Here is a 576,716-nt window from a genome sequence, read left to right on the forward strand (position 1 = left end):
TGCCCAATTGTGGAATACTTTCCCTCGAGTCTCCGGTTGGAGGAGTCTGAATCCATTTTTCGGAAAGGTCTGAAGACCCATTTGTTTCCTGTGGTCTAATCCGTTTTGTTATCAAGCTACTCTAGATGCTGCTGCTGGTTCTTTGTTGTTACCTTAGCGCGGGGACACACTGGGTCAGTGTAACCAGACGCTCTACAAATACAATTAACATAACATAACAAACCCTTTGTTGATACCATATGCAGGGGAAAAAACACAGGCTTTCTTCAGCAGCACTTTCCCCCCCAAAAAATTGCTGTATTTTGGCTAATTTCTGGGTCTCCTCCAGGGGAATCCACAAACCCTCGGTACTTTTAAAATCCCCATGATGTTGGAAGAAAAGGACGCAAATTTGGCGTGGATACCTTATGTGGACATAACGTTACAGGGGCCTAAGCGCAAACTACCCCAAATAGCCAAAAAAGCTTAGCACAGGGGGGAAAAAGCCTAGCAATAGAAAGGGTTAAGGCATTAAAGTCAGGTATAAACAGGGCCACTGGAATGATACGATTTTACGATTTTGCAGCCATGGCTTTTCAGCATAGGTATTGATTCACCACATTTGCCACATATTCCATCATCTTCTGCATATTCTGCCGATTTTCAGAAATAAAGTTTTGTTTCAAACACATATGCCTCAAAAGTTACTAAAAACATGGTGATGTGTTCTTGCACACTAGAAGGCCCCTCTCAAAGTTTGACTCATCTTTCAGTTGCTTTTTTGCTATGCTTGCATATTAAATTGGTACTAATAAAAATTAAATAATTTCCCAGTCATGTTACTGTGTGTAAAAATGGAAAAATAATGAAGTAGGACTATTACAAAATGTAATGCATTGCGACTCATTATTCTCTTTTCCTTGCAGCATAATTTATTTACCCCTGCTGCATAGTTTGGTCATCCTCTGCTGCATAAGTCGAGTTGCCCTGGCTATTAGGTTTTGTAAAATATGGCCAAGACTATTTAAAATCAAGAAATTTACTAGTTACACCTCTCAGGTAATCACTACATTTACCAGGCATTTTTGATGATCATTGTTCAACATAATTACAGGATTGTGATATTAGATCTACAGGACAGATCTGTTCAGATGAGATAATGCGTATCTTTGCTCTGATTCAAGAAATCTATGGAAATCCAAAGAGCAATTTTTTTAAATATCCAAATTAAGTTTTTTTCCCCCTGAAAATCAAAAAAGGTTATCCGAGTCTAGAACACAATTCATTATTGGAAGCAATCGTTAAGGGTAAGAATTTTAAACTTGGGGCTTATTATTTAATTTTTACCAAGGAGGATGTAGATGATTTAGATATTTAAACAAATTATTGGTGCACCAAAATGAATATCCTAATATGATAATTGTGGCACAGTAGTGTAGAACGATATGCATGAGCTTAGTAATAGATTTTCCCTTTATTTTAGGAACTGGTGGATTTCCAAAGTGATGACTTTGGGTGATAACATTAGTATTGATTTCGCCACTTTAATAATTTAAAAAATTGAAAATGTCTGTATTTTCTAAACAGCAGAGAGATGGTTAGTGAGTCTATGAATGAATGCCGTCGAGTAATGTAATAAAAGACAAGAGATCATATCGACTTCTACTTGTAACATTAGCGGAGAAGGTAATGGGGTTAAATATATGTTATTAGGCAGGTGCATGCCTTCTAATAACACACTAGAAGTCCAGAAACATATGATGTCTCTAGGTTGACCTTTTGAAGTTTTATCGATTATGGGACTTTGATGCTTTGGTAGATTCTGTGTTTTTCGAATCTCAAAGCCAAACAATCAACCATTAATGAACAACAAAGGGGCTTATTTACAGGCCTCTTGCGCCCCGGTATATTAGTTTTAATGTGGGAAAAAGTGAAGTACTGGCGGCGCAAGAGGCTTGTAAATGAGCTCTAAAGTTTGTTTGAAAAGATGCAAAGCAAACGCTGTTTCTGTGTAGCAGGGTCCTATTATGAACGTCTCCTGTTTTCTTTTCGCAGTTTCTGCAACCAGGGCTTTAAGTGGGATAGAAAAACGGGGAGGGGGCTCTTAAAGCGGCGTGGTCGATATAAAAAAGGGCGTGGCTTAAAAACACCGATGCTAAAAATCTGTGCTTCTCATAGTGTGCTGTCCCACTGGTATTCTGTCATTGCATCCAGACATAATACAAGTAACATTACACCTACAGAAAGCCAGGATTATTGACTTTGTCAACGTTTATTAGTTGCATAGGATAAATAAACATTAACTATGGCTTCGTTGTGTATATTATTGAAAATGCTTCAGTTCTGAAATGGTGAAAATGAAAGCACTATAGTCTCTTGGAAGTTTCATCAATGACTGTGAAGAGTGGTAGGTACTGCTGTTGTAGAGTTCAGATTTGTTTTTTCTCCGATAGTGAGGCCGAAAAAAAGAGAGCCCGACAGGGAACCGTCTCAGCACCTGCTTTTAAGAACTAACGGTGCATAGAGGCCCCGGCCCTCTTAAAGCTCTGGCTGTACCTCTCCGCCAAAATGTGAAAGCAGGCATCGAGGCATCGGTTCATCGGACAGTAGGACGCAGGTGGAGCTCGCCTCCTTTACACCCCTCTCTGTATAGGAGTCCAAGGACAACCCGTACTCCACACCAGATGTCACATCAAATGAAAACCAATCCATGGACTCGCATTTAACCCCGCGTTATTGGGGAATGGAGCGGAGGCGCCGCTCGCCCGCCCCGCGCGCCGTTGTCGCAGAGCCGGAGGGCTCGGTTTTCCCATGCATGCCGCCTGCCCTCTGTGTTTACGTCTCACTCCGTGACCTTGTGACACACGGGGGGAGCGTGTGATCCGTCTCCGGTTTCCTCTACCAGGGCTGTCCCGGGAGCCTCTCTCCGGCCAGGCCTCCCCCGAATCTCCCGGCGCTGCCCTTGTGAGAATACCTTAAAGATTGAGGCTGTCCCCCGGTCCTGCCTCCGCCCCTCCCCCTTCGACAGAGCAGGCTCAGCTGCCGCTGCAGCAGTCATGGCTGCCGACGGGGTGGACGAGCGCTCGCCGCTGCTGTCCGCAGCCAGCTCGGGCAACGTGACTCCCACCGCCCCGCCGTACATCGACAACAACCTCCGAGGTAAGGCCGCCCTCCTCCTTCCCCAGCCGGCGTCCAGACACGAGGAAGCTCCCCTCCCACGATAGCCTACTTCCCGCACTCCCAACTTGGGAGCTGGGCGGAGAGCCTGCCCCGGTAAATCCCGCACCACTGCCTGCAGAAGCTGCCCATTGTGTGAGTCCGGGCTTTGTCCTCGTCCAGAAATATGGCAGATCAGGGCTTTAATAGGGCGGCGTTCCTGTAATCTTGCACTCAGCTGTCAAGCCTACAGATCGGGATATTGGGCAGCCCTTGAGAAAGCATTAGTCATCGGTGTATTTGCAAAGGTATCGAAATTCGTGTACCATGCACGATGCGCTATACTTACTATATTCAGTTGTCAATAGCCACTGATTTGCAAAGCGTGCAATACCAGCCTTGCACCCTATTTATATTCTATACCCCCCCCCACGCCTGTCATTGTGCTCATTTGCACAACTATTCGCAAACACATCCCTATTACAAAGCAGCTCAGCTAGGCTGTAACGAACGGCACCGTTAGCTTATACTAAGATCCCGTACAATGTAATGTGTCAGTAGGTAAAACAAAGCAAATGCTTTGATCGACACAGAGCCTGTAAATTACGTTTATTCTACTTCAGAGAAAGGCTGCTCTTTAGGAGGCCAATAAAGTTCTAAATATTCACTTCAGCCTTCAACTAGCAATATGGCTTTTCGGAGAAAAGACGTAAAAAGGTATTTCTTTATTGGGTAACGTTTCATGATCATTAACTATGACAACTTAAGTAACTAACTTCCAGGAGCAACGTGTGACGAAAATGAAAAGGCACGCTTTGATGCGACAAAATAAGAATACTACTTTAAAGTATGTGTGTGACACAATCCTTTCATGGATAAATCATTAATCTATGGCCTGTTCCAACCGTAAACACCAATTCTTGCCCGGTCTTTTGCATGGTGGTTTTTCCCAGAGTTGTTTGTACTCTCTGCACCGAGTCAATTGCCGAGGGACAAGTAGCTCATCACGTGTCCTGACAGCAAACTTTTTTTGTTTCTTCATCGGCCGGGACCCTGTTTTGAACCAATGCCAATGGTGCTTTATTACATCTGTTCAGATACTCGAGCGCAGAGGAGGCCAATATCTCGAATGCCGGATACAAATTCCTTCTATAAGTGAAAGCGTTGCCTTTCCTAACGTAACCAATGATGCAGTTAGCAAATTTAGTAAAATCGGGGGCCTGGTACTGTTAAAACATTAGTCCATTAATTAGCCTAAAAGTTATCAGTGTAGGAGTACACAGTTCCCCTCAAATTGTGATACATCTCCTCCAGTTGTAGAGCTGCATTGTTGACCAGAATTTAATAGCGTTGTAGTTCACTTTTTTTAGGTAGTATATATCGTGATCTTCTATGAAACATGGAGCACTGTGTAGTGTACAATTTATGGCCTTGTTGCCAGTGCAGCAGCAACTTTAAACACGGGCACAAAAGTTGCACATGGATGTTTTGCACATGCAATGTATGCCATGTAAGGTGTCTTTCAACAAACTCAAAAGTGCGTGTGGTTTGCAACCTGTGACAGGGGACCGCAACAATTTTCTGTGGTATGCCAGATCTGAGAAGGTTCGACTTAGAAGTGACCTCGCTAGTGAACCCCATTGAAGGCCCGCGTCGAAAGTGACGTGGCAGAGAATGGCATAGCAGAAGTGACCCCAATACCGAGTGCCAAAGTCTCAAACTAAATTTGCCCTTTAACCCCTCCCACGAAGCAATGTAAAGGTAGTGACGTTGATTCTACCATCAGGTGCCAGTGGGTTAAACCACACTTGCAGTTTTGCACATTCTACAATGAAATGTGTAGTAAGTGACATTGCAAGGGTGCCACAACATTCCGGTTCCAAGGGGTAAAAGCACACTCGCCTTTCAAAACATTCAACCATGTGTGTGTTGTAAGTGACCTCACGATCTGAGTGCCAATAGGTGAAAGCACGCAGATTAATCAACTATTCAACATGCAGTGTGCAGGAATTGGACTGCAAGAAGTGTGTTAGATGGTCAGGGTAGGCTTTTAAAGTGTTCTCTAGTCTCAAACAATGTACTCTCAAAACACATTTTAAAGTAAATATAAAGTAGCCGATTATATTTTTTGAACTTCTAACACTACTTAAGTAAATGGTTAGTTTGATCAGAATGTTTTAACAATAAATAAATGAATGAAACGAAAACAAACAATGAAAAACGAAAATGTGCAAAGTTACTAAACACACATTTTAATAACAAATATTACTTTGGGCAGAGAAAAGAAACCAGAATTGGAAAAACACACTGATAAGTACGATCTGTGATACATTTTCTAAAGAAGGTTAGATGGGTTGCTACATACACTTTACCTCCTCATTTCTCTCCGTAGTCCCATTACTTAGTTAGAGGAGGCCCCCCTCCTTCTAGACACCCTTATAGCAATACAAACGCAAAAGAATAGCACTTATCCCACCTATGCCCCCTTATCTAAGGGTCGCTAGCCTATTCAACCTTCTTCAGCTTTATTATTATTTCTCTGTCTGCTTTTCAGACCCTTGTTTTGTACTATAATGTGGTCTTCTTCCCTCAAGGGCTGGGCTGTGTTGGCAGTCTGCATGTTGTGAGACTTGTTACAGTGCCACAGGAAGTCTGCCTCTAGGTTCCTGGTGGCGCCGGCCTGGGGAGGGTTACGGTTTCTAACAGAACTTCCTCTGCAACCATCTGTAGTTCACTGCCCCCTTTGGTGGATCGAAACAGGAGAGGTGTTCATGTGCTTCTTAATCTGTCTGATCATGCATGGCAGCCATCTTGGTTTGGGCTACTTGCACATCCGGCCTTAGACAGGTATTATAATCATGTCGTTTACTAGAAGTTTCGGGCCGATCAGCATTTCTTGCACACGTTCTGCCTAGAAGTGGTGCCAGTTATTTTTAGAGGCTATACTTTTGGGAATCTTCTTCTAAAGCTTCTTGAGATTCTACAACAAAATCTAAGTGCAACAGACAACTACTGGCCAATGTGTCTAAGATAGTCAGAAGACTCAAATCTTTTATTGACAGCCAAGCAAGTATTTAGATGCCTGGCTTGGATTTTGGTCTGGAGGAGTAGGGTTGCAGAACCCAGGGTTATCTGAAGTTGTGGCCACAGCTATTCAGGTGTCTACTCTTGAGGCCTGTAATCCCCACGGGCCTCCTCTCAGAACTGGTTTAGAGGAATAACGGTAATTCTTCTGGGAATGTGACCCTGTTTTAGTCCTTTAGTTCTTTAGGAATATCTTTTCTGGAGTTTGTCTCCTTCCACTTTCAAGACTCATTGGGCAACCAGTAGAGAACGTTGGGATAGTTTCCACAGTATTTAAGCCTTTCCATGTCCTTTCACCATAAGGGAGTTCTGTTGACCCAGGGAATTCTCTTTGGAACCTTCTTGTATTTCTTTCTGGGTTTCAGGGAGCATATTTCGAGCCTCTGGATAAGGATTTGCTTACATTTCTATACTGTAAGACTATTGTTTCTGATCCACGTCCTTTCTGCAGAAGATTAGGAGATTTGGGATCTTTGATCTTCCAGGTTCTCTAGATTCAAGTCTTCCCAGACAAGGTGATTCTTCACCTGGGTCCTGAGTTTGTCACAGCTATTTTGTTCAAATTTCATGCCAACGCTGAAATTGTTCTTCCTGTGTTGTGGTCTGTCTTAATTCTGTCTCTCTGGAAACGATAGCCTTGCACTCTCTGGGGATCTTAACATCAATTGACTCAGGGCGTATATGTGTAGTGTTTGGTAGAGCAGTCTGCAACACAGGTATCTGACTGAATCTAGAGTTATGCAGGGCCAGAAAATGGTTTCACAGAATGAATATTGAGCTTGTATTTAGTTCTGGCTACATACTGTGTAGCAGAGGCGTAACTAGAGCCACATTTCGGGGGGGGGGGTCTGATAAAAAAATTGGGGAGGGGGCTAATTCTTCCAGTCATAGGCAGAGTGGAGATGCAGGGGCTCTAAGAAGGAGAGGGAAAAAAAAAACAACAAAGCCTTGTTAACAAGTGAATGGTCTTTTAAAGACCAGTGAAGTACTCCGGTGCGGCTGGCAGCTCAAAAACTGTGTGAGTGCCCGGAAAGCTGTCTCAGCCCGGGCTGACACACACGATGGAGGGGGAGGGGGAGAGGGGGGTTTGCGCGCCTGCTGTGTAGGCCCTTGTAGGAATGTCTGTCCTCGGATATACCGATATGAATACAGCAGTATTTAATATGTATACAAAATATGTGCTCATCTACATTCACACACACATACCAACATACATGCATTTATGTGTATTACAGCAGTGCCAGCTGGTGACTTTTGAAACCACACTCTTGTTGAAATCATCAGTATATCCTATTGTTCGCATCAGAGGATCATCTTCCCACCATGGACTTGGAGCACTTTTGCAATATTCCAACGGTGCAGCCCATGATTTGAGTGTCTTTAGTCTGCCTTGCTATGAATAAAAGGTACAGTATTTCTACACATTGCATCGCCTATATGCACGACTCAAGCATATGCAACCACGATGCATGAGGCATCCTCTACTGGTCCACAGCGTCAGGACCAAGCAATAGCTCATGCAGTGGGGTTTTGAATCCAGGCCTGACTTGACTGATTCTAAAGAGGGAGCAGAAAATAAATGAAGCTTTTGCCCATGTCCTGTGCTTCATGTGTTTTTCCCATTTGCTCCGAAATGCACCAGTTTGTCATCTATGTTTCAAAAAAATGTAATGGGGAAAGGCACCTCCCAATCCACTCTTATGATTATTGGTTTCGCCTGCCTTGCTCACTACAAAAACCTCTGCTTAACCAGTTTTTGTGCCCCCCACTTTCAAGTCACCAGCCACCACTGATTTAGGGCAATGTGTAAAGTATCTATGCAGCACCAAAACAGTAATAAAGTCAAAATGCCAAACAATAACAACTGAAAAATGAATTTGAAAAAAGGATTTTAAGTTAATAAACAAAATGACACCAAAACAACAAAAATCCAGTAAGGGAAACAGGAAATATGGAATTTAAAGTTTTACATATAAATAACGGCAAAAAGCATTATGCCAATTTTAGTCAATGGTCATGGTAAACCGAGACCTATGGAGTGTGGGTTGGATATGTTTGTTGCAAATTAATTTTCCTTAAAAAACGAAGAGACAAGAGGCTTTTGGCAAAACAGGAGCAAGTTGGTTTATTAAATGCAGCGGCCGAGACAATATCAACAGAGTAGCGTCAGAAGAAAGTCTCTCAGTATACAGAAGTTTTGGCAGACCATTTTATACATTTCGTGAGGTACAAAAAAACGTTCCAGCATTCTTGGCCAAGTCATAAACAATAAGTACAACCATCTGATAAGAGGGATGCAGGTAGCTCTCGACCTCAGAGAGAGCTATTATGGACCAGTGTGTATGTGTCCGGATGTTCAGTGTGGGGAGTGTGTGATCACTACGTGTGCTGTGTATGCTGTGTCCTGATTGACTGAGTGTTCCTAACAGTATGTGGCATCTATCTTTGTGGTATTTTGGGAATGTGCGCCTTTGGCTAAACTTGTTTTATTGGGGCCAATTTCCTCGGACCTGTTTGGTGTAACTTCCTATCTGTGGGATTGATAAGGGTTTTCCCTGGGTGTTGGACATGGCCTTTTTGCGGGGTTAACCCCAAACTTTTTGCTCCGTTCTCCTCTTTTTTTCCCTGGCCTGTGGCTGTTAGCTATAGGACTCTGGGCACTTTACCACTGCTAATCAGTACTCCAGTGCATATGCTTTCTGTGTAAATTGATGTTTCAATTGGTTCTCCCCGATTTGGCATATTTGATTTACTGGTAAGTCCCTAGTAAAGTGCATTGAAGTTTGCCAGGGCCTGTAAATCAAATGGTACTAGTGGGCCTGCAGCACTGATTGTGCCTCCCACATGAGTAGCTCTGAAAAGGTAACTCGGACCTGCCACTGCAGTGTCTGTGCGCCGTTGTTAACTGCCATGTCGACATGGCAAGTGCACCCTCTTGCCAGGCCCTAACCTTCCCTTTTTCTACATGTAAGGCACCCCTATGGTGAGCCTAAGGTACCCCATTGGGCAGAGTGCAGTGTATGTGAAAGGTAGGACATGTACTGTGTGTGTTTTTAAAGTAATATCAATTCCTAGACAACTGGAAACCTGGCAAAAATCAGGTCTTACCCATGAAGAATGATAAACAGAAGCTCAGTGTACTACCAAAAGACAGTTAAGAACAATTAATTTTATTCATACATATTATTTTGTTTAAAACGGGTACGACAACACCAATAATATAACCATAACATGACGATCAATATAAACCTACATATATTTCTATTTAATTCACATACATTCTAACATAAAAATACATAATATAGTAAAATAACTCCAAGGTGGCTAGATCTAAGTAGATGAAGATGTTAATCTCTACGCGAGTTTCGGTGTGACACACGCCTTCTTCAGGAGGAGCCACTTGAATTTCTAATTATCAAGTAAAGAACACCGGGAATATGACCACAGTCTCAGAAATAATGGATGAAACTGTCCAAAGCCTTAAGTCGCCCAATCTAGGGTATACAAAAGGGTCGTGAGGGATAGTATGATGTGCCTTGGGTTGGATCTGAAAACAAGTCTCCTTCGATGTCTCGTGTGTATATACTCAAAGCGATTAGACGTTTGAGCCCAAGACGTTTAGAGGTTAAAATTCACCAGAAGAAATAATGAATTGATTTTATTCTTGTGGTAGACAGGGAGTGGACAACTGTCCCACTAGAGGCTGTTATTTCTACATTGTGCGGTACGGGCCACTAGTCTTCAAGTGGCAGTAATGTCTATGGATGGTATAAAACCGCAGTGGATGGTATAAAACTGCAAAGATGCACCATGTGCAATTTAGTCGCCGGGATCAAAAACGTCCGCCCTGCCTCCAATGATGTACTGTGTGTGTGACATGTCCTGATAGTGAAATGCTGCCAAATTCGTTTTTCACTATTGAAAGGCTACCTTGTCCCATAGGGTAGAATGGGAGTTTATTTATAACAACTTATAAATAGCGCCAGGATGCCCTCTGGGTGACAGGTTCTGCGCTCTATAAATATACTATAAATAAATAAATAAATATATTTTCCCATTGGGACAAGATTGAGAAATAAAGTTTAGGCTCTCTGAACTCAGAATTTAATAACGCATCTTTTAGTAAAGATATTTTTTAAATTGTGCGTTTGAAAATGCCACTTTTAGAAAGTAGGCATTTTCTTGTTTAACCATTATGTGCGCCTCTGCCTGTTTGTGTATTCACTGTCTGGTTGTGGAGTGACACGGGCTGGGGAGGTGTATTCTCTCAGACAGCCACCGGGGGGTTGATGTGAGTACTTCCTTTCCTGAATGAGTCAGGGTTGGGCTCAATAGACCTGGGCTGCATTCAGAGTAGGCACAAGAGAGGATAGAACCGGTTTGGACTGGGCTTCGAGACCCTTGCACGAAAAGAACAAATGCTTTTTAGGGTATAAGTATTAGACCTAAACCCCCTGAACTTTAGATCATCCCTGGAATTCAAGAGGACCCTTTGCCAAGGAGAAGAGCTGGAGATACTGAGAAGTATTGCCCCTTTGCTGTGTGCTGTTGGCCTGCAGTTGCTGTTTCTGCCAAGGGAAGGAGAAGTACTTTGCTGTGTCCCCTGCTTGAAGGAGATCTCCTAGGACCTGTGTCTGCTGGCCTCCTGTTCTGACGTCTCGGGGACACAAAGACTTCACCCCCAGCTCCCCTGATCTCTGCTGGTGTGAGTTCCGACCTGCCAGGAGGTGCCTGTGCCAGTATTGGACCTCTGGAGGTTGTTGCTGCTGTTTCGAGGCTTGAAGAGAGAAGGAACTTGAAGAACTACAAAAACAACTCATCGCTCATCTTGTGGCTGTTTTTTTGACGTATCTCCACAGCCCGAGAAGAATTTCCACGCATCGGCGTGCTGCTATGAAAACCCACTCAGCGCCTGTCGCCGCTGCAAGAATCGACTCATCGAGGGGTCGCGGCTGAAGAAAACCGACGCAAAGACACTCACCGTCGCCACATCGATTTACCAACGCATCCTGGATTTCTACGCATTGCACCTGTGCAACAAGTTTTCCCGACGCATCACCTGCCAGCCGGAACTGTCACGAAGAATCGACGCATCACTTCCCCCCCAGACCGGATTTGACGCATCACTTCTCCTGCGTGCAGCTAAACTGTCGCATCCCCTCCCCAAGGTCTCAGGAACTGACGCATCTCTTTGCTTTCAATGCTTCTTCACTCTGCAGGCTTATGGCCTTGTGAATTTTGACGCAACTACAGGTACTTTGTGTAAAAGTCACGCATTCATAGTTTTCTATGGTACAAGTTCTAGAAACCTTTTGAAAGTCATATTTTTAAATGTATATGTTGTATTTTTGTCGTTTTATCTAAGTTTAGATAGACATTTTATTTTTTAAACTGGTATGGTGTCCATTTGGGGTGTTTTCACTATGTTACCGTAAGTGTTGGTACGAATACTTAACACCTTGCCTTTAGTTTAAGCCTGTCTGCTCATGCCAAGCTATCAAGGGGGTGAGCAGGGGTTATCCAAGTGTGTATCCCCTTACACTGACTAGAAGTAAGGGTCCCTCTTTGGACAAAGGTACCTACCTCTGCCAACTAGAGACCCCCATTTCTAACACTGGGTGTGCGTTTGTCTTTAGGCTAAGTGTAATCCCACCTGTGACCTGTCATTTGGTAGGCTCGGCTTTGGGTTGCAGGGCCTGTCTCACTAATGATTCTTCTACTCTGGGTTGATGGGGAGGTCACCTTGAGTGAATCTAACAGCAATAATATGAGTTTGTGCAAATGTGTACAATTAATATGGCAGTTGTGAATATTTTTACCAACATCCTCCGTATTATGCGTACAGTTGTCATAGCGTACATCAATATTGTCTTTACTGATATTCACATTGTTGTGCGTGCATATATGAGGCAACATTGACATTGTTTCAACTGGTATTGGCATTGTTATGTGGGCTCATTCTACGGCATACATCGACATTGCATTTATTTGTATTTTTTTTTTTGCAGAGTTTTATATAGCGCAAACTTGACTCGAATCGGGTAGCAGAGTGCTTTACATAGCACCAGTTACGTTACATGAGGACACACATTAATTTTTGTTGGGCACGGGGAGATTAAGTGATTTGCCCAGAATCACAGGGTGTTTTTTTGCGTCCTTACTGAGACTCAAACCCAGTTTCCGAGGTCGAGCGCCTTAGCCGTTAGACCAACTAACGGCTGGTCGGGCCTGCATTTATCATGGTGTGTAATTATATCATATTGTTGCATGTTGACAGATACACCAACCAATTTTGTCCTGGTTAAAGATTTTACTTTCTGACTTAGTTCTTGAAATCTCAGTTTTCCACAGGAGTGCGCCTTGAAAGCTCCCAGCACCTCAGCGGAGGCGCTTAAAGAATTGCAGTGTATCAGGCAGAGACCCGCAGCAGGGTCCAGTTCTGGCCTAGTTGCCACTGAACAGCTGACATCTTCCAGGGAAAGGCCTCTTGCAGTTTGTTGTCTCCCTTTAGCTGAGGGGGTCTTCAAACTGAGGGGGGCGTGCCCCCCGAGGGGGGCCTCAAGTGGTCCCAGCGGGACCCCCCTGCTCTGGCCAAAAGAAGCATTATGCTTAGGCTTTCCTGTTTTCAGTTTCTATTATTGGTAAATCCTGGTGGGGTTTTTTCAGTGTTTTCAAGTGATTTCAATACCATAAAAAACAGTTTGTATCAGTGGTTACACATTTTCACGCCATTAAAAACAACAGAAACAGTGTTTTTTACGGTGTTTATGGAACTTTTTGCTTTTATTATTGCTTGCTTTCTGCACTGATCGTGCATGGTATATAGACAGTATATGTACAGTGTAAATGAGGTCCACATACACTTTTACAAATCAAACTTACCGTAGTACACCATACAATACTTCTTCAGTGAGTCTTTGGTTATGCACGCTCGCTCTTTCCTTCCCATGGAAACTTTTATCTGTGAAAAGGCCCTCTCAACATTGGCAGTTGAGACAGGCAACAAACACCAAAATAGCCAGTATACAATTTGCTTATCTGGCCACTGACATAGCTTTCCATGCCAATACTGTGCACCTGAAGATTGTGATTCGCTGCAACAGGTTCTGCAACATATGTGTTGAACTGGGTGCATATACCCTCAGCGGTCAAAATGAGGCAGCATTTTTGAAACTCCAGAGAAAATGTCCCTTTACCCAAGGGATCTATAACTTGTGCAAAGAACCACAGTGAGGCTTTATTGACTTCAAATGCCATGGTTGGTGAAAGGCTTTTTGTCATACATTGTAAAATAAAGGTTCCTGAATTGCTCCTCAATATTTCTTTGCTTACTAAGTAGCAAGCACTCTAACATGGAATATGTTGCAGTACCAAAGTCACTAAAAGTGTCACCCAGCCTACTATCCGGGAGATGTTTCACATCTACACCAGTTATGCTGAACACTTGGTAGACCAGGGAGTTTTCAGACTCTAGTTGTTTAATTATGTCCACTACAGCAGTCTTGCTTTCCTGTAAAAATCTTAGAATACAGTAGAGGGTACTTTTTTTTCAAATCGCTATCAATATGTGACCAAAGATCCTCACATTTATTGCCTTTGGCATCATCACTCAGCAAAAGTTCTGTAAACGGTTGTCACATGGATAATATAGCATTCATCGCCTCTAGGACTGACAGCCACCTGCTAAGTGACACAGTTGGGATGACTCTTTCTTTGATGCCACACAAAGCACAAAATGAGAAATATTTGCGTTTTTAGTTTCCTAGCATAACAAAACAGTGCACCAGAATGGACTAACAAGTCACTATCATTCTTCATTAATTTTGAAGATTGTAAAGATGCTTTCAGCATACCATCTAACAAGTGGCAAGGATCTCGTACAGGGAAGCACTTTAGCTCAGGTATTGATTTTGACAGGTCCTCACACAACTTTTTCATATACGTAGCTGAATCACTGCAAATGCAAACAAAATCACTCCAATCTTTGTTGAACTTAGTGAGAACTTTTTGCAGTAGCATTCCAAGTGACACTGTGTTCCATGTTTTCCAAAAGTCTGGTGTCTTGTTTTCACCAGTATCCCAAATGCTTTGTGACTCCACTCTTTTCACATATACCTGTCACTATACCTTACATTGAATGTTTAAAGCCTGGGGTGTTTGGCAATTCACCTACTGTCAATACTGACTCACTAGTAAAAGGGGCTGATGTATCAAGGGTTTTTACCCATTCTCTGTGGGTAAATGTGATGGTACATATTGGGAATGATTCTTATGAAAGCTAATTTTTTTCCTATCAGTGAAAGACTCAAACGTAGACAAAAAATCAAATATGATTTTGATATTTCCTGATTCTCTACAGTTTATAAAATAAATAAACAACACCTAAAGCATGCTTCTAACCCCTGAATATTTATACCAAAGACAACAAAGCTGAAAAAAGGAAGAAGAAACAATATTTTAGTGACATCCCTAAACAACAAAACTCATGCAGAATAATGTTAGCCCAGTCTTTCTTACTGCTACCTTATATAACAAAGTAACATTGTATTGGGCCCTTCAGGAAAATGACTCTTTCACTCTCCTTTTCCTTTCTTTGAATGGCATTTAGTTAGTGGTTGTGCAGTTTTTTTCCAGTGTTTATATGTTTACACTGGTGAGGGCTATTTCCCTTCCTGTGGGGTTTTATCAATTATTATAGGTGTAAACCTAAAACCGTACAGCCTAATTATGTTTAAAACTGCTTTGTTTTCAGCAGAAAAAAATGAGCTGCAGTAAACCGCTCCGCCATGGTCAATCATTAGCATCTTTTCTCATTTATATCCTGGCTGGAAGAAGGTGTCAAAAGGGAAGGGAATCCAAATAATCTTCAAAACCCCCACCCCCATTTTTTTTTCATCATACTGTTGATACTTTTGCAGCTACTAAGGCCTGCCTGAACGGTATGGTATGATATGTATTTGATTGCATTTTTAAAACGATAAAAGAACTTAAGTGCAATGTTTTAAATTAGTATAGTTCAAAAATCAATGGTGAGGGAAAATAAATTATAGTTCATTCAGCTTCCTCAGGCTCGAATAAAGAATCAGGGGGGAGAATGAACCACTTGTCCTGTATTTCCAGGGTCTTTGATAACGTGGAAGGAACCACCTTTGTAAAAAACCCTCAGATCCAAACACCGGCGTCAGGCGGTATATCTTGGTTCTCCGCCATTCAGGAATTTTAACACTTTCACTCACCAGAGCATAGCACAACTCTTTTTATTCCTATTTCTGGCAACTACTGGGAAACCAGTTGGTCTTCCTCCATGTGGAGGTCAGCATAACAAAGGAAAAGACCCAATGATATTGCTGTTGCGACACTGAATGGCGGAGAACCAAGATATACCGCCTGACGCCGGTGTTTGCATCTGTGGGGTTTTTGCAAAGGTGGTTCCTTCCACGTTATCAAAGACCCTGGAAATACAGGACAAGTGGTTCATTCTCCCCCCAGATTCCTTAAATTAGTATAGACATATTTAAACAGTGGCAGTTTATTAGTATAAGTGTGAAAAATTTTAATTGGGGGTGGCCCAGTGAATTTTTTTTTCCAGTGAGGGGAGGGGCACGGCATAAACATGTTAGTGCTCTAGCCACACAGGTCAGCCAACTGTCCCTTTCAGTCCACTTTTTTTTGTCCTGGGAGCAAGGAGGAGCAGGTCCAGTCCTTCAGGGCTCCTCACAGATCACACATAGCAGGTCAACCCCCTTATGATCTTTTGCAGGTCTAGTAAGTGTTCTGAAGAGGGACCTTTGGGATGCTATATTTTTGCCTGCCACACGCTTGTGATTAGGGGTGACTGCTGGTCCCTCCCTAACCAATGGAGTAAAATGTCCTAGGGTAACCTACTCACTTTTTCAGCAGTTCCTGTTTGCTTTACTACAAACAGGCCCAAAATGTCATGTCAGGGTATTTTTAAAATGGCCAGATTAAACTAGGACTGGAGGGAAAGGGGTTTGTGGGGAATGTACTATGGCAGTCCTAGTGTCCACCCACATCTAAAGGGAAATTATTTTCTTGTTACTGTGTAGTGCCCTATCCCTTTGGGCAGAAGGGGTCCCTCTTTTCCTACTAGCACCCACATCTAAACCAAAACTACAGTTTGAGGAAGGCACTTTACCTACAACACACCCAGAGACAATAATCTGGTAGGACATAAACTGGGTCCCTTAACCAGACAGGTGATCTACAAGAATTGTCTTGGCATCCTGTTCTCTACCTTTCAACTGTGCCTCATATGTTACATGTGGATCAAAAGAGCTGTCAAGATTTGACACAGTGGTGTTAAAAAGAATGCCCCGAGCCCCCACCCAGAATATTCTTGATAGTTCAGGAGAGTCATATCTGCCCATTCAAATCAGCCGGTTGTTTGTTCCCTGGAGGTATTTCACAAATCTTTCACATACTTACTAAAGGCTGAGCAGTGGCTTATGCCAATTAGCCTTCTGACAATTCAGACAGGTAAAAGATTGCTTTCTAAAAGTTACTTTTCCTTAATATTCTTTACAAATCAGACTTCACAATTGTTTGATTTTTTTTTTAAACGAAAAAAATAGTTGTTTCATTATTTTTCTAGCTAGTCCAATTCCAGAGATGCAGTTTTAGTACGTTAATCTGTACTCTGGTTTTCTACATAAGACAGCTAGGCCTGCCACATTGAAAATAGCTTTTATGGGCTTGTCCGGTAGGGGCATGGTAACATTAATTTTCTACATGTCCTACATTTAAATACCACGCAGTCTACCTAGTGGGACACAGGCCAATATAGTGGTGACATACCAATATTTTGAAAGAAGGGATGTTACCCGGCAACAAGGGATTTACTTTGACAGCTGACAGTGCATGTTTTGTACTGTAACAGTCAGGCTACTTTGGTAGGCCAGAAGCCATGTTTGCACTCCCATTTAAGTGGGAGCCACAATCAATATTGCAGGTCACTAGTGCCATTTAACTTCCAAGCCCTGGGGTACATTATGTAGCATATACTATGAACTTATAGGGAAGTTAAGTATACTAATTAGAAGTATGCCAAATCAACCATGTTTAAAAGGGGTGCACAGGCACTGTACTACTGGTTAGCAGGGGTATACTGTGCACAGTGTCCGAAAGCTAGCAAAAATATAGCGTCCAGTAAAAGATTAAATATCCAGGGCGACCACGCAGATAGGCGGGTTTCCTGCAGAGGTGAAGCGACAAGACCATTAAAACTGTCTGTGATTTCAATGGGACAGTTACTATACTAATTCATGAAACTAAATACAGTCACCTTTGTCTCAGCAAAAATTGAATCTTGAGTTTCTCCCCTGGGGAATGTATGTTATATATACCCGAGGTAACGCCAACCGGCGGAATCAACAGACGGGACAAGAGCTGCCAGTGAAAGCGGGAACGTGTCCGCTGGGTGCAACATGGTTCTCACAGCCCCCACTTGGTTTTATTGACTTTATTCTGCTCTGCGGCACAACAACTCACAGGAGTAGGACTGGGGACACTACCGATACCAGAGTGCCGTGCGAACGGCCACGCCTACCTGAGCAGGTATCGTAATGGACTTAAAGAGTGCCCCGTAACGTGTTTGTGCGCACTAGCAACTACCATGCCTCTGAGGAAGTGTTATTTACATGAAACACGTCAGGCTGGATTTAAGACGAAGCTGTGTTCCTTGTTCTCATCCCGGCGGCAAGCTTTCAATAAATTTTGTGCATATTTCTCCTGTGTGGGCCCTTCTGTCTTTGTGGCAACTATTGATGGATATATGTACTGATTTTAACTTTGAGTTCAGTCTTAGAAAATTCCAGCGGAAATTTTTATTTCAAGACAAAAGAATTAACTTCTCATGGGTAGTAAACCTCAACTGATGGGGGCTGCCGCAAGTATGTAGTGTTATTTACCCTATATCCTGATTTAAGTTACTATTGTGTACCTATCTTTCTTACCATTGAAAGTTACCCACAACTGGCTTGTGCCTTACTGACCTCTGGAACCTTGTGTGCGGGTATCAAGATTTTGAACCACATACCCCTGCCTCTGACAGAAGAGGACCAGCTTACATCAAGACTAAGTTGATGGAAATAATCTAAAAACTGCCGAATTGTGGTGCACACCACAGCATAAGAAAAAGCGACTCGTGCATGGTACAAGTCCCAGTAGTAAATGGTGGGTTTAAACTACTCTACCGGTTTCAAATCAATGGCCCTAATGACTCTCCTTGTAGCAGTGGAGTAAAAAATCTTTACAATTTGGGCTCCGGTCACGGGGAGGCAATCATTGCATGTAGAGAAAAGAATGTATTAGGACAATCAACATATCCCGTTTATCCCAAAGTATTCAACTCCTTTTTCTGACCTGCTTTACTATTATCTTATAACAACCTACCCCCTTATTCCATGAAGGAGGAACTGTAACCTAATCTGTTTGAAAGCTCTGAGTGGGAGGATTGAGCTCCAATCTTTCAGAACTAAATAGTGTGTGTGTTGTTTCAGTAAGGGACATTTTTTTTTGTAATGCAAGGATTTTTTCAGTAACTTTTTTTGTAGTCTTTTTGAGACTACGTCACCCATCTGATGTCTATGATCTCCCGGTTTGCTACAATACTGAATTTTGTTTCTCTCTTTCCATTTTTCCTAGTTGCTTTTGATTTTTATTGGGGGATTGCACCAATTTTCTCTAAAAGAATCGTTGTACCAGGTTCATCTAAATGTATAATGTTTTGATTATCACCTTCTTGGAGCGGTATTGCTGGTATGTTCCATCTGAGTACTATCAGTTCTTCACAACCTGCACTAGTTGACTTAGAATAAATCTGGAGTATTGACCAACAGGTACTCTATTTATTTGGACAGGAGAAGCAGGTCCCTAATTGATTGGGCTGTTTGGTGTTAATTCTGGAAGTCATGAATGGTTGTGTATCAGGTGATCTACCTGGGGTTCCAACACGATGTTGTGATGTGACAATATTGACAGCTGATTATGGTCCTATGGTTTTACTGACACTGTGATATACCTACTGTGACCATGATCCAATCTTAACTCTTTATATGAGTATTCCAACAGTAGATAGACTAAAGCAGCTGGGAGGCGATTGGATCTTTCACAAAAATAGTGAACTGAAATAGGTTTATAAAAACCATAAATTACATTAATGAATGTTCCTTTGCTGGTAGGATCTAATTTTAATTCTAATATGTTTTAATATGTTGTTTTGTTTAGTTGAAAACTGTTCATGTTTCAACTGTCACTTATCAATCTAAACAAGGATTAGACGGACATATAAATATAGGATACAAGAGACTGTAATCTGCTATGATATTTAGGCAAGCTCGATAGACCAAAATTGCTTTAGCATCGCACAGGATTCATGAGAGCTTGATCCGTAGCAATATGCAAATTTCTTTTATCCCTTGTTGCTTCCTTAACTGGTTTGAAGGTTCTAAAGTTTCCTAGCACTTTGCAGCGAACAGGCTTGGTTTGGTGTATACTTTTCAAAGAATCTGTAGTCCGGGACAGGAAGTTGATCGGCCTTTTCAACAGCTCCTGAGGCACTGTTTACTAAGTTGAGATCTTTTTTTATTAAACCCCAAAAAAGAACTAATAGGCTTCCTATTCACAATTCGGCGAAGTGGTATGACTAGGCATGTAGGGCAGCCTTTAGGGATTTGTCTAAAGCCATAAGGGAAGGCCAAACGCAGGAGGTAAGGAAACTGTGTTCTGATTACAAGAGAACCAAACAACGGGCAAAAAAGGCCTTCGATGAAAATAGATGGAGGGACCTGTTAGAGGGGAGTAATTAACTAACTAACTAACTAATTAAGTGGGGGTAGTGACAATTCCTGCCCAGTACCAGTTAACAATGTCCCCCCTGAAGCCTGGGTTGGCCACTACCAGGCCCAATTTTCTTCCCCTGCTTCCAGTACTGGGCAGCACCAATGTGTAATCCCGGGGTCAGCTCTAACATTTACTGTAGTGGACATTGAGCGTGCTCTTGATTGGGTAACTGCAGGTAGAGCCCCGGGCCCGGATTGTATCCCGGTGGATATATTTAAATCTGACCGGGAGAATTGGCTAAAATATATTCTTATTTTTGTGAATGGCTTGGCCAGAAGTGCTCCCATTCCGGAGTCCTAGCGTGGTGCTGAAATTATCCCGATTTATAAAAAAGGGGATCGTGCCAGCCCATCTAATTATTGGCCCATAAGCCTCATAGATGCAATGCAAAAGCTGGTGGCCAGATTAGTGCTAAGCAGGGTAAATAGGTAGATCGATGATAATGAAATCCTATCCACCTACCAAGCAGGATTTCGATCCCATGTTAGCACTATCGATCAAGTCTTTAGATTTGTGTTGATATATTGGAATACAGTGATCTTAGCAGGGGGGGACCCTTTTTGCAGCATTTATAGACCTTAAATCTGCATTTGATCTAGTGCCCTGCATCAAGCTGTGGAATAGTCTTAAGTATTTAGGGATGCCCGTTGAGATCCTGTTATTCATTATAAAATTGTATGAATCTACTTATGCCCAAGTCCGATGGGGTCAACAGGGTGAGTTAACAGAACGGTTTCCTGTGAACAGGGGAGTTCGGCAGGGGTGTGTTCTCGCCCCTACCCTCTTCTGGTTGTTCATAAATAATGTTATCTCGTATTGCGTTGATTATCCTACGACGGCCCCACTCTTGCTGGAGTGAGGGTTCCTCTTTTAATGTTTGCAGATGACACCCGAATTTTGCCTAAAACACAAGCTGGTCTGCAAAGAGCCCTAGACAGATTTAGTCTTTTTTGTAATGACCATGATCTTGTAGTCAATGTTGATAAGACACAGTTCATGGTCTTACAAAAACATTAAAACGTGAAAGCCAGAGTGGAAATGAATAACGCGTCCCTGGAGCAAACTGACTCCTTTACATATCTGGGCGTTACAATGGGCAAAAGGATGAACTGGAAGCCACAGATGGATCTGTTAGTTCTAAGGCATAACCAGCTAGCAGGGGCCCTTTTAAAAGAACACTGGCTCTCCCAAGCAAAACCAATTGCTCCGGCCCTAACTATTTACCAAGGGAAGGTTAGAGCTTCAATAATTTATGGAGCGGAGCTCTGGGGCTACGGAAATTTAGCTCCAATAGTCCAAGCTCAGAACAAGTTTCTAAGGGCATTGACCAGCCTTCCTCTTCAACACCGCTCAGACCCTTACTTTCAGATCTGGGCTGCGTTTCCGTTGAGAAGGCCGCAGGCTTTAGACCTCTTGCCTACTGGCGTAGACTCTGGACTACCCCTGAGTTAGCTCCCTATGCGCAAGCAGTTAAGTTTATTAGAGAAGCTGACAAATCTAATAAAATCAAATGATTAAGGCTACTCTATCGGATATGGGCCTCATCCACTTGTGGGAGGACCTAGAAGGGAACTCTTTCCCCTCAAAAACAGATTTTAAAGCCTTACATAGGGACATGGTCTGCCAGAAGTCTCTTTCCCTGATGAATGGTGTTTCCCTAACAGGTCCCTCCTTGGACCACGAAATCGGATACATGCCGGAGGCCTACTGGGATACCATCACGAGCCCTGGTGACAGGAAACTCTATCATCAATTTAGAGTGGGCACTCTTCCCCCTAAAATCATTTACCAAAAAGTGGGGGATTGTCACTTTTGCCCATGCGAGGAAGAGACCTTACTGCACGTTCTGTTTGTGTGACCTGCATATAAGGGCCCTTGCCATAAATGGCTTAAGCCGGTTTGTGTTTTAATAGGAACAAGATCTTGTCAAACGTCTTTGCGTATCTTAAAAACGGATACTAGTGAAGTCATAGTTATCGCTATGGCTAAATTTTGGAGTTGGACGTGGGCCCTCAGAAGGAATAGTTTGCATGGTACTGTAACATGATTCAGCTGAGCGTACTGTGCTATTAGTCTTTTCTAATCTTTCTGCTTATAAGAATGAAGTGTCTAGCCATAACTTGTGTATTATGGATATGATATCTTTTATGAATATTTTGGTTTTAAGAGAAAAGGATTTTATTTAGGTGTCTAGTATTTTAATAGGATCTTATGAGATGTTTTTTTTTCTTTTTAAGAATCTTTTAAAAAAAAAAAAGCTATTATGAATTTTAACTATTTTGTATTGTTATGTGTCTTTTATGATTGTTTATGATCGAATAAAGACAAATTTGAATTTGGGACTATATGCTTATTGATGTCAATGTGATCAGTTAAACTATCTAGATGTCTGTGGCATCAGATTCTGAAGGCTTCAATGGGATACCGAGAACCTCTTATCAGGCTTTCGCAATAGAATGGGCAAAGTTCCTTTGTACTTTATTTTACTATGTTTTGAAACCGCAAGCATTCTATCCTCATTGAATGGTGTATTAATGCTGACTAGGGGTAAAAGAGGGTGTAGGGACCTACCTCAGACTTACAGGCCCAAAACAATGTTAGGCACTGCTGGAGAAATTATTCACAACATTTTGTAGGAACTTTTTAGTCCAAGTGTCTAATACCAAATTCAGTGTTGCAACCAGTCGTTCATAATTTTAATTTAAATCCTATATTCAAAGTCTCAAAGACACTGAAGTCTATTCAGAAAACAGTTATCACCGATGTAGCCAACACGTCTTTCGTCTGAGGTCAATATCCCATCGACTTCCTCAGGGCTACAATAATGCAAAACACCGTAACCGTCCATACCACTAAACCACCCCAGGGTTAGTATGGTGTGAAATTCCAAATCAAGTGACAAATAGGAACTGTGATCCTAAGTGTTAACATTTAAAGTAAGCGGAAAGGAAGGTAATGAGGGTATAATAGATTAAAGTAATAACCTCAAACCAATGTGCTACCAAATAAACATGCATATTAATCGTACCACAAGTGAAGGCCAAAAGCAGCAAATAGATCCAAATATTGCAAGACCGAATAACATAGTGCCAGTGTGTCAGCGTAGTTCAACTCTCCACATGAATCCATGTAAAATCAATTCACGTCAGCAGCGAAAGGCATATATTCCCTCCAATATCAATTATATTATTGGCCGGGTTCTCTTGAGCAAGTTGTCAAATTATCATATATTGATATTAAAAGTCCAGACCTATTATTCAAAAGGTCCTTAGTGATAGTTGAGTATCGATATGTAATCTGTAAAAAATAATAAATCTTGTATTACCAACATGCTATATCCGAATGCATTGTAATAACCATAATCTAGGCACGAACGTGTATTTCACATAGGAATCAACGTGAACTTGGTACCCAATAATAATCTATGAAGAATAAGTCCTACATTACCAACATGCTATATCCGCAAAAAGGTTATTAAGAAGGTAACCTCAATACAAATATTTATATTGTACATTACAAGCATCACTGAACAGCGTAATAATGTGCAAAGTAATATTGCACAGAAAGTTACACCTATGATAAGCATCTAGATTAAAGGGTCAAAACACTAGTAATCCCAAATAGTGCTATCATACTGTCGGTCTCCGTGTGTTTAAATGTAGTTTTAAGTGGGACCACTCACGAGAAATATCTGAAAGAAATGGCTTACCTCATGATCAGAAGGAAAGTGCTTCTTTTTGAAACAGCGGCATGTTGCGCGCACTCCATACTTAATTCTCTATATATACTGGAAATACAAACCGCCTCCATTTGTAAGCGTGCCATACGTAAGCTCCATCTTGAAGGAACAAGTCAACAAATATTAACCCATAATCATATTATTTACGTATACTTGGCATCCAAGAGAACCAATATTCCCCCTAGTCAAGCCATTCACATATACTTGACATTGATTGAAACCAAACACTAGTGATTCCAAATGTTACTATCACACTATAGGTCTCCGTGTGATTGGGTTTATAGTTAGTGGGGACCATACCAGAAGTGGAAATGTTTCCATACTTGAATGGACTATCACAGAATAATTCAGACATGGCGTGCGTAAGCGCCGTACAGGAAGGTCAAATATTTTCATTCATGAGCGAACTATCACAGAAGAATTCAAAACGTGGCGTACATAGCGCCATTTTTAAAGTTCCCAAATTAACCATTACTAGCCAGGAGCTATGTAAATACAAGTAATAAATACAAACCTACATTAACATAAAAATATTCATTATATTCAAAATGGCGCATCTCTTACCTGCCATTATCAAGATGTAAAATATTCGCAGTACAGAGTCATTCGTGGTCAAAATCGAACGAAATACAAAAGTTTGCAAGAATTTTGTTCATGGACACCATTTGTAAAAGTCCAAATAACTATGTATGTATACAATCCATTAGCATTATAATAAACACCATTACGTATTTGTAATCCGTAGTGTATTTGCAAGTTCCATCAAAAGGCTTCGACCACGTACACAGGTTTCTGATAGTAATCTGTTCATCTAAGATCAAATTCTCAAACCTACTCCCAATAAGATCTGCATGTTAGCAACATTTATTACTAGATTACAGCCTTAGGAAGTAGAAGTTTGTGTGACCTGGGATGGTGACTTGTCACAAGTCTATTGGGTGTTTTGGAGTTTGTCTCTTTTATGTTCCCTTAGGGTGTCTATCCCGTTTAGCCTTGAAGATCTTTTTTGGGCCCTCAGGATAATATCTTTATTATAGCCTCTAGCAAGGAACCTCTGTTCGATCTCCTCAACATTACGTTCAAAGTCATTGTCATTTCTGCAATTCCTGCGTACTCTAAACATCTCCCTAAAGGGAATAGAATTGATCTGATTCTTAGTGTGTGAGTTCTTCACATGTATCGGTGAGTTGCAGACTGTAGCCTTTCTGTACATCCTTCTGTTTATCTTTCCTTGGTCAATATACAATTCGATGCCTTAAAAGACAATCCGCTTCTGACTCTGTACCATAGTAAAGAACATATTCTGACTCTGTACCATAGTAAAGAACATATTGTATTTCATATGCTCAAAGAATTCCCTCAAATATTCATGCCTACTAATCCAAATCGGGAGGCAATCATCAATATATTGCCCAAAGTAGACTATGAAGTCATGCCATCTGGCTCTTGGGGGTCCCAGATATGTGCCGCCTCAAACCAGCCCATGAACAGGTAGGCAAAGGACTGCATAAATCTGGAACCCATCTCAGTTCCGCATGTTTGTTGGTACCATAGGCTATTAAACAAGATCAACTGTGACATATCAATTAACATTTCCGAGTGTTCCATATGTTCAAATGGTCGCTTAGGGAACATAAGAGATAAACTCCAAAACACCCATTAGACTTGTGACTAGTTACCATCCCTGGCTACACAAATTCTACAATATACTAAGACACTTGCTTACATCTGATAAAATTCTCCAACTTCAAGGATTGGGACTCCCAAGAAATACTGTCCGTAGGGGTAGAACCATACAAAACATGGTAAGTCCGAGTTATCCTAAGGTACAAGTGGCAAGAGGTATATGGTTACACAAACTAAATGAGGACCATACACCTGTGGTAGCTGTAGTATGTGTAAAATGTCAATGAACGGAATTAAGGATTTCAAGTACAATGACTCGTAGGTATCAAATAAGCATGTATCTTGATTTTATGACAAAATATGTTGTCTGTTATCTGCAAGTGTGGAAGAATTTATGTTGGGAGTTCTATGCACCAACTGAAGAAACCTATTGCGGAACATTCCAGAGCTTTCAAAAATCTGGATGATAGATATCCTATTGGAGCGAAGGATCGTCTAGTACATAGTAAGCAGTTGTCCTTCAAATTTCATGGTTTAGAATCTATCATTTCTGATGTGAGGGGTGGAAACTGGGAACTCCAGCTGAGACAATCTGATTGGATCATGAAATTAAATGCTGTTGACAGGGGCCTCAACATGGATAATGAATGCCAATACTTCTTGGATACTTGAGTGCATTCTCTCTATCCTTACTTTCATACTAACAAACCCCTTTGGTACCGAATACCATCTATCAACATAGGTAACCTGATGCTAATAAAATATGCCTCTACGTTGGTATCCTAAGGCTGTAATATAGTAATAAATTAACTTAATATGCTGACCTTCCTGGGAGTAGGTTTGAAAATGTGAGCTTAGATGAACAGGTTACCATCAGAAACATGTGTACATGGTTGGATCCTTTTGATGAAACTTGTATATACACTCCTGATTACCAATACATAATGGTTTTTAATATAATGATGCTAATGATTGTATGTATACATAGTTATTTGGACTTTTAAACATGGTGTCCATGAACACAATACTTGCAAACTTTCGTATTTAGTTCGATTTTGACCATGAATTACTCCGTACTGCTAATATTTGAAATCTTGATAATGGCATGTAAGAGCTATGCCATTTTGAATATAATGAATATTCTCTTAATGTAGGTTTGTGTTGTGTAGGTTGACATAGCTCTTGGCTAGGAGTTGTTAATTTGGGAACTTCAAGATGGCGCCTATGTACGACACGTTTTGAATTCTTCTGTAATAGTTCACTCAGAAATGAAAATATTTGCACTTCCGGAATGGCGCTTACGCATGCCATGTCTGGATTCTTCTGTGATAGTCCGTTCACATATGGAAACATTTGTTCTTCTGGTATGGTTCCTATAAACCCAATCCCACAGAGACCTATAGTGTGACTGTAACATTTGGAATCACTAGTGTTTGGTTTCTATCAATGTCAAGTATATGTGAATGATTTGATTACCGGCGAATATTGGTTTTCTTGGATGCCAAGTATACGTTGATGATATGATTATGGGTTAATATTTGCTGACTTGTTACTTCAAGATGGCGCTTACATACTGCACGCGTTTGAACTTTTTTGTGTTAGTTCGTGCACAAATGGAAACGGTTTGTACTTCCGGTATATATAGAGAATTAAGTATGGCGTGCTAGCGACACGCCGCTGTTTCAGAAAGGAGCACTCTCCTTATGATCATGAGGTAAGCTATTTCTTTCAGATATTTCTTGTGAGTGGTCCTTCTTAATTATAAAGTTAAACTCACGGAGACCAACAGTATGATAGCACTATTTGAGATAACTAGTGTTTTGACCCTTTAATCTAGATGCTTATCATAGGTGTTCCTTTCTGTACAATATTACTTAGCACATTATTACACTGTTCTGTGACTCTTGTAATGGGCGATTTACATGTATGTATTGAGATTACCTTAATACCTTTTTGCTGACATAGCATGTTAGTAATGTAGGACTTATTTTTCATGAATTACATAGATTACCAAGGTACCAAGTTACATAGGACTTACATAGGTACCAACTTTACGTTGGTTCCTATGTGAAATACACGTTGGTACCTAGATTATGGATGTTACAATTCATGCGGATATAACATGTTGGTAATACTAGATTTATTCTTTTTACCAATTACTTATTGATGACTATCACTAAGGACCTTTTGAATAATAGGTTTAGACTCTTAATGTCAATATATATATGATTATTTGACAACTTGCTCACGAGACCCTGACCAATTATATCATTTGGTGACTAGGTATGGGTGCAAATATATGCCTTTACGCTGGCGACATGATTTGATTTTACATGGATTAATGTGGTGAGTTGAACTTCTCTCACACACTGGCACTATGTTGTATGGTCTTGCAATATTGTGATTTACTTGACCTTTTTGGGCTTCACTTGTTATATTATTAATAGGCATGTTTATTTGGTGGCACATTGGATAAACCTTGATTTGAGGTGATTACTTTCTTCTATTATCACCCTCATTACCTTCCTGTCCTCTTACTTTACTTTAAATTAAAATTTTAACACTTAGAATCACGGTTCCTATTTGTCTCTTGATTCGGAATTTCACACCATACTAACCCTGGGGCGGGTTATCGTAGCCCTGAGGAAGTCGATGAAAATTTACCCCAGACGAAACACGTGTTGTCTACATCGGCGATAACGGTTTCCTGAATAGACTTCAGTGTCTGAGGTTTTGAATACAGGATTTCAATTATAATGGACTGGCTGTAACACTGTGAATTTGGTATTAGACGCTTGGAATAATAAGAAGTTTCTACAAACTGCATATCAGTGGAATTTGAACTTTACTGAACTTTTGCTCAGGATAAAGACTTTTGTGTAAATGATATTTGGGGCTATCAGCCTTCAAATTTTGGAATGTTGAGTGGCCGCTCTTTCCTTTATCCTTTGGGCACTTTGGAAACTAGTACTGTGTTAACCTGTACACGACCATGCACAGAGTTGGGCCCTGCCCCTTTTACGTTGATTAGTACTATGGATAATAGTATGGTATTCAGTATTATTAACGAAAAATACGCTGTATTAAAAATAATGAATTTATATCATGCATTCATAAATTTGCCTTTTGCATTTGTTCATTTATACCGTCCACCGTTGTGATTAAAATTGTGGAAATGGGGCATTTACTCAAAGCTCCTGGAAGTTTGAGAGGATCTCCAAATGGATACTTGGGTGCTACATAGTTTTGCAAATTAATATACTGGGAAGATTTAAGTGGACAAAACAGAGGTGTGTTTTGCCACACCCGCTATTTAGCTGCACTCCCTGAAACACTAGGTAAATAGACCTTATTACACCCAGATTTAAGAAGGGAGGATCAATTTACTGAAGTCCATGTATTACTAGACCTAAAATAAAGTGTACTTGTTGCAGCGTTATTTACGTAATCCATATCTGTTGGTTGATGTAGGCAAGACCAAAGTAACAGTATTTGGTAGGCAAACCTGTTCTATTTGCTTTTGATGAAAAGTAAATAATAAATACCTAAAAGTGGTTCAACACTACACCAATTTGAGATCTAGCTTTGGGAAAAATCATATACGTATAAGATTTAAGGGAATTGTCAAACCGGTGTCAGTCCTGTGCTCTTGATACTGTGTTTTTTTTTTTGTGTCAATATGGCATCTGGTCCTTCAGTGTATAACTTCTCCTTTGCGACCCTAGGCATGCAGCTGGTAACTACTGCAAACACTTACATTGCTTTTCTGGTAGAGTGGGCCTTTTTAAATGCAATACAAAGAGCCTCAGGTTCTGTCTTAGGTCTTGGTGGTACGACTCTCCCCAGTTCAGAAAGTTATGCAGCTCTAATTTATTAGTTTGGATTTGCCTAATTCTGTGATCCATTATCAACACCTTCAAAGAATTATAGGTGTGGGTTTTAACCCTTCTTGTGTCACAATTATTAATAACTTGCACATGTGGCTAAAAATTAAGGCAAACGTATAAAAACAAGCATTTGACAAAGCCAATAGGGCTGAATTCGTATTAGTGAAACTTATTTCTAATTGATGGGCAGGTATATTCGAAGTTATATGGATGGTTGACTCGATGAATACAGGGTTATGCAAGTTTATAAATGGGAGAGTGACTGGGTTCAAGAATGGATGAATGCATGAGTGAGTTGATGAGGCTACTAGCAGTGAAAATGGCCTTTTGTCACAAGCATGGCTATGTCTATCATACACTCCCTCATCATTGCTCATGTTCATCCATACATGCATGCATGCATTCATCCCTTCATTTGCTCTCCTATCCACTCATTAAAGAACCACTCCGTCCAGTCATCCCATAGGTCAATTTCACATTAATACAGTCAACAATTCACTCGACCACCCACACGATATTGGTAATGATAAAATATTTTCATAAAAAGAGTCAGACCTATTGGCTGTGCAGTTGCTTTACTTTTGTTTGAAGAGGGTAAATGACCCACGCCTTTATAGCAACTTGTGGAATGGAATGCTGTTCTGCAGGGTATTTAAATGGTGAATGTGCAAGCTGCGAGGGAGTTTGAGAGGCTTGCCTCGGTGTGTGCAGGAACAAGGGATGGGGGAATCTTGGAAGGGACTTGTACAAGCGAGAAAGCTCCTCTGGAAGGTTGGTATAGAAAATACATAGGAGTTTGTTATTTTGATATAGGCATGCATTAGAAGGCCCCCCTCTTCCTGGTGTTTCTCTTTGGCATAACATAGTGATACGGTGGGCCAAAATAGAATCTGTCTTCTTGAGAAAAGAGGAAGCCTGGGGATTATGTAAACCGCCTATAGCATCCACATGGGACGAATTACTGCGTGTTCCATGAATGCACTAAGGACGCTACAAGGCAGTCTTATCGGCCGTTCCACAGTGTTGGCTTGCATTTGACCCCAGGGGCAATGCCCCTCCCATCATTACTTCTAATATGCAGTTCAATATCGCCCATTAGATGGCAGGACAGTATGTACACTTGAGTGTAGGCCCCCCTACACACATACTTGGTTGATGCAGTCACTAGTTAAGCTGCTTACAAAGTAACCAAGTATTATTAACACTTTGCCTCTCAGTGTTGGGAATAGCACAAGTACAGCTTTTCCAGGCACAAAGTTTGTTTCTCTTGTTTTCATTTTTTTAGACACTTCATTTCTATCCTCGTGCACTGCTATACTTCAGTATAAACCTGAAACAAGGAGGACGCAAAAATGTACTTATGTAAAACCAAAGTCGACCGAAAATTTAAATTTATGGTACAGGCAGGAGTGATTTTGAACAAGTACGGTTGATTTTTGGGCAATAGTTAGAAAACTCGGGGTGGGGTGTAGGTAGTCATTGAGCGTACCTTGAAATAACTGAAGCCCATTCTGGGGTGCAAATTGGAATTAAACCGAAAAGGTGTTTTTAAGGTGGTCCAATTTGGAATATGTGAAGGGCACATTTGTTACAAAGTGAATTAGGATGAGGGGGGAATTGGACATAAGTGGACATAATTTGGAATATGTAAGGGATTTGTGGAATGATTTTAGAGGAGGTGTGAGTCAATGGTAAAGTCAGGAAGTGGTTAAATGGCACGAGGATATATTTTGGAATACAGTTAGATTTATTTAAACCCTGTGAGTAGTTTATTAACCCGTGTGAGGATTTCAGTGTACTATATGATAGGGCTGTAAAATGTTATAGTGCAGTACATTCTTGGGTCCAGTCAGGCTTGTTCACTTATCCTCAAGCTCAATCTTTGGTAGCTGTGGCTGCGAATAGCAAGACTTTGCAAACGAACTAGGTGTAAAGCATGTAACAGCACCATACAACGAAATAAGAAAGTCACAGCACACAGAAGAAAGAGGACTCCAATGTATAAAATAGAGTGTATTTTTATGAATTTTTAGTGTCCTTGATGATCAAAATCCACTGGACGGTTCCAGAGATACAGAAATTAGACATAATTAAAACATTTAAATAAAACTGCAAACAAGCAAAATCTTTGAACTTTTGAAAAGCTGGAACAGTGAGTTTGGCTACTGTGACTATGTGGGCAACCAAATCCGGCAGGAAAGAGGTCTAGCGGACCAGAGAGGATACTTTGGGAGAGGCAGATGACAAACCAGCCTCAAGGGTGATACAAGGAAACTGTCATACAGTCAGCAGTTGGTTATTTTCTTATTTTGTCCCATTTCTCTTAGAGTTCCTCCAGAATGGGTGCTGTGTGCAACTCGCTTGGTTGAGCATAAAGGGGTGGGGAAGGACAAGCGTTGTGCATTGCACCTGCTGGGCTGTTTAATACAGGTTGGTTACTTTCTGTTCAGCAATTGTGGTATCTGGTAGATTGCCTAGCCCACGTTTATCTTCTCAGCCTGAGCGATGGACACCAACCGAGTTTTAATTACTATCTTGGAAACCATTACCATTGGGACAATTTGGAGAGAAGTGGCAGGTTTGTCCTGTAAAAGTAAAACTGAGACCTTTAGTGGGAGAGCTGGAGTATCTCTAAAACCTTGGACTTTGCCTCTTCCCTTGGTAGATTCTGGAACATAGTCTACTCAAACAACTACTCATTTTTCCTTCTAGGATTGGAATTCAGGGTGCAGCATTTTAATAAGCGTATCCCTCTCCTTACAAACTGCTACCAGTTGTATTTATGTTCTTCAACCCCCTGTAGTTCCGTTAGCCACCCTCCGAACATTTTTATGGAGATCCAAAGAAATTTGGTATTTTTATGGATCAATGTACACTTCACGTTTCATGTAAACCACTGGCGTTCCTTGATAAACAGACCAAGACAACTTTGTGTTTTTCTACAGGGGAGGAAATGCTGCTAGTTTATAAATTCCCATAATTGAAGGAGATGACTCTGTTCTATATAATTTAACTTTTGTGAAGATATTAATAACAAATCTATTTGACAGGAAAACCAATATTCTCTTCTTAGAAAGAGAGCTTTTCTTTTCTATCAAGGATTAATGAGTGGACTGACAGATTTGTTGGCACAAGTCGCGAATCTTCCAGGTAATGGTGAGGAGTTGATGGAGTTAACTGTACAACTTGATCACAGACTGTTCGAACAAAAAGGAGATAGACCTCGATCAGACTGTAAGGTGATTGTGATACAACCAAACAAACCTGTAATAAAAAAATGGAGCAAAAGCTCACATTGTGTAGTGGTAATGCACGTTAATGAAATATGAGATCCTTTGACCACACAAAAAAGAGAAGACTAAAATTGTGTATGTACTATGGGAAAGAACAGCATTTTATAGAAGATTGTCGTGCAAGAGGCAAAGTAACTGAAAGTAAAAATCAGGCAGTGGTGCTAACTGGTTCCAATATCAAGGAATATTCAGCTAACTAGTTCTCTCGAATAAGAATGAGGTCTGTATCCAAGAAAGGGCTTTCCCTCAGATCTGTGGTGTTGGCCAATACCCAACAAAGTTCTGTAGTTCATTTGAACATTAGTGTCCACGTTCAGTTAGCAAGTGGTCAGGTACTAGAGATTCCTGCTTTGTTAAATTCTTGGCCCACTGTGAATTTTATTGTTTAGAAATTTGCCAGAGAGTTGCGAATTCCCTGTATCAAGAAAGACATAACGGAGCACGTAAAAGCAGCGGACAGACCCTCTGTGATTTCGGGACCAGCTCGCTACCATATTTATCCAGTAATTTTGAGGATTGGTGAGGATCATTTTGAAACCCACTAGATTTGGTTTAATCGATGCACCACAATTTAGGCTTATATTGGGAATGCCTTGGCTAACACTCCACAAGCCCTAAGTTCAATGGGCAGCACAGTTGATGAATTTGGATTTTTGTAAGAAACATTGTGTAAAAGAGTTAGTACTCCAAGATCCAAATCAAGAGGACTTGGCCAAATACCTAACTTATGGAAGTGATGAATCTCCGATTTATTGCATTAATACTCTTCTAGAATGGTGTAAAAATGATCAGGAAGTGTTTGGTAAACAAAAAAGCGAGTCAGTTTCCCCCACATTGATAATATGATTGCCGGATAGATCTAGTCCCTGTAATAGCAATTCCATCCAGCGCTTTCTCCTCTTCTTTGTGCATAGCAAGGCCTAAATTGAGAGCACACTTGAATGAGCACCATAGAGAATGAAACACAGGCTGCACTCTTCAGTCGTGCAGGCCGGAAGGACAGAGACCAATATCTGTTCAGCTCCAGTAATATCAACTCTAATATACTGTATCATGCTTTCTCAACACAGTACGTGTGGCTGTTCCATTTCCATTTGGCGTCATTGTGGGACATCCATTTTGAAGTGGGACATCCATTTTGAAGTAACACAAATAGAACCAAAACTGCAACGAGGGGCAATAACACTATTGTAATACCTCCAAATACTATTGAAAAAAAGGAATGTGCAAGTTGGAGAGCAAAAGTTGCTCAAGCAAATGTAAGAGCCACATCTCTTTGAAGCAATGAGCCTTTCAGTCTGCTCAACTTATCAAAGCTTATTTTATTTGGGCCACAAAATTACCTCACTAGCAGTTACGTGTGGGAGTTTATAAAATATGCATATAGCAAGTTACAATCTTGGAAAGAGTGACCACTTAAGGGACACCTGGTTTCATCCGACAACCACCCTGATCATTCCGAATTAAATAGCTTCCATTAGAAAGCAACAAAAATTCTATTTTGATCAATTGTACAGGAACCCCTTTGAAATAGCACGCTAAACTGAGAATTGACACTTTACAAACTCTATGAAGGTTAATTTCTTTACAAACCAAGTAGTGACCCAAACTAGTAACACATTCACCTAAACTAACAAAGGTCTCTTAATTCTTGTGTATGCATCTGCACTAACTGTGGAGAAACCAAGCTTCATGTTAAAAAGTTTTTTTAAATGTGTGCCTATCTCCTCTTACTTGCCTACTTAAAAATGACAAGATGTGAAATAAACCGTGGACATTAAGAGAGAAATAAAATTCATGATTAAGCCAAACAGCAGATGGTATTTCAGCAACCAAAAAAGGCCCTTTTTCTAAACATTCTATATGAAGCATGGGAAAAGTGGTTTCATTTTTAGCCATAATTGTTTGCATGCGAGTCAGATTATAAGGTAAAAACAGTTCAGTTGTTCACTTGATTCGATTTAAAAATTTGGAAAATCCAACTCCGTTGTAAAATAAATCTCAACTGATTCTGGCGATGTTGAAGTATAGATGTCATTTTGAACAATATTGAATGCAGATGAAACCACATTATTCAATGAATAAATATGAGTTGACAATTTGGTCATCCATTTTTATGGACAGTCAAAGCTTTTTCTAAATTTTCTCTATAAGTGTGTATCAAACGTTCAGCAGCTTCTTGTTGGGAAATCTTCGAAATTTCATTATAACTGACATATATAAAAGATTTAGAGCCAGGAGATCTGGGACCCAACAGAAAATCCTGCAAATCCATATTGTCAGAAAGGAGTGAAAAGTGGTGTTTAACTGCTGATAATGTTAAGTGTTTTAACTATTACTGGCAGGTATCTCTTTTAAATGAAAATATATTAAAACTGTCTTACCTTCGTTAAAATGTATTTTAAATGATGAAATCTATTGTGTAAACGCTTTTATGTTTTTTTATGTAAATTGAAACCGAATAAAGATTTACTACTCTATTACTGGCAGGGTTTACTCACTCTGTGCTTAGTAACTACCTCAAGTGTTGTGAATGAATATACAGGGGTTTGGACTGTTTGATTCAAACCCCTGGGTATAGTTAAAAAAAAAAATAGCATTTCACCCATTGGTATCAACTGCCCATAATAACCAACCACTTGAATCAGAAAGTATAGTACTTCCCATTCTGCACAATTTCATTATTCTGCACTTCTGTGAAATGTACCAACTGTTGCCAGTTATCAAACCTAGCAATAGAGGGAATGCTTGGTGTATTTCAAATTTTTGCATTGCTAAACCCAAGACATGTAGTCTGTTGTAATATTTTGTTTTAAAATATCATTTGCTGGGAAATCGGACATGCCCTAAATCAGTGCCTTGGACCTGCCAATCACATGTTCCATAAATAGATTTCAGCTCAGTATTTTTCCAGTACTCATAATCCTGTAGGGAAGTCTGTGCAACAAACAAATCTCAATAAATCTATTTTGTTTGCGTTAGCGTATTTTTCTCCAGTAAGTAAGACATAAGATTATGATAGTATGAAACAGTCTATAGGAACATAACTGGATAAATAAGGGAACTTTTTAAAATATGTATTGTAAATACACACAGGTGGTGTCGAACAGTGATCCCACTGCGTCAAATCAAAAACACGTGGAGTGCTAAGTCTGTGTAAAAAAATTATGGGTATAATGATAACCAAACATTTCACCACAATTTGCAGAATTCAAATGCAAATCCTAGTTTTAAATACTGTATATGATTCAAGTTCAGAGATCACATTAGTAACAATCCTAACTCCCCACTAATCAGAATGGGAACCTGTGCTAAATATATCCTTCATAGCAACTTTAAATACATGAGGAATTTTCAGTGTTTCTGTAGGACCAAAATTGTCATGTGGATCCTTATCCCTCACAATACAAACATGGGCAGGGAATGCAGTAATGTTCACAAGGGACAAGACGTCGGACCTTATGTGAATAAGAAAGGAGAGTGGTCACCTCATCTTCCAGTTCTGGAGCAACTTTATTAGGGAGATGGTGACCATTGAGCGATAGAAAGAACTGTCCCAAATCTAATCCAAAGGACAAGAAGAAATAATGAAAGAAAAATCCAGCAAAAGGACCAAGGAGTAATCTGGTAAGTCTGTTTCAGCCAAAGGAATAGGCCATGCACACCACTCTAGGATGAATGTGAAGAGTCTAAATAAAAATCATCAGTGTTGACAAAATGACCTGTGGCAGTCTGAGCAAAAACGGGGACATCATCAAGTTAAGGAGAGCAGGTAGAAACTTCCAAAGACTGTTGGTGATATATAACCTCAGTGCAAGGAGCAGCAGTAGAAAATGGCAAACTCCTGTCAGAAAACCATACTGTGTTTTCATTATCCGTCTTGATGATTGAAAGTTCAGCATCTAAATTCCCCAGCCAGCGACACGAAGATTAGGACTACTTATTGCAGGTAGAGTGATCTTTTGCAAGGTAGGGAGAAATGACAAGAAACTACCCAGAAAACCTAGTGGCCTACTATTGAGGACTGGCCACATGGTATAGTTTGATCAAATCAATTGAAATGTCGTTTTTTGATCCAACCAGCAAAGCTCTTGCAAAATCACAGTTCAAGGACCTTGAATGGCAAGAACTGGTACACTGAAGGACGGGCCAAATGTTTTTATTTTTATTTTTTATATCTGTAGTCTTCTCTTGAACTAGATCCCCCAACTTTAGAAATACAGCCAGAAGCCACTGGTTCCACCTTCACCTTGTGAGTGACAAACTATTTAAGACTTAAATTGGAGTGTTCTTCTTGTAAGTCTTGTATTTCCTGTAATATGGTGAAATGTTCATTCATGTCAAAGAGCGCATCTGCCACCACTGCACCAGAGTTATCAAGAACTGGAACAAACATTGGAACCCTAAAGAGGATTTCATGTGGAGTCCACCCACCCAACAATCGTCTAGGCAGATTATTTAATGCTCTATGCACACCATACAGTTGATAGATCCAACTGTAACCTGATCCTAATACTCTAGCTGTTAAAGACTGCTTTCAGTCATGGTTCTTCCATTTCATTATCAAATTTCCCTCAGGATGATAGTGGGCAGAATAATGCACAGCAACACTCTGGGTGCCCATAGTATCCGGGTATGCCTTAGAGGTAAATGCTAGACCCTGGTCAAAGTGGAATGGTGCCACTGCATATGTACTGATAAATACTTGAAAATCTTTCATAACAGATCATCAGCTGATCACTGTGGCCACACCCTTAAAAATCAAGAACAAGTCTTAACAGCCACTAAGGTAAAGTTAAAGGAACCATCCCTATGAAGCGGTCTGTAATTATCTAAATGGACACCTTGTAATGGCTTATATGAGATTAAAAGCAGTGTCTGTGGCGAGCGTACAAAGGTGGAACATTTAATTTGTTGACAAATGTCACAGCAAGGGACATTATTTTTGGTCTGTCAGTAGACCCCCTGACCCCAGTATTGTTTCTGTAATAAAGAAACTGTTGCAGCAACACAGGCATGCGCAGATGGCAATTCCTCACTAACTCTAACCTGCGGTCCTGGTTGAGTATCACCTTAGGAATGCAGACAAAGGAAACATTTTGAGGACTTAACAAAATGGAGTTCTTAGCTGAATAGCCTTTAGGTAGGAGCTGGCCACTAGCCGAGGCAGTGACCACAGTCATAACCTCATTATCTATGCTAGTATGCGAACGAGTAATCGCAGCCTCATTAACAGCCTTAACAGCCACCTTAGCAGCTCCATCAGCCAATGAATTTCCTGCAGTGTGTACACCAACACACTGATGCCTCAATGTGTGTATCACATGAGCCTGGGGCAAAGCAACTTTCAGAGCTGCCACCTGTCAAATACATTACAGTTAGGTCAAGTAGATTATTCGAGTTACTAGACCTACAGGTTTAGTAACATTTTAATGATTTTTTGAGCCCCGGAATGGCCCACAGGATCCCTCTAGGATGTAAGGCTTATGCATTAAGGACACTGGCCTTAGTGAAGGCTTCTAAAGCCAGAACAGGAGACAAAACAATAATATGATTGCCCTGCGCCAATCGATGTTCCTTCAATATAGCTGTTTGAACTGCAGACAAACTTTTTCTGTAGATTCGAAACGCATTTCCACATTGCATATACATTGCTTTTATATTCCGATCAATGCTGTTTCTCCTTCATTGAATAAAACATGTGTAACCACTAGAACCTGCAATTATGCCGATTACTAAATTATTGGAGTTACACGAGAATGTAAGTGTTTATATTCAAGCAGGTCTGCTTGTAAATTATGGAGAATATTCGTATTTTCAGTAGTCCAATCTTTAGCAGAAAATGTAGGACTCATTAAATTGTACTGTGATCTAACCAGTTGTGCATAATTTGGTAAGGATTGCCTACCATCTTTATGCCGATGACACCCAGCTCTAAATTAAAATGTTGTCAACTAAAGATATCCAGCTCCTGAACAGCACTCTCTCCACGGTACAATCCTTGGTGACCAACAACCACCTTAAGCTCAACCAAACTCCTTGTCATCCAACCAAAAGAAAAGTCCTTCCATTCTGCTGTCTGGCACGACAACCTCTCTGCATTAAATTGCAAACTGACCATTTCCAACTCAGTCATATCTCTTGGGATTACACTTGACGGAAACCTAAACATAAAAGAGCATAATATTGCCTCAGCTAAAAGTGCCTACTACATGTTAAAGCACCTTAAAAAATAAAAAAAGAAAGTCAAACCCTTCATCCCCCAGAAGACCTAAAGACTGCAATGCAATCCTTGTTCCTTTCCAAGTTGTACTAGGGTAACGCTACGATCATGGGCTCTCCAAAAGCACACATCATACCTTTGAAAGCTACACACTTTGCAGCCAGACTACTTTTGGGGCAGAGGCGCTCTGACCGCAACAGTCCCACCCTCAAACTCAACCGGCTACCAATTGAGGAACGATGTATACAAAAACTGCCTGCATAACCGATAAAGCTTTCTGCACCAAAATAACACTCTACCTCGCAAACAAACTGTCAAAAGCTGGCAAAAAGAGACCTCTCTGAAGTTCTAACACTCTAATCCTGATTCTGATCAAATTAAAAAAAGAGAAATCTCGCACCTGATCCTTCTCTGGGAATGCTCCTAGAATCTTGAACTCTCTGCCACAGGGTTTAAGTGTTGATCAATCATTCCCTCACTTCGAATAAAACGTAAACTTATTCTTCTCAGTAAATACCTAAACCCTTCCCCCTAAATCATCTGACTGGCCTGAGGCTCTTACCTCACACCCTCCAGATCTGAGCTATCTTGGGTAGGGGGGACAACTGTTCTTCTACTCTCACCAACTCAGTAGCACTCTACCATAATGACCTCCAAACTGTTTCATCTACATATCCTATTGTATTTTGTATTCTTTTTCTACATAAAGCTACTATGTATCTTTATTTATTCCATATACAACTCCTGTAACTGCTGCTGTGCTAGCTATGTGTGTCTACTCTTCCCCAACCATGTAACACCTTACCTTAACTACCTCTGAACTATTTTGTCCACATATCCTACCATATATTGTATTCTACGTTTATATACTGTTACTATGCATTTTTATCTACTCCACATATATCTCTTGTAATTGCTGCTGAGATATCTCTGTAAAGCGCTCGGATAGCCTTGGGTCAAGTTTGCACTATACAAAACTCAATAAATAAATACGTTCTACCAACATTTGAAAAACCTAAAAGCGATTTGAAGCTTTTTAGAGGTATTCGGTGGTTGAGAGTACATTCTTCAAGAAATGTGGTGCCAGCCTCTTGTCTTCGTTGAGTAGTTCATATCCTAAAAAGAGTACATTGAGAGGCAAATTTTCATTTCTTTTAAATGAAATTTATAGCCACTTTCAACGGATCCCAGAATATTATGAACACCCTTGCTAAATGTGCTCCTTGTCCGTGATGTAAATATCTTCAACGTAAACAATGCTTGAGTCTATTTGTTTTGTAAAATTGACATAATTCGGACTGGAAACAGACCTGGACTGTTCCTATAGACCTGAGGTAGTTGACAGAATCGTTGTTGTACTCCCATTGTTGAGGAAGCTGTCAGATTTCGGACTTCAGGTGCTATATTGTGACAAAAAAACTTTTGAAATGTCCAAAGTAGATTTTGTATTTTTTGCAAATTGTTATTTATCAAGCCCACCCTGTAGGAATTCTGTACACCAAAGTCCATGTGTGACTCTTTAAATGTTGATAGTCTAAGACAATATGATAAGAATGATCAGGTTTAAGCACTGGAAATGGAGTATTATTCATAGGGGAGACAAGGCTCAATCCCACCTTAATATTCTAAATGTAACAGAATCCCCTGTTTAGCTTCATGCTTAATAGGATGTGGTGCTTGCACCGGTGGGTTGGACTTTATAGATAGAACATGATAAAGTGAATTCTTAACCCAACCCTCCTGTTTACGATATAAAGCTAGGGTTTACGCAAGAGTCCATTCCAAAGCATAGGCCGCTGATCTGAAATTTCAATTTGCATATATTTATAAGTCGTTCTTGCCACCAGAAAGTAGTGACCTTTTGTGACCTCTGCTGTGCTCTTGCGAAGAGTTCTCATCCATGTTGTGTTCTGAAGAAAGTTCTGAGACTTTGTTGCATTTTTACCTGTAATTCCTGCTACTTGCTTCCTTTTTCAAATTGCCCTTGTTTGTGGAAGTTTATCTCCTTTTTTATACTGACAGCAGAGGACACTGCGAGTCCATGTTTGGTTTCACATGCTCCTCCTGTCTGCAATCACCTTGACTCTCTCCCTCTTTCCCCCTCTCGCTCCCTCTATCTCTCCCTCTCTCTTCCTCCCTCCCTCTCTCTCCCACTTCCATCTCCATATAAAGGAGTGTTCTTCAGGAAGTACATGGCTCAGAATACGGATACCTATCAGTCTCTATACTTTAATCACACTTGCGTAAATTATAATTTTTGGGAAGACTCTGGTTGCGAAGATCCAGTCAGTATTTTAGTCCTAGTCTTTTCTTTATTTTTATTCCAGCGTTTTGCATAGACTCAGGTGTTTGCTTTTGAATTTTCAGCATTTGACTTGCTTGTAAGTGGAGGCCTATTCGTCCTGGTTCCCAAACTATCTCTACCGATAAATGTACAGGTTTCAGAAATAATTTTAGGCAGCTCGCGTTCCTGATCCACAACAGTAACTAAAGCAAGCCGTTGACATACCGCAAAAGAAGCTGACTCCCCCCTGATATCACTTAAAATAATTGAAGACACTGTGGCAAAGTTGCCAATGAGTTTCATCCCCAAATCTAGTTCACAGGGCTGCTCCATATTCAGTTTGGATCTGTGCAAGAACTTCAGACAAAATAGCAATTTGTGTACCGTGTGTAATGGGGTAGAGGCAAGCAACTCAGTACCCCATGTATTACACTCCTCAACTAGGGGAACCATACAAAGTGACTGAAACATAATGAGAATTCTGCATTTATCTCAGAGTTGCATATGGGGGGATAACTACATGAAGTTGATTTGTTTTTTTGTGCTATCCAAAATGCAATTTCATTACTTTTGCCTGGGATTTTACCCATAATGGCATTAATAACTGAACTATTTGCAGACACATCTAGCTGTGCCTATCCAGCTTTGGGAGCTCTTGCTGGAGCAGTAGTTAATGTGTGCATAATGTACTGCATCAGAAGTCTATATAATCTAATCAAATGGTTCAATAGAGCAAGTGTCTATTGCTGGTTTAATGCATTTGTTTGTGGGAAAGCTGTATAGCCTGCTGAGAATGGCCAGGTAGCCCCTTCGTTCCTGAGGGCCAAGTCTTACATTTTGAAGCGTGTGTGAAAAGGGCGCCTTGGAACCAATTGTGATGTTCCTGTTAAGTTAATGGTATTTCTAAATACTCATAAGGTCTATGTGCTGCTGGAACGGCCTCCTCATATATGTGAAACATTAGTGAATTTGCATCATCTGCAGAAAAAGAATATTTGTATGCTTCATGAGCCTCACTCTCAAAGGTAATATCTCCACGGCCATTGGCGACCCCTTATCAAGTCAAATGATTAATTATTGCTAATCTGCAATTAATAGGAATAAACACCGCTTGCATCATATTTAATGATTAGAATACAATGAAAGAAAAGACTATAGAAGACTATCCGTTAAAAAGACAAACCTTGATCAGCCTCCGGATGTAAATAAGTGTTTCCAATTTAACTAAAGAGTATAAACCCTTGTCGCCACTGAACATCTCCATATTAAGGAGCGTTAGGCACACAAAAGAATACTAATCTAGAGGCACAATAACTAGATTTAAAAAACAAGAATGGTGATGGTGCGAGGTTACAAGGTCCCTACAAATTTTGATGGACTTTGTATCAGGTCAACAAAACGTCACAATATGCAGACTGAATCTACTCATATCAGTAAATGTTGGTTCGGCTAGCTCATAGTACCGCATCTAAACTCCTAAACCTTCAGAGTTAAAGATGCTCTTGGCAACCTCGAACATGACCACTCTGATTCCCAATTAATTTGTGAAAAACCGATCTACCACTCGTTTGTCAGTTTTGCATGCCCAATGTTTTACAAAGAAGAGAAATGATAATAAATTTTCAAATGTTTATTGAAAAGATTGAATCCTTATAAAGCTTAAACGACATCCGCAGAGCGAGAGATTCTAGGCACCAGACATTTGACTAGCTACATTTTTAATTGCAGAGAATTGCTTATTTTTAAAACTCTTAGGCAGAACTTTTAACCTTTAGTGATTGTTGTGAATTCCTAACCTGTGGGAAATTATTGTATTTTGCACACTGCACTTTTGTGCACACTCGCACTCTGATCCTCCACATCGCTCTTACCTCCAGTGTCCTGGTGTACCCCTGGTCCGTCGCGGCTTGTGCCGATTCAACGGAGGGGACAAATCACCATCATGGACCGGCGAGGTTTCACTCACTTCCTATGGAAACGCAAGGTTAGCGTCCCACACTCCCCTGCAACGGTCCCGCCCACTCCCTCCACGAAAGAGAGTGCGGCGAGCGGACGTGCGCAGCTTAAACAACATCAGCACAGCGAGAGATTCTAGTTACCAGACATTTGACTAGCTAAGTTTTTAACTGCAGAGAATTGCGTGTTTTTAAAACTCTTAGGCAGATCTTTTAACCTTTAGTGATTGTTGTGAATTCCTAACCTGTGGGACATTATTGTGTTTTCGCACAATGCACTTTTGTGCACACTCTGATCCTTCACATCGCTCTTACCTCCAGTGTCCTGGTGTACCCCTGGTCCGTCACGGCTTGTGCCGATTGAACGGAGGGGACAAATCCCCATCTTTTGACCGGCGAGGCTTCACTCACTTCCTGTGGAAACGCAAGGTTAGCGTCCCACACTCCGCTGCTACGGTCCCGCACACTCCTTCCTGAAAAGCGAGTGCGCCGAGCGGACGCATGGTGCGGCGCGCCGAAGGCAAGCCCGTCTGCGCCTGACCGTCGCCAGACGCCAGGTACCCTGTTCATATTTTCTTATACCTTGTCCCTTTTTTTCCTACTGACTTGTTTTCTAACTGACAGCATATGGCTATACTTCAACATATGAGCCAGGAGCTTCACTTCTTAAACATTGCACCCTATTCGCAGCAAGGAAACTCTTCAGATCAGGAACATTCCCAACCTCGCTGGCCTTTTATAAACATGCCCAGTAATGACAATGACAATAAAAATGGATCTCTATTACAAGTACCTAAACACCTAAGTTGTTTATTCTGCAATGCACGGTCACTCCCCACACACGCACTAGAAATATGGTCACTACTAGATACTGAGAAACCTGACCTATTTCTTGTGACTGAAATATGGCTTCAAGACTCATCCTTACCCGACATTTCTGTATGCCTGCCCCCGGATTACTTGATATTTAGGCTGGTTCGAGTCGGAAAAAGGGGAGGAGGCACAGCAATTGTCTATAGGACAAATATCAAATTACACGTCATTGACACCATCTTAGCCAACTGGGGTGAAATGTGCATTGTTTCGCTAACGATCAACAATAAGGAACAATGGAAAGTTGCTCTTCTCCACATGCCTCCCGGCACTAAAATGAACTTTGTAAACAAACTTATTGAGACAATAGCCCCTCATGCTCTGACCTCCGCAAATTTTCTCTCACTAGGTGATTTCAATTATCACGCGGAACTAACACAGGACCCTCTCACCAGTGATCATATCATCATTATTAACTCGTTAGGATTGAATATGTTAGGCACGGGCCCTACACACACGGCAGGCCATGTATTAGATCTTCTGTTCTCAAGCTCACCCATAGTTAAGATCGTTCGAATATTCCCTGTTCTATGGTCCGATCATTATGTTATCAGCTTTAACATATCTATAAATGCAACTCAATCCCAGGCTAAAAAATACGTAAAATGGAGTAGGTCATGAACAAGATTAACCTTGACTCCTTCTCTACTCATTTCTCCTCGCCCCTGATCACTGACTGTACTAATCCCAGTAAGGCAGCAATTGACTTTGAACGCACCATTACCTCTACTTTAGATATAATTGCCCCAAAAAAAGCATCCAGATGTCCTAACAAACCATCTTCATGGTTCACCCCCAACCTGGGAAAAATAAAGCTGCTGGCCAGGGCTGCCGAACGCAAATGGCGAAAAACAAAGAACCCAAATGATAGACAACAATACAAATTAGCCCACAGACATTATATGAATGAAATAGCTGTAGCAAAAAAAGTCTATCTAGGGAATAGGATAAATATGGCTGCAAACTTGGACAGAGAGCTATACTCAATAGTGAAAGAATTTATGAACCCTCTTGCCTGTCCGCCTCCACCTATTGAGTCCCAAGTATGGGCTAACTCCCTTTCCTCGTATTTTCAGGATAAAATCAATGATATCCATAAACTCTTCCCTCAATCAATTGAAACAGCTTCTACCAATATACCTCTTAAACCGATCTTTATGAATCTTCTGTCCTCTTGTGCCATAGCTCTCAAAGATTTTCAATCTTTCTGACAGACAGAAGTAGCCCATTCATTGAATAAAATCAAGTCAGGCTCTCCAGCAGATACAGCTTCTTCCCAAATCCTAGTAAAAATTGCTCCTGCTTTGGTCCCCTCCTTGACGAAAATTCTCAATCTCTCATTGACCCACTCATCTGTTCCCTCTCATTGGAAGGAGGCCATTATACGGCCGATCCTAAAAGAAATCTTCTGCTGACCCCAAACAGGTTATTAATTATCGCCCAATTTCTTTGCTGCCATTGTTTGGAAAGATCATGTAATCTTTATTAAATAAGCAACTCTGTAAACATCTAGAGGCAAACCAGCTGCTTGATCCGTCCCAGTCGGGATTTAGAGCGTACCATAGTACGGAAACGGCTCTACTCAAGATGGTTGACAACATTTGGTTGACCCTCGACTCAAAACAGTCTGCTATACTGATCCTGCTTGATCTATCAGTTCCTTCGACACATCTCACATTGCACTCTTTTAGAGCGCTTGTTAGAGATTGGTGTTGAAGGTTCGGCCTTATGGATCAAAAGCTTTCTGTCCGAACGATGCTCTAAGGTCCAAATTGGGCCTTTTACTTAAAAAATCAGGACAATGACAAGGGTGTACCCCAGGGATCAATATTGAGCCCAACACTTTTTAATTTGTATGTATCCCCTTTGGCACGGGTAATCAGGGCATATGGCTTTGATACCGTGTCCTATGCAGACGATACACAGCTACTGATCACCCTAGGCCTAGACCCCAGTGACACTTGACTGAGATTCCAAAAGTGCATGATCTCAATTAAGAACTGGATGACTGATAACTTCCTGATGCTTAACACTGGCAAAACAGAGAGAATGCTTTTCGGAAATGCTCACAAACACTGGACTGCCGACTGGTGGCCACCAATATTGGGACCATGTGCCCCCCCCAAGACCTCAGTCAGGAACCTGGGAGTGACAATTGACGACAAGTTGTCCATGACTGACCATGTCAATAAGATAGTGCATACTAACTTTGGATTGATGCGAAGTCTCAAGAAGATCTTTAAATTGTTCCCTCTTTCGTCCCGCATGCCCCTAGTCCAAGGCCTAATTATAAGCTGTCTGGACTACGGCAATGCATTATTTGCCTCCATAAATGAAAGTCTCTTGGCAAAACTCCATGTCCTGCAGAATACTGCGGTCAGAATGCTACTTGATCTCCCTTCTCGAACCCCTCTGTGCCCAGTCTCAGGACACTCCATTGGTTGCCAATAAAAAAGCGCATACATTTCAAGCTATGCTGTATAGTCCATAAAACAATTAATGGACAAGGACCAAAATATCTAGAAAAGAAACTCACAAAGTACTGTCCAGGTAGAACCCTTCGATCCACTGGCAAGTCTTTTCTAACCATCCCCAAAGTGCGTACAGTCAGAAATGGCGACAGGTCCTTTTCCAAAATAGCTCCTAAAGCCTGGAGCGCATTACCCCTATGTATTAGGACAGAACCCAACCATCCGAGATTCCGCAGACACTTAAAAACTTGGCTTGTTTAAACCATCTGGCTGCTTGTTTCTCCTCTGAGCATCTGCTAGCGCTTTGAGACCTACAGGTGAGTTATGCGCTGGCTATACAAATATAAATACAAATAAATGTAGCGTGGGCTGCGATTATTAGACCGATGAAACAAGTTTTGTTATAAGCATTATTGTGATGGTGAAAAATAAACAATTGAACCATGTTAATTGTTCCTAATGTTACCCCATCTATCAAAAATACTCTACTCTGAGAGCGTAATGAAAGTATCCTTTTACCAGACCCATTTGGAATGATCTAACCCCACACCTTGTTGTAATGTCTCAGGAAGCCGGGCTCAGTGTATTAACAAATGCATGCCATATAAATGTGCAAGCCTGCACACATCTCTGCTTGCAAAAGCGCTTACAACCAAAGTTTAACTAAGTGATAAACCATGGGTTTTTATTTCATTTTATTTTCTCCTCTTTTTTATTTTATTTTAATCTCCTTACATTTTGCCCCCCCCCCCTAATGTTAGTAAGAAGTAGCCCTTTGAAGAAAAGAGCCACCCGACTTGAACTAGGGAAATTTAAAAAGACCCCCTGAAAGCACTCATACTAAAATACTGGTGAAAAGGAGTAAGAAAGCCTTGCCCTGAGATTGTATACTTAACTTTGAGGACCTTTCTTTCCAGAAGTTATTTTGGCTGGTTGTTCGTCTTTTTCAGTTCTTCTATCGCCCAATTAGGGGTGAAGGTAATGACTAACCTGCCTGATGAAAGAAAAAGAAGGGAGAAAAGTACCTATTTGATTGTGCACCCACAATATACTCTTAACAACTGTTCTCTGAACTTACCTCGAGGGTAATGGGCAGTGACCACCTTGTGGAGACCTAAAAGAAGAAGAAGAGAGGGAGAGCGGATTAACAGAGCATCACACCTTCTAACATCCCCAGGAAATGACCCACACAAGCCCCTCTTGTAAAAATATTTGGGTCTAGGTTTGTGTTTCTTGTTTGTCACGTCGTTGAATAAAAGCCAACATATGCAAACCTGAAAAGCCTTTAAACCCATATTTCTGCTCAGCCCTCCGCTGAGTTGTGTCAGAAGTGGGATCCATGAAATTGAGATTTTCATGGCTAAACTGGCAGAAGTACAGCAGCACTTTGAAAAATCTCTAGAAAAAGGTATGAATGTTGCTGCTGAGGATCAGGAAAGTTTCAGAAAGCTATTCAGAGTCAAGCTGAACATATTGATACAGTGTAACAGTCACAGGATACTGCCATCGGAAAACTAGCAGGCATGTTGGGTCAACAACGATGTCAAGCTTCCCTGCCATTCGTAGTCCTCCCAAAATATGGGGAGGAATTGGACACCGACTTGATATTTTTCCAACAATTCCAAGCAGTTAGCCCAAACAGCAAGCTGGCCTGAAGATCGTTGGACAGTATCTCGGATCTTTAACCGGAGACCCACTAACTGCCTATCAGGCAGTCAATCCTAGAAGTGCAATGCCCTATTTGGATATTAAAAGGAGTATTTTAAAGAAACTGTGGACAGACCAGACCTAAGGAACGTCCTAGAGCCCTATATTATAGGGTAAAAGATATGGCGGATAGGTGGCTTTAGAAAATTCTTTAATTTTTTTTTATTTAGAACAGTTTCACTAGCTCAACAGGTCAGCAGTGTTTTAATTGGGGTGGGGGGAATCGACATATATCACAGCAGTGCCTCAGAAGGTGGAACCAATGGAAATTTGACTAAGCAAACCTTTTATACTCGAACCCTGGAACCCAAACACCCCATCATTGTTTGATGAAAGTGAACGGCCAAACAGTTCTAGCTCTATTAGACACATGTTGTAAGCAAAGCATAATGAGTCTTCACCTTATTCTGGGAGAACGACCTGAACAAACAGGAGTAGTAACCATTCAGTGTGTCCATGGGAATCTGGAAACATATCCTGTAGTAAAATAGATCTTCAACGTCAGGGAGGGAGCACAGTACTCCTTCAAGTGGCATTAGTCCCGAAGTTACCTGAGCCATTTAGTGTGGGAACTGATTAGCCCAAATTAGGATACACAGTTAGAGAATGGGGAAAGGATCTGGGTCTTGGTGAAAGGATGAACACCATCAGGGGATTGGGGATGGAGAATGGCATCCCTCCAACAAGAAGAGCAAGAGCCAATGAAGGGCTGATCAACATGGAGGGCAGAATGTCTTGTCTGCATATACAGAAGAGAAGATCCGTTAGTCTGATAGAAGCTTTAAGACCGTGCAAAGAGAAGAATCTTTTTCCGTGAAGTTTGGGCTAAAGCCAAAGCCGAGGAGGATCTCCAGGCCATGGGTCCCCAGTTCTTTAAACATGAGGGGTTGCTATACAGAAAGGGAGGGAAAACACACCCTGTACCTTTGCTTATTCCCTAACCCTTCAAGAACAAGGTTCCACTCCTAGCCCATAGTCACCGGCTAGGGGGTCACTTCAGGCCTGAGAGAACTGACAAGGCTATCCCTGAGAGGTTTTAGCAGCCAGGTATTTATAGTTGGGTACAAATATATTGCAGAGACTTCCCCGTTTGCCAAAAGAACAGTCGGTATCATCCTCCCAGAGCTCCTTTTGCAACTATTACTTTTTATAGACCAACCCTTTTCCTGGGTAGGGGAGACGTTTTAGGTTCATTAGTTCCCTTTGGAAGTGGATACCGATTTGTTTTAGTTATGGTAGATTACACTACCCGGTATCTGGAGACTGTTCCTCTAAGACAACCCAATACTGCTCAAATAGCTATGGCCATGATGGAAATCTTTTCTCCAGTAGGTATTGAGAGATATTGACAGATCAGTGTTCACTCTTCATCTCTAAGCTTATGAAACAAGTGTGTGAACAGTTAGGAGTCAAGCAAATAAGACCAGCTGCCTGTCGTCCCCAAATTGATGGCTTAGTTGAGGAATAACTGAAGAACAGACAGATGAAGAAATGTGCGAAGTATGACAATATGTAGTGAAATAGGAATGCTGGGATTACATCTTGGGTTTCCTGTGTAAATAATTCCCATTTATGGCTGATTTGCAGTACTATTTGTTGCATGCCCGTTACCCCTGCACGTTGTACACAAAAACCCCAGTTCTTAATTGATAAAGTTTGTGGAACCTTTCCCTCCAAAATGCTATTTGCGCCTATAGAATTTAGACCTAGTGTGAATACGTTTCAGCTGTTCATCTAGTGGTTATCCCAGGGAAAGTTGGCAATGCAGATTTTGTGAACTCGCAAACCTTTGCAGTGCCTTGAATGGTTTGGATAGTTTGAGACATTCAGCCCCCCAACTTTTTGCATGTAAAGTAGTTAAAGGAAAGTCTTCACACGTGAACGGAAAAGGGCGCATGAATAAAGTGAAATATTGTTAAATTGAATGAATATAACTGAAATGTCACAGTAAAATTAAGTGTATAAGAGCCGATGTTTCTCTGTGAATGGTCTGGTTACAGGGCTGAAGCTAACTGAATATTTTCCCTGGAAACTATGAAAATCATAGTTGCACTTGGGGGTTAAAAGGAGGGCTAAGAATTAGGTAATAGTCAGAAATATATGTGTCGGAGGTGGAACTATCTCAATTTTATGATTTCTCATAATGGAAAATTCCACCATGACAAAACCTGGCTGACAAAACCTCATCAAAAAACATACAGAAGCCTTATTTTCATTACAAATGGTGGAAAAAAAGAAGGGCGAAAAGGGTTGTCTTTCCTTAAAAGTGGATTAAACAAAAGACTATGGGAAAGGGAGGGGCAGAAGAGCACAGCCGCTGAACATGAAGAGGCAAAAGAACGCAAGTTAAGTGCATAAAAAAAGTTTAAGGGAAAGGTGATAGGTGTCGAGCCCGTACATACATATGCAGGAGAAGAAAGGGGTCAAGGGCCTCATTGCCATGACAGGGAAGGGCGAGAGGAATTTATTTATTTTTAAAATTAAAGTGTACAGGTAAAAATATGGGGGGAGTGGTAACAGAGAACCCCTCCCCAATAGAAAGACACTGGCTAGCGAGTTATATAGAATAAGGGAATAATCTGAGGAAGCAGAAGGCAGAGCTGGTTAGTTTAAACGGGAACATAGAGATGGAATCCCTCACCCCCCACCCGACCCCGTACAGAAAAAAGAGGAATGAAGGGTCTGGATGGCTGGCAAAAAATGTAATGGGTCAAAACAAACTGCATTTCAGAATTTTCACTAAGAAAAACATTCACTGGGTTGGTTTCCTCAATTTGTTGAATTTCATTCATGGTGAACGTTACTGATTTGGCTAAAAAGGAGCTGTCAGAACTGGTTTTCAGCAACTTTATTTTTCGTCGTTTACAGAGAGGACTATCGTAGGTCTGTGCCAGCATATTTAGGTGTACCTACCACAGTGATGACCTCACCCAGGTTTTTGATGCATGCAAAACTATCATATGGCATTTACATAGTAGCCTTGGTAAATAATGAGGACCATGCCGTAAAACTACATATTAGGTCTAAGATTTTCCATTTGTAACTGCTTAATAAACTGGAAGCACAGGCAAATAAAATAAGAATTGGGAAAGGCAGTAGTCTCATCTATGAGAGCTATTGGTTTTGGCAATTATTTTAGCCATGCTGTACAGCAGTGCAGCTGCTGTGCAACATGTCCAAAAATAATATTTTATAAAGCTATATGACATGACCAGCGCTACTACACTCTTAAAAAATGTAAACGAAAATGGGGAATGGTTTGGGGATGAGACAACATGGAGGGTGGCAAAGGCGGATGTGGGTGGGGGGATAGGAAAAGCTAGAGCCAATCTAAAAGCACACTTGACACCAAGTCAAGGCAGTAGGGGCAGGGAGGCAAACCGACAACAGGTGGCAGATGGGAGGGACTGGGGAAGTAAGCTGCCAGTAGAGAATGGACCGGAGGGGCGTGGGATGCAAATTGACAATGGAGGTGAGTGGGAGGTGGTGTGGTAGTAAGCTGACCAGAAAGGGTGGGTGGGAGTAGGGCAAGTGAGCTGACAACAGAGGGTGGGTGAGTGAAATCAGTTGGTGACACAAGCTGACAATGAAGGGTGGCTGTGAGGGAATGGGGGCTGCAAGCTGACAATGGAGAGTGGGCAGGGGAGGATGGGGAAGTAAGCTAACAAGAGAGGGTGGCCTGGGGCAGCAAACTGACAACGCAGGGCAGGCCGGGTTGAGGAAGCATGCTGACAACTGAGGTTGGGTGCATTGGAGGTCGGAGCACCAGCTTACCCGCAGGCAGCGAGTCGACCCCTACAGGTGAAACAACCGGCATACCAGCGGCAGAGTCAATTGCGATCCCAGTCAGAATAGCCGCTGAAGCCGCTGCAAGCGCGGGAGGAGAAGCCGCCCCAATCCCGCTGCATTCTTATTAGCACGGGTGATCCTTGGCACGTTTTTCAGCGCCATCCCTCGGAACTCCAGCTCCAGAGTACCTGCGAGGGGAGTCGCAGCAGCCAAACACTGCTGAGGCCGCAGCCCCGACCAGCCGAGCACCGACCCGCCGACCAGCCGTGGGATCGCGTGCCGAGCGATCCGCAGAGAGTTTTGGAGCAACCACAGCATCCGCCGAGCCAACTCAATAGAACCTTGGTGGAAACAGCCGCTCGCAACCCACAAGTAAGTTTCTCTTCTTGTTTTCTTTTCTTCTACTCAAGCGCTCATTTCCTTCGCACACAAACTAGCCGTCAGTAAGGAAAGTAGGGAGCCTCCAGCTTGGTTACCACTCTACAGCGTCCTCACTCCGCCATCTTGGATGCCCAAAAACCAATAATATCATTTGTAAAGCGCTTGGTTACACCAATTCGGTGTGTCTCCGTGCTGGACCAATGATCCCCTGAAGGTGGAGCCCTGTTGCAGTGGGAGACGCGGACATGATTAGAGTTGGATGGGGGTTAATGAACAGCCAGGTTTTCAATTTCTTACTGAACTCCGTTTCAGAGGGGAAGGCACTAAGGGCGAGTGGAAGTGAGTTCCACATTTTAGCCGCTATATAGGTGAAAGATCTTGCACCAAATCTCGCTTTCCTGATCTTGGGGAGTGTTGCAAGTTTCGCATCTGAGGTTCCGACCTGGTATATAGATTTGGATCAGAGAGTGGAGGTAACTGGGTCTGTGTTTATTTAATATTCGACAACATATGAGCAATATTTTAAAACAGATTATTTTGAACACCAGAAGCCAATGTAGCTGGTCAAGAGTGCCCGACGCTGATGCTCTATTGGGGAAATTTAGTATCCGTCTTTGTGCCGTGTTTTGGACTCGCTGCACCATTTTGAGACTACCTTTAGAAGCACCCAGATAGAGTACATTCCCATTGTCCAGTTGAGAAGTAATGAGTGTATGGACTATGGTTTTCCACTACTTGGTGGGAATTAGGTCAATAATTTTTCTCCTCGTCTTGAGGTTGCCAAAACACTTTCCCGCTGTTTTTCTGATTTGGTCTTTCAAAGAAAGTTTTGAGTCAAATACCACTTCCAAATTCTTGACCTTTGGTTTAGGGACTGGTGGTTTTCCCAGTGTCGCATTCCGGAGAGGAGGGCGGCCTGATCACAGTTATCTATGAGAAGCCCCGTTATTTTTTGACAAAACATCCTTTTACACATTCGAGGACAGTTCTTCCGTTCTGGTGAGGAGGGCGGCCCGATCACAGATATCCATGAGAAGCTCCGCTATATTTTGACAAAAACTTCCTTTTATACGTCTCGCCTGCATTTATTCATCCTGGCTTAGTTGAAGCTTCTTGATCCGGTCTACCTCGTTCGCCTATTTACACACGCAAATCTGCACGGAGTACTTTTATCATTAATATCTATGCAATCAATCAATCAATCAATCATGCCATTTGTATAGCGCACTACTCACCCGGGAGGGTCTCAAGGCGCTTGGGGGGGAGGGGTATGCTACTGCTCGAACAGCCAGGTCTTGAGTTGTTTCCTGAAGGCGAGATGGTCCTGGGTCAGCCGAAGGTGGATGGGGATGGAGTTCCAAGTCTTGGCAGCCAGGTAAGAGAAGGATCTTCCTCCGGCAGTGGCTCTTCAGATGCGTGGTACGGCTGCGAGGGCGAGGCTGGTGGACCGTAGCTGGCGGGTGGGCGTGTAGAAGGTCAGGCGGTCGTTGAGGTACTTGGGGCCCAGGTCGTGGAGAGACTTGTGTGCGTGGGTGAGGAGCCGGAACGTGATCCTCTTGTCGACGGGGAGCCAGTGCAGGTTCCTCAGGTGGCTGCGTCGGGGGACATCCAGGATGAGTCGGGCAAAGGCGTTCTGGATGCGCTGGAGTCTTTTCTGTAGCTTGGCTCTGGTTCCGGCGTAGAGGGCGTTTCCGTAGTCCAGTCGGCTGGTGACGAGTGCCTGGGTGACAGTCTTCCTGGTCTCGGTCGGGATCCAGCGGAAGATCTTGCGAAGCATACGCAGTGTGTTGAAGCACGATGAGGAGACGGCGTTGACTTGTCTGGTCATCGAGAGGGAGGGGTCCAGGATGAAGCCCAGGTTGCGTGCGTGGTCTGTTGGCTTGGGTGCGGTGCCCAGGGCTGGGGGCCACCAGGAGTCGTCCCAGGCGGAGGGCGAAGATCCCAGGATGAGGACTTCCGTCTTGTCCGAGTTCAGTTTCAGGCGGCTGTCCTTCATCCACTCGGCGACGTCTTTCATCCCTTCGTGTAGGCAGGTTCTGGCGGTGTCGGGGTCTCTGGTGAGGGAGAGGATCAGCTGGGTGTCGTCGGCATAAGAGATGATGTTGAGGTTGTGCTGGCGTGCGATGGCTGCGAGAGGTTTCATGTAGATGTTGAAGAGGGTGGGGCTGAGTGAAGATCCTTGCGGGACGCCGCAGATGACTTCGATGGCCTCGGAGCGAAACGGGGGGAGGCGGACTCTTTGTGTTCTTCCGGCGAGGAACGAGATGATCCACTCCAGTGCCTTCTCTTGGATACCGATGTTGCTGAGGCGCTGGACTAGGGTGCGGTGGCAGACCGTGTCGAACGCAGCGGAGAGGTCCAGGAGGATGAGGGCCACTGTTTCCCCCTTGTCGAGCCGGGTCCGGATGTCGTCGGTGGCTGCGATGAGGGCGGTCTCGGTGCTGTGGTTGGCTCTGAAGCCGGACTGCGAGGGATCCGTTCGTCTCGAGGAAGGCGGTCAGCTGTCTGTTGACGATCTTCTCGATGACTTTAGCAGGAAAAGGGAGGAGCGAGATGGGGTCCGCTGTAGGTTTCTTCAGGAGGGCGCTGATCTCGGCGTGCTTCCAGCTCTCCGGGAAGGTGGCGGTGTTGAAGGAGGCGTTGATGATGTTCCGGAGTTGGGGTGCGATGGTGGAGTCGGCCTTGTTGAAGACGTGGTGTGGGCAGGGGTCGGTCGGTGATCCGGAGTGGATGGTGTTCATCGTGCGGGCTCTGTCTTCGGTGGTCACCGTGGTCCAGGTGTGAAGGGTGGCGGTGGGGGGCATTGGTTCGACTGTTGGGTGCGTGGGTGGGGCGCCGAAGCTGTTGTGGATGTCGCCGATCTTGCGGTGGCAGAACGAGGCGAGGGAGTCGCAGAGGTCTTGTGACGGAGTGATGTCGTTGGTGCCGGTGCTGGGTGCCGGTGCTGGGGTTGGAGAACTCCTTGACGATAGTGAAGAGCTCTTTGCTGTCGTGGGCGTTGTTGTCCAGTCGTTCCTTCAGGGATTTCTTCTTGGTGGTGTGCATGAGCTGGTGGTGCTTGCGGGTAGCGTGTTTGAGGGCGGTCATGTTGTCGGTAGTCCGTTCGAGGAGCCAGGCTTTCTCGAGGGTGCGGCAGGTCTTCTTGGAGTCCTTGAGGTCGTCGGTGAACCAGGATGCCTTCTTGCTTCTGGGTCTGCTGGGAGGGTTCTTTAGTGGCGCGAGGTCGTCGGCGCAGGCGGTCAGCCACTGTGTGAAGTTGCGGTCTGCTTCGTTGGGGTCCGTTGTGTTGGCGGGTAGGCTCTGGCTGAGGGAGGTGGTGAGCTGGTCTGCGGTGATCTTGCTCCAATTCCTGTGAGGTACCTGTTGCGGGTGGTGGTGAGTCGTGGATCTTTTGAAGCTGAAGTGGACGCAGCTGTGGTCGGTCCAGTGGCGTGGCTGAAGGTGATGTATTTGCTGGAAGAGAAGACGGGATCAAGCGTGTGGCCCGCGTAGTGGGTGGGGGTGTTGACCAGTTGCTTGAGTCCGAGGGTGGCGAGGTTTTCCAGCAGGGCGGTGGTGTTGCGGTCCTTGTTGTTCTCCAGGTGGAAGTTGAGGTCCCCGAGGAGGATGTAGTCAGTGGAGGGGAGGGCGTGCGGGCTGATGAAGTCTGTGATGTCTTCGCTGAATTGTGTGCGTGGTCCCGGGGGTCTGTACACGAGGGTGCCTCTGAGGGTCGTCTTCGGGTCGGTGTGAATCTGGAAGTGGAGATGTTCGGCTGCGGCGAAGGAGTCGTTGGCGTCGGTCGTGATGCGGATGGTGTTCCTGTGGACGATGGCGATGCCACCTCCGGTCTGGTTGATGCGGTCCCTCCTGATGATCTTGTACCCGTCCGGGATGGCGATGTCGGGTGCAGAGGAGGCGTTCATCCAGGTTTCCGTGAGGAAGGTGACGTCCGGTGATGTAGCGTCGAGGAGGTTCCAGAGTTCCACGGCGTGTCTGTGGACGGAGCGGGTGTTGATCAGGATACACTTGAGGTGGTTGCTGCTGGTGTTTGTCTTGGCGGGTGCGGGGCAGGTTCGGAGGCAGTTGAACTTGCAGGTGAAGGGTCCGTGGGTGCGTCTCGGGGTGGCTCGGCAGCAGGCGTGGGTCCGGCCGGCATTGAGTGCGTTGAGGGTGGCGGCGTCGTAGGTCAGTCGGGTCGTCTTGCCTCGGCGGGGAGGGCCAGGGGTCCTGGCGCTGGGCGCGGGCCAGGCGCGGATGTGAAAAGGTAGGGCCGAATTCGACCAAGAACCCTTCAGTATTTGCCCGGCGTTAGCCGCCTCTCATACCATTCGAGATTACCAAACAAAGAGGCAGGCGCTGGAGACGGAAGGCAGGAAACAGGAGTTTATTCCGACGGAGCAGAACACGTCAAATCAGACAACAGGGTATCTTCTCGAGGTGCTCTAACCGCATCTCTGAGGCCTGGCCTCTTATACACAGGTTTATGGCTTTATTACATACACTGCATCCGTAATGTTTCTTTTAAGGACAGAAAAGACATCCTCGGAATCCCCGGTCCAGGCCCGTTCCCACACACATCTACAGTAGAGTTCCCTCCCCGATCTCAGCATGTGGTAGTTATCGCGCAGCTGGACATTCCGTTGGGAACGGGGATGTGCGTGATCAGTCGGATCTTCGGGGTGCGAAAGCATTGATTAATCCCCGCTCCTTTGATGTGAGGCGAGGTCCTACTGTAGGGGGCAATAAACTGCATCTGTTGGGCTAGGTGATGGCCTGGGATCAGGCCGGACAATCGGGCAGGGAGGAAGAGGTTATCAAAAGGGTCTGTTCTTTGAATGAGATGAAAGAGCGAGGGGGTTCAGCACGGGATGTGGCTCGGAGACAGGGTTTCGTTAGAGGTGTGTTTATGGCCCAAGCAGGAGAGACCGGGGGCTGTCGGGCGCGGGGTAATGCTTGCGAGGCCGGGGAGTGAGGGGGAGAGACGCGCAGGCTATTGGCAGTGGGCAGAGAGGCCACGACACACAAAATGGCTGCCACTTACGTGCATGATGGGGCCTAAAAGGGACAAGATGGCGTGGCCTCTGTTTCACGATTCTCACTTTACTTTCAACAGTGGCTGTGGTGAACATAAATGAACGCCGCTTATATATACCTAATTTATAGTCATTTTCCTCACGGACGGGCGCAGACGGGCTTACCTTTGGCGCACCTTCGGCGCTCAATCGGCGCTCCCGCTGCGCGGTCGCTCTGGGGGCGTCATAAGTAAGGAGCCGGGAGGGAGGGACGTTTTCTGAACCCGTGGCTGCATCTCTGCCTTCCGGTTGCTACCCTGTCTATTTGGATATATAGAGCCGGTTCAACATTTGTCCACTGCTCTGCTAAGCTGCCTCCTTTTTGAGTGATTGGCTGTTACTGGTATAACAGGCGCAGACTAAGCTGTTCCTTAGATACGCTGTCCCAAGCTGTTGTATGCCCAGAAACTCTGAAACTGATTTACAACTTCATCACCTCAGCTAACTAGAGGATTATGACGTCCATATATAATTGAACAAATTGCGCCCTGATGAAGGAATTCCCTATGGTGGCACTTGTTCCGAAACGCGCGCCGGCGCTTCTTTCTGCTTGTGGGCTGAGAATGTGTTTGTAGTTTATTCTGATGTATGTGGCTGTTTGAATGTGTGTATGTTTGATGGTATGATTGACTACTGCTGATAAATTGTTTTTATTGTCCGTCGCTGGTCTGGGCAGACACGACTTCAAGTTAGAATGCTTATAGATTTTCTTAAGTAATGAAATGATGATATATTTTTGTACATGATAATAAAATGATTTAATATCAACAGCTCTCTCTGTGGGCAATTGTATATATTGGAACTTAATTGTCCTATAAAGTAATGGGAACTGCCCGTTCATGTTGTTATTATTTACCAGTGTCGCTGGCCACCAAGCTCATGTCCAGATTGAGGGGGTTCTCCCTAGCAGCAGAATCTGTTTTGTTGTCATTTAATTTGAAACCATGCCCACCACTGTTATATTCAAATTTCTGAGTGTTGAAAAAAAATCGGATTTGAGGGTGCGCTGTACTTCTAATATGCATCGGAGTATTTGCTTTTTTAGATTAACCAATTTTTAGTTTTCTTGACAACAGAGAACAGATAACACAGTCCGCTATCTATATTACATTACAATAGCGAACAGCTTGGGAGTATTTCTTAAATATTCCTTTTTGCTTGCATTGATATTAGGGTAATGCTTCAATAATCTGTGGTGCTTCTCATTGTACAAAGCTGTTTGTCATCTAGCCAGTGGTACTGCTTAAATTAGCCTGTAACTTCTCATAAAGTTATGATTATTGTTTGCATGTTTTATAGGCTGTGGCTGTCCATCAAGTCTGGTTCCACGTTATCACATTGTGAAGAAAACTTTCAGCAATATAACTGATAGTCAGACTTCGCAGCCAGCAGTAGGAAGGTCCTAACGGGCTCTCTGACCGACCTCCGAACTCATTCGACTTGGCTTTATCGTAGAGAAAGCAAATATTGTAAACCACAACGAACTGATGTATAGGTCACAGTAACAATTAATATGTTACCAAAATAAAAATGTTAGTTCTACTTTTAGAAGAAAAAGGTTTAAATGTATGAATATTTGTATTATCCTTTATCTTTGGAGCAAGTAGAAGATTTTCTTATGAAGAAACAAATGACCTATGATTTAAAAACAAATCTAGCATTGAAAATATTAAAACAGACGTTCGACTATTATACAGTAGAATGTAAAAATAATATCTTTGGCATTAGTGTTAAATTGAGCTGGCGGCAGTAAAATACTACAACTGAGAACAAGAGAATTTAAAAGGTAAGCGACCGATACGGTCAATTGCAAAGATTATCAAAAAAAGGATTGCATTGCTGCTTTATAGGGTGCAAGTGTTTTAGTGGTAGTAACTTGTTAGTGGACCTCTGGCAGAGTTTTTGTTTCAGGCAGACGTTTTTCCTCTGTACAATGTGTTGAGAACTTGAACTGTTATATCCGGTATTTTACAAGTTTAAGCTACAAAGATGACTACAATCAATCACACTTAACAAAAATCATTTTATTGCCGCAAAAAAATGTAAATTCTGACAGACCTATTTATTATCTACCATTGACAGGCATCAATTGTAGTTTCTATCACATGATTGCACCAAGGGAACTGTAGTGCAAGAGCTCCCAATGTCGCTGTGCTTTTGATAGTGACTCCTGCAGGTGGGCTTTATTGCATTTAGTTTTTGACCTACTACAATTCTGTTGCTCACTTTTACCTAAATTGTCTTTTTTCTAGCATTGTTTCCTGAGTGTGAACTTGCAAGTAGCAGCTGAATCTGACAAATTTGACCTTTGCTGTGGATTACATGGTGCATCTTTACTTGACATTAGTAGAATTACGAGCATCTCTTTACGCATCTATTTCTTTTTCATGACCTAAAAGTCTGCCAGCCCTCCATGTCCCTGAGGATTCCTGTGTAACGGCTAATAGGCACAGGAGCACAGCAGTTCGAAGAAAGGGTCATTCCACCTAGATCACACCTTGACATGGGCCTCTCCTTTTCCAGTCTCTGGAATAATAGCTTAACTACATTCATCGATCTTTGAGTTCCCCACAAACTGTAGGTCTCTGCTTGAAAGAGGTCTGCAAAACTTCCATTGTGTGGACATTTATGATGCAATATGGATGTCAATATTTATTGGTATCATCAGGATTCCACTGGTAGAGGATGCACCTTCCTCCCTGTGGCCAAGTTCCGAGAAGCTCTGAAAATAATTTTGTGATTTTGTTAACAATTCTGAAAGAGCAAAAGAGCCGCCTTTGAATCAATAATCTTTTGGTATGTGAGATGATTGAATTGATTATGCAGGCTATCCTGTCTTGGTCCAACCAGGAATGCTCTTAAATCAGGACCTTGAAACAAGGACAGAAAAAGATGGCCTCTTCCTGGAATGGTCCAACTGGGGTACAAAGGAGCCCTTCCAAACTTGGCGTTGTGACCTGGAACCAGGAAAACTGAGAAGAAATGAAGGCCCATATGAAGACTAATTAAAGTGGCTTCTTAGTGTGCAAAAGATATTTCCGTCACGTAGCCCTTTCCTCTGTCATTTAGGAACATGTAACCAATAAACCAAAAGTACTTGGAAATGTGTGGACCAACCACTCTTGCAGCAAGGGAGGAAACGCAGGATGGTAATAACTGTAAAATAAAACGCATGCAGCTCTTTTTAAAATGCAAAACATTAGTTGGAAATATCAAACATTTGGAAGGTACCGGCACAGAAAGATTAACACATGCATGCTTTTATGTTATTTTATGTTACTATAATCTAAATTATTTCTGTTGTAATACACTGTGGTGCCACCGTGGTTGAGTGCAAATTGTGTAACCTAAGAGATTTCTCAATTAGGATCGTGGTTAAATTACCTGAAACATTTGGGTACTACAGGATTTGCTGACCCAGCTTAGTGCCTTCCAGTAAGTATGGCCAGTTCTAGGGCTGAACAAAAGTAGCCTCATTGCTTAATGCACCTCCAGCAAACACAAATGTACACATACAAGATGATTGGAGTAAATGTAATACTACAGAGTATTAAAAAAATGCTCCTTTGCTTTGGAACATTCTCTCATTAAGTCTATGTAGTATCTTTTCTCTCTGCTTTTGGAAAGGTGTGAAGACCTAAAGAGCCTTAGTCTTGGTCAATTGTATTTTTGTATATGCATATGGTATTTCTATAGTGCAAACCTAGCCAAAATGCAGTGGAGTGCTGTCCATGGTCATAGACAAACTTCACTTCTTTGGGTTATAGGAGGGTAAGCTGGCTCTGGTGGATTAGTGGAATAATGCATCCACTGTAAGGGCCTGTGTTTGACCTCATGCTCACAGGTTCAAATCCCGGCGGGTCCACTCAGTCTTTCACCCTTCTGAGGTCGAGAAAATGAGTACCACTGAGTTGAGTAACAATAAGCATCTGTTATTCTGCGCCAAGAGGCCCTTCTGGGTGAACGTGTGCTTTACAAATACACGTTCTGTTGTGGATGGTTAATGCATTGTGATGTAGAGTTAGGTGAGTCTTCAGCTCTTTCCTAAATTGGAGCAGCATTTGGGTAGTGCTGATAAATATGCAGCCTTGGGGTGGTCCTGATGGATACAGCGATGTTGTTCCAGATCCTGGGTGCATATATCCAAAAGACCTCTTGTCTGGTTTATATCTTTTTTTACAGTTTTTAGTCTAGAGTCTGATGTTGTCCTTGATTGTGGGTGTATTGAGAAAAACCATAGATGGCGAGTTTGCTTGCAAGATAATCAGGGGTACTGGTCGTGATAGCTTTGAAAATGATGCAGCAGGTTTTTATAGATGTGCAGGTCAGCAAGGGTCGCCAGTGAAGTTCCATCAAGATGGGTGTGATGTTACCATATTTCTTCAGGCCATGGATGAAACCTGCTGTGGCATGTAGGATGCATGTAAAAGGGCTGCTAGTGTGGAGTCTAGGAGACAAAGGTGCAGGGCATTGATACCATCCTGATGCAAAAGTATGAGGACTTGAAAAGCAGTTCTGAAGTCTCTTTGTGGAAGAAACAGTTGGACTTTCATTAGGAGAGACGGCTGGTACCAGGTCATCTTTGCTTTTTCTTTTGGCAGTGTGCTCCTTGAGAGTAAGGTTGGTGCCCAGGGAGAATGCAAGTGAATTGGCATTAGGTGAAAATTGGGGTTCAATGCCATCAAGTTTCATCTCATTGTACCAGGTTTGTACTTTATATTATTTGTTGTTCTTGTCAAATAACAACAGGAATTCTGTCTTGAGTGGGTTGAGCTTCAGCTAGGTGATGAATATCTATGCCGGCATCCTGCCCACTTTGTCAGTCTACCTTCCTGCCAGCCATCTCGCAGGCCACTATAGCTGCCCCACCAAATAGTAGTTGTTAGACCCAGGATCCCTGGTTGGCTGAGGTAGGTACCTTAGGCCAAGTAGGGACCTCTATTCCATGTCAGGTAAAGGAAAGTTACCTTCTTAGATAGCCTGCTCACCCCCTCGGTAGCTTGACATGCGCAGCCAGGCTTATCTTCAAGGCAAATGTGTAAAGTATTCGCAACCATGCTCACAATAATCCAATGATGACACCACAAATATACTCCACTAGAGTTTTATAAAACAAGTATAAACTTTATGTAAAAAGATATACGATAAGATCACACAATATAAAACAGACATATGAGGTTGTGTAATATTTCTCCTGGTCGGTTGTTAGGTCAGCCAGCCCCTGTAAGTTCTGGTGATGTCAATGCATTGTCTAAACATTCTCCTGTACTCCTAATATCATGTCATACAGTTCGGAATGTTAGAATCTTCGGGCACTTTTGCAATGTAAAAATACTGTAATGCGTAACTTAGCAATCAGACACTCTGCAATGAAAGAATGCAATGCGTAACGCAACAATCAGGCACTTTGTCAGGTAAAATAATGCAATGCACGATACAAGCACCAGATATGTCGTTCTGCAAAAATAAGGCAATAAGGCAATGCGTATACACTAATCAGGTAATTCGTTATGCAGGAATAATGCAATGCGCAATTTGCTAATCAGGTAGTTCGTTATATAGAAACAAGGCAATGCGTCATACGACAATCGGGTAGTTTGTTATACAGAAATGATGCAATAGCAATGTGTAATACGTTCGTCAGGTACTCCGTTCTGCAGTAATGAAATACTACATAGTACACTCTCCCTCTGCCTCACAGTTGCCCCAATCACAGTACGATGTAATCCCAAAGTTCAGCTTCCTAGTCCGGCCCCTGTATCACCACTCCCATGGCAATACGGGCCACAACACGAGCCGAAGTACAGGCGCACGCTGCCAACACGAGAGAGAGGCCGAAAGCGTCTCCCTCCAAGCCCGCGCCCCACCCCAGTAGTCAACACACGTTACCTGAGGGGCGCGAGCACACACTCCTCTCCTCGTCCAGCGGCTGGGCCTCCAATGCAGCTTTGTGAAATGGCGACGGTGGCTCAGGTCGGCATCTCAGCTGGTCCAGGCTGCTTCACTTACAAAGATCTCAGGCTGTAACAAAGCACACTCACAAGGTGTTGCTGAGTCTTCCTTTACTCCGGGTGCATGATCACTGGGTACTCCACACACAGGTCTCGGGCTGCACGAAGATCACGCGGACCGCGTCGGTGAGACTCACTTTACTCCGGTACACACGATAACACGGCAAATCCTCGCAAAAGTCTCCTGGTGCACAACGCACCCGCGCACAGCAGCCATGAGACTCACTTGGATTCCGGTGCACATGATCACTGGACAATCCTCAGAACAGGGTTCAGGCTGCACAAAGCACAGGTACACAGCGTCGCTGATCCATGCTTGGATTCCAGGTGCCCCTGATCACAGGCCGATCCTCCTGAAGGTCTCTCAGTGCACAATGCACACGCTCACAGCGTCGATGAGACTCACTTGGACTCCAGGCACCCACGATCACAGGGCAGTTCTAACGAGGGTCTCAGACCACAACAGGCACGCCCACACAGCACCGCTGAGACTCTCCTGGAAACATTTGTGTTCCTGTGTTTCCGAACAGGGAGCCAGCTCACCTCAGGCCCTTGGGGATAAGTTACTTCAGGACAAAGCACACAGCACAGTCCTTCAAGCAGGGAGAAACAGCACACCGCAAAGTCCCTTTAGCCTTTCCTTGGTTAAAACCGCAAACTGCAGGCCAGCCCTAGAACACACAGCAAGGGTCAGTCCTATCCTTCAGTCTATTCAGTTGTTTCTTCCTTGGCAAAGGTACTCTTGACCACGAAGTAGCTCCAGTCTTATTCACACTTGATCAAGCCATTCTCCAAAGTTAAGGGGCTTCAGCTCGCATAGATATACACCTCAATTACGTTTTTGTGTTCCAGGGGGCACTGACCCCTGTTCAAACCAGTTGTGGATGCCTCCCTGCCAGTGACAACTTTATTCCTTTGATTAGTGGGGTCTGAATTCTCAGTCACTCAGCAGGAGATGCGCCAATTGTTTTATAGCAGCAACCCAGGCCTCGTCACCTCTTGGGGCTTCTCCTCACCCTACACTCCAGATGCAGGTCAGCCTGTTGCTGTCTCACCTCCTCCCCTGAGTCAAGACATTCCACAGATCCTATTGCTTTCAAATCCAGTCCATCCACAGCCAGGCAGAGAGACACAGAAATGTTGGAGCACAAAAACTCAGCCACTTCTAAAAGAGTGGCTTCTGAACACACAATGAAAAAACCACCTACATAAAAAGATGTCTTATTACATTGTGAGTTCAGGCATACTAAACTTCACCTTTCCATCTTAAGCCTTTGGGTAGATAGGCTGGATTACATACTACACAGCCTTCCCATTCTATCCTATGGGCAAGATGGCCTTTCAACAGTGAAAAACGAAATGGAGATTATTTCACTGTCAGGACATGACACACACCCTAGTACATGTCCTACCTTTCACATGCAGTGCACCCTGTCCAGGGGGTACCCTGGACCTACCATAAGGGTGTCTGATGTCCAGAGAAAGGAAAGGGTAAGGTCTGGCAAGTGAATGCACTTGACAGAACAACATGGCAGTTTAACAAACTGCGCGCAGGCACTGCAATGGCAGGCCTGAGTTCCCTCTTTAAGGCTACTTGTGTGGGTGGCACAAATAGTGCTGCAGGCCCACTAGTAGCAGTTGCATTACCAGCCCTGACACACATAGTGGACTTTACTTTGTAGGGCAAACATACCAATCATGGAGACCCAATTACCATTACACTTTATACAGGGAACACTGACACTGCTAAACAGTCTCAAAGTGTAAAAGTGTCCAAAGCATCTAAGTTGGCCACACCATGTCAGACAAAAAGGTCTAGGGGGAAATCAAAAAGTTTAGGGACTTTAGCCAAAAAGGGCCAAGTCCTACAGTAGTGTTCAAAGTATGGCCTCCCAAGACATGAAAGAGATTAGGCTTGCAATAATGAACTAAAACTCACTTCCTTGTTCTGCTATAGAAAAACATTCTCAGGCCGTATTAGCATCTCAAACATAATGTTTTGTAACCATGCATCAAATCATCTATCCATATCTATTTACGCATTGCACAACATCCTGCAGAAATGATCCTAACTGTTTTATAAGTCATGGTGGACCGCCCAACAGGCCCACCAACTACAACTTCTATTTACAGGGCAACTTGCCATCCCCCTCAATATAGTGGTAGCATGTAGAGTTGTGCCAGATACCTAGGATATTGGCAACTACAGTGGCTGGGCATCCCGAAATGGCATCCGTCTTCCTACGAATAATTTGCTCACCCTCTGCCTAGCTGGTCTGTGGTAAGACGAGTTACTAAGAAGATCAGGTCCCTCCAAACCAGGAGATGTGTCCAAGGAGGACCCTTGAAAGTCCTGCTTGGACCTAGTCACTATTCCTGAAACTCTGAATGCCCAATAACATACAAGCAAGAATGCTCTGGTGAAAAATGCAGTCTTATAACCTGACATGCACACCATGTGCAGGGCCCCCAGTATCTTCTAATCTGTCTGTCAATGGTATTTCTCTGGTATGGGGGTGTCCCTTAAAGCCTTTTCCACCCTCCAAGAGCCTTCCTAATCTGAAAAGATTGGGAGGGGTTAGAGTCTCCCTCCCAAAGTTTGCGAAGAATGCCACTGCCGAGATGTGGTGTCTGACAAAAGCCACTCATCTGCCCTCCACCTCCATTTCTTCAGTAAATCTCAATTGTTGAGGCAAAAAAACTATTCTCACACAACCGGCATGCACTGTGACAGAAAACATTGAAAATCCTTACGGTATGCCCTCTCTGTTTTAGGAGTGATGCTGACTGAGATAAAGATCTAGGAGAGCTAGGCTCCAAGATTTCATAGATGTCCTGGAAAGTGCGTGGGTTCCATCTCCCCCCCTCAAATGGAAACGCCAAAAATCTTGCAAGTTGCGACAAAACAATGCATCGACTGTGCTACTGAAAACACCAGGCACATGATAAGCATTAAACGGAATGCTGTTTAGACAGACCATTATTTCAATATAGAATTTTGCATGCTGTATGTTAACAGACTCGACCACCGCTATCATTCCTCTGGCCACCTATCTGGGCAGGTCACATCAGTGGGCGTCACAGGCATGCCAGACAACAGCGTTGAGTGGAATAGATGAGGTCGCCCTGTTTTAACCTGTTTGCAATCCCCTGCTGCCGCCCAGGCGACTCCTCTGTGGTTGCCTTTTGCGCCTTCTCGCGGTTGCATGTTGGCACGCGAAACTTGAATACTTGGAGCAGCTGTTGCTGCCAGTCTAGCAGGCCTGTCTGCGGGACCCACCATGACAGGAGCACCGTGGTCCATTGTTTTATTACTGCGTGGGGCACCTGAAAGCATGCAGTGGGTTTCGGAAGAAAAGATCACTGTCAAAGAGGCCAACTTTTCTTCTTCCTCATAAACGAAATTGAGAAGTGGTTTTCAACAAGCATCATGTCGCGAACTACCAAATACTTTGATGTAGGTGATTCGCGTGTTTTTAATATTTAATGATATTTAACCTTCCAGTATGGACACGTTTTTCTGAATTATGCTTCAAACCTTTAAGACATCTATGTATTTTCTTTCACAAATAATGCGATTCTGCAAAGTTCGAATTTTTGTTTTTAATGTAAAATATTATTGTCTTTGCAGCTGAATTGCCGCCTCCTTATACAGCCATTATTAGTCCAGATGCAAACGGTGTCCCTGTTGTGAACTGCCGCGTGTGCCAGGCTCTTATCAACTTGGATGGGAAGCTACATCAGCATGTTGTCAAGTGCACGATGTGCAATGAAGCAACGGTGAGTGTGCCCCCTCTTTGCCCTGGTAAACATCAGAAGTGTCATGTTTGTAGTTTGTGTGAAAGATGTTTGTTCCATCATACATCAGCTTACCTGTAGCTCTGTGTCCGACACTACTGTAAGTTCAAAAAGTAGAAAAACTCATCACTTCAGTAGAAGTTGTTGGAAGAAGACCAATTCATGATATGATAATGCATAGTTAGGTGTTGGTCGTCCACCAAGCAAGGGTACTTCATCTTAACTTTATGAAATAAGAGCTTCTTTGTTTGGTGGAGATGTCCTTGTATTCCCCTACACCAAGAATGCATCACTGTAATCGGCGTGAAAAGCTCTTGGGGGGACCTTTTGATAAGCTACCCATTGACATGGGAAAAGGCAGGAAGACCTTTGCTTACTACTAAGGAAAACTGTGGGACCAAACAGACCGAGCTTGCAGATGATTTTGGGTATTTGCATGCTCTGGATAATTAAAAGTGAGAACAATAGACTGCTCTCAGTAGACTGCTCTCACCAGGAGACAAGAAAAAAACCTCTTGTCACAGTAACTACAGATCCGATTGTGCTCCAATAGATCAACGATGCATTCACCTCTATTAAGGATTTCAGCTGGTTTTTCAACTTGGAATACAAAAGAGAACACAGTTGCTTTGCCTTCCCCAAGCCGAAGAAGTTGGGATCATTTGTGCTTTTATGAAGGGGAGGGGGCTGATTTTGGCTCCTGGGACCTCCATCCCACAGGGCCTGGCCACATGATCCTGGGTGCCCAGGAGCCACCCAGGTCACCCAGTGTGCAGTGCTGGTGCCTTTGGGGGGAGCAGCAATGTCCCCATGGTACCTGCCGGCTCCCCGCCTCCAGCAGGAGCCAGCATTGCTCCCGCATGCAGGGAGCAGCCAAAAAGGCTGCTTCCTGCATGTGGGAGCAATACTTTTATCTGTTTTCCTGCCTGCTTGACAGCGGACAGGAAAACAAATGAAAAGTCCACTCCCAGTGAGTGGGTGCATTTTTCCTGTTTCCGCCCATTGGGGGTGGACTTACGGTTCGGTTTTGCTTAGCGGGAGCTCTCAAAGCTCCAGCCAAGTGAAAGCATGCTGCTATGTCCCAGGGGTGGGCCCCCCTAAGTTTGTTCTTTTAGGGCCTGCCCGAGGGAGATGGTTGTACCCGGGGCCCTTAGGTGCAACGGAGGGGGTACGCAGCCCCCTCTAATTTATTAATGAAACCCGAGGGCGGTCAATGTGCCCAGGGCCAAGATTGGCCATGGTGAATGGGGGCCACATGCACCCTCTCCCCATTAAACATATAAAAAGAAGTATGGGAAACCGCACTTGATTTTCTTTTTTTGTTTGCAGGAATTTACAAATCTTTGGCATGTGTTTTATTAAAAAACAAACAAAAAAAAAAAAAAACATTGCAGCAAAAGTTTACAAAATAGGCATATTTTTTTTTTTGCCATGCAGGGTCCTTGGGGGACTCCTGCACCAGGCCTAGGGGGTCAGGGTATTCCTTTTAAATTTTTGTTTGGGACTCACTGAGTCAGAGTCCTTAACCCTTTCCACGCTCATGACGAGCTCAGCTCGTCATGAGTTACGACGCTCGTACGCTCATGTAACGCGGCTTTTAGAAAAATGCAGCGCACAGCGGGAAAACCGCTAGCGCGCATGCGGTTAAATGACTGCCAACACTTCCTGGTTGAATTGTTGGCAGCCAATCAGATCTCTGCACGAGACCTGTTCGATTCATGAAGGGTCCCTTCCTCTAGATTATCTATATTCATTTTTCCTTTAATATCTTAAAACCTACTTAACAGATTTATACCAAATTCCCAAAACTCTCTTTCTGGACCAGGAGTTTGCTTCTGCTAAATTTGGCGTTATTCCTGCCCACCAGTTCGGGCTATAGTCATGTCTAAATTCTCCATGAGAATTAACATGGGAAACAGACTTTTTTTGACCTCCCCTTTGTTCTCGGCCCCTGCCTGACGGATCACCCCAAAACTTCCCATGCATGATTAGAATCAGGAGGTCACTTTTTCGGGAATATTACGTGAAGATTTGTCAAACTGCGCCAAAGTTATAAGCAAGTCAAAAAACGCTTTTCCTATGGAAACGAAGTCCTAACTAGAACGACCTATTGGTGACCCCCAATAAGCGATACATTCTAGTTAGATGTGATCAAAAGATCTGTTTTAAGTTTAAAAAAAAAAAAAAAAACTTGAAATTCACTGAAAAACCAATGGTCCAAGTAATGTTATATAATTAGGTGAATTTGTCAGTGATAACATGAAAGTTTTGAATAAAGAAAAACCCACAGAAATTTAACAGTGATAGTCCGGGCCACTGAAACTGTGCAGCAGGGTTGAGAAAATTATGTGGCAACAAAAGCCAAATTACGTGGCATTGTTAGAAATGGGGGTCTGTAGTTGGCAGTGGTAGGTACCTTTGTCCAAATGGGGACCCTTCTTCCTAGTCAGGGTAAGGGGGATGCACTTCTAAAATAACCCCTGCTCACCCCCTTGGTAGCTTGGTACGATCAGACAGGCTTATCTCAGAGTCAGTGTGTAAAACATTTGTCAACACATACAGTAATAACACTACAAATGGTCACCACCCAGGTATAGAAAAATAATTAATCTTGATATAAACCAAACAAGACCGAAATGACAATAATCCACAATACAGTAATAAAAATATGACTTTCAAATGGTAGAAATAGTTCAGTTCAAAGCAAACTGCAGCTGCAACACTTTTCACACAAAGTACCTTGGATGTGTCGGGCACACAAACAAAAAGGGTCGCAGGGAAGGTGATCCGTCGGTTCCTTACCCGCAGGGAAGATGATGCGTCAGTTCCTTGCTTCGGGGTAGTTGATGTGTCGGTTCCTTACTGCTGCACAGGGGAGGTGATGCGTCAGTTTCTTACTGTGTGGGGAGTTGATGAGTCGGTTTCTTACTGCATCCCCCAATGATGCAATAGACTTGGCGACTCGATGCAATGCGACTATCCAGGACGATGCGTGAGTTCTTGCAGCCGCACAGCAGGACTTGCGTCAGAATCTTTGTGGTGATCTCTGATTTCGGCTATCGGTGCACCTGATGTGGCATGCAACGATTTCTCGAGCCGCAGGCAGGCACTGAGGCGGTTTCTTGGCAATGCATCGGAAGCTGGTACGGATGTATCGCGCTTCTCGTCGTTGCGTTGCATTTCTAGCTCCCAACAGCCAGAACAACCTATAGAAGCCCAAAACAGCTCGAGGGACCTCATGGCTGGTCAGAACTCCCAGCAAGGAAGTTCAGTGGAGCTGGGGGCGAAGTCTTTTTGTCCCTGAGACTTCAGAACAGGAGGCAAATGCTACTAATATTATCAAATTTAAGTACCAGTGATGAGATCCATGGGGCCTCTGAGGTGACTTTCCGGCCTCCCTCCCCATATAAACAAATGTTAGTCCTGGGGTTGGATTTCCTGGGGCCTCTGGAGGATTAGGGAGAGTAACTGTGAGGCTTCCCTCCCCGTAAACACAACTTTCGGCCCCAGTGTCGGACTCCCCGATGCCTCTGAAAGCTCGGAAGGGCTCGTAGCACCTGCCGCCATTTTTGGGGGGTTTCAATCCCACATGAGTCTAGTGAGATCGCTGCATATCCCCACCCTGCCCCCTTATATTATTTTTTTACATTTCAGTACAGGGGACTAAGTCTCAGAGTCCTGTATTGGCCGCCAGCAAAATATTTCTCATGTTGCTGGCAGCTAGTCAGAGCGCTCACTGAATCTGACTGTTGAATGGCCCACAGGAAATAAAGCTCCATGGACCAATCAGAACGCGCCGTTTTTAAATGAGCAGTCCCACAAGAGTCTTGAGATTTTTGTGGACCCAACTGCCTAAACATACAATTATGTTTCACCCTAAATTTCTCAAAAACGACCGACCGTATGTAGACCAAATCACAAAAAGCACAATCTCTGGACCAAGGTTTACTTTGCCACATTTGGTATAATTCCGTTGAGCAGTTTTTTTTCTGTAGCCAGTCTTCAAGAAGTAGATGGAAAATGCATGGGGATTTTAGGTTTTGGGGTCGCCTTTTTTTTCTCGGCCCCTGCTTGAAGGATCACCCCGAAACTTTCCAGGAAGAAGCTGAGGTGGACGTACTTTTGTTTTTGGAAAGTTTTGTGAAGATTTGTTAAATCGGGCTAAAGTTATTAGCAAACCAAATATGCTCTTTCTATGGAAGAGAAGACCGAACTAAAACTACCTAGTGGGGCTATATATCTATTTTTTTTTCTCACTGAGAAAACTAATGTTGAGATGATGTTTTAGTTGAGTACTGTAATAATAAAATAACTGTTTAAATAACAAAAGAAATGACATTTGCCAGTTATAGTTTACTGATCTTACATTAACTTGTGCCCCCTTCATGCACTGCTTATAACCTTACATATTACATCATTCATGACAAATTACCATTGAGCACATCACTGGTGCCCTCATTCAACTGACAGTCAGCTATAAGCTTTTAATACTCCAAAAGTATTCAGCAAGATAGTTTTAGTCCTGGACGGTTGGGTTGAAGATTAGTCGGGTGACTCACCATTCTACTTGTTCACCATACGTCCTTAAGAATTACCAGGACACAATCTTCTCTGATTGATGTTCTACTATTTATTGCTTATATCCCTCTCATTTATGCTTGCTGCCTTTATTTTTTAATTATTACAGAACTAGTGTAATACTTTATTTCTGAGTGAGCCCTGGATTCCTTTTTTAGGTCTCGGCCTGCGTAGGCTGCGCTTGCGAGAAATTTAGTTTTTCAGTATGGTTGCTTGAACCAGCCCCTCTTCTCCATTGGCTGGCTTCCTAAAAGGAGGTCAGTCATTGGAGGAGAGGGGGTCACTCCGATCAAGCCCGGATTCCGGGGGGTGTTTTGAAGGTTCTTTCTCTTTTCTTTCTCTCCTCTTCCCATTGGCTGGAATGTTGCATTCCAGCCAATGGGAAGAGGAGAGAAGGAAAAACACGCCCCCAAATCTAAAAATGACGCTGCGTTTCTCCGAGGCATTTCTGCTTTGCCTCGGAGAAACGTGGTGGTGCGGAGCGCTCCTCTAATGGCGAGCGCTCGTTTTCTCTGCAACCCCCTCCCGTGTTCGCGGCAGCTAGGGCCCAGAGTCTCTGGGTGAACCGACCTCTTCGACCCGGGGCCTTTTGGAGCGTCCACCCCCCCCCCCCCCCCATGCACAGCACCCCGCAGCTCTCCCTCCCCGTGCCTGCGGCCGTCTTGCCAGCCCGGCAAATGAACTCCGTCTTGCATCATGTGCTTGTATCGGCTGTACAAATAAAGGAAAATGTAAATGTAAATGAAGTATACTTGTAAAGCGCTCTGTTACTCCATCTCGGAGTGTCCTGGCGCTGTATACCGCTGGGGAACCCGTCCTGACTTTCCCTGTGAGACAGTCCCTCCTGGGCACCCCCAAGGTGAGACCAGGCATCCCTGGCGTTGAAGGGGCCGTTTTGAAGATTAAGCAAGCTATTGCCCAGAGTTGCAGAGTGAAACCCAAGGTTAGAGTAGGCGCCGAGGCGAGAATTATCGAGTCCGCGGACATTGACCCAAGACCCTGCCGCGTTGGGAATTGAACCCTGGTCCCCGGCCGATCTCAGCTTCCGGGTCTGCCGCCTCTAACCACTGAGCCACACTTCTCCACCTTTGATATGTTTCCAAAATTATATACCCCTGCGATTAAAGTTTGCATTGTAAAAAGGGACAGGCAAAGGTGTTACTTGAAAGGAGTGAGGGGGCAAAAGACGGGTAACTCCAAACTAACAATCGGTGGATACACAAAACAATATTTGCATGTGAAAGTTATGGTGCAATGTAACTTTCAGTTCACTAAGGGGCCCGAAGCGGGTAGGCACGCCAAGCGAAGCAAGTTCACTTCGTGAGTACGAGTTTGAATGAGCAATTCCCTTCCAATTATGCTACACTAATATAACACCCCACAAACAAGCGAATCGCACCCAAAAACCTTCTTTTCCTACGTGTTACACTTCAGTAAACAGATATTCACAGATCATGAAAAGAAATGGCGGAATCTAAATAGGAATTCCCTGCTTACGGAGATCATGCTAATGACTTGTTGTGCAAAGCCTATTTTGGATATGTTTGCACCGCATGAGGTATGCTGAGAAATCGAACACGAGGGCATGCTTTTGTTGACATTCTTTCTACAGTTAATATAGAGGGGATTTACAAGTTATCATCCAGGGCCGCACGATCGACACAGACCTTGCATTTGACCTGTATTTACTGCATACAATATATTTAAATATTTTTGATATGCGTCACCATTTCTGTACGTTTCTGGTTACCCTTTTACGATCCATAGGTACAGCATTGTCGATTTTGGGAAGATTACGTGAATTTTCATTTTGTAGAAGAAAATCCGCTATGTTTTGAGATGGATAACACAATCTGGCGTTGTACCAATAGGGCAGTAATCTGTTTACCTGGGTGCACATTATACCAAGTCACAATGCTGGAGTCAAAAAGCAGATCATTCAAAGGGAATCATTACCTCAGTGCAAACCTTCATTACTCGGTGGGGCGCGATTCACTTTGGAACGTTGTAGTAGCCCATATTATTTACTTTTGAGTTAAGGCTGGTGAGCCATGTAAGCTCGAGTTAGAAGCCTGGCTTTGTTTGAGGTCCTCTTGGAACCTCGAGCTTAAACAAGCCTATCTTCCAGGAAGGGATGTTTTCAAGTGGCTACAACTGCCGCCCATACATGTTGAACCAGGTTCGAATGTGAAAGTGCCAAAGATAAAATGTGAATTCAACCCATCACCCCCACTCGTTGTGCTGGCTCTCTTGCCCCCTCGTTGTGCTGGCTCTCCTGCCCCCTCGTTGTGCTTTCTCTCCTGTCCCCTGTTCCCTCGTTGTGAGCGTTTTTTCTGGCCTCTGTTCCCTGTGTGTGGCTCTGTGTGTGTGTGTGTTGGGCTCTGTGTGTTGGGCTCTGTGTGTTGGGCTCTGTGTGTTGGGCTCTGTGTGTTGGGCTCTGTGTGTTGGGCTCTGTGTGTTGGGCTCTGTGTGTTGGGCTCTGTGTGTTGGGCTCTGTGTGTTGGGCTCTGTGTGTTGGGCTCTGTGTGTTGGGCTCTGTGTGTTGGGCTCTGTGTGTGTGTGTGGCTCTGTGTGGGTAGCTTTTTAGGTAGGTGGCTCTGTATGTGTGGGTGGCTCTGTGTGTGTGGGTGGCTGTGTGTGTGTGGGTGGGTGGCTGTGTGTGTGTAGGTGGCTCTGTGTAGGTGGCTCTGTGTGGGTGGCTCTGTGTGGGTGGCTCTGTGTGTGGGTGACTGTGTGTGTGGGTGGCTCTGTGTGGGTGGCTGTGTGTGTGGGTGGCTCTATGTGAATGACTGTGTGGGTGGCTCTGTATGTGTGTGTGGGTGGCTTTGTGTGTGTGGCTCTGTGTGGGTGCAAATGCAATAGGTCTCGCGTTTGCGAGCGATAAAGCTATTGGCATTGCAAATGACAATGCCATTTATTTTTTTTAAACAAAAACATAAATAAAAATTTCATGAGCAATGCCAATAGCTCTAACTTTAACAATTCCGAGACCATTGCATTGTAAATGTTTGTTCTACTTTGATAACTATATTAGCCAGAACAAAAGTGAATAGCATCTTATGAGAGACTCTAGCGTAATACTGCTGTGTTGGTCTAAAGGTGTTTTTTTAATTGTTAGCAGAATATAACTTTAATGGGTCACTTTTCCCACTGTCTCTAATTTTAGTCTTAATCCTCCATTGGTTGAGTTTGACTTGTGCTACTCTTTACCCATGCACCTATTGTTTGCAGTGCCCTTTGTTCATTACCCATCCTTTTGCATTCGTCTATCTCTTACATTGAACTAAGGCCCCACTAAGGGGCTGGACTTATTTCATAGCTAATTGGTGTACTTCCTTTATGTCCATATCACCAAAGTGGTTGAAGCTTAGACTTAATGTATGGAACCTCTTAATTAAATTTCCCACCACTTTTGGGCACATTTGCACTGCATTTTTGTATGTAAGAACTCTGCTCATTTTGCAAATGGTACTGTTAAAGAAAACCTTGACATATACCATTCAAATTTTGAAAGGGTTTATAAACAAACAAAAAATGAATATCTGCGAATCACTGATTCTGTAGACTAGGGGGGTCCTCCTGCAAGCCATTATGGAGTTAGCTGCACAGGCAAGGCACACACACACACACAAGTGTCCAATGAAGATCACGTCTTTTAAAAACAAAGGGAGTACACAGGTGCCTATGCGAGTTTCTGGGAAAGGAAAAAGACCACATTCAGATATTTATAGCAATGTAAACTATTGCAGTTGAAAAAGCAAATCAACACTTTTTCTTAGAAACAGTCTGGATGCAAAGGAGAGGCTTGAAATGGCTGAGTGAAAACTCGGGGGGGATGCTGGCACTGGTCTCCGCCGCTCAGATAATAACTCTTTTCAGTGTTACTTCGCCTGCCCAGAGAGCACATTCATGCAAAAATAGGATTTGCCCGTATAACATCTGTTAATTTGTCTTTATACTGAAAGGTCAGATACGAGTGAAAAGAATGTAATGTATGCGCCGTGAAACGGACGGAAAGCCGTTTTAAAAACAAGCTCTCGGAATTGCGTGGTGGAGGAGCGGAATTGGGTGGCGGGGGAGCGGCTTGGGAGCGGATTCCTTTAAAGTCTGATGCCGAGGCTCAGACAAATGGTGGTGTGCGATGTGGCTGGCGATGTGCACGGGCCTGGCTCACATGAACTGTACCTTGATCCGCAGTTTTGGGTAGACTTTTGAAAGCCTTACTATAATCTCGACAAACAAGCATTGCTAAAGCAATGCTGTAGTCGAGACCTAAAAATGGAGACCCTATGTAGTGCAAGAGAGACTGTACATCTCTCAATTAAACATTTAGTTAAGACTCACATAAATGACGTACCTCTTTTATTCAGAATCGTGAGCTTACTCAAAAATAAAATTATAGACCAATTTAAAGTAAACTGGTTTGTAACATGCAGTTACGTTTTATTTTTGAGTCATTTATGTGAGTCGTAACTCAATTTTTGAAGAAATTACATTGGCTGCCTATCATAAAATGCATATTCTTCAAGCTCTGCTGTCTGACGCACAAAGCGTTTTATAAATCCATGTCTGTCCTTCTTTATCCAAGACTCCGACATTACCAGCCTCCTAGACAGTTAAGGCCTTCTAATATAAAATTTCTGCACATCCCCTGGATCCGCTTGGCCAAATTCGGAGGCAGATCTTTTTCATACTTTAACCTCTATCATTAGATTGAATAGCCTCTTCATATTTGTGCCTGCCCTGATTTCCAGGTTTTTAAGATGTTAAAAACATGAATGTTCTGAACACACCTGCCCTTGTTCTAATGCAAACGCCGAAATAACTATATTTAGAGTGAGTCATGTGCTATACCAAGAACAATACATAAATAATCTGTTAACCCAAAGCAGGTAGAGAGAAAATGTTTGATTTGAAAGTTACAAATACTTGATCTGCCTCGGTTTATCAGGGAAATAGTTTAAACTTATCGTTCTTAACTACACCTTGCAATAGCTTGCCCATATTACCATATACTAAAATCCATTGGCGACAATATCACACATCCCCAAAAGAGTGGTTACCTGTGAGATGGTAACGGTCCTGTGTAGGTCATGCAAGACTTCAGCGCAGTCTGCTGACACCAGTCACTCTCTTGCTGAGATATCATGGCCTTAATATCGAAGACTGAGTAAATAGAACTGTACCATTTCTTTAGACCCTTTATGCCCCATTTTGGCCAGTTCAGTGAGCAGTTACTGGGACTCAGCCTTGAATTGGTCCAGTAAGTCAGACACAATTAACAAGCATTCAACATATTAAACTAACGTAGATTCGTCCTAGAATTCGAGGGTGTTCAGATCTTCCACAACAGCCTGTAAAATGATAGGATTTGACTGTGTATACCCCTGTAGGACACACGAGTTAGCACGCAGAAAATGAGAAAGCTAAAATGTATCTACTGGATGGAGAAGATAGCAGAGCTTGAATATATTGACAACAGTAAACCATGTGGTGGTTGCTGATATATATAAGATGGTAGCGGGGTTTGGTACAATTCGAAAACTTGGCAATACAACCGCATTCATGGAACGTAATTCTTGCACAAATGATCAGTTTCTTTGAAAAGTTTTTCTTATCACAATTGTATTATTATAAATACATACAGTGGCACTAAAACCCCTTATTTACATACAACAGCAGTAACTGGACAGATCCCAGCCTCTGCCTTGGAGAATAACAAACAGTGCAGTATTGTGGGCACTTCTTCATAGGGCTCAACCTGATTCTTACAGGTTCAGCAGTTATTAGACGACCCACAACATTAAGGTTTTGTAGACCATATAGTGAATGGAACATTATTAAGCACCACAGACATTGATGGAGTTGAAAGATTTACCACATCATCCATTATTTTCTCGCAAGGCTGACAGAATGTGCTGTATCATCCTTTGTTTTCACACAAGACTGCCAGAAAAGCATTCTTGTTTCCAAGCAGCACATTAAGGTAGACATCATCACAAGTAAAATACACTGTACATTTCAATTTACTTAAGAGATTCCTCCCTGGGTGTTTCGCTGGGGAGATTTTGCATCAGAGGAAAGCATGTTGGTGTGCCTCGAGGATGCAGCAAATGCCGTAATGGCGCTCTGGGGTCCAGAATCTGTGAAGCTTTCTTTCCCCTCTAAAAACCTAAACCTATACGTGGAACATTTTAGGAGCGGAATGTGTTTTTTAGGAAGCTATTTACTTACTTCCTGGAATCCTCCTTGATGCTGTGTCTGTCCTGTATTTCCCTAGGAAGAGATGGAGCTAGACTACATCATCATTCTCAAACCAAGGTGTTGAGCACAGTGGGTTCTTAAGGCTGTTTCCCAATCCAAGATGGCTCCTGTATTTCCTGTGATGTAGCTCCTTGTTTCTTTAGTGTAAAAGGCTGTTGAATTCAGGGGAAGGTGTGGAGCAACATAGTCAATAGTATTGAACTTCACTTCCTTCTCCCCGTGCTCCAGATTTTTGTCCCATTGTGTTTTTTCCTCTTGATTTTCATTGCAGTCAAGGCTTTTCTGCAACTTTCCTGCAATATCCTAATTCCAGAATTTTATGTACTCAGTCCTGGAGTCATCATCCACATCTGGAGGCTTTCTTATGTGGTTTTGCCTCCCTTGTGACTTTTTTTGAGGACTCGTGCTCACGACGCATTGTTGCTCGGCATATGTGATGACACAACTGCTTCGGCTAATCGTGCTAACATCAGGCATCTCCAAAGTCAATACAGAAACATCAGACCAGTTCAGAACCTAGCAGTCAAGCAGTAATTGGACCCAGAGAGAGAGAGAGACTCAGCAAAACATGTTGGAAGTGCCAGCTTCATCTATCATTTCTCCCAATAGAGGTAGTGAAGGAAATTCAAAGGTTTTCAATGCAGACCTGCTGGAACCAATAGGGCATAAGGTTGGCTTTCTGTTATTAACACATATAGCCCACCCTAATATACATGGATTAGATTATTTACAAAGCAGTCAAGTTCCCTTGGGTTGCCCTGAAAGTTGGGGTTTTGGTTTTGGTAAAAGTGTGTAAATTCAGTTTTTTGGCTGATCATGTGAACTGTGGGTAAGTATGGCGAACACTGTTCCAGTGACCCAAGTGCCCGCAATATAAACATAAGAAATTAGCAGGTGGAATAAAATCTCCCTTTCCCTGCCCCTGGCTCCATGCGGGCCCCCCACTTCCCTGCCCACCTGGGTCATTTTACCTTACCATTCCTCCTCAGCCACTCCCTAAGATCATTATTGGAATTATTATGTATTTTAAAGGCACCTTAAATTCAGTTGATTCTTTCTTTCTTTCTTGTATGTTAATACAATGGTTTTCAACTGAAACTAACTTAAAAAGGCCTTCAGTTTGCCACCTTATGCACATGATACACAGATACTTTTGTATCTTCGGCAATAGTTGTTGGACAAATGCCATTCCAACTGGTTTCTGTAGCATGAGCGATACCAGAATACAATCAAACACATCTTCCAAACTATTAAGGTAATCCGTAGGAGTTTCATCTTTGTTCTGTTTGCAGTCATTATTCTAGGTCCAACTGGTTTTTACAAGACATACATCAATGACAGTATTCAGTTATGTACCTCTAGGAGCAATAAGAACAAATTCGTCAACGCATGCTTGTTGTGGCCAATTACCTTGTCTAACAATCTATCTTTCACTTGGCATAATAACAGTTTATTGACATCAGTATAGTTGGGTACATTACACTCAGACGCAGTCTGCAATTGACTGACCTTTTGAGTTGTCACTTATGCAAGGGTATTGTTATTTGATATTCAGTAGGTCAGCTGGAAACCAAGGGACCTGTACAGTTACCGAACCTCATATCCCTTTGGTTGGGTTTTTCTTCAGGTAGAAGGGCATCTGTTTGGAAGTGGGCAATACCATTGGTGTAATCACTGTCCTCCCTTCTATTCAATGAGTATCCTGTGCTAGCTGAGGTGTTCTTTCAATTTATCTTCCTCTTGTCCATGTGGATGTTCTTGGACTCTCTTGAGTGATAGTCGGGCTGCAAGCCCAACCACTCTGATGCGTTACTTCAAAATGGTAGTATGCTTAGTGAGACTGCTTTGAGGGTGGCAAGTTTGGTGTAGTACGTTTCTCATTGTGCATATGTCCTTGTATCAGTCACACTGTTGTTTGCTTCCGTACCTGCACTTACTTGCACTGGATTTGTATGTCCCCTTCTGAAGGCCCATTGATGGATGCTGCTTCATCCTGAGGCACGCTTTGTGGTGCACACTGAGGCATCTCTCACTGGTAAGGGGAAGATCAGAATATCGAATATATTCTCCTCCTTGTCTTCTACCGCCTCGGAGTTTTAACTGGTGATTAGAGAAAACATTAGTAGTAGGCGTTGCAGTGGGGCTACAAGTCCTTACCCTGTTCCTAAAATTGCTAGTTTCGCATCCGTTTCCTCATGGGTGTTTTAAAATCGCTGCACCTCAGATTCATGTCTTCCTACTAATTTTCAAATGGATGCCCATTGTTCTCCATTGGATTTATGCTTCGGATCCTTCAAATGTTTCTTAAGGGTATTCAAGCGCTCTGTCAATCACCTTTTCTGTAAAATGCTTTTTATCCTCACAGCTGCTGTACCTAACCCAATCTTCATTACACTTGCACATGCTTTCTCCATACGGGTGACACATTTCACAGAGTCCCTTTTTACTGGGGATTTTTCTTCCTTGGATCTGCCCAATTCCCTCCTACACGGTTAAGTGTCTGTTACCCCTGTGCCACAGTTCATGACATGAAGTGGAAGGGTAAGAAAAGTAAAGCGCTCCCCATCATTTCTTCTTGAGGGAGGGAGAGCGAATTCTTTCTGACCCACCCTTGTGTTCTGAACCCTGTCCCCCAGTCACAGACTTTTTGGGCTTGCAGAAGTTCCAGGGCACCTCTTTCATTTAGATATTCATGTGCTAGGTCTGTGCTAATGGTACTAGGCATCCCATGCCTCCCCCCACACACTCCTCACACTTCTAGAGCCCCCTTCTTTATGGTGTCGATTACACACTCTTCTAACTTCTGCTAGCGTGGTCCTTCCCTCGCCCCTATCCAGATCTAGTTTATCCCATAATCACTTGCCTAGAAGAAACTTTTTATTTCTATGCGTTCAATAACCACACATAAAATTGAAAGTGTACACTAGCACTGCCTGACATGGTCAGAAATGTACATTCCAGGCTATTGTCCCTCCACGCCCCACCAACCCTCAAGGGGAGAACTTAGGTTTGTAGCACCTGGGGTTGTTGTCTAGAACACAGGGTCACAGTATGCTCCCCTCATTGTTAGGCGCTGGTTCTTCCCAACACCAATGCAAAAGGACTGTTAAATAAAATATACACAGTTGAAGTCTGAAAAGGTTTATTAACAAAGAAAAATATCTGTGATCACTGATTTGATTGCCTATCAAACATTGTGGTGCGTGCTCCACAAGCAAAGGCAAGGCATGGATAGATAGAAATTTACAAGTCCCTTCCAATGAAGACCACAGCACTTCGTACCACAAAGGGCGTACATTAGGTGCCTAAGTCTGAGATCATGAGAATCTTTGGATAGTTGTAAGATGGTAAACCTTTTCGACCAAGAAAGCTAATCAACACTTTCTCTGGGGAAACCGCATTTACAACGTGGCGCAAACCACTTGCTGTGCTAACAGCCCAGGCTTTACAACGAATGCGTCTTTACCACACATTCCTTTACCATGCATATCGTTAGAACGACATGCCTTAGGGAAAGCGGTGTTGGACTTTAAAGATGGAGATGGAATAGTAAATTATATTGCTCCAAAGTCCAGTGCTTACCCTAAGGGATATCGTCGTAACGATATGCATGGTAAAGGAATGAGTGGTAAAGACGTATTTGTTGTCAAGACTGCATGCATGCTAAAGGCCTGTGTATTTCCGACATACAACCCTTTCTCATCTCGGGAGCCAAGATACGAAAGAGTTTACAAAACATCGGAGACGAGCCCTTCCTTCAGGCAGGGTTATCATGAGCAAGCGAACATGGGTGCAGTAGTCCCAAGTATGCACAGGTAATAAGTCACATTTCACATTACGTTGCTCCTTTATAAAGGGTCTTTTAATATTAACCCATGGACTCCACAAGGATTGTTGTCGGTCCCTGAGGAGAATGCCTACCTTTAAAATATTCTCTGAACGTGGTAGTGTCTCTCAGTCTAGCATTTCAATGTTTTTAAAGTGTTTAAAGATGATGTGGAGCCTTAATATAACTGTAGCACCATTTCTCTTTCTCGCCCCTTCACCCACATTTACTTTCTATACGAGATTTTAGGGAATAGCCAAGGAACTGTGAATCCCATTTCACGGCTTGATAATGACTGACAACTAGCTGCCTTTTCTCAACAATGCTGCGAGTTTAAGGATGTCATCCTTGAAACAATTTTGTGAGGGAGTAACTTAAAATAAACCTTTCCTGTCTGGACAAGTCCTTCAAAGCATAGCATTAGTTTTTCGCTTAGATTTTATTCAAGATGTAGCCCTTAGTACATTTTGAGGCTTCGAGATAAGACATTTGTGATGAAATTAAAATCTTATCTTGCATGACAGAGGGATTGATTCGAAGCAGAATATAGAGTAGTTAGATTTGAGGGTGCAGCTCTATGTAGAGGTGGGCACATAGAGAATGCAAATTTGATTTTTTAAATTGTACAGCACTAAATAATGTCTAAAGCATAGAAATGGTGTTCAGACACAGGAAAGCATGCAAATCATACTTGTAGGGACAGGGAGACCATGTTTAAAATGAATGGCTGTTCCGTATTCTGGTGAAACCTAGAGTGGAAATAAAAATACAAAAGCCCTATTTATCCAACAATTTTTAGAGAGGGGCATGCAGTGTTTGCAGGGTGGGGTTGAGGTGGGCGTGTTTTTATTGCTTAGAATATAAATAAAGTAAGTAGCCAGGTACCTACCTAATCCTCGTCCCACCCCACAGTGGACATCTCAGCAAGCCATCAAACTCGCAGAATGTTCCGCTAGTATATGTGCACATGCATCTGTGAAACGCATATAAGCATCTAGGTCGAGCTACCATCTTAGCTGAAATGATCCTACCCATAAATGTACATGGTAGAGTTATCCAGAATTCTGTCAAGTTTTATAGATTTGTTACCCGGGTAAAGTTGACGGCACTACAATTGGACGTAGCGTCAGGAGGGTTAGCACTTCCAAATTCTTAACAAACTACCAGGCCTCCTTGACTAATTTACTTTCACAATAAGGCGAGGAAAATTCAGGGTTTGATTATTTCTTGTTAATAAAAATGCTGAAGGAAAGTTTTATTAAACTTCCCATTTTTGTACAATAAGCAAAACTTCATGAGAAGACCAGATATAAGGTGGTACTGACACTAGCAGAAAGAACCCAGCTTCCTTTTAAATCAGGAGATATTCCCGCATTTCATAACCTATACCCCCATTCAATGCTGTGCAGTAAGAGGTCTTATTTTGCCATGGGGAGTTTACCAAGCATGGAAAGAACTAGGCTACGATCAGCGCAGGGAGTTTTATAACCACAAAAAACGAATCACTTGGGAAACGGTCCAATTGCAATCCCGTATATTGACCATAGCCCTCCCTCGGAGTTTTCTTAAGCTAGTTAATTTTCTTTAAAATAATTATATTATGATGGGTGAGGCAACCCGTCAAATCACAAGGCAAATGACAAATAAAATGGTGGGCATAGGATGCTTGTATAGCTTATTACATCAAAAGACTCATACCGAAGAGAATTTGACAAAAGAACTTCAGAAAATGTATGTGGAGACGGGGTGTAAATTTAATACGAAAGAATAGCAACAGTTTAGTGAGTTAGCGAATAGAGCACTCAGAGGCGCACATTTTAAGAGAATTAATTTTTTATCTAGGCGGTTGGCATAATACACCCCTCTGAGATTTCACAAGATGTATCCAACGAACTCGAACCAAATTTTTAGATGTAACAAACAGGGAGATGGAGAATGGGTGCAAATATTTTATGAATGTAACAAATTACAGCAATTCTGGGAAGATGTTTTTAACCAGGATCTCTCTTTTTATGTCTATGATAATCAATCCATCATCTATGTTGGTTTTATTTGGTTCCTCGGGGGAGGTGAAATGGTTAACAAAATATCAACAGTATTTTATATTAATCTCCATAGCGGTCGCTAGGTCTCTCGTCCTGCAAAATTGGAGAGTGGATAAGCTACCTAGGATTGATTATTGGCTTAACAAAATGCGCAGGACACTTAGATTCGAGGAGGCCTATGCTCAACGGGTAGGAGCTACTGTAAGATTTAGAGCTATCTGGCAGAATTTCTCTACCTATTGTGTCACGGAGTAAAGGAGATTGAAGGTCCGGTGTTCTTTCTGAGCCAATTTTTGTATTTCATCTTATCAGCCGATGCTGGCTTTCATATCTGCACCTTCAATGACTCCCGGTATCGATTGATGAGATTTGATGAAGGTATCGTTCTGATATTGGTTAAATTTAGCACTTGCTATCAGCACAATGCACTTTGAATGAGCTTTTAAACTTTTTTATTTGGTAGGATATCTGCCCACTGCACTTTCTATAGGCTCTGACCTAAATGCCTGGCTGGGATACACAATTACATCTCTTCTTTTGCTGCTAGTCGTATATGTATTGTAAATAAATTACACGCTAATTTGCTGTAGCTATTGGAGAGTGTAGCTATGGGATTATACAGGAATAATCATATATGGATATATGTGTGTGTGGGGAACTACTGAGAAGTAAGCATAAGCACGGATCATTGGTTAATATAGGCTACTGAGAAATAGGGTATTTATTTGTTTTCTACGGAATCTAGGGATGTTGTCAATTGGATAAATGCTATTAGTGTCTTATTTTTTACTCTGTAGTAATATGTATTCTGTTTGATTGCTTTCGTTTGTTTGTTTTTCCTGTTCTAATAAAAAACAATAACAAAAAAAAGTTTTATAGATTTGTGAAGCTATCCTAATTCCCAGAATGCAAAATAATCATAGCTTCCATTTTATAGGAAGTACTGCTATTCATTCTCCAGTGCGATGCCATATAGTGTATAGTATTGATTTATCCCAATACATTCTTAGTTACCAAATCTTACTATGTTTAACACATCGTAGTAGCTCGTCTGTAGCTTGTCAAAGGTCAATCAAGTAAACCAGCTTATTATCGGCATAAAGTAATATCCTGTGTTCAACCTCACCCACTCATCTTCCCAAGCCTATCATTTCTCTCCATGTTTTGCAAACCAAGATTTCTATTGTGTGTTCTAAGGTTAGTTATATGGTGTTTTAAGTTTGAATAAGACCGCTACCACTTTTTTAGTGGAGAAAATCAGAGGTATATACCATCCCACATCCTGAGATCAACAAATCATCTTGTTCCAAATTTCAGCAAATGTAGATCCAGATGCCGAAGTTTTTCGATGGTGCCCCACCAGTTAAAATTGAGCAGGAGTTGGTTTCCGGGACCTTATGCAAACGTCTGAAAACTCTGCTATTCAAACTGGCTTATGATAGCAAGTAATATAGGTTTGTGTTCTCAGTCGGCGATGTGTTTGTGTAAGTGCCAAGAAACCACTGGTGAACGTGCGCTCTACAATTCGTCATAACCCAACATAGTCAAAGCCAATATGATTAATCAGAGAGCACTATTTTTTTCTCCTTTTCACTCCGGAATTACAATATATATCGGGCTCGGCCCACAAATCAAGGACTGCATCTCATTTTATGAACTACTCTAAAAATATATGTCCAGCTAATGGTGTCAAATGCCTATTCAGGTTCTAATGATACTGGCTATGGCCAAGTCTTTCTTCCTGTGAGCTACCATTCCCATCACATGCTCCAGTGTATGTGAGGTCTGCCGAGTTTCTCTATGGCATATACCCACATTGGTTCTAATGCACTAGGGACACTGGAACTCGAATAGCTGTAAGTATTCACTTTATTTAATTTTCTGTGTTGAGCATTTATAGGGGGCCTCCTGCTGCTCCTCTTGTCACTTGAGGGAGCCATCCAGTTTCCTCATACATTGCCAACAATCTGGGTGATAATGTATCCCTGTGCTTCTTAAATAATGCTTTCATTAAGTTCTTACCCCCCGGGTGTCTTGCCAAAATTCAGCTGGACAAAGAACGAGCTGAATTTGAGCCAGCACAGAACTCGAGCGTTGTATCACTAGTACTCACCATTGACTCATCACTCACTATGTCTCACCACGCAAACAAGTTGGCACAATCAGCTAACTTCTGCCTACTTTTGTTAAAGAAAATGTATTTATTTATTTATTCAAAGTTTTATATAGCGCGAACAAGATCTTTGCAGATATCAGAGCGCTTTACAGAAACAAGGGGTCGGGGCAACAAGAGGGTGATTAAACAAACTATTGGGTACAATATAGTAGTCGGTAGTAAGTGAGTAGCAAAATAGGATAGCAATCATGTAAAAAGTATAATAACAATAAACAATCAGGTAACCAATAATACAAAAACGGTGCATAGTCTTTGATCCAACAACAATAGAGTTCAGGTGAAGTTGGCCATAAGGATGGCTTTTACCTCTTTCTTAAAAAATGCAGAGGAAGAAATAAGCCTGGTTTCAGGAGGGAGTGCATTCCAGATCCTAGGTGCCATTCCTGAGAAGGAGCGTTTGTATGTTTTTTCCTTCCGGAATCTTCGAGGTTTCAGGAGAAGATTTTTTGTACTTCTGTTGGATCTCGAGCCTCCTGATATAGTCAGCTTTTGAGTGAGGTAGTTGGGTGACTTGTGGTGTACGGCCGAGTGTGTCATACAGGCAATTTTCAGCTGTATTCTGGCTTCAATAGGCAACCAGTTCAGGGATTTTAAGTCCGGGGATATATGCGAGTGTTTTCTTGACCCAGTGATGAGTCTCGCGGCAGCGTTCAAGGAGGCTCTTAGGGGTGCGGTTGTTGATAGGGGGAGTCCGCTGAGAGCCAAAATTCCGTAGTCTATGCGAGGGATGACTAGGGCTTGTCCAGCAGTTTGGAAGTCCTTAGCTGGGAAGAAGGGTTTAAGTTTCCTCAAAGTGTTGATTTGGAAATTAGCTCCTTTAGTTGCTTTGCTAATGTGCTGCTGCATGTTGAGGTTTGGCGTCAAGTGTGATACCTAAGGATTTCACGGAATCCACGATGGTGGGTTGGACATTGAGCGCAGTTAGGTGATTGAGCCAGATTTGGGTGTCGGCGATTTTCGCCGGAGGTGAGATCAGAAGGAACTCGGTTTTCAGAGCATTTAGGTGATTATCGGCCAACCATGATTGGGTGTTTGAGTGTGGAATTCAGAAGTTTGATGTCTTCCGGGGATTGTAGCTTGAGGTAAAGTTGAGTGTCATTGGCGTACATATGGAAGTGTACATTAGATGCTTGAAGCAAGGTGGTGAGTGGTTCCATGACGAGGTTGAACAGTGTGGGGGAGAGGGAAGATCCTTGTGGGACGCCTAAAGTTACAGGCACAGATGAGGACAGCACGTTGTTGATCTTGAACTTCTGAGACCGGTTATGTAGGAAGGAAGTGAACCATTTGAGAACAGTCCCAGATAAACCCATTCTGGTATTTAACAGCTCCAATAGGTTCTCATGTTTGACAGTATCAAATGCTGAGAAGAGATCAAGAAGGATGAGGAGGCAGGAATCATTGCGATCAAGGATTTGGAGGGCGTCATCAATTATGTGCGTCATAGCCGTTTCCGTGCTGTGTTTTGCTCGGAAGCCTGATTGATGAGGGTTGAGGAGGTCAAACTGATCAATGTGTTTTGTCAGTTGGAGTTGTACTCATTTTTCCAGCAGTTTGGCAAGGTGGGGATATTGGTGATAGGGCGGTAATTGTTTAGGTCAGCCGGGTCAGCTGTAGGTTTCTTGAGTATCGGCGTGACTTGCCCCACCTTGAGGGAGTCTGGGATGAGTCCTTGTTGAAGGGAGCTGTTAATGATTTAAGTCCAGAGTGGGAGGAGCAGTGGGGTGAAGTCTTTAACAGCATTAGCAGGTAGGGGGTCTGAGAGGTGATTAGAGGGCTTCAAGGTGCCGAGCAGTTTGTGAATTGTTTCTTCAGAGTAGGTGTCGAAGGACGTCCATGATGCGTTGTTTTTAGGTTGAGTGGTAGTCATGCTGATGGGGCTGGAGTATCGGCTTACATCATTGAGGAGATCACTTCTTATGTTGTCGGTCTTTAGCTTAAAGAAAGCAGAAAAGTCTTCACAGTGTGGAATATCGCTTGTTGTGCTGTTTGATTGTAGAGGTTGCATCTTGGTTTGAGTTTTGACTAGTTCAAAACTCAAACACCTACTCTCCTGCAGCCAACTCCGAACTGCTTCCCACTCTCTTTTAATATCCAGAAAGGACTCTGGAAAGGCCATACTAGCTGGCTTACTGGCTTTTCATCCTATCCCTGTTAAAAGCTGTTTTTTCTCCATACCATGCGTCATCACGGAGCGTGAAATATTTGGCCACTTCTCTCCAATATTGAAAGCATGCCATTGGTTCCCACTAAAAGGAAAGTCCAGTTCAAAATATGCTGTGTGACCTACTGAGCAATATATCATGGCAAACCCATCTACAACCTAGAGGACCTTTCAACCATCTCAGAAGGCTCATGACAGTCAAGAAGTAAGAGCTTTCTAATCCTGCAAATACTGAAATTCAAATCCTACTCTGCCGCCCACTACCTTTTGGAACTCTCTAAAAGTTCACCTGAGAAAAGCAAAGACGATTTTGACTTTCAGAAAAGGACTACAAACGTGCTCATTCAGATTCGATCTTGACGATCCAAGCCTCATGCCCTCCCCTCTACTACAGGAACGGTTCACAATCCCTCATTTGACCATGGAAATATTCTGAAGATTTTAAATTCGGATCTAGTACTATAAACCAGCTTCTCCTAAAGCTTGTGGTGCTTAACAGTATGTTTCACCTCATTCTTACAACACAGTATCTACTCTGCCTGATCCTATTGACCTCATCTATGACCTCTTCAACTCCCACTCTAGGCTACTAATCCTGGATGATTTTAATCTGTGGCCGAACGGTCCCGCACACTGGGCTTATAATGACTTATGCCAGGCTTGCAGCAATATTCAGCTGCAACAGCTGGTACTCTCCACAACTCATCTGAAGGGCCATATCTTGGATTTAGTCTTCACGGACACCATGCAGGTGTCGGTGAAAGACATTTCCCCTCAATGTTGGACGGACCATGCTTTGGTCTCTTTTTCTCTCCACCTTGCGGCTGACACCTCAGATGTTGCATGGTCGAAACCTTTTAAGGTGGGTAGGCCTTGGTCTAGGCTCTTAAAGGCCTCGGCTCTGCCTAGCTTACTTCCTGGTGAAAATGTGTTGGGTGCTAATGCGGAAGAAAGCTATACCAATCTATGTCAGCAAATCTCGAACTCCTTGGATCTGGTGGTCCCTTTCCGTAGGTCAAGGGACAGACAGAGACAAGCCAAGCCTTGGTATTCCAGCGATCTTCGGCAGTTGAAACTGCAGTGTAAACGGGCTGAAAGGGCTTGGAGGAAGCATTACTTACATCCGGACAAAACCATCTTTAAGCTCGCTTTAATGGAATATAAAGCACAGATTAAACGTGCGAAAGCTATCTATCTTGAGGAGACACTGAATCAAGCAACTAACAAGTCACAGGCCTTGTTTAGGATTGTTAGTGATCTCTCCCGGCCTGCATGTGCCTCGAATAACATCCCGGCTTCCCAGGCTTTATGCGACTCTCTGGCAGCCGCATTTGAAGCTAAGATAGCTACCATATTGAGCGGTCTTACCTCGTCTGACTCCCAGTCTCTGATACCCCGGGTTTCTCCATCTACCCAGGGTGACCCAGAAGATCCGTTGGTCCAACCTCGGCTGAGCTGTTTCTCTGTCCCGAATTTCGATGATTTTTGCAGACTAGCACAGACGGTGTCCTCGGACTCCCCTATGGACCCGCTTCCTCATACATTTTGGAAGCTTTTCCATAAGGAACTTTTTCACCCACTGTATTCCATCTGTCTCCAGTCCTTTGAATCTGCTTTGGTTCCGGACTGTTGGAAGACAGCAGTGGTGTCCCCCCCCCTCCTGAAGGAGCCTACTCTAGACCCCACCTGCTCGGAGAACTATAGGCCCATTTCATTACTCCCCTTTCCGGTTAAAATCGTGGAGAAGGTGGTTACCCAGTCTCTGTCCAGATACCTGGAAGATAACAACTGTCTGGACGTGGCCCAGTTTGGGTTCCGCCTAGCGCATGGGACAGAGTCGGCTCTGGTGGTCGTGCTGGACAAACTTCGTTCGCGAGTCGACACTGGTCGAGCAGCCGTCCTGGTGCTGCTCGACATGTCGGCCGCGTCCGACACGGTCAGCCACTCGATTCTCATCAGGAGACTGGAGGAGGCTGGAGTAACAGGGCTGGCTCGAGACTGGTTAGTGTCGTATCTCCGTAATAGGCAGCAGGTGGTGGCTCTGCCGCCTTATAGATCAGGTGTGCGGAAGGTTGGGCAGGGGGTGCCCCAGGGCTCAGCCATTAGCCCAATACTATTCAATTTGTACCTTCGCCCTCTAATCCAACTCATCAGTTCCTTTGGTATCTTGGTATTTAATTATGCCGATGACACCCAACTGATTTTCTCGCTGGAAGGTGGAGAGGCTATTTCTTTAGAGACCTTCCACCGCTGTATGTCAGCTACAGCGGACTGGCTGTGTTCCAACTCACTCCAGTTTAATAGGTCTAAAACGAAGGTGTTGTACTGCTCCAATGATCGTGTTCCACGCTCCTTGCCAGAGGAATTCTGGTTTTCTTCTTTTTCGGGGGCAGTGACAGCAGCAGACTCTGTTCGCAACTTGGGAGTTATGTTTGGTCCTAACCTTCAACTGGATGCTTTTCCCAAGAAGACCATTGCTACTTGCATGGCATTGCTTCGCATGCTACGCAAAGTCCTTCCTATGCTCCCAGCTCTGGCTAGATCTGAAGCTGTGCGGGGGATTATACTAAGCAGGTTGGACTATTGCAACGCATTGCTTTTGGGTGCACCTAAGAACTTGGTTGGTAATCTCCAACGGATACAAAACACGGCAGCCAAGTTGGCCTTGTCTCCCCCGCGCATTGCCTCGTCCACCGCAGCGCTGCGTGATCTCCACTGGCTACCTGTCCAGCAACGGATTCTTTTCAAAGCCTCGTGTCTGGTCTTTAAGGCGCTGCATGGACAGGGACCTGTTCTGTTGCAGAATCTTTTTTCCTGGTACACTGTTTCACGAACCTTGCGCTCTACCTCTGCATGCCTGGTAACGGTTCCCAGGTTTCAGAGGTCAAGAATGGGTGGTCGATCTTTCAGCTTTGCTGCCACCAGTCTTTGGAATTCTCTTCCGCTCCAATTGAGGAGCCAAAGTGAATTTCCTTCCTTTAAGAGAAATTTAAAAACGTATCTCTTTCCTAGAGTAGCGTGATCTCTGTGACTGTGTGCTAGTTTGTCTTTCAAAGCGCCAGGATACCCTTTGGGTGGCAGTGTTTTGCGCTATATAAGACTTGAATACATACATACATACATACATACATACATACATACATACACCTTTTGTATACTACTCACCTCCCTGATACCTCATCACCCCTCTCCTTTTCTTCCCCCCTCCCCTAGTTGCATCACTATGCTGTTTTGTGTTTTTACTGTTCACAGTGCCTGGTAAAGTAACATATGACCTTTTGCACTGTTATACTGATATATGTAGCTCTCGTTTTCCTCCGTGAAGTGCCTCAATGCCAATCTGGTGGAAAGAGCACTGTATAAAACCGTTTAATTCATAAATGTAACATTTTGGCATTTTCCTGTTCCAAGCAAAAGCCCTCCCTCCTACACATGTACGCCACTGTTTTTCTCGGGAGAAGTGTGGGAATGTTAGATGTGTAAAGTCCTGGCCTGGGCCTACAACAGACCAGATTTTGGGACACACGTGTGCTGATGGTGGTTAGCACATAACATAACCACGCCCAGTGCCCTGGGCCTTTTATTACCACTCACACGTTCCCAACGCTCACGCTGGGCTGAACCAAAGCCCCTCCACGTTGGAGGGGACAAACTGTATACAGGAGTGCGAGGGGGCGTGCGCTGCAGTGGTACACCCCACTGCCAGCAACACTACAAGATGGAAGGACGTTTGCCATCTGCCAGATGTTCTGGAGTTTTTTGATCGCTGAAAAAGTGAAGACGTTTTTTGTCTGTTTTTTAATTCATACTTCAATATTTGCAAGGCATTTTGGGTAATCAAATGTGCTGGGATTCAGATGAACCAAATCACAATCGATTTTTCCAGCCCCTACTTTTTATAACTGTCCATGGTTGGTAGGTTTCACTGAGTTCAGGACAACCCCCGTTCCAAATACTGCAGACACATCCTATGGAAGCTCCCCAATCAGAAACATTTGTTGATTGTAGTGCTTTTATCTGTGCTCGAACCAATTGAAATGACCATGCATGTCTGGTACTTCCAGGAGCTTCACAAAAAGGAGCTATAGAGGGAAAAACTCAAGCCAGATCACCCTCCACCCATCAATCATTTAAACAACAAGGATCTGGCTTTTACAGGGGCAACAAACAATTTTCTACAGAGAAGAGGTGTGGGGGGGTATCTAACTCAACCCAACAGCTGATTAATCCTTTCAGTCTAAGCCACTCCTAGGTACCCCAAACATTCAAATTTTGTCAAAAGAAGGTTAGTCAGAACATTCCACAAATATATACTCTTGACCATGATAGGCGAGTATAAGACGCATGAGAAAATGAGTGAAAAGGTGAGAAAGCACCTCATGTGTGCTATACAAAAGGAGCTACTGGCAGGTTCTCGCCAGCATGGCTCACCTTTATCATCATCGGTTGCTTTCTCACTGAAAAGACATCATTTGTGTCCAGTGAAAGAACAGAGAGAGACGAAAATCAAAGATGAATGTGTTCAAAGAAAAGAACCCTGTGAACTATGTCAGGACAGTGTGTCCCAGAATTGAAATTGAGTTAAGACTCACGTTTAGCTTTGCCCTCTCTAATCATACGCGTGAGCTTACTCAATAATAAAAGGAGAGCATGTTGCAAACCTGTTCAAAAGTAGGCCAACATTTTTCATTGCCTATACTTCGTCATGGCAATTTCGTCAGGGCGCGAGGTTCAAGATCGCCTCACTGGACATCTGACTTTGTATGTGGAATGGCAGGTGGTTGCCAAGGGCACACGTACCAGATTCCACCTTGTCAAAAGGGTGTGTATTCAGCAATGAAACCTTTATACTGAAGGACTTCCGTTGCTTTTAATATACCACGTCCTTAAGACCAGCAACCAAAAGAAAAGTACTCTAAATTGGCATTTTACTTTCAGTTGCTTTGTAAAAATTCCATATGCACTGCCAGCAATTTATTGCTATGTGCACCGCCATGTTCAGTGTAATCGCTTGGCAATGTCTCCACTTCGGAGGTCTGGCATTCAGCACTGAAAACATTAGGATGTGTTGATGTGGAAAATATTTCGTTTTGGTAAGTTGCATAGAGCCCACATGTAATTCATCTGACCAAAACCGGGGACTTTAATCCATCTTTTCACTTTCAGTAGCTTTCCAATTTTCCAAAAACACTGCATCTAGTTATCACCTGTGGGCACTTTAAAGCTATGGAGAACCCATACATGCCACCAGGTACATCCAGAATGTGGAGACCCAGACAACATAGTAGGTGGTCAAGTCTTGGACAGATATGTTTCTGCGTGAGAGAAACTGAAGAGAAATACATTTTGTAAATAAATTGTGAAATAATGACCAAACTTTAGGCTCAGCATGTACCGTCCAACCAGTCTGAACTGAGGAGGACTGGATTGCACCAGAAGATTCAATAGGTCATACATCATTGAAAACGAAAATTCCTATTACTTTCCTGTAGTATAGAGTTTGGTATGTCATCAAATCAACCGTGTACCATGAACAAAGATTCTGTCACAATTTAGTAATGTGTGCTATTAGCACATAATTGATCATTCAGGCTGTATTTCCTAGGAAAACCTGCACACATATTTGGCATTCCTGGGCTCCAGTCCTTCAGGGCCTCATTTGGTTCATTATTGGTAGTTAATGTTCTGAGTTTTAGGTTTGTCAGCTTGAGAAATACAACAAAATATTGAATTTGTATTTATAAAGTGCAACTTATGCTCAAAAATGTCTCAAGCTGCTTTTTTTTTTAGGTTTAGAAAGCTTTATTGAATAAAGATAAAACCACGTAAAACATCATTACAAAAGTAAGTAATATCTAAGAAACATGAGAAATCTGAGAAACAATAATGATTAAAATACTAACCCCAGAAGAGGGGTATATAACTATACCAATAAACAAAGCTTTTGTGGGTAATTTTTCATTGGGGGGGAAGGGGGAGGAAGGAAAAGGGAAAGATGGCAACTGTAAATACAAATTCAATACTGACATATATCTAATAACAAGAAGAGAAAATAAAGAACCATAAAACAAATCAAGGGGTATGTCTAGAGAGATAATCAGTTAAAGGTAGCCATAACAAATCTCTTTTGGTTAATAATGGTACAGATGTAGCATAAGCACGATCAAGTCTGTGGTGATGACGTAGCAGATTCCACCAAGCATTATACACAATTTTTTAAGTAGCTTTCCAATTGGTAGTGATGATCTGAAAAGAAACTGCTATGAAAAGGTCAATAAATTTATGGACATTGCATTGAACATTCCATATGGGAGAGGAACCACCCAGAAAAATATGTACAATCTCAAAGGGGATATTAGTAGACCACTGGGCAATGAAAAAACATATCAAGAAGGTCACTATGTTCGCTAGGGCAGGACCAACACTTTTTTTAGTCTAATAATTTACATTTATCAAGGTCTGAGGGTGTAAAAAAAAGTCGATTATTAAAAAAAAAATAGAAAGTCTGTGTGCTGCTAGCCGAGCGAGAAACTGTGTGTATTTTAGACCAGATAGAATCCCAAACTGATAGGGAAAATTCTTGTGCTAAGTCTGCTTCCCATAAAAGTTCTAGTTTAGATTTAAGCCGCTCAGTAGGGGAATGAGAGAGAAGCTTATAAATGGCCGAAGCTCTAAAGGGAGTAGTAAAGTCTGGTGGGGAAGGGAGGGGAAGTGCATCATTAGGAAGGGGAATGTTCTCAGGGATAGTGGAAGAAAGGGTATGTGTAAGTAAAAGGAAATGAATAGAGTGTGTGTTAGAGAGATTAAAAGAGTCTCGTAGATCTTGGAAAGATCTTAAAGAGTTATCTTTAAGCAAGTGGTCATAGGTAAAAATGCCTTTATCAATCCATTCTTTCCAGAAAAGTGCTCTGTTGTTGTTCTTGAGGAATTTATTATACCAATTCGGAGTCAGCATATGAAGGGTTGAGGGTGAGAGAAAAGAACGGGAAAGTGAAAGCGCTAATGCCTTAGAGTGCTTAAAAACATGGGTATGAATCTTTTAGGAGGTTGAGATAAACGGGTAGCTGTAAGAAATGAGAAGGGAGCAAGTTTTGCAAGTTCTATAGGGCTCCAAGCTGTTAGAGGGGAAGGAGACGAATCAGTAAGGAAAGGCCACATCTGTTTGAGCGTAAATGCAGAATGAAAACGGGAAATATTAGGAAAATTAACACCGCCAAGATTCTTGGGTTGTTGGAGACGAAAAAGGGAGACTCTAGCTTTGCGATTATTCCATAAAAATTTTGTTAGAAGACGATTAATGGATTTAAAAAAGTAATGAGGAAGGGAAATAGGAAGCATAGAAAGGTAAAAATTTACAATAGGGAGTAGCATCATTTTAATAGTCGCCAATCTTCCCCACCAAGAGAGGAACAGTGGGGACCAACGTTCTATGAGTAAAGAGAGTTTTTTAAGTATATCGGAATGATTAATTTTGATGGTCTCTCTGGTGGTATTAGCTTAGAGAATACCTAAACATTTGATAAATCCGGGGTTCCATTCAAATCCTGAACCCGCAAACATATGAGAAAGGCAAAACATATTAAGGGGGAGGACTTCAGATTTATCAATATTAAGTTTATAGCCGGATACTAAGGAATAATCATTGAGTAAAGAGAAAAGTGCAGGTAATGAAACAGCGGGGTTAGAAATGTAAAGCAAAATATCATCCGCATAAGCAGTAAATTTAATTTCTACATCCCTATATTTAAATCCGGAATATGAAGAAGAACTTTTTCTTATTTTTTCCAAAAAAGGTTCTAAAGCAAGGATAAAGAAGAGTGGGGAAAGAGGGCATCCTTGCCTGGTTCCTCTATGAACGGAGAAGTAGTCTGATTGTGTACCCTTAATCCATATAGAAGTTTTAGGTTCAGAATATAACAATTGAATATACTTAAGAAAAGGGGGGCTGAAACCATGCCATCTAAGCGCTCCAAACATAAAATCCCAATTGACTCGATCAAAAGCGTTTTCAGCGTCTAGTGTGATAGCAGCAATGGGAGAATCCATCTTTGCAGTGAGATGTATGATATTAAGAAGGGTTCTTGAGTTATCAGTAATAGACCTACCTTTAACAAAGCCAGATTGATAAATATTCACTAAATCGGGGATAACTTTATTAATACGGATAGCCAAAAAATTTGCATATATTTTACAATCTGTATTTATAAGAGAAATGGGCCTATAATTTTTACAGAGGGAGGGATCTTTATCTTTTTTAGGGAGGAGGCAAAGCATTGCCTGCGTAAAGGAACATTTGGATTCACCTGTGGTAAGGAAATGATTAATTAAAGTGAGTAAGTGAGGTATTAAAACTGATTTAAATTGAGGAAGAAAGCGCACAGTAAAACCATCCGGGCCAGGAGTTTTGTTCTTGGGTAGAAGAGAAAGCGGAGCAACGATCTCCTTCTCTAAAATGGGAGCCTCAAGGGAGGAAAGATCTACAGGTGCGTTAGGGGATTTAGGGATAGATTGAAAAAAAGAGTCAATTTGCTCAGGGGAGGGGTTAGATTCAGGTGTGTAAAGGGAAGAATAATATTTAACAAAACAATCAAAATCTTGGCGTCCGAGGATTGAGGAATTCCCTGAGAATCTTTAATGACAGCAATCTTGGATTTCTGTTTTTTAATTTTAAGGTAATTCGCAAGCGATTTACCTGCTTTATTGCGTCCATCGTAGATTTTGGCATTAAATTTAAGAAGGTGATTGGAGGCGGTTTCCCACAAGTGTTTATTATATTGCATTTTAGCTTTAATAAGAGAGGATAAGGAGTCAGGTGAATTATTAGTGAAATAGAGGTGTTCAAGGTCCTTAATTTAAGAATGCGGGATGCTTGGTTGAGGGCTTCTTTCTTTTTACGGGATACAAAATCTATGACACAGCCTCGAGCAGCGGCCTTGAAAGCATCCCAAAGAAAGTGAAAATCTGAGGCAGTGTTTAAATTATTGCGAAAAAATTCATCCATAAAAAGTGTGAAGTGAGCAGTGAAGAGGGGGTCGAGAAGTAATGAATTATTGAAACGCCAGCGACGCGAGGCAGGAATGGGAGAAGGATAGTCCATATCTAAGATGACAGGGGTGTGATCTGAGATGAGAATGGAACCTATTTCAGAATGAGTCATAAATTGAAATGCGTGTTGAGAGAAAAATGTAGTCGATACGGGAGTGTGATGAGTGTGCTGGAGAAAAAAAAGGTAATTCAAAGGAATCGGGGAGGGATATTCTCCATGAGTCAACAAGGCCTCTAGAGGAAATGGATTTGTGAAATGATTTTTGCATTTTATTGGGGACATATCGTACTTTTGATTTGCGGTCCATAAAGGGATCCATAATTTGATTACAATCACCACCTACAATCAAATCTTCAGTAACTTGAGAAGAAAGAAGTAAGGAAAAATTAGAAGGATAAATCTACACCGTTGGGACCATAGACATTACAAAAGGAAAGATGAACATTGTTTACAATACTATCTAGAAACAACCATCTACCATTAGAGTCAGAAATTTCATTTTGAACTTGAACAGACAACTATTTATGAAATAAAATAACAACACCATTTTTGTTATTGACAGCTGGGGAGCAGAAGGCTTCTCCTACCCATTGTTTACGTAGTGAAGATAAGTCCTGTAAAGAAAGATGTGTTTCCTGCAGCAAAGCTACTTGACATTTCAAACGAGCCAAATGAGATAAAATACGTTGCTTTTTAATAGGGTTTCGAAGACCCTTAACATTCCATGTAAGAAATGAAGATAGAGAAGGAAAAAAGGCATAAACCAGTTAAGAGAAAAGAGAAAAAAGGAGGATAAGTTAGAAGAAATAGTTAAAAAGAAGAAAATGCACAACATATCAGTGGGATAGAGAAAAAGCAGTTGTGACCACCACAAATGGAAGGTCCAAATTACTTCAGGAAAGCGAAAGGAATCAAAAAAGCAGAGTACCAAGAAAAGAGAAGAGAATAAAAAAAGGTAATTGAAAAAACAGTTGCCAAGGAAGAAGTGGAGAGAAGTAAATTTATCATAGAAAAGCATGAAAATAAGGAAATTGGAGGGAGAATGGGGACCTTGTACTGAAGAGAAAAGAAAGAAAAGATTGAAAGGGAAGAGAAGGAGGGAAAAGATAGAGGGGGAAAGAAAGACGGGAACAAGTGCTCCATTAATAGTAACAAATGAGATGACAAAAAGCCAAGAGGCTTTAGCAAAAATGCACAATAAAAGGAGAACAAACAATGAAAGGGGAGGGGGGGATAGGAGAAACCAAGACAGCCGCATCACAGGGATGAGAACAAGGCGGAGCCGACAGTGTACAGTGAGATAACATGAAGGAAATAAACAAGCCTGGACGAGGTAATGAGAACAAGCATGACGAAAAAAACACATACTGTAGAAAAGACAATGTAAAAGGGGAGCTTACCAGGATATATGGAGAGACATGAACTGGGTGTAGGAGGCATACAATTACGAAGGGTACACACAGGATTCTACAAACTTCAATAAATGATGGATCTGAAACAAACAGGAAGACAAAGAACGATTAGCCTCAGTACAAGATGTGAACAGAAAACCAAAGGGCAAAGCAAAAGGGAACCTAGAACATCTTAAAGGAAAATTGTTAACGTTTGCTCAGTTCCATCTGCTCTTCCCGATGATTATGGATGAACTTCCGGAGGTCAGCAGGATCCTCAAAAGAGAAAGTTCTGTCTTTATAAGTCACTTTGAAGAAGCAAGGATGTATGAGACCATAACGGGCATTCATCGACTTCAGAGCTGGCCTGAGATCCAAAAACTCTTTGCGTCTGGTGGCAGTTTGTTTGGAGACATATTGGCTAAAGAAAATGTTATGTCCTGACCAGAACATTTGTTTGTGCTGTTTGGCCGCGGTCAAAATAGTCATTAAATCAGAGTACAACAAAAAATATGCTATGATACCTCTTTGTTTGACAGCTGAGGATGCATTTTGAGGACCCAATCTGTGAGCCCTCTGGATGTTAGTCGGCGGTTTTGGGGAGTCCAGCGATCTGTAAGACCTTGGTTTTCAAGAAGAGAATCATGTCGGACCACTCCGAACCTTCAGGAATACCATAAATTTGCAGGTTGTTACAACGATTCCGATTTTCCAAATCCTCTGTGGATTTCTTCAGTAGGGTAACTTCCTTATTAAGAGCATCAACTCTCGCAATAACATCCTGGGCATCACTTACTTTGTGTTCAACATCAGTTAATCGTACATCCAGGCCAGAACATTTTTCCTCAATTCTTTGAAGAGTCGTGGTAGTGTCTGAAATAAATGGACGAATAAGACGCAGTTCATCCATTATATCCTCTAGCGTAATAGGGAAAGGAGATTTGGTTGGAGAGGAGGGGTATTTTTTCTGACGCTTACTAGCGCTAGTTATGGGGTCCTTGCACCCTCCAGAAACTGTTCCAGAGATACCATGGGCTTTATTTGCCTGTGTAAGATCCATCATGGAGAAATAATGTGCAGCACAGGGGTGAAAGGAGGCACTGAAAACAAGCAATATTTAGGTATCTGTCACGAAAGGTGAATTTTGAGACATATATTGATGAAATGTAAATTCAGAGAATGGTCTAATAGTGAGTAAAGAGCAAAGCGAAAATCACACAGTTGGAAAAGAGACTCACTGATAACCGTAGAAGAGGGCTTCACTAGATCCCCTGGGTACAACTACAGCTGGAAAAATTAAACAACATATTGAAAAATGTAGGTATGTGGAAAAAAGGTGGCTCAGTAGATGATTGGGATCAACTGTGTGCCTTCCGGAGAGAAAATAATAATGCACCACCTGCAAATTGTCAAAGAACTACAGACAAGCCTCCAAATAAATGGAAAAGCATGCCTTGTGTAGGGAAAAAGTGCATGCGCAGCCAAAGTAATCCATATAGGTTGGAAAAAAGCAAAACATCATTTTGCAAAGACTGGAGGGAGCAAAATCTAAAAAAAAGCTCAGTTTTTGAGGCGATTTAAGTTTTCGCGCCGAAAATAATCACCAAAATGGCAGCCGCGAGGTGCCCTCAGGGTTAATGGGGATCCAGAGCGTAATGAAAACCCACCTTCCCTCAGGCACCGTCGGCCGCAAAGCTCGCAGAAATGTGCCAGGCAGCTTCCGACATCATAATATCCAGGGAGAAGCTAATATCGAGCCGGTTAGCGGGTCCTTCGTAGGAGAGTAATTGCCGGCGCCGCAGAGCTCCCCTAGGATGCGGCCATCTTGCCGCCGCGCGCTCCTCCTCAAGCTGCTTTTATCTCCAAATGAAACGGAATGTAAGATCAAAGTAACAGACTGGGGAGAGAAGAGAGAAGAGCGAAGAACATGTGAAAGCTTAGGTGTTAGAAAGCCAGGTTTTAAGATTTTTTTTAAATGTGGTCTGCCATTGCACGGAGAGTGAGCGAGGGGGGGGGTTTCCAGAATTTAGCCACTGCTACTGCAGCCCTTCATCCTCCAAGCCGGACTGTACAAAGCTTGGGAGGGAGAATTATAAAAGCAGTGGCAGGTATAATAGATCTAGCTGGATTATGAAACTTAAAGTCTTGAAGTCTAGGGATGCCTGAGAGGTAGACAGTTCTATGAATGTGGGAGGGAGTGTTGAATTGAATTCTCTTTGGTACAGGAAGCCTTGAAGGGTCTTCAGGTTAGTCTAAATAGAACAGGGTCTGGTAATATAGGGTGATAATCTAGCTGTGAAGTTCTGCACGTATTGAAGTTTGTGTGTGCGTTTCTGGGGTAAACCAAGGTAGAGAGAATTTGAGTAATCAAGTCTAGGATTTATGAGACCATGGCAACTGTTTTCCTAGCTGCAAAAGGTAGTAATGTAAATGCCTTGCAGGGAGTTTTTACAGAAAAAATGGGGATTTTACCTATGCCTCTATTTTGAATAAACCAATGAATGCTGGATTGGGTAAACCAAAATTTATTAGTTTAACCAGACTTTCAAGTCTTTTGAATTCATTTAATTTTTAAGTCGATCAGTTGTTCTAGTTTAGGCACAACAAAGAACATTATCAACTTCACGAATTGCCATATACTCTACAATACATAAATATTCCACAAAAATACCAACATTAATACAGTACAAAAGACATGACTACATAACTAATAATTACATGTATGTACAATTCCAATACCAGAGTGCTCTTGGACACAGTGAAAAAGATAGCGCTGTTATCTAATAGTACAGTCTTGATCCTGCCACACTTTTAGACAAATGTGAATAATCGCGAGTGGTACAGGCCATCCATGGAAGACCCGGTACACGCGATTCAAGATAAAATCCAGAGACTGTCAAAACAAGGGCTTGATGAGGGCTATCTGGGTTCCAGAGAGTATGAATACTTGAACAAAAAATTACCCCGAACACCGGTATTGTATTTCCTGCCCAAAATACATAAAAATGCCCAGGTACCACCGGGCCGCCCGATTGTCTCGGGCTGTGACTCTGCACTTGAGCCAGTATCGAAGTATATAGATTTCTTCCTGAAACCGTGTATACTGCAGGTTAAGTCACATCTTCGTGACACGATGGATTTCATCACCAAAATTGAGGGTAACCCATTTGATGCAGACACACAACTGATGGTAACACTAGACGTGGCCTCTTTATACACTCAAATCCCTCAAGATGAGGCTTTGGAAGTGATTGAGATTTATTTAGACCAGCGGGAAAGACCACACAGGGTCCCAACGTCATTCATCTTATCACTAGCAGAAATCACGCTACGGAGCAACTATTTTAAGTTTGAAAACGAGTTCTACATTCAGATCAAGGGGACAGCCATGGGTTGTCCCTATGCGCCGGAGCTGGCGGTACTATATATGGACCAATATGAACATCGGTTCATATATAATAACAATCCATTCAGGGACAACATACATCAATGGCTACGATACATCGATGATGTCTGGCTCCTGTGGCAGGGGAGTCAGACCCAGCTAGATGAATTCCATGATTGGCTCAACTCTCGCCACAGTGACATTAAATTTACATTAAATTCTAGTCACAACAAAATGACCTTTCTGGATGTCACAGTAGGCAACAACGAGGGATCGCTATTTACAACAATGCACAAAAAAACAACGGATAGAAATACAATCTTGCATTTCAAAAGCTCGCATCCACAAAGTTTAAGAGAAAACTTGCCCTACGGGCAGATGCTAAGGATAAAACGCAACTGCACGAACTCATCTGATTTTGAGACACATGCTTCCATATTTTGTAAAGAAATGGCAAATAGGGGGTACCCAAAAAAGCTGCTTTCACACACGAAGAAACGAGTTAGTTTCATCTCAAGGGACTCTTTGCTCAAGGTGAAGAAGAAGGAGGAGCTTGCGAGATTGGTCTGTGTGTCGACCTACGGCCAACACACAAACCAATTTAAGCGCATCATTTTAAATAACTGGCATTTACTGGAAACGCTGGACCCTCCCCTTCAAAAACCTATCTTCGCCATGTGTAAAAATAAAAGCATAGGGCAACAGTTGGTAAAGGCAGACAGTTTTATCCAGAAGCCAAAAAGTGATCTTATTGCCCAATGGAATTTAAAACCCATCTGCGGGCACCGCAAATGTGGCAATTGCGTGTCCTGTGCGTCAACACTTGAAGGAAATGTTTTTTCCAATAATGATGTGACATGGAGACATGATGTCTTCACAAATTGTCGAACTAAAAATGTGGTCTATGCTGTGGTGTGCGTCTGTGACAAAGTGTATATAGGTAAAACAACCCAAGCAGCCAATGTCAGAATCACACAGCACCGGTCACGGATTAAGAAAAAAGTGCTGACCGCGCCAATGGTGGAACATTTTGTGAGCTGTAAACACACCGAAAATGATTTTAAGTGGACGATTCTTTTTTGGATTGACTCTAAATATAATCCAAATGTAGAAACGGCCTTGCTCCAGAAGGAAGCCTATTTAATAATGAAGTTCAATAGTGTGAACAATGGGCTCAACTGTCTGAGCGAAATAAACAGAATGTAAACAATAGGCAGGTATCCACAGTCATGGTGAACTACTGTTCCCAGAAGCCTCCATGTTGGGGCACACACCTTTCCAAGTCACATGATGATCATGTGACTTGGTTCCTTAAGACTTGCAAAACACCCGCGCGATCTCCTAAGCGTTTGTAGCAGCACTGTCCCGGGTGATGTGGACGTTTACCTAAAACAAACAATAAGGTAAGCCCCTGTGCAGCGCAGAGAAGTGTGTGATAATTGGCTTCATACTCAGTACAACGCGGCCCGTTTTACACGTGCACCGCTTGTTCTTTCAGACTTTGAATCATTGAGACCCCCGGCAGCGACAGGCAGAAGCCCCGTGTCAGACGGGTTAAGGTAGGCTTCTTTGGGAAGGCTCAAACAATGAGATCGATGTTGCGTCTGGCGCCAGTACGCGCCCAGACTAAAACGTGTCCGTTTTACTTGCATTTTTACAGAAATCAAGTACATCAATTCACTCAGAGCGGGGTCGAACCGCCCCAGAGCGGACCAAAAGTAAGTCAGTGCAGCACTTATTAAATATTAAAGCATTGCACTCGCAGTCAATGTGAGGCTGATTACTGTTATTCACATTATTGTAGAATATGTGACCCGGGTGAGGAATTTCCCCTGTCGGTTGAAGTGACACACACGTGACGTCAACACCAACACATGAAAGGTAAAACACTGCCCCGGTGGCCTCTTTATTTTGAATTTGAAACCACACAGATTTTTGATATAAACAATCTCACTTTGTTCCAGTGAGCACCCACGGCACAGACCACAGTACACGTAAAGTGCAGCCCTGGAATTCGAACTTAGCAGGTAGGCTGCACCTCCCAACGGGAGAAATCCCTTTGTAAATATTGAATGGCGGTAGGACAAGATAGATTACGTTTTTCATGTTTTTTTATTTTAGAAATAGCTTCCATGGACCAGACTTTGACAGCCCTGATGAGAGTCCTTTGATTCATCCAAGGGACTTGAAACGCGTCGGCATTATTCATTTCTGTTACATTCATTTGATTGTGATTAATACAGAACACCTTCAGATTTGCATATGAGCAGATATATGCTGTATTGGTTTGAGATACTTGATAATGTTTTTTTTGTCTAAAAGTGTGGCAGGATCAAGACTGTACTATTAGATAACAGCACCACCGGCAGCGACAGGCAGAAGCCCCGTGTCAGACGGGTTAAGAAATCAAGTACATCAATTCACTCAGAGCGGGGTCGAACCGCCCCAGAGCGGACCAAAAAATATGTGACCCGGGTGAGGAATTTCCCCTGTCGGTTGAAGTGACACACACGTGACGTCAACACCAACACATGAAAGTGAGCACCCACGGCACAGACCACAGTACACGTAAAGTGCAGCCCTGGAATTCGAACTTAGCAGAAATAGCTTCCATGGACCAGACTTTGACAGCCCTGATGAGAGTCCTTTGATTCATCCAAGGGACTTGAAACGCGTCGGCATTATTCATTTCTGTTACATTCATTTGATTGTGATTAATACAGAACACCTTCAGATTTGCATATGAGCAGATATATGCTGTATTGGTTTGAGATACTTGATAATGTTTTTTTTGTCTAAAAGTGTGGCAGGATCAAGACTGTACTATTAGATAACAGCGCTATCTTTTTCACTGTGTCCAAGAGCACTCTGGTATTGGAATTGTACATACATGTAATTATTAGTTATGTAGTCATGTCTTTTGTACTGTATTAATGTTGGTATTTTTGTGGAATATTTATGTATTGTAGAGTATATGGCAATTCGTGAAGTTGATAATGTTCTTTGTTGTGCCTAAACTAGAACAACTGATCGACTTAAAAATTAAATGAATTCAAAAGACTTGAAAGTCTGGTTAAACTAATAAATTTTGGTTTACCCAATCCAGCATTCATTGGTTTATTCAAAATAGAGGCATAGGTAAAATCCCCATTTTTTCTGTATTTACCAGTGGCCCGACCTACCCTCTTTCCCAGCGGGCCCAACCCCCAGTTGCCTTCATTGCAGGGAGTTTTTAGCAGACCAAAACAAGTAGAGGTGACGTTAATAATGTGATGTCTAAACAAGAGTTTGACAAATTTGACTCCCAGATTCCTGATCACTTCGGCCGGAGATGGGGAAGGACCGAGCTCCGAAAGCTACCAGGAATCAGTCTAGTTTTCTTTATTTTTTCCCAATATCAGCAGGTCTCTTTTTATCATAGCTCAGCCTTAGATGATTTACATTCATCCATTTTGCCAGAATTTAAGTTGAGTTGAGTTCTAGTTGTTTGTAAAAGAAAAAAACTGTTGCATGTCGCCCGCAAAAGACGTCGCCTCAAAACCAAAGCCCTGGACCATGGCTGTTTGAGGGGCCATATAGATGTTTAAGAGCGTAAGGCTCCAAAATGACCCCGGTGATACTTCACAGTCCAGTGTAGTAGCGTCCGATGCTAAAGGAGAGAGATGCACTGATTGAGACCTATTGGTGAGTAAGTTGGAAATCCATTCCAGGACAGCCCTGCTGATCTCTATATCTGCTAGCCTCCGTATTAGGATGGTGTGGGATAGGGTATTGAATACTGCTGACAGATGTAACAAAACAAGAACAGAAGTTCCACCATTGTCCATGATATGCTTGAGATGTTCAGATGGTGTGAGGATGGATTCATTGCTGGGAGCAGCTTGGAAGCCAAATTGTGATGGATCCAGTAGATTATTGATTTCTAGAAACTCTGAAAGTTGAAAATGTGTGCATTTCCAACGTCTTGACTGGTGCTGGAAGCAAAGAGATGGGTCTGTAATTCTCCAGGATATTAGATTCAGTGACACTTTTTGAGAGTTGGTGTAACATAAGCTAATTTCCAGGCATTTGGTAAATAGGCTGAGAAAATGGAAGAGTTCAAAATCTGGCATAGAATTGGGGCAATTGTGCTATTACCTAGATTGAGGCTGGAGGGAGGGCACAGATCCAGAGGTGAGGCTTGCATTTAGTCATGAGAGTAAGCATTTCTGAATATGATGAGCGAAGGAATTTTGTGAGGCCAGGAGCATTAATAGGTTGCATACTTGTCAAACTAAAGCTAACTTCCTTAGTGGTAGAAAACGTATTCTGAATAGCAAGAAATTTATTTTTAAATAATGAAGTCCGTGAATCGCACATATCTTGAGATTGTGTAATCTCACAGATCAGGGAAATATTTATCTGCCTCACTAAAGGTAGAGTGCCTTTTTTCCCCAAGTTAACAGCATTTTCCTTTTAAAGATAGCCAACTGGAATTAAACCAGAGAGCTGGCTTTAGGAGTGACCCGTGCAGGTAAGGGAGGTGGGGTGTGGCTGGGTGGTGGGGTTGCATCGACAAACGATGAGAAAAAAGTAACAATTTTTTAATTTCCCCTCGTTGTCTATAGAGTTCCTGCCATACCGCTCTTACCTGCACGGGCCGCTCCTGGCTGGCTAAGATTTAAATTAACCTTTCTTGTTTTTCAAGGGGACAAAAATATATAGAGGGCAGATAAATTCCAAATCTTGATACAATTTAACATTGGTCTCAACTTTTCCGATCAGCTGTAACTGATTAGTGTCCAACACTGAATTGAATTCTGTCTCATCAAGTTGATGCCAGTGCGTGCTGTGGTGTTGTAATATGTTGCCTATTGTTGCTGGAAGCTGGATAGTAAAACGGACTGCCATATGATCAGTCCAAGGACATGATATGGGAATAGAGCAGCTAAGATTTCCTTCATTGGTAAAAATAAGAGCTACAATATGACCTGCTCTGTGTGAGGCACACTTGACTACTTGGTTTAGATGGAGTGCAGATAGTTTGGGCCAGCAGATTCATCTTCATCATGGGCATCGAAATCTCCTAGAATCGTGAAGTTGAATGTATTAACAAAGAATGGTGATAAATGAGTCAATTAATTCTTTATCAAGGAACCCAACAGTGAAATTAGGGTTTCATGTAAGTGATAAATGTAGTGCCCCTGCATTCAATATCACAGATAGTAGTGATGGAACAAGAAAACTTTTTTTATATAAAATGATAGCCAAGCCTCTTCTATTTCTCTCCTTGTGATTTGGAAGCACTATTGAGAAAGCGAAAGTATTGGGAGCCACCTCTGTGATGCTTGTGTCAGAGCAATCTTTAAGGCAGGTCTGAATAAGAACGAAGGCACCAGGATTTAAATTTACAATGAGATCCCAGACCTCTCGTTCGTGTATAGGGAGGGACATGGCGTTAATCAGATAAAAGCTGAAAAGCTCATCTTTCTTGGGGGCTGTCCACTTAGGAACCCCTGGGGAACCTCTAGTAGCTAGGGGGAAAAAAAATAAACACTTGAGAGCAGGATCGGCTAAAGGACGGTTTACTCAGTAGTAAGTCTGCCAAGAGTGAGCACTTACCCAGAGGGTGCAGTGAGAGGAGCTCTTGCTTGTAATACCGAAGCGGATCTGAATCCTGCTGACCGGGGTCTTGGAGGAGGGAGGGAAAGGGGTATCGCTGGGTGAGATCCTAGTGCGAATGGGTGCAGACAAGCTTGCCTTTGGCATGTCCGAGGTCCTAATGCGAATGGTCGCATATAATCTTTTAGCATGTCTGAGGTCCAAGTGCGAATGGTCGCATATAAGCTTGCCTTTAGCATGTCTGAGGTCCTAGTACGAATGGTCGCAGATAAGCTTGCCTTTAGCATGTCTGAGGTCCTAGTGCGAATGGTCGCAGATAAGCTTGCCTTTAGCATGTCTGAGGTCCTAGTGCGAAAGGTCGCAGATAAGCTTGTCTTTAGCATGTCTGAGGTCCTAGTGCGAATGGGCGCAGACAAGCTTGCCTTTAGCATGTCTGAGGTCCTAGTGCGAATGGTCGCAGATAAGCTTTCCTTTAGCATGTCTGAGGTCCTAGTGCGAATGGTCGCAGATAAGCTTGCCTTTAGCATGCCTGAGGTCCTAGTGCTAAATGGTCGCAGATAAGCTTGTCTTTAGCATGTCTGAGGACCTAGTGCGAATGGGCGCAGACAAGCTTGCCTTTAGCATGTCTGAGGTCCTAGTGCGAATGGTCGCAGATAAGCTTTCCTTTAGCATGTCTGAGGTCCTAGTGCTAATGGTCGCAGATAAGCTTGTCTTTAGCATGTCTGAGGTCCTAGTGCGAATGGGCGCAGACAAGCTTGCCTTTAGCATGTCTGAGGTCCTAGTGCAAATGGTCGCAGATAAGATTGCCTTTGGCATATCTGAGGTCCTAGTGCGAATGGTCGCAGATAAATTTACCTTTTAGATTGTCTGATTCACGTGTCTGCTGTACAGACATGCAGCAGCATCCTGTATGAAGCCCTCTGTACTGGCAGGAGGGGCGTGCAGAGAGCCAAGGCAACTAGAGCACTGACCCCCTTCAAATATGCCAAGCACAGACAACGGGGGGACAAATTAAACACAAAATACTGAGCAAAATAACAAAATATTGAACACATATTGTAATGGTTGGTTTGTGCCAAAACCTAGCCCTGAACATGCTAAAAAAATCATACTTAGCACGAATGCACCGAGACCACCGAGGTATATGTGTTTAAACATTTCAACAACAAGGGGAACCGTGTGCAGACAATATTTTAACGGGGTCCAGTGTACATGTCCGGACGACTAGTAGCACAAGAAGGGTACAAAGTTCCCCGGTGAGAGTGTAAGGACCAAGAGTGCGTGCAGCATAGAGGAAAGACAAAAGGGAAAAGGGAATTTCCCTTTTTGGAACTAAAACCCTCACACACCTAGCAAGCTAGATGTCATGCTTCATCATATGGGTTCTGCTCCTCGTCAGACTGGCGCTGCAATGTCTGACGGGCACCTGTGAAGGGGCTCTCTATCGGAGATCTTTTGTTCCGGCCATATGGTGCATGTGGGTGAGGGGGCGAGTGAAGGTGTAGCCGTGAAGTGGTGGTGAATAAAAAAGGTGTGTCAGTCCACAGGGAATTTTATTAGCGTGGCTGACACCCTTGGTTAAAAATAGTGGGAGGGGAGATATGTGCTAAGAAAGTACTCAGCAGGACATCTACGACCCTCTAGTCAGGTCAACATGTTTCTTGCTCCAGTGGCAATTCTTCAGGACCCAAGTGTTCAGTACTACACAGTGAATAAAAAGTGATTTACAACCTTATTCCAGGAGGTCAATAGGAAGGCAGGCCGAAAGGCCCTGCTATTGAATGGCGACCTAAGGAAAATATATACAAATATGGAGAAAGGATCAATGCAGTGTTCCATTCATTCCTAGGTCACATCTATATTATGCTGGAAAAAGCACTCTTGTGGAAAAACGCTCACTGATTAAAAACTAATAATGAAATGGTGACAGAGATCCTACACAGGTGGGTATGTCTGATTTTAAAAGAAGGGGCGAAGGTGCCCACACAGCTGAAGAGAGGGACGGAGGGTAGGAGAGACAGATAGGAGCTTACCCTAAGTAATTCCCTAAGGCGCCTCGCAGTCTGCTCTCGTGGGACCTGCGCCAATGGTCAGGTACCTAAAGGGAAGAAAATATAAGCAGCTGTCTTAGAGTTGACTCACAAGGAGGTGTTGTGGCGAGTCGATATCAAAAGGGCTCATGGGTGGTGGTGGCCGTGTAAGAAGTAGCTTCTAACCACACCATGAGCGGCGAGAAACATTGCCAAGCGGTCAAGAAAAGGGCCCAAGAGGTTGCACAATATAACCCGGAGCGTCGCACACACTGAGCTCACCCGATCGACCCTCGCCCACTCCGACCGGCAAAACTGGCGGAGGTGGCGTCAGGCCAGAACGGGGCCCCGGGTGTACATCGCAACCGGCCAGTACCGTACAACTACCCAGACGTAAACCCTCCACTAAGGGAATTGGTCCTCACCGACACTCAGCGCGTAAGAGCTCTCTGAACGGAACAAACCGCGCTCCCAGCCCGGTACGATATCGGGTGGAAACCGGGCTCAAATTTTACTCGTAAGGCACTCACCGGATACATGCATGGTCACAGCCGTCACAACCTACCCCCACGAGGCTGGTCAGGGCATCAGAGCGACTGGTGGCGTCCATGCTGCAAACCCGCCGTATTTGTAATCATCGCGTTTCCGCCTCGCCAGGATCGCGGTGGGCGGGGCTGCAAACGTAAGCGACTGCGCATGCGTCAGACACTTGCCAAGAGAAAAGAACCCGACCGGATCTGGTTTCAGTGACCTGCGGCAGGTTGTGGCGGCCATGTTGGTGGTGGTGCCCGGGTAAAGCTGTCATAGTGATTTTTGGCAAAAATAAACCACGTAAAGCCAGGTGAAACGGTGGTAGAAAATTATAACCACAGCGGGACAAGAGGAGGTTTTGTATGGCGCATATCTAGGAAGCGTCACAGATAGTCTAGGTATCAGTGACCCAACAGTTAGTATCGTGCTTTGCAGAGTCGCCACCATGCAACAACATCCCATTATTATCGTGTGCCAGGTTATATCACTCAAAGGTGTGTGCAATGGGAGGGGCAACGGGGGATGTAGAGTATAGTGATGGCAGCCTATTGGTGGGAACAGGCTACCAAAACCCGACCTAAACAATGCCCATTCCGTGTAGGTACAGAGTTGATGTCAATAAGTTCGGGATTGGGCAGTTGGTAAAAACTATGGGATTGGTGGAGGCTCATTGGACCGTCAGAGTTAATATCAAGCCTAGTGATACACAGCCAGGTGCCAGATGTTGTTAGCTGTTTAGCTATGTCAGCCTAACACACGGGAATGGAGGTCCTACAGTGGATGGTCTAAATGAGCCGTATACATACATGTAAGGTGTGCAGATAATCAGACAGACTCGGAGTCATAGCTAGCGTGCCAACAATACCCTTGGCACCGAATCATTCAGACCCAGGGTGTCCAGTTTTAGCCGGTGGACCCATCTTTGTTCGATTCGAAACAGGGCCTGTTGTGTGATAGCGGGATGGGATTCCAACACAATCCAGCGGACACTGTCCGCGTGATGGCCCTGTTGTGTATAGTGTTCATAGAGTCTGGTATGTGTTTTAGAACATCTGATATTGCTTTTATGCTCCATTATTCTTAGTTTCACTTTTCTCATAGTCATTCCGATATAATACTTATTGCAGGGGCAAGTCAGCATATATATGCATTTTGTACTATTGCAATTGGTATGCGTCTTGAGATGCCACGTGAATGTCTCGGTAAGACTAATCTTTTTTTTATTCAAAAGTGCTTTATTCGAGTAATTACTCATAAAAGCAGACAAACAAACACATAATAAAATACAATTAAATTTCAAAGTCAGAATGACTTTAAGCACAATACACTTAAAAAAAGATTTAAAATATCATTACATCCAGTTAATTTCCATCAAGGTGCAAAGTTCATGTTGTAAAACATATTTTAAAAAAGAACAATCCAATTACATAGTTAAAACTTAATGTAAAAATTTTCGTCAGGTAGACACCAGGCATGGGAACAGAGAATAGATAAACTAGCAGTCTCTGTTCAACTAGGCAGAGAGTAGTCACCCTACTAGCAATCTCTGCCTTGTTACCCACGCCCACCCCAAGTACTTTGCAGTAGCTATGGTAATCCAACTTAAGGAAGTAGTTTTAACAATACGTAGAGCAACCATGCTGCTTTTATTACCCAAATTTCTGCACATGGGAGCCAACCACACACGTCTGGGAACAGAATATACATGACAAACAAACAAGAAATGCCCCAACGTCTCATTGCCTACCCCACAAACTGGACAAGTTGCTGGACCTCCATTTCTCCATTTAGATGTTAAATTACCAAGAGGTAGAGAGCCAGCCCTCATTTGAAAAAACAGTTTCCTGTCCATGGGTCTAGTTATAATGTCCCAATACATTTCAAACATTGGAAACAGTTTAGCTTCAAGGAAGGCAATCGTCATAGTCCCATTATTGTTGTTAAGGAGACTCTTGTTTTCAACCTGTTCCCAATAAAGGTTTTTTATGAACAGCTTCGATGGAAAGGAAGACCCGGTTGGATCAGACCATAATTCAATTAACCCTAGTTCACATAATGCAGTTCTCAATGATCTAAACCATTTAATTTGATGAAATCGATCTGCTTTGATCACATCAGCAAATCCTTCTGCATATTGTGACAGCTCGGGGGTGGTCCAAATTCTACGCCAATATAATATCGGTCGAAGTTTACACATAGCCGAGATTTCCTTCCTGCCAAGATCATATCTGAGTGGCAAGAGGGGACTGCTCTGTGGGGTACCAGTTAATTTCCGGAGGAAGCTATTCTCTGACCTCTGTAGCTCCTGGAGGTTTTCTTGCCCCCACAGCTCTGCCCCATATAGTGCAGACCCTATTGCTTTAGACTCATATATGATTAGTGGCGGTTTAATTGGCTTAGTTAAAGATTTCATATGCTCCTTAATAATGGTACCAGCCAGTTGTTTGTGTCTTAAAACTGCCAGATTCAAGTGGTGGTTCCATCTGTTGTCATTTGAAATTTGTATTCCTAAATAGGTAAAAGAATTCACAACTTCAAGGCGGCGCCCACTCATGGTTATTTTGGATTTAAAATTCCTACAAGGATTAAAAACCATGAGTTTTGTTTTTGCTGCGTTTACCTCCAAGCCGTGGTCACAGCAAAATTTGTCAAAGATTACCAGTGCCTTTTGCAGACCACTTGGGGATTTTGATAAAATTAAGGTGTCGTCTGCAAACATTAAAATAGGAACTTTTGCACCAGCAAGTGAGGGAGCATCTACAGGCTCAGCTTGCATAAGGGGGACAATTCCATTTATATAAAGTGTAAACAATGTTGGTGCCATTGAACAACCCTGCCGAACCCCACGCTCGACAGGGAAGTCAATGGTGTCGTTACCATAGCCACCCCATTGGATCTTAGCATAGGTGCCCTCATGAAGTCTCATGATCAAAGTTAAAATAATAATCGGGACCCCCAGGGCTGCCAACACCTCCCACAACTTTGCCCTCGGCACGAGGTCGAATGCAGCCCGTAGGTCAACGAAAGCTGCATAGAGACTGCATCCGCCCAGGACCACTGTCCGCCATTGTATCAGTTGGAAGCGGAAGACCTGGTCTACAGTGCTAGTTGCTCTGCGAAAACCTGCCTGAAAAGGGGATAGGACATTCTGCTCCTCAGCCCAATCAAGCAGATTATTAATAAGTACACGTCCTACCACTTTTTGGACCGTGTCTATTAAGCTGATTGGGCGATAATTACAGGGTTGAGCACGATCCCCCTTTTTATATACCGGTATAATGACTGCACCCCGCCAGGATACCGGGATTTCAGCCCCCCTGGCTATATGATTTAATAAAAGGCAGATGTATTTACTCCACCTATCGGTGTCGTCTAAAAAGACATCCGCCGGGACACCATCATTACCCGGGGCTCTGCCCCTATGAACAGATTTCAGGGCAGTCAGGATTTCACTTAGCGTAAAAATATCTTCAGCTGCGAACAGATATATAAGGTTGGAATTACTACCAGGCTGATCTCTGGAAGAATACTGCTCGCTGAAGAACTTAACCCAGGCATCTTGAGGGACATTGTTATTAGGAGGCTCTGCAGATCTATCATGGCCCCATTTGACAATATGCCAAAATTGCCTAGAATTTTTACTTTCACTGGCACCTCTCAGTTTCTGCCAGTGGTCTTCATCCCAGTCTCTTTTTGCCCTGGCGATACAGTTTTTGTAATGCTTCCTGGCAGACCGAATGACACTCAAATTATTATATTTAATAGCAGCTCCTAGTTTAAATCTTGCTGTCCTGCAATCTTGGTTATACCACTTAGCTGGTTTAAATGGACAAGCCCTGCTATTCCGAGCGGGTTTTAAGAAGAAGTTTTGACTTCATCAAAGAGAGTCGTATGAACTTTATTAACATCTTCTTGTCCTTGCTCAAAAGCAGTAATATTTTCCAATGCCAAAATGGCCTTGTCAGCCGCTGCACCTATCTTTTCCAGGGCCTGTTGGTCCGTCTTAACACCAGACCACCTTAGCCTACGCATATTATTGGATTGCACGATCGTTGGCGGCACAAGTAAGTCACAAGGGTTTAAAGTGATTACATTAGATGTCCACCAATTATGCGAGACGCATAGCGGGTCATGGTCACTTTCTATCCTAGCTGTAATTACCATGTCACTGAGAGATGGCCATAACGATGTACTACAGATGACATAGTCAATACGACTTTTACTTCGCCCATTATTAAACGTCATGGCGGGAACACGGTCTGATTGGGTTCGGCCGTTCAGGGCTCGTAACCCATGCTCCAAGCACATGGCGTTTAAACCTAGGATATCGGCCGTCCACCGAGTTATCGGGGGGGACTCTAGTGTGGGAATGTCCCAGAGCTTGTCTTCCTCCGATCCCAGAGGAGAATCACCAGTGATGAGAGGTTCGAATGTCCGATTCAAATCACCTGCAATTATAATGTTTTTTCCTGCAGAATGGGTCTCAAGAAGTGTAAAAAGGCACATTAGAACATCAGATCTACCTTTGCTACCACCTCTAGCATAGATATTGTATATATCCATGGAGAGGGGTAAATCACTGGTCAATCTAATAAGCTGGATATCTTTCTGGTCAAGTTCCACACATTTTACAGCAATTTTTAAAGACTGTCTAACCCATATAGTAAGGCCCCCCATCGGCCGCCCTTTAGGGCCCTTAATAGCAGGAACATAAAAGTTTACATACCCCAATGCAAAGGTAGGCTCACAGGCCCAAGTCTCTTGGAAAATGCAGAGGTCATACTTATTAATAAATTCAAGCCAATCAGCGCTGTCCATTTTGGAAGATATTCCAGCCACATTCCATGACAAAAGATTCCCTGAGATAGGTGTCATAAGAATACCGGGGTTTGTAGAATGCGAGTTTAACACCTTACCCTCAGTAGCCTGGTCTATGGTTATAACATTAGATAACCCAGGTAAATCAACAGTCAGAAGCCCCAAAGGGCTAGTTATTGTAAAATTACGCGCTAAATCAGATGTACTTTTAGCACAAAGAGGCACGGCAGCAGTATTACATGTAAATGGTTGTCAATCGCAATCGCTTAGGTTAGACAATGCAGAAAAACGATTTTCCAACCCCAGACCCCAGTTCACTGAAGCAACATCCTTCCTCCCCCTCTTAGTCACAATGTTCCATTTGGTTCTTAAGATACTTGAGTTTGGTCCACTTCCCTTTCTAGGATAAAAGAAGTCCAAAGTCAATGGAACAATTGAAGTAGTTCGCCTTTGTGGTGGTAAGATGTTTGGTAGGATGTTAGGCAAGACCCCAGGGTCGGAGAAGTGAAGAACGACACACTCCCCGTTAAACTTTTTCACCCTATCCCCGATCCACTGTACCCTTCTCACTTTGACGAGCTCTTCAGAAAGTTGCTGCTTTCCCCAAGGAGTAATTACCATGTTGGTAGTTAACCATGATAAAGATTTATTTCTTAGAGAAGATGTAGTTTCCCGCTCTCCTTGAGCCAAGGGTGGAACGTTGGCAAGGACAAGAACCAGTGGCGAAGCTTCAACTACAAGCTCGAAAGTCCCCTTTTCAATAAATGGGTCTTCAGCAACAGGACCAGGGATCGAGGAAATATGGGAATCTCCTGGTAGAGTATTCTCACTTGCCATTAGGGGATTTAATACAGGGGGAGGGATGAGACCACTAACAGCTGTAGATACTGATTTGTTTACGAGTTCCTCTATCCTTACAGAGACATTTTCCGGAAGTTTCCCAATCTCACCCATGGATTTTTGTAATAGACCTTCCAGTCGGTTAACCTCAGAAGTTAACTTGTCTATTTTACTAACCAGGGGTTTAACCACACCTTTAATTTTTGTGTCCATTAGAGCCAGTAGTTTATTAAATTGGGCATTCGAAAGTGTAATGTACGCTTCATTAGTCAGGTCAAGCTCCTCATCCTCAGAATGTTTCCTCGGGAGGTTTGCTACTTTGTTTTTAGCTGACCTGAGACATTCCCGCTTACCCAAGACAGGAGCTTGAGGGGAGGTAGAGTGATCATGACTAATAATTGTATCAGCCAACACCTCATTGACGCTAAGGTCTTCAGCTACAGCAACAATACCACTGGGCTGTATAGTAATAGTGTCTGGAAACAAATCAGGTGTAGCACTATTAGTACTATTAGTACTATTGTTGATTAGGAGGCCAAAGGGATCATCAGACTCGATGTCAATGAAGGGAGAATGAGCAGATGAATCTATTCCCAAGGAGGCTCTTCTGCCAATGTTAATTTTTTCAACTACTTGCACCAGGTAGTTCTCAATAGAGTTAGTAGAAGTGGTTAACTTTTTTGGAAGTCAATGTAACTTACGTAGCAGTGTGCACGGCAGATATAGATGCGCAGAAACGTCAACTCCAAAGCAGCAATCCAAGAGACCAGGCCCAACCCAACCTTGGCCAACCTCGGACGGCCTCAGACGGCCCGCCCTTTGCCCGGGCTTAGCCCCGGGCGTCCCGCTCGCGTCCCGCGACGCGGGTCTCAGCCTCCCTTTATTGCGTCCTTGCGCACTGCTGGCGCGTTGCTCGTCACTTCCTCGCGCCGCCGCGATGCCTGCCGGGAGTTGTGGTCCCTCCCGGAGCGGCGGCGCGGTTTTCAATTGCCCGGTGTGACTCTCCTGGCGGTGGCGGCTTCAGCGACTGCACGGCGCTTGCTCCGGCGCCCTTTTGCTGCCCTGGATGACTCTCAGCGGTGGCGGCAAACCAACGGATTCCAGGAACTGACTCTCGGCGGTGGCGGCAGGTAAGTAGTGTCCCCCCGCTCTGCCGGTCTCAGCCTCCCTTTATTGCGTCCTTGCGCACTGCTGGCGCGTTGCTCGTCACTTCCTCGCGCCGCCGCGATGCCTGCCGGGAGTTGTGGTCCCTCCCGGAGCGGCGGCGCGGTTTTCAATTGCCCGGTGTGACTCTCCTGGCGGTGGCGGCTTCAGCGACTGCACGGCGCTTGCTCCGGCGCCCTTTTGCTGCCCTGGATGACTCTCAGCGGTGGCGGCAAACCAACGGATTCCAGGAACTGACTCTCGGCGGTGGCGGCAGGTAAGTAGTGTCCCCACTAATCTTTTTGCATGGGTGGGTTTGTGGGCAGACAGCGCACCCACCACAGGGGAAATGACCCCTCACAGGGGGGAGGTCCCATAATGTGCTCTGGCTGCTAGTGTGTTGTTTCTTGGGCCGTGTGTGAATAAGAGCATCCTTCAAATTGGATGTCCGTTTGAATGCAAAGCGAGGGTGAGGAATATCCAGACCTCCTGCGTTGATGATATTCCAATGTTTGTTTATACAGCTTTTGATGTAGGCCGAGTTTTTTGTGAAACTGGTGACACAGGTTATCATTTCTGATTGCTCCTTGGGGCGTGTTTCCAGTAGTGCTTCTCTGGGGTTGTTTAAAGCTCGTTAGCACGAGTTGTGAATAAGCCTAGTAGGGTACCCTCTGTCCTGCAACTTATGTTGTAAAAGGCTCGCTTCTTGCTTGAAGTCAGCTTTGTTGGTGCAGTTTCTGCGAACCCTGAGGAACTGTCCGAAAGGGAGGTTGTCCCTCAGGGCTTTAGGATGATGGCTCTCATATAGTAAGAGGCTGTTCCTATCAGTGTTCTTACGGTAGAGTGTTGTGCTTAGCCCAGTCGGGGTCAGACTGATGTTTAAGTCCAGGAAGGGGATAGCCGTGTCTGAGATAGTGCCAGAGAATTTGAGGAAGGGATTCTGCAGATTAATCCAGGTACAAAAGGCCTCGCGAGTCACCCGGTCTCCTTTCCATAGTACGAGGATATCGTCTATGTACCTGTGCCAGAGTGTTATGTTGTCGCTGAAGGGATTGTGTACAGCCCTGATGACACTTTCTTCAAACATAGCCATATAAATGCAGGCCAAGCTGGGGGCGAAGGTAGAACCCATAGAGGTTCCCCGGATCTGATGGTATAGTTGTGTTCCATACTGGAAGAAATTCTCAGTCAAGGCTAGGTTTGCACAGGCTATAATAAAGGAGATTGGTGTAGGTGAAAGCCACTCCTCCTGTAGGAGAGTGGTTTCAACGGCTTCTAGAGTAGCCTGTTGCGGGATGTTGGTGTATAGTGCTTCAACGTCTAGTGTGAGGAGGAGGTCATCACCCTCCCTCCCCTCGATGTTGCCCAGTAGACGGAGCACATCCCTGGTAACTTGTAGAAAAGATGGTATTTTTCTAACCACTGGTTGAAGAAAAGAGTCGCAGAATTTAGAGAGTGGCTCGAGTAATGAGCCAATCCCTGACACAATTGGCCTCCCAGGGACCGGTGTCTGTCCCTTGTGAATCTTGGGGAGGGTGTAGAAATATGGTATCACTGGATCAGTGGTAAGCAGGAATGCTGCTTCATTCTTGGTGATCCATTTATTAGTCTCACCCTCCATAAGAAGGCTGGTGATGGCAGTAGTAAGCCTTTTAGTGGGGTCCGCAGCCAAAGGTCTATAGTGGGTGGTGTTTGCTAGCTGGCGTTTGCACTCTGTGTCGTAGTCACCGCTATTCTGGATCACAGTGGCACCCCCTTTGTCCGCCTGCTTGATGACAATGGTTGTGTCATTGGACAGTGATAGTACCGCCTGTTTCTCAGCTTTACTCATGTTGTTAAAGCTACTTGTATTGGGTCTAGTGTCCAAACTTCTGAGGACTGCCCTTTCAAAAGCTAAAACCTCTGGTGGTACCATGTTGTCTGATGGTGTGAAAGTAGATGGTTTACGTAGCCCGGTATCCGTTCTCTGTCTCAGGTTTTTCCTGAAAGAACGCCCGCAACCGTACCTTCCTAAATAACTGCTTGACTTCACACATTTCAGTGAAGCTATCAGGTATCGGTGTCGGGACAAAGCCCAGGCCCTTATCCAAGATCTTGGTTTCTAGAGGGGTTAATGTCCTGTCAGAGAGATTGACAATCAAACTCTCCTTCCTCTTGTCGTGCTCCTGGTCTCCACCGGAGACGATGTAGTTGGCTGGTCTTGCCATTGTACTCCCTTTTGCGGTCCTCGCTTGCGCCCTCTTCCTCTGCCCCAACCTCTGTCGTGAAAAGGGGGGTTCATAGGGTAGAATTGCAGCAGTCCCTGAGGGTAGCAGGCATATTGCCAGGGTGGCATCAATTGCGGTTGTCCATGGAATATAGGTCCATTGTTGAACCCTTGATTCCAGTTCCCGCGTCGCTGATTGCTATTATTCTTGGTAGGATAGTTTCCACTCGAATCACTGTCGGAGGTTCCCCTGCTGTTCCCAGTGTCCGAGTTCTCATCGGAGGAGTAACCATTCCTGTTGTTAGCATATCCCTCTTTAAGATAGGGGTACACATTCTCTTTGTTGAATCTGGCTACATCTTTCTGGAGTTTGGTCATTTTTTGTCTCAGCCAATTTAGTAGTAAACGGGGTTTTAGTTAGTGTCCCTCTGATAGCCGTTTCTATGGCTGTAATTTTGACCAATAGAGCGTCTGCCAGCCTCTTGGCCGTTTTCACGATAAGGAAAAGCAGGTCTTTTGTGCATTTCCAAGATACTTGGCACCAGTCTATCTTGAATTGGCCGTCTTCAAGGAAAAGTCTCGGCATTATATTTACTATCAGTCCCTGAGGAGCGATGTTGGCTCTCAAGTACTCGGTCATCATCGCCCCATGGACGGTGATCCTGAGCCATTCTTTCTTCATGATGGTTAAAGTCGCCCAATCTTCATTAGCTGAGCCTGAGGCGGTTGCCCCTCCAACCCCGAAGAGTGAGGGTGCTGATCTTAAGGTTTCAGCTATTGCTTCTTCGTCAAAACTCAGACCTGGGACGTCCTCCATGGTTGGTAGGAACGTACGGAGTTAATGATAAGGAATGGTCTGTGCGAGTGTCTAGGAGGGGGGCCCTGGAATACCAATTGTGATATCAACAGGGATTTAATGGTCCTATCAGTAAACTGTTACTGTAGGTAACCTCAATGGTTCCGCGGGAAGACTCCCGCGCACAGTATTTCAACAACAAGGGGAACCGTGTGCGGACAATATTTTAACGGGGTCCAGTGTACATGTCCGGACGACTAGTAGCACAAGAAGGGTACAAAGTTCCCCGGTGAGAGTGTAAGAACCAAGAGTGCGTGCAGCATAGAGGAAAGACAAAAGGGAAAAGGGCATTTCCCTTTTTGGAACTAAAACCCTCACACACCTAGCAAGCTAGATGTCATGCTTCATCAAAGAGCCCCTTCACGGGTGCCCATCAGACATTGCAGCGCCAGTCTGACGAGGAGCAGAACCCATATGATGAAGCATGACATCTAGCTTGCTAGGTGTGTGAGGGTTTTAGTTCCAAAAAGGGAAATGCCCTTTTCCCATTTTGTCTTTCCTCTATGCTGCATGCACTCTTGGTTCTTACACTCTCACCGGGGAACTTTGTACCCTTCTTGTGCTACTATGTGTTCAAACAATCAAACGCGCCAGCACAGTGGTGTGCAAACATCCCAACATTAACTGGATTAATTAAGAAATCCTAATCCTCGATTAGCCATCTTTTGTGGAATCTAGCAATACTCAACATAATTGAGCAAACGTCTTGTAAAAGATTAAAATCGGTTAAAATATTAAGCCCTGGAGTTTAACATTATGTTGGAGCATGTACCGTTTGACTCCATTCCAAATTACCCAAGCTGCAAGAAATAGCGCAAATGGATTCTGTAGTTTGCATTATATTTTTTGTATCAGTGCAAAGTGTTGTTGTTACAGCCCCATTACTGATGCATACGTGACCTACTCTAGAATATATTCACCTCTAGCAAGGATCTTGGCGAGTTATGCAGTTTTCAGACAACCAGTAGTAACACTGCGAGGTAAAGAACTAGACAAACAAAGCACTAATCAAACTGGTAGTCGAGAAGCATCACGCTGTTCTGATTTTAAATTTCACTTCGTGCGTCTTTAATTTAGCATTCGCTCTACTGGATAGGGAAATAATTATTCTCTTTTGTCACCTTGTAACATTTTAAAGAGGAACCCACTAAACGGATCTGTAAAGTCGTTAAAATGAGTGGATGAGGAGCTGCCTAACTTGAAATTTTGTGTCACATTTCTTTATTATCCATCCTATATTTCTGGTTCACCGTATTAATACCATCCGATTTTCAGTTACAATTCTTTCATTTAAATATTTTCTTTATTAATGATTTTGTGGATGTCTGAGAAAATGCTGAAGTATCTCTGTTATAGCCTGCTGGTAGTTGTAATGCAGCCTCGCTAAAGATTATCTGTTCCCTGCTGCTCAGCTAGTGTGTGATGTCATGGAATATTGGTGAGTGTCTGTAGGAGTGTCAGTTACAGAGAGTGGGTGTGAGAAGTGAGAACGCTGCTCCTAGTGGGGTATGGCCGAGTCCGTGTTTTGTGCCCCTAGTCCTGTGGATGGCTACGCAGTAGAGGGCGAGTGAATTAAATTTGACCTTCGTCCTGCGAGGATGGACAATAGAAGGCCCGTTGTAGTGCAATTATCCGTGGTGCTGCAAGAGTATACTGTAGTGGGTAAGTGTACGAAATGTGACCTAGGTCCAGCGAAGGGTGACAGTAGAAGACCTGTTATAGTGTGGTTATCCCTGGTCCTGCAAGACTATGCAGTAGGGGGCAGACGTGTAGTGCTAGTCCCTAATCCTGCAAGAGTATGCAGTAAGGGTGTTATTGTTCCCTGGGCCTGCAAGGTATGCAGTAGAAGGGGAGCGTGTAGTATGTTTCTCAAATGTGTGTGCAGTAGAGGGCGGGTTTATCTCCCTGGTCCTGGCATGTATTTACCTAGTCCTGCCAATATGAAAGTGTGCAGTAGAGGATGCGTTAACTGTGTCTCACTGGTCCAGCGAATGTGCACCGCAAGAGGGCAAGTGGTGAAGATTTTGTTATTTGACCAGTCTGAATAATTTATAGGGCTGGAATCATTTATAGGACTTTCAATTGTATTATTTTCTATCTTAGGTTTCCTATTATGTTTTTATTATTTTTGCTGTTAGTTGTAATGGATCCTCTTTATAGATTCTCTGTTCCCTGCTGCTCAACCAATGTGTGATGTCGTGGAATGTTGATGAGTGCCTGGAGGAGTGTCAGTTAGAGACAGTGGGCTGAGGAGTGAGGATGCTGCTTATGGTGGGGTATTTACCATGTAACTTGTAACCTGTAACCCAGTAACCTAAGCTATATCTTCTTCAATAAACCTACAACTTGTTAATCTACATAAACTGGCTACCTGACCCCTGCATAACAAGAGGGTATCTTTCAAATACAACACTGTCCTTACTAATTTTCTTTGAGTTTGAACAGACTCAGTCTAGTATCAGAGCATATGCCTAGTCACTTAGACCATGGACCTTGGGTCACACTACACCAAATCACCAGCATCACTCCAATTCTAAAAAACACAAGGTCTTTTGTGATGCAATATTTTCCGATTCAAAGTAGTCTATCGGGGTTCTTTGGCAATGGAAAATACAGTATTATTTTAATTTACCTCTATGCTTTCTCTTGTTACAGCCCATCAAAAACCCACCTCCAGGCAAGAAATACGTCCGCTGCCCTTGTAATTGTCTACTTATCTGTAAGGATACGTCACGGCGAATAGGATGCCCAAGACCTAACTGGTATGTGCCAAAGGTGGTGGATCTAAAGTATATTCTCTTTCATCTTTTATTCATTATATGAGGACCCCTTTTGGCCATTCCTGCATCCTGGCTGTCCTACTTTTATTAAAAGGTCTGCATCAGTCTTAGTTTCATGAAGGAGCCAGAATGGCTGATTTTTGTTTTGGGCTGCTACTGCATTATTTACTTTTTGTAAAAGCTGCTAATGCTGCAATTGTACAAATGTGTGCATGGTGGTGTCTGAGCTAAATTTAGTTTCTACAAATGCTATTTGCTTCCATCTCTCCTTCTGCTATTCAATGCAGCTCCAGTAAGTTGGAAAGAATGATTTAAATGCTTTCTCCACAGCAGACGCATCATTAACCTTGGCCCAGTGGTACTAATTCCAGAGGAACAGCCAGCACAGTCGGCACTGCCAGTGGAGCCGGAAGGTACCAGAGTAGTGTGCGGACACTGTGGAAATACATTTCTGGTAGGTAATACAAGCCAGTCACAGGAATAAACACTTGTTTTGAATGGCAGTTTGTACCTGATCCAATTTATTGATGTTGGTCTGATATCCGGCAATGTATTTTGGTCCCTTTTTAAAGAAGCTTTCTACTCAAGCATTAAGGGGTGTCTGTTACCTGGCATTCTGCTGCTATATTACACTGCCTGCTAGCCTGTACTCTTTCCTAAATAAAGTGCCATTACAATTCAAGCCTTTTCTATGCATATTTTCAAAGCATTGACCTTTACAATGCGTAGTATTACATCATTGTACTTTACCACACATTGGACATGGTGATGACTGATACATATATATTTACTGAAAACAACAAATGTTACAGGGACGTTCTAGTTAAGCTGAGATTTCACTCGTACAAAACCACAGACATTCAGCAGTTATAGCTACCTCAGCTAACTATAACTCATGCCCCCAATGCACTGCTTATGACTTCACATATTACATCACTCATGATATCTCAAATGACCTCACGGATGACCTCATCCACAGAACCACTCCGAACAATTACACACCTACTCACTGATCCAAAGAAGCACTCCCACATCAACTCTCCCATACAGCCACTAATGCAACCAGTAAGTCACATATATAACTATTGATGCACCTACACAGTCACCAATAGAGGTACTCGGACATCTAGTTATGCACACATACACTTAAACGCCCACCCATACTACGACTCACACACCTATTTGCTCACCCATACAGTCACTCACACAGCTGCTGACTCACTCATACATTTACTCACACACCAGCTACCTTATACATATACCAACACCTGTGCTCACTCGCCTATACAGCCACTTACATAGTCATTAACTCACCATAGTCACACGCACAGCCACTCAGTCACACATATATCCACTTACACACCCATTCACATACCCATACAACCACTCATATTCCTGCTCATTCAACCATAGAGACACTTACATAAGTGTTCACTCACCCATACACTCTGTTATGCACCTGCTCATTCAACATTACAGCCACTGACACATCGGAACAATCACACATACACCCACTCATTCTCCATTGCTACCACATACACAGATACTCACTAAGCCATACACATACTCACACACCTTCTGACCCACCAGTCGCTCACACATACAAAAACTCCTACACACCCATTCACTCATGTTTACAGTCTGTCACATACCCACTCACTCTTCTATACTCCCTATACACACCCACTGACAACAATTGTGCATCCTCTCTCTATATAAAACATTGAGTACATTTTGGAAAACACTTCGACTCACTGGAGGATGTCGTCAGTGGTGTCATTTGAGAGGTCATGAGTGATGTCAGTCACCATGTAATGAGTGATGTAATATGTGATGTCATAAGCAGTGCATTGCGGGGCGTGAGTTATAGTTAGCTGAGGTAACTATAACTACTGAATTTCTGTGGTTTTGTACGAGTGAAATGTCAGTCTAACTATAACGTCCCTGTAACCTTTGGTTTTTTTTCAGTTAATTTTTTTTAAATTCTATATCCTTACTATAACGTACCTATAACCTTTGGATTTTTCAGTGAATTTCTGTGTTTTTTTGTAAGTAGTAGTTGCGTATGCAGAGTGTTGGAGAAAGGGCCGAGGCCTCCGACCAGCTCACAGGATTCCTGTTGAGTAGGACTTACTGGAAGTGTACTGGAAGTACCAGAAGGGCTTCTTGCCCCCCAAGGTCCTTCAGCATGTAAGAGGACTTCATTCGCCAAATAGTTGTTCGCAAGGAGACGTATTTGCAGAGTGGTGGAGAAAAGGGGCATTGCTTCTAAAGACTTCTTGGTAATCCCGCTGTCTGGGACTTAGTGGAGGTAACAGAAGGGGTTCATGGCCTCCAAGGAACCCTCAGCTTCCAAGTGGACTTCATCCCCCAACCACCAGTGTGCCAGGGGGCGTGTTTTAAGAGTAGTGGAGAAAGGGGGAGAGGCCTCTGGTGACTTGCTGGTCTTGCTTTGAATTTGTTTAAACTTTTTTTTACGTGAGGAGTCTGCGTATCCCACCTCCCTTCCCTGCGCTGAATTGGGCCCCGGCACCCCATCCCCCTGTGCCCAGCCCCTTAAAAAAATTAAATTAACAGGAGGGGGGCCATGCGGCCCCACTTCCAGGCCTATTTCGGGCCCTGGTACCCCATCCCCCGGGGCCCGGCTTGTAGTGTGGGAGCTCTGGTACCACCCAGGGCACCCACTTTGTACAGTTAGGGGACTGCAGAGGGAGCCTCAAGGCTTCTTTGGTCCCTGCTGGTTCCCTGCCTCCTGAGGGAGCTACTGACATCCAGCTCCCTCTCTGTCAAACTAATTCTGCTCCGCTTTGAGCAAGCAAGAGCAGAATGCTCTCAATTGGGAAGTGTTGGCTGCAATTTTGGGACTCAGACTCCGCTAAGCCCCCCCAAAAAATTTAAATGTAAAAATATTTAAAATTTAAAAATAAAGAAAAGGGGTCAGGGTAGGAACCCCTGGGCCCGATGCTGGGCTCACAGGATCCCTGCCTGGGCTAAAAATCATTTTTGAATTGTGCCATGATTTTGCGGCAAATTTGTGAAGTTGTGGCAAAATTGGAAAAAAAACAAGCATGGTCTCCTGCTATTGTTTGTATTGAGGTGCATGCTGCCCTGCTTCCCTTTGTCCATATTGGCCCCAGAGACTACCACCTCCCCAGGGCCAGGTCAAATTAATATATTGGTGTAGGGTTGGGCCTGCACAGCCCTCAATTTACTGCCCTGGGGACCACCAACACCTTACCAAGGCTTAGTTATATTTTGAAAGCGAAGTGGGACATCCCTATATCCTGAGGTGCCTACCCTCTAGACATAGTAGTTTGCGGTCACTTGCTCCCCTCAAGCAAGAGCAAACTGTAAGTGTGCTCCCAGCAGGCGGGAGAAAGGAAAACTGTTCCCACTTTCTGGGAGCTGACTTCATTTGTTTTGGGCAGGAAAAACAGATGAAGGAATTGCTCCTGCACGCAGGGAGCCACATTTTTGGCTGCTCCGTGCTTGCCAAAGATGCGAGTGGGTGTGTGGTAAATATGTATATAGTAGAATCTATTGTATATAATTTGTTGTAATTTGTATTTATTTGTATTTCTATGCACAAAAAAAGTAAATTTTTGTCAAGAGTGTTTGACTGCTAAAAAAAAGTGAATAAATCATTTAGTGGCGTAAATCAAAAAACGGACCGGTATGTTTTATTCATAATGGTCATTGGTAAAGTTGGTAAGTTTAGTCCAGTATTGGCATTTGTTCTGTTCCTTGTTATATTGACTCAGCCTTACTGGGTCCGAGTCAAGGCCCTCTGGTGTTTTCTGGAGGTGAGGAGACGGCAGGGACCGCAGTGGCATTAGGCCCTCTTCTCCCCCCCACTTCCCTGCGGCCCCATTTTCTGCAATTTTCTGGACTTATGTAAATGGGCCAGTTGGGTTCCATTCTGGCCCTCATTTTACAGAAATAAAACCTTAACGGCAAGCACTTACAAATATAAATGTAGCAGGTGCCCCAGTTGAAGCTCTACTTCTGTAAGGGACAAATAATGCTAACTTCCTGGGCTTGATGAAGGCAAAGTAAGTGTTTTCCCTACAAATCCACATTCAAAACTGATCCGAAATTCCAGGTAAAGGTGAATACATTGTTGATCTTTCTGAGGCAATCTGTAGTGACTGTGACAAGGGGTTCTTTCATGGCCTCTCATGGTGAGACCTGAATCCATCATTCTCCCCGTGCATTACTACGAGTATGCAAATGTGCAAATCACTTAGAACCTTAACCGTTTGGCCCCGTCCATCCACCTTAGTAGTATGCAAAGGTGTTCCCTACTATTACCAGGATTATGGACAGCTTAAGAAGAGATCCGCCAGTGTGTTTCCCGCCGATTTTGATGCTGCGTTCTTGATGCCGAGGAATATGAGGGCATCTCCACCAAACAAATAAGCACTTGCTTCATAGTTAAGAGGAAGCACAGTTGTTTGGTGGAGATTTATCTCTTTGTAGTCTTGTTGTTTACTCTACAGGAAGATTCATGTTATCACAGATTTCTGGATAATGACGCATGAGGAACAATCACATTGCCGAAACGCACACAAGGTCGCTGGAGACATTTCCCCGTGGTCCATTCTGCAGCTGTAGTATAGAATACATGCTGGACATTTACCCAGTGAGGTCGCAGTTACTAATTAACAAGTAGAAAGTACTCCAGTTGGGTAGACATTTTTTGTAAAACTGTGGACTTTTGTTGGACAAACAGGCAAGTGAGGATCCTTTCTGGTCCCGATGCTCATTTCACAGAATTTAACCTCAACGAAGAGCACTTACAAATATAACCATAGCAGGTGCCCCAGTTGAAGCTCCACTTCTGTGAAGGACAAATGATCCTAACTTACTGTGCTAGACAAAGGCAAAGCAAGTTTTTTTTCTCAGCAGTTCGCCATTCAAAAACGATCTGAAATCTTCAGTTAGATGAATGCATTGTTAATCTATCGAGGCAATCTGTAGTGACTGTGGCGAGTGGGTTGATTCTTGTCCTCTCATGGTGAGAGCAGAGTCCATGGTTCTCACCTTTAAATTACTCTGAGTATCCAAATGTTCAAAATCACCTGGAAGACTCGCCTATTTGGCCCCGCCCCATTCACTTTTGTAGTATGCAAAGGTCTTCCCGCCTTTTGCCAGTATGATTGGCAGCTTACCAAAATGTCCCCCAGTGTCTTTCTCGACAAATTTGGGGATGCCTTCTTGGTGCAGGGAACACGAGGACATCTCCACCCAAAAAAGAAGCACTTATTTTATGTAGTTAAGAGGAAATACCCATGTTTGGTTGAAATTCACCTCTTTGTAGTGTTCTTATCTTCTCTTTAGGAGAATTCATGTTATCCCAGATTTCTGGGAGAACACGCTTGAGTAACAATCACGTTGACTAAATTAAACACACAGAAGTTCACTGGAGACATTTCCTCCTGGTCCATTATGCAGCTGCATTGTAGAATATGCACTAGATATTTAGCCAATGAGTTAGCACTTACTAATTAACCAGTAGAAAGTACTCCAGTTGGTTTGATATTTTGAGCAAAACTGTGGACTTTTGTTGGATAAAGTGGCAAGTGAGGTTCCGTTTTGGCCCAATTCACTCACACAGCTACTTACACACTCACACAGACCCTCAGACACCAACTCACACACCCATTCTGCCACTCTCACATCTACTCACAGACCCTCACAGCTACTCACACACCCAACCATACAAACAGTCACTAACACACGTACACATGTAAAACCTGCAAACCTGCAAGAAAAAAGAGAAAGATAATTACAGCCTCCTAGAGGCTGGGGGGCAGACCGTGGAGCGCGGGGTCTAATAGGAAGACTCGCGCGCTCCCCGGCCTTTTTAACCCCCTTCTGGTCAGGCGGTTCTAACCGGCCTGACCTTTGCTCCCCAGCGACCCGGAAGCGATTCAATCACTTACGGGTCACTGGGGAGCCCTGTGACCAATCCATGATGATGCGCGCCTGCCAAGTCATAGTGACGCGGCGGGGGGCGCGCCCTAACATGGAAAGCAGGTGGGGGGGGCGGTGCCCCGCCATACTTGCGACGGGGCCGATGCCAGCTCTGCCTTTCTCAGAGTGTCACACTCTAGACACTTTAATGTTACTCATAAGTACTCTGAAATTTGGTAAATATCACACTTAAGCAATCTGCTAACCTGGCAGCAATGTACGTAGAGAGCCCGGCCAGACTATTTGTCATGATGGTTAGTCCCTTCCTTGCTGGTGCTGTGCAGCAGTTTTTAAGATCTAATTAGAGTTTTCCTGCTGCGCAAATGGGCGCCATTTATGATATTTATGTTCTCTGCGTATTCATTGCTTCATTTTTGCTTGCAAAAAGTGTCGCTCATAGTCGTTAAATGTCACTCTGATTACACTGAAATTGGCGAAATGTCACACATGAGCAATGTGAAACCTTGGAAGCTATGCGGTTGGTATACATAAAAAAAGAAAAAGAAAAAAAAAAGAACCAGTGCGTGGAAGTATAAAGTGGGTGCTTGAATGCGCCTCTCTGGGCATGGGCACACACCTGTTTAGATATACGAGGCAAGCCTTATTTCATTTTTAGCTACTCTCGGGTAAGTGGAAAATGGCAGCAAGACCATAGGTTCGGGCAGTACGATCCACCAGCTGCCATCTTTAAGAAGGGCCAACTGCAATCTAAGTAGCGCCCACGGTTGTCTGGAACACTGCACCGAGTGCGTACATATTATCGTGATAGGGGAGAACAATTTAAAAAAACTAAGAAAAAAACAAAATTAATAATTATCATAATGTAAGCACCTGGGAATGTTTAACCAGTAATAAGACATGTGGCATCATCCCTGCTATATTATGGCAGTAGCCCAACTAGTATTTCAATCTTGGCAGCAGTGGCCATGCGTTTTCGATCACAGCAAAAGAAACACACACGTATCTTAAGCTAGGACGGTAGCTTCATGCAATGCATTTCTACTGCCTGCAAAAATAAAAATTTAAAAAAAAGAAAATCATCATTTAGATACCTTACAGCATAATTGACCTTCCTGGTTTGAAGTACGGGACAAATGGGTGAATGTGTCTTTGTGGGTAAGTCAACGTGACACCAGCCTACTAACTGGGATATTGACGTCGGCAGCCTATAGACATGTCTGAATTTAATTATACTGGATGTACTCAATGATAAGCTGTTTGAGACACTAGCTCACTGTTACAAGTTGTTCGCAATTGCACAGGAGGAAACAGCTGCAGATAGAGAAGTGGGGCTCTAGGTGGCTGCGTGGTGTAGTGCTTTCAGGACACGGTTTAACAGAAGCCGGTTCGACCCCCGTGTTACACTGTGTTTGCTGGGGAATCCCATGTAGATCTAAAGGAATTAAATTAGACAACGGTAACATTGAGGTGCAGTCCCGGGGGTCACAAAGCATAGCTTGGGCCTAAGTGCTGGGCGGTAGACCAAAAGAAACATGTCAATAATGACCAGACATTACCCAGAAGACTCTTCAACCACTGAAGCACAGCGCAAACATGGCGGAAAAAGGTTTGGAGTGTACGAGCAAAAGTGCCTCCTTGCTCACTGAAACCCTAAGTCTTAAGGTTAAGTGTTCATTTCTTGGTATTTTCATGTGTCTGGGCACTCAGCTACAATGGTGGTTTCTTAAAGTGGTAAATTGATAGGGTCCCCTCTGTCCCGTTTCCCAGCAGTCCATGGTATGGGTGTCTAACAAAGCCATTTATTGGCATTAGTCAAGCAAATGAGTTTGTTTGGTGATTGTGTGCTATATCACTTCTCCCAAATTTAGTGTGACTGTCGCTTTCCTTTCATTTATGATATCTGCGAGTGGAGAGGACATGCTGGGAGGCTGAATAGGATCTGACTGGGCCCGCACACAACTGCAAGGAATGGAACCAGCCTTTCAGCAATCCTAAAAGGATTACAGGCAACGTCCACACGGCACCCCGAGGTCTTGGTGATCCAACTGTGCGGCAGCAACCTCGCGCAGCTCGGAAAGAGGGACCTCCTTCACACTATGTAAACAGGCTTGGCGGAGGTGGCCAAGCTGTGTGGCAGCACCACCATCATATGGTTCAAAATAATTGCCAGGCTGGCATGGTGAGGCTCCCTGACAAATAGAGCGGTGGATAGCTCCAGGAGGAAACTAAGCGAGCCAGCAGATTTTGCAAAACCAATGGCCGGGAGAGCATCCAGCATGGCCTGATCAACCCAGGGCTCCCGGAGCTTTACGCCCAGGTTTGGGGTGCATCTTACGGAAGAAGGGATAACATTCTTCTGGACCAACCTATGGGCAGCCATGGCACTGGCAGGCTGCACCTAAAAAAAAAAAACAACCAACCAACCAAACAAACAAAAAAACAAGAAGAAAGGGGAATCGATAAAGGGGGCAGGGGAGCCGCATGGAGACGAAAGCCTCCCTTGCTGCATGGTGTCTAAGAAGGGGCACATTTGTTGATAAGGAGGCACACCGGCAGGGCGGTGTGCAGGAGGAAGGACACTCACCTTGGGATGCCTTATGGCAGAGTGAGTAGGCTGGAAGGGGGGAGCACGTGGAGATGTCACTCACAGCCCAGACCCGCCGAATGGCAGGGCAGAAAATGGACAAACAAGGTAGCTAGTTGGGGCCGAACTCCAATTAGAGGTGTCCAAACAACTCTGTTGGAAAAAAAAACATGTATATAAAGTAGGCCTGCATGACAATGGATGAGAAATATGAGGATGATTGCCTATGTGGATAAATAAGCAGACATGTTTTATAGGGGGCGGGAGGGCATCGCAAGTTAGGCAATGATATGTTTGCTTTTGGCAGATTTTTTTCAAAAGATGGAAAGTTTAGTATCTGAGAAATATAATGAGGTAAAAACTGAATGTATTATCTATTTTCTTTAAAACGTTACAAATAATTAAATAATAAAAGACAAAGAAATCATAGCTTAGATTTACCAAAAAAAACCCAATATTTTAAGTCTGCACCTAGTATTAAGCCATTGCCTCAGTACTGGTGGCACCCTTTAGTCAATGGCCATTACTCAAGTATGTCCAACATTTAGTCCTAAAAGTTTTCAGTGTTGCAGCTTAGCTACGTTTTTGAGAAACTAAATGATAGGCTAGCGCAACCCACGCACCTTCCGTGTGATCCCCGCCTTTGAAACCTGTGGCCTGTAATATGTACCAATTGCTCTCCACAGTACAATCTCTGTAAGAACTCATAATTAAAAACATGTATTCAAACTGCATACCTGGGAAGCAGTCTTAGCTGTTTCATAAACCTAACTGGCCACAATATAACTAGGTGAAATATGGTGCCCAAAATGGTTCAATACCATTAATATCCTAAGAAATTAGTGCAGAACATAAAGCTGCGAATATAGCGATATATGTAACTGTTTCAGAAGCCATAGCAGCTGTTCCATGATCTGACTGATAGTGAAAGTCAAGCAAGAATCAGAAGCGCAATAAGGTTTTCATCCGCATCGGATTAAAGTCCTTTTACGTGCAGGAATGCTGGCTCATTTCATGCCACATCCTCCACATCACAGATCTCCAGCCAAGCTCTTCACTTTCCTGAGCTGGTCATTGGGGACTTGGCCATTCAGTGCTTTGATTGCCTGCTTCATGAACCTCAAAACCCTTGCTGTGAGCTGACCTGAGTAACCCATCAGACAGGACTTCACTGCCAGGGCACATGTATGACTCTTTAGTGATCTAAATATAGGCTTGAGTCACCATATTCTTGATTCCAGAAGATTGGGACAGATGCATACAATACGAGTTAGGATTCAGATGCAACCCTACATAACTTACAGAACATATGCAAAGCGCTCTTCAATCTGCCATACCAGTGAGCCCTTGGTATCAGACCAAATCTATAGCGCATCGGTAGCCTTTTTCAACTCAAGCGACCATGGTTGCCTCAAATATTCTGTGATGTTGGTAGCGGTGTAAAGTGCAAATGACAATTTGGAGGGAGTCTTATTGCTGAATATTTTCCTGTCCAGCATGCCTGATAGTAGCTTCTCCGGTTTGTTCAATTGTGAGCTTGCATGGAAGGATACTATTCAAATGTTCTTTGGCTTCTAGATCACATAATGACAACTCCCAACTATAATTTCGATGGAGAAAATCCTTTCATTATACAGGCTCATGAAGTGCTTATAAAGTCCCTGTTGGTGTTTTTTTAAAGATTAGAGCAACCGGAGAGGTATCTGGCTTGGAGCATCAGCTGACATCTCGTTTAGGTTGAACTCTAAATGGAGTTGAGCTTGAGATGTTGCATCTGGTAAGTGAAATGCACACTGCTATGAGCTGTACGGGATATTAGAATAAACAAACAATATCCCAACTGATGTTACTGTGGAGACAATTAAACATGTAAGCAAAAAGCATTACTTGAGCGGAAATAAGGAAACTCAATTCGTTTTAAAATCGTGCTCATAGCAGCGTATAATTAAAGAAAAGTAGAAATTACAGTTGTAGCAGCACTGTACAAAATTGAATAACTAGACAACCCGAATTGGACTTGGTGCTGGGTATGTGCAAGTGGCGACGCAAGTGACAATTGTGGACAGCGTGAACGGTGCAAAGTGTGAGAGTGTAATAATATATACAGTGAGTCAGACGAACAATGTGGCTCAAAGATAAATTACAATGCAATAGTATTTGATTTGGAAGTAGTGATTCAGGTGAGCCACAGTGGGGGCTGCGCCATTTATTGCGCTGTGTAGTCGACGACATTTCAATCCTCGTGACTTGGGATCATCTTCAGGACCGGGTTGCACTTTGTTGGCGGTGCTGCACAGGGAAGGAAGGGGTGTGTGGCTCACCTGAATCATTACTTTCAAATCAAATACTATTGCATTGTAATTTATCTTTGAGCCACATTGTTCGTCTGACTCACTGTATATATTATTACACTCTCACACTTTGCGCCGTTCACGCTGTTCACAATTGTCATTTGCGTCGCCACTTGTCACTTGCACATACCTAGCACCAAGTCCAATTCGGGTTGTCTAGTTATTCAATTTTGTACAGTGCTGCTACAACTGTAATTTCTACTTTTCGTTCATTATACGATACTATGAGCACGATTTAAAAACGAATTGAGTCTCCTTATTTCCGCTCAAGTAATGCTTTTTACATTCATGTTTAATTGTCTCCACAGTAACACCAGTTGAGATATTGTTTGTTTATTCTATCCTTCTTCCCAGATTCCCCACGTGGTTTATGGATCACACTCCTGTAGTCTTTTACTAGACTGTACTGGATATTAGACCACTATATATTCCATACTGTAAAGTAAGACTGAGGTGCTATTTTTTAATTTAAAAACACCTTTACCAACGTCAGCTTGGTGGCCGACAGAGCTTAATCCACCACCTATCCCTGCCCACTCGGGCCGGAACCTTGGGTTCGTTTTTGATAATGAACTGTCATGCAAAACACAAATTCAAAAGGTTACATCTGCTTGTTTTGGAAAATTAAAAATGATCAAAAAAATGTCCCCCTACCTTTCCAAGGAGTCGATGAGGACGGTCGTGCACGCCCTCATCACTTCACATCTGGATTATGCCAATAGTTTGTATGTAGGGGCTCCTGCATACCTATGCCATCGACTACAAGTCAATCAGAATACGGCGGCTAGATTGATTTGTCATGTCCCCTATCGGCATTCCATTTCCCCTTACCTGAAGAAGCTACATTGGCTTCAAATCAACCACCGCATACAGTTCAAAGCCCTGGTCTTGGCCTTCAGAGCGCTCAATGCCCGCGGTCCACGCTATCTTAGAGATAGATTGAAGCAGGTTCACTCTGTCCGTTCCCTAAGATCCAATCACCTCCGTCTCATTCTACCTCCCCGTTTTTTTCGTTCGAGAAGAGGTGGTAGAGCTTTTGCGGTAGTCACCGCCAAGTTGTGGAACTCTCTACCGCTTGACCTTAGATTTATCGAATCAGAATGTCTGTTTAGATCCAAGCTAAAAACATACCTGTTCTCACGCTGCTAGCTGTCTAAATCTCTGTTGTCTCTGTCCTCAGCGCCGGGACACACCCGGCGGGGGTAGCCGTGCGCTTTATCAAATTCCATAAATAATAAATAATAAAGTCAGGGTCAATTTACAAATGATGACTTTATATAATTTGCCTAAATCTGCCCCACTTAGAAGTTGTAACAGTCTCATAAAAGAGATATTCAATGACAAGGTAGACTGTTTGATTGCCTGTTTCTGGGGCATAGTGCGACCGAGGTAATTGTAGGAAGAAGCCCTTCATTTTACTTTCAATTCGTCAGTAACACAGCTTTTTTAGCTTACGACCAAAGGTGATTATCTTAGTTGTATCCGTGTTGTTCTTTCTCCGACAGAAGGAAGTAAAATTCACTACACAAAACATTTGGACCATTGTAAACTTCAATTGGTGCAGCTAGATTTGATATTGAGCTTTATTACGGCCTACCCCTTATGTGAATTATAGATGCCAGGTTAGTGATATCCAGAAAGTAGCCCCCTGACTGGTACTATATACACAGTATTGAGAACAGTGTTTTGTAGTTTCTAAAATCTTACTGAGATAGTAAAAAGCTATAATGGGATTGTGGAAATGTAAAAAAGGAGGGACATAGAAGTGGTGTGCGGATACAGTTGTTTATTGGAGAAAACAAAATACCACGTCGAGTAAAGGACAATCAGTTCTAAGTCTCCATGAGTTCTGTCTCGTGGGTATGCTTGTGCTTTCCCAGAGATGGAAAAGGACTAGCTTCACCCTTTGAAAAAATGCAGGCATGGTACCACAATTGTTTTTTTATTTTTTATGGGACTACCTGGGTAGGTGTGTGGAACACCACTTTGACCATGAGATATGGAACCTACACACCTTAATGCACCTTACACTGGTTTTTCAGAGAAGGGCTGCTTATTACACAATGCAAACTTTTCAGACAGTCACCCCCAGTAACAGATCTAGGTTGAATCCATCATCATTCTTTAGCTCACTTCGCCAGCTCAGTTCAGACCCAGCTATATGTAAATCAGTCTTGACCCTGTGCCTCATGGGAACAGTCCAGCCCGAACTCGTGCTGGACTGTTCCGGTTGGTCGCAGGGTCAAAACTGATTTGCATAAGGCTGGGTTCAAACTGGAATGACCTCTGGAGCAAAAAACGATGGATGTAGGCCCAGATCTATGTACTGAGGTAAATGTATGACATTGTTCTACATTCTGTCCATCAATTGGTCTTTTGTCATTTATTACACTATACAATCCTCATTCAAGAGCAAAAACAGCATATAGAATACATAAAGTGCAAAATCATTACCAGACTTGGGTATCACTGAAATGGATTCTTCGAACATGTTTTTATCATTATCCCTGTTTCTCCAAAGACGTTGTATTGGTGTATTAGGATTGGGGCAATCAACTGGCAAATAGGTTGATAAAAAGGCATGAAGCCACCCTGTTAGGGCGCATTGTTTGCATGAACGTTGACAGTGCTAGAGATTACTTCTTCCAGTTTGGTAGGTTGGTCTAGGAAATCGGTGTTTGCCTATTTGAGTGTATGGATATTGGACCTTGTGAGGTAGTCATTTAGGGCCAGATGTGCTAACATTCACAAATGCTCCAGTTTGTCATTTGCAACTGTTAAAATGTTTTTTTCTTATGTACAAGACCCTTTTCAGGAGTCTGAAATGTTTTTACAACTCTGAAAATGGGATTGTGAATTGATTTCGGTTCGATATCCTGAAGCGGCATGTTGTAGGCGTCCCTTCCAAATGCTGAATCGTGTTTTGTAACTGAAATCCGGTCGCAAAACATTGATATTTTACCAACATTTTAAAGGTTAAAGGAGCTGTTAATGCATTTGCAATAGGGAAGTGGTCCCCTTGTGATGGCTTTCCCTTTCTAAAAATAAAGTATGTTAAAGAATAGGCACTGGTCAACTAGAGCACTGCCAGCTCTTAAACCAAAAAAGTAAACTCTTCTATATAACCCCTTTGCTGCTTCTGATGGCCAACGTCTGTCGCGCGCACTACCTCCATAGTGTTTCGCACGGCCCTTGGCCGTAGCTGCCCCGCTCACTGCGCTAAACCGTCGCACCGCGGCAGAATTGCTGCCGCGGTTAATCGCTCTCCCATTTCCTTTAAAGAAAACATACTGGATTTTAAAAAAAGTGTACTTTATTGAAAAGCAACCAAAGACATGGTGGTCTGCGAACTCCCGCAGGCCACCATCCCTGTGATGGCCTCCAATTGTAGTGAGTCTGAATTTGTGCCCTACCTCATTCATGTGGTTGGTGGGATTGCAACTCAATACAATTCACATTTTGAAGAACCGGCCTATTGGTACGTTGGTCGGTTTTTAAAAATCTTTACTGGACACAAAAATACTGGTTGTAAATTTTGCCTTAAGGCCTGTCAGCTACTATCTTCTGCCAGTTTTCTAATTCCTACAATTTTGTATCAATTTCTGTCCTTTTTTTCTTTCCTGTGCCTATTCAGTCTAGATGAAATTGCTCTCATTTACCTCTAATAAGAGCTGTAAGTAAATTCCAAGGGATGTTCACCTGCACTGTGCCATTGTCATTATCTTTCAAATATGGAGTTATTGTTGCTTACCTTTCTGGTTTATTTACTTGTTGGTTGCTGACAGCATGTTTGGCAGAGCCACTGATGGCACTTGGAGAAATCCGCTGTGAGTCCCAGAAATGTACTGAGCCGGAGCAGACAAACGAGATGGACAGTAGGTGTCCTGAGCACAACCTTCATGCCCCTTCATCCCTCAATTCTCCAAAGCCCTGTAGAAGGTGGGTTAGAAGTCTGCCCATTTTCTGTCGCTCCACCGCCATCTTCCTATGTAAGCATTATGATGACCTGTATACCTTTATGTTGATCTTTTATTAAATAAACCATGATTGTACAACCATAAAACAATACACATAGTTTATTGTACCATCATTCTGTTGGTGTTTACCTGTAATATAAATGTAAATCTGTACTACCCTCAACATCGGATACTAAACCTGTGCCCTTATATGGAATGCCAGAATACATAGTTCCTGGTAGTTGGGGCTTGACTGTTCCCATGAGGAGCAGGGTAAAGACTGATTTGCATATGGCTTGGTCCGAACTGGGGTGGCATAGTGAGCAAAAGTATGATGGACTAAACCCAGAACTCTTGTCTCGGGGTGAGTGGTTGAAATGTTTTAGCACTGCGTCCTTCAACTTGTTGTGTTTGCTACATAATTGCCTCTCAAATTACAGGCTACTTATGAAATCTGAAGACCATGACAAGGGACTGGAGTGCAATTCTCCATGTCTTCTCAGAGCTTCCTTTGAGGCTGGCAGTCAGTGCGAAAGACAGGATACATTGACTATTGACTAGAGCCACAGGCTCTTTTTGAGGTAGCAGTTAGCTAAATGTACCAGTGGAGGTTTTTGGTGGAGGGCAGACCCAGAGAGTCCCACAACCCCTAGCATAAACATCACCTCATGGGCACCCCAGAAGTGTGGAACTCCCTGGAGACATAACTAGTGATTCCATTCTCAAAACATAGGGACCCTGGAATATTGTGCCTACGTATAAGGTGGTTTCTAGGACTTTTGCCACCAGTAATGCACTTAAACTAATGTGTCTTGGATGGCCCATGGGAGGAACCACCATATCCCGCAATCTGCTGTTGGGGTTTTCCTCCTGGTCAGAAACTTTAATCCCAGTTTATCTTGCTTGACAGATTCTTGTACCAATTTTGCAAAGTTTTGGTAATGCTTATGCATTTTTGTCTAACTTCAAAGTGCTGGTACCAATTTTTCCTCAATTTTACCATCTCTTGAGATTCCTGTTTATTTAAACTCTTTTACTCTCTCTGTGTGCAAGGCACCCACATCTGTGGTCCCCTCTATGCCAAGACGAATATGATGGGTGTACACTCTGGCGACTTGCAACTTATTTGATATTCTAGATATTGTTGCAGTTAGTTATTATATTTGCTTGTAATTGATTGTCATTCCGAATCGTTGTTTCCTAGCATTTTTTTCCGCACTTTTGATACTGGGTAACCAGGATTTGAGGTACTGTTATCCTCACTTGTTTTGTTGATCACAGGATTGTTAAATTATTGATCAGTATTATCTGAAAGAGACGGTTATAGATTCCTTACCTTTGTATCCAGTCTGACGCCTAGAGGAAATTCAGAGAATTTTCTTACCAGTACCCCTGCGTGTCTGTAGGTGACGTCGGTTCTACCTTGCATCCGCCGACAGCATCCTGGTCATTGGGGTGACGTTGCGTGGCCTAATTAAACGCCGCCCCCTGCACGCTGACATAAGTTCCTTCTTTTCCCACACCAACCTAGCTCATATCCAGAGAGAGCTACCCCTTAGACGTTTTTTTGGCTAGCTTTTTTTTTAATGTTTTGTCGACCTTGTGTGCCTGTGGTGTCTGGAGCCGGAAGTCGTGCTCCGACTGCCGGGCCATGAATCCGAAGACTTCCCGGGAGTGCTCCAGAGAGTTACTGGAGGCTCTGTTGTCAGCTCCACTTTGTTCAAGGTCTCGTTCGAGAGGAAGGTCTCAAGGCTGGTCGCGGAGCCCCCACTCCTCTTTGCACTCTAAGTCATCAATTTCTTCGGGTAAGTCCAAACACAAGAAGAAGGCGAAGAAGCACACGACGCAGGATTCAGGTTGTTGTCGCTCAAAGGCTACATCTCCGGTGCCTGATTCAGGGACGACTCCGTGCCTCCCCCGATTTCCAGGGGCCAGAATGTCCCCTGCCCAACTTCGCCAGTTTTACGAGGCCTTCGACCTCTTCTTTGGGCAGCCCGACTCCATAGCGTGCCATTGGGCCCCAAGGAGCAGTTTTGGGGTCCTAGACCTTCGATGCAATTGGCTCCGGCGGGCCCCTGCGGATCCAGGCCTGGATGCAGATCAATGCCAGTCGATCTCACTCGACCTTCCCCAGTACCGATCCCGGTGATGATGCCCCCGGCAGTGGTCGTGTCCCCAGCCGGTGCCATCCACATCCTCATTCCCGAGTGGGACACAGAGCCGGACCGACGTCGTCTGATGGTGGAACTGATGCCAGAGGGTACTTTTGTTCCTCTGTTTATCCCTGGTGTTCCCTACCGACCAGTGGGTGATGATGAGAACTGGGAGGGGTTGCTGGACCCTTTAACTGACCAGCTGGAAGAACCGGACTGGCAAGAGAACCTGGTGAGGACATCTGGAATTTCGGGGGATGTCCAGTCAAGTTTGAGGGACATGCCCTTTGATGTTCATCATCGTTTTGGTGACAAAGCAGACTTGGCGCTGGGGCGATTTAAAGATTCTCGAACTACGGCCAGATCTTTGGGCCTTGCTGCGCCTTCTCGCCCACTCCAGTCTGCTTTTCGTTCCGCCCCTGGCTACGGAAGGGCCACCCAACCACATCCAGCCCCGTCTAGCCACTGGGTCACCGACTTTCCACTCACTGTGGAGCATCTGTGTCACATGAATTAATGTGTCTAGTAAATGATTTATTAATATTCTATATAAACAAGCTTAATCAATGTACTTGAGTGTTTTTTGTGATATCGGGCACTGATACTTAACTTGAAGAATTCCCGTTGGGACCAACTGTTTTCCTGTTCGGAGTTCCCAAGGCTGCACTCGCTCAGAAATGCCTTTTGGCATGAGTCGAACTGCGACCTCCTGTATGCCTTTCCGCCTGTACCACTTCTGCCCCGAGTGCTCAAAAAGATCAAGTGCAACCGGACCCAAGTTATTCTTGTGACTCCGGACTGGTCATGAAGAGTCTGGTACCCAGAGATTCTGAGCATGGCCATCAATCCTCTGATCAGACTGCCCCTTTGGGAGGATGTTGTGTTGCTGCAAGAGGGGACGGTTCTTCACCAGAGCCTGTCCAGCTTCCACCACCTTGCGTGGAGATTGAGCAGCGACATGTGACCGCTTTTGACCTTCCTTCGGTATACGCCTGTAGATGGAACAAGTTTGTGGCGTGATGCACAGTAAAGGTTGTGGATCCCCTTTCTGCCCCTCTTTCAGAGGTCCTCTTGTACATACTGTATTTGGCCCAGCAGGGTTCTGCTCTGGGCACTCTCAAAGGCTATCTTGCTGCTATTTCTGCTTTTCTTCGACTGCCAGATCAGCCATCTTTATTCAAGTACCCTATTGTAAATAGTTTCGTTAAGGGCATTACCCCTCTCTTTCCTCCATCTACTTTCATAATGCCCCAGTGGGACTTGAATCTTATTATATCTTGTGTGCTCCCTTCGAGCCTCTTCACAACTGTCCTCTCAGGCTCCTCACTCTGATAATTGCTTTTATTGTCTCTATCACCTACGCTCGCAGGATGAGTGAGCTTCAGGCTTTATCTTCCAAGCCCCCTTTCTTCTCGCATCTGGATAAAGCTGTGCTTGGGTCAAAGCCTTTGTAGCACCATTTCATGTAGGACAATCGATCACTTTGCCCATTTTTTTGCCACATTCACACCCTTCCAAGGAGATGGAGAGACTCCACTGTCTGAACCCTAAACATGCGCTGTTGTTCTACCTTGACCGCAGCAAAGATTTGCGGATATGTAGGTGCCAAAAAAGGCCGGGCTGTTCAAAAACATCACATCTCTTGATGGGTTGTCCTTTGCAAAAAGATTTGCTTTGCATTGTAAGGCTGCGTGCTCATTCCACTAGGGCTGCGGAGGCAACCACTGCATTGGCATGTGGAGTCCCTCTCCGGCAACGTGGGCATCTCTGCACACGTTTATTACTGCATCTCTGCACACGTTTATTACTGCCTGGACAGCCAAGTCCTCCAGGACGGCTATTGTGTTAGTTCGGTCCTCCAGGACTTTCTGGTGTGAACTTGGTTCGCAGACACTTCTCCGGGGATGGTATTGCTGGGGTATCTAATCTAAGGTAAAGAATCTACAACTAACCGTCTCTTTACTTACCTACGTTAATGATGTATCTGTAAGAGACATAGGTTAGTTGTAGATTCCTTACCGCCCCACCCACCCTCCCCGTTCTGCAAACTGACTTCTAGGGACAGGGACTCCCTTACAGGTCCCTAGTTGTGGCGCACCAGTGATCAGTTTCTTTCATGGCTCTGCACTTCTGGAGTGGAAATTTGTGTCAGAACAGACATCAGAACACAGGGGTGGCATCTAAGTAGGCACCGCAACATCATCACAGCGACTACGACGACAGACACAGAGTCGACTAACACCACCTACCGACGTGCAGGGATACTGCTAAGAAAAAACTCCGGATCCAGTCTGAATCCTCAGGGAAATTCTAAGGTAAGGAATCTACAACTAACCTGTTTCTCTTACACATACTTCTTTATAGAAGGTAAGTAACTTGTTCTTCTTTGCAAGATACATACTCGCATAGGGGCATTCTGTCATGTGATGCCCTGTGCCTTGGTTTGTTCTTCCACATGCAATGATAGGTATCAGAATGAGGGTGACAGTAAGGAAGGCATCTCTAAATATCCTTGTCTTTGTAGCACAGCTCCACTACATGAGGAGCATGAAAATTGAGACAAACAGTAGAAAGTATTGACTGATATCTAACTTGAGCGCCAGTATTACCATTAGTTAATGCTCCATGTTTTCTTCATTGCAGTGGATGGAGTTGAGGTTCAACACATTGGCAAAATGTCCACACTGCAGGAAAGTGTAAGTATATTTTAAAGGTGTGTAAATGTTATGGACGCCTGTTTATTTTTTGCCAAATGTAAAGTGTCAGCCATTTTGCTGAAGTGCTGGTTTTCTGCTGTCGCGTTGGCTAAGAATGTTTGAAATATCGCTTTATATGTGCTAATATTTGAACTTCTTTATTTATGACGAAATACCTGGTCATTGTGCCTGAATCCCATCTGTCGGAGAAAAACAAACATGTTTGTTTTTTTCGACCATCCTCCTTGGTTTTGGCAAAGAGATCTTCTGGCATTTGCATTATGTTTAGCATACAGTAAGTACTTCTGATGTCTGTGTGACCTGACATGCACACCCAAACGAGAGTTGATGAGACAAAGTTCTCTTGTAAATATAGAAAAACGGTCTGTATGCTTGAACTTCTTAAATTGACTTTTGAGCTGAGAATTGAATGCATCTCAATGAAGGGAAGGTATAAAAGAACTCAATAGTATAAAAAGTAGAAATACTCTGTTTGTTTTATTTATCAGTAGGGGGGGGCATGACCAGAGTTTCTCTTTTCTATGGCTGATGTGCATGCATGCCCCACTGATGCTATAGGGGTAACCAGTGGGAATGTGCCCTCCATGTCCTCCATTATATCTAAACTAGCAGCCCGTCCCGACCTTGTCCGGGAGCAATCAGGCTTCCCCGCCCGCCCCAACATTGTCCAGCAGCCCGGGACCCCGCTCCCCCGACCCCCGCCTGCCCCGACATTGTCCAGCAGCCCGTCCCCCGCCCGCCCCGTCCCCCGCCTGCCCCGTCCCCCGCCTGCCCCGTCCCCCGCCTGCCCCGTCCCCCGCCTGCCCCGTCTCCCGCCTGCCCCGTCCCCCGCCTGCCCCGTCCCCCACCTGCCCCGACCCCCGCCTGCCCAGACATTGTCCGTGGGTCCCCCGGAGCCTTACCTGAGCCGCCGCTCCTCCCCTGCGCTCCTCAGTTCACCGCTCTTCGCCGCTCGTCACCGCTCCTCCCGCCTGTCCGCCGGTCCTCACCGCCTGTCCGCCGCTCGTCACCGCTCCTCCGCCACGCCATGTCCGCCGCTCCTGGACGCCACTACTCCCCGCGCTCCTGACGTCAGCACGCAGGTCGCGGCCGGCGCTACTTCGAAGGGACAACTTTTTTTTTTTAGGTACATTTTTTAAATAACGCATATTTTTATAGTTTATATAGCCTATGTCCATCTGTACACCCTGACAATTACAATGATGTATCGGGTGTGTGGATTGACGCTGTGGTTCCCGAGTTTACCCGCCTCAAAGGTTCAAAGTTCTTGCTTTATAATAGTAGTACAGATGATTCACGCTTAACTAGTCGTATGCTTCCACTAACCACGCGGGTAGAGGGACACGGTCTCATGGCATCAGCAGGTCCCTTACTCTCCACCCACTTGAGGGGTGGGACCTCCTTTTGGAGGGCCTGTCCTTGTAATGCAAGTTTGTGTCTTTTGGTACATATAAAGCCAGACCTGTTGATTTTCTTAATGCTTGTTTTCAGAGATAGTTAAGTCATGTACATTTTCAGGCAGTATTAGACAAAGACGCACTGTATATTTTGTGTGTGAGACACCATGAAGGGGAACAAGCACAAGGAACTGTGGGTAGCTGTTGAGTCACTGAATCTTTTTATGAATGTAAACCCAATGATGCGTTCACGCTTTAAGGCATTCACATTTCCTGGAGAAGCGTGGCTCAGTGGTTAGAGGCAGCAGACCCGGAAGCTGAGATCAGCCGTGGACCAGGGTTCGATTCCCTGCCTCGGCGGGACTCGGGCTCAAAAATACCACGGACTTGACAATTCTCGCTCCGGTGCCTACTTGACTCACGGGATCACACTCTGCGACTCTGGGCAATAGCTTGCTTAATCTCCACTACGGCCCCTCGCGGCGGGATGCCTGGCTTTCACCTTGTGGATTCCCTGCCGGGGTACCTCACAGGGGAATACCAGGACGGGTTCCCTAAGCAAGCGCCTTGATGCCTTCGGGTGATACGTGCGCTATATAAGTCGCAATACAGGTGGTGTGAAAAGTGTCAATTAATTGCAGGTCCCTCTCCTTTTGAATTTAGCCTTGTTCCCACCCTCCAAAGCACTGCCTCATCTCTTTAGAAATCTAATGTTCGAGGCATATGAGCTGCAGATTACACACTTTGCATAGATCGCCACCTAGTGTTGGGCCCGGATGTTTGCAGTTGTTTTTGTCCTGAAAAGTTTTTGGAAGTCACGAGATAGGTGACTCCTCCTTTGGATTACACTGCGCATGGGCATCGGCTCCAACCTTAGATTGTTTTTTTTCCGCCATCGGGCTCGGATGTGTTTCCTGCGCTCCGGTTTGGAACTGATTCTCCTTCGGTGTGCAATCCTCACCATTTTCGACGGTATTGTCTCGAGCGCGTTTCGAATCGACTCAACTCTTCACAACTTCGAAGTCTTCGATTCCGGTCGTCGACAAAGGCCTTCGGGCCTACCTGGGCCTTATCTTCTGGCTCATGGAAAGGACGCCATTTAAGAAGTGTCCTCAATGTGAGTCGAAGTTCCCCCATACCGATCTCCATGAGGTGTGCAACCTTTGCCTCTCTCCGGAGCACGAGGCCAGAGACTGTTCCGCTTGTGTCTCCTTCCGCTCCGAGAAGACGTTTCGGGACAGACGAGCTCGAAGAACAATGGCTCGCTCGTCATCTTCGGTCCCAGACGACATCTTCCAAGAGGGCATCGATGTGCCAGAACAGGAGCAAGAACAGGGCGTCGACAACAACTCTGGTTGATTGGCTCTTAGTTCTAAAAAACCACCATTAGACACGCCTGCACCGGCTCATCATCCTAAGAAGAAGGACATTGCAACCTCTCCTCTAAGGATTCCTTCTTCTCCTCCTCCTTCTCTACCTCCCCCCTGCCACATCACTCCCCTACACCATTAGAAGATGATGATGACAGGGATGACACCTCTGATGACACAGGGGGTGGTGCAGATAATGAGCCACTAGATAATCCTAGTCCTCCTGGCTCACCTGACCCGTGGGATGATTATAGCACCCCAGATGTTCCTAACATGCCACAAGATGACATATACCCCTCCAGGCCTTCCCCTCCAGAGGACACTATGGGATTTAACCAACTTGTCCATAGGGCTGCCCAAAACCATGGGGTTGACCTACATACTTACCCAGTAGAGGAAGATTTCCTTATGGATAACTTTGACACCACACAAAGGTCCACCTCAATTTTACCCATGCTTAAAGGGGTCATTAAGCATGCGTTAGAGGTCTTTAAAGATCCAGTTAAGGCTTGAATCATCAACCCCCGAATTGAGAAGTATAAGGCTGCCCCCTCAGATCCAGCCTACATTAAAGGGCCTGCACCACTAGACTCCTTTGTAGTATCCAACGCACTCAAAAGAGCCAATTCACAAACATCCGGTGAGGCTTCCCCACCAGATAGAGGCTAAGCTCCTGGACGCCTCAGGCAAAAGAACAGCGTCACAGGCAGCAAACATATGGCGTATTGCCAATACTCAGGCACTACTAGCAAGATATGACAGGGCACATAATGATGAGTTAGAATCCATAATGCAGCACCTACCAGACAAGTACAAAAATAGGGCCAATGACCTTATACAAGAGGGTAAAACCATCATTAATACCTCTATTCGTTGTGCCCTATATGCAGCAGATACTGCTTCAAGGGCGATTAATTCCAGTGTCTTTTTGCATAGGCATGCATGGCTACGCATTTCAGGTTTCAAACCTGAAGTACAAAGTGCCATCCTCAATCAACCCTTTGATGAGCAACACTTATTTGGGCCTAATGTGGACGTACCTCTTGAAAAAATGAAAAAAGATACGGACACAGCTAAATCTATGGGAGCCTTGCAGTCGCAAGCTCCTAGACGCTCCTTTCGTCGCTCATCCTACAGAAGCACCACAAGAGGCTACTCCTCAGATAGTCCCTCTACTTCTTACAAAGCCCCTACCCAATCCACCTACAGTAGGAGCTACCAAAGAGGGGTTTACAGGGGTAACAACAACAAAGGCAGAGGCAAAACTAACAACTCCCGCTCTTCCTCCACCCCTGCCCAATGACTTCCCTCCCCTTCCCCCACCACATTCCACTCCAGTTGGGGGAAGACTACAACAATTCCTTCCGGTCTGGACCAACATCACATCAGACAGGTGGGTGAGATAGCAAAGGTCCAAGGATTTCAAGGCTTTAGACAACACTTCAATAAGTGTGGTTAGTTAGCGGATGGAGACACACTCGAAGCTCTGGACCTCTTGGGCTTCAAGGTTAAGGAAACAGTTTTAAGAAGTTGTGAGTGTGATCTCCACGTAGGATTGAATTTATTTGCCAGGATTAATATCCGTTTTTTCAGCTCGTGATATGAAGGACAAGAATCTTTCTGTTTGTAGAAAAATTACTTTATTTTAATTCATACGATGAGGACAGCCGACACGTGTTTCGCCCCCTCTTGGCGATTTGCGCCGGGGCTTTCTTAAGGCTAGATGAGTTAATTCACATCGAAAATTCCTGTTACAGAAGTATGTGCGTTATCCGTGGTATAAAATTACAATTCTTCAGTGATAAAACATTTCTTTTTAGGCTAATGCCTACAGTCCTAAGATCCTCCCAGCATGGCGATTCCTCGTTCGTGTCCTCAGACAGGTGGGTGTGACAAATAATTCAATCAGGTTACTGTCTCAAAGTAACATCTACCCCCCCCCCCAACATACCACCCAAACAGTTCCCAATGTCACAAGAACATTTGCTTCTGCTAAGGCAGGAGGTAATATCCCTCCTACAAAAAAGCGCAATAGAACTAGTTCCACCACATCAACAAAACAAGGGAGTTTACTCCCTGTACTTTCTTGTCCCAAAAAAGGACGGCTTTCTAAGGCCTATTCTAGACCTCAGACCTCTAAACCTGTACATACAATCAGACCACTTCCATATGGTCACATTCCAGCAGGTCCTTCCTCTCCTTTTACAAAACGACTTCCCTGCCACTATAGATCTCAAGGACGCCTATTTCCACATTCCCATTCACACAGCTCACAGAAAGTATCTCAGATTTGTACTGGACGGTCAGCACTATCAATTCAAGGTACTCCCATTCGGAATCACAACAGCACCAAGAGTGTTTACCAAGTGCCTAGCAGCAGTAGCAGCACACTTAAGAAGACAGCACATTCACGTCTTCCCATATCTCGACGACTGGCTCATAAAAGCCAGCTCATACAGTCAGTGTGTACAACACACCACCATCCAATTACTCCACGACTTGGGGTTCACAGTAAACCACATCAAGTCCCATCTGCAACTGCCCCACGTACAACAATATCTCGGTACCACAATAAACACCTCAACAGCGCTAGCTTATCCCTCTCCTGCCAGGATAACAAATATGCAAGCACTTCTAACAAAATTCCAACCGCAACACTCTCTTCCAGCTCAAGTGTTCATGCAACTCATAGGAATGATGGCATCTTGCATATTCATAGTGCCTCCTGCAAGACTACAGATGCGTCCTCTTCAGGAGTGCTTAGCACGACAATGGAACCAGGCTCAAGGTCAATTATTAGACCGTGTGTTGGTAGACGGTCGGACTCTCCACTCTCTGCAATGGTGGAGCACCAAAAACCTTTCCAAGGGCCGACCGTAGAGCCAGTTCCTCAAATAGTCATAACAGGGAACGCATTGCTCTCTGGCTGAGGAGCTCACTTACTGCATCACACCATGCAGGGCAGGTGGACACCACAACAAAAGTTACTCCACATCACCCACCTGGAGTTACTAGCCATGTTTCTAGCCCTAAAAGCATTCCAAAAGCAGATATTTGGCAAAGCTGTCTTAGTCCGCACAGACAACATGACAGCCATGTACTACATAAACAAACCAGGAGGTACACACTCTCTGCAGCTCTCTGTTAGCGCAGCAGATATGGAGATGGGCTATACCTCTAAACATCTACCTCTTAGCCCAGCATGTTCCAGGGGTACAAATCACCATAGCGGATCTGTAAAGCCGTCAGACACAACAGATCTACGAGGGAGAACTTCACCACAAGTTCTTCAACCGTTCTTTCAGATGTGGGGACAACCACAGATAGACCTCTTCGCCACCCACGAAAACGCCAAATGCCCAAGCTTTGCAGCCAGATATCCACACCCGCTGTCCAAAGGCAAGGCGATATGGATTAACTGGTCCGGCAAATTTGCGTATGCTTTTCCACCTCTCCCACTGCTTCCACTAGTAGTGCACAAACTACAGCAACATTCCCTGACTCTCATCCTAGTTGCTCCAACTTGGGCCAAACAACCATGGTACACCACACTGCTGCAACTTTCTGTGGTACCGTACCAAAAGCTATGCCTGTCTCCACTCTTTCTAACCCAGAACCATGGAGAGATCAGTCACCCGGACCCAGCTCAGCTCAACCTAGCGATCAGGCTCCTGAGGTCCTAGAGTTCGGTTACCTTAACCTTCCCCCTGACTGTATGAACGTTATTAAAGAAGCTAGATGTCCCACCACTGGGGCATGTTATGCAGCCAAGTGGAAACGTTTTGTAAAATACTGTCATAACAACAATCCTCTAGATGTGTCTATTCAACACATCATAGGATACTTACTACACCTCCAAAGATGTAACTTAGCGTACACATCTATTAGACTGCATCTTGCTGCCATTGCAGCATACCTACAAAATAGACAACATCTATCACTTTTATGGAGGGCCTCAAAACCCCATTGTCAGTGATGGGACGGATAGCATTATTGAAAATGGTGGCTTTACCTCGGTTGTTATATTTCTTTAGAACATTGCCGGTATGGGTCCCGGCTTCGGTTTTTAAACTGCTGAAGTCTATGGTTGTTGGGTTCCTCTGGGGAACTGGAAGAAGGAGGGTGGCACAAGCGACATTCATGAGACCAAAGGCTGAGGGTGGACTAGCGGTTCAGGACTTCAAGCTCTATTACTTAGCAGCCCAACTCCAGGTTTTGACGCAAGCAATTGCAGTGGAATTTAGAGGTCCGGAGCCCTTGAGAGGGAGGGGAATCCAGAGACACATATTGTCCTTTATGGTTTTGCAGCAAAAGCTTGACCTGAGAGATCTTACACAGGAGGAGAAAACGCTAAGACTGTGTTGGAACCGTAGCCAACGTAAGGCTGAGGTGCTGCACCCATATGCTCCAGAAATCCCGTTGGAGATGATCACAGCGTTACCCCATGGCGGAGACTGGACGCCCTTGATGGAGTGGGAACAGGCAGGGATACAAGTGCTGGGTGACTTGTATGAAGAGGGGGAATTACTGCCTTATCGAATGTTGTGCGAGAGATATGACCTTCGGAGGGGTGGATTCTTACTACATGCAGCTCTAGTGGCTGCAATTAAGATACACTGGAGGGAGGGATCGGCAGAGCCCAAAACAACGAGGGCATGTCTGTACGTGGTGATGGCAGCGGGGACCTTCAAAGCGCCTACTTGCCTTTACTCCAGAATGCTAAATGAGGGGCTAAAACCACTGGACACGCTACGACAGAAATGGGAGACAGGCATTGGGAAGCCCATACCTGAGACCATGTGGGGACAGGTGATTTGTAGGGCCTGGAAGGGGTTCCAACTGGTGCATTTTTTCATACTACACAGGGAATACCTAGCACCGGGTAAGATTAGGAAATACTTTCAGGTAGAGGATGCAGCGTGTCCTAGATGTAAAAGAGAAGGGGTAGAGCTGGAGCACATGCTATGGGAATGCCCAAAGGTAGGGGGTATTGGGAAGAAGTGGGCGACCTGTTAAATACAATTACCAACAGACGACTGGATTTCGATATAGCCACGTGCTTACTGCATTGGTTCCCCCACACGCCCAAGACAAAGGTGACCAGTAAATTCGTGGACATGGGATTGCTACTAGCGAAACGGGAAATAACAATGCACTGGAAGTCGAAGGAAGGTCCCAATAGTAGGAGATGGAAGGCAGAATTTAGTAAATGGGCCAGTAGTGAGAGTGCCATTAGATTCCAACAAGCTCGACGCTCGAACAATCAAAAAGCTCTAGAAACAGCAACGGCCTGGGAGATACTGGTGCAATCGCTGAATGTAAATGTAATATAAATTGATACTTGTATAGCGCACTACTCACCCGCAAGGGTCTCAAGGCGCTTGTACGAATACCGCTGTGGAACCCATCCTGGCTTTCCCTGTGAGGTGTCCACTCCTGGGCATCCCCAAGGTGGGGGCCAGGCATCCTTAGCGTTGTGGGGGCCGTTGTGGAGATTAATCAAGCTATTGCCCAGAGCTGCAGAGTGGGACTCCATGATTGGAATAGGCACCGAGGCGAGAATTATCAGGTCCGTGGAATTTTGAGCCCAAGACCCGCCGAGGCGGGGAATTGAACCCTGGTCCCGGGCTAGACCTCTGCATCAGGGTCTGCCACTCCAACCATTGAGCCAAATTCTCCATGAATGAATGATCAACAAACAGAGGAAGAATAAATGGGGAGCGTAGTTGCTGGGGAGGCTCTGCACATTGCAATTGTGAGAATGATCGGATTGTGGCTGGTCCTAGTGACATGATTTATTTTGACACTTTATGCGATACACACCAGTGGCGGGGGGAGGGGGGAGGGATTTAGATGAGGTTAGAAGTAGTTTTGGTAGATTGCTTGTCTATATATTTAGGGTAGGACGGAGACCATGGGTAGATTACAGTGCCCCTACTGTTTTGGAGATCCGATGCTACATTAAAAGTGTTGTAGCGTAAAGTTCCAGATATTGGCGCTAAGTATTATGCCAATGACTCGCACTGTTACATGTACTTTGTTACTATGCAACTAATAAAATATGTTTACCAAAAAATAAAATATAGGGCCTCAAAAGAATAATTCCTCCCAGAGCACAACCTTCACCTGTGTGGAATTTAACATTGTTCTCACACGGTTAATGGGACCTCCCCTTGTACCTTTACATAAATGTGAACTGCAATTCTTAACTTGGAAAGTCGCTTTCCTAGTAGCTATTACTTCTCTGAGAAGAGTTAGTGAGCGACAAGCGTTCACCATTCAAGAACCTTTTCTGCATCATAATAAGGTTGTTCTCCGACCAATCCTAAATTCCTTCCAAAAGGCATTTCGCCCTTCCATCTCAATCAATCTGTAGAGCTGCCCGTATTCTTCTCGCAGCCACAAACAGTCGCAGAAAGAGCTCTTCATACCTTAGATGTCAAAAGAGCATTGCTTTACTACATTGAAAGAACACAACCTTTCTGTAAAACTAAACACCTTTTTGTGTCTTTTTCACCACCACACAATGGCAACCCCATATAAAATCTGGGATAGCTAGGTGGATTGTCAAATGCATACAGATTTCCTACCACAAAGCTAAACATACGCTATCTATCCCTCCTAAAGCCCACTCTAAAAGAAAAATAGGGGCTTCAATGGCATTTTTAGGAACATTCCCTTAGATGACATCTGCAAAGCAGCTACATGGTCTACACCGCACACATTCACAAAACACTATTGTGTAGATGTGCAAACTAAACAACAAACTACTGTGGGCCAGGCTGTACTCAAAATACTGTTTCAAACTACTGCAACAGATACTGGTGGTCGCCGTTAAGAGTGGGTACTGCTATACAATCTATGCACAGTGTGTAATCTGCAGCTCATATGCCTCGAATGGAAAATGATACTTACCAGTATGCATCTGTTCTTGGCATGTAGAGCTGCAGAAATACACACGCCCACCCGCCTCCCCGGCTACCTTTATCTGTTCCAGTATTATCTTAATTAGATACATCTTTGATGAGCATCCTTCCTATTTCTTACAAAACTCCATTTCCCTGCTGGTGAAAATCAATCTAAGGATGGAGCCAATGCCCATGCGCAGTGTAATCCAAAGGAGGAGTCACCTATCTCGTGACTTCCAAAGACTTTTCAGGACAAAAACAACTGCAAACATCCGGGCCCATCTATGCACAGTGTGTAACTCTGCAGCTCTACATGCCAAGAACAGATGCATACTGGTAAGTAGCGTTTTCCTATTGATTACCACAGAAATTCCTGATTAAAAGTATGTCTATTGTCTTTGTTGCTAATTGTTATTCAAAGTAAAAATTCAAATGGTAAGGAAAAAGGAATTACAGAAATAACTGATGCGACTGAATATTATGCATTTAAGTGCAAAGGTATCGGATGAGAGCCCTGTGAGCGCCACTTCTACAAAACCTGCTTCTCTCTTGTTTAAAGGCAGAACACCTTTTGGTTGATCATCGGAGAGCAACTGTTCACTATGGCAGCAACTACACATCGCACAATTAAGTGCACCTTCTCATTGCTTCTCTCACGTTTAGTTAACAAAAAGCAGACGTTTAACTTGGGCTATAAAATGGGAAAGTTGTTAAGCAGCAATGGAATCCTTCTCTAATGGAAAAAGAACCTTGAAGTGTTCCTCCAGACACCACAATCTTCAGAAATAATTGTGCACTCCCAATACATCTATTGTGCTATTTAGAACTAATATGGCTTACAATACTTGTATTTGAAATTATTCTGTAGCTTTGTTGCTGTTGATAATGAAATGTTCAATATTATAGGTGCTTTACCCAAGCAATGTGAGTGCAGATGCTCCAAAGCCTGCTTCCCTCTTGTTTAACTAGGACATCAATTCGCTGAGATCAAATGTTCTTAGCAGGAGCTTACACACTTAATACAAACCTGTATACACGAGCAGTTCTGCTTTCTTCTTGGGCACATTACTGACAAAAAAAATCCTGCTGTTGTGAAAAAAGTATTCGTTTTTGCATACAGTGCTTGCATGAGAAATAATTGAATGTGAAAAAAAGTGTGATGATTCAGTGCACTTTTCTTGTGGAAAAGTCGATCTAGCATTGTAATGCAAGCACTGCCTAGGAGCAGGAAGGATACACTCAATCAACGAATAGCATGATGTTGATGCTTAAAATGCTTCTCTAACCTGGTGCATGACAATGTCTTTAGCCAGTGTCTGAAAGAGGCTGATCTAAATAGACAATTCCGTTCTCCTGTGCTCATGACGAGCTGAGCTCGTCACAGGTGCACCGGCTCCCGTGGAACGCTCAGCACAGCAAGGGAATTCTCCACGCACCTGAGCATTCCACGGGCCATGACGATCTGAGCTCGTCATGAGCACCGGACCACCATGGCTCATGACGAGCTCATGAGCATGGGAGGGGTTAAGAAGCACTATTGAAAGATGCTCCGGCCGCGTTCTTCCTATCAACATGCTTTTGATGGATAGAAGTTGCATGCTTCCACTGGAAAAAATGCCTGTGCTACACTTTTTGCCTAGTGAGAAAACGAATGTTCAATGCAATAGGCCCGATTAGGTTATGGTGGTGAGCTAATGATCAAGCTGATCTGTTTTTTTTTTTAATGAAATGTTACAACTGCATTAGACCGGACTTATTTTCTGGGAAAGGTGTATGTTAAAGGCCATAGTCTTTTAAGGCTGGATTGTTATTGTGCTTGTTTAAAGCCTGTACGCACCATATTTTTGTTATATAGATTCTTAACAGTTACCATAGTAGGCACATGGTTTGGTCTTAGGTACCAAACTCTCTGCCATCCACTAGAGTTTGTAGATTTTCACTGTGGTAATACTTGTAAGGACCTTTTAGGAGAAATCCTAAATTGGGCAGACAAATTTAATTTTGTACCAATTTGTTATGTTATGAGTGTATACCAGATGATTGCCCCCTGGGAAATGTTAGCTAAATATAATAGACTTGAGTTGGTTATTGTGGTAAGCCAATGACAAAATGTATACACCAGATTGGTTAATTGACCACATTCATGCTGGATGCCATAAGTATGGTTGGTTTATTATGAAAAGTTACAACAAAGGCAGTATTCCTCCTTTTTTAGGGCTCGGGCCTACGTCACACGAAGTGGGGCGGGGCTTCCGAGCTCTAATGTTATAAAAAAAAAAAAAGTTCAGAAAGGGCTGTGGGCTGCCGCATTCCAGAAAGCGCGCGGTTTTTGCGTGTGGTATTCTGCGATGTGAATGGTAATTGGTCCAGGCAAGGCTGTGTTTAAGTAAGGCAGCACGCCATAGGGCTTTGGAATTTTTTCAATGTCCACTTCCTGCATAAAGTGTTCGGACACGCGCAGAAGAATACATAAATCCTCAATTACCAGCTGTCCGAGGTGCCGGTAATTGAAGGCAGATGGTGCTGGGAGCGTGTGCACTGCTGTGTTTTTTTTCCCTTGAGCTCTGTGTGCGCGCCGGCAAACCCGCGCCTGCTCTTTGACTGAGGTAGGCTAAACAAGCATTGGCAAAGCAAATAGGACTCTCCTATACAAAATCTGTTGGTTTTGTCAGGGATATGTTTAGCCATGTTGTACAGCAGCCTGGCTGCTATGCAGCACAGCTGAAAGTAAAAAAACAAACAAAGTGCTTTGATAAGCACTCGTGCCCACTCACCCGAACTCAAACTTTTAATGTCAAAATAGAAGATCACTTTAATTTACTGCCCTCATAACAGACCCCTTGCAGTAGCTCTCGTTGTCCTCTTACCAGATCCCTTGCATCTTCCCAGCTATTGCCAGATTCCTCACTCGCTCCCTGTCTCGTCACCATGACTCACTCTCTCCACCCTTTCATAAAAAAACACTCCACCTCGCTTTCCTCTCACTGGGAGCCTCACATTTACTCTCACAGTCCGGTTACCAGATTCCTACTGCCGTTGTACCAGATCACTCATTGTACTATCATTCAGTGTCCTATCATTAGAGACTTGCTTCAGGCAGAGTAGGGAGGGCAGAGTAGGGAGGGCAGAGTAGGGAGGAAAGTAGAGTAGTGAGTAGAGTAGTGAGTAGAGTAGTGAGTAGAGTAGTGAGTAGAGTAGTGAGTAGAGTAGTGAGTAGAGTAGTGAGTAGAGTAGTGAGTAGAGTAGTGGGTGGAGTAGTGGGTGGAGTAGTGGGTAGAGTAGTGGGTAGAGTAGTGAGTAGAGTAGTGAGGTGAGTAGAGTAGTGAGTAAAGTAGTTAGTGCAGAGAAGTGAATAGTGAGTAGAGAAGTGAGTAGTGAGTAGAGTAGTGAGGTGAGTAGTGAGTGCAGAGTAGTGAGTATAGTAGTCAGTAGTGAGTAGAGTAGTGAGTAGAGTAGTGAGGTGAGTAGAGTAGTGAGTAGAGTAGTGAGTAGAGTAGTGAGGTGAGTAGAGTAGTGAGTAAAGTAGTGAGTGCAGAGTAGTGAGTAGAGAAGTGAGTAGAGTAGTGAGTAGTGAGTAGAGTAGTGAGTAGAGTAGTGAGTAGAGTAGTGGGTAGAGTAGTGAGTAGAGTAGTGAGTAGTGAGTGCAGAGTAGTGAGTAGTGAGTAGAGTAGTGAGTAGTGAGTAGAGTAGTGAGTAGTGAGTAGAGTAGTGAGTAGAGTAGTGAGTAGAGTAGTGAGTAGTGAGTGCAGAGTAGTGAGTAGTGAGTAGAGTAGTGAGTAGAGTAGTGAGGTGAGTAGAGTAGTGAGGTGAGTAGAGTAGTGAGTAAAGTAGTGAGTGCAGAGAAGTGAATAGTGAGTAGAGAAGTGAGTAGTGAGTAGAGTAGTGAGGTGAGTAGTGAGTGCAGAGTAGTGAGTATAGTAGTCAGTAGTGAGTAGAGTAGTGAGTAGAGTAGTGAGGTGAGTAGAGTAGTGAGTAAAGTAGTGAGTGCAGAGTAGTGAGTAGAGAAGTGAGTAGAGAAGTAGAGTAGTGAGTAGAGTAGTGAGTAGAGTAGTGAGTAGAGTAGTGAGTAGTGAGTGCAGAGTAGTGAGTAGTGAGTAGAGTAGAGTAGTGAGTAGGACATCGCAGGCAGCAGCTGTGCAAGCTTCTTACACTCACAAGGAGACCACAGGCAGCTGAGTTGCAAGCTTCTCCCACTCACAAGAAGGACATCACAAACAGCGGCGGTGCAAGCTTCTCACACTCACAAGAAGGACATCACAAGCAGCAGCGGTGCAAGCTTCTCACACTCACAAGAACGACATCACAGGCAGCAGCAGTGCAAGCTACTTACACTCACAAGGAGACGACAGGCACCAGAGGTGCAAGCTTCTCACATTCGCAAGAACGACATCACAAGCAGCAGTGGTGCAAGCTTCCCTTACACACTCACAGCAGGTACTGTGCCAAGGCAGCAGCAGCAACAGAGCAAGAGTCCCTTACAAAGAACAGGCACAGCACAGAGATGCACAATGCAATCTTCTCATACTCACAGGCAGCAGCGGTGCAAGCTTCTCACACTCACACGAAGGACATCACAGGCAGCAGCTGTGCAAGCTTGTTACACTCACAAGGATACCACAGGCAGCTGAGGTGCAAGCTTCTCCCACTCACAAGAAGGACATCACAAGCAGCAGCGGTGCAAGCTTCCCTCACACACTCACAGCAGGTACTGTGCCAAGGCAGCAGCAGCAACAGAGCAAGAGTCCCTTATAAAGAACAGGCACAGCACAGAGATGCACAATGCAATCTTCTCATACTCACAGGCAGCAGCTGTGTAAGCTTCTCACACTCACAAGAACGACATCACAGGCAGCAGCAGTGCAAGCTTCTTACACTCACAAGAAGGACATCACAGGCAGCAGCAGTGCAAGCTTCTTACACTCACAAGGAGACCACACGCAGCAGAGGTGCAAGCTTCTCACACTCACAAGAAGGACAACACAGGCAGTAACGGTGCAATATTCTCACACTCACAAGGAGATCACTGGCAGTACACACCACATGAACACACTCCATAACACATAGCAACAATACATTGGCATTTACAATGCCATTAGCTCAAACTCCAATAAATCCGAGCCCGATTGCATTTCTAATGCTTGTATTGAGAAAGCATACGTGAAAGCCAATAGGTCTTTAAAGGTGGTTTATTACACTATGCAAACCCTTCAGTATTTCACGATTCATGAAAAAATCACAAAATAAGCAGATTAGCTCGATGGCCGCGATATTTGCTGATTTGGCCTCTAAAAAGGGTCTCCCTGAAGAAAGGAAATAATGAAGGCTTCTTATTGGTTGCACGTGGCGCACACATCATTAGGTTTTGCCGTGCAGCTGTAAAATAGCTGCTTCCTAATGGGATTGATTCCATTGGTAACTTTTCCTAATCTTCTCTGTCTTAAAGGAAATGGTAAGGGTAGTGTGGTTGGAGGGGTACAGTTTCGGGGCCTTGTGCGAGCCTGCTGAGCATAGTTGGACTAGCATAATCTGTAAATTATGTCATGTTTATAGACTGATTTCTCTTCTTTAACGCCAAGCTGGGAGGGGGAGGGGGAGGGGGCGAGGGAGGACTGTACAGAGATGACTCGTGGAAGTATGCTTAGCCTGTCTGTAAACTCTCTATCCCGGGAGGGCCTTAATGTATTCAGCCATGTTTTGTTTCTCTACTGAAAATGTTCTCCAGTGAAATAATTATTTATAATCCTTTTTGCGCGGATTTCATCAGACGTAGCAGATCATATCAAGGGAACTCTTTAGTACTCGGCACTGCAGGAGATTTCAACAGCAAGCCGCCTGACTTCAGGAATCTGTATGCGGCACTGAAAACCTATAGAGTGCCAAATTTAGGTCTGCCATGCAAAGCGAATAACAAATATCGGGATACAGAAATCTGTCAATTAATGCAGGGAGGATTTTTTATATTTTAATTCACAGAGCTACCTGCTCTTAAAACCAAATCATTTGTGCTACTAATTTAGGCATCATCATTTTGGCACCACCAGGCAAGCTAAACTAAGTCCCTCGATTGTGATAAAAAATGTCTGCAAACTAAGATCAGACAAAGGTTCAGCTCCCAGTGGGTCCTGAAGATAACACTTTACACTTTGAATGCAGATTTCTGAAAGCAGTAAAGAAGACTCAAATTGGAAAAAACAAACAAAAAACTAATTTACAGGCCAACTGACAGTTTCTTCTTTGGGAAATAAGCTTCTGGTGTGCAACCCTTGTAAAAGTCTATTCCTCCACTCTCGATGCATGTCCCCATTCTAAGATGTAAGTGTCTGCAGGAGTGTATTTTGTTATGATTGCCTGGTATATTTTAGTTTTTGGTTGGCCACACAGTACTTGCAAAACGTGTGCCACCCAAGGTTCCTTAACTCACTTTAACCAGACTGTGAACAACACGGTTTTATATCTTCATGCCCACCTAAGAACAGTCAGTCAGATCTATAAATAAGTCACCAACACCGTGGGATTTTCTGTTTTGCTCTCCCGTTTTAAGTATGGGTGTACGGGTTCCAGCCCTCAGAGGGGTGTAGGTGAATAACAAAAATTAGAGGGCTTACTAAACGTGAAACTGGTGCCAGCAGGTTGGCAGCAGCTCTGTTCATCCCTTAATAAATGCACAGGAATAATTTAAACAGGCAGAGCTAAAAAAGAAATAGCCTTTTAAGTCTAACCATGTGTTTATTGGAGTGGCTTTAATAAATCTATGCACTTCAAATTAACAGAGAAAAATACAACACAAAAAAAGGGTAGGATCGGGTAAAAATTCTGACAGCCACTCTGTTAATAATGTTATCCAGCACATGGGTAAAGCAAACTGCGGTGCACCGATATTTGCATATTTCAATAATTCCCTGCATTTTTTTGTTCATTTTTGAGAAAATAAATTCAAGTATTGTGTGCTCAGAGCCTGACTTTCTGTTCCAAGTTTTTTTTAATTTATTCCAACATGGGCGTGGCTAACATTGGTGCAAAAGGTGCTGTGGCACTGGGCCCCACAGCTCTGAGGGCCCACTGAGTTTTGACAATGCTGCATTTTACTACTCCACCAAAGGCAAAAGCGCTATTGACTTTGCTTGCACCAGGGCCCATGGCCTCCTTGGTACACAAGTGTATGCAAGCAAGCCAGGATGGATATGTGAGTTCTACCAAATATTTTGAATTTAAATAGTTCCTTGACCTATAGTACCACACTGGTCTGACTCTTTGGGTTCTTTCAGTGAGGAAGGAGCAAGTCCATTTGAGTGCAGGTCCTTGGATGCTGATCTCATAAAGTCTTCTCATGAATATGTTTTGGAAGACTGTATCGAATGCCACTGAGAGGTTGAGTAAGATGAGAGCTGCTGTCTGCCCTTGGTCCAGGATGCTCCGGATGTCGGTGGCTGTGATGAGGGCCGTTTTGGTGCTGTTGTTTTTCCTGAATCCTGATTGAGCGTTGCTCCTGAATGGATGGATTTCACGATCATCAGAGTGTCTTCTCTGGTGAAAGTTTCCCCATGTGGTTGTCTTGATTGGTGATGGGCAGGCTGGTGATGAGATCACTAGGGCTTAGTTGGTGTGTGAATTTGCTGTATGCTTGTGATTTTGTGGTTGAAGAAGTTTGATAGGTTGTTGCAGAGTTCTTGGGAGGGTGTGATGCTGTTGACGCAGGCCGATGGTGTGGGGAAGTCCTTGATGATGTAGAAGATCTCCTTGCAGCTGTTGGTGCTCCCTTCGATGCGTACTCCTTTTTTTTTTTTTTTTTTTGGTATCTCTCTATTGCTGGTAGTAGTGTCTTAGTGCAGCTTTGTAGGTGGTTGTGTCGGTGGTTTTGTGGGTGGCTCTCCATTTCCTTTCTAGCTGTTTGCAGAGTCTTTTGGAGTCTCAAAGGTCCTCTGTGTAAAAGCTGGTGTGCTTTTTGGTTCTTCTTTGCCTGTTGTGTTTGATGGGTGCATAGGGAGTCTCCACAGTGTTTGAGCCAGTTATTGAAGTTGATATCTTTGAGGTAATCCATGGGTTTTTGGTTGACCTGGGCTCAGGATATTAGCCAATCTGCTTCTAAGGCTGGCATTGGTGGTCATGTTGACCTTTGGTGTGTTTATTTGGAAGTGGATGATGCAGTGATCAGTCCATATGAATGGTGATGTGGAGTTATCCGTGATGCTGTAATTTGTGGTGAAGATGGTGTCCACTATGTGTCCTGCAATGTGTGTTGGTTTGGTTACTAGTTGGGTTAGTCCAATGTTGAGGCTTTCAAGGAGTGTTGTGAAGCAGGGGTCGGTTCTATCTTCTAGATGAAAGTTGAGGTCACTGACGAGTATGAAGGCTCTGGAGTCGATTGTAAGCGGGAGCAGTGTAGTCCGTGATGAGGCTGGTGAAGGTAGCTAGTGCTCCGGGTTGTCGGTAGACCAGAGTTCCACTTAGGGTTAAGTTTTAGGAGATTTGTAGATTAAAGTGCAGGTGAGTCCATGAGTGGGGTGGTGCTTTCCATGGATGTTGAGCACTTGATTGAGCCTTTGAAGAAGTTATTCATATGCTCTACCATTTTTTAAAGTGAAGATTGCACCTGATAATATACATTTACACAAATTGGTGAAATAACCAGTAAGCAGGAGGTGACCTCCCCATACAGTCTGTCTCACTTATTTAGATCAGCCACTATGATCCTGCGCCCTAGGGTGCTTGAGGAAGAGGTGTCCTGCCTCACAGATCCGGGAGGTAGGGGTGCGTACATTGGCACTAGAACATCTCAAAGAGAAACCCAACTCCCTCCCGCGAGGTTAGAACTGGAGCTGTGTTTCCGTAGATCTGCAGACACTTTAAAACATGCCTATTGCAAAGTGGAATATTCTGCTGAAACAGTTTTTATTGATTGCCAACTGAAAATGAATGATAATGAGTAAAATAAAGTGCCTCAAAAATGCTGCTAAATTTCCATAGTTGTGCTGCTAAATTTTCTAATCCATGCCACAATATCCTGGGGGGTCTGACTATGTACAATATCATTCTAAGACCACCTCCCTCTGTTATGTATAATTTTTTCTTTTGTATTGCAAGATATGCAAGCCACATTTACGCTGCAACATTTCTTTCATTTTCCTATACTTAAATATTTAATTTGTCTTGCATATGCTTGAGTGTGTGTGTATAGGTTTTACTGCAGATTTATTAGAGGATGAATTCAAGAATCAGCTGATAGATTAATTGATAGATGTGTGCTAGAAAGAGTGACCTTGCTCATGTACGGGGAGTTATTTGAGTGCCTAAACTTGCCGTTCTCTGAAGAGGTACTTTCAGTTAGAGGGTGGACCTGTTGGTATTGCTAATGCTTTTTAGGTCTCGCCTACACAGCTCGCATTCCCTGCATAGGAAAAAGACCTATAGAAATTGCTTAGACTTTTCAGCCAAAAACGTGCACACATTTCATTGCTTTCAATGGCAATGCGTGCACGTTTGGCGATTCCCTTGCGGGAGCGAGCTTTGGCAACATATGTTTGCTCGCTCTCGCAAGGGAATCGCTGTGTGTTCTCTCATACTCCCCACCCCTCCAACTTAGCCCCGTACTATTTCACTTTCGCAGCCAAGGGGCCCGGTTTGTGTATGTCTGCATTAAATAATGTAATTTGTTAATTGAATGATCGCAACAGAATTAATGAATGCATCTGCGTGCGCATGGATTACTTTGTTCGTATTGGTTCATACAACTGTGTGCATGGATTGGTTTAAATTTAGGGATTTGGAGGGGCGGGGGGTGTGAAGCAGAGTGCAGCCGAGGACGTCCCTTGAGGGTTTCATTACCTCTTTCAGACACTAGAACATTGACATTGTTGGTGAGTGTTTTGCATCCCTTTTGTTTGTCACCTGACAAGCTGTGACATATGGCCAGGGAAGAAGAGAGTGCCGGAAATAGGCTATCTGTGTCCACAAGGCTCTGCGTACAGTAGATAGTTTAAAAGCTCTTCTAAGGTTTCGAATATACCCAGTGCCGTTCTAATGGTTTATGAGGGTACCATGCGGTAAGATTTCCTTCTAGGTACGTTTTTAAACAAAGATTTTTTTTTTCTCTAGACAAATTTAATTGCTTACATTAAGTAAAGAAATCAGTTTCGACTCTTGAATAACATTTAAAGACATAAACTAACACTGTCTGTCGGAGGATTAACATGAGAAATAGTACGGTGGGTTCACGCGCCTGCTGCAGTGATGGGTTTAGCCTGCTTGTGACACGTGTGAATCAAGACAGGGATGTCCGTCTGTCATCCTTCTAGTGGTGCATCTTGCAAGCCTTCTGGCTATGGTCGGAAGTGAATTACAAAAACCAAAAAAAAGCAAGTTGTTTTTATCATCATGAAAGGGAAAAAAACACAATGTTAATATTTTCGGGAAAATACTTGCGAACTGCTGAACAACAGCACACATTCCCACTTCATGCTCCGAAAAGTATGGTGAGCCCCGTTTTTCTGTAGAATATTGTGAATGCTTGTGGGCCTCACTAAATCCTGCGTCCGCACCAGCTGTAACACATTAAAGTAAGCTTCTAAAAGAAACATGACCTTTAGTTAATGTTTACAATCTGCAGCCAACCTTTTCACAGGAAGGCCGGCCAAAGCCCTGCCATCTTTTTAGGTCTCGCGACCTTGCGCGCATCGAGCGGAGCGAGAATTCATGTCCTGAAAATCCTCGTGAAACCAAGGGCTTCTTGCGCTGCGGTTTTCTTTAAGTTCACGTGAATCACGTGACAGCAAGCTCCTTCGTGCACGAGCTTGCCTGAGCCTTCTGCCTATCAGCCTGCCAGTTCTCCTCCCCTAATTATTCACTTCACTTGTGACTCCCCACATCAAAGCCTCAGCCTCCCTCCCTTGCCATTTGCTTCCTAACCAGCCTGCCTCGCATAATTGCATCAGACCCGACACTTCAAAGGAATGCGCCCCCCCCCCAGAGCCACTTTCACTGCCGTGCATTTCTCTTCCCCCCCCTCCCCACAGCAAAGCCAGGAGCTTCTTTTTAAATGCTTCAATGAGATAGAACAGAGATGGCAATGCGTTGCATGCAATGATACAGTTTAAAAACTGAATTCGGTTTTACTTCACAAGCCGTTTTCCAAGGTGCAACAGAGATGGCAATGCGTTGCATGCAATGGTACAGTTTAAAAACTGAATTCTGTTTTACTTCACGAGACGTTTTCCAAGGTGCAACAGAGATGGCAATGCGTTGCATGCAATGATACAGTTTAACAAGCATTGGCATAGCCAATAGGTCTCGCTTGTGGGACCTTATAAGTATTTAGTTTTGCAGCACAATATCCTTGGTGCAACAAGGATATTGTGCTGCAAAACTAAATACTTGTAAGGTCCCACAAGCGAGACCTATTGGCAATGCCAATGCTTGTTATTATAGCGACTGATTCTCTGAATAGGTTCTAATTCGATTTTCTGTACGTATGTTTATTTTAAGAGGATATATTGAAAGTGTGTCACGGATCTATCTATCCCTCGTGGACCCTGGCTGGGCGCGCGCAACACATCTTCTCATTGTGTCACCTGTGTCCGTGCCAAGAGAGGGGCCAGCCCCAGCTTTCCAAACAAGATCACTAGGAAGATACTTGCAAAAGGCAAAGTGATACAAGAAGACTCAACATTCTATTGGTGGAACAAGCAGTGGCAAAGCCAATAGGTCTAGCTGTGCAACATGGCTTTTAAAACCAGCATTGGCATAGCCAATAGGTCTCATAAGTATTTCGTTTTGCTGCACAATATCGTTCCTGCAACAACATCAACTGTTGCATGGCTAAACACTTATAGGATCCCAAAGGCGAGACCTATTGGCTATGCCAATGCTTGTTTTGATTGCATTAATAAAACTCTCTTCAGTCTGTGATCTAGTAGGTTGGATGCATCATCAACTGCATAACTGCATACAATATAACATTGTGAATCAGGTGATACTGTGTGGATGCATAATTCACACATCCTTGTTGAACTGTATTTTATACTATGTTTTATTGTTCTTTTCTAAAGAATAAAAATATAAAGTTGATTTTCACGTTCATCCTGGTGAAAGTGGGACCTTTTACACTTTAAATAATAACATATAGAATTATAAATGGGTAACTGAGTTATGGGGATGTTTTTCATCAAGGGGTTCTGAGTGATATCAATCAAATAGACAATGAGAGCGAAGGTCAATTTGTTTGATGTCACTTAGAACCCTGAGGCCAAAAGATTCCAGTGATTCTTTTTACCCATCAACTATTTTCATGGTATGTATGGCCCCCAAAATCATGTCACAACGGTTAACTATTATGCCGGAGTACTTTAGTAATGGGGGACCCAAACATAGCATGGTCTCTCTTCTGTGTCCAAAATGTACAAAAAAAATGCCCGTCCTCCAGCTATCCACCGACCACTGTCTGTGCCCTCTGTCCCAGAAGCTGTGTTCCCTGGTTTCAGGATCTGCTATGTCATGCTGTCATAGAGCACTGCCAGGGCAGCCTGGTATGCGTTTATGATGTAGCACCAGGAGGTAACAAGTTCTGTTTTCCACCATTGCTCTAATTCATCAGCCGTGAATAAGAAGGTTTAGAATCCAGCCATTCATGCTAATGGCTCTCTATGAAAATCATGCACACCGAAAAGGGTTATAGATGGCGAACAGGTAATTACAGGAAAGTTTTTCCCTGAGGGGTTCGGAATGACGTCAAATAGCCAATGAGAATGACGCTTGAGTTGTCTTTGGTGTCACTCAGAGCCTCATAATTCACTTTTTAACCCATCTATAATTTTATTGTATGTATCGCCCCTAAATCCAGGGGCAGGGGAGTAATAGAGAACCATGCACAGGATGGCCTGTCCCAACTTTTAAAACAAACGTACATGACCTCCCACCACCAACATGTATTTGGGAAAGCGCACGTTCACCCTTGGGTATTTTGGTGCTGAATAACAGATGCTTAGTGGTTACCGACCTCTGAAAGGAGGAGAGGCTGAGCGGATCCGCCAGGATTTGAACCTGTGACCATGAGGTCGAACACAGGCCCCTGCAGTGTATGCATTAGTCCACGGAGCCACCAGACCATTATGTATAGAAACAGTGGTTAATGTTTTATCCTTGATATTCTCGAAATTCTGGAAATTGTTGGCGTGAGGGACATCCTTAAAGTGTGTCGATGCGCAGCGTGAATAAAGGATCACAGAGCCTTTCCCTAGGAATGCTTGAGAATGTCATACGCTGATCACGCGAGGGCTCGCAGCGTTAATTCTCGAGCCTCCATCACGAGTGCTCTGTCTTTAGACCTTGTGAGTGTGAAGGGAATTAAGGCTTAATCGACGATTTGAGGTCATAAATGTAAACCGCATAGCCGACATGAAAGAGTCAGTCTAATGTTAGATCAAAGTATACAAAACCGTGGAAATGATACTCAATTGACTGTCTTGAAATCGGGGAACTATGCTTTGAATGCATTTTACACATATACTAAGAACAGACTCGTTTACTTCGATTGGAGTTTCTTTTCCAGCCTTATTGCCTTTTCACGAAGTTTCCAAGATGCTAAACGTGTCCACTAGCTCTGTAAACTGAACGAGCAGACTTGCTGTATTCACACTTCCAGCGCCTTGGAGCTTTCGAATAAAGCAGACAATTAGATTAAAACGCGTTAAAAGGTACCGAGGGCCCGATGCAGGTTTTGTCTTTTTCTGAATGTATGGGGGCTTTTCTTTGGATCGCACGTTTTGCCATTTTAGTTCGTGTACTCTGTTCGTGGCCGAGTGCTTTGAAACTTACCAGCTTTAGCCCGTGTTATGAATTAGTTGTTGCATTCACAGCAACTGCAAAGGTTTTGTAGTAGAGCAACTGATTTGTTAATCTTGCCATACGACGTGTTTAGGTTGAATGGGCAATGGGCATCTTTGGATAAAATACGTTATGAGACAGCATTTTCCTGTTGTTCTAGTAATTAGAAACTGGTTTGTTTATATGACTGAACCTTAACCAGAACTTAGTACTAACGCTACCAGCCCCCACAAAATATCTTGAATTGCAGCAAAGTAGGGCTTACAAAGAAAGCTCTTGCCGTGACTCATCAGGAAGACGGTACTTCACATAAATGACGATGAAGAGGAGGAAGAACAGTATGTAACTTTCTTATATGATTTTTCTCATCATGCCTGCAGAGCAGGAGCCTAATTTGTTTTTGATTGGCTGAGTGCTCACGACATCCTGGCCAGTATAATGTGCCACCTTAAACCGTGCACCCACATCCGTGCCGCATTCTCACCACGCATGAAGCTGCTGTCCCCGGCTGTATTCTGTGTCATTGCCTCATTTCAAAGAACTGTGGGGATAAGTCCTGTCATTTATCACCCAACCCTTTAATGCATATTGCTGCAGGTCCTTGGTGGTATGCAGCACTTCATCAGGTTTCCAAAGCTTAGAGCAAAGCTGAACACGCGTTGGCATAGCCAATAGGTCTCTCTTTTGGGACCTTATAAGTATTTAGTTATGCAGCACAGTATCCTTGGTGCAAAAACATTAACTGTTGCATGGTTAAACACCATAAGGCCCCAAAGGCGAGACCTATTGGCTATGCCAGTGCTTGGTTTTTTTAAAGTATAAGAAGTGCTATCAGGCTCTGGCTACCACTTAGAGGTAGAGAGAGAGAGGTGTGTGTGTAGAGAGAGAGAGAGGTGTGGAGAGAGAGAGGTGTGGAGAGAGAAATAGAGAGGTGGGTAGAGAGAAAGAGAGGTGTGTAGAGAGAAAGAGAGAGGTGGGTAGAGCGAAAGAGGTGTGTGGAGAGAAAGAGAGGTGTGTAGAGAGAAAGAGAGATGTGTAGGGAGAAAGAGAGAGGTGTGTAGCGATAAAGAGAGGTGTGTAGAGAGAGAGAGGTGTGTAGAGAGAGAGAGGGATAGAGAGAGAGAGGTGGAGAGAGAGGTGGAGAGGGAAAGGTGGAGAGGGAAAGGTGGAGAGGGAGAGGTGGAGAGGGAAAGGTGGAGAGGGAAAGGTGGAGAGGAAGAGGTGGAGAGGAAGAGGTGGAGAGGGAAAGGTAGAGAGGGTGGAGGAAGAGGTAGGGAGAGGTAGAGAGGGAGAGGGTGGAGGAAGAGAGAGGTAGAGAGAGGGTGGAGGAAGAGAGGTAGAGAGAGGGTGGAGGAATAGAGGTAGAGCGAGGGTGGAGGAAGAGAGGTAGAGAGAGGGTGGAGGAAGAGAGGGTGGAGGAAGAGAGGTAGAGAGAGGGTGGAGGAAGAGAGAGGGTGGAGGAAGAGAGGTAGAGAGAGGGTGGAGGAAGAGAGGTAGAGAGAGGGTGGAGGAAGAGGTAGAGAGAGGGTGGAGGAAGAGAGGTGGAGAGAGAGAGGTAGAGAGAGTGGGTGGAGGAAGAGAGGTGGAGAGGGAGAGGTGGAGAGGAAGAGGTGGAGAGGGAGAGGTGGAGAGGAAGAGGTGGAGAGGGAAAGGCGGAGAGGGAAAGGCGGAGAGGGAAAGGCGAAGAGGGAAAGGCGGAGGGGGAAAGGCGGAGAGGGAAAGGTGGAGAGGGTGGAGGAAGAGAGGTAGGGAGAGGTAGAGAGAGGGTGGAGGAAGAGATGTAGAGAGAGAGGGTGGAGGAAGAGAGAGGAGAGAGAGAGGGTGGAGGAAGAGAGGAGAGAGAGAGGGTGGAGGAAGAGAGGTAGAGAGAGAGAGGGTGGAGGGAGAGAGGGTGGAGGAAGAGAGGTAGAGAGAGGGTGGAGGAAGAGAGGTAGAGAGAGAGGGTAGAGATAGGGAGAGGTGGAGAGAGAAAGGTGGAGAGGGAAAGGTGGAGAGGGAAAGGTGGAGAGGGAAAGGTGGAGAGGGAAAGGTGGAGAGGGAAAGGTGGAGAGGAAGAGGTGGAGAGGGAAAGGTAGAGAGAGGTAGAGAGGGAGGAGGAAGAGAGATAGAGAGAGGTAGAGAGAGAGAGGGTGGAGGAAGAGAGGTAGAGAGGGTTGAGGAAGAGAGAGAGAAAGAGGGTGGAAGAAGAGAGAGACAGGGTGGAGGAAGCACGTGTGTGCACGGGTCCAGGAAATGGCGTAGGGTCTCACCCAGAGGTAGGAAGTACCCAAATATTAAGGGTGCCAGGGTTGAGCCACCCGGGTATTTGCTCCGAGGATCCACTAAGGGATAGTGGCTTCTACAAGTAAAGAAGCACCATGTGAGAATCACTGCATGTAGAAATCGCTTCACAATAAGTAGGTCCACTAATCATTGAGGAAGTGAAATCAAGATGCGTTAATTATGGGCCATAAAGTAGGAAGAATTAAAATTCACCATATCAAGCTCAATGCACGTAAATATGGGCCACCGTGAAGGAGGAAAAGCCAAATGAGCATCAAGAATGTGCCATTATGTAGAGAATAGGCTCACTGTAAGTAGCGCAACAAAATTCTATTCGCCATGCAACAGTTTAATGTTAAGCAGTTGCCAAAAGTCCGCCCGTCTGCTTCCTCTCCCCAAGCCGTTTTGTTCCTCGGTCACGTCCACGGCACAACCTCCCGGAAGACACCACTAACACCTAAACGGCCCTAATTAAGGCCCTGCGGGCAAAAGGAGTGGTAGGGGTATTGAAAGGGGTAACGAAGATAAGAGGGAAAGAAAGGGGTGAACAGAAAGGAAGCCTGTTAAAGGGGAGCGGAGAGTAGAGATGAGGGGGAGAAGAAAGGGAAGGGTGGAGAAAGAAATGCTGCCGGAGAAGAGTTAAAGCAGGGTGGAGCTGGACCAGAGGATCTGAGAAGAGACACCTCTCGGAGCCCACCTTGCTGAGTCACGGTCGAGCAACATCTCCGCTCTAAGACGCCATAGAAGAAATGTTTACATTTTTAAAGTGTTACATGTTGCAAAGCAGGCACAATTGTGTAAATTGCAAAATGGAATATCGGTACAACTCTTGCAGCTGGGCGGGATTGAGCCTTGAGGCTTGAAGAAGTAAACAAGTGGGTGGGGTGGGGGGAGTGCACCCGCGCACACACAGGAGAAAACTCTTGCAGCTGGGCGGGCTTGAGCCTTGAAGAAGTAAACAAGTGGGAGGGGTGGGGGGGAGTGCACGTGCGCACTAAGCAGCAGCTGTTTGCTTATTTTCAAAGCACACACTCGTGCTTGTGGCGTGCCGCTTCGCACTCCCGCAAGCTGTATGCCACCACAAGCAAGAGTATGTGCTTGGAAAAAGAGCTGTACAACGACTAAAGGTCTCCTAAGCAGTGCATGCGCGCAGCGTAGGCGAGACCTAAAGGATTGTGGTCTGGTTTTTATGCTCTGGTGTCATTACCCAGAATTGTATAAGTGTCTGCATCGTACCTCCAAAAGCCAGGGAGCATCAAAAAATTGTCTCCTCTTCTATAGTGATTTTCATTGCAGCTCTGGTACAAATATCCAGACTCCTCTATGCGCCAATGCACCAGGATACCTTAATGAGTAAAAGGCAGCGTAAGGCAAACGGTGACTGGGAGCGTAAGGACAGGTAGCATCACTGTGGCCACATTGTGCACTCAGCCATGCCTCGGGTAGGGAAAGCAGAGGGAGACTGCTGCAGTATCCGGGAAGCTAAGTTGGCTCTTGCATCCCACCCTATGTGCGCACAGCCTCTGGCTGCGGCTGCTCTTGTGTGATGCACAGCTGCTGCTCCAGGGACCAGTGGAGGTGTCCGCAGGGAGCAGAAGCAGCAATGTGCTTGGCCAGCAGTGATGGGGATGCAGATTCCTTGGGTGTAGTCACCATGGCTTGAAATTGAGGTGTATTCTAGCTCCGGTGATGGCAAGTTGAAAATGTAGATTTGGGGTGTACTCGAATGTGGTGGGAGGCTGTGTGGGAGCCACAGATGAATGGCGATCCCGCTATATCTCTGTTGCATACTGAAAACGTTGCTTCCTGTGCCTTAAGAGTGTTTACTGTGATGTCTGATTCTCTTTCACCTTTCTGGCTGCTAGATATTGATGTATCCCTGGTACCCATTGAGAAGCTTCCCCTGAGCATCTGATTTCAGTTGCTTAAGCCATAAGGCCTACCACCAGCACGTGTTGCCAGTATATGTGTGTATGCATTTGGTGCTTTGTAGCAGGTGCACGTTTGGAAAACGTGGCTTTTTCTTCAGCATCCTATCTCATTGGTTGTAATACCTTTACTTTATGGAGTGGCTAAATTGACCCATCCTTCCTCTCACTACTGTCAGACTGTTTTCTCACATAGGGGTGATGATGCCGTCGGAGCTCCTGCAAACAATGTATATGCGTCATCCGACCACCCATTCTCCCACTGGGTAATAAGCACTTTATATTTAGTTATGCTATTAAATGATTATTGTATTGTTTCTTGGTGCAGGAGAGAGAGAGCAGTGGTTTGAATGGTGTTAAATAAATCTTGAACAGATCACTCTCCGAAGGTACAGGATGGAATGTATATGATAAAATAATTTGCCATCAGCATTGTGAGGGATGCATACAGGTACAACACAGACCTCTGGTTAGGGGCTTTCAACTAAGATATTGCACTTCTGTCCTTTTTTGGGTGGTTGTGAGACACTGGCTCACCATATACTATACCAAAAATAGGTATTTTGTGTAGAGTCCAGAGGCTCTCAAGAGGTTGTACAGAGACTAAATAGATAACTCTAATGCTCTATTTTTAGGTCGAACCTGGGCAGCGTATGCGCTACTCTGCAGGCATGCTGTACTCTGGTATGGACGTGGAGCTCCGCCCACTCTCTGCCCATCTTTTCAATTGGCTCCTGTTATTGCCCTTTCTAAATGGTTGCTTCTGATTCATTAATGAGCTTGTTAGTCTTAGTAATGCCTTGTCTGAATTTGTAACCTACCGTAAGGACTGGACCTTTTACTTGTGTGGTTACACGGTACGTTTATATAGACTGTGAGAACTATTTTCTTTCATTATTTTGTCTTACTGCAGACACAACATGCTTTCCTGCAACGGCTGCGTGCCTTTCTTTCTATATTTCTCCAGCGCTGTCCGCTTTAAATAAATCGGCCCGCTCCTTCCTTTATTTATAAAATGCTTTAAAGTGGCTCATGCAGCGCTTTCACTTTAATATCAGCCAAGCACCTTTCTTTACACAAGCTTTGTGTAAAGAAATGGGTGTGGCAGACATTAAAGTGATGCCGCGGCACGGGGCGCCTTTGCAAAAACAAAACTGTATCAACTTGACAAACTAATTATTATTTTTTGTTTTTTTTAAGGCGCCTGTGCCGTGTTTTTACTTTAATGTCGGCCACGCCAATTTCTTTAGACGCTCATCTAGGGAAAGGGGTGCGGCAGATATTTAAGTGAAAATGCTGCATGGGCGCTTTGACAACCACGCATTTACAATGCAATAAGCCTCGCATTTACGAGAGTTTCATAAATGCGAGACCTATTGCATTGCAAATGCTTATTGTGGTAGTGCAGATAGGCTTATCAGAGGGTTGTTAATGCATTTGATGTACACACAGTGGCAATAAATGAGAGACACTCAATGAATAAATCCAAGACCAATTCATAAAAATAGTACTTTTGTGTATTTATTTACTAAGACCACAAAAATTTTATAGAAGCAAATACGTTTTAAAATAAAAAATACTTTTCAGTTTCAAAAGTGGAAAAAGTGCAATTTTCAGTCTCTGCAGTGTTAACCTATGGGAGTAAAACAATAATGCGCTATTGAAGGTAAGTACACAACTTACAGTTGCAGCCTTTGAGGTTAGAGGTCAGCAGAGGGCAATGTTCAGGCAAGCACAAACACTGCACCACTAGCAGCACAGTGGCAGCTGGGTGCAGAGGTCAAATCTGGCGTTAGGGCCAAATATTAATCAATGAAGACTGGGGGTGCTTGAAGACACTCGGCCTGCAGGTAAATAAAGTGGCTGCTGAGCTCAAGCTTAGGAGGTTTAGGCAAGCATATGGGAGGGGCACAAGGCAACAGCAAATATTCACCACCTGCGGCACAGGGACGGCTGGGTGTAGGGTGCAAACACATTGTCGAAGTGAATAGATAAACTCGGTTTTGGAAACGGGCTGCAGGCGTCGGGCCTAACGCTGCACGAAGAACACCAGCGACAGCAGAGGTAAGTTGGGATGTAGTCGGTCGCCGTACACAGTCGGTCAAGCTCTTCAAGGCCCAGGGACTGCAGGGGTGTCCTTTGACGTTGGGTTTATCTTACTGGAGCCGGTCGCAGTTGGAGTTAGCCTTTGGATTTACGCAGTAGGCGTCATTGTGGAGTCCAGGAGGGATCAGCCAGCACTGGACTTGGACTCAAGATCACTGGGGAACCTTTACTAGACCGGTTGGCCACCTGGACTCGGGCCTCAGGCATCGAATGCAGAGCGGAGAGTACTAGAGTCCTTTGTCTTGGTTTCTTGGGCATTTTCGAAGGTAGGCAGTCCTCCTCTGGGGTTTGTAGGTTGCTGGCTACAGGACAGCCATAGTTATCTTTGCAGGGTCTTTGAAGCTGCAGACAGGCCAGCAGGGCTGGGGCCAAGTCAGTGGGTGTCTTTAGTCTTCTCTGTATGGAGTCGTCTTCTTCCTTTCTTGTCTTAGGTCTGCCGTAACTAGGTGCAGGGTCTGGGGGGGCCACCTAAGTACTAAATTTAGGGGCTTACAGGGGAGTAGCAGGTAGGGGCCAAGGGGTTCCTAACCTGGTCTGGCTACACCCACTATTATGACACCATCCAGTGGGAGCCCTAGCCCTGAATTGGATCGCCTCCTGCACCTGAGGGGTGGAGTTGGCAAAGGGGGGCATACCTCCTATTCATCCTAACTTTTCCTGCCGGTTCTCCTGCCAAAAGTGGGAGTTTGAACCTGGGGCTGCCATCTGCTGCTAGCAGCAGAGGCTAGGGTTGCATTACAAAGGTGGCAGGCCTTTGAAGCTTCCCTCTCGAGTACTGTGCCCATCCTAGGGAAGTAGGTGTGACACCTCTGCCCAGGATGAACTTTGTTTCTGGCCACAGAGAGCAGAGGCTCTTGATCCAGGGGTCTAGAAGCATGTTTCGTTGTGGCAGGCTACCCAAAGCCAGTCAGAGACCACATCAGGGTTTCAGGGCACCCTTGAGGTGCCCTCCGAGTACATGGTTTATTAAAGCCAACACTGGCATCAGTTTGGCTTTATTAAGGGGAGTTGTTTGGTACCAAACACTCCTGGGTTCAGAGAAGCCATCATGCTGCTGGGGAACTTGAGTTGTTGAGTTTCCAGCAAATGTACTCTCTATGGCTGCCCTGGCACTTATAATATCTTAGAATAGATATAAGTATTGTAGGAGCATATCTGCTCATGCAGATATGCCCACATCTGTGATATAGTGCACCCTGCCTTAGGGCTGTGAGGCCTGCTAGAGGGGCAACTTACCTATACTTTAGGTTGTTGGCATTGCACATAGTGTGTCATGTCGAATTTGTTGTTTTTCGCTGCTGCAGGGCATGCCAGCTGCAAGGGCAGTGGCATGGCCTTGGTGAGGGCTTCCTAGGCGACCCTCTTCAGTTCCCATGCCCTTTGTGCCATTTACTAGAGACTTACAGGGGGCTGAAGCTGCCAACTGGGGAACAGTTTTAGGGAAGAAAGACTGGCACAGGGGACCTGGGTGGTCGGGACCTTGTTCACTACAATCAAAGCTACCTAATTTCCCAGTCAAAAAGTGGGGGGCTAACCATGTCAAGAGGCACTTTCTCAATTGTGGAGGCATAAGTATAGTTATACAGAATGGACGGTCCTGACCAGTAGAGATTGGAAGCCTGCAAACCACTGACCAACTCCACCTGTGACTTCCGTTGTGAGCCACCTAGATCCCTTTTCATAGCCTGTGTTTTTCACCACCACTTTGTATTGTGAAATCAGACTGCGAGCAGTGCTGAAGTTGGCCTGAGGTCCATGTGCCTGCACCCCAGCATTGCCAAAGAAAAATCCTGTTGTGAGTGACACCAATCTTGTCTTGAGGCATGTGTGCATGCATCATTTGTTGCGGTTGATATTGCCCTCCTCCCTATTAACTGAGGCCAATGTGCCTGCATTTCGTTTTTCCATTGTCATCATCCTTCAGTGATGCTAATACCACTAAGACTCCCCCCTTCACTAAGGCATGTTGTCAGGGTGAGGCATGCCTACTTGTATTGCAAATTCACTCTTGCAATTCACCTTCAAGCAACACTGATGTCAACATAATGCCTGAGCACGACATACTAGCATTACCTCTGTGAACCCTCCACTTGTCAAGGAAACGTCAGCACAAGGACTGGTGTGCTTTTATCCATTGCTGCTCCTTTTTAAATTGTCCAAGCAATGATTGCTTATGCTATGATTTCGAAGTCCAACAGGAAATGTAACTGATTTAGTTTGATCACTTTGTGAAGTCCTCTTGCTATGTTCTAGGAGATGATGCCTCAACAAATGTCCAAGACCATGGGCTACACAACCTCCATGAGTAACTCTAGAAATGATTGTGATTATCTAGTTATTTCTGTGTAATGAATAAATTCCATGGCCAGTTCAGAATTTGTTTCATTTTGGAAAATATTGTGATTCTCCCAAGAAGAAATCAGATTTTCTTTCTTCTTTTGCTGTACATTTGAGTACGGCCTGGAGCCTATTTGTCTTGTATTGTTTGTTGGAGGAACAATCCTTCTGGTGCTACCTTGATTTGTTGCAAATTTTTGTTTTCCTTGACTAAACCTTTGTGGAGGTATGTTTGGGGTCAGATGTCCTTAGTATACTTTAAGCAATGCGTTTGCTTTTCGCCCTTACCATCCCTTATCTTGATTGTGGACGTGTGCAACAAATCCTTTTTCTGTGTCGGAAATATGACTTAAGACAGTGTTCTGTCTCCACCCACTGAGAGTGCTTCCACTTGGTTAGACCATTTGGGCATGTTGACCCATTTTCAGTATATTAGTGCCTTCAATGGTAATAGTTCTATCTCTGGGCTTCAGCAACAACCATGTTTGATTTATGTTCATCTTTGAGATGATGAAGGACCGCTACAGGAGCCTTTTTGTCTGATTCCAAGGTCTATTTGGCCAAATTGCAGTGATTTTACGTAGGTACTGGGAGGGTTTCGATCAAATTTGGATTCTCCTCTTTCCATTCTACTTTTTTACTCCTCTCACCCCTTAATCTTAGTGCGACCACTTATCTACAATGATTAAAAGATTTAAAATGAACACATTTACCTAAAATGTTAGTGGTCATTAGGGATTTTAATTTTATTTTTGCTAAGCTCTTTAATTCTTTGCCTCTCCTGCTTTTTCCCATGGTTTGTATGTAAGTTTTACCTTAAGAAAAATGCCTTTGCAGCCTCTATATCACCCTGCTTTCTCTTAGCCTCTTTGGAGTTTTAGGCAGACTTTTGTGTAGGTTTTCTATGCTGATATTTATGAATGGTAGAAGCCTCAACTTTGGCCATCCATTTGATTTTGAAGTCCGACTTCTCCTGTACTCAGAGCTCACTTGGATTCAAACATCTCCATGACCCGTTTACATGTTCTTGATATCTGTATGGAGCATCCTTGGTGCCAGGTAACATCCTGCTTCTCCTTTTTTATGTCAAATATTGTGGTTGTTATGGGAATAGTCAGTTTAATGATGTCTTCTTCAGCTCACACAAAGGCGGGTTTCATAGCATTTTAGGCCCATAACATTGATTTACCCCACAGTCTCCATGGCGTCCCCTGACCTTCTGTAAGATTCAAGCGTCATTGATATTAGTCATGGCCCAAGAGTTTCCACAGCCAAAGATCCTACAGGCACAGCATTTTGATTTCTGCACGGAAGTGTTAAATCAAGGGCTTGGGTGGGAATTAATTTACCCAAAGATAAAACTATAGCACGGAACTTAAGTTAACTGTGTAGAACTGCCCTTATAATCACACTTTTCCACTGACCATAACTCTGAAGAATTAGCAACTACATACAGTCTGTTAGGGGTAAGGTAACATGTACGTCTAGAAAACATGAAAAGACAGAAATCGAACATCTGTATTGCTGTTACCCCTCTCTTAGGTTTCCAATGTTTTGTGAATCTGTCCCTTAATGCTATCTTTAACTAGGATACAGCTACAGAATACAACATCTGTAGTTTCAAAACTATTTCACTCTTATTTACTTATAAGAGGAAACTGAGGCCTGATTGTTCTTAAGAAAATCCCATAATTAAATTAGAGAAACTGAGGAAAAAAACTCCTATATTATTCGATAGGGCAAATACGTTTGTGCCTTGCCTTTAATCTGACTATCTTTACTTAGACTTATTTGTGGCTTAAATCCTTCCTTCTTGACGCCATGTACACATTTTTAAAAAAAACATGTATTGTCTTACACTAGAAACTTCTGCTTCAGCCGTCATTACGAATACCGTATTGGTTTGTACTTGGATTAAATATTATAAATGTTAAGTTTGATTTAACTAAAACCTTTCACAGGACAGTTGGAATGTACAGTCTCCTCGATTATTAGACAATGCCCCTTCCCCCACCCCCATAACTTTGCCACATGCTAAGCCAGAATCTGGACAACAATCCTCCGCACATGCCTCAACTGGCTTGTACAGATGCTCCCCGTCATCGCTCGTTTTTCCCTCACATCCTCAACCCCTAGACCAACACTCAGACTTGGCTGCGTGCCTTGACGAGATATCTCGACAGTTGCACCTTCTCACTTCTGAGCTACATGACCTGAAAGCCCTCTCAAATGAACTTTTCCCCGTGATCAGCTTTCTCTCTCCTCACCTCTTTGAATTGGCCCAGAGCTTCCACCAGGGATAGCGACCAAATGAATCAGCCTCTAGCCCCCCTCCAACTCGAAACACATTCCCCCTACCCAATGCCTCCGCCAGCCCCAGATCATGTGAGACACACCCGGCATCCACTGATCTCCTGGACAGTCTCGACTCTTGGTCCAAATCGAACATGGTCCAGCCGAGACAAATACATTCCATCCTTTCTAACACAAACGGAGAACCTCCTTGCAATCCTAGATGCAGCAAGTCCAACAACCTCACCCGTGTGAACATCACCCAGACTCCTTCCCCCCCTAATCCACTACGACTTCAATGTGTACTACTTAATTGCAGATCAGCCAGTAAACACGCCTCCGATATCTTCAACCTCATCCTACACAATGATTTAGACATTATCATCCTCACTGAAACTTGGTTAAATCCCGCTTCCACTCCTATCTAAGACCTCCCACTCATGACATAATTAGGCTAGACAGAGCTCTGAAGTTGGGTGGTGGCCTATCTTGTATTCACAGAAACACACTTTCAATTTCTCACTTGGAGTCCTCTGCGCCATCCCCCAGCGAATATCTGTGTCTCAGCATCTCAAGTAAGAACCTACCGGTTTGCAAACTTCACACCTTTTACCACCCCCCGGGTGACAATCTCCCCTTCATTGAGCAACTAATGGAAATCATTAATAGCAATACCGACTCAGCGGTGGCCAAAATCTTCCTTGGTGGTTTCAACCTTCACTGGTCTAACCCCAATGACTCCGCTGTATCTTTCTTTACATCATTCTTAAATTTTCAAGATCTGACTCAGCACTGCGACCATCCAACTCATATTAAAGGAGAAACTCTAGACCTCATCATCTCTAAAGGGCAGACCATCACCCTAGATTCCATTACCCCTTGTGATTGGACCGACCACAATAGCATCCTCTTTTACATTAACAGGGAGGTGTGGTTGAGGAAGGCTCAACCATTGAAATCAAAGAAATGGAAAAGAAACCTCAGATCAATAAACTCTGATGATCTAGCCCACCAATGTATATCTGCCGTCTCCGCCCAAGCTGACTTGGTCGCGGTGCAATCACTCACCGATGCCTACAATTCGACAATCACCAACATCTTGGATGACATTGCTCGACTCCAACATAAAAATGTCTCAACAAAAATATCTAGACCATGGTATACTGACAACTTAAACACAGAACAACGCAACCTTAGGGAAGTTGAATGTTCCTGGCGATCCAATCCCTTCTCGGACCAACTAAAACTCCTTAGAGATGTCAGGAGCCTCTACAACCAACAAATCAAGAGTGCCAAGGCTGACTACTTCAGACACCAACTGGATCAAGTGGCAAACTGCCCCAAGAAACTGTTTGAATTGGTCAAACAGCAATCAGTCGTTGGTCCAGACCACTCTGAACCTAGTGGCAGCCCACCCTTGTGCAACAAACTTGCCGCTTTCTTCTCAGAGAAATCAAGACTCATCTCTGCTGACCTCGCCCCTAAGAAGGCTCTATTGCCTTCCTCAAATGCCGCCTTCCCCCTTGACCCCTTTGAAAAGGGCAAATCGAACACCAAGAACAATGGGTCATGGAGCACCTTTACCCCATTTAGTGAAAATGACATCCACAAGATTCTTCAGAATTTCAACCCTTCCAACCACTTCAGTGACCCGTTGCCCCTGGCCATTTTCAAATAAATCAAGAATGCACTCATCCCCACCTGGACAAGGATAGTAAATGCCTCTCTTTGACAAGGCACGATCCCCAATTGCCAAAAAGAAGCTCAGGTATCACCTATTCTAAAAAAACACGCTGACAAATCTTATTTCAATAATTTCCGCCCCATTTCCAACATCCCCACCCTAGCAAAACTTCTACAAAAATGTGTTCAATCTCAACTTTGTGCTCACGTAGAGAATTATCAACTCCTAGACCAGCATCAGTCTGGTTTTTGGAAGGGGCACAGCACCGAATCGGCTCTCTTTTACGTTATCGATGACATTTTAAAAATGCTTGACAAAAACGAATCCTGCCTCCAGATTCTCTTTGACTTTTCCTCCGCATTCGACACGGTTAATCATGACAACCTCCTATCCATCCTGCAAAATAGAATGGGTTTTGCTGATCAGGTGCTACAATGGTTCTCCTTTTTCCCACATCACAGATCACAAAGAGTCGAGGCAAACCGCTCTCCCTCCCAGGCCTCTCTTGTACTCATGGGGGGTCCCCCCCCAAGGGTCTGCTCCATCTCCTATCCTCTTCAACCTTTTCCTGGAACCTCTTGCTAACTCATTAAACTCCATGAACATTCTCTTCCACATGTATGCGGACGGCACGCCACTCTTTTTGAAATCTCATCCCTGGAAAACCTCATCTCCCTCAACGCTACCCTAAGGTCAACTCAAAACTGGTTAATGGAGAACCATCTCCTGCTTAACACTTCCAAAACGGAATTCCTGCTCATCTCCCTTCCGAAGCACATCCCCAAGCTGGACCTATGGCTGAGTCACCTCACTGCTTTCAATTAGACTCCACTCATCATAGCCAAATCTCTCGGAGTCCCCATGGACAAGCACCTGAACATGAAAAATCATATCAGCAATGTATGTAAGGGAGCAAACCATTTTTTGAGGTCACTCAAACATCAAACCTTTCCTTCCACTAAATGATTTCAAGCAGGTAGTCCAAGCCTTGTCTTGCCGAGGCTAGCCTACGGCAGTGCTGCCCTCTGTGCCTTCCCAAATACGCCCTGCTTCCACTAAAGTCATCACTGAACGTGGCGGCTAGACTGGTCACAGGCACCAAACGATACGGACATATATCCCCAGTACTAAAATCTCTCATTTGGCTGCCCTACGAAGCACAAATTCAGTTAAAGATTACCGTTCCGGTGCACAAAGCTCTTCAATTCAATACTCCCAGGTAACTTGTGCAAAAACTTCAACTATCCTGTGGTTTAAGAGCCTCAAGAAGTGCCACTACCTTCCTCTGAAACCACTCATCCTTAACAAAAAAGAACTTGCCACCCAGCTTTCTCCGGCGCTGCACCAAAGATATGGAATTCTCTTCCACCAGAAGTACGCAGAATCTCTTCAACGAAGGCTTTCAAATTGGAAGCTAAACGATTCCTTATGAACAAATTCTTACCCTAAGAGGGATAGGCTCACTTGCTCATTGACATTGTTCCCACTAGCATGGTACCTCCATTTGCAACTGCTCTTCTTTAATGCACACTGTGACCCCCACTCGTTGCTTGTGTACACCTGCTTATTGTATTAACCTCCTGGGCGCAATTGTCCTGCAGTCTGCAACCTTTCCAGTCAATTATTCTCACTCTCTCTCTCTCTCTCTCTCTCTCTCTCTCTCTCTCTCTCTCTCTCTCTCTCTCTCTCTCTCTCTCTCACACTCTCTCTCACACTCTCTCTCTCACACTCTTTTCTCTCTCTTTTCTCTTCTCTCCCCCCCCCCCCGGATGTTGATATTGTATTTGCAATGCCCCGTATATGTGGACATATAATTAATGGTCAAGACGAGGTATTTCAACAGTTTTTCTATCTGATTGTTTTAAATTTTGCATTTGTGATGAAATTATGTTAATTGTGTAATTGCACGCCTCGAGCATCATCTTGGGCTTGCTCGCAAGTTGTAAACCACAGTAACAGACTCTACCTGTAACTCTTACGATGTTTAATCCTCCTTCCGCTAGTGCAGGCCCACGTGCCTTCTTGGGCCTGTACAGGGCAAACATGTAAACAACATTTTGAATTGTGATGGCCTGACAGTGATCTTGCCGGTAAACGATAGAACTTGACATTGGGATCCCTTGGGGCTAATTAGTAATGATATTAATCAAAAAACAAAAATTGGCATTTGAGATAGGCTTTGAATTCTTAGAGGTTAGCAAAGCAGTGCTATGCATAACTTTTTCCCACAGTAAAATACTCTTGCCCTCCATTTTTCCCGTTCATATTAGCAAGATGGTTGGCATTACATTTGGTGCATTGCAGGCTCCTAACATGATGGTGATATATAGAAATACAGATGTTTTCAACATCCTGATTTACCTCAAGAAAAAACATAATGGAAGTCTAATTACATTGGGCTTCTGAATTTGGTTGTATATTTTATCATGTTTTGATTGTATTTACTGAACAAACTATCTTCCTTTTGCAGGTCCTCTGTTGGCAGTGCTCTTCCTCGCAGACGCTGTTGTGCCTACATAACAATTGGGATGATATGCATCTTCATCGGCATTGGCCTAACGGTGAGAACATCCTTGTTTCAGAAAGAGCAGCCTGTAATCTCGTCTGCTTTATTGGTGTTTACTTATGCTATAGTTGGTATAAAGAACTGATCTTTTTGTCATGATTTCCTGTTACTGGTACTTTTACCTGCCAGGTGGCTGTTGCACTGTAAAGGATGTGGATGTGTTGGGGAAAGTATGTGGTCTCACGGCTAGACTGCCGACTTTGGAGCTGGGAAAGCAAGGTTCCAGCCTCCGGTTAGACTCCACATCCTGTGATTCTGGGTAAACCATTTAATCTCCCCGTGCCTACCAAAAAAATTAATGCGCCCTTGTGTAACGTAATTGGTGCTCATGAAACGCGTTCCAATACCTTCGAGTCGAGTTCGCACTATATAAAATCTGCCCCCCCTTTAAAAAGACCCCTGCTAAGTGTGCTCTATCTGCTGTTTTCTATGTTCCCATATCAATCACTTTATTAATTAATTTGAAATGGTAATATGCGTTGCCTAGGGCTTTATGTAATTACACAGAATTTAAAGAAATCGTGCAGAACGAAATAAATAGTTTCACCACTTAATCGGAACAAGTAGTTCCAGAACTGTATGTTTCCCAGTAGCCTCGTTGCAGAAGCCTACTTTTTTTAATGTAAATGTAAATGTAAATGTATTTCGATTTATATAGCGCACTAATCACCCAGGGGTCTCAAGGCGCTTGCTTAGGGAACCCGTCCTGGTATTCCCCTGTGAGATACCCTGGCAGGGTATTCACAAGGTGAAAGCCAGGCATCCCGCCGCGAGGGGCCGTAGTGGAGATTAAGCAAGCTATTGCCCAGAGTCGCAGAGTGTGACCCCGTGAGTCGAGTAGGCACCGGAGCGAGAATTGTCAAGTCCATGGAATTTTTTGAGCCCGAGACCCGCCGAGGCAGGGAATCGAACCCTGGTCCACGGCTGATCTCAGCTTCCGGGTCTGCCGCCTCTAACCACTGAGCCACGCTTCTTCTAAATGGTCAGTAACCTTTAATTTCTAATATTTAGTCAATAAGCGTCAAAGCTGATATCACTGGATATAGGTAAAGTGGTATTAAAACAATGATCCTGAACAAAAATGTTATTTTTGTCTATAGAGGTTGTGAGCTCGGTGGACGTCTGCCATCTAGTCCTTCAAAAGACTGAACATTCAATTCAGAGCAGAAAAACAAAAAAATAACTGCCATGTGGGAAATCTGGGTTTCCTCATATCTTTTTTAGTGGCTTTCCTATTTATAAGAGGAAGCATCGAAGCCACACCCAAGTAGGGCCCAAAAGATGACCTTTAACAAAGGAGGGGATATCTGTTCAAGTTAAGCGGGTTGGAGTTGCAAAGAAAAGAGGTTTTCCACGCTGCTGACCAGAGGTCTACTATCATAGCATTTGAGTTTTTAGAATCTGGATAGTTTTGTTGCCACAAGGCATGTCATCTGAAAATGGATCACACTGCTCAAAAACTGACAGTGGGCAATCAGGAATGTGATAAGGAATGGCTAGACCTCATCACTAATAGATGGTTGGTTTACCTATTAAAATAACTTACCTGAACCACTCCATTGTGGAAATCTGCCTTAAGGGAGAGCAGTCTTCTGTGCCTGCTGCTGCACTGAAGACGTACTGGCTGCATTATGTGTATAGAAAAGTTTCCAGATGTGTTTTTGAACTTCAGCTAGTGTGTTTTCTTCAGGGCTGGTACTACCTGGTCATGCTAGCAATGCCCATTTGCCCCAATGGGTCTTCCATCCTTTGGCTGACGTATGCAGAAGGTCCTGAGGTACAGAAAACAGGTATTTGCCTTGAAATAGTTCAGTGGACCATTTACAACACAGCATTTCTCTTGCTTGCCATTATAGAACATCCCTCCGTTGGCAGTAGGGTTCACATCGTGGAGGACTCTGTAACCTGCTGTGAAGAATTCAATTAGACCACTGTGAACTGGAGATTTTGCGATTGATTTCTCTCTAGGCTGCCAACAGCTCACACCTAATTAGTATGCTCATTCGAGGCCCTGAGAGAAAACAACCATTGGCTTCGCCAGTAGGGCTTACCCATGTGAGAGCTATTGGCTTCGACAGTGTCTTTTAGCCGTGTTGTCCAGCAGCGTGGCTCCTGTTCAACATGGCTAGAAGAAAGTGGCATAGAGGAGAGTGGTGTACAGGAGAGTATGATAGAGGGAAGTGGCGTAATGTGGCATTGTGTGAAGGGGTTTAGAGTAGAGTGGCAAGGAGCTGAGTGAAGTGGTGTGGAGCGTCATAGATTAGAGTGGCATTATGTGCTATGCTGTGCTAATTTATATAGCACATAGCGACTTGAAGGCTTCCCAGTGCTTAGTGAGAGCCAGCTAGCCTGCAACTGCTGGGACAGAAGGTTAGATTAGTGAGGGTATAACCAGGTTTTTTCGAGGCATGTGGGCTGCTGAATTCACATCTTATGCATAGATCGCCGCCTAGTGTTGGGTGCGGATGATTGCACATTATTGTCCTGGAAGAGTCTTCGAAGTATCACGAGATAGGTGGCTCCTCCCCTGGACTACAGTGCGCATGGGCATCCTCTCCATCCTCAGATTGTTTTTTTCCGCCATTGGGTTCGGATGTACTTTTCTTTACTCAAGTTCGGAAACTTGTCTACAAGGCTAAAAGGCCTTCGGGGTCGTCGGTATTGTCTTTCGATCGGTGCCGAGTTCTTGTTCCAGTTTCTTTTTGAAGCAGGACGTCGAAGAGAGCCGCGTGCCTTTTCGACACCAGAGGCCCGATCGTCGATGGAACGGAGCCCGTTCAAACGATGCCCCCTTTGTAACTCAAAATACCCGCACATCGATGTACAGCCGGTGTGCAACAAGTGCTTATCACCAGACCACAACGAGGACAACTGTCTAGCTTGTGCTTGGTTCCGGTCAAAGAAGACGCTTAGGCTCCGACATGCAGTGAGACAAACAATGACGAAGCCAGCGCCCGACCCGGTGAATATCTTCGACGAAGACGACGATGAGGTCGTCGAGACTGAGGATCCAGAACAGCCGTCTGATCCAGGTTCAGAAAACAACTCCAACTACTATGAAGACGACCAAGAACACGTCGATGAAGATGAAAACGTCGACGAGGTAAGGGACGACGTGTCCCCCATCGGAGCCGTCGATGACGACTCGAGTGATGAACCAGGCCCAGCAGTGGGTACTGGGCCCAAAAAAGACACTCAAAAACTTTCAAAGGCTCAGGTCGAGGCATCGCCGAGAGGCCTTAGCCAAGATCATGACAAACATTCTATAGCCCCGCGTCTCGGCCCGGCTAAGAATATCTCACACGAGCCATCGGTCGCCCTACAGAAAGCGAAACCGAAAGCTATCGAGCAAAAAACAAAACCGAAACTGCTGAAGACAGCCTTCGGATCGAAGAGTGCAAACACATCGGAATCGATGTAAAAAAAAAGTGTCGACGACCCTGCGAGGTCAACCAAATGGGTGTTGAGCCGAACATTGGTGCGCTAAAGTCCATCGCTAAAGCCAAGTACGTCGAACCGACGAGGTCGGCGTCAACGGACAGCGACACAAACAAAGGACTCGAGTCTCGAAAGGCCCTCGAACCGAGGCACCGAGTCGAAAAACAACAGCTCGTCAAAGCCCTCGAGCCGAAATCCAAAGGCGCCTCGAAGGAGCAGGTCGAATCGAGGAAAAGAAGCGCACCTCCGATGCAACAAGCACCGGAGTCAACGCAAGGCCAAAAGCACGACGACAGGGCAAAGTCCGTCGGTCCGATATCGACGCCGGCCCCAAAGCCGCCGATAAAATTCGGACTGCCCCCAACAGCACGGCCTAAGGTGATCGATCCGAAAACAGGGATCGAACCACCCAAAACTGTGTCACTTGGAAAAAGGAGTCATCCTCTGGAAGGGGACGTTATGTACCAGGAGCCCTCCTATGATGATCAGTCAAAGCTCCATATCGACGCCGACACCGGCACACTTACTATTTATCAAAGGAAGATCAGGTCGGAAAATCCTCTTGAATCATATAAAATTCCACTAAAAAAGAAAAGGGATTCTTCCACATCGCCTGTCCTTTTTGAAAGTGTACAGTACCATGGCCAGGACACTTCTGCATACTCACCCACACGCTCTCATGAGGAGATGGGGTATGACTATGATGAACAATATAATTACCCTGCGGACAATGATCAAGATGACCAGGCTCAAGCTTGGACAGACCCTATTGACCAGGGGGAGTCACAACCTATCCCTGATACTCCTTCTTATCCTGTAAAAACTTCGCCAACAGAGGATACAGCGGCGTATAACGCATTAATAGAGAGGGCAGCACATAATCATGATGTGGACATGAATGCTGACCCAATTGAGGAGGATTTCTTTTTTAACACTTTATGCACTTCAGAGAAATCAGTTCAAACATTGCCAATGTTAAAGGGTGTCCTCAAACACGCAGGAGACATTTTTAAGGAGACCACAAGAGCAAGGGTTGTTAACCCCCGTATTGAAAGAAAATACAGACCGGCGCCTGTGGACCCTACATACATTAAGGGACAGTTGCCGTTAGACTCTTTGGTGGTTTCCAATGCTCGTAAACGTGCCAACTCCCAAACTACTGGTGATGCTCCTCCTCCAGACAAAGAGTCTAAAGTGTTAGAAGCTTCTGGCAAAAGGGTGGCTGCACAAGCAGCTAACATCTGGAGAATTTCCAACACACAGGCCCTATTAGCCAGATACAATAGGGCACATTATGACACATTAGAGCAACTGCTACAACATTTGCCTGATGCCTACAAGGAAGGAGCAGAAACACTAATACAGGAAGGGAAACTGATATCCAACGCTTCCATTAAATGTCCGCTGGACGTAGCAGACACTGCAGCCAGGGCCATCAACACGAGTGTCATGCTCAGAAGGCATGCTTGGTTGCGTATCTCAGGGTTCAAACCGGAGATTCAAACCACATTATTAAATCAGCCTGTAAACCCTGATTTTTTATTTGGTCCTGATGTGGACTCAATCTTAGAAAAGATTAAAAAAGACATAGAGACAGCCAAATCTATGGGGGCCTTGCAGTCACAACAATTCAGAGGAGGTTCCTTTCGTCGCTCCAATAACAGAGGAGCTTCAAGAGGGCAGGCATCCCAGCAGACTCAATACAATAAGGGGAAAACGCAAACCACCTATAATAAAACAAGCAGAGGTGGATACCGTGGCAACAGCAGTAAAGGCAGAGGACGAGGGAATAACAACACCAGATCCTCCGCCAATACTAAACAGTGACGCCTTGTCGCTGCCCCCGGACCATGTAACACCGGTCGGGGGCAGATTACAACAGTTGCTGCCAGTCTGGGAAAGCATTACCACAGACAGGTGGGTGAGACAACTCATTCAGTATGGTTATTGTCTAGAGCTAACATCCACTCCACCCAACATACCCCCAAAACACCGTCCTATGTCCGCAGAGCACATAGACTTATTGCAGCAAGAAGTTATCAGCATGCTGCAAAAAGGGGCCATAGAACTCGTCCCTATACAGGAACAGGGTACAGGGGTGTACTCTCTGTACTTCTTAATCCCCAAAAAGGACGGGTCTCTCAGGCCAATACTAGACCTCAGGCCCCTAAACCAATACATCTTGTCAGAACACTTTCACAAGCTCACTTTACAGCAAGTTCTACCATTACTCAGTCAGGGAGACTTCCTCGCAACCCTAGACCTAAAGGATGCGTATTTCCACATACCAATACATCCAGCACACAGGAAGTATCTCAGGTTTACCATCCAAAATCAGCACTACCAGTTCAAGGTACTGCCTTTCGGGTGACAACAGCCCCCAGGGTGTTTACCAAGTGCCTAGCGACAGTGGCTGCGCACCTACGGAGAAACCATATTCACGTCTACCCCTATCTGGACGACTGGCTCATCCAAGCAAGGTCAGCCCAGCAATGTGCCAGCCACGTGTCCCGCACTATTCACCTCCTACACAGCCTTGGATTCTCATTACTCTACCCAAAGTCTCATCTTCAGCCCGTCCATGTAAAACAGTACCTGGGAGCAACAATAGACACTCTGGCGGCAAAGGCGCAGCCAAACTCAGCAAGAATCAACGGCATTCTGTTACTAATTCAGAAATTCAGACCCCAACACTCGCTCACAGCAAGGGTGTTTATGCAGTTGATAGGCATGATGGCCTCCTGCATCTTCATAGTCCCCCATGCAAGACTACACATGCGTCGGCTTCAGGAGTGCTTAGCACGGCAGTGGAACCAGGCTCAAGGACAATTACAAGACCTAGTGTTGGTGACCGGTCGCGCATACAGCTCTCTGCATTGGTGGAACCCACAAAACCTCTGCAAGGGCCGACCGTTCCAAGAACCTGTACCACAAATAGTGCTGACGACGGACGCATCTCTCCTAGGATGGGGAGCGCATGTCCTCCATTACACAGTGCAGGGACTATGGACGACACAGCAGAAACGGATGCACATCAACCTGCTGGAACTGATGGCAATCTTTATGGCACTCAAAGCTTTCAAGGTACACTTGTGCAACAAAGTAGTGTTAGTCCGGACGGACAACATGACTGCCATGTACTACATACAGAAGCAGGGGGGAACACACTCGCCACAGTTGTCCCATCTAGCGCAAAGCATGTGGAAGTGGGCCATTCAGAGAAACATCTTCCTCATGGCGGAACACCTCCCAGGCAGGGACAACCAGATGGCGGACCTGCTCAGCAGACACAGCCACCACATGCACGAGTGGGAGATACATCCCTCAGTGCTGCAACCGAACTTCCAGAAATAGACCTGTTCTCCACAAGGGAAAACGCAAAATGCCAAAGCTTCGCCGCCAGGTTTCCACATCCGCAATCTCAGGGCAATGCGATATGGATGAACTGGTCAGGCAAGTTTGCGTACGCTTTTCCCCCAGCCCCGCTTATACCACTATTGGCTCGCAAACTTCGACAACACTCAATGACACTGATCCTAGTTGCTCCAACATGGGCGCGGCAACCATGGTACACCACGTTCCTAGAACTTTCCGTGGTTCCTCATCAAAGGCTGCGGTCAACACCCAGTCTTTTAACGCAGAGCCATGGCGACATTCAGCACCCAGATCCGCAACAGTTGAACCTTGCGATCTGGCTCCTGAGGGCATAGAGTTTGGTTACCTAAACTTGCCTCCCGACTGTATGAATATTATCAAGGAGGCCTACAACCAGAGCATGCTGTGCGGCGAAGTGGAAACGATTTGTCATCTATTGTAACAATAATGACATAAATCCGCTAGATGCATCTACTCAAAACATCATATGTTACCTCTTACATTTACACAGATGCAATCTGGCTTACAGCTCCATTCGTATACATTTAGCTGCAGTGGCAGCTTATCTTCAGAACAGGCAGCACCTTTCACTCTTCAGAATACCTGCTATTAAAGCTTTCCTATAGGGACTCAAACAAATCATTCCTCCAAGACACCCACCTTCACCTGTCTGGAACCTCAACGTGGTTCTTACCAGACTAATGGGTCCACCTTTTGAACCTCTACACTCCTGTGAGATACAATTCCTAACATGGAAAGTTGCTTTTCTAATGGTGATTACATCACTCAGAAGAGTTAGTGAGCTGCAAGCCCTAACTATTCAGGAGCCATTCATACAAATTCACGCTAATAGGGTAGTGCTGCGAACTAACCCTAAATGTATGCCAAAGGTGGTGTCCCAGTTACACATCAATCAAGCTATAGAACTGCCAGTTTTCTTCCCTAATCCAGATTCCGTGGCAGAAAGAGCTCTACATACCCTAGACGTTAAAAGAGCTCTCCTGTACTATATAGACAGAACGAAACTTTTCAGAAAGACTAAGCAACTGTTTGTTGCCTTTTCACCACAGCACAAAGGCAACCCCATTTCCAAGTCAGGTATAGCCAGATGGATTGTTAAGTGCATACAAATCTGTTATCAAAAAGCTAAACGCACATTAACAGTTCTGATAGAGCGCGCGAGGCCACCCGACCAATAGTTTTCGCCGTTTTCCGGCTTCAGGGCCCATATACTTTCAAATCACCATATACATCGATCAGGTGACTTCACGAGCTCTACCAATTTGTGTGTGTGTTCCCTACTATTAATTTTCAGTGCACCCGACTTACCATCCACCGATGCGGGTACCTAATGACCACAATGAATCAGGGAGCTAGCTGTAAAGAAAAGGCAGCAAAATACAAACCCAACCAATAACCTTCAAAAGTCTGTTGAAATGACCACGGACAACTGGAAGTTTTAAAATGTTTATCTAAAGTTCATTTGTTTCGTGTATGAGGTACAGTAAAATAAGGCAATCAATAACCAAGATAACGTAAATGATATAGCTGTAAAGAAACAATGACAGAGTAATCATTGAAATACTGATATAAAGTATAACGAGAAAATACTTATGCTAATCAGAATTATTTGAGCAAGGGCAGACTATGTAGGTATAACTACAGGAGGGCCTATAAAGAGTAACACGCTTCACTTAAGGTGAACGGGCCTTTGAACAATCTAGGCAATGAGGTTCTAGACCATATCAGAAAATGACAAACTGCAATGCAAAATATAATTTCTAACAAGTGTGAAGACATAGGAACAAACTTATGTGAAAAATGCAAATGACTTTCAATATTTGCGGAAAGACATGGAAAAAATAACATATGCAATGGTGAACTTTATTAAAGCAAAAGTTAGAAATTCAGAAGGTGCAAGATTTTAAGAGGTTCAGATCAATATTTACCTAGAAAGGTGTGGAAACCAAACCCTGGCCACGGGTTAGTTAAGGACAGGAAACCCTCAAGGAAGGATACCCTTCAAAGGACAGCAGGTGCAGAATGGACACCCCGGATAGGACAGGATACCCTCGGATTAGGAATCAGGACAAGACCTCAGGACAGGACAGCAAACCCTCAGGACAGGACCGCTCAGGACAGGACCGGAACCCACAGTTCGGAAGCAACGCCTGCGCTCCACCCGCTCTGCAGCTATCGATCAAGACCCCGATTGGGTCAGCGAACTCCCAGCAAAGTGCTTCGCCAGCACTTTAAGGTTCAGTAGAACCTTAGTCTATGGTCAAATTCGGACAGAGTGCTCCGCAGCGCTCTGTATCTTCAGTCACCTATTGAGTACGATGGGTCAGTGACAGGTCAGCTAAACCAGACAAGTCGGACGGCTCCCTAGGTGAACCCAGGGTAGATATACAGTTTGGGGACAGTGTACCACCCCCCAATGTTGCAAAGTGTCAGAATCCCTCAATTTCGATTGGTCCTAAGGTAGGATTTGGGTAACACACCAATCACAATACAAGATTTTAAGCCTTCATTAGCATACTTGGGTACCGCCTAGCAGGTTTGGGGTTCCCAGGAGAAACTGTGCAGAAACACAATGACAATTTAACATTGTATCATATGAGGAGCAACATTCGCCGTTCTCGCAGGGCAGAGGTGACTTTCTCAGGAGCATCTCGCCCATCACTGCCAACTGGCTATGTTCCATCAGCCAAGGTTGTCAGGTCCCCGAAAAGTCGCATCTGCGCAGAAGGGACCTCCAAGATGGCTTTCAGTACAGACAGACCCCCATTCCCCGCGGTACATGAAAAGTAAGCGAAAACAAATTAATATATAATAATGTCATCATGAAAACACATCACAAGGTTTGTACTTTCTACTTATCATCATAAAATATTCTTATGTGGTTTAAATGTTAGCTACATTGATACGGGTACAAGAGCAGTGGCACGAGCAGTACCACATGATAAGTACAGCTATGAATTACGCATGCGCATAAATTTCCCTCCACTTCTGCAGACGCGTCAGGACACGTGAGTGTGGCTGACGCATGCGCAGTAACAAAAATACAAGCGGCGGCCATGTTAAAGTACACGGGGTAAGTGTATTAGAAATACACGTAGGCAAGCTTCATAAATTTTGCCTAAACAAAAATAAACGTTAGTAGAACATACTTATGTTACCTTATTACACATAAACGAGGTTCTTGACTTCGGCAAGCCGCAAAATATGCGAAGCTTTGCTTCATCAATCCCCTCTTTGATGATATTTACTATCATCACAAAAATGGAACCAGATGCCAACTTTCTTTCACACTTTATATAGCTCTATCTCTTCCAGCAATCGTTCTAACTTTTCTCTCTCAGTTTTAGTAGGGTGAGAAGTCTTCACCTTTTTGTATATCTGATCATTCACTTCCTCCAACTCAATCTCATCCACACTCCGTTTCAACCCTCTTGCATTTACCTCGTGCTTCTTGGTGCGCTTGCGGCATTTACAACAGATAAAAATGAGAAATATAATAAGACCTATAATACCAATTGGCATCAGTATCTTGAACAACAAGCTTTTACCTACACTAGCAAGCCAATGACCTACATTTGAGAGACCATCTACCAGTCTCTTCCAGGCACTATCAACCTCGAGTGGTTTGAGTTCCTTTGTCAAATTAGTAATGTTTTTCACATATCTTTTGATCTGTACACTTTTATCCGGAATATAAGTGCAACAATGTTGCGCCTTCAACATCCGGCAGACTCCGCCCTCTTTCGCTAATAAGGTGTCAAGAGCAAGTCGATTCTGTAAAACCATTGATCTGATCGCAACCATTTCGGTATTGACCAGCAGAAATCCATGAGCTGTTTCAGTAGACAGCACATCTACTATAGTAGACAATTTGCAAATTCTGTGAGTGTTCAGAACCACTCCCACTCCAGGTATCAGTGCACTGAAAATACTACCCATAATTTCACCTATACTTTCTCTTTTACTACGCACTAAGCCATTAGTATCTTCATTGCTTCCAGCTTTTCCATTCACATGGTATATTTTCGGGAAAACAATGCCAAAATAGCAGCTTCCATACCAGTGATCCGGCAATTTGAAATAAGCCTTGTCCCCACAAATATAATAAATTCCAGGAAACACAGGCTCTGACCCATTTTTGAAACCCCAACCTCCAATTACCTTGTAATTATGTTCGCATTCACTGGAACCAATGAAAACATTATTATAATAGCTAGTCTTCTCGCGGTGAAGACATAGCTTGCCTTTCTTTTCAAAATCCAGCAACAGAGCAGGTCCCGCCCCACCATTTGAGGTGCCTTCCATGTTCTCTGCCCACTTTGGCTTTTTCTGACTTTCGTCATTAGCCTTCTTTTGTATTTTAATTCTTCTTTTCTCTGCCATGTTCAGGAACATCTTTTCCTGTTCACGCAAAGAACAAGTCAAGTTATCTCTGTGTGCATCTGCTATGTCAATGTTACCTATGGTCAAGAAGTAGTCTCCCATATATCTTATGGTGTCGCTTTTGGTATGTACAGGATTCAAGTTCCCACGTATAGGAAGTTCAGAAAAGATTACGTCATTATTAGAGTAATAGTACTGTAACGGTCCTCTTTTGTAAAATAAACTAGCTAAAATGCTACAGGAGATTCCATATGTTAATGGCAAGTGATGGTATGTCACGCCTTCAGCCACAGAAGTAGGTAGCTTCATGCAGACATAGCAATCTTCAATTTCCATAGTCTCTACATAGTGTATTAACAAGTTTGCAAAAACATTTAAGTGTGTCCTGTTCTTAATTCCATGATAATGTAGTCCTCCCTCATCTGATGCTTCTAAGTCTCGTTTTGTTTGTCTCAGTGCTCTCTCATGTCTTGCTACACTCTGTGTTGTCAACTCCTCACTGTCGGTATTTACAATTTCAGTAGGGACAATGTTAGTATCTTTACTTACAGTGAAGGGTATAAAGATTGTTAGTCCTATCCAAATTACTATCAGTACTACTATACTACATATACACACCTTGCAGCACGTCTTGAAACGACTGCAACTAGGTCTACCATTCACAGTTGAATCAGACATTTCGGCTCAGAAGAAGTTTCTTGACCCCTCTTTGTGTCTTTACACAGCTAGCTTACTTTGTGCAAATTCACGGTGGTTCGTCTTCTTCTTCAGCAGAGTACTCAGGGACGGGCTCTCCGTCGCTTACGTCAGTTATATCAAGATCTTCAAGTTCTTCCAAAACGAGTGTCCATTCAGGAGACTTGTATTTCTTGTTTTGTCTTTTTAATCGTTCACTCCTTCTTTTGGAAGAGTTTTCTTCTTGCTCTGCTATCCGTGCACTTCTCCTTGCTTCTGCATGTTTCTCTTCCACCGTCTTTATCCTTAGCCTTAGTCTCTTTATGAACCTAGGCTCAAGGTTGTTTCTTTTCTTTAGTCTCTTAGTTGGTACTTGGACTTCACTTTCTTCTCTTATCCTCTTATTCTCTTTAGCTTGTGGCAATTCTGCTTCACTTTCTTCTTCTTCTTCCCTTATCTCGCTAGTTCCAGGGCTATCATCAATTTCTTCTGCCTGGTTACTAATCTGGCCTAGTTCAGGAATATTTTGTTTTTGGCTTTCGATTGTCTCTGTTTCTGTTTCTGTTTCCTGAACCCGTTCTTCTAACCCTATCTGATCCTGTTCAAGCACTTCGATCTCTTGATTTTCTTCTGCTCGAACTATCACTCTATGTCTAAGCTGTCCCTTATCCTCATCAGGAGTTAGTGGAGGTGTATCGAACACCTGTTCTGTCCCTGTCTGACCTTCTCCTTCCTCAGTTTTGATGTGAATCTCAGGCGGCTGAGGTTCTTCGCCTGTGCCTTGCTTTTCCTGACTAGTCCACTCTCTACCTTCACTAAGTCGCTCTCTTGTTCTGATAGGATCTTCAGTCAGATCAATCATCGGTATCCATTCTTCTGGCCATATGCTTGGCAGCTCGTCATCAGCTACTCCTGGCTCAGCTTCCTGGACCTCTTCAGCAGGCTGGATTCTTGGCAGTTCGTAGTCAACTACTCCTGGGCCAACGTCTGCTGTTCCTGCAGCCTGACTGGTGCTGGGCTGCTCGTTGTCAGCTACTTCTGGTCTGGCTCCTGCAGAGTCCTCTGCTGGTTGCCCTTCTTCTGCAAATTCTTTGTCTGGTAATACCTTCTGGGTGTGGCCAGCGTGGATCCACTGGGGAACACCTGCGACCTTCACTGCAGTGGTTGTTACCAGGATTACTTGGCGTTTCTTTCCCCACCTTGGTGCCAGACAGTTTGATCGAGTGTGCTTCTTTATTTTGACCCAGTCTCCTGGAACCAAGCTGTGGAGAGGAGTCGTTGGATTGAGGATGCCGTCGTCTCCAATCTGGCGAGAGATAGAACGCACTTGGTCACCCAATCTTCTGCAGTATTCAAGCACCAAATCATCAGTAATACTCAACAGTTTGCTTCCTGGCACCCATGCTTGTCTCATCACTCTTCCCATAATGATTTCATGGGGACTTAGGCCTGTCTTGCGGTCAGGAACACTTCTCAGTCCCATCAGGACCAGGGGCAGGGCCTTCACCCAGGTCATGCCAGTAGCATCTGTCAGCTTTGCTAGTCTGTTTTTGATAGTTCCATTTACTTGTTCCACTATTCCAGAAGCCTCTGGGTGGTATGCACAATGAAGTTTCTGCCTTATTCCAAAGGCCTTACAGAGTTCAGCCAGTATTTCATTCTGGAAATGTCCACCCTTATCTGATTCAATAATGAATGGCACCCCGAATCTAGGTATCAGTTCTTTTAGTAAACACTTCGCTACTGTCAGTGCGTCACTTTGGGGAGTAGGGTAAGCTTCTACCCATTTTGAAAATACGCAAACAATGACAAGGACATATCGCTTCCCTTCACAACGGGGCATGGTGATGAAATCAATCTGTATCCTTACAAAGGGACCCCCTGATCTCCCAATTTTGCTCAGTTCAACCATTGTCCTCTTGCCTGGGTTCATCTGTTGACATGACAGGCACCTCTGGCAGAGGGACTCTGCTACTTTCCTGAACTTCTTACTATACCAAGTCTGTTGAAATACCAGAATCATGGCATCCCTACCAATGTGTGATCCTTCATGTATTAATCTTGCCATTGTGCCAAGCAAGTGTCGGGGTAATACAGGCATACCAGTTGGGCCCAAGATGACACCATCCACACGTCTCGGTCTACACCCATCCTCCTTCCATTTCTCTCTTTCTTGCCAAGGAGCCGACTCCTGCCACTCTCTCACTTCATCCCAAGTAGGCACTTCCTCAAACACCTGAAGTTGGCAGCTGGTTCCTGGCCCCCCTCGTTTTGGATTTACGATATACCGATCTCTGGCGCACCATTGGGCCACTCGGTCAGCATAATCGTTTCCCAGTGATACTTTGTCCATGCTCTTCTTATGAGCACCGCATTTTACCACTGCCAGTTCCTTGGGTAACTGGATGGCCTCTAAAAGGTCATGCACAACCTTTGCATTCCGAATGGGAGTACCTGAGGAAGTCAGGAATTCCCTCTGTAGCCACAATTGGCCAAAGTCATGCACAACTCCATAACAGTACTGACTGTCAGTATACACTGTTATGCGTATGTTTTTCCCAATTTTGCAAGCTTTTATCATAGCAATCAATTCGGCTACTTGTGCAGACTTGATGTTATATAGGTAACCTGCTTCTTCAATTTTTGTTAAAGAGACTACTGCATAAGCAGCACTCAGGCCTCCTAGTTCATGTCTTAGACAGGAACCATCTACAAACAGCTCTTTATCATGCTCAGGCAATGGCGTTTCTTTTATGTCTGGGCGTGGTTTTGTGCTGAACTCTGTCAGATCAATGCAATCATGTTCATCATCATCCCCACCTTTCATTTCCAGGGAGTCGGGGAGTAAAGTGGCAGGGTTCAGAATACCGCACCTAACAATGCTTACATTTGCTGCACCCACAAGAATCCTCTCGTATTTAGTCAGCCGACTAGGGGTGAGATACTGCGTTTTAGTTCTGGTCAATAGAATTACCACTCCATGTGAAACATACACAGTCACAGGATGTCCCATGACTATGGACTCACTTTGTTCCAAACTTGCACAGGTAGCAGCTACTGCTTTCAGACAGCCTGGCAACCCAGCAGCTACTGGGTCCAAGGTGGCAGAGAAATAGGCCACAGGCCTTCTGGTCGTGCCATGTTCTTGAGTCAGGACTGACAATGCGCAATTATCGCGAGTGTCACAGAATAGGGCAAACTCTTTGGAATAATCTGGCATTCCCAGCGCAGGGGCTGTACACAGACAGTTTTTCAGTCTTGTGAAAGCCATTAGGCTTTCATCGTCCCATTCTACAATGTCTGGCATTCCTCTCGTGGTCATTTTTATCAAAGGCCTGGCTAAGACTGCAAATCCCAGAATCCACTGCCTGCAGTATCCTAGTACTCCCAGGAACATTCTGACGTCTTTTTGAGTACGGGGCAACTGCATCTTTTGAATTATTCTCACTCTTTCTGATGTGACTTTTCTGACACCCTTTTCTATCTGGTGTCCTAGATATTTCACTGATTTTGCACAGAACTGTAGTTTGTCAGGGGCCACTTTATGCCCTTTCTCACACAGATGATTTAGGAGGGCAATGGTGTCAACTACACAGTCCCTATGACTTTTAGACGCCAGTAGAAGGTCGTCTATGTACTGCACTAAGACAGAGTTCCCAGGTAAGGTCAAAGTCTCTAGACATTTCTTCAAGATCTGATTAAAGATAGAGGGGCTCTCTGTATACCCCTGGGGGACCCTGTTCCAGCAATACACGTGACCTTCGAAGGCAAATGAGAAAATAAATTTGCTGTCGGGGTGCAGGGGTATCGAAAAGAATGCATGACACAAATCAATCACAGTGAACCACTCAGCATCCCAAGGAATCTGGTACAGAATCACTGCAGGGTTCGGGACAATAGGGCAGCAAGGAACTACATTTTGTTTACCTTTCTCAGGTCTTGCACTACCCTATACTTGCCACTAGGCTTCTTGATGCCCATAATCGGTGAGTTGCATGGGCTGCTCATCACTTCCTGTATGATGTCTCCTTCTAATAATTTTTGTATTTCCAGAGTGACACCTGCTTTCACTTCAGCATTCATTCGGTAGGGCTTAGTGTTAGGATATACTGCATTGTCCTTGATGGCTATCTGTATGGGGTCCACATCTTTCATTAATCCCACATCTTTTCCAGTGAAATCCCACACCTCTGGCTTTACCGCTTCCTGGAGTTCTTGGGGCAAATCCTGCAGGGTCAATCTTTTAATTTCTGAGTCAGGTCTAAGTAACAATAATTTATAAATGCCATCTTCATCCGGGGTCTGTATTTCAACACCTTTTGGTGTGCAAAAGATGGTACAGTTCATTTTGCACAGCAAATCACGACCCAGTAGATTCACTGGACTGGTGTCACAGACAACAAACCTATGCATTTGTTTAAAATTTCCAATTGAAATCTCCATTGGTTCGGTAACAGGAGTACTAATCAATTGATTAGATACACCCACTACTTGGATATTTTCTCCCGAGAGGGGTAGGTTTGGAACGTCCACTGTTCTTACAGTAGAACGGGTAGCGCCAGTGTCCAACAGAAAGGTGACATCATTTCCGTCAACCTTTCCTTCAATATATGGTCCAGACTGGTCTACCGGCAAGGAAGCGCCAAGTACGCACTCCTCGTCCTCCCCTCTCAGGCCCCGTCAGTCCTGATCATTACAAAGGAAGGTATCATTTAGCAGATACTGCGAAGTTGCTGTATTTCTGTTCTCACCGCTTTCCCAAACTTCTATCTCCTCACCCTCTGCTTGCCTTCCCCTGTATACCTGCTTGGGTGCTCGAGGCACCTGAACTGTTTTTACCTGGGGTTGAGTCTTTCTTGGTCTTTCTTTCTGCGTCTGTGGAGTTAAATCAGGAGTTTTTGCATTATCATCTATTAATTGAGGACACTCGTTTCGCCAGTGTCCAATTTCGCCGCACTGATGGCAGGGAAATTTCTTCATAGCCTCTTCCCTGCTAAATTTTGGCCGGGGCTTTCCTCCACCCCCTCCCCCAGGACTTTTATTCTCAGCATTTTTAACCATGTTACTCAATTGTTTTTCCTGCTGTTCTGCGAGCTTCACCTGAGCCCACATCACTTTTTCCTTAAGGGCCTTTTTCTTTTCTGCCATCTCGTCCTCGCAGTACTTAGCGTACCGCAGGACCTCATCCATTTTCTTTGTATGCCAGCAGATTTTATTATCTTTTATCCACTGACAAATTTCAGGTCTTAAACCATTTACAAACCTGTAAATAAAATGCGTCATGTCCTTCAAATCGATGTTATCAATACCACTGTATGTTTTAAATACCTGCAATAACCTCTCATAGAAGGAGTGCACTGTCTCGTCCCTTTCCTGTGTTGTTCTATCTATTTTTGTCCAATCAGTTTCCTTTGCGGGCACCTTTTCTTTCAAATGCTGAATCACCTGCTCATATTTTCGCATGACATCCTTTGATGGCTCCCCTGTTTCCTTATTTCTTGGGTACTCCTCACTGGGCCAGTCTATGGCTATTTTACACTGGGTCCATAAATCCACCGGAACCACAATGTCGAAAAACCCATCCAGGTCTTTCCACAGACATTTCTGTACCTTCACGAACCTTTCCACCTGCCTGTACCAGTCTACTGGTTTCTCTCGTAATTTTGGAAAATCGTTCGTAAAGGACACAATATCCTGTCTAGACCAGGGGACATGCACATATTTCCCTCCAGGTACTTCGCGCATGGGGCATAACTGTTCAGGTTTCTCCACCTCCCTTAAAGCAAATTCAGGAGTCACTTGTCGGGAGCGAGCCTCTTCCCTCTTTTTCGCCCACCTGCTTCTCCATCTTTCCACATCTCCCCATTTCTGCAGTACTCCCAATAATTCTTTAATCTGCAGCTTTTTTCCTGCCACATTCAAGTGCTCTATATCTTTGTCTGAGAAGTCTGCTCTGTACGGTTTCTGTAAGGGCTTGGATTTTGAGATATCTACCCCCATACTAACTGCTGTTTCGGTCAGTTTTTCGTGGAGCACTCTGGTGTTCCTTGTAAAGCTTTTACATTAAACGACAATTCTTCTTCAGAGTAGGTATTCAATCGATCCAACCCCACATTTCCTGCCATTAATTCTTCTATTTCTACCCTCAGCTTGTAGAGGTCTAAAGGTTTCGTTTGCGGAGTCTGTTTCTCTAATTCACGACTCCAACTCTCAATTTCATCTGGAGTTACCAGAGAGACATTCCTAGTGCCTGTTGCGGATTCTAATTTAATCTCTTTCGCATTAAAAGGGTTATGCCTCTGCTGCATTCCCTTTCCGGTCGGTTTGTTTGGCAAGTCCAAGAACGCAACTTCAGACTCGCACTCACTGGACTGATCATCTATGATTATCGGTTCCTGTCTCGGGGGTGCCATGACTGGGGTCATAACTGGAGTAATCGGATTTCCCTGACCATTTCCATATAACGGGACCACTGGTCCAATAGTTACTGGAATAGTCAATGCCTCAGGGCTGGTATTTAACTGGGAGATTTTCTGAATTATTTCTGTCCTTTGTCTAGCTAGAGCCTCTTGCTCCTTTTCCACTAGTATCCTTCTTAAAGTCGTGTCATGTAATATCTGTGGGGTCAAAGGAGGAGTAAAACTCGGGGCAGTAGGATGCGTTTCACTTGGTCCCCCACCATAATTTGGTTTCGGAAATAAAGTTCCAGTGTTAAAGGACCTGCGCTCTTCCCCATATGGAGGTTGAATAAAAGGCAGTCCTGAATTCGATGGTTTCTCTTCGCTTTCATACAAGGGTCTGGGAAACAAAACTTTCGTACGTGAATATTTTTCTTCCTGGCTTGCGGGCACTTTGGGATATATATCCCTTGTTTCCGCAGGTTCGGGTTTCTCAGAATAGGGCAATACTTGACCACCCCCTCCCAGTCCTAGGAATCTGTCTTCTTCCTTGAGGAAGTGGCGTCGGGGAGCATCTCCTACACTGGAAGGTCGGGTTCCCTCGTTATAAGGTGGCGGACTTCTGGTACAGATGTCATCTATCAGTTCATCATCTGACTCCCCCGGGGCCCCCCAATGCTTACACTTTTCGGTACTTTTCTCACCCGCTGCAGGGTTATGACATGCCGGCATCATGGGAAACAAACCCTCAACAATCATGCTCTGCCTCCACTGTTTCATCCTTTTATCCCTGGACTCCTGTTTCAGCCTGGGGTACCACTTGGTCAAACCCTTGTCCATTCGGGGTCTTTCTCTTTCAAAAGCCTCAATTTCCCATTCCTCTAATGCCTCATACTGCGTTAGTCTCGGTCTGGGATGCAATTCGTTCATCCGAGTCCTTAAATTAAATAGGATCCTACCATTGAAAGTCCCATCTAATGGAAATGCCAATACTCCATCATCTTTTGTGTACTTCACCCAATTCTCCAACCACACACAGGTATTGTACCCTCGGTCAAACATCATAAATGAGGCAGGAGTATTAGGTGGTGGGACAAGAACACCTTCCCTAGATTTAATTGGTTTGTCCGTTTTAAAATAATTTTTCACCTTACTTACAAGGGACAATTTTCTCTTTGTTCCGTACATAATATCGTATCTATTAGTTTTCCACTGATCCCTTTCAAACCCTAGGTGCCTTGGATCAGGTCGAGTTCCTGTAGTCTGCGAGTGCCACATACGACTTCTACGCTAAACTTTGTTTACAAACTACCTCCAATCAGAACGCGCTTCAGAAATCCGTGCGACCAATGGGTGCGCGACTCTGAATAATCTCCGCCAATGGGTGCGCGGCCCCTTCGTGAGACAGTTCCCACGCTCTGGCTCTCACCCCTCCTTTACAATACCAGCTCCGCTACCCGCCCGCTGCTTCTACCAATCCCAGCGCGGCACAGAGTGACGTCAGAGGCGCTTCGCGACTGACTCCCTCCCTTCACAAGGTAACGGAAACTTTCTTACTTTTAAAGTGCTCAGTGCTTGGTTATTTTACAACAAATACACATTCGCCACAGTGCTCAAGTGTCTAGATAGAGAAAGAATTATTTTACTGCAAGTAAACTACTTCCATTTACTTTTCACCCGCTGCGAGTAGATCTCTTCCGCCTACCCTTCACTTTAGCATCGGTGAACCTGTTATTCCCCTAAACTCATCCACTTCTTTCCGGGATATATTCCGAGTTTAAGGTTTCCCAGCGGACCCCTTTGCTTTCACGCTAGCTCCGAGGAACCTGCTACTCTTCCGATGTGACCCTTACCAGGTTACGCCACTATGGGAATTTTGCCAATGAACCCAGTTACTGTCATTTATTCACACATGTATTCAGAAAACCCTAGTTAGTGCTTCCCGGTTATCTTAACCTGCACCTAACTTTCCTCGAGCCTGTGACCTCAGGACAATGGATTCTATTCACCACTTGCCCTTTCAATTCCCCGGGGAGTTCGGACAACAAGAAACTAAACGATTGACAAATGCATGGATTAGTACATATAACAATATAAGAACAAGAATAATAACAATACAGCAATTCATGAATTGTTTTTACAAGATATTATTCGTGCGTATTCACAAGAGATTGATCAGGTCTCTTAGAACAGCCGCTCTTTTAGCAGCATTAATGTACTAGCAGCTTCCAACTCAACTAGTCTAACTAATCCTGCCTAACCTTTAGCTAGTCCCTAACCATACCTCTGCTTACCAGAAAAACTGATAGAGCGCGCGAGGCCACCCGACCAATAGTTTTCGCCGTTTTCCGGCTTCAGGGCCCATATACTTTCAAATCACCATATACATCGATCAGGTGACTTCACGAGCTCTACCAATTTGTGTGTGTGTTCCCTACTATTAATTTTCAGTGCACCCGACTTACCATCCACCGATGCGGGTACCTAATGACCACAATGAATCAGGGAGCTAGCTGTAAAGAAAAGGCAGCAAAATACAAACCCAACCAATAACCTTCAAAAGTCTGTTGAAATGACCACGGACAACTGGAAGTTTTAAAATGTTTATCTAAAGTTCATTTGTTTCGTGTATGAGGTACAGTAAAATAAGGCAATCAATAACCAAGATAACGTAAATGATATAGCTGTAAAGAAACAATGACAGAGTAATCATTGAAATACTGATATAAAGTATAACGAGAAAATACTTATGCTAATCAGAATTATTTGAGCAAGGGCAGACTATGTAGGTATAACTACAGGAGGGCCTATAAAGAGTAACACGCTTCACTTAAGGTGAACGGGCCTTTGAACAATCTAGGCAATGAGGTTCTAGACCATATCAGAAAATGACAAACTGCAATGCAAAATATAATTTCTAACAAGTGTGAAGACATAGGAACAAACTTATGTGAAAAATGCAAATGACTTTCAATATTTGCGGAAAGACATGGAAAAAATAACATATGCAATGGTGAACTTTATTAAAGCAAAAGTTAGAAATTCAGAAGGTGCAAGATTTTAAGAGGTTCAGATCAATATTTACCTAGAAAGGTGTGGAAACCAAACCCTGGCCACGGGTTAGTTAAGGACAGGAAACCCTCAAGGAAGGATACCCTTCAAAGGACAGCAGGTGCAGAATGGACACCCCGGATAGGACAGGATACCCTCGGATTAGGAATCAGGACAAGACCTCAGGACAGGACAGCAAACCCTCAGGACAGGACCGCTCAGGACAGGACCGGAACCCACAGTTCGGAAGCAACGCCTGCGCTCCACCCGCTCTGCAGCTATCGATCAAGACCCCGATTGGGTCAGCGAACTCCCAGCAAAGTGCTTCGCCAGCACTTTAAGGTTCAGTAGAACCTTAGTCTATGGTCAAATTCGGACAGAGTGCTCCGCAGCGCTCTGTATCTTCAGTCACCTATTGAGTACGATGGGTCAGTGACAGGTCAGCTAAACCAGACAAGTCGGACGGCTCCCTAGGTGAACCCAGGGTAGATATACAGTTTGGGGACAGTGTACCACCCCCCAATGTTGCAAAGTGTCAGAATCCCTCAATTTCGATTGGTCCTAAGGTAGGATTTGGGTAACACACCAATCACAATACAAGATTTTAAGCCTTCATTAGCATACTTGGGTACCGCCTAGCAGGTTTGGGGTTCCCAGGAGAAACTGTGCAGAAACACAATGACAATTTAACATTGTATCATATGAGGAGCAACATTCGCCGTTCTCGCAGGGCAGAGGTGACTTTCTCAGGAGCATCTCGCCCATCACTGCCAACTGGCTATGTTCCATCAGCCAAGGTTGTCAGGTCCCCGAAAAGTCGCATCTGCGCAGAAGGGACCTCCAAGATGGCTTTCAGTACAGACAGACCCCCATTCCCCGCGGTACATGAAAAGTAAGCGAAAACAAATTAATACATAATAATGTCATCATGAAAACACATCACAAGGTTTGTACTTTCTACTTATCATCATAAAATATTCTTATGTGGTTTAAATGTTAGCTACATTGATACGGGTACAAGAGCAGTGGCACGAGCAGTACCACATGATAAGTACAGCTATGAATTACGCATGCGCATAAATTTCCCTCCACTTCTGCAGACGCGTCAGGACACGTGAGTGTGGCTGACGCATGCGCAGTAACTAAAATACAAGCGGCGGCCATGTTAAAGTACACGGGGTAAGTGTATTAGAAATACACGTAGGCAAGCTTCATAAATTTTGCCTAAACAAAAATAAACGTTAGTAGAACATACTTATGTTACCTTATTACACATAAACGAGGTTCTTGACTTCGGCAAGCCGCAAAATATGCGAAGCTTTGCTTCATCAGTTCCCCCAAGAGCGCATTCAACACGCAAGTTAGGGGCATCCATGGCTTTCCTAGGAAACATTCCTCTAGAAGACATATGTAGGGCAGCCACATGGACTACCATACATACATTTACCAAACACTACTGCGTAGATGTACACTCCAAACAGCAAGCAGCTGTAGGGCAGGCTGTACTCAAAACTCTTTTTCAAACTGCTGCAGCTGGCACGGGCAACCGCCGCTAGGAGGAGACTGCTATACATTCTATGCATAAGATGTGAATTCAGCAGCCCACATGCCTCGAACAGAATATGCTACTCAGTGTGCATCTGTTCTTGGCATGTAGGGCTGCTGACATTCACATCGCCCTCCCTCCACCCCGGTGCCTGTCGCAGCTGTAGCACTCAGAATTAATCTCTAGCATGGACATCACTTACTGTATCATACTCCATCCCTACCACAATGGCGAAAAACAATCTGAGGATGGAGAGGATGCCCATGCGCACTGTAGTCCAGGGGAGGAGCCACCTATCTCGTGATACTTCGAAGACTCTTCCAGGACAACAATGTGCAATCATCCGGACCCAACACTAGGCGGCGATCTATGCATAAGATGTGAATGTCAGCAGCCCTACATGCCAAGAACAGATGCATACTGGTAAGTAGCATATTCCTTAACATTTTTCAGAAAGTTAGCTCATTCGTTTCCATTCTCCGCTCCTGGGGCATTGAGTTCCCCAGCTTTGGTATCAAGTACGAGAAGGATCTGCTTCCCCATCTGCCCCTTCATATTTGTGGCAATTTTAGACCCTGTGCTTTGAAGGACCTTAAGGTTCGGCCAGGGGTGTAAGAGACCAGGAGATTGCTGATCAAAGGAGGCCTTTTGAGATTGATTACCCTGTGTGCCAGATAGAGTGCCTTAAATGTTATCCCCTCTGACACTGGTAACCATTGCAGGGAGGCCAGTGCATGTTTTACCAATCTTATTTGGCAAGTCTGAAAATTATCCTTGCAGCCATGTTCTGGGCCACCTGGAGTCTCTTGATAATATGTTTAGGTGAGCCCAGTTACAAAGAGTTCCAGTAGTCCTGACGGGAAAGAATCAACGTTTGGACCACTGATCTCTTGGTTTGTAGTGGGCAGCAGGTCTAAGATTTTACTCAAAATTCTGATCAAGCCAAAACAGGTTGTTGTACTTTTTTTAACCTGGGCCTCCATAGATGGCAAACTATCTAACCTCATGCCAAATCTCCTTTTGCAGGGAAGGACAGGTTTGTTTCCTAGCAACATCAACTCTGTTTTGTCTGTTTAGCTTGAGTGAGCAGTTTGCCATCCAGCTTGCCACTTTTTTCAAGCATGGGTTTAGTAGTTGTTGTGTAACTGCTTCTGGAGCCAGGGAGAATAACAACTGGGTGTCATCTGCATAGGAATTGACACTCCAAATTCCCTCACTATGTCTGCCGATGCAGGTAGATATTAAAAAGTGTGGGGCACAATACTAAGCCTCGCAAAGCCCCACAGTTTAGAGTGAGGACATCAGAATAGCATGGTGGATCCCACATTTGAAAGTACCTTTCTGTCAAAAATTAGAATAGCCAGTTCAGTGCACCATCCTTTATTCTAACGTAACATTTCCTGAGCATCAGTGTTTCATGATCGACTGTATCAAACTCTGCGCTCAGGTCGAAGAGAATCATAGCAACAGCACCTCCTTTGTCTAGGAGGGTTGTATGATGGAACAACTACCACTTGAACAACTACAGTCTAAACAACTACTTCTTAACCACTACTTAGTCTAAACCACTAAAGTTTTAACAACAACTATCTTTTACAACTACTATACCTTTACCTCGCTTGCCTTTACCCCGTTAATGTATCTATTTTACTGGTAAGTATAAACCCATACTTATATATGTGTATATATCTATACTACTATTATAAAGGAAGAACTTTAAACCTTTGAGGCGGGTAAACTCGGGAACCACAGCGGCAATCCAAACACCCGATACATCGTTGTAATTGGCAGGGTCTGTAGATGGACATAGGCTATATAAAATAAAAAAATATACGTTATTTTAAATATTTACTTTAAAAAAAAAAGTAGTCCCTTGGAAGTAGCGCCGGCCGGCCGCGACGTGCGTGCTGACATCAGGAGCCAGGGAGCTGCTGCTGCTGCTGCTTCCTCCTCCTTCTCCTCTCGCCCTGGCCGGGCCACGCTCCCCCGCCTCCCTCTGGACAGGGCTCCGGCTCCTCACACTTCCATTTCAGGCCTGAGGCCGGCGGTGACAAGTTCCTCAGCCAGAGACTCCCTCACACGCAGACACTTCCCCACACACCGTGTCTCCGGCGATGGTCACTGCGTCTGTCTCTGCTCTCACACAGTGCTCCGCTGTCCCACGGAGGCGCTGTGTCTCTGATCACCGGTTGTGTCTTCCTTATGCAGGCAGCGCATCTCTGTCTGGAGTGCACCGAAACGTTAGGAGGAAACCGGGAGAATGCAGTGGTGCTGTAAAGACTAAATAAAGCAACCTTCACCTGTATTGGGCCTCTGTTTCGTTGTTATAAATATAATGGCCTGCTCCATGCTCATTTTTTAGAGGCTGCCCTGAAGGGTCGGGGGCTCCGGTAACTGGAGATGCTGTGTGTTGTAATTTACGAGGAGCATGACCCACGAACACACCCAGCCTACCTAGGAGATGCCAAAGGGTGAAATCAACTGCGTGCGTTTGGAAGGAATTCAAAAATGGATTATTTCATTCTTTGATCGTGCTGGTGAAATGGAGTTTTAAACAGACTTTTTTTTAAAAACGAAGCAATGTGCTACGAGGAATACTCACCTGGCTGCCCCGAATGTACTATTCCACACCAACAACAGTGCACCACTTCAAAGGTATGAACTTAAAGGGTCGATATTTACTAAAATTAGAACTTTGTTTGCATATTAACAACATGAGTGGTGCACTTTGGGAGTTGTAATATTTACATGCAGCCACGTGACTCTACAAACTTTAAAACCACCACAGGAGCACAATGGGGCCTTGAACGTCATGTCTCCCACCTGTGAGCAAGGCCAGGAGGCCGAAACGTTAGGAGGAAACCGGGAGAATGCAGTGGTGCTGTGAAGACTGAATAAAGCAGGAGTGGTGAGCGGAGGATGAGGTAGGTGAAATACAAAAGCTACAGGCGGGCAGGAGCGGTGAGCGTAGGTGAAATACAGGCGGGCAGGAGCGGTGAGCGTAGGTGAAATACAGGCGGGGAGGAGCGGTGAGCGTAGGTGAAATACAGGCGGGGAGGAGCGGTGAGCATAGGTGAAATACAGGCGGGGAGGAGCCGTGAGCATAGGTGAAATACAGGCGAGGAGGAGCGGTGAGCGTAGGTGAAATACAGGCGAGGAGGAGCGGTGAGCGTAGGTGAAATACAGGCGGGGAGGAGCGGTGAGCATAGGTGAAATACAGGCGGGGAGGAGCGGTGAGCATTAAATGAAGCAAAAGAGGTAGCAAACGGTGCATTACAAAAGTGAGTGCATTACAAAAGTGAGAATTGTGAGCCAACAAATACAAGAGGTAGAAAGTGACGTGTGCAGGTTACAAAAGCGTACAAAGGAAACATAGAGGTATAATACTGCAATATATGGAGGAAGGCTCCGGGGGACCCACGGACAACGTTGGGGCGGGCGGGGGCCCTGAAGCCTGTTTGCTCCCGGACAACGTCGGGACGGGCTGCTAGTATATACATATACACATGTATGTATGGGTAATGGGTTTGTATGTACCTGTAAAACACTTGAATTTCGTGGTAAAGGCATGCATGCTAAAGACATATGCGTTGTAAAGTGAATATTGGTAAGTATTAACACTATATATACAAACACACACACGCCTATACTCACTATTATGTTATAAAATCCCTTTGCACCCAAAAAACCTACACCCACCCTAAACCTTACAAATTCCTTTTCTACCCAAAATCCCACACCCACCATAAACCCTAAAAGTACCATTGCCACCCAAAATCCATACCCACCCTAAAATTACCCTTTTCGCCCAAAAGCCCATACCCACCCTTAAGCCTAAAAATATAGTTATCGCCCAATAACCCATACCCACCCGAAAATTACCCTTACCACCCAAAAACCCATACCCACCCAAAACCCTAAAATTACCCTTGCCACCCAAAAACCCACATCCACCGAATACCTAAAAAATCCCTTTCCACCCAAAAGCCATCCCAACCCTAAACCCTAAAAATACCCTTGCAATCTCAAAAACCCATACCCACCCTAAATCCTAAAATTAACCTTGCCACCCAAAAAACATGTCCACCCTAAACCCTAAAATTACCCTTGCAATCCAAAAAACCCACACCCACCCTAAATCCTAAAATTACCTTTCCCACCCAAAAACCATACCCACCTTAGACCCTAAAAATACCTGGGCCCACCCAAACTGTAAAAAGTACCTTTGCCACCCAAAAACCCATACCCACCTTAAATCCCAATATTACCCTTGCCACCCAAAAACCCATACTCACCCTAAACCCTTAAAAATACACTTGCAACCCTATATATACATATATACACATATATATATTTTACACATAATACGTACCTTTAATACTTACCAAAATACCTACATTTTAAAGCAATTATTTTTTTACGGCGAGTATGCCTTTCCCTTAATGCATTTATGCTACAAAACCATATAAAATACAGCTATCCATCATTATTATTATTATTATCATCATTACACAATAGTAATACATCTTTCATATACAATCCAAGAGTGCCATCTACTGGCCAGAGGTAGTTATAAATGCATTTGTGGTTAAAAGACTCGTAATTCAGGTTCAGTCATTGTTAAGGAGTCGTGGTTCAGGCCCTTCGTTGTAAATGAGTCGTTGTAAAGGTCGTTTCCCCTGCGTAGGACTGAGAAGAGTTCTCCAGATGTAGAGAGAGTGCTTGGTTGATGTGTTTCTCCAGAAACATCCCTATGACTGGGAGCAAGGAGATGCGTCTTTTGTTCCAGGATCACAAGGGGGTCAATATTAGATTTTTTTAACAGAGGCTTGCCCACTGCTTGTTTCCAAGCCCAGGGAACTATTCCGGTGTCAAGAGATTGAGAAGGTTAAGCATTGTGGGAAGGATCTCAGAAGCTCCTTGTTGCAGGATATTGGGTGGTGCTGGGTCCAAAGGGGAACCTGATTTGACTTTGCCCAGTATTACTGATAGTGATTCCATTGTGACTGCGGGGAAGGCAGAGAAATAAACTCCTTCCTTATGTGGGCTTTCATTGTGTGGGGTGGCATAGAGTCTGGTCACATGGAGTGGCATAGAGTGCAGTGGTGTAGAGTGGGGTACCATAGAGTGGAGTGGTGTTTAATAAAGTGGGGTGGAGTGGAGCAGAGTGGTGTGTAGTTTTGTGGTGTATAGTGGCGTAGAGTGGCATTAAGTGGAGTAGCATGGAGTGGCATTGAGTGGTTTAGAGTACAATTGGGAGGAGTTGTGTGGAAAGGAGTGGTGTGGACAGGAGTGGCGTATTGTGGAGTAGAGTAGTCTAGTTGTGGTTGTAAGTACCTAAAGCATCAAGTGAGACTACAGATGGGGGGAAAGCAACATAAATAAGAATCTATATGCGTATGTTAAAAGCATGAAAGCACATTGAACGTCTAGGAATAATACTAAAACGCTTATAAAAAATTTAAAAAGTGCTTTCCAAAAAGATGAAAAAGAACAAAAATTAGGAAGAACACGTACATGGCCCATACTCGAGGGAGGAGCTAACACAAAAAATTAAGAGAAGCCTGTGGGAGCTAAGGAATCGAAAGATTGCAAATGGGAGTGAAAACGAAAACAACTAATGGTATACTGTGGGCAAGCTGTAAGCCCACTAAATTGTAAACAATGTATCTTGCAACACAGCGCATGCACTTTGTAGGCGAGACCTAAACAGCCATCCACCACTTCTGCCTTTCTGCACCTAAAGGTGGCTGTATTGTTCTCCAAGAGGATAGCAGGTCATGTTTAATTAAGAGGAACATTCATCACTGGAGGCCTGGAGTGAAGGCAGACATACAAATAGTTTTTAATTTCAGTTTGCTCTTGGGTGACACAAAGTACACTTTTTAAAAGTTCAATTTCATTTACACTTATCTAGAATTTACTTTTACCACTGGGTCCGTCCTCCGCACACGCCCACCGTGACGCCTCCCGGCCGTCACGCGCGCACAAGGGGTTAAGTAAGGGTATACCATTTTCCCCATGCAAAGCTTTAATTTATCTATAATAAAGCCTGCTCAGGTAAAAATGTAACTTGGACTATACAGCTTTGAGTAACTTTTCATTGTGGGATAATACTTTTCTTTAATATGTAGTATGTCACGCTTTTATAAACCTCTCAGCACCAAGCCCTGTGGACTGATAGAGCACACTAGGGAGTAGCATGTCACGCTGTTGTACACCCCTAAGCACCAAGCCGTTCGGACTGGTATATGGCACCCTTGGTGGAAAGTTACTAATGTGAAAGTTTGTTTCTACATGCAAAAGATCTTTCTTTGGCATGTGCTGCTCCAATGGTTTACAACTGCAGTCTAGCCAGGACGTAATGGTATCACACCGTTTAATCATTTAGGTTGGTGAAGCAATTTTACACTGCATCCCATAAATGACATTTAGCTTCCTGTCACTGGTGCGTTTCCTGCGTCACCTTAGCATGACCATGTTGGACTCTTAGATAAGTTAACTGTAGGTAACCAATTTCATGGTACACGATTAGCAGCCGAGTGCACTCACACACTGACCTCAAAGTACCATTCTTGCTTATGATGATAACTGCATGGTTATTGTATTTATGCTAACCTGGGGACCCTAAGAGAAAAAACAATGTCAAGATTTTTTTTCAAAGTAACCAACAGAATGGACTTTCTATTGCGTGCTATTCATCCCCTCGAAAGTATGCCTTTCCTGTCAGACCATTACCCACTATAAGACAAAAAAGGTAGAACGTAGGATTTGCCTTCAGTAAGCTTGCAGTATCTGGTTTGTGAAGGTTTCAGGTACAACAGGCAATACATATTACACAAACCGCCTAGTTGCCCTTTAGGTACCTAGATTTCTGATTACTAACCTAGCAATCTAGCACAATTCATGAGATCATCATCTACAGTTATAAGTGCTTGAGCAATATGTTCCGCTGTACTTTGTTTGTTGAAGATCATTTAATGAGTGATGTTGCAGTCTACTCACCTTTGTAAGGTAAAGGGAAGGTAGGTCGTCATTTGTTGGTTGCCATTATGGTCGTGGCACATCTTGTCTATCTGAAACTTTACTGGCGGCCAGAGGACATGTTGTGATTTTCAACTTATCACTGATGTTATTTGAGGACCAAGTTCTCCCGGATTTTCCAGATATTTAGTAAGCTTTAAAATGGGTTTGTTGGGAAGTGTTTGCATATAGGATGACCCATTTTTAGGTCTCGCCTTTGCAGCGCGCATGCGCTGCATAGGCAAAAAGACCTTTCTCAATCGCTACGGCTTTTCAGACAAAAATGTGCACGCGTTCCATTGCCTTCAATGGCAACGCGTGCACGTGTGGCAATTCACTTGCGGGAGCGCGCGGCTCCATATGGTAGCAATTATCGCTCCTGGCGCTGCTCGCACTCGCAAGTGAAACGCTTTCACTTTTTTTTATTTACTTTTAGCTCGTGCACACTTGTTTTGCTTCGTGTATGATCTGGTGCTGCCCGCTGCAGACTTCGATCTCACTTGTATGTAGTTGTTCCAAATCAAATTTTGGACACCACGTTTGCAGAGAGTGTTTGGCACCACGTTGAGACAGATGGTTCGGTTTTCCTTACCAATCTTTCTGTTTTCTCTTACTCTGTACTTTAAAGTTCCTCCTTGAATGTCCATCGCCCCTAGTGACTATTGTAGTGTTATGCCCACCCTTTCCTTTACATGCCCCTACTGCCAGAGGAGTGCATTGGTCAGAATCGGCCTTGTGCCTCCCTGTCTGTAGTAGTGCTGGCCTCTTCATGGTAAGGGGGGCAGTAAGTACACAGACTGTCCTGGGTTTGTCTAGGTTCCACTGCTTTGAGGGCATCTTCCTTGGGTGCAAGAAACTAACTTCTGACATCAGTTAGATTCCCCACCCCCACCTGCCTTGCACTTACCAAACATGTCTCTTCTGCTCCTCCCCTGTGAGAGAAGCCACCCAGTTTATATTTGTATCCGCCAATTAATGGTGAGTTCAATGCCCTTGGTCCAGCCTGAATCTGTACATAATAGAGCTGCTTGCACAGCACGTGCAGGACTCCTTTGCACAGTGGCTGTGTCATGCCATCAGCTGCTTCATGAGGGAGGTCTCCAGAGAGTTCTAACTGTGTAAAGGAAGTGGAGCAACTCATTAAACAACTGTATAATCAGGAAATCCTGGTTGGCCACAGCAAAACCACGGCCAATCTGACCAGCCCAGTTCTTTAATGCAGCCACAGTGAATCGCCACATTGCTCCATAGCCCTGCCCTTACAGGAAGGAAATGCTTTGGTTTCACTTCTGGTATAGTGGCTCGCAGCAGGGGGTCAATGACCCCACTCTTGTATGGATGAGCCGCTCTGGCTTCATCCTTAATAACAAGGTCGATAAGTGACCCTTTATCTCCTTTTTGCTCATCTGTCTTTTCTTCTCTCTCTTCTAAAACACTGTGGTCCAGGTTTAGTACTCTAAATAAAATAAATGTTCAAGAAAGGAAATCCGGTTTCCTTGGTCAATCCAACAGGTAAATTTACTTAAGTTTCTTCACCAAGCGGAGATCCCTACTTCTGCATCTGCCTCAGGTAACCGCCTCTCCTAGAATGATGTGACACACTCGCAACATAATGACATTCCAAGCGAGGCACGAGGACAAGAAGACATCACAACAATAAACATTTCTCGCTGCCTGTTAACTGGCCTATTGAAAGCATGATCATCTGGTGGAAGTTACTCTATTCACAACCAAGGGCAATGCCTTGGTAACAAAGTGTACAGACAGTATGTTTGCGCCCTTCATGTACTCCAGTATGTGCGCAAGGGGCGTATTTCAGTGGCACACTGACCTGAATCTGTGTGGCTGAATGCCATCCAATAGCATTTATTAACCATGGCCATTCAACCAACCACCTTCATTCCAGTGGCAGTCGGTGGTAATGTTGGGGCCTTAATACCTGCACAAAATTGCATTGAGGACATAAATCGAGAAAACATGACTTCCTCTAGTAGACTGTCAAAGTATATTTTACCAAATTATCAATCTTTAAAAAACCGAGGCAAATGGTTAATTTTAAAGGTCTCTTTCCATATATATAGGTGTGAAATCCAAAGGTTCTGAATACAGTCAAGCCTCCCCCTGCCCAATGAGGGCTGGGTGTTGACTTGTCTTACAAAAAAATAAAAACGAGCATTGGTAAATTCATTGTTTCACCTGTGTCATTAATAATACGCAGTTTTTTGTTGTAGATTATAGCTTGCTGAATAGTTGTACAATATAAGTTACAGAAAGTCTGTTAAAGTGTTATGACTTGTTTATGTACAAAAAGGCAATATATTGTGCTGTTACTAGTGATATAGTGCCGGAAAGTAATAGCAAAAGTTGGAAAAATTGCTTGAAAGAGGGAAATAATCGAATGAATTGATGCAATATCAACATTGTGTTTAGGGGAGTTCTGACAACTTTTAGGCCTGGTGCCACTGCACCATTCAAATCATGCCCCTAGTGCCTGCAAGATAACTGCATTTGTGACAGACTGTTTAGTAGTAAAATATAGCAATATTTGGTGTTTAGAGTAGTTATGACAACTTTTGGCCCAGTGCCACTGCACCTGCTGCACCATTTAAATAGTGAATGTGTTGCCTGAAAGATAACTGCAATTGTAACTGCCTATTTAGTAGTAAAATATAGCACTATTTGGTGTTTAGTGGGGTTCCTAGAGCTTTGGGCCCCGGTTACACTGCACCTGCCGCACCATTGAAATCATGACCCTAATGCCTGCAAGGTAACTGCACTTGTAACTGCTTATTTAGTAGTTAAATATAGCAATATGTGATGTTTGGAAAAGTGCTGACAACTTTCGACCCCAGTGCCACTGCACCTCCATTGAAATCATGGACATAGTGCACTTGTGACTGCCTATTTAGTAGTAACATTTAGCAATATTCTGCGTTTAGTGGGGTCCCTAAAGCTTTTGGCCCCGCTGCCACTGCACCATTCAAATCCAGCCCCTTTTAAGTGCAGGAAAACTGCAATTGTGACTTCCTGTATAGTACTAACATATAGCAATTTTAGGTGTTTAATGGAATTCTAACAACTTCTGGGCCCAGTGCCACTGCACCTGCTATACCATTTTAATCATGACCCTGTTGTCAGCAAGGTAACTGCACTTGTGACTGCCTGTTTAGTATTAGAATATACCAATATTAGGGGTGTATTGGGGTGCCTAGAGCTTTTGGCCCCGGTGCCACTGCACCTGCTGCACCATTAAAATTAAGGCCCTTTTAACTTCAATTGCAACTGCCTGTTTAGTAGTCAAATATAGCAGTGTTATGTGTTTAGAGGAGTACTGACAACTTTTGAGCCCGGTGCTACTGCACCTGCTGCACCATTCAAATCATAAACCTGTTGGCTGCAAGGTAACTGCACTCGTGGCTACCTCTTTAGTACTAAAATATAGCATAGCTCTTGTATATTAACTTAATTTTTTTACTTGCCTTCTTTATTACAACATTTATAATTTGATCCTAATGACCAAATAGATTAAGTTGAAAAAATCAATACGGTAACGCCTACAAAAGTAAAGAAATGTACAGAGGCATAAATAGGAAATGCCACAAACATTCTAAGGCTAAAGCATCTGCTTTACACAACTAAGTAATAAAAAGCAAACATTCCACCATACTGGTAGAAGCTTTCTGCCTTTTCTGTGGGAAGAGATCTTATCTTTACAGTAAATGGAGCTTGAACAGTGTGAGCAACTTCAGTAGAAGTATTGTAAATGTGTGCAGCCAGGGGAAGATAACAAAGAAAAGTTACTTACAAAAATGAAAGAACACAGTAGTTTGGAAACGAGAACTGATAAGAGCCTCCTTATAAGGTCGATTAAATACAAGAGATTTCACATGCGCTGTGCAGGTAAAACCTAAAAAATGGAGGCTAAACATTTCTTTTTCAGCATAGTTTGCCTAAAAATTGACTTATGCCGATAGGTAATACAAGTAGTTATAACATCTGGGTATGAAATTCCACAACAACTTCTTTAATTTTTCAAACTGTATAAAGCCACTTTTTCACATCTATAGCCATTTTGAATTTTTCTGACATCTACAAGTATATTCACACCGTTGCAGGCCTTAGCTACCGTTGCAGGCATTAGCTAATAGAGTCTGAAAGAAACTGAGAGGGCCATGCAGTAGTTCTACCCCTAATTTACTGAGACCATACTAAACCAGAAATAAGACCCAATTCTTACATGCTCAGATACTGGAGCTAGCAGTGATATCATAAAAAAGCTTTATTAGCACAGATGATGAATGCCTATATGCGTGTTAGGAAATAACAATCAAATCAATAAGCGCCCTCTGGTACTTGGGAATGTAAATCATAAATAAGACTCCAAAACTCAGTATGAATTATCACTCAATTATCCGTCTGATATAGATTTCAGAAATGCAACCATTTCGTCCCCAACCACCATCTTGCCATTTTTCATTCAAATGGCGATTTTTTATTTGGTATAAATATGCCCAATTTCCCAAAATAAAAGCTTGTTAACTTAATTTCCCAGAAGTTATTTTTGTCACAAAATACGTTTTTCGTTTTTAGTAAGTGCATGTTTGGTCCATAATGCATTAGCTTGCCATGTTCATCGGTTACTCTCTTGTTGGACCAATGCCACACCTGGGCACATTCCGACTTAAATGCCAATTTATTATAATAAAATAACAGAGACATTAATAATGTTCCATTGATTTCCTCCACCAATGAGGCGGGTACAGCAATGATAATATACCCACAATATGTCCATATGTGGATCATCATTACAGGGCAATACTATACCATTGCAAAAACGCTTGCACCATTTCATGGATTGGCACCAATAATGCCAGGGCCACCATTAAGCTATGGATCGTCATATACCTATGTCAAATAATATCTACAATGTCCCTGATGGCACGATTAAGTCAGATTCAGAAAAGGGGGTGGTGATGAACAGAGTGCCTGAATTAAGCAGACCACTCTTACCCAGTCCAAAGATCAGGGCTTGATCCATCACCGTTTTTTAGCTCACTGCACCATCCCAGCTCAGAACTTGGCTATATGCAAATTAGTCTGTTCCTGTCCCAGTGCATGATGGGAACAGGGCAAACCAAACTACCAAGCCAATTCTTGTACTGGGAAGGAAACAAGCTTCCGGGGACCGGTTTCTGCCATTTCAGGCGTCGTCGGCCCGGCTTGCTTGAATCCTGATGGTGCAATGAGCAAGGGACTCACATCTGAGTATACCCTTCCACGCTTATGGTGGACAAAATGATTCAGAAAAGGGGGTGGTGATGAACAGAGTGCCTGAATTAAGCAGACCACTCTTACCCAGTCCAAAGATCAGGGCTTGATCCATCACCGTTTTTTAGCTCACTGCACCATCCCAGCTCAGAACTTGGCTATATGCAAATTAGTCTGTTCCTGTCCCAGTGCATGATGGGAACAGGGCAAACCAAACTACCAAGCCAATTCTTGTACTGGGAAGGAAACAAGCTTCCGGGGACCGGTTTCTGCCATTTCAGGCGTCGTCGGCCCGGCTTGCTTGAATCCTGATGGTGCAATGAGCAAGGGACTCACATCTGAGTATACCCTTCCACGCTTATGGTGGACAAAATGATTCAGAAAAGGGGGTGGTGATGAACAGAGTGCCTGAATTAAGCAGACCACTCTTACCCAGTCCAAAGATCAGGGCTTGATCCATCACCGTTTTTTAGCTCACTGCACCATCCCAGCTCAGAACTTGGCTATATGCAAATTAGTCTGTTCCTGTCCCAGTGCATGATGGGAACAGGGCAAACCAAACTACCAAGCCAATTCTTGTACTGGGAAGGAAACAAGCTTCCGGGGACCGGTTTCTGCCATTTCAGGCGTCGTCGGCCCGGCTTGCTTGAATCCTGATGGTGCAATGAGCAAGGGACTCACATCTGAGTATACCCTTCCACGCTTATGGTGGACAAAATGATTCAGAAAAGGGGGTGGTGATGAACAGAGTGCCTGAATTAAGCAGACCACTCTTACCCAGTCCAAAGATCAGGGCTTGATCCATCACCGTTTTTTAGCTCACTGCACCATCCCAGCTCAGAACTTGGCTATATGCAAATTAGTCTGTTCCTGTCCCAGTGCATGATGGGAACAGGGCAAACCAAACTACCAAGCCAATTCTTGTACTGGGAAGGAAACAAGCTTCCGGGGACCGGTTTCTGCCATTTCAGGCGTCGTCGGCCCGGCTTGCTTGAATCCTGATGGTGCAATGAGCAAGGGACTCACATCTGAGTATACCCTTCCACGCTTATGGTGGACAAAATGATTCAGAAAAGGGGGTGGTGATGAACAGAGTGCCTGAATTAAGCAGACCACTCTTACCCAGTCCAAAGATCAGGGCTTGATCCATCACCGTTTTTTAGCTCACTGCACCATCCCAGCTCAGAACTTGGCTATATGCAAATTAGTCTGTTCCTGTCCCAGTGCATGATGGGAACAGGGCAAACCAAACTACCAAGCCAATTCTTGTACTGGGAAGGAAACAAGCTTCCGGGGACCGGTTTCTGCCATTTCAGGCGTCGTCGGCCCGGCTTGCTTGAATCCTGATGGTGCAATGAGCAAGGGACTCACATCTGAGTATACCCTTCCACGCTTATGGTGGACAAAATGATTCAGAAAAGGGGGTGGTGATGAACAGAGTGCCTGAATTAAGCAGACCACTCTTACCCAGTCCAAAGATCAGGGCTTGATCCATCACCGTTTTTTAGCTCACTGCACCATCCCAGCTCAGAACTTGGCTATATGCAAATTAGTCTGTTCCTGTCCCAGTGCATGATGGGAACAGGGCAAACCAAACTACCAAGCCAATTCTTGTACTGGGAAGGAAACAAGCTTCCGGGGACCGGTTTCTGCCATTTCAGGCGTCGTCGGCCCGGCTTGCTTGAATCCTGATGGTGCAATGAGCAAGGGACTCACATCTGAGTATACCCTTCCACGCTTATGGTGTAAGAGTGGTCTGCTTAATTCAGACACTCTGTTCATCACCACCCCCTTTTCTGAATCATTTTGTCCACCATAAGCGTGGAAGGGTATACTCAGACATGAGTCCCTTGCTCACTGCTCCATCAGGATTCAAGCAAGCCGGGCCGACGACGCCTGAAATGGCAGAAACCGGTCCCCGGAAGCTTGTCTCCTTTCTGGTGAAGAATTGGCTTGGTAGTTTGGTCTGCCCTGTTCCCATGATGCACTGGGCCAGGGACAGACTAATTTGCATATAGCCAGGTTCTGAGCTGGGATGGGGCAGTGAGCTAAATAACGGTGATGGATCAAGCCCTGATCTTTGGACTGGGTAAGAGTGGTCTGCTTAATTCAGACACTCTGTTCATCACCACCCCCTTTTCTGAATCATTTTGTCCACCATAAGCGTGGAAGGGTATACTCAGACATGAGTCCCTTGCTCACTGCTCCATCAGGATTCAAGCAAGCCGGGCCGACGACGCCTGAAATGGCAGAAACCGGTCCCCGGAAGCTTGTCTCCTTTCTGGTGAAGAATTGGCTTGGTAGTTTGGTCTGCCCTGTTCCCATGATGCACTGGGCCAGGGACAGACTAATTTGCATATAGCCAGGTTCTGAGCTGGGATGGGGCAGTGAGCTAAATAACGGTGATGGATCAAGCCCTGATCTTTGGACTGGGTAAGAGTGGTCTGCTTAATTCAGACACTCTGTTCATCACCACCCCCTTTTCTGAATCATTTTGTCCACCATAAGCGTGGAAGGGTATACTCAGACATGAGTCCCTTGCTCACTGCTCCATCAGGATTCAAGCAAGCCGGGCCGACGACGCCTGAAATGGCAGAAACCGGTCCCCGGAAGCTTGTCTCCTTTCTGGTGAAGAATTGGCTTGGTAGTTTGGTCTGCCCTGTTCCCATGATGCACTGGGCCAGGGACAGACTAATTTGCATATAGCCAGGTTCTGAGCTGGGATGGGGCAGTGAGCTAAATAACGGTGATGGATCAAGCCCTGATCTTTGGACTGGGTAAGAGTGGTCTGCTTAATTCAGACACTCTGTTCATCACCACCCCCTTTTCTGAATCATTTTGTCCACCATAAGCGTGGAAGGGTATACTCAGACATGAGTCCCTTGCTCACTGCTCCATCAGGATTCAAGCAAGCCGGGCCGACGACGCCTGAAATGGCAGAAACCGGTCCCCGGAAGCTTGTCTCCTTTCTGGTGAAGAATTGGCTTGGTAGTTTGGTGTGCCCTGTTCCCATGATGCACTGGGCCAGGGACAGACTAATTTGCATATAGCCAGGTTCTGAGCTGGGATGGGGCAGTGAGCTAAATAACGGTGATGGATCAAGCCCTGATCTTTGGACTGGGTAAGAGTGGTCTGCTTAATTCAGACACTCTGTTCATCACCACCCCCTTTTCTGAATCATTTTGTCCACCATAAGCGTGGAAGGGTATACTCAGACATGAGTCCCTTGCTCACTGCTCCATCAGGATTCAAGCAAGCCGGGCCGACGACGCCTGAAATGGCAGAAACCGGTCCCCGGAAGCTTGTCTCCTTTCTGGTGAAGAATTGGCTTGGTAGTTTGGTCTGCCCTGTTCCCATGATGCACTGGGCCAGGGACAGACTAATTTGCATATAGCCAGGTTCTGAGCTGGGATGGGGCAGTGAGCTAAATAACGGTGATGGATCAAGCCCTGATCTTTGGACTGGGTAAGAGTGGTCTGCTTAATTCAGACACTCTGTTCATCACCACCCCCTTTTCTGAATCATTTTGTCCACCATAAGCGTGGAAGGGTATACTCAGACATGAGTCCCTTGCTCACTGCTCCATCAGGATTCAAGCAAGCCGGGCCGACGACGCCTGAAATGGCAGAAACCGGTCCCCGGAAGCTTGTCTCCTTTCTGGTGAAGAATTGGCTTGGTAGTTTGGTCTGCCCTGTTCCCATGATGCACTGGGCCAGGGACAGACTAATTTGCATATAGCCAGGTTCTGAGCTGGGATGGGGCAGTGAGCTAAATAACGGTGATGGATCAAGCCCTGATCTTTGGACTGGGTAAGAGTGGTCTGCTTAATTCAGACACTCTGTTCATCACCACCCCCTTTTCTGAATCATTTTGTCCACCATAAGCGTGGAAGGGTATACTCAGACATGAGTCCCTTGCTCACTGCTCCATCAGGATTCAAGCAAGCCGGGCCGACGACGCCTGAAATGGCAGAAACCGGTCCCCGGAAGCTTGTCTCCTTTCTGGTGAAGAATTGGCTTGGTAGTTTGGTCTGCCCTGTTCCCATGATGCACTGGGCCAGGGACAGACTAATTTGCATATAGCCAGGTTCTGAGCTGGGATGGGGCAGTGAGCTAAATAACGGTGATGGATCAAGCCCTGATCTTTGGACTGGGTAAGAGTGGTCTGCTTAATTCAGACACTCTGTTCATCACCACCCCCTTTTCTGAATCATTTTGTCCACCATAAGCGTGGAAGGGTATACTCAGACATGAGTCCCTTGCTCACTGCTCCATCAGGATTCAAGCAAGCCGGGCCGACGACGCCTGAAATGGCAGAAACCGGTCCCCGGAAGCTTGTCTCCTTTCTGGTGAAGAATTGGCTTGGTAGTTTGGTCTGCCCTGTTCCCATGATGCACTGGGCCAGGGACAGACTAATTTGCATATAGCCAGGTTCTGAGCTGGGATGGGGCAGTGAGCTAAATAACGGTGATGGATCAAGCCCTGATCTTTGGACTGGGTAAGAGTGGTCTGCTTAATTCAGACACTCTGTTCATCACCACCCCCTTTTCTGAATCATTTTGTCCACCATAAGCGTGGAAGGGTATACTCAGACATGAGTCCCTTGCTCACTGCTCCATCAGGATTCAAGCAAGCCGGGCCGACGACGCCTGAAATGGCAGAAACCGGTCCCCGGAAGCTTGTCTCCTTTCTGGTGAAGAATTGGCTTGGTAGTTTGGTCTGCCCTGTTCCCATGATGCACTGGGCCAGGGACAGACTAATTTGCATATAGCCAGGTTCTGAGCTGGGATGGGGCAGTGAGCTAAATAACGGTGATGGATCAAGCCCTGATCTTTGGACTGGGTAAGAGTGGTCTGCTTAATTCAGACACTCTGTTCATCACCACCCCCTTTTCTGAATCATTTTGTCCACCATAAGCGTGGAAGGGTATACTCAGACATGAGTCCCTTGCTCACTGCTCCATCAGGATTCAAGCAAGCCGGGCCGACGACGCCTGAAATGGCAGAAACCGGTCCCCGGAAGCTTGTCTCCTTTCTGGTGAAGAATTGGCTTGGTAGTTTGGTCTGCCCTGTTCCCATGATGCACTGGGCCAGGGACAGACTAATTTGCATATAGCCAGGTTCTGAGCTGGGATGGGGCAGTGAGCTAAATAACGGTGATGGATCAAGCCCTGATCTTTGGACTGGGTAAGAGTGGTCTGCTTAATTCAGACACTCTGTTCATCACCACCCCCTTTTCTGAATCATTTTGTCCACCATAAGCGTGGAAGGGTATACTCAGACATGAGTCCCTTGCTCACTGCTCCATCAGGATTCAAGCAAGCCGGGCCGACGACGCCTGAAATGGCAGAAACCGGTCCCCGGAAGCTTGTCTCCTTTCTGGTGAAGAATTGGCTTGGTAGTTTGGTCTGCCCTGTTCCCATGATGCACTGGGCCAGGGACAGACTAATTTGCATATAGCCAGGTTCTGAGCTGGGATGGGGCAGTGAGCTAAATAACGGTGATGGATCAAGCCCTGATCTTTGGACTGGGTAAGAGTGGTCTGCTTAATTCAGACACTCTGTTCATCACCACCCCCTTTTCTGAATCATTTTGTCCACCATAAGCGTGGAAGGGTATACTCAGACATGAGTCCCTTGCTCACTGCTCCATCAGGATTCAAGCAAGCCGGGCCGACGACGCCTGAAATGGCAGAAACCGGTCCCCGGAAGCTTGTCTCCTTTCTGGTGAAGAATTGGCTTGGTAGTTTGGTCTGCCCTGTTCCCATGATGCACTGGGCCAGGGACAGACTAATTTGCATATAGCCAGGTTCTGAGCTGGGATGGGGCAGTGAGCTAAATAACGGTGATGGATCAAGCCCTGATCTTTGGACTGGGTAAGAGTGGTCTGCTTAATTCAGACACTCTGTTCATCACCACCCCCTTTTCTGAATCACGATTAAGTCAGAGGCACTATTAAAGCCGCGATAGTCACACATATTTTCGGAACATACCAACATGTCAAGCATGGTCACCAGTACCTCCTTTACCTCCTTCCTAGCATCATCTTAATGCCAGGCCACCATTCTCTCCAGGACAAAGTGTGAAATGCCATCCTCTCCATGTTGAGCATGCTGTGCTGATGCCTACTCATCTTTTGCCTTTCAGCTGATCTGACTTTAGACTTGCCACTTTGCCTCATCCTAAGAAACGCCACACCACCAGCGGACTTTGGATTGGATAGGGATTTTAATCCAGGTGCAAACACCAGAAAGAAAATCTGGGACTGTATTATGGCGTAGGCGCATTTTCATTGTTTGTGTCTCGTTCACCTTTAAAATGGTGTGCCCAGCGCAAATAATAAAAATGCGCCCATTTACTATGAAAACGCTGCCCCAAGGGCAGCCACCAACGCAAGGAGCGCTGAGTGCAGTGCATTCACGTGAAACCCTAGCAGCTGCTTTAAAGCTGCTCCGTTTATGACTGTAAAAGCAGCAACCCGTCTGCACTTTCAAAGGGGACTAGAGATCCCATTGCAGGCCGGTGCAGTCAGTGACTGCACCCGCCTGCATGGGGATGTCTGGGGGGGGTCCATGGGCCACCTTTACCCCCTGCAGAGCGCTGCTCTCAGGAAGAGAACTGACAGTGCGCCACCTTTTAAATGGCACACTCTCTGCACGCCTTCTGAGGGCTTCTTTGCCTCTGCACCACACCGGTAATAAGGCCAGAGGGATTCCCTCATTTGCATGGGGCACGCCCCCAGCAAATGAGGGAATGCCCCTTTGAGGACAGTGCTGGCGCTTTATGTGCACCAGCACTATTGGTATTACAGAGGGGGCTCTGTGCGGCCCCTTCTGTAATACCAAAGTGCCCTCTGGCACTTTATGTGATATGGCCCTTGTTGTTTTGTTGTTCTGCTACACTTGCATGTGATATCCGGATATTGCATCTAGGCATGCCCTTGTGAATTTGCGGCTGGTGTTTTGAAATGGAGGCAGCACTATTTGGGGAGCCAAGAAGGCAGGTGTGCAACAGGTTGATGGCACCTGCAGTGCGGGGCCACTTGGGCACCCCCATGTTGGTGGTAGTGCCACTGGAGGACCGCAAGAGAAAGTGGGCCTCAGAAAATGTCAAGAATTATCTTACTGACTCATTAGAATATAAGGGAAATTATTTCATGATCTCAAGAGCTTTTTAACGGCCAGAAAGGAGCAAAGGGTGGAGGCAGTGGCTGTGGTGGTACATTCAGGGAGGCAGTGAGTGCCTGTTGCCCCACTTTTATTCACCAACTAGTCTTCTGATTTCCGGTAAAAGTACGGACCCTCAAGAAGTGTCTTGGTCCCCAGACCAGAGGTCCTGTCAGAGATTATACAGTGTTTCTGCCATATGTGTCCTGCCTACAGGTACGTAGATGCGGGGGACCAAGGCGTGACGCAAGAGTATCAAGGTGCACAGTAGGTGGGTAAAATGGGAAAGAGAAAAAGGCAGCAACCTATGGGTCCAAATAGAGGTGGTAAAAGTGGACAAGCTACCCAAACATCTATAAACTTACCCCATGTTGGGTGAGTCTATGCAAAATCTTTCGCCAGCTGTAGACCTAGCAACCTCAATAGGAAAATTTGTAGGGACACACTAAGGAAAGAAAAAGGGGGGCCTGTCATCGGCTCCACTTAGCAAATGGAGGAAGAAGCCTTCTAACAATATCCACTGATTCATAAGGTTGAAGAGGAAATACGAAGTCTATCTTCTGATTCATTTTTAGACTGCCAACTCCATGTTTATCGTCTCTTCCTTGCAAATAATGCAGCAAAGCCCTAGTACAAAAAACATAACTAGTCGCAGGGAAGAAGGGAGCTAACTCACTACTTTAGGCTCTGTCAACAAAATGGGTTCCCAAGACTCAGTCAGCTCGAAAAAAAAACATTTTTTTGTACCCGAAAACTATCAAGTAACAAGTATCCTATGATTTAGAGACATTCTCTGTTCCCAAGAGATGGAAAGACTCCTCCCATGCAAACATTTTTACAGGACATTCTGAAAGTAGTATTAGTAAACAATGAGGGTATGGAAACACAGACAACCCGCGTAAAAAGAATTGCTAAAGATCTTAGTTTAATTAATTCCAGCACACCCCTGTTGGTTAGATGCATGGTCACCGTAGAAGTAGAAGGAAAAGAAATAAGGGACTGTAAAGAGGTGGAAGAACAGCAGCGACCCCTTCAGCCGTCCTCTCCAAAGTTCCAATCCTGATAAAACCAGCATTGGCATAGCCAATAGGTCTCGCCTTTGGGACCCTATAAGTCTTTACGCATGCAACAGTTGATGTTGTTGCACCAAGGATATTGTGCTGCATAACTAAATACTTACAAGGTCCCAAAAGCGAGATCTATTGGCTATGCCAATGCTTGTTTCCAGTAAGTATCAGTAGGTGTGATCTGACCAAATGTATCTGAGGATGAAGCTCTTATTGCACCCAGTATGTATTGGGGAGAGGATGTAGCCTTACAGCTAGAGCTGCCGACTTTGGAGCTGAGGAACTGGGTTCGAGCCTCTGCATTGGCTCAACATTCTGTGATTCTGGGCAAATCACTTAATCTCCCCCGCCTACCAAAATAATCAATGTGTCCTTGTGTAATGTAACTGGTGCTCATCTAAAGCCCTTTGGATCGAGTTTGGGCTATATAAATCTGCAACAACAAAAAAAGGCAACATCCATTATTTTATATCTGGCTAACAGGAATTATGGCATATATGGGACATTATTAGTCAGCTAGTAACGTGTGCCGCTGAGGAAACAAGCTCTCTCTTGCTCCCTGGGCGAGTGCAGGGCAGCACCTCAGTGGGGGAGGTAGGCAGAGCTGAGACGATCAATAATTTGACTTAGAGGCGTCCTGAACCCCCGTGTTAGCAGATGCAGTAGGGGTTGTCACTGGACTCCATGGCCTAATAAGTTGATTGGACTAGACCGGAAGGAAGGAAACATGAAGGAAGGTGAAATGGAGGACGAAAGGGGTGACTGAAATGAACAAATGAAGGAAGAGTGCAAGGACGGGTGGGTGGATGTGGCAAAGAAGAATGGAAGGGTGGATGGGATGATGGATAGGCGAAAGGGTGCTTTGTGGAAGGATCTATTTATGAACAGAAGCATTGTGGCTGGCTGGAATGGCAGATGGAGATATAGAAGGGGAAAGAGGGAATATTTGGATGTGTGTGTTAGGATAAATGAACGGAAGAATTGATGGTTTAAGGGATGATGAATGGGGAGAGGATGTGGCCTAACGATTAGAGCTGTCGACCTTGAAGCTGGAGAACCAGGTTCGAGTCCGGACAGGAACGCTCAACATCCTGTGATTCTGGGCAAAATGAACGTGTCCGTCTGTAACTCAACTGATGCTCGTATAAAGCCTCTGATACCTTCGGGCCGAGTTTGCGCCATATAAAACCCTCAAAAACATGTATACAGTGTTAGCTGTAAAGATGAAGGAAACCTTTCCAGAATTACTCTGGCTTGTTTATTTTACCTACTTCCACGTTCTTAGGAGTTTGGCTCCAAGGAGGGAGGAGGGGGGTTACATTTCTGGCAACAGCCTTGCATATACTTTCATAATTGAGTAATTTGTTGTTAGAGCGAAGTTAAACCCTGTGCAAATGGTCACTATTTGAACGTTCATCTACTCGACTCTCAAGTTTAGTGGCACCATGGCTCACAGAGACAGTGGTCTCCAAGAGCCGAGAGAGAGAGAGATAAGGCTCCTGTGGTGCAGACCAGTTGCGCTCCTCAGCCCCTTGTGTTGTTGGGAGAGCCTGGGGTCGCCGTTGCCCCCATAGCTTAAGCAGCAGCGCTGGAGCACAGAGCCTGAGCCAGCCAGTACTGGTCCTGTGCGCCAAAACAGAGGGTACAGTGGGGAGGCAGCGAGTGTAGGCCGCCACTTGTCGTGACCTGCCACACCAGTTATGGGAGTGGTAACAGGAGTGGCGGTGTGAGTGAGAATGTGGAGTGGGGTGCACATGTAGGTTACAGAGAGTTAAGGTTTGGCTGATCGAAGGAACCCCTCATGGAGGGAGCTGAGCCATCGGCATATTCCGAGCGGATACAAACACTTTTATGTACCTACCCAACGACAGCCACTCCAGGGTAAAATTAGGCAGTTATGCGCATTGTAAATTAAAATGTTGAAAAAAAGTTCGGATCCACCGTCCTGGTGCACCCCTCATCGCCGACGTCTCCTCAGTCACACAATATCACCAACCTTCCAAGGTGCACACCAACCTCATCGACGCCATCTTTTCAGAGACCCCCAGAATAATCCCTGCCTCTCCAAGTACACTTCACCTCAACAACGCTTCATGGATACACAGTATCTCCCCGCCTCCTCAGGTACACATAACTGACACTAGCCTCCTCAGGAACGCACACAATTACCACCACCACCACCACCCTCCGGGAGTTTCCCGGGGCACACACCATCCATCGCCCATCTCAACAAGTGATACCCCCGATACTTACTTATGCCAAGTGTGGGATAATGAGCTTCGATGTCTAGCAACTAGCACTTTTAGTCCACTTGCAAAGTTCAGAGAGTCTAGTTAGCAGTGACATTAATCAAGGTGATATAATTTTGTGGTGAGCAGCTAAGATAAAGAAAGTAGTAGACTGCTTAGACCTGGTATAATCAACATGTTATTGGATTTAAAAAGAGCCCACAAATTCACAAATCGCATATTTGGTTTAATGACCAGTGCAGGGCTTTAAAAAACTGAAAAAGCTTACTAAAATTAAGAGAAAAATGCCAAATGAGGATTGGTATAAGGCAATTCACAAAACTAGATCGCAATATATTTCATTATTAAAGACTAACAAAATGCACTACTAGTGATCAAATTGGGAGGAATTGATAGGTTTGTTGGCCAACAAAGGATACAAGATATTCTGGGAACTGGTCAGAAAGGAAATAAGGTTTTCACTTATCTGTGTGGTTCCAGAAGAAGAATGTGTATGCAGATAAGGTCAGGCCTTTCCAGGGATGGTGGTTTAGACCACACAAGGAATTTCTATCACACATGACCGAAAATGGGACAAAAAAGGTAATAATCTCGTTAAAGTTAACAGAGGCAGGTGGATCAGATAACCTTCCAGCGATTATTGTAAAATCAAATATAGACTGTTGGTGCAGATTGTTTGCTGAAGTATTTAAAACAATACCCTATAGCGGGTGTTTTCCGCCAAGCTGGAAAGGGGTTATAATTCAGCTAATTTTAAAGAAAAACGATCCAGCAGACCCCCAAAATGATCATTTAATTAGTTTTATATGTAGGCTGTAAAATCTTTGCAAAGTTAATATAGCTGTGTATGAAAGACTGGATAGATTGGATAGATTGTGATGATCAAGCAAGAAAGGTTCAAGAAAGGTTCAAAGAGGGACATTGAATAATGGATCATTACTATAGCCTGTGTTAATGGGTCGGATAGCAATGGAAACGTGAGGCAGCTTGTTCTGCTGCTCTGTTGATTTCCTTTGGATGGATGGATGGATGGGTTTTTATATAGCGCAATATCACCGCCAGGTCTCAAAGTGCTTTGCATTGGGAACCCGTCCTGGTTTTTCCCTGTGAGATAGCCCCTACTGGGTATCCCCAAGGTGAAAGCCAGGCATCCCGCCACGGGGGGCCGTAGTGGAGATTAAGCAAGCTATTGCCCAGAGTTGCAGAGTGTGAACCTGTGATTCGAGTAGGCACCGAAGCGAGAATTATCGAGTCCGTGGACATTTTGGGTTCAAGACCCTGCCACGTCGGGAATTGAACCCTGGTCCCAGGTCTGATCTCACCGTCCGGGTCTGCCTCCTCTAACCAGTGAGCCACACTTCTCCACTTCCGCCTTCTACTTAGTTAACTGTGTAATCCTTTGGGATAAATTAAAAAGCATGAACATACCAAGATTTCTTTTAGCAGTGCTGATGGAATTACACCATGAGAACTGTACAAACGTGGAATTAGATACAAATGGAGCCTTAGCTTTAACAATTTCAATAGAGAGTTGCTTAAGGCAGGGGTGTGTATTAGACCCTACCTTGTATCTTGCTGACCTACCTTAGATTTTACAAAGCACAGACTCATACTTCCCTTAAATGGAGGTGAGACACATACCAAGCTTACTATTGGGTATTTTGGAGGTGACCTACGAGACCCTGCTAAGGAAACTCTGCGTTCGAGGCATATGGGCTGCAGACCACACACTATTGCATTGGATCATCATCTGGTGGTGGGCCCGGATGATTACACTTTGTTGTTGTCTTGGAATAGTCTTTATCTGTTGAACGACTCCTCCCTTAGATCGTAGTGCGCATGGGCATCGACTCCATCTTCACATTGTTTTTTCCGCCAACGGGCTCGGATGTGTTCATCGTTCGGTCCCGTTACCGATCTCTTTTCGAATCCATAAATCAATCAAAATACCATCAGCATCGTCGTCGACATTGATTCCGGTTACCAGCGTTGAATAGAAACTTCACTTCTCGATTCCAGCGTTCGTCGGGCCCAACTGCGCCATTGAGCCTTTGGCTCATGGAAAGAACACCCTTCAAGAAGTGCCCTCGGTGTGGACACAAATTCCCTCACACCGATCTTCATGAGGTTTGCAATCTCTGCTTGTCTCCAGAGGACGAGAGTCAAGACTGTGAGGCCTGTGCTTTGTTCCGGTCCAAGAAAACCATCAGGGACCGTTGAGCTCGAAGGGTAATGGCTCAGTCATCTTCATCGACACCAGACCTCATCATAGACGAGGCTGTAATTGAAGTAGACGCCGAAGAACAACAGCACGAAGACATCACTTCCGAAGCAGAGGATTCAGCTTCTGGAGTCGAGGATCAATCCGAAGATGAAGATCTTCCAGCTGGTTAACAGGTCGTGAGTACAGACGGCGACCCTGTTCACCCCACCATACCGGGAAAGTCTTCGGTTCCACCTCTACCTTTGGGTCCAGGTGCACACCGACCAAAACCTTCCGACGCCCCGCCTTCTGGCTTGGCAGCGAAGAATACAAAAAAGCCTCCAGTCGACTCGGGCTGGAGTCAGTCTGTCGGTCCCAAAAAGCAGAAGGTCCTTAAGCCAAAATTAACACGGCACTAAAGCATTCTTCGGTACCGAAAGTGGTCGAACCGAAAGCAAGTTCGGCACCGAAAGAGGTTCCCAAAGCTACCGAACCAAAAACCACCCCGGTTCTGAAAAAAGTGGACCCGAAGAAGGTTCCGGTACCAAAACATACTTCGGCTCCGAAGGTAGATGAGTCGAAACGTACTCCGGGACCAAAAACTCCGGATCCAAAGAGCACGGATCCTAGGAAAAAGTCATCGGAACTGAAACCAAAATCTGCTCCAAAGACAATAGACACTGTTAAACCTAAGTATTTCGACCCCATACCATATAAATCGGCGCAGATAAAAGATTTGCCAGTAGAAGAGCTTTTTAAACCTGATCCACAGGAAAAAACTCTTCATATTAATCCAAAGACTGGACATATCTCTTCTGTGCCTGAAAAGATGAAAATGGGCTATCCTAAAACAACGCCAGTTCCTCTAAAAAAGCATGCTCAAACTTCACAAATGAGGATCCCCTCACCAGAAAGAGAAGTACCAGTAGATATTTCTCCTGTACATTCACCATCTAGTACACATAGTCTTATACCACAAGATGAGGATGATGGGGTTAGTTACTCACCGCACATTGAGAGTGAACATCACATGGATGACATTAATGACCCAGAATATATTCCTGGGCCATCAGGTGACCCATGAGAAGATTATAATGCACCAGATGCTCCAGATCTGCCACAAGATGATGTATAACTGTCTAGACCATCTCCCCCAGATGACACTATTGGGTTTACGCAGCTCATTCATAGAGCAGCCACTTTCCATGGGGTAGACCTACACACAAATACAATGGAAGAAGACTTCCTAATGGACCCTTTAATGTCAACACATAAGACCACAACCACACTTCCAATACTTAATGGAGTGGTAAGACATGCACCTGAAATATTTAAGGACCCAATCAGAGCAAGGGTAATTAATCCCAGACTAGAAAATAAGTACAAAGCTGCTCCAACTGACCCAGCATACATAAAACAACAGTTGCCATTGGACTCACTAGTAGTGTCAAATGCGAGAAAAAGAGCTAATTCGCAGACGACAGGAGATGCTCCACCTCCTGACAAAGAGTCTAAGCTTTTAGATGCTTCAGGAAAATGCACCATTTCACAAGCTGCTAATGTCTGGAGGATTGCTAACACTCAAGCTTTGTTAGCAAGATATGATAGAGCTCATTATGATGAGTTAGTCACTCATGCAGCACTTGCCAGAACAATACAAAACCATGGCTTCTGACCTAATACAGGAAGGCAAAGTTATTACAAATACCTCCATAAGATGTGCACTAGACACAGCAGACACAGCTTCTAGAGCAATAAACGGGTATTGTTGCGTAGACATGCATGGTTACGCATCTCTGGGTTTAAACCAGAAGTACAAGCCAGTATCTTAAACCAGCCATTTGACCAAGAACATCTTTTCGGTCCATCAGTTGATAGTGCACTAGAAAAGATGAAAAAAGATGCAGACACTGCAAAATCCATGGGAGCTTTAAAAACACAAGCCCATACACCTTCCTTTCGTCGCTCCTCATATAGGGGCGCCTCTAAGGGTTTCCAAACTGACAATACCTCCTCTTCTTTTAAAGCGCCATAACCAAACCTCGCTGAATAAAGGATATTATAGAGGAGGTTATAGAGGAAACAACAATAAGGGTAGATATAGAGGAAACAACAATCTCAACACCTCTACTCCCAAACAATGACTTCCCTTCCATCCCCCCAGACCATTCCACTCCTTTCGGGGGAGGTTACAACAGTTCCTACCTGTCTGGAACTCCATCACCACAGACAGGTGGGTAAGACAAATAATTCAGTCAGGTTATTGTCTGGAGCTCACTTCCACTCCTCCAACAATACCACCCAGACAGCGTCCTATGTCACAAGAACACCTCATACTGCTAAGACAAGAGGAGGAATCTCTACTGCAAAAGAATGCAATAGAACCAGTCCCAAAAGAACATCAAAACACAGGGGTTTATTCTCTATACTTTCTCATACCCAAAAAGGACAGGTCCCTTCGACCTATTTTAGATCTAAGGCCCCTAAACCTGTACATACAATCAGACCACTTTCATATGGTCACACTACAACAGGTTCTATCGTTCCTAAAGTAGGGAGACTTTCTTGCCACATTAGATCTCAAGGACGCCTACTTCCACATTCCCATACATCAATCGCACGGAAAGTACCTAAGGTTCATTCTAGAAGGTCAACACTACCAATTCAAGGTACTCCCTTTTGGAGTAACTACAGCACCTTGAGTGTTCACAAAGTGTCTAGCAGTAGTAGCAGCACAATTAAGAAGGGACAACATTCAGGTCTTCCCATATCTGGACGATTGGTTAATAAAATCCAAGTCATACAACAAATGCAAATGTGTACAGCACATGCATCAAACAATATGTCTGCTACACAAACTGGGATTCACAGTACATCAAAAGAAATCCCATCTCCAACCATCCCTGTCTCAGCAGTACCTGGGTGCTACAATAGATGCCTCCAAAGCAATAGCGTAACCCAACCCAGCAAGAATGCAAACTATGCAGGATCTTATCAAAAGATTCCAACCACAACACTCACTACCAGCTCGAGTGTTTATGCAACTAATAGGAATTATGGCATCTTGCATTTTCATAGTGCCATATGCAAGACTACAAATGCACCCTATTCAAGAGTGCAATGGAATCAGGCTCAGCAACAAATTACAGATCTGGTGGTGGTAGACGACCGGACATATCGCTCTCTGCAATGGTGGAACACCAAGAACCTTTCCAAGGGCCAGCCGTTTATAGAACCTGTTCCACAGATAATACTAATCACAGACGCATCTTTCACAGGATGGGGAGCTCATTTACAAAATCACACAGTACAGGTTACATGGACAATGCAACAAAAAATATTCCACATAAACCATCTGAAGTTACTAGCAATTTTTCTAGCTCTAAAATAATTTCAGCATTACCTATCAAACAAAGCTGTACTAGTCCAGACGGACAATATGACAGCAATGTATTACATTCAAAAACAAGGAGAAACACACTCCCTACAGCTCTCCCGGCTGGCACACAGCATATGGAGATGGGCCATTCCTCAGAACATTTTTCTATTAGCAGAACATCTACCAGGAGTTAACAATCAAGTTGCAGATCTGTTAAGTCGTCAAAGACAACAGATATACGAATGGGAACTTCATCATCAAGTTCTTCAGCCATTTTTTCAAAAGTGGGGTCAACCAGACATAGATCTGTTTGCTACAAAACACAACTCCCAATGCCCAAGCTTCTCCGCCAGATACCCACACCCATTGTCCAAAGGCAATGCGGTATGGAGGAAATGGTCAAACAAATGTGCGTACGCTTTTCTACCTCTCCCACTAATTCCATTAGTGGTACGCAAGCTACAGCAACATTCTCTCACATTGATTCTCATAGCACCAGCGTGGGCAAGACAACCCTGGTTTACCACGCTACTAGAGATGTCAGTAGTACCACATCACAAACTAAAACTCTCTCCACATCTACTAACACAGAACCATGGAGAGATTATGCATCCAGACCCAATGCAGCTCAATCTAGCGATTTGGCTTAGAATTTGGATATCTAAATTTACCACCAATGTATGAATGTCATAAAAGAAGCAAGACGCCCTACCACTAGAGCATATTATGCAGCAAAGTGGAAAAGGTATGTTGTATATTGTACAAATAACAACATCAATCCCTTAGATGTTTCCATACAAAACATTATATGCTATCTGTTACATCTGCAAAGATCTAACTTAGCGTATTCCTCAATCAGGTTACATCTTGCTGCTATAGCAGCATATCTTCAAAACAGACAACATTTGTCATTGTTTAGAGTACATGCAATCAAAGCTTTTATGGAAGGACTTAAAAAAATAATTCCTCCTAGAATACCACCCTCTCCAGTGTGGAACTTAAATGTTGTTCTCACAAGACTTATGGGTCCTCCTTTCGAACCATTACATAAGTGTGCATTACAATTCCTTACATGGAAAGTTGCTTTTTTAGTAGCAGTAACGTCACTTAGAAGAGTAAGTGAGATGCAAGCATTAACAATTCAAGAACCATTTATACAACTTCATCATAATAAAGTGGTTCTTAAAACAAATCCAAAGTTTCTACCAAAGGTCATTTCACCTTTCCACCTCAATCAATTTATTGAGTTGCCAGTATTTTTTCCCCAACAACAAACAGTGGCAGAAAGAGCTCTACATACATTAGATGTAAAAAGAGCGCTTCTATACTACATTGATAGGACAAAACCTTTTTGTAAACAACTGTTTGTGTCTTTTCTCCTCCACATAAGAGAAATCCCATTTCAAAATCAGGCATTACAAGATGGATTGTTAAGTGCATTCAAATTTGTTATCAAAAAGCAAAATGCACTCTATCCATTCCCCCTAGGGCTCATTCTACCTGTAAATTAGAGGCATCTATGGCATTCCTAGGGAACATACCATTAGATGACATCTGTAAAGCAGCTACATGGTCTACTCCGCACACATTTATAAAACACTACTGTGTAGATGTGCAGGCAAAACAACAAGCAAGTGTGGGCCAGGCTGTACTCAAAACATTATTTCAAACTACTGCAACAGACACGGGTGGTCGCCCCTAAGGGAGAAACTGCTGTGCAATCTATGCAATAGTGTGTGGTCTGCAGCCCATATGCCTCGAACGGAAAATGCTACTTGCCAGTATGCATCTGTTCTTGGCATGTAGGGCTGCATGTCATCAATTCTGTGAGGCCAACAATTAAACAAAATACCAAATTTTGACAGTAAGGACAATTAGGAAATTCTTCCTTTGGTCAACAATTAAACAAAAACTAAATTTTGACAGTAGGGAACATTAGGAAATTCTTCCTTTGGTCAATAGGGAAAATGAAGGTTGATGAAACCTCCTCATGCAAATATCTCGGAATTACTTTTAATAATAAATTGAATTGGCAGCTGTACCTAGACATCCTAAAAAGAGCTCTGACATCAGTGGGAGAGCTAAAGACGTTAAAAGGGATAATGGTGTCCCTTCTATCGAACTGGTAAATACCACTTCTAGAGTAATGATCTTAACTCAAATCATGTATAAGAATGAGGTTCTAATCCCAAGTGAGAGAAGTTGGAAGGCAAATGCCTGAAAAATCTTTTAGGACTTTACTCTGGAGCTGTGTACCAGCAGGTAGAGTAGACCGAAGGCTGAACACTTGGAATAGTATTTCAACCAGAAAGGGGTGCAATTTTGGCACACAGAATTAATAGCTTATATGTCAAGTGTCAACATTCTGTCCAAAGGAAATATGTCAGAGTGAACAATACTGGGCCAAAAAGATAAGGGACAATCTTCATAGATTGGCCAAATATTTAAACATACAATATTTCAAATTCGGGGATCCCTGTTCTTAATCTAAAAAGAAGTACAAGAAAGGACTTCGGTGTAATCCAGGGTAAAAGATTTAAGTTCTCTAAACCAAAATGTTTCAACATATTACTTAAGAGAGTCTTGGCAAAATTGAACTGCGTACCCCTGTCTCTCTAAGTTACCTGATGCATGAATACCTGTGCAATATTGAAGTTCTGAGTAGGGCAAAATTCAGTTCACGTATGCATAAAGAACAGGAATGATTTCTTGAATTATGATAGGAAGTGTGGGTGGGGATTGAAGGTGTGCTGTAAGAGTGTACACACTTTGATGGATTATCCTTACTTTTGAATACTTTACCAATTTTTAAAACCGGTTGTGAAATATGGACAAAAGGCGCGGTTAGACTCCCCCAAAAGCGTTTTAAACGATAAGCACTTATTAGATGTAACCTGTACAGTGGGTAGGGTTTTACTGGCATAGTGCTAGAACAATTTTATGTAATCCTTTGGGTTTTAAGTGACTTCATCTGTTTTGTTGTCGGATGTGGTGTTTAATATTTTACAGTTTAAAAGACTACGGTCTAAATAAACTTATATATTTACTACCACTACTTGGGTAGGTATAATCCAGAGTTATCTGATGTCCATAATTTCCTTTGTGGGTGATGGATTATGCTTATGGTTCAGTATGATCCTGCTCAAGTAGGGGAATACAACTGTCATGTCGCGGCAATCATGTGGGTCCATTTGTTGGCTAAGGAGCTTTCTTCCAAGTGTATTGTATCTCGTATGTCAACCCATACGTTGGTTTGTTTGAAGTATAAGGCTGGTTTAAGATATTTTCCAGAAAAAACATATCTTGCCTGATAGAAATAGGGGTCTTTAGTTGGCAATTTGTTGCACTGTCGAAGTTGGGGACCCTTCTTCCTAGTCAGGATAAAGGAGTTACTCTTCTAAAATAACCCCTGCTCACCCCTTGGTAGCTTGGCACAAGCAATCAAGTTTATTTCAGAGGCAATGTGTAAAGCACCGGCAGATAATACACAATAATACAGTGAAAACACTACAAAAGGACACCACACCAGTTTTAGCAAAACAGCCAATATTTATCTGTGTAAAACAAGACCAAATTGATAAAAATCCAACAAACGGTTACCAAGATACAAATAATGTAAAAATAGACTTTAAATACAGTTTCTTGAACTCGCTAGCTCCGTCCAGGGCTATCACAGCGTCGTGAACCAACAAATCCAACGGTTTAGGCCGGCCGCGGCGTCACAAACCAGCTATGGTGTCTGGAAGACCCTTAAAACAGTATTTTTTTAGAAATGCAGGGTGTCTGAGACCTCTTGGTAAGCTCCGAAGAGCCAGCATCAGCAGCATCAGTTCCAGAGATAAGTGCCGGAGTCGTCAGGCCCTTGAAGTCACATGCGTGCTGGTTGAACTCTGTGAGGTTGAAGGGTGGAGTGCTGGTAGGTGTAGAGCGTGCGGTGCCCTCAGTTTGCAGTACAGGAAGCAGCATGATGACGGTCGTCCAGTAGCGTTGGTGAGACCAGGGCTGCGGTGCGAAGTGGGGCGGTGCGGGCAGGTCACGGTGCAAGCAGCGTCGTTGCTGAAGCTCCTTCGGTAGAATCAAGGCTGTGGTGTGAGACAGGGTGATACAGTGTGCAGGGCCCACAGATTGCGGTGCGAGCCGCGGCATCAGTTGACAATCTGGAGTCAATGTATCTGATGTCAGTGAGCCAAAACAGCGGTGTTGGACAGAGCAGTGCATTGCATGGCTTACTAGCATGCCCCCACGCCATGGTGCAGGCAGCGTCGTCGTTGGTGAGACGTGGGTGGGGGTGTGGAGTGAGGCAGTGCGGAGTGCATTGCCCAGAGGTCGCAGTGCAAGCAGCGGCTCAGTGGTGGCCTTAGACGGCATTGTTGAGACCAGGATTGCAGAGCTAAGTGTGGGTGTGCCGTCTGTGATGCATTTAGGTCCTGGAGCCAACAGCGGGGTCGTTGACGGCGTTAGGTTGCTTTTTCCCTCTGTGGCAGCTGAAACGCACAATTCCAGATGCAGGTACTCAGAGTAAGACAAAGTCTTAGCTGTTCCTGAGACTTTTTGAACAGGGGGCAATCCCTTGGAGATACTCAAAAAAAGGAGTTGTAGAAAGTTCAGTCCAGTCCTTTTACTGCCCAAGACTGAAGCAGCCACTGCAGGCCAACACAGAAAAGCACACAGCAAAGTGGTAGTCTCTCCTCACAGCTTTTCCAACTCTTCTTCTTAGCAGGTTCCTTAATCCCAAAGAGTTCTAAAGTCCCGGGGTCAGGGCCCCGATATTTACACCACATTTCCCTTTGAAGTTGGTGCAAACAATGTTCCTCTGGCATACATAAACCAGTTCTGCTTGGCTCAGGGCAGGTTTATTCCAGGAGGGGGATAGAATCAATTGAGTGCATGCCCCGTAATTTAGTTGCAGATTTGTCGTGTAGTTTGAGCCCTTTGATCTGATATACAAAGAGTCTTTGAGTCCCGAGTTCATTTATTTTTTGTACTTTGATTCGTGACTGCAAAATATGATAACTGTGATGACTCCTGAGCTGAATAAAGAGCCAGTGATTACCACCACCAAGTGGGAGGAAACAGCTTTGCGAGAGGAAGCCACTGTCCAATCTGGTACAAGCAACAACTATGGTTACATAACACAACTTCAGTTTATTCTACGGCAATGCAGTCACGGTGTCAATAAAGTTAGCTGATGGAATGTAAAAAACCACTTGGTAAAGACCAACAACAAACAATTCTTTATTTAATAGGACACACGACATATACTTGCTCTGCCATATATTCAGATATTTTTTGTATGTGTTCCAAGACCCGCACTAACAAAGCAACAACGGCAGTTTATTGAGGCTGTCAAACATTGCCAAATATCCCATGTACGGTTACAGTAAGAGTATGGTGAAGTGCACTGAAATATTGCTTTAAACATTAAACTGGGAATGTCTTAATCTAATATTGAAAATTTGAAAATGTATATGTATATTTTTCATATATTCTTCCTAAATAAATGTTTACCAATCGAAAAATGTTTGTAGCAAACAGATTGTGCTTCGTAGAGCGAACACTGGAAACTACGAGTCTGTCTTCATTATCGTTTGTTGTAGTTCTGGTTACACGGAAGTAGCACACAGTTTAAATGGCGTAATTTTGATTGTGAAAATGTCGGTGAACAAGCCTGCTGAGCAGGCGAAACGCGTCTGACTTTTTGATGTAGCTGACACATTAAATAACTTTCTGCCAAGCAACACGGCGTCGACAATCCATTTTTGGGATTTCATGATATATATATGTGTGTGTGTGTGTGTATATGTGTGTGTTCCTTGATGTCCATCTTTATATCAAAGATGATAAACTTGAGACAAAATTGCATCGTAAAAGTACTGCGGGCAATTCCATTTTGCATGCTCGCAGTTCTCATCCATCACATACCATTCGCAGTATTCCGTATGGTGAATTCATTAGAATTCACAGAATCTGCAGTGATAAGGAGTCTCTTACAAGATGCCTTGAGGAATCTAGACAGCGCTTCATACAGAGAGGCTATTCCAGAGCCATCCTTGACCAAGCGTTAGCTAGGGCTTTACAAGTGGATCGTGCCTCGCTTCTTACATCCAGCGATCCCACTATTGCTAGCACTAACAGCTCACAGGACACCTCTCTTTGTACAGTCAGACTGATTACTACTTTCTGCTCACAGGAGCGTAAGTTAAGGCGCATCATTGGCACCGAATGGCCCATTATTCTGACTGATTCTATTCTTGGCCCTCTATTACCTGAAAAACCTACCATCACATTCAGACGTGCGCCCTCTATGCGTGATGCTCTGGATAGAGCAGCACCAGAAAATCCACCAAAACCCAGCAAAATTAACAAAATGGGCTTCTTTAAATGTACATCTTGTCGTGCCTGTAATTTTGCCACCAACACCAATCAATATGTCACTGCCTTCAGTGATGTACCTATCCTGATCAATGAATATCTAACCTGTAGATCAGAGTTTGTTGTCTACAAGCTCAAATGCACTTGCGACTTGGAGTACATTGGGAGCACTAAGCTGCCCGTGCACCAAAGAATCCTCCAGCATATTAGAGCCATTGTTAACAGTGACAGCAATTACCCTGTGGCTAGACATTTTGAGGCTTTTCATGATAAGAAAGTGAAAGATTTACAATACACTGTTTTGTGCTCGGTACCCCAACCAAGTCGGGGTGGTGACCGCGAAAAACTATTGAGACAGCGTGAATCACAGCTTATCATGTCACTTGACACCAAGGCCCCTAATGGTCTTAACCTGACGGAGGATCTGAGAAATTTCCTCTAAATTTTGCTCTATAATTGGTTTCTATTTTGGTTGGCGCCTGTTTTCTTTCCAATGACTGTGACTAATTTGGTTCTTGTTCTAGTTGCTGTGGCACTTTGTGGCTGGTATTTACCAGCAATGATTATTTTGATGCTGTTTTGATTCTTGGAAACATAATGTTTGTTTGATTCTGCATTTGTGTGAATCATACTTTCGGCTCTTTTTAGCACTTATTCATTTTGCCTCATTCGTCATTTTCTTTGTTTCTCTCTTTTTTCCTATTTTCTTGTTATAATTTTTTAGGTTGGGCTGTTTCTCTTGTTGTCTTTTTTAATTTTGTATAACCACTTTTTCTTTATTTTTGAGGTATATCTATATCCTATGTTTATCACTTTTTTGTTGCACTACATGACTTAAATGATTGTGGGGTTCATAGCTGATGTGGCAGTCTTCTATTCTATAGCAATGTGGTTATTTGTATTTCAGGCACCATGCCCTGACTTTGTTGACACTTTTGGTTAATTTTACAATTTTGATTAACCATTGCTCCTTTGGGTCCTATTTGTTTGGCACTTTATTAATATTTGGCACTTTGTCAGGATATTTGTTTGTGGACCAATGTGTTACCTTTATTAGAGGTTGCGATTCGTTTAGTCTGTATCTGCGCATATTCTGCCAGTTTTTTCATTGTTACATTTACCATCATGTGTTCAATTATTGTATTTTCTCCACATGCTTTATTGTTACTATTTGTCCATTTCTGCAACTGCCACCTTTATCTTTGTATATACCATACGGTCATGTGTATATCACTTTAAAATTCCCATGTGCACTAGTTCTTTACCTCCCCTTTTTTTATTTTTTGGGCGTGTTCCCTAAAATAGGCCCCTCCCTATGCTTTGTATATAAACCTACACTTTTTTGTGTGTCCCTATGTGAACAAGCTCCCTCGTGGAGTGAAACGCGTTATCCCACATTAAACGTTTTTCCTGCTTACTCACTGGAGTTGCTTCATTCTTGAGCCTTGCTGACCGTTTGATGGGGCGCTTTGAGGTCTGCACCCTGCCGTCGCCTGTCGACTATTGACAGGATTGGGATCCTCTTTTCATGTGTGTGTGTGTATATATGTGTGTGTATATATATATGTGTGTATATATATATATATATATATATATATATATATATATATATATGATAAAATAATATTTGAACTGTTTTCATTGATTTCATATGGGCATGTAATGTCCAGCCCTACTAGAAAAATCGGGTTTTTAATGAATTTGGTTTAAAATGGACGCAAACATTCATAGTTTCACAGTTTATGATAAAGTGCTGTTGCTGTGGTCATATGGGCTACGGAATTTTTATTTAAATAAACAAGGCGATTCTAAAAAGACAAGTTTGGTTCATCTAGCTCTCTTTTCCAATTAATTTGCGCCATGGCTCAGAAATGTTATCGCCTTGCATGCCATTTGGACTGTCGAGCCTCCTAAGCATTTAATGACTGCAGTTCTGCGAGTCCTTATTTGTTCTCTCTTCAGTGTTGGCCGTAAAGTGTTTTCCAAATATTTAGTAGTGCCGGACAAATACATAAAAGGTGGAGTAGTGACTCCTCTCCATGTCTGCAAAGGCGGCATTCCTTGGTAGACCAGGTCCGTTTCCTTTTTGTGGTAAGGTCTTTAGATGGATAGGATCCCAGTCTCAATAAAATCAGATTCCACTTTTTCTGTTTTGAGAGGTGTTCTAGCAGGTATGATTGAGGTTTCAGAAATTTGTAAGATGGCATCACCACCCACGCATGTGTTTTAAGGACCAAAGATGCTTTATCTATTAACTGGGATTGTTGATTGATAGCATTGTTGGCTGTTTGTTTGAGCTCAGAATAGGCCGATATTGTGAGCCAAGCATCCTCTAAATTTAAAGCTGAAAGGGATTGTGTTAAAACTGGATATACTGACTTTCTCAACCTGGATTGCTTTTCTACCTCCAGCAAACAATAATGGGCTTGAGAGTTTTCCTCTGCTGCCCTCATTGTCGAGTAATATTTGACAAGGGCTCCTTGTCTTGTCGGTATCTGTTTTTAAGCCAAATTCCTGTCTTATCTGGGCTTGAGAAATGTAGTGTGGAATTGAAAATAGTTTATTGAAAGGCTAATTTGTGCAGTGTTTAAGACTGTTGCAGTAGTGAAACACAAACTTGGCTGTATTTCACTACCAGGACAAGTAGAACACACCAGCACATGTCTTACCTTTCACATACACTGCACCCTGTTCAGGGCTATCTTGGGCCTACCTGAGGGGTGGCTTTCATGTAAGAAAATGTCAACATGGCAGTTAGAAACTGCGCGCAAACACTGCAGTGGCAGGTCTGAGACACATTTGAAAGGCTACTTGTGTGCGTGGCACAGCCAGTGCTGCAGGCTCACTAGTAGCATTTGATTTACAGGTCCATGGCACACAGAGTGCACCGTACTAGGGACCTACTAGTAAATCAAATACGCCAATCATGGAAAACTAATCATAACATAATTTACAGTAGGAGCACTTGCACTTTAACACTGAACAGCAGTGCAAAAGTGTGCAGAGACACTAAACCAGCAAAAACCATAAAAAACAGGTCGGAAAGCATAAAGACAGGGCAAACACACTAAAATATGCCAGGTCTAACATTGCCCAACCTGCAGAGGCCAGAAATAAAATAGACAATTTGAGGTAAACCCCTTATCTGTATGCCATTCTTGGGATGCCTACCTTTCATGTGCTGGTCAAACTTTCTCGATGAGCCACTGCCAACCTGGCACCTCTCCTCATATCTAATATAAGTAGGGATTACAGCTTATGCCAGGAAGCATTACCCCTCCAGGCCTACAAATAAACACTCTGACACCCTTTAACTCCTTAACATCTAGAGTCAAACACACACACGCACAGGCAAATACACAGGCTCTTTTCACAACTCCCACCATAACTTCCAACACAGAAGCAGTACCGATCACCCGCATATGATACTGGGTGATATTCTGCTCTCAGGTTAGGTTATGTGTATTTGTAAGGCACACTATCGCCCACAAGGGTATACTGGTGCTGAGCAGGTGTGCGTGTGTGTGCTTGCCTAGCCCTACCTATGGTAGGCTGATTAGTTAAAAAACCAGGTCTTCAGCTTCCTGAGAATTTCAAGGAGAGGAGGAGGCTCTGATGTGGAGTGGTGGTCATTCAGTGCTCAAGGAGCAATGTAAGAGAACACTTGTTCTCCTAATCTGGTTTTGTGTATGTGAGGGATGTGTGCGAATAGAAGTCCTGTGGAGCGGAGGGGTCTCTGTGGTTGTTGGAAGGAAATGTAACTGTTCAGGTGGGTGCGGTCTGAGTTGTATAGTACCTTAAATGTGTGCATGAGGAGTTTCAATTGAGCATGTTTGTGTATAGGGAGCCAGTGGAGCTCCCTGAGGTGTGTGATGCCTGGTTTTTGTGGGAGGTTGAGGATGAGTCTGGCTGCCAAGCTCTGGGTCGTTTATAGTCTTCTGGTGAGTTGCTTGTTGATCCAGACATAGAGGGTTTTCCCATAGTACAGCTTGCTGGCAACTAGGGTATGAGTGACAGTTTTTCTAGAGTTGCTTGGGAGCCATTTGAAAACCTTCCTCAGCATCTTCAGGGTGTGGAAGCAGGATGCAGTAATGATGTTGACTTGTGCAGTCCTGTCCAGTTTGCTGTAGATGATTATTCCGCAGTTCTTGGCGCTGGGTCTGGGTCTGCGTTCATCCAGTCAGCAGTCTCATGGTGAGATGTTCTTGCCAAGGATTGCCACTTCTGTCTTGTCAGTGTTGAGTTTGAGGCAATTGGCCTTTATCCAGTTAGCCACTTCGGTTATGCAGGGGGTGAACTTGTTTCATGTGCCTGAGAGGGAGGGTATAAGTTGTGTGTTGTCTGAATAGGAGAGGATGTTGATGTTATGTTAATGGAGGACGTTGGCTGGAAGGAGCGTTGAAAAGGTTGGGGCTGAGCGATGAACCATGAACCACTCCACTGATGACTTTGCAGGCCTCTGGAGAGTAAGATGTCAGACTGACAGCATGTGTTCTATCTATTAAGAAGAAGCAGATCCCCCAGAGAGCGGGTCCATAGATGCTAATCTCATGCCGGCACCTTGTGAGGATGGGGTGTACCATGTCAATAGCTGCAGAGAGGTACAGAAGAATGAGGGCTGCCATGCATCCTCTGTCAAGGATCATGCAGATGTCATCTGTGGTGGCAATGAGTGCTGCTTCTGTACTGTGGTTGGGCCTGAAATCGAACTGTGAGGTTGCTGGCGTAGTTGATGAGGAGTCATTTGATTTTGTTTCTTGAAGTCCTTTGCCGGATATGGTAGAAGGGAGATGAGTCTGTAGTTGGAAAGCGTGACATGGTCAGCATATAGTTTGGCATGACAGTGGCATATTTCCGAGGATCTGGGAATCTGGCTTAGTCAATGGAGCCGGTAAGGATGGGGTTTTAATGCTTCTTTGATCGGTAGGAGTGCTTTGAAAGATGTGATGGGGGCAAGGGTCATATGGATCCTCCGAGTGGATGGTCTTTATGGAAGTTGAGTTGCACCAGTAATGAGGTACGGTTGAGGGTCGATGTTGCTGTATATGGAGGGGATTTTCGTAGGGAAGAATTCTGAAAGCTTGTTGCAGAGGTCTTGTGAGGGGGTGAATATGCTGAAGGTGGTAGGAGGTGTCTGGTGAAATCTTTGATGGCAAAGATTTCCTTGCTGCTGTTAGGGCTGGCTTTGATGCGATCTGCCATATCTGCTGGTGGTCATGGCATAGGGCTAATTTGAAGATGTCTTTATCTATAGTGTCTTGACTTGTTCTTCATTTGCTTGTTCCTCGGTGTAGCAGCTGGCCTGTGGTTGGGCACTTGCTTTTGGGTTCCACTTGAGGGGAGCCAAGGTGTTGGCATATGCAATGATCCAGCAGTTGAGGTTTGAGGATGGCTTTGAGTCACTGGTGTTCTTAGGCCGGTGCTCGGAGAAGGCAGATTGCCCACTTCTATTCAGAGATGCTTTTCCAACTGCAACGGGCAGTTTCAGTGGTGGTAGGTCTGTGATGGTGTGGAATGAGGAATGCAAAACTGATTAGGGTGTGGTCTGTCCAAGTCATAGTTGTGGGCTTGACGACTGTGATGTTGCTGATTGAGGAGAAAACTGGTGGTATGGATGTGTTTGGTAATGTGCTGAGTGAGACCATGGATTCCAAGGTTTTCTACTTGAGCAGTGAAGTTTGGGTCAGTGTGGTTTTCTAGATGAAAGTTAAGGTCTTTGAGGAAGATGAAGGTGTTGGTTTTGATGGTTGCGATGAAGTCCATTAAGTCGCTGGCGAAATTGGTGCGAGTTCCTGGTGGTCTTTATCCAAGGTTGCACCCAGGAAGAAGGTGGCTGGATGTGTAACTTAAACTTGAGGTATTGCAGTTAGTTGGTGGGGGTGCCCTTGTAGGTGGTGCAGCTAATGGTGTTCTCTAATATAATGGCAACTCCACCGACGGGCTTGTATGAACAGTCTTGCCTAACAATCTTGTAGCTAGCAGGGGTGGCTGTATCGATACCCTGTGCAGAGGTTGGGTTTACCCAAGTTTCCATTAGAAAGAGCACGTCCATAGTGTGGTCGTGCAGTAGGTCCCATATCTCTGGCTTATTTGGTGAGCGAGTGGGTGTTGAACAGCATGCATGTGGATGTGGCATGTTTTTGGGGTGGCGTTTGGCCTGTATGAGCTGGTTTATGCGAGTGTGAGCGAGTAGGTTGCTGTTGGTGCAGGAGCCATGGGTGTGGGAGAGTGAATGAGAAATTGCCAGAGGCACATGTGAACACTTACTCTGTGTGTGGCAGCTGTGCAGCAGTTGGCGGCCAGGGTTATGAGCATGGAAGAGTGCAGCAGTATATTAGTAGGTAGGGGTGAACCATTGTTCCTGGCACTGGGTGCAGTCTAGGTAAGGATGGGCACAGATGGGCTATCCTTTGGGGTGCCAGTGGCACACCCGCTGCTCGTGACTGCTGCTTGTCAGTGATGCACCCTCCATTGAATAGGTCCTGGGAGGAGGGAGGATCCCCCACCCCCAAAGAAGGTCGAAACGCATTGGCTTTTATCACCAAGAGGCCTAGAGCAACCAAGGATACACTACACAGTTCTAGAAAGGTTGACTTAATAGGCCAATACACAACATTGTGCCAAGGAGCTCAAATATAAAGCATTAAACTGCAAGGTTCTGGAAGGGTTGACACACTAGGCCAGGACACGACCGGATTTGGTAGCTCAAACATGTTATGTTTCAGTGCAAAGTTCTAGACAAATCAACTTACTACCCAGAGCAAACATGGGGGTCTAGAACATTACACTTCTGAACTACCTTGACTAGCTTCTAGATGGGCCGCTCACTGTGCCATTGCATGTGAACAGGATTTACAAATGAAATATTAAGCATTGAAGTACTGAAGTTCTAGACTAACCTACATAATCCAATTCTGAGCTGCACCTAGAATTATTCGCTCCATATTCCGTTTCCAGAGTCTGCTGTCCGCTTAAAGAACCCATAGCACAAGGGGTTCAGGGAGTGCCCTCAAAGCCCCTTTAACCATTCCAGACTCTGCTTCTGGACATGAAACTAGAACCTTCTATAGCAGGCAGCACCTTCACCTATATCAGAAAATATGACATGAGACCACATACATCTCAGAACACAATCTGGAACAAGCAGCATGATGTATACGCAGGGCTGCAGGAATTATGCGATTGTGTGGCCGCAGCGATTTTTACATAATTGTAGATTTGCCTCCTTTGCTATTTAATCCATCATCTGATGCATAATCTGAAGGTTTTAACAAATAAAAGGTTGTTTCAAGCTCAAATGGTTTAAAAGTTACTAAAACACAGTGGCACATGTTACTGCACAGTGGAAGGTCTTTTGCAAAGGTTGATTGGTCACCTTTCGGTTGCTTATTGCTATATTTGGGTATTAAACTGGTACTAATGAGGTTCAACCAATGCCCAATGTAAAAAATACAAAAGAATGGCTTAATAGTATTAAACAATGTGCTGCATTGTGCTGCATAATTTGCCTTTTCTTGCTACATAATTTATTCAACCGTGCCGCATAATTTGGCCCACTCCTGCCACATCATTCCAGTGGCCCTATGTATACGACCATAGCAACATAAAGTACTTATCCTAGGTATTTTATATAGCATGGATCTGCTACAAAGAGCAGCCAGGTGCTTAGTGTAGTTGTGTGTGTCAGTGTGTCTACAATAATTAGAATGTGGGAATGTGTGATCCAAAAACTACCGGACAGCACACCACACATTTACACAATTTACATTGCACATATTTATTTTACATTATAATTACTTTTCAACCCGGGTGGGGGTATTTTCTGCAGAATCACACTGTCCTATTACATAATATATTACATAATACACATAACTTAGAACAAAACATAAAATGGCAAACTGACCTGGAAAGCAGTGCCACGTCCAAACCTCTAAATTCCTGTGGTGATAAATTCAACAGCTGACAAAATTGATGGCCTGAAGCAAACGTCAAGTTTTACACAGTGCTCAATAAGGTCAATAACCTGCTTTGTAAGAGTTTCTGGATTAAGCAGATAAGGAATGTAAGCAAGTAGGGTCACACAAGTTGCTACTCTGAGTGAGCAGAGATACATTTTTATCACTGAGATCTACCCACTGGCACAAGTTTTGCACTAGCACAAAACTATTTAAAAAGTACACTGATACATTTTCTAAAGAGACAAATGTCACCACAAAAAAGTGCCTGTGCCTTCCGAAGTTGGCTGCACACAACCTGATGCTGCAAGTGACAACTGAATCAATACATACACATTTTTCCTCCACATTTAGCTCAGCCACTTGTGCACTAATAGGAGTTTTGTCTTTAAAAAAAATGTTTTAATTAACCAGAACTCTGGTAGGCTAGTGTTTCTGAATTAGTTTGTGAATACGACAACAAAAATAAACATCCTTGATTATATGGCAACAAAAATGGGTAGAACTCCCACTGTCTCCAGTGTGCATTATAAATATGTCCCCATAAAACTCCAGACAGAGCCCTTCAGCTGTGTCTTTATACAGCAAGAAAGTTAAAAAATAAAACAAATGTTTTCTATTATCCAAAGTGCAGCCTTTAACTTTCTCTGAAACCTGAATGCTCAGCTGACTGCTGCACCCCGAGCCACTGACAAGGAACAATAGGTCTTAAATAACAGCTTTCAGCAACTCCAACGGGCACAAACTATAACCAGGGAGGTTTCCCGTCAAGTGAGTAAGGAAGGAGGCCTCTGAGCCAAGTAGAGCAACTCTTGATGTAAATCAAACTTCAGGTGCTCACATTCAGATGTGATTAAACTAATCAGAACTAAGCCTTCTGTACCAGTCAAGAAGGTGTGGGCGGAAGCGTGGATGCCTCAGTCTGCCAGCATGCGGTGCACACTCTCACTGCTGCTAAACTCTGAGTGGAACAAGCTTCATACATAAACAAGATGGCCGGCACTGCTGAAGAACTCATAATTGTGCGTTCCAAAGGAGTGCCTGCCATCCATAGATGGTGAAACAAACAGGGACAAACTCCCATATCGTCACTTTCCCTGTCCCACCCAGCCAGAGCCTTTTCTGCAGTTACCTGGGGTGAGGCGCTGCTCCCCTACGAAAGGCAGAGGCAATGGTGTTCCCTGAGGCTGCTCCTCACAGTGGTGAGGAGGAATGTAAACTTAGCAGCCATGCCCCTCCTTCGCTGTGCTGGTAAGGAAAGAAGATGATGACATGAAGCACGTTGTCCGTGAAATGGGCACTGTACTGATAAAATAAGCTGTGAGGCATCCAAAATCATACAAATAAACAATATGCGCAATTCAAACAGCTACTCACGCTTCATTCTCTTTAGTAAAAAAAATATAGAAATTTTAAAAAGGGCTTGCAAACACATGCTCACATTAGAACTATGCCTGTAGGCTGCAATGAGCAGGAAACTAAAAAAATTAAACATGAACGTAGGCCAGTGACTAGATTTACAGGCCTGTTTTCAATCACATTGGAAATCGAAAGGCATGAAGAGCGGCAGTGCGGCTGCAGGCCAACAAAAAAAAGAGTACTCTCACAGTATCCTAAGTAACCTGAAGAGTAAGAGAACATGTAACAGGGGCAGTCCTCATGGGGATCTTAATGTTCAAATAAAATGACTTCAAATTTTCAAAGAATATAGCAATCATTTGGACATTGAATATGCACCAATCAAATACTAGAACATATGATCATCATTTTTCAATCGAACAGAAGTAGATTATTTTGTCCATAGTATTATGCAAGATAAAACATTCAATATTACAGCGTTTGTAAGAGAATGTGCCTACTAACTCAACAATGTTTTTCTCCTCTCATGTCCCTTTCCCATTTGTCTCCCTATATCTCCTCTCTCCTCTTCTGTCTTGTATGTCAGACTTGCTCTACTGCTCTGTCACACACAAAGCCCTTGTCCGTGCGGTCACTTGGTCTCTCCGACATGCATGCTCTCACCCACATCTCACCCCTCTCTTTCCTGCCAGTTTCTCGCCTCTATTCCACTGTAGCTGACCATGGTGCAATTGGCCTTTATGGAATACAGGGATATGAGTCCATTCCCTCCATTTGAGTGTTCAAAAAAGAAAGTCATCTTGGGGAGCAGTAGAGCCCTCAATGCTTAAACCTCCTGTCACCACACCTGTTGCATTATTGATAGGTACAATTCTGCTGGTCTATGTCCGCCAACAATTACTCAGTGACCTTTCTTTCCTCTTGCAGTATTTATGTATATCACACGTCTCTTTGTCACTCTGATTGCTCTTTCACAGCAATAATCTCTTTACCATGTGCCCCTTTCACAAGTATCTTACATACCAGGTTCCATGTTTCCTCAGTCTCTCGCCTGTCCTTTGTTTCTTGTCTCCCTTGTATTTCCTATCTCACTTCTACTTCTCCATTTCGGCTCAGCTGTGCCGCCCGACCAGGTGCCCAGTTAAAGTTAAAGACACGGACAGGGCCTTTTCACAGGGATCAGTTCCTTTTCGCTAGCAACAAATTACCATTCAGTTGTGGCAGCTCCTGGTTTTATTCCCTGCATTGTTAATTAAAGAAAAAGTTTCTGCCGGAAAGTGTAGAGTTGACCAGGGAGCCCCATGAGGGCAGGGAAATCCTATGGCATCAGCCACACTGAGGGTGGCCACGTTATGCCCATGGACTGAATCTTCAAGGAGGTTCGCGTTTAAAAACTTAATCCAGGGGTTGCGAAGTCTTACCTTCAGCTATTGCTACTGAGTATAACTTTAGAGGCAGGTTGCAGTGCTTGGATCTTCATTGCATCCCTCTGGTCTTCATTAGGGCCCATAGATCAGTAGTAATATCTCCATGTAAACCATCAATTGGATCAACTGTGGGATTGGAGTCCTGTGGTACTCAACGAAGGGACTGGATTGTGTGTTATAACATTAACTGATTTGTACTTTTTTGATGGACCTGAATAGGATGAGGAGTGCTTCAAACTTCAATATCATGTCATGTCAGGATAGTATTTCTTGTTGAACAGTAGTCATTGAATGTTTTATCTGCGGTTGGAGTTGTACATCCTAATTGGTATTGTGGACAAAGACTAAAGCTAGAACATGGCTAGCTGTGTTGGTGAAAGCTCTGCCAAGGAGGCTTGAGCGTCATGCATTCTGCTTGTGGGGTATTGCTTGTGCGTTTTGGGTTGTATTAAGAATGTCTGCAAAGAAGGCTATCATGTCTTTGATTGTGGTTGAACTCTGCTTTGATAAGGGGTGTGTTTTAATTTATTTCGCAATGTGTGGGCAGATATTCAAATTGTGTTGTAAGATGCAGTGGAACTTACCTAGGTATATGAAGGTCTGAGATTTTTAATCCATGTTTTCATTTTCATTTGTTGTTACGTAAAATCTGTTTTCTAACATCTAGCCATCATCTTGTGTTTTTTGCAGGTTGGAACACAGGAGTTTGCACGGCGCTTTCATGCAACATATGTTTCTTGGGCGATTGCATATCTTTTGGGTGTGGTCTGCCTTATTCGCGCATGTTACTGGGGAGCCATAAAAGTCAGCTATCCAGAGCACAGCTTTGCATAGACTTGTTTATAGTTGTACTTTATAACAAGTGATGCTGAAGCATAGAGATTCTGGAAGGTGCTGAATGGACATTTAAAAAAATATTCCGCAAACAAGTTTCTGTTGGAGGCATATAAGAAGAAAGATCAGCAGAGGAAAACGTAAAAATGTTGTCTTTAAGAACAAATGCTCATTGCACTACATTATATGCAAATAGTTTGTTTTGCTGCTAGTTTCCAAACCTACAAATACTGAGGCTATGTTTACATGTGTCATACTTGTTTGCTACAATTAAGTTCTGTGTTTGTTATATTTTACCTTTCCTTTTTATTGTTTTGAGATCTACCTGCGTGTCCGTGTTTCTACATTGGCTTCGCAACTGTGAGTTTTATTGAAGTAGCTTGCATTAAATTCTAAGCAATACGCATTTTGTTTGAAATGCTTACGTTATCTTTGACCTAAGATCACAGCAACCTTATTTAAAGTTTCAAGTGTACTTTTAAGACTTATACAACAGCTGGAAGACATCATTTGAGAAGGTGTATGTAGGCTTTCGGTTATGCTGCACATGAATTAGTATAACCACACACCTGAATCAGTTTAACTTCAGGAAATAGAACCAGGCATCGTTCCCACTGTGGTTAGCCTGAATATGACCAGGGCCCTACAGGAATACCCTTAGGTGATGGTTCTTTTTTTAGAGAAATACATATAAGCATCTTTCTACCAAGCTACATCCAGAAGTTGTTCTACGGAGAGCCACAACTGAAGGGGATGAAGTAAAGGTTTCTAAAGCAACCATTTGATATGACCTAATTTTATATTAAAAACCAGTGTGGGCAGTCTTTTGCTAGAGATGGGCTTGTGATAATTGGACTGTTGGATACAATATGGAAATATGCTGCTGTGACCTGTGCTTGTCAGTAGCATTGGCGACTATCAGATATAAACAAACACTTTCTACATTCCATCTCAACTCAACTATGAAAAGACATGTTCAGTGAGTTTACTTGTGAATACCAAACTGATTGGGAATTTGACTTTTCTGGTGATATCACAAGGACTGGAGGGAGGGGGAATTCTTGAAAGACCGGTGGATAGTGTTGCCATCCATTTGTTAAATGTACCACAGAGACACTTTAAAAGGCACTTATTATATAATCGGAAAGTAGCATAATGCATTTAGAATGTGCAGGGATAAATAAGATAATTTTAAATTATCCTCATTTGTGACCGCATTATATGCTTCCTTTTAAAGATTCTGAGCACAAGAATACTAATAAACTTTCAGTGTCTTTGTCCAATGATAAATGTTCAAACGTAGATGCTGGATAAGGAACCCGATGTATCTTTTAAACATGACTAATAAAGATTGTTATTCAGAAGTAATGATTTGTGTATTTTGTGCAGGGTTTAAAGTAAAAACTCCAAATATGCGAGCCTATGAAATGTACGTTCAATATTGCTCTGCAGTAGCTCCCTACCTTAGTGGTCTAGAAATAATCTGTGACCTAGGTGAAGAAGTCATTGGCCTTTTAGTGGTGTGAGAGAGTGTATAAAATTAACACAGAGTAGCAGAACACGATAAAATTGTATAGTTATTCATGGAGAGTGAGGTGCCTAGTCTCCCAAATTGAATCCCGATTCTCCTTATTGTGGGTAGCTTGTCCACGCTCAAGGTCTAAACACTGTAAGCAGTGGAATGGGGCAGAGAAGTTGCAAGACTTAAAAGCACACTTTTAAATATTGGTAATTCAACAGTGGCGGCTGGTGACCTCTGAAAGTGGTGGGCATAATATTTGCCACTGCTTCACCTCATCATTTTCAAATTTGCCTTGGGTGTCTTCACACACAAATGTACCCATACACTCACACTTACGGTTTCTCACTCACAAGTGCACTTGCACACACTCACAGTTTCACAGTCGCAGACTCTCTGACTCAGCTGGTGCACACAGGTCTGATTTGAACTCCGGGGGTACAGTTCTGCTTTAATAGTGCAGCAGGTGCAGTTGCACTGGGGCCTATGTGCACTGGTGCAACTGCACTTTCTCCACCATTGAATGTGGCACCCCTGACTCGCTCCTACGTTTTCTCGCAATCGTTTCCTCACTCACTTGTTCTAACTCACTCATTCTGCTTTACTTACTCCCTCTCTTTCACTTATTCATACTGACTCACTAATTCATTGATTCGCACACCTTAATTATCATTGACACTTTCGAACACAATAATCTAATGCAAACTCGATCACATACTCTCTCTCCACTCACAAACACACTTTAACTCACACATGCACAGAAAAACTGAATATTTTTTTTACTTACCTTTCTTCCTTAGCTGGCAACTCAGAGGCTCCATGGCAGGAGAAGAGCAGACATCTGATGCTGGGCACGGGAACCTGCAAGCCATAATTCCCAACTAGGAGCCAAACAGAGCAGCAGAGCCAGGTTTCCTTCCTGCATCAGGGCCGGTGTATCCTGTCTGGTACTCCGCACACGTATAACATTTTTAGTCATAACTAGGGCTCCCAGTTTCATGGTATTTATTTTTGCAACATTTCAGTCTCTATTTATCCATATTTACATTTCGGCCATTTTTTTATATTTATTTATATTTATTTATTTAGTGTTTTGTGAATAAATGAAGTCAGAACTTGCCTATTTTCACCTTTATTGAAAACATAAATGTGTACTCGTCCTTTGGCGCCAGTCGGGTTTTAGCACATTAAAAAGTCAAATATAATATAACTGTCCACCCACATGAAAATATTAGCATTTTAGAACAAGCATATGTTGAGATGCGCAATCAGGTAAGCAAATCTCATCCTATTTTTCTACCACCTAATGCAGTCAGTATGCACAGCTTTTGACCTAGAAATCGTGAACAAAGGTGTGGACAGTCACTTGAAAAGCCCAATTTTCTGTATTTTCATGCTTTTAAACTGTAAAAATCTGTAAATACTGGGAAACTCAGTTGCAAACAGTTCCCTTGGTTTTCATGAAGCTTGGGTATTGGATGTCCTGCTGGGCCTTCCTGATTCACCCATTCTCTGTTTACTTTCCGCTGGTAATACCTCCTGTGGAACTTAATTATGCTGTCGTTGACAGCTTCCCGTAGTTTACATTTATGGTGTATTGCCTTAGGGGTTTTGGAGAGTGTTTTTCTAGAACTAGTGTTTTTACCTTTCATGCCCCTTCTTTCCTGTTCCCCGCCTGAGTTAGGTATCCAGTACTTATTTTACTAGGCACCAAACATATAGGATTATCAAAGGCAAGAGGCTAAGCTTCTGGTATCCACCATGAAAGTTCCTCACAGTTTGCTAGGCCCTTAATATGGATCCTACAGCTGATCCATTTGCTCCCTTTGGAAACCCATAGAAAATGTACATTTCATAGTTTATCGCAAATTAAAGCAATGTTCCAGCCATCTTCCAACTTGAATGTGAAGCACTTAGATTCAGTTTGAAACTGAATAATACATATTCCTTTCATGCCTTCTTATTTACCGACCACCAGGCCTTAGGGGTAATTTTATCCAAAAAGGTAGTGGATTACATGGAATCCTGTATTGACTTTCCAAATGTTACTATTATGGGCAACTTTAATTTCTATTTAGAGCTTACAAACAACTCTGACACTGATCATCTGGTGGATAACTTAAATAGTTTCAATCTTATGCAGCTCATAAAGGAACCCGCTCTCCAGACCAATCATAGTCTTGATGGAGTATTTACTAACAATCATGATCTGAGTTTGGGTAAGGTTTTGCCAATATTATGGCCTGTCCTTAAGGCTATTTTTCTCTCACTTAATGTTCCCTCTAATAAGGGTCCCTGCACAAATGTATCCAGAACTTTTAAATACCTAAATGTTGATGAGTTAAATGGTATTCTCTCCAGTTTGAACCCAGTACCAGATAACGTGGAAACTGCTGCAGTAAATTGTACACATTGGTTAGAATCTGCAGTTCTCCGACAGGTGCCAGAAAAACTAATAAAGTGCCATAGGAAAAACCCATCGGCCCCTTGGTACTCACAAGAATTTGAAAGCTTTCAAACAGAAATGTAGACTCCAAGAACGCACATGGAGGAAAGAGTACGGGCCAGAAGAAAACACTAATAAAAGGTTTCTTATGGAGTATAAGGTACTAATCATTGCAGTAAAGTCCAAATACTTTACTGAAAAGATAAGTTCAGCTAAGTATCCCACCAGAAAACTGTTCAAAACGGTTAAGTCCTTGTCTAATTTTAGAAATGGCAGCACTTTCAAACCCGACCAATCTTTCTGCAAAAAGTTGGCAGAGTTCTTTCAGGCCAAAATAAATCTTATCTTCCAGGATGTCAATCAAAACCAGAAGACCTTTTGTGAATGAGGTGTTTTGGCCCGTAGAGGGTTTGGACACTACACACGCACAATGGCCCAAACTCTGTAAAGTTTGGAAAATGTAGCATATTTACTAAAGAAATGGTGATTCATCTTATTAACTCCACCAAGTCCCCTGCCCCACTCGGGTCCTACATGAGATCTCTAGATCAGTAGCTGGTCTGCTTACAGATCTACTAAATAGGATATTGACCACAGGACAGTTCTCCGCTGTTGGAATTAGGTAGCCTGGCCTAGGGCAAGACTAGCATATCAGAGGCACAGTGTAAAGGTTGCAGACCACCCAAAAGTAATTCCACGCAATAGCACTCAAAAAGAAAACACTACACCAAAATTATATGAAAATACGTACTGCTTTATATAAAAATAATATTCTCTTTGTTGTCAAATATTAGTAGCTCACATTTAAATAGCTCAAAACATTTCAAGTCACTTTTTAGGATCAGCAATTTCACTTTTTAAATTACTAGCAGATTATCACTTTGTCTTCAAAGCAGTTACTATATTCTTGAGCTTCTATTACACTTTTGCATACAGTATATATTGTACTTTATGTTTAGTCACACCATAACCCTGACTGGTAGGTAACACTTACTCTTCCAAAGGCCAGTTGAAATATAGCCTGTACTCTACACTTGGTTCTATATCTTCCAATAACACTGCTAAACTGTTGCACAGGTTATCAATTAGTTACTCTATGTCATCACTTTTAAAATTTAACAAGAACAGCACTTGAATCCGATCAGAGCAACACTTTTCATTACATGGATAACAGTACAGTTTTCCTACTGAACCTATGTAGAAGCAATTGATTAAGCACCAATTAAACCAACAGTTAAATGAGCCCTGCCTGGACTTCCTTGTGGACCCTGTACTCCTGGGGACAGTGTCTCAGTGAACACACTGGTGAGGTATCTAGCCAGAACCCCAGTTTCTTATGTAGAAGGCTCTTCCCCCATTTAACTATCTCCTTACTTGTCACCACACTGTTGATCTGTTCTTTCCTGGGTCCGTGGCAGAGGGAATAGCGATAGCGGAGGGCGGCTCGAGGAACCGAGGCTGAAGAGGCTCTCACGCCTCAATAGACACCTCGGGGCTTCCCCCAGCTCAGGAGGACTCCTTGCTGTTGCCCTCGCGCAAAGGTAGAACCACCAGGGCAGACACCACGAGGCCCCAGACTCCTACCGGGTCTCGAATCTTTCCCCCCTGTCTGGGCCAGCTTCTCCGTGTGGCGCTCAGGCAGGAGGAACGGTCAGCTCTCACCGCAACTCGCAGAAGTCGCCGGCGCCTCCTCTCAGCGCCGAGCGGCAAGAACACTGGCACGGACAGCTCCGCCTCACGAAGCCTGGGGCTCCGTCGAGCATGCGCGGGAAGCGAGCGTCTCACGGACAGAGACCGCGCTTCCGCTCCTTTCCTCAGCTCCAGCCGGCGCCGCCTCCCAGAAACCGGCGATCTCACAGGGCATGCGCAAGGGAGCAGAGTCTCCAGCCCAGCGATCGCGCACTTGTAACAGCGCCTCCCCTCGCTCTCCTCACACTGGGGCCAGGGAAATCACCACAAGACGGCTCCGGCGTCCAGCGTCAGCCTCACTATGTCTTCAACAAGTTCTAGCGACCCAGGCAATGAACCGGCGCCACTTCACCAGCGCTGGCCTGGGGGTCGCCTCACCCTACTTCTGCCCCTTCAAGGGAGGGCTCCTCCTCGCAGCAAGTCTCCGCTTCTGCCAGTAAGTGAAGTACTTAGAAGGGGGGGGGGTCAAGGCTCTGTCAGCGAGGAAAGTCACTGCAGCTTGCGGCAGACTACAATTGGCCACTGCTACTGGGGGGAGGGGGGGGTCACAGAATCTACCCCTACCTATACTGACCACTGCTCACGAAGAGCCTCTCTCTCTGCTGGGCAGAGGACTGTGCACCGCAGCACTACAGTCTCCTTCTCCAACAGGCTTCCCCTGTATAATTTTAAACAAGGGGCAAGCTAGGCGCCCAGGGTCTCCAGAAACTTCCCACAGCGGGGCCAAGACAAATAACTAAAAGGGGAGTTGTGGGCTGGACCAAATAGACAGCTTCCAAGTCCAGGAGATCAATCCAAAGTCCAACCTTTTCCCACCCTTAGCTACCACCTGTCCTCCAGCTGACTTCCACAGGTAGACAAAATGGCTGCCCCGCATTCCGCCTTATATAGGCTGCCCTTCAGTGGTCCAGAATGGACCAGAAGGTTCTGGAATGCCCTATGTTAGGCTATGGCCAAGTTCTGTTGGTGACAGTTGGGGCAGTTGGTGGCCACCATTTTAGGTGGTGCCAACTTTCCTGTCAGAACAGGCCTCTGGGCCTGAGGTAAAAGATTATGAGGGGGAGAGAGAACACCTATCCCCCTGGCCAACACCTACAAAAAGTCAGTAGACACAAAAAATTAATAAGGGTATGAGGGGCGAAAAGGGGACAAAATAAATAAAAATTAGGAGGGACTTCGCCAAAAAGCCAGACAGGTCTAACACGCGTCCCCCCCAGCTGAAAGTGGGGAGAACTACCCAACCCCTTGGGAGTCCTCATCACTAAGGCGGAAATACCTGGAGAGACCGTCTGCATTGGCGTGGTCCACTCCAGGCCGATGTTCCACCCGGAAGTCCATTCCCTGTAGGGAGATGGACCACCTCAACAACTTGGGATTTTCCCCCTTCATCTGCATCAGCCAACGAAGGGGTCGGTGGTCAGTCTGAACCAGGAAGTGCGAGCCAAAGAGGTATGGCCGCAGCTTCTTCAGAGCCCACACCACCGCAAAAGCTTCCCTCTCAATGGCACTCCACTTCTGTTCCCGGGGAAGCAGTCTCCTGGATAAGAAGACTACAGGTTGATCCAGGCCCTCTTCATTGAGTTGCGATAACACTGCCCCAATGCCATGTTCGGATGCATCTGTTTGCACAATAAACTCCTTGGAGAAATTGGGAGCCTTCAGGACCGGTGCTTCGCACATTGCCTGCTTCAACTTTTCAAAGGCTTGCTGACAAGCCTTTGTCCAAACTACCCGTCGAGGTTGTTTCCTAGAGGTGAGCTCTGTGAGGGGCGCTACAATAGTGCCATACCCCTTCACAAAGCGACGGTAGTAACCTGTGAGGCCCAGGAAAGCTCGGACCTCAGTCTGTGTCTTGGGGGGTTCCCAGGCCATGATTGCCTCAATCTTCGCCTGTAGGGGTTGCACGGACCCCCTACCCACCAAGTGTCCAAGGTACACAACCGACCCCTGCCCAATCTGGCATTTGCTGGCTTTGATGGTCAATCCAGCTTGTTTCAGCGCCTGGAGAACTGCTTGCAAATGTTGCAAGTGGTCCTCCCAACTGCTACTGAAGACAGCAATGTCATCCAGGTAAGCAGCCGAGAAACCCTCCATTCCAGAGAGGACCTGGTTCACCAGTCGCTGAAATGTGGCAGGGGCGTTCTTGAGACCAAAGGGCATCACACAGAACTGGAAGTGTCCCTCGGGCGTGGAAAAGGCTGACCTTTCCCTTGCTCCATCTGTCAAGGAGATCTGCCAGTACCCTGAGGTGAGGTCAAAGGTACTGAGGTATTGGGCAGCTCCTAGACGGTCAATTAACTCATCCGCCCTGGGGATTGGATGAGCATCAGTTTTGGTAACTGAGTTCAGTCCTCAGTAATCCACACAGAACCACAGTTCTGGTGTGGTGCCCGGTGGGGCGGCTTTTGGGACTAGCACCACCGGACTGGACCAAGGGCTGCTGGACGGTTCTATCACTCCTAGCTCCAACATCTTGGCAACTTCGCCATGGATGCTAGCCTTCACCTTGTCCGACAGCCTATAGGTCTTGGATTTCACTGGGGGGCTGTCTCCTGTGTCCACATCATGGGTACACAGGTGGGTTCTTCCTGGGACAAGGGAAAACAGTGAAGAGTACTGCCCCAATACCTGTCGGCAGTCCTCTCGTTGCTCAGGAGTGAGAGACGGGGAGAGAATCACTCCCTCCACCGACCCATCCTTCTCTTGACATGAAAAGAGGTCTGGGAGAGGTTCGCTTTCTGCCTCCTCAGCACCATCAGTCACCATCATCAGGATGACCTCTGGCCTCTCATGGTGGGGTTTGAGGCGATTGGCATGCAGCACCCGGAGGGGCTGCCTCGGGGTCTTAAGATCCACCAAGTAAGTGGCCTTACCCTTTTTCTCCAACACCTCAAAGGGGCCTGTCCAACGATCCTGAAGGGCACTTAGCTCTCCAGGTTCCATCACCCAGACTTTCTGGCCAGGCTCCAACTCCACCGGGTGAGCATTCTGATCATACCATTCCTTCATGACTGCCTGACTGGCCTCCAAGTTGTCAGCAGCCTGCTTCCACAACTTGGCCATCTGGCTTCTGAAGGCCAACATGTAGCTCACCACATCCTGGGGAGGTTTTCTGGGAGACTTCTCCCATCCTTCCTTCACCAGGCTGAGGGGCCCACGCACCGGGTGCCCATACAACAATTCGAATGGGCTGAAGCCCACTCCTTTCTGTGGCACCTCTCTGTAGGAGAACAGTAAGCAAGGTAGGAGGATGTCCCACTTCCTCCGTAAACTCTCTGGCAGACTTCTTATCATGCCCTTCAGGGTCTTATTGAACCTCTCAACCAGTCCATTGGACTGGGGGTGATAAGGAGTGGTGAACCGGTAGGTCACCCCACACTCCTTCCACATGGTCCGCATGTAAGCAGACAGGAAGTTAGTCCCCCTGTCAGACACAACCTCCTTCGGGAATCCTACCCTAGTAAAGATTCCCATCAGGGCCCTAGCCACCACAGGTGCAGTAACAGTCCTCAGAGGGATGGCCTCTGGGTACCGTGTGGCATGATCCACCAGAACCAGGATGAACCTGTGACCAGCTGTTGTTGGTGGATCCAATGGCCCTACAATGTCGATGCCCACCCTTTCAAAGGGGGTGCTAACGACAGGAAGTGGTTCCAGGGGAGCCTTTAGCTTCACCCCTGTCTTCCCACTGGCCTGGCAGGATACACATGTCCTACAGTATGTGTTGGACGCCGCTTTCATCTGAGGCCAGTAAAAGTGGAGAACAAGCCGTGCAAAGGTCTTGTCCTGGCCTAAGTGTCCTGCCAGTGGTATCGCATGAGCCAATTCCAGCAGAAAGGCTCGGTACTGCTGCGGGACCACCAAGGCCCTTGATGAGCCAGGTAGAGGTACCTTGGGTTCACTGTAGAGGAGTCCATCCTCCCAGTAAAGATGGTAGTGTCCCGTAACATCACCTGCTGCCTGGGCTTCAGCCTGACGCCTCAGTCCCTCAAGGGTAGGGCACTCCCTCTGCCCCCTACAGAATTCCTCTCTGGTAGGACCTCCCTCCACATGCCATTCAGCAGGAATGGGTAAATCCTCCAGAGAGTCTACTCCCCCCTCCACGGACTCCTGGCCTACCACCGCAGGTGGCCGATCTGTCACATGGGGCGTGGAAGCCGAAGCAGGCTGTCCCTGTCTCCGCTTCTGTCCCTTTTTGGCAGCGGGTTGGGCCATTGTTCCAGGCTCCAACCCAGGCGAACTCCCTCTCCGGGCAGTCGCAGACCGTGTGCTTACACAGGCCCAGTCAGGTGTACCCAGCATCGCAGAATGCGTCCGGTATTCCACCTCTCTCCAAGTGTTGTGCTCCATGTCATTCCCCAACAGACAATCAACTGGCACGGCAGGGCTTACGGCAACTCGAAGTGAACCTGCAACCCCTTCCCACTCAAAGGGAACCTCAGCCACTGGATAGTGGCCCATTCTGCCGTCAGCCATCGCGGCGGGGTGGAGTACATTAGGAACAACCTGCTCTGGAGACACCAGTTGACTTCTCACCATAGTCATACTGGCTCCTGTATCTCTCAGAGCCTCCCCTCTTTGGCCATTGATGGTAACCCATTGCCCATACTTGATAGTATTTGGGGGCACCTGGATCTTTGGCACCATCTCCCGCTCTCCCAGGGACACTAAGGTGACACCCGCCCACTCACCCCCCTTATCTAAGGGCAACTCCTCCCCGAGCGCTACACTAGCTACTCCCGGTGACTTTCCTCCGGTGGGAGGGGGTGGTCTCTTTGGGCATTTGACATCTCCTTTATAATGTCCAACACCACCGCATTCAAAACAGTGGAGAACCCTTGGCTGCTGGCTTTGGCCAGGATTAGGGTTTCTGGGCGGGTTTGCCCTCGGGGTGAAACCTGCTCCCTTACCTTGGAAATTATTTTGGGGACCTTTGGAGAACTCCTTCTTTTTATCTCCTCCCTCTTTCTTCTGGGGGGCGCCCTGTCCGGCTTTTTGAGAATCCCCTCCAGTCCCCTTGGAGGACACCCGGGTACTTGCCCAAGTGTCCGCCTCCTCTGCAAGCTTCCGGGGATCGGTCAGCTTGCTGTCCACCAGGTGTTGGCGCAACTCGGGAAAGCATTTCTCGAGGAGGTGTTCTTTCAAAAATAGATTGTACAGCCCCTCATAATCTTTTACCTCGCTGCCCTTGACCCAACCCTCTAAAGCTTTCTTGGCGTAGTCTAGAAAGTCTACCCAATTCTGGTTACTCATTTTGTGACTTCCCCTGAATTTTTGTCGGTACCGTTCAGGGGTAAGTCCAAACTTTTTCACCAGTGCCACCTTCATGACAGGGTAGTGGGTTTGCTCATCCTGCTCCAGAGCCAACAAGGTGTCTCTGCCAGCAGGTGGCATGTATTTATACAGCCCACCCCCCCAATGAGTTTCCAGGATCCCGTGAGCCCTTAAAGAAACCTCATAAGCGGCCAACCATTTGGCAATGTCATCACCTGGGGTGTAACTAGCAATGACATCTTTGGGTAGGTAGGGTCTAAATTCCCTGGTGTCTACTTTCTTTTCGCTGCCACCATTATCTGGAGTGGGAGGCCTTTGTATTAGGACCTGTAGGTCCATCTCCTTGAGGGTTCGCTCATGAGCTAACCTCCTTTCCTCCCTTTGCATATCCATCCTAGCTAACTCCAGCCTCATTCTCCTCTCCTCCCTTCTATCTTCTAGCTCGGCTTCGGTTAAACCCCTGTCTGAGACGCTGCTGCTTGCCCTTGAAGGTATCCTGGGACCTGTCAGAAGATTCCCTCTCCCCACTTGGTTCAGCGATGCAGCCTCAGTAACAGTGTCCCCTTCACCCACTTCAGTTTCTGGTTCTTCCCTCAAACGAGCTTCCACCCATGCCCTTATGCTTGTCAGCAATTCTCCTTTCTTGGCACCTTTGTTAAAAAATACCCCTTTCTGCTGACACCAATCCCTGAGTTGGGCCACAGTATTGGCTTCCAGCTCCTTAAGATTCACCTCCATCTTTGCCATGGAATGTAATTACTCGCAGGAGAAAACCACGAAGTGATCTGAGGTTAACCTCCACCCACCACCAGAAATAAATTTAGAAAAAACAAAAAGACTAATTGGGAGGGCCGCAAGGAGAAAACTTCTGGTGTAGGTTGGGTGTATTACGTCAAATTACTAGTAAGTAGCTGCAACCAAGTCCGCAATCCCACCGCTAGGCACCAAATGTTGGAATTAGGTAGCCTGGCCTAGGGCAAGACTAGCATATCAGAGGCACAGTGTAAAGGTTGCAGACCACCCAAAAGTAATTCCACGCAATAGCACTCAAAAAGAAAACACTACACCAAAATTATATGAAAATACGTACTGCTTTATATAAAAATAATATTCTCTTTGTTGTCAAATATTAGTAGCTCACATTTAAATAGCTCAAAACATTTCAAGTCACTTTTTAGGATCAGCAATTTCACTTTTTAAATTACTAGCAGATTATCACTTTGTCTTCAAGGCAGTTACTATATTCTTGAGCTTCTATTACACTTTTGCATACAGTATATATTGTACTTTATATTTAGTCACACCATAACCCTGACTGGTAGGTAACACTTACTCTTCCAAAGGCCAGTTGAAATATAGCCTGTACTCTACACTTGGTTCTGTATCTTCCAATAACACTGCTAAACTGCTGCACAGGTTATCAATTAGTTACTCTATGTCATCACTTTTAAAATTTAACAAGAACAGCACTTGAATCCGATCAGAGCAACACTTTTCATTACATGGATAACAGTACAGTTTTCCTACTGAACCTATGTAGAAGCAATTGATTAAGCACCAATTAAACCAACAGTTAAATGAGCCCTGCCTGGACTTCCTTGTGGACCCTGTACTCCTGGGGACAGTGTCTCAGTGAACACACTGGTGAGGTATCTAGCCAGAACCCCAGTTTCTTATGTAGAAGGCTCTTCCCCCATTTAACTATCTCCTTACTTGTCACCACGCTGTTGATCTGTTCTTTCCTGGGTCCGTGGCAGAGGGAATAGCGATAGCGGAGGGCGGCTCGAGGAACCGAGGCTGAAGAGGCTCTCACGCCTCAATAGACACCTCGGGGCTTCCCCCAGCTCAGGAGGACTCCTTGCTGTTGCCCTCGCGCAAAGGTAGAACCACCAGGGCAGACACCACGAGGCCCCAGACTCCTACCGGGTCTCGAATCTTTCCCCCCTGTCTGGGCCAGCTTCTCCGTGTGGCGCTCAGGCAGGAGGAACGGTCAGCTCTCACCGCAACTCGCAGAAGTCGCCGGCGCCTCCTCTCAGCACCGAGCGGCAAGAACACTGGCACGGACAGCTCCGCCTCACGAAGCCTGGGGCTCCGTCGAGCATGCGCGGGAAGCGAGCGTCTCACGGACAGAGACCGCGCTTCCGCTCCTTTCCTCAGCTCCAGCCGGCGCCGCCTCCCAGAAACCGGCGATCTCACAGGGCATGCGCAAGGGAGCAGAGTCTCCAGCCCAGCGATCGCGCACTTGTAACAGCGCCTCCCCTCGCTCTCCTCACACTGGGGCCAGGGAAATCACCACAAGACGGCTCCGGCGTCCAGCGTCAGCCTCACTATGTCTTCAACAAGTTCTAGCGACCCAGGCAATGAACCGGCGCCACTTCACCAGCGCTGGCCTGGGGGTCGCCTCACCCTACTTCTGCCCCTTCAAGGGAGGGCTCCTCCTCGCAGCAAGTCTCCGCTTCTGCCAGTAAGTGAAGTACTTAGAAGGGGGGGGGGTCAAGGCTCTGTCAGCGAGGAAAGTCACTGCAGCTTGCGGCAGACTACAATTGGCCACTGCTACTGGGGGGAGGGGGGGTCACAGAATCTACCCCTACCTATACTGACCACTGCTCACGAAGAGCCTCTCTCTCTGCTGGGCAGAGGACTGTGCACCGCAGCACTACAGTCTCCTTCTCCTACAGGCTTCCCCTGTATAATTTTAAACAAGGGGCAAGCTAGGCGCCCAGGGTCTCCAGAAACTTCCCACAGCGGGGCCAAGACAAATAACTAAAAGGGGAGTTGTGGGCTGGACCAAATAGACAGCTTCCAAGTCCAGGAGATCAATCCAAAGTCCAACCTTTTCCCACCCTTAGCTACCACCTGTCCTCCAGCTGACTTCCACAGGTAGACAAAATGGCTGCCCCGCATTCCGCCTTATATAGGCTGCCCTTCAGTGGTCCAGAATGGACCAGAAGGTTCTGGAATGCCCTATGTTAGGCTATGGCCAAGTTCTGTTGGTGACAGTTGGGGCAGTTGGTGGCCACCATTTTAGGTGGTGCCAACTTTCCTGTCAGAACAGGCCTCTGGGCCTGAGGTAAAAGATTATGAGGGGGAGAGAGAACACCTATCCCCCTGGCCAACACCTACAAAAAGTCAGTAGACACAAAAAATTAATAAGGGTATGAGGGGCGAAAAGGGGACAAAATAAATAAAAATTAGGAGGGACTTCGCCAAAAAGCCAGACAGGTCTAACATCCGCTATCTGGACAAAAGCCCCCATTCTGCATTTGGTGAAAAAACCTTCATTGGACCCGAAAGAGGTGAGAAGTTACAGGCCTAAATCTCACCTTCCCCTTCCTGCGAAGATATTAGAGAGGGCTATGAATCAGGAATCAGCACTTGTAGCAGCATCTGAAGAATTGAGAATGGTGGTTGACAAGGGTGGAAAGGCGGCATTGATTTTACTAGATCTATCTGCTGCCTTTGATACGGTCCACCATTCACTCCTCCTAAATCAGCCCCAGTCATGGGCTTTAGGAATCCAGCACTTACCTTGCAGAGTTCATTCTTATGCGATAGGCAACAGACTGTGGAGCTAGGAGTTTCAATCTCTGACCCCTTCTCCCTTTCCTGTGGGATGCCTCAGGGGTCCTCTCTTAGCCCAGCGCTTTTCAATAATTGTTACCCTGCTAGTCCGTCTCATCCACAGTTATAGTTTTGCAGTTTTCTCCTACGTCGAAGACACAAATTGTGGTGTCTATATCATCTGATGGCGAAGAGGAGGAAAGAAATTTCTGTAGCTGCATGTCTCGCATGGCAAATTGGATGCAAAGAAACTGCTAAAGCTAAACTCAGTTAAAACTAAACTTAAGCTGTTCTCCAGTCATATCATGTATTGCGTCTGAGACGCAATAATTCATACCTATGGTCACAGTGACTTTTCTAATGCATTTTGTGAAAAAGGAGTTGGTCAACTTCTTCACTATTGTCTATATGATTGTGTCATTGATCTTGTTCCATGACCTAAGATAACACACAGCCGGAAACACACTTTGACAGAGAAAAAGCAGTAGGAACTAAAGCAGTACATCAATGAAAATCTTGCCACCGGCTTTATTCATCAGTTTGAATTCCCAGACCTTTTCCATTCTCAAGCAAAACTGAGGTCTCCGCATTTACATTGACTATACAAAACTGAATTCAATTATGAAACAAAATAGACATCTTCTACCTTTTATATCTTTCCTGTTGGTTTACAAAACATAATGTCCAGAGAGCCTATAACTTAGTGTGAATTAAGGAATTACATAAATGGAAAAACATATTCAACATAAAATATGGGCATTATGAAGATTTGGTAATGTCCTTTGCTCTCTGCAATTTTTCCACAGAATCCTATAATTTCCTTAATTATCTCTTCCATGGTATGCTGTACCACTTTGTTGTCAACTTCCTAGATTACATACTAATATTTAGATTAACTCTCCAAGCGCATCAATATTACGTCAGAACAGTTCTGCAGCGACTCTGTTAACACCGCTTATTTGCAAAACTGTTCAAATGATTTCATCACAGTCTCTTTTTTGGGTTACATTATTTTAGCTGCACACATCAGAATGAATATGGAGAAAATTCAAGCTATTCTGCAGTGGCCGGCACCAAGTAACGTCAAAGGAGTCCATTGTTTTACTGGATTTGTTCTTGTATTTTTCCAAGACAGTACATACCATCATTTTCCTCCTTGGTTTGTCCAATTATCTTTTTGACATAATATGGTGGAGTCACTGGGGAAAAGTAAAAGTTTTTGCAGCATTAATGTAAGTTTTTATCACAGCACCCATTTTGAGACATTCAGATGTGTCATTGCCATTTATATTTGGCACAGAAGAAGCCACTACGGCAGCTGTGGCCATCCTCTCCCAGTGTGATGAAGCCAGAAGAGGTACACTGAGTAGCTTTCTATTCACAGTGACAGAACATTACAAAATATATGATTGTGAATTGCCTGCAAATAAAGATGCTTTCTGATACTGGCATTACTTAGAAAGAGCTAATTTACGACTGCCTGGCACACTATATTAATTTGGGATTCTTAAAGTCCATGAGTTGTGAGAACCAGAGCTAGGCCGGATTCATGTTATTCTTTTCCAGATTTCATTTTACCATCAATTACAGACTGGGAAAGTGGATGCTCTTTCTCCAATCCCCATGGAGATGGTGCGAGTTATAGTTACTACATTTAACTAGAACTTGTGAATTTCACTGGGTTTTTTTAGGCTAAAATGTTACGTTTTAAGTGATATTTGCACCTACCTATAACATCACTTTAACCTTTATTTTTGGACGTTTTTTTGTAAAATTGATTGTATAACTGACTTATTAAGTGTATCTTAGTGAATGCATGTATTAGCGGGTAATGTTTAAATATGTAAATATCTGTATCAGTGTCTCACTCTGTGTATAAGTGGCTGCATGGGTTGATGAGTAGCTACATGAGTGTCTATATGGGTTATTAGTTGGATTTTTGAGTATCAGAATGAGTGTCTGTATGGTTTGGTGGGGGTATTACTTAGCGCACAGATGCATGAATGACTGACTCACTGTATGTGTTTTGAAGACAGCATGTGTGCTGGACTGTATGGGTGGATGAGTGTGTGTATGAGTGTGTTAGTGAGTGAATGACTGTCTCAATAGTATCTTTATGAGTAACTACATACTTTTTAAACTAGTATTTGAGTATTGATGTATATAAGTGAGTATATGTTTGTGTGAGAGATTGGAAGAGTTCCTGTATAAATAAGTGATTGTTTAAGAGAGTAAGTATGTGTACGTTTCTGTAGAAGTAAGTGTAGTGGTGTGTGTATAGCTGTATGTGCAAGTAAATGGATGTTTGATAGTTTATTTGCATGTGTGAGTATGTGTGTGAGTAACTCTTTGGATGAGTATTGGTGTGTAACAGGATGTATAGGTGTATGAGTACATATGATGAGTGAGTACATGTATGAGTGACTATATAGAACTGTTGGTGAATGAGTGGATGTGTATGTAGATGTTGGAATTACTGAATAGGTTGTTGTAACTGGTATTGGTATCTTCATTTTTTTGAAATTTTTAGTTTCTATTTTTTAATGTGTGTATCAAAGGTTATATTAGGGTGAGAGGAGGTCTGCCACTCTTTCACAAGGATGATGTCATCAGTGATGTCAGAGATGTCATCAGTGATGTCATGAGTGATGTCACTGACCATGTCATGAGTGATGTAATATGTGACGTCATCAGCAGTGCATTGCGGGCGCGTGAGTTATAGTTAGCTGAACTAACTATAACGGGGGGATTTCAATCGTTTTGTATGAGTGAAATGTCAAGCTAACTATAACATGTGTGAAACCTATAGTTTTTTTCAGTGAATTTCTAAGGTTTTTTAAATGCTAATTCCTAACTAGAACATGGCTGAAACCTATGGTTTTTACAGTGAATTTTTAAGGTTTTGTAAATGCTAATTCCTAACTATAACGTGGCTGAAACCCATGGTTTTTTCAGTGAATTTCAAAGGTTTTGTGAATGATAATTTTTAAATGTATTAATTGTTATATTTTTTTATACTGATTTACTACATTGTTTTAAAGTATTTATTTTTAGATATTTTATTTTTTAAATTACATTACATATTTTTAATATAAATTGAGAAAAAAAAGTTTTTAAAAATATTAAAATTTTAATATTTATTTTTTTATTTTATATTTTTTTCTATTTATATATATTTTATATAGCAGGCAATGATATCCTATGGAAGGAAATTCCATACGGTACAGTTAAATTTACTTTTCAGGAACAGTAGTGAGCTGAAAGATGCAGCACTGAGGTCTCTCCTGATAACAGGTGAGTAAATCGGAATTCGTAGTTCGACTGATTTTAGAGGAATTTTTTAAAGTTCCAAAACTCCACACTTAGAAGAATTTCCAAGTGAAACCAGTCAATGTTAGCCTATGGAAGGAAATTTAAGTTACTGTAATTATGGTTCGAACTACTTTTCAGGATCAGTAGAGCGTTGAAAGATGCAGCACTGAGGTCTCTCCTGATAACAGGTGAGTAAATCGGAATTCGTAGTTCGGCTGATTTTAGAGGAATTTTTTAAAGTTCCAAAACTCCACACTTCGAAGACTTTCCAAGTGAATCCAGTCAATGTTAGCCTATGGAAGGAAATTCAAGTTACTGTAACTACGATTAGAATTACTTTTCAGGATCAGTAGTGAGCTGAAAGATGCATAACTGAGGACTCTCCTGATAACAGGTGAGTAAATCGGAATTCGTCGTTCGGCTAATTTTAGAGGAATATTTGTATGTTTCAAAAATAGACAGAAACTTTTCTGGTGAAAACCACACAATAGATTCCTATGGAAGGAAATACAAGTTACTGGTAAGCACGCTTAGATTTACTTTTCAGGGTCCGTACCGGGCTCAAAGATGCAGCACTGACGTCTCTCGTGATAACAGGTGAGTAACTCGGAATTCGTAGTTCCGCTGATTTTAGAGGAATATTGTGCTCAATAGTGAAGAAAGGGGGCGGGCCTGAGGCGACATGTGTGCAAACATGCCCTGTGGCGCGTTTTAGGTTGGGGAATGAATTCCTATTCAATCCTGAGGTCCCCTGTGAGCCAACTAGACCACCAGGAACCCCCAGTATGCGCCAGGGAGCTGCGTTGCAGAGAGGTGTTCAGAGGGCATGCCCCCTTTTTACAACACTCTGCAACGCAGCCCCGTGGCGCTTACTGGAGGTACTAGTTGGACTCTAGGGGACCTCTGAATTGAAGAGGAATTAATTCCCCAACTTAAAACACGCCACAGGGCATGTTTGGACACATATCACCTCAAGCCCCGCCCCCTACCTTCACCCCTGTGCAAACGCGCCCGTATCGCGTTCTAAGTTGGGGGATTAAGTCCCCTTGCATACTGGGGGTCCCTGGGGGCCAACTAGCCCACCAGGAACCTCCAGTATGCCCCAGGGGGCTGCGCTGCAGAGAGGTGTAAAAAGGGGTGTGGCCTCATTACACCTCTCTGCAACGCAGCCCCCTGGCACGTTTGCAAAGGGGGAACTAATTCCTCTTGCAAACTGGGGGTCCCTGGGGGCCAACTAGCCCACCAGGAACCTCCAGTATGCACCAGGGGGCTGCGTTGCAGAGAGGTGTAATGAGGCCACGCCCCTTTTACACCTCTCTGCAACGCAGCCCTCTGGCGTGTTTGCAGAGGGGGAACTAATTTCCCTGGCGCATACTGGGGGTCACTGGGGGCCAACTAGCCCACCAGGAACCTCCAGTATGCGCCAGGGTGCTGCGTTGCAGAGAGGTGTAATGAGGCCACGCCCCTTTTTACAACACTCTGCAACGCAGCTCTGTGGCGCTTACTGGAGGTTCCTGGTGGGCTAGTTGGCCCCCAGGGACCCACAGTATTCAAGGGGAATTACTTCCCCCTCTGCAACGCACCAGGGGGCGCGTTTGCAGAGTGGTGCAGGGAGGGGGCGGGGCTTGAGGTGACAGATTGCACTACTCTGCAAACGCTCCCATGGAGCGTTTGCAGAGTGGGAACTAATTCCCCTTGAATACTGGGGGTCCCTGGCGGCCAACTAGCCCACCCGAAACCTCCAGTATGCGCCAGGGGGCTGCGTTGCAGAGAGGTGTAAAAAGGGGCGTGACCTCATTACACCTCTCTGCAATGCAGCCCCCTGGCACATACTGGAGGTTCCTGGTGGGCTAGTTGGCCCCCCAGGGACCCCCAGTATTCAAGGGGAATTAGTTCCCTCCCGCTCTGCAAACGCGCCAGGGGGCGTGTTTGCAGAGTGGTGCAATCCCTCATTTTTTGTATCGACAGGGTACGCGTTGGCCTTGCGGGTTCGTGTGGGACCCCCTAAGCAGGCCTAGGGGGTCAGGGTGTTTCTAGCCTGCCCCCTTTTCGCGTTTCTTTTTCTGTTTTCTTGTGCCTCGTTTCTACCAAGGCACAAGATAGCTGCCAACACTTCCTGGTTTGGAGTGTTGACAGACAGTTTACAGCCAATTAGCATGCAGCTCGTGCTCATAATGGTACGCGTACTGTCCTCGGACTGTACGCATACGGTACAACTTCGCAAATATATCTATGATTTTACTTTTGACTTTCTAAGGAACTACTGAACGGATTTACACCATTTAACAAAAAGCGTAATCTGCGAACCAAACTCTACCTTTTTGACAAATTTGGTGTAATTCCGTTCAGCAGTTCGGGCTGTAGCCTCACTTAAAGGTCCCTATGGAAATTTGCATCGGGCAAACACGTTTTGGGACTGCCCTTTTTCCTTGGCCCCCACTTGACAAATCACCCCGAAACTTTCAGGATCGGAGCGGACTGGAGCATGAGTTTTGAAAAGTTTGCGAAGATTTGTCAATCGGCGCCAAAGTTATTCCAAATAGAATGTTGTGGATTTCCTATGGAAACTAGGTCCTAATTAGAACTACCTACTGGCGACCGGCAGTAGGTAATATATATATATATATATATATATATATATATATATATATATATTTACAAAGTCAAAATAAATTAGCTTTAGTTCCTGTGGGGTGATGAGGTTCTATTTTAAGTTCCCGCCTCCATTATTTTCTATGGAAGGGTGTTGCTGTATCCGTAGTTGGCCATGTGTAATGCTGGACTTACTACTGCTCCTTTTTGGCAGTTGTAACTTACACGTGTACATTTAGAGCCACTCCTTATCTCAGGGGGTTAAGGCATGTAAGTATGCACTTTGAGTAACTTTACACTTGTAAATGGTGAATATCCAACAGCAGTAAAATTACTCAAAGGTGTAAGAGTAAATTTACACAGGTAACTCACTTACAATTGTAAGTTACCTTTGTGACTAGCCCTGCATGCTTCATAATTTGCTCAATGGTGTTCTAATATGGACTGCTGCATGTTGTCTGAGAAGGTAGTCTATCTAGTATCTCCTTAACATCAAAGAATTATCAAGGGTTGTGAAAAGATATTCTTCACGGCAAAACTCCTGACGTAATTTATTCTTCAGTATCTCCTATAACAGACTGCTCACAGTACCTGCCTAGCCCTTGTTCAAAGGCATATATTCTATTTTCAGCATCAACAATCCCCACATTGTAGAGTATTCTGCTTAATTCAGAGACTCTGTCCCTCACCACCCCTTGTTGTAAATATTTTTGTCCACCCTAAGCGTGGAAGGGTATACTCAGACATGAGTCCCTTGCTCATTGCACCATCAGGATTCAAGCAAGCCGGGCCGAAGACGGCTGTAATGCTAGAAACCGGTCCCCGGAAGCTTGTTTCCTTCCCAGTGTAAGAATTGACTTTTGTAGTTTGGTTTGCCCTGTTCCCATCATGCACTGGGACAGGAACAGACTAATTTGCATACAGCCAGGTTCTGAAACTGGGATGGTGCAATGAGCTAAAAAACGGTGTTGGATCTAGCCCTGATCTTTTGACTGGGTGAGAGTATTCTGCTTAATTCAGAGACTCTGTCCCTCACCACCCCTTGTTGTAAATATTTTTGTCCACCCTAAGCGTGGAAGGGTATACTCAGACATGAGTCCCTTGCTCATTGCACCATCAGGATTCAAGCAAGCCGGGCCGAAGACGGCTGTAATGCTAGAAACCGGTCCCCGGAAGCTTGTTTCCTTCCCAGTGTAAGAATTGACTTTTGTAGTTTGGTTTGCCCTGTTCCCATCATGCACTGGGACAGGAACAGACTAATTTGCATACAGCCAGGTTCTGAAACTGGGATGGTGCAATGAGCTAAAAAACGGTGTTGGATCTAGCCCTGATCTTTTGACTGGGTGAGAGTATTCTGCTTAATTCAGAGACTCTGTCCCTCACCACCCCTTGTTGTAAATATTTTTGTCCACCCTAAGCGTGGAAGGGTATACTCAGACATGAGTCCCTTGCTCATTGCACCATCAGGATTCAAGCAAGCCGGGCCGAAGACGGCTGTAATGCTAGAAACCGGTCCCCGGAAGCTTGTTTCCTTCCCAGTGTAAGAATTGACTTTTGTAGTTTGGTTTGCCCTGTTCCCATCATGCACTGGGACAGGAACAGACTAATTTGCATACAGCCAGGTTCTGAAACTGGGATGGTGCAATGAGCTAAAAAACGGTGTTGGATCTAGCCCTGATCTTTTGACTGGGTGAGAGTATTCTGCTTAATTCAGAGACTCTGTCCCTCACCACCCCTTGTTGTAAATATTTTTGTCCACCCTAAGCGTGGAAGGGTATACTCAGACATGAGTCCCTTGCTCATTGCACCATCAGGATTCAAGCAAGCCGGGCCGAAGACGGCTGTAATGCTAGAAACCGGTCCCCGGAAGCTTGTTTCCTTCCCAGTGTAAGAATTGACTTTTGTAGTTTGGTTTGCCCTGTTCCCATCATGCACTGGGACAGGAACAGACTAATTTGCATACAGCCAGGTTCTGAAACTGGGATGGTGCAATGAGCTAAAAAACGGTGTTGGATCTAGCCCTGATCTTTTGACTGGGTGAGAGTATTCTGCTTAATTCAGAGACTCTGTCCCTCACCACCCCTTGTTGTAAATATTTTTGTCCACCCTAAGCGTGGAAGGGTATACTCAGACATGAGTCCCTTGCTCATTGCACCATCAGGATTCAAGCAAGCCGGGCCGAAGACGGCTGTAATGCTAGAAACCGGTCCCCGGAAGCTTGTTTCCTTCCCAGTGTAAGAATTGACTTTTGTAGTTTGGTTTGCCCTGTTCCCATCATGCACTGGGACAGGAACAGACTAATTTGCATACAGCCAGGTTCTGAAACTGGGATGGTGCAATGAGCTAAAAAACGGTGTTGGATCTAGCCCTGATCTTTTGACTGGGTGAGAGTATTCTGCTTAATTCAGAGACTCTGTCCCTCACCACCCCTTGTTGTAAATATTTTTGTCCACCCTAAGCGTGGAAGGGTATACTCAGACATGAGTCCCTTGCTCATTGCACCATCAGGATTCAAGCAAGCCGGGCCGAAGACGGCTGTAATGCTAGAAACCGGTCCCCGGAAGCTTGTTTCCTTCCCAGTGTAAGAATTGACTTTTGTAGTTTGGTTTGCCCTGTTCCCATCATGCACTGGGACAGGAACAGACTAATTTGCATACAGCCAGGGTCTGAAACTGGGATGGTACAATGAGCTAAAAAACGGTGTTGGATCTAGCCCTGATCTTTTGACTGGGTGAGAGTATTCTGCTTAATTCAGAGACTCTGTCCCTCACCACCCCTTGTTGTAAATATTTTTGTCCACCCTAAGCGTGGAAGGGTATACTCAGACATGAGTCCCTTGCTCATTGCACCATCAGGATTCAAGCAAGCCGGGCCGAAGACGGCTGTAATGCTAGAAACCGGTCCCCGGAAGCTTGTTTCCTTCCCAGTGTAAGAATTGACTTTTGTAGTTTGGTTTGCCCTGTTCCCATCATGCACTGGGACAGGAACAGACTAATTTGCATACAGCCAGGTTCTGAAACTGGGATGGTGCAATGAGCTAAAAAACGGTGTTGGATCTAGCCCTGATCTTTTGACTGGGTGAGAGTATTCTGCTTAATTCAGAGACTCTGTCCCTCACCACCCCTTGTTGTAAATATTTTTGTCCACCCTAAGCGTGGAAGGGTATACTCAGACATGAGTCCCTTGCTCATTGCACCATCAGGATTCAAGCAAGCCGGGCCGAAGACGGCTGTAATGCTAGAAACCGGTCCCCGGAAGCTTGTTTCCTTCCCAGTGTAAGAATTGACTTTTGTAGTTTGGTTTGCCCTGTTCCCATCATGCACTGGGACAGGAACAGACTAATTTGCATACAGCCAGGTTCTGAAACTGGAATGGTGCAATGAGCTAAAAAACGGTGTTGGATCTAGCCCTGATCTTTTGACTGGGTGAGAGTATTCTGCTTAATTCAGAGACTCTGTCCCTCACCATCCCTTGTTGTAAATATAGCCCTTGTTCAAAGGCATATATTCTATTTTCAGCATCAACAATCCCCACATTCTAACTCCAGCCAACCTCCCACACAATACTAAACAACATCCCAACAGGTTGGACACAATGACATTGCAATTATCATATTTCTTTATGTCTGAAGTGATCCCCAAGATAGGCCTGGGTAATGAGGCAGCTCTGTTTCGCTAGAATGAAAAATAGTTATGATGCACTGTGTAAAATACAGATTGTGCACCCAAGTGTATAAGCTTAGTGTGGTGTAATAAGTGGATTGGTATGGTGAATTAGGAAGAAGACGAGGTGTAGAAGTTGTAGAACTCTTTATTAAGATAGATGGTAAGTATTCCACTCATTCCACTCTGGCTGAGCAGCAAGTCCTACTATGTTTAGACCACTACATGTGGCCTGATAGTACACTATCAATCATTTACACTGTAAAAAATTACTCAAAAAGTCTGAATGATGTATAGCTACCAGTACGGTTTACCTGATCGACTTTCACAGTTACAGCTTGAAAAGAATTATTTTAAAAAAATACCACAATGTAAACATTAAATAACAGATGTACTGTTTGTGTATGTTCGCCCCAAGGGTATCTGGTGGTAAAAATGATGTTTATTTTTACTCAACCGAAAGGTTCTCGTTTTAACTTCAGGAGGATGAAAGCCTGAGTGGTCCTTGGCAAACCTGTGAAAATGAGGCCAGCTCAGGTCTCAGCAGTGACTGCGTTATCCACTGATGGATCACACACGGCGAAAGTGCATCACAATTTGCGCCCTCACAGTCCCAGTTTGGGAATAGAAATGTAGCATTTCTTATATTGTTTTGACGTGGCTGGATTCCAATGAAGCCAGACTTTCCCGGCTTCTCTTGGTAGAAGCACTGTTTCATTATGATGCGACGTGCTGGAACGTGATGGGACATCACTTCAGGACATCACAATGAAATGATGACCTAAGCTTCTAAAGAAGTCTTAGGAGACTTCGCCAGGACAACTTCAAGACCGAGTAACGCAGAGCAAAACAAGCACTGAGAAACAGCATGGTGTGGAAATGACAACGAGCAAACTGTAAGTAGAAGGAAGATGTTAAAAAAATGTAGTTTAGAATAGCCGAGTGTTTAAGAGACTACCTAATTCCAATCGGGTTTATTTTTCACCTTTTATTTATATTTGTAAAAACATAAACCACATGTTAATCGTGAGGCACGCATGCAGACTTGTCAGGTCACAGCATTTTAAGACACCTACACAAGTGTGCATCTGTGACACCCAGCACAGGGTTGGCTGGCTTTTAACTCCGCCTTTAACCCTAGGTAGCGTCTCGAAAGTCGGCACGTGCAGCCAGTTCAATCAAGCGGCCAGGCCTGTTTAAATGTCTTTCCCTCTTCATATTCCTGTGACTTCTGACACATCAGGTCTGTCCTTTTGGACCAAACTTTTTAATTACTCCGCAAGTGCTCATTGTTGAACTACCTTCAGGCATGTTTTCCAGCCTAGGCCTTTGCTATTCTCGTTTTTTAGCTGACTGTACTCGAATTATTCACAAAGCTTTGTTTAGGCCGTGTGGCTAGAACCAGCAGGCCTTGTCTAGGCTCCGATACGATTTATCTAAATGTCGCTTCCAGTGATATTCATGGTAACACAGTCACAGCATACCTGCTGCTCTCATGTCGGGTAAAAGTCGAACCCCCAACGTGTTTCTTCTCTCCTCTATGAAAGGAAAACACTTCATCATGGAGGAAAGACTCCCAGTTTGTTGAAGGCATTCAGTTCTGGGAGCAGTATTCTGATGTCACCAAAAAGTAACAGAGCCCTTAAAAAAATCAAGGCACGGAGGCCAATATTATGCATTTACTGCCCTCATAATATTAGCTTCTGTGCCTTTAATAAAATCATGATTTTGTTCCCAATACAACGGTGAAAAATCTGTATTAAAGATTTTAGTTCGCCAAAGCCAATGTCAGGATGTGACAGATGATTTTATTTAGATTTAGGCTGTGTGTGCTAGGGTACCATCTGTCAGCATGAGGCCCTGTTGTTGATTCCGACACCAACCCGTATTTATCACCGTCTTCGCATTATGTAACTATCGTGCAATAAACAGACCACGCTGATGTTTTAAGCATAAAAGGCCATTTATCAGGACCAGGCTGCACAACATTATACAATAACCAAATAACATCAACATCAATAACCAACCCCAACATCAACTCTTCATTCCTTCACTCTTCTCACTCACTCCAAACTCACATCTCCTACCACTCCATGCCCATTCTGGTCCTCATCCATTTCCTCCAATCTCCTAGCATCCTCTCTGGTATCACCTGGCATTCCACTCATGCCTCCAGCTCCCCACATCAATCAATCTCCCCCCCCCCCGAGGGGTGGGAGCGCGCGCTATTGACTCCCCTAACCCTCCAAAGTATCGCCTACCCCGCAGCCCGTCCTAAACTGGCACGCTATGCCAAACCTACCTCCGAACCCTAGGAACTGCAGGGTGGGTGGGTGGTCTTTCAAATTTAACCCTTCCAATGGTTCCGAGTTCAGGAAGAGGGAGTTGCATTCCTCCCCTGTGCTCTTATACCCAACCCCTACTTTACCCTTTGACCCTGCCTGGTCCCTCCTTGTGCGAAAGACCCCGGGGGAAGACTAGTCTGCGACTTCGCTTCCCTCGGGACCCAGCATTGCGCAATAAACAGACCACGCTGATGTCTTAAGCGTAAAAGGACATTTATTAGGACCAGGCTGCACAACATTAAACAATAACCAAATAACATTAACATCAATAACAAACCCCAACATTAACTCTTCATCCCTTTACTCTTCTCACCCACTCCAAACTCACATCTCCTACCACTCCATGCCCATTTATTTTATTTATTTAGGTGCTTATATAGCGCAGGACTCGACCCCCGTAGGGGTATCTCCGTGCTTGGTTCACGAAGTGTGCATGAAACAGAGCTTTAGGAAGGCATATGAGGTTATGCTGTCAGGAACAGATGTGTCTTAAGTGTTTTCCTAAAAATAAGGTAATTGGTAGTTTGTCTCAGACCAGGGGGAAGTTTGTTCCAAAGGGTAGGGCCCATGTACGAGAGCGCTCGACCGCCCTGCCTTACCTTTCTCACCGGAGGAATCTGTAGCAATAGTTGGCCACTAGAACGAAGTAAACGTCCAGGGTTGTAAATGTTGAATTTTTCAGCCAAATATTGAGGACCTGCCACACAGTCTTTTATGTATAACACAGCAGATTTTAAACTTAACCCGTTGACGAATGGGCAGCCAATGGAGTTTTTCCAGGAGGGGGCGAGAGGGTGTTCTAGGCGGGACATTTAAGACCAGTCTTGTCGCGGTATTTTGGGCCACTTGCAGTCTGCTGAGCACCTCTTCATTAACAGATAGGAAGAGGCCATTACAATAATCTAGCCGGCTGACTACAAGGGCCTGGGCAAGGGTCATTCTGAAAATGTCCGACAAGAACGGGAATACGCACCTCAGAAGTCCAATCACCCGAAAACAGGACCCTGTCACCTGATTCGCATGTTCTTTTAACTGTAGTCCCTGATCCAATCGCACGCCTAGGTTCTTCACTGTCTGTTTAGGGCAGGGGACAGGTAGTCCAGTGGCCACCAGTCCGGAGACCAGAGGAGAGGAGCCTTCCCAAAGAGCATGACCTCGGTCTTGCCCACATTACATTGTAGGCAGTTGGAGGCCATCCAGTCAGACACCGCTCTCATTCCCTCAGCAAAAGAATGTTTAATTGCAGGAGTGAGGGTCTGGAATGGAAACAGAAGCTGAGTGTCTTCAGCATACGACACTGGAGTGAATCCATGTGCTCTCACAATGTCAGCTAAAGGGGCCACATACAGATTAAATAGTGTAGGGCTTAGGCATGAGCCTTGTGGGACCTCCTTGGTGAGCTCCCTAGAAGTAGAGTGATAGGAGCCCAAGCTGACACTTTGTGAGGGGCCTTAGAGAAAACTCTCAAACCAGGACAGAGCCAAACCTCCTATCCCCACCTTCTGCAGGCGACCGAGAAGAATATCATGTGAAACCGTGTTGAAGGCTGCGGACAGATCCAACAGCACCAGAATCATTGAGCCATCTCTATCCTGTGCCATCCTGATGTTATCTGTCACAGAGAGGAGCGCTGATTTAGTGCTGTAGTTGGGTCTGAAACCTGATTGTGTGGTCAAGCCCTCCCGATGCCTCGATGAAATTAGACAACTGGGTATTCACATACTTCTCTGTCAGCTTGCTCAAGTATGGCAGAAGGGAAATTGGGCGGAGATTGGATAAGTCTGTCCAATGGTGAGGCCGAGTTCTTGCGAATAGGGTTATCTACAGCTCTTTTCCATTCTTGGGGTACCCGACCTTCCCTAAGAGAGAGGTTTGTTACTGTTTGAATCGTAGGGCCAAGTAGGTTGCCTAGAGAAGCAACCATTTTGGCAGGCAGGAAATCCAGAGGAGACCCTGTTTTAATATGACTTGTCAAAGAGTTGATGTCATCTTGACTAATCTCCGGAAAAACAGTGAATGTGGGTATAGGTATGCCACTATTATGTGAGCTTGATAATGGAGGAGTGCTAGTGGCATTACCCTTAAGGTTAGCTACTTTTATGATTTTTTCATAGATCAACTCCATTTTGTTTTCAAAGAATGAGGAAATATCATCGCACAGGGATTGAGAGAAATCATCTGGACTATCGCAGGCTATGGGTTTCACAAAAATCTGTAGAATCCTGTAGAGTTCTTTGGAGGAATTGCCCGCCTCTGCCAACTGTGAAGTAAGACAGCTCCTCCTAGCCAGCCTAATATTTTTGTGGTATGAGGACAAGGCATCAGCATATTCTTTCCTCAGTGTGGTTCTTCCGCCAAACTTTTTCCAGTTTCCTACATCCCTGTTTCTCCAACCTAAGCTGTTCAGTGTACCAAATCTCCTGCTTAGATATGGGATGCTGTTTATGCAGTTTCATAGGGGCCAACAAGTCAACCGCCTCTAAAAGGGTAGTGTTAAACTTGGATAAAGCAGAATCCACATTGTCCGTAGCTAAAATAGTGGATTCTATCCACACTTTCTGTAGGTCATCCAGTGTCACCTTGTGCCATTGTCTACGCCACTGGGCGGAAGAACAGGCTGTTTATTAGGATGAGGACCATTCTGGTCCTCATCCATTTCCACCAATCTCCTAGCATCCTCTCTGGTATCACCTGGCATTCCACTCATGCCTCCAGCTCCCCACATCATTCAGTCTCCCCCCCCGAGGGGTGGGTGCTCCCACTATTGACTCCCCCAACCCTCCAAAGTATCGCCTACCCCGCAGCCCGTCCTAAACTGGCACGCTATGCCAAACCTACCTCCGAACCCTAGGAACTGCAGGGTGGGTGGGTGGTCTTTCAAATTTAACCCTCCCAATGGTGCCGAGCTCAGGAAGAGGGAGTTGCCTTCCTCCCCTTCGCTCTTATACCCACCCCCTAACTCCACCCTTTGACCCTGCCTGGTCCCCACGTGCGTGAAAGACCCTAGGGGAAGACTAGTCTGCGACTTCGCTTCCCTCGGGACCCAGCATTGCGCAATAAACAGACCACGCTGATGTCTTAAGCGTAAAAGGACATTTATTAGGACCAGGCTGCACAACATTAAACAATAACCAAATAACATTAACATCAATAACAAACCCCAACATTAACTCTTCATCCCTTTACTCTTCTCACCCACTCCAAACTCACATCTCCTACCACTCCATGCCCATTTATTTTATTTATTTAGGTGCTTATATAGCGCAGGACTCGACCCCCGTAGGGGTATCTCCGTGCTTGGTTCACGAAGTGTGCATGAAACAGAGCTTTAGGAAGGCATATGAGGTTATGCTGTCAGGAACAGATGTGTCTTAAGTGTTTTCCTAAAAATAAGGTAATTGGTAGTTTGTCTCAGACCAGGGGGAAGTTTGTTCCAAAGGGTAGGGCCCATGTACGAGAGCGCTCGACCGCCCTGCCTTACCTTTCTCACCGGAGGAATCTGTAGCAATAGTTGGCCACTAGAACGAAGTAAACGTCCAGGGTTGTAAATGTTGAATTTTTCAGCCAAATATTGAGGACCTGCCACACAGTCTTTTATGTATAACACAGCAGATTTTAAACTTAACCCGTTGACGAATGGGCAGCCAATGGAGTTTTTCCAGGAGGGGGCGAGAGGGTGTTCTAGGCGGGACATTTAAGACCAGTCTTGTCGCGGTATTTTGGGCCACTTGCAGTCTGCTGAGCACCTCTTCATTAACAGATAGGAAGAGGCCATTACAATAATCTAGCCGGCTGACTACAAGGGCCTGGGCAAGGGTCATTCTGAAAATGTCCGACAAGAACGGGAATACGCACCTCAGAAGTCCAATCACCCGAAAACAGGACCCTGTCACCTGATTCGCATGTTCTTTTAACTGTAGTCCCTGATCCAATCGCACGCCTAGGTTCTTCACTGTCTGTTTAGGGCAGGGGACAGGTAGTCCAGTGGCCACCAGTCCGGAGACCAGAGGAGAGGAGCCTTCCCAAAGAGCATGACCTCGGTCTTGCCCACATTACATTGTAGGCAGTTGGAGGCCATCCAGTCAGACACCGCTCTCATTCCCTCAGCAAAAGAATGTTTAATTGCAGGAGTGAGGGTCTGGAATGGAAACAGAAGCTGAGTGTCTTCAGCATACGACACTGGAGTGAATCCATGTGCTCTCACAATGTCAGCTAAAGGGGCCACATACAGATTAAATAGTGTAGGGCTTAGGCATGAGCCTTGTGGGACCTCCTTGGTGAGCTCCCTAGAAGTAGAGTGATAGGAGCCCAAGCTGACACTTTGTGAGGGGCCTTAGAGAAAACTCTCAAACCAGGACAGAGCCAAACCTCCTATCCCCACCTTCTGCAGGCGACCGAGAAGAATATCATGTGAAACCGTGTTGAAGGCTGCGGACAGATCCAACAGCACCAGAATCATTGAGCCATCTCTATCCTGTGCCATCCTGATGTTATCTGTCACAGAGAGGAGCGCTGATTTAGTGCTGTAGTTGGGTCTGAAACCTGATTGTGTGTGGTCAAGCCCTCCCGATGCCTCGATGAAATTAGACAACTGGGTATTCACATACTTCTCTGTCAGCTTGCTCAAGTATGGCAGAAGGGAAATTGGGCGGAGATTGGATAAGTCTGTCCAATGGTGAGGCCGAGTTCTTGCGAATAGGGTTATCTACAGCTCTTTTCCATTCTTGGGGTACCCGACCTTCCCTAAGAGAGAAGTTTGTTACTGTTTGAATCGTAGGGCCAAGTAGGTTGCCTAGAGAAGCAACCATTTTGGCAGGCAGGAAATCCAGAGGAGACCCTGTTTTAATATGACTTGTCAAAGAGTTGATGTCATCTTGACTAATCTCCGGAAAAACAGTGAATGTGGGTATAGGTATGCCACTATTATGTGAGCTTGATAATGGAGGAGTGCTAGTGGCATTACCCTTAAGGTTAGCTACTTTTATGATTTTTTCATAGATCAACTCCATTTTGTTTTCAAAGAATGAGGAAATATCATCGCACAGGGATTGAGAGAAATCATCTGGACTATCGCAGGCTATGGGTTTCACAAAAATCTGTAGAATCCTGTAGAGTTCTTTGGAGGAATTGCCCGCCTCTGCCAACTGTGAAGTAAGACAGCTCCTCCTAGCCAGCCTAATATTTTTGTGGTATGAGGACAAGGCATCAGCATATTCTTTCCTCAGTGTGGTTCTTCCGCCAAACTTTTTCCAGTTTCCTACATCCCTGTTTCTCCAACCTAAGCTGTTCAGTGTACCAAATCTCCTGCTTAGATATGGGATGCTGTTTATGCAGTTTCATAGGGGCCAACAAGTCAACCGCCTCTAAAAGGGTAGTGTTAAACTTGGATAAAGCAGAATCCACATTGTCCGTAGCTAAAATAGTGGATTCTATCCACACTTTCTGTAGGTCATCCAGTGTCACCTTGTGCCATTGTCTACGCCACTGGGCGGAAGAACAGGCTGTTTATTAGGATGAGGACCATTCTGGTCCTCATCCATTTCCACCAATCTCCTAGCATCCTCTCTGGTATCACCTGGCATTCCACTCATGCCTCCAGCTCCCCACATCATTCAGTCTCCCCCCCCGAGGGGTGGGTGCTCCCACTATTGACTCCCCCAACCCTCCAAAGTATCGCCTACCCCGCAGCCCGTCCTAAACTGGCACGCTATGCCAAACCTACCTCCGAACCCTAGGAACTGCAGGGTGGGTGGGTGGTCTTTCAAATTTAACCCTCCCAATGGTGCCGAGCTCAGGAAGAGGGAGTTGCCTTCCTCCCCTTCGCTCTTATACCCACCCCCTAACTCCACCCTTTGACCCTGCCTGGTCCCCACGTGCGTGAAAGACCCTAGGGGAAGACTAGTCTGCGACTTCGCTTCCCTCGGGACCCAGCATTGCGCAATAAACAGACCACGCTGATGTCTTAAGCGTAAAAGGACATTTATTAGGACCAGGCTGCACAACATTAAACAATAACCAAATAACATCAACATCAATAACAAACCCCAACATTAACTCTTCATCCCTTCACTCTTCTCACCCACTCCAAACTCACATCTCCTACCACTCTATGCCCATTCCTTTCCTCATCCATTTCCACAAATCTCCTAGCATCCTCTCCAGTATCACCTGGCATTCCACTCATGCCACCAGCTCCCCACATCATTCAATCTCCCCCCGAGGATTGGTTGCACCTGCTATTGACTCCCCGACCCCTCCAAAGTATCGGCAACCAGGGAACCCCCTTTAGGGCGGTTACCTGACCCCTCCCCCCCAGAGCCCAGACAGTGCATCTTTCATCCCCAACCATTCAAGCATTCCTGTGACATCAAATTGCCTCATTCTATAACTTGCCAACCACATCTCCATCATGTAGTAAGCATTCCCCAATCTCAAAAGATGCACTCCATCGTCCCTAAACAGTAAAGGTTCCTCCAGTCGCAGCCCCACATGAGCAATGACCTTAATGTCCTTGCCCCCACAGAAAAGTTGTATCGCAATGCAAGTCCCTGCCAACCTGTGTTTTAGCACCTCCAAGTCCCTCTGCATCAGCTGTAAGAGCGCCAAACCCGACAGCCTAACCAAATCGTTCTCGCCCAAATGTATGATCAACAGATCAGGGCATCCCTTCTGGAGGACCATCTTCGCGAGCCAGGGCAATAGTGCTCCCCATCGCATCCCCCCTTTACCCCACCAATGCACCTCATGATGTTGTCCTTTGAGTCCCAGGTTACGGCCGTACACCTGTTGCTCTGCATACTGTGAGGCCCAATGAGCGAAGTCCACCCACGCAACCTACGAGAGAAAAACATGTTAGAAACATAGCTGAGCCCAAGCACACCAATTCCCATAATCCCAACACCGATGCCCCCAAACCTCACACTTATGAACATACAGCTCACAGCACCTAGACTTCCACCTCCCAATCTACCGAATCCTGTCCCAAGACCACCCTAGCCGGGCCGCCGCTGTCACCTCCCCAATACGGAAAGAATGAGTCCCGAAACCTGCTGGCTCCAATCCCAGGCGCCTCAAAGCCATACGCAGAACCGCCAACAACCGCCGTGCCATGACCTTTGCCCCAGACTTGTGACAAGAATTTCACCACTCGCAACCCACGTGGAAAGCAAAAACGTCCTCTATTCACTACCGGACACATGCCCCCACACCCATTCTCGCACAACCAAACCCACTTGCCCCACCCCAACTGATCCGTTTTAGACTGACCCAACCAAATCCCCAGCCGCCCTTCATCCAGCCTTATCTCCTCAATCCGTCTGCCACACACTGACCTCGTACCCAGCAATTTAGACACCCGAAAAGCCCCAAAGAACATCCAGATCATACACAAACGGAAAGTTCGCACCTCAAAAGAATCATAACAACCTGACCAACAATTCAAACGTGATTGCCTCCCACAACACCCCCCTTCTTTCCCTGCCCCAACCTCTGAGTACCCTACTTATAATCACATCTTTCGTAGGATCAAAACCAAAGAATAAGCAAAAATAGAACAACACTCCCACCAATTTTCCTGATATCGTCGCAGCCGTCAGCCCTCTGTCAAGGCAATGCAATACAAACTGTAACACTCCTTGCTCCACCGCTGAGCGATCTCCAAAAGCAGAATCCCCAAGCCATCCCATAAAGATCCAAACTCCGCCCACGCCAGTCTGTATGCTCGTCTCGTGGTATCAGCAATAGACTTTTTAGCCAGGCCTATCACCCTCACTCCCCCAAGGCCCAGATGCTGTCTGGCAGCTTGGTCTTGCACTGATCCGCTCCTGGTGCCAATCGCCGGAACCGCTGCCACTGCGAACGAGACAAAGCATCCGCAATGTCATTATTCGCTCCAGGGACGTGCGTGGCTCTAAAAACCACATTCAATTTCAAACGTTTCAACATGAAACTTCGCAGAAAGCGCAGCACTTTCAGGTCTCTTGCCCTCTGACGGTTGACCAGCTCGACCACTGTCATGTTGTCCACGTGGAACAGCACCGACCTGTTCTGAAACTCAGGACCCCACACTTCCAGTGCCACCAACAAGGAAAAAAATTCCAGGAACGCAATGCTCCTTCCCTGCTTCAACCAGTGAGCCGGCCAGTCTTCCCCACACCACCTGCCATCCCAGAAAATCCCCAAACCAGCTGCCCCCGCTGCACCAGAGTAAATTTGAATTTGCCAAACCATCTTTTTGTCCTCAAAGTCCAGGGACACCCCGTTGAAATACGTCAAGAAAGTCAGCCATGTCCTATAGTCCGCCAAACCCCCATGGAGATCCAGACCCTGTGGGGCGGAAGAACTGTCCCCGACATGGCCATGCCGAGCCGCCTGCAGAACGTCCGTCCCACCCTAACCACGCTGCACGCAACGTTCAAGAAACCCAACAGTTGTTGCACTGCCCTCAACGCGATCCTCTTCTCACCGATCGCCCACAAGAGGCACGCCTGAATCTCCGTCACTTTAGCAGCAGGAAGCCGAGCTATCCATTGAACGGAATCCAGCTCAATGCCCAAGAATGTCGGACTGCAGCACGGCCCTGCCGTCTTTTCCGGAGCCAAGGGGACTCCAAATTGCTGCGACATCTCCTGTAACTGTGACAGGGCCCTGCCACAATCCCCAGAGCGTGCTCTCCCCAGAAAGAGGAAATCGTCCAGATAGTGAGTAATGTCCCGGTGCCCACTAATCTGTGTGAAAGCCCACTGCAAGAACGTGCTAAACAGCTCGAAAAGCGCGCAGGAGATCGCGCATCCCATGGGCAACACTTTGTCCACATAGATTGCCCATACGAACTGCATCCCCAGCAGAGAGAAAGCCGCGGGGTGTATGGGCAGCAGGCGGAAGGCAGACTTCACATCACATTTCTTCAATTCCGCCCGGCCCACACACCCTCACAAGGTGGATCGCATCATCTACTAATGCATAGAGCACCCTTAAGTCCGCCTCCGTGATGAAATTGTTCACAGACTGTCCTTCCGGCCATGAGAGGTGATGTATCATGCAAAACTCACCCTCCTCTTTCTTGGGCACCACCCCCAACGGGGAGATGATTAAGTCATCAGCTGGCCAGTCGCTAAACGGGGCCGCTATTCTCTCCTCCTCCACCTCCTTCTGCAATTTGGCCGCTACCACTACAGCAATTCTTTGACTGATTTCAGATTGTCCGCCAATCTCCTCACCCTGGGACCCTGATAGCCCACCCGAAAGCCCACCGTGAAACCCCACTGGATCTTCAAAGCCACCGTCCTGTCCGGGTAACACAAGAGCCATGGGGCCATCGCCTCCACCTTAACTGGTGTAGGTACCCTTCTGTCCAGCCTGTCCCCTTCCCTTTGCATTTTGCCACTGCTCAGAGGGCGTGACCAGTGTAAGGCACTTGGTAAGGGTGTGCTTCCCTCCACACTTGGAGCATTCATGTTTGAACTTGCATGGGTACCGCGAGCAATAGCCCTGATTTTAGCTCCGACAGGCCCCGGTGTTGTAACTCCCTGACTTAGTGGTCTGACTTGCGCTACCGGTACTGGCGGTGTTCCCCTGCCCCGCTTTGGGAGGGACGCGGCGGAAAAGAACGATAATTGACCTGCAAATCTCTGGCCATGTGGGTAGATGCAGATGAGTGCGTGGATGCTATCCCTGCATCCATAATTCCTGATCCACCTCCCCCAATGCTTGTCCGCATAAACGCTAACCCTGGCCATGAACTCCTCATCGTAACTCAGCCAGGCGAACCCCCGTACTGCATGTGGGCCTTTCTGATGATGTCCATATACTTCAGTAGCGCTATGGCCCTATCCAGATGTTTCTCACAGTAAATACTAGCGTAAATGAGAAATGTCGAAGTCTAATTTTCCATATTCACCGGGACCCTGGGCCGTCTAGTCACCTCCCACTCCTCCTCCTTGGAACTCTCCTTTGCTTGCACCTCCCTGTGCAATAACTTAAACATGTCCACATACTCGTGTTTCCATATTCTGCTCTTAATCTTGTCCGACAAATGCAAACCCAGGGGCATGGCTAGCCCCATATAGGGCAACTTTTTCTGGTGTTTGTCCTCCAATTTGTCCCCTTTTTCGTCCTTCCCATCCACCTTGTCAGTATGAACCCCCGCCATAGATACAGACTTACCTCCCACCTGATTGTCAACCAGTGTCGGCTTGTCGTTCAACAACCCACCGATCTCTCGCACCGACTCCTCCCCCACACCCACCGACCTACACGCCTTCTTCCTACCCCCTTTGGACCCACCATCCCAAACTGTCCACCGAGACCCCTCACCTGACAGCGATGAGTGCGCCTCTCCGGGCCTCTGGAGGTGGAACCCTTGGGTGTCTCCGCCTTCGCCTTGCCCTTCGGTTGCTTAGTGACCTGCAAAACACCAAGTCCACTGTTGCTCTTCACTCCCCTGTCCTGTCATCATCATCCCTCACCTCCCCGTCCTCAAGCTCCTCACTCTCCTCATCATAGTCCACCTCCACTTCAGGTTCCACATCCACAGGCGCCCACAAAACCTCTTTCACCGCCCTCTTCACTCTTCGTGGCACTCACTCCCTGTCCCCCTGACACACACAATGCCGTTGCCCGATCCCGTGCCGGAGAGATGGCTGCCGCGGTCCGCCCTGCTGCTTCAAGCCGGTGTGCTGGGGCTGTCCTGCGCCCTGCAGAGCCACCCCGCACTCTACTGACCTCCGCCGGCTTGGATCCACCGCTACCCCCCAGGTCGCTCCAGCCTGGTTGGGCCCAGGCATCATCGGGCCTCAGAGCCATCCTGGCCGTCCCTACCATAAACTGCGGCCCCCCTGAAGCTACCTACCCCCCCTTCTTGCCCTTCTCAGCCCTGTCCAACTCCTCCTGCTCTGCCCACCTCTCTTCCTCCGAAGTGGGAGTTGGTGGCCCCTCAACATCGTCCTCCCAAACCGCTCCCACCCTGGTCGCATTCTGCCCTGCCCACCTTGCCTCATTCAGCTGCACCAAGAGGCGCTTCTCCCTAATCTTATCGTCCCAAGCCAGGGCCTCCCTACGTGGTAGGGGAGGAGGGGGTCAGTAACCATGAAACCCCCTCCCCGGCTGCAACATCCAAGGCTGAGGAACCAACTCCGGACAGAGATCCCACTGCTGCCCCCAACAGGGGCAAATTCCACCTGGGATCCCCCCCAACAGAAACTGGTGTGCCCACCTTGTACCCCCTAGAGAGGTCCATGGGAGCGTCCTCCCACTGCCCCATTCCATCCCCTAGGCCCACCATGATCAACCCTGGTGCCAACTCCTCATCACAAGGCCCCCGGGCCTCTCCCTCCCCCCCTCCGCGTCACACTCCAGGGGCACAACAACTGCTTCCTGATTTAGCATGGGCCCCTCGGTGCCTCCCCTCCCTCCTCCACACGTGAACAATCACTGGGCCTGGGTAGCAGCTCCCCAGTGGACCCCTGCTCAGTTATGAGCCAGTGCACCGCTTGCCCAATAAAATCCAGTTGGGGGAATACTAGTTGCGGCGGCAGGCTCTTTCGCCGACCTCCACATGCGGGCTCTCTCTTGTGCGCGCTCCTACCCCTCCCATGCGCATTCTTCCCGGGTGACGGCGGCTCCTCCTGACATGCTATAACTGCCGCCACCACCCCCGTCGAAGCCGCCCGTGGGGCCCGAGCAAACCCCACCCACGCCTCCCCAAGCACGCCGGACCGGAGGAGATCCTCCCGCCCCGCGGGCCCAAGCAACATCAGGGCCTCTCTCACCGGATCAGCTGAGACGTCCGACATGCTCCCGATAACAACAACCACCGGCCAGTGGCTCCCGCCGCACACCGATGAAAAAGCTCCAAGAACGCGGGAACAACAAACTACGTTCTCCTGCCTCACAATCCAATCCTACAATCACTTAAAAAAATCCCTTTAAAATCTAACCCTCCCGATGGTGCCGAGCGCAGGAAAAGGAAGTTGCCTTCCTCCCCTATGCTCTTATACACACCCCCTAACTCCACCCCTTGACCCTGCCTGGTCCTCCCCTGCGCGAAAGATCCCGCGGGAAGACTAGTCTGCGACTTCGCTTCCCCCGGGGCCCAGCATATTGGTTATGATAAAGCATTCTCCGAGAAGTCAGCTAAAGCAGATGCTAAATGAGTCCTCTTTTGAAAGTGATTTTTGTTTCAATCACCTCCAGACAATTGGAGCCAATATTCGCAGCCCAGCAGAGTCTGGGGACGCCAGATAAAAGGCCTTTGCAGCTGCCCATCTCATAATTCCGAAGGAGTTGCGACTCTTGCCTTGCGTAGGATTACTGACGAGAAAGGCAGAGGTAAAGAGTACTTTCAAGGTTCTGGATGATTTGTTAACTCTTAATTCCAAGTTGACACTTTTGTTATCAAGAATTTTGGGGTATATGTAATTCCCTCCATTAATAAGATTGGTCTGGTTTGTAAGAAAAAAACATAAGCCTTGTTCTCCCTTCCACAAGCCCAAGAAAGGTAAGCATTGACACTCCAGTAGGTCTGTGAAGTGAACACAGACCAAGTCAGTGATAACTTTTTTATTCTGTAAATAAAAGGCCAGTGGCATTTAGCTATAAGCTCGCCAATCTTCAACAGCTACAAGAATCGAAAATGCACAATAAATTGAAAGAAGAAACAACTAAAACGAAACACAGAAGGAAACAAGACTTAGCCTTCAAGTTAGCAGGATTATTATTTTCCATTGCACTCATGTACATGTTTCTTCCACATTATCCTTCCAGCTGTTTTCTCTCTGTTCCTTCATCAGCCACTTTCATGGGCCGTCTACTTCTTTCATCCATGCTCTAATCGCTCACATCCACCACAGCCATAATATTTTTCAATACCTCGTCCTTATCTCCACCACTCAGTGTTATGGACAATTGCCAACCAATCTACTCAACCTCTACCTGCACACCCAGAAACCCAAATCACATACAGTAGGTCAATAAAGATCCCATCATTGATGTCTCCCAGTCTTCCACATTGACTCAACTCTGGTACAGCTCCCTCATCCTTTTGGGAGTTGGAGTATGCCATCTCAAGTTTGGTTACTGTTCAGTTATATCTCTCACCCATTGACCAACATGCACAAATACCATCCTTCCTTTCCTCTTAATTACTTGCAAGTATCTTGAGAATTGTCATTCCTTTGCCATAAAGACTCAGTACTCACGCAACCTGATGGAACAACCCACCTAGCATGGCATGCGACCGATGTTTGGCACCATGACTCTCATCAGATCAAATGTGACATTCCTTAGGGGACTAAAGGTGATAGTGTTATAAGTCTTGTAAGCTTCTTCTTCAGCTCTTAATTCAAATCCATGTTGACATTCAACAGAGACTGTATATTTCACTCACCAACAGCCTAGGTGCTCCTTCTTCTGTAAGAAATGCCTCAGCCATAAAATTCATTACTGTTTCTAAAAGTTGAGGCAGTTTCATGATAGGTGGGATAGGCTCACCTTTCCTATGAAGCTGTATAACTGTATACATTTTGCAAAACTTGAAAATGACAGGTGCAACCTTGAAGATATCCAACCGTCCATGCTAGGCAATCAAGATACCTTGTTGCCTCGACCTGGAACTTGTGACCTGACCTTCTCTAAACATTGGCGATTGTTTGCTTTCATTTAGAAAGCATTATTTGAAGTCACACCTGAATACAGAGATGAATTCTAAGAAATAGGGTTGTATTTCGGAACATGAACTTATAATATTTTACTGCACTGTTTAAGAGTTAGCCTTGAAGAAGTTTAAATTTTGCAATTTTGTTGCACATTTTGTTGCACATTTGGATTCTCAAACTATCAGGGTATACATAAAGTATCACATTTAACCACTTGCCTGATGGCCCTTTTTACCCATAAAATGCTAGGCCCTTTTTAGGTCTCGCCTACGATTCGCGCATGCGCTGCATAGGAAAAATACCTTTTTCAATCGATTCTGTTTTTCAGTCAAAAACGTGCACGCACTGCATTGCTTTGAATGCAACACGTGCATGTTTATTGATTCCCTTGCGGGAGCAAGCTTTAACATATGGTTCCTGCTCGCTCCCGCAAGGGAAACAGCCCAGGCCCCCTCCTCTCTCCCCTCCCCCTGCTGTTTCCTCCTCTCCCATCTCGTTTTTTAAAAAACTTTTAGCGCAAGGCACGTGCTGGTTCTCTTTTGGAGCCATTTCGCAGGGACGCAACTAAATGAACAAAGGACAGAGATGCTTTGAACCGTTTCTTCAAGACACGGTTTTCAGTAAGTGAGGAGCGAGGCACGCGCTGGTTTAAAATGTGGCAGACTGTGTTGTACCGTAGTACATTTTCAGACTAATTTTTTTTACATATTCTCAGTGATTTCTGCAAAGGCACTACAGAAACATGCCACTATTCCCTGGTGCACCAAGCACTATTCAAAGTAGTGACTTTCTCGTGAAACACACAAATCTAAAATTACTGCAGTAACCACATGAGCTTTCCCAATTCCTACCAGAAAAATGCATGTCTCACAAATTGGTTTCACTTGCATTTATCATTTAAGGTGTGTGCCTTTGCATCATATTTATGCAGGAGTACGGCCAACAACATTTTACAAACTAATTTGTTGTACACACATTATTTGCCCTTAATCACAGGATGTTAAGTTTAAAAAAAAAAGTAATGCTGGGCTCGAACCTGGTTTGCTAGTCCCAAAGTCGGCAGCTCTGCAGTTAGACCACATCTGCTCCTTGAGATAGAAAGCCACGTCCCAGCCCAGGCTCCCCACTGTGCACTCACCTTTACCTTCTCGTAGTAGCTGCCCGTGGGCAATCTCTCGATATCTGCAAACATTCGATGTTTTTTGATGCCGCGCATAACGTTGCCAATTGAGGGGTTCACGTCTTCCACAGCCCGTGAGATCTCGTCCGTGCGGAGCCTTACCCCGTTCGCCACATCCCTCACTGCCCCGGCTGCTGTGAGGTGGTAGTTGGGATGAAATTGGAGAGGTGCCGTTCTGCTCCCGGGGTGATGAGCACACCGGGGACTTTGATGGTTTGGTGGCCGAACTGGCTACACTGCTGGTATATGTCTTAACCACCCTGTCTGTGCTGGAGGGGCCTCTGGCAGGCACAGACTTGCTTTTTCCTTTCGCACTGGCTTTTGTGGCTGTTGTATCATCCTCGCTGCTGCGAGGTGGTAGTTGGGGTGAAAATGGAGAGGTGGCGTTCGGCTCATTGGGTGATGAGCACACCGGGGACTTTGATGGTTTGGTGGTAGAACACATTACACTGCTGGAAGATATCGGAACTGAAGCCTTAGACACCACGTCTGTGCTGGAGGGGCCGTTGGCGGGAACAGACTTGACTTTACCCCTCGAACTGGCTTTTTTGGTTGTTGTCTGATCTTCACTTGTTGACTTCTTATCCCCTACTGCCCCCTTTTTGCTACCCCTTTTGATGGTATCCCGTGCCTGCCCATCAGTCTGCCATGTCACCTTGGTTTGTGCCCCTCGACCCATGGTTGCTGGTGTCTTTCCTCTCCCTCCCTCCCGGCCCGCCTTCTTCTCGTCCCCCATGATATTCGTCAACCGCTCAATGCTGCCCAGTGCAGAGGGCGAACCCGGAAGAAAGGGGAACTGCCAAAAGAGGAGTGAGGTTCAATTAAAAGAAACATAATTTTGTTTACAGTACACTCTGCATCAGTGCTGGAAAGGAGAAAAACACATTGCAGGATCCCATCAATTGAGTATTAAGGTGTGGCAGCAGAAAGGGGGCGGGTTCACGAAAAGGGGAGTCAAATTATCCTCTTCTGCAAAGTCACAGATTGGCAACAAGGTCACATGTAGCAGTACATTCTGACCTGGTTTAATTAATTTGTCGCAAACAAGCTGCAATTTAAAATTCCTTTTGAGGCTAAGGCACCTGCTTCAGAATTCTGAGTGTGCACAGCAATTGTTAGGGGCTAATAATGCAGGTAAACTAAGCATTCTTAACAAATAATGCCTAAAGGTATGAATTATATGTGCCTCCTACACCTTGTATCGCTCATTGTCCAATGTAACATTGTCTGTACATTGGTTAACCACTTGTATGATTCATTGTTTATATGGTACGTGTGTTGTGAAGCACTCTAATGCCCTATATTTGAATGAGTTGTGCTATAAAAGAAATGAAATACAAGATAGTAGGTGCTATTTAAATAGTTATTAAATGGTTACTAGTTTAATCACAATTAAAGTCAGATACATCTGACAATCTCACACTGTATGCATAGCTCTTTAAAAACCTGCCTCCTTTCTTTTAAGCACCTACGAAGTGATAACAAGCACTGGCATAGCCAATAGCTCTCAACTTTGGGACCTTATACATTTTTAGCCATGCAACACTTGATGTTGTTGCACTAAGGATATTGTGCTGGATAACTAAACACTGATAAGGTGCCAAAGGCGAGACCTATTGGCTATGCCAATGTTTGTTTATATTTGGGATTTATCTCCCTTAAGCCTACATAACCACAAAAGATATCCAGGTGAATTTTGCATTCTCTTTCCCCCCCACATGTTTGGAATTCAAAAAGTACCCAGGGTTTGTGGATTTCTTAGGATAGAACCTAGCAAATAACAAACTGTATCAAATGTGTGTGTTTTTTTGTGGGAAAAATAGAAAAAAAGTAATATGTAAAAAGTGTTTTTTTTCTTCTAAAAATGGCATCAATAAAAGGTTGGCACTGTTAAGATTGTATTTCTCATTGTTTCAACCTACTTGCAATGTGTGGGGGAAACAAGTGAAATCCATGGGTGAAGACGAAAAACTATCCATTTTTTAAAAGTAGACATAATTCTGAATTCAGCAAGATATCCTTTATGTAAATCACTTATGGTTTTCCCACAGAAACTAATCATTGAAATAAAAAATAAGCAGTAAAAAATAGAAATAGGTTACAGTATTTTCATCTATAACTGTTTGCCCCACTTTCAATTTACAAACGTTATGGCCATCACCTTTGTCAGACTTCTATGGGCACAGTGATATATATCTGTTTGTTGGTAGTGCAAAAACACACCAAACCTATGTCCAACAACCAAGCTGCAGCTTGTAATTAATTTGTATGGTGTACCTACCTCAAATGTTCCTAAGACAATGAGTTAGGTATAGCGCTAATACCCATACTATCATATGATTTACAGAGAACTTTGTAAAACATGTTCTTTCTTGCACATTGGCTTACATTTGGAATCCAAAAATGGAGCAAAATTCAATTTCTCCACTACTCTGTGTTTGCACACTTCTCTCCATAATACGGTATCCCACTTGTGTGACTGGGCTACAGGAAAGGCCTTCAAACACAACATGAAGACATCGCATTTTCACGTTGCAAATTGATCTATGTTGGCTATGTCAGTTGCTGTGGTATTTGGCCTGGGCTTGGATAAGACCCAGAGAAACTTATCAAACCCAGACAGTTCCTCAAAACTAAACACTTAGGCAAGTAATAGTGGTGTGACGTCTATATATCTTACTGCATTTTCATACCCAGAGTGCAAACCTCAAACTCACAAAAAATGTGAGAATCCACAAAGTACCTACCACCCGAGTGTTTTCACACGTCTCCCTATAAAAATTGTACCCACTTGTATGGCTGGGCATTTCCTCCTCTACAAGAAGGCCCCAAAACCTTAGATTTGGGCTAAAACATTTTCTTCACATTTCTTCGAGGGAAAGTTCAGGAATCTGCAGCAATTCACAAAGTCCCTGCCACCCAGTGTTCCCACCCTACTCCTGATATAATGGGACCCCACTTGTATTGTTTGGCTAATTGACAGCAAAGGCCACAAAGGGTAAAGAGGAAACATCAAGATTTAGATTTGCACATTGACACGTTGTGGTGACGTGGGTAGCTGCAGTGCTTGGATCTGGGCTCTGCCACCATGTAGAGCAACCTACCAAACCCAGGCATTAGAAAACGAATCACCCAAAGGAATCCAGGTTTGTTTGTCGTGCATACATCCCATTACATTTATTCTAACCAACAAACTTTGGCAAAACACACGCATTTTGCTCCCTATTCTTGGACGGTATGATCTAGAATCTGTGAGGATCCACAAAATTCCTACCACCTAGTATTTCTTTTATTTAAAAAAATACATCCATTGTGTGGCTGGAACTATCGTACCAAACAGGACCAGTCCAAAACTACGACCATGTGAAGTCAGTGTAGTCGCAACATAGTCTTTATATGGTCACTGTTTTGGTTTATTCAAGATATGCTTGATAGACATAGCAAACCTTCTATGGCGCCAACATTTTTGAAAGAGGTGTTGGAACCAAGGACGGTAGGATATTTGCTACTTGCTGTCATATGAATGAGAGGAAATTGTGTTTTTATCCCCATACTTTCACGTTTCCAGAGGATTAGGGTAGGAAATAGTGGTGGGATGACCATAACCCATACACCCTTAGATTCCACAGAGTATCTAGGTTTTAAAAATGGCGGGTGTCTGTAAGGTTCCGTGTGTGCAGGACAACAACTGGCTCAAACACGACAGCCATCTCACATGGTAAGCAGGAACAAATGGGTCTTTTTGAAACCAAAATCGGAAATTTGTTGACCAGTCTGCATAAGAAAACATTGTGATATTCTCACATATTACCAAGTAGCAAACATATTCATACAGGATGGTTTTGCACAAGGAGTAAAGAGAATAAACAGATCCCTAATACTACCACTAAATCAGGTGTTACTTGTGTACCTTTATAACTCATACGACCCTTACAAATTTAACCACATTATACATTCCTCGAAATATACCAATCAACAAAGTAATTATATCAAATTTATACATTTTATTACATACAGTACAAGAGATAATTTACTGATAACAGTGCCACTTGACAGGTTTTAAAAAAAAAAAAAAAATTTAATTTCTTTTTTGTGTTTATACACAACAAAACTAATAAAATGCAATTTATCCACAAACAGATAAAAGGACAATTACACATAAGACAAATTTAAAAACAAGTTGTCGACACAGAGTTTCGGTTTTTATATTTACACCTTCATCAGGACAAGGTTCTCACTAGTAAAAAACTTTTCATAATATTAGTAATATGTTCCTCTCTTATCAATTCGAGGGGCGTTTCATTGGCCTTCTGGACACCTTCTTCTATTTGGGTCTAGTTTTTCATGGGGCAAGAACGAGTTATCTCTTGCGACACAGATACCTCAGGTTTTCAATGGAATCTTTTGTTTAGAGGTCAAGGGAGCCACCGGTTCTCATTCTGGAAACCCGACTATACGAGATCCAAGACGTACGAGGTGCAAGAGGAGCAGGGAGGCCGAACTAAGACTAAAAGAGCTGGTGAATTGAGAAAGACTGCTCTAGAGAACGTTTGAGGGATACAACGAAAGCATTGCAAAAATCCAGTCATGTGCAGTGCCCTAGGCTGATTCCCTGCTTTTAGGGAAAGAACTTCGAAATTTGAAAAAACCGGTGGCTCCCTTGACCTCTAAACAAAAGATTCCATTGAAAACCTGAGGTATCTGTGTCGCAAGAGATAACTCGTTCTTGCCCCATGAAAAACTAGACCCAAATAGAAGAAGGTGTCCAGAAGGCCAATGAAACGCCCCTCGAATTGATAAGAGAGGAACATATTACTAATATTATGAAAAGTTTTTTACTAGTGAGAACCTTGTCCTGATGAAGGTGTAAATACAAAAACCGAAACGCTGCGTCGACAACTTGTTTTTAAATTTGTCTTATGTGTAATTGTCCTTTTATCTGTTTGTGGATAAATTGCATTTTATTAGTTTTGTTGTGTATAAACACAAAAAAAAAAAGAATTTAATTATTTTTTTTTTAAACTGTCAAGTGGCGCTGTTACCAGTAAATTATCTCTTGTACTGTATGTAATAAATGTATAAATTTGATATAATTACTTTGTTGATTGGTATTTTTCGAGGAATGTATAATGTGGTTTAAATTTGTAAGGGTCGTATGAGTTATAAAGGTACACAAGTAACACCTGACTTAGTGGTAGTATTAGGGATCTGTTCATTCTCTTTACTTATCGCTCCTTGTCCCTTGATTGGTGCTGTGAGGAGACCTCCCTTTTCTGTTTAAACTTTGCACAAGGAGTGACACACGGGCAAAAATATTGTGCATTGATACCTATTATTCACTATGAGTTTAACCACATTAATATTGCAATAACTTTTGGAACCCGAAAATGAGCCGCCCTTTCAAAGACAAAGCTTGCTGAGCATTAGGGTAAGAAATAGTGGTAGGATGACCGTAACATATGCACCCCTAGATTCCACAGAGTCTCTAGATTTCACAAATGCCTGGTGTCTGTAAAGCTCCCTAGCTGTGGAGCAACTACATTCTGAAACACAAAAGACATCTCTCATGTTAAATAGGAAAAAATTGATCTTTTTGAAACATAAATCTCACACCTGTTGACTGGTCTGCATAATAAAACATTGTGATATTCCCACATATTGGCAAGTACCAAACGCATTCATACAGGATGGCTTTCGACAAGGAGTGACACTGGGTCCAAAATATAGTGCATCGACACCCAGTGTCCATTATGAGTTGACCACACTAATAATGCAATAGCTGGTGGAGCCCAAAAACGAGTAGCCCTAAACAAAAATCGAATGAAATAAATAGCACCTTTGATCGTCACAATGGCAGACTAAGGGGCCGCTTTTGATGTCGGACGCACCTGAGTCCGTCCGCCATCGATTGGGTACTGGGACCGACCGGCCTCCTGTTGGCTGTCCCATCCCAGCAATTAGGATGCGACTAAACACTGTTCAGTCGCAGTCCTATTCTTTACAAAAGGAGCATGCCTTCCTCAAGGTGCCTCCCACGGGGTGCCGGGATCAACAGGAGGTGCCCCCTCGGCTGCCATCTAAAGGCCTTGCACCCATGGGGGCCCGACTGCCAAAGTCGACTTCCAACAGCCTTTCAGTGTCAGAAAGGCCGGCACAGAAAGGCTGTCGGAATCTGACACTGTAATCCCTTGGGAGGATAGAGCCGCCCATGGGATAACAGAAGGATTTACATATGTTAGACAGGCTCTCCGAGCCCGTGGTAAGCCATTCGGAAATCCAGCTTGGATTCATTTCTGACCGTCTCCATCCAAATGGGTTGGTCAGAAATGAATCCAAACTGCTGATTATGATGCCGTGGGAATGGCCCCAACCGAGTGTCAGAGCCGTTTCCTATGGCATCGTAATCGGGCCCCAAGTGGACAAAAACAGGAACCCACTGAATTAAAAAATATTTGGAAAACCAACTTATAGTACAGAGGTGGAGTTCTTCAGTACCACCCTTTGGCAGCTTCCTTTCCATGACCGTGGCAGTTGGCGGTGTGCTGGTGGTGTCGGCGGTTGAGCCGTATTCTTTGAAAATGTAATCCGTCCATCTCGTAATACGGTGATCGGAGCACCGAACTCGACGTAGTCGGACTGCCACTGCCAGTACGGTGGTTCACGGAGCGCCAAACACGCAATCAGGCCCTCAATCTTAAATTATGTAAATAGTATGTCAAATGGTCTTATATTAATCCATTGTGGTTTTAATGTCCCATAATATTCATTGTAAAGTACCTTAATGCCTTGTTATTAAGTACAGGATATAACCAACCATTGCCTAAGATTAATTTCTTCATGCAGCTCTGGTTGATATTGTATGGCTTAAAAAGTCAAAAAATTCTTCAATTGTATATGTCCACATTTTAAGATCACAGAAAAAATTAATTAAATAGATCCCCATACGTGGAGTCAAATACAGTGTATAAACATCAGAGTGAATTTCAAACAGAATCTCCTATTCAGCTATATACATTAAACTGTTCTGTAGGAGTTCAAGTTAGTAGAGAAAGTCTACGTTTCGACCCATAGGATGTAGGACGGTAGATCCTTACTACGCGGGTCTTCGTCAGGACGTGAGGGAAGGGGAGGAAGGTGGGGCTATTCCTGCTGAGGAGTCAAATGGCGGCCTGAGAAAAACGTGGTCCTGGCCCTTGCCTTGTGAATTAGTGGGAGTAGCTGTATCTCTGCCGTAGTACTATGTAGTATTAGGCCATTCAGTTTGGTGTATTACTCTCCATCATTGTAGCGGGGAGATTATTGTCCGTAAATAGGTCCAAAAAGCGTCAATATATCCCATCAGTTAATCCGAAACGAGTTTGGTTTGGGAGCGTACGAGCCAGCGTCTTCCCCGGTCAAAGAACAATCTGTAAGGAGGCATTAAGGAGCTCTATAATTAACGTAGGTGAAGGCAGCTCAAGCTGCTTCAGCACGGAGATGTGAAGTAGATCACAGGGAGAGACTGATTTAAGACTACCTAAGAGAAGCTTAAATGAGTTCATGTCCAAGAGAGACCAAGTTTCCAATTTATTGATGGATTCGGTATTCTTGCAGTTCACAAGCCCCGTGTTATTAACTGCTTGGGAAAGGATATTGGCTTGCTGTGTGGAGATAACCCGCTTATCCCCATCCAGTACAGAATGTATTTTTTCAACTTTACTTAGAATAAAGATGACAATGTCCACACATTGCGATCCATTAAGGATAAGAGGGGTAGCCTGACTTTCTGACCCCGATAGTTCTTTGACCACCTTAAACAAAGTCCTAGAGCAGTGCTGGGCATTGGAGATAGTCAAGGAGACATATTGAGCACAAGCTATTTTACAAAGAGAATGATAATCTCTTTTGGCCTTTTTGTAGGGGAGTTTGTTGTCAGACGCATAGTTCTTCTTCCATAATCTTTCTGAGGCTTTACATTAAAAATTTTAAATTTTTAGCCTCCCATTAAACCAAGGGGCAGGGGGGCAGTGGTTGTTAATCCTCTTAATAGAAAGAGAGCGAAAAACATCAATAGACTTTTGAATCCTGTTTTGGATGGCCCCACAATCAGCATTTGCCATTTATTAGATAGAAGTTTATTTAAGGCTCCAATATCAAGTTTTCCCCAGTTTCTAATGTTAGACTTAGTTCATAGAAACAAATTTTGATAAATAAATGTATGAAACTTATATAATTCTGTTTCTTCGGTCATTTCAATTGCTGCCCTCAAAGTATGAAGATGGTATTAACCATTGTTGAGAAATACAGTTGCCTAAGATTTTTGTTTTAATCAGTATTTTGTGCCTCAATGACTGATTCCCAAAACAAAATATACCAATAAGACCATCAGACTCTTCTGGTCACTGGGATATTTAGTTGGTTGGTTGTTTATTCAGATACTCTGTCCATCACCACCCCCTTTTTGAATCGTTTTGGCCACCACAAGTGTGGAAGGGTATGCTCAGATGTGAGTCCCTTGCTCACTGCACCATCAGGATTCAAGCAAGCCGGGCCGAAGACGGCTGTAATGCCAGAAACCGGTCCCCGGAAGCTTGTTTCCTTTCCAGTAAAGAATTGGCTTGGTAGTTTGGTCTGCCCTGTTCCAAAATATAGTGCATCGACACCCAGTGTCCATTATGAGTTGACCACACTAATAATGCAATAGCTGGTGGAGCCCAAAAACGAGTAGCCCTAAACAAAAATCGAATGAAATAAATAGCACCTTTGATCGTCACAATGGCAGACTAAGGGGCCGCTTTTGATGTCGGACGCACCTGAGTCCGTCCGCCATCGATTGGGTACTGGGACCGACCGGCCTCCTGTTGGCTGTCCCATCCCAGCAATTAGGATGCGACTAAACACTGTTCAGTCGCAGTCCTATTCTTTACAAAAGGAGCATGCCTTCCTCAAGGTGCCTCCCACGGGGTGCCGGGATCAACAGGAGGTGCCCCCTCGGCTGCCATCTAAAGGCCTTGCACCCATGGGGGCCCGACTGCCAAAGTCGACTTCCAACAGCCTTTCAGTGTCAGAAAGGCCGGCACAGAAAGGCTGTCGGAATCTGACACTGTAATCCCTTGGGAGGATAGAGCCGCCCATGGGATAACAGAAGGATTTACATATGTTAGACAGGCTCTCCGAGCCCGTGGTAAGCCATTCGGAAATCCAGCTTGGATTCATTTCTGACCGTCTCCATCCAAATGGGTTGGTCAGAAATGAATCCAAACTGCTGATTATGATGCCGTGGGAATGGCCCCAACCGAGTGTCAGAGCCGTTTCCTATGGCATCGTAATCGGGCCCCAAGTGGACAAAAACAGGAACCCACTGAATTAAAAAATATTTGGAAAACCAACTTATAGTACAGAGGTGGAGTTCTTCAGTACCACCCTTTGGCAGCTTCCTTTCCATGACCGTGGCAGTTGGCGGTGTGCTGGTGGTGTCGGCGGTTGAGCCGTATTCTTTGAAAATGTAATCCGTCCATCTCGTAATACGGTGATCGGAGCACCGAACTCGACGTAGTCGGACTGCCACTGCCAGTACGGTGGTTCACGGAGCGCCAAACACGCAATCAGGCCCTCAATCTTAAATTATGTAAATAGTATGTCAAATGGTCTTATATTAATCCATTGTGGTTTTAATGTCCCATAATATTCATTGTAAAGTACCTTAATGCCTTGTTATTAAGTACAGGATATAACCAACCATTGCCTAAGATTAATTTCTTCATGCAGCTCTGGTTGATATTGTATGGCTTATTAAGATGAATTTTTTTAACCAGTTTTTATATGTACTTTTATGATTATAACTAACTGAAATTAATGTGAATATATAGGAGTTTCCCTGCTAAGTGTAATAGTTCCTAAGGCAGGGACAAATTATATAATTGTACACAAAAATGTATACAACCGTATTTTTCAACAAATTAATTATCATCCAGATTACATTTCACAATTCTTACAATCATGCAGACATTCACACTCTTTCATCCTTCCATTCATTCCTCCCAATTATATTGAATCCCAACCCCTATGAAACATGGTTTAGGATTCAATATAATTGGGAACAATCTAACTCAAAAATCTAAACTCGAACCCATCACGAGACATCTGTGCAACTGAATATAACTACATACCATCATCAGATACAGGACTTGTTCGGCAAATATGTGGCTTCCTGACGGAGGCTTTGAGCACAAACACACGTAGAGGAATGAATTATAGCTAAAGATAGTCATATTTGCCTGACTAAGAAGGAACAATTTCCTCCCTAGTGATTGTTTTTAGAATAACAGGTGCACGATTAAAAAGAATTGCTATTAACATTACCTGATCAAGGTTTTGAGAGTTCATGAAGAAAGGCATGTTCCATTAATGCACTGACTCCATTATGAATATATCCCTATGATATACTGTACTGAATGGAAGGATGAAAGGGTATGAATGTCTGCATGTGTGTAAGAATTATGAAATGTAATCCGGACGATAATTTTTAGAGGATATTTAAATTATTGTTATATTATTCATGGAAATATACATGTTATGTTAAGTAAATTAATTTTATAAGGCGCCGAGCTACCCCAAAGGGTTTCCCGGTGCCAGCCTGAAGGGAACAAGAGACAAAACAGAGGATTATTGACTGAACAACCACGTTTTCAGACATTTGCGAAAGTTCCCATAGGCTGTTTCATTGCGGAGTGACATGGGTAGAGAAGTCCACAGGGAGGGAGCTAGATAAGCAAAGGATTGGCCGCCCATCCGCGACAGTCTGATTCAAGGAACGGAAAATTTCACCTGAGTAGTGATAAGGAGAGGGCGAGATGGTATGTAGGAACAAACTAAGGTTTAAAGATATTGAGGGACAATGCCAGTTTTGATCTTCAACATATAGCTCAAGGCGTTGAATTTAATGGATGTATGACGTTGCAACGCATACTTTTACCACGCATACCTTTACAACGCATAGCGCTTAGAGGTGCTGGATAGTGGTAAGTATAATTTTCTATTCCAACTCCAGTCCCCGTGGACACTAGGGAAGGTGTTGGATAGGAAATTAAACTTATTCCCTATCCTAGAGCGCCCCCCAGCGCAATGCGTTGTAATGGTATGCGTGGTAATGCCTGCGTTGTAATAGTAGTGCGTTGTAAAAGTTTCGTTGTAAACGTTGTATACCAATTTAATACGATTCTCAACCTTGAGATCACGAAGAAAGCCTGAGATAGAGGCAGCCCTGGGAACAGAACAGAGCTGTCTAGCGACTGCATTCTGCACCACCTGCAATTTTCATATCTCATCTTTATTTACACCCAGGTAGAGGATGTTGCCGTAGTCCAGCCTAGAAGTTACAAGAGCCTGGACTACGGTTCTCTAGGTGGAGAAGGGAAGCATCCAAAGAATTTTCTTTAGCCATTTCAACAAGATAAAGCAAGTTGGGGGCCACCTTTATGACTTGTTGTTTCATTGAAAGCTGATCATCAATTATGAAACCAAGGTTGCAGACTTGATGGGTGGGCTGGGGTAGAGCGCCCATTTTCGAAGTCCAGTGCTGGGGACCCCAGAGATCGTTCTTTTTCCCCAGAATCAAGACTTCTGTTTTTCACCGTTAAGTTTGAGTAAGTTTGCTTGCATCCAGGATGCAATTTTCCTCAGCCCAGACTGAAGAGCAGATGACTCAGATTCCCTCTCTGTGGAGAGAGGGAAAATTATCTGGGTATCATCAGCGTAGGAAAATAGGGACAGCCCTGCCTCTTCGGCAATCGCTGCCAGAGGTCTAACGTAGACATTGAACAATAGAGAGCTCAGGACAGAGCCTTGGGGTACTCCGTATGGAGATGAGTGGGTTTTGGAGCTGGCTGTAGAAGAGAAGACCTGACATGTACGGTTAGCCAGAAAGGAATCAAGCCATTTGAGTGCTGGGCCATTAATGCCCAGAGATTGCTAAGCTTTCAGTAACACGGTATGAGTCACCGTGTTGAAAGCGGCACTCAAATCAAGTAAGATGACGGTCACCGTGTCCCCAATGTCCAAACGGTGCCGCAACATTTCAGTAACCCCTAGAAGAGCAGTTTCAGTACAGAAACCTGCTCTAAATCCAGATTGTGAGGGGTGCAAGAAGTTTTGAGTTTTTCCAAAACTTTGGAAAAGACCGGAAGTAGTGAAATTAGGCCAAAAATTGGAAAGCTGGGAGGGATAAGCATTAGCCTTCTTAAAAAGAGGAAGAACCATAGCATGCTTCCACTCCGGCGGGACTGTTGCTTCCTGTAAGGAAATATATATGAAGAGGGGGTCCCAGACAGAACACAACAAGTTACTAAATTCACAGTATTTAGGTTGGATTAATTCAAAAAGATCGAATCAGGGTGCAAGGTGTTTTTATTTTCACCGCACCTGTCCTAAAAATTCATTAGATAATTAATCAGAACATAAATATATACACAATACACACAAATTCAATACGCCCACAGGGGAGAGGGGAAAGTGCAGGGAAAATGATATACATTTCTTGATAGTTCAACATCACTAGTCAAAAAATTCTTCAATTGTATATGTCCACATTTTAAGATCACAGAAAAAATTAATTAAATAGATCCCCATACGTGGAGTCAAATACAGTGTATAAACATCAGAGTGAATTTCAAACAGAATCTCCTATTCAGCTATATACATTAAACTGTTCTGTAGGAGTTCAAGTTAGTAGAGAAAGTCTACGTTTCGACCCATAGGATGTAGGACGGTAGATCCTTACTACGCGGGTCTTCGTCAGGACGTGAGGGAAGGGGAGGAAGGTGGGGCTATTCCTGCTGAGGAGTCAAATGGCGGCCTGAGAAAAACGTGGTCCTGGCCCTTGCCTTGTGAATTAGTGGGAGTAGCTGTATCTCTGCCGTAGTACTATGTAGTATTAGGCCATTCAGTTTGGTGTATTACTCTCCATCATTGTAGCGGGGAGATTATTGTCCGTAAATAGGTCCAAAAAGCGTCAATATATCCCATCAGTTAATCCGAAACGAGTTTGGTTTGGGAGCGTACGAGCCAGCGTCTTCCCCGGTCAAAGAACAATCTGTAAGGAGGCATTAAGGAGCTCTATAATTAACGTAGGTGAAGGCAGCTCAAGCTGCTTCAGCACGGAGATGTGAAGTAGATCACAGGGAGAGACTGATTTAAGACTACCTAAGAGAAGCTTAAATGAGTTCATGTCCAAGAGAGACCAAGTTTCCAATTTATTGATGGATTCGGTATTCTTGCAGTTCACAAGCCCCGTGTTATTAACTGCTTGGGAAAGGATATTGGCTTGCTGTGTGGAGATAACCCGCTTATCCCCATCCAGTACAGAATGTATTTTTTCAACTTTACTTAGAATAAAGATGACAATGTCCACACATTGCGATCCATTAAGGATAAGAGGGGTAGCCTGACTTTCTGACCCCGATAGTTCTTTGACCACCTTAAACAAAGTCCTAGAGCAGTGCTGGGCATTGGAGATAGTCAAGGAGACATATTGAGCACAAGCTATTTTACAAAGAGAATGATAATCTCTTTTGGCCTTTTTGTAGGGGAGTTTGTTGTCAGACGCATAGTTCTTCTTCCATAATCTTTCTGAGGCTTTACATTAAAAATTTTAAATTTTTAGCCTCCCATTAAACCAAGGGGCAGGGGGGCAGTGGTTGTTAATCCTCTTAATAGAAAGAGAGCGAAAAACATCAATAGACTTTTGAATCCTGTTTTGGATGGCCCCACAATCAGCATTTGCCATTTATTAGATAGAAGTTTATTTAAGGCTCCAATATCAAGTTTTCCCCAGTTTCTAATGTTAGACTTAGTTCATAGAAACAAATTTTGATAAATAAATGTATGAAACTTATATAATTCTGTTTCTTCGGTCATTTCAATTGCTGCCCTCAAAGTATGAAGATGGTATTAACCATTGTTGAGAAATACAGTTGCCTAAGATTTTTGTTTTAATCAGTATTTTGTGCCTCAATGACTGATTCCCAAAACAAAATATACCAATAAGACCATCAGACTCTTCTGGTCACTGGGATATTTAGTTGGTTGGTTGTTTATTCAGATACTCTGTCCATCACCACCCCCTTTTTGAATCGTTTTGGCCACCACAAGTGTGGAAGGGTATGCTCAGATGTGAGTCCCTTGCTCACTGCACCATCAGGATTCAAGCAAGCCGGGCCGAAGACGGCTGTAATGCCAGAAACCGGTCCCCGGAAGCTTGTTTCCTTTCCAGTAAAGAATTGGCTTGGTAGTTTGGTCTGCCCTGTTCCCATGATGCACTGGGCCAGGGTCAGACTAATTTGCATGTAGCCAGGTTCTGAACTGGGATGGTGCAGTGAGCTAAAAAACGGTGATGGATCAAGCCCTGATCTTTTGACTGGGTAGGAGTGCTCTGCTTAATTCAGATACTCTGTCCATCACCACCCCCTTTTTGAATCGTTTTGGCCACCACAAGTGTGGAAGGGTATGCTCAGATGTGAGTCCCTTGCTCACTGCACCATCAGGATTCAAGCAAGCCGGGCCGAAGACGGCTGTAATGCCAGAAACCAGTCCCGGGAAGCTTGTTTCCTTTCCAGTAAAGAATTGGCTTGGTAGTTTGGTCTGCCCTGTTCCCATGATGCACTGGGCCAGGGTCAGACTAATTTGCATGTAACCAGGTTCTGAACTGGGATGGTGCAGTGAGCTAAAAAACGGTGATGGATCAAGCCCTGATCTTTTGACTGGGTAGGAGTGTTCTGCTTAATTCAGATACTCTGTCCATCACCACCCCCTTTTTGAATGGTTGTCCAAAACATGCAGTGCTGAGAACTAATAAGTGACCTGAAGCATATAGTGATGGGTATGGAGGGAAACTTATGTGTTTTAAAAATGTGCCAAAGACAATGGGTCCTTTCCACAAAGATAAACTCACACATGAGTACATCTACAAATGTAAATTTACTCTTACCGTTTGTAGTAAATGTATTGCTATTCACTATTTATGAGTGTACATTTACAACAAAGTGTAAACTTGCATATATCCATCTCCTGAATTCGAGGTGTGGAGCCCAATTTATGAGTGTAAACTTACTACTAGTAACCATGCCATTCAGCCGCATAAAGCCTCGGGCATTACGCTGCGGTCACTGGACAAGCGCTGTGGTCTGAACACTCTGTCCTGCCTCACTGTACCCTTCTTTTAGGAATCCCTAAGCACGGCTCCTGTGTAATTATCGCCGCATCTGTTTTAAAAAAAAACTTCTCACTTAGTACTGCTCATTTTAAAAGCTCCGCACTTGTGTAAAACTGTTTTATTACTGTTAAAAGGAAAGATTGTATCCCACTCACCCTCCTGCACCCTTTGACACCGGGCATCCGCATTCTCCCCAGTCCACCACGGGAATTATTCACGATTGATGTGGAGGGAGGCGCGGTCAGAGAACTACTTCCAGGCTAGAGGGGAGAAGGGAGCAACGCGATTGGACATGCACTCTGCCATTCAGCCGCATAGAGCCTCATGCATTACGCTACACGCAATGCATGAAGGCGCACCAAAGGCAAGCCTGTCTGCGCCGTCCGCGGCCGGCCCGGGCCAGGGGATACGACCCCTGCCCATTTACCTACTCACATCAGGAGCTATAGCTCTACCTCCTTACTTCAATTAAGTGAAAAGGCTTCTGCCCCTTGCCTCTCGAGGCCGGGTCACCCCCCTCACTCGCCTGCTGCCCTGCTAGCCAGCCTCCTTGCCCTGCCTGCCTGCCTGTTGCCTGCCTGCCGCCACCGCCGCCCCCCCAGCACCCCCGAGCGGCCCAGCCACAGCGGAGCCGGCCGCTCGCCACTTTTCCCGCCGCTGGCCCCTGCGGCCCCGCCCACCACCGGCCCATTGGCCCGGACGCTCGCCCAGCCCAGCAGACCCGCCCTCCCGTCCCCCTTCTTATGACGCCCCCTGAGCGACCGCGCAGCGGGAGCACCGAATGAGCGCCGAAGGTGCGCCAAAGGTAAGCCCGTCTGCGCCCGTCCGCGCCTGGACCGCGCCCAGTGCCAGGACCCCTGGCCCCCACCGCCGGAAGCCGACCAGACGAACCTACGACTCCACCGAACTCAACGCTCTCAACACCGGCCGAACCCCGCGCTGCTACCGAGCCACACCGAGATGCACCCACGGACCCTTCAGCTGCCACTCCTGCAAGTTCACCTGCAACCGGACTCACGCTACACCAGCACCCACCAAGCCGAACTCCAGCAGCACCCACCTGAAGTGCATCCTGCTCAACACCCGCTCCGTCCACAGACACGCCGTCGAGCTTTGGAACCTGCTCGACACCACAGACCCAGACGTCGCCTTCCTCACGGAAACCTGGATGAACGCCTCCTCAGCGCCCGCCATCGCCATCCCGGACGGCTACAAGATCATCCGGAGGGACCGCGTCAACCAGACAGGAGAAGGCATCGCCATCATCCACAGGAACTCCATCCGCATCACGACCAACACCGACGACAACCTCGCACCCGCCGAACACCTGCACTTCCAGATCCACGTCAACCCCAAGACCACCCTCAGAGGCACCCTCATCTACAGACCCCCGGGACAACGCGCACAATTCAGCGAGGACATCGCCGACTTCGTCAGCCCGCTCGCCCTCCCCTCAACCGACTACATCCTCCTCGGAGACCTCAACTTCCACCTGGAGAACAACAACGACCGCAACACCACCACCCTGCTGGACAACCTCGCCAACCTCGGACTCAAGCAACTGGTGACCACCCCCACCCACTACGCCGGACACACACTCGACCCGATCTTCTCTTCCAGCAAGGACATCGCCTTCAGCCACGCCACGGGACTCCAATGGACGGACCACAGCTGCGTCCACTTCAGCTACAGAAGGGCCACGCTCCACCATCTCCAGCAACAGGCTCCCCGCAGAAGCTGGAACAAGATCACCGCAGACCAGCTCACTACTTCCCTGAGCAAGAACCCTCCCACCAGCACAACGAACCCCAGCCAAGCGGCCACCAATCTCACGAAATGGATCAGCGACTGCTCAGACGACCTCGCCCCTCTGAAGACCCAGCCGAGCAGACCCGGCAGCAAGAAAGCCCCATGGTTTAACGACGAACTCAAGAGCTCCAAGAAGAACTGCAGAGCACTCGAGAAAACCTGGCGCAGACACCCAACACCAGACAACATGACTGCCCTCAAGCTCGCCACCCGAAAACACCACCAGCTGATCCGCGCCACCAAGAAAACCGCATTCAAGGAACGACTGGACAACAACGCACACAACTGCAAGGAACTCTTCAACATCGTGAAAGAGCTCTCCAACCCCAACGCCGGAAACAACGACATCACCCCTTCGCAAGACCTCTGCAACTCCCTCGCCACCTACTTCCACAACAAGATCGCGGACATACACAACCGCTTCAGCACTCAACCAACGCACGCCACGACCGAACCACCGCCCCCCACCGCCACCCTCCGCGCCTGGACCCCGATCAGCACCGAAGACACCATCCGCACGATGAACTCCATCCACTCCGGACCTCCAACAGACCCCTGCCCTCACCACGTCTTCAACAAGGCCGACGCTGTCATCGCACCCCACCTGCGGGACATCATCAACACCTCCTTCGACAGCGCCACCTTCCCGGAGAGCTGGAAGCACGCCGAACTCAGCGCTCTACTCAAGAAACCATCAGCAGACCCTACCGACCTCAAGAACTACCGCCGCATCTCGCTGCTCCCGTTTCCAGCCAAAGTCATCGAGAAGACCGCCAACAAGCAACTGGCCGCCTTCCTCGAGACGAACGGCTCCCTCGACCTCTCGCAGTCTGGCTTCCGGGCCAACCACAGCACCGAGACCGCCCTGATCGCAGCTACAGATGACATCCGAGCCCTGCTCGACAACGGAGAAACAGCGGCCCTCATCCTCCTGGACCTCTCCGCGGCCTTCGACACTGTCTGCCACCGCACCCTAGTACAGCGCCTCAGCAACGTCGGAATCCAGGAGAAGGCACTGGAGTGGATCACCTCCTTCCTCGCCGGAAGGACACAGAGAGTCCGCCTCCCCCCGTTCAGATCGGAAGCCACCGAAGTCATCTGCGGCGTCCCTCAAGGCTCCTCGCTCAGCCCAACTCTCTTCAACGTCTACATGAGCCCCCTCGCAGCCATCGCACGCCAGCACAACCTGAACATCATCTCCTACGCAGACGACACCCAGCTGATCCTCTCCCTCACCAACGACCCCGCCACCGCCAGAGCCAACCTGCACGAAGGGATGACAGACGTAGCCAAATGGATGTTGAACAGCCGCCTGAAACTGAACTCGGACAAGACGGAAGTCCTCATCCTGGGATCCTCACCCTCCGCCTGGGACGACTCCTGGTGGCCCCCCGCCCTGGGCAGCGCACCCAAACCAACTGACCACGCACGCAACCTGGGCTTCATCCTGGACTCCTCCTTCTCCATGACCAGACAAGTCAACGCCGTCTCCTCGTCGTGCTTCAACATCCTGCGAATGCTACGCAAGATCTTCCGATGGATCCCCACCGAAACCAGGAAGACGGTCACCCAGGCCCTCGTCACCAGCCGGCTGGACTACGGCAACTCCCTCTATGCCGGCACCACCGCCAAACTCCAGAAGAGACTCCAGCGGATCCAGAACACCTCAGCACGACTCATCCTGGACATCCCCCACCTCAGCCACATCTCCGGACACCTGAGAGACCTGCACTGGCTCCCGGTCAACAAGAGAATCACCTTCCGGCTCCTCACCCACGCACACAAAGCCCTACACAACCAAGGACCAGGATACCTCAACAGCCGCCTCAACTTCTACGCTCCCACGCGCCAGCTTCGATCGACCAGCCACGCCCTCGCCGCCGTCCCCCGCATCCGAAGAGCCACCACAGGAGGAAGGGCCTTCTCCTACCTGGCCGCCAAGACTTGGAACTCCCTCCCGACCCACCTCCGCCTGACCCAGGACCACCTCGCCTTCAGGAAGCAGCTCAAGACCTGGCTGTTCGAGCAGTAGCGGACTCCCCCCCCCCCACCCCCCAGCGCCTTGAGACCCTCCGGGTGAGTAGTGCGCTATACAAATGTTCTGATTGATTGATTGATTGAACCCAGTAGACCAATACACTTCCTGTCCTCATTGTGGATTTTAGCCTCTCCCTGACGCTCCACCCATAAACTCACAGCACAAATGTTTCTCCTGAACTTCAGGTCATTTCCGAAGCACTCCACAGAGATCTCCCTGCTCCTAGAGGACTTAAAACCAGACACCCTATTCTTGACAGAGACCTGGCTCAGCTCTGAGTCAGAACCTGATCTCATCCAGGCCCTACCACAAGGATACCAAATCTTGCACTAAGATCGCCTTAGCAGTCTTTTATGAAGACTGCTATGAGTGCCGCACTTCTTCAACCTCCATTCCGGACTAAGAAAGTCTCTATTTTTCAATACATTTTTTCCCCCGTCAGTACGTTTTCAGGGATGCTTATATATTGCCCTCCAGGGAACTTTGGTCAGTTCCTCAACTCCCTGCCCTTTACGACAGCTGACCTAGCTTGCAGCCCATCACATTTCACACTTCTAGGGGACTTCAACATCCATTTCAACGATACTACGGACGGAGCGCTCTAGAAATGTCCGCTAGCCTCTCTGCACTACAGTTTAAACAACTAGTCCAAAAACCCACTCACTCAAAAGGCCATCTTCTTGACCCTATCTTCAGTAACTGCACAGACCTCCTAGTGTGAAATCCGTCCCCTCTTCCTTGGACGGTCCACTTCCTCATTCCCCTCTCCTGGGTCTTCTCGCGTATCCACCCCTCCACCACCACTGTCACACTGAGGAAACGCGATTGGTCAAAACTTCCCCAAGCCTAATGGGCAGAAAGGTTCGATACCTCCAGACCACCCAACAGTGCCGACCCCACACTAGCCAACGAAAACTTTAATAAATGGATATCGGACTCTCTGGACCATGTACTTCCCCTAAAATACACTGAACCCAAGTGCAGCACCAAGAGTGCCCCTTGGTACTCCCCTGGTCTACGGGATAAGAAACGCCTCTGCAAGAAACTGGAGAGGAAGTGGCGATTGGACTACTCTCCCATCGGTAAATTCGCATACAGAACAGGGATAAAAACCTATAAAAATGAAATCCGTATCACGCAGGCAACTTATTTTGAAAATAAGATCAATGCAGCTGCCTCTAAGCCTAAGGAAATATATCAAATAGTGAAGACCCTCCTTAAGCTCCCAGAAAAACCACAAAACCCCCTTAATGCACAAATCCATTGCAATAACATGGCAGAGTATTTTTTCCAAAAGATACAAATCATCTACACCTCCTTCCCCCTGATTAAGGCCCCTACCCCAGCAACCAAACCATATACACCAGGGCCTCAGCTGCCAGCAACACTCGGGAACCTTCCACCTCTTGATCCTACCATACTACAAACTATCATGACCTAGGTGAAGTCCGGCTCTCCCAATGACCCGGCTCTCCTGCGTTCTCTGTTGACAGTCACCAGGCGCACTTTACCCACCATCCTTGACCTGCTCAATGCCTCTCTATCCACATGGATTGTCCTTCACCCCTGGAAGCAGGCCATGGTTAAAGCCCTCCTTAAAAAGCCCAATTTAGAACCAGCCGACCCGGGGAACTAGCGACCAATCTCCTTGCTGCCCTGGCTAAGCAAGATTCTCGAAAAACACGTTAACAACGTACTGACGGAGTTCCTAGAGACTAATCACCTGCTGGACCCCTCCCAGATGGGATTCTACCCTATGTACGGGACCGAAACTGCCCTTGTCGCAGTAACAGAGGAGGCAAGGAAGATCACGGATCAAGGAGGCTCAGCAGCTATCATCCTTCTTGACCTAAGCGCCGCCTTCGATGCGGTCAACCATAACATCTTACTGCATTGATTGGCCAGCCTAGGAGTCACAGGATATGCATTGACATGGTTTGAGTCCTTTCTATCAGATTGCTCCTTCCAGGTCTTCAAGGGCGAAACCACCTCCCCCAGCAAGCCTCTTGGCTGCGGAGTACCGCAGGGCTCCTCTCTGAGCCAGACGCTCTTTAATATATATATATATATATATATGCGCCCCCTAGCCAAGATCATCCGCCCCTTCGGGCTAAAAATCATTACTTACGCGGACGATACGCAGCTAGTGGTAGCTCTCAACCAATATCACACCGCACCCAACCACCTGAGAGACTGCTTAGAAGCAGTTAACTCGTGGATGACTTCTTGTCTCAAAATGAAGGGAGACAAGACAGACGTGATGCTCATAGGTAATACCCCCTCTCCCAACATCAATTCCCTTTGGCCTTCCTGCCTAGGACCTCCCCCCACACCTAAAGACACAATCAAGAGCCTAGGCATCTGGCTGGACAAGGCCCTTAACTTTAACTGCCAAGCAACCAAACTCTCAGCCACCTGCTTCAGTCTACTCAGGCTCACCCGGAAAATTCTTCCCCTACTACCATTTCACGCTAGGCAGATCATGATCCAGGGTCTAATTCTATCGCGTCTGGACTTTGGAAATGCCCTCTACCTAGGGTCCCCACCGACCTCCCTGTGTAAGCTTCAGGTGATCCAAAATTGTGCCGCATGAACTCTGCTCCAGATCCCATGTCAAAACTGGACTGAAGAATCTCCACTGGCTTCCCGTCAGGGAAAGAATCCAGTTTAAAGGCCTATGCATCGTCCAACGAGGCTTCTGGAAAACAGGCACCAGCATCAATCATTCACTGATCACCCCCTATTTCCCGAACAGACAGCTCAGATCTTCCTCTTCCTATCTCTTTGCAGTACCCAGGATAAAGAGAGCTAGATGTGGGGGTCGTTCGTTCTCCTATAATTCGGCCAGACTTTGGAACTCTTCCCCTCCATCTGCGAACAGAGCCCAAACTACTTTCCTTTCGCAAACAGCTAAAAACCCTGCTTTTTAATAAATTGAGACTAACAGCCAGCTGTTCATCTACACGCCTGTCTGGAGCGCTAGGACCCCTTAGGGTACCTACCGCGCTTTACAAATTTCTCTTTTCATTTCATTTCATAGGTGGAGGTAGGCATAGGTCTCTGCCACCATGGCAGAGATTCCCCATGATAAAGTCTAGTGAAATTATAAAATGTTTATTAAACTTAAAAGCTACTAAAAATATTTGTATTCAACATATTAATGTATGTTGATTTTATATATTAAGTAGAAGGAAATACAAAATGCCACAGCACCATTAACTTTCATTATTTTATATGCATTAAATTAATTTTTGTAAAGATGTATTTTTAAAAAACTCACCAAAAGTAAAAATGTTTATATTATTTTATATCAAGTATGTATAGAATTAATTTAAATCAATTTAAATATGAATTCCCTATATTTTAAAGTAATAAAATGTGAATAAAATGTTTTCAAATAAAATAATTTGTATTTATCATTTACATATATTTGAAACATTAAATTACATATATATTAAAAGTAAAAGTAAAAGTAAATTGATTTATTTTAACATTATTTACTATGGGATGCTATCTTGATTGCCCATCTCCATCCAGAGTACATCAACACTATTTAGGGTCCTGTTTGGCTGTAGGAACTCTAGGAGTGCAGTTTATGAATAGCAATGGTCTTACTCGTTTGTGGGTAGTTATGTATCCACCCAAAAACACTCCTTGACCCTCCCAAAACCCCTCCATACTCTTCCCACAACCCCTCCCATTTTGTAAATGCACTCTATTTTCTAGCCACTCTCACAATCTACCACATTTAGGGGCATATTTATCATTGTTGTTGCCTCATTGTTGTGCCATGCAAGGGGATGCAATGGCGGTGCAACAACAAAGTCAGATTTATCAAGCCATGCAAGGCCACCTTTCATGGCCCCGCATGGCTTGATAACTCTAGAGTAACGCAACACAGCACAAATCACAGCCTTGCGTTACTCTACCCCAGGGATGTGTTTCATGGGTGGAGTGTTGGTGTTCACCCATGGAATTTGGCGCATTCCCAGATTTACCATTATTGGTAGACCTGGAAATGCATCAAAATGCTACGTCCCCCCAGTGTCAGAACCTCAAGGTGGAACTCCTCAGAATTGGAACAATGCACAAAGTGGTCCACCTCCTGGCATCCCCAAATCTAAAAATAGTACTTACACAGAGTATTAGGGCGATCGAGCTAGGGAAAGGGAAATGGAAAAGGAACAGTAGGGAAATTGAACCTGCAGAAAGTAAAAGAATATTCATTAAAAATGCCAATTAATGTCTACTGTCATATATAGCTCACTAAGAGCAGATTAGTACCTTGAGAACCAGGAATTGCCAACTCAAGCAAACTTCAAACTCTGAAACAAGACCTCCAGTATCTTTTTCACTGCATGCATCTGGTAAGACAAAAAGTCATACACATTAAGGAACTTCTCTAATATATCACATGTACATGGTTTTCCTATGGTAACAAGCCCAGTATCCAAACAAAGCAAGAGATTCACGAATAAGAAACAAAAATTAGTTCTCTTTTTTGGTACTACTTCCAGATGGGTAAAAAGACACTTCCAGATGGGGATCCTGCTCCCACGATAAGCAATCCAGTGTTCTTAGAAAAACAATCTTCACGTTCACCCATGAACGCTAATCAATAACGAAACCCCCAATACTGTAAAAAATAAAGTGCCAGTAGAATTCCTTTCAACAAGGGCGAAGTTAGCCAACAGAAGACTTCCTACCTGGTAGCTGAGTTACTCCGCTGCTCCTCGGAACAAAGGACCCACAAAAAAAGACAAAATTACATGTTCATACCACTTATCCAAACAATCAAGTGCTCCGGTCTCCGTTACCTTGGAGGCTTCGGTTTTCCATTCGGTCAAGACAACGAGTCTCACCGCACACCGACGAGATGAGTTGTAGCCAAGAAGCATTCCTGGTTTGCATGAGGCAATACGCTGCCTCAGACAGATTGTCAATCTCCCAATGATTACCCGGAGACTGTGGTGACAAGTGTTTGGCGGGGGTAAGATTCACCAAGAACAAATCCACCGATGTGGGACTAACAACTCCAAACATGTGAATTACGCACGCCGACTGGCATGTTGTGGCGTCTTTTATCCCATGAGTCTCGGGGCTTGCTGGGCATCATGGGATACGTAGTCTTCTTGTGTCGTAAGTCGCAATTGAGGCGAAGAAGCCGCTGCTGCCTGCGATCCCTGACACCCAAGTGAGACAAAACAAGAAGAATGACCTTTATTTCTCCTCATTTTTTCTTCTTTCTGGGTGCTGCATTATCCAGCACACATAGAAAGAGGAAAATGTTTCAGAGACTTTGTTTATGAGCAGGAAGACGTCCCTTCCTAAACAAAAACAATCATGCTTACAACGCAGGCACCCTTGCATTGGCGCGTGGCAGCTAAGAGTGCTCCAGTGCATGGAAAAGACAGGAACACGCTGTATTATGTTACATACGGTACATTCCTGCCCTTTCCCTTTCACGCCGCCACAACCGAACGTTTCTCAGGTCTTTAAAAGACCATTTGAATGTTAATTAGGCCTTGCTGTTGTTTCACCCCTTGTTGGAGGCCCTGCAGCTCCACTCTGCCTACTGATTAATGGTTCAGCCCCCCCCCCCCCGAAATTTTTTCTTAGCCCCCCCGAAATTTGGCTGTAGTTGCGCCTCTGCTTGCTATGTTGTGTTGAAAATTGTACCCCTCACTACTAAAACATAGACATATGTGTGAAGAGAACTCTGCAGTCGGGGAGGTGATCTCTGCAGCACAGAAAAGATTGGAGAGGTGGAGGCAGAAACCTCAACAGGTAGGTCAGTGAATAGCAATTTGTATTACACAAGTAGTGCTATTGTACTATTATTAAACATATTATGAAACGCAATTTGTGACTAGGCCCCACTGATTTTAGGAATAGTGGTTATTTGCACAACTCTGAATTTAGGGTTACCCATACTATCATGTGATTCAGAGAGCATTTTCCAACAGATGTTCTGCTATTGTTTGTTTCTTCACACCTCCTGATAAAACAGTACCCCAGTTTTGTGGCTGGACCTATGTCTCCCAACAGGAGCCCTAAAACACAATGTGAAAATATCAAGATTTCATCTTCATAATTGTACCATTCTGGCTATTATGGTAGCTGCAGTGCTTGAGCCTGGCCTTGGCTGTCAGGAAATTAAAATTACCCACACAGTATTTTTGCGACAAGTAAATCGTTTTCTGAACTGACCATTGTACAAAGGGGTAATTTTAGAAAATTCAGATTTGGAGTGGGTCGTAATCTGACCTGTTTCATTCCTATATTCATAAGGTAGATCACAAATGGTGACTCACTCCATTTGTATCCCAACATAGGGATGGTGGCCTCCTGTAGTCAGCAGACTGACATTTCTGTAATTGCCCTTCAATTATGTAAACCTTTTTTTTAAATACAAACCATTTTCCTTTAAGGAAATGGGGCTGTGTTTAAAAAGAAAAATTTACTTTGTTTTTGTTTGCTTGAGAGTTGGTGGTGGCCCCATTTTCCTAACAGTAACCATTAGACTGCAGTGGCCATTGTATTCAACAGCTTTTTTTTTAATGCCCATAATCGCTTATGCAGAAGCCTTCTACTACCATATCATTAAAGAAATCGTGAAAGCCTAGTATTCTATGCCAATTATCCCAAGAGGAAACATTAGAGCATAGTGGCAAAATTATTCAACAGTCCTTTAAAGCATATCATCCCCATGTGATGTGTGAAATAGCAAATTATCATTTCTTTATATGAATTTTGAAAATTCAATGCAGTTTATCCAATAGCTATTTAACACTCACCATGATTCATTGAAGAGTACTCCGTCCTCAACCCGTCCCAATCTGGATTCCGAAGCAACCACATCACAGAGACCGCCCTACTCACCATTTCCACAGACGACATCCGCACCCTCCTGGACCAAGGCCACTTCACAGCCCTCATCCTACTCGACCTATCAGCGGCCTTCGACAACGTCTCCCACCGCACACTAGTCACCAGACTACACAACGCAGACATACAAGGTACAGCCATGGACTGGATCCTATCATTCCTCACGTGAAGAAGACAAAGGATCAGAATCCTACCCTTCCTCTCCGACCCCATGAAAATCACCTGCGGAGTCCTACAGGGTTCATCCCTGAGCCCCACCCTCTTCAACATCTATATGACCCCCCTCGCAGCCATCGTCCGACAACACGGCCTCAATATCGTATCCAACGCCAACGACACCCAGCTTATCCTTTCCCTCACCAAAGACCCCACCACTGCCAAACTCAACTTCCAGAAAGGAATACAAGACGTCGCAGTCTGAATGACCAACAGCTGCCTGAAGCTCAACGCCGAGAAGACAGAAGTCCTCGTCCTCGGTACCACCCCTTCTGCATGGGACAGCACCTGGTGGCTGACAACCCTCGGAAGCCCACCTACCGCCTCAGACCACGCCAAGAACCTCTGCATCGTACTCGGCTCCTCACTCACCATGAACTGACAGGTCAATGCCGTAACCACCAGCTGCTTCAACACCCTCCGCATCCTGCGCAAGACCTTCAAGTGAATCCCCCCTGAGTCAAGGAAGATAGCCACCTACGCACTCATCACCAGCAGACTGGACTATGGAAACGCACTCTACGCCGACATCAACAATTCCCTACTCTGCAAACTCCAGACAATACAGAACACCACCGACAGACTCGTCCTCGGCATCCCACAACACGAACACATCAGTCAACAGCTACGAAGTCTCCACTGGCTCCCCATGGAGAAAAGAGTAACTTTCAAAATCTTCACTCACGCCTACAAATGCCTACACAACATCTGACCCAAGTACCTCAACGACAGACTCAACTTCCACGTACCCAAAAGAAACCTCCGATCTTCCAACCTCACACTTGCCGAACCCCCGCGCATCCACAGAGCCAGAACGGGCGGAAGATCCTTCTCTCACGGATGTATGACGTTACAACGCATACTTTTACATTGCATGCCTTTACAACGCGGTATTTACAACGAATACCATTACAACGCATAGTGCTTTGGGGCGCTGGATAGTTAATAGTTTAATTTACTATTCCAACTCCAGTCCCCGTGGACACTAGGGAAGGGGTTGGACAGTAAATTAAACTAATTCCCTATCCTAGAGTGCCCCCCAGCGCAATGCGTTGTAATGGTTTGCGTTGTAAAAGTTGCGTCGTAAAGGCACTGCGTGGTAAAAGTTGCGTTGTAAAGGATGTTTCCCTTCTCTCACATTATAGCCAAGACATGGAACGAGCTACCGGCAAACATCAGACGCGCCACCTCCCTGAACACCATCAGGAAGACTCTCAACCAGACGTATTTCAGCCATTTCAATCAATCCATCAGGGGGCTTGTGTAGTCCGCTACTCACCCGTGAGGGTTTCAAGGCGCTCGGGGGGGGAGGGGAGCAGCTCCAGAATCAGTTGAAGAGCCATGCCTTGAGGTCTTTCCTGAACGTGTGCAGGGTCAGGGAGTGTCTGATGTTCACAGGGAGCTCGTTCTATGTGTTGGCTGCGATGTAGGAGAAAGCTCTCCCGCCGGGTCTGTGTCTGCGGATGCGGGGGATTTCTGCCAGGGCGAGGTCGGCGGATAGCAGGTTCCTCTTGGGTGCATGGAAAGATAGTCTCTCATTGAGGTATTTGGGTCTGATGTTGTGTAGGGATTTGTAGGCTTGGGTAAGGAGTTTTAAGGTGACCCTCTTCTCGATGGGAAGCCAGTGGAGGCCTCGTAGGTGTTGGGTCATGTGCTCATGGTGCGGTGTCCCGAGGACGAGTCTGGCTACGGCGTTCTGGATGGTCTGAAGTCTACACAGGAGAATTTTGTTGATTCTGGCATAGAGGGCATTGCTGTAGTCTAGTCTGCTGGTGATCACGCGTATCGTGGTCCTGGGGCTCGTCTGGATCTTGAAGTGGAGGTGTTCAGTGTTGGAGTGAGGGTCACTCGTGCTGGATATGGAGAGGCGGAAGGGGGTCTTGTGTGCGATGGCGAGTCATCCTCCTGGGCGGAGTGGGTGGTCCTTTCTCTGGATCTTGTAGCCGTCGGGGATGGTGGTGGCGAGGTCGAGACCGGAGGAGTCGTTGGTCCAGGTTTACGTGAAGAAGGCGATGTCGGGCGAGAAGGTGTCGAGTAGTTCCCAGATCTCAATGGCGTATCGGTGCAGGGAGAGTACATTGAGCAGGATGCAGGTCAGGGTTTTGGTGGTGTGAGCGACGGGCATTTCTACGGTGTTTGCGGGGGCTCTGTTGCCCATAATTGCCCATTACAGAAGTCTATTTGAATTGTATTTTCATTATTTTTAAATTAGGTAATTGAATTGCCCGAGTAAATTCTGTCATTATGTAAATTTATATTTTGCTAATACCACATATTTAACTAGTCTGTATGTTTACTGATTCGAAAAGTACATTTCTGTGACTAAAATGCCATTGCCATATTTCAATCAAGTATTCTTCTTAAAGAACATTATATGTCCACTACTACGGAAAACTATTACATTGCAGCTGCTTGTGATCTAGCAATGTAATATTAAAACCAGCACTTAATTGCCATCAGTATACAATGGAATAAAACATAATATTATGTAAGGTAGAACATCATAATTCATATATAGGTGACAATATCCCTAAAGGCACACTAAGGGCCTGATTACGATGTCGGGATCCGTTTCTTTTTTGGAACCAACCAACCATAGCTCAGTGGTTCCGACCAGAAAATTACGATGAGGACACACATGGTGCGGACGCAAACTCCCATTTTTCTATGGGAGCGTGTACTGCAGACGGCACAAGCTCCCATACAGAAATGTGAGTTTGTGTAAATCCCTGCACCATGTTGCAGGCACCTAACAGTGCTTGCCACACGGTGCAGGGATTTACAGGGTGGCACCACAGGTACCCCCTCGGCCCCCAACAGGATGCTGCAGGGAGAAGAAGGCCCTGCTAGGGGCCCCAAATTCACTTTCCGACAGGTTTTTCATGTCAGAAATCCCGACATGAAAACCCTGTGGGAAACCGACATCGTAATTCCAACGGCGGAATCGCCATCCTTAAGGGATACTTGCTGGTTTCAAGTGGCCGGCGGGCTCCCTGAGCCCATTGGAAGCCAGCAGGAATGATCGGCAGGTTTCACTTCCGACCGCCATCATTGTAATAGGGCGGTCGAAAATGAAACCAAAGATGTCGGTCGTAAAGCGAACATATCTCCTGTCTCACCTTCCGAAGAATCCTCTGACTGTGGGAAAAGTGCATGTGAGGGTCGTCCTCCAACTCTGCAGGAAAGAGTTCACTGCAGAGCACCGGCTTCTGGCATCCAGCTGAAGTATCTATTCAGTTGAAATGTCAATCTGCTTGGAAAAGATCCAATTCCAGTAGACCCCATAAATGACACTGACTCCTGGAATAGGTTTCGTTCAGCTTTCAGTCACTGTAATCCCTTAACAACCTTGAATTCCAGCCAGTCGACACATTTGCCCTCCCAGGTAGGTACTCTGCTCTGAGGCTGATCCTGTGCTATAGCCAGAACATCCAAAGTCTCTTGGTCAGATCCGATAGGTCTGAGGATTTTGTACCCCCTAAATCTATTTATGTATGCCATTGCAGACACATTGTCCATCTTCAACAGAACTGATCTGTCCTGCAGACAATGTTTGAAGCTCATTAGAGCATAGAGACCTGCAGTCAACTCCAGATAACTAATATGATGGGACTTCGCCATGTGAGACCTAAGACCCCAGACAAACACCCCAGCCATCTATCTTCAGAATACATTCTGGAGAGCATTTAAACATTGCCCAGACATTCCAGGGGCACATGTTCTCCAGCCACCAATTCAACTTCAATCTTACCTCCTGATCCAGGTATGCCCTGTCTCCATACCACAAACCCCCTCAAATTGCTTGAATGAAAGAGGAGAGGAGACCTAGAAGCCTGGAAAGTTCTCAGAGTTAAGGACTCTTGTCTCAGTACATACCTCATCTCCTTATGAATCATGGTAATCTTCAAGGGTAAAAGCAGACCACCTTTACCATGTCTATAGTGAAGCACAAGAACTCTAGGGACCTGTAGGCGATAAGAATAGACTTCTCCCTGTTTATTATGAAACTCAAACCTTCCAGAAGAGTTATACCCATATCCAGATGTTTTCGAATCTGTTTTTGATATTGGAACATTATGAGGATGTCATCCAAGTAGATACGCACTCCCCTTTCTCTGAGAAAGGAGGCCACCACATTATCTTTGTAAAACACCAAGGTGCAGAGGAAAGACCAAAGAGAAGTGCCTGGAATTAATAGAGACGGCCTAGCCAGGTGAACTGGAGGTAACACTGGCACTCCCTGGACATAGGAATGGTGAATTAGGCATCCATCAGACCAACTTCATCAGCCAGTCCTTTCCTAATAACATATCTCTCAAAGGATGGAGTCCCTCCATCTTGAAGTATCTGTATACAAGGTACCTGTTCAGATCCCTGATATTTATAATGGGTCTCCAGCCCTTGTACTTTTTTCCGCAAGGAAGAGTACACTCACGAAAACCCAGCATTGTAAGGGTACTTCTACGATAGCGCCCTTTTGTATCATGGAATTCACCTCTTTTTTTGACCTCCTTCTGCTGGTCTACAGTCAAACATAATTCTCTTGGGGGAACATACTGAAGGGGTACCTCCTGGAACTCTATCCTAAAGCCCTGAACAGTTTCCTGAACCCATGGATCTTAGGTAATTGTTTCCCAGCCTGGGAATAAAACCTGAGAAGGCCCCCTCCTTTTTTAGGGAAGAAGAAATAGGAGAAATCATTGTACTCACTCTGAAAATTAGTTGAGCCTTGTCCATGTGATATGAATCCCCTTGCACGATAAGCTCAACCTCATTTGTGGAGGCTCAGCCGGCAGAAAAGCCCCTTCTGCAGGCCTAGCCAAAAACACCATGGCTGAAAACCCTCCTCATAATGGTTTGGGCCATGTCTAGGGCCATAAATGTGGCTATGTACTACCCCACATTTTTAATCATATCATCCTGAAAGATTAGGCCTTTGGGGTTCTCTGAAGGTTTCCTCTCAGAAGGTCTCCCAACTTCAGGTTGATTTTATCTAATATGACCCTAACCCCCAGATGCATCAAGAACCCATTTTGCTATTCCTTAATAGCGAAAAATAACGATTCGCTATTAAGGAATAGAAAAATTCAATGCATGAAGAAATCACTAAAAAAATTGCGATTCTGAGAATCTGCCCCTTTGCGAGCTGATTTTACCTTGATGAATCTATGCCTAAGTCATTTGGTATTGAGCCCAGTATTGGCATTCCCACTTATTGAAGTGGGACTCCTCCACCATGTCAATTATGTTTACAAGGCGGCCTATGACATCAAGGAGACCGTCAGGGCAGGCATTAAGGGACCTCTCGAGCCCCTTCCTAGTGTCCCTGCCAAGTTTAACTAGAAAATTAATGAGCTCTGAATCCAGGTTGGGGGTCAAACAAAGCTTCTCCTAGATCATGGGACTCAAGCATTCTGCTCTCAGAATATTGTGAGCTTCTTTTTCCAGGGGGTTTCTAATCCATTGCCTGATAAATCTCCCCATGTGATCCTGAGCCCCCCATTCGGTACTCCTTAGATGTCTGATTTTATGTGGGGGAACATTTATTGACCCAAGGGATCCTTGACTATCCCCTTGGAGGTAGACAAAGTCTCCTCCTCTGTATGGAGGCCATCCACGTCCTGGTTGCCCTAATCTAGGTAACAAATATTTTAATCTAAGAGCACTTCATTCAGAAGCTCTACTTCTCCCATGACATAATCCTGTGTGCCGCTACGTGCACCTAAGACAGATGTGCCGCTTTGGACACCTTTCAAGTCTGTGCAGTGTAGGGCACCCAATACCTTTATGGTGCTTAGACCTCCTGATCTCCCTGAGGTGCTTAGACCTCCAGTATATTTTGAGCTTCTTGGACCCCTGTGTTGTTCATGGAAGAAACCCCCTCAATGTGTTTAGTTTTCATTAATCTCTTGCCCTCTTTTTCGCCACGATCAGAGTCTCCCCCTGAAGTGAACCCATAGTCAATCTCTTCATGAGAGGCCAAAGATCTCTTGTTAGTCAAAATCTGTACCAAGGTCTTGCATACACAGGTATGCATCTCCTACTGAATACACCTTTTAATTAAATCCTAATGTAAATTGCCACGGGGGATATCGGGGCTATCAACCTCCTGATCTGACATTTTTAAACATATATAGTAGAGGGGTACTATTTTTCAAATCCATAACTTGATATTGATATAGAAACTCCTAAAAATGTACCTACAATCATTTGGAGATTAAAATGACAAGTAAAAGTTTGTTTTTATGGTAACAACCAAAAAGGAACTGAGGATGGTGAAAGTTTATTAAAAAATGATGAGAGAGCACAAAACCTCAACTTACGAGGCCAAAAGATACGCTTAAAATCGTTGATGAAGCGGAGCAATGAGCAACAGTGTGCCTGGACACTCAAGACCTGGCTGTTCGATCAGTAGCACTCCCGCCCCCCAGCACCTTGAGACCCTCGCGGGTATGTAGTGTGCTTTATAAATGACTGATTGCTTGATTGTCAAACAGCTATTCGCGGAGACACTTCACAGTGTCTCCAGCGATCAACTGCCTTTCACTGATACAAAGCAATCTAAAACAGCAGCATGTTAAGCTCTGGGCTGGCAGAGATGTTTTCCAGTGCTTTCCCCTAATATTTTTCCCCGAAAGGTCGTGTCCTCTAAGACTCATCCGTTGAAATGTGGACTGAACACAAAAAAAGCTGCCACACGCGCCGGGGCCGCCAGAGCCGTTGCCCAGAATTAACCTTAAATATTTTTATTTAAGCAGTGTAAAACATTAAGGGTTGCTCCCTGCAGGGGCCACCGGCATTCGTAAAGGCACAGCACTGACCAGAACAGCTCAGCAAGTGCCTGTGGGAACTGAAAGCACCATCACACTAACCACAGCTGCAGTAAACGGCCTAATACCTTGTTAAACGCTGAACACCAAAGAAAAGTAACAAACATGTGCAAGAGAGAGTTTCTGTAAATTGGAAACTAAAGAACACATGAACATAGAGTTATACAGACCTTATTAAGAGTACATTAAACACAAGCAATCATAAAGACTAAAAAAATGAAGGTACTTATCTGCATGGAGCCGCATTTAAAAGAGGCAGTCTGTTACGTCTGTGTTTTTATTATATGCCAGAAAGGTTCTGTTCTAGAATAGTTTCTTTGTGATATATAACAATTAAGTGCTGCTTGGAGTAGTATTAAAGGAATAATGCATAATGGTAGCCTCTGGTTTTGTAATGAAATATAGTGGCTTATACTGGAGTGTGTAAATTAAAGGAAACATAGGGTTAAAGTGTGTGAAAAAATGAAAATTTGATATCTGCTAAATATATATGATGATATGAAATGTAAATTTCCTGGTTGTATATCTGAATAGTGAAAGTAATGTTAACCGTATACGTTATATGAAACGTACTTATACATTGTGCTATGATGTACAGTGCTAAGTTCACAGTATACCACTGTACCTGGGGATCACAACTGGGTATGTGATTGATTAATGGCTGTGTTTACCAAAGGTAAACATCAGCCATATTGTATTTATCACAAATTCCCATTATTGTGCATTCAGCCTTTTGCTGATTTATGGCTTAGGGTGTTACATACAATTAAGTATTACGTTTTATTGTTATTAACAACCTATTACCACTTTTTAAAAGTTGTAATAGGTTACCATTTTTGTTTATAAATGTGTAGATATTATCAACCTATGAATATTTTTAGATTTTCTATGTCAATAATTTTGGACATGTTTGCCAAATCCCTGCGAATTCAGCATACTTGTTCAACCCATTTAATTGTGGAAGGAGTAAAAGTTTTACAGGGTTCAGTCAAGGGGGACCAAAAAATGGGGGTGGTTCCAAAACGTGCTAAATTGTAATGTATTTCACATACACTTTTGTATTTTCCGCTCTGCGAAAACCGTCAGTCGCATTTTGTTAAAATCTGGCAGGATTATATATTATAATACCCACACTAAAATTTTGTGTAGTTTAGGTAAGTAGTGTAACTGATTTATGCATTTTAATGTATTTAAAGTTAGTGATATCAGTTGTTGCATTATTTTTGTGAAATATGTGGGTATTTTGCAATAGTACCACAGTACCTAATGATTACAAGCCTTTAGCTGATCATTAGTTTAGAAAAGGTAAACGCAGCTATGTTGTATTTAGGGACAGTTTGCCCATGTTCTGCGTTACCGCTTCCAATGTAGGTAAGTACTGTATTTTTGTCCAAACTATTACCACCAGTGATAATGGGGAGATCAAAATGTTCTACGTTTCTGTATTGTTTTTTTAAATGGAAAGCACAGTACTACCGCAATACCCCAAAAATATTTACAAGGTTAACATTTTTCTTTTTTAATTTCCATACATTTTTATAGCAGTGTACTCTGAACTGTGTTTTTTGTAAAGTAGGTCAATGAATTTTAGTAATTAGCATGCTACTCTGTACACAATTTGAACATATTTAAATAAGTAAAAAATTGAAAATACACTTTAGAACTCTATGTTCATAAAATATAGTGTTTTATAGTGTATTTGCACTTTTTTCTTCATCTATTATTTCAATACCATGGTACTTACGTGGTACTTTCCTAATTTAAAAAAATCTATAAACTTATAGATATTCTTCCCTACCTATTACCACTTTACTTAAGTGGTAATGGGTATGGGGAAAACAAGAAACCTTATACTTACCTACATTGAATGGCGTAACGTAAAACACAGGGAAACTTGAACTGAAAACAACATGGTTGCCTTTAAATTTTGTTAAGGAAGTCATAAGCCAATCAGCTAATGACTTGTCATTGCTATATATCTTGGGAGTACAGCAGTACTACCACGGCCACAGAGATAGCTAAATTAAAAATATTTAAAACATGTATAATACTTCCACTACTTATCTGCAGTATCTCAAAAAATCATCTGCGCAGCATATTATATAATTCTTCCATATTTCATAACAACACTGTTGACGATTTTGCGCTACACGAAATACACAAGTGTACGTAAAATGTATTGAATTTTATGCCATTTTGGAACCCCCCTTTTTTCTTTGCACTGCCTTGGTGAAACACTGCAAAACTTTCAGGACTCCAAGAATAAAATGGAGGCAGTAGGTCTACAAAGTTTCACGGACATTCCTCAAACGAGTGTAAAGTTATAAATGGAAAAAATAAAAAAAATCTCTGATATATATATTACCTACTGGCGGTCGCCAGTAGGTAGTTATAGTTAGGCTCTATGTTCCATAGGAAATCCACAACATTCTATTCCCAATAACTTTGGCGCCAATTGACGAATCTTCGCAAACTTTTCAAAACTTATGGTCTGGTCCGATCTTGAAAGTTTCGAGGTGATTTGTCAAGCGGGAGACGAGAAAAAAGGGGGGTTCCAAAACAAGTTTTCCAAATGTTATTTCCCATAGGAAATTTTAGACACGGCTACAGCCCGAACTGCTGAACTGAATGACACTAAATTTTGCAAAAAGGTAGCCCTTGGTTCAGAAAGCACCCTTTTTTAAATGGTGTAAATCCATTCAGTAGTTCCTGAGAAATTAAAAAAATGGTGGTGAAAATATCATTTTCCCATAGGAAATTTTAGACACTGTTATAGCAAAGACTGCTGAACGGAATTACACCAAATTTGGCAAAAAGGTACTGCTTGGGTCAGAAAGCGACCTTTTTAAAAATGGTGTAAATCCATTCAGTAGTTTTTGATCCTAGAGGAGGGGATAGATTATTAGCCCTACGTAAGAAGGAAGCAATGTGGATTTGTCGATTGAGGACACTGGAATTTGGTCACAATTTTGATGATGAGTTACACCATTTTCTGTCATAAATAGACCAGATGTCCTGGTGTCTTCAATATAGATGCTTTCAACTTATTGTGCAGTTATGATGATTTTCTAGTCTCCTGTATGTTTTCCGTTTTATTTGTTTCTTTGAATTTCCACACAATATACTCCGTTGTTGAATTTGCTGTTTTTTGAATTATCGTTAGCAATGGGGTATATTATCAATCGTTCATTTATTTAATACAGTTGTATCATATGCAATGGATAAGACAAAATTATGGATCATATATGTCTTCGGTCTAGTATCTTCCAATGTAAGGGTGAGTTTGTGAACAATACCATTATTTTCTTGTTGATCTATCTCTTATTCCCTCTTCCCCTCTTACTTCTAAGAAATATCTACCTAGGAATATGCCATGCCCAGTTGATTTGCCTTGTCCGTTCTGTCTTTCTCTCTCGTCTAGTCATACCATTATGGCTTTGTTTTCTACCTTTACTTAGATTGCTATCAATTTATCCATTATCATTGTATTTCTATTGAATATTTCAATTTAGTTTATTTTTTTGTTATCTTTTTCTCTTTACTTCATTCACTTTTTTCTTGTTCTCAATAATCTTTTATACATCCAATACTTTGCCAGTATATCAATTTAGCTTTTGATTCCTGATACTCTGGTTTGTTGCCAATTGTCAAATTTCACAACACCATCAGCACTTTTGGGCATTAGCCGTTTTTGTGCTTTTCAGGTTTATAGACTTAAACTCACTTCACTATTCCTTGTTTTACATAATTATTCTAACTCCAATATTCGTTATTTATTTCAATAGGCATTGGTTGTGTTGGCCCGTGTATAGGACTTGGTCAACCACTCCACGCTTGTTGACCGCTTTAATATGGCCGCCTATGGCACATCAGTTACATTAAAGTTTTCATTTTATGCTTAATTCAGGCTTAGTTACTGTTTCATCATGGCCGCCATGCCTGCTAACTTCAAGCACCACCTGTAACCAATATGTGATCGATTTTATCACAGGTCACTAGTTATGTTCACATTTTATTCATTGCCGGTAATTATATCTAACTCCACCTCTCAGATATTTTATCGGTGGAATATCTAGCATGGAGAGGACGTGTTTCACTATAGACGCCCTTAGACTGTACCAACATGGCCGCCACGCCGTTTAGATATAACGGGTCAGTCTATATATACGGCACATAGGCTCACAGACGCCTACAGACTGTACCAACATGGCCGCCATGCCGTTTAGATATAACGGGTCATTTTATATAGACGACACATAGGTTCATCACGGCTTATACCTCTACATATGTTATCATTAGGCTAGCCTTTCCCCTAACAGTTATAGACTAGTATTAAGATCTCATTAACTTTTTCGAAGACTTTTTCGTATCACGTTTCTATTATATCTCTTCATTCTTTTACTCCAGTATGATGGCCGCCGCAATACGCTACGCTTTCAGGCCTTGGTCCGTCTTCACTCTTACACAGGTGAATTCAATTAGATAATTTAGGCAGGTATATATACCAGCGCAGCCATGGCCGTTTACCGTCAGGCGCTATACGAACTGAGGGGACTTCACATCGGGACGGATATTTCCCGCGCTTACCAGCCTTTCCTAGGTGAGTGAGACTCGGCTCTGCCCATTTTTCTTGAGGACTCCATCAGCTTTCACTGTATTACTGATTTCGTATTTTCTAGATAGCATTCTTACATCTAGTTACTTTTATATTTTCCTCCTTATTAAACAGTGCACTTAGCAATTATTTCTTACTTCCGTACGTTATTATCCCGATCAGTTACACATGTTGCTCGAGGTGATGCAGTGATTACATCCCACACCTGTTATTAGTATTCTAACCCACTATCCGGTCTATTTGCGTTCAGGACTACGCCCATAGCAATATTCCATTTTGAATGTCACCGTTTAGATTTTTCTCTGCTCGTAGTGATCATAATCATATGTATCCTTTCTGTATCTTTGTTATCTTAGAACTGAGGGGGAGGAATCATGAGAGACTCCATCAGATGTCAGGACCATCTGTCATAAGGGGTACTTGAATTATTTCAGGTGATTTCCATCACTCTATTCGATCTTTTTTAACCTTATTTAATTCACTCAACCTGTTTTTCTATAATAGTTGTTGCTCTTTTCCTTTATTATACAGATTGAAGTGCACGTCATGTGGATGGTGCACCACTTATTTTTCTCTTTTCTCTATTTGGAGGTCAAAATAATTCTTCCAAAAATCATTGATAGCCTATGCTAGGTAAGCTGGGTACTTAATATCTTTATTATACCCCTCTATCAATCAAGTTTTCATTTAATAGCAATGTATTACCTGGTTGAAACATTGCATTTGTGAGAGGACGTTATTGTTATATTTCTTTCATATCTTTCTTAAATATGTCTAGTGAGGACTTTATACACCAGTTCTCGAATGTCTCTAATATTCTGTCTACAACATTTTCTCTTTATAGTATTCTGGCCAGGACCCTCTTATGCACGTTACCTCATGATTGTTTGGTTTTTTGATTTCAAGACTATCCACGCTTATACTTACTATTAAGTAAGTATTGCCCTTCCCCCTGCTTTAGATTACCTATGTTGATATGGATATCACTTGGGCAACTTATTTGCCTGTTTAGTGCCTTCTCAAGTTTTATAATCTTTCCTTCCTCGCTTAAACTTTGCTTTTTTCTACTTCCCTGTTTTAGTTTTGCTTTAAGAGACTGACAGAGTGGACTGCAATCAAATCGGCCTCGATACACCATCCAGGATTGTTTATTTGTTTCTTGGTAGGTGTTTTCCCTTGACTTGGTTTCTCCCTTTAGATGCGTAGGATTTTTTCTGGGAATATTTCATCCCTACCTTTCCATTTTTTAAGTAATGTTGAAAAACTTATCCTTATTCTGTACAGTCTGTATCTAGGAATGTTTTGATTATGATATATATGTTGGAACTGGACATTCGTTTCATCATTTAGGAATTTCATCAATTTAATGTCATAAAAAGAATTTTCTTGCACATGATGTTGATTTGGGGTATTCTCTACTGGTTAATTCCAGGAATGTAGCAACCTAAGATTATGTTCTTGTATGAAATGTTCATAAGTGTTGATTCACTTTTTTAATGTATGTGACCATTGTATACTCGGCTGGGTTTTGTAATGGTCCATCTTTTAATTGTATGTTTATATTTTTGTTTTTTGTAAACACAGCCCTGAAGAAGTCCCATCTGGGACGAAACGCGTCGGCTGTCCTTTTTCTTCCTGTTGAAAAATAAATCATCAAAACAAAATGGACTTTTGGACTATCGTATTTGTGAATTTGTATTAACTGAATTTGTGAATTTGTTCAATTTTTGGTGCACCTGTGCTTTAATTTAACCTATGTTCAAGTTCTGTTTAGAACTGGCATTGTGTTGGCGGGTGTTGTATCGGTGTGCACACAATTCCCACCTAAGGGTTTAGACTAGGGAAATTTCAATAATATTGGCAATTTGTATCAGGTGCATTTCTATGAAGGTTCCGCCATCCACTATGCTCTAATAGTTCCTGTTCGCCTTGTTTGCACTGATCAGCCTCAGATTTAGACGAATATTCACAATTGTGAAACCAGGGACAATTTCGCCAAGGTTTCCAATATGCCGGAGTTCAAAGATAGACGCCAGGAATTGGCTCAGGACCTTTTTGCTACAAACCCCAAGCCAGGTACGAGTCAAGGCCCAAAAATGGAGGGTTTAAAGACGAAATTCCAAAGATTAGAGCGCCTTAAAAAAAGTGAAATGTCTAGGTGGTGGGACGGGACCACTCTAGAGAAATACATTGAAAATGAAAAAATCCCTCGTGGTTTGAGAATCCTCATATTTCCAACTTTTGAGGATCTGGACCCTGAACAGTTAACAGATTGGGAGGGTAACCTAAGAAATGCCTCATATAATATGATGAAGATTCTAATTCTTAATGCAGAAAAGAAGGGTGAAAAACTGAGAAAGGAGATTGAGGAATTAGAAAAGGAAATTGAGGATTCACCTCTCAAGGAAGTGATTAAGAAAAACTACACGACCCTTGACAACATTTTAGAAAGTCACCAACTTTACCTTAGGGACAAAAAAATAAAAAAGATCAAACGTGATGACAGGGACTATAAAGAAGGCAGAATTTACACCTTTGCCCACAAATACGATAATGTGAAAATAGCAAGGGAGGGCAAGAGAGGTAGGGAGGAAACCTTAGAGTTAACTTCCGCCAGTAGCATCACTTCCCTGTCATCAGTTGCCAGTACAATTTCTATAGACATCATTCCTGAGACCAATGAAGGGGAAGTAAGACCTACCACCAATAATTTTTTATTGGAAATGGAAAGACTGAGACTTGGTGCAAGACCAAAGGAACAAAGACTAGAAGAGGGGGCAGGAAGTGGCAGGAACGACAACAGAGGAAGAGGTCAAGGTGTGGAGGCAGTGGCAGGGCGAACAAGGTCGAACAGGACAAAGAAGCAATGAGTATCACTACAAATGACATTGGGGAAATTGAAAAAAGTATTGTTGTCAACCTTTCAGATAGGGCTCTCACACCCGTGGAAATATCAGTTTTGAATAAGGGTTTGGGTTTTTGCCCGAATAATATGGGTGTAGACACTGACATTTTTGTGGATTTATTTAAATTCATACGTGTATTAAAACTTAAAGATCACTTTGTTAGAAACCCCTCCACGGTGCCTACTGATTGTAATGTTGATATTACTTCTGCCTATACAGCGACTGAAATAAAAGTCATTCAATCAATGATGTCAGTAGAACTTGATACATCTTTTGAAAGTGATGTTGTCTGTGCAGAATTGGGTGTAGTAGATAAACTTACGATTGACAGTGGCCTAAAACCTATGTCCAAATTTATCCCAGTAGGGACGCATGCCAACATTGATATTTTCAGGCAGAAAGTCACACAAGGTTTATACCAACTCCTTGACCATCCTATCCGTCCTAGTGCACGCCGTCACAACCTTACATTGGAAGAACGTATAGCTCTTAACAATCTCAAAATAGACAACAACATAGTTATTCGCGAAGCGGACAAAGGGGGAAATGTGGTCTTAATGAGAAAAGTAGACTACTTCTCCGAAATCGAACGTCAACTTTCTGACATCTCTTGCTACACCAGAATTCCTAGCAATCCCATTGCTGCCCTTAGTGCCCACATCAACATGCGACTCATAGATTGGCGAGAAGAGGGATTGATCAGCTCGGAAGAATGCAGATACCTTATGGTGTCTGAGCCTACCTTTCCATGTATTTACATTTTACCCAAAATACACAAGGGCGGCTCCTTTCCACCGGGCCGCCCTATCATTTCAGGGGTTAATTCTCCTACCGAACGTCTTTCTGAATATGTGGATACTTATATTCAACCTTTTGTACAGAACCTCCCGTCCTATATTAAGTACACACAGGATATCCTAGCTAAATTTGAGGAATTGACATGGGCAGAAAATTTGATCTTCGTGACACTAGATGTCACGAGCCTTTATACTTGCATAAAAAAGGAATTTGGCATCAGAGCACTTGAGTTCTATCTCGGACAGAGAGCTGCAGGTTTCATGGACCACAATGAGGTTCTTTTGGAAATGACTAATATCATCCTTTCCAAGAACTTCTTTCTATATGATTCAATGTGGTACCAACAGACCATGGGCACGGCTATGGGCTCCAGGTTTGCTCCAGCTTACGCCGGTCTCTTCATGGGCTGGTTCGAGCGGGAGCATGCCTGGAGCCGCCATGCCTCAGAGTGGTCAGAACATGTGATCTTCTGGGGCAGGTACATCGATGACGTCATCATGTTATGGAGTGGACCTGTCCCAGATTTGCTGTCCTATTTCGAATACCTGAACAACAACCCTTACAATGTCAAGTTCACCATGGAGTATAGTGCTAAGGAAATACATTTTCTTGATATCACCTTTTTTGTGGAAAACAACAGGGTAAATAGCAAAACATACAGGAAGGCTACCAGCTGCAATAGCACATTACATTTCACTAGCGCACACCCCCGACATGTTATCAATAACATTCCATACGGGGAGATGATCAGAATGCGCCGCAATTGCAGCACCCCAGATGCTTTCTCCGAAAATATCAAGGAGACTTCGAAACGTTTTCACAATAGGGGCTATCCCCCGCAAATACTGAATAAAGCACTAAAAAGAATCAACAATGTCCCTAGAGAGTCGACCCTCATTCCATCCAAAAGAAGCAAGGACAAATTTCCTGGTGTTGCACTCATCACTCCATATACTGACGAGAGTGCAAGAATTTATAATACCTTGCGCAAGCATTGGCACTTGCTCACCTCTATACCCAGTCTACAAGGAATCATACCATCAAAACCCAAGATTACATACAAACGGAGCCCTAATTTGAGAAACATCCTCTGCCCCAGCTACATCACCCGAGAAAAAGGGGTGGATTGGCTTAACAGCAAGTTAACAGGCTTTTATACCTGTAGGGGATGCAATATGTGTGGTCTGGGCAAGGACAAAACAAAAGATTTTTGTCTCAATACAACACACAGGTATAAAATCAATCATTACATAAACTGTAATACCCCCTATGTGGTGTACGTTTTGGGATGCCCATGTGATCAAATTTATGTGGGCAGTACTAAGAGGGCACAAAAAATCAGAATACAGGAACATGTCAGGGCACATAGGAATGGGGACTTTAAATATGCAATGACACACCACATGCTGGAAAAACACCTACCCAGTGATACAATCTGGTTTATGGGTATAGATCATATCCCGGTTAATCCTAGAGGAGGGGATAGATTATTAGCCCTACGTAAGAAGGAAGCAATGTGGATTTGTCGATTGAGGACACTGGAATTTGGTCACAATTTTGATGATGAGTTACACCATTTTCTGTCATAAATAGACCAGATGTCCTGGTGTCTTCAATATAGATGCTTTCAACTTATTGTGCAGTTATGATGATTTTCTTGTCTCCTGTATGTTCTCCGTTTTATTTGTTTCTTTGAATTTCCACACAATATACTCCGTTGTTGAATTTGCTGTTTTTTGAATTATCGTTAGCAATGGGGTATATTATCAATCGTTCATTTATTTAATACAGTTGTATCATATGCAATGGATAAGACAAAATTATGGATCATATATGTCTTCGGTCTAGTATCTTCCAATGTAAGGGTGAGTTTGTGAACAATACCATTATTTTCTTGTTGATCTATCTCTTATTCCCTCTTCCCCTCTTACTTCTAAGAAATATCTACCTAGGAATATGCCATGCCCATTTGGTTTGCCTTGTCCGTTCTGTCTTTCTCTCTCATCTAGTCATACCATTATGGCTTTGTTTTCTACCTTTACTTAGATTGCTATCAATTTATCCATTATCATTGTATTTCTATTGAATATTTCAATTTAGTTTATTTTTTTGTTATCTTTTTCTCTTTACTTCATTCACTTTTTTCTTGTTCTCAATAATCTTTTATACATCCAATACTTTGCCAGTATATCAATTTAGCTTTTGATTCCTGATACTCTGGTTTGTTGCCAATTGTCAAATTTCACAACACCATCAGCACTTTTGGGCATTAGCCGTTTTTGTGCTTTTCAGGTTTATAGACTTAAACTCACTTCACTATTCCTTGTTTTACATAATTATTCTCACTCCAATATTCGTTATTTATTTCAATAGGCATTGGTTGTGTTGGCCCGTGTATAGGACTTGGTCAACCACTCCACGCTTGTTGACCGCTTTAATATGGCCGCCTATGGCACATCAGTTACATTAAAGTTTTCATTTTATGCGTAATTCAGGCTTAGTTACTGTTTCATCATGGCCGCCGTGCCTGCTAACTTCAAGCACCACCTGTAACCAATATGTGATCGATTTTATCACAGGTCACTAGTTATGTTCACATTTTATTCATTGCCGGTAATTATATCTAACTCCACCTCTCAGATATTTTATCAGTGGAATATCTAGCATGGAGAGGACGTGTTTCACTATAGACGCCCTTAGACTGTACTAACATGGCCGCCACGCCGTTTAGATATAACGGGTCAGTCTATATATACGGCACATAGGCTCACAGACGCCTACAGACTGTACCAACATGGCCGCCATGCCGTTTAGATATAACGGGTCATTTTATATAGACGACACATAGGTTTATCACGGCTTATACCTCTACATATGTTATCATTAGGCTAGCCTTTCCCCTAACAGTTATAGACTAGTATTAAGATCTCATTAACTTTTTCGAAGACTTTTTCGTATCACGTTTCTATTATATCTCTTCATTCTTTTACTCCAGTATGATGGCCGCCGCAATACGCTACGCTTTCAGGCCTTGGTCCGTCTTCACTCTTACACAGGTGAATTCAATTAGATAATTTAGGCAGGTACATATACCAGCGCAGCCATGGCCGTTTACCGTCAGGCGCTATACGAACTGAGGGGACTTCACATCGGGACGGATATTTCCCGCGCTTACCAGCCTTTCCTAGGTGAGTGAGACTCGGCTCTGCCCATTTTTCTTGAGGACTCCATCAGCTTTCACTGTATTACTGATTTCGTATTTTCTAGATAGCATTCTTACATCTAGTTACTTTTATATTTTCCTCCTTATTAAACGGTGCACTTAGCAATTATTTCTTACTTCCGTACGTTATTATCCCGATCAGTTACACATGTTGCTCGAGGTGATGCAGTGATTACATCCCACACCTGTTATTAGTATTCTAACCCACTATCCGGTCTGTTTGCGTTCAGGACTACGCCCATAGCAATATTCCATTTTGAATGTCACCGTTTAGATTTTCCTCTGCTCGTAGTGATCATAATCATATGTATCCTTTCTGTATCTTTGTTATCTTAGAACTGAGGGGGAGGAATCATGAGAGACTACATCAGATGTCAGGACCATCTGTCATAAGGGGTACTTGAATTATTTCAGGTGATTTCCATCACTCTATTCGATCTTTTTTAACCTTATTTAATTCACTCAACCTGTTTTTCTATAATAGTTGTTGCTCTTTTCCTTTATTATACAGATTGAAGTGCACGTCATGTGGATGGTGCACCACTTATTTTTCTCTTTTCTCTATTTGGAGGTCAAAATAATTCTTCCAAAAAACATTGATAGCCTATGCTAGGTAAGCTGGGTACTTAATATCTTTATTATACCCCTCTATCAATCAAGTTTTCATTTAATAGCAATGTATTACCTGGTTGAAACATTGCATTTGTGAGAGGACGTTATTGTTATATTTCTTTCATATCTTTCTTAAATATGTCTAGTGAGGACTTTATACACCAGTTCTCGAATGTCTCTAATATTCTGTCTACAACATTTTCTCTTTATAGTATTCTGGCCAGGACCCTCTTATGCACGTTACCTCATGATTGTTTGGTTTTTTGATTTCAAGACTATCCACGCTTATACTTACTATCAAGTAAGTATTGCCCTTCCCCCTGCTTTAGATTACCTATGTTGATATGGATATCACTTGGGCAACTTATTTGCCTGTTTAGTGCCTTCTCAAGTTTTATAATCTTTCCTTACTCGCTTAAACTTTGCTTTTTTCTACTTCCCTGTTTTAGTTTTGCTTTAAGAGACTGACAGAGTGGACTGCAATCAAATCGGCCTCGATACACCATCCAGGATTGTTTATTTGTTTCTTGGTAGGTGTTTTCCCTTGACTTGGTTTCTCCCTTTAGATGCGTAGGATTTTTTCTGGGAATATTTCATCCCTACCTTTCCATTTTTTAAGTAATGTTGAAAAACTTATCCTTATTCTGTACAGTCTGTATCTAGGAATGTTTTGATTATGATATATATGTTGGAACTGGACATTCGTTTCATCATTTAGGAATTTCATCAATTTAATGTCATAAAAAGAATTTTCTTGCACATGATGTTGATTTGGGGTATTCTCTACTGGTTAATTCCAGGAATGTAGCAACCTAAGATTATGTTCTTGTATGAAATGTTCATAAGTGTTGATTCACTTTTTTAATGTATGTGACCATTGTATACTCGGCTGGGTTTTGTAATGGTCCATCTTTTAATTGTATGTTTATATTTTTGTTTTTTGTAAACACAGCCCTGAAGAAGTCCCATCTGGGACGAAACGCGTCGGCTGTCCTTTTTCTTCCTGTTGAAAAATAAATCATCAAAACAAAATGGACTTTTGGACTATCGTATTTGTGAATTTGTATTAACTGAATTTGTGAATTTGTTCAATTTTTGGTGCACCTGTGCTTTAATTTAACTTATGTTCAAGTTCTGTTTAGAACTGGCATTGTGTTGGCGGGTGTTGTATCGGTGTGCACACAATTCCCACCTAAGGGTTTAGACTAGGGAAATTTCAAAAATATTGGCAATTTGTATCAGGTGCATTTCTATGAAGGTTCCGCCATCCACTATGCTCTAATAGTTCCTGTTCGCCTTGTTTGCACTGATCAGCCTCAGATTTAGACGAATATTCACAATTGTGAAACCAGGGACAATTTCGCCAAGGTTTCCAATATGCCGGAGTTCAAAGATAGACGCCAGGAATTGGCTCAGGACCTTTTTGCTACAAACCCCAAGCCAGGTACGAGTCAAGGCCCAAAAATGGAGGGTTTAAAGATGAAATTCCAAAGATTAGAGCACCTTAAAAAAAGTGAAATGTCTAGGTGGTGGGACGGGACCACTCTAGAGAAATACATTGAAAATGAAAAAATCCCTCGTGGTTTGAGAATCCTCATATTTCCAACTTTTGAGGATCTGGACCCTGAACAGTTAACAGATTGGGAGGGTAACCTAAGAAATGCCTCATATAATATGATGAAGATTCTAATTCTTAATGCAGAAAAGAAGGGTGAAAAACTGAGAAAGGAGATTGAGGAATTAGAAAAGGAAATTGAGGATTCACCTCTCAAGGAAGTGATTAAGAAAAACTACACGACCCTTGACAAAATTTTTGAAAGTCACCAACTTTACCTTAGGGACAAAAAAATAAAAAAGATCAAACGTGATGACAGGGACTATAAAGAAGGCAGAATTTACACCTTTGCCCACAAATACGATAATGTGAAAATAGCAAGGGAGGGCAAGAGAGGTAGGGAGGAAACCTTAGAGTTAACTTCCACCAGTAGCATCACTTCCCTGTCATCAGTTGCCAGTACAATTTCTATAGACATCATTCCTGAGACCAATGAAGGGGAAGTAAGACCTACCACCAATAATTTTTTATTGGAAATGGAAAGACTGAGACTTGGTGCAAGACCAAAGGAACAAAGACTAGAAGGGGGGGCAGGAAGTGGCAGGAACGACAACAGAGGAAGAGGTCAAGGTGTGGAGGCAGTGGCAGGGCGAACAAGGTCGAACAGGACAAAGAAGCAATGAGTATCACTACAAATGACATTGGGGAAATTGAAAAAAGTATTGTTGTCAACCTTTCAGATAGGGCTCTCACACCCGTGGAAATGTCAGTTTTGAATAAGGGTTTGGGTTTTTGCCCGAATAATATGGGTGTAGACACTGACATTTTTGTGGATTTATTTAAATTCATACGTGTATTAAAACTTAAAGATCACTTTGTTAGAAACCCCTCCACGGTGCCTACTGATTGTAATGTTGATATTACTTCTGCCTATACAGCGACTGAAATAAAAGTCATTCAATCAATGATGTCAGTAGAACTTGATACATCTTTTGAAAGTGATGTGGTCTGTGCAGAATTGGGTGTAGTAGATAAACTTACGATTGACAGTGGCCTAAAACCTATGTCCAAATTTATCCCAGTAGGGACGCATGCCAACATTGATATTTTCAGGCAGAAAGTCACACAAGGTTTATACCAACTCCTTGACCATCCTATCCGTCCTAGTGCACGCCGTCACAACCTTACATTGGAAGAACGTATAGCTCTTAACAATCTCAAAATAGACAACAACATAGTTATTCGCGAAGCGGACAAAGGGGGAAATGTGGTCTTAATGAGAAAAGTAGACTACTTCTCCGAAATCGAACGTCAACTTTCTGACATCTCTTGCTACACCAGAATTCCTAGCAATCCCATTGCTGCCCTTAGTGCCCACATCAACATGCGACTCATAGATTGGCGAGAAGAGGGATTGATCAGCTCGGAAGAATGCAGATACCTTATGGTGTCTGAGCCTACCTTTCCATGTATTTACATTTTACCCAAAATACACAAGGGCGGCTCCTTTCCACCGGGCCGCCCTATCATTTCAGGGGTTAATTCTCCTACCGAACATCTTTCTGAATATGTGGATACTTATATTCAACCTTTTGTACAGAACCTCCCGTCCTATATTAAGGACACACAGGATATCCTAGCTAAATTTGAGGAATTGACATGGGCAGAAAATTTGATCTTCGTGACACTAGATGTCACGAGCCTTTATACTTGCATAAAAAAGGAATTTGGCATCAGAGCACTTGAGTTCTATCTCGGACAGAGAGCTGCAGGTTTCATGGACCACAATGAGGTTCTTTTGGAAATGACTAATATCATCCTTTCCAAGAACTTCTTTCTATATGATTCAATGTGGTACCAACAGACCATGGGCACGGCTATGGGCTCCAGGTTTGCTCCAGCTTACGCCGGTCTCTTCATGGGCTGGTTCGAGCGGGAGCATGCCTGGAGCCGCCATGCCTCAGAGTGGTCAGAACATGTGATCTTCTGGGGCAGGTACATCGATGACGTCATCATGTTATGGAGTGGACCTGTCCCAGATTTGCTGTCCTATTTCGAATACCTGAACAACAACCCTTACAATGTCAAGTTCACCATGGAGTATAGTGCTAAGGAAATACATTTTCTTGATATCACCTTTTTTGTGGAAAACAACAGGGTAAATAGCAAAACATACAGGAAGGCTACCAGCTGCAATAGCACATTACATTTCACTAGCGCACACCCCCGACATGTTATCAATAACATTCCATACGGGGAGATGATCAGAATGCGCCGCAATTGCAGCACCCCAGATGCTTTCTCCGAAAATATCAAGGAGACTTCGAAACGTTTTCACAATAGGGGCTATCCCCCGCAAATACTGAATAAAGCACTAAAAAGAATCAACAATGTCCCTAGAGAGTCGACCCTCATTCCATCCAAAAGAAGCAAGGACAAATTTCCTGGTGTTGCACTCATCACTCCATATACTGACGAGAGTGCAAGAATTTACAATACCTTGCGCAAGCATTGGCACTTGCTCACCTCTATACCCAGTCTACAAGGAATCATACCATCAAAACCCAAGATTACATACAAACGGAGCCCTAATTTGAGAAACATCCTCTGCCCCAGCTACATCACCCGAGAAAAAGGGGTGGATTGGCTTAACAGCAAGTTAACAGGCTTTTATACCTGTAGGGGATGCAATATGTGTGGTCTGGGCAAGGACAAAACAAAAGATTTTTGTCTCAATACAACACACAGGTATAAAATCAATCATTACATAAACTGTAATACCCCCTATGTGGTGTACGTTTTGGGATGCCCATGTGATCAAATTTATGTGGGCAGTACTAAGAGGGCACTCAAAATCAGAATACAGGAACATGTCAGGGCACATAGGAATGGGGACTTTAAATATGCAATGACACACCACATGCTGGAAAAACACCTACCCAGTGATACAATCTGGTTTATGGGTATAGATCATATCCCGGTTAATCCTAGAGGAGGGGATAGATTATTAGCCCTACGTAAGAAGGAAGCAATGTGGATTTGTCGATTGAGGACACTGGAATTTGGTCACAATTTTGATGATGAGTTACACCATTTTCTGTCATAAATAGACCAGATGTCCTGGTGTCTTCAATATAGATGCTTTCAACTTATTGTGCAGTTATGATGATTTTCTTGTCTCCTGTATGTTCTCCGTTTTATTTGTTTCTTTGAATTTCCACACAATATACTCCGTTGTTGAATTTGCTGTTTTTTGAATTATCGTTAGCAATGGGGTATATTATCAATCGTTCATTTATTTAATACAGTTGTATCATATGCAATGGATAAGACAAAATTATGGATCATATATGTCTTCGGTCTAGTATCTTCCAATGTAAGGGTGAGTTTGTGAACAATACCATTATTTTCTTTTGATCTATCTCTTATTCCCTCTTCCCCTCTTACTTCTAAGAAATATCTACCTAGGAATATGCCATGCCCATTTGGTTTGCCTTGTCCGTTCTGTCTTTCTCTCTCGTCTAGTCATACCATTATGGCTTTGTTTTCTACCTTTACTTAGATTGCTATCAATTTATCCATTATCATTGTATTTCTATTGAATATTTCAATTTAGTTTATTTTTTTGTTATCTTTTTCTCTTTACTTCATTCACTTTTTTCTTGTTCTCAATAATCTTTTATACATCCAATACTTTGCCAGTATATCAATTTAGCTTTTGATTCCTGATACTCTGGTTTGTTGCCAATTGTCAAATTTCACAACACCATCAGCACTTTTGGGCATTAGCCGTTTTTGTGCTTTTCAGGTTTATAGACTTAAACTCACGTCACTATTCCTTGTTTTACATAATTATTCTCACTCCAATATTCGTTATTTATTTCAATAGGCATTGGTTGTGTTGGCCCGTGTATAGGACTTGGTCAACCAGTCCACGCTTGTTGACCGCTTTAATATGGCCGCCTATGGCACATCAGTTACATTAAAGTTTTCATTTTATGCGTAATTCAGGCTTAGTTACTGTTTCATCATGGCCGCCGTGCCTGCTAACTTCAAGCACCACCTGTAACCAATATGTGATCGATTTTATCACAGGTCACTAGTTATGTTCACATTTTATTCATTGCCGGTAATTATATCTAACTCCACCTCTCAGATATTTTATCGGTGGAATATCTAGCATGGAGAGGACGTGTTTCACTATAGACGCCCTTAGACTGTACTAACATGGCCGCCACGCCGTTTAGATATAACGGGTCAGTCTATATATACGGCACATAGGCTCACAGACGCCTACAGACTGTACCAACATGGCCGCCATGCCGTTTAGATATAACGGGTCATTTTATATAGACGACACATAGGTTCATCACGGCTTATACCTCTACATATGTTATCATTAGGCTAGCCTTTCCCCTAACAGTTATAGACTAGTATTAAGATCTCATTAACTTTTTCGAAGACTTTTTCGTATCACGTTTCTATTATATCTCTTCATTCTTTTACTCCAGTATGATGGCCGCCGCAATACGCTACGCTTTCAGGCCTTGGTCCGTCTTCACTCTTACACAGGTGAATTCAATTAGATAATTTAGGCAGGTATATATACCAGCGCAGCCATGGCCGTTTACCGTCAGGCGCTATACGAACTGAGGGGACTTCACATCGGGACGGATATTTCCCGCGCTTACCAGCCTTTCCTAGGTGAGTGAGACTCGGCTCTGCCCATTTTTCTTGAGGACTCCATCAGCTTTCACTGTATTACTGATTTCGTATTTTCTAGATAGCATTCTTACATCTAGTTACTTTTATATTTTCCTCCTTATTAAACGGTGCACTTAGCAATTATTTCTTACTTCCGTACGTAATTATCCCGATCAGTTACACATGTTGCTCAAGGTGATGCAGTGATTACATCCCACACCTGTTATTAGTATTCTAACCCACTATCCGGTCTATTTGCGTTCAGGACTACGCCCATAGCAATATTCCATTTTGAATGTCACCGTTTAGATTTTCCTCTGCTCGTAGTGATCATAATCATATGTATCCTTTCTGTATCTTTGTTATCTTAGAACTGAGGGGGAGGAATCATGAGACTCCATCAGATGTCAGGACCATCTGTCATAAGGGGTACTTGAATTATTTCAGGTGATTTCCATCACTCTATTCGATCTTTTTTAACCTTATTTAATTCACTCAACCTGTTTTTCTATAATAGTTGTTGCTCTTTTCCTTTATTATACAGATTGAAGTGCACGTCATGTGGATGGTGCACCACTTATTTTTCTCTTTTCTCTATTTAGAGGTCAAAATAATTCTTCCAAAAAACATTGATAGCCTATGCTAGGTAAGCTGGGTACTTAATATCTTTATTATACCCCTCTATCAATCAAGTTTTCATTTAATAGCAATGTATTACCTGGTTGAAACATTGCATTTGTGAGAGGACGTTATTGTTATATTTCTTTCATATCTTTCTTAAATATGTCTAGTGTGGACTTTATACACCAGTTCTCGAATGTCTCTAATATTCTGTCTACAACATTTTCTCTTTATAGTATTCTGGCCAGGACCCTCTTATGCACGTTACCTCATGATTGTTTGGTTTTTTGATTTCAAGACTATCCACGCTTATACTTACTATCAAGTAAGTATTGCCCTTCCCCCTGCTTTAGATTACCTATGTTGATATGGATATCACTTGGGCAACTTATTTGCCTGTTTAGTGCCTTCTCAAGTTTTATAATCTTTCCTTCCTCGCTTAAACTTTGCTTTTTTCTACTTCCCTGTTTTAGTTTTGCTTTAAGAGACTGACAGAGTGGACTGCAATCAAATCGGCCTCGATACACCATCCAGGATTGTTTATTTGTTTCTTGGTAGGTGTTTTCCCTTGACTTGGTTTCTCCCTTTAGATGCGTAGGATTTTTTCTGGGAATATTTCATCCCTACCTTTCCATTTTTTAAGTAATGTTGAAAAACTTATCCTTATTCTGTACAGTCTGTATCTAGGAATGTTTTGATTATGATATATATGTTGGAACTGGACGTTAGTTTCATCATTTAGGAATTTCATCAATTTAATGTCATAAAAAGAATTTTCTTGCACATGATGTTGATTTGGGGTATTCTCTACTGGTTAATTCCAGGAATGTAGCAACCTAAGATTATGTTCTTGTATGAAATGTTCATAAGTGTTGATTCACTTTTTTAATGTATGTGACCATTGTATACTCGGCTGGGTTTTGTAATGGTCCATCTTTTAATTGTATGTTTATATTTTTGTTTTTTGTAAACACAGCCCTGAAGAAGTCCCATCTGGGACGAAACGCGTCGGCTGTCCTTTTTCTTCCTGTTGAAAAATAAATCATCAAAACAAAATGGACTTTTGGACTATCGTATTTGTGAATTTGTATTAACTGAATTTGTGAATTTGTTGCATTTTTGGTGCACCTGTGCTTTAATTTAACTTATGTTCAAGTTCTGTTTAGAACTGGCATTGTGTTGGCGGGTGTTGTATCGGTGTGCACACAATTCCCACCTAAGGGTTTAGACTAGGGAAATTTCAATAATATTGGCAATTTGTATCAGGTGCATTTCTATGAAGGTTCCGCCATCCACTATGCTCTAATAATTCCTCAAACGAGTGTAAAGTTATAAATGGAAAAAATCAAAAAAATCTCTGATATATATATTACCTACTGGCGGTCGCCAGTAGGTAGTTATAGTTAGGCTCTATGTTCCATAGGAAATCCACAACATTCTATTCCCAATAACTTTGGCGCCAATTGACGAATCTTCGCAAACTTTTCAAAACTTATGGTCTGGTCCGATCTTGAAAGTTTCGAGGTGATTTGTCAAGCGGGAGACGAGAAAAAAGGGGGGTTCCAAAACAAGTTTTCCAAATGTTATTTCCCATAGGAAATTTTAGACACGGCTACAGCCCGAACTGCTGAACTGAATGACACTAAATTTTGCAAAAAGGTAGCCCTTGGTTCAGAAAGCACCCTTTTTTAAATGGTGTAAATCCATTCAGTAGTTCCTGAGAAATTAAAAAAATGGTGGTGAAAATATCATTTTCCCATAGGAAATTTTAGACACTGTTATAGCAAAGACTGCTGAACGGAATTACACCAAATTTGGCAAAAAGGTACTGCTTGGGTCAGAAAGCGACCTTTTTAAAAATGGTGTAAATCCATTCAGTAGTTTTTGAGGAATTAAGGAACAAAGATAGTGATATCTATGGCCACAGTGGATTCGCGCACCGTCCCGATCACAAGCTTTATGCTAATTGGCTGTCAACACTCCAAACCAGTAAGTGTTGGCAGCCATTTTGTGCCAGGCACAAGAAATTAGTCAAACTAAGGTGCAAAACGCAAAAAGGGGCAGAGTAGAAACACCCTGACCCCCTAGGCCTGCTTAGGGGGTCCCACAGGGACACCCAGGGCTCAAAAAAATGTATTTATTTTTTTAAAAATCGACAAAATCCACACAGGTTGCGCGGATCCTGCAGAGAAAAAGAACACGAAGCGCTCGCTCCCGCCCTTCGTTGCTATTTAGCCCCTGGGGGTGCCAAGTCCCAGGGGCAATATTGTTATGTGATGGGTGGCCCAGAGGGGCCCCCCAGCCCCGGGGACCGCCACCCATGGGGCTTTATAAAATTATGCGCAGGGGGACTCACAGCCCCCCCAGCCCCGGGGACCGCCAGCCCCGGGGCTTTATGAAAATACATGGGTGGGGGGCTCAAAGGCCCCCCCAAGCCCCGGGGACCACCAGCCCCCGGGGCTTTGAAAATGTTGGGAGGGGGCCAAGGGCCCCCCTCCTGGAGCCCTTAATGGCCCTGGGGACCGCCATCCCCCAGGACCGGCTCCTGCAGTGTCCCGGGATGCCCACCCCGGTACACTGTAGTTTGCTAAGGCAGGGCGGGAGCCTCGCAGCTCCCGCCCTGCCATAGTAAACTTGGTTTGGTTTTTGAAAGAGAGAGCAGGGAAACCTTCGGGGAGGGCCAGCCCTGGGGGCCATGGGGGGGTCCCAAATCCCCCCACACAGTGGTGAAGGGAGGGGACGGGGCCTGAGGTGACATGTGCAAACATGCCCTGTGGCACAATTTAAGTTGGGGAAATAATTCCCCTTCAATCCTGAGGGACCCTGGGGGTCAACTAGCCCACCAGGTGCTTCCAGTAAGCGCCACTGTGCTGCGTTGCAGAGAGGTGGTGCAGGCCGTGCCCCTTTTTACACCTCTGTGCAATGGTGCTTACTGGAGGTACCTAGTGGGCTAATTTGCCCCTAGGAACCCTCAGGATTTAAGGGGACTTAATCTCCCAACTTAAAATGGCCACAGGGCGTGTTTACACAGTGGGGAAGGGAGGGGACGTGGCCTGAAGTGAAGTGTGCAAACATGCCCTATGGAGCATTTTAAGTTGAGGAAATAATTCGGGTTAACTAGCCCACCAGGTGTTTTCACTGTATTCTAAGTGTCTTTTTGCACTGGCTCCAGGACTGGTAGTCAGAGTCAGTTAACAGCAGTACCCGTCTGAAAAAGTTGAGGGTATAGGATGATTTTGCAACAACGCCTCTTTCTGCTCCTCTGTTTGTTCTTTCTGCATGTCTTCCTTCTTCCTGCGCTTTTCTTCATCTTTGATGACTTCTGTTGCTTCTTTCTGCATTTCTTTTGCTTCTTTCTGTGTGTTTTCCTTCTTTCTTCACATGTCGTACCTCTGTAGGCATTGGTAGAAACTAGCATTTAAAAAAAACCTTAGAAATTCACTGAAAAAAACATAGGTTTCAGGTACGTTATAGTTACAAATTAGCATTTAAAAAACCTTTGAAATTCACTGAAAAAAACATAGGTTTCAGGCATGTTATAGTTTGGAATTAGCATTTAAAAAACCTTACAAATTAACTGAAAAAACCATAGGTTTCTGAGGCGTTATGGTTAGTTGGACATTTCACTCGTACAAAACCATTGAATTTCCCCCTTTATAGTTAGTTCAGCTAACTATAACTCGCGTGCCCGCAATGCACTGCTGATGACTTCACATATTACATCACTCATGACATGGTCAGTGACATCACTCATGACTTCACTGATGACATCATCCTGGTGATAGAGTGGTAGACCTCCTAATATAACCTTTGATACACACACTCAAAAATAGAAACTAACATTTTAAAGATCTACACACACATCCACTCATTCACCAACAGTCCTATACAGTCACTCATACATGTATTCCCTCATCATATGTACTCATACACCTATACATCCTGTTACGCAATGACTCATCCATAGAGTTACTCACACACATAGTCACACATGCAAAGTATCAAACATCCATTAAATTGCATATACATTTATACACACACCACCACACTGCTACACAAACGTATACATACGTACTCTCTTAAGCAATCACTCATTGAAACACAGACTAATTTATACTGGAACTCTTCCAATTTCTAACTCTCACATATACTCACTTATATACAGCATAACTTACATATACTAGTTTAAAACATATGTAGTTACTCATAACTGTGGCGGCCTTCGGAGCTACACCCCCCCACCGGTTCCAGTCCAAGCCGCTCGTAATTTGGGTTTCCAATTCGACAACATTCTGTCTTGTAAAACCCAAATCAACAAAGTCACTGCAGCCTGTTTCGGTAAACTCCGCATGATCAGGAAAATGTTTCCTTTTCTCCCTCTTGATTCCCGGAAGACTGTTGTTCATGCCTTAATCACTTCTCATCTGGATTATGCTAACAGCTTGTACGTAGGAGCTCCAGCTTACCTGATCAAATGACTGCAGATTGTGCAGAACGCTGCTGCTAGGCTGATTTTTAACATCCCTTATCGCCATTCTATCACTCCGTATCTGGTGAAGCTGCACTGGCTGCCAGTGACCTATCGCATTCAATTCAAAGCTTTGGTCTTTGCCTTCAGGGCCCTTAATGGCCTTGACCCGGCCTACCTGAGAAATAGGCTCAAACCTGTCCACTCTTCCCGAGCCCTCAGATCAAACCATCTTCGCCTTCTCTGTACCCCTCGCTTTCGCCTTTCTAGAACGGGGGTCGTGCCTTCGCAGTGGTAACTGCAAAACACTGGAACAGCCTCCCACTGGACCTTCGGCTCACTACGTCGGAACCGCTGTTCCGGAGCAAACTGAAAACCTGGCTGTTCTCCAACCTTTAGGCTACGTTTATCCCCTCTGGTTGCCTGTTGTCCGCAGCGCCGGGACACCCCCGTCGGGGGTAGCCGTGCGCTTTATAAGCTTCAAAAATAAAAAATAAAAAATAAAATAATAAAGACACTATTGAGACAGTCATTCACTCACTAACACACCCATACAGTCCTGCAGACATGCTGCCTTCAACACATACAAACAGTGAGTCATTCATTCATGCATCTATGCACTACGTAATACCCCCATCGAACCATACAGACACTCTGACACTCAAACTGATACTCAAAAAAACAGGGGAGGAGCCAAGATGGCGATCGGAACAGTCGCATAACCGCCTCGCTCCGTGATTTCTTCCTCCCCGCCACCTATCCTGTATTTCATTCTGTTCGGGGGGTTCCGAATTTGGTCACCAAGGAAGAGCCTTCACTTACCATCCTTGTCCGGGGCTCTGGCGTGCAGTAATTTCGGTGTTCTGCCCTTGTTGCCTTGCTGGCCTTCCCGGCCCTGACGCCGGGGCCTCGAGTGCTGTGCTTGCCCGGAGATGTTCGGAGTACCGGCGGTCCGGAACCGGTGGAGAGACCCGATGCTGGGAGCCTGAGAGCCGCGGGCCGGAAGCCCTGGAGTGGACCCACCCCCGCGGGTGGGCCACCCCGTATGTCCGATTGCCTGCCGGCCCGAAGAAGAGAAGCCGCGCTGTCCGGCACCCCTCAAGTGGGTAGCCCACTCCTGTTGCTTGTCCCGCCCGGGGTCCGGTGCTGGGCTCCCCCCGAGTGTTGTGCGGAGCACGCCCGTTCTTCTGGTGACTCTCCTTTCTCCGCCGAGCGCCATCCGCCGCGGATCGGTTGTGTGCCCTGGGACCGCCGGTGCTCCTGGTGGACTTGGAGGCGCCCACGATGATGGCGGCGGGCGCTGTGCTTAAGATGGCGGATGGCCCCTCGGAGAGTCTTTCTCCTGGAGACAGGGAAGTTGCTGCATTTGTTCTCTCCAGCCCTCGTTTGATTCGGGCGGCCCCTACTCGGAGTGCTGTCTTGTCTGCCCTGGCTGCTCTGGGGATCGACCTGTCCTTGAAATGCCGAGACTTGGAGTCGCGGATCTCCGCCATGGCTGCTCCGCCATTTTGTGACGCGGTGTCGTCTTCCCGAATTGTAATGGTTGAAACTTCTCCGGCTGCTGTGATGGGATCTCCAGCTGGGTGTTTGATTCTATGGGATCATGTGGACCCGGTGCCGATGCTGCAGTGTTTCCTACATCCTGATTTCTCTGCTTCGTGCTGGACAGCCCAGATATTGTGCTTGGCCACGTGGATCGTTGAGGTACTTTTGCATTCTGACTGCTGCCGAGTTCTCCTGGTTGCTTCTTGTTGGCCGGGACGGTGTTTTGCGGAGATCCCACTGGCCTTCCTGGACTGGTATGGACCCACTGTATCATTCTGCTTTTCGGCCGTGGCGGGGTCTGGAAGCTCGACTCTTCATAAAAGTGGACAGGGGTGATTGTGCCGGAGTACCTGTGGGACCCTTTTAAATGGCATCTCCAGGCCTCATTATTTTGGTTAGTTCTTGTTTTTCATCCTTGTGTGGGCTTTTTTCAATGTCCTTTTCGACCTCGATTGGTGATCCGTTGTTGCGGGTGGGGTAGTATTCCATGTTTCGATCGCTGGCTCCTCTCCTCTCCTGTCCTTCTTTTTCCTCTCCTTCTCTCTCTTTCTTCTTTCTCTTTCTTTGTTATTATTCCCTTTCTCTTTCTTCTATATTTCGGGTGACTCTGGGCGACAGGCACGCTGTTTAGTGGGGTAGGCCGTAGCCATTACAGTGATGTAGGGTGGGGGGGTGTTTGTTATTTTAGTTTGTTTTATTCTATGGTCCCTTTTTGCTTTTTCAGGGGGTGGGCTATGTCCCTTTGTTTTCACTCCTTTGTTTCGTACGTGTCCGCACTTTCTCCTTTTCCGGGGCGGGAAGGCTGTACATGTGGCGTCCACGTTATTTGTTTGCTGACATTTGTCCTTTATTTTTGAACCTTTGCTGGGCGTGGGATGTCTTTGGGCTTCGCCCTACTAGGGTTATTTGATTGCGTGGGGGGCTGTCCCCCTCCCGCCCCCCCCTCGTTTTCTGTATATGTTGTGTGACGCCCGGTAGATATGGTTGCTGCCTCCTCTATAAAATGTAAAATGAAACCTTTTTTATCCTGGCGCTGACTGTTTCACGTCTTTATTTCACGTCTATCCTGTATTCATTCTATTGTACGCATTGATGTTGCCTTTTTTTGACTCTCCTGCTTTTGCGGCCGGCCCCTGTGGTTGTAGGCCTGCGCTTGTACTTCTACGTGTCTTTCAATAAAGGTTTTAAAAAAAAAACCAAAAAAACAACTCATAACCTATATAAACACTCATGTAGCTACTAACCAACCCATGCAACCACTTATGCACAAAGTGAGAGACTGATACAGATATTTATATATTTAAACATTACTCACTAACTCATGTATTCACTAAGATACACTTGTTCAGTAAGTTATACAATCAATTTTTTTTTTAAATCATCCATTTTGACACTTATATACCCATTTATTCTTCCATCAACCTTGAGATATACATATATAAAACATATTTAATTTTCAGAAAAACACACATTCACTGGATGATGTCATCAGTGATGTCATCCGTGATGTCTTTTGAGATGTCATCAGTGATGTCATGCGTGATGTCACTGACCATGTCATGAGTGATGTAATATGGGACGCCATCAGCAGTGCATTGCGGGCCCGCGAGTTATAGTTAGCTGAACTAACTATAATGGGGGAATTTCAATGGTTTTGTACGAGTGAAATGTCCAACTAACTATAACGCCCCTGAAACCTATGGTTTTTTCAGGGAATATATATATATATATATATATATTCACCCCTAAAACCTATGTTTTTTTCAGTGAATTTCTAAGGTTTTTTAAATGCGAATTCCTACCTGTAACATGTCTGAAACCTATGGTTTTTTTCAGTGAAATTCAAAGGTTTTTTAAATGCTAATTCCTAACTATAACATGTCTGAAACCTATGGTTTTGTCAGTGAATTTCAACGATTTTTTAATGCTAATTTGTAAATATTTTTATTGTTTTTTTATATTTCTTTTTTTCACAACAATTTTATTGATAAAGATGAGCATATGAAATAGAGTGGTACCCCACAGTCAGGATGGTACCACCAACATACCGATACAATCATGAAATAGGACTGAGTGTCCAGTCGAGGAACCAATGTAACTCAAGGATACAAAGAAACATTTTCCCCTTCTTTATCTTTTCGGTTACTTACCCACCCAACTCCCAGTACCCTCCCTGGAACCCACCCTAACCCCATGCATGTGTGTACGTACTGTGCCGATGCAAAGTCCTGATGTGGCAATTGTGTGTGTGGGAAACGGGGTCACCGGGCCACATGGGGCTAAAGGTCTTCCTCCTGTTCCGCTGGGGGGTCCAGTGTCAAGCCCCTGTAGTCCGCCCACCTCCTCCATACCTTAAAGTGCTTACGGGGGCATCCCCGTGCTTCAAAGATCGGTCTCTCCAGACCCATGCAGAAGTCCATGCCAGCCTTCCATGCACTCAGGGGGGGGGGCCTCACATCTTTCCATGCTCGGGCTAGGTCTCTTTTGGCTACCACGAGCCCCAGAAGGAGCAGGTGTCTCTTGTAGACATTGCCACCAACCCCCTCCAGGATGTGCAGTAGGCCCAGACGATGAGTACGGGGGAGGGTCCAGCCCAGCACCTCCGACAAGCAGTCCCATACACCCCTCCAGAAGCCAACCAGTCTGGGGCACGACCATACTGTGTGGAGCAACGTACCCATCTCCACCCCACATCGCAGACACTCCGGGGACTCAATCAGACCTGCCTTCCACAGGCGCTCACGTGTATAGTAGGCTCTATGAAGAAATTTAAATTGTATGAGTCGAAACCGTATTGCAATAGCCGCTCCCCTCGGGGATTCCAAGGCCTCTCGCCAATCATCTTCATCCAGCTGACCGATATCAGCCTCCCAGGCCGTCTTCAGTGGAAGAAGGGTGGAGGAGCAGTTTTTTTATATTTCTAACTACATTTTTTCAATCTTTTTATTTTTAGATGTTATTTTTTAAATTACATTACACATTTTTTGTATTAAATTTTTTAAAAATTGACATAAAAATATTTTGTTTTCATTATTTTATATTGTTTATAATATACTTAAATTATTTTTATTATTTTTCTTTTTTTTTGCAGTTGCGCACCCTACGCGCACCCTACTCATTTACTGCACGAAACGTGTCCGCCTTTTTAAGGTCGTTGTGTAGGAACCGCGAAGGATGTGCGATGAGTACAACTTTTCCCACGCGGTTGCTATGTGACTTGTGCATTGCGCATACGCGAGATGTACGTATAAAGCGACGTGACGGACGCGCGGTAGCGCGTGACGCATTATACATATCAGACGCGATGTGTGCGCGACTTCCGTGATTTTTTCAATGTTGAAATACTTATTTATATATATTTAATATAAATATTAAGGCAAGAGATTATCTGAGGTTATTATTTTAATAATTTTCTTTAACTTTCTTAAAAAGTACATCACTGTTATCCTATGGGTAGAAATTCACTTAGCAGGTAAATCGTGTTATCGTTACCTTTTCTTACTCAGTGGTGGATGCCGGATACAGCACTGCTGCATCTCCAGTTGAAAAAATGCAGATTACCAAAGGCGCACGGAAGACCACATCTTTTTTTTTCCGCTAGAATGCGCGGATCATACGCGCACCCCATGATTTTTCCCCCAAAAATAAAAAAAAATAGGGGCCCTGGGAGACCTTGTGGGACCCCCTGAGGAGACCTAGAGGATCAGGGTGTGTCTACCCTCCCCCTTTTCACGTTTTAAACACACATTTCACATGCTTCTTCAGCCTCCCTCGTACCGAGACATAAAATGGCTGCCAACAGTTTCTAGTTTAGAATGTTGACAACCATTTGACAGCCGATTAGCCTTGAGTGCATGATCGGAAGGGTGCGCTTATGGTACGATGACAATAAGCAGAGTATACGTGTTCAATTTTTTTTACGGGAAGTGGGCCGTGTGGCCCCCCTCTCGTGCCCAATTCCGGTCACTGGGGTCCCCAGCCCCCGGGGCATGGCTAATGATATATTATTATTTTTTGGAGGAGGGCTGCAAAGCCCCCCTCCTAAAGCCACTTCAAGACCACGGGGACATCCGAACTCCATCTATGTATGTACCCCGTAGGAGTTGCCTTCACTTTGCGCATGCATGTTTTTGGTAGCCCATGTTACGCATGCGCACAATACGTCCCACCGTCTGGCTATGTACCCCTAACGTATTTCCTTTTATTTGCACATGCTCAATTACAACATGCCCAATCCCAGCTCTCACACCCAGTGACATCATGCTCAACCAATCATCCTTCTGCAAAGCATTTCTAACCTGCCAACCTTCTTGAACTTTTCCTATTCCGCAGTCACAGCCATTAAGAGTATTCGTATCCACTTCTTTATAGGTGAGCACTTTTTTAAAAGTAATTAAAGTAATTAATCCGAACGATCTTTAAATACCGCGTAAATGCAAATTTATGTTTGATTTGGCAATGCTGTTTTTAAGCACGCTTTCCAGTTGACTTCATTACTTTTCTTTCTGTGCAAATCACTTAATCCTGGTGCTTTTGTTTAATTTGCCAAGCACCACGTGGCCGCTCCTACAGCAGTATGCTACGTGCTGTTCAAGTGAATGCAATGTAGTTTTTCTCGTGTAAGTAGTGCGTCACGTGCCCCATGCGCTGCAAAAGTAATGTTTACGGCAAAAGTGTATTTTAGCATGGTTTCCAGCTCTTATAACTTAAATATTTTGCCTTGGTAGGCGATGTTTCTGGGCAAATCACTTAATCCTGCCGCATATAATTTTTTAAGTAGTGCGTCACGTGCTGCTTCCTCCCCATGCACTGCACATGTAATTGATTGGTCAATGTTGTATTTTAGCACGCTCTCCATGTTTTTTTAATAACCTTAAACTTCATTTGCCCCCTGTTCTATCTCATTATACAGTTATCTCAACCATGAGACGTACTGGTCGCCACAAGCTGTCCTGCCCATACACTATACCACGTGGTGGTGAATAACTCGACAATCCAGACCCACTGATTGCTCTCCATATGTTATCAGCCAAAAATTGCAATGGACCTAAAGGAGGTATAAGGTTTGTCTTCAACATTTCATGATCGAAAACCATTCTAAGATAAGCATTTGTGTATTTCATGGGTTTGCAGACAGATAAATGTGTTATTGTCATGTTTTACTAGAATTCGTAGGCATTCTGAAATCAAACAAACGTAAAAAAAAAGCATGTCCAAATATGTGATTTAAAATTGAACAATGTATGAGTTATAATTCTTCTTGCTTCTAGAAATATTTTTATAAAATATAAATCTGCATTGTGACAGTCTTATAGCTGTTTCTTTCTGAAGCCCATTTCTCATTTAAATGCTCGTTACACGTTTTCAGCCTGTACTTCAGATACAAAGTAAAAATGTTGTTTTCATTTTTTATTTTTTTTAAACTTGCCTTTTAATTTTCCTTGCTATTTATTTCTGAATTTCTAGATCATGGAAGTCCAAAAAGGGTTCTATCAGATCAAGCCCAGGAGTTTGTGAATGAAGTGAGTGACCAATCTCAGCCTAACATTTGTATAATGCAATACTATTTCCTATTGTGCTGTCCAAATATAACCTCTGATGATTACTTTTCATCCCCAATCCTATTGAGAACAATTGTTTTTATGAACATTAAAATTAAGCTTGGACATATGTGCAACATATACATTTTAACTCTTTTTTTCAGTTACCACAATGTTACATAAGTCAACAGCACGATACCAACATTGAAAAAAGTATATCCTCCTGTTCCAGTTCATTTGACCGATGTCTCAAATATGGCATGAACTAGTTGTATGAAACCAGAGAGATTCACAAATTTTTAACGGACAACTTTAAGGTAAATGCTCACAAAACGACTACTCGTTAAAGTTAAAAAGTAACGGATATAAGTACTTGAGGGGTTTTCGGTGGCAGATAATCTCAAATTCACATTTGTACGGATAGGTCTGATACAGGGTAGATCTCTGTATAACTAAAGGATTATTAGGTATTAGGATGGCATACAGAGATCCCAACCTTCTTACTTTTCTTCTTAAAGGGTTCCAAATTGGGAACGAATATTAGGCTGTGCAGTAGAGGTTGACGGTGTTGCTCCACTGGTACTCGCGCCTCCTCATAAAGCAGGAGGAGCCTCTCTCAATCTCCTTAACTCTTCCCTTGTAAAGTTGACGGGATTCTTAGTCTGCAAGTGCTTCCGCATACTTGCAGTTCCACACCAGTCCTCTTTATTGGGGTCTCCTCTTGAAAGCAGACTTGCATATGCGGCAAGTAACTTTTCCTGCATTCACATTTTTTAAGACTTGTGAAAATTATTTTCAAAACATTCAATAAATACGGTGTCACTATGCATTGTGTCTTTATTAAAAATATGCAGAAAATGTTCCCTTTAATTGTTGTTAAGGTCTTTACAAGAGAATTTGAAATGAGAAAGTATGAGATGAATAACAGAGGTAGGATGTTTTATCTCAAACTGAAAAAATTGATAAAAAGGGTGGACCAAAGTCTGCATGTACAATGCCAGTGGAAGCGTTACAAAAGGGGGTGGTGATGGACGGAGCATCTGAATCAATCAAACACTCACACCCAGTCAAAAGATCTGGGTTTAATCCATCACCGTTCTTTAGCCCACTCTGCCACCCCAGTTCGGACATGGCTATATGCAAATCAGTGTGACCCTGTGCCTCATGGGAACAGTCCAGCCCGAACTGCCAAGCCATGTCTTCCCTGGACCGGAAACAAGCTTCCGAGGACCGGTTTCTGGCATTCCAGCCGTCTTCAGCCTGGCTTGCTTGAATCCAGTGGCAAAGTGAGCAAGGGACGCACGTCTGAGCATACCCTGCCACACTTTTGGCGGCCAAAAGCGGTACAAAAGGGGGTGGTGATGGACGGAGCATCTGAATCAATCAAACACTCACACCCAGTCAAAAGATCTGGGTTTACTCCATCACCGTTCTTTAGCCCACTCTGCCACCCCAGTTCAGACATGGCTATATGCAAATCAGTCTGACCCTGTGCCTCATGGGAACAGTCCAGCCCGAACTGCCAAGCCATGTCTTCCCTGGACCGGAAACAAGCTTCCGAGGACCGGTTTCTGGCATTCCAGCCGTCTTCAGCCCAGCTTGCTTGAATCCAGTGGCAAAGTGAGCAAGGGACTCACGTCTGAGGATACCCTGCCACACTTATGGCGGCCAAAAGCGGTACAAAAGGGGGTGGTGATGGACGGAGCATCTGAATCAATCAAATACTCACACCCAGTCAAAAGATATGGGTTTAATCCATCACCGTTCTTTAGCCCACTCTGCCACCCCAGTTCAGACATGGCTATATGCAAATCAGTGTGACCCTGTGCCTCATGGGAACAGTCCAGCCCGAACTGCCAAGCCATGTCTTCCCTGGACCGGAAACAAGCTTCCGAGGACCGGTTTCTGGCATTCCAGCCGTCTTCAGCCTGGCTTGCTTGAATCCAGTGGCAAAGTGAGCAAGGGACTCACGTCTGAGCATACCCTGCCACACTTTTGGCGGCCAAAAGCGGTACAAAAGGGGGTGGTGATGGACGGAGCATCTGAATCAATCAAACACTCACACCCAGTCAAAAGATCTGGGTTTACTCCATCACCGTTCTTTAGCCCACTCTGCCACCCCAGTTCAGACATGGCTATATGCAAATCAGTCTGACCCTGTGCCTCATGGGAAACGTCCAGCCCGAACTGCCAAGCCATGTCTTCCCTGGACCGGAAACAAGCTTCCGAGGACCGGTTTCTGGCATTCCAGCCGTCTTCAGCCCGGCTTGCTTGAATCCAATGGCAAAGTGAGCAAGGGACTCACGTCTGAGCATACCCTGCCACACTTATAGCGGCCAAAAGCGGTACAAAAGGGGGTGGTGATGAATGGAGCATCTGAATCAATCAAACACTCACACCCAGTCAAAACATCTGGGTTTAATCCATCACCGTTCTTTAGCCCACTCTGCCACCCCAGTTCAGACATGGCTATATGCAAATCAGTCTGACCCTGTGCCTCATGGGAACAGTCCAGCCCGAACTGCCAAGCCATGTCTTCCCTGGACCGGAAACAAGCTTCCTGGGACCGGTTTCGGATTCATAATCCTCATCAGCCAGGCTATATTTAATCCAGTGGCCAAGTGAGCAAGGGACTCACGTCTGAGCATACCCTGCCACACTTAGGGCGAACAAAGCGATACAAAAGGGGATGATGGACGGAGCGTTTGAGCATAGGGTCAGACTGATTTGCATATAGCCATGTCTGAACTGGGGTGGCCGAGTGAGCTAAAGAATGGTGATGGATTAAACCCAGATCAGTTGACTGGGGGTGAGTGTTTAATTTGCTCAAACGCTCCGTCCATCATCCCCTTTTGTATCGCTTTGTTCGCCCTAAGCGTTTTCAGCACACTGCAAACATTTATACAAATATAAATATTGTCAAGCGATACTTTGACTTGTAATGTTTGACCTCATTTAGTCATATCAATCTAATTTTAAACACTAATTTTCTTTTTTGTTTTGCAGATTAACTACAATACTTCTTTTGGAGTCCATATTATATGTTGTTTATTATATTGTTTTGTTAGATATAGTTCTAGTTAGTTATTGTTTTAATAAAAGTTAATTAAAAAAGTACATACGTCTGTTTTTTTTGTGGGGGTAGCAGTCATCAATAGAAATTATATTTATAATTTGAAGTATAATTCTGAAGCTAACTCATTAGAAAATTTGTGTATTACTGGACGCAAACTGCGTGGCCTTTGTTTATATTTATTCACATGCCACCTTGCGTGATGCACCACTAGGATGCAGGAGGCCTTCAGCCCCAGGAGCCGTAGCGTCAACCTGACCGAGACCCGGGATAAAAGCTGAAAGATCAGAACCAGAGCCTAAATATCCCGAACCTGCTGTTCGGAGTGAAAAACCCGAAACTGCGCCGAGTCCAGAACCGCTCTGATGAAGAGGAGCTTCTGAGAGGGTCAGAGGTGCGACTTCGGCACGTTGATGGACAACCCCAGCAGGTGCAAGAGGTCGACCGTAGTCTGGAGGTGGGAGACGGCTGTCTGGGGCCAGCCCGCCTTCAACAATCAGTCATCGAGATAGGGGAAGACTGGAACACCTGATCTGCGCAGATAAGTGAATAAACATGTGAATAAATCTTTCTACTTTTCTACGAGACTATAGAATATTGTCCATATACCACAACAATCTGCGTTTCAATATGCATGGCATCTATTAAAGAGATAGTGTACATTTTACAGATGAAAGAAACCGAGTCTTCCTCATGAACTTTAGACTCTGCATCGGTACTTACTTGTAATTACTAAAATCTCTCAATAAACACAAGGGCTCTTTGTAAAACCACCCAACATCTATACACATAAGCTTGATATATATCTCAAAAATACAAGCTTAATTTTTTTCAGCGATCAAATGCGCGGATCCTACGCGCTTCTCGCGACTTTTTTTGTAAAAAAATGTTCTTACTTTTTTTGCCCACCGGGTCCCTATGTCACCACCTGAGCAGGCCTAGGGGGTCAGGGTGTGTCTAACCTGCCCCTGTTCAATTTTTGGCAACATATTTCACAGACTTCTTCAACCTCGCTTCTACCGAGGCACAAAATGACTGCCAACAGTTTCTGGTTTTGAATGTTTACAACCACTTGACAGCCAATTAGAATTCACTGCGTGACTGGAACGGTGCGCTTATCCTACGAGGCCACTACTCACACAATCCGCGGATCCTCCGCACCCATAGATACATAAATGACTTTAAACGTAATTTTCAAAGAAACTACTGAGCAGATTGACACCAGATATGCCAAAGGCACAAGCCGGAACTGAGGACTACCTCCCTGCCAAATTTGATGCCATTCCGTTGAGCCTTTCGAGCTGTAGCCGTGGCTAAAGGTCCTATGAGAAATTGCATGGGGAAAACGCATTTTAGGACCCCCTTTTTTCTCGGCCCCTGCTTCACCAATCACCCCCAGACTTTCAGGGAAGGACCGGAACTGAGCTGGCCAAAAGTTTGGAAAATTTCAAGAAGATTCATCAATTGACGCCAAAGTTATTGGCAATAGAATGTTGCGGTTTTCCTATGGATAATAGGTCCTAACTATAACTACCTATTGGCGACCGCCCGTAGGTAATATATATATATATATATTTCCACAACAATCTTCTTGAAAGAAGGACTTGCACTCGAAGTTAATACCAAATTGTTTATTCCGCTGTGACGCGTTTCGTCAGTGAACAATTAGGATCAAGAGCAAAGCATTGTTGATAACTTTGATTATGAGCACTAAGCCTGATAAACAAACTACATGGGTCACCAGTTACACTGGCCCTTACACAGGCACTAAGCCTTTCAATAAAGTTTGATGAAACATTATCAATCGCGAGTGGCCAGGCAAAACGCGCATGCGCAATAATCACAATGCAACTTTATAGAACAATACACAATGCAAGCACTGCTAATATTGATCAAAATAGAATCTACATAGACAAATACAATGTAGAATATACAAGTGCAGTGAACGCAAAGAATGCGTCAGACTGATTTGCATATAGCCATGTCTGAACTGGGGTGGCAGAGTGGGCTAAGGAACGGTGATGGATTAAACCCAGTTCTTTTGACTGTGTGTGAGTGTTTGATTGATTCAGATGCTCCGTCCATCACCACCCCCTTTTGTACCGCTTTTGGCCGCCATAAGTGTGGCAGGGTATGCTCAGACATGAGTCCCTTGCTCACTGCACCATCAGGATTCAAGCAAGCCGGGCCGAAGACGGCTGCAATGCCAGAAACCGGTCCCCGGAAGCTTGTTTCCTTTCCAGTAAAGAATTGGCTTGGTAGTTTGGTCTTCCCTGTTTCCATGATGCACTGGGCCAGGGACAGACTAATTTGCATGTAGCCAGGTTCTGAACTGGGATGGTGCAGTGAGCTAAAAAACGGTGATGGATCAAGCCCTGATCTTTTGACTGGGTATGAGTGTTCTGTTTAATTCAGATGCTCTGTCCATCACCACCCCCTTTTCTGAATCGTGAACGCAAAGAAAGCAACAATTGTCCAGTAAGAGCATTGTAACATGCACCTTACAATATGGCCGCCATCTAATGTGATATGGTAAACATCGAATAGTCTTTCTTCAATGTTAATGCAACCATGTAAATACTTCCTTTCACTCTGACACTGTTGTGTGATCAAGTCAGTTTACTGACGAAACGCGTCACGGCGGAATACACACTTTGGTATTAACTTCGAGTGCAAGTCCTTCTTTCAAGAAGATTGTTGTAGAAATATTTTATGCCGAGAGACTTGCTCGGTTTTCAACTTGCCACTTGTCCACGGGACATAGACTCCGGTAACTTGTTTGCATATGGTTCATATATATATATCCATATATTACCTACTGGCAGTCGCCAGTAGGTAGTTATAGTTAGGACCTTTTATCCATAGGAAAAGCATTTTTTGATTTTCCAATCTCTTTGGTGCCGGTTGACGAATCTTCGCGAAATTTTAAAAACTAATGGGCGTTCTGGTCAGTTCCTGTCCTGTAAGTTTCAGGGTGATTGTCAAGCGGGGACGAGAAAAAGGGGGGTCCCAAAACAGGTTTTCCCTATGTTAATTTCCATATGAAATTTTGGAAAAGGCTGAACGGAATTACACCAAATTTGGCAAAATGGTAGGTCTTGGACTAGAAAACGTGTTTTTTTTAAAAAGGTGTAAATCCATTCAGTAGTTGTTGAGAAATACAACGAATAAAAATATCGATATCTGAGCACTAAGGAGGGTTTGTGAACCCTCTCGGGCATGAGCTTCACTTTTCACTTGGCTGCCAACACTCAAAACCAGAATGTGTTGCCAGCCATCTTGTGACTCGGTAAACGAGTCACAATAAAAAGGCCTGCTCAGGGGGTCCCACAAGGACCTCAGGCCCCCAAATTAAAAAAAATTATAATTTTGGCCAAATTTGCGCTGGGTCCGCGAATATGGACGAAATTATTTTAAAAAACGAAACGCGGTCCCGGGGCAATACTAAATCATGGTGTGGGGGGCCGTGGGAGCTTCCTGAGGCTTTATTTAAATAAGGACAAGGGGCCTAGCGGGCCCCCCCAAGCCCCAGGGAATGCCACCTCCCTGGGGCTTTATTAAAATTGGGTGGGGGCCTCGCGGTCCCCCAAGCCCTGAGAACTGCCATCTCCCAGGGGCTGTAACTAATAATTAGTGTGGGGGGTCTCGAGCCCCCCACACTGCCCGGGGACCGCTACCTCCCCGGGGCATAGAATATGTAAATAAGGGGGTCCATTGCGGACCCCCAGCCCTGGGGACCACCACCTCCCTGGGGCTATTTAGATGTTGGAGGGAGCTGCGCGGCTCCCTCGTGGAGCCCATTATGGCCCTGGGGACCGCCACCACCCAGGGCCCGCTCCTGCAATGTCCCGGGGTGTCCACGCCGGGACATTGCTGTTTACTATGGCTCGTTGGGAGCACAGCTTCTGTCCTGTCATAGCAAACCCTGCTTTGTTTCGTTGAAGCGAGAGCAGAAAACCTGCTCTAGATTCAACGAAGCAAAGCAGACTGCTTCTGGACAAGGGAAGCTGCATGTCAGCTGCTCCCCTTGAGGGCGCTCTATACAGGAGCTGCTTTCCACCTAAACTTGGGAACTACCCAGAGTTCTCTCCTTCTTTTTTGTATAATTTATACGTCACTCTATGCCTGCAAGGGAATTGTTTTGACTTATACTGGGTGCTCACTTGTGTCTGGACAAAGCTAAACCTCTCTGAAGAGCTGTAATTACAGCAAAACACGTGTCAGGGGTTGCTTTTATTTATTTCAGGTTAGCTTGTATGGTATTTTACCAATCCAAAGCTGTAATATTGTACTTGGAGTGGGAAATGGCTTTTGTCATTTTACAGCGCGGCGTGGATAGCACTGTGCTAATCCTATGCTTAAAGACTTTGCTGTACAAATGGCAAAAGACTTTGTCCGTTTCTATCTCGGCGTGGATAGCACTGTGCTAATCTTATGCTTAAAAACTTTGATAGAAAAGCAGACATTTGAGGTGAGCAAATTTAGAGTGTCACTGGTGTTGAGGGTGCTCTATACAGGAGCTGTCTTCCACCTAAACTTGGGAACTACCCAGAGTTCTCTCCTTCTTTTTTGCATATATATATATATATATATATATATACATATACATATATATATATATATACATATACATATATATATATATATATATATATATATATATATATATATATATATATATATATATATATATATATATTACCTACTGGCGGTCGCCAGTAGGTATATATAGTTAGGATTTTTTCTCTATGGGTTTTTTGAAAATTCTATGTCTAATAACTTTGGCGTTTGTGGACGGAATCGGCTGAAATTTTCAGGAAAATGGCACATTTTGTTTCTGAGCAGCCCTTGAAAATTTGGGGGGGGTTCGTCCAGTGGGGGCCGAGAAAAAAGGGGGGTCCCAAAACGTGTTTTTAACATTGAGTTTTCCATAGGGCGGTTGGCCTCACTTTTAGCCCGAACGGCTGAATGGATTTGCACGAAACTTGGCAAAATTGTAGGGACTGGTAGCCCGATGTGCCTTTTGTAGGTCTCAATATATGTGCTCCAGTGGATTTTGAGAAATTAACGTTTAAAAAAAGATATATATCTGTAACAGCGGACCGGTTAGCGCTCTGGTTCGCGGACTTTTCGCGCAACGGAGCTTTGTGAAGCGAAGCTGATTGGTTCTCCGGCGTCTGTCAACATTCCAAACAGTCCGTAGCGGCCGCCATCTTGTCTCTCGGTAGGATCGAGAGACAAGAGGAGGTCAAAACAAAGGGGAAAATAACTATAAGGGGGCATAGTAGATCCTCGCTGACCCCCTAGGTTTGATGTGGAGGTTTTAAAAGGGCCCCGCGGGGCAAAAAAAAATAATAATAATAATAATCGAACGGCTGAATGGATTTGCACGAAACTTGGCAAAATTGTAGGGACTGGTAGCCCGATGTGCCTTTGCTAGGTCTCAATATATGTGCTTCAGTGGATTTTGAGAAATTAACGTTCAAAAAAAGATATATATCTGTAACAGCGCACCGCTTCGCGTACTTTTCGCGTTACGGAGCTTTGCGAAGCGAAGCTGATTGGCTCTCCGGTGTCTGTAAACATTCCAAACAGTACATAGCGGCCGCCATCTTGTCTCTCGGTAGGATCGAGAGACAAGAGGAGGCCAAAGCGAAGGGGCAAATGACCATAAGGGGGCATAGTAGATCCTCGCTGACCCCCTAGGTTTGATGTGGAGGTTTTAAAAGGGCCCCGCGGGGCAAAAAAAAAAAATAATAATAATAATCGAACGGCTGATGACCATAAGGGGGCATAGTAGATCCTCGCTGACCCCCTAGGTTTGATGTGGAGGTTTTAAAAGGGCCCCGCGGGGCAAAAAAAAAAAATAATAATAATAATAATCGAACGGCTGAATGGATTTGCACGAAACTTGGTAAAATATTAGGGACTGGTAGCCCGATGTGCCTTTGCTATGTCTCAATATATGTGCTTCAGTGCATTTTGAGAAATAAACGTTCAAAAACAAGATATATATCTGTAACAGCGCTCCGCTTCGCGGAGATAAAATTATATCTGTATTACCTAGCTGTTGCTAACACCAGTTAGCGACGGCTAGTAGGAGATAGCGACCATCTTGGGTCCCACTTTGCATGTGAGTGATATTTATCACTAATGACATGCAAAGTGGGCATGCCAAGATGTTAGCGACTGGAAACAGTCGCTAACATCGCTATCTCCTATTATCAACTTTTGGAAATATTCGAGATAAGCGCGAATATCTCCAAAAAGTAACAGCTGCCCTGAGCAGTTCTTAGCCATGTTATCCAATGGGAGGTGGATAACATGGCTAAGAGCATTAGCTCGGTAATGCATGAATATCGCGGAGTTTTCAGCGATATTAATGCATTGCGCTCGTTTTTTATCGTATTTGCGATAAACCTTGATAATAGCAAGGTTTATCTGCGATAATTTCTGACGGTAAAAAAATCTTTGCAATGCATCGTTAGGGATAAATATCGCTTAACTTTGGTAATATGCCCCAACGTCTGTTAACGTTCGATTCGAAGGAAATCAGGAATTGTTGAAAAACATTGTGTGCGCCATCTTGTCTTTTTTCAAATGCCACACTTTTGTCGTGCACGGCAGCCATTTTAGATGCCTTGACCAGATCCACTCTGTGCACGCTGTCGATCCTTAGCATGGCTCCCCACCCTCGCAAGCATCTCCCCCAGGCAGTGGTCACCCCCGCTCTCTGTTTTATGCATGGGTAATAAACCTCCCCCCATCTGCGCTGTTCTTCCCTGAGAATCACACCCTGTGCCCGCCCGACACCTCCCTTTCGCCCTATTCACTACCGCACCCTCTGACACTCCTTTTCCTCTGTGTCCGATTGTCCAGGCCGGTCCTAGGCTATCAGCTAGCCCTGCAGATGTAGTTTATGGCCACAGCTGTAAAGAATCACCCGTCTTCAAAGGAGTTATAGTAGATCAAGGCCCACACTCGATGAGATCCGTCACAGCAGAAGCGTTGCTATTATCTGAAAACCATCCTGTATTGTGATTGGGGAGGGGACCGAGCGTGAAGCGGAAGATTCCAGGGATGACTCTTTGTACATCAAAGTTTTTACAATTATGTGTCACATTAAAAATATATAGCACTCCGACAAAGTAGTAAGATTATAAAACTTTAATAATTTATAAATATATACAAGAAAACAAAAATAGTAATAACATATAAACATTTTTAGAGAAAAACAACGAAGTAGCGGTCGGCTGTGCGAATAGTCCCAACGCAGCACAACGTCCAGATTTCCGGCGTGGGGCGTCGCGGGGGGTGGGTCATCAGTAGCAAACTGTTGTGCGAATAGTTCCAAGGCAGCAGAACGCGCCGAAATCTAGATGACACGAAAGTGATGTCTAGTAAGTTGCCACCCAGCAAATAACGGCGTGAGGCGTCGCGGGGGGTGGGTCATCAGTAGCAAACTGTTGTGTGAATAGTTCCAAGGCAGCAGAACGATGGCACCAAGGTGATGTCCAGTAAGTTGCCGCACTGGTTTTGGTATCCTACAATGCTGCTCCGAATAACGGCGTGGAGCGCCCCGGGGGAGGCGGCGTGAACGGGCCTCTCCAGGTGGAGTCTCATCTGTTTTAGTGGGGCGCCCCTTTACCGTTTCAGTTGCCATTCCGTCCGCTTTTGGTCCACTGTGTCAAAATCCGCCATTCAGCTGAGTTGCGCCCACTCTTGCGGTGCAGCGATAGGCGGCTGTCACAGGACTCTCAAAATGGCGGCAGGCTGTTTCCTTTTTGGGCCTGGTCCACTGAAATGGCCCTGGGACACCTTGGAAATCGGACGCTTGTCTGCTAGGTCTTGGACCCCATTCTCGAAAGCGTCCCCTCCGCCTTGAGAATTCATCAAAAGTTTTGGGGGCTCCGACTCCTGCAGGCTTCTGGTGGGGAGCGGCTGCCATGATTGCTCGCGGAATGACCACGACTGAGCTACGAGATGGTGGTGCTTTCATGCTGACGCCAGCTTCAGTCTGAAACATCCAGAAACAAGGTGGGGCTTTCATCGTTTGGGGGGAAAAAAAAGTTTTCATCCAATGAAAAGTGTTGTTTTTAGGTCATATGATCAAGCCTTCCATCATTAGGAAACCAAAAGTAAAATGAACCAATGAAAAGTTTTATAAACAAGTCACATGACCTGTTATGCGGCATAGGGTATAAAATGCGGAGAAAATACGTTGGCACGTGAGGCGGCGTCAGTAGCGGACCGATGTGCGAATAGGCCGAAGGCAATACAACGCGCCAAGATCCGGATGGCACCGAGGTGGTGTCATAGTTGAGAGTTCTGAGCAGCGGTTGTAACACTGTCTGAAGCTTATTTGCAGCTGCTGCAGCTTCACTACGCGCCAAGATCCGGATGGCACCGAGGTGGTGTGTAGGAAGTTGCCGCACTGGTGTGGCCATCCTACAATGCTGAAAGTCGGCGTGGGGCGCCCCGTTGGCCTGTGAGTTTGCGTCAGTAGCGGACCGATGTGCGAATAGGCCGAAGGCAGCACAACGCGCCAAGATGCGGATGGCACCGAGGTGGTGTCTAGTAAGTTGTCGCACTTCTGTGGCCATCCTACAATGTTGAAAGTCGGCGTGGGGCGCCCCGTTGGCCTGTGAGATGGTGTCAGTAGCGGACTGATGTGTGAATGGGGCCAAAGGCAGCGCAACAATATTTTCTACTATATTTCCGGTGTAGAAGACACCACAAGGCGCTGAGATGCCAAGATCCGGATGGCACCGAGGTGGTGTGTAGCAAGTTGCCGCACTGGTGTGGCCATCCTACAATGCTGAAAGTCGGCGTGGGGCGCCCCGTTGGCCTGTGAGATGGCGTCAGTAGCGGACCGATGTGCGAATAGGCCGAAGGCAGCACAACAATATTTTCTGACTGACACCACAAGGCGCTGAGATGCCAAGATCCGGATGGCACCGAGGTGATGTCTAAGTTGCGGACTGATGTGCGAATGGGGCCAAAGGCAGCGTAACAATATTTTTTGTATGGAAGATACCACTAGGCGTTGAGATGCCAAGATTCGGATGGCACTGAGGTGATGTCTAGCAAGTTGGTGTGGTCATCCTACAATGCTGAAACTCGGCGTGGGTCACCCCATTAGCCTGTGAGATGGCGTCAGTAGCGGACCGATGTGCGAATAGGCCGAAGGCAGCACAACGCGCCAAGATCCGGATGTCACCGTGGTGGTTTCATAGTTGAGAGGCACTTCATCTGCAGTGGGGCGCCGAGATCCGGATGGCACCGAGGTGATGTCTAGCAAGTTGCTGTACTGGTGTGGTCATCCTACAATGCTGAAACTCGGCGTGGGTCGCCCCATTAGCCTGTGAGATGGCGTCAGTAGCGGACCGATGTGCGAATAGGCCGAAGGCAGCACAACGCGCCAAGATCCGGATGTCACCGTGGTGGTTTCATAGTTGAGAGGCACTTCATCTGCAGTGGGGCGCCGAGATCCGGATGGCACCGAGGTGATGTCTAGCAAGTTGCTGTACTGGTGTGGTCATCCTACAATGCTGAAACTCGGCGTGGGTCGCCCCATTAGCCTGTGAGATGGCGTCAGTAGCGGACCGATGTGCGAATAGGCCGAAGGCAGCACAACGCGCCAAGATCCGGATGTCACCGTGGTGGTTTCATAGTTGAGAGGCACTTCATCTGCAGTGGGGCGCCGAGATCCGGATGGCACCGAGGTGATGTCTAGCAAGTTGCTGTACTTGTGTGGTCATCCTACAATGCTGAAACTCGGCGTGGGTCGCCCCATTAGCCTGTGAGATAGCTGTTCTTTGGATTTGGGCCTGGTCCACCAAAATGGCCCTGGGACACCTTAGAACTCGGACGCTTGATTTTTTTTTCCTTTCCTGTACATGCAAAAAAAGGTAAATGCCCGGTACGTTACACGCTTCATCTGCCACGATGAACTCTCCAGAGGAACCGAAAAAAAATATAGTTGTGGTAACTATACCATGCATCGTCATATGGAGAGGTGGCACCAATTAATTATAGTGCTGCATAAAAGAGAGATTTGGAGGAGAACCCCTGACCTGCTAGTACATTCATCAAAGAAGTGGCACTGAGAGCTTCAGAGGCAAGGGAAACGGTCCGAAATATTTAGAAGAACTTTGGAAAGATTAAAATGACATGTTTAGATTGTGGCAAATTAATTTCATGTGGACAGATGAGTGTTACTCTAATAAATACAGCATATGAACATCATCATAGTCGATGGTTGGTAGAGACATTTTGACTATATCCTGGACCTGCCCGTCCTCGCCCAAAATGGCGCCAGAATAAATGGGACTCGTAACTCCTTGTTGTGTACTGGTTGCAGAACCTTGAAATCACTAGATACGTATGCAGTTTTGAAGCACATGGCGGGCGGGGACGAGAATTGATTGAATATTTCGACATCCCTATTGATATTAAGTTCTGATGTGTTATTGATTACTGTACTGTTGAAAGTTCGAATTAACGTCACCCATGGTACTTGCCCGCAAATGTATATCTAGATAATTTTATTGTAACTGGCCCTGTCGTATTTTAATTATAAAATGTACGTCCACCGATTCCGTAACTGTTAGACACCTTAGTTCTTGCAACCTAATGGCCCGCCCGTTACGTTCCTCTACAGTGTAAATGTCTATTCATCATATACGATTACAGTTTGCTCCGTGGCCGGCCCACGTGGTTATAGGCTCGTATTTGTATAATGAAATTTTCACAATAAAGGTTTTTAAAAGAAAACATGGTAGTAGTATATACATTGGTAAAGTTTTTAATAATAGTCACTGTTTTAGAATCATTAAAAGGCAAGTGAAATAAAGCAGACCAATTACATGAAGGGTAAAAGGTATAATACGAAGGAACGCAGTAAAGATAAATGGTCAAGGGCTGTTGTGTTTTCTATTCCTGCAACATAAAGTGATCGATAAGAATCTCATATTCAGGCGTATCGGCGACTAAGACAGCAGGTCGACCCTCTTTTGCTCAACGGCTCCGTCATGGGACGAAGAAACGCTCTTTTTCTCGAAAAAAGAATATATTTTACTTGCAGGACAGTTGTAAAATTTCCGGGAAAGTACATTAGCCTGGAACATTATAACATATATTTAAGAAAAAATAATGTTCGGAAGTAATGAAAAGCGTAATTTTTAGGTCATTTGACCAAGCCTTTCATCATTACAATAAGAAAAGTAAAATGAACCAATGAAAAGTTTTATTAACAAGTCACATGACTTGTTATGCTTACGTTACGCGCTGCGCGCCCCGGATGACTTCCGGATGCGCTAACGCGGCGCGTCATATGACGCATTACGCGACAACGCAGGTACAGAATATAGTCAAAATGTCTCCACCAACCAGCGGTCGGAACACAACCCCTTTCAGCAGGCTAAATAGTTCTGTTAAATGACAACAGAAGGGACAGGCAACAAGAACCATCAGTCAAAGAGGGGAGGGCTAGTTCTTCTCTACCGGGTTACATTGGGGCGCTACCGGAACTGATCGAATTGGTAGTCTACAGTGTTTCTGGATGTTTCAGACTGAAGCTGGGGTTAGCATGAGAGCAGCACCATTTCGTAGCTCCGTCGTGGTCATTCCGCAACCAATCATGGCAGCCGTTCTTTATCGTTATTTTGGGCGGGGTGGGTGGCGGAGCCGAGCTGTTTTGCAGCCATCATTGTGTGGAGTTCAGTTCATCTCACTAGTTTTGTATTTGTCATGAGGGGTTGTTCCTAATGTTTCTATTTTAGCGAGGTCAAAAAGAGATCCCATTAGTGGCCTACTGATTTTGCTCGATTCCTTTTCTTTTTTTTTACACGATTTTTCGTTATCTGCAAAGACTAAACAGAGTATTGCGACTCTGTGTTTGTTTGTAAATAGAGAATGAACCAAAGAGAACTAATTCTAAAACAGTAAATACTTGGATAACAATGAATCAAATGGAGAGAGAAGCAGGCACGACGGATTACAATGGGGGCAAAGACCTGCGTTAACTACCTTTCACTATCTGCAAAGAGAGAGTACTCCTAATAGAAATGAGGGGGGGGGGCACCATTCAAAGCAGATCAGTGTGCATAAACACGAAAATGTTTTCACTTACCACGTACTTGACATTCGACAGCTTATGATATTTGCTATTAAAAAACCATTGAAATTCACTGAAAAAACCATAGGTTATAGACCATATATAGTTAGGAATTAGCATTTACAAAACCTTGAAAATTCACTGAAAAAACCATAGGTTATAGACCATATATAGTTAGGAATTAGCATTTAAAAAACCTTATTTTACTCACACAAAACCATTGAAATTCCATATATAGTTAGTTGCACTAACTATATATCGCGCACCTGCAATCCACTGCTGATGATGTCACATATTACATCATTCATGACATGGTCAGTGACATCACTGATGACATCACTGATGACATCTCAAATGACATCACTGATGACATCACTAATGACATCTCATTTGACATCATTCTTGTGCTAATACGATAAACCTCTTCAGACTCTAATATAATCTTAGATACACTCAGTGTATACAGACACTCACACACTTCCACTCATCCATGGAGTTACTCACACACCCAGTCAGTCATGCAAAGAAACAATCTCATCTCCATTTCTTCAACTATACAGTTAAACACACCTTACTTATTGAAACATATACTAACACATATTTACTCTCTTATACAATCCCTGATACAAGTTCACAATGATCGATACAACCACTCACTCATTCGGTGGCTCTCATGCACAGTTATTTATATATGCCAACTCTCACATGTACTGTGTTTTACATATGTACTTACTATGACATGTAGCATTGAGATATCCATTTACTCATCAATACACTCATGCACACAGTCAACTGCCCATGTAGCTGTTTCCACATGCACTCTTGAACTCATACACCTAGTGAATAAACTGTTCACACATCTATGCATAGAGTCACACACCTTTCAGCCACCCCCACACAAACTCAATCTCCCATAGAAATACTTGGGCAAGCAATTAATAACACATATAGCCTCTCGTATAGCTAATGATCAACACATGCAGCAGTTTACAGAACAACAGACATAATGATGCAAAAATTAAGACAGTTTAGTCACTAACCCATGCATTCAGTGAGACACATTTAATCACTCACTCATACAGTCAGTCACGCACCTACTAAATCCTTCATCCAGACACTTATACATCCACTCATTCTTCAATATGTAAGATATATTTTAACTTTACAGAAACATACAGTCACTGGATGTTGTCATCAGTGATGTCATCAGTGATGTCATTTGAGATGTCATCAGTGATGTCATCAGTGATGTCACTGACCATGTCATGAATGATGTAATATGTGACATCATCAGCAGTGGATTGCAGGTGCGCGATATATAGTTAGTGCAACTAACTATATATGGAATTTCAATGGTTTTGTGTGAGTAAAATAAGGTTTTTTAAATGCTAATTCCTAACTATATATGGTCTATAACCTATGGTTTTTTCAGTGAATATATATATATATATTTGAAAAAAAGATTTCACCTCAAGTTGGGATGCACTCGCTGGAGATAAGCTGCCAGTAGAGAGTTGTTGCTTAAAAACACTCGACAGTTCATTTGCGACGCGTTTCAGGCCTTCCGCCCTTCATCATGGCAAACTGTCTCTGAAGCAACAGAACACTGCTACCAGGCTGCTCCCTTTAAGTAGTCACGCCCATGTGGGCCGGCAACCTTCCATCACCGTAACCATGCTTTGTGGGACTGGTAGTTCATCTGTACTCCCCATGTGGGTGTGTTCCGCTGAAACAGAATTAGAAAATATTGTCATTGGTGCTTAAAAATCACACAGCTCCCCATCACACATCATTGCCATGAGGAAGGGCGGAAGGCCTGAAACGCGTCGCAAATGAACATGAATGGGTTGGATAGATATTCATTGCAAAATGGGAGGAGTGCCCCAAAGTGGGTTTTCGCCATATTCCTACCCTACTATAAGAGGGTGACACCGTTCCCTTAGCGAGGACTGCAAATGGTTTACAGACATTGATGGATGCCTTTTCTGTTTTCATGAGTGATCTTGATCTGAAGGTAAATCATTCTAAGACTTTTGCTGTGATAAGCGCCTTGGCTGGTAAAATATATATACATAGGTCTTTGGTAGGGATTAGACTATGCATTACAATTAAAACGATTGTGTGATGTGAAATGTGGATTTTTCTAATATCCATCTTCTATATATTGACTGCTGAGATTAGAATAGCTATCATTATTCTTTAACATGAGGTTTATAAACTGGTTACCTTTTATTATAAAATTACAACAACTGTCTGTGTCTACTATTTTCAGGATCAAAGGTGATAGTTCACTTATTTACAAAAACTCCTGTAAATAAAAGTATTTTGGAGGGTTGTCTAACTCATAGCACTTTGAATATGGATGAGCCTAACTTGTCACAGGGAAGAATGCGCCACTTTTCTGTTCGCCTTTCCTCTGAAGGGGCCTGACACACATTACCCCTTGGGACTAAGGTGATCTAACTGGGTGTGCCACAACACTATTAACTAACATATCTGCAATCACTCCCTATCTGAATCCAAAGATTTAATCCCACGACTTCAACACTGGATGGTAGAGCTTATAATAAGAAGGCAGACAAAGACCATGCTTCAGAGGCTCTCAGGACAGAAGTAGCAACTCCTACCCATATTCTCTGAGTTGGAAATTTCGTTTTAGGTGTTCAAGTTATGCAGTCTGCAATCTGAAAACATCATCCAACACAACAATGCTCAGGTCAACCACAGGTGCATCAACAGCAACAAGGCTATCTATCACAGACACTTTAAAATCCAGGAACCTAACTTCAACGTTAGATAAGTGGTTTGGTGCACTAACAGCTTTTTAATAGCTGAATGTGCCTAGTGCACCACCAGCTTTTTGTACCACACATTCGCCTTATGTGAAACTTTGTTAGGCAACAGTTTTTGATCCAATCTGTTCTTGTTATAGGCCAAGATACATTTTGGTTTGTAGACTTCCTCAACCTAACTGCAAATGGTACCAGGTGACACACTCTCATCATGTGTGTTAGTGGGCATATGGACATCTTATAGGGCATGGCATTTGAAAGCATGCAGCTCATTGCACTGTAATGGTCTAAAAACTCCCTTTTGCAGCTTTTTGTAAGCAGATTGTTTGAGTGTTCCTTTGAGGATTATGTGCATGGTGCCACAAACCAGTGTCAACTTTGTTGAATTCCTTGCATAACTCTACTCCAGTATACAAAATAGTCCAAGTACAAATGGTGACCTTGGCAAATCATTACATATGAAAAGGGGCACCCAGGTGCAATTATAGCAACACTATATTTCCACAGGAACACACGTAACACACCTTCTAATTGTATTCATTTGTATTTCTTCACTGGGAAATTATTTTTAGCTAAAGAGAAACCACTTCCTCTGCACCACAACCAATTGTTAGAGTTCTCCCGCTCTTTACCTGCCCTGAAAACCTCTGCCTTTCACAAGACCAAATTTCCAACTGTCTTCAGGGTGGAAAACCACCTGCAAAAAGTTTGCGAACACCCATAGACATGAGAGTTTATGGGTATGCAACACTTTTTTCATGAATCCCTACCTGGCAATGCAAACAGTTATATATGGACTTCCATTGGTGTGAATGAAGAGACACGTTTTTAGTATGTAATTTTAAATGTATATAAATGTCTTGGGCCCAGATGTAGGTAAAAAATATTTACCGATTCTTAATTACCGAATTTTACCGATTCGGTAATTAAGAATCGGTAAATATGAAGGGTGGACATGTAGGTCCATCCAGATGTGCATTTTACCGATTCGGTAAAAATCGGTATTTACCGAATCGGTAAATACCGACCGGTAATGCTCCATTCATTCCTATGGGCTTTGAAGCCCATAGGAATGAATGGGGCATTACCGGTCGGTATTTACCGAATCGGTAAATACCGATTTTGACAAGGGTGCAGGGGGTGTCACTTTGACACCCTCTAGCACCCCCAAAAAAGGGTCGGGGGCCATATGGCAGGCATACCTGCCCTAAGGGCAGGTCTGCCTGTCATATGGCACAGGTGTGCATGCACACATGTGCATGCACACCTGAATCGGTATTTCACCATCAAATTGAATTTGATGGTAAAATACCGATTTCTTAGGCCTTGTGGGACTCATAAGAGTCCCACCTACATATCAATTTTAACGAATCTGTAAAAATACCGGTCGGTAAATATACCGACCGGTATATTTACAGAATCGGTAAAATTACCGATCGGTAAATTTACCGAATGGTAAATTTACCGATTCTGCCCCCTACATCTCAAAATCCTTTTACCGGTCGGTAACGGCCGAATTCGGCCGTTACCGACCGGTAAAACCCTACCTACATCTGGCCCTTAGCTGGCTAGTGGGGCCTCTGAATTTATCTGCAATAATTCCAGGCTTTGATTGCTTGCTATAGACTGTGCATAACTTCCAGTCATTTATATTCATGGTAAATGTTACTGTTTTACAGCCCAATGAATATGTCCCCACGCTAGCTCAGATGCAAGAGGTCTTCTTTGGTGAGCTCAGTCTTCTTAATGTGGTCTTCGGAAAGCTCCACAAGCATGTTTTATGGCCGGCTTGGTTTAAAGGAATGGTAAATATGTTTTTCCTCTCTCCTCGGCATCAAAGACGTCCAGAGTTTTCAAGTATTGTCTCTTTATTTAACTTAGGGCCAGATGTAGGTAAATCTATTTTACCGGCACTTAAATACCGAATTTTACCGATTCGGTATTTAAGAGTCGGTAAAATAGATGTACCGAGATGTAGGTAAATCCAGATGTGGATTTACCGATTCTTTAAAAGTCGGTATTTACCGATTCGGTAAATACCGACCTGTAATGCTCCATTCATTCCTATGGGCTTTGAAGCCCATAGGAATGAATGGGGCATTACAGGTCGGTATTTACCGATCGGTAAATACAGATTTTTGGCAAGGGTGCAGGGGGTGTCACTTTGACACCCTCTAGCACCCCCAAAAAAGGTTCGGGGGCCATATGGCAGGCATACCTGCCCTAAGGGCAGGTCTGCCTGTCATATGGCACAGGTGTGCATGCACACATTTGCATGCTCACCTGAATCGGTATTTCACCATCAAATTGAATTTGATGGTAAAATACCGATTTCTTAGGCCTTGTGGGACTCATCAGAGTCCCACCTACATATCGATTTTACAGAATCTGTAATTTTACCGTTCTGTAAATTTACCGACCGGTATATTTACAGATTCTGTAAAATTACAGATCGGTAAATTACAGAACGGTAAAATTACCGATTCTGCCCCCTACATCTCAAATTCCTTTTACCGGTCGGTAACGGCCGAATTCGGCCGTTACCGACCGGTAAAACCCTACCTACATCTGGCCCCTGATCTTTAAACACCTACCTTAAAGGGCCCATGTAGCACACACATTATGGATTTCTTTCTGAGGCATGCGTAGTGCTAATTCTGCAAAAAAAAAAAATCGAATTACCATCACGCACGACTATAAGATTTATCGGGCTGCGAATACACCTGACAAAAACAAATGCTCTTCGGCTCGGAATCGTCCCTCACCTGCCTTCAGCAGGTAGAAATCTGAGTGGAAATGTCTGCGGGGTGGTTATTGCAAAAAAATCTGGAATTACTACTCAACTCACTCCCAATGAGCTGGAAGTGTGAGCAGCAGAGGGCCAAGCATTCAGGAATAAATAACGCGTGGTAAATGGTACAGTAAATCTGGGACCCGCATGTTATTTTTCCATTCTGGCTCGAAAACTCATAATAGCTGGTAAATAAGGCGGTGAGACTGGGTAGCATGGGTAAGGCCAAGCCACATGTTTGAGGGTCTAAATCAAAGTTTTAATTTTTTAAAGGAGCGTGATTAAAAATGCTACCTGAAAGACTCGAGTGGAAGTGAGCACATCATTAAATACAATAGCTACTCGCAACGATTACATTTATCCAAGATATCAAACGACTGGGCTGCCTTTAAGGAAAGTAATTATTATACTACCAAGCATATGTAGCGCCTCAGTAATTAAATGTCTTTTTGGTTGTAAAGCCTGTGAATCAAAAGCCTTTTCAGAATGTACAAACCGATTTTACAAGTCGGGAAAGTCTTTTTGGCTCATAAAATTGGTTTTGTGACCCTTTAATATTGCAAACAGGAGAGTGTGTGAAAGAAGCATTCTCCTTCTCTTGTGAGTCACAGAGAGCTGTGTCAATTGTTTGTGACCTCAATTGTGGTCACAAACCATGGAAAAACCACCACCGCTCAAGTTGGGGTGGTAGCTGATTCACAGAGGATAGAATGCTTCCACTTTAGGAGTTGTTTTGGATGGATTTGGGGGAAACATGTAGTCATCCAAAAGACCAGTGACTGATTCTGCTGATGAGTTTACAAATAGGAAACACTTTATTTGAAGTAGCACATGTCCCTTTAATGGACATGGGCAGCGTAATTTTTTTTTCTGTTTGATAAAGCAAATGCAGGGATAGTGGTCTGCTGGCCCTCATCCTTGCATTTGCTACCATTCACAGGGGATTTAAAATCGCAATCTGCCCAATTAAATATTAATTAGGCAGTTTATTTTGCAAACTCTTGGGAATGGGTAATTTGTGATGACAAAAAACTAGTGTCAGGTTCCTTTATGTGCAGTGGAGGCAAGCCCCTTGAGGTGTTAGTGGGGTAGGGAACAGATCCACCCCCAGCCATCCTGCCAGGATGGCCCATCCTGCTCACGCCTAGTTCCATTTTTTTCACTGTCTTGGAGGAATGCTCAATGCCCAACAGCAGAGCTATTCAAAGTCATATGACCCAGGATACTAGCAGAAGGCACAGATGGGTGGGATAAGAAAATGGCAACTTTCTAAAAGTGGCATTTTCAGAATTGTGAATTAAAATCCAGCTTTATCATTATATAATGTTTTTAAATTACAATTCATTAGGGTGTAAACATAATTTTCCAATCCGCTCCCACACTTAAGTTATCTCTTATTAGGTGTAATAAGTAACCCAATGTTATCCCATGGGAGACACTGGCCTTGTAATAGTGAAAAATGACTTAGAAGTTTTTCACTACCAGGATATGTGTACGAAAGTAGGATCTGCTTTCATGGTTACCCTCACTTTTTGCTGGTTTTTCTGACTAGTCTCACTGGGATCCTGCTAATCAGGACCCCAGTCACTGGGCTCTCTCCATAAATTGACTATGGTAAGTACTTTAACACCTTCCTAATTGGCTACTGGTGTGCACTTCAAAGTCCCTAGTATATGGTACTAATAATAATCCACATTTGTAAAGCGCACAATCACCCGTAAGGGTCTCTAGGCGCTGGGGGACGTCGAGAAGATTAAGCGAGCTATTGCCCAGAGTCACATGGTGCTGGGCTAACCTGCCGCCGGAGCCGGGGATCGAACCCTGATCCCCAGATTCCAGCGTCAGTCGCCCTGGCCGCGGCGCCACACCTCTCCCCTCTAAGGTACCTAGGGCATATGTACACCAGATGTCTCCCATGGGCTGCAGCATGTATTATGCCACCCACAAGAGACCATTCAAACTGTGACTACAGACCTTCAATTGCAGCTTGTGTGATCTGGTGCTAGCACCACTCACCACAGATAAAGGTTTCCTTATAACTGAGGTCACTGGACTTAAAAACTATAAGTCACCCCTAAGGAAGGCCTTTCAAACCTGAAGGCAGGGTGATTGGTTATAAGTTTGAGGGTGCCCTGCATGAGCAGGACACCCCCTACAACCTAGAAGTTGATTCTCCAGTCTTTGTATGTGTGGTCAGCCATTTTAGACATAAAGTGGACATCAAGTGATTTCTAACTATTGGCTGCACTCAAACCAGTCATGTTTGGTATCAAACATGTTGGAATACTACAGCAACACCGATGCCAGTGTTGGATGCAGTATCCCGTGTACTGGGAGGTTCCCCTGGGGAGACCCTCTGTATTCCCGGTACCAGCCTTTCAGGGTCTAACAGCAAGCTAGTGCAGCTGCCGACCACAGACACGAATCTGCCCTCCTGCTGCTGAGCCAGGCTCAAGCAAGGGAAGGTAAGACAATAGGTTTCCTGTCACAGGGAGGTGTTACCAACTCCCAGACAGGACACAGTGTATTGGACAGGGGTGAGGGTACTTGCCAGCACCACAAGACTGCTTTGAAGGGCACATTTGGTGCCCTCCTGGTATACTCCAGTTAGAACCAGTTCAGGACACGGACCTCCTGGCTCTCAACTTCCAATGGGACAGCTCATGAATGGCTCCTGGTCTTCCACAGCGTCGCCTGGTCCTCACAGCAGCAGCGACAAGGTCGCCGTCAACTCTCCTGCATCTTCGTTCATCGGTGGTCATTGGTCTTCCGTGCCTCCTGGTCACTCCTGAGTGGCATAGACTCTGTCCCCTATGCTACCAGGTACTTCTCATCAAGAATCCACCCTTGAATTCCATCAGACTCTTTCACCTTCTTCGCCAGCGGCATCTTCACTGAAGTCCTCCATTGTGGTCTACGGCGGTTACTCACACACTTCACACCTATGCACCCGGCTTCCCTGGTGTAGGTATCCTGGTTCCTGGATTATCCACAGGTAGGGTGACTCTCCAACCTTCCATGGGGTTCCTTCAGGGTCCTCTGGGAAGTGTCCTTCTTCTTGAGAACTGCTACTGCGTCTTCACCTATTGACTTGTATTGAGCACGCGGTCGGGTTTCCACTCTGCACACAGCCTCCGTGTGGTTCCTGGGTACTTCTCTTGGGTGGTTCCTTGGGTCCCCAGCTCTTCTAAGTGGAGACCACTGTGTATTTGTCCTACTTACCTGTTCTACTGTTATTGTGTGTATTGTGATTATATCTCCGGGTAGGAGTTATACCAATGTGTTAGTGTGTGTTTGTAGTAAATACTTATTTTTATAACTACACTGTGTGGTTCTTTTTCACTTATCATAACACTATATGATACAAGCTGCTTTATACTCCTTCTCAACTAAGCCTGAAGTCTGCTCTCCACAGCTGCTACCACTTAGAGGGCTTTTCTATGGTTGTCTAAGACCACTAAAATCACCATGATGGTTGCCTGCATTAGTAAAGGGTGCTTGACTTAAATGTGTATACACCATTACTAAGCCAGCCTCCTACAATATGTAAAACCTAAGTACACATGCTCCTACTTTTTAAACACAATGCAGCCTGCCCTTTGAGCCGGAAGGGCCTACCTTAGGAGTGGCATAAGTATTAAAAAGGAACTAAGCTTGAGGACCAGGTGGGCCACTCACGGTGCAATAACATTCGCATCATTGGAGTACCCGAGCGTGCGGAGGGGCCGGCGGTTGACCTGTTTGTGGAAGAACTTATATTGAATATACCCCATCCCTGGGGCCTCTCCTACTTATCAGTGGATCGGGCCCATGGTGTCCCGGAGACCCAAAGGAAACATGGGGCTCTTCTGCTCCTTATCATCACCAGAATATTAAATGTTAACGATTGTGATGTTATCCTTCAGACGGCCCGCAGGGCTCCTCTGCTTAAGTATGACAATGTCACCATTATTTTCTTCTTGGACTTTACAGTGAAAGTTCCGAAAATGTGCCATAGCTTTCTTGAAGAAAAAAAGAGTGTTTAGACTCTGGGAGATCAAATTCTCAATGATTTTCCCAGCATCACTCCATGTTGTAAAACCTGGTACGTTTCCACCCTGAAGAAAACTGGGACTGACTGGAGGGCTAGAGAATGGTTAGGAATCCTCAACCGTGGGCATGATATGAAGGCCGGGCTGGAAAGGCTGAGGCATCGAAGCAACAAAACAGAGTCGACACTCACCAGTAAAATGGTGACCCCACCAATGACCCTGTGCCATGACCACCCCACTGGTTGTAGTCTTATAAGCTCACTTGTGAGGGATAGGATGGTACACAGGGCCCAGGCAGTGATGCTTATCATATTCGTCCTTGTATTCTCGTTTTGATGTTTCTAGATGATTGTGTAAGGGTGTTTGCACCTGATGAACATGAGTTAATGTGTCTTTTACTGCCAGTGCAGTGTGCATAGGAGCTGGCAGTGTCACAGGCAGGTTATTGGGATGGAAACCATATAAACCAAAGAATGGAGTGGAACCTGTTGAGGAATGATATGAGTAGTTGAATGCCAATTCCACCAACCAATGAATAACCACCCAAGAATCAGTGGCGTCATTAGCATAACAACGCAGGTATTGTTTTAAAGTCTGATTTAAGTATTCAGTTTGACCATCCGTTTGGGGATGCTGACTTGTTGAGAGCGTTGGGGAAATATTTAAAGACTTACACCAGGTTTGACAGAATCGTGCAGAAAACTGAGAATCACGGTCAGATAGGTTGATCTTTGATAAGCTGTGAAATCGGGCAACGTGTTGGATGAGAAGTAGGGGCTATTGGCTGGATGTTGGAAGGTTCTTACAAGCAATGAAATGCGCATATTTTGTGAAACTGTGTACCACCACCAAGATAACCGTATGTTGACGTACTATAGGGAGTCCAGAAATTAAATCCATAGTGATGTGTTCCCAAGGTGTGGATGGGGTTGGTAATTGTTGCAATAAACCTTTTGGCTTACTGTAATCAGTTTTACATCTTGCACACACTTCACATTTGTGGATAATATGCATCACATCATGCCTCAGAGTAGGCCACCAAAAATATCTTTGTATCAATTCCATCATCCTTGGGGGCCCAGGATGTCCAGTAAGAGGATTACATGTAACCAATGAAAGGCTGTTTGTCTTAATTCTGGAGTGGGTAAGAATACGCAGGACTCATATCATATCATATATCATATATATTCTTTATTTCGGTACATAGTACCATAAAAGACACATAAACAACCACATACATGTATACTGATACATCGACAACAACAAGATAAAAAAGAAAGGGTAAAAGAGAGCATGTCAAATCCAATAGGGTGCAATTCTGGTGAAGAGGCGAAGACACTTATTGCGGCGTTTGTCGTTACATTAAAAACTTAATAAATACTTAAAAAAAAGATTATGAGGCATATAAAATTTAAAATATTTACACTTAAAAAAAAAATATAATTCTGGATGAGATAAATCATGAGTTTCAAATCCAAGAACGATCCTATCAAAATTTCAGTCCAAATTTAGCTCTTATATAGTTTGTAGCTAGCAAAAATATACTGATTCCAAAGACAAATATCTGACTGGTATCATTTTTAAAGATCCTTTCTGCCTCTTTGTATGATCTTACGCCTATGTTTAGACAGAGTGGTCTAATCCATTTCCTTCTAGGTACCACATAGGCCAGACAGAAAAACAGGACATGATTATCATCTTCTCTCACTCTACTAGAACATAAACTGCATGTATCGTCACTGTTAACAGACCACTTTGCTATACTTGCATGTATCCTTAAGATGCCATATCTGTATTTCATGTAAAGTGTCTTAGCAAGTGGTGGACGGACCTCATCAAGGAAAGATTCGTATTGTGCAGTATCTTTAAATGAGAGGAAATTAGTCATTATAGATCCATATGTTTTTCCGTTCAGCACATTCCAGTCTTGATAGGCCCAAAATGATACTTTCAGTATTTTCCTTGAAACTTGGGATAAACTATGCGGTTCATCCCAAAAATGCGTTAGGCCAATCCTGGTAAACCAGGATCTAACATGTCTGAACCATAAAATATTGTTGCAACTATCCAATTCCAGTACTTCCATGAGACTATTTTTATAAATGGAAAGTTCTGGAGTTGACCACAATCTTACCCATAGCATCAAGGGTCTCAGAATTGCATGGTGGTCAGTACGTTTGAGGTTTAAGTCTAATCCAAGTGGTATTAGAGGTGTACTGACAGGTAGTTTTAAGAGTGCTCTTTTGAACTTGTTTCCGCCAATTGCGAATACTTTGTCGCACACAGGTCCCCACAATTCTGCCCCATACAGGGCAGCAGATTGCGCTTTAAATTGAAAAACTTCTAATGCTGGCGAAATGGCTTTACAAAGACTTTTACCATGCCTTTTCAGGATAGGCAACGTATTTTGAGAAAGAATTGTTTTGCTTCTTTCTGTCTGGGTTTTCCACGACAAATTAGAATCCAAGGCCACCCCCAGATAGCTAAAATTCTTTACTTTTTCAAGTTTATGGCCATTCAAAAACATTGCTTCTTTAAAATTTTTATGAGGGTTAATCGCCATGTATTTTGTTTTCTTACTATTGATTTCAAGGCCCCTTTTGCTGCAATATGACTGGAAATTGTCTAGTAATTTTTGTAAGCCCCTTGGGGTTTGGGAGATGAGTATTATTTCGTCAGCAAAAAGGACGGCTGGGACCCTTACGCCCCCCAGTTTTGGTGAATCGTTAATACAATCCTCCAAGTAGGTTGGCATATCGTTGACGAACAAAGAAAGCAATGTGGGGACCAACACACATCCTTGTCGGACCCCTCTCCTTATCGGTATTGGATCAGTTAACTCCCCCCCAGGTCCCCACCTTACTTTGGCATAGTTGTTTTCGCGTAGCCTTATTATTTGCATTAGTAAGTTAACTGGGAGCCCTTGGTGCTGAAGCATCTCCCACAAGATTTTCCGGGGAATTAGGTTGAAAGCAGCTCGCAGATCAACAAAAGCTATATATAAATAGCCTTTGCATAGTGTGACATACTTCCAGCATAAGCAGCAAAGCCGTAGGACTTGGTCAATAGTACTAATTTTGGCTCTAAACCCTGCTTGAAATTTTGTGAGGATCTCTATTTCCTCCATCCAAATGTTTATTCTAGTTAGGGCGATAGTTGGCAGGATCATTTCTATCACCCTTTTTAAAAATTGTAACTATTTCCGCCCCCCTCCATGTCTCCGGGAAGTCTCCACCAGCAGCTAGAGCATTGCATAGACAGTTTATGTATGGAGCCCAAACACTAATATCATGCTTGTAAAGGTCACCCGGAATTTTGTCTAATCCGGGAGCCTTCCCATTTTTTACCAGATTAATGGCTAATTCTGTTTCCTGTAGGTGGAAAACTAGTTCATCCCTACTCGAGGTCAACCGTAAATCCACCTCCGATAAAGCTAGATCCCACTCCGATGCTTCATATAATTTAGTGAAATGATCGATCCAGGTAGTCTTGCCAAGAAAGACTTCCCTAGGTCCTCTTTCTTTTGTATTCCCTTCGCAACTATATTCCAAAATAGCTTATGGTCCCTACTTTTAGCCGCAGTTACCATATTGGACCAGATCTCTTCGTCTCAGGCTGCCTTTGCCTTTTCCTGTCTCTTCCTATAATTAAGCCTGGCCTCTTTTATAGCCTCCATGTTATTATTTTTTACCGCATGCACTAAATCGCCCTTTGCAATGCGGCATTTTTTGCTGTACCAAGCTTTCCCTGCCTGCTGTAATCTACTCGCTCTGCCATTCGCCGCTGGTTTTTTAGTTGCTAATGGACAAGTTCTCTAAAAAATCCCATATGCAGATTCAAGAAGGTCTTATTGCCATCATGGCCACTCACGTACAATTCAAAAGTTTTCGCAAAAATACTATAAACATTAGTCAATGCTTCATCGGGCTCTAAAATATGTGCCCATTTCACTGGGCGTCGATTGTTTACTGATTAAAATGTCATCCGGGCTAGCATTTGTCATACTTCCATTGTCCGGAATACTATGTAATAACCTGTTTTGGACAAGAAGCTCAAGCGGACGATGGTCACTCTCTATTCTCGGTATAACTTCCAAATCTACAGCAAACGCCCAAATATCCAGAGACAAAATGATATAATTAATTTTACTCTCACACGTGCTTCTACAAAAGGTCGGAGCCCTAGGGCTATCAGATAATAGACGCCCATTACATGCCCTGAGACCATGGCCAAATAATACCTTTGTGATTTGGAGAGCTAAAGAAGTGCATGAAACGTTCCCAACGCTATCCAATTTGGGTATCTTACTTGCACCATCTTCGTCGTCAAAAATATTATCGAGCCCAGCAATTGGTTAATAATTGCAATTAAGATCACCACCTAGTACTATACTTGATTCCACATCCAATACATTTAAAAGTGAGTCAAGTTTCTCTATTACTGGTGACTCCCTGTATGCTGGACATGGTCTATTATAAACATTGTATAAATAGAGAGTACTCTTATCTTTTATGACTATTTTAATACCAAGAATGTCTAGGGAGTCAGTGTTTAATTGTTTGTCTAGTGGTAATATCAATTGTCACCTTCACCCAAATTACAAGGCCCCCTGAAGGTCTACCTCTAGCAGAAGGGGTGGCAGCAGTATGAAAGGTTTTATACCCTACTCTATGAGGGGTTTCAACAGCCCAGGTTTCCTGAAGAATGCAGATGTCACTTGAATCCATATAAATATTCCATTCAGGATCACTGAGCTTCCTACCTAAACCTGCTATATTCCACGAGATTATTTTTATTTCTGCTGGCTTGGGACTGATGATATCAGATTTTTGATTTCATTAGAACCCTGTGCACATATATTATGCTCTTCTGTTGCTATCCCTAGGATAAGAGGGTGAGTTTCGGGTATGCTTTGCTCACAGGCAACCAATATTAAATCAGAAGGAGCATTTCCCCCTTTCTGGATACAGTTTACAGGTTCCCCCGCGGTTCTATTCCCTTTCTGTCAGATGAATACAGTCAGTCAACAGCCTCAAGGGAAGCTAGTTCCCGGAACCTGTTGACAGATTGGGGGAAAGCGGAGTTTCCAAAACCATAAATCGGTCCCATTGCAACGGGTTTATAGAAATAACCCAACAGTAAGGTAGATATACCTGTGTTTTGAGTTGGCAACTCCTCATACGCTTTCAGGAGCTTACGGACAATGTGGGGGTTTCTAAAATTAACAACGATACAATCCCCTTGAACATCTTTAGCTGAATCACCCACCCACCCCACGCACCATTAAGATTTCATTCGACCTTTGGGGATTACACTTTTTATACTTGGACAGCCAGTTAACAACTTTGTTCCTAAGGTTGTCCCAAGATTCCCTCTGGTCTCTTCTTAAAGCTGGAACACCCGCTAAAACAAGTACATAGGGACAAGAGGCTGAAGGTAGGTTCAAATTATCTAAGTTGGGAGTCATGGCAGTGGCCTTAGGGCTGTGCGAAACTGTGCTCGCATTACCATTTACCACATGGTTTTCTCTATTTGCAAGATGCGTGGCCTTAATATTTTGGTTTTGGCGTGTACAATCCCCTAATCCCACTAGACTTTGCTCCACTCCAGAGCATATTGCAGGTGCAAATCCAGGTTGCCTGGATGCTAAAGCTTCATCATTTGCCTTCTTAATCTCCATGTGGGCTGTCCTCAAGTCAGATAATAAGCTGGCTCCCTCTTCCCTTGACTTATTGCCAGCTTCAATTAAAGTATCAAGCTTGGCTATAGTGAGGTTTAACTGATTAATTTTACAATCAAAAAACATCATTTGTTTTCTCAAACAATCCTCTATGTGAGTCTGTATTGAGTCCAGGGCGTTCTTAAAAATGGCCACCACAGTGCGGTCATCACCTCCCTCTGACACTCTTCCTTTGTCTTGGATTGCGGAGAAAACACCGTCTGTTTGAACCCCGAATTACCTACTCAGTAACTCCTCATGATTTTGTACATGAACTTCTCCAATAATAGTTTTTGATGTGGCCCCAGGGTTCACCTTCTTAACCCCACCAGTGTTTTTCTCCTTCGTTACTTTCTTTGCAGTGACGTTTGATGTTACAGTTTTCTGGCCCCTTGATCTTGTAAAGATCCCTGCAATTCCAGCAGTGCCGGGTTCATTGATAGTTGCTGGGCCCTCTACAGTTTGGCATGCTTCCAGAACATAGATATTTGTGGTAACTGAAGAAGCTAAAGTAGAAGCGGCCACATTTTGGTGCACACCCGGTATCACAACAGGGGAAGCATCGATCTCATGAGTTAGGACTGATTCAGCTCTGGATATAAAGCCATCTAATGTTCCGGCAGCACCCTTCCGTCTAATAATTTTTAATCGAGGGGAGGTTTCCAACGACAGTAGCACACCCCTTTTGCAAACGTAATCAAATATGCACAAATAAAAGAACGTTCTGACAGTACCTTACTGACATTGCTTCCAAACAACCAAGAGGGGTAGCCCAGCCCAGCCTTTCCGGCCTCGGACGCCCGCAGACAGCCACGCCCTTGTCCCGGGCTTCTCCCGGCACCACCCGCGCGCTTTCCGCGTTGCGGTAGATGTTCCGCTGTTTTCTAGCGCCTCCTGGGGCAGGCACGAACGTCACAGGTGTGCCGGTGGTCCCCGGGGCTGCTGGGTACTGTAGTTTTGCTGGCAGTTGCCCTCAGGGCTTGAAAGGAGAGAATGCGGTAACCGGACGTTGCCCTCACGGCTTAGAAATGCCTCCGGTAAGTTTTGCCCTTTTTCGCACCAAGCTCGGCGCTCCGCTGCTGTCTAGCGCCTCCTGGCACAGACGGGAGCGTCCCGGGTGTGCGGGTGGTCCCCAGGGCTGCTGGGTACTGTACTTTTGCTGGCCGTTGCCCTCACAGCTTGAAGGGAGAGAATGCGGTAACCGGCCGTTGCCCTCACGGCTTAGAAATGCCTCCGGTAAATTTTGCCCTTTCTCCAGGACTCATACAAAGGTAACCTTTGAACAATGACCTTTTTATATCTTTGTTAAGCCATTCTGGACAGTCAGTAACGTGAAAATGATCTCGGATGTTATCAAAAATATCTTCCGCAGTAGTGAGACAAAGGATCTTGGTAGGAGCTATTATAGACTGTGGCACTCCTGCTGTATGCATAACCAGACAGTCTTGCCTTGACAGAGCTTCTGCTTTTCCATATTTAATTCCAGGTGTACAGGTTACAATGAAATCAAAATCTGCAAAAAACAACATCCATCTTAGTTGTCTGAGGGTTAGTATCCTTGCAGAACTCATGAATTGCAGATTCCTGTGATCCGTATATACAGTTCTGATATGATTGGCACCGAGGATAATGCCTACATTCCTTAAAGACATCACGAATGGCCAACAACTCTTTATCTGCAATGATGTAATTATGTTCTGTTTTTGTGACATGTAAACCACAGGGTAAAGCTGCCTTGTTTTGCTGTGTCTTTGGGAAACAATTGCCCCTACTGCCACATCAGGAGCGTTGGCTTCCACTATAAAAGGTTCTTCCATGTTTGGATGTGCCAGGATTGGAGCTGAGGTAAAAGCTTTTTTGAGCTTACGGAACATGATATCTGCCACTGGGGACCATTCAAAGGCGATCTTGATTAGCAACAACAGGGTAATGGGAGCCACAGTTTGTGAGAAATGATCAATGAAACAGCGGTAGAAACCAAGGAAACATCGTATGTTTTGAATGGATCTACCACTTGTATTTTCCTTTCTGCCATCTGCAGGCCTGGAGGCGCTAGTATCACACTTAAAATTTAAACTTGCGTAACATGGAACATGCATTTGCTCAATTTGCAGGACAGCTGATGTTATCTTAATGCTCTCAACACTTTCTTCACATGTACTTTGTAGATGGTCACAGTCTTTGAGTAGATGAGAGTGTCATCGATACAGGCGATGACAAATAGATCCAAATAATCTTGTAAAACATTGTTCAGAAAGAATTGAAACGCTGCTTGAGCATTGCAGAGACCAAACGGCATTACCAGATATTCAAAAAGCCCATAACGTGTTTTAAAATCAGTTTTTCACTCTTCCCCCTCTCTCATGTGAATTAATTGGTAAGACCCTCGCAAACCCTACTTAATGTAGATCACAGCTTATTTGACCTGATCTAGCAACACTGGTATGGTACTTATTCTTGACCGTGATTTTATTCAATGTCCTGTAATATATGCATGTTATCAGGTTTCCATTAACTTTGTGATAAAGAAGAGGGTAGACGCAGCTTGAGAACATCAAGGCCACATAACGCCATTGGCTAGATATTGGTCAAGATAATGCCAAGGATACACTAGTCCCAGGCAGTAAATCAATTTAGCAGTCATAAGGTCTATTTGGTGGCAACGTTTCGGCTTCCTTCTCACAGAACACGTCAGCAAACTGCTGATAAGAGGGGGCAATTCAATCTCTTTTTCTGCTGCTATTGAAATCTGTAACTGAGGACCTATCTCCCCCTCTCTCCAGCATGCCAATGTATGCAGTACGTCAGACAGTATCGTGAAATAAATTGGGAGTTTTTGAGTTCTCCAGTCGATTAGTGGGTTATGCAAGACTAACCAAGGCATCCCTAGAATGAAATCATAGTGAGAAGCCTTAATGACATCGAATTGGATTTGCACTACATGTTTTCTCTTTCCCAGGTCCTCACAAGACATTTGGGGCCTATGTAGGTGGCCCAAATATCGGTCGGTAATACCGAAAATCGGTAGATTTCTGCGTTACCGACCGGTATATAGCAATCCCCACTGTAGGAAAGAAATTGGTAATAAGAAATTGGTAAATACCGGTTCCTTATTACTGATTTCTAATTTACCGATTCGGATTTACCGAACAGCCAAATACTGAATCAGTAAATAAGAAACGGTAAAAACGAGAAAAGAGATGTAGAAAAATTCAGTAATACAGAATTTCCTAAAATTCGGTATTTAAGAGTCGGTAATTACCACTGACTGAAAGCAGGTGGTAATCAGGTGCAGTGTATTTAAACAGTCCCAAAATGCAACAGTGTGATCACTATGGCCACCCTCTATGTTATTACATGACGGCTACAGGCAGCAGGAGTGAGGATCTGGAGACGGGAGGCGCGCGTTTACAGACAGCGCATCACACTCTTCCAACTGACTGAGGCAGAGATCCATGAAAGGTACAGGCTACACCCCCAAACCATCCTGGACCTGATAAGGATCCTGCACCCACTCCTGGAGCATCCAACATCAAGGGCGCATGCTATACCACCACATGTGCAGGTGCTCTGTAGCCTACACCTACTTGCATCTGGCAGTTACCAGGGGGTGATAGCTGCGGTAGGTGGGGTGTCACAGTGTTGCCTGTCCAGTTTCTTTAACAAGTTCCTGAATGCCATGATGCAGAGAATGCATCACTACATAAGCTTCCCAACTACACAGGCGGAACTGCTGAAAACCAAGACAGACTTTTACCAAAAGGCACAGTTCCCGCATGTTATAGGGTGCATTGATGGGACACACATTCCAATCTGCCCACCTGCAGCCACTGAGTACATCTACTGAAACAGAAAATCCACCCACTCCATTAAAGTGCAGGTAATCTGCGATGCAGCCAACTTAATCACCGACATTGTGGCCAAATTTCCTGGGAGCACCCACGACTCTTACATTTTCCAGAACAGTGGGATCTACACACGCCTGGCTGTGGGAGAATTTGGAGAAGGATACCTGCTAGGTAAATCACTGTGACACACCCTGATGTATACTGCAGATGAATCTGTTGGTGACTGTTATCAATGGCACTGTCTTCTCCACCTAGGTGATAGCGCTTATGCTGTGCGGTCATTCATCCTCACTCCTTACCTAAACCCATCGACCCCAAGTGAGAGATAATACAATGTGGCGCACAAATCAACACGCAACGTGGTGGAGCGCACGTTTGGACTATTGAAAAGCAGGTTCCGCTGCCTCCACAAAAGCGGAGGTGCACGTCAGTACACACCCATCATCTGCTGCAAGATCATCGCAACTTGTGGTATGCTGCATAACCTTGCCACTATGAAAGGTACAGAAGTTGAATTAACTGACTCTGAGGACGATGATGATGAATTTGCCCAGCCAGAGCCCAACGCAGCAGGAGTGGCGCCAGCACCAGATGGGAGACAAAGACGGGCTGAGATCACACGCAACTATTTTTGAGTAAGTAAGGAGACACAGCCAGTTGTTGCATTTGAATGACATAGTTTAATATATTGGCACTACGCCACTACACGAAGGACTCAACAAGGCAGTCCTATTTGTAACCACCCCATGAGGATGTCATGGGTTAAGTCACCCAGTTAGGTACACACAGTGTGGCTTGCATTAACGCCTGCGGCCACGCACAACACTCCTGGATTCCCTTTGCAGACTGTCGTCACTGGCAATCGATCCAGTGCCAGCCCCAAGACGTCTGCTGCTCCTCCTGGTCTCAGTTGCAGGGGGCGTTATACTGCTGCGACTTGTCGTCTCCTCACTGTCCCCCACATCACCTGCACCAGTATTGGCAGCATGAGTAGTTAGGAGCACTTCAAGTGCAGTTGTAACTTTATCAAGCCCCCTTGAAACATCACGGCTGCAGTGTGCCATCCCTTCCTGAATGGCCACGGAGCGCCTCCAGAGCAGAGAAGTGGCAGTGGAGAGGCGGTTCACCGCCTTTGTGTGATTCTCCGTCTTCTGCCTCTCCCTGAGCCGTACCATCCTGTCCTTATCAAGCTTGCTGCACAGCAGCATCACTGACTGAGACATGTCTCTCATGCCCTCAGCCAGCGTCGTGTTCATTGAGCAGATGCCCTTCTCTAAGTTCTGATGTTTGCAGTCAAGTGTCTCATCTGCCGCTGTACTGATTGTATTGCTTTCCCTTGCAGGCGCTGAACTTTTAACATGTTCGCCTCCAGACCTGCAAACACTCCATGCTCCTCACCCTGCAAAGGTGGACTGGGTTCCCTAGCCTTGCAGCGTCTGGCACCTGTGTGTGATCGCTCTGTGGGGGACTGTGATCCTGCATTATTGCCATCCACTGGCACTGTTGACTGTTCTCCACCCCTGCTGTCTTCCAAAGACAACTCCATCTCTTGGAGTCTGGCATCTGCATGCCTCCTGGGTCTTGTTACTGCCGGTGGTGACACTGCTGGTGATGCTGGCAGTGGTGGTGGTGCTGGCAGTGGTAGTGATGCTGGCAGTGGTGGTGATGGTGTGGTGTGCCCTGCAGTTGCAATGGCCTCCTCCGATCTCTGCCTCCGGGGTGCCCTTCCTGCCTTGTCATGTGCAGACCTGCGCGATGTGTCGCCTGTGGACACAAATGTAAATGTAAATGTAAATGTAGTATACTTGTAAAGCGCACAGCTGCCCCAGCAACGGGGCGTCCCGGCGCTGTATAACTCTGGGGAACCCGTCCTGGCTTTCCCTGTGGGATGGTCCCTTGCTGGGAGTCCCCAAGGTGGAGCCAGGCATCCCCGGAATTGGTGGGGCCGTTGTGGAGATTAGGCAAGCTAATGCCCAGAGTTGCCGAGTGGAACCCCTGATTAGAGTAAGCACCGAAGCGAGAATTATCGAGTCCGCTGACCAAGGTCCATGACCCTGCCGCGTCGGGAATTGAACCCTGGTCCCAGGCTGACTTCTGCTCTCAGGCCTGCCGCCTCTGCTCTCAGGCCTGCCGCCTCTAACCAGCGAGCCACACTACTCCACAAATTGTACATTAGCTCACTAGTCTGGCAGCACTATGTAACAATAATACATTTTCATATCTGCCAATCTATCTGACTGTCCTCTGCTTGCTGATCACTGACGTGTGTCACATGCCTTTATGTTCAGTGGGATGACAGTTATAATAGGTGTTACACTGACTACATCTCCCATAATGCATTGCTGGAGTTTACTGATACATGTACTGAAGTGGAATTCACACTGCCTCATTGGGAATGGGGTCAGGGACATGGGCGTCTGCAGGGGGGGGGGGCAAGGAGGGGCGCTTGCCCCCCCCCCCCCGGAGCGACCCTCCTTGCCCCCCTGTGGACGCCCATGAAAACCGTGACTTCAAGACGGGGTTCTCATTCTCTTTCATCTCCTTCTTTTATTTGCTTCCCTGTGAAATGGATCCAAAAAAGAAAGACGCTTTTGCTGGAAATGTCGTATTTTTCTGACATTTTAATTCCAGAAGTGCAGCATTGGGAATAAAAGGCTAAAATATGAAAAATAGATAAATAACTAAATAAATAAAGTAAGACAGAGTGGTAGCAAACTGGCCAAACTGATTTTATTCACACTGAAACACATTAGCGCCACTTTTACAGAGTTTGCCAGTGAAGCGCTATTTTTGTTTTCTTGTCTTTGTTTTCCCTGGACTTGGAACTAGTGCACCAATCCTGGCGGTACTGCAATGTGTGGATTGGAAAATAAAATGTGTGCTGCGGCTCTGCATCCAGGGATGTGGTCTTTTTACCATACTGCTTACGTTTTGTAAGGATATAAGCAATGGCCATTGAAATGGGTCCATTCAGGGCCCTGTAGTTGTGTCCTTAACTTTTCAGGCAAAAGCACTCACTGATTTCTGAATAGTGAGTGTAAAAGCATTAAGGTAACCATGTTGTTCCTGCTTACATTCCACATGGTTTGCTAAATTTTACATTCCCTATAAGTGTTTGCTTTTTCCAGGATGTTGTTACTTTTTTTTTCGTAGGCCACATATTGCTCTTGTCTAGTGCGTAATTTAAATTGCGCATCCAGGTGTTTATAGCGGGCAACAATTGGGTTGTAGTTGAAAACAGTGGGAGTTTTTCTCAGTGGGGCAGTACGGTGTTCAGTGGGGGAGAGGATGTGGCACTATGGTCAGAGCTGCTGAATTTGGAACTGGGAACCAGGTTCAGGCTTAATAACCAGTCCAGCAGACCACTCTCCTGCGAGAGCACAATCACATGCTAGACCTTAGAAGGCTTCGCAACACCTTAGAAGTCCTGGTGTCTTCACACCAGCAGGTGGACCCTAGCATGACAAGTGTAGGTTAACCTTCAAGTCTTGTCCACCACTATCCATACTGAAGTTCACCTCCAGTCTCGCGGGTAGGCTTATGAAGCAGCACACCATAGAACAACAGTCACGGAGGTCACATGACCCTTTAGAAGGGCCAGCTCTAGGGCAGTGCAACCAGTGTGACCGCACTGGGTACTGACTTTAGGTGAAGGCATCATGTTTGCAAGTATATTATGGTTTTAAAAACGCTTGCTGCCTCCTTCCTGGCCTCCAGCAATTTTCGGCAACAATAAAAATGTCATGATGACTCTGGTGAATAATGTTCTTCCTAGAGAGAGATCAGAATTTTGTCTAGTGGAGGTTTTGACTCATGGAAAGGTAGCTCAGAGGGTTAATGTACCGGCTGCAAAGAACATGCGCCATGCAGATCACAAAGTGCACATAATGTAAATAGGTCAGTGGACTACTGCTTTTGTCAGAGAAATCCTTTTGTTACTTGTAGTTTATAAGTTAAAATCCTAACTTAGAAGAGTGAGCTATTAACTGTCATCTAAGAGCTGCATACAAACTACAAGGTATAAATCAGAGCGTTATGTCCCCCCCCCCGTCCCCCAGTCTTTGATTATCCTAATGTCCCAAAAAGTGTTCTGTTGGACAGAAATCAATTCTGATTATTAAGGAGAACCCCCAACCATGGTATTACGTTTTAAATTCCGGGTATTGTGTTTCTCCAGACCAATCACTATAAAACTATACGGGCTACTAGTATGGTTGTCATGTGACTCCTACACCTTGTAGTCCTTATTCCTATGTAACATTTTCTATACAGTGATTTACACACATATTGATTCTCTATGTAATGTGTGTGATGTAAAGTGCTCTGACACCCTATATTGGTATGAGTGGCGCTGTAAATCAAATTAAATGCATCTGAGAGAGAGTGGTTATGGAGACTTGGGGGGCACAGTTAAAGGGTGGTAGTGAGGGAATCCATTGGGGGGCACTAACAAACATTAATGCACAGGACACCACCAGTGCTATGGCTGGCCCTGCCCTTGAGGCCAGTCTGCCTCACCCAAAGGTACCTCCATTGGCCTTGTTTCAGCAGCAGTAGCTGCAACTCACCAGGGATTGGCAATGCAGGATTTGCACGCACACCAAACTAAGTTCGCAAACTTCACAGTCTACCTGCTTCATTCACAAGCACTTTTAACATGTGCTGCCTGCTGTGAGGTCACTGGAACTAATTATGCAGCAAAGGATGACAACATTATGCCGCAGTGTTGACAAAATTATGCATTAAACAAAAGGCTGCAGCGTAATGCTGTATATTTTCAGATATTTTATTATCTTGACGTGTGTACACAAGCTAACAGTCTCTGGAAAGATTTTGCCTTATTAGTACCAGTGTAACATACAAACGCAGCAGTGAGAAAGGTGACCAGTCAACCTTTACAATAGGCCATCCACTCCGCAGCAACACAAGTCACATTTTATATTAACTTTTGAGAGTGCTAATGAGCTGATCTTGTCATGAACAATGGGATTATCAATCAATCAGCACAGGAGGGGAAAAGTCATAGCAGCCAAGGTGTTAAATGGTCAGATCATGCAGCAGATCTTGCATTATGAGGTAATATGGCAGAGCCATAATTTTAGAGAAAACATTTGCAAACTAGGATATTTTGCCATTCATGTTTGAACTGCTGTTGTTGAAAAAGGGTGAAGTGCTGATAACAGAAACTCCATGGCTCGGAGACAAATGGCTTGTGTTTCCACATTTTATCGTATTTGGTACATTCTGTGATTAGAAGCATATCCCACTTTGTGAATATATTTTAATGTCAATTACTCATTATAACCTTAAATAATCATGTGTATCCATTGGTTAGTTAAACTTGGCAGTGAAATGCAAAACAAATACTAAAAATTGGGATGTCTGCGCATTCTACCACACCTCTGGCTCCACCCACAGATCCAATCCTTGGGTTATTCCCGCCCTCTGATTCTCCGCCCACTGTTCCCCAACTTTTTTTCCCCCACTTCAACCACTGTGTAAGACTCAGCATCCCTGGACCTTTGATGTGGCGCAGCTGCGGGCGCCGCATGTGCCACACATTTACGGTGCCGGGCTTCCGCATAAGGGAGCTGGCCATTATTGTATTCCAAAACGTGCGCACGATGTCAGTTGACATTGACTACACATAGAGGGACTCTAAGTTTCTTTTCAAAAATATAGCTAACATTTGGACCTATCCATTTTATTGTGTATAAATTAATTGAATGTGTGTAAAATTTAGCAATGCACCCACTGGCAAATCACTAGCGTGTGTGATTGCTGCATTATTTATTACTAACTTTGGATAAAAGGTATCATGAATTCTAGCACCAAGAAGCCAGTATTGGTAAATATGTGTGCTACAAATAATCCCTAACACACTGTGCATACAGTATATTTAAACTGGTGCTTTAATCATAGGCTGTTTTAAAGTATTGTGATAAAAATCGCATCGTGCTGAAGACAGCCTTGATTGGTGTTGGATCGAGGACCCAGAAGTCTGCACACCTAGCAGACAGAGATAAAGCACCTTGTCCGAAAGTTTAGCGTTTTCCCTACAGGTGGTGTTTGTTGGCCTGAGGCAGGGTCAGTCACATGTCCTGGATTCCTGTCATTTAATTGAGTCTATCCTAGTTCTGCGCCCCAGTGTTTCTTGTGCCCCACCTGGCACACATCATGTTGGAGGATGGTGATGACGTTAACATTTTGCCCCCCCCTGGGAAAATGTCTGCGGACGCCCATGGTCAGGGAGTGGGGGGCGCATCTTGGTGTGCATGCATCTTACCTTGTTTGTTGGCAGCTCTGGCTGAGCTGTCTGCATCCCCGATTCTGCAGACGCTGTCAGGCTCAATGGTGGACTCCACCAGCTGTTCCAGTGCAGTCAGTGCAGGTGCCCTGTTTCTTCCTCCTCCTGTCAGGCTGGCTTGTTTTTTTCTTTCAGCCATCTTCTTCTTTGTGAGGCTCCTGACGTTGTACCACCTTTTTTTTAGTACCTCTATTTCACGGTGGGTCACTCCAATCGCATTCACATGTTCCTGTATTCCAAGCCATATTTTCCTTTTCTCGGATTATGGCACTTGCAGTGACTGTTTCCCAAACAGCTTTGTGTGTTCTTTAACCACCTCCTCAATCAGGACCTGCAGCTCCCTTTCGCTAATTTTTAGCTTTCTTTTCCTTTCTGCACCTTCATTTTCAGTCTCCTTGTTGGCCATTATGCAGTTAGTGTCAGGAAAGGGTCTTACAGTTGCTCCTGTGTTCTTCTCTGCACTCCCTGCCTCTCCAGAAGATTCTGATTCAGTGCACCTGCATGGGTTTGGCCACTTCCTGGTTGGGAGGTGGGGTGGATGCACATGATTGGCTTATTCCTCAATTGCTGCTATTTTGAATTACCCATTCGGTATTTTCCGATTCAGTAATACATAATCAGTAATACCGATTGGTATTAAGGATTCGGGATTGTTTTTACCGAATTTTACAGATTCTGTAAAAAGTACAGATTTTTTACCCACATGGAAAATTCCGAATTCTTAAAACCGAATCGGTAAAATTTGGTATTAAGAATTCGGTATTTCACTTTTACCTACATATGGCCCACAGATCTTAATTGTTTGCATGATTACAGGACCTCCGGACAGTACACTGTCATCGACTGCTTGAAAATTTTCTGGGACCCCCTTTTTTTATGCAAGGGATTTGTAAATGTTGAGCGGTTTCAAGGTCCACAAAATTTCCTGTAGCTCCTGAATCTACAAGAACTTGGATCATATGTCTTTTGTTATCAAAGGAGAAATTAACTGTCAGACGAAAATGTGCCTATCGTGGTTAGTGGCACATGAATTTACTGAAGGGATTGCAAGAGCACCTAAGAGGTGCACTTCCGTGTATCTTGGGTTTTCTATTTTTTCGTCACAGAATCTAGAGAAGCTACATTCTTCTTGGGGGAGGGACCATTAAAAGTCTTTCCTTTTAGCTTCACAGGACACTCTTTAACTAAATGGCCTTTAGAACTACAATCCAAGCACTGCCCATTTCAACGCCATGTTTCCTTTTTGACTTTTGTTAAAGGCTGATGGATTTTTTTCAGTTTCCATGGATTCTACAGCTGTCCGAGAATGGTGTTTGGATTCTGGACTTTTCTGAGTGCCAGCTTGATCGTTTAGGTCTCTTTCTATCTCCATCCCTCTTCGATAATCTGTGGTCCATTTGCAGGGTTTGAATAATCAGATTAGAACAAAAGGTGGGTTGAGGATCTTCTTACGCAAAAACGTCCTTTAAGTCATCCTTTAACCCTTGATAAAAACAAAGCTGACCTATTTTCTTTTGGCCATGAGATTTCTGCTACTAAACGGTTGAAATGAGGTAGGTAGTCTTTGTTTCCTTGTCTTAATTCCAATAATTCTTGGGTCGTTGACAGAGCGACAGTGCATCTGTCGAACACCTTCTTGAATTCTTCCACAAACCATCGGCAATCATACAAGAGTGTACTATGTTGTTGAACTATAGGTACTGCCCAGGTGGCGGCATCGTCTGACAAGTAAGAGATATGGGCCACCTTATCTGCAAGCGCCACTGTGGTGTTCTTGGATTCAACCAGATTCCTCTGCGTTTAGGTTATGACCTTCATCAGATTGTCCAGGTGGCCATTGCAAGCTCTCGTGCAGACCAGGAGGAATATGATTCATGGGATCACTATTCTGTCAGAGTAGCTACTTCCTCAGGATCTGCACAATGCTCTGCAAGGCCTGCCTCCAGTTAGCTCCAAATTAGAAGGCTGTAATAAGCTGAGTATTGGAATGACCTGGTGGGGGGAAGGGTGCGGGAAAGGAACAGCGGGGAAGGAGATCTGAAAAGCAAAATGGTTAACTCAATTCAAGAAAATAAACTCACAGTTTAATTTGCTTTGTAACTTGGTTTATAGAGTTCTTGGAAGACCTAAGATATGGGTTGCAGTACACTTAACTTTGTGGCATAGTCAATAATTCCTCTAGATTGCACCAATTACACTGACTTCCTAGTCAAGTATCACTCCAGTAGCACTGTGTTTGGCTGAAATGATTACATTCTCATTCAACAGTCATCAGTCTAATCAAACAGCATGCTTTATATTGAGAACGCGTGGCGTTTTCTATGGATGTTCAATAATCATCTCATTCACTGTCAAATCAAGTTGCATGCTTATTTTTGCAGAATATGAAACATTCTTTGTATAAATTTCAACTCAGAGAATGCTGCTCCTGATATATCATAAAATGAGCCTGAGCCCAGGGCTCACAATGACTAATTACATCAGATCCCCATTACAATGTAAACCACTTACATAAAGGCAGGTGCGCTCCACCTGAAATGCTTCCAAAATAAACACATGCACACCCCTCAAATTAACCTTACTGTACAGAGCACAGCCTGGTCTGTACTGGCACACTCTCAAAAGGCTCCTCAAACCTTTGTGTGCTGTGATCATACTGTGGGAGCCAGCGATGCACAGGAGGAGTCCAGGAAATACCTCGGCACAGAGGCATGATCAGAAAGCTCAAATAACGCCTCACTGACACTGCTGGGCCGAAATCACAAAGACTGGAGCAACCAACCGTTACCAACAGAGAGGCAGGAGAATAGTGAGCAGAGTCTCCAGGGCGTGGCTCTATTTATGGAGGACTGCCACATCTAAGATGGCCCCAGCCGATGCTGCAGAGACATGTAGTCCATTGTGACTACGCCAGCCTGTGGGAACAACAGAAGGCATCAAAGGCAACACACTCATTAGTCATCAACAAACACTGTATGTGCAAAGAACAAGAGGTCTCTAAATAGACAACAAGGCCCTCAGCGAGACCTGTAGGAACAGCGTGACCACCAGCGTGTTGAACTAGCAGCCTCATCGGACAGAGTGCTTGGCCAGACTCGCAAGGTAGATATGTTGCGCTCGCAGGACAATGGTAGGAAGAAGTTACTATTATCTTCTCAGTATATATCTCCCCAAGATTGCAGGAGGCAATGTTCCTAGACCTGGGTGCTCTTTTGCTCTGCCCACATCCGAGGGCAGACTGATTATTGGCATAGATTTTAATCTGGTCCTAGATGACAGTAGACAGCTATGGCCCCCCAAGATGGAGAGATCCTACTGCAGACTGCTTGCGGACTTCCTACGGCTATGGGATTGATTGACCTCTGGGCATCCATAATCCTGTGATACAACATTTCACTCAGGGGCACATGGCAGTTTTTCGTGCATAGACTACATTCTTACTCTCACATCACAGCTCTCATGAAGCTCCCATGCTACACAGAGGTCCATCACCTCCCAACAGGTATTTCTGACCATTTTCCGCTATGGGCAGTATATGGACAGCCTCCCCACCACAACCGTAAAAGGGTTGTACTCAGTCCTTGGTACCTTAAGGTGCCTGGTATTGGCACAGGCCTCTGTGAGATCATGGAGAGATACTTTGACAAGAATGAGGGCTCTGTGGACCCAACACAGATCTTATGGGAAGCGTACGAGACAGTTATAAAGGATCAGGGCCTCTCTCTAGTGGTAGGGCACAAACAGCAAAACAGGGTGTGCAAGGGGTGCTGGAGATGGAGATCCAAGACCTAGAGACCAAGGTTGTTGACCTGAACAACACGAACCGGGATGGCATGTGTTACATTCTCAGCTTTAAACAAAAGAAGTGCAGGGACACCATGGAGGAGGCTGCCAGCAATTGGGCAACGCAACAGCTTCTCTATAAAGTGGGCGACAAAGCAGGGAAACTCCAAGCTTGGCTAGATAAGAAAAGATGAATAGTTGGATCTCTATCATACGAATGGACGGGGGAGAACGCGTTAACAACCAACATGGAGTGGCAGGCGCATTTGCAGCCTATTTTGTGGCCATGCTATGGAATCGAAATTTGCCTAGGTTAGTGACGGTAAGTTTCAATTCTATTAAGGACACGGAGGCGAGGATTATGCTTTTCTCTCTTCGCTGTTTATTAACACAAAAACACATAGCAGCCAGAAAAGCATCAAACTTGGAAAAATTTTCTCTTATATCCCAAACACAGGGATATTTAGCAAAAAACGAGCTAACAACATCCTCTTAGAACTACAATATCCATCAGTCCAACATGCGGTAGTCCTTCTATAGTGTCCATAATCCTAGGTAGGGCGTCCATCTTGTGAACTCCTCCTCTTTCTTCGCGCGAGTCACGCCAAAGTCTTAACGGTCCTGCTTTGCACCATCGTTACCTGGCGGGAAAAACACAACAGTGTGAGCGTTGCCAGACCCGCCAAAATCCGAAGGCAAAGCATAAACTGAACTATCAACCGTCATTGAAATAGAAGCAACAGAGAACAGTTCCTCAGTGACTCAAATTCAGCAAAAAAAGGCTTACTTACATCAGTACGGGGGGGATCTCCGCAGGAGGTATGGGTGGGATAATCCTCGCCTCCGTGTCCTTAATAGAATTGAAACTTACCGTCACTAACCTAGGCAAATTTCGATTCTATGTCAGGACCGGAGGCTTCGGATTATGCTTGTTCAAAGCTTATTGATCACCATACTTGCAATATCCACCACCGGTTTGAAATAAAACCTTTTGAAGGTGGAATCCGAGGACCAATCCGCAGCTCGCATCAGGTCCTCTAAACGGGCCCCCAGGGCAAATGCTTTTGAGGCCATGGCTCCTCTAGCTGAATGAGCTCCGAATTTTTTAGTATCGATACCAGCTTCCTGTAAGACCCACCGCACCCAGCGGGCTATAGTGGGGGAAGATACAGCCTTGTGCGGCTTCCTTAGCGCAATCAGGAGCTGTCGTTCGCCCGGCGGGCGAAGTTCCACCGTAACATCCTCATACGTCCGCAGACACTGCACTACACACAACTTGGGTACGTCCGCAAAGGCCGGATAAGAGATAGTCCTTGTAGCGGACTTTGTGCGGCGGCCTACGGTAAAGGTAACCCCATCAGGGGAAAACACTCTCGCCGAGACATCCAAAGCGCGCACATCAGAGACCCTGCGGCACGACACCAAACAAAGGAGCATAGCCAGCTTGGCTGATAATTCTTTTAAAGAAAGGTACTTGTTAGGTTGCCAAGAAAGAAAAAGGTTCAACACCACATTGACGTCCCAAAGGACAGAATACCGCGGCTCCGGAGGTAGAGAAAGCCGCACTCCTCTAAGGAGTCTACAGACAAGTGGATGTTCACCGACCGCAACTCCATCCAACTTTTCATGAGCCGCTGAGATCGCCGACCGTATCGTGTTGATTGTCCGGTAGGCTAAACCGGCGGTCGCCAATTCTGCCAGGAAATTCAGGATGGGAACGACGCCTGCGACCATGGGATCCAAGTCCCGTCGAAGACACCAACGAACCCACCTGGTCCAAGCCGATCTATACCTCTTTGCGGTACTCCCTGCCCAGGCTTTGGATAAAAGGTGTTCAGCCGACTCCGAAAGGCCTGGGAGCGACCAACGTCTCCGGAAAGCCTCCATGCCATGAGGCGGAGAGAACCCTGCGAGAGGAGGTGATGAGGGTTCCCGTCCGGATTGAGGAGAAGACGAGGGAGCAGGGGGAGTAGGATTGGAGAAATCCCAAGAAAGTTCCAGAAGAACTGGAAACCAAACTTGCGATCTCCACATGGGCGTCACCATCACCACTTCCGCCATTTGACGGCGGAGTTGGGCCGCCGCCCGCACTATCATGGAAAAAGGCGGAAAGGCATACGGCCGTTCCTGACTCCAATCCTGGAGGAACGCATCCGTTGCTTCCGCCAGAGGGTCCGGCCTCCAGCTGAAAAATCTCGGTAGCTGGAAGTCCAGTCGGGACGCAAACAGGTCCACTGAAAAAGGCCCCCATCTCTTCGCCAGCCATTGAAACACCTGAACATCCAGCTTCCACAGGCTGGAGTCTCGCAGGTAACGCGAGTGCCAATCCGCTACTTGGTTGTTCTGTCCCGGAAGGTACTCCGCCGTTACCGAGATCTGACGGGACAGACAATAGTCCCAAAAGTCCTTCGCCAGATCTGCTAGCGCTCGAGAGCGCGGGCCTCCTAAGTGGTTCACATACCGAACCGCTGAGACGTTGTCCATTCTCAGGAGAACACAAGACTTCGCGGAATCCCTGGTCCAGCAACGGACGGCAAAAGATCCTGCCAGAAGTTCCAGGCAGTTGATGTGAAGTCTTTGCTCGTCGGACGACCAAGCGCCGCCTGTGGAGAAATCCCCACAGCGGGCGCCCCAGCCGGATCTGCTGGCGTCGGATTCTATCACCAAGTCCGGTACAGACCCGAAGATCGCTCGACCGTTCCACGCCTCCATATGGGTGAGCCACCAACCCATTTCTTCCTTCACCTCCACTGACAGAGGTACCCGGCTGTCGTAGGACAGCCCTTTGCGCAGGTGATGCGCCTTGAGACGTTGAAGGGCCCGATAATGAAGAGGGCCCGGAAAAATCGCCTGAATGGAAGACGAGAGAAGTCCCACCACTCTGGCAATCTGCCGGAGCGAGGTGTGCGACTTGGAGACCGTCTGCCGCAATTCGTGCTTGATCTTGGCCATCTTCCTGGATGGAAGACTGAGCGATGCTTGCAGAGAATCCACGACAAACCCCAAGAACACTATGCTCTGGGCGGGAGCGAAGACAGACTTGTCCTTGTTGATTATGAACCCCAGACCCTGCAACAGGGAGATTGTCTGGGAGAGATGAAGTAGTAACTTGGACGGGTTCTGGGCCATCAGCAGAATGTCGTCCAGATACACGATCAACCGAATCCCCTGACTCCGCAGGACTTCCACTGCAGGATGAAGCAACTTGGTGAAACACCAAGGGGCCGAGGAAAGCCCGAATGGAAGGGCAGTGAACTCGAAAACCTCGTCTTTCCAGAGAAACTGGAGGAAGCGGCGGTGAGGCGGATGGATGGGAACCACCAAATACGCATCCTTGAGGTCCAGCCGGACCATCCAGTCGTTCTGGAGCAGTATGTCCCTCAGAAGATGGATGCCCTCCATCTTGAAATGATTGTAGACCAACCAGCCGTTGAAGTCTTTGAGGTTGATGACTGGTCGTTTGCCCCCGTCTACCTTCTCTACGAGAAAAATATTGCTCAGGAATCCGCGGGGATGTCGCGTTGTTCGACAAATAGCCCCTTTGCGCAGCAGCGCTGAGACTTCTTCGTCGATCAACTGCGCGTCTGGCTGAGAGAAGACTATGGGGCGAGGTGGCTGCAGCTGGCGCGGTTGATTGTAGAATTCTATATGGAACCCACGCACGGTCTGGAGCACCCACGCGTCCGCCGTGATAGCCGCCCAGGCTTCTGGAAAACATGCCAACCTTCCCCCAATGAGAACTTGATCCGCTGGAATCACACTTACCGTGGGAATTGTTGCCTCCGGTGTCATTCCTGAAACCTCCACGTTTCTGGAAGCGCTGACCCCTGGTCGGGTAGAAATTGGTGTAGTTTGCCGAGGTATTGTATTGACCTCTGCCGGAGCCCTGACCCTTGTTTGGGTGATTCTGACCGCCACGGCCGGTCGTGAGGCCCCTGCCACGACCAGCCCCTCGGGAAAAACGCTGGTGGAAAACCCGTTTTATAGTGGACTGGGCCCTGTCTAAAGAGGTGAAAGTAGACACAAACTTCCCCAGTTCCTTGATAAAGGGCTCCCCAAAGAGACCACCTTGCGCCACAGCGCCCGCCTCCGAAGAGGCCAAATCCCCCAACTTGGGATCTAATTTGATCAACAAGGAACGCCGTCGTTCCGTCGAGAGGGCGCAGTTTGCGTTTCCTAGAAATATGACCGCCCTCTGCGCCCAATTCGACAACACCTCCGGGGATATGGGGGTGCCTGACACCTTGGCCTCCTCTGCCATATCTAAGATCTTCGTGAGAGGGCCTATGGCGTCCAACAACTTGTCCTGACATGATCGCCAGGAGCGGTCAATCCCCTTACGGGGGTCCTTGACAAACTTGGCCATGAACGTAGCCATTTTCCCGTCCAATTCCGGGGTCATAGCGACCTTACCCTCCAACGTTGGACGAGGACACTCCCCTCTAAGGCAACTGCGCGCCTCCTTCTCCAAGGGTTTGCGGAGGCGGCCCGCCACAAACTGCGCGACTTTGTCCCCAGGCGCCCAAGCGGCCGACCGCGGATGAATTATCTCATCCGGGTCGAGCATGCCAGAAGTGTCCTTGGGTAACTCCGCCGCGGAGGTGGACGGGCGCCAAGAACGCACCGAATCCTCATCATCCTCATCAGTGTCCGCGGGGGAGATCCCTCCCGGGGAGCAAGGGGCAGTCCCAGCTGGTGTTGAAGGACCCTGAGGCGGGAGTGACGCAGGGGCAGGCACGGTCGCCTTAGCCAAGAAAGCGTCCCGTAGGCGCTCAAAGGCATCCTTATCTACACCCTGCGCACCCCCGAGGCCTCCATCCCTACAAACCTTCTTAGGCGCCGGTGGCTGCCCAGGATCAGACACGGGCGTCCCTACAGGCCCTGGCGCCAACTTAGCGCACTCCTCAACTATGCGGGCGGAGAGCCTGTCTTCCATAGGTCCCACTATATCTTGCACACATCTATATATAGACTGGTCCACAGCCGCATAAAACTCATCATCCTGGAGGTATTGATGAGATTCCTCTTCCTCCACATAGTATCCCTCAGACATAATGACAGGTATAATGAATGCAGCAAAAAGGGGTGAAAAAACTGAGGGTATGGTGGCGCACACTGGGCCAAATATGGGCTAACCGGAGGCTAGCAGTGTTTAAAGCCGGTGGAACCTGGCAATCACGGAGGCAGCACCAACCTCCTCAGCGCGCTGACCCTCTCACAGAGACCGGGTACACGCCGCCTCCCAGCGCGCTGGAAGTAAACAAACACAGAAGCAGTCGATGCTTTAACCAGCCCACAGGCGTCAACGCGGTGTAAACCGCTAATACAGACCCCAGCGGGGCGTCTAAAATACGGGGCATAACAACCCAGCAAGGGCGTCAGGGTTAGGCGGCAGGCAGGGCTCCGGCGCGGCTCCTTCTCCCCAGCGCGGCTCCTGTCAGCGAGACTGAACCGCGCTTGGGCGAACGAGACGTCACGGCGCCCTCTAGCGGTAGAATACACACCGCAGTACAAGCGGGAACATCGCGTAAGGGGCGAAAGCGTCCCCGCGATAAGGGGCTCTGTGGAGAAAAACTTACATTGTTTGAAAAACAAACACGCACAGAGTCCGCTAAACACAGAAAACCAATACTAATGGCAGTAAAAACGGAATAAATCGCAAATAATCATCCAAACACAATAAAGTGAGAGAGAGCAAAAAAATAGCACTTAACTGGCTGCGAAGCAGCGAAGAAAGAGGAGGAGTTCACAAGATGGACGCCCTACCTAGGATTATGGACACTATAGAAGGACTACCGCATGTTGGACTGATGGATATTGTAGTTCTAAGAGGATGTTGTTAGCTCGTTTTTTGCTAAATATCCCTGTGTTTGGGATATAAGAGAAAATTTTTCCAAGTTTGATGCTTTTCTGGCTGCTATGTGTTTTTGTGTTAATAAACAGCGAAGAGAGAAAAGCATAATCCGAAGCCTCCGGTCCTGACATAGAATTCTCTGCCTCTGTATTTACGCGCGGAAACGAGTCTCCTTCGCTTCCGTAAGCTATTAAAAACTCACCTATTTACTGTCTAGTTCCTGTGTTTACAGTGGCAGCGTCTTCTTCTGGATTAGCGCTGGGATGCCCAAGGGTAACCAGGCGCTATATAAAACTCGTTAATAATAATAATAATAATAATAATAATTTTGCACGCCTCGACTCCCCAGTACTCATGGCCTCTGCTGAGGAGTCTAGTGAACTGCTGACTGACATTTGGTTACCGGGGCTGACGCCAGTGGACAGGGCACTCTTGGAGCAGGAACTCACTGATCGGGAGGAAATAATCAGGGTGATCTGGGATTTAACCCCGGGTAAGGACCCTACGGACTACCAATTGAACTGTACAAGCTCATGGCCGACACATTTGTGCCCCCATCTACTGCAATTGTATAAGGAGAGCTGGGACTCTGGCTTTTTTTGCCCTGAGACCAAAGATGAGCATATATTGAAGAGGGAAAACCTCCTGAAGATTGTGCCTCACGCAGGCCGATCTTGCTTTTAAACTCTGAAGTGAAAATATTAGGGAAATTGCTTGCCACCAGGTAGATCCGGGTGATCACGTCATTAATCCATCCCATCCCGGCTTCATGCCAATGCGCAACACCTGTCTAAACCTGCTCCGCCTACATAGCATTCTAGGATGTGCTCAGAGAGGATGCCCTAGTACTGTAGCTTGATGCACGTATTGCCTTTGACACAGTCAATTGGCCATATATGTTTGAGGCCTCGGCTAAGCTGGTCCTCGGCCCATGCTTTCTGGCGTGGGTACGACTCTTATAAGCTGCTCCTCTTGCCCAGGTGATGGTCAACGGTGGTACATCTTCGGTGTTGCAACTGTGGCGTGGAATACAACAGGGCTGCCCTCTCTCCCCTTTCATATTTGCCATGGTTCTTGATCTGTTAGAGGCCTGGATCACGCAGGATCCCCTGATCTGAGGACTAAAATGGATAGAGGACTGAGAGGACTGAATATCCCTGACTGAGAGGACTGAATATCCCTTTATGCAGGAGACATCCTTTTGTATATATCTGACCTGGTTCCTACCCTCAACAGAAGAATGTATATCTTCACCCTGTTTTGCTGCTATTCAGGATACACCATCATTTGGGATAAATCCCTCATTTATCTCCTCCACAGAAAAGCCGTACGACTTCCCCAAGACTGCACTGCCAAAATCACTGTTGAGGGGTACCAGAGGTTTTTTCACACATAACCAGGAGCCACCTCTAGTACTCCCCTGAGAAGATATACAACACTGAAGGAAAGTACGCAGAAAAAATTGGGCCCCTGTCTTGTGTGAACTATTCTCAGGTAAATGCAGGGATAGACTCCTGACATTACCTGAAAGACACTTTGGGCGCCATTTTGGAGTGGTGTTCACTCTGGGTGGGTGTTGCTGACGAGCGGTCTAGCGCTTCGGCTGAGTGGAGGGACGCCTATTTAAGGCGACCTGCCCTGTGGACTGCCCTGAGAAGGTACTCGCGCTTTGCATCGCGCTATGCGCCTAAATACCGCGCTATCATTTTTAAAGCTACCCTTATAACTATTTGTGTTCTTCTTAGTTGTACTCTGCCCTGATTTTAATAGGATTTATTGTAACCCCCTCACTTGCACTCTAATCGGCTCCTTCACCGCTGTTTTGGCGGGTCCGGTTTCTGGGGTGGGATTGGCTTTGGGCGCCATCTTGGAGTGGTGTTCACTTTGGGCGCCATCTTGGAGTGGTGTTCACTTTGGGCGCCATCTTGGAGTGGTGTTCACTTTGGGCGCCATTTTGGAGTGGTGTTCACTCTGGGTGGGTGTTGCTGACGAGCGGTCTAGCGCTCCGGCTGAGTGGAGGGACGCCTATTTAAAGCTCCCTCCAACGCGCAGCGGTTACGCGCAGTGGGCGTGCCAGAGTCGTGCCCGTCTGCGCCCGTCCGCGCTAAGGAGGCGCGGCCCGCGGCAGGACTCTGGACCTGGCCATCATGACTTTACCTTTGAGAACTTATAGTAGGGCCGATCTACTGGCCCTTCGGGACCGATGTACACATTGCGAGTTTTCGCCTGTAGTCCCGCTTTGTGGCCCATATCATTGTAGGTGTGGTGCTTGGTCATTGGAACCCCCCTCTCTTATACGCTCCTTGGGGCCTGTTATAAAGAGGGTAGGACAACGGGATCTGAGTATCTGGAGCTTAAACGTCTGATCTGCGGTAAAGCACCATCAGGAGGTTTACGACCTTCTCATTGATGGCTCGCCGGATGTGCTTTTTCTAACGGAAACGTGGCTCCAGGACTCTGACTCCTCGATAATTAACCTAGCCTTTCCCCCAGAGTATGCTATTTTTACTTTAAATCGGACGACTAGAGGTGGAGGCATTGCGATGGCCACCAAACTGTGTTATCCCTGCGAGTGGAAAGCCGCTGAACTTTTGGGGTGTGAGGGTGCCCTATTTAAAATAGCGTTTAGTCACCAGTTTACCTTCTCTGGTTTATTAATTTACCGGCCTCCGGGCTGTGACTCTGTTTTTAGGGCTGCTCTTCCTGAGTACATTAGTACAGAGGCACTAGGATGCGCAAATTTTAATGTTGTGGGAGATCTTAATCTCCATTTGGACTGCCCTTCTTTACCCTCTATTAGGAGCTTTCTGGCGGATCTTGAGGCTCTAGAGCTCTCGCAGATGATTACTTTCCCCACACATAGAGGTGGTCATACTCTTGACCCATTCTTCACAAATCTAGAAGGATTCAGAGTTCTTGGTTCCTCCCAGTTGGTCTGGACAGACCACATGCTGGTGAAAACGGCATGCTCTTTGTCTGACTCTCCTTTTCTATCTCAGGACAGGCTTGTTCTTAAACGACACTGGAACAAATTAAGACTGGAGGATTTTTACCATCTGCTCGAGGAGGTTCCTTTAGGTCCGCTCACCGAGGTTGATTGTGGATACGACTCCTTCTGTGAGTGGATATCTGGTGCCCTCGATTCTCTGATTCCTATGTGTTGGTCCAAGTGTCATCGGAAGGAGCCGAGTCCTTGGTATGACACTTCCTTGGCATCTCTTAAGAGGGCCTGTAGACAGGCCGAAAGATTATGGAGGAAGTCGTACGACCCAGATCTGAAGATATGTTATCTGGCCACGGTCAAGATCTACCACAGGGCAGTGTGTCAAACTCGCGCTTCCTTTTATGCTCAACAGTTTCAGAATTCTGCCAATCCATCGAAACTTATTTTCAAAGTATTAAAGGACCTGATGGCGAAGAGAGCAACTGCAGTGGAAATATGCTCGGACTCACACTGTGAGGGTTTGGCCTCTTTCTTCCATGAAAAAGTGCAAGCCATCTATCGCACTTTTCCAACGGGTTCCCTGTTGTTAGAGCAGGTTGGTCGCACCTTAGGTGAGGGGGAATGTCTTTCTATCTTACCCCCCTTATCTCTGGAGGTGTTTGACTCTCTCAGCGCCAAAATCAAGTCTGGATCTCCGGCAGACCCACTGAAACCGGCCCAACTCAAGACCCTGGCGCCGGTTTGCCGTACCCCGGTGCTGTCCTTGATCAACCTGTCCTTCTCTACTGGAGTGGTTCCCGTCAGATGGAAGCAGGCAGTAGTCACGCCAATTCTGAAGAAGGCGACCCTTGACCCCCTTAAACCTGAAAGCTACCGCCCTATCTCCCTTCTCCCTTGGGCCACGAAAATAGCGGAGGCCCATGTGAATGCCACTATTACAGACCATCTTGGTAGGCTTAACATTCTCGACCCTACCCAGAACGGGTTCCGTGCGGGTCACAGCACGGAGACGGCCCTTCTCTCGATGGTCGAGCATCTGCGTTCCGTGCTGGATTCCGGTCGGATGGCGGCACTATTGTTATTAGATCTCAGTGCCGCCTTCGACACGGTCTCGCACGGGATTCTGATTCGGCGTCTTGAGGAGGTGGGCGTTTCTGGCTCCGCCTTGCACTGGTTTCGATCCTTCCTTACGGATAGGTCATTCCAGGTGGCGATCCCGCCCGGTAAGTCGTCATCCTACCCGTTAGACCAGGGAGTCCCACAGGGGTCATCACTGAGTCCCACCCTTTTCAATCTGTATGTGAGACCGTTGGCTGCGGTCGTCAAGCGGTGGGGCCTGACCATGGTCTCTTACGCAGATGACACGCAGCTGGCGGTCACACTGAGTGGGGACTCAGACCTGGAGGCTCCCAGGTTCTGTGATGGTCTGCGGGAAGTGGCTAACTGGATGAATTCCAACTGTCTCCAGTTAAACACCAAGAAGACGGAGATTATGGTGGTTGGTAAACAGGTGGCTTTGTGGGGTGACAAATGGTGGCCTTCGGAGTTGGGTGTGACTCCCCTCCCAGCGGCAGAGATAAAAAACCTGGGGGTGTGGCTTGATCCTTCTCTGAGTTTCATCTGTCATACCAAGAAGGTGGCGGCTTCTTGCTATGGCATCATCAGAGGACTTCGACCCATCCTCAAATTCTTTGATGCACCCACAAGACAGCTGGTGGTCCAAGCATCAGTGCTGTCCAGGCTGGACTATGCCAGCTCCCTATTGGCGGGGGTTAACCAGTCAGAATTTCTGCGGCTCCAGCGGGTTCAAAACGCTGCGGCCCGACTGGTGACAGGTCTGCCTAGGCGGTGCTCGGTGTCCAATGCCCTGCGCTCTCTCCACTGGCTCCCTGTGCAGCAGAGGATTAGATTCAAGGTTCTCTGCCTTGCATTTAAAATCCTCAAGGGTACTTCCCCACAAATCTTGGAGAAACTGCTGATCCCCTATGTCCCCTCTCGCACTCTTAGATCGCTAGGCCAGAACTTAGCAGTGGTCCCGCATTTTAAGTTGAGCAGAATTGGTGGCCGCTCCTTTCGAGTCCTGGCAGCGAGCTGGTGGAATTCTCTCCCTCCACAAATCCGGGCCATCGATGAGCTCCTTCAGTTTAGACGGGCTATCAAGACCTTTTTATTTGTTTAGCTCATCTGTTGTGTCTCTTCTCCTTTCTGCCCGCTTTTAATGCTGTGTTGTGTTTACCTTCCCAAAGCGCCAGGACGCCCCTTTGCTGGGGCAGCTGTGCGCGGTACAAATAAAAATAACATAACATAACATAACATAACAAGAGAGGCTGAGTATTATGACCTCATGAAGGTTACCCTGATTGAGGGCTTTGGACTCACCACTCAGGAGTATAGTATAAGATTCAGGGAGACTCAAAAAACTAAAAGTTAGTCCTAAGTAGAATTTGTTAACTTTTCAGTGAAAACACTAGGTGGTTGATTAAATGGTAACAATGTGAAGGACTTTTAGGGGTTTACAATTGAATTAAGAAGGAACATCTTTTGAGTAATTGTTACAATGATAAGTTAAATCAGTTTCTGGTAGACCGAGTTCCACTTTCTCCTCTAAAGTTGGGGAAGAAGCAGACCACAAGGTCAAAACAAGGGTGACTAAAACTGCCACTGGTGGGGGTGACCAAAATAGAGAGGCCAAAAAGACCCCCCAAAGAGAAACATAGTCACCAAAAAGATAAAAAAACAAAATGAGTCTTCATCAGGCACCCAAAAACCTGCTCAGTAGTGTGGCCCTCAAAACTCATCACAGCTTAAGGGAGGGTATCAAGGTAAAAACTGGGATCCCAAGAAGGCTTGATATATTGATATCAAAACAACTGGACACTGAACTGTAGACCCTAGCTGTAAAAACAAAACAAATGTATTTAGTCAACCTGCAACAAATGCAGCTGTTAGTCTCCAGATGGGATCACAGGTGAGGCCTGACAAGGTCAAGGTGCTCACTGAGGCAACTCTATTCTCAGAGGGAGGGTTGGATGCAGCTACCCTGGATGTCTGGCCCAGTAACCTGAAGCATCACAGATAAGTGCCAAATATTAATGGGATATGGGTGGAAGCCCTCACGGACACTGGTGCAAGCATCACCATGGTGGCTGAGCTACTGGTGTCCCCAGATCAATATCTCCTAGACCAGACCTATACCGTCCTCTATGCTGATAATCAGGCTAAGAAACCTCCAATAGCCTTGATGACATTAGATTGAGGAAGGGTTAGTGGCCTCAAAAGAGTAGTTGTGTTTTCTGCTATCCCTGTACAGTGTCTCCTTGAAAAGGATTTGGAGTACTCTACATGGGCTGAGGTAGAGAAGAAAACCCATGCTGCAGTGCTGGGAATACCTGAATGGGTGTGTGTAAAAACAAGGGCACAAGGCAAAAACGAAGGTGAAAAAGAAGTGTTGGAGCCTGAAAGGATCGATCAACCTTCCAAGAGAAAAGATTAGATGACTAGGGAACCAGCTGCAAAACAGACACCAGCTCAAGTCCCCTCTCCTCAAGGAGATAACCCAGAGGGAGCTGAGCCTCCGGCCCTTGAGCCTTTCACAGCAGTGCTCTTAGGACCAGGAGGACCTTCTAGGGAAGATCTGTTCCAGGGACAAAAAATCTGTCCCACTCTTGGAAGCCTGAGATAGCAAGCTGCTGTTCAGAAAAATGACAGAGAGGACAGAGAGCCCAAACCTCGTGCCACTAGGAGAATGGTAGTACCTCAGACGTTTAGGGAGTTTCTCCTAGCATTGGCTCATTACATCTCCCTAGCTGGGCATCTTGGCCATCCCACAACCTGGAGTAGTTGAGTTAACTAGTTTTACTTGCCAGGAATGTTCCAGAAGGTGAAGGAGTATTGCAACTACTGTGCCACCTGTCAGGCTTATGGCTAGAGATGTAGCCACCTGAAGACCCCCTTAATTCCACTTCCAGTGGTTGGGGTACGCTTCAATAGGGCAGGGATCAAAATTGTTGGTCCCCGTGACCCAACAGCCTCAAGGAATACATTTATTCTGATGTTAGTGGATCATGCCACCAGGTACCCTGAAACGATTCTCTTATGGACCACCAATGCACCTGCAGTGGCCAAGGCTCTCCTTGGTTTTTCTACTAGGGTTGGCTTTCCTAAGGAGGTAGTATCAGAGAGAGGTACAAACTTCATGTCTGCATACTTGAAAAACATGTAGGCTGAATGTGGAATGACCTATAGTAGGTTCCCTACACCATACCACCCAAAAACAAATGTGATTGTTGCAAGATTTATCAAGGCCCTAAAAGGCATGATTGGTGGATTCCCAGAAAAACTCAGAAGGAGATGGGATGTCCTACTATTGTGCCTGCTTTTTACTTACAGAGAGGTGTCACAAAAATAAGTAGGGTTTTCCCCCTTCAAACGATTATTTGGACACCAAGTAAGAGGACTCTATCTTGTCAAGGAAGGATGGGAGAAACCCCTCAAGGAACCAAAGCAGGTCATTGTGGATTATGTGCCTAACCTTTGTTTCAGGATGGCTGAGAAAATGAAAAAAGCAAACAAAGACCTTGAGGCTAGCCAAGAGCTCCAGAAGCTTCGGTATGACCAAAAGGCTGCCTTGGTGGAGTTCCAACCAGGGCAGAAGGTGTGGGTGTTGGAGCCTATGGCCCCTACGGCCAGCCATAGACAAATGGAGTGGATCCTACCCTATCTTTGAGAGAAAAGGGGAGGTTAACTACTTAGTTGACCCTGGCACATGTAGAAACCCCAAGAGGGTGATACATGTAAATCACTTTAAACCCTACAATGACAGTGCTGATGTGACTGGTCATGTGCACAGATGAGGACCAGGAAGCAGAGAGTGAGCCACTCCCTGATCGCTCTTCTCACAACCCTAAAGATGGGTCAGTTGATGGAGTAGTCTTTTTAGACACCCTCACTGCCCAACAGCAGACAGGTTGCAGACAAGTCCTCAACTAGTTTGCTTTGCTCTTTCCCTTGACCCCTAGTCAGAATAACTGGTGTACTCATGACATGAACCCTGTGGACAGCCTACCTGTCAAACACACAATATACAAGCAGTCCGACCATGTCAAACAGAGTATCAAAGCTGAGGTAAGCAGGATGCTGGATTTGGGTGCCATTGAACCCTCAGAGAGCCCCTGGGCCAGCCCAGTCGTGTTAATCTACAAGCCTCTTGTCCAGGGTGGAAAGAAAGAAGTTAAGTTTTGTGTGGACTGTAGCTGCCTTGATGCAGTCACAAAAACAGATGAACCCCCAATCCCAAGAGTTGAAGAGCTTATTGACAGGTTAATGGCAGCCACCTATCTGAGTGCCTTTGATCTCACTTCAGGGTACTGGCACGTAGGACTGACCCTTGAAGCCAAAGTAAAATATGCATTTTCCACTCCAGATGGGCACTTCCAGTTTACTGTGATGCCCTTTGGTTTGAAGAATGCCCCTGCCACCTTTCAGAGATTTGTGAACAAAGTCCTTGCTGGACTAGAAGCCTATGGTGCAGCCTATCTTGATGATATTGTTGTCTTTTCCTCCACCTAGCAGGATAACCTGATTCACCTCCAAAAGGTTCTGAAAGCTCTGCAAAGAGCGCGGCCTCACTATCAATGTAATTAAGTGCCAGATAGGGCAGGGAAAGGTTGTATAGTTGGGCCACCTGGTAGGTGGAGGTCAAGTTCAGCCGCGAGTAAGGTCATTCCTTGGCTTGACTGGGTACTACAGGAAGTTTATGCAGGGATATGGGTCCATTATCCTCCCCTCACAGAACTTACCTTGAAGAAAATGTCCAAAAAGTTGAACTAGATAGTCAGCTGTCAAAAGGCTTCTGATACCTTGAAAGAAGTGATGTCCTCAGCACCCATTCTAAAATCTCCAAATTACTCCAAGCAGTCCATAGTGCAGACAGATGCTTCTGTACATGGGATAGGAGTGGTCCTATCCCAGACCAATGATGATGGCCACGACCTACCTGTTGCTTTCATTAGCAGGCAGCTGCTCCCCATGAGACCAAAAGAAGATAAAGGAGGAAAGACATGCTGCAGACAAAACCGGCCCCAAACCCTGCCAACTGTGAAAGGACTCAAACACTGTGTTCTGCTGTATCTACCTGGAACCTGTGCAGCCTCTAAAACCCCCGAGCCCTGCCAGCCTTCTCCAATTGCCTGGGATCTCCTTTTGGACTAGTGGTGCTAGTCTCCAGGATACTGCCGGTAAATACAGCCACCAACTGAAGACGGGCACGGACCATGTTAACACGATTCACCTCATTAACCAAAAGTAGCAGCAGCCAAAGCCAGTTGGTCAAAAGCCTGGTAACCGATCTCTTCAACTTATCCACCAGCCTGAGGGATCCTCACAGTACCTGTGACCAATGTTGGAAACAGCCTCACTCCTGTGAACCTTTACCTGTCTTCTGGTGGCGTTGACTGTGTGAAAGCAGCAATTTGGGCACGACCGCCCGACCATGATGGACTGCCCTCACCGAACCTATAGCCGCCAGTGAAGAACGAACTCTGCATCCCAAGTCCTCCGGAACCTCTGATCCAGGTAACCCAAAATTGCCAGTTGTGCCCGATTCCTGGGACTCCCAAAACTCTGACACGCCCGGGAGTAGAAATTCCCATGAATGCAGGGACACCGATGTCACTAAAACTCCATAGCAAATTGTTGCTTTCATTGACGGCGATGGTAACTGTGTTGGCAGTTGTTGGACTTAGCCCTTTTTACAGGGTTATCTCCAAACCTTTTGCTTCTTCCTCCTATTTTTTCCTGACCTGTTGTAGTGCACATACTCTCTCTGTAAATTGTGAACATGGTTTGTTATCCATGATTGGCATATTAGATTTACTGGTAAGTCTTTAGTAAAGTGCACCAGGGCCAGGTGCAGTGTGCCAGGGCCTGTAAATTAAATGCTACTAGTGGGCTTGCAGCACTGATTGTGCCACGCATATGAGTAGCCCTGACAAGATAACCCAGACCTGCCACTGGAGTGTCTGTGCTCAGTTGTGACTGCCATGGTGACTTGGCAAGTGCCGGACTTGCCAAGCCCTAACCTTCCCTTTTCTTACATGTAAGCCCCCCTATGGTAGGCCCAAGGTACCCCCCTGCGCAGGGTGCAGTGTATGTGAAATGTAGGGCATGTACTGGTGTATGTGACATGTCCTGATAGTGAAATACTGCCAATTTCGTTTTTTACTATTGAAAGGCTATCTTTTCCTGTAGGATAGAATGAGAAATGCTTTGTAACATCTTACAAGTATAACTTACCATTGGAACATGATAGAAAAATAAAGTTTTGGCTCTCTGAACTCAGAATTTAATAACACATCTATTAGTAAACAAGGCTTTTAAATTGTGTGTTTGAAAATGCCACTTTTAGTAAAAAGGCATTTTCTTGTTTAACCGCTCTGGGGGCCTCTGCCTGCTTGTGTATTGACTTTATAGTTTTGGAGTGACATGGGCTGGGGATGTGCATTCACTGTAGACAGCCACTGGGGCATGTCTCCCTTGCACAATGCTGTCTCCACCCCGTGGTAATACTGCACCAGTGAGGACAGAACTGGTTTGGACTGGGCTCAGAGCCTCTTGCACAAAGAGAACAAAGACATTTTGGGGTATACATATTAGACCTAAAACCCATGAACTTTAGACTACGTCTGGAATCAAAATCAACCTTTGCCATGGAGAAGAGCTGGAGAAATTGGAGGAGGAGTACAGCCCCTTTGCTGTGTGCTGTCGGGGACTAGCCTTCAGTAGTTGTTTCCGGCAAGGAAAGGACAAGGACGTTGCTGTGTGCTATGTCCCCCTACTTGAGGAAAATCTCCAAGGGCTTAAGTAGAGCTTGCCTCCTGTTCTGAAGTCTCAGGGACACAAACACTTCACCCCTAGCTCCCCTGAACTTCCTTCCTTGGAGTTCTGACCTGCCAAGAGATGCCTGTGACTGTGCTGGGCCTCTGCAGGTTGTTCCGGCTGTTGGGAGCTAGAAAAGCAACACAACTACAATAAAATTGATGCATTGCTTTTCTTGCAGTTGTTTTTCTGATGCAGCACCGCTGTGCAAGAAGAATCTCTGCGCATCGTCGCGCTACTGCCGAAACCGACACAGCGCCTGTCACCGCGCGCGAGGGATCGCGGCTGAAGAAAAAGATGCAGCCCCGCCGTATTGATCGCTGATGCATCCTGGATTTCCACGCATCGTATCTGTGTAGAAAGTTTTACTGACGCATCACCCACGGACCAGAACTGTATTGGAATCAACGTATCCCTTCCCCCTACAGACCGGATTCGATGCATCATTTCTACTGCATGCAGCAGAACTGTTGCATCGCCTCCCCAGGGTCTCAGGAACGAATGCAATTCTTTGATTTTCAAAGCTTCCTATCTCTGCGCCTGTTTGGCCTTGTGAATTTTGTCGTAACTACAGGTATTTTGAGAGAAATCACACCCCCATAATCTTCTATGGACTAAGTTGTTTGAAACCTTTAAAAGTCATATTCTTAATACTTGTATGTTGGATTTTTGTTGTTTTGTTCTTGTTGAGTTTAGGTAAACATAAACTAAACTGGTGTGGTGTCCATTTGTGGTGTTATCACTGTATTACTGTGTGTCTTGAGTACAAATACTTTACACATTGCCTTTGGTATAAGTCTGTCTGCTCGTGCCAAGTTACCCAGGGGGTGAGCAGGGGTTAGCTAAAGTGGGTATCCACCATACCCAGACTAGAAGCAAGGGTCCCTATTTGGACAAAGGTGCCTACCTCTGCCAACTAGAGACCCATTTCTTTTTTATTTTTGTATTTTATTTATTGGCATTTTGAGATAAACAATATACAGTATGTACAAAGACTGCTTAGCAAATAATAATAGAAAGGATGACCGCGAGTATGGCGGTGTAGGCTTCATAAAAAGCACTGATTAGGCTGTCAAGACCCGGGGCTTTGTCCAGTGGGAGGCTGTTGATAACTTGCACAATATCCTTTTCAGAGAAGGGTTCATTGAGGTATTCCCTGTGTGCATTCCCAAGCCACAGAAGTTCTATTGAATATAAGTATGTCAAGAGATCAGATTCTACTTGTGGTGTGGAAGTAGAGTAGAAGGAGGTGTAGAATTTTGTTAACTGCTTGTGAACTGCCTCGGGCCTCTAATCGGTGAGTTGTCTGCTTCCAGAAGCTCAGAAACATAAGGGGAGCCTCAAGAGGTTTTGGGGAGATTCTCTAGGGTCCTCCCGAGTCGATCACCCTCGCCATAATGTCGAGCTGTCGCATGCTTCCCAAGAAATTTAAGTTATCTGTCTGCCTCGTCATTAAATTTGGAAAGTTTCTCACGGATGGTCGCTAGAACAGAGGGGCCTGGTTGTTGAAAGTTTTGCGACTCCAGCACCCTGAGGCGCATTTTTGGTCTATCTAGCGTGCCCCTAAGTGCCTTTAGAAAACCTGCCTGATGCAAGATGCATTTCCCCCTTATAACAACTTTAAAGGCCTCCCACAGAGTCGACGGTGACGAAACTGAACCCGCATTAGGAGCAAAATATTCTGTATTATCTGTTTTAATTTCAGCCTGAAAGGCCAAGTGTAGGAGGGCGTGTGGGGATAGTCACCACGTGAACTCCCGTCTAAGGGAGGTCGGAAAAGCGACTATGCAGGTGCAGGGAGAGTGATTGGACAGCGTTCTCGGAAGAATATGCGTGTCAGTCACCCATGTCGCCACATCCTTTGACAGAAGCCAGCGGTCCAGTCTGGACCAGGAGCTATGTTGAGTGGAAATGTATGTGCCTTCTCGTCTCTGTGGGTTGAAGTGTCTCCAATTGTCAACCACATGATAGTCCAGAATGATCGAATTTAGTGCCTGGCCAGAACTGGGGTACAGTAAACGAGAGAAGCCAAAACGATCTAAGTCGTTGCAGAGAATGGCATTGAAGTCCCCTCCCCATACCACGGTATCACAGCCCATGGATGTGATTGTAGCCCATACTTCGTGGAAAAAGTCAGGACAGCGAGCGTTAGGACCGTAGATGGCAGCCAGGGTCAGTTGTGTCCCACCCAAAGAAACCCTGTAGAACTACATAGTGTCCCTCCGGATCTGAATGTGAACGTACTAGGACCCAGTGTATGTTGCGCCTAATAAGTATGGCCACACCTCTTGAGTAGGTAAAGTAGGTGAAGTAGTAGGTAGATCCCCAGTGTTTGTGTGATATGCGACTGATATCAGATGGTCGTAGGTGGGTCTCTTGTAAGAAGCATATATCTGCCTGCTGCCGGACTAGATAAGCATGCACCAGTCGTGCTTTTCTGTGGTTGTTTAAGCCACAAATGTTCCAGGTTAAAAGACGGTAGGTGGCAATTGAGGTGTTTAAGCACATGCTAAATTGAAAATGCAAGCAGGAGGAACGTCTTCTACTATGACTAGGGCAGGAAAGGAATTAAGCATCTTAGCATGGCATGGAGTGAGCGTCCTTGACGCAAGTGTGTGCGTAATAGCGAGAGTTTCAGCATTGCCTCAAAAACATCAAAGCAGTAACTGTACCCCGTGTTCCCCCTCCACAAACACCAACCCCCCCCAAACAGGTTGTGAATATCCCCCTTCCACCTCCCCAGTAATCCGGTGAACAAAGTCAACTACAGTTAACCATGGGAGTTCTCCCAGTGGGGGCATGGTTCACCGGCGAACACCCCTGCCTAAGTGACAGGGTGGCTGGGCTATACCGTAGTGCCGGAGTATGGTGCAATATAAGTACCAAGATAAGCTTCATGGCAGAAAGATGTGAAACGCCACAGATATCGACCAGGTACGCGCTTCAGAGGGTTGATTACATAAGTTATAACGGCATGGTATGCTGTGTTGCATTTGTAGCAGGTTCTCAGTCACTATCACTGAGATGTGCATTCTTTTAAGCGGGTAGTGACGAATGCAGGGATAGCCGGCCAGAACATATATGTTTAGCATACTTGAAGGCAGATTTAGCATCTATTAAAAAGTGTGCTTGGCCATCGTATGAGATCTTTAACTTAGCTGGGTACAACATGTCATGGGGAATTTCCACTTTTTGCATGGGGCGCTTGGTCTGGAGGAACTCTTTTTGTGCGGCCTGTACCAGAGGGGTGAAATCGGGCAAGATCAAGATGTTGTTTCCCTGATGAGTAATCTGGCAGTGCGCTCTGGCCGCCCTAAGGATAGAGTCTCGGTCCTGATAATTGAGTATACTTGTAATATTGGGTCTTGGTGATCCGCCAACAGGCGGGTTGGGGCCAAGAGACCTGTGGGCTCTCTCGTCAACAAAGATGGCTGAAAGGGCCGATGGGAACAAGTCACGTAGCAGCGTTTCTATGAAGGGTTCCATTTTGGGAGTGGCAGTGGTCTCAGGTATGCTGGAGATGTGAAGGTTATTGCACCAAGAGCACGCCTCCAAGTCCTCGTTCTTGGCTTGGATGACTGATAGAACCTTCTCCAGGCTAAGTAGGTGTTGTTCAGATTCAATTTGGAACTGCGGTCTGGTTGCAGTTGGATAGAAGGCTGATTTCTATATGAAGGCAAATCAAGAGCCCTAAGATGTAAAGGAACGCACGTTAGACAAAAAGTCAACAAGAGACGCTACCATTATACGATTAGACACCCCATCTTCGAGCTGCAATTGTGACCCTTAAAAGCCCTTATATACAAAGGAGCATTTTAGAGACTGGAGGTCGACTTAAGACTCCACCTTTACGTGATGGAACACACCATCTACAAGTCGTATCCGTAACTATGAAATGACTGCATGTTTCAAATACGGTCGAACACTGATATTTAGTGCCATCAAATATCATTCTATGCCTCCACCTATAGGCAAAAGACCTGATGATCATGAATCACCTATAGAATAATCTAATAGTTGTGGGTTTTCTTGAAGTCAGTGACTACACGTTATCATAATTTTTTATACTTTTTTATTGTCTCATACTCCATCTGGTAATTCATTAACGTTGATTCAACTTTTTGAGTCCATACACAATAAACTGTATTGCAATAGACGGGCTCCTGAAGAAGGCAGGTTTGCCGAAACGCACGTATCTTACATCTATCGCTTTGCCTACGTCTATCGCTTTGCCTTTATTGATTGTATATCAACTGTATACTCTACCTCACTTGTCTAAATTGCTGGATTGCTTTTTGAATATGATGATTTATCTCTTCTTTTTTTATTGTTGCTATGTATTCATTGTTTTTGTTCTACACACCTAGAATAATTTGACAGACAATTCAGGATAGACAGCCCAGCCGGCAGAGCTCGCTCAGAAAGCGGCCATCTCGCTGCACGGCCAAGCCATGCCCCAGAGACCCATTTCTGACAGCAGTACTCTGCCATCTAGCCCAATGCTTTTCTTCCCCTTTACCGTGATGATCTCCGCCTGACGGTATTGACCGCTGTTGCCTAAATCCTGTAAGCATTTGTGTTTTGAACTGCATTTGGTTAAACAATTGACATATAAAGCATTTCCTAACTCTAGAAAAAAGTTTTTGGTTTCTAAATATATATATAAAGGTGCAATTCTATTTTTCCCAATTGGTCTCTGATTTATTCTTGAGTGTGTGTCTCATTTTTTGTCTCTGTATGTGACAACAAATGCTTAACACTACCCTCTGATAAGCCTAACTCCTCGTCCACACTACCAAAAATAGAGCATTAGAATGATCTGCTTTTACCTCTACACGCCTATTGGGGACCCACTGAACTCTCTGCACAGTGTACTTCATTTTAGCGCACTAAGGCCCACATGCATCAAAGCAAAAACCGGTCTTTGCGACCGGTATTTTTGCATTTGGGATGCATCATCCCAAATGCAAACATCGCAATGTAAGTAATCTCTAAATTGCGATTACTTAAATTACGATTGCATTTAAGGAATCTCAAATTGAAATTCCTTAAATGCAATGCATTAAAGTAAAAAAATTAGCGATTTTGCTAATAGGGGGAGCAAATTGCCATGAAGTTGAACTTCATGGTAATTTGTAAAAACTTTGAAAAATGCACTAAAGTGCATTTTGCAAAGTTCCATTTTACACACACATGCCCTTGGGGCATGTGTGTGTGCAAGATGTAAGATGTACTCATATGCAGATTTCAGGGGTGCAACAGGGTGTCCTTTTGACACCCTGGCACCCTTGAAATTGCATTCTCAGTTTGCGATTCTCTAATTGACAATCGCAAATTGAGAATGTCTTCCCTACAGGCCCATAGGAATGAATGGGGAGGTATTCCTTAATTGCGACTTGCAATTAAGGAATGTTTAGGAATCACTATTTCTACATGCATAGCCGTTTGCTATTCCTTATTAGCGAATCCTTATTTTTCGCTAATAAGGAATCGCAAATGGCATTGTTGATGCATGTGCCAGTATATAGAGAGCCAGCTTCCTACACTGAACTACAACCAGAGTATCAAATGGCACATATGGAGGCGTATAGGTACCTGCAAATCTATCATGCACTCCAGACAATGTTGCCAAAGGGAGGAGGGGTGCTCCCAGAGTCCTGCCCTCTGGAGGATTGGCTCCATGACGAGCATACGCAGAAAAAGGCTATCTCCCTCACGTATTGTGAATTGTTTAACAATTCACCAAGTACCCTAGTTCAGCTACAGGAGTGGTTGGGACAGAGATATAGAGGGGGTGTAGGACAATGAATGATTGGCGTTTAGAGCCAGGCTTCGCCTCGTACAATTACAAATCCTACATTACAGCTATTTTGCATGTGCCACTATGGGTAAGATGGAGAGGGCGGCAACTCCTCTATGTCACCAAAGTTGTAACCAAAAGGGTATGTTTTTTTCATATGATCTGGCGTTGCCCTGCCAGTCAGCAGTATTGGAACTTTGTGGTAACATGCCTGTAGCAGGTGTGCTGGGGCAACATGGAGGCCACCATGCAGTGCTGCCTCCTCAATATCTGGGAGGCTACGGACCTCCCCCACATGGACCAAACCTACATGACAGTGGGGTTAATGGTGGCAAAGCGCAATATTGCACTCAAATGTAGGGCCGATCAGGTGCCACGACTGAATGACTGGCAAAAAGGACATGGCATGCTGGCAGAGAGGGCAGTTTATGAAGGAAGGGGCTGTCCTAAAAATTTGGCCAAAATATGCGGGAAGTGGAATGACTTCCGAGGCAGATTATGTACCCTGATCACATCCACCGACTCCTATGCTCTTAGTTTGGTGTAACCTATTTGTGATATGGCCTGATGACTCACTTCAGGGAAGGGGCTTTGGGGAGTGGAGAGTAATAGGTCTTAATGTACTTCAGTTGATTCATGATTGTGATGTGATGTTGCAATGGTTGCATTTCACTGCTATTGCATTATTGCTCTTTTCTTGCAATTAAAGGATTTTGCACAAAAAAGGTATTAAAATGGGAGGTATAGGCCTGGCAAAAAGTTTATTTAAAAAAGTTGCTGTTAGCCAACTGGTTGACCAGTCCCAAGGAGCACTACCCTAATTCCTTCTCAGAATGTAATCAGAACACCCATATATAGGTTAGTTTAATATGTGTTATACTTAGGTAACAAGTAATCATTGTTCGTGAGTATTGTTTTGCCTCACCTACATTAAATCTAAGAAATTGCATGCCATTCTTTTTGTATGGGTCTGGTCAATAATGTGGCTTATGAAATTATTTTTAATAGAATGTAATTTGTAAATTTGTTAAGAAGACAGATAGAGCCATTCTAAAGTGCAGTACACAACTACTTCTACACTGTTAGTGGGCAATGAGTACACCTTCGATATAACATACTTATGAATAATGTTGATTTAGGTGACGTTTTCACTGTCAACATAGCATATGTTGCACTCTCACAGGATTCCACGAAACAAAATCAAAATAAGGTCACATTAATAGGCATAGTTGATGGCAAAATATATTTAAGGCCAAAAAACAAGAGAAAACCCACCGAGCTGCAGAATTAAACTTAAATAAAAGAATTCAAAGATGGCCGCCAAAATGTGCTTTCTAAGTTCCTGCACTAGTTGTTCAACCCCTCTTCAGTTCAGAACGTGAGGCGCACGCTGCCTTAACTCAACGCTCTTCACTGAGGAGAATGGAAAATTTGCTAACATTCGTGCCAAGAATTTTCAATTCTATTAAGGACAGGAGGCGAGGATTATGCTTACTCAATTCCTTTACTGACAAACAGCAGCCAATCAAAAAGCAGTAAAGAAATAACTACAATACCCAGAAACACAGGGTAACCATAGAGTATGAGAAGGTATAAATAGGGTCATAGAGGTGAACACTTCCTCTTTCTTTGTCCATAGTCAATAATAAGGAAATCAACATCAAGGTAACAGTCCATCAAAGGAGTCCCCCGGAGAGGTCATCGTCCGGCTGACGTGGAGAAGGAACTTCAAAGAACCAGAGGAACAGCAGGAGACCAATCAGGAGAAGAAAATCCCGGCACACCTCATTTAAGGTCGGAGCCTGAGGGAAAGAGACAGAGGCCGTAAAAACTGTTCCCCAAAAGTTGAACATAGTAACCATTACAGGGAGGGAAACATTTCATAAAGAAAAACCAGAGTTATACAGTCTAAAAGCAAGATGCATTATAAAGACAATCATGAAATAAGGGTGGGATAATCCTCGCCTCCTGTCCTTAATAGAATTGAAAATTCTTGGCACGAATGTTAGCAAATTTTCCATTCTATGGCAGGACGGAGGCTCCGATTATGCTTGTTTAAAGCTTCGCCACCACAACAGATGCAACATCAAGAATAGGCCTAAAGTAATAAGTCTTAAACACAGTTTCAGATGACCAATCTGCAGCCTTCATGATGTCTTGAAGGCTGGCACCCATGGAGAAAGCTTTAGAAGCCATGGCTCCTCTAGCAGAATGAGCACCAAACAGAGAAATGTCAATGCCCGCTTCATGCATGAGCCAACGTAACCAACGTGCCAAAGTAGCCGGAGTTACCGGTTTGTAAGGTTTCTGCAATGCAATAAGCAATTGGCCTTGTAAATCATGTCGAAAAGGGGCCGTACTTACCTCATAATCTTTAATACACTGAACCACACACAACTGAGGATTGTGGGGAAAACAAGGGTAAGACACAGAGGGTGTATTACACTTAGTCCTCCTTGAAATAATAAAGGTAACACCTTCAGGAGAGAAAGACCGACCAGCGAGATCTAAGGCCCGCACATCAGAAACTCGTTTGCAAGAGACCAAGCACAAAAGCATAGTGAGCTTGGCTGACAGTTGTTTGCGTGTCAAAAGAGAATTAGAAGGCCAGGCTGACAGGAAACGCAAAACAACCGAGACATCCCAAAGGGCTACATATTTGGGACAAGGAGGTTTTACCATCCGGATGCCCCTTAACAACTTAGAGATCAGGGGATGTTCTCCCGCTGGTTTACCACCAAAAGGCACATGGCCTGCAGAAATTGCCGAACGGAAGTTATTAACCGTTCTGTAGGCTAGCCCAGAGGATGCTAAGGACGCCAGAAAATTAAGAATTAAAGAAAGATCCGCTGAAACGGGATCCACCGACCGCTGTGAGCACCAATCACACCAGCGCTTCCAACTTGATGCATAACGCTTGTGTGTGTTGGGTGCCCAAGCCTCATTGATAAATCTGGTAGCGTCGCTCGATAAGCCCTGGACTTGCCAGCGACCCCCGAAATTCTCCATGCTACCAGAAGGAGTTGACCGGACAGCACCAGTGGGTGAGGCTCGCAAAGCGGATCCAAGAGGAGGTTCCATATGTGAGGAAGTAGAAGCGGCGTCGAGCAGCTCATCTCCAGAAGAACTGGAAACCACGCTTGAGCCCTCCAAAGAGGGGAGATTAGAATCAATTCCGACAAGAATAGACGTGCTCGGGCCAGCACCCGGGGAATCATGAGGAACGGCGGGAATGCATAACACAGATGGCGAGGCCACGTCTGGAGAAATGCGTCCGTGGCAAGCGCCTCCGGATCCGGACGCCAGCTGTAGAATCGGGGAAGCTGGGTGTTGAGCCGGGAGGCAAAGAGAGCCAGATGACAAGTCCCCCAAAAGCGGGACAGCTTGCGGAACACACGAGGATGGAGTCTCCAATCGCTGAAATCTCTCAGGTGACGAGAGTTCCAATCCGCGATCAGATTGCGAGAGCCCGGAAGGTATTCCGCAATAATCGTGATCTTGCGCTCCAGACAAAGGTGCCAAAAATCCTTCGCAATCTCCGAGAGAAGCTTGGATCTGGTTCCCCCCAGTTTGTTCACATAACGAACCGCCGAAACATTGTCCATTCGGAGAAGAATGCAACAATTTGTTTTCTGAGGGGTGAGGCACCGAATCGCGAAGGAGTCCGCCAGCAGCTCCAGGCAATTGATGTGTAGGGTCAATTCCTCCGGAGACCAACGACCCCCGGTTGACACTGATCCGCAGCGGGCTCCCCAGCCACAAAGGCTGGCATCGGACTCTATCACGACATCGGGAGTCCTCCCAAACAGAGCCCGGCCGTTCCAGGAATCCATGTGGTCCAACCACCACCTCATTTCCGTTTTGGCATCCTCCGAGAGGAGGAAGTGATCTGAGTAACGAAGACCCTTCTGCAAATGATGGATTTTGAGGCGCTGAAGAGCCCGATAGTGTAGAGGTCCTGGGAAGATCGCTTGGATGGAAGGCGATAAGAGACCTACAATCCTGGCTACTGACCTGAGCGAGACCGTCTGTTGAGCAAGAAACGATCTCAAGTCCCTCTTGATGGACCTTATCTTCTGACCTGGAAGAAGAAGCTGACAAGAGACCGAGTCTATCTGAAAACCCAGGAAAGACATAGATTGGGATGGAGAAAAGTCGGACTTCAGGGGATTGATAAGAAAACCCAAGGATTGCAGAAGGTCTATGGACCAGTGCAAGTGAGACTGCAGAAGAACAGGACATTGAGCCAAAAGGAGAATGTCGTCTAGATAGACAATAAGACGAACTCCGCGTGACCGCAAAGACTCCATCACTGGACGAAGGAGCTTTGTGAAGCACCACGGAGCGGAGGACAGGCCGAAAGGAAGTACCTTGTACTCGTACCACCTGCCCAACCATTGGAACTGAAGGAATCTGCGATGAGGAGCATAAATCAGTATTGACAGATAAGCATCTTTTAGGTCGAGACGAACCATCCAATCCCCTTCTTGAAGAAGATCTCGCAGAAGATGGATGCCCTCCATCTTGAAATGGCGATAAACTACATTGCCGTTGAAGTCCTTTAAATTGAGGACTAAACGAGATCCTCCCCCTTTTTTCTCCACGAGAAAAACTGTGCTGACGAAACCTTGGGGATGAGGAGAAGTAAGAGTGATGGCTCCCTTTGTCAAAAGAGAGGAGACTTCCGCGGAGATGAAGTTCTGATCTTGTTGGGAAAAAACAAGGGGGTGAGGCCGAAGATCTTGGTGAGGGCGAGAGTAAAACTCTATTTTGTACCCTTTCACCGTCTCCAGAATCCAGGCATCGTTTGAGATCAAACGCCAATTGTCGTGAAAAAATTGAATCCTGCCCCCCAAAATTACATTTGAAGCTTAAATCAAGCTCACCTGATGGGGAAGAGTCTTGTCGTCCTCCATGACCTCCTGAGTATCCACCTTTGTCTATTCCTCTTAGAGGGGTAGAAGGAAGACTTGTTTGCAGAATATTGCTGTTGACCACGTTGGGACTTGTTCCCTCGCTGGGGAGCATTGTCGGAACCACGGCCGGACGAACGCCCCCTTCGTCCGGCCCTGCCGAAAACCGGCTGGAAAGCCCTTTTCAAATTAGACTGGGCTTTGTCAAGGCCACTAAAGGTGGAAACAAAGTTTGACAATTCCTTTAGGAAGGGGGTACCAAAAAGTAAACCTTGGGCCATAGGGCCCGACTCCGAAGAGGCCAAATCCGTAAGTCTTGGATCTAGTTTCATGAGGATAGAGCGCCGGCGCTCAGTGGACAAGGCACAATTAGCGTTGCCAAGCATACAGATTGCCCGTTGAGACCAACCGACCAGATCATCGGGGTCAATGATGGAACCAGATTCTTTGGCTTGATAGGCCAAGTTCAGAATTTTCGTAAGTGGGCCCAAGAGATCCAAAAATTTGTCTTGGCACAAACGCCACAATCTATCTAGGCCTTTGGTAGGGTCCTTTGAATATTTTCTCATGTAAGTGATCATTGTAGGATCCACATCAGGAGTAGCGGCCAACTTGCTTGGTAAATCAGGACGTGGGCACTCAGAGCGCAAACGCGCTCTCACATCCTTGTCGTAGGAGTGACGGATGTGGGACTGAATGTATTGAGCCACCTCAGGGGCCGGCATCCAAGAAGACGAATGTGGGTGGATAATATCAGAGGGATTGAAGGTTAACAATTGCGGGGAAGAAGGCGCGTCAACAAAATGCTCCTTCCGTGATTTTTTGGAAGGAGGAGGCTTTGAAGGCTCGGAGGAAGAAGATGAGGACGTATCGTCATCCGTGTCAGACGGAGGGTCAGAACGAGAGGACACCTTGCGCTTCTTTGTAGAAGGAGCAGAAAGGGTTTTTGCAAGTTTCTGAAAATGACTGGAATGTGGATTTTTGGGCGATTTTTTGGAACGCCCTGAGGCAGGAGGCACCCAGCCATGCTGCGCAGCATAATCTGCCAGATGTTTTTTCAGAGGCGCAAATGCTTGAGAAAGCGCTTGACCCATGAAATCATCAAATGAAGTAGAGGATTCCTCCTCCTCATAGTATTCATAACCTTCTTCGTCGCAGTAATCTGCCATGGCGACAATGTCCACCAAAAAATGCCCAGTGAAGGTTAAAATGTTAGAGGCAAAGCCAAATAAATTGGGGGAGTGGTACCCCTAGCGCAAGTCTGATAAACACAGGAACTCTGTGTAGAAGCAATGAATAGAATGTGGAGGGAGCAGACCTGCACGATGAAAATAATAATATGAAGAATATTTTACCACTCCAGGCAAAGCCTAGTCAAAATTTTACAACCCCCAAACTTTCATGTGTTTGTGGGCGTCAAGGAGCTCAAGCGGCAGTAATTAGGGCGCAGTGAAATTCAGTCACCAATTCCGTGAGGCTGAGGCGCAGGCGGTGTCTGAAAGAACACACGCTCGAAGACGTGTAAACAATCCGGCACGCATGCGCGAACAGCCGCTGCCGCCTAGAAGGGTTGCGCGAAAGACGCGCGTCCCTTCAGCCCCGCTCCCGCTCCACAACAAGACCGGGTTAGAAAGATAACCCTGTCGGGAGGTGCCGCCCACGCTCCCAATGCACCGGCACAGAAGCCGAGGCAAGAGCGAAGACGCGTCGTTACAACGCACAAAGGAAAGCGCGCAACAAAGCGGCAAGGCTAGCGCTGCTATAAGCACAGAGCGCAACAACAATTATCAATAAAAAGGCAATAATGAAAGCAACAAGGCTGTAAGTAAACGCATTAATAATAGAAAGCGAGTAATGGAAAAGCACTTAACTGGCTGCGAAGCAGCAAAGAAAGAGGAAGTGTTCACCTCTATGACCCTATTTATACCTTCTCATACTCTATGGTTACCCTGTGTTTCTGGGTATTGTAGTTATTTCTTTACTGCTTTTTGATTGGCTGCTGTTTGTCAGTAAAGGAATTGAGTAAGCATAATCGGAGCCTCCGTCCTGCCATAGAATTCCCTGTACAGTTGTGTTATATCAAGCTCTGTCGTGTTAGTCAGTCTGACAGTCTTAGTTTAGTTGCGTTTGGTTTTTGGTGGCATCGTTTTAGTATTCCACACGTTTTTGCAAATACCTGGGATTGAAGTTAAAAAGAATAAAAACATAAAAACGTCAGGGAATAGATTCATAGAATAGCATAATAAAACAACTCCTACTTACCTGAACTAAGTCACTCTGTGAAGCACGCTCAGCGGTTTTGACAGGAATTTCATATGGTCAGGTAAGTACCTAAAAATACAAAGAACGGAAATGTTATGAATGTTTATAAGAACAAAAACCTAGTTGTAGCAGGGTATCTCAATTGTGTAGTATAGAATACATTATGGTAACCGTAAGCAGGAAACGAGTAGTGAGTAATGTAATCTTATTTATCTTACAGTTTCTCAAGACTCCCAGCAATGGTATATCATCATATATACTGGTAATTAAGAAGGGCGAATAAACCATAACAGAGAGAGAGAGAAAGACAGAGAGAAACCGAAAACAGACGATGCAATCTCTTTTTATATCTCCCGTTTACCCCCTTGGAGCTCTACTGATTCCCAGTAGCCTTGGAGATCAGGAGAGGTTTTGAGAAGGGCATTAGGAACTAAGCTTCATTCTGCTCCTGTGCAAGTTATAGGTAAGAGCCTTGACACATTCATAAGACATACAGACAAGTGGGATAGCCATCTAGAAAACAATGTACCCACATTACAATACCTTCATGTTTAACGCTGGGTTACTTGTGTCTGTGGTTTCCTCACTTTAATAATCTGTGCTCAGTGCTCCATGGGGGTTATAGGTTCGTGAAGTGTCTGATGCATTTTTAAGTGGTTGTTATCCTTTACAAGTCATGCTGAATGTCATACTAATTTTATATCAACATGATTTATTGTTCAAAGTCAAAATTGTAATGAGAAAGTGGATGAGTAAGAAAGCTTAACATGATAGAGCACAGCACTGCAACTTTAATTTCATGACTTACAAGTGTCATGTTATATCAGTAATTAGCATATGACTTGATATTAGGAATGCAATGTTTGTTTCTGGACATCCTCTCCGTCTTACTGATGATGTGTAATTTTAACGTATAAGCTACGTTTTTTGTTTTTCTACCTTGGGAACACAAAAAGGATCATTTTATTGACATAGAGAAAATGTTATATTACCCATTTAGATACAGATTTACTACTAAACATTATTGTATTTTATATTGTAGGGCCAGCACCCAGAGCTGAAGTCCCAGAAACAGCACCAAGTATTCCAACCACTGGTCCTACTCCTGCAGGTGCAGTCAGTGAAGACACAACTCTTGCTGGCCCTCATCCGGATAAAGAGCAGCCTGGCCCGTCAGGTGTGTATTGAAAAGCTGCTAGGGTGAGCATCACTCTGCCTACCATCACTCATATCATCAATGTAGTGTCTGCCTCACCCCAGTTGCCAAAAGTTGGGGCCCTACATCCCTACCAACATCTGTATTATGCACACCAGTCCTGGCTACTAGATTGCTAACACCATCTGCAGTTGAGCCAGGACCCAGTATGATGGTGTAAATTGCACAAAGGCCACAGGGTAGTGGGGGTAGGGGTAGGCCAGCAGAGTGGGGCCACAGATGCCCATAGGAAAACTATAAGCCAGAACATCATAGGAGCAGCCTCCCGGCATGAATACCAGACGCGCTAGGTCATAGAGTTCCTTAGAAAGAATAATCAGCTCATGGGGGACACCAAGCAGTTGAAGAGGTAGCACAATGACCTCATGGAATGCAGATATCTGTCTTGTGCCTCATATCTGGGTTGGTGCGGGATGGGTTCAAGGACATATGCAAGACTATTCATCAGTCATCCACACCTTTCTGTGCACCTTTGAACATCTGACAACAATCTACCTGGCTCCACCACAGAAAGGGAGGCCCTCCAACTCTAGGAGCCACCTGCCATCACCTTGTACCCTGAAAATTAGGAGGGGTAGTGTGCCTGGGCCAGTGGAAGAGGATTACACCAAACCCACCAACAAGAGGTACACGTCCTAATTTCCCCCTGTGAAACAGTACCATTCACTGTTTGGCCAATTTTTTCTATACATTTACCATCTGAGTAAAGAAGCTATTTTGTACATGGATTCCAAATAACTGTGGCTTTACCCTTATAAATCACATCCATCATTATCTCAAATCTGTTTTTGTTTTAGCATTTGTTATTTCTTTATATTTACTTTCTCACATATTACCTTTGAACACCTTAGTTAAAACATAAATGTTATATTTCAATGCATTTCAACCATTTTTTGTTCTGCTATTTGCTGAGTTGTCAATATCTCCCATAAGTAAACAAATCTATTTTGTCAAATGTTATCAAGTAAGTACACAGACATCATCAATTAAAATTAATCTAAAAATAGTTTTATTTCCTTACATGTTGAGGGTTTAGCTCACCAAAAATAACAACAAAACATTATTGGCATTGAGCTTTAAAAGAGATTTATTACACATAACAAATGCATCATTGAGTTGTATATATCGAGAGACCGAAATATCCCCAAAAATATATTATGATGCAAAAATATCAAAATGCAGAAATATCGTTGTCAAGAATATCGTTTCTTAACATATGCAATATCGTTATTAAGAATATTGTTGTTGTAACTATCGTTTTCAATAATATAGTTGTAAAGAATATCATTTTTAATTAATTTAATGTGTTTTAGTGCATATATTAATTGTATGTGTTAGTATTGTTTTAGAATTGTTATTCATTTTTTTAATTTAGGCTGCGATTTTAAGTGATTTAGAAATTGTAATTTAATTGTTAATAGTAATTTATAGTAGTGTAGTGCCTTGTTGGGTTTGTAGGGGATAAAGTGGCAAGTTAATTAAGTAATAATTAGTTAACAATTAATGTATTATTAATTTTTGAATTGATGATTAATGATAATTATGTAATAATTATGTAGTTTATTTATTTTTTAGGAGTGGGCTGCTGGGTTTGTAGGGGTATAAGGTGGGAAATTAGTTAAGTGATAATTCATTAGTAGCTCCTTATTAATTACTGAATTGATTATTATTTATATAGATTATGTAATTTTAATTTATTTTAGTTGAGGGTTGCTAGGTTTGTAGGAGTACACAGCGGGACGTTCATTAAATAATAAGCAAACATAATAATTATTAATGTATAGTTAAATATTGAATTGATTGATAATTATGGAAATTGTGTGATAATTATTTATTTTAGTTATATTTTAGCTGCGGGCTGCTGGGTTTCCAGGGTTGTATGGTGGGAATTTAATTAAAAAAAGAATTAACAATTGACTATTGTAAGTTAAATACGTATTTGTATATACTTTATATAAACTGTGTTATATTTGTTTATATTCATTATCTTATGGGTGTTGGTTGCCAGGTTTGTAAGGGTATTGGCTGGAAAGTTAATTAGGCAAAAGTTGGAGTGGAATAGTAAATGTAACCCCTCCAAAGTCCAGCGCTTTCTCTACTGTTGCACAGACTGGAGTGAGAATAGTACATTTAACCCCTCTGAAGTCCAACGCTTTCCCTACTCTTGCTTAGACTGCGGAGGGAATAGTAACTCTTACCCCACTGAAGTCCAATGCTTTCCTTAGTGTTGCACAGACTCGAGTGGGAATAGCAAATCTTACTGCTCCGAAGTCCAATGCTTTCCCTACCTACTGTTGCGCAGACAGGAGTGGGTATAGTGAATTTAAGCTCTCTGAAGTCCAGTGATTTCCCTACTGTTGCACAGACTGGAGTGGAAATAGTAAATCTTACTGCAACAAAGTCCGATGCTTTCTCCACCTACTGTTTCACAGACTGGAGTGGGAGTAGTAAATGGCACCGCTCTGAAGTCCAACATTTTCCAAACTGTTGGGCTACTTGGAGTGGTAATAATATATTTAACCCCCTCAAGTCCTACAATTTCTCTACTGTTGCATAAACTGGAGTGGAAATAGTATATCTATTATTCCCATTACCTCAATACATTTCTTAATATTGGTTAAATATTTTTTAAATATTTGTTTATATTTTTAATGTTATAGTATTTGTTTATATTTTGATTTGTTTTTCCATTTTATAAAAGTGTTTGTAAAAGTGTTATTTTTTTGTTTTATTAGTTTGGAAATGTATTTAGGGCCTTAGTACGACTTTGGTGCTACCATCCGCCAGATTAAGACTTCAATCCTGGTCTGGCGGGTGGTCCTGCGGCGGTCTGACAGGAGCGGTCTTTCTTTGAGGCTTATAGAAGAGCCTCATATGCATACTGCGACTGCCTGAGTGCCAACTGCACCTTCCTGCATGGTGTGCCATACATGCCACACCATTCAGGAAATGGAGGTGCAAATACAGAGGGCACTACATGTGTCCCCTTGCATGCACCCCAAGCCCAATTTGCTGTTAGGGCCCCCTTTATTACCATTCTGCTAACCTTTTCATGGCAGGTTCACTACTGTGAAAAGGGCGGCGAAAGGCAACTCGGAATATGCTCAGCTGTGCTGGCTGCGGCACCGTCAGCATATTCCTGCCATTGAAAGACCACCAGACTAGCTGGATCCTTGATCCCAGCGGTGCCGGCGATCCGACTGCCGCCCTGATAATACTGCCGAACCCATGGCGGTGGTCGGACTACCACCATGGTTTTGTCATTCCCCTCCCTTCCCCTTCAGGTGGGGTCCCCACCTCAGGCCATTTATGGCCCCGGGGACACCATCCCCTGGGGCCGGCCTTTTCTTTTTAATCTTTTTATTTGTTTGGGTGAGGGAGGCCGCGTCTACCCCCTTCCAGGCCACTCCCGGCATTGCTTTTCCACATGGGGAGCTGCTGACATGCTGGTCCCGTTGTGGAAAAGCAATCTGCTTTGGATTTTGGAAGCGAGATCAGGAAACCTGCTCTCGCTTCCAAAATCTAAAGCAGAGTTTGCAATGACAGGGCGGGGCCCGCACAGCTCCCGCCATGTTACTTGCAAACAGCAGTGTTCTGGGGTGGGCACCCCGGGACACTGCAGGAGCCGGCCCTGGGGGGTGGCAGGCCCCAGGGCCATGAAGGGCTCTAGGATGGGCAGCCGCACGGCCCCCAACCCTTTTTGAAAATAGCCCCGGGGAGGTGGTGGTCCCTCGGGCTTGGGGGTCCATGACGGAACCCCCATTTTACAGTTTTTAGTGCCCCGGGAAGGTTGCGGTCCCCAGGGCGTGTGGAGGGGCTCGATCCCCCCACAGAGGTTTACTAATTTTAAAATATAGAAGCCCTGGGGGGTGGCTGTCCCCAGGGCTGCGGGAGTGCCGCGTACCCTCCTGCATATTATTAGCATAACCTCGGGGAGGTGGTGGTCCCCAGGGCTGCGCAGGCCCGCAGACCCCGGAATTACAAATTACGAATTGGGCAATGCCCCCGGGACCAGGCCCACCCAGGGTCCTCATTTAAATAATTTTTTTTAATAATTTCGGTGTGATTCGCGACCACAGCGCGAATTCCGCCAAAATTATTAAAAACATTTTTGGAGGGGGGCCCTGGGGGTCCTGGTGGGACCGCCTGAGCAGGCCTAGGTGGTCAGGGTGTTTCTACCCTGCCCCCTTTTCTTTTTTCTATGTTTGTTTCACTGTTTTCTTGTGACTCGGTAGAACCGAGTCACAAGATGGCTGCCAACACTTCCTGGTTTGGAGTGTTGGCAGCCAATCACAGTGAAACTCGTGCTCGGGAGGGGCTGCGACCCCATCGCAGCCATAGATATCGATATTTTTATTTTTTGATTTTCTCAACAACTACGGATTTACAAAATTTTAAAAAAAGGTCGCTTTCTAAACAAAATACTACCTTTTCGTCACATTTGGTGTAATTCCGTTCACCAGTTCGAGCTGTAGCCTTGCCTAAAGTTTCCTATGGGAAATTGATTTTTCGGCCTTTATTTTTTGAATTTTAGGAATTAGTGAGTGGGTATGTACTAACTGGTATTGGTGTGTCTATGGTTTCGAAAATGGTAGCCTGTATTTTAGAGTGGGTGTATCAAAGGTTATATTAGGGTGTGAGGAGGTGCATCAGATTATCACATGGATGATGACATCAGTGATGTTATTTGAGATGTCATCAGTGATGTCACTGACCATGTCATGAATGATGTAAAATGTGACGTCATCAGCAGTGCATAACGGGGGCCGAGTTATAGTTAGCAGAACTAACTATAACGGCCGAATTTCTCTGATTTTGTACAAGTGAAATGTCCAACTAACTATAACGTACCTGAAACCTGTGTTTTTTTCAGTGAATATATACATATATATCATGTGATCAAGGATGCTGCCCTGCAGCCGAAACGCGTCATGCTGGCAACACTGCAATAAAGATTCATGCACTGAATATTAACTACTTGGAGCACATTTTTTAAGGTCTGTACCTGACTACGGCAATGGAGGTTCCGAGGGTTCAGGACTTTTGTTGATATATATATATATATATATATATATATATATATATATATATATATATTCACTGAAAAAACCATAGGTTTCACACCAAATATAGTTAGCTGGAAATTTTACTCGCATAAAACCATTGAAATTCCCACGTTATAGTTAGTTGGACTCACTATAACTTGCACGTCTGCAATGCACTGCTGATGACGTCACATATTACATCACTCATGACATGGTCAGTGACATCACTCATGACATCACTGATGATGACACCATCCAGTGAATGTGTGTCTTTTTAAAAAATAAATATGTGTTATATATGTATATGTAAAAGTTGATGAAAGAATAAATGTTTAAATAAGTGTTTACATGGATGTTTTTTTTAAAAAAAATTGATTGGTTAACTGGTTTATTAAGTGTATCTTAGTGAATACATATATTAGAGAGTAATGTTTAAATATTCAAATATATGTATTAGTGTTTCACTTTGTGTATAAGTGCCTGCATGGGTTGGTGAGTTGCTACATGTGTATGTATATGGGTTATTAGATGTTTTTCTTAGTATCAGTATGAGTGTTTGTGTGGTTTGGTGGGGGTATTACTTAGAACATAGATGCATGAATGACTGACTCTCTGTTTGTATGTGTTTTGAAGACAGCATATGTGCAGGACTGTATGGGTGGATGAGTGTGTATATGTGTGTGTTAGCGAGTGAATGACTGTCTCACTAGTGTGTTTATCAGTAACTACATATGTTTTAATCTAGTATATGTGAAGATTGATGTATATAAGTGAGTATATGTGAGAGTGAGGAATTGTAAGAGTTCCTGTTTAAATTAGTATGTGTTTCTATAAGTGATTGTTTAAGAGAGTAAGTATGTGTAACTTTCCTTAGAAGTAAAGTGGTAGTGTGTGTATAGCTGTATATGCAAATAAATGGATGTTCAATAGTTTATTTGCATGTGTGAGTATGTGTGAGAGTATCTTTAGGATGACTGTCGGTGTGTAAGAGGATGTATAGGTGTATCACTTCATATGAAGAGTGAGTATATGTATGAGTGACTATATAGAACTGTTGGTGAATGAGTGCATGAGTATATAGATGGTGGAATAATTGAATTGGTTGTTGTAACTGGTATGGCTATCTCCATTTTTTTGAAAATGTTAGTTTTTATTTTTGAATATGTGTTTCAAGGGTTACATTTCAGTGAAAGGAGGTCTGTCACTCTGTCACAAGGATGGTGTCATCAGTGATGTCATGAGTGATGTCTCTGACCATGTCATGAGTGATGTAATATGTGACGTCATCAGCAGTGCATAGCAGACGTGCAAGTTATAGTGAGTCCAACTAACTATAACGTGGGAATTTCAATGGTTTTATGCAAGTAAAATTTCCAGCTAACTATAACTGGTGTGAAACCTATGGTTTTTTCAGTGAATTTAATAGGTTTTTTAAATGCTAATTCCTAACTATAACTGGTGTGTAACCTATGGTTTTTTCAGTGAATATATATATATATATATATATAAAATTTCTATGGCAAAATGAAACCCCTCATTTTGTTCCTTTTTAAATTAAATGTATTAAGTGTTACCACTTTATTCCAACCAAGATGACTTCAGGTATGCCAAACTTTTGTCATAAGTAAGACTGTTAGCGTTCTAGTTGTTTTTTAGAACACTATGGGACATTCTGTCATTGGGCTATAGTTGGGCTACATCTGGCTGATATTTGGGCTACATTTGGGCTCTTTTGTGTCTGGTGGCCATCTTGGGAGACTGCATATCAGAATTTGTTTAATGAAATATAAGAGGATTTGAGAAGTCACGCAAAATGTGCCCTAATTTTTCTTTCTTCAGCACTAATCATAATTTCTATGGCAAAATGAACCCCCTCATTTTGTTCCTTTGCAAATTAAATGTTTTAAGTGCTAACACTTTATTCCAATCAAGATGACTTCAGGTGTGCCATACTTTTGTCATAAGTGAGACTGTTAGCGCTCTAGCTGTTCTTTAGAACACTCTGGGACATTCTGTCATTGGGCTATAGTAGGGCTACATCTGGCTGATATTTGGGCTACATTTGGTTTTTTTTGTCTCTGGTGGCCATCTTTGGGCTACATTGGGCTACATTTGGGCTCTAACATATACATAGCCCAATGTAGCCCAATATATATTTTTTCAAAGTTAATTTTCGTAAAACCCACTGGAGCATATATCTTGAGACATAGCAAAGGCACATCGGGGTACCAGTCACTACAATTTTGCCAAGTTTGGTGAAAATCCATTCAGCCGTTCGGGCTAAAAGTGAGTCCAACCACCCTATGGAAATTAACATGGGGAAAACACGTTTTGGGACCCCCCTTTTATCTCGGCCTCCGCTTGACGGATCCACCCGAAACTTTCAGGGAAGGAGCGGAGCGCAGAGAGGCAAAGTTAAGGAAAATTACAGGCAGATCCCTCATTCGGCGCCAAGGTTATTCCCAATAGAATGTTGGGGATTTCCTATGGAAAACGATCCTAACTATAACTATCTACTGGCGACCGCCAGTAGGTAATATATATATAACCCGCCTTCACTTCTTCTGCACACAAACAGACGAGCGTGGACCCGATGTTTAAGTGCAAATATTTTTATTTCGCCTGTGCCGCCACTACGCGTTTCGGGAGATCCCTCCCTTGATCACATATATATATATTCACTGAAAAAACCATAGGTTATAGACCATATATAGTTAGGGATTAGCATTTAAAAAACCTTATTTTACTCACACAAAACCATTGAAATTCCATATATAGTTAGTTGTACTAACTATATATCACGCACCCGCAATCCACTGCTGATGATGTCACATATTACATCATTCATGACATGGTCAGTGACATCACTGATGACATCACTGATGACATCTCAAATGACATCACTGATGACATCACTGATGACATCTCAAATGACATCACTGATGACATCACTGATGACAACATCCAGTGACTGTATTTTTCTGTAAAGTTAAAATATGTCTTACATATTTATGAATGAGTCGATGTATAAGTGTCTGGACGAAGGATTTAGTAGGTGCATGACTGAATGTATGAGTGAGTGATTAAATGTGTCTCACTGAGTGCATGGGTTAGTGACTAAACTGTCTTAATTTGTGCATCATTATGTCTGTTGTTCTGTAAACTGCTGCATGTGTTGATCAGTAGCTATATGAGTAACTATATAGGTTATTGATTGGTTGCCCAAGCATTTGTATGGGAGACTGAGTGTGTGTGTGGGTGGCTGGGAAGTGTATGACTCTGTGCATAGATGTATGGGTTCAAAAGTGCATGTTGGAAACAGCTGTATGGGCGGTTGACTGTGTGCATGACTGTATTGGTGAGTGAATAGATATCTCAGTGCTACATGTCAAATTAAGTACATATGTAAAATACAGTACATGTGAGAGTTGACATATATAAATAACTGTGCATAAGAGCCAGTGAATGTGTGAGTGGCTGTATGGATCATTGTGAACTTGTATCCAGGATTGTATAAGTGAGTAAATATGTTTTAGTATATGTTTGAATAAGTAAGGTGTGTTTAACTGTATAGTTAAGGAAATGGAGGTGTGATTGATTGTTTGCATGACTGTCTAGGTGTGTGTGTAACTTCATGGATGAGTGACAATCTGTGAGTCTGTGTTTACACTGAGTGTATCTAAGGTTATATTAGAGTCTGAAGAGGTTCATCGTATTATCACATGAATGATTTTATCAGTGATGTCATCAGTAATGTCATTTGAGATGTCATCAGTGATGTCATCAGTGATGTCATTTGAGATGTCATCAGTGATGTCATCAGTGATGTCATTTGAGATGTCATCAGTGATGTCATCAGTGATGTCACTGACCATGTCATGAATGATGTAATATGTGACATCATCAGCAGTGGATTGCGGGTGCGTGATATATAGTTAGTACAACTAACTATATATGGAATTTCAATGGTTTTGTGTGAGTAAAATAAGGTTTTTTAAATGCTAATCCCTAACTATATATGGTCTATAACCTATGGTTTTTTCAGTGAATTTTTAAGGTTTTGTAAATGCTAATTCCTAACTATATATGGTCTATAACCTATGGTTTTTTCAGTGAATTTCATTGGTTTTTTAATAGCTAATATCAAAACCTTTACAATGTATTATTCTTTAAAAAGAAAAATATTTTTTACATGTTTTTTATACAATTTTTTTTAAATTTTTTTTTTGTTTCGCTCCCAGTACGCGTACCGGTTAGCTTCCCGTTACCTCAATCCGGAGGCGCGACCCGGTACGCGAACCGGTAAACGTTCCTTTTGCGCACCTCTCGCGTTACAAAACAACATCGTGACGCTTCGCGTCAGCATGACGTTTCGCGTTCTCGCGTAATACGTCATATTACGTGCTACGTTCGCGTACCCGGAAGCGCAGCGGTACGCGAACCGGAAGCGATCCGCGGCGCGGCGCCGACCGCGTAACGTAAACATAGCAGGTCATGTGACTCGGTAATAACACTTTTCATTGGTTCATTTCACTTTTTGTTTCCTAATGATGTAATACTAGGTCATGTGATCTAAAATGAACACTTTTCATTGGTTTAGAACTTTCGTTTTTCCCAAATGATGAAAACCCCTCCTTCTTTCCTCACTCTGACTTTCATCTTGGTGAGAGAAAGACCCTTTATTGAGACTTTGAGATGGCTTCATTAGTAGCTTCAGCTGGTGCTAGCCCACCACCTCCACCAAATCCAAGAAAGAGAGGACCACCTGCAGAAGTAATTTTGCAAGAAGAGGAAGAACAGGAAGAGGAGGAAGATGAGGAAGAGCCAAGGTTTTTGCCAGAGGAGCCCAGGAGGTACAATCGAAAGGAGAATTACATCTGGCAATTCTACAGAATTCCTGAGGGGCAAAAGAAAGTGAATGCACGCTACGTGTTTTGCCGTATATGCGGTGATAGACTGTCAAGGGGCACTGATAAAAAATACAGTTATGGCAATCATACTATGCATCGGCATATGAGTAGGTGGCACCCAAATAATTATAGTGCTGCCCAGCTACGTGAGGAGCAACAAAATCCCCTCCCAATGGCAAGAAGATCGGTGGTTCCAGAGGTGTCGGGACCAGAGGCGAGGGAGATGATCGCAAACATCCAAATGTTGTTTGGGCACGTAAAGCAAGTGTGCGTGGAATGTGGCACTTTCATCTGCTACAGAGAAAGTAGCATCACTTTGATTTTGCGAGCAATTCAAAATCATATTAATGTTTGTACGAAACGCACCAAAAAATAAAATCTTTTTTTTTTTTTTGCTCCTGTTGAGCCCTTTATAATGGATCGTTTTTGTTTCCCCCCCCCCAAAAAAACCAAAAAAATTTTAAAAACGTTCAGAAAATACAAAAAAAGTAAAAAAATGTTCAAAAAATACAAAAAAATATATAAAACAACAAAAACCTAAAAAAAAAAGTTCTTTTCAGAACTACCTCCCCATTATAAAAAAATTGGTAGAATATTTGGAACTCTGCCAACCTCTATTTCTCTTAGTTCGCTCCCCGGGGCGCTACGCGGTACGCGTACCGGCAGCTAACCAAAAAAAATATTTTTTAAAAAAAAGAACAGTAAGTATAAGGTAAGCAAACAGACAGTTATGTGAAAAGAAAGACAGCTCTAGGGAGTAAACAAGAGATACTGTTACCTACAATCCACTGCTGATGATGTCACATATTACATCATTCATGACATGGTCAGTAACATCAACAGCAGTGGATTGTAGGTAACAGTATCCTTAGTTTACTCCCTATAGCTGTCTTTCTTTTAACATAACTGTCTCTTTCCTTCCCTTATAGTTACTGTTCTTTTTTAAAAAACATTTTTTTGATCAGTCATAAACAGTGACATTAATAGAAACAGAGAGAGTGAACAAGAGTGAAGAACTATGGTCCTCCTCAGCCACCCTCAGAAAACCAAGGGGGTCAAGATACATCTACCGTGCCCCCTTCTACCCATTCTGAACATTATTTGCCCTCCATCTTGTATCTTGATTCGACCGAAACACAAAATGGTGGACTCCCATAACGCTGCTGGTTTGCGAACCGGGCAACTTCCCAGGAAGCGGTCCAAAAAAAAAAGTTGGGAAAGTAATTCACAGACACTAAGAGTAATAGAGATGGAGTGAGTGAACAAGACTGAGGAACTATGAGAACAGAGGGACTGAGAAAAAGAGTGGAAGGAGTTGAGTAAATAGGTAATAGAGAAAGGAATGAGGAAAGTAGCAAAGGCAGGAAACTGAGGATTAAAGAAGTGAAGCAGTGGATCTAATAGTAGGTGAATGTGATAGAAATGTAACGAAAAGAGTACAACTATTTACCTTGTAATTGCCGTTAAATTAATCACATTTTATTTTTATACTTTCAATCTGTGAAAGAGAGAACCAACATTTGAAAAATATTAAAACATGTATTTAAAAATTACAAAAGACAAGGGAAAATATTGAAGGACAAATAGTTTTTCAACAACTTTGACACTGACAGAAGCTTCTGCTTCTCCAGGTCCTCTACACAATCCTAAAGATATACATTTTAAACTAACAGTATCTTGATGCAGATGAAGTGAGGCCTATCTTAAAACATGGTGCATCTTTTGCATTGCTCTTGTTTCAGAAAAGTGTCGCTTCAGGATGCCAATAACATGTCTCCTATCCAGAGATTTGTTTGAGGTGAGGCCTACTCAGAGTTCAAGATGAGATTTACACTTGTTGAAGTGTACAGAGGAGATAATATCTGTGAAAGTCTACTAATGAAGTGAGTCATGTCCACTGCACTCTTCAACAAAGTAGAAACCTCCTATGTTTCCCTGGACAGACCTAAACTTGATCTGCACAATGTGATTCGTAATGATAGGAAACACAGGTGATGTAATTGAAATATGTGCAATTTATTTTGCTCATTTCACAATCACATCACTTGTGTTTCCTTTGCTTAGGTATCTCATTGTGCAGATGTAGTCCAGCATATGAAAGAATACGTAGAAGTGCAGCACTGCATGCAATAAATTTAACACTTACAGAAAACTCACCTTCTCCATGCCTCCTACACAGTTCTACATATACATCATAAATGCAAACAGTACAGAATTAATTATACATGTTAAATGGTTTATTTTTGCTGTTCTCAGAATGTATCAAAATTCACTAAAAACAGTGACTTGAAGGTATTCATCATGTAACAGCGGGGAAAAAAAACCACAATCAAAATGATTGTGTTTAAAAAACCCATACAACATCAGAAATTAAAATTCAGAACTCCTTAAAGTTAACTTACTTTCCATGACGTCCAAGGATGTCCTATGAACAGCTTACACTCTTTTGTGCTGTTATTACTTTCAGCCCGCCACTTTCTGAAAGAAAACCTCCATCGTTTTTAAAACCACGTTACATGCAATAAATGACTTCTTGCTCTCTACCACTATTTTCCACAAGGCCAAATCTAGTCAGAGATATTTATAACTCTTGGATTTCTTGTAAGCCAATCCCATTATTTGGCATTTCCGCAACTTTCACAATTAAAATGTTGAAGATCATTTTCACAATCCTGGAATAGTAATATCTTCCCCTTCTTGCTCAGTCATGTTCTACATTTCCTATGACACTGATACTGCTTAATATGAAGCAGACTTACACTACCTCTATGAGTACTACAATTATTTAATTCTCTACATCACTTTTAATCACAAAGCAATGTAAAACAGTAGACAGCATTGCAGACTTACATTCCCTCTACTCCATGTTTTGATTGGCTGCTTCAATTAGCTTATGAAAAGAAACAGTTTTTCTGAACTCATTCAAAGTGCACATACATCTCCATGATGTCCAATCCTATGATTAGAAGTTATGTCTCTGAACTACACTTATCCTCAAGGCCAAATTGTGTAGGAGCCATTAGAACTTCTTGAAATTCCACAGAGCACATCCCGAGATTATTTCCCTAAAATTTTGGTTTTAAAAACACCAGGTAAGAGTTTTTAAGGTCATACGGCAATTTTTTTTTGAAACTTAAAACAGAATCATTGCAGAATGACCAGCCATTTCTAGACTTTAAATAAGCTGTGTAATGTCCTGATGATATTGAAGGACCGTCATGATATATAATTGCTGCAGTTACAAAAGTCCTTCCTGATATTGACAACTGCGAAGCTACACATTTTTTTATTAAAGTTGTCAATTTTGTTCCATCAGGCCTACATCGTTGGAACATTAAAATGACGTACTTGCCATATGTTCGTATAAATAATGTGGACATCATTTCAGATTTACATTGGCTACACTCCATGTTGTGATTAGCAGCTTTTACTAGCTTATTAAAGGAGACTGATTTACTGTCTGGCAAAGTTAAATATATAAATCTTTCTGAGTCTACACTAGTAGTACTTGATACCATACAGTTCTCGCAGTCATGCTGCCATTGATAAGAAAGCCCAAACAGCTGATCTACATCTACACCTTCAGCATGTAATACATCAAGCATATACATTAAAAACTCCTGACAATCTTGCTGAATATTTTGAGAGAATTGTGTTTGGCCTGAACATCTATCTAACAGATTTCTAATTTCAGACACACTTTCTATGTTTCTTCTATCAGTGGTACATTTCTCTAACACAGAATTTAACAAACTGCAAAATCTTTGATCAGAATTGACCACAATCTCTTCTTTTACATTTTTTAGAGAAAACAAAACATTAATTACTACATTAGCATAGCAGTTGACACCAGAACTGTTTTCAAACTGAAAACCAACAACATCTTCAACAGAATCCTCTTTGTTTCTGCTTGTAATTTTAGGTTCATCGACTTTTCGTCTTTTTGCTACAACCTCCCCAGTATTGGTCACATTTCTTCGTTTCCGGCCTACCACACGTTTCTCAAACACAGGATACTGAGGCAAATGTGGCGCATACTCTCTTCTTAACCTATTGTATTCCTTAACACAATCTAGATCCGCACAAATGTTTGTGACATCACACTCAATCAAGTACAATCCCGATAAAGTTCTAACTCGTGACAATGCCACGTATGCCATACCCTCCTTGAACACAGAACTGCCAATATTCACCAATGCACAGTCTACACTTAAACCTTGCGATTTATGGATTGTCACCGCATATGCCAAGCAAACAGGAAACTGCTTACGGCGAACATATAAGTCTTTTACAAGCAAAAATCTAGCAGAGCAACGACCAATTAGCTGTACTTCCTCAATGCCATCAAATTTAATTTTTAAAAATTCAATTCCATCTCTATTTCTGTATTTTACAAAATCAACAACATTACCCATTGACCCATTTACCAGACCTCTTTCAACATGTAAATTCCTTCTTAAAATTATACGGCAATTCAAGCACACATTCAGAGTCTTTTCAAAACCTGCAGTTTTAGATATACTCTTCTCTAATGAATCCAATTTTGTTTTCAGATTCTCAGACAAAATAATTGTTGATCCCATATGCTCTACTCTGTCAATAGCTTCCAGTTTCACAATCTCTTGCTTTTCTAAATTCAACATTTTGTTGTTGAATTTGGCACATTCTGCAAGAGTTGGCATCAAACATATTCCAGATTTCTTATCAGTAATTTTCTGAAAAATATTCTCAGGCACAACATCTTGTTCTGGATACAAATTTGACAGTAATCGTGCATGTAAAGCTTCTTTCCCATGCTCGGTCACTTTTCCAATTCTAACATCTTGTAGAATAGTCTTGTAAACTTCATCCTTCGCCTGACGCATATTTTCATGCAGTTCAGCATAATTGAAGTTTAACCATATATTGACGTTGCCAATGCTGCCTAGGCACTTCCTGGTATCTTCATGCGTGAGCATTTTGAACACAGGTTGCCCTTTCACTGGTGTCAGCTGCAGAAGATCTCCGAAAACAATGATGTGTTTGCCACCAAATAACACATCATACTCTGTTTTGAGAACTTCTTGCATCCTCAAATGCACAAAGGCAAGCATGACATTGGAAACCATGCTTACTTCGTCAATGATAAGAAGTTTCATTTTCCTCAAGATTCTTGAAACTTCAAAACAAGCATCTCCAGATAGCTTGTGATATTCTAATTTGTTGTCATGCTCCACTGGCAGCATCAGTAAACGATGTAAAGTAATCCCTTTAATATTATGTGCTGCCAGTCCAGTTGGAGCAGTGACAACACAAGACAGCGATGACTCTGTCCTTTCCTGCAAATAGCATGAAATTGCTTTAATGAGGAAACTTTTTCCAGTTCCCGCTTCTCCACTCACGTACAGTCGGACAGGCTTCAACGACGTACATGAGCACTCTTTCTTATCATGACTTAATCCATGATCAATTTGCATGGTAACTTCGTCATATATTTTCCTCTGCTCAACGTTGAGTTGCCTTTCCAACTCTTCTAAGTTAACCGCATCCTCTTGAGCATGTGCCATGGCTCTTTCCACTTCATTCATAGCAGTGGCAGCTTCATTTTCAATAAGAGGTCCTCCTAGTGGATCCTGACTCAATGAAGCAGAACTCTGACTGTCCTGAGAACTGTCTCTGGCAATCTCGGCTGCAATCGTTGCTTCCTGCTCAATTTCCGCATTCAACATTTCTACATATTTGGGAAAAGCAGGACATTCTATGGTCTCCTTGGCGGCATTGAAAGAGTCTTCGTAACAGAGGAAATCTCCAAGCAGTTCCTCTTCTGCACGCCAAGGCTTGAAAAGTTGCAAAAGTGCTAAATAGAAAAACTCCTTTTTTTCAGGAGATTCGCCACTCAATTTTCGATGGTTTATCAAGTGGCATTTTCTTTGCTTGACCAGACATCCCTCACTTCCTATTACAGCATACACTCCTTTCTCAGTATCTTCTTTGATGTTCCTCTTGAACATGTAATTTTGCAGAACCTCATACAGACAAACATTCTCTAGGTGACTGCTTCGATTTGGATAATATGTATCCAACATGTTTGTCTTCAAAATGTCGGTACTGTTTGGCTCCTTTTCCGCCAAATACTCAATTTCCCACACAGGTTTGAGAACTCGATTACGCGTTGCAGCAAGACCAAGACTCGCCCAAACGATACTCCTGGACTTGGCATAGAGACTTGCTGAAGACAACCGGTCAGAACATTCGTACGCTCCGATTTCTCGATGCGACAACATCTTCAGACTGAAACTGTACAACTTCTTGCTGAGGCTCTTTTCATGGGAAATGTCCTCCCACATATCCTTCAATTCTGTCTTCTCTTTTTTGGTGATGTAAGACGTCACATACCGAGCCACAGCCATACAGTTATCAGCCACAAACTGTATATCCATGTTAGCATTCCACATGGACAAAATCACCGGGTTGTAGTCGTTGATGTACTTGGACTCTTCGTTCCTCTTCAAATTGTAAGTGTTTTTAGGTGATTTCTTCATCACATTATGTCGCAGCGAAGACATCAAACTGTTTACTCTTCCTTTAGAAATCACCGGTCGTGGAAAGCCGAAACGACATTTGGTGTAGAACTTGTCTTTGTTTCGGAATTTACGACGGCAGTACTTTCCACATCGATGGCTTTGGAAACGCAGAACTTTTTCTCTTAGGCTTTTCTTCTCCTTTGCGTTTGGAACAGCACACGTAGAATACTGTTGGATGAAACTCATCACTGAGTCTTCTGGATCCGTTCCAAATTTAGGTGCATCCTTGATCCACAGCAACATATGTATATGAGGAGCACCTCTTGCTTGGTACTCCTTTCTCCAGAAGAAATCCAACACCTCTCCAAGAGGTGGATTCTTCTTATTCATGATGAAAGACATCATAGCTTCAAATCTATGATTGAAGTACCTACATACATTGACTGGATCCAAAGAGCACAGTTCTCCGGGTGTCTTGAATTCGATGTTTTCTACGTTAGCATTTGCCTCTCGTAGAAATTGAAGTAAGTCTTCCCAGCCATACTCGGCACAACTCAGAGTGAGGAACCATGTGGGAGTACCTAAGTTCCTCAGCATACATTTTAAATCACCATGACGACGGTACCAGTACTCATTAGTACCACGCTGACACGCCATGAGATTAATCAGGTGAGAATCCAAAATACTATCTTGGACATTCACTTTATCCATAAAATCACTTGCCGAGATGTTTTGCATGTGTATACCACTTTTCAAGATGTGGTTCACTGCATATGACAGTCCAGACAGATCGCTTTCAAACAGGAGATGAAACAAATAAGGAATGCATTGTCGAAACCTAGCATCTCCTGCATACAATCGCAAAGTCCGGTATTCAGAAGCAGGAATTTGATGAGGTCGCTCATCATATCTTCCTCCCTGACCTGTTGGAAAAAGCTGTGGGAAACACCGAGCTTCCAAACTTTCCTCCCAAACACTAATGGGACTCCCTTTGGCTTGTTTCATTTGAAACAACTCAATAGCATTCCCCATGACTTCCTTCGAATGCAAAGGATGAACACTATAATGTTCATATATTTCCTCACTAGTAGAGGGTTCTACTTTCTCAATTTGACCAGCACACAAATCGCTATCCTCTTCCTCACTTACTTCCTCTTCTGCAACATATACATTCTTATAGTATTTATTATTTTTTTTCAAATACAATGTTGCCTTTTTAACTTTCCTAACATCTACTAAATCTTGCCATATTTTCTTATTCTTTGTCGGAACCCCATTAACTAAGATAACCAGAGGTTCCTCTTCCACTTTTTCTACTCCAATTGTGTTAATGTTTTTCTTGAAATCTAGAGGCAAATAAACAACTCTTCCCTTTAATCCTCTCTGTAAATCTGATGGAGGCAATTTCCCTGTCTTTGGCTCCATTCTTACAATAGCCTGAAAGGGATGGATACTTTGAATCAAAATAGATTCATAAGTATTTAAGTCCTTCAATTCAGAAGGAATCTCAACCAATTCCAGATTATTATGAACTGCTCTAGCAGGCATCTGGTTTTGTTTTAATTTGTTACAACAATAAGTACACACACGTTGATCCAATCCCAAATCAAAACAATTTTCTACCATCAAGTATGTTGCAAAATCCTTCCATTCACTATTATTTTCCCTTTCACTTTTTGCATATAAATCCACTAACTTAGTCTGATTCTTATAATAAGTGCGTCTACAACACACACAAGTGAAATTAGGCCTCTCACTTGATTTCATGTCAAACGTCGCAATTTCCCTCTGGAAATTATCTGTACTGGAAACATGTACACTATCTTCCAAATGACCCTCTACTTCTTGCTCAATTTCAACATTCTCCTCTTTACTTCCAAAGTAACAAAACTCAATTTCTTCACATATATTCTTCACATCTATTTCAGAACCATGCAAAAGAGCAGCGCATAATTGTTTCAGCATAATTGCTGGACTCTTAGCATAATACAACAGTCTAACTAACTTCCTCACTTTGTTATGATGCACTGCTAGCATCCTGAAATGATGAAAAACACTCTGGCATACTCTCCTGGAAAGACAAGCCAGTGAATGACCATGCAAACCTGTCACTTCTCTTACTCTGCAAGGATCTAATTCTTGCAACAACCTCATTTTCTGCTTCAAACTTTTTTTGTTAAATGACCGTACAAAATCACAAAGCAAATTGATGGAATCCTGTCGCACACTGCAAATACTACTACACTTCCAGGTGTACACAGGACCCTTAGCACGTCTTCCTAAAACCTCATTACCTAACAACTCTTCTGCCTCTGTTGTCACAAGTTTTTCTTTTTCAACTGGACAACCATGTTTCACTTCATAAGCACGACCACTGATGTCAACTGCATGCACCAAATCATTATCCTGGAAATAACTCTCTTCATTAAAAAATGCCTCACAGCTTGAACTATGTATCCATTCTCCAGAAAAAACTTCACAAAAATTACTACGATTAACTATTCTCTTCCATCTACTATTTCTTTGGAAATCAAAAATTGCCTTGTTTAGCTTCCTAATTCTATTGATTATCAAAATAAATAACTTACGTTTAATTTCAAAAGCCTGATCAATAACTTTCTCAACTTTTTTTTTTCTCTTATAAAAAACTAATTTCTGTTGACCTTTCTTAATATTTTTTAACAAATTGCCAATTATCCTGTTACGGAACATTCGTTTACGAATCTCCCTAAACTGTTGTTTCCTTCTACTATCATGCACAGATTTATCTCTTGCTCTAGCAGTAACATTTTCATTTGTCCTTTTCTTTCCATTTGATTTACTTCTCGTGTTATGGATTGAAACATTTTCTGTACTAATATTTTTTTTATTAGAAATATTTCTTATGAAATATTTAGAGCTCTTACCCGGTGCTTTCTTCATGGCTTGAGAAATCTTTTTGTTAGAGGACTGCTGCGTTTTTTTTTTCTCCTGCTGTCTTTGACGTTTTGCAGCCTTTATCTCTCTTATTTTTGTAGGCATATTGAAATCTTGAAATGATCTGCAGTTGAATCTGAGGAAAAATATAATAAAAAATGTTAATAAACATTATTATCAAACAGTAAATCAGTAATAGTGATCAAAAACATAACACACTACTTGACATTTTAATTTGAAGATTTTTTAGTCATTGCCATTTTTACAATACAGAAATACCAGAAAAGAAATGACATTTATATTTATGTTACCTATGCTATTTTATATGTGAATCTGATCTAATTTTATGAGCATATTTTAATATTTTATTGAAGACACTACACATAACCTGTTTTTGAAGGTGTCTTTATTTTTAAATTAAACGGTTTACCTTTTTACTTTTTATTGATTATAAATTTTAAAAATAAATGTTTATAATTCCAAAGGCTCAAGCAGGTCAGCTTCCCATCCTATATCATATAATTCGGACAAATCTGCATCCTCATCACGCTCTTCTTCATCCTCAGGATTTAAATCATCCAATGGATCAACATCCACTGATGTTTCAATTACAAGTTCAATGATGAGGTCAAAATCAACTGATTGCAGATTGTCGCTCATGTTGAGGTTGTCTTTATCTTTAAAGAAAGATAACAACAATGAGATGTTGCAGAGTAAGAGACAAATCTCACAGATTATAATAGTAAAATTATTTAACAAGAGTAACATTTTGCAGCTATTATTTAGCCATGTCCAGCGATGCTGAGCAGGTGAAGCCTATGTCTAATTTTTCACTGAACAGGACTCATCTGTTCTTAACCTTGGATAAGCCTCAACGACTCTGTGTCCCCTGCACATACTCAAATGTTAAAGTGCAGATTTATATTAAATGGCACATCCCCAGGCATGCACCAGTTAATGTGCACCACTGCTTTACCACCCATGGTGTGCCGCATTTACAATCAGATAGGAGAAAGCTGCTTCAAAACCCTGCGCCTGCTTGAAGCTGGCATAGGTCTTGACGCAGCATTGTAGAGATGGGGCACCCCTGAGCCTTGCTGGAGCTGCATCGCACTTACGATACAACTCCAGCAATGCGCCACCTTTACGGCACAGATGCGTCACGCATCTGTGCCGTTTTTGCCCCATGCTGCGCCGCATTGTAAATGCAGCACAACATGGGTGGCGGAACAGTGGCGCAGGATGACTGTCACATCCCTGGTGATGCGCCACTCATCATAAATCTATCCCTAAGCTTCTTATCTTGTTACAGATGAACTGCCATATGTATCATCAAAATATTTTACATATTATAAATAGCGAATTTTAAGGAATAAATAGCGATTCTTTACCATTCCTAATTTGCGATGAGCAAATTGCTAATTGCAAGTTACCCATTCATTTCCATGGCCTAGGAGGCTAATATGAATGAAGGTTTAATTTGCGATTAGCAATTTGCTCATCACAAAGTAGGAATTTTTCCAAGGGTGCAGGGGTGTCTCAAGAACACCTGCTGCACCCCTGAAAAACAAATTTAGGGGCATATGGCACACATATATGCCTTAAGGGCATGTGTTGGCGTCATATGGCACCTTTTCTTTTTTTGAAAAAAAGCTTTTTGAAAAGAATTCACAAATTACCACTAATTTACCACAATAGTTTCCAAATCCTTAATGTCATTTTTTACATAGTTTTTGTTTGATACATTGCATTTAAGTAGTCACAAAATTTACAAATGCTTCAGTGCAATCGCAAAATAAGGAATAGCAAATTTTGCTACTCCTTATTTTGCATCAAAGTTGTTTGATACATACCATTTGTCTAATTAACATTCGCAAAGGCCGAAATTCATAGAATTTTGATCTTTGCAAATGCTAATTAGCTTGATACATATGGCCCCAAGTGAGGCCTGTCTTGCGACATGGTGCATCTTTTGCATTACTGCTGATTGGGTTTTATGTGGTACGTTTTTTTTTACACTATGACATATCTGCCTAAATGCATCAATTTTTAATGTTGTCACCTCATAGCAAATATTATGCACCACCGCTGCATCATAAAAGTGACTCACAGTGGCAGAAAAAAGGCATACACCTATCATAAATCTATCCCTAGCATTTTAAATGATTAATCCAGGATGACAATAAAGTGTGTCCTATCCAGAGGTTTGTTTAAGGTGAGGCCTACTCAGGATTGCAGATTAAAGTTACGCTTGATGAAGAATACAGAGGAGATAATACATATAAAGGACTACCAATGAAGTAAGTAATGTGCACTTTATTGCGCCAGTCATCATAAATGTATCCCTAAGCTTCTTATCTTGTTACAGATGAACCACCATATGTACCATCAAACTATTTTGCATTTCCTAAATAGCAAATTTTAAGGAATAAATAGCAATTCTTTACTATTCCTAATTTGCAATGAGCAAATTGCTAATTGCAAATTACCCATTCATTTCCATAGGCTAGGAGGCTCATAGGAATTAATGTTGCAATTTGTGAATAGCAATTAGCTCATCACAAAATAGGATTTTTTTCAAGCGTGCAGGGGTATCTCAAGAACACCCTGCTGCACCCCTGAAAAAGAAATTTGGGAGCACATGGCACACCTACATGCCCTAATGGCATGTATGGGCGTCATATGGGACCTTTTTTTTTTTGTTGAAAAAAATGCTTTTTGAAAAGAATTCGCAAATTACCACAAACTAGAAGTTGGTGGTAGTTTCCAAATCCTTAATATCATTTTTTACATTTTTTTTTTTGATACATTGCATTTAAGGAATCACAAATTTTGAATTATTGACATTTTAAGTAATTTCCACATGTGCAGTGTTTTCAAAATATAATTTGAAAATCGTTTTTGGGGAAAAGTAATGGTTTGCAAATTTATGACAAGGACATAATGGTGTATGCTTCTCTATAAGGCATTTCAGTATCTCTAATGTCATTTTTCCCATATTACATTATAAGACCTTTCCCCATGAAGCACATTCCTTGTAAATATGCTCCCACCTGTGCATTGCAAATTTAGATTTTGACTGTTTCAGACACATAGCCATGTTGAAAGTGACCCAAAAAAATTGCAAACGTTTTAAAAAAACACATTCATGTGTCTTAAGGACATTTTAAGTCATTTCCCCATGGACAATGTTTTCTAAGTGGCACAAAAGAGGTATACACCTATCATAAATCTGTCCCTAGCATTTTAAATGATTAATTCAGGATGACAATAAGATGTGGCCTATCCAGAGGTTTGTTTAAGGTGAGGCCTACTCAGGATTGCAGATTAAAGTTACGCTTGATGAAGAATACAGAGGAGATAATTTATTGTAAAGGCCTACCAATGAAGTAAGTGATTTCTACTTCATTGCACCAGTCATCATAAATGTATCCGTAAGCTTCTTATCTTGTTAGACATCAACCGCCATATGTATCATATAACTATTTTGCATTTCCAAAAAAGCGAATTTTAAGGAATAAATAGCGATTCTTTACCATTCCAAATTTGCTTTGAGAAAATTGCTAATTGCAAATTACCCATTCATTTCCATGGGCTAGGAGGCTCATATAAATGAAGGTGCAATTTGCGATTAACAATTTGCTCATCACAAATTAGGAATTTATTCCAAAGGTGCAGGGGTGTCTCAAGAACACCCTGCTGCAACCCTGAAAAAGAAATTTGGGGGCATATGGCGCACATAAATTTTAACAACATTCCTTTACCTCAAAAACGATTTTCAAATCATAACTTCAAAACACTACACATGGGAAAATTACTTAAATTGTCCTTAAGACACATAAAAGCGTTTTTTGATTGGCTTTCCTGCATGGTAGGGTCACTTTTAACATGGCTATGTAACACAAACATTCAAAATCAAAATTTTCCATGTACAGGTGGGAGCATATTTACAAGCAATTTGCGCCACAAAGAAAGGTCTGACATTAAAATGGGAAAAATAACATCAGGGACAGTCAATTGCCTTATAAAGAACCATACACCATTATGTCCTTCTCATGAATTTAAAAACAATTCCTTTTTCCCAAAAACGATTTTCAAATCATAATTTCAAAACACTGCACATGAGAAAATGACTTAAAATGTCATTGAAACACATGAAAGCGTTTTTGGATTGGCTTTCCTGCATGGTTGGGTCACTTTTATCATGGCTATGTAACACAAACATTGATAATTAAAATTTTCATGCACATGTAAGAGCATATTTACAAGCAATTTGCGCCACAGAGAAAGGTCTTACACTAAAATGAGAAAAATAACATCAGGAACAGTCAATTGCCTTATAAAGAACCATACACCATTATGTCCTTGTCATGATTTTATAAACAATTCCTTTTCCCCAAAAACGATTTTAAAATCATAATTTCTAAACACTGCACATGGGAAAATGACTTAAAATGTCATTAAAACACATGAAAGCGTTTTTTGATTGCCTTCCCAGCATGGTTTGGTCACTTTTAACATGGCTATTTAACACAAACATTCAAAATCTAAATTTTCCATGCACATGTGAGAGCATATTTACAAGCAATTTGCGCCACAGAGAAAGGTCTTACACTAAAATGAGAAAAATAACATCAGGGACAGTCAATTGCCTTATAAAGAACCATACACCATTATATCCTTGTCATGAATTTAAAAACAATTCCTTTTCCACAAAAACGATTTTCAAATCATAATTTCTAAACACTGCACATCGGAAAATGACTTAAAATGTCATTAAAACACATGAAATCATTTTTTGATTGGCTTTCCAGCATGGTTGCGTCACTTTTAACATGGCTATGTAACACAAACATTCAAAATCAAAATTTTCCATGCACATGTGAGAGCATATTTACAAGCAATTTGCGCCACATAAATCATAATTTTTTCCTTAAAGCACACTATTCTCTATCTAAAGTAAAGAAATATTTTCTCACCTTAGCAAATACTTTGAGTTTGAAAACAGTCTAAGAAACACACCAATTTGTCTTCAGCAGAGCAAAAGGTATGCACTCCAGAGTCTGCAGCTATCAAAAGCACAGAAATGCTGTAATTCTTCACACATATTTCTCATGTCACCCAATCAAAACTCTTCCCTCACTTTTTTTCAAATGAAAACCCTTCCCCCTCTGCCCTTTCTGCCTATTTTCCATAGCAACCACCTCTTGGAGAAACTCTGGTGTTTGCAAGTTCACACAACAATGTTGCAATTGAACTCTGAACTCTCAGTGCACCTGCATATCCAGTGCTTTCTTTCATTTAATGATTTTTTATTGACCACTCAAAATACATCTTTCAAACAACACATCTGTACACCCTAACTTTCTGTTTTCATCAATCAAAATCCACCAATCACTGTTACTACTTCATGAACACAGAAACTCCACAGTTTTTTTCATTTCAAACTCTCATTTTTTCAACTGCCATTTCATTGCCACACTTCATCTGACTGCAGGAGAACCTTCTCTCACCATGTTTTCTGTCTGGATTGTTGGTCATAGTTATATTCACTGGGCTCAAAGGTACGTTGAAAGCAGGAATTTACCTAACCTCAATTTACAAGATGTGGAAATTAAGTGGTTTGGCCACAGAGGATTAAAATGTCACCAATTGATACCATTGGTGAAAACCTTTATGCATTTGCCAAAACCTGACCTGTTAATTGTGCACTGTGGAGGTAATGACTTGGGCACTTTGACTGGTGTAGGTCTGGAAATGCTTTTAAAGGACACCTTTGAGCAATTAATGGCACTTTTTCCTCAGACTGCCTTGGTATATTCAAATATATGCCAAAGACAGAAATGGAGGTGGTCAAACCAATTTTGTCCACAAATTGAGAAGTCGAGGAAGCATGTAAACAAATCTGTTTCAGCTTACATGAGAGACCATGGAATGGGCTCCCTGTACAACAATAACTTGCGTTACTACATGCAAGATATCTACAGAGGAGATGGAGTTCACTTCTCAGATGAGGGCAACAGAGTTTTCACTCTGAATTTAAAAATGTGCATTGGTACCTACTTATAAGTACCTAAATGTACCATAAACCCAAAAGCTCTTCTCAGAGCTACCCTACATCTAATCACTCACAATTATTATTTTACTCTAACTTTTTTCACTAATTTTCAACAAAGTACACTCCCTGGGGCGCTACCCGGTACGCGTACCGGGAGCTAACCTCGCGAAATTTTTTAAAAAAATGTTTTTTTTTCGCACATATAAACCTCCTCAGCCACCCTCAGAAAACCTAGGGGGTCAAGATAAGTCTACCGTGCCCCCTTCTACCCATTCTGAACATTATTTGCCCTCCATCTTGTATCTTAATTCGACCGAAACACAAAATGGTGGACTCCCGGAACGCTTAAGGTACGCGAACCGGGGCGCTCAACGGTTCGCGTACCGGGTCGCTCCCTGGGAAGCGCACCATCAAAAAAGGTGGGAAAGTAGTTCACAGAAAAGCCACTTGAGACAATTTCACCAAATATAGATTAGCTCATACTACATACCAATCCCTACCATTTTCACAAATTTGATTGGAATTCCATTTAGCCATTTAGCCTGTAGACCTCTCTAAATACCGTGAGGTAAATTACTTCACAAAACACATCTGAAATGTTGGAATTGACAACCAATTAAAATGTTACTTTCATTTTCTACTTTTTTTACCTGACATTTGATTGGTTATGTACCCGAATATATATAAAGGAAGAGAAGGAAACACAGCCATTTTGACTACTACTTCCTGGTGTACATTTCAATAGGATTTTCATTAATAACTTCAACTTCTTTTTAAAGGTAAGTTGTTATTTTTAAAACTGAAGTATATTGTGCACTTTAAGTTAATATGGCAAACTTTTTCTGTTAGTTATATACTATCCCTCTGTAGTACTTATAAATTTAGATACACTTTTTTATATTCCTACTTCCACTCTGATACTATACACTGCCCAAAGATAAATTCTCTGTTAAAAACTGCCTATCTAAAATTAATCCCAACAGTGCCCTACCTCTACTAATATATTTTTTTTTTATGCAAATTTCAGGGAAAATGGAAAGTGAACAAAACATTTCATTTGAAATTGTCCTTCCAGAGTCCAACACAGAAATCATTGATCCAAATGAGATTGAATTTATGGATGAAACTTGGGACCAAGAACTACTGCAATGTGTACAAGCAGTAGATAACCTCCTTGCAAATGAGGACATTTTACAACCTCAGAGACTACAATCTATATTCCATGATTATTATGAAATTTCTGACAATGAAATGTTAGAAAGTTTAATAAATTATGAAACACAATAAAAAAAGCTTAAAAAATAAAAAAAATAAATAAATAATCTACAAAACCAACAATCAATTAACATACAGCATTTGAAAAGTCTATCATTCATTTTTCATTGTGGTACGCTCCCCAGAACGCTTCCCGGTTCGCGTACCGGGCGCTAACCACGAAAAAAAACAAAAAAAAAAATGTTTTTTTTTGCTTCGCGGGGCCCCTTTAAAACCTCCACATTAAACCTAGGGGGTCAGCGAGGATCTACTATGCCCCCTTATAGTTATTTCCCCCTTTGTTTTGGCCTCCTCTTGTCTCTCGATCCTACCGAGAGACAAGATGGCGGCCGCTCCGGACTGTTTAGAATGTTGACAGACACCGGAGAGCCAATCAGCTTCGCTACGCGAAGTTCCGTTACGCGTCAAGTACGCGAACCGGGGCGCTGCCTGGTCCGCGCTTACAGATATATATCTTTTTTTAAACGTTAATTTCTCAAAATCCACTGCAGCACATATATTGAGACCTACAAAAGGCACATCGGGCTACCAGTCCCTACAATTTTGCCAAGTTTCGTGCAAATCCATTCAGCCGTTCGGGCTAAAAGTGAGGCTAACCGCCCTATGGAAAACTCAATGTTAAAAACACGTTTTGGGACCCCCCTTTTTTCTCGGCCCCCCCTGGACCAACTCCCCCCAAATTTCCAGGGGCTGCTCAGAAACAAAATGTTCCATTTTGCTGAAAATTTCAGCCAATTCCGTCCACAAACGCCAAAGTTATTAGACATAGAATTTTCAAAAATCCCATAGGGAAAAAATCCTAACTATATATACCTACTGGCGACCGCCAGTAGGTAATATATAAAAACATCAGTACATTTATAAGACAAATTGAGGAATTTCTTTCACGTCCAACCTCCGTAGTGTAATGTCTAACAGTAGCTAATTTTTAATCTTTTTTCACATATAACAATACGTGGGTTTTTTAACGGGTTTTTGCTGTATAGATATATAAACTGTTATATTTTTATTACAGGGGATTCCCGTCTGCGCCCTACTCAAATTTTGTATGAAACACTGAGTGAAACAATCATGTAAGGATAATTAGCTACCATAGCTTGATTGGTTTTATCGAATATCATGAGAGTAAAGTTTTGGCAGAAAACTAAACCGTTTTTTCTTTGTGGTATCTAAATGCTGAGGACAGTAATTTTAGGCTACTATTGCTTGATTTAGTGTACTGAGTAATGCACTTTACTGGTCCACCTTAATGAATCAATGATGTGTATTGGATAAAGCATGTTATAAATAATGTTACCAAGTTTTGAATTGAGAGGAAAGGAAAAAAACTGCCTGTTTCTTAAATAATTGTAATAAAATGTAAATCGTATTCGTGAAATATCCAGTGAATCAAATGTTATGCTCATTATGAAATTGAGAAGGGTTTTTGAAGATATTTAAAAATTACGTCTTTGGTTTTGTTAATCATGATGTTATGTTATGTTATGTTATGTTAATAACAATTTCTTGAGCGCACATACACCCTTGGGTTTCTTGGCGCTGTAGGATCAAGACAGCCAACACCACTCTTAAGCATAAGCCTGTTGGAACAGCCACGTTTTTAAAGATTTTCGAAATGCCAATAAGTCATTGCTCTGTCTAATCGAAAGGGGAAGGGTATTCCAAAAGGAGGCAGCCAGATGGTGAAAACAGCTGCCACCCTGGCGTTTTTTTTTTAACGTGGAGACATTTGCAAGAATTAGATGTTTAGAGCGTAGATTACGCGAGGGTGTGTAATGAGTAACAGATTGCCTAATGAATCTAGGGCCACTATCATGAAGCGCCCTAAAAGTGATGCAACCTGTTTTAAAGGCAATTCGCTGAGCCACTGGCAACCAGTGTAGTTTTTCCAACCCAGCTCTAATTGATTGCCACTTTGGTTGTTTCCAAATCAGTCTTGCCGCCTGGTTTTGGACCAACTGTAGATGTTTTAATAGGCCCATCGGAAGACCCAAATAGAGGCTGTTTGAAAAATCTAGCCGGGAGAGGACAAGGGCAATCACCACTTGAATGAGTGCAGAGTGAGTTAGGAGATGGGCAATTTTCCTGATCTTCCTAAGTTGGTAGAAGCTAGAGGAGACCACCGTTCCCACCTGTCCTTTGAGGGACAGGTCCTCATTGAGTGTTATCCCCAAGCTCTTAACCGATTGGGTCTTTATAGGAGGGATTCCCATGTCTGTTGGCCAGCACAGTTTCCCCCAGCTCAGTCCACTTTCCCCAGGCAAGATCAATTCTGTCTTGCCTGGGTTCAGTTTAAGATGGTTTGAGGTCATCCATTTCTGTATATGCGACATTACGGCTGAGCATTCGGCAGCAGAGTTTGGGGAATTTAAAGGAATAATTAGCTGAAGATCATCAGCATAATTATATAGGGTTATTTTAAAATGTTTTAAAGAATAAATCAGTGGACGAAGGTAAAGGTTAAATAATAAAGGGGAAAGCGATGAACCTTGGGGAACGCCACAGGTCGATGACATTGTGGGGGCTGTAAAAGATCCCAAGCGCACTGACTGTGTTCGATTTGTAATAAAAGAGGCAATCCAGTTCAGGGCGGGGCCCCTGAGGCCGGCCTGCTCGACACGGTTGATCAGGATGTTATGGTCAACCGTTTCGAACGCGGCCGACAAATCAAGGAGCACCAGAGCCTGATGGATGCCTTTGTCAGCATTAGATCTTAGTGTGTCCTGGACAGCCAAGATGACAGTTTCCGTTGAGTGACATGGGCGGAATCCCGCTTGATTTGGTTCCAAGTATTCAGAGCTTTCAACAAAATTAGATAAACATCTAGAGACATGTGCCTCCAGAAGTTTAGAAAAAAAAGGGAGGAGGGTAATAGGTCTATAATTAACCAAACTTAGGGGATCAGCTCCTGGTTTCTTCAGTAATGGAATCAGAGTAGCATTTTTAAACCCATCCGGGACTTTGCCCTGATTGAGTGATTCATTCAAAAGAGGAAGAATTGCCAATGGAATGGCTAGGCACACTTCCTTTAAGATGTGGGGGGGGGGCAGCTATCAGAGGGCGAGCCTGATTTAACGTGCGAAAGAAGTTCTGACAGGGTTTTCTCATCAATGGGAGGGAAAGTGTCTAGCGTGACTGAGTTAAAATGAATATCTTCAATAGATTCCCCACCCGGGAGATCTTGAATATTCTTTTTAATAGTGGCGATTTTCTCTATGAAGAAATCGTTTAGACAGTCACAGAGCTCCTGTGAGGTCGACAGAGGAAGCCCAGTTCTCTCGCTGTTACACAGGTCGTTTACAATATTAAAAGTGTCTTTTGTTTTATTTTGGGAGTTTAAAATTTTTCCAGAAAAGTAGTTAATTTTACTTTGTAAAATAAGCTTCAGATATTTTCTGCGAGCTATAATATATTCCTCCTTGTCTTGGGGCTTATATTTTGCTCTCCATTTCCTCTCTTTTTGGCGTACCTCTAATTTTGAATTTTTTAGATCCGAGGTAAACCACTTGTGAGCATCTCTGGTGCGTGCCCGTGTAAATTTTGTTGCAGGAGCATGAAAGTTAGTGGCCTTTGAGAGCCAGTGTGAAATCTCCTCTTCCATAAAATTTACCTCCTTTTTAGGTATTGGTATCGTAGATGCCAGTGTTTCAATGAAGGCCGGTAGATTTATGGCTTTCCATTTCCTAGTTTCGCCTCCCGCCAAAGGTGGGTTTTTAATATATCCATCAATAGTTAGCGTAAACTGGATAAGGGCATGGTCAGACCAAATACATGGCATTATAGATGTTATTATGCAGGAAAGGTTGTACGACCAAATTTGGTCTAACGTGTGGCCCTTCTCATGCGTGGCCACATGTATGTGCTGCGTTAGATTGATGTTGGAGAGTAGTTCTGAGACTTCCAGCGCCTGAGGGTCACTGGTGGTGTTGTCAAACCAATAGTTTAAGTCCCCAACCAAGAGTATATTTGGGTATTTCGTCACCAAATGTGCAATCTGTTCTGCCAGCAACATGGGGAAAGTAGTCATGTTTTGAGGAGGTCTATATAACAGGACAAGTAGCAGCGCCCCACCATCAGTATCCATTTTTATTACAATGTTCTCTGTGTCACTCGAAAAGTTAAAATGCACTTGAATTTAAAGTATGTCTTCCATTTCTGTTATAATGAATGGATGCCACTAAAAATGTGTAAGAGCAGCTATGTGTCATATGATCAAGTCAGAGTGTGGTCGAAAAGCGTTGGATTATGCGGTTGCCGGTAAATACTTTCTGGTAAAGGACTCGGTGTGGCTCATCATTTCTGAAACCCAGCAATTGGGTTGGAAATGTGAAGGATATATACACACATATATATATATATATATAACATGCTTTTTATAGTTAATTTAAAGAATGAAACACATTTTTTATAGAATGTAAAATATAAATTTATAATAATTGTTACATTATACATGTGAGTGGTGTGCGTGTGTGTATATATGTATATATATATTACCTACTGGCGGTCGCCAGTAGGTATATATAGTTAGGATTTTTTCTCTATGGGATTTTTGAAAATTCTATGTCTAATAACTTTGGCGTTTGTGGACGGAATTGGCTGACATTTTCAGGAAAATGGCACATTTTGTTTCTGAGCAGCCCCTGAAAATTTGGGGGGGTTCGTCAAGGGGGGGCCGAGAAAAAAGGGGGGTCCCAAAACGTGTTTTTAACATTGAGTTTTCCATAGGGCGGTTGGCCTCACTTTTAGCCCGAACGGCTGAATGGATTTGCACGAAACTTGGCAAAATTGTAGGGACTGGTAGCCCGATGTGCCTTTTGTAGGTCTCAATATATGTGCTTCAGTGGATTTTGAGAAATTAACGTTCAAAAAATGATATATATCTGTAACAGCGGACCGGGCAGCGCTCCGGTTCGCGGACTTTACGCGCAACGGAGCTTTGTGAAGCGAAGCTGATTGGTTCTCCGGCGTCTGTAAACATTCCAAACAGTCCGTAGCGGCCGCCATCTTGTCTCTCGGTAGGATCGAGAGACAAGCGGAGGCCAAACCGAAGGGGCAAATGACCATAAGGGGGCATAGTAGATCCTCCCTGACCCTCTAGGTTTGATGTGGAGGTTTTAAAAGGGCCCCGCGGGGCAAAAAAAAATAAATAATAATAATGGAACGGCTGAATGGATTTGCACGAAATTGGCAAAATTGTAGGGACTGGTAGCCCGATGTGCCTTTGCTAGGTCTCAATATATGTGCTCCAGTGGATTTTGAGAAATTAATGTTCAAAAAATATATATATCTGTAACAGCGCTCCGCTTCGCGTACTTTTCGCGTTACGGAGCTTTGCGAAGCTGATTGGTTCTTCGGCGTCTGTAAACATTCCAAACAGTCCGTAGCGGCCGCCATCTTGTCTCTCGGTAGGATCGAGAGACAAGGGGAGGCCAAAGCGAAGGGGCAAATGACCATAAGGGGGCATAGTAGATCCTCCCTGACCCCCTAGGTTTGATGTGGAGGCTTTAACCCCTTCCACGCTCATGACGAGCTGGGCTCGTCATGAGGTAGCCTCCTCGCACGCTCATGACGAGCCCAGCTCGTCATGAAACATGGGAATGATCAAATCCCAGCACAGGAGGGGAAAATGCATAGCATCGATCTGGCTAAAAGGGTCTCGCAGGGCAAAAAAAAACAATATCGTTTTTTTAGTTTTTTTGCGTGGAGTGCGCCCGGTTCGCGAACCGGGAAGCGTTCTGGGGAGCGTACGTTCTTGAAAATTAGTGAAAAAAGTTAGAGTAAAATAATAATTGTGAGTGATCAGATGTAGGGTAGCTCTGAGAAGAGCTTTTGGGTTTATGGTACATTTAGGTACTTATAAGTAGGTACCAATGCACAGTCTTAAATTCAGAGTGAAAATTCTGTTTGCCTCATCTGAGAAGTGAACTCCATCTCCTCTGTAGATATCTTGCATGTAGTAACGCAAGTTATTGTTGTACAGGGAGCCCATTCCATGGTCTCTCATGTAAGCTGAAACAGATTTGTTTACATGCTTCCTCGATTTCTCAATTTGTGGACAAAATTGGTTCGACCACCTCCATTTCTGTCTTTGGCATATATTTGAATATACCAAGGCAGTCTGAGGAAAAAGTGCCATCAATTGCTCAAAGGTGTCCTTTAAAAGCATTTCCAGACCTACCCCAGTCAAAGTGCCCAAATCATTACCTCCACAGTGCACAATTAACAGGTCAGGTTTTGGCAAATGCATAAAGGTTTTCACCAATGGTATCAATTGGTGACATTTTAATCCTCTGTGGTCAAACCACTTAATTTCCACATCTTGTAAATTGAGGTTAGGTAAATTCCTGTTTTCAGCGTACCTCTGAGCCCAATAGATGTAACTATGTCCAACAATCCAGACAGAAAACATGGCGAGAGAAGGTTCTCCTGCAGTCAGATGAAGTGTGGCAATGAAATGGCAGTTGAAAAAATGAGAGTGTAAAATGAAAAAAACTGAGGAGTTTCTGTGTTAATGAAGCAGTAAGAGTGATTGGTGGATTTTGATTGCTGAAAACAGAAAGTTAGGGTGCATGGATGAGTTCGTTGAAAGATGTATTTTGAGTGGCGAAGAAAAAATCATTAAATGAAAGATTGCACTGGATATGCAGGTGCACTGAGAGTTCAGAGTTCAATTGCAACATTGTTGTGTGAACTTGGAAACACCAGAGGTCTTGCAAGAGGTGGTTGCTATGCAGAAAAAGCAGAGAGGGGGCAGAGGGGGGAAGGGTTTTGATTTGAAAAAAAGTGAGGGAAGAGTTTTGATTGGGTGACATGAGAGATATGTGTGAAGAATTACAGCATTTCTGTGCTTTTGATAGCTGCAGACTCTGGAGTGCATACCTTTTGCTCTGCTGAAGACAAATTGGTGTGTTTCTGAGACTGTTTTGAAACTCAAAGTATTTGCTAAGGTGAGAAAAGATTTCTTTAATTTAGATAGAAAATAGTGTGCTTTAAGGAGAAAATTATGAAGAAAGTTGTGTTTTTCAAATGTTGCTTTGTCTCAAGTGTTTTACAAATAGATTTTGTTTCTTTGAGAAATTGTAATTGGAGAAAATGTGAAGTATTAGTACTGACAGGGTTTTTATGTGCATAGGAGCTGTGGAGTGTTTTCAAATTATGACTTGTAAATCGTTTTTGAGAAAAAGCAATGGTTTTAATATTGATGACAAGGACATAATGGTGTCTGCTTCTTTATAAGGTAATTGAGAGTCTCTGATGTTATTTTTCCCATTTCAATGTAAGAAGTTTGTCTGTGGAGCAAATTGCTTGTAAATATGCTCCCACCTGTGCATGGCATATTTAGATTTTGAATGTTTGCGTTACATAGGCATGTTAAAGGTGACTGAAACATGCTGCAAAGGCAATCAAAAAACGCTTTTATGTGTCTTAAGGACATTTTAAGTCATTTCCCCATGTGCAGTGTTTTCAAATTATGAGTTGAAAATCGTTTTTGAGGTAAAGGAATGTTTTCAAAATGTATGTGCGCCATATGCCCCCAAATTTCTTTTTCAGGGGTGCAGCAGGGTGTTCTTGAGACACCCCTGCACCCTCGGAAAAATTCGTAATTTGCGATGAGGTAATTGCTAATCGTAAATTGCACCTTCATTCCTATGGGCCTCCTGCTGCATGGAAATGAATGGGTAATTTGTAATTAGCAAATAGCTCATCGCAAACTAGGAATGGTAAAGAATCGCTATTTATTCCTTAAAGTTCGCTATTTAGGAAATGCAAAAAACTTTGATGATACATATGGCGGTTCATCTCTAACAAGATAAGAAGCATAGGGATAGATTTATGATGACTGGCGCATCACCAGGGATGTGTTAGTCATCCTGTGCCGCTGTTCCGCCACCCATGGTGTGCTGCATTTACAATGCGGCGCATCATGGGGTAAAAACAGCATAGATGCGTGACGCATCTGTGCCGTAAAGGTGGCGCATTGCTGGAGTTGTATCGCAAGTGTGATGAAGCTCCAGCAAGGCTCAGGGGTGCCCCTGTCGCAGGGTTTCTGTTCTCACACAGAACTGTGCACAGAGGATTGGAACCTCGGCGAATTAGGGTGCCCCAAAACTCACCTTAGTAATCAAAAACCCCTTAGCAAGCTAGGTACAGTGTCACATTGGATATAACAAACTCTCAATGTTTAGACAATCCAGAATATGAACTTATAGTACCTCAGGATACGTGGAACTCATGAATACTCGGTCGTTATATATTTCTTAGAAACCAGAACATGGAGTTAAGAAGAACACATGTGTATTTGAAATGTTTATTTACTAATGCCGTCTTCTCAGGCGTAGTATCTTAGATAATACAAGTACACATATTATCAGTAGCAAAATTACCAGCATAGTTACTAGTACATAAAAAGCGAATGGTGACAGTATGTTAACATGCTGTAAATGAATAAGAGTTAGCAACACTTATAAGCAGCCGCGGGCCTTGGAGGGAGTTACGGTGGGGCAGGGAGGCGGGGAGGGGGAGGGGCAGGGTGGAGAGGGCTCCACCCTGCCGCTCCCCCTCCCCGCCTCCCTGCCCCACCGTAACTCCCTCCACGGCCCGCGGCTGCTTATATCTCACCCTCCCTAATACACATATTATATTATTTGCTAAGAAGGTCTCTTTGTGTTGGTTTAGGGCGTGCCCATACTTTAGTGTCTTAGATTTGAAGGAATCACATCAGCATACACCAGCTCTCTCTTCATGTGAACCGCATCAAGTGTTGTGTATGTGTGTTCGGCAAAGCAATATAAAACCCGCCTCATGCCCAGAATTGGCAGAAGCTGCACTTATGTTATGAGTATGAAGTCGTGGAGATCAGACCTCATAACAATTCTGTATCGTGTTGTTCTTGAAACTTCAGCACTCGCTGTACAGATATAGTTGAACAAGTAAAGCAGATAGTAGAGCAATAACATATTATTCTCATGTAAATCACGATGAACTATTAGGTTGAAAGCTAAAGCAACAACTAAGTGTCGTGTGCAGAAGTTGCAAAAAAGGAAAAATGGCGTTTAAACCGGTAATGAGCCCATGCTAATTTAACACGGTGTAAAGATATCCAGGATCTAGATGACACCTCCCCATGATCCGGAAACGAACTGAATAAGATAATAGAAGTGCCATCTCATGAGAGCAGATTGCAACTTTATATGTGGACGGTCCGCAAGGTAAAACATTAAAAACTAGGAAAATTTAATGCTAAAGAAAAATAAAACAGCCAACTACTTTATCGAGGCTTAAGCCAATAGGCAAGCTAAATAATAAAAACTTGACAAATAACTCAATGAATTGTCAATGAAATGCTAGTACTCAGCATATCAAACATGAAAAAGGTCTATGACATAACTGTGTATGCAAAATAAGCTGCAACAGCCTCTAATAGGAAGTCACCGTCTTCATCCGAAAAGAGTTCAGCCATCCAATTTAAAAGCGGAAAAGAACATACGTGCTCTCCCAGCACCGGATCCTCTATCACCATCAGAGGACAGCTCGGTGGGTTTTCAAGAAAGCTCTGTTCCAAGAAAGACTGTGTTGCCGCCAGTAAATTCCAGGGACCAATTAGTCCATGCATCAATGCCACAGCCATAATCCTTTCGCCAGGACAAACCAACTCGTGAGTAATGATAGGAGTCATCAGCTGATTAAAGTCGACGTCAGGAGAAACCGGTCCGCAGAGACACAAATCAATGGCCCAATCGAAATCACAGGTCAGGCAGTGAAATACAGGCTGGACACAGGTGAAGTAGGAGAATCGAAAAGATAATCCATATGCCGTGCTTAATATCGCCAACGGCATTGTGCCATAATATTCAAGCATGCGATTGCGGAACAGCGTCAGCAGCTGCAGGGCGGGAGCTTGCACAGGAGGGACATCCATATTTAAAAATGTAAAAAAGCACAAGAGCGTCCGTTGGTAATGCAAGTAAAAATGGGAATCCACCAAGCACAGTGGAAAAAATAGAATGAAAGAAAGCAGGGATGACTCCAAAGATTTTCTCAAATGAAGTCACGAGACCACTGGTAACAACTTTAAAAAAGTGCGCCAGGCCCTTTGTGGAGGACGCGTTAAAGATAGTCCGAACCATGTCGCTGAAATGCAAAGGCGAATCAGTATTTAAAAGGGTCTGCACCTCTGTACGGGTGTTAGCTATGTGAAGCACGAAAGTTTCACGGGCCGAACTCAAGGCCACCTCTCTCTGAGACAAAAGAGCTCTTATTCTTGCCATGCCGTTGAAATGTGCTCCCAAGGTTGGTATTTGTGGCCAGATTGAAAACTCCCTATGTTCATGTGTGGGAGGAAATAGAACATTTCTGCAGCAAATAACCCGTTCACTTACTGTTACGATAAAAGGAATACTTTTAATTAACCCAGAACAATCTTCATTATTGAGCATCAAATAACTACCATTTTCCAACAACTTGAACGTGGGGATGATAGCAGGAACTGGCGTGCCTTGCAACACGCAAGCCATACTTGGTCGGTGTTTGTTGCATGAACCGTGTAACTGTATGTGCCTACACATTAGTGAATGATCTGGCGTCTCAGTGCATTCCTCTCCATTCAGATAAACTTCTTGATCATCTTTGAAAATCTGTATGTGTATGGAAGCGACCAGACCTCATGAAGAAAACCACTACCTAAAGGTTCATAACGACCTATTGGTATATATTTCATACAATTTGAAATCTTATATAAAGCAAAAGGCAGCGTTATTAAACCGTGGATAAGGCACGTTGCCAAAGCAGCCAACCTTTTGGATTTATACTGGAAATGTTAAAGGAAGAATTACGGAGTAGGGCCTGTAAATCTTTAATGGACAACTGAGTAAAATTACTCCAACCATCATATTCCTCTAACTCCGGGATAGTAGGGGTGTTTAATTTTTTAGAAGTAGCCAATCCAAAGCATTTGGTCTGGGAAATTGTTTCATTCACAAACAACATATGATTTGGGATGAGACATGCACGGTGCAAAGCCTCAGTGCCTTGTACCTGCCAGGTTTGTGAACCCCAAACTGATGTAGATCCTGGATATCTTTACACTGTGTTAAGTTAGCATGGGCTCATTACTGGTTTAAACGCCATTTTTCCTTTTTTGCAACTTCTGCACACGACACTTAGTTGTTGCTTTAGCTTTCAGCCTACCTGCGTCAAGATCTATGCCTGCTTCAAGCAGGCGCAGGGTTTTAATGCAGCTTTGTCCTATCTGATTGTAAATGCGGCACACCGTGGGTGGCAGAGCAGCGGTGCACGTTAACTGGTGCATCCCTGGGGATGTGCTAGTTAATATAAATCTGCACCTTTACATTTAATTATGTGCAGGGGACACAGAGGTTTATCCAAGGTTAAGAAGAGATGAGTCCTGTTCAGTGAAAAATTGGAGATAGGCTTCACCTCCTCACAGCCGCGGGCCGTGGAGGGAGTTACGGTGGGGCAGGGAGGCGGGGAGGGGGAGGGGCAGGGTGGAGGGACCTAAAAACTGGCATATGGATAATTGCAGGTAAGTACACAATTTAATTATTTAAACGAAATTCGTAGCGCGCCTCCCTGCCCCACCGTAACTCCCTCCACGGCCCGCGGCTGCCTCCTCAGCATCGTTGGACATGGTTAAATAATAGCTGCAAAATGTTACTCTTGTTAAACAATTTTACTATTATAATCTCTGAGATTTGTCTCTTACTGTGCAACATCTCATTGTTGTTATCTTTCTTTAAAGATAAAGACAACATCAACATGAGCGACAATCAGCAATCAGTTGATTTCGACCTCATCATTGAACTCGTAATTGAAACATCAGTGGATGTTGATCCCTTGGATGATTTCAATCCTGAGGATGAAGAAGAACGTGATGAGGATGCAGATTTGTCAGAATTGTATGACATAGGATGGGAAGCTGACGTGCTTGAGCCTATGGAACTATAAACATTTATTTTATAAATTTATAATAAATAAAAAGTAAATATTTAAACCGTTTAATTTAAAAATAAAGACACCTTCAAAAACAGGTTATGTGTAGTGTCTTCAATAAAATATTAAAATATGGTCATAAAATTAGATCAGATTCATATATAAAACAGCACAGGTAAAATGAATATAAATTCCATTTCTTTTCTGCTATTTCTGTATTCTAAATTTGCCATGTACAAAAAAATGTTCTATGTAAAAATGTTAAGTAATGTGTTAAGTTTTTGATGACTGTTATTAATTTACTGTTGGGTAATAGTGGTTAATAACATTTTTTATTATATTTTACCACAGATTCAACTGCAGATTATTTCAAGATTTTAGGATGCCAAGCAAAGAAAGAGTGAGAAAGGCTGCAAAACGTCAAAGACAGCAGGTGAATGAAAAAAAGCAGCAGTCCTCTAACAAAAAGATTTGTCAAGTCACCAAGAAAGCACCGGGTAAGAGTACAAAAACATTCATAAGAAATATCTGTAGTAAAAAAAATATTACTACAGAAAATGTTTCAGTCCAGAAAAGGAGAAGCAATTCAAACGGTAAGGAAAGGCCAATGAAAAATGTTACTGCTAGAGTAAGAGATAACTCTATGCATGAAAGTAGAAGGAAACAACAGTTTAGGGACATTCGTAAACGAATGTTCCGTAACAGGATAATTGGCAATTTGTTAAAAAATATTAAGAAAGGTCAACAGAAAGTGGTTTTTTATAAGAGAAAAAAAATAGTAGAGAAAGTTATTGATCAGGCATTTGAAATTAAACGTAAGTTATTTATTTTGACAATCAATAGAATTAGGAAGCTAAACAAGGCAATTTATGATTTCAAAAGAAATAGTAGATAGAAGAGAATAGTTAATCGTAGTAATTTTTGTGAAGTTTTTTCTGGAGAATGGATGCATAGTTCAAGCTCTGAGGCATTTTTTAATGAGGAGAGTTATTTCCAGGATAATGATTTGGTGCATGCAGTTGACACCAGTGGTCGAGCTTATGAAGTGAAAGATGGTTGTCCAGTTGAAAAAGAAAAACTTGTGACAACAGAGATAGAAGAGGTGTTAGGTAATGAGGTTTTAGGGAGACGTCCTAAGGGTCCTGTGTACACCTGGAAGTGTAGTAGTATTTGCAGTGTACGACAGGATTCCATCAATTTGCTTTGTGATTTTATACGGTCATTTAATAAGAAAAGTTTGAAGCAGAAAATGAAGTTGTTGCAAGAATTAGATCCTTGCAGAGTGAGAGAAGTGATAGGTTTGCATGGTCATTCACTGGCTTGTCTTTCCAGGAGAGTATGCCAGAGTGTTTTTCATCATTTCAGGATGCTAGCAGTGCATCATAATAAAGTGAGGAAATTAGTTAGAATGTTGTATTATGCTAAGAGTCCAGCAATTATGCTTAAACAATTATGCGCTGCTCTTTTGCATGGTTCTGAAATAGATGTGAAGAATATATGTGAAGAAATTGAGTTTTGTTACTTTGGAAGTAAAGAGGAGAATGTTGAAATTGACCAAGAAGAAGAGAGTAATGTGGAAGATAGTGTACAGGTTTCCAGTACAGATAATTTCCAGAGGGAAATTGCGACGTTTGAGGTGAAATCAAGTGAGAGGCCAAATTTCACTTGTGTGTGTTGTCGACGCACTTATTATAAGAATCAGACTAAGTTAGTGGATTTATATGGAAAAAGTGAAAGGGAAAATAATAGTGAATGGAAGGATTTTACAACATACTTGATGGTAGAAAATTGTTTTGATTTGGGATTGGATCAACGTGTGTGTACTTATTGTTGTAACAAATTAAATCAAAACCAGATGCCTGCTAGAGCAGTTCATAATAATCTGGAATTGGTTGAGATTCCTTCTGAATTGAAGGATTTAAATACTTATGAATCTATTTTGATTCAAAGTATCCATCCCTTTCAGGCTATTGTAAGAATGGAGCCAAAGACAGGGAAATTGCCTCCATCAGATTTACAGAGAGGATTAAAGGGAAGAGTTGTTTATTTGCCTCTAGATTTGAAGAAAAACATTAACACAATTGGAGTAGAAAAAGTGGAAGAGGAACCTCTTGTTATCTTAGTTAATGGGGTTCCGACAAAGAATAAGAAAATATGGCAAGATTTAGTAGATGTTAGGAAAGTCAAAAGGGCAACATTGTATTTGAAAAAATATAATAAATACTATAAAAATGTATATGTTGCAGAAGAGGAAGTAAGTGAGGAAGAGGATAGCGATTTGTGTGCTGGTCAAATTGAGAAAGTAGAACCCTGTACTAGTGAAGAAATATATGAACATTATAGTGTTCATCCTTTGCATTCCAAGGAAGTCATGGGGAATGCTATTGAGTTGTTTCAAATGAAACAAGCGAAAGGGAGTCCCATTAGTGTTTGGGAGGAAAGTTTGGAAGCTCGGTGTTTCCCACAGCTTTTTCCAACAGGTCAGGGAGGAAGATATGATGAGCGACCTCATCAAATTCCTGCTTCTGAATACCGGACTTTGCGATTGTATGCAGGAGATCCTAGGTTTCGATAATGCATTCCTTATTTGTTTCATCTCCTGTTTGAAAGCGATCTGTCTGGACTGTCATATGCAGTGAACCACATCTTGAAAAGTGGTATACACATGCAAAACATCTCGGCAAGTGACTTTATGGATAAAGTCAATGTCCAAGACAGTATTTTGGATTCTCACCTGATTAATCTCATGGCGTGTCAGCGTGGTACTAATGAGTACTGGTACCGTCGTCATGGTGATTTAAAATGTATGCTGAGGAACTTAGGAACTCCCACATGGTTCCTCACTTTGAGCTGTGCTGAGTATGGCTGGGAAGACTTACTTGAATTTCTACGAGAGGCAAATGCTAACGTAGAAAACATCGAATTCAAGACACCCGGAGAACTGTGCTCTTTGGATCCAGTCAATGTATGTAGGTACTTCAATCATAGATTTGAAGGTATGATGTCTTTCATCATGAATAAGAAGAATCCACCTCTTGGAGAGGTGTTGGATTTCTTCTGGAGGAAGGAGTACCAAGCAAGAGGTGCTCCTCATATACATATGTTGCTGTGGATCAAGGATGCACCTAAATTTGGAACGGATGCAGAAGACTCAGTGATGAGTTTCATAGAACAGTATTCTACGTGTGCTGTTCCAAACGCAAAGGAGAAAAAAAGGCTAAGAGAAAAAGTTCTACGTTTCCAAAGCCATCGATGTGGAAAGTACTGTCGTCGTAAATTCCGGAACAAAGACAAGTTCTACACCAAATGTCGTTTTGGCTTTCCACGACCGGTGATTTCTAAAGGAAGAGTGAACAGTTTGATGTCTTCGCTGCGACATAATGTGATGAAGAAATCACCTAAAAACACATACAATTTGAAGAGGAACGAAGAGTCTAAGTACATCAACGACTACAACCCGGTGATTTTGTCCATGTGGAATGCTAACATGGATATACAGTTTGTGGCTGATAACTGTATGGCTGTGGCTCGGTATGTGACATCTTACATCACCAAAAAAGAGAAGACAGAATTGAAGGATATGTGGGAGGACATTTCCCATGAAAAGAGCCTCAGCAAGAAGTTGTACAGTTTCAGTCTGAAGATGTTGTCGCATCGAGAAATTGGAGCTTACGAATGTTCTGACCGGTTGTCTTCAGCAAGTCTCTATGCCAAGTCCAGGAGTATCGTTTGGGCGAGTGTTGGTCTTGCTGCAACGCGTAATCGAGTTCTCAAACCTGTGCGGGAAATTGAGTATTTGGCGGAAAAGGAGCCAAACAGTACCGACATTTTGAAGAGCAACATGTTGGATACATATTATCCAAATCGAAGCAGTCACCTCGAGAATGTTTGTCTGTATGAGGTTCTGCAAAATGACATATTCAAGAGGAACATGAAAGAAGATACTGAGAAAGGAGTGTATGCTGTAATAGGAAGTGAGGGATGTCTGGTCAAGCAAAGAAAATGCCACTTGATAAACCATCGAAAATTGAGTGGCGAATCTCCTGAAAAAAAGGAGTTTTTCTATTTAGCACTTTTGCAACTTTTTAAGCCTTGGCGTGCAGAAGAGGAACTGCTTGGAGATTTCCTTTGTTACGAAGACTCATTCAATGCTGCCAAGGAGACCATAGAATGTCCTGCTTTTCCCAAATATGTAGAAATGTTGAATGTGGAAATTGAGCAGGAAGCAACGATTGCAGCCGAGATTGCCAGAGACAGTTCTCAGGACAGTCAGAGTTCTGCTTCATTGAGTCAGGATCCACTAGGAGGACCTCTTATCGAAAATGAAGCTGCCACTGCTATGAATGAAGTGGAAAGAGCCATGGCACATGCTCAGGAGGATGCGGTTAACTTAGAAGAGTTGGAAAGACAACTCAACGTTGAGCAGAGGAAAATATATGACGAACTTACCATGCAAATTGATCATGGATTAAGTCATGACAAGAAAGAGTGCTCATGTACGTCGTTGAAGCCTGTCCGACTGTACGTGAGTGGAGAAGCGGGAACTGGAAAAAGTTTCCTTATTAAAGCAATTTCATGTTATTTGCAGGAAAGGACAGAGTCATCGCTGTCTTGTGTTGTCACCGCTCCAACTGGACTGGCAGCACATAACATTAAAGGGATTACTTTACATCGTTTACTGATGCTGCCAGTGGAGCATGACAACAAATTAGAATATCACAAGCTATCTGGAGATGCTTGTTTTGAAGTTTCAAGAGTCTTGAGGAAAATGAAACTTCTTATCATTGACGAAGTAAGCATGGTTTCCAATGTCATTTTTGCCTTTGTGCATTTGAGAATGCAAGAAGTTCTCAAAACAGAGTATGATGTGTTATTTGGTGGCAAACACATCATTGTTTTCGGAGATCTTCTGCAGCTGACACCAGTGAAAGGGCAACCTGTGTTCAAAATGCTCACGCATGAAGATACCAGGAAGTGCTTAGGGAGCATTGGCAACGTCAATATATGGTTAAACTTCAATTATGCTGAACTGCATGAAAATATGCGTCAGGCAAAGGATGAAGTTTACAAGACTATTCTACAAGATGTTAGAATTGGAAAAGTGACCGAGCATGGGAAAGAAGCTTTACATGCACGATTACTGACAAATTTATATCCAGACGAAGATGTTGTGCCTGAGAATATTTTTCAGAAAGTTACTGAGAAAAAATCTGGAATATGTTTGATGCCAACTCTTGCAGAATGTGCCAAATTCAACAACAAAATGTTGCATTTAGAAAAGCAAGAGATTGTGAAACTGGAAGCTATTGACAGAGTAGAGCATATGGGATCAACAATTATTTTGTCTGAGAATCTGAAAACAAAATTGGACTCATTAGAGAAGAGTATATCTAAAACTGCGGATTTTGAAAAGACTCTGAATGTGTGCTTGAACTGCCGTATAATTTTAAGAAGGAATTTACATGTTGAAAGAGGTCTGGTAAATGGATCAATGGGTAATGTTGTTGATTTTGTGAAATACAGAAATAGAGATGGAATTGAATTTTTAAAAATTAAATTTGATGGCATTGAGGAAGTACAGCTAATTGGTCGTTGTTCTGCTAGATTTTTGCTTGTAAAAGACTTATATGTTCGTCGTAAGCAGTTTCCTGTTTGCTTGGCATATGCGGTGACAATCCATAAATCGCAAGGTTTAAGTGTAGACTGTGCACTGGTGAATATTGGCAGTTCTGTGTTCAAGGAGGGTATGGCATATGTGGCATTGTCACGAGTTAGAACTTTATCGGGATTGTACTTGATTGAGTGTGATGTCACAAACATTTGTGCGGATCTAGATTGTGTTAAGGAATACAATAGGTTAAGAAGAGAGTATGCGCCACATTTGCCTCAGTATCCTTTGTTTGAGAAACGTGTGGTAGGCCGGAAACGAAGAAATGTGACCAATACTGGGGAGGTTGTAGCAAAAAGACGAAAAGTCGATGAACCTGAAATTATAAGCAGAAACAAAAAGGATTCTGTTGAAGATGTTGTTGGTTTTCAATTTGAAAACAGTTCTGGTGTCAACTGCTATGCTAATGTAGTGGTTAATGTTTTGTTTTCTCTAGAAAATGTAAAAGAAGAGATTGTGGTCAATTCTGATCAAAGATTTTGCAGTTTGTTAAATTCTGTGTTAGAGAAATGTAGCACTGATAGAAGAAACATAGAAAGTGTGTCTGAAATTCGAAATCTGTTAGACAGATGTTCAGGCCAAACACAATTCTCTCAAAATAGTCAGCAAGATTGTCAGGAGTTTTTAATGTATATGCTTGATGTATTGCATGATGAAGGTGTAGATGTAGATCACCTGTTTGGGCTTTCTTATCAATGGCAGCATGACTGCGAGAACTGTAGGGTATCAAGTAGTACTAGTGTAGACTCAGAAAGATTTATATATTTAACTTTGCCAGACAGTAAATCAGTCTCTTTTAATAAGCTAGTAAAAGCAGCTGATCACAACATGGAGTGTAGCCAATGTAAATCTGAAATGATGTCCACATTATTTATACGAACATATGGCCAGTATGTCATTTTAATGTTCCAACGATGTAGGCCTGATGGAACAAAATTGACAACTTTAATTAAAAATGTTGTGGCTTCACAGTTGTCAATATCAGGAAGGACTTTTGTAACTGTAGCAATTATATATCATGATGGTCCTTCAATAACATCAGGACATTATACAGCTTATTTAAAGTGTAGAAATGGCTGGTCATTCTGCAATGATTCTGTTTTAATTTTCAAAAAAAAATTGCCGTATGACCTTAAAAACTCTTACCTGGTGTTTTTAAAACCAAAATTTTAGGGAAAGAATCTCGGGATGTGCTCTGAGGAATTTCAAGAAGTTCTAATGGCTCCTACACGATTTGGCCTTGAGGATAAGTGTAGTACAGAGACATAACTTCTTACCATAACACTGGACGTCATGGAGAAATACGTGCACTTTGAATGAGTTCAGAAAAACTGTTTCTTTTTATAAGCTAATTGAAGCAGCCAATCAAAACATGGAGTAGAGGGAATGTAAGTCTGCAATGCTGTCTACTGTTTTACATTGCTTTGTGATTAAAAGTGATGTAGAGAATTAAATAATTGTACTAGTCATAAAGGTAGTGTAAGTCTGCTTCATAGTAAGCAGTATCAGTGTGATAGGAAATGTAGAACATGATTGAGCAAGAAGGGGAAGATATTAGTAGTCCAGGATTGTGAAAATGATCTTCAACATTTTAATTGTGAAAGTTGCGGAAATACAACATGACGGGATAGGCTTAAAAGAATTCTAAGAGTTATAAATGGCTCAGACACGATTTGGCCTTGTGGAAACGTGTGGTAGAGAGCGAGAAGTCATTTATTGTATGTAACATGTTTTTGAAAACGATGGAGGTTTTCTTTCAGAAAGTGGCGGGTTGAAAGTAATAACAGCACAACAGAGTGTAAGCTGTTCATAGGACATCCTTGGCCGTCATGGAAAGTAAGTTAACTTTAAGGAGTTCTGAATTCTGATTTGTTATGTTGTATGGGTTTTTTAAACACAATCATTTTGATTGTGTTTTTTTTTCCCCGTTGTTATATGATGAATACCTTCAAGTCACTGTTTTAGTGAAATTTGATACATTCTGAGAACAGCAAAAATAAACCATTTAACATGTATAATTAATTCTGTTCTGTTTGCATTTATGATGTACATGTAGAACTGTGTAGGAGGCATGGAGAATGTGAGGCTTCTGTAAGTGTCAAAGTTGTTGCATACAGTGCTCATATTCTACGTAGTCTTTTATATTTCATTACTTTCACTGTTTCTGACTGATCTAAAAATGTTTTTTTTAAAAGAACAGTAAGTATAAGGGAAGGAAACAGACAGTTATGTTAAAAGAAAGACAGCTATAGGGAATAAACTAGGGATACTGTTACCCGCAATCCTCTGCTGATGATGTCACTGAGCATGTCATGAATGATGTAATATGTGACATCATCAGCAGTGGATTACGGGTAATAGTATCTCTAGTTTACTCCCCTATAGCTGTCTTTCTTTTAACATAACTGTCTGTTTCCTTCCCTTATACTTACTGTTCTTTTTAAAAAAAAAAAATTTTTGGTTCGCTTCCGGTTCGCGTACCGGGGAGCGAACTGGGAAGCGAACTAAGAGAAATAGAGGTTGGCACAGTTCCAAATATTGTACCAATTTTTTAATAACGAGAGGTAGTTCTGAAAAGAACTTTTTTTTTTATTGTTTTTGTTGTTTTATATTTTTTTTATTATTTTTCTGAACATTTTTTACTTTTTTTGAATTTTTCTAAACAGTTTTATATTTTTTTTGGTTTTTTTTCGGAGGGGGCAACGAAAACGATTCATTGTAAAGGGCTCAACAGGAGCAACAAAACAAAAAAAAAGAATTTATTATTTGGGGCGTCTCGTACAAACTTGCATATGATAGTCAATAGCTCTGTTGATCAGAGTGATGCTACTTTCTCCGTAGCAAATGAATCCACTGCAATGTACGCAGACTTGTTTTACTTCACGAAATCTCGTTTGTATATTTGGCACCATCTCCCTGCCCTCTGGTCCCGTTACTTCCGGTACAACAGATCTTCTGGCCATAATAGGGAGATTATCTAGGTCGTTACGAAACTGTGCAGCACTGTAGTTGTTAGGATGCCACCTAGTCATATGGCGATGCATTGTGTAGTTTCTGAAACTGTATTTTTTGTCGGTCCCTCTGGACAGTCTATCTTGACATATAAGGCAAGTTACGTATCTTGCATTTACTTTTTTCTGACCTTTGGGAATTTTAAAAAATTGCCAAATGAAGTTTTCTTTCCGGTGAGACGTCCTGGGCTCCTCAGGCAAAAAGTGCCTCTCTTCGTGCTCTTCCTCCTGTTCCTCTTCTTCCTCTTCTTGCTGAATTATAACTTCAGCAGGTGGTCCACTCTTCCTTGGATGTGGTGGAGGTGGTGGGGAAGCACCAGCTGAAGCTACTAAAGAAGCCATTGCTCACTGGTAACAAAGGGTCTTTCTCTCACAATGATGAAAGTCAGAGTGAGGAAAGAAGGAGGGATTTTCATCATTTGGGAAAAACAATAGTTCTCAACCAATGAAAAGTGTTCATTTTAGATTATATGACCTAGTCTTACATCATTAGGAAACCAAAAGTGAAATGAACCAATGAAAAGTGTTATTACCAAGTCACATGACCTGCTGTGTTTACGTTACGCGCTTTGCAGGGCCTCCCGGTTTGCTTCCAGAAACCTGCGCTTTGCGCCTCGGTAAGCGTACCAGTTCGCTAACGTAGCACGTCATATGACGTATCACGCGACAACGCGAAACGTCATGCGGACGGGAGGCGTCACGATGTTGTTTTCTAACGCGGCAGTTGCGGTAAAGGAACGTTTACCGGCTCGCGGTCTATTTCGCGGCATCAAGGTCAGCTAACGGGAAGCTTCCCGATTCGCGAAGCGGGAACGAAGAAAAAAAATTATAAAAAAAAAAAATTATTAATAAACATATAAAATATATTTTTGGATTTAAAGAAGAATACATTTTACAGCTACAGATATTAGCTGTTAAAAAACCAATGAAATTCACTGAAAAAACCATAGGTTATAGACCATATATAGTTAGGAATTAGCATTTACAAAACCTTGAAAATTCACTGAAAAAACCATAGGTTATAGACCATATATAGTTAGGAATTAGCATTTAAAAAACCTTATTTTACTCACACAAAACCATTGAAATTCCATATATAGTTAGTTGCACTAACTATATATCGCGCACCCGCAATCCACTGCTGATGATGTCACATATTACATCATTCATGACATGGTCAGTGACATCACTGATGACATCACTGATGACATCTCAAATGACATCACTGATAACATCTCAAATGACATCACTGATGACATCTCAAATGACATCACTGATGACATCATCTAGTGTCTGTGTGTTTTTGTAAAGTTTAAATACGTTTTACATATTGAAGAATGAGTGGATGTATGGAAGACTGAGTGTGTGTGTGGCTGGCTTGGAGGTGTGTGACTCTGTGCATATCAATGTGTACTTGTATCAGTGATTGTATAAGAGAGTAAGTATGTGTTAGTATATGTGTGAAAAGTATGGTGTTCTGTGTTTAACTATAGATGAGGAAATCGAAGTGTGATTGATTCTTCACAGGACTGACTAGGTGTATGAGTGCATATGATAGTGTTGAAATAATGAGTGACTGTATGTATGAGTGATTGTATGGGTGAATGAGTGAATGTGTGTGTAGACGTAGGAATCAGTGAGTGCGTATGTAGTAACTGGTATTGGTGTGTCATGATGTCATCAGTGATGTCATTTGAGATGTCATCAGTGATGTCATTTGAGATGTCATTAGTGATGTCATCAGTGATGTCACTGAAGTATGGTGTTCTGTGTTTAACTGTATAGATGAGGAAATGGAAGTGTGATTGATTCTTTACAGGACTGACTTGGTGTGTGAGTAACTCCATGGATGAGTGGCAGTGTGTGACTGTCTGCATAGGTGTATGAGTGCATATGATAGTGTTGTAATAATGAGTGACTGTATGTATGAGTGATTGTATGGGTGAATGAGTGAATGTGTGTGTAGACATAGGAATCAGTGAGTGCGTATGTAGTAACTGGTATTGGTGTGTCATGATGTCATCAGTGATGTCATTTGAGATGTCATCAGTGATGTCATCAGTGATGTCATTTGAGATGTCATCAGTGATGTCATCAGTGATGTCACTGACCATGTCATGAATGATGTAATATGTGACATCATCAGCAGTGGATTGCGGGTGCGCGATATATAGTTAGTGCAACTAACTATATATGGAATTTCAATGGTTTTGTGTGAGTAAAATAAGGTTTTTTAAATGCTAATTCCTAACTATATATGGTCTATAACCTATGGTTTTTTCAGTGAATTTTCAAGGTTTTGTAAATGCTAATTCCTAACTATATATGGTCTATAACCTATGGTTTTTTCAGTGAATATATATATATATATCTGCAACTCACAAAGTTGCCTGCTAGAGAGTGCTGAAAGACTGGCGATTTCATTCATTGCCAAGAAGCCCAGAATCCCATGATGAAGTGCATTCTTTGCACGAAACGCGTCGGGATGGACTAACCTTGCTGCAACTATTGTCTGCTCTTGCCCTGCCGTCGCTCAATAAATAACCTGCATGATTTTAACTCATCCGGTGTGGTCCTCTCTAGCAGGCAACTTTGTGAGTTGGATATTAGCGGCCTCGCCTGAGCTGCGAGAGTGACCCCGCTGCGCTGTGTGCAGTCCTGCAGAGGTGCCAACCGGTATTTCTGCTTAAGGCGGCTGAGTGCGAATTGTGCGACATGAGTAGCATCTCAAGAAACGGACAGTTTGATTGCGCACCCACTTGAGAACTAATTACAAGATGCAGGATTGAACTACGGTGATTCACTTGAAGAAGACTTAGTACTACGGTGACCATCAGGCCACAGCAGTGGCCACGCCCACATGGGCGGAGCATTTCTTGTTCACAACGAGTGCTGAAAGACTGCCAATTTCATTCATTGCCAAGAAGCCCAGAATCCCATGATGAAGTGCGTTCTTTGCATGAAACGCGTCGGGATGGACTAACCTTGCTGCAACTATTGTCTGCTCTTGCCCTGCCGTCGCTCAATAAATAACCTGCAAGATTTTAACTCATCCAGTGTGGTCCTCTCTAGCAGGCAACTTTGTGAGTTGGATATATATTTATTTTTTTGGGTTACACACACCAACACTGACGAAGCCGCAAGGCGAAACGCGTCTGTTGGAGGGTCAGGGGGTCTGCCAATAAATCACTTTTTTGAAAATCGGATGTCCAGAGTGCTTTCCATTTTCGGCGTAAGAGGAGAGGCTGAATTGTTGTGCTAATATATATATATATATATATATATATATATATATATATCAAAACAAAACCCTTTCAGGCATAGAGTGACGCATAAATTATGCAAAAAAGAAGGAGAAAACTCTGGGTAGGTCTCAGTTTAGGTGGAAAGCAGCTCCTGTCAGAGCACTCTCAACACCAGCGACACTCTAGATCTGCTCACCTCAAATGTCTGTTTTTCTATCAAAGTTTTTAAGCATAGGATTAGACAGTGCTATCCATGCCGAGATAGAAAATGACAAAGTCTTTCGCCATTTAAACAGCAAAGTCTTTAAGCATAGGACTAGTACAGCGCAGTCCTTGCCGAGCTGTCAAATAACAAAAGCCATTTATCACTCCAGGCACAATAATACAGCTTTGAATTGGTAAAATACCAACTCAAGCCAACCTGAAATGAATAAAGCAACCCCTGACACAGTGTTTCGCTCTAATTAGAGCTCTTCAGAGAGGTATAGCTTTGTCCAGACACAAGGGAGCACCCAGTATTAAGTCAAAACAAAACCCTTTCAGGCATAGAGTGACGCATAAATTATGCAAAAAAGAAGGAGAGAACTCTGGGTAGGTCTCAGTTTAGGTGGAAAGCAGCTCCTGTCAGAGCACTCTCAACACCAGCGACACTCTAGATCTGCTCACCTCAAATGTCTGTTTTTCTATCAAAGTTTTTAAGCATAGGATTAGACAGTGCTATCCATGCCGAGATAGAAAATGACAAAGTCTTTCGCCATTTAAACAGCAAAGTCTTTAAGCATAGGACTAGTACAGTGCAGTCCTTGCCGAGCTGTCAAATAACAAAAGCCATTTATCACTCCAGGCACAATATTACAGCTTTGAATTGGTAAAATACCAACTCAAGCCAACCTGAAATGAATAAAGCAACCCCTGACACAGTGTTTCGCTCTAATTAGAGCTCTTCAGAGAGGTATAGCTTTGTCCAGACACAAGGGAGCACCCAGTATTAAGTCAAAACAAAACCCTTTCAGGCATAGAGTGACGCATAAATTATGCAAAAAAGAAGGAGAGAACTCTGGGTAGGTCTCAGTTTAGGTGGAAAGCAGCTCCTGTCAGAGCACTCTCAACACCAGCGACACTCTAGATCTGCTCACCTCAAATGTCTGTTTTTCTATCAAAGTTTTTAAGCATAGGATTAGACAGTGCTATCCATGCCGAGATAGAAAATGACAAAGTCTTTCGCCATTTAAACAGCAAAGTCTTTAAGCATAGGACTAGAGCTCTTCAGAGAGGTATAGCTTTGCTCCCTTGTGTCTGGACAAAGCTATACCTCTCTGAAGAGCTCTAATTAGAGCGAAACACTGTGTCAGGGGTTGCTTTATTCATTTCAGGTTGGCTTGAGTTGGTATTTTACCAATTCAAAGCTGTAATATTGTGCCTGGAGTGATAAATGGCTTTTGTTATTTGACAGCTCGGCAAGGACTGCACTGTACTAGTCCTATGCTTAAAGACTTTGCTGTTTAAATGGCGAAAGACTTTGTCATTTTCTATCTCGGCATGGATAGCACTGTCTAATCCTATGCTTAAAAACTTTGATAGAAAAACAGACATTTGAGGTGAGCAGATCTAGAGTGTCGCTGGTGTTGAGAGTGCTCTGACAGGAGCTGCTTTCCACCTAAACTGAGACCTACCCAGAGTTCTCTCCTTCTTTTTTGCATATATATATATATTCACTGAAAAAACCATAGGTTATAGACCATATATAGTTAGGGATTAGCATTTAAAAAACCTTATTTTACTCACACAAAACCATTGAAATTCCATATATAGTTAGTTGTACTAACTATATATCACGCACCCGCAATCCACTGCTGATGATGTCACATATTACATCATTCATGACATGGTCAGTGACATCACTGATGACATCACTGATGACATCTCAAATGACATCACTGATGACATCACTGATGACATCATCCAGTGACTGTGTGTTTCTGTAAAGTTTAAATATGTTTTACATATTGAAGAATGAGTAGATGTAGAAGTGTCTGGATGAAGGATTTAGTAGGTGCGTGACTGACTGTATGAGTGAGTGATTAAATGTGTCTCACTGAGTGCATGGGTTAGTGACTAAACTGTCTTAATTTGTGCATCATTATGTCTGTTGTTCTGTAAACTGCTGCATGTGTTGATCAGTAGCTATATGAGTAACTATATAGGTTATTGATTGGTTGCCCAAGCATTTGTATGGGAGACTGAGTGTGTGTGTGAGTGGCTGGGAAGTGTATGACTCTGTGCATAGATGTATGGGTTCAAAAGTGCATGTTGGAAACAGCTGTATGGGCGGTTGACTGTGTGCATGACTGTATTGGTGAGTGAATAGATATCTCAGTGCTACATGTCAAATTAAGTACATATGTAAAATACAGTACATGTGAGAGTTGACATATATAAATAACTGTGCATAAGAGCCAGTGAATGTGTGAGTGGCTGTATGGATCATTGTGAACTTGTATCCAGGATTGTATAAGTGAGTAAATATGTTTTAGTATTTGTTTGAATAAGTAAGTAAGGTGTGTTTAACTGTATAGTTAAGGAAATGGAGGTGTGATTGATTGTTTTCATGACTGTCTAGGTGTGTGTGTAACTTCATGGATGAGTGACAATCTGTGAGTCTGTGTTTACACTGAGTGTATCTAAGGTTATATTAGAGTCTGAAGAGGTTCATCGTATTATCACAACAGTGATGTCATCAGTAATGTCATTTGAGATGTCATCAGTGATGTCATCAGTGATGTCATTTGAGATGTCATCAGTGATGTCATCAGTGATGTCATTTGAGATGTCATCAGTGATGTCATCAGTGATGTCACTGACCATGTCATGAATGATGTAATATGTGACATCATCAGCAGTGGATTGCGGGTGCGTGATATATAGTTAGTACAACTAACTATATATGGAATTTCAATGGTTTTGTGTGAGTAAAATAAGGTTTTTTAAATGCTAATCCCTAACTATATATGGTCTATAACCTATGGTTTTTTCAGTGAATTTTTAAGGTTTTGTAAATGCTAATTCCTAACTATATATGGTCTATAACCTATGGTTTTTTCAGTGAATTTCATTGGTTTTTTAATAGCTAATATCAAAACCTTTACAATGTATTATTCTTTAAAAAGAAAAATATTTTTTACATGTTTTTTATACAATTTTTTTTTTATTTTTTTTTGTTTCGCTCCCAGTACGCGTACCGGTTAGCTTCCCGTTAGCTCAATCCGGAGGCGCGACCCGGTACGCGAACTGGTAAACGTTCCTTTAGCGCACCTCTCGCGTTACAAAACAACATCGCGACGCTTCGCGTCAGCATGACGTTTCGCGTTCTCGCGTAATACGTCATATTACGTGCTACGTTCGCGTACCCGGAAGCGCAGCGGTACGCGAACCGGAAGCGATCCGCGGCGCGGCGCCGACCGCGTAATGTAAACATAGCAGGTCATGTGACTCGATAATAACACTTTTCATTGGTTCATTTCACTTTTGGTTTCCTAATGATGTAATACAAGGTCATGTGATCTAAAATGGACACTTTTCATTGGTTTAGAACTTTTGTTTTTCCCAAATGATGAAAACCCCTCCTACTTTCATCACTCTGACTTTCATCTTGGTGAGAGAAAGACCCTTTATTGAGACTTTGTGATGGCTTCATTAGTAGCTTCAGCTGGTGCTAGCCCACCACCTCCACCAAATCCAAGAAAGAGAGGACCACCTGCAGAAGTAATTCTGCAAGAAGAGGAAGAACAGGAAGAGGAGGAAGAGGAGGAAGAGCATGAGTTTTTGCCAGAGGAGCCCAGGAGGTACAATCGACAGGAGAATTATATCTGGCAATTCTACAGAATTCCTGAGGGGCAAAAGAAAGTGAATGCTCGTTACGTGTTTTGCCGCATATGCGGTGACAGATTGTCAAGGGGCACTGATAAAAAATATAGTTATGGCAATCATACTATGCATCGGCATATGAGTAGGTGGCACCCAAATAACTATAGTGCTGCCCAGCTACGTGACCAACAACAAAATCCCCTCCAAATGGCAAGAAGATCGGTGGTTCCAGAGGTGTCGGGACCAGAGGCGAGGGAGGTGATTGCAAACATCCAAATGTTGTTTGGGCACGTAAAACAAGTGTGCGTGGAATGTGGCGCTTTCATCTGCTACAGAGAAAGTAGCATCACTTTGATTTTGCGAGCAATTCAAAATCATATTAATGTTTGCACAAGACGCACCAAAAAATAAATTCTTTTTTTTTTTTTGCTCCTGTTGAGCCCTTTATAATGGATCGTTTTTGTTTCCCCCCCCCCCAAAAAAACCAAAATTTTTTTAAAAACGTTCAGAAAATACAAAAAAAGTAAAAAAATGTTCAAAAAAGACTAAAAAAAATATAAAACAACAAAAACATAAAAAAAAAAGTTCTTTTCAGAACTAACTCCCCATTATAAAAAAATTGGTAGAATATTTGGAACTCTGCCAACCTGTATTTCTCTTAGTTCGCTCCCGGAGCGCTACCCGGTACGCGTACCGGAAGCTAACCAAAAAAATATTTTTTAAAAAAGAACAGTAACTATAAGGGAAGGAAATACACAGTTATGTTAAAAGAAAGACAGCTCTAGGGAGTAAACTAAGGATACTGTTACCTACAATCCACTGTTGATGATTTCACATATTACATCATTCATGACATGGTCAGTAACATCAACAGCAGTGGATTGTAGGTAACAGTATCGTTAGTTTACTCCCTATAGCTGTCTTTCTTTTAACATAACTGTCTATTTCCTTCCCTTATAGTTACTGTTCTTTTTTAAAAAACATTTTTTTGATCAGTCATAAACAGTGACATTAATAGAAACAGAGAGAGTGAACAAGAGTGAAGAACTATGGTCCTCCTCAGCCACCCTCACAAAACCTAGGGGGTCAAGATAAGTCTACCGTGCCCCCTTCTACCCATTCTGAACATTATTTGCCCTCCATCTTGTATCATAATTCGACCGAAACACAAAATGGTGGACTCCCGTTACGCTTAAGGTTCGCGTACCAGGGCGCTCACCGGTTCGCGTACCGGGTCGCTTCCTGGGAAGCGCACCATCAAAAAAGGTGGGAAAGTAGTTCACAGAAAAGCCACTGGAGACAATTTCACCAAATATAGAATAGCTCATACTACATACCAATCCCTACCATTTTCACAAATTTGATTGGAATTCCATTTAGCCATTTAGCCTGTAGTCCTCTCTAAATACCGTGAGGTAAATTACTTCACAAAACACATCTGAAGTGTTGGAATTGACAACCAATTAAAATGTTACTTTCATTTTCTACTTTTTTTACCTGACATTTGATTGGTTATGTACCCGAATATATATAAAGGAAGAGAAGGAAACACAGCCATTTTGACTACTACTTCCTGGTGTACATTTCATTTGGATTTTCATTAATAACTTCAACTTCTTTTTAAAGGTAAGTTGTTATTTTTAAAACTGAAGTATATTGTGCACTTTAAGTTAATATGGCAAACTTTTTCTGTTAGTTATATACTATCCCTCTGTAGTACTTATAAATTTAGATACACTTTTTTATATTCCTACTTCCACTCTGATACTATACACTGCCCAAAGATAAATTCTCTGATAAAAACTGCCTATCTAAAATTAATCCCAACAGTGCCCTACCTCTACTAATATATATTTTTTTTATGCAAATTTCAGGAAAAATGGAAAGTGAACAAAACATTTCATTTGAAATTGTCCTTCCAGAGTCCAACACAGAAATCATTGATCCAAATGAGATTGAATTTATGGATAAAACATGGGACCAAGAACTACTGCAATGTGTGCAAGCAGTAGATAACCTCCTTGCAAATGAGGACATTTTACAACCTCAGAGACTACAATCTATATTCCATGATTATGAAATTTCTGACAATGAAATGTTAGAAAGTTTAATAAATTATGAAACACAATAAAAAAAGTTTAAAAAAAAATAAAAATAATCAACAAAACCAACAATCAATTAACATACAGCATTTGAAAAGTCTATCATTCATTTTTTATTGTGATACGCTCCCCAGTACGCTTCCCGGTTCGCGTACCGGGCGCTAACCACGAAAAAAAACAAAAAAAATTTTTATTTTTTTTTGCTTAGCGGGGCCCCTTTAAAGCCTCCACATCAAACCTAGGGGGTCAGGGAGTATCTACTATGCCCCCTTAAGGTCATTTGCCCCTTCGCTTTTGACCTCCTCTTGTCTCTCGATCCTACCGAGAGACAAGATGGCGGCCGCTCCGGACTGTTTAGAATGTTGACAGACACCGGAGAGCCAATCAACTTCGCTACGCGAAGTTCCGTTACGCGTCAAGTACGCGTACCGGGGCGCTGCCTGGTCCGCGCTTACAGATATATATCTTTTTTTGAACGTTATTTTCTCAAAATCCACTGCAGCACATATATTGAGACCTACAAAAGGCACATCGGGCTACCAGTCCCTACAATTTTGCCAAGTTTCGTGCAAATCCATTCAGCCGTTCGGGCTAAAAGTGAGGCTAACCGCCCTATGGAAAACTCAATGTTAAAAACACGTTTTGGGACCCCCCTTTTTTCTCGGCCCCCCCTGGACCAACTCCCCCCAAATTTCCAGTGGCTGCTCAGAAACAAAATGTTCCATTTTCCAGAAAATTTCAGCCAATTCCGTCCACAAACGCCAAAGTTATTAGACATAGAATTTTCAAAAATCCCATAGGGAAAAAATCCTAACTATATATACCTACTGGCGACCGCCAGTAGGTAATATATATATATATATATTGTATCCACAATCCTGACAATCAACAACGCGTGCTCCTATTATCTTCAGGATTAGCGTAATCAGGAACGGACCACCACACAGCAGGTAACCTTTCACTGCTTTATTTCACCAAGATAGCAGACATGACGCGTTTTGACCCAGAACCCCCGGTCTTCATCACATGACATGCCCCGACCACCCATGTGATTATATACTATTGATTTAAACATATGCTCCTCCTTTATAATCATGGAGGTGAACAACAGACTATAAAATGTTGAAAATCTGTAGACAACATACATAAGTTGAAAATCTATTTGTAGGTACTTGTTGTTGAATCAATTCAATTTGTACACATATTGAATATATATATATGGGTCCAGTGGAAGGCTAGAGTAGCCGAAACGCGTAGGCCGTCCGTTTTTTGATTAACTATATCCTGCACATGGTGTGTAAATAAAGAATAAGCTGTGGAAAACTTACTGCTGCTGTGCTGTGACTCTTGCCGACGAGTGGGGGGCAAGGAGAACTCAGAGAAATATATATATATATATATATATATATTATAATGTGTATGCGATTCAATGACCGAATATATACAAGAAATAGTGGGCAAGTGCCCTTAAACTAAACATCATATCATTAAAATCGTGGTACTTGAATCAGAATTAAACAACAACTTATAATAGTAAGTCTGTAGTTCAGGCAAAGTGCTATGTGCTTAAAACAATATAACAATAATTTAAATTAAATTAATTTCAAAAGAACAGTGCATACTTGAAATGATAAAACATAAAGGAAACTCCATCATTAAATTCATGAATAGCTAGCCGTAATTTTTGAAAAAAATATATATTGATATTATATTACAAATATGAGGCCAATGCTGCAGACCGCAATATTCCTATGATTTCTATACAAAGACCAAAGTGCTCAGTGCAAAATGAGTGCAAAGCCAGAGAACGTAAATGTAGTATAAGTGCTAGTGCTACAGATAATTCAGGCTCATCAGATATATTAGATTCATGTCAATTAATAAATAATGTACAAATACGAAATGTATAAATGTAAAAACTGAATAGAGATAACAATTTCGTGGACCAAAGATTAAAATCATGTGCAAACAGACGTCAACGAACCCGACACTTCACAGACACCAGATAAAAACCAGTAAAATCAAAAGTTTAGTAAAACCAGTTAAAATCCAGTAAAAGTAAAGCTAAAAATCCGCCTAAAAACTATCTCCACATGACTAAAACCTCAATCCATAAAACAGTCATTAAATATCATTTTCATCATAATAACAAGAGCTAAGCAGCAACTACAGAGATTCCAAAATTCATAAAAATTCATAAGAAGTTGTATAGATCTCACCCTGTGTTCAGGCCATTAGACATTTTGGTATCTAGCTGAACAATATACTGACTTTCCAATTGTCGTAATTTTTTCTCTCTGTTACCTCCTCTGATAGATTTAGGCACGGCATCTATAACAAAATAACTTAAATCATTGAGATTGTTTTGAAGTACTAGTTTGAAATGCTGCGCCACTGGGTAACTGGAGTCTGTGTTAACAATCGCACGTAGGTGCTGCAAAATGCGATTAAACACCTGGAGTTTCGTGCTGCCTATGTATTTTAACTGCCACATACATTCTAAAACATAAACAGCAAAGTCAGTTTTGCATGTAAATAATCCTTTGATTTTGCATGGACTAGGGAAGAAAGCATCAAAAAATTCCGATTTGTTTACTACAAATTTACACGCTCTGCAGAAGCTACATTTGAAAAACCCAGTTCTATTAGACGACCAATTTCCTTTTTCACGCACCTCTGGACTGGATTTAACCCTCATAGAGGAAGCCCGTCTAAACGTGATGGCAGGTAAATCTTCTAGTTCTGGTGCTAACGTGATGTCAGATTTGAGAATCGGCCAGTTCTTATTAATGATGTGTCTGACCTTTCTTTGGTGACACCTATAAGAAGTTATTAATCTGACTGGTACTTTCTCAATATTGGGCTCCCTGCGTGCGGATGAAGAATTGACTCTATCTACTCTATGAGTCACCGCTACATTGTGACGGTTGTGTACTTTGGATAAGGCTATTTCTAAATCTAGATCGTGAAAACAGCGTGGACAGTTTCAAATTGGGGAAAGCTGCACCTCACGCCTGGATCCCACTGGAGGGTTGTAAAATGAAAATAAAGACAAACGAAACAGTGTTTGGCAATTGTACACGGACCCTAATGGTGGGGAAAAATTGGCTTACAACTACCAGCATGCATCACTGGGAATTGCGTGCATTTTGGGAATAAATAGCTGTGGCAGTACCGTGTTTTGCCATTTGTCGCCCCATGAATAAGAGGCTTGGAGCTTCGAAATGCGTCCGGGACTGGTAAAACAGCCGTGATTTGCAGCTTTTCAAAAACAAAGGCTTTGGGAACTTACTGCCTACGGAGTAGCGTCCTTATCTGGAGAGGCACCTTTGGATATATATATATATATATATATATATATATATATATATATATATATATATATATATATATATATATATATATATATTCACAGAAAAAACCATAGGTTATAGACCATATATAGTTAGGAATTAGCATTTACAAAACCTTGAAAATTCACTGAAAAAACCATAGGTTATAGACCATATATAGTTAGGAATTAGCATTTAAAAAACCTTATTTTACTCACACAAAACCATTGAAATTCCATATATAGTTAGTTGCACTAACTATATATCGCGCACCCGTAATCCACTGCTGATGATGTCACATATTACATCATTCATGACATGGTCAGTGACATCACTGATGACATCACTGATGACATCTCAAATGACATCACTGATGACAACATCCAGTGATTATGTGTTTCTGTAAAGTTTAAATATGTTTTACATATTGAAGAATGAGTGGATGTATAAGTGTCTGAATGAAGGTTTTAGTAGGTGCGTGATTGACTGTATGAGTGAGTGATTAAATGCGTCTTACTAAATGCACGGGTTAGTGACTAAACTGTCTGAAAGTGTGCATCAGCATGTCTGTTGTTGTGCAAGCTGCTGCATGTGTTGATCAGTAGCTATATAAGTAGCTATATGGGTTATTGATTGGTTGCACAAGTATTTGTATGGGAGACTGAGTGTGTGTATGACTGGCTGGGAGGTGTGTGACTCTGTGCAGATCAATGTGTACTTGTATCAGTGATTCTATAAGAGAGTAAGTATGTGTTAGTATATGTTTTAAAATGTAAGGTACTCTATGTTTAACTGTGTAGATTAGAAAATGGAACTGTGATTGATTCTTTACAGGACTGACTAGGTGTGTGAGTAACTCCATGGATGAGTGGCAGAGTGTGAGTGTCTGTATAGGTGTATGAGTGCATATGATAGTGTTGTAAAGATGAGTGATTGTATGTATGAATGATTGTATGGGTGAATGAGTGAATGTGTGTGTAGACGTAGGAATCAGTGAGTGGGTATGTAGTAACTAGTATTGGTGTGTCAATGGTTTCAAAAATTATACTCTGTATTTAACACTGGGTGTAACAGAGGTTATATTAAAGTGTGAGGAGATGCATTGTATTGTCACATTAATGATATCATCATTGATGTGACCATTGATGTCAAATGAGATATCATCAGTGATGTCATTTGAGATGTCATCAGTGATGTCATCAGTGATGTCACTGACCATGTCATGAATGATGTCATATGTGACATCATCAGCAGTGGATTACGGGTGCGCGATATATAGTTAGTGCAACTAACTATATATGGAATTTCAATGGTTTTGTGTGAGTAAAATAAGGTTTTTTAAATGCTAATTCCTAACTATATATGGTCTATAACCTATGGTTTTTTCAGTGAATTTTCAAGGTTTTGTAAATGCTAATTCCTAACTATATATGGTCTATAACCTATGGTTTTTTCTGTGAATTTCATTGGTTTTTTAACAGCTAATATCTGTAGCTGTAAAATGTATTCTTCTTTAAATCCAAAAATATATTTTATATGTTTATGAATAATTTTTTTTTTTAAATATTTTTTTTTCTTCGTTCCCGCTTCGCGAATCGGGAAGCTTCCCGTTAGCTGACCTTGATGCCGCGAAATAGACCGCGAGCCGGTAAACGTTTCTTTACCGCAACTGCCGCGTTAGAAAACAACATCGTGACGCCTCCCGTCCGCATGACGTTTCGCGTTGTCGCGTGATACGTCATATGACGTGCTACGTTAGCGAACTCGTACGCTTACCGAGTCGCAAAGCACAGGTTTCTGGAAGCAAACCGGGAGGCCCTGCAAAGCGCGTAACGTAAACACAGCAGGTCATGTGACTTGGTAATAACACTTTTCATTGGTTCATTTCACTTTCGGTTTCCTAATGATGTAAGACTAGGTCATATGATCTAAAATGAACACTTTTCATTGGTTGAGAACTATTTTTTTTCCCAAATGGTGAAAATCCCTCCTTCTTTCCTCACTCTGACTTTCATCATTGTGAGAGAAAGACCCTTTGTTACCAGTGAGCAATGGCTTCTTTACTAGCTTCAGCTGGTGCTTCCCCACCACCTCCACCACATCCAAGGAAGAGTGGACCACCTGCTAAAGTTATAATTCAGCAAGAAGAGGAAGAAGAGGAACAGGACGACCTAGATAATCTCCCTATTATGGCCAGAAGATCTGTTGTACCGGAAGTAACGGGACCAGAGGGCAGGGAGATGGTGCCAAATATACAAACGAGATTTCGTGAAGTAAAACAAGTCTGCGTACATTGCAGTGGATTCATTTGCTACGGAGAAAGTAGCATCACTCTGATCAACAGAGCTATTGACTATCATATGCAAGTTTGTACGAGACGCCCCAAATAATAAATTCTTTTTTTTTGTTTTGTTGCTCCTGTTGAGCCCTTTACAATGAATCGTTTGCTACGCAGAAAGTAGCATCACTCTGATCAACAGAGCTATTAACAATCATGCTCATGTTTGTCCGAAACTCCCCAAACAATAAATTCTTTTTTTTGTTTTCTTCCTCCTGTTGAGCCCTTTACAATGAATCGTTTTCGTTGCCCCCTCCGAAAAAAAAACAAAAAAAAGTAAAAAAATGTTCAGAAAAATAATAAAAAAATATAAAACAACAAAAACAATTTAAAAAAAAGTTCTTTTCAGAACTACCTCCCCGTTATAAAAAAATTGGTACAATATTTGCAACTGTGCCAACCTCTATTTCTCTTAGTTCGCTTCCCAGTTCGCTCCCCGGTACGCGAACCGGAAGCGAACCAAAAATTTTTTTTTATAAAAAAGAACAGTAAGTATAAGGGAAGGAAACAGACAGTTATGTTAAAAGAAAGACAGCTATAGGGGAGTAAACTAGAGATACTATTACCCGTAATCCACTGCTGATGATGTCACATATTACATCATTCATGACATGCTCAGTGACATCATCAGCAGAGGATTGCGGGTAACAGTATCCCTAGTTTATTCCCTATAGCTGTGTTTCTTTTAACATAACTGTCTGTTTCCTTCCCTTATACTTACTGTTCTTTTAAAAAAAATTTTTTTAGATCTGTCAGAAACAGTGAAAGTAATGAAATATAAAAGACTACGTAGAATATGAGCACTGTATGCAACAACTTTGACACTGACAGAAGCCTCACCTTCTCCATGCCTCCTACACAGTTCTACATGTACATCATAAATGCAAACAGAACAGAATTAATTATACATGTTAAATGGTTTATTTTTGCTGTTCTCAGAATGTATCAAATTTCACTAAAACAGTGACTTGAAGGTATTCATCATATAACAGCGGGGAAAAAAAAACACAATCAAAATGATTGTGTTTAAAAAACCCATACATTACAAATCAGAATTCAGAACTCCTTAAAGTTAACTTACTTTCCATGACGGCCAAGGATGTCCTATGAACAGCTTACACTCTGTTGTGCTGTTATTACTTTCAACCCGCCACTTTCTGAAAGAAAACCTCCATCGTTTTCAAAAACATGTTACATACAATAAATGACTTCTCGCTCTCTACCACACGATTCCACAAGGCCAAATCGTGTCAGAGCCATGTATAACTCTTGGATTTCTTGTAAGCCAATCCCGTCTTTTCGCATTTCCGCAACTTTCAGAATTAAAATGTTGAAGATCATTTACACAATCCTGGACTAGTAATATCTTCCCCTTCTTGCTCAATCATGTTCTACATTTCCTATCACACTGATACTGCTTACTATGAAGCAGACTTACACTACCTTTATGACTAGTACAATTATTTAATTCTCTACATCACTTTTAATCACAAAGCAATGTAAAACAGTAGACAGCATTGCAGACTTACATTCCCTCTACTCCATGTTTTGATTCGCTGCTTCAATTAGCTTATAAAAAGAAATAGTTTTTCTGAACTCATTCACAGTGCACGTATTTCTCAATAACGTCCAGTGTTATGGTAAAAAGTTATGTCTCTGTACTACACTTATCCTCAAGGCCAAATAGTGTAGAAGCCATGAGAACTTCTTGAAATTCCTCAGAGCACATCCCGAGATTCTTTCCCTAAAATTTTGGTTTTAAAAACACCAGGTAAGAGTTTTTAAGGTCATATGGCAATTTTTTTTTGAAAATTAAAACAGAATCATTGCAGAATGACCAGCCATTTCTACACTTTAAATAAGCTGTATAATGTCCTGATGTTATTGAAGGACCATCATGATATATAATTGCTACAGTTACAAAAGTCCTTCCTGATATTGACAACTGTGAAGCCACAAAATTTTTAATTAAAGTTGTCAATTTTGTTCCATCAGGCCTACATCGTTGGAACATTAAAATGACATACTGGCCATATGTTCGTATAAATAAAGTGGACATCATTTCAGATTTACATTGGCTACACTCCATGTTGTGATCAGCGGCTTTTACTAGCTTATTAAAAGAGACTGATTTACTGTCTGGCAAAGTTAAATATATAAATCTTTCTGAGTCTACACTAGTAGTAGCTGATACCCTACAGTTCTCGCAGTCATGCTGCCATTGATAAGAAAGCCCAAACAGGTGATCTACATCTACACCTTCATCATGCAATACATCAAGCATATACATTAAAAACTCCTGACAATCTTGCTGACTATTTTGAGAGAATTGTGTTTGGCCTGAACATCTGTCTAACAGATTTCGAATTTCAGACACACTTTCTATGTTTGTTCTATCAGTGCTACATTTCTCTAACACAGAATTTAACAAACTGCAAAATCTTTGATCCGAATTGACCACAATCTGTTCTTTTAAAGTTTCTAGAGAAAAGACAACATTAACCACTACATTAGCATAGCAGTTGACACCAGAACTGTTTTCAAATTGAAAACCAACAACATCTTCAACAGAATCCTTTTTGTTTCTGCTTATAATTTCAGGTTCATCAACTTTTCGTCTTTTTGCTACAACCTCCCCAGTATTGGTCACATTTCTTCGTTTCCGGCCTACCACACGTTTCTCAAACAAAGGATACTGAGGCAAATGTGGCGCATACTCTCTTCTCAACCTATTGTATTCCTTAACACAATCTAGATCCGCACAAATGTTTGTGACATCACACTCAATCAAGTACAATCCCGATAAAGTCCTAACTCGTGACAATGCCACATATGCCATACCCTCCTTGAACACAGAACTGCCAATATTCACCAATGCACAGTCTACACTTAAACCTTGCGATTTATGGATTGTCACCGCATATGCCAAGCAAACAGGAAACTGCTTACGACGAACATATAAGTCTTTTACAAGCAAAAATCTAGCAGAACAACGAGCAATTAGCTGTACTTCCTCAATGCCATCAAATTTAATTTTTAAAAATTCAATTCCATCTCTATTTCTGTATTTCACAAAATCAACAACATTACCCATTGATCCATTTACCAGACCTCTTTCAACATGTAAATTCCTTCTTAAAATTATACGGCAGTTCAAGCACACATTCAGAGTCTTTTCAAAACCCGCAGTTTTAGATATACTCTTCTCTAATGAATCCAATTTTGTTTTCAGATTCTCAGACAAAATAATTGTTGATCCCATATGCTCTACTCTGTCAATAGCTTCCAATTTCACAATCTCTTGCTTTTCTAAATGCAACATTTTGTTGTTGAATTTGGCACATTCTGCAAGAGTTGGCATCAAACATATTCCAGATTTTTTCTCAGTAACTTTCTGAAAAATATTCTCAGGCACAACATCTTCGTCTGGATATAAATTTGTCAGTAATCGTGCATGTAAAGCTTCTTTCCCATGCTCGGTCACTTTTCCAATTCTAACATCTTGTAGAATAGTCTTGTAAACTTCATCCTTTGCCTGACGCATATTTTCATGCAGTTCAGCATAATTGAAGTTTAACCATATATTGACGTTGCCAATACTCCCTAAGCACTTCCTGGTATCTTCATGCGTGAGCATTTTGAACACAGGTTGCCCTTTCACTGGTGTCAGCTGCAGAAGATCTCCAAAAACAATGATGTGTTTGCCACCAAATAACACATCATACTCTGTTTTGAGAACTTCTTGCATTCTCAAATGCACAAAGGCAAGCATAACATTGGAAACCATGCTTACTTCGTCAATGATAAGAAGTTTCATTTTCCTCAAGACTCTTGAAACTTCAAAACAAGCATCTCCAGATAGCTTGTGATATTCTAATTTGTTGTCATGCTCCACTGGCAGCATCAGTAAACGATGTAAAGTAATCCCTTTAATGTTATGTGCTGCCAGTCCAGTTGGAGCGGTGACAACACAAGACAGCGATGACTCTGTCCTTTCCTGCAAATAACATGAAATTGCTTTAATAAGGAAACTTTTTCCAGTTCCTGCTTCTCCACTCACGTACAGTCGGACAGGCTTCAACGACGTACATGAGCACTCTTTCTTATCATGACTTAATCCATGATCAATTTGCATGGTAAGTTCGTCATATATTTTCCTCTGCTCAACGTTGAGTTGTCTTTCCAACTCTTCTAAGTTAACCGCATCCTCCTGAGCATGTGCCATGGCTCTTTCCACTTCATTCATAGCAGTGGCAGCTTCATTTTCGATAAGAGGTCCTCCTAGTGGATCCTGACTCAATGAAGCAGAACTCTGACTGTCCTGAGAACTGTCTCTGGCAATCTCGGCTGCAATCGTTGCTTCCTGCTCAATTTCCACATTCAACATTTCTACATATTTGGGAAAAGCAGGACATTCTATGGTCTCCTTGGCAGCATTGAAAGAGTCTTCGTAACAGAGGAAATCTCCAAGCAGTTCCTCTTCTGCACGCCAAGGCTTAAAAAGTTGCAAAAGTGCTAAATAGAAAAACTCCTTTTTTTCAGGAGATTCGCCACTCAATTTTCGATGGTTTATCAAGTGGCATTTTCTTTGCTTGACCAGACATCCCTCACTTCCTATTACAGCATACACTCCTTTCTCAGTATCTTCTTTGATGTTCCTCTTGAATATGTAATTTTGCAGAACCTCATACAGACAAACATTCTCGAGGTGACTGCTTCGATTTGGATAATATGTATCCAACATGTTGCTCTTCAAAATGTCGGTACTGTTTGGCTCCTTTTCCGCCAAATACTCAATTTCCCGCACAGGTTTCAGAACTCGATTACGCGTTGCAGCAAGACCAACACTCGCCCAAACGATACTCCTGGACTTGGCATAGAGACTTGCTGAAGACAACCGGTCAGAACATTCGTAAGCTCCGATTTCTCGATGCGACAACATCTTCAGACTGAAACTGTACAACTTCTTGCTGAGGCTCTTTTCATGGGAAATGTCCTCCCACATATCCTTCAATTCTGTCTTCTCTTTTTTGGTGATGTAAGATGTCACATACCTAGCCACAGCCATACAGTTATCAGCCACAAACTGTATATCCATGTTAGCATTCCACATGGACAAAATCACCGGGTTGTAGTCGTTGATGTACTTAGACTCTTCGTTCCTCTTCAAATTGTATGTGTTTTTAGGTGATTTCTTCATCACATTATGTCGCAGCGAAGACATCAAACTGTTCACTCTTCCTTTAGAAATCACCGATCGTGGAAAGCCGAAACGACATTTGGTGTAGAACTTGTCTTTGTTCCGGAATTTACGACGACAGTACTTTCCACATCGATGGCTTTGGAAACGTAGAACTTTTTCTCTTAGGCTTTTTTTCTCCTTTGCGTTTGGAACAGCACACGTAGAATACTGTTCTATGAAACTCATCACTGAGTCGTCTGCATCCGTTCCAAATTTAGGTGCATCCTTGATCCACAGCAACATATGTATATGAGGAGCACCTCTTGCTTGGTACTCCTTCCTCCAGAAGAAATCCAACACCTCTCCAAGAGGTGGATTCTTCTTATTCATGATGAAAGACATCATACCTTCAAATCTATGATTGAAGTACCTACATACATTGACTGGATCCAAAGAGCACAGTTCTCCGGGTGTCTTGAATTCGATGTTTTCTACGTTAGCATTTGCCTCTCGTAGAAATTCAAGTAAGTCTTCCCAGCCATACTCAGCACAGCTCAAAGTGAGGAACCATGTGGGAGTTCCTAAGTTCCTCAGCATACATTTTATATCACCATGACGACGGTACCAGTACTCATTAGTACCACGCTGACACGCCATGAGATTAATCAGGTGAGAATCCAAAATACTGTCTTGGACATTGACTTTATCCATAAAGTCACTTGCCGAGATGTTTTGCATGTGTATACCACTTTTCAAGATGTGGTTCACTGCATATGACAGTCCAGACAGATCGCTTTCAAACAGGAGATGAAACAAATAAGGAATGCATTGTCGAAACCTAGGATCTCCTGCATACAATCGCAAAGTCCGGTATTCAGAAGCAGGAATTTGATGAGGTCGCTCATCATATCTTCCTCCCTGACCTGTTGGAAAAAGCTGTGGGAAACACCGAGCTTCCAAACTTTCCTCCCAAACACTAATGGGACTCCCTTTCGCTTGTTTCATTTGAAACAACTCAATAGCATTCCCCATGACTTCCTTGGAATGCAAAGGATGAACACTATAATGTTCATATATTTCTTCACTAGTACAGGGTTCTACTTTCTCAATTTGACCAGCACACAAATCGCTATCCTCTTCCTCACTTACTTCCTCTTCTGCAACATATACATTTTTATAGTATTTATTATATTTTTTCAAATACAATGTTGCCCTTTTGACTTTCCTAACATCTACTAAATCTTGCCATATTTTCTTATTCTTTGTCGGAACCCCATTAACTAAGATAACCAGAGGTTCCTCTTCCACTTTTTCTACTCCAATTGTGTTAATGTTTTTCTTCAAATCTAGAGGCAAATAAACAACTCTTCCCTTTAATCCTCTCTGTAAATCTGATGGAGGCAATTTCCCTGTCTTTGGCTCCATTCTTACAATAGCCTGAAAGGGATGGATACTTTGAATCAAAATAGATTCATAAGTATTTAAATCCTTCAATTCAGAAGGAATTTCAACCAATTCCAGATTATTATGAACTGCTCTAGCAGGCATCTGGTTTTGATTTAATTTGTTACAACAATAAGTACACACACGTTGATCCAATCCCAAATCAAAACAATTTTCTACCATCAAGTATGTTGTAAAATCCTTCCATTCACTATTATTTTCCCTTTCACTTTTTCCATATAAATCCACTAACTTAGTCTGATTCTTATAATAAGTGCGTCGACAACACACACAAGTGAAATTTGGCCTCTCACTTGATTTCACCTCAAACGTTGCAATTTCCCTCTGGAAATTATCTGTACTGGAAACCTGTACACTATCTTCCACATTACTCTCTTCTTCTTGGTCAATTTCAACATTCTCCTCTTTACTTCCAAAGTAACAAAACTCAATTTCTTCACATATATTCTTCACATCTATTTCAGAACCATGCAAAAGAGCAGCGCATAATTGTTTTAGCATAATTGCTGGACTCTTAGCATAATACAACATTCTAACTAATTTCCTCACTTTATTATGATGCACTGCTAGCATCCTGAAATGATGAAAAACACTCTGGCATACTCTCCTGGAAAGACAAGCCAGTGAATGACCATGCAAACCTATCACTTCTCTCACTCTGCAAGGATCTAATTCTTGCAACAACTTCATTTTCTGCTTCAAACTTTTCTTACTAAATGACCGTATAAAATCACAAAGCAAATTGATGGAATCCTGTCGTACACTGCAAATACTACTACACTTCCAGGTGTACACAGGACCCTTAGGACGTCTCCCTAAAACCTCATTACCTAACACCTCTTCTATCTCTGTTCTCACAAGTTTTTCTTTTTCAACTGGACAACCATCTTTCACTTCATAAGCTCGACCACTGGTGTCAACTGCATGCACCAAATCATTATCCTGGAAATAACTCTCCTCATTAAAAAATGCCTCAGAGCTTGAACTATGCATCCATTCTCCAGAAAAAACTTCACAAAAATTACTACGATTAACTATTCTCTTCCATCTACTATTTCTTTTGAAATCATAAATTACCTTGTTTAGCTTCCTAATTCTATTGATTGTCAAAATAAATAACTTACGTTTAAATTCAAATGCCTGATCAATAACTTTCTCAACTATTTTTTTTCTCTTATAAAAAACCACTTTCTGCTGACCTTTCTTAATATTTTTTAACAAATTCCCAATTATCCTGTTGCGGAACATTCGTTTACGAATATCCCTAAACTGTTGTTTCCTTCTACTTTCATGCATAGAGTTATCTCTTACTCTAGCAGTAACATTTCTCATTGGCCTTTCCTTACCATTTGAATTCGGTCTCCTTTTCTGGAGTGAAACATTTTCTGTAGTAATATTTTTTTTACTACACATATTTCTTATGACTGTTTTTCGACTCTTACCCGGTGCTTTCTTGGTGACTTGACAAATCTTTTTGTTAGAGGACTGCTGCAATATTCCATGCTCCTGCTGTCTTTGACGTTTTCCAGCCTTTCTTACTCTTTCTTTGCTAGGCATCCTAAAATCTTGAAATAATGTGCAGTTGAATCTGTGGTAAAATATAATAAAAAATGTTATTAACCACTATTACCCAACAGTAAATTAATAACAGTCATCAAAAACTTAACACACTACTTAAGTATATAATATACTGAAGCCTATCTCCAATTTTTCACTGAACAGGACTCATCTCTTCTTAACCTTGGATAAACCTCACCTACTCTGTGTCCCCTGCACATAATTAAATGTAAAGGGACAGATTTATATTAACTAGCACATCCCCAGGGATGCACCAGTTAACGTGCACCGCTGCTCTGCCACCCACAGTGTGCCGCATTTACAATCAGATAGGACAAAGCTACATCAAAACCCTGCGCCTGCTTGAAGCAGGCATAGATCTTGACGCAGGTAGGCTGAAAGCTAAAGCAACAACTAAGTGTCGTGTGCAGAAGTTACAAAAAAGGAAAAATGGCGTTTAAACCAGTAATGAGACCATGCTAACGTAATACAGAGTAAAAATATCCAGGATCTACATCAGTTTGGGGTTCACGAACCTGGCAGGTACAAGGCACTGAGGCTTTCCACCGTGCATGTCTCATCCCAAAACATATGTTGTTTGTGAATGAAACAATTTCCCAGACCAAATGCTTTGGATTGGCTACTTCTAAAAAATTAAACACCCCTACTATCCCGGAGTTAGAGGAATACGATGGTTGGAGTAATTTTACTCGTTGTCTATTAAAGATTTACAGGCCCTACTCCGTAATTCTTCCTTTAACATTTCCAGTATAAATCCAAAAGGTTGACTGCTTTGGCAACGTGCCTTATCCACGGTTTAATAACGCTTCCTTTTGCTTTATATAAGTTTTCAAATTGTATGAAATATATACCAATAGGTCGTTATTAACCTTTAGGTAGTGGTTTTCTTCATCAAGTCTGGTCGCTTCCATACACATACAGATTTTCAAAGATGATCAAGAACTTTATCTGAATGGAGAGGAATGCACTGAGACGCCAGATCATTCACTAATGTGTAGGCACAGACAGTTACACGGTTCATGCAACAAACACCGACCAAATATGGCTTGCGTGTTGCAAGGCACGCCAGTTCCTGCTATCATCCCCACGTTCAAGTTCTTGGAAAATGGTAGTTATTTGATGCTCAATAATGAAGATTGTTCTGGGTTAATTAAAAGTATTCATTTTATCGTAACAGTAAATGAACGGGTTATTTGCTGCAGAAATGTTCTATTTCCTCCCACACATGAACATAGGGAGTTTTCAATCTGGCCACAAATACCAACCTTGGGAGCACATTTCAACAGCATGGCAAGAATAAGAGCTCTTTTGTCTCAGAGAGAGGTGGCCTTGAGTTCGGCCCGTGAAACTTTCGTGCTTCACATAGCGAACACCCGTACAGAGGTGCAGACCCTTTTAAATACAGATTCGACTTTGCATTTCAGCAAGATTACCCATTCATTTCCATGCAGCAGGAGGCCCATAGGAATGAAGGTGCAATTTGCGATTAGCAATTACCTCATCGCAAATTACGAATTTTTCCGACGGTGCAGGGGTATCTCAAGAACACCCTGCTGCACCCCTGAAAAAAAAATTTGGGGTCATATGGCGCACATAAATTTTGAAAACATTCCTTTACCTCAAAAACGATTTTCAACTCATAATTTGAAAACACTGCACATGGGGAAATGACTTAAAATGTCCTTAAGACACATAAAAGCATTTTTTGATTGCCTTTGCAGCATGTTTCAGTCACCTTTAACATGCCTATGTAACGGAAACATTCAAAATCTAAATTTGCCATGCACAGGTGGGAGCATATTTACAAGCAATTTGCTCCACAGACAAACTTCTTACATTGAAATGGGAAAGACTCTCAATTACCTTATAAAGAAGCAGACACCATTATGTCCTTCTCATCAATATTAAAACCATTGCTTTTTCTCAAAAACGATTTACAAGTCATAATTTGAAAACACTCCACAGCTCCTATGCACATAAAAGCCCTGTCAGTACTAATACTTCACATTTTCTCCAATTACAATTTCTCAAACAAACAAAATCTATTTGTGAAACACTTGAGACAAAGCAACATTTGAAAAACACAACTTTCTTCATAATTTTCTCCTTAAAGCACACTATTTTCTATCTAAATTAAAGAAATTTTTTCTCACCTTAGCAAGTACTTTGAGTTTCAAAACAGTCTCAGAAACACACCAATTTGTCTTCAGCAGAGCAAAAGGTATGCACTCCAGAGTCTGCAGCTATCAAAAGCACAGAAATGCTGTAATTCCTCACACAGATCTCTCATGTCACCCAATCAAAACTCTTCCCTCACTTTTTTTCAAAGCAAAACCCTTCCCCCCTCTGCCCCCTCTCTGCTTTTTCTGCATAGCAACCACCTCTTGCAAGACCTCTCACACAACAATGTTGCAATTGAACTCTGAACTCTCAGTGCACCTGCATATCCAAAGCATTCTTTCATTTAATGATTTTTTCTTCGCCACTCAAAATACATCTTTCAACGAACTCATCCATGCACACTAACTTTCTGTTTTCAGCAATCAAAATCCACCAATCACTCTTACTGCTTCATTAACACAGAAACTCCTCAGTTTTTTTCATTTTACACTCTCATTTTTTCAACTGCCATTTCATTGCCACACTTCATCTGACTGCAGGAGAACCTTCTCTCGCCATGTTTTCTGTCTGGATTGTTGGACATAGCTACATCTATTGGGCTCAAAGGTACGCTGAAAACAGGAATTTACCTAACCTCAATTTACAAGATGTGGAAATTAAGTGGTTTGGCCACAGAGGATTAAAATGTCACCAATTGATACCATTGGTGAAAACCTTTATGCATTTGCCAAAACCTGACCTGTTAATTGTGCACTGTGGAGGTAATGATTTGGGCACTTTGACTGGGGTAGGTCTGGAAATGCTTTTAAAGGACACCTTTGAGCAATTGATGGCACTTTTTCCTCAGACTGCCTTGGTATATTCAAATATATGCCAAAGACAGAAATGGAGGTGGTCGAACCAATTTTGTCCACAAATTGAGAAATCGAGGAAGCATGTAAACAAATCTGTTTCAGCTTACATGAGAGACCATGGAATGGGCTCCCTGTACAACAATAACTTGCGTTACTACATGCAAGATATCTACAGAGGAGATGGAGTTCACTTCTCAGATGAGGGCAACAGAGTTTTCACTCTGAATTTAAGAATGTGCATTGGTACCTACTTATAAGTACCTAAATGTACCATAAACCCAAAAGCTCTTCTCAGAGCTACCCTACATCTGATCACTCACAATTATTATTGTACTCTAACTTTTTTCACTAATTTTCAAGAAAGTACGCTCCCCAGAACGCTTCCCGGTTCGCGAACCGAGCGCACTCCACGCAAAAAAACTAAAAAAACGGTATATATTTTTTTGCCCTGCGAGAACCTTTCAAAGCCTCCACATCAAACCTAGGGGGTCAGGGACGATCTACTATGCCCCCTTATGGTCATTTGCCCCTTCGCTTTGGCCTCCTCTTGTCTCTCGATCCTACCGAGAGACAAGATGGCGGCCGCTACGGACTGTTTGGAATGTTTACAGACGCCGAAAAACCAATCAGCTTCGCAAACCTCCGTAACGCGAAAAGTACGCGAAGCGGAGCGCTGTTACAGATATATATCTTTTTTTGAACGTTAATTTCTCAAAATCCACTGGAGCACATATATTGAGACCTAGCAAAGGCACATCGGGCTACCAGTCCCTACAATTTTGCCAAGTTTCGTGCAAATCCATTCAGCCGTTCGATTATTATTATTATTATTTTTTTTGCCCCGCGGGGCCCTTTTAAAACCTCCACATCAAACCTAGGGGGTCAGCGAGGATCTACTATTCCCCCTTATGGTCATTTGCCCCTTCGCTTTCGCCTCCTCTTGTCTCTCGATCCTACCGAGAGACAAGATGGCGGCCGCTACGGACTGTTTGGAATGTTGACAGACGCCGGAGAACCAATCAGCTTCGCTTCACAAAGCTCCGTTGCGCGAAAAGTCCGCGAACCAGACCGCTGCCTGGTCCGCGCTTACAGATATATATCTTTTTTTAAACGTTAATTTCTCAAAATCCACTGGAGCACATATATTGAGACCTACAAAAGGCACATCGGGCTACCAGTCCCTACAATTTTGCCAAGTTTCGTGCAAATCCATTCAGCCGTTCGGGCTAAAAGTGAGGCCAACCGCCCTATGGAAATTAACATGGGAAAAACGCGTTTTGGGACCCCCCTTTTTTCTCGGCCCCCCCTTGACGAACCCCCCCAAATTTTCAAAGGCTGCTCAGAAACAAAATGTGCCATTTTCCTGAAAATTTCAGCCAATTCCGTCCACAAACGGCAAAGTTATTAGACATAGAATTTTCAAAAAACCCATAGAGAAAAAATCCTAACTATATATACCTACTGGCGACCGCCAGTAGGTAATATACACAACTTTTACATATACATATATAACACATATGTATTTCTTAAAAAGACACACATTCACTGGATGGTGTCATCAGTGATGTCATGAGTGATGTCACTGACCATGTCATGAGTGATGTAATATGTGACGTCATCAGCAGTGCATTGCACGCGCAAGTTATAGTGAGTCCAACTAACTATAATGTGGGAATTTCATTGGTTTTATGCGAGTAAAATTTCCAGCTAACTATAACTGGTGTGAAACCTATGGTTTTTTCAGTGAATTTAATAGGTTTTTTAAATGCTAATTCCTAACTATAACTGGTGTGAAACCTATGGTTTTTTCAGTGAATTTCATAGGTTTTTTAATAGCAAATCTCTATAGGTATGAAATGTAATATTTTTTATAATGAATTTTATATTGTATAATTATGTAATAATGTTTTTTCATGTTTTTTGTTTTTTTTTTGCCCCGGAGCGCTCCCGGGGCGCATACCGATGTGCTCACCGGTGAGCGCAGTGTTATGGCGCGCCCCAGTGCGCGTACCGGTGAGCGTTCCGTTAGCGCTATTGCCGCGAACGAAAACAACATCGTGACGTATTGCGTAGCCGCGTGATGCGTCTTATGAGGCACGGCGTAAGCGCACCCGGAAGCGCCCGAGCGCATACGATCGCGCAACGTAAGCGCCGCCGGGAGCGCACCGGTGCGCGTAGCGTAAGCACGTCGGATCATGTGACCTGAAAATAACACTTTTCATTGGTTCAGATCAGTTTTGGTTTCCAAATGATGAAAGCCCGGATCATGTGACTTGAAAATAACACTTTTCATTGGTTCAGAACAGTTTTGTTTTCTAAATGATAAAAGCCCCCACCTTTTTTCCTCATTCTCACTTTGTTCTTTGAGTGAGGAAGACCTGCTTTTTGCTTACAGATATGGCTACAGTACTATCAGCAGCTGGAGCATCTGCCCCACCACCACCACCACCACAAGGACCACCAGAACATCACGTTGGTGGTCAAGAAGAAGAGGAGGAGGAGGAGGAAGAGAGAAGGCAGTTCCTGCCTGAAGACACAACCCCATACAAACCTAGGGAGCACTTCATATGGGAGTTTTATAAAATCCCAAGGGGTTCCAAAAAAGTCAACGCTGCAAAGGTGACTTGTCTCATCTGTGGTGCTGTGCTATCCAGGGGGAACCCTGCAAAAATCATACAATGATTCGGCACATGCAGCGTTTGCACCCTAATAACTATTCTGCAGCAGAGGTGAGAGAACTCTGCAGAAACCTACCCCAATCATCTTCCCGAACCTCAACAACCAAAGAACCCACTCCATCGGGTCCAGAGGCAAGTGAGATGATTCCAAATATACAAACAAAGTTCGGGGAATACAAAATTGTTTGTATATATTGTAACAAAACACTTAGTTATGGTGCGCAAAGCATTAAACTCATCAATCTTGCTGGTGATAACCACAAATGCCCGAAGAAACCTTAATTTTTCCAGATTTTTTTTTTGCTCCAGTTGAGCCGTTTTCAATTCCCTGTTTTTTGTTTCTCCCCATAAAAAATACAAAAAAAATATAAAACTGTTCAGAAAAGCCAAAAAAAGTAAAAAAATGTTCAAAAAAACAATAAAAAATATAAAACAACAAAAAGAATAAAAAACCAGTTCTTTTTAGAACTACCTCTAATTTTTAAAAACTGTCATTCTTTTTTCTTAACGGTACGCCTAACGGTACGCTCCCCGGTCGCACCAAAAAAAAATAAAAAAAAATAAAGGAGTGAGCATGACTTGGACTTTATCGATCAGTTTCTGGACCAAGAATTACTTGACTGTGTTGAAGCAATAGAATCATGGAATCAAAATGAGGAGATTCCAGATGATCTAATGTTGGAAGTTCTTTTACATTTTGAAAAATCAGAACAATAAATGTATATTTAATAATTAAAAATTGTTCGAGACATTATTCATTTTTATATGTAATTCATGAAATAGTACCAAAATGATTATAATATAAAGTGAGACTTATAGAATACTGTGCAACTTTTTTGTGTTACATAGTAATTTTGCTCATAGTTACTTCCTTTCTCCCACTATATTATCTCCAATGTGAATTTGACATCTCTTTTTCATCTCCTGCCTCCATGTTGTTTCTGCTTTCCTGACAGACTATGGTATAGATTCCATATACCACAATAACTTCTGTAACAACATGCAAGATATCTACAGAGGAGACGGTGTACATTGAATTTAAGACTCTGCATTGGTACCTACATGTTGATACTTAAATCACCCACACAACACAACAACTCTATTCAGAGCTACCCTACCTCTAATCACTTTAAATTATTATTTTACTGTTTCACTGAGTTTTCCCCATGGTACGCTCCCCGGTACACTCCCCGGTGCGCGTACCGGGCACTCCCCCCGCAAAAATCAAACCTAGGGAGTCAGGGGGGGTCTACCCCACCCCCTTTTAGTCATATTCCCCTTTGTTTTTGCCAACTCTTGTGTCTCGATCCTACCGAGACACAAGATGGCGGCCGCTCTGGACTGTTTGGAATGTTGACAGACACCCGAGAGCCAATCACCTTTCCGCTCGCGAACTCGCGTTACGCGCTGGTACGCGCCCCGGTGCGCGTACCGGGGCGCGCTTATAGATATACATATTTTTTTTGACCTAAAATACTCAAAATCCACTGGAGCACATATCTTGAGACATAGCAAAGGAGCATCGGGCTACCAGTCCCAACAATTTTGCCAACTTTGGTGGAAATCCATTCAGCCGTTCGGGCTAAAAGTGAGTCCAACCGCCCTATGGAAATTAACATGGGAAAAACACGTTTTGGGACCCCCCAAATATCTCGGCCCCCGCTTCACTAATCCCCCCCAAACTTTCAGGGAAGGAGCAGAACGGAGCGGGCCATCTTCTTTGAGAAATTCGCGAACATTTGTCCACCGGCACCAAAGTTATTCCCAATAGAATGTTGCGGATTTCCTATGGAAAACAATCCTAACTATAACTACCTACTGGCGACCACCAGTAGGTTATATATATATATATATATATATATTTATATATATATATATATATATATATTACCTACTGGCGGTCGCCAGTAGGTATATATAGTTAGGATTTTTTCTCTATGGGTTTTTTGAAAATTCTATGTCTAATAACTTTGGCGTTTGTGGACGGAATTGGCTGAAATTTTCAGGAAAATGGCACATTTTGTTTCTGAGCAGCCCCTGAAAATTGGGGGGGGTTTCGTCCAGGGGGGGTCGAGAAAAAAGGGGGGTCCCAAAACGTGTTTTTAACATTGAGTTTTCCATAGGGCGGTTGGCCTCACTTTTAGCCCGAACGGCTGAATGGATTTGCACGAAACTTGGCAAAATTGTAGGGACTGGTAGCCCGATGTGCCTTTTGTAGGTCTCAATATATGTGCTCCAGTGGATTTTGAGAAATTAACGTTTAAAAAAAGATATATATCTGTAACAGCGGACCGGGCAGCGTCCTAGGACGCGTACTTTTCGCGCAACGGAGCTTTGTGAAGCGAAGCTGATTGGTTCTCCGGCGTCTGTCAACATTCCAAACAGTCCGTAGCGGCCGCCATCTTGTCTCTCGGTAGGATCGAGAGACAAGAGGAGGCCAAAGCGAAGGGGCAAATGACCATAAGGGGGAATAGTAGATCCTCGCTGACCCCCTAGGTTTGATGTGGAGGTTTTAAAAGGGCCCCGCGGGGCAAAAAAAAATAATAATAATAATAATCGAACGGCTGAATGGATTTGCACGAAACTTGGTAAAATATTAGGGACTGGTAGCCCGATGTGCCTTTGCTAGGTCTCAATATATGTGCTCCAGTGGATTTTGAGAAATTAACGTTCAAAAAAAGATATATATCTGTAACAGCGCTCCGCTTCGCGTACTTTTCGCGTTACGGAGCTTTGCGAAGCTGATTGGTTCTCCGGCGTCTGTCAACATTCCAAACAGTCCGTAGCGGCCGCCATCTTGTCTCTCGGTAGGATTGAGAGACAAGAGGAGGCCAAAGCGAAGGGGGAAATGACCATAAGGGGGCATAGTAGATCCTTCCTGACCTCTTAGGTTTGATGTACCATTTTGCCAAGTTTGGTGTAATTCCGTTCAGCCATTCAGGCTGTAGACGTATGTAAATGTCCTATGGAAAATTGCATGGGGAAAACACATTTGAAAGTGTTGAAATTTAGAACCAATTAAAATGTTACTTTGGTTTTGTATTTGTGTGTGATGAAAGTTAATTGGTTATGTATATATGTCAAATGAGAGGAAACCACAGCCATTTTGTGATACTACTGTCTGAGGTACATTTGTGAGGAATTTTTGGTGGTGAATTTCTGGTGTTTGATTTACACAGTACTAACACTTCTGCTACTTTTAAAAAGGTGAGTTGTTAATTTGTAAGGGGAACTATGTTGTACACTTGAAGATAATTTGAAAAATGTTTTCTGTTATTTATTTGCAGTCCTTCTGTTATACTAAATACTTGATGAAGTTAGTTTTATATTATGTATTACTAAAAACGATAAATGAAAGTGATTATTTTTTTCTGCAATTTACAGCAAGCAATTTCAAAATAAAATGGCTCACAATGAAGAGACCGTGGCAATTTCTTTTGAATTGTCCACTACATTGATTGAAATTGAGAGCACCAATAATGAAATATTGTCACAAGGAGGACATGACTTGTATGATTCCATTAGATTGATTGAAATGGACAGCACCAAGAATGAAATATTGTCACAAGGAGATGACTTGAATGATTCCACTACATTGATTGAAATTGAGAGCACCAATAATGAAATATTGTCACAAGGAGGAGATGGCTTGTATGATTCCATTAGATTGATTGAAATGGACAGCACCAATAATGAAATATTGTCACAAGGAGGAGATGACTTGAATGATTCCACTACATTGATTGAAATTGAGAGCACCAATAATGAAATATTGTCACGAGGAGATGACTTGAATGATTCCACTACATTGATTGAAATGGACAGCACCAATAATGAAATATTGTCAGAAGGAGGAGATGACTTGAATGATTTTTTTGATCAATCTCTTGATGGCGAATTTATCGAGTGTTTGGAGACCATAGAGTTACAAGAATCATCATTGCAGACTTTTAATGAGGAGATTCCAGATGAGATGATTGAAGAGGAAATTACTGATGAGGACATGTTACTAGTTGTTTCAAATTTAGAAAATTCTGAAGAATAAATTTATATTTAGAAATCAAAAATTGTTTGAGACATTATTTATTTTTATTTTTAATTTATGAGGTTGTAGCGAAGTGATTGTAGTATAAAATGAGACTTATAGTATAGAGTGCAACATTTTTATGTTACATGGTAAGTTTACTCATATTTACTTCCCTTCTGCCACTATATTATCTCCAATGTGTATTTGACATCTCTTCTTCATCTCCGGCCTCCTTTCTCTCACTGTGTGTCTCCGATGCATCTTATCGCTGGTATTTTGTGTAATTACAGAAGAGAGTAAAATAAAATAGTTCGGAACGTGAAAAGGGGGCAAAGTAGAGTACTCCTCACCCCCTAGGCCTTTTTAGGCGGTCCCAAAAGGATCAGTTTCTGCTTTCCTGAGAGATTATGGTATGAGTTCCATATACCACAATAACTTGCATTACAACATGCAAGATATCTATCTCCTATTACCAACTTTTGGAGATATTCGCGCTAAGCGCGAATATCTCCAAAAAGTAACACCTGCCCTGAGCAGTTCTTAGCCATGTTATCCAATGGGAGGTGGATAACATGGCTAAGAGTATTAGCTCGGTAATGCATGAATATCGCTGAGTTTTTAGCGATATTCATGCATTGCGGCCGTTTATTATCGCATTTGCGATAAACCTTGATAATAGTAAGGTTTATCTTCGATAATTTCTGACGATGCTTAGTGGTAAAAAATTGGTTGGTAAGCATCGTTAGCGATAAATATCGCTTAACTTTGGTAATATGCCCCAACGTCTGTTAACGTTCGATTCGAAGGAAATGAGGAAGTGTTGAAAAACATTGTCTGCGCCATCTTGCCTTTTTTGAAATGCCACACTTTTGTCGTGCACGGCAGCCATTTTAGATGTCTTGACCAGACCCACTCTCTGCACGCTGTCGATTCGTAGCATGGCTCCTCACCCTCGCAAGCATCTTCCCCAGGCACTGGTCACCCCCGCTCTCTGTCTTATGCATGGGCAATAAACCTCCCCCCATCTGCGCTGCTCTTCCCTGAGAATCACACTGTGCCCGCCCGACACCTCCCTTTCGCCCTATTCACTACCGCACCCTCTGACACTCCTCTTCCTCTGTGTCCGATTGTCCAGGCTATCAGCTAGCCCTGCAGATGTAGTTTATGGCCCCAGCTGTAAAGAATCACCCCTCTTCAAAGGAGTTATAGTAGATCAAGGCCCACACCCGATGAGATCCGTCACACCACACGTGTTCCTACTATCTGAAAACTATCCTGTATTGTGATTGGGGAGGGGACCGAGCCTGAAGCGGAAGATTCCAGGAATGACTCTTTGTACATCAAAGTTTTTACAATTATGTGTCACATAAAAAATATATAGCACTCCAACAAAGTAGTAGGAATATAAAACTTTAATAACATATAAATATATACAACAAAACAAAAACAGTAAAAACATTTAAACAACGAAGAGACCGTGGCAATTTCTTTTGAATTATCCAATAGATTTATTGAAATTGACAGCACCAATAATGAAATATTCTTGTCAGTAGCGGTCTGTTGTGCGAATAGTTCCAAGGCAGCAGAACGCGCTGAAATCTAGATGGCACGAAAGTGATGTCTAGCAAGTTGCCGCCCAGCAAATAACGGCGTGGGGCGCCGCGGGGGTGAGTGAGTCCAGTAGGCACCACAGCTATTCTTACCGGCATTGCAGAATTACTGCTGGGGACAATGCCTGTGCTGGAGCAGGGTCACAGCAGAAACAAAAAGGATTCTGTTGAAGATGTTGTTGGTTTTCAATTTGAAAACAGTTCTGGTGTCAACTGCTATGCTAATGTAGTGGTTAATGTTTTGTTTTCTCTAGAAAATGTAAAAGAGGGGGAGGCAGTCCAAAGTTCCGTTAAAAGGGCAAAGGAAAGGATCGGTGGTTTGAACTATCAGTCAAAAAGGGGAGGGGGTGCAACAATTTTTCCTACCGGGTCACACTGTGCTTTCACCGGAAGTGAGGTCTGCAGGATTCTAGTAATTCAAAGTGAGGCTGGCGCCGACGTCCCGCGGATACAGTTTCGTCACTCCACGGGTGATCATGGCAGTCATTCCCCATCGGGGGTCGGAGACTCCCGCGGCTCCTCTAGAATCTTCAAGGTCGTGGAGGACTACGGTGGTGGAGTCAACCAGTGACCGGGCCATTTCTTTATGCTGGGCCCGCTCTTGCCAGGTCGACCGCCATTTTGAGAGTTCGGTAGCTACTGGCGATCGCGGGGTCAAATGAGCGGACGGGCTCCACCCTGCCGGGCGAGACGTTGCAGCATGGCCACAGTGGAAGAACTCTTTTCCGGGCGCCTGGAGCGCTGAGGGTGCAGCTGGGAAGCCTCCACTGGGGAGGCGGGAGAGGCCTGTTCGCACCGTCTCTCCCTCCCAGTGCACCCCACGGCGTCTCGCTTGAGATTTGTTATGGCCGGACCAGGCGATGAGGACGAGGGGGGGGGGTCGGAGGCATGTGCAAGACATCCCCCCCCCAGGGTTGTTGCAGCAATTATACAAGAAAGAAGAAGTGTCCCGTCCGTCTTCGGGCCGGGCTTCCGGTAGATGTCGGCCGGACGCCCCTGGCTCTGGCCCCATGAACGGGTTTCTTGGTTTATCGGCTGCAGCCGGATTCCGTCGGCCTCGGCCCCCCGACCGTTGGTGGCCGGACCGGAAGAGCATGTGGCGGGACTACCTGCAACTCTCAAGGGCCACCGCGGCCGGACTGGGAGAGAGAGGGGAGGGTCGAGGAGACATTCCCCCCCCCTGCAACTGTTCAGCGTTGTAAAGGCAATCCCCTGGCCGGGTCCCGTTGGTCTCGGCCTCTCCTCCGGCTACACCCTACGTTAGGATCTCCTGGCCGAGGCGTGGCAGCAGGACCTGCCTTATATGGGCTGCTCCCGGCTGGGCGTAGCCGGAACCCTGCCCCACCTTGGAAGTTTCCAGAGTGGGGGCGGATGTTCTACTGACTTGCATTTTCCCTAGTCTATCGATTTTTTTGGCGTGGCAGGCGGTGGGACAGCGAGGGGTGATTTGGTTTCTCTTACTGTTTTTCTGGTCTCTCACCACTGGCATATTTTAACGTTTTCTTGTTTCTAGGACATTAATAGGTTTTATCATTACGTTATGTTATCGTTTCTTTGTTCGTTGTTTAATAAAAGTTCATGTTCATCAGTGGCCTACTGATTTTCGTTTTCCTATTCTTTTCTTTCCAGGTTGTTTCATGCTAAAGTTTCTGTTAACAGGATACAGTGATCACTTCGTTATTATTGCATATGTCCTTTTCACTAGGGGTGCTCTCTGGTCGGGCCAGATGACGTATGTCTAGTAAATGGTCCGGGTGAAACAGGTGCATCAATCAGTGGGGAGTAGATAGGCATGACAGATTACAACGGGGGAGAAAGGTCCGCATTACGTACCCTTTCACTACTTGCAAAGATTTTCCTACGTTTATTTGCAAACAGGGAATACCTCCAAAAAGAACTAATTCCCAAACAGTCAATGTTCGGACAATCAATCAATCAATGAGGAATGAAATAGGTACGACGTGTTAAAGGCTTGCGTTACCTACCCTTCACTATCTGCAAAGGGAGAGAGAATATTCCTATTCTTCCTCGTTTGCAGGCAGAGAAGATCCTTAAGAGAACCAACTTCGAACAATTCAATGCTCGATTCAAACAATCAACAAGGGGTACTGTGAACACAAATGAACGCCGCTTATGTACATACGCATTGCTATTTTCAACAGGTTGTTCCTAATGTTTCTATTTTAGCGAGGTCAAAAAGAGATCCCATTAGTGGCCTACTGATTTTGCTCGATTCCTTTTGTTTTTTTACACGGTTTTTCGCTATCTGCAAAGACTAAACAGAGTATTTTGACTCTGTGCTTGTTTGTAAATAGAGAATGAACCAAAGAGAACAATCAATCAAATGGAGAGAGAAGCAGGCACGACGGATTACAAAGGGGGCAAAGGGCTGCGTTAACTACCCTTCACTATCTGCAAAGAGAGAGTACTCCTAATAGAAATGAGGGGTGGGGGGCAGCATTCAAAGCAGATCAGTGTGCATAAACACGAAAATGTTTTTACTTACCACGTACTTGACATTCGACAGCTTATGATATTTGCTATTAAAAAACCATTGAAATTCACTGAAAAAACCATAGGTTATAGACCATATATAGTTAGGAATTAGCATTTACAAAACCTTGAAAATTCACTGAAAAAACCATAGGTTATAGACCATATATAGTTAGGAATTAGCATTTACAAAACCTTGAAAATTCACTGAAAAAACCATAGGTTATAGACCATATATAGTTAGGAATTAGCATTTAAAAAACCTTATTTTACTCACACAAAACCATTGAAATTCCATATATAGTTAGTTGCACTAACTATATATCGCGCACCCGCAATCCACTGCTGATGATGTCACATATTACATCATTCATGACATGGTCAGTGACATCACTGATGACATCACTGATGACATCTCAAATGACATCACTGATGACATCACTGATGACATCTCATTTGACATCAAGGACCACATCACTGATGATATCATTCATGTGACAATACAATGCATCTCCTCACACTTTAATATAACCTCTGTTACACCCAGTGTTAAATACAGAGTATAATTTTTGAAACCATTGACACACCAATACTAGTTACTACATACGCACTCAGTGATTCCTATGTTTACACACACATTCACTCATTTACCCATACAATCATTCATACATACAATCACTCATCTTTACAACACTATCATATGCACTCATACACCTATACAGACTCTCACACTCTGTCACTCATCCATGGAGTTACTCACACACCTAGTCAGTCCTGTAAAGAATCAATCACACTTCCATTTTCTAATCTATACAGTTAAACATAGAGCACCTTACATTTTGAAACATATACTAACACATAATTACTCTCTTATACAATCATTGATACAAGTACACATTGATCTGCACAGAGTCACACACCTCCCAGCCAGCCACACACACACTCAGTCTCCCATACAAATACTTGGGCAATCAATCAATAACCCATATAGTTACTCATATAGCTACTGATCAACACATGCAGCAGTTTACAGAACAACAGACATAATGATGCACAAATTAAGACAGTTTAGTCACTAACCCATGCACTCAGTGAGACACATTTAATCACTCACTCATACAGTCAGTCACGCACCTACTAAATCCTTCATCCAGACACTTCTACATCTACTCATTCTTCAATATGTAAAACATATTTAAACTTTACAGAAACACACAGTCACTGGATGATGTCATCAGTGATGTCATCAGTGATGTCACTGACCATGTCATGAATGATGTAATATGTGACATCATCAGCAGTGGATTGCGGGTGCGCGATATATAGTTAGTGCAACTAACTATATATGGAATTTCAATGGTTTTGTGTGAGTAAAATAAGGTTTTTTAAATGCTAATTCCTAACTATATATGGTCTATAACCTATGGTTTTTTCAGTGAATTTTCAAGGTTTTGTAAATGCTAATTCCTAACTATATATGGTCTATAACCTATGGTTTTTTCAGTGAATATATATATATATATATATATATATATATATATATATATATATATATATATATATATATATATATATATATATATATATATGAAAATCAAATCCTTCTGTGAGCTAACGAGAACCTCCACGCCGCTTCATCATCAGGAACGGACCACCACAAAGGAAATTTTATAAAGTGCAAATATTTATTCTATTAAGTCACAACATGACGCGTTTCGACCAGGTTGCCCCGGCCTTGATCACATGACATGTCAGGAAAAACCACGCACTTAAATCTCATGAGGCATACTCTAGTCACTCCCCTTCTAATCATAAACAGTGAGGAAAGACACGATAGAAAACGTGCAAAGTGTCTGCAGCATATTTAAATCGCAATGAACAAAGAAAATATCATAGTTTCACAATTAAATATTTCATTATTGAACCCTCCTATATTAGATATATATATATAGTTTAGTTTTAGTTTAGTTTAATCTTTATTGTTTAGTTAATTAAAACCATAACAAATTGCATAAAAGAAAAATGTTCAAGAATTAAATTGCAACAAAATAAAATCCAAATCATATTCATGACAATAAAACAAAAATATAAAACTTTAAATATCAAAGAATAAGGAAACCGGAAGCATAATACATTAAAAAAAAATATATATATATATATATATATATATATTAAATTGCTTTCAGGCGTTTTTCAAAAGAAAGCAGGAACTTTATCATCTTGCAGTTTATTTGTGGGTCCAATGAGTCCAAACAGCAAATGACCGCTGTCCTGCATGTGCGCAGTCTCTTAACCAGAAAGCAGTTCTTTAAAACAGTGTTCGCTCTAAATTTAGCTTCTTACAGTGACATGTAATGTGAATTAGGTCTTCCTTATTATAACCGCAGAGCCGACAGGCAACGGATGGTAGTTGTTTCCAGGCCGGCTCGTCTGCCAACGTTGGATATTTGCCAAATCTTAGGGTCATCAACCTTTTTTTAATAAAGACTGAGTAAGTAGAAGCCAAGTAAGACGCCGGAGTAAGTGATTTATAACTGTTGATCACGGCCCAAGCGTGAGAGCGAGGGGAAAAGATTTCCTTATCAGTTATCAATGAATGAAACTTGGCAGCTTTATTTATTGCCTGTTTGAATGAGGTAAATGGCAAATTTTTGTCCCAAAGTTCTGCAATACATGTTAATTCCAATGCGCTGGACACAAATTTGTTTGCTTCAGATTTTTTTTGTGTTTCAAATTCCTGCCATAGGAATTTGTTTAGATTATTATCGATGGCATTCATCTTTATCCGGTACCATACCGTAATACATGTATACAGTCTTTCCACTGTCTCATTCATAAGACCAAATTCTAAGCGCATTTGCGCTGGTGAAGCGGAGCTAGGAAGTTGAAAGACCCTCTTGTAGATTTTGGTGATTAAGTTGTTTAAAAAAGCGGAATCCTTACCGTGCATTGCTACACTTGCATAGGCTAAGGTGGGAAGTGCTTTGCTGGCAATTATGGATAGTAATGGTTTAAAATATGGGCCCTCCAATTTTTTTGACAGGGTACTAAATGCAAAAATTAAGGCTCCAGCTCTTTGTGTCAAGTAGTTTTTCTGGTCTTTTAATGCTAATTTATCATCAATGAAGTATCCCAGATATTTATAATTTGATACCCTTTCCAGCTTTTTTCCTTCAAAACAAATGTTGCAATTGATTGAGTGTCGATTGGTAATTAACATTGTTTTGGTCTTGGATAAGTTCAGAGACAGTTTGTTTTCGGACAGGAAAGCAGAGAGTACAGTTAGCAACCTGGACATACCAACTTTTGTTAAGCTCATGAGCACGATATCATCAGCATATGCAAGATGAGTGAGCTGCAAATTGCCTAATTTCGGTGAGTGAGCATTACACGTATTTAACTTGCCGGAGAGATCCGAGAGAAATTAGTTGAATAGATGTGGAGCCAAGACACAGCCTTGTTTTAAACCAGTTCTTGTAAAAACTTTCCTTGATAAACGGGAACCATCCCCTAATTTTACCTGTGACCATGTGTCTGAATAGAATAGTAGCAGGCCCCGTAATATGCTCTCCGGTATAGCCCATGCTCTCAGTTTTGCCCATATTAGGTCCCGATCCACACTGTCAAATGCGGCTTGCAAGTCTATGAAACATAAGTTCTACTCCTGCTTGGTCCGCTGACATTTCTCAGCTATCATGGTGATGGATAAAATATTTGAAATAGTTCCAATCCCCTCTCTAAACCCTGTTTGGTTGATTGGGATCAGTTCTCTTTCTCCAGACCAGGTTACCAGATCTTTTAAGAGCAGTGATGCAAAATATTTTGCTTCCACATCCTGCAGTGCTATTAATCGGTAGTTAAGTGGATTAGATCTTTCACCACCTTTATATATAGGCATTATTATGGAGCCTTTCTAGCTTTCTGGCACTTGATTATAAGTTTGTACATCTGAAAAAAGGTTCTCAAGAGGTGTGCTCCAATATTCGGGTGAGTGTTTGTAAACAGCTTGCGGGATGCCATTTGGACCCGGGTCCCGTTGTTTTTGCCCTTTTTAATTACTTTTATTATCTCCTCCGCAGTATAAGCTCCGAGCGTTGCAGCCGATGAGGAACATTTGCTTGGATAGGTTATTAGCTGCTGGCTACAACAATCCACCTCATTTATACTTTTATGATGATGTTGCGGAATAAGTTGATCCCCTAAAGGTTTTATTGTATTTTCTTTGAATTTTGATGAAAGAAAAGTACCCCATTCGCTTTCCTGCACATTTGACGTTAATACATTCCGATGTCTTGTTAGTTGATTTATAATTTTCCAGAAAGTGATTGAGTTAGGAAGTTTGGAACTGAAGAGCAATTTAGTCCAAAAACTCTCGTTTATCCCTCTTTTATGTTCCCAGACCTTCTTTTTGTACAATTTTCTTAGAGCAAGAAAAGTGTCCAATTGACTTAAGTCTTTGGTATTCAATTGCAACTTCTTATGTATTTTTCGCAGATCTCTTCTTAGATCTTTCAGTTCCTTTGGCAATTTGCTGTTTGAACCAAGGCCATTGCCCTTCACATTAGGCGATTTCATTTTGAACTTTAGTTTCTCTAAAAAGAGAGACCATGCTTGTATGCTATTCGTTGGCATGTCACCTAAGTTATTCATCGTTTCCTCTATTATCGAAAACCACTCGCTTTTATTCGAATTAGACCAGGATATACGTTTTTGGTTGATGGTACATAATTGGCCCTCAAGTATGTATGATGATTGGAATCTTTCCACACACAAGTTGAATATAGTATGTTGCATTGCATGATCACTCATAGATGTATATTCTATATAAAAACGATCTAATAGGGGAAACAGCGAAAGGCTTGCGATTGTATAATCCAATATTGATTGGGCATGTGGACCATAGAAGTTTTTTTTAGGTGGTCGATCTTCATCAGTCCTTCCATTCAAGATGCGCATGCCTAAATACTCTAGTTCAATCACCAATTGAGCGCCTAATCGATCCGTACGGGTCCTTGACCCGCCTTGTATCTGTTGAGGAACGCTCCAATGCATGTTATCTGATGTTAATATTTAAGTCACCGGTTATTATTATGTTCCACAATGGCTCGGTGCTGCGTAGGTCTGTTATTACATCACGCAGTAAGGCATTTTTTATCTTTTTCACCTGATTTTTATTTATTTATTTATTTGTTTATTTATACCATTTGTAGAGCGCACTAATACCAACCGGTGTCCTGTCGCTAAAGTGGTAGCCTCCTGAGTTTCCAGCCTCTGATCTAAGTGGAAAATATCTAAGTTTTCAGTTTTTTTCGGAATGCCAAGAGGTTGGCACTTAGCTTTAGGGCTAAAGGAAGGGCATTCCAGGCCATTGCTGCCCCTCTAACGAAGGTTCAGCCCCCCCAGCGTACCTTCCTAATACGGGCAGTCTTAATCAGCCCCAAGTTAGCCGACCTTAGTTGTCTTTCCGGCGTGTACCATTGGAAGAGCCGCTGGAGGAACATTGGACCTATTCCATGGAGCGCTTTGTAAACAATGCATAGGGACTTGAATCTGATCCGTTTCCGCACCGGGAGCCAGTGCAGCTTATCCAACTCCCTGGAAACGGATGCAAATTTCGGCAGACCGACAATAAGACGGGCCGCCGCATTTTGTAATACCTGCAGCTTATTAAGCAGCCCCTGTTGAGCCTCTAGGAGTAAGCTGTTACAGTAATCGAGGCGGGAGAGCACAAGGGCTGACACCACCGTCTTTCTACTCCCTACTGGTAGAAAGGGAGGATCTTCCTGATAATTTTCAAGGTCCAGTGAATGGATGAGGAGAGCGCCTTTACTTGGGGTTTATAGGAGAGTTGGTCATCAATAATCACTCCTAAATTCTTCACCTTCGTGGCAGGGGAGGGTGTGGATCCCATGTCTTCCGGCCACCACTCAGGGCTCCAGAGGTTGGTGTTAGGCCCAAAGAGTAGCACCTCCGTTTTAGAGGAGGTCAACTTTAAGCAGCTTTTTTCCATCCAGATGCTGACTGCCTTCATGCAATCCTGAATTCTGGCGGCAACGCCTAGATTTTTCCCCGGAAGCAATGATACCACAATCTGTGTATCATCGGCATACGATGTTAACTCGAACCCGTAGGATCGGATCACCGGGGCAAGAGAGGAAACATAAAGGTTAAATAGTGTGGGGCTTAGGGAGGATCCCTGAGGGACCCCCCCCTGGGAGTTCGAAAGGTTTAGACTCGAAGTCTCCCATTGCCACCACCTGAACCCTGTTCCTCAGGAAAGCTTTCAAGATACTCAGTGCCCTCTCCTGAATCCCCAGTCCTCTAAACGGTCCACCAACACATTATGGTGGACCGTATCGAAGGCTGCAGATAAATCGAGAAGGACCAGCACCGCTTGGCCTCCTGCATCCAGAGCCTTCCTGACCTCCTCCGTGGATTTAGTCAGGGCAGTCTCAGTACTGTGGCCTTCCCTGAACCCATGTTGGGCTGAGTCCAGGCCCTGTGACGAACGCAGAAAGGCACATAGCTTTAAGTTCATGGCCTTCTCGATTAGTTTAGCAGGAAGCGGCAGCCTAGCAATGGGCCTGTAACTGTTTGGATCAGTGATATCCAGTGAGGGCTTCTTAAGCAAGGGAAAAATAGAGGCCCGTTTCCAGCATGTTGGAAAGTCACCCACATCAAACATCTGATTGAACAGTACGGCTAGGGTATCTGCAATTGGGGGCTGCCAGCTTGGCTACAGACGCTGGGCAGGGGTCATGGGGGAATCTGATTTAGTTGCGTGCAGCAGTCTAAGAATGTCTGCAGTGTGTACTGGCTCAAACGCCAACAATTTCTCTTCCTGAGGGATACTCGCTGGTGAGCCATCAAGTAAACTTAAGGCTACCCGTGGCTCAAGCTTGGTGAAGATAGCTTGCACCTTGTTAAGAAAGAACTCAGCTAAAGACTCACAAAGTTCCAGGCTTGGAGGAACAATCACTGGCTTGGGAGTGGCCAAGCCAGCAACGGTGTCAAAGAGTTCCCTAGATGAATTCTTTGCCCTCTCAATCCGATCAGTGAAATAAACAGTCTTAGCCTACCTTATGAGATCCTTGTACACCCTTAGGAGGCTTTCAATCTGATCTTGTCGGTATCATTGTAGTTGGAGCGCCAGATGCGTTCCAGCTTCTTACAGACAATTTTAGCATCTCTAAGCTCATCTGTAAACCATGGGGCTGACGGGGCCGATCTCGCGAGCGGCACACTTTCGGCGGGGCCAGGGTACAACAGGCCTGATTGATCCATTCCGTGTACCTGGCAGCCGCTCTGTTCACATCAGGTGGCAGCACTATCCTAGAGGACACCAGAAGCTCCTCAAGAGCATTGCCATCCAGTTTTTTCCAGGGCCTACAAGTCATTGCGGTATTCCTACCATGCGTTAACTTACGCACCGGAGGGCTGAAGATGTTAAACAGCACTGCAGCATGGTCTGTCCAGGCCATGGGTTCGGTCTTTACAAATTTTAGATCAGGATTATTCGTAAAGATCCCATCTAGCGTGTGCCCAGCCAGGTGCGTCGCTCCTTCGACCAGCTGAATAAGTCCTGCCCCGTACATTGTGTCATATAATGTGAGCGTGTCCGGGTCAGTACTGCCCTCTAGATGAAAATTAAAGTCACCCAGGGCTATAAAGGAGTTCACGCACAAGGCTTCCTCTAGGATATTACTCATCTCTTCAAGGAACCGGGCCTTTGCCCCCGGGGGTCTATAGAGAAGAGAGCCTTTGAGGGACTGATGGTTAGATAGCACGAGCTTAAACCCCAGGGCTTCGCATGTTTTAAGAGCCATTGGCTGAAAGGACCCTTGGATGGAGGCCTGATAGATAATGGCCAGGCCCCCTCCCCTTTTCCCTGGCCTATCCAAAACAAAGTTCAGATAGTTAGGTGGGGTTGCTTTTACTAAATCTGGCCCAGAAGCTACATCAGTCCAAGTCTCTGTAATAAAGGCGATTCTTATATTTCTATCTTGTATCAGCTCTGCGCACTCCACACTATGCTTTACCAGAGATCTTGCATTGATCAGGAGGCAGCTCGTATTGTGCTCCCCCCGCACCTCTTTAAAGGAGAAGATCCTGGAGGGTGATCGGACCCGATCCCAGATGAACACAGGGAGTTGAAGCAAACAGGATGAGCACCGAGGCGGGCTTGTCTGGCCGTCAATGTCTGGCCTGAGAGTAGTACAGCCCACTTTGCCACGACCCGGATTTCACTTAAACAGCTGATCTCGACTGAAGACCCGTCTTGACGGAGCTCCAGAAGGTTGTGGACCAGGGGTCATGGCGCTGGGCGCGGAACCGGTGCGGACGGGCACAGACGGGCTTGCCTTTGGCGCGCCCGCTACGCGAACGAACCCATGCCGCCATTTGAAGGAGCGGGAGGAGGGCAGGAGGCAGCGAGAGCTAGACCGCCGACCTGGCCTACCCCCAAGATGGTGGTTCTCTGTGCCCCCTACCGCAGCAGTGCCTATTCGGCTGTGCGGGGGGTCTGGAGGTGTAGAGGAGCAGGTATGTGTCCCCAGGAAATGAGGAATAGGAACGGTGAGGAACTAATCTAAAAATTAGCAGCGACGCGCAATTTGTTTAAATATCGTCTGCAGGGCTCATAAAAAAACAGTTCTAACAAAATACTTGGTCCTAAGTCCTAATCCCCCGGCTTTCCGCCTCAGGGGAGTACCAACAGTGCGCGGCGCTTACCAGCGCGTTTTTATGTCTCTGGGCGGGCGGGAGGCAGCGAGAGCTAGACCGCCGACCTGGCCTACCCCCAAGATGGCGGTTCTCTGTGCCCCCTACCGCAACAGCGCCTATTCGGCTGTGCGGGGGGTCTGGAGGTGTAGAGGAGCAGGTATGTGTCACCAGGAAATGAGGAATAAGAACGGTGAGGAAGTAATCTAAAAATTAGCAGTGACGCGCAATTTGTTTAAAATTCGTCTGCAAGGCTCATAAAAAACAGTTCTAACAAAATACTTGGTCCTAAGTCCTAATCCCCCGGCTTTCCGCCTCAGGGGAGTACCGAGATTTTTGGGTTGCGTGTAATAATTAATCAGGATAGTTGTCATATTGTTGCTTGCAATTGGGCCTGATAGTTTGATTAATTGAATACTTGCATCGGGAGAGTTGAGTTGTTCTGACTTAATTTTTAAAGTTGATGACACGTAGACTGAAAGACCACCGATGGCTCTGCCGTAGATTTTACATTTTTCAGCGGGTACCGACTAGTGCGTGAAGCCGGCCAACGCAATTTCTTCTTGCGACCATGTCTCTTGTAGAGCAATTATATCGCAATTTGCCCATTCATCCAAAGGTAATCCATCCTCCAGCAATCTTTTGGCTCCTGCAATGTTCCATAATAGAACGTGTATACCGCTTTTTTCCTCTTGCTTAGTATTATCTCTATAAGGTCAGATCTTCTGCTTGTCATTTAACATACTGGGAAGCCAATTCCAGTGCTCCGTTGGAGATCTGGCTTCCCCCCCTCTTTCTGCTTCCACTCCTTCCTGGGTGAAGACTGCATCAGTTCTGCCTTTGGCATTGTATAGAATCGAGTAAACAGGCTTTTGAGGAGCCAATTCAGCTGGTAACCTAATGGGTTGCAAACTACACATTTTCTTTAATGGAAATGGATAGCGATATCGATGGATAAATATATTACCTACTGGCAGTCGCCAGTAGGTATAGTTAGGACCAAGTTTCCCTAGGAAAAGCATTTTTTGATTTGCTTATAACTTTGGCGTTGTTTGATGAATCTTTACTAAATTCTCCCCCAAAAATTTTTGGGGAGATCAGCTCCTATCAGGAAAATTTGGGGGTGATTCGTCAAGGGGGGCTGGGAAAAAAAGGGGGGGTCTCAAAACGTGTTTTCTCCATGCAATTTCCCTAGGAAATTTTAGACAAGGTTACAGGTCAAACTGCTGAACGGAATTAAGCCACATTTGGCAGGGAGAAAGGTCTTGGTCCAGAAAGCACGATTTTGTTTAAATGGTGTAAATCCATTCAGTAGTTTTTGAGAAACATCAAAATGTACAGATATCGATATTTGACATCTGATTGGCTAAGGCATTACGAGAACGAGCTTGCAGCCCATTGGCTGTGAATGGTTGAAACTAGGAAGTGTTGGCAGCCATTTTGTGACTCAGTTGAAAGGAGTAGGGGGCAAAACAAGAGAAAAATTGTATAAGAGCGTATAGTAGGAACACTGTGTATATGGTACAGAGACAGGGAGTTTGAGTATTGCCTAGGCCATGGAAATCACGTCCGCAGAACAACGGTGCGCAGTATTGCGGCAAGGTTGCATAGGCTGTGGAAATCCCTTTGGGAAAACAATGCGCCGTATTGTGTAGTGTAGCTCCTATTTTCCCAATAGGCTCTGCGCATTGGAATAGTGCCTACAGCAGTAAAGGCCTAGGCCAGACGTTAACTAGGTCTACTACTGTCGATACTAGACTTAATTTTTGGGTTTGCCAGCTAAGCTCAGAGTTCGCTAGAAACTTTCTCGAATGTTCAAGGAAGGATTAACTCCCCTGATTAGACAAGAAGGGATTTAGTTTCTGACAACCATAGAACATGACAACTTTGCTCTCCCCTAATCAAGAGTCAATCTCAAGAGTCGTGTGAGCACAAGGCAATTATTTTACTCAGTCAGTACGTGCATTCTTAGTCTCATCAGAATGTAGAGAAAAGGAAGAGACGGGCGTGTTCAATAAAAGATGTTATTTATTGATCAGTCTCTTTTCTCGTACAAGAGAAATGGATCGATATTATTGCAATACTTATAGTTAAGTAAAGTGCATACATTAGAAGCAATAGTATAAAATAATACTGTAAAAACATTGATATGGTTTCTGAGCCATATGATGTTTAAAATGATTAAAATATATTTACATACACATATACATTTGACTAAACGTACTCAACTGGTGTTTCTAAATACGCCTACCCCGTGTACCTGACCTAAGTCTAATGCGTGGGCGGGAATAGAAAGTTACAGGTTAAGTTAAGTTTGTTTTTGCCAAGTGAATAACTAAAGAATTCTCTAGGAGGGGTTATTCAGTTCTGTACCTGGAATTTAGGATGAATGAGGAATGGTATCTCTTTCTCTGCTCTCGATATTCCAGGCTGCCTGCGAGGGCTGCCCAGAAGCGCCGGTGCTGGGTCTCTCGGCTTGAGATAGCAGCGCGTCTCTCAGCGCGTCAGGAAGGCGGGGCTGCTGCCTGCGGGGTCTGCTTCTGCTCTCGGCTTCGGCAAGTATGGCTGCTCCGTCTTGTCACCACGCGTGTGTTTGCATAGGGCAAGGTCAGCAATATTTATACCTTAAAGGTGCCGGGATTGACGTAAGGATGGACATAGGTACGTCAATAAAGATGTCATACGACTTGCTCGTTAGCACATTCTTTACTAAAGTTCTCTGTGAAATCAAAACAATGGCCGCACGGATTATCCAGGTTGTCATAGGTTTGATTTGTTATGAGAACGTCGTATGCCTTATCAGGGGCTGGAGGAATGTCGCTTGTCTAATTAGATCTCAAGCGTTATGACCTAATCAGATAACACGTTCCTGTGCCGTAGTGTGACTGCGTCAGATAACGGTATCTGCATCATGGGGGATTTCTTGCCTCATGGGCTGACTGTTAGTTAACTAGCTAGTAAGTTTAACCAGAATAGGGTCAGGAATAGGGGGATCGAATCAGAACCTATAGAAATACACGACACCCACTCCACGCTAACTATGGTCATATCTACTAATCTATGCATAGTATAACATAGTACAACATACTATAGAGTATAGTGTATACCTTACCACCCCAAAATACATAAATGCATTTCGAAATTTTCAAATATACTGAAAAATTGCAGTCATATATATTGTATGCACTTAAGCTATGAATTAGATGCAAAAGTGAACACGCATTGTTATGCATTATTGATTGTTGGTGTATGAGAAATACACATGAAATGGCTCTTAATATGGCTATACAGAAAAAAAAGTCGAAACCATTTCATCACATAAAATCTATTGCGAACATACCAGCGGGCAGCTAAAGTCTATAAAGTCTATAAAGTATCTAAAATAGAAATCTTAGTTCTCTAGGAATAGTCTCTTACTTTAAGCAGAAAATCAGTGTCCCGGGAAAAAATATATAGAAAAATATTTTAGGGGCTTGCTGAAAAAAGTTGCTGTCCGTGAACTGGATTGTAATTGTTCATGTGACTTTATTTTAAGTTGAAGGCCGAATTCAGGGAACGCCGTGTGCGAGTTTACTCAAAAGTCTCTATTTCTGTTCCGGAGAGAACATCATATCATTCAGGCTTTCGAAAAAAACTGTCAACAGCTTCATGGGAAAGTTCCTCTAAGTCGGAAATAGGGGTAACCATGCATTCATGCGCATGATTGTCTCCATTGACATTCTGATTTGCATTGCTGACAGAAGGTCGTACCTGTTCGATGCTGCTTTCATCTTGAACTTCACTACTCTTCAATCGCAGTGGTGAAGATTCCAGGAATGCCGTCATCAGAATTGGCAGCCTTTGAGGGCAGCACAGTGCGTGAACCTTGGTAGGAACCAACAGTGTATCTGCATCCACCGGCGCATCCGATTGTAGCGTCAGACAGGTGTCTAACACGCATTCTTCTCCGCATAGCAGACACCTTAGTACAGGTAAAACACACCTTTGCCACATTGGTCGAAATGATAGAAACCAAGTCATGTTTAGGTCTCTAAGCCGGGATAGTCCCAGGATTTTTGATATCCGGTCCCGGTATCCAATGGCTAGGATCGTATCTTCCATTGTCGCGAGAGTTTGATCTGTGACATGGGTTGCCATAACGAAAAATAAGGACTAGGAATAGGATTCCTGCAATTAGTCCTAGGATCAGGGGAAGTCCGCCAAAAATCGAATGGACGAAGTCTGGAAAAATACCCAGTATGGCTTTGAATGGTGTTAATGCCATCGAAAATACTGTCTTAAATACCTTTGAGACCCCAGTGGTATCAGAAATATTTAAGATTTCGCTCAGGATTTCCGCGAAATGTACGGGGGAATTAGTTGATAATAATGTATGTATCTCTGCAGTCGTCCTTGCGACTTGTAGATCATACGTTTCTTTAGATGACGTGAGCCTTGTAGGCGTCTGAAGAAGCACTGTTTTCATTCTGCTTAAAGTGTCTATTCGAATAGAAGTAATTTTCAAACTGGGCCATGCCCTTGCCTCCCTGTCTGGAAAGGAGCTGGGAAACAAAGAACGTCCACAGCACTTGACCTTCGCCGTCGTAGTGACGAGATAAGGAGTCCCGGGCATAAGACTACAGCATCTGCGGTCTACAATAAGAATGTAACTCCCATTATAGAGTCTTTGAAAGAATGGTTCTATTTCAGTTGCAGGTGCGCCTTGCTGGTGACATGAAAGGTTGTATGAATTCCCTTCACAGGCTCCGTGCAAACTAATACCGTTACACAGAAGCGTGCCGCTTAGTGACATAGCACAATTGTTGCCACTAAGAAACACTTTCTGTCCTTTGTTACTGACACATGCATGTGAATAGGGCAGGTTCCATGTTGTTTTAAGGTACCCCTTTCCCAATTTCTCGTACATGCCAGCCTGTATATATTTTTGGCAGTATTGAAACCTGAAGGTTGAGATTGGAATATTTATGATTCCGTGGATTATCCATTCACTGACAGGTCGTTCTGACATTGTCAACGGTAATCTTTCTAGTTTTTCAATGCTCAAGATTGTATAATCAGCACCCTTCTGAGCCATACCGATTTGTCTATCAGTAAGGTTAAATATTTGGAATAGTGACGTTGTGTTGATTAAACGCCAAGGCACATAGCCTGAACGCAGATTTTGTAACGTCCAGCCAAGCTGTACAATAGAACGCAATTGTGACTGACCATGTTGTAATAACAGTAAGTCTTGCGATAATATATCGATTGCTGAAGACACAATGCTGTCCAATGAAAAAATTCTGGAGGACAGAGTCATTAACCCATTGTCCACTACAGAAAGTGATTTTTCCAAATTAATACGGTCAATTTCCCGTATTCTTTCTGCTGTTTCAATTTGAGTAACCTTCCAGGCCTCATTGTATGCTGCATATACAGAGGCTGCTATGAAACGCTTTTGACGCTGTTTGCGTGGTCCCAGTATGAAATCACGCAAGTCAGCACCATCAGTAAGTAAAGTTAGGTGTTGCTTAATTTCAGGCAGTGTGGAAGTTTGTAGCCATTGAAGGCATAATTTGCCCACACTGTAGGTTGTTATTATCCCTGGGTGATGTCTTTGGGGATATCTAGGGTCTGGCCTGGTCATTTTGAAACCCTGTGTTTTATTCAGGAATCTATCTTGACAGTTATTTGTATCTGTGGAATAGACAGGTTATTTAAATCTTTGATTTTGGCTAAGCCAAGACAGGTGGTTTGTTGAACGGTGTCATTTAAAAATATCATTTGTTCTGGGATCATGCAGGCTCTAAACAAAGCTTCTAAACCCTGTACTTGCCATTCTTTTGTGCCCCAAACACTTTTCAAATCAACATGTTTGTCCCAATAATCAAATCCAAAAGTATTCATTTTTTCAAAGAAAGAATCTGAATATATCAATTTTGTGTTGGTTATCATGGTTTTCATCCCTGTCTTGTTTGACAATTTGTAATAAAATGTTTCAGCATTAGTTATGTTAAAACCTGAAAAATATGAATATTTGCCATACACGGTTCTAGAGCTCCCTTTTGGTGGTGTAGCACAATGTTCCCATTGATTAAAATTTAAAACATTTCTAGGTTGTGCAGATTTATGCAAGAAATGGTTACCATAATGGTTATAGCAGTACATGCTGTCATAATTTGTAGAACCCTGCAAATAATCATGTTTTGTAAATTTAGCAGACATTACTAAGTCAGACATCATATTGTTTATACTTTCAAAGTCCCAATCATCAGCAAATGAGTTTGGTTTTGCAAAGTCACTCAAGGAGATCTTGATTTGGTGTGGATATTTCAGGATCTCGACCGGACCATAAATTTCATAGTCAGTGTTGTCCCAGGCTACCCCACCAGGTATTGGAATTGCTGTGAAGTTGGCTGAAGAAAGTTCTGAAGAAAGTTCTCTTTTCTCGACGTGTGAAGATGTGTGTGGTTTGAGGACCAAGTTGATGTTCTGACTTGCTGTGTCCATTTTAGCATATTTTCCCTCAATGAAGCGTCCCAAGGTAAATACCATGATGAGCCAAAGTATGAGGATAAATGCACCAAAACCCACCCAAAATTCAATCCATGGAGAAATCAGATATGTTTCTTTTAGTTGTTTCAAAAGTTCCTTCGCTTTTTCTTTAAAGGATTTTGATGATGGCTGTGTCTTTTGTTCGCTGAAACCTTCAGAGGAATCATCGAAGTTGATGAAGTAACCGGATGCAGTTCTGTCAATTGTTCCAATTGGTTCACGATTTTTGTTTCTCGCATTTTCACTTGGTACTTCTGTATAGATTGGTGTGTCTCTGCTAAATGTCTTTATTTGGGTTTTCAGAGGTCTAAGTTCTATTGCATTGTTGCCTAGTCCTTGTTGTTCTTCTGTAGGCGTTTCGAATGTGATGAGCCTCTTTGATAGGACCTCTGTACTGGTAGCAAACCTTGGTGTTCTGCTACTTATTGGGAGTCCACTTGGCCTACTGTTTGTTATCGGCCACATGTTGTGGTTTTACCAGGTCGATGGATACAACTCGGTTCTCCTTTTTTCCAGCAAGTGGCGGTAGTACAACTGATCTTGTCCCGTTGACAGACAATACAGGAACTGCTTTTCTGTAAGAAGGCCCAAATTCCTTCTTTACCGCGATCTTCTCCCTGACTAGATCCCCGACTTTTGGAATCCAGACAGGTCTTGCTGGGACAGGTGGTGATTCTTCAGTGGTCGTTGGCTGTTCTTTCAACTGTATGTTGCTCAGGTCTTTTCTTGTTTTGTTTAAGTCCTGCAAAATAGCCAAACGGTCTTTGACATCAAAGCTTTTTTCTGTTACCACTGAAGTCTGACTATCAAGGTCAGAGATCAACATCCTAGTTCCGAATAATAATTCGTACGGACTGAATCCCTTCAGAGAATTTCTTGGCAAGTTATTAAGACTACGTTGGACACTTATTAGATGTTTGACCCACCCAGCTCCCGAACCTAATATCCTTTCTATTATAGATTGCTTTCTGTCTTGGTTTTTTCTTTACACCATCCCATACCCTCAGGAAGGAAGTGAGAAGATTCCCGCTGGGCTGTGCTCATTTGGCCATTCTTTCCCCCCCCCAGGCTGGATTGCCTGAGAAAAAGAAAAAAATGGTCGAACGTAGCATGCTCTTAGCGTATATGCCATTTAGACTCGCAAATCTTGTATAACAGTCCGGACGTCAGCCGAGTGTTGTGGATCTACATTATAAGTGGGAACTAGCCTGTATATGTTAATCGCAAGCCATTCTTTTTAGTGGTGATGTTATCTGCCTTGATACGACGAGGTATTAAACTGCTTCTCTCCCCACTGCGATCTCTGTTGCAGTTTTGGCAGTTTTTTACAAACATGGTGTAGTGCAGGCTCATGCCTGGCCACCAGTACCGTGATTGTAATTCTTCCAGAGAATCTTTTAATTTAAGGTGTCTGTAACCCTCGCCCATGTGTGCGTCTGCGATTAACAAGTTTCTCCTGTCCATGTTTGGAATCACTCTATCCCCCACTCCAGGGATTCGAGCAAAAGGAATGGAGTTTGCATCTATGATGTATGTGTAATTGAGTGGATAGTTGATCGGTAACGCCGAGCAGTCGCCTTTTGATGACGTTTTTACTGCCAGCAATGTTTCGCCGTCAATGTATTTTAATGTACGCTTTTTTCGATCTACGGGAGCCGGTTTACTGGCTGCCGCTGCGGCTGTTTCAGCCAATGAATTCCCTACAACGTGAACGCCATCACGCTGGTGACTCAGTGAGTGTGTCACGTGAGTCTTTGGTAGTTCTTTTTTCAAAAGAGCTACTTGTTCCCAGAGCAGTCTCTGCTTTATTGGTGCATCCGTGTCATCTTTGTAATCGTTCTGAATCCAGGTCTGCAAATCCTTGTTATATGCTTTGACGCAGAAATATGAATCTGACACTATAAGTGTCGGGAATTCGCGATCCGCATTATCTAGCGCCATTTTCAAAGCTAATATTTCAGTTTGTAGTTCTGAATTAGTTTCTACTGAGTGTGATTTTGTTAATAGAGGTCTTAGTTTACCTCCGTGCCACACTTCTTTTGTAATCTCACATGTGGGATTGTATGCATGTTCTCCCCAAACGGAGGGTTGAGCATGTCCGTCTGTATAGATTACACAGGCGTAATGTCGTAGAGGCAGAATGTCGATTGGCAGAGGATACGTTTTTTCATATTTTAGATTTTTTTATTCTTCTAGTTCTGGATCAAAGAAGTAATATACTTTGTCCGTTGTGATTGAATTTACCCATTGTAACCATTCTGGATCCAATGTTGTTGTTGGTAAATTACACGGTGTTGTTAATGCCTCAAAAGCTGATTCTGCTGTTCTGATTGTGATATGTCTACCGTCAGCTATGTCTTTTTCTCTAGCTATTGCGGTTTGAACTGCTTGAACAATTTTTCCTTTGTTGTTGAATCTCTGTTCAGCTTTTGTGTACAAATGTGATTTGAATGCAATTGGTACCTTATCTCCCTCATTAGAGGTTAGGTATGTTAATCCGTATCTCCCTGGGATGACTCGGATCACAAGGTTGCGTGTATTATCACGGGTTTCTAATTTTGTTTTAATTAGCATGTCTGTTTGTAAGGATCTCAAAATTTCTGTGTGTGCTTGAGTCCAACTGGATCTTTTAAAGTCTGGTTTAATTAGATCGTAAAGGGGTTTGACCCTTTCTGCGTAATTTGCAATGTAAGTTCTTGCGAAATTTAGGAAGCCTAGAATTGACTGTAGGTTTTTTAGTGTTTTAGGAGCTTGGATTACGGCACATTTCTCCAGGAAATTGTCTGCCAGGCTTTTGCCTTCACTTGATAACTCATATCCTAAGAATAGGACCGTCAGATGGGCAATTCTGGACTTTTTGAAGTTGAATTTGTAACCCTCTGCAGCGAAACCAAGTATTATGGTGTTCACTCTTTTCAAGTGAGTTTCCAAGTCATCATCTGTTAAGTAAATGTCATCGACATAAGATAATGCTTCATCATCATATAGTTATAGTAATTCTGTTACTCTCGCTGAGAATACCCCCGGGCTGTTCTTGTACCCCTGGGCTAACCGACAGAATTGTTTTTGAGTGCCATTTACTGAGAATGCAGTTAAATATCTGCTCTCTGGTGCTATGTTTTGACAAAAGAATCCGTTGGAGATGTCCAAGGTTGTTTTGTATTTTTTGCGCACTATGTTATTCATTAGTGCAGCACTGTGTGAGTTTTGCACTGCAAAAGTTTTGCAACATGTGTTAAGGTGTCGGTAATCCAAAACTAGACGGTACGAATTGTCTGGTTTGGAGACCGGAAATAAAGGATTGTTCATTTGTGAGGTGCAAGTTTCAATCACCCCTTGGTATTCTAGCTGATCTAGTATTTCATTTACTTGTTTTTTAGCTTCTTGCTTAATTGGGTACTGCCTTTGTGCAGTAGGTTGTGATTTTAACTGGACTTTGTGAGGAGGAGAATCCTCATCCCATCCTACATGATTTTTATATAAAGCAGGTGCTAAGGCCACTGCCCACTTTCTAGCAAGTGTATATTTTTTATGAATCGGTATTTGATTCGAGAAGGCAGGCATAATTACTTCTTCGCCATGAGGGCACTCCCTGACAAACTCTGGTGGCCAGTCTTTTTCAGCTAGAAGGATGTCATAGCCTTTGGAGAGGTTATCCCAAAATAGTCCCCTAATTTTCCTAGTCTTATCTCCCTCTATACGTAATGTTATCTCGTATATTTTGTGGGGCTTGCTAACTCTGGTATCTGCAGTTTCCACTTGAAGGTATTCATTCATGTCCACTGTCTCCAGATGATTCATAAGGACTTTGCGAGCTATGCTCACCTCTGCTGCGCTGTCTAGCATTGTCTGAGCCCATTCTCCGTTTTTCAGTTGTGTCCTCAGTATTCTCGGCATTGTTAACTACCTTGATACTGGCTACCTTCTTTTTTGGAAATTGTGATTTCTTTTTCAGTTGAGCAGGTTCCTTGTCTTTGGACTTGGCGTGCTCTTCTGATCGTCCTCTTCTTTCCGATTTCTGCGAGGAATTCTGAAAAGATTGAGAGGGACGTGTATCAATGTCTTGATATCTATCAGGTTTTTTAATATTATCCCTATTTCTAAGGTTATATCTATTCCCAGAGGGTTCACTCTGAGGTGACCTTTGTCTCGGGTTCGGAGATTTCTCTCTTCGCCTAGGAGACCTTCCTCTGGACTGGAATTTCTTTTCTTTAGGATTGGATTGTTTATTTCCATCCCAGTTCTTTTTTGGTGAATTATTATTAAAAAATATTTTTTCTGGACTTGTAGTCAGTTGCGGTTTTACTGGTATTCCACCTAGACTATCTCTGCCTAGTTCTTCATAGGATTTTTCTATGATTCTGGCAATTTCAGCTGGTTGGTCTGCTATATCTGTCTCTTTTAACCTCTGGCGGATCGCCACGTTTGCTGCTTCACCCTTTATGTTGGCTAGTAATATAGCCGAGACCTGCTTGAAGTCTTTCAGTAATTTCATACCAAGAGTTAAAGCAGGTTCTGGACCGTATTCATCTTGAATTTGTTTTAGCACATCTGGTATCACCGAAATGGATGGAACACCGTGCGTTTTTGTATAGATGGAAGCAAAGACTGTACCCCAAGTGTCACAGTCCTCAATGTGTGGTGCGATTCCCATTGGGAGACATATAGTCAGAATCCTGTGTTTTTCTAATGGGGTGGTGTCAGGAAACACCGCCTCTATTTGGGTAATTTTCTGTGCCAACCAGAATGGTATTTGTTCCCGTTTAGCTGGAACTTTACCTAGGCAGGATTGGATGTTCTGTGGTGTGATTTTATTTGTGTTCCCCTGGTGAGGGGTCAGCTGTGGAATTTTAATCGCTGGCTGAATTGTTGAAGTCCGCATTACATACTGAACTAATTGTCTATGAATTTTTAGTAGTTGTTTTAGCTGTATTAATAGCTCTGCTGCAGGCATTCTTTCGATGTCTGGATGTGGTGTGTATCCGGCTAGGACCGGCCACGTTGCTCCTGGTCTTCCTAAAGGACCGAGCCTTGTAATGTGATTGTTATGTATTAGGGCGCCATCAAATAAGAGCAAATGCTCTTGGAATTTGAGTGGTACTTCCACCTCCTCGAAAGGAGTGTACGTTTCAGGAGGTTCCTCTACTTTGTAATAGTGGAAGTACTTTGTTACAGCATTTGCTGCTAGAAAATGTATCCATGTATAGTATACCTCTGTCTGCCGATATTCGTGTGCCTCAATTACGAATATGACTGTGCCACCTCTAGGTGTCAGTCCATTTTCTATAAGTTTTAAGGTTATAGATCTCCTTTTAATGACCGGAATAAGTATTATATCCGCGTCTGCTGCTTGCATGGTAGCATCAGCATCTGCTATTTCAGTAGCTAATCTAATTGCCTCTCTTTCTCCATCGCTGTCTCCCATTTTACTGACAGGATGGTATTATTTTTGTTTGCAGATCAGGTTTCTTTATGGAAACAGAGATTAGATGCACAATATTTTGGAACTGTTTTATCCTTCAACGTTGACTAGACCAAGAACCATACATAGGAGTTCCCTCCTGCGAGGTTTTGGAGGATATTATAACCTTTCACCCACTCCAGACGTCTTTGGAGTATTTGGGAAAAGGGGTCTGAGTGAGAAAGCACGACTGAGTTACTCTAAATGTCTTACGTTAGTTTTATCGCCCTTTCCAAACACGTTGGGCGCCATGTAGTGTAGCTCCTATTTTCCCAATAGGCTCTGCGCATTGGAATAGTGCCTACAGCAGTAAAGGCCTAGGCCAGACGTTAACTAGGTCTACTACTGTCGATACTAGACTTAATTTTTGGGTTTGCCAGCTAAGCTCAGAGTTCGCTAGAAACTTTCTCGAATGTTCAAGGAAGGATTAACTCCCCTGATTAGACAAGAAGGGATTTAGTTTCTGACAACCATAGAACATGACAACTTTGCTCTCCCCTAATCAAGAGTCAATCTCAAGAGTCGTGTGAGCACAAGGCAATTATTTTACTCAGTCAGTACGTGCATTCTTAGTCTCATCAGAATGTAGAGAAAAGGAAGAGACGGGCGTGTTCAATAAAAGATGTTATTTATTGATCAGTCTCTTTTCTCGTACAAGAGAAATGGATCGATATTATTGCAATACTTATAGTTAAGTAAAGTGCATACATTAGAAGCAATAGTATAAAATAATACTGTAAAAACATTGATATGGTTTCTGAGCCATATGATGTTTAAAATGATTAAAATATATTTACATACACATATACATTTGACTAAACGTACTCAACTGGTGTTTCTAAATACGCCTACCCCGTGTACCTGACCTAAGTCTAATGCGTGGGCGGGAATAGAAAGTTACAGTTTAAGTTAAGTTTGTTTTTGCCAAGTGAATAACTAAAGAATTCTCTAGGAGGGGTTATTCAGTTCTGTACCTGGAATTTAGGATGAATGAGGAATGGTATCTCTTTCTCTGCTCTCGATATTCCAGGCTGCCTGCGAGGGCTGCCCAGAAGCGCCGGTGCTGGGTCTCTCGGCTTGAGATAGCAGCGCGTCTCTCAGCGCGTCAGGAAGGCGGGGCTGCTGCCTGCGGGGTCTGCTTCTGCTCTCGGCTTCGGCAAGTATGGCTGCTCCGTCTTGTCACCACGCGTGTGTTTGCATAGGGCAAGGTCGGCAATATTTATACCTTAAAGGTGCCGGGATTGACGTAAGGATGGACATAGGTACGTCAATAAAGATGTCATACGACTTGCTCGTTAGCACATTCTTTACTAAAGTTCTCTGTGAAATCAAAACAATGGCCGCACGGATTATCCAGGTTGTCATAGGTTTGATTTGTTATGAGAACGTCGTATGCCTTATCAGGGGCTGGAGGAATGTCGCTTGTCTAATTAGATCTCAAGCGTTATGACCTAATCAGATAACACGTTCCTGTGCCGTAGTGTGACTGCGTCAGATAACGGTATCTGCATCATGGGGGATTTCTTGCCTCATGGGCTGACTGTTAGTTAACTAGCTAGTAAGTTTAACCAGAATAGGGTCAGGAATAGGGGGATCGAATCAGAACCTATAGAAATACACGACAATTGCTGCAAACAGTGTGTAGGGTAAACACAGGTAGTTTGAATGTTGCTTAGGCCGTGGAAATCACGTCTGCAAAACAACGATGCACGGTATTGCGGCAATGTTCCGTAGGCTGTGGAAATCATATCGGGAAACAACAATGCGCCGTATTGCGGCCTTCCTTTAATATAATGCGCAGTAATGTTTACTTATAATGTGGTGTTCACTTTAGTCACAGATAGTGTCATTTTGTTAGAGGAAATTCAATATTATGTGGGAGGGCGTGTTCTGTCCTCCGTGCGTGGAACAAATTTAGCATTTAATTGGCTGAGGTGTTCCAACAACGAGCTTAATGTTAATTGGCAATGAACCATTGAAGTAGAAGCGTTGCCAGCCATTCCCTACCCCACTTCGGAGTAGCAGGGACATCTAATTGGCTGACGTGTTCCAAGCAGGACCTTCCCAAGCTTAATGTTCATTGGCTGTAAACCATTGAAAGTAGAAGTGTTGTCAGCGATTCCCTCGGCGGAGTATCAGGGACATCTGATTGGCTAACGTGTTCTAGGCAGAACCTTCCCAAGCTTAACGTTCATTGGCTTTGAAGCATTAAAAGTAGAAGTGTTGGCAGCCATTCCCTCCCCCTCTGCAGAGCACCATGGACATTTTATTGGCTAAAGTGTTTCCAGTACAAGTTTGCTCCTTATTGGCTAGGAACTGTTCACTGTTGTCAGCCATTTTGTGACGCACTTCAAAGGAGTACGTGAAAAAAGTAATAGAGGGGAGGGTAGGAACACTATTAAGTCTGTACAGTGGTCACATTGTGGTGGACAGCGACTGTGAAGGTAGAAAATATTTTTTATATATTTTAAGGGCCATTTATATAATTTGCATGGGGCCTACAAATCACAGCGGGAAAATAACAGTGTGTGTTGCGGTTTTCCTTTTATTAAGTTCATGGGTGGGATACTTCCCAGAAGCACTATTTACTTATAAGGTGGTTTTTACTTTTCTGACGGAGAGTGCTACATCTTTGGAGCAAATATTATAATATGGAGGAGGGGGTTTCAAAAACAAGGTGCGCTGTTGTGGTCTTCATTTAAATTTGGTTCTGAGTAGGCTACTTCTCGGGAGTAATGTTTACTTATAATGTATACTTACAATGCAGTGCTTACTTCTGTCGCGGGGAGTGTTACAAGCTTGCAGCAAAATAGTAGGTGTGGTTGCGCTGCAAAAATTTCAGTCCATATTTGAAGCAGTTTTTATTAAGCAATCACAAATATACTTTCTTAGGAAAGTGTAGCTTTATATATCAAAGGGGTAACAAATAAAAACACAATTCATAAGATATCCATTAGGCATGGCCACACACGCTTTCTTTTTTCCCTGCAGGTTATATTTTCTCACCTATAGTTTGTAAAAGTGTTGCCCCATATTCTTGTTAATATAAGAGGGTGTCAGTTACTTTTAGATAAAGTAGAAAAGAAGTGCTCTCCCGCACTACATCATCTCAAGTCACAACAACAATAACAAGTAAAAAACAGTTAAACACAAATATGGTTATATTACATATAAATGTACGCTTCATCAGAACATTAAATAAAGCACTATGTGTAAGTTTCTTTACTCCGGGAGTTCAAAATCTTTCGTCTTCGCGCCGATGGGTCAACAATGCCTCTGAGAGCATATATAGTGTGAATATTACAATATACATACTCACACTATATGATCCCAGGGGGGAAACAGAATAAGAACCAGAAGCTGCTCACTTTACATATAAATCTTTAGTCTTCGCGTCAACGGGTCACCAACACCTCTGAGGTTCGCCATACTGCAAATAGTCACAGTTTATGACCTCAAAGGAGCCAGAAAAGGAACAGTGTTTACTCTATTTTGGGTGTTTCTGAATACAAGCTGCTGACGTTACATATAAATGGCAAAAACAACCCATAACACTTTTTTCTAAATACAAATATTTAAATATTCATAAATAGCTACGTATTATAAATATCTACTACGCTATAATCAAACAACTTACAACTCCGTAATATGTTTTGTTGTCGCAAATGAAGAATCCGACGCTTGAAAACTGAACCTCGATCAGAGAATGGACACGCCTCTGAGAGCATATATAGCGTGAATATTACAATATTCATACTCACACTATATGATCCCAGGGGGGAAACAGAATAAGAACCAGAAGCTGTTCACGTTACATATAAACCTTTAAGTCTTCGCGTCGACGGGTCACCAACACCTCTGAGGTCAGCTATACTTTGATTATTACGATGTACATAGTCACAGTATACGACCTCAAAGGAGCCAGAAAAGGAACAGTGTTTCTTCTATTCTGAGTGTTTCTGAATACAAGCTGCTGACGTTACATATAAATGGCAAAAACAACCAATAAAACTTTTTTCTAAATACAAATCTTTAAATATTTATAAATAGCTACATATTATAAATATCTACCACGCTATAATCAAACAACGTACAACTCCCTAATATATTTTGTTGTCGCAAAAGAAGAATCCGATACCAGAAAACGGAACCTCGACCACAGAATGGAGAAGCGTAAATAACTTGCTAAAACAAAACTATTCGATCAACGGGTATGGTTTATATAATTTTAGGTTATTGAGTAGTCTATGGAAGGAACATGCGGCTCCGCCCATTTAGATGTCACTTTTTACAGTTGACACATTCTCACGTTTTAACTGTTTAACTTGTGCTCGTGTTGGGAAAAGTTTCAAAATGTGAAGCGGTAAAGGTTTCGATTTTGATCCTCACACGTATAAGCAGCATAATATGTACATATGTTGGAGAGCTTCAAAACTGTTACCCGGAAACCATGTTATTTCCTTTCTTGTGACTAAAAACATCTATTAATTGCCGTAATTCTAAATAGAACACATATAAAAAATATCGTTCATAATAGAAGAAAAAAAAAATGTTGCTAATATTTCTTATCACTATGGTTTTAAATAAAAAAACAAATGCTAGCATTTGTAAAGCTTACAGCTACGTCCAGAGAGGTGTCCTGGCACTCGGGGCATCTGGAAGATTAAGCAAGATATTGCCCACAGTGACATAGTGGTGGGCTAACATGCCGCCGGAGCCGGGAATCAAACTGTGAACACTGTTATTCAAAGTCATGTCATAGCTTCTGCGTCACTCTTTTTCCACACTTATATGTTAATTAGTGATAATTAAGTTTTAATCATCGTTAAATTATAACTTATAACAGACTACTGTTACAGATAATTTTTCACTACAAAAAGTATGCATGTCTTTTTAAAATTTACTTAAAAACAATATAGGTTTCAGGGACATTGTAGTAAGAAATTAACATTTAGATAACCTCAGTAATTCACTGAAGAAACCATAGCTTTCAGGCACGTTATAGTTAGAAATAAGCATTTAAAAAACCTTAGAAATTCACATGACCCAGTTGTGGAAATGCACGTGTTTTATTCGCCGTCACACAGGACACAACAGTCTTGGGCATAGTAAAAAGACTTTTGACTTCTTGCTCATAAACAGCCATGAAAAAATACATTCTGGCATTGTTATCAAGTCAGTTGAAATTACGGTGGATATTTTGGGGACATTGACCCTCCATGTTCATAAATAATAGACTACTTTCGTAACGCTTTTTCTGGTGGATACAGTATCTGCCTGTGGATTCCTCACCTGATGAATTGCCCCAATGCGCAGCATTCCACAGAAATGTTTCTCCTCAGCTCTCCCACGTCGACAAGGACGTCACAATAGAACGGCTCCACACATGACTCCTCATGACGTCATTGGAGCCATAAGAAGACATCGTCTGCGCTCTGATGTCAGTTCCACCGATTTTTCCATGCCTTCAAAGCAAACGGGTGAACCTACAACATTTTCACAAGTATACCCAGTATACAAACATAACTAAACCTGAAAATTCTTCACCATAGACATTTTCCAGTGCCAAATATCACAATATTTCCAACAACAAATTAGATAATATATACATTGATTATTTTTCGGTATAAGCAGACAGGCAATGGGGAGGTGGATGGGTCAGTGAGGAATCCACAGACAGATACTCTATCCTTCCAGAAAAAGCGTTACCGAAGCTAAGTTACTTTTTCTTCTGATGGAAACATCTGCCTATGGATTCCTCACTTTTTTTATTGAATCCCCAAGCAGTCTTGCCCCCCGAGGATGGTGCCTGCCTACCTATACCAAAAAATCCTGCAGCACGGAACTAGCAAAATGGCCGTCCCACCTCAACTCCGAATCCAAACAATAGTGCTTAGCAAAAGTATGGAGGGAGACCCAAGTTGCTACTTTGCAGATGTCTACCACAGGGACACCTCTAACCAAAACTGAAGAAGAGGACTTAGCTCTGGTAGAATGAGCACAAATACCTTTAGAAGGCTCCTTCTTGGCCAAGGAGTAGCAGATCTTGATACATAGAGTGGACAGCTCTTTAACTGTGGGCAAATCCGGGCATGGAGTGGCAAAAACGCCCAGTACTACAATGTCTCAAACAAATATTAGTGTCAAGCAAACAAGCAACAGAGACTTTCCACAAGTGATTAGATCTTTGGATGACACACCACTAGGCCCTTCCCCCTTGTTGTCCCCCAGTCCAGACCATTCTAGTAGAAGTCCACAGAGAAAATCTAACCGGTCACAGGGGGACTCTTGCAACTGCATATTGGACCTTCCGCATGCAGCTTGTCCATATGTTCAAGTATTAGTTAACGTTCCAGCCCTTAGAGCATCCCAAAGAGAATTTGCCTTACAACTTATAGATAAATCTCGGCATTGACTCTCTAATCACACAAGATCGGGGCACCTAATACAGAATCACTTACTAATGGCGAGAAGAACATTCGATTGGTCCAACTACAAAGGCCTCGGAGGGTGACTGCATCGGGCTAAATTTTGATAACCCACTTATTGTAAGAGACCTACGTTTTCCACCTTCGCTGGCTCACAAAGCACCTACCAACATTTTCTTTCTACTCCTAGGTTTTTTCTATAACTCACAGAGCCTGCAACATGGTTTGGTCCCTAGTAGCAGTTTGGCTATTCCTGTTTGTGATAGTACACTCATGTTGAATCACCTGAATAATCCAGATTATCTCTCTCATAACAGAATTTCCCCCTTTCAGGCCTGGACTCCTGTGATTGACTTGCATCAGCTAACCAGTTATCCCATATGCCACCTGATTTAGGAGAGAACAAGGGCCTTGTTAATGATGTACAATTGTAGCTTCAGGGAGTATTGGATCCGCAGTATAATCAGGGCTATGTCTCCCCAATTTTATAGCATCCAGTGTTTCAGGGTACTCTCAACAATATAATCATTGTATCTTATATACTCCTGTCCTGGAATATAGCAGGCTACAAAAGCAAGCTAGATAATGAAGAATGGCTCTTCGCCATCACTAATTTCCATATCATTTGTGTACAAGAAACTTGGGAGTATGAATCCATCTCCATTAATGGATATCTCTTGTCCAAACACTAGCAATACCAGCCACAGGGGGGAGACACAGGGGGGTCTGCTTACACTGATCCCATCATTCTGGATAGCTCAAAAAATTACTCAAATCGAAGCAGTATTTCCAAATACTAGCCCTTATGAGAAACACAGAATCCTAACAATCTGTTTACCAATGGGGATCACACGACAACTGGAAGACTGAACCACTTGGGGCACAGTCTTTGCTGCCATCTATACTAAAACACATGGTGTTCCGTCAATTGCAGATGTCCTGAAAAAAATTCAAAACAAATATGGGGCAGAGCCTGCTCTGAATTTAGGTGTGAAATAACTGAAAAACGTCGACCAGGTCTCAACAATAATGTTATCTAATATTAAAGGGGAGGTAGCATTAGTGGCGACCTGTCAACACTTAAGGAAATTTGATGTAACAGAACATCAACATGAACTACCCAGAATAATAGAAAAATCTTATGCAGAATTAGCCAGAGACAGTTTGGGTGGAACACCTTTGAAGCCAAAACTGTCTGAAGGTCCTGAGAAGGACTCTATTAAATAAAATCCTACATCTTCTAAAAATGAAGTGGGAAACTAATAAACAAAATTCAAAAGAGAAACGTTCTCAATCCCTTGCTCAGGTAATGGCTACCAGAAAGACTGTCTTAAAAGACAAAAGCCGCAAAGGACAGCTATGAAGGGGTTCAAACTGGGAACCCATCAAAAAGTCCAAACAAGATTAAGTTCCCATTGTGGCATAACAAAGGGAGTAGGCGGAAACCTATTGGTAAGGCCTTTGATAAATCTCAAAACAATAGGAGACTTAAATAAAGATGGCTGATCAGGTAGACACAGAAAAGCTGATAAGGCCGACAAATAGCCATTAACCGTGGCCACAGCACAACCCTGCTGAGCCAAAGAAAGATTAACTGAAGAACATTCAACAAGTGGGCGTTTAAAGGGTCAATGGATCTCTCTCCACACCATTTAATGAATCTCGACCATCTATAGGTGTAAATGGACTTGGTGGAGTGTCGCCTAGCCGATAAAATAACATCCACCATGTCAGGCGGGAGAGAGAAGGAACTCAGGTTGCCCTGTTCAATCTCCAGGCATGAAGGTGCAGGCTCTGCAGGTGGGGGTGTAGAACCTGCCCCAGCGACTGCGAGAGGAGGTCTGCCCCGAGAGGGAGACGGAGCTGAGGGTGCGATGAGAGGCAAAGAAGATCTGTGTACCACCCACTTCTTGGCCAATCCGGGCAATCAAAATGACTTGGGCCTGGTCTTGTTGAATCTTCCTCAGAACCCGTGGAATTAAGGGTAGGAGAGGAAATGCATAAAGGTTCAGTTCAGTTGGGTTATGAGCTCCAACTCAACTGAAAAGCGTCACCCAATGCTCCCTGCCTCGGAAACTGGAGACTGCAGAATGACAGGCAGTGTGCATCCTCGAGAGTGGCAAACACGTCCGCCTGAGGAGTCCGCCACGTCTGGAAGATGTGACGAACTACCTCCAAATGAAGCCTCCACTCGTGGTCGGAGGAGAACTGCGGACTGAGACTGTCCACAAGTACGTTCAACACCCCAGCCAAATGATTCGCCATCAAGCAAATCCGATGGTCCTGAGCCCAGGCCCAAAGCCACAAAGCCTCAAAGCCTCTCTACAACCCTACTTCTCCCTGCTTGTTGACATACCACATCGCAGTAGTGTTGTCTGTCAGGACTTGAACCGATTGACCGCAAAGGGAAGGGAGAAAGGCCTTGAGCGCCAAATGTATCGCCCACAATTCCAGAAGGTTGATGTGAAGCAACTTTTCCTCTCGAGACCAAAGACCCTTGATCTCCAGATCCCCCAGATGAGCATCCCACCCTGGGGTAGACGCATCCGTTATCACTGTGACCACCCATCGAGGAAGATGAAAGGGCTTTCCTTGAGACAGATTGCCCTCCACGCTCCACCAAGACAGATTCGCTGCAGCTTCTCTGGAGATCCTGACTGACTGCCTGAGGGGAATATCTTTTTTGCTCTTGTTGCTGCCAGACGCCACGAATTTCCTGCTGACCCTCGCTGTTTGCTACGGACCCGCCCGCCTGTCTCCCGCTGCCCTGCCACTCTCTTCCCACCTGGAGCGGGGCCGCCGAGTGGAGACCGGCGAGGGGCGGACTATGTTTCCCAGACGCCCTAGCGGTGAGCCGCATCACCTGTGAGCGCCAGGAGGCGCTTAAAAGAGTCATCAGCCCCATTGTGAGGGGGAATATCTTTTTTGCTCTTGTTGCTGCCAGACGCCACAAATTTTCTGCTGACCCTCGCTGTTTGCTACGGACCCGCCCCACCTGCCTCCCGCTGCCCTGCCGCTCTCTTTCCACCAGGAGCGGGGTCGCATGGAGACCGGCGAGGGGCGGACTACGCTTCCCAGACGCCCTAGCGGTGAGCCGCATCACCTGTGAGCGCCAGGAGGCGCTTAAAAGAGTCATCAGCCCCATTGTGAGGGGGAATATCTTTTTTGCTCTTGTTGCTGCCAGACGCCATGAATTTCCTGCTGACCCTCGCTGTTTGCTACGGACCCGCCCACCTCTTTCCACCTGGAGCGGGGCCGCTCTCTTTCCACCTGGAGCGGGGCCGCCGAGTGGAGACCGGCGAGGGGCGGACTATGTTTCCCAGACGCCCTAGCGGTGAGCCGCATCACCTGTGAGCGCCAGGAGGCGCTTAAAAGAGTCATCAGCCCCATTGTGAGGGGGAATATCTTTTTTGCTCTTGTTGCTGCCAGACGCCACGAATTTTCTGCTGACCCTCGCTGTTTGCTACGGACCCGCCCACCTGTCTCCCGCTGCCCTGCCGCTCTCTTTCCACCAGGAGCGGGGTCGCGTGGAGACCGGCGAGGGGCGGACTACGCTTCCCAGACGCCCTAGCGGTGAGCCGCATCACCTGTGAGCGCCAGGAGGTGCTTAAAAGAGTCATCAGCCCCATTGTGAGGGGGAATATCTTTTTTGCTCTTGTTGCTGCCAGACGCCATGAATTTCCTGCTGACCCTCGCTGTTTGCTACGGACCCGCCCACCTCTTTCCACCTGGAGCGGGGCCGCTCTCTTTCCACCTGGAGCGGGGCCGCCGAGTGGAGACCGGCGAGGGGCGGACTATGTTTCCCAGATGCCCTAGCGGTGAGCCGCATCACCTGTGAGCGCCAGGAGGCGCTTAAAAGAGTCATCAGCCCCATTGTGAGGGGGAATATCTTTTTTGCTCTTGTTGCTGCCAGATGCCACGAATTTCCTGCTGACCCTCGCTGTTTGCTACGGACCCGCCCGCCTGTCTCCCGCTGCCCTGCCCCTCTCTTTCCACCTGGAGCGGGGCCGCCGAGGGAAGACCGGTGTGGGGCGGACTACGTTTCCCAGACGCCCTAGCGGTGAGCCGCATCACCTGTGAGCGCCAGGAGGCGCTTAAAAGAGTCATCAGCCCCGTCTCGCAGGACGCGAGCGAGACGCCGGGCGAAGCTCGGGCCAAGGGCGGGCCCGTTTAAGCCCGTTATAGACTGGTAAGACTGGACTGGGTACGTTATTTGCTTTTTCTATTCCAGATCGCTCTCTGCTGTCTGAAAGTTTGATATTTCTCTTATCCTGTTATTCTGTGACAGTATATTTCTATTTATCATCATTTGTGTTTAGCCATGACCACAGGGTCTAGAAGCAAAACAGCGCTGAGCGCCGCTCAGATAACAGGCCCAATAGATCTTTTTATCACCAGGACAAATGATGCGATAGGCCAGAGTATAATTATGTTGGAGCGCAGGGTATCTCATGAGCTGGCAATAGCAAGAAGGTCTTCTATGGGCCCTCTTGCTTCTGCCCTAATCCCGGCTCAGCCAGGATCGATCACTCCCTTGTTGTTGCCATCTGAAACCATAGCAGTGATCCACACCGTCCCTAGTACGGTGGATCTCTCCGCTACCCAGTTGTCCCTCGATTCCGATTTAACTGAGGATCTAGAAAAAACACCTGATTTACATCAATGTCAAACTTATGTTGAACCTCTGGAAAAAAATGCTAAGGGGAGAAGGGAGGGCGCCATAGCAAAACGGGCAAAGAAAAAAAAGATTAACTCCAACTTAAACAGATCTACATCTTCCCCAAATATCCACACACTGGGCTTAAATCTGTCCACCCAGTGCCCCCTAAATGCTAGCAATACCCCTCTGATTAACTTCCAGGAATGCCCGAGAACCCAAACATCATGGGGCCGGCAGGGGGCATATGTAAAACTTGTGCATCCAACACCCAATTACTAAACAGTGTGGGGGAGCTACTTAAACGCTACTTACAGCCAGTAGAACGAAGCCTAATGAACATTGAAAAACAACTAGCGAAGCTGAATACACCACCTTTCACCCAGAAAACATTAGGCCCACCTAATGCAGGGGGGGAAATCCAAAGTCATTAGTACATCAGCCCAATTAGCTCAACCTGACTCCCGTGCTAATCCAATACAAGCTGCAAAAGTTGCAAACGCGCAACCAGAGCGGAAAACAACACAAGATACCACCCAGGTTACTCTAGGATCTGGGCAGGCAAAGCCCAATACAACTCAAGAAACCTCTCAGGCTACCCCTGGTCCGTCAAAGGGTCTAACTCAGACAGTCAAGTCGAAAGCTACACCACTCATACCTCCTAAAGGGCTGGTTCCGCAGCCTTTGGGTGATGGAAAGAAGGGAGTGAGGTTCAGGCGTCCGACACACCTTCCACCTGAGGCGACCCCATATACTGTCATCCTTACTGGGGTCCCAGAGTTGTCGGAAAACACAGACGAACCTTCCTGGTCCCTTAGAAACAAGGTGCTGCAGTGGCCGAGTATAAATAGACCGTTCCAACCACCTAATTCTGGCCGAATTTCTTCGGCACGAAGAGTATCGTGGATTGGTGAATCAAGAAAAAGCATACAGGGTGATTGCGTTATAATCAACTGCGACGATTCCGCCACGGTTGATTATATCTGCTCCTGGCCTACTCTGGCAAAAAAGGGAGGGATCGATGCCCACCGCCTCTCCTTTTTTTACCCACCATCAAACACCTTTGACTATGGAGAACCCCCTAGTTGGGAGGAGGGCCCTGACTGGTCTTGGAGCCAAGTGGGCCACTGGAACAGAAATAGGAATAGGACTAGAGACTGGGAAGCTCGGTCTTGGCTTCCTAGAAGAGAACACTTTAATTGGGAAGGCTGGAGGGGTATTTCAACAAGAAATAGATATGATTGCCTAGACATGGTCGATTGACCACTAGGGTATCCAATCGGGGCAAAACAGCATCATAGAATCTATTCTACTTCTCCAACCTTAGGAAGAGCATCCAACCCGTGCAACAAAATACATTCTCTCCGTCACACCAGCCCAACCCTGCTAAGTACCAATCTCGCCCCCCTTTGGCCATCAGCATCATTGGCATCACCTTCCTCATATCAATTAGCTATAGGCTCCACATTTGAGGAGCCCAACGTTATAGATGCCAATGAGGAATATGACATGTCCTTCCATGAGGAAACTAATATAGGAACCCGAGATACGATAGGGCACAGTGCAGTTAATAGTGCGAGCCCACATTTACGGGAGAAAGATACAACAAAAATAGCGAGGAGAGCCAGCGTGGCTTTAACATCATGGAACATTGCGGGTCTCTCCAAGAAATCGAAGGACCAAACATTCTTATCCTTCGCCGATAAATTGGACATCATATGCCTCCAGGAGTGCTGGGATCAGAAGGAGTCCCATATAGAGGGCTTCAGTACCCTCTTCACCTCGTCTATTCGGGGTAATCGAGGCAGGGGATCTGGAGGCCTCTGTACGTATGTTTCTAATCTGGCAAATTTGACAGTGAAGAGATTTGAAAATGAGGAGGTTAATACCAGGGAGTGTAAATCCCTGCAGGGTTTCTCTGTTAAAGGGAAAGGGCTGAGCCTTCTTCTGATCAATTTATATAATAACATCTTGAAATAAGAAGCCAAAGCACTCATAGAGGATTTAACTCATATTTTAAAGAGAGGAATGGGCGAGGTTGACTGTATCCTTATAGTAGGAGACTTCAACTGTCATTTATGTCCTCATAGTGGCTCTGACATTTGTGGCATAATAAATCTAAAAGGGGAACCTAGCACGCACTTTGAACATACCATTTTTGGTAACATGCTAAACCAATTAATGCATGACTGGGACCTAGGCTATGCCAATGAACTCTGTGAGCCCGCGGTCGATTTCCAACCAACCTTCCATGGTCGAGGGGCAGGCACCATTATAGATTTTATGTTGTTGTCTAACAATAAACAGGGTTCTGCACAGGGTTTCAAAACAAAAGACCTAGTAATGAGTGACCACTTTCTAACTAGCATCAGTCTTGACGCGGGCATCTATGATAGCCACGCATCAAGCCTGTCTGAAAAATTATATCGTCATTCAATTTCCCTGTCCAGAAGAAATGGGTATGCCATTAAGTGGGCCAAGGTTGACCCGAATAACTTTTTAAAGGAGGTAATCATGAAAGACCGTGAGCATTTCATGACGTGTCTGGAACAACATCCCAATCCCCATAAGATCAGAGTGGCCTACGACAAGATAGTTACTACTATAAATGATACATTGACTAGGAAACGAAAAGACGTTGAAATGGTTAGATCAAACGGCTGGTTCAATTCTGCCTGCACCAGAGCCCATAAAGTTCTCTTACAGGCTGTAAAGACCCTCCCGAAAGATATTAAGTTAGTTAGAATAGCTAGGCAGGACTATAAACAGGCACTTCAAATTAGGAAAAACGAACTTAAAATTCTTGCCTGGGAGGCGTTAATCAAGGCTAGCGCTCTTCGGGATAATATTTCATTCTGGAGAGAAGTTAATGCCCCGTTCTTCGTGGAGAGAAAGACTGACTCTCTGGAGGTAGCTATAGTTGAGGACGTGTGGGTCAGTTATTTTACGGCATTGTACAGAAATGACGAATTACCGATGTCAAACTCCTGCGCGACATTATCACACATTGCCACTGCCCCGCAGCCCAAAGTATCACACATTACAGACACTTTTCCATTGAATATAGTTTTTTCTCCACTAGAGGTTGAGCAGGCCATCCGAGAGAGTGCCAATTCTAAAGCCCCAGGGCCAGATGGTATCCCTATCGATTTATTTAAAGAAAACATGGATCTATGGGCCCCGCTCCTCACAAATGTTTTGAATGCCTATAGTCAAACAGGCTTTCCAGCCACATGGCAGGAAGCCATTGTAATTCCTATCTATAAAAAAGGAGATAGACAGGACCCCAAATGCTACAGGCCAATCTCCCTGCTTGACTCTCTGATGAAAGTAGCAGGGAGAGTCCTACTTACCAAACTACAATCCTGGGCCAAAACTGAGGGGGTCCTATCTAAATTCCAATATGGATTTAAGAGGGGGCTGGGCACAGTTGAGCAGGGACTTAATCTGGCACTAATAACTAGCAAATATGTGGTGGCCAAAAAGGGGAATCTATACATGACGTCAAAAGTCTTATGGATTACCCTGACCAATATGGGGATAGACCCATCCGTGTTGAATTTTATAAAAGAACTCTATAGAGGTGCAGGAGCAACGGTCCGTTATGGAAAAAATGGAGAACGCACCAAGAAGTTCCCTATAGAAAAGGGCGTTCGACAGGGCTGTATCCTTGCACCTTTTCTTTTTAATCTGTATATTAACGAAGTGGCAGACTTTTTGATTAATCTGGAAGTTGACTATCGCAAAATAAACGGCTCGTCGGCACCTATATTACTCTATGCCGACGATGCCGTAATAATGTCACGAACTCAGGTGGGCCTTCTAAAGGCATTAACGGGTTTTTCAACTTTTATGGGCTCTAGAGGTCTGAAGATAAACGTGGGAAAAACTTTTACCATGTGTTGCACGTCAAAAAATAATTCCAAAATAGACTGCAAAACTTTGGTTAATCAGACAAAGATAGGCTTGACCAAAACTTTTTCATATTTAGGCATCACTTTTAATAACAGAGGAACCTGGACTACAGCTATCGCTACACGCAACCTGGCCTTCTCCTGCACCATTGGCGCAGTAAAACAATTTGCCAAGAGACTGGGTGGTAAACCCATAGACACTCTGCTTAAGATTTATGCAGCTAAATGTGTCTCTACCGCGACCTATGGTGCTGGTATTTGGGGGATGGCCGATTGCACACAAATTCAAATAGCGGAAAATGCCTTTTTCAGGTATCTGCTAGCTGTTCCAAGATCAATCTCTACAACCATATGCCATAAAGAACTAGATCGGGTTCATATTACAGATTTAATTAAGATAAGACCAGTCATGTTGTGGCACAAGATATGGTCCTCTAAGGACACAGCTTTTAGCAGGGAAGTGATCCAAGACTGTATGAACCAATCAGCGGCTAGGAAATTCACCTGGCTATACTATGTTAAAAAATTTCTGAATTCTGTTGGCCATCCAGAACTTTATGTAACCCCCAGCTCATGTGCACTAATGTCGAAAAAAGTTTTAAAAGAAAATTGCCTTGAGCTGTTAGAAGACAGGCGGTGGTATCTGGATGGAAATAAGTCTACGATCATTTCTCATCGTCGCATTCTACATGGTCCAGGTTTACATCCATACCTGGCCCCGGTACTTTCCAGCTACCCCAGAATGCTACTAACAAGGATGAGGACTGATTGTTTTTATAGGCTGATATCATTTCCTGCCCCGAATGACTGGTCTGCCATGCTAATAAATTGTCCATGTGATGATTTATCTACGCAGTCAAATATCCACTGCATCTTTTTTTGCAAATACTATGAGTGGGGCAGAAAGAGGTACCTGTTGTCCCTCCTAAAGATGTGGGGATTGAGACAATGCCAACCAGCTCTGATCAGACTATATATGTTACAAGATGAATCTACTATGGTCGCAGCTGCTAAATTTCAGAAGTATGTAGTAAGATTTAGAGGCTCGTTGGCATAATGACTGTATGGCTGTACTGTATACTATTCGATTCAACAGTATTTATTAATTATCTTGGACTTCTCCAGTGTTTCTTAAAATGGTTTTTAACGCCCCCTTCTTTTAATGTTTTTATGTAAAATAATGTATTAAATTGTACCATTGTATTTGCGGATGAAATGTTTTCTTTTAAAACAAAAATGTATGTGCTTTTATGGTCTTTTAACAAATACCGAATAAAGCTATCTTTGAATTTGAATTTGACTGCCTGAGATCTCCGTTGTGCTGATACCACTGCCTGCGGAGACGCCACTGGAGCGCCCTCATGTGCCAGCATGCAAGGTTGACCAACAGAATGCAGGAAGTGAACAGGACCTTCAGAACTGGAACAACCGCTCCATTGTGGAATAAAGGAATCATCTCCTGAATGTTGAGAATTCTTTGTGGAGGAGGAAATGCTCGACACACAGTAGTGTCCAGTACCGCCCCTATGAACAGGTTGCGCTGAGAGGGCACCAGGTGAGATTTGGGCACATTGATTGAAAAACCCAAGTTGAACAACAGTTGAGATGTTACCCGCAGATGATGAAGCACCCTCTCTGGAGACTCCGCTTTGTGCAGCCCGTCGTCCAGATAGGGGAAAACAGGAATCCCCGACCTTCTCAGATGAGCTGCCACCACTGCCATCACCTTTGTGAAGACTCGAGGTGCAGTAGTAGGACCAAACGGGAGGACCGCAAACTGGTAGTGCTAAGACCCAAACGTAAAACGGAGATACTTCCTGTGCAACTTCAGAATGGGGATGTGAAAATACGCATCCTATAAGTCGATCACACCATCCAGTCCTCTTGCTGCAGGGCCAGAAGAATCTGAGCAAGGGTCAGCATCTTGAATTTCTCCTGCTTCAGGTAAAAATTCAAGACCCTGAGGTCCAGGATTGGACGTAACCTGCCGTCCTTTTTGGGGATCAGGAAATACCGGGAGTTGCATCCCTGACCCCTTTCCTGCTTTGGAACCACCTCTATCACACCTTTTTGTAGTAATGCAAGAACCTCCTTCTGCAGAAGAAGCAAATGGTCCTCTGAACAAAATCCTTGGCAAGGAGGGTAAAGAGGAGGAAATTTCCCGAAAGGGAAGGGCGTACCCATTCTCCACAAGGTGTAAAACCCAAAGGTCTGTTGTGACCAATTTCCAACCTTGCGAAAAGTGAGACAGCCGCCCCCCCTACAGGACCCACATGATCCAGGATGAGGGATCTAGAGCTGCTTTCCTGCGGTACCAGAGGGAAAGGGGAGACAGAAGAGAAGGAGGAGAGATTGCGGGCAGAACCACGTTGGCGACCTCTGGCTCTTTCTCTATAAGATTTATAGAGTGGACTTTGCTGCTGCTGCTGCTGCTGAGGTTGACGGAAGTTGCAAAAGGAAGACCTTCCAAAGCCTCGATACTTCTTTTAGCCAAAACCTCTCGACTGGGTCTGCAATCCAAAGGATTTCGCCGTGGCTCTGTTATCCTTAAATCTTTGTAAGGCCAAATCTGCTTTTTCCCCAAAGAGCTTCAACCCGTCAAAGGACAAATCAATAAGAGCGGCCTGGACATCAGGGGACAATCCAGAAGAATTAAGCCAAGCCTGCCTCCTTGTAGCTATGGAGGAGCCCATAACACTGGCTACTGAGTCAGCCGCATCCAGACCTGATTGAATAACCTGTCTAGCCACAGCCTGAGCGTCTGACAGAACCTCCATAAAGTTTCCCCTCTCCTCATCAGGTAACTTGGGTGCCAATTGTTTTGCAGAGTCCATCAAAGCATGTATGTAACAGCCCAACAGGCAAATGGCATTGGTCAATTTCAGTGCCATGCTAGAAGAGAAAACCTTTTTAGCTGACTGTTCCATGATCTTTGAGTCCCTGTCAGCAGGGGCCTTGGAAAAGCACCTGAAGATTGCTTGGAGCAGGATGCCTGCACCACCAAACTCTCTGGAGATGGGTGAGAAGAGAGAAAATCTGAATCCCCTGGTGCAGTCCTATACCTTCTAGCCACAGTCTTTGAAAGGGCAGGCTAAGAGAGTAGTTTACGCCAAACCTCGAGGAAAGGATCCCATTAAAGGGTAACAGAGGCTCAACTGTGGAGGAAGGTGAATGCAAAACCTCTGTCAAAACATTTGGTTTATATTCAGCAGTAGGTAACTGCAAATCCAAACGCTCTGCAGCTTTCCTTATCACCAAATGGTAGGGAGCTACCTCTTGAGGAAGTGAAGCCCTTGTAGAAGAGAGTTCCCACTCTGGCAAGGTATCTAAACCACTCGCCTCCTGAATTCCCTCCCATTCATCCAGAGACTCTTCCAACTCGCCCTCCTCTACTTCCTCTCTACGATACTGCTCCTCTTCTAAAAGCCTCTGAGCCTCTCTCCATGAACGAATCCGTGGATGCGGCGTCGGTGGAGTCATACCCGGCACCGGCTGCTCCGGAGCCGGCGTCGAAGGAGGCTCCGAAGTTGGCACGAGATCCACATGAGGCCGATCTGAGGGCTCACCAGACAGCGCCGAGGATTCTATCAGCGGCGTCGAGACTCTCGGCACCGGAAATTGCCATGACGGCGCCATCGGCAAGAAAGGCATGAAGGGTGTCTGGGCACAGTGCTGAGGCACGCCCAAGTTGAATGCCAGCGGACCCACGGGACCAGAAGGTGCTCCAGTTGGGAAAGCCGTCCTTGTACAAACACTGTACATAGCATTTAAAAAATGCGACGGATCCGCCCCTGGAGCCAGGATTTGTGGATATGGATTCGAGCCAGTATCCAAACAGGGAGTGTCTGACGTCGGAAAGATCGGATCTTCTGCCGAATCCACAGGTTCAATCTCAGGCACAGGAGAAGATGGAACATCCTGAACCAGCTCGGCGTCTGAAGCTGGTGAATCCCTCGGTGCCGGAGACTGTGCTGGAGTGTCTCTAGGCGAAGGAGACTTCTCCGGAGTCGCATGAGGAGATGGAGAGAGCAAAGAAGATACAAATTCCTTACGGCGACGTTGAGGGGCAGGCGAAGGCAACCTTAAAGCCTTACCCTTTGTCGAGCGAGGCCGAGATCCACGTCTTCTTTTTTTCTTGTGCTTTCTCGACTTCGATGTATGAGAAGTCGACAACTTCGACTTCGACTTATCATGCTTACGCCCTCTACCTTCTTTTTTCACCTTGGCAAGAAACAACTTGGCTTCCCATTATTTAAGTGCTTTAGGATTCATTTTCCTGCAACAAGAACAGTCCTCCACGATGTGATCCGACGACAAGCACCATAAACAATCTTCATGGGGGTCCATGATGGACATGCGACCTGCACATTCCCTACAGGGCTTAAAACCAGACTTCCTCGAAGACGACATCACTTCTAGCAACAGTTAAAGCAGAAGGAATAACAAAGTAACTACACAAAATATGGAGAGTGCTAGAAAACCGCTACGCGTCGACACGTCGGCACAAAGGGGTGCAGATAATACAGTGCTGAACATTAAAAAACTGGATAAATTACCATTTACCGCAGCAGAAAAACTAGCTACAGAATGGCTTTTCTCTGGCAAAATAATTCTGCCTGTCACTACTTTTCATTTTCAGTATTGCCTCAAACAAATGCAAGCAGGCAAATATGAAAGGTTGGGTAAAGAATACATTAAGACATCCTGGGATTTACCTTACGAATACAGAAGTTCGGAGAGGGGGTCATGAAGTGTTTCTAAGCAGTACACACTGTGAAAATGCACTGAGCGGATCACTCATATGTCAGGACATTTCTTTACATGGGGCTTGTAATGGTTCTGTGGCAAACTTGTCCTGCCACCTGCAGGGTACACCAGCTGCTGTGATTAATCCAACATTTGGCCAACTTTGTAACAGGAGTTACCTCATGGTGAATGATCAAAGTTGTTGTAGCATGTTGCCAGGAATCTCATATCTGGTAACGGTTAGTTCCAGGGTTACCTGTTGTATGCAAGTATTGTTCTCCCAAATAGACATAGTCAGGGAGCTGCCTCTATGGCCTTTATTGAATGTTTCTTTTATACATATTGATACTTTAAGCCGAATGAAAGCCATGCTTTGGCAACAGACCGTGCCTTTGGCCTCGGCCAAAGAAACCTATGATCTACAAATTGCAAGGACTTCAGCTGAGATCCAAGCTCTAATACGTACAAACTGCCCTATACATTTCATAGAAATGATGGGACGTATCTTAAACATGTCTGATATGAGCGGGATTGTACAAGTATTTAAGAACATATGTTCAGGACTGTTAACACCTTTTCAGGCAGTCCTCGGAATCATTCCAAACTTTGTGCATTCTGTGTTTGGTGGTCTGCCATTAGCACTTGTTGCAGGAATCCTGTTTTTATTCCTACTACTACGCTATGGCAAGCCTATCCACCGGCATCACTCCCAGCAACTTTGAGAAAGCTCTCCTAGAACGGAAGTGCCCTGAGCGCATCGTGCAACTTTTGGGCATACCTCGTCTACGGGAACTTAATACAACATGGTTTCTCTCATTTAGACCAATCTGGCAAGATTGCATCTTACCTGTTCTACGCTGCCCACTTTGCTGTAAATAATGTGTGCTAGACATCTGTCTAACACTCCCTTCAGTCATGCCAATGGATATCGATACTCTGCTGGACACGATAACGGCCCATGCTCTGTGTTGTCCCCAGAGGCTATCAATCCTGATGACGGCATTCGTTCAGATCTCACAGACGCTTCCTGCTGCTGCTGAGGTACGAGATGGATCAGCTAGCACACAGGTAACAACAGACGAGAACATTGCTGTGGCATCCCATGCTGAAGGCGATGCTTCACATCTCTGTGCAGTTAACCTTCTAAATGAGGTGTTCCAACTGTCACCGACATCGGTAGACGATATTTTGTCTACAAGAGTAGATGATTTCATGTTTACACCAGACCCATACACTGACTTTGATTCGGCTCACAGGGAAAGCTCTAAATTAGAAAATACATGCCAATTCTATCTGCTTACAGTACAATTATTCATATAGAACGGACTTCTTTGAATACTTCCAGGGACACATTGTCACCTTATTTACCACTATTTCATTTAGTACCATGTTATGAAATGGCTATGGTTTTTGAATAATTGTCATCCATTTCGTCATATGTATATATTTCTATTCATTCATATTGCATTTATTTCCGATATATGCTTAGAATGAAAAACTGCTTTGAAATGTACAGTACCTTTGCATTACATGTTTAGCAAATGTTTTTTTAATAACTTTTTTTATTATACTTTTACAAATATTTTTTTGCAACATGTGGTACTCAGTTTAATTTTTAGCATTTAATGTTTAGCATTTAGTGTTATCGTTCGCTCGAAATGGGAGTTGGTGTTGTATTCCGCTTTATCAAATTTCCCTGAGGATGATAGGGTGAGGAATAATGCACAGCCACACCCAGGGTTTCCTTAGCATCATTGTAAGCTTTAGAGGCAAACGCAGGACCCTGGTCCAAGTGGAATGCAGCCACTGTATGTGTCCCAATGAAGACTTGCAAATCTTTAATAACAGTGTGAGCTTCAGCTGACCATTGCGGCCACACCAATATGAAACTGGAGAAAGAATCTAAAGTAGCTAGATCTCATTTAAATGCACCATTGGAATTTTGAGGATCACAATGATTGATTTAGATACACACATTAGAGCGGTTCGTTTTAAACCCAGAGGGATGTCTGCAGTGGGCGTGCAATGATGGAACTTTTAATGTGTTGGCAGATGTCACAGTTAAGGACATACTCTTTTGTCTGTACAGACCATGCCTCCAATAACGTCTATGCACTAGTGAAATCGTTGCTGCCACAACAGAATCGAGAGATGCTACACCCTCATGGTAGGTGTGATTAATTCTAGCCTGCAGTCTTTGTTGTTGGGAATCACACGGTCAGCCACACAAAGAATATTTTGGGCACTTACGTGATAGGAATACTTTGCTGGATATTCTTCCGGTAAAGAGGTGCAATTGCACAAAGCATTAATGGCAGCCATGATATCTTCATCAAATCTCATGTTAGAATGAGTAGTTGCAAATACAGTTGTAGTCTACAGATTTGGCAGCTTTATCTGTCAATGAGCTCCCTATAACGTGTATTCCAACACGATGATGACTCAATGTGTATGTCAGATGAGCTTGTGGCAAACTGACTTTAAGTTATGCTACCTTTCCCTAAAGTAGCTAGTGCTTGCTAGTATTACTGTTTGAGTCTCTGAATCCATTCAGGCATCATTCAAAGCCTGGATACAATTTTATGAATCACACACTACGAGTGTGGGGAATTTCAGTATCCATATTCTCTAGTGCCAGAATCAATGCTTTTACTTCAGGCAGTTGTGCAGTGCAATCCCCGAGGGAGTGCATAAAGGTTTTTTAAGGATGGAATTTTCCATCCAACATGACACCATGTACTGTGGCGCATGCAGCTGAGTGTTGGTGTTTGGTGCCTACATAAGGCTGTGCTAAACCAACAGCATATATGATGTGTTTATACTTATCAAGAGGCAAAATGTTACTAGGCATGGGGTATACATGTTCAAATTGGGGAAATTCTTGAGCTTGTAAAGTAGGGTCAAAAACATATTCTACATCAGTAGCCATCAGGGAGGTGGCCCGTTGTATCCATCTAGGATGTAAGGCATTTGCTATAGGAGCGCTGGCCTTTGTAACAGCCTCTAAGGCTGGGACAGGAGTAACAACAATTATGCATTTCCCTTGAGCCAGTGGTCTTTCCTTAATGACAGCCATCTATACTACAGTGTGTAATTTTTCAGTGGATATAAAACGCAATTCAGCATAAGAATATAAATTCTATCCATATGCAATTGGCCCTGTGTCACCCTCATTGATTGTGACATACGTGAAGCCAATGGCACCCGCAACTGTACGGATGACCAAATTTGTTTTGTTGATACATGTGTGTAAGTGTCTTATTGCAAGTATGTCAATCTGCAGTGATCTGCGCATTTGTGTATGTACTGATGTCCAATGTGTATTGGAGAAAACAGAGTAAATTGTATAAAGATTTTATGTGTTGCGCATAATCTGGTATATATATTCCGCCAAAGTAAATTTTTTAATGGTATTTGGTGGTTGTAAACAAGCATAAGGTAAATTTTGTTTTCTTGAAATTAAATTTTTAGCCTTTTTCAACAAATCCCAATACAATGCGATAAACTCTGGCTAAGTGTGTGTTTAAGTCATAGTCGTTAGATATATATCATCAACATAGGGCAATGCTTCTCGATCAATATCATGTAGAATTGATGTTACTCAGGCAGCGAAGATTCCAGGACAGTTCTCTTACGACTGAGGATATTGGCAAGAGCGAAGTCGAGAGCAGAGCGCGGAGAATGCTGTCAAATCTCTGCTTTCCGCCCCTATGTTTTGCCTGAAAAAACATTGGAAATAGCCAAGGTTGTTTCATATTTTTTAGCGACAATGATGTTCATTAGAACCGTACTGTGAGTTTTGAATTGAAAATGTGCATGTATGAGTATTTATAGTCATAGTGTTATAGTGTGTATAGTTTAAGACTATACGGTAAGAGTGATCTGATTTAGCTACCAGAAATATGGGATTATTCATACGGGATACACAGGGTTCAGGAATTGCCAGGCATTCGAGTTGTGAGAGAAGTTCTCTCACAGACGTTTTCGTTTCATGTTTTATTGGGTATTGTGGTTGTACTTGCAACCTGGTTCTTATGGGTATAATGTATATGATGACTCCTTATCCCTGCCTACGTGAATGCGGTATAATGCAGGGGCTTTTGTAAGAGCCCATCCTACAGCAAACAATTGTTTAATCTCCTCTGGGATAAGCACTGAGAACGATAGTAAAATTACCTCATCTCCGCGTGGGGCTGTTCCTACAAAGTCTGGTGGCCAATCGACCTCCACTAAGAAAATTTCATAACTAAGTGTTAGATTGTTCCAGAATATTATCCTAATGGTCCGCATTATGTCACCCTCACTTTGTTTGCTAAGTTTATAAAGTCTGTATGGAGGGCTGACATGTTAATCTGGGGTTTTTACTTCTATGAAGTCTTCATTTGCTTTCGCATCCAGAAACTCTTGAATATTCTGTCGAACAATTGTGACCTCTGATGCGCTGTCTAGCAGAGTCACTGCCCACATCTTATTCTGAAGGAGAGTATTCAATATGTGTGGCAAATTAAGGTGAAATTCCTGCAACATTCTTCTTTTTGAATTGTGGTTTTTGTTGTGAAAGTTTCTCTTCTTTTTTATGCTGACGTCAGACAAGTGTTCAAGTCCTTTTTCAGTTTCACATACTTTTCTTGTCTGCGGTCTGATCGCCCCCTCTCCCTGATTATTTGTCTGATGAGTCCTGAAAGAAACTAGAAGGATGTGCATCAGTGTACTGATATTGATCAGGCTGTTTTAATTTATCACAGTTCCATAAATAGTAATGTCTATCAGAGGTCTCAGGTTGCGAAGATCCCTTCTGTGAATTTGTTTTTAATTTATTTTTTTCTTTATCCCAGAGTTTTTAGAATACTCTGTTGCTTGTTTGGTATCCTCCTTTTCAGAACTACCTTTAAGCTGTTGCTTATTTGGTCTGGTACCCAAATTATCTTGTCCTGTAGATGTATAGCTGTCCGCAATTATTTTTGTCGAATCACGTTCCTGGTCTGCTAAGTTAACTTGCACGAGTCATTGGTGTATGGCCAGTACTGCTGCTTCCCCTCTAATATTGCTGAATTTAATTGAGGATACTGTAGCAAAATTGGCAATTAATTTTATTTCCACATCTAGGGCTGGGTCAGCCCCATATTCATTTTAAATTTGTTTTCGAACTTCCGCCAAATCCCTAGGGATGGTGTACCATGGGTTATGGCATATATTGCAGCAAAAACTGTACCCCATGTGGCACAATCAATGGTGGGAACTATTTCAAGTGGAAAGCACATTGTAAGCATTCTGTGTTTATCCTGGGGTCCCATATGGGGAAACAATGCTTCAAGCTGATTTGTTTTTTGTGCAGTCTAGAACGAAATTTCCTCCCATCTGGTGGAATCTTTCCCCTAATAGCATTAATAGTTACAGGACTAATCACAGGCACAGCTAACTGTGGCTGGACAGCTTGAACAGCCGTCACTGGAGCAGTTGTTATTGTACGCATAACAAACTGAGTTAAATGTCTATATAATTTAACTAGACAAGTATACAGAGTGTGTAGTTCACCTGTACTAAGCAGTGCTAAATTTGGGTATGGCGTATAGTTGGCTAGTGCTGGGCATGTAGTCCCGTCATTATTGAGGGGACCCAGTCTGATGTTGGGCACCAGACGTTATTGTTCCAGATATGTTGATGGTATATCTAAGTTGTTAAAAGTTCTGTATTGGCCTTGTAAGGCAGCTTCATCGCAATAGTGAAATGTTTGTGTGTTACCGTTTCTTGCACGAAAAGGGACCCATGAGTACAATACTTCACTTCTATAAGTGTTGTGTGCCTCAAACCATAAAGGTAACATCTCCACTCCCATTTTGTAGCTCATGTAATGTTAAGTGTGCTGTAACAGAAGGACTGCAGTTAGCTGAAATATTTGCCATTAAAGAAAATGAAATTCAGAGAGGGAATACCTATAATGGGATTTCCTTTTAAAGGTTCAAGCTTGAGCAACCAACAGACAAACAATATGTTCTTCCTATAATGCTGAGGAGGATTTGTCCCTAATACTATGGATGTCTTGGTTTAAGGTGAATAGGGGACCTTGGCCACACAAAAGAATTACTCAGAACACCTGTTAAATAGGTACCTGACCTAAGAATGTTGGTGGCACCATGTTATACGGTTACCACTAGAAAAGGTAAGACTGTGTTTTAGGAGAACAGGATTGGTCCATCTATACCATCTGAGTCCATCTATACAATCAGAGACGTTTGGCCTAATTCCTAGCTAGATGACACTGCCTCACTCAAACCCCGAACTCCTAACCTACCCGGAGTGGCAGGTGATTTTAACAACTTCGAACATGATACTCTGATTCCCAAGGGAATCATGGAAACAGATACTACCTTTTAATTGTTTACTCATGCATGACCTTGGTAAACATAGGAAGGATACGAAGAAAGTTTTGAATACATTTATTGAAATAATCATAATCTTGCATAGAAAGAGTGAGCTGTGACTATTAGGCAGATAAGCATTGAAAACATTGTGAATAGAATAAACAGTACAACTCATGTTTTGATTGTTACCTTTCCCAATATCTGTAAAGCGCTCTGATCCTTAAATAAATAAAAAATAAATAAACCATGGCAGTCTGATAATATGTGTGTGTGTATATCATATGTGCGTAAATATATATTATGTATGTGTGTGTGTGTGTGTGTGTGTGTGTGTATATATATTCACTGAAAAAAACCTAGGTTTCAGGGGCATTATAGTTGGTTGGACATTTCACTCGTACAAAACCATAGAAATTCCCCTGTTATAGTTAGTTCAGCTAACTATAACTTGCGCGTCTGCAATGCACTGCTGATGACGTCACATATTACATCACTCATGACATGGTCAGTGACTCAGTGACATCACTCATGACATCACTGATGACATCTCAAATGACATCACTGATGACATCATCCAGTGAATGTGTGTTTTTCTGTAAATTGAATACGTTTTATAAATGTATATTTCAAGGTCGATGGAAGAATAACTAGGTATATAAGTGTCTAGATGGATGATTTTCCTTTTAAAAAATTGATTGTATAACTGACTGATTGAGTGTATCTTAGTGAATACATGGGTTAGTGAATAATATTTACATATGTAAATATCTGTACCAGTCTTTCACTTTGTGTATAAGTGGCTGCATGGGTTGGTGAGTAGCTACATCAGTGTCTATAATGCTTATTAGTTGTTTTTTTGAGTATCAGTATGGTTCAGTGGGGGTATTACTTAGTGCATAGATGCATGAATGAGTGACTCACTGTTTGTATGTGTTGAAGACAGCATGTGTGCAGGACTGTATGGGTGGACGAGTGTGTGTATGGGTGTGTTAGTGAGTGAATGACTGTCTCAATAGCGTCTTTATGAGTAACTATATATGTTTTTAACTAGTATATGTGAGTATTGGTGTATATAAGTGAGTATATGTGAGAGTGAGAGATTGGAAGAGTTCCTGTATAAATTAGTATGTGTTTCTATAAGTGATTGCTTAAGAGAGTAAGTATGTGTAAGTTGCTGTAGAAGTAAGTGTGGTGGTGTGTGTATAACTGTATATGCAAGTAAATGGATGTTTGATACATTGCATGTGTGACTATGTGTGTGAGTAACTCTATGGATGAGTGTCGGTGTGTAACAGGATGTATAGGTGTATGAGTACATATGATGAGTGAATACATGTATGAGTGACTGTATAGGACTGTCGGTGAATGAGTGGATGTGTGTGTAGATCTTGGAATTACTAAATAGGTGTGTTGTAAGTGGTATTGGTATGTCCATTGTTTTGAAAATGTTAGTTTGTATTTTTGAGTGTGTGTATCAAAGGTTATATTATGGTGAGACGAGGTCTGCCACTCTATCACAAGGATGATGTCATCAGTGATGTCATAAGTGATGTCATTTGAGATGTGCCGCGTTCACGTGGAACGCAGGGCAGAGTAGGGTTCAATCCCATATAGGCCTAGGACAGTATTGACTAAGTTTAAAGGAGCCTGATGGAGCTCTGTACTACAAGTCCCAGAAGGCAAAATGGCATAGCAGATTATTAAAGAAGCCCCTCTCTGTGGCCCGCCCACTATATAATAGGTTCCGGGTCAAAGGGCCGGGGCTTGACAATCTGGCCTGTTTCTCGAGAGAATGCGGACGCTTTCCTTCCCGCTAGGATTTGGGTTTGTGTTACTGCCGTGCCAAGCTATGAGGACTTCAAAAGACCCCTGCGGTTTCGTTCACCGGAGCGGTTCTATTCCTGGCTCCGCGCTCCTCTAACCCGCCGTCGGCAGGATTCCTTCATTACCGGCGGCTGTGTGAAACCTTTCTATTACCCGTGTTGCGTTTCTATTAACACGAACTGCTGATCTTCCGACTAATTACCCGACGAGGAGGCAGGGTGCCGAACAGAAAGGCGTTGCTTCTGGCAAAGCGGAAGACCGTGACTGAGCTCGAGTCTCCCGGCGAGGAGACTTCAGGTACATTGTTTGTACTTGTCCGGCATAACTAGTTGTGTACAGTCGCACTGGGGAGGGTAGCGCTCAGGCGAAGAGGGAGGATTCTCTGCACGACATCGTTCCTGCTGTCTGCCAGGCAGAGGTTAGTGGCAATTCAATCGCTCTTGTGCTGCTGACAACCCCGACAAGATGTCATCAGTGATGTCATGAGTGATGTCACTGACCATGTCATGAGTGATGTAATATGTGACGTCATCAGCAGTGGATTGCGGGCACGCAAGTTATAATTAGCCGAACTAACTATAAAGGAGAAATTTCTATGGTTTTGTACGAGTAAAATGTCCAACTAACTATAACGCCCCTAAAACCTATGTTTTTTTCAGGGAATTTCCAGGGTTTTTTAAATGCTAATTTCTAACTATAACGTGCCTGAAACCTATGGTTTCTTCAATGAATTTCAAAGGTTTTTTAAATGCTAATTTCTAACTATAACGTGACTGCAACCTATGGTTTTTTAAGTGACTTTCAAAGGTTTTTTAAATGTTAGTTTCTAACTATGCCAACAGAGGTAGGACATGTGAAGAAAGAAGAAAAAACACACAGGAAAAAAAGAAAAAGAAATGCAGAAAGAAACAACAGAAGTCCTCAAAGACGAAGAAAAGTGCAAGAAGAAGGAAGGAGTACAGAAAGAACAGAGGAGCAGAAAGAGGCCTTGTTGCGAAATCATCCTGTACCCTCAACTTTTTCAGATGAGTACTGGTGGTAACTGACTGACTAACCAGTCCTAAAGCCAGTGCTATGCTAAAAGACACTTAGAATACAGTGAAAACACCTACATACACTAAAGAACACTAAGCGTTGGGGTACCCCTGTGATTACCATGGCCTCCTCTGTAAGACCCTAGTACATAATAGAGCAGGGGGATAAAAACTACCTCTTAAAACGCGCCACAGGGCACGTTTGCACACTGCTGAAGGGAGGGAGGCCTGAGGTGACGTTTGTGCAAACACGCCCTTTGGCCGTTTTAATTTGGGGGATAAAGTCCCCTTGAATCCTGAGTGTCCGTTGGGTCCAACTAGCTCACCAGGTATCTCCAATTAGCACCACTGAGCTGCGTTGCAGAGAGGTCTAAAAAGGGGTACAGCCTGGACCACCTCTCTGCAACGAAGCACAGTGGCACTTACTGGAAGCACCTGGTGGGCTAGTTAGCCCCCAGGGGCCCTCAGGATTGAAGGGGAATTATTTCACCAATTTAAAACGTGCCACAGGGCGTGTTTGCACACATCACCTTAGGCCCCGTCCCCTCTCTTCACCACTGTGTGAACACGCCCTGTGGCCATTTTAAGTTGGGAGATTAAGTCCCCTTGAATCCTGAGGGTCCCTAGGGTCAAACTAGCCCACTAGGTACCTCCAGTAAGTGCTGTTGCAGAGAGGTGTAAAAAGGGGCACGGCCTGGACCACCTCTCTGAAACGTAGCGCAGTAGCGCTTACCGGAAGCACCTGGTGGGCTAGTTGGCCCCCAGGGGCCCTGAGGATTGAAGGGGAATTATTTTCCCAACTTAAAACGCACCACAGGGCGTGTTTGCACACGTCACCTCAGGCCCCATCCCCTCCCTTCCCCACTGTGTAAATCCGCCCTGTGGCCATTTTAAGTTGGGAGATTAAGCCCCCTTGAATCCTGAGGGTCCCTAGGGTCCAAGGAGCCCACTAGGTACTTCCAGTAAGCGCCACAGAGCTGTGATGCAGAGAGGTGTAAAAAGGGGCGTGGCCTCTGAACACCTCTCTGCAACGCAGCTCTCTGGCACATACTGGAGGTACCTGGTGGGCTAGATGGCCCTCAGGGACCCTCAATATTGAAGTCGAATACATTTCCCAACTTACAACTCACCAGGGGGCGCGTTTGCACAATGGTGAAGGAAGGGGGCGGGGTCTGAGGTGCATGTCTGCACACACGCCCTGTGATGCGTTTTAAGTTGGGCAGTTAATTCCTCTTCAATCCTGAGGGTCCCTGGGAACCAACTAGCCCACCAGGTACCTCCAGTATGCGCCAGAGAGCAGCAGGGCTGGTGGGGGGATGGTGGTCCCTGGAGCAGCGGGGGGCCTCCCATAACATTTTTAAAATAAGCCCCAAGGGGTGGCAGTCCACAGGGCTGCGGGGGGCCGTGAGTACCCACAAATATTTTAGATATGCCCCGGGGGTGGCGGTCCCAGGGGGTTGGGGAGTTTTTGAGCCCCCCACACATTTAATTCAAAAGCCCCGGGGGTGGCGGTCCCCGGGGCTGGGGGGACTGTGAGCCCCCCACAAATATTTTTTATAAGCACCGGGGGGGGGCGGTTCCTGGGGCTGGGGGGCCCTTTTGGGTCCCCCATTACATTACAAAGATTCACCCGGGCTCTAAATATTAACGCAGCGCGGAAGCCTGCGCTTCATTTTTTTTTTCACGGTCGGATCCGCGGACCCTCCGCGCATCCTGTGATTAAAAAAAAATAACATTTGGGGGACCCCCTAAGCTGGCCTAGGGGTCAGAGTGTTTCTACCCTGTTCCCTTTTCTTTTTTTTCGCCTTTGTTTGTTAGGGTTCGAGGGAGAAGGAGACCTTGAGCTGTGGTTAGAGTCAGGAGCACAGAAACGAGCATACTTTCCACCCGCTCCCCTAGAGTCAGGCTCACAAGACAAGAAGTACACACTTTGCACACGCTCCCTTATTCCTCTAAAGGGACGCCGAGCACGTAGCTTGACGCTTGGCTTACTGATCGTGACCACGCCCCCCTTCCACTTCCGTGTTGCTCCCTGTCCCAGGGGAAGCAAGTTTCTGTGGCGTCCTCATGAAGCTTAGTTGCTGCTTTGGTTCCTGACCCCTCGCTTCTTGGTGTAGGCATAATTATTTGTGGCAGCCCTCCCCCTTTCCCTGTTTGGCTGCATGCTTCCCTTTCCGCCACTTCTTACGTGTAGCCGGGCATTACTCTCATATCCGCTTGCCTCTCATTAAGGGTTGCTGTTCGGCTCATGGCAATTGTTTTTCCTTTTCCTTTTCCGTGTGCCCATTGGAGGGAGTCGCTGTTCCGCCCTGCTTCAATAGCAGAGCCGGACGGCACACCTCAGCGAGTGTGTCTCTGCTCCGTCCTGCTGTTGCAATCAGGGCCGGGCGGAACACCTCGTATTCCGTTTTTGTTAGGAAGGGAGTCGCTGTTCCGTTCCACATATCCCCGTGGAGCCGGACGGTACACCTTCGTGAGTGTGTATCTGCTCCGCCACGCCTCCCCTAGCTGGCCGGTCGGAACACCTCATCCCCTTCTATTTTTTTTCCTGTTATTACTATTTTCTTCTCCCAGTGTCTACTGCTAGAATGGTGACTGAGTGAGTGTGGCGGTCTCTTCCTTAAGACCCCTGGATGTTCTATCTCCTACCCTCATTACAGCCATTAACCAGGAAGTTCTTGAATGTACTAAAGGACCTCCACTTCAAGGAATACGTTACAACGCACACTGGTGAGTGTGAGGTGACTTTAATCACAGCTCAATGTTTAGAGAGTTTATACGTGCATGAGAATTAAGGGTGCTTATTGTTCTTTCCTTCTAGCATCTGTGTTTTCTGGAAGCCATTCTACAAGACCTCAATCCTCATCCTATGGGGAGAGTGGTGGACACTCCTTGGTTTTATTCCCCCACACTTTTAGAGAGCAGCATCTTTGAGCGAGTTTCTAAGTTCTCCGTTGAGTGCTGCTTTTTGGAAGTTGAGGGACTCATCTTCGCTCCTGTGGATTTGGCCTTGTTCCTGTCATTGTTATTCTGTTTTCTTGATGGCTGCCAACACTTCCTGGTTTGGAGTGTTGACAGCCAATTAGAATACAGCTCGTGGTCGGGAGGGTCAGCGGATCCACCGCGGCCATGGATATCACTATTTTTTTACATTTGATTTTCTCAGCAACTTCTGAACGGATTAACACCATTTAAAGAGTTCTTTCTGAACCAAGGGCTACCTTTTTGCCAAATTTGGAGTAATTCCGTTCAGCAGTTTAGGCTGTCGCCGCGGCTAAAGTTTCCTATGGAAAATTGCATGGGGAAAACACGTTTTGGGATGCCCCTTTTTTTTTCTTGGCCCCCGCTTGCCATATCACTCTGAAACTTTTAAGATAGGAGCGGACCAGAGCGGGCCACAAGTTCTGATAATTTTGCGAACATTCGTCAATTGGTGCCAGAGTTATTGGGAATAGAATGTTGCAATTTTCCTATGATAACTAGGTCCTAACTATAACTGCCTACTGGCGACCGCACAAACCAGCCTTTCCCCAAACAGCTTCCCACTTGGTACAGAGAAGTCCTAGCTTCCAGTACATTAAAAGCATCAGACTGCAACCCGATGCGTTTCAGGAGTTCCCTTCTTCAGTGGCAGTGCAGTCACAGAGCGCAGGTCAGATAACGCCTCCTAATTAAGCCCTATCGTACGCCAATGATTGGACGCTCTGTATGAGCAGTATGGTGTATTATGGGAGACGTCGTCTGCTCTTCAGATAGTGCACTCTGAAATAAATGTTGGATGAAGCGCTACCTGAGCCCCGCAAGCGTGTTGTTCTTCATCCATGGTTTGTGCCCCACAGTAAGAGTCCCTCACTTCAGGGCTCCGTGGTAGGTATTCTAAGACATTGGATCAACAGCGCTTTCTCTTTGTTTAAAGGCAGATATTTTTTTGCGCTCTGTGAAAAAATACGGCCCATGCTGTTTAAAAGGGAATCACATGGGTTATTCAAAATTCAGAGACTTTCAGAAGCAGAAACATTGGGAATGGGAAGCCTCTTGCCTTCATGTTGTTCTGTCAATAAATGAATTCTTGCAATCCAGCCAGAGTCGGTGCACCTCTTTGAAGTGTAAGGAGGAATTGGATGGTATATTTCACTGGAAGCCTCGCACCAGATTCACTGACCGCCCTATGAAGGTCATGGTTTCCCTGTGTGGCAATTTTAGATGGGATGTTTATTGTTTGGAGCCAGACCTGCTTGCCCCCTGTGGAAAATTAAAAAAGAACTGTGCAAAGAGGCTGACTATACCGGTGCTTTGGGGAATGACATGAAAAGAAGAAGGTTTGAGCGCACGATAGGTATTCTAAGACACTGGATCAACAGGGCATTCTCTTAATTTAAAGTCAGATATTTTTCCCTCTGCACGCTCTGTGAAAGAATACGGCCCACGCTGTTTAAAAGGGAATCACGTGGGTTATTCAAAATTCAGAGACTTCTCCCGTGATCAAGGCTTTCAGAAGCAGAAATGTTGGGAATGGGAAGCCTCTTGCCTTTGTGCTGTTCCGTCAATAAATGAATTCTTGCAATCCAGCCAGAGTTGGTGTACCTCTTTGAAGTGTAAGGATTAATTGGATGGTATATTTCACTGGAAGCTTGGCACCAGTTGCACTAACCACCCTATGAAGGTCATGGTTTCCCTATGTGGCAATTTTAGAAGGGAGATATATATAAATATATATTACCTACTGACGGTCGCCAGTAGGTAGTTATAGTTACAACCTAGTTTCCTTAGGAAAAGCATTTTTTGATTTGCTAATAACTTTGGCATCGTTTGACGAATCTGCGTGAAATTCTCCCAAAAAAAAGTCTATCCAGGTCAGCTCCTATCCTGAAAGTTTGGGGGTGATTCGTAAAGCAGGGGTTGAGAAAAAAGGATTTCCCAAAGTGCGTATTCTCCATGTTAATTTCCATAGGAAATTTTGCGACGAGCTACAGCCCTAACTGCTGAACGGAATTACCCCAAATTTGGCACAAAGGTAGAGCTTGGTTCAGAAAGCAATCTTTTATTAAATGGTGTAAATCAGTCCAGTAGTTTTTTAATAATTCAAAAAATAAGAGTGAAAAAATCAATTTCCCATAGGAAACTTTGTGCAAGGCTACATCTGAAACTACTGAACGGAATTACCCCAAATTTGGCAAAAAAGGTAGTGCCTGGATCAGAAAGCGACCTTTTTTTAAATGGTGTAAATCCGTTCAGTATTTGCTGAGAAATTTGAAAAATAAAAGTTTTGATATCTGGGCGGCGCCTAAGTTCCGTGCACAAGCTTCACTGTGATTGGCTGGGCACACTCCAAACCAGGAAGTGTTGACAGCCATCTTGTGGCTCGGTAGAAGCGAGTCACCAGAAAACAGAGCAACAAAGGTATAAAACAAGAGAAGAGGGTAGGGTAGAAACACCCTGACCCACTAGGTCTGCTTAGGGGGTCTCAAAAGGACACCCAAGGCAAAAAAAAGTATTAAAAAAAAAAAAGACATTTGGAGCAATTTGCGGAGGGTTGCGAGTTCCCACGTTTTATTTTAATGAGGCCCCTGGGTGGGCTAGGTCCCGGGGCATTTCTTAAAAAATAATATTTTAATGAGGCCCCTGGGTGGGCTAGGTCCCGGGGGCATTTCTTAAAAAATAATGGCGGGGTCCGCTGGGGCCCTAGCAGCCCCGGGTCTTTACTAATGTTGGGAGGGGATTTAGTAGGCTGTAGAAATTATGTTGGGAAAACAACAATGCGTCGTATTGCGGCCTTCCTTTAATATATTGAGGAATATTGTTTACTTATAATGCAGTGTTCAATTTTGTAATGAATAGTGTCAATTTGCTACAGGAAATTTAATAATATGTAGGAGGGCGTGTTCTGTATCTGTGCGCGGAACAAAATTAACGTTTAATTGGCTGAGGTGTTGCAATAACAGTAGAGGGGAGGGTAGGAACACTATTAACACTGTACAGTGGTCACCAGGTGGTGGACAGGGACTGTGAAGGTACATTTTTGTTATATATTTTGAGGGCTATTGATATAATTTGCGTGGGGCCTACAAATCATGTCGGGAAAATAACAGTATGTTGCGGACTTCTTTTTATTAAGTCAGCGGGTGGGATACTTCACAGGAGCAGTATTTACTTATAATGTGGTGGTTACTTTTCTGACGGGGAGAGCAAAATCTTTTGAGCTAATATTATAATATGGAGGAGGGGTTTGAAAAAGAAAGCGCGCTGTTGCGGTCTTCATTTAAATAAGGTTCTGAGTAACCTACTTCTCGGGCGCAATGTTAGTTATAATGTACAGTTATAGTGCTGTGCTTACTTCTGTCGCGGGTAGTGCTATTTCCTTGCAACAAAATAGTAGGTGTGGTTGCGCTGCAAAAAAATAAGTCACGGTTTGAAACAGTTTTTATCAAGCAATCACAAATATACTTTCTTAGGAAAGTGAAGTTGTATGTATCAGAGGGGTGACAAATAAAAACGCAATTCATAGAATATCCCTTAAGCATGGCCACACCCTCCTTTTTTTGTCACCTATAGTTTGTAAAAGTGTTGCCCCATATTCTTGTTAATGTAAGAGGGCATCAGTTACTTTAAGATGAAGTAGAAAAGAAGTGCTACAAGAAACACTCCCGTACTACATCATCTCATGTGAGAAGAACAATAACAAGTAAAAAACAGTTAAACATAAATGATGTTAGAAATGTACGCTTCCTCAAAACATTAAATAAAGCACTATGTATACAGTTTTTTTTAAAAGACTACTATGTTATAAAATATTAGCAGTGTTACAAACTGTGAGGTAGTAAGTTATCAACGGAAATAACTGTAGTAAATGTATGTCGCAGAGATAGATCTACAACTCCTATGAAGTACTATAAGTTCACAGTATTAAAATATACACTGTGACTTTATAGTATTCCACAGGAGAAGAAGAATAAGGAGGACAACAAAAAAAACACATTTTTTACATTCTATTCTGTGGAAGTCGGGAAAGTTTTGTGATAGTGCTTAGAGGTCGATCACTTCTGTGGTAACAGATCATGTACTCCATTAACAGTGTATAGAAAAGTAGTGATATATACAATGCTATTCCTATATAGTGTATAGGAAGAACAAGAATAGGAACCACAACAAAGAAAAAGAGAAATATGAAAATATTAATTAAGAAATTTAGGGTTTATCAAAGGCATTTAGTAAAAAAGTATCTATGTAAATAATCTTTTTTAAAACTGCAATTTCGAAAAATATTCTCACTGTAAAAATATCTGATTAAGTAAGTTATAAAGGTCAGTAAGCTGTATTTGAGATGGTTTACTCGTGGCTGGGACAAATCCCCAATTCCTCTTGTGTGAAGATATGATACTCTATTACAATATAGAGAGTTTCAGTAATGTCACACAAAAAACAGAAAAGGGAAATAAAGTCATTAACAGAAAACAAGATCAATAACAAAATAGGTTTCAGCGGTGATTAGGTTGGAAACTTTTTTTTCCGCAACTTTGAGATCTTTCATCTTCGCGTCGACGGCTCTTAAACTCCTCTCAGATCATAATGACTCTGAATCTTATAATATATAGATTTACAGTATATGATCAAAGGGGGGAAACAGAGTAAGAAGGAGAAGCTGTTCACGTTACATATGAATGTTTAGTCTTCGCATCGACGGGTCACTAACACCTCTGAAGGTCGCTATACTGTGATTATTACAAGTACATGGTCACAGTATATAACCTTTAAGGAGCCAGAAAAGGAACAGTGTTTCCTCTATTCTGGGTGTTTCTCAATACAACCTGCATATAAATGGCAAAAACATCCAATAACACTTTTTTCGTAATACAAATCTTTAAATATTCACAAATAGCTACGTATTATAAATATCTATTATGCCAAAATCAAACAACTTACAACTACGTAATGTATTGTTGTCACAAAAGAAGAGTCCGACGCTAGAAAAGGGAACCTGCATCACAGAATGGACACGTGAAAATAACTTGCAAAAACAACGGGTGTGGTGTATATACTTTTTGGTTATTGAGTACTCTATGGAAGGAAAATGTGGTTCCTCCCATTTAGATGTCACGTTTTACAGTTGACACGTGCTCCAGTTTTCACTGTTTCACTTGGGCACGTGTTGGGAAAAGTTACAAAATGTGAAGTGGTAAAGGTTTCACTTTCGATCCTCATAAGTATAAGTTACTTAATAAGTACAGCTTAAAAGCTGTTACCGGGCAAAACGTGTCATTTCCTTTCTTGTGACTAAAAACATCTATTAATTGCTGTAATTCTAAATAGAAGATATAAAACAAATATTGTTTACAATAAAAGAAAAAAAAGTATGTGCTAATATTTCTTCTCACTATGGGCCAGATGTAGGTAGCCCTTTACCGGTTGGAAGACCGGTAAAGGGCTATGGAGATGTAGGGGCAAAAAAAAACGTACATTTTCGGTAATTTTACCGAATCGGTAAAATTACAGAATCGGTAAATTTACCGATTCTGTACATTTTACCGATTCGGTAAATTTACCATTCGGTAAAAATACAGAAAATGTATTTTGTGATGTAGGTAGCACTTCTAACAGTGCTACAGGGCCTTTAGATTCGGTATTTACCATGCAATACAATTGCATGGTAAATTACGAATTCTCGTGTACATGCACATCTGTGCATGTACACCTGTGCCATGTGGCACACAGACATGCCCTAAGGGCATGTCTGTGTGCCACATGGTGCAAAAGCCAGTTACAGGGGTGCAACAGGGTGTCAAAGTGACACCCTGTCCCCATTATCAATTCGGTATTTTTACCGATTCGGTAAATACCGAATCGGTATTTGCTATTGAATCCTATGGGCTTCAAGGCCCATAGGATTCAATTGCAAATACCGATTCGGTATTTACCGAATCAGTAAGTACCAAATCTTAACGATTCGGTAAAAAATACCGATTTTTTACCTACATCTCATTTACAGATTCATAAATAAATAAAGATTAATAAATACCGAATCGGTAAAATTCGGTATTTATGAATCGGTAAATGAGATTTACCTACATCTGGCCCTTACTTTTTTAAAGTAAAAAATACCAGCATTTGAAAGCATTTGTAAAGCGTACAGGTACCCCCGGAAAGGTGTGCCCCCGCTCGGGGCGTTGCGAAGATTAAGAAAGGTGTTGCCCACAGTGACATAGTGGTGGGCTAACGTGCCGCTGGAGCCGGGAATCGAACTCTGAACGCTGTTGTTCGAAGTCAGGTATCATAGCTGCTGCGTCACACTTTTTCCACACTTATATGTTAATTACTGCTAATTAAGTTTTAAATATTATTAAATTATAACTTAAAATAGCCTACTGTTAGAGTTAGTTTTTCACTACAAAAAGTATGCACATCTTTTTAAAATGTACTTAAAAACGATATAGGTTTCAGGGACATTGTAGTTAAAAATGTGCATTTATATAACCTTTGAAATTCACTGAAAAAACCATAGGTATTACAGACGTTATAATTAGAAATTAGCATTAAAAAAACCTTTGAAATTCACTGGAAAAACCATAGGTTTCAGGGACGTTATAGTTAGCTGGACATTTCACTCATACAAAACAATAGAAATTCCACTGTTATAGTTAGTTCAGCTAACTATAACTCGCACCCCCGCAATGCACAGCTCATGACGTTACATATTACATCATTCATGGCATGGTCAGTGACATCACTGATGACATCTCAAATGACATCACTGATGACATCATCCACTTGAAAATCTGATGCACCTCCTCACACTCTAATATAACCTTTGATATACCCACTGTAAAATACAGACTACCACTTTCGAAAACATCGAGACACCAATACCAGTTACTACATACACACCTACTGATTCCTAGGTCTACATACACATCCACTCTTTCACCTATACTATCACTTATACATGCAGTCTCTTATGAATACAACACTATTATATGCACTCACTGACAAACTGCCACTCATCTATGGAGTTATTCACACACCTAGTCAGTTATGTAAAGAATTAGTCATGTTCCCATTTACTCACCTATACAGTTATACACACACCACCTCACTAATTCATACAGATAGTAACGCATATTTACTCTCTTATATATTCACTGATACAAGTACGCCCTCATCCATACATCCACTCTCACAATCATTGACTCTCACATATTGTTATTTATATACACCATCAACACTCACATATACTGCCTTTTACATATGTAGTTACTTGCACCTGTACCACTGAGACATCCATTCACTCACCAACACACCCATACACACATTCACCCTTACATAGAGCTCTTTACACATGCACTCTTGAACCCATGCACCCAGTAAATCAACTACTCACACATCTATCACACACCTGCAACCCACCCACACACACACACTCAGACACCCATACAAACACTCAGGCAAACAATAAATAACTCATATAGATACTCATGTAGCTACTGACCAACCCATGTACCAGCTTACACAACAACAGACAGACTGATACCGACATTCACACAGTTTAGTCACTAACCCATATATTCAGTAGGACACGTTTAATCAGTCATTTATACAATCAGCCACACCCCTCCTACATCGACACTTATACACCTACTCATTCTTCAATACATCTTGGTATACATATATAAAACATATTTAAATTTTACAGAAACACAATCACTGGATGATGTCATCAGTGATGTCACTGATCATGCCATGAATTATGTACTATGTGACGTCATGACCAGTGTATTGCGGGGACGCGAGTTATAGTTAGCTGAACTAACTCTAAAGGTGGAATTTCTATGGTTTTGTACGAGTGAAATGTCCTGCTAACTATAACGTCCCCGAAACCAATGTTTTTTTCAGTGAATATATATATATATATATATATATATATATATATATATTAAACACACAACAGGTAAGCCACACGAAGAGAAGCCTCAAGAAGTTGGTAAATGTTCGCATTTATTGTTTCCACAGCTAGCCAGCAGACAGTCAAAACCCTTGCAGTCTTCAGTAAATTAAATCAGCCTGACGCGTTTCAGGAACTCTGTCCTTTCATCAGAGGCATGTTCAGAAAGATTACGAAGCAGTTTGTGGGCGCGCACATTCATTGATTAATAGTACCTGCCTCAGTGGGCGTGGTTTTCCGCTAGGCCTTCTGGTCCTAGTAGTGCGTGTACCATATTCCCCAGGTGGGGCACTTGTAATCCCTCAGATTTGGAACAGTTTTCATCCAAGTGGAAAAAGAACTTACACTGGAAGCCGTCTGCCCTGCTTTGTAGCTGTGAAATCATGCCCAAGACAGCACCACCTGAATTGGCGCCGCACTTGTCTTCTTTTCAATGTTACACACCGAGATTCATAGCATGCATGAACCCGCCTCCAAGCGGTGAGCTTCTCTTCACGGCCTGGCAACGGCCGTATTTCCATTAAACACACAACAGGTAAGCCACACGAAGAGAAGCCTCAAGAAGTTGGTAAATGTTCGCATTTATTGTTTCCACAGCTAGCCAGCAGACAGTCAAAACCCTTGCAGTCTTCAGTAAATTAAATCAGCCTGACGCGTTTCAGGAACTCTGTCCTTTCATCAGAGGCATGTTCAGAAAGATTACGAAGCAGTTTGTGGGCGCGCACATTCATTGATTAATAGTACCTGCCTCAGTGGGCGTGGTTTTCCGCTAGGCCTTCTGGTCCTAGTAGTGCGTGTACCATATTCCCCAGGTGGGGCACTTGTAATCCCTCAGATTTGGAACAGTTTTCATCCAAGTGGAAAAAGAACTTACACTGGAAGCCGTCTGCCCTGCTTTGTAGCTGTGAAATCATGCCCAAGACAGCACCACCTGAATTGGCGCCGCACTTGTCTTCTTTTCAATGTTACACGCCGAGATTCATAGCATGCATGAACCCGCCTCCAAGCGGTGAGCTTCTCTTCACGGCCTGGCAACGGCCGTATTTCCATTAAACACACAACAGGTAAGCCACACGAAGAGAAGCCCCAAGAAGTTGGTAAATGTTCGCATTTATTGTTTCCACAGCTAGCCAGCAGACAGTCAAAACCCTTGCAGTCTTCAGTAAATTAAATCAGCCTGACGCGTTTCAGGAACTCTGTCCTTTCATCAGAGGCATGTTCAGAAAGATTACGAAGCAGTTTGTGGGCGCGCACATTCATTGATTAATAGTACCTGCCTCAGTGGGCGTGGTTTTCCGCTAGGCCTTCTGGTCCTAGTAGTGCGTGTACCATATTCCCCAGGTGGGGCACTTGTAATCCCTCAGATTTGG

At 43.6% G+C, this 576,716-nt stretch overlaps 1 protein-coding gene across 1 annotated transcript; it reads left to right on the plus strand.

The window, feature by feature from the left end:
- The first annotated feature begins 2,334 nt into the window (after positions 1 to 2,334).
- Positions 2,335 to 251,763, plus strand: PIP4P2 (phosphatidylinositol-4,5-bisphosphate 4-phosphatase 2). The gene is made up of 7 exons (XM_078687057.1): positions 2,335 to 3,138; positions 67,004 to 67,152; positions 122,726 to 122,832; positions 123,181 to 123,304; positions 142,475 to 142,527; positions 181,118 to 181,208; positions 250,256 to 251,763. Exons 1-7 carry the CDS (start codon positions 3,036 to 3,038, stop codon positions 250,397 to 250,399), a joined length of 771 nt encoding a protein of 256 aa, XP_078543183.1. The 5' UTR covers positions 2,335 to 3,035; the 3' UTR covers positions 250,400 to 251,763.
- Positions 251,764 to 576,716: the final 324,953 nt, after the last annotated feature.

The sequence above is a fragment of the Lissotriton helveticus genome, chromosome 4_1 (assembly GCF_964261635.1).
Source record: "Lissotriton helveticus chromosome 4_1, aLisHel1.1, whole genome shotgun sequence".
NCBI classification, from domain to species: Eukaryota; Metazoa; Chordata; class Amphibia; order Caudata; family Salamandridae; genus Lissotriton; species Lissotriton helveticus.

Bases quoted from the DNA above. Each gene is read 5' to 3' on its own strand.
- PIP4P2 (XM_078687057.1), top strand. From the start codon at position 3,036: ATGGCTGCCGACGGGGTGGACGAGCGCTCGCCGCTGCTGTCCGCAGCC. The intron at 122,833-123,180 runs GTATGTGCCAAA...CTTTCTCCACAG, and splicing joins GGATGCCCAAGACCTAACTG to CAGACGCATCATTAACCTTG. The intron at 123,305-142,474 runs GTAGGTAATACA...TCTTCATTGCAG, and splicing joins ACTGTGGAAATACATTTCTG to TGGATGGAGTTGAGGTTCAA.